Genomic DNA, 512,537 nt, shown 5'->3' on the forward strand with positions numbered 1-512,537 from the left:
TGCTTGACTTTGTAACCTTTGTGTTCTTTTAATGTAGTTTTTTTTTAATATTGAATATATAGGACCTCTAAGGGCTTCATAACAAATTGGTTGACATTATATCAAGAGAGAGAGAGAAAATAAAATATTCCATTAAACAAAAACGCTATAGCATTGTAAGACTGCACTCTCATATTTAATAATTTCTAGGTTCTATGCCTCAGCATTGAACTGAACACATACATTATGTATCTAAATCTGTTGTATTGCTAAGTCTTCAAATAGTGTGCAGCATGTCATGTCATTCTGCTGACAAGCCATTGGCAGGTAGTTTTTACAATAGCAAGATGGATTCACAGTATGGGATGTGTTGATTGCTCATGTCAGGCCCTTTGAAATTTTAAAGCAGTAGTAATTAGAGTTATAAATCTCTCCCAAATATAATTAGGTTACTATTTATACCTATTGTTAAACCAGCCTGAGAAATTACTTTTTGGGCACCATGACAGGAGAAATAATCTCTTTAGAACACTGAGTTAAATATAATCCATAGACCTATATTCTGTAATAAAAATGCATAATGCAGGTATTAAAGACCCCTTAGTGTCTCTTCCTATTACTACATTTCATAATAGTGCATTCTATCTTAAGTTTTCTTCACTTTCTACCTCTACTCTGGTTGAGCACTATAATGCTGTAAAATGAGATAAAGGTGCTATGTATAGTCATCTCTGAGCAACAGGCTCAGAGATAAGGGAACAGAACTGCATGTTGCATAGGGTACAGTGGTAGGTTATGATTACTGTACTGTGGTGATGCTGTGCTGTTAACATCAGAGTATTTTGATTTTATATAATCAGATTGTAAGCCCTCAGGTGACCATTATGATCAAGTTGGTCTGACCTTGAACTAGACCATATTCATAGATTTTACTTTCTATCTTTTTGAAAGATATCCAAGACTTCAAGTGATGGCAATACTACCATATCCTTTGGTAATTTGTTCCAATGGCACATTACCCTTACTGATTTGTATCTTGTTTTGACATTTTTTTCTGACTTCAGCTTCCAGCCTCTGGATCTTATGACTTTGTTTGCTAGATTAAAGAGCCTCTATCATCAGACAGGGAAAAGATATCTACACAGATGCTAATGTAGATATTTATGTGATCAAGTCAACTCTTAACCTTCTCTTCTATAAACTAGATAGATGAGTTCTTGAGCAGAATATCGGGTAATGGGGCTCTTCCTTTGAAATCCAGCAAAAGAGGAGACTTCCTTCCATTTCAAAATGTACCAAGCCATGAGTCTTCGTAGCAGGCTAGACCCACTGTTGGTCTAACAGTCTCTGACTAAATCATGCATAGGTTGAAGTGCAACCAATATTGATGGCATTCCCCAATGACCAAATCAGACCTGCTTGGGCACAATCAATTATATTTATAAGGCAAAGATAATAGGTGCATTTCTAAATCTATGGGTAGGATGGTCACTCTAAGAGTAAGCAGGAAAGAGATCTAGAGGGTTCACCTGCAGCATCTAGCAGCAAGATAACCCTCACCTCCACAGGTTGAACCAACTGTGAGCAGGCTTTGCTTACTGATTTAAAAGCTAAGGTCCCCAATCCTGCAGATTATTCTGTGCAAACGGACTCCTGCATTCATGCAAAAACCCATTGCTTCCAGTGGGGCTCTGTGCAGATAGAGGTATCTCACCCACATGGAGATGGTTGCAAGATCAAGGCCTAATAGGGTAGCCATATTTCCCAAAGAGAAAATGGGACACCACGTTGGGGCTAGCCTGAGTGCTCCTCCCACCGCATAGGGCTGGCCCGAGCTACTTGTCAGAGTCCCCCTCCCCATGCAGAGCTGGCGTCCTGGCCATAACATGACGTATAGTTGCCCTTAGGCCTAAGAAATTTTAGCACTCACTGCCCTGTCAAAGCAGCCCCCTTGCAGCAGCCAATCAACATTCTTTCTTTTCCTCAGTGTCCAAGCAGTCACTTCATTTTTCTATTTGTCTTTTTATTTATTTACTTGTAATAATATCAATATCAATAATTTTCTGGGAGGTTCTACTGGGGAATGATTTGATTAATACAAAAAAGCAGTGTTGATTTGGTTCCTTATTGATTTTATTAAAATTTTCATCCAGTATAGTTTCTGCTTAACATGTTATTAAACATTTGTTTAATTCTGTAGCTCTTTCATATGGAACAACCAGCCAGATTTAATTTCACTGGTATTTGACTGATAAAAATGCAGTCTGGGCATAGTTCTTTATTCACCATTATACTCTTGCATGGCAAAATGGAGTTCTTCTGTATTACTAGCCTCTCTGTTAGAGAGACACTTATCACTCAATGTGGCTTGAGAACTTGGTGAAAACTTTTATTGCACATTATTGTTATGACATTTCATGGAATGTCTGTCTTTTCTAAAAATATCAAAATTATAAATATAATTTTAAAAGACTAGAATATTCACATAAGTTTTTGTTTGTTTGTTTTTGCAGTACTTATTCTCCTATACTATACCTCCTACCCCATCAATAGCTTAATCCTGTTCCTGTTTATGCAAATATCAAAGCTCCCATTGATTTCAGTGCTACAGGAACAGACTTCAAGTTACAGAAGACACTTCTGTATTCAAAGCTTATATTTATACTGTTTTGAAACCACTTAAGGTTTCCATCGTGCTTGAATAAGATTTTTTCTCCACAGTAGTCTTAATACAGAACTTAAACACATGCTTAACTTAAGTATGTGAGTAATCTCACTGAAGTCAATACCCCCTAGTGTTGACCACAACCAACACATTTTTAAACATGACTAGCCCTATCTCATTTAAATGAGATGCAATGTCTTATTTAAATCGGTCAGCTAAAACTTGCTACTTAACATGTTTTCTAACCCAACTTATTCTCCCAACTAAACAAATCACAAATGGAAGTCAGGGTGTGGTGGTATGAATAACCTGGCCCCTTATATGAACCACCCAGTGCTCTCTTTATGTATAGGAAATTGTTAAAGAAAAAGGATTTTAAAAAAGCACAAAAGTGAATTTTAGTAAGTTTCCCATTTTTCTTTCAATTTCTCTTGGTGGTGTGTTTCCATTATGACCATTGAATGTTTCTGATCTTTAGGCAACTACATCCATAAGGAAAGTTGCTTGTTCCCAGCATTCATCAGTTAGAGTCTATACCCTGAAGCACAAGGGTTTATATCCCTTATAATACATGGCACAGAAGTTTGTGATGAACCTGTTCTGTGGTTACATAAAGAATTTCCGTTTCCAAGACTTCCAGCACTTGCGTGAGTACTTTAGGAAGGGGAGGAGGAAAGGACTTATAAAAGTAATTTCTTGATATTAAAAGGAAAATATTAAATATGCTTTCAGTCTGAATACTGATTTTTTTTTCTAAAAACATTCCCAAGACTGCAAAATGCTTTATGTGTCCTTTGAGTTTTGAGCACTCTAACTACAGTAGCATATGTTTGTGCTGCTTTACCAAATCTCCACATCTTCCAAAGGCTGGAATTGTTCCTATTTCTTTTTCCTTTGTGTGTGTGTGTGTGTATTGAGGGAATATTATTTATAACCTTCAAAGGTCTGCCACAGCATTTTTGAATCAATGCCATTCAGTACATCAAGGTTACAGTTGTTCTATATTAATCTAATTGTTTTAACAACACTGGAAAGCTTGTTCCTACTACAGTATATATTTATACGTACTATAATTCTGGCCTTTGGGATAATGGTGTCCTAAAGATCAATGCTTCAGCACCACCTATTACACTAATATTAACAAAAATCACCACAAATACATACCCAGTCACGAACCTCCCAGTATTATTAAAGTCTGCAGGAAGTCTCAGTCTAGCGAAATTGATGTAGGATTTGAAGTGGTAAAAGTAAGGAATGTAATTACTGTGAGGAAACACTCTGGGAGATGATAAAGAAGAAAGATTTGAAAGAACTGAACCATGAGCTGGCCAAAAATATTAGCGTACAATGTAAAAAACATACCACACAGAACCACCAAACACAGGAGGTGAGAGCTTAACCTCTTTTTCATTCTGAAGTAGCAGGATTTGAAAGTGAGATGTCCTTGTATGAGTACCTGCTTGTGTTTTGCATGCAGCATGTTAAATAATGCCCGATGGTGATTTCTGTCTCTTTTGGTGTTGAGGACTTTTAGCAAATTCAGTGAAGACAATAATTGGAAAGATTTTCATGGTTCAAAAGAGCAGCTTCCCTAAGTTTTTCGTAACAGTGCACTGTGACTGATTTTATAGGCACAATCCTGTTTCTATTTAAGTCAGTGGGAGTTTTATCATTGCCCTCCGTTGGCCTGATGTTAATGGGCTGGAGCATCCCCTCTATAGAGGAGAGGGGGTTAGTGCTCCCACCTGGATATGTCAAAGAAAAGGAATGCTAACTTCATAGCAATGTCCTTTCTCCCTGGAATCCTGTGGATGCTCCTCACCTGGGGCCACTCACGGAAGAGGTTCCATGCGACTTCAGCATAGGGCTGAAGAAGGGAATAACATTAAACAATCCATTCCTCAAGCCAACATTGCCCGTCAGCCCTAGAGGAATTCCAAAAGGGAATCTAATGGGAGCTATTGCTGCTCCAAACAGCATTACCCTCCCATGCTTCACCCTTGTGATGGCTGCCAAGCAGCTGAAGGGGGATCTAGCCAATGGCAGAACATCTTGTGCAGGAGCCAAACTACCAGAAAGGAGGGGGTCAGTGGAGCAGTATGTAGGTTAGGGGTTGTCCAAGTGGATAGCTCCTGCCTCTGTAGATCCAGGAAGAGGGTCTTGACCCTTATGATGTCCAAAATCCACATGGTGGGGTAGCTTCTCCCCCTCTAAATTTGTGACCCACATAAGAGGCAGAATTGGGGAGCGGCTGAATATAATGCAGAGGTGCCCCATGTGGCAATGAAATACCTCACGAACATATCAGTGCTGTGCTCCTAAACAAGGTATTTGTTATGCTATTAATCCACAAGTCATCACATTTTCTACAGAACACAGTTTCACAGCACCATGACATTCTTCATGTAGATTTCAAGACCAAAAAGGCCGGTGTCCTTCTGCAAAGGAATGTTTCACCATCTGAGCACACAGGAGCAATTTGGTGTAGGATTCACATGCAGCAAGACATTAATAAAAATATACATAAATATATATGTTCATTTGTGAGATGAAAATGCCCAGTAACATTAGCATCTAAATGGTGACAATCATCAAATCATAAAAGATGATTCATGTGAGTAAACGAAATATTCTAGGAAAGAAGCCTATAAGGACCAATCATGCAGTATGATAGCATTCCCTGAGCACGCTCAGTATCATGCAACAGACTCCTGATTTCCATAATTGTATCCTGAACTATTAAAAGAACTGGAAAGGTAAATTTTCGAAAGCACCTAACAGACTCAGAAGTCTAAGTCAAAAGTGGCTACAGCACTGAGGGGCCTAAGTTCCATTGACCTTCAATAAGACTTGGGGCAATTCTACACTACACTGACGCAGCTGCGCCACTGTAGCACATCTGGTGAAGACGCACTATGCAGACTGGAGAAAGCTCTCCCATCAACATAAATACTCCACCTCTGCTAGAGGTAGAACCTACCAAGATTGCACCCGTGGGACAGCGCTTAGGTCACTGCGACTTGCATCACTCGGGGGTGGGGGGAAGAAGAGGGTTGTCTTTTTCACACCACTGAGTGACGTAAGTTATATTGACTTAAGTGGTAGTATAGACCAGACCTTAGGCTCCTGGGTGCTGAAGTCACTTTTGAAATTTTACCCATACTGTTAATACAGATGGTCAGCCATAAAGTCAATGGTTTGATAGTCACTGGTTGTTAAACATGCCTCTCCCTGAACACTGAGCACAAAACCCTAGATCCAACCACTCCTAACCTTAGGAATTGGAATTCAAGCTGTGGATAAAAATTTCCCAAAGGTCAGGTTAACTGATTCAATGGCAGGATTAAAGCCCATTAAAGAGAGAGCTCCAATCTCTAAACTGAAATCTCCAATTCAAAATCTGTATCCGATTCAAATCTCTAATTACAGTCCACCTCTAATTGAAAAATTAAGCCAGGAGAGGACTCAATTTGACCATCAGAGTAAGCACTGTTTGTGCTCTGAGGTTTCATACTGGAGGATTAGGAGTTGCAAAATGAAATGGATCCTATTGTATAAAAATACTTTTCACACTAGTGTTTATAACCTGATGGTGCTCATTTCAAATGCCTATCTAGATGTGCCATCAGACATCACATTTGTGTACTTCCAACGCATATGCATGGTGAAATTAAGCAATAAATTATGTTATATTTTTAACAGTCTAATTATTAGGAAATGTGAAGATTAACCCTTGGCCCCTAACTTTCTAATTGTTCTAATTTAATACTATGTTTTTGGCAGAAAATTTAATTTGAAATGGCAAAGGGTTGATTATAGAATTTTCCCAGGGAGTTTTCCAAGGAAAAATAGAAAGACAAATATTGAGTAAAACCAACGAAATGCTAATTTGAGTCTCTAATTTCTACTTTGACATTTAAAAAAAAATTACTCATATTAACCTTGTATATGGAATAAGAGTAAGAATATACTTTTACTGAACTATGTTCTGAATTTGGCAAAAGGGAATTAAAAACCACACACTAAACAAGCAAAGGAGGGCATGTTTTAAACAGGGACCCTAAGTAAGCATTTAATTAATATCAATAGATTTAGATATCCGATTAAACAATAATATCTAAAGACCTGTGTGTCTCCTTTTAATTATGAGCAGATGTAATCACGCATAATAAGCTCAGGTTTTCTTTTCCTTCTATAAGTTGAGGCTTTTACACTCTTTGATTTAACTATAGCTGTTTATTTAACATTATCAGCACGTTACACCCAACTAGTTTGGAGATTTCACATTAGTACTTTGAAAAGGCAGCCTTGATCCTAGTTGAAATCACATACAGATATTCAAATCTCTATCCCCTATGTACACACAGACACACACACAGAGTTAGATCCCTGTTGTGAAATACAGTCCAAACAAAAGCGTTTGCATTTGAAATCTGAGGCCAGGACCGTACATTTTTTGGAGATGCAGACACAGTGTCAGCTGGTGGGATTTGTTGCAATGAAAGCTTTGCATTTAGAAGGAGGATATTTCAGAGACAGGTCTCTGGCTTCCAAAAGAACCAGCGTACTATTCTTGCACTGACATGCCCAGCCACTGTTAAGGCTTAAGTACAAGCACCTCCCCTGCCACTGACCCCTTCAGAGTGGTATTCACAGAAAACACAATAGGACATTGAGAGCAAAAACAGCTTATGAGGGTACTTCAGCCATTCTGCTGATTTTCTCCATCGCTCCTTGTGTCTGTCAGTCTCCTCAGAGGCTGATACCTCAGGTGGCCCATTCTGCCTGTCCAGACACTAAAAGAAAAAGCCCCTCTCCTCAGGAGATTTTTCAATCCAGTGAAACAATCTGAGACATTGACTTCCCATGGGATTTTCTAATTTGAACCAGAAATTTAGTCCAATAAAGAAAGGTAGCTCTAAAGAGCAGTCAATCTGCACTACAATACAGTATTTCAGCATTTATATTTCAATACAATTAATTTGGTCCATTGTATCAACTCATCTACATGAGACATGGATCATCATGTCCAGTGGTTCGTGATTTCATTCCCAGCTCTGCCACTGACTAACTGTATTGCACTGGGGAAGCCAGTTAACTTCTGTGTGTCTCAGTTTCCACTTCAGTATAATGGGGATAATATTACTCTCACACTGTAAAGTTCCAAAATCCCACTGATTTCAACACAGTTGGACATCTAAATTCCTTAGGCTTCTTTTAAATTCTAACCCTCATTACTTACTTGCCTGAGTCCAAAAGTCACTTTTAAGCATGCACGTGCATCTGATAAACTCCCAGAACCTTTACAGTTTGCTGCCAGATAATGCTGATTAAAATCTTAAACCGGCCATTTGTAATCTTTGGCTCTGAAACCAATTCAGAATGAAAGATACAATTTTACTACTTGTGAAACGGAAGCAAGGAATTTTATTCTTCATCTATTACTTAAAATGAGATTAAAAGAAGAGTCCTGTAGATGTTATATAAATGGAAACTGTCGTATGCTGCAATTGCGCAACAGTGCATATGGATTAGACTGTTTATTCAAGTTGTCAGCTGTCCATCAAACAAGCAGATGCAATACAGTAGTATCATTTCATTTACCAGATTTTTGACACATAAGCGCGAAGGAAAAAAAATACAACTCGTCCAAACAAAATTACTGCTATATAGTATATTATCCTGTTATTCTGCTAGGGAGGGGTACTTGAGAGAACTTAGATTTGCTGATATTTATGTTCTTCAGTAAACACTGCTTGTAACCACATCTGTCTAGATTATGTGCATTTTACTTTATTGGAAGAGTAACTAACAACACACTGTAGTTAAATTCTGGCCTCTAGATGATGTTAGAAGGCTTTTAACTCTGGGAATTTAGTAGTGTGTCACATGCAAAAGGCCTTGAACTGAACTCAAACCATTTGCTACAGTAGCTTAAAAACAACAAGAGTCAGTATTAGTAAAAAAAAGGTAACACCCACACAAACACAAAACCCTATTCTCTGAAAGGCTGTGTTCAGTATATAAGATTAGATCAGACAAATCTATTTGATGGGTTTTATAGTTAGAGCCCCATGCATTTGATGGCACCAACAGACCAAATTTCATAGAAACACCTCCTAAATTCTGCAGCAGCAATTTCTAAAGTGTGCAACAGTAACCACTAAATTCTGCAGCAACATTAATGTATTCTATTACCATAAAATGCCCTTCATTCCCTTCCCATTCACTCCTCACACCAACATCCATGGCTCATTGTTGCAAACTCTAGTTAATTATTTTCAACAAAAATGATTATTTTCAAGCAGTCCCTCTCCCCCAGATAGCCCAGCTTCGTAGTTGTCAGCTACTATAACGTTGCCCAGGTGACCCCACTAAGAAACTCTTTCCCCTTACATGGGATGGGGAATGGAAAGCTTGCAGCTGGCCTTAAAAAATTGAACTATCTGGCTCTCTGGGTCTTGGGTTTTTCTGGGTCCTCCACTCCCCACCAGCAATCTGTTTGCAAGTTCCAGATGCCTAGAACCATCTAGGAAGTGGGGAAAGCTGAAGAATGAGACAGCTGCATGCAAGTCCCAGCATGTCAGGGAGACAAATAAATAAATCGTACTTGGATGCAACAAAATGACAAATTCTATGTCAGAAATATTGAATTCCACAGCATCTTGACAAAATACCAAATTCTGCAGGCATGGAGTTGCAGAAACTTGACTCAGATGAATGGAACAGTTCCCACCTCTCGGTTACTGTTTCAGGTATCTCTCATTCTGAAAACACTGCACCTGTTTTTGCATAGTTCACATTTTGACCACTCCCTTTTTGTCTGTACATGAAAGCTGATATTCTGGACCAAGGGAGTCCACCACCACAGAGGGCTTGACTTCACAGCTGGATTAACTTAAAGGCTGCCCCTAACTCAGGCCCTGTCCACACACAAAAAATTCTTGAGTGTGGTGCTGGTTTTAACTCGAGTTGCCTGGCTTGTTGGAGGTATAAGCTAAAACCTGCATGAGCACAACCCACTAGCTGCTAACATGACACAAGCCTACTCTGATCAAATGCCACTAGTCCGTCCAACCCTCCTTCCTCTTATGCCCTGAAAAAACAGACAAATTCTCCCACCATTCACTAGGAAAGAATTCATAGAGGGGCTCAATTGACTGCAGCACAAAGAACTATGGGATACGCTCCCGGAAGTTTTAGTGTCACACATGAATGAGTGCAGCACCAGTGAAGACAGAGCAACTCAAGTGTTTTTTCACAGGAAAAACTCTCGAGTTAAGCCTGCAGGGAAGACTTACCCTGTGTCACGGAATGTGTAGTGCCTTGCTCAAAATTAAACGCGTTATTATGAAGCAGCTACACAAGTTTTAAATATTAGTACTGGAACTGAAATTAGTGGCATCTTATTTTAATCCTCAGAAGGGAAAGTGAACCTGTTTGTAAGCACTTTTATCAAATGAGTGATTATGAGGCAGAAGCCTGGGCTATTCTACACTGCTCACTTATAAGAAGATAGTATTTTATTCCAGCATAAGCCATTTGACATTAAGATAATGTTTTAACATTTTGAGGGAAATTATCAAATGAATTAAGAATTATTAGATATTGCTTTCCACCCAATAAGAGATATTCCAACTTATCGCCCGATTTCATAGACTAAGTAGGGTCAAGCCAGAGAGGTGGGAGAATTCAAAAAGTGCTGTTGCTGATGTGGTATGTGACACCCTTCCCTCAAACCCCAACATAGCATTAGGACTACTGTCCTGGGGGAAAGGTTGTCAAACTGAGCTCCTGATTATGTATTATTAAAATTCTCAGTCACTTTTTGTAGAAATAGATATGTTCCCTGGCCAAATTCCATTTGCAATACATAGGGTATTGTGCCTGCCAGAATTCTTCCAGCAGTTTCACCTGTAAGTAGAATGGCGTTCTTCACCCTCTGCCCTAAATGGCTAGAAAAGTATTATACATAACACAGGTGCTGCTATTCCATAAGATCTTACAAGCTAAGCAAGGTCAAGACAGGTAATTACTCAAATAGGGGACACATTCCTCTGTAGTGGTGTCTTTAATGGCTATGACGGGTGTGCACCTTGTTTTTCTGTCACAGATGAAAGAACCCAGGCCTTTTTAAAAAGATACATAAAAAGAGTAAGGGCTGAAACTTGGACACACTCCAGTCACAAGGATTAAATTCTGCCTGCCTTTGTAGTAGGAATTAAATGGTATTATTCTGTTCCTGACACAAAACTGTTAGGTATTATTACTGTTAAACAGCTTCTCTGCTCTGCCCCAGAAATGAATGAAGTGATCCCTTACCAAGATGTTCTGAGGTTCGATTAAATAAGTCTCAATTCTTCTGTTAGATGGCTGAATCAGGCTGCCACTGAAGACAGTGAAAGCCATGCGCAACACATCCGAGGGCATAATTTGGTCCAAAATATTTGTAGAATGCTTTGAAATCCGGGATGAAAAGCAATATAGAAAAATTATTATTATTAGTTTAGTTTCAACAGGTCCCAAGACATCATTGCAGAGAAGGATTCATTAACAACTTGCAGATAGCAGATCTATTTCATCTGCTAGAGATGCCTCCGACCTCGTGTCTGAGAAGTTTCTAAACCAGGTTATTGTCTAATGAACATTTCTTCAGGCTGGGTCCTCCCCATATCTTAATAGAGTCATTGCTGAGTTTCATGGCCCAGTAGAGACATGCATGATTGTCCCCACTCTTACGATTTTATCTCTGTTTATCTAAAGAGCGACAGTGACATGGACTGAAAGGACAGTTGCTTTTAGGTGGGGTTACCAAGCTGTTCAGTGATTTCTCATATTTGAATCTGGCCATGCAGTTAGCATCCCAGAGAGTCCCTTCTGCCAGAAATACCTATGGGAGCTAGCCTGCCAAGAGGAAAATTCAGTCAGGCTTTCTGCACCCAATCATTGCACCGGAGCTGGGATCCGCTCTGCCCCTCCAGAATGAGTTGTAGTTCTACCCAGAAAAACCAGTGAATCCCAAAATTTGCAGGAGAGAGACCCCCATACAGAAGGTTCTCTCTACACATGGATCTCAAGGGCATGACCTGGAGGCCACTTAGAATCTCATTTCTAAAACAGATTTAGTGCACAGCTCTCTATTTTCCAGCCCACCTTACACAGAGATGGCAGACACTCCATCCTTCAGCTATAGGCTGATACAAAATGCTTGTGCATACACAGATGGGCCTGACCCAAAAAGCTAGCTATAAACACCGCTGGAATTTAAAAGGGTTCAGAATTCAAACCCCTCTGTGGCTCCAAATTTCACGAGTCCCTTTCTGTGTCAAGGCAAAATCCTACACAGAACACTGTGAATTTCAAGAGGTGAAATCGGGATTTCAATCAAATGTTGTGGCCATGGCCTATCTTTGGTCTTTTCTACATTAGGAAGTTCTACAATTTTTCTTATATCATACAGTAAAAACCCAGCCTTCCCCTAAGCTGGGATGCAGCTGCTTTATACTGACAAAACAGTTCCCCCTTCCCAGATGGGAACAGCTATACCAAGGTAAGTCATCTTTGTATTAGTTAACTGCATCCACACTGGGTATTTACTGTGATAACTATTTCAGTGAAATAAAAATCATACCCTAACTGAAAGAGTTATAACATAAAACTTTAGAGAGTGTTACCCAGGTTTTTAGATCTTAAGACTTATGCATGCCGCAGTGGATTTCTGTAATCAGATAGCTCAGGACTGGGGGGGTGAGGGGAGGGAGGTAAGAGTGCAGGAGGAGAAACTCAGAGGCAAACTTTGCAAACTGAACTTGTCTTGAACTCATGGCAGTTTCTGAATTTCATTTTAGGAATCTCACCTTTTCACTGCGTTAGGAATTTTCATTAACTGTATAGCCCATCGGCTCACTATAGAGAAGTTGCTGGTATAGTATTTATGACATTGAATTGGTGTTGTAAAAGGTCTTAAAACTGAGCTAGCTGTAGCTGCAAATAAATATTGGGAAAAAGCACTCCAAGCTCCGTTCTGGATTGCATTTAGCTTCAGCTGAATTTCAGAGAGAGGAGGGCAAACACAAAATGTATCAACCTAAGCAGCTCTTGAATTACAAACTCATAAATCAGAGATGGAAAAGACCTAGTATGGCCATTTAGTCCATCTGCCATTTTGCCAGTGCAAGGAACCACCCTGCTTAAACCTGCCCCTGTATGACCCTAAATGAGGAGCTTTTTACTGACTTCTCCTCCAAATCAACTTGTGAAGATTTTCAATTATTCTATGAGCAACTCCTCTTTCATGAAAGATCAACAAAGTAGTTGTCAAACATACACTAACAGACTATACCCACTAAGAAAGTTAAGATAATGAACTCATCCTGCATGACTATCCCCATGCACCCAACTGCAGCTAGTCATACTTCAATTATATGCAAAAATGCACTAGATCCAGGGTACAAGTGAGCAAAGAATCACCCAGTGGGCTACAGTGAAACATGCTGTTGTTTTTTAAATAGAAAAATGTTCTATATCCCTGCATTACCTCTTTATTCTGGATGTAGCCACGGAGTTTGGGCCATGCAGCCCACAGAGAAATAAGTACTTGTCTACAGTTAAATAGAAATTTATAGAGGGTCCACATTTGCTTTGCTGGTGCATGAGTTAATCAGTTCCTGCATATACCTCATGAAGCTGTTATAGAGCTTCAAAAATTAAAAGGCGATTATCTTATACTTCCAGGGTCCATCCAAGTGTCACGCAACAGCTTATCCAGACATATGGATCTGAGACTACATACAGTGGTTCATAGATCAGGAAGACATCAAAGCCTCTTTCAAAGGAGGTGTGCGGGGGGGGGGGGGGGAAGCATTAACAGGGCTTGCAGCTGAGAAATGGGCATTGCTACAGTTTCTGACACATCCTCAGCCTGAACAGACTGTTTTTCATGACAGCCCCTATAATACTAACTGCTTCCACATCTTGAGCAGAGGACAACAGAGTGTCGGGGGAGGCTTAAGTTCTAGCAGCAAGCACTAAAACAGCTGGCACTCCCTAACTCTCCTGCCAGCTGCCCAAAAAGCAACTTTCCCTACCTCATAATAAAAATGGCATGACTTCAGTTGACTCCCTCACTGCATTTACCCTCCTCTTCCCAGAATGCAGACGTGCCACAGGATCATCCGATGATGTATGACTAAGGATGATCTTGTTCTGACAATAGAGCGAGAAAGACAGACCCTGTAACAAGCCAGACAGCCTGTACACTTACTGCACTCTTACTGGCACTTGAAGTAGCAATGTAAAAAATAAATAAAGATACAGCTGAACATCTCTCTCACACAAATTAAAACCAGATTTGGAAAGCAAATAAGACACCACTTGGTTCCCACATTTCAGATTATAATGGTATTTACACTACACTTACATTTATCATATAGGCTGTACCAGCTGAAAAACAGCTCAGACGCTACAGAATGGAGGGAGATTTGTGAGGTAATGTATTTGCCTATTTGCAAATAACTCTGGTTTTGGCAGCTCACACCTCTTTTCCCCTAAAATATGTTTGTTTAGCCTGTATTCTGTGTTATATCACGGCAGGGCAGTGCATAGCTCACTAAAAACTAAGCCAGTAAGAATGATAATACAAAAACGTGCCCAGAGCTATATGTTCAAACCTGGCTATTTTTCAGGGCTGTCAGAAGCCGAAGGGGGAGTTTCTGTGGAGCTGTTTCCTTTGGTAGCTGCCTAAGATCACCTCCAGAACTAACATCCCCCCTCTCCTTCCCCCTGTGCACACAGCCCCTGCCCTCTATTTCAGTGAACAGCACATATGCAAGTCTGTCAGCTCGACTGCATTGAGAGGATTTAATGCCAAGCAACTGCATGACATTTTTTAAAATATGGAACCAGATTGTATCTGGTGCTTGCACGAGAGGACCTTGCCCCCCTCCCTGAGTCACCCCCTCCCTCATGCAAGGAAGAGAGACAACTGCAGGCCCTGGTTCCCCTGCTATATCCTGACAGGATATTGATACTACCTGTGGGGAAGGCATAACAAGGTGAAATTCACCCAGTGCAAAGGACCAGCACAATGATCAAGCATGGTCCATAACTCTGGTGCTGGAGTTATGAATAAGGCAGTGTCCTTTTCCCTGTCTCTTGCATGGCAGTGGAACACGATGGCACCAGACAAGCACCAAGCCTCTTGTTTAATAGAAACAAGATCTGCAGGCGGTTCCAGATCACTACTCCAGATCTGCCATCTAATGTAACTTCTGAAAGAGACAAAAATACCCTCAAAGGACTATGTGAATGCAAATAAGCATGAATATAATGCTCAGCTTCCACAAGCCAGAAATGAATATGAATTCATTCAGAGAATTTCCTTCATGAGTTAAGCTTTAGGACATTTATATATAGAAAGGAAATAAATATAACAAATAATAAAAATGGAAGTAGAGGTCTCAGAAAGGTTTTTTTTAAGATTTACATATTCGTTTAAAAGTTAATTGGCTTATTGCCAGGTAAGAACTTGAGTCACAATTTCAAATTAGTAGCATTCACATCCTGCATTCAAGACAGAGAGAAAGATGGTTTTCAGCTGTTTTTATAACAATGTTGTAGTTGAGGCTCCAGAACGGTTCCTATCACCAAAGATTAGAGCTTGTGGACGTATTTGTTGCAAGTGATATTTCTTGTGAATTTAGCCCCTTTTCCTTGTTTGTAAATCATTCACTAACCCACTCTAATTTCCAATAATTTTCGGGGGCATGTTCTGCAAATATTCGTTATGGGTTCAGTCTTGCAACACTGAAATCCATGGGAGTTTGGACTTCAAGGAAATCATGGTCTTCAACTGGAGCTGGATTAGGCCTTCCATGAACAAACTTCAACCTATAGGTTAGTATCTACAAATTGTTTATTTCTATTATTTACTAAATCAGCATTCACTGTTTGATTTGTCACTTTTAAAGCTGGTCAAAATTCTTCATGCTTAAAAATGGGTTGTCAACTATGAAATTTTTTTTTTGTTTCTTTTAAAGGAAAATGTTATTTGACAAAATTTTGACAGGAAATTTCAGTTCAGTTTTTGAAAACAAAGATTTCTGATTTTTGTCCCTCCATCCCCACACTCTTTTTGCTCTGAATGCAATAGAATGATTGATGTCTAAGGGTTCTCACTCTCTTTATTTCCCCCCTTTCGGTAACAGAGAGAGAGAGAGAGAGAGAGAGAGAGAGAGGGAATCCCTATGTCCACCACTTTTTCAAGAACATGATAAATTCTGTACAAACTATGACTTGTAAAATATAATCCAAAACCATGATTTGCTGATCATGACTGTCCTAGTAACATATGTGTGGCAACATTGCATGTGAAGTTATGAGATTCTACTATATGATGTTAGTAAGATATATTCCAAATCTGGGGAAGAAGCCACAAAGCAGTTCCTCAGAGACATAAGGCTCACTGACACTGTAGCCAGGTGTCTATGAAATCAAAAGGACCACCATCTGGTTAAGTGGCCATTCTTTGGAAGGAAAAAAGGGTGAGTGAGAAATTTACAATTTGGCAAAGAAACAGCTGGAGGTTCCCATCCCCACAGACTCTCTCCCCTGAATCTCAGCTCGAGATGATTCTCAAAGAGGAAAGGGCACAAGAATGGAGGTCACGCCAAAATATTCCTCCCTTTGTCTCCATCCATGGCAGCCACAACACCTCAGGAACGAAGTAACAGCTTTGACTGAGGGAAGGATCCTGTATGAATGGAATTCAGCCAGTAAGAAGCATGTGATGAGAATTTGCTTTTGCTTGAATTTGCTTTGGCTTGTTAAGTTAGGTATTAGTTGCATGTTACATTTTATTTCTTTGTACCCAATTCTGACTGCTATGCCTCATTACTTGTAAAAAAAAATTTTAAAAAATCTATCTTTCTGTACTTAAACTTGTTTTATCTAACCAGTGTGTTTGGATTGAAATGTTTGGGAAACTCCATTTGGGCTAACTGTATTTGTGCACATGATTTTCTATTAATAAAAGGACAGACTTTACATGAGCTTGTGAGAGGAGAGGGCTGGGCAAGACAAGACATACATTTCTGGGGGAAGTCTGGGAATGGGAATTTCCTGGTGTTGCTCTGCAATGTAATTCAAGAGTGGCTGGCTATAGTACTTGTACTGTATAGCTGGGAGCAATTTACATGCTGCAGGCTGTGTGTGTGAGCAGGCCAGAAGTGGTACTTCTCACAGCAAAGCAGTGTAAAAGGTACCCTAGACTGGAGAATTGAGGGGGCACAGCTGTCCAACAGTCCAGATTGTACCCTGCGTAATGTCATAGAGGGAATGAAAAACTAAAGAGAACCCTGGTAAAGGCGCCCGCTACTGGATACCCACCAAGCTGCAGTGTCTGGGTCCCACATGCTGGACTCGTGCTTTTAAACTTCCCGAGACTAAGCAGAGTCCAGGCATTTCCTCTGGATCACATGGCACACTTTTGAGGTGCAGAACTTTTTTCTGGCACACCCCTCTCAGAACTGAGAGCCAACAATCCAACTTCCTAGGCCCTGTAACTAGTGCCAGCTGCCCTAGCATACCCCTTCCCAGAGCTCTACTTTGTGGGCACTTTGACTTACAGTTCATCTCTTCAGGGGCCCATGACAGTGGAAGCAAATAGACACAAGCTTGGCAAAGGGCTCCAAAATCTGTCACTCTTTATTTTAGCTAGCACAGTGTACAGATCCAAACAAAACAGTAACATGCCTATATGCCATTCCCCGTTTTATTTGCCTCACCACGCTGGAGTGTTCTTCAGAGGTTGGGTGTCTTTGGAGGTTCCAAGTCCCCTCTCTGGGATTTCAGTCCACCAGGCCAGGCTTTGTGGTTGCCCCAGTGTATTTGTTCTGTGCACCCAAAATTAATTTTTAAAATATGTATTAAAAATATCTCCACTAGTGACAAGACCAAGAAAGGGAAATACAATAGAAAACTCATAATGGGAGGTGCCTTACACAGAAATTTAGAAGAATCTGGTGAGAAGCACTGCTCTGCATCCTACTGCAATTTTTTTCCCCTACATGAAAACATCCAACAATGAAACAAAGCCAAACAATATGCAAACAAATCAGTTCTTCATGCATTATTGATCCCAGTCTGCAAGTTGATGCTTTTACCGGTCAGACTGGTTTATAAATGGGCTTTGGAGAGTCAGTTACATCCTAGGCAAAAGTAATACAAATTGGCTGTAAAGGTTTGTTGCATTCTACACCCACTTAGCACAGGTAGCAAGGACTAAACAAGGTATATGTTAGTAAAGAATGAGTCCCAATGGCCCTCATTCACCACTGCTAGAAAAACAGCTGAAAATCTGGATTAATCAGGCTCCCTCAGTTTTCCCTGGGTGGCATTCAGCGGGTGTAGCAGCCCTCAATCATCAGTGCATGATCCCACAATTGCAGGAACAATCCCTTGGTGCTATGGGCAGCAAGGTGAAATTTAGGGCAGCCACATACTGTCCATACCTTGCACCATAGGACTGACTTGGCATACTGCTGGGACAGGCCATGATTCGGGGTGCATAACGGGTAGCCTGAAACCACCTTTGACTTTCAAACCCTCTCCATAAGTACCTCTAGAATGGCCCAGGATTCTCCATAGAATTTTCATAGATTTATGAAACTGCCAGTCTTCCAACTTAAAAAACACCATCGCCACATTATTTACTTTAACTGAGGAGGCCAAGCTCATAGTAGACACACTAGAACTCCCCTTCCACCTCGCAGTTGAACTCCAGTTGTGGCCTGTGTGTGTATTTGACCCTAGTGACTGAGGCTGAAGTTTTAAAGAGAATGCACAGCACATCAAGTGATTCAGAACATAAACAGCCTCAGGAAAGGAAAATATACAGGATCCACAGGCAACACAATAGACTGACCCATCAGCCTTCCCATCACTAGCCCAAGCCTCTAGAATTAAATGCAGCAGAGGAAATAAAATAAACGAAAGATGAATCTCAGTGGCTGTGGGTTTTCAGTGACTGGCTGTCTATCCTGTCTTGTGGAACAGAGAGCAGTGCTAAACAGGAAAACATGCAGAGTATTTTCACCCCAACTGTTTCAGCTTAGTTGCCGACCTGAAAAATGGTAATGAATGTATATTCAATTAAGAAAAAGAAAGATTTTAAACATAATTTCTCTTACAGATCTAGATTTGTTGTGAATTCTTATGGGATCATTATTTTATCTAGTGACTAAAAAGTACAATACAACAGATGTCTGACTAGTGTTCACCACTGCATATTTCACTATGGCCTGGAGAAAAGTAGAAGTGAGACAGACCAAAGCAGCTTTGAACAAATCCTTTCAGTTAAAGTCTGGCTCTTCCAAGTTTAGCAGTGCATTAGCTGAAGGCTTGTGTCACTGAGTTCTGCAAGAACTGCTATATGAATGCAAAAAATAAATAAAATAAATAAATAAATAGGAGATGAAATCACCACCAAGTAAGTAATTACTGGCTTCTCCCTCTGAGGAATAAATCCAAGCCAAGCAGACATAAAAATATAAAGTTTCCTTTCTAGATGCAGGCTCCAAAGCCAAGAGGCACTGCACAAGGGTTTTCACAACTTTTGGAAACATTCAACAGTAATAAAGAACATAAACGGACTACAGATTAAAAATGAATGAAGAGTAGGAAGGAGCTCAGTTACCCTTATGCTGTGGCTGCCCCTCGACTGACAACAGTTTCATTTTCCATTTGGCACAGAATGGTTTTGGAACTCCCCCAGCTGAATTAAAAGTGTGCCCAAAGCTCTGTGTCCCACATGTGACCTGAGGCAGGTCACCTGGGTCCAGCAGTCTGGGGGAATCAGATCAGTTAACACCTTGCTGCACTTTGCAAGAATGAGGGAGGGAGCCAGTAAAGAAGGCTCAAGGATCAGCTCAAAAAGCAAACAGTCCTGCTTCCTGGTTTAAGAACATGATCTGGGCAGAGCAGCTCACTTGTTTCAGTCCAGATGGAAGGCTAGCTCAGCTCCCCAGTGGCCTTGCTGCAAACAGTAAGCTTTCTGTGTTTCTAGGCAGTATGTGCAAGTTAAGAACCAACAGTGTAAGCCAAACAAACATTAATTGTAACAGCTTAAGTGTCCAAACAGGCACACCAAGAAGTTCAGCTCTCCCCTGTGGTACAGCTCTACTCAGTGAGGGGAATGAGTGGGATCCTACTCAGGGAGCAAGCTGGACCAGCCTAGTCCAGTGTCAGCTGGAGCAGCCTAGGAACTACTCTAATTTATGCCACTGGCACTAAATCTTTAAGGGACTTTATGCTAGAGGAGGTTTGGCAGAGCAGAGCTCTTCTTTAACATTCCCTATGCCAGACTGGGGGTTGGGACAGCTGGCATAGGAGCTCCTTTTGCTGGATTTATGCCAGAAGAATTCTCTGCTAGGCAATTACGTCCATCATTTGTCCTCTCTGTAATCAGACCAGTAGCTCTGAAGTGCAATGGAGAATCTGGCTCAGATTTAAAAAAAAAAAATATAAAACACAGAAGAAGCAGTTTAGACTTAATTTGAAATATCCTATAAATTACGAAACTGATCAAAAGGAAACAAGTAGGATTTGTTGATATTTTCTCCATCACCATGTGTGTGCATGGCACTTTCATCACCATAGGCCATGATTTAGGGAACCTAAATAAGTGGTCTGATTTCTAAGACTGCCAAACTCCTAATAGCTTTCACTAACCACATTCATATGAGCCATTACTGAACTGGAGATATAAGCCTATGGCTATTGCTGTGTTAAAGATTTTGAAAATCTTGATCATAAGTTTTATGACAAGACCCCTGCAACTCTGAATCATGCAACCCCCTGGGGACATTAGCAAGAATAGTTTCATGAATAAAAGCATTGGAAACAGTCATTCTTGTGGCATTTGTTTTTTTCTTGAAGGCCCGGCTCCTGGATTCATATAAATCTTATTTAATTTAAAAAAAAAATTCTAGTCCATATGAATGCAAAGAATCCCTTGAAAAATATGAATCCTAAAGGTTCCAACACAAAAAAGGAAGAACAAAACATGTATTTCTTAAAAATCTCATGGTTTTTGAATGCTTGGGTATAGAAATACTTAGGAAGGGTTTCAGCACTGCATCTTAATTAGATGCAACAGGCAAAGGAACAGGAAGAAATAGAAGACAAATTCTGAAATTTATTTTGTTTGCCTTTGTAGCATGTCCTTTTAATCTGAAATTTGATTCTAGAAATGCATGAAAATCTTCACTTTTCAAACAAGAGAGGGGAAAAAATGGGGAAATCCATGCTTTTGGAAAGTCATGGAATTTTTACCATACCGTTTCATGCTCCACTGCATAGATGTCAAGCATTTTTTATTGCAAGCCCTCAAAATGTTATATAAGACCTACCAGAAATGTATACTGGGGCAAGCTTTCAGCAGGTGGAGGTTAATGATTTCATGCTGCAGTATACATGCATAATTTATCTACATTTACACATGCTACTATCACAGTGGCACAAGTAAACTGTACAACAAAATGCACCTGAATGTCTAAGTACCTACTAGCATACAGAGTTATCCAGTATCCAGCAGTACTTGTTAAGTGCACGTGCACTCAAAGGGTCATGTTCTACTTTAGTGAACATCCTGGCAATTCCATTGATCTCAGTATGTTGCACTGGGCACACAATCAGCATTCAGGGGAAAGTGTGCATGTTTTGCACACTGACCTCGGCCTCCGCCTATTGACTATGTAGTTTGTTAGGTCTCCCTGGCAATCTATTTACCCAGACATTCATAGATTTAAAAGCCAGAAGGGACCACTTCAATAACCTAGTCTGACCTCCTGCATAACAGAGGCCAGAGAACCTCACCTAGCAATTCCTGCAATAAACCCTCACCTTTTGTTTGAGCTGTAGTATCTCTTTTAGAAAGTCAGCCAATCCTGATTTAAAGGTCAAGTGATTGAGAATCCACCACATCCCTAGATAAATTATTCTAGTAGTTAATTACCAAAATTAAAAAACAAATCAAGTATTAGCATTTTCCTCTTTCCCAAAACAGGATCTTTCTCAGATGAATTAGATGGTTCAATCTCATAAGAGCACCCAGCAATGTTTAGTTTATTCTTGGATTGACTTCCAGTTCTTTAAGATACATATTTTAAGCAATAGTCACGTTTGTTATACACTGCTTATTTGAATTATTCAGACTTCAAGTCTACCATTTTACTAGCTATCACTTTAGTGTGGTAAAACTTACTTGCTAACTCTTTCTGATAATGGAATAGGTTAAACATGTATTTAGTGAAGTTTTGGATGCTTGGTGCATGGTAGAAGTTAGTCTGCCAAGTTGTATGACCTTCATCAATAGCTTTGTTTAAGATGTTGCAGTTGTCCGTATCCGTTTATTCCAGTGGATTATGATCCTACTCAGCAACAGTCAGAGGGGCCATGCTCTAGTGATAGCAATGTGAGATTCAGAATATTACGGGGTGAGGATTTACTGGTTTAGTTTCTCGTTAAACCGCTGTCACATTTTAAGTCTTCTAGAGGAAAGGCTTTGGACAATATAGCTCCCCCATACATTAAAACACTTAGCAAAAGTGCTTTGTAATGATTTTACACTTTGGCTCAAGCACAGACCTTTTCCATATACTGTATTAAAGCCTGCACTGCATGAGGTGCTAGCCGTTAGCTGAATGGCCTGCTTTCCTCTGTTGTGGCTATTCTTGTAGCAGTTGTGTACTACAATTGATTCTGCGTATATAATTCAATATTGGAGAATTCTGGTTTTCTGCTGCAAGGAGAACATTAATAAGAGAACCCGAGACCATTAGACAAAAGCAGTTCACGGCACAAATGTGGCCAGATGCCATCCAAACAGAGCTCTTTAAAAAAAAAAAAGCCCTAAAATAATGAGCATGAGCCATTTGTGAATGTATTGTGATAATATATAAAATGAGAATGATAACACTTCTCTACCTCTCAAAAGGGTGTAAGAATAAGTTCATTGGTGTTTGTCAGGTACTCACAAACAGCATCTAAGTTTTGCTCTGTTTTATTGATTACCTCAAAAGGCAGTTTTCTGCATGAAATAAGTGGTTTGTTCTTTTAGGTGTGGAGGAAGAGTACTTTTTGCATACCAAATGATTTTACTTGAATACCCATTAGAACAAATTTTAAAAGGGGCCTCAACCCAACCTTTAAAATCAGAGCAGTCTTCCACATCTAAATTTTAGGCTGTGCAAATATGTGGACTGGATACAAATGTGTGTGCGTATACATTCCCAAATGTGTTGCTGCAGAAATCTGGATATTACAACATTTTCATATGGAAAACTGCACCCACAGCTGTGGACTTTTGAAAATATAGCTTAATATACATAAAATCATTCATTGTAGGTGCTGCAATACCTCAGTCATTTGAGAATGAGTTAAATTGATATAAGGCTGTCCTAACTCATAATTTCCTTGTTTTTATTGGAATCCACCTCAGTTTTAACATTACATCTATTTTTAGCATTTTATATGACCTTAATACAAATAAATCATGTAAGGACTATTCTTAATGGATCTGCAACTTGCATACATACCACACACAATAATGTAGTTCCATTTCACATTAATCACAGTAGTATAATACATCAGACAATAAAACAGATTTCTGACAGGTTTGTCCAAGTTTACATTTGCTCAGCCCAGATCCCTTCTTCCTATAATCATCCTCTACTTGATATATGTCTTAACAATTTTTTTTAAGATACTCCTCCAGCCTGTAAGGTTAAGTATATCTCTGTAATCCAAGTTACTATTCCAAGCATTGAGTGTGTTTAAAATATAAAACTAAATTTTGGGGCAATTTATGTTCTCAGAAAGCAATATAAGAGATTCTATTTCCCCTTGTTACTTATACCCTGAGGGTCTTGGCATTTCATGCAGTTTAAATGAGGCACACACAGAATGCAGTCTCCTCAATAAAATTACATAAAGTTTGTACACACACGCATGCTTGAACCAAAAAAAACCCAAACCCTTCTCCCCCCCAAAAAAGGGCCTAAAATCATTGCCATGGTTGGCCAGGAGGAGTTCCAGCCTTCCCTCCAGTACATAAATATAAACTTCCACCGGAAATAATTAGAGATGGACCTGACACAAGAAATTCAGATTCAGATCTGAATTTCAAACTACCCACGCTTTGTTCAGCTCTTTTCCCCTAAGCTAGAAGGCCATCTGCAAATTTTGGGAAGCCCCCCACAAAAGGAGTATTGATTTGGGCTACTCATTAAAACTAGTAAGTGTTACATAGGTGTATAGGGGGAAACAAATCCAAAAACACTTGTTTTCCTCTTCAAAGTCTTCTAAAAATGATGATGCCTGTAACTTAGTGCTGCCTGCACCACTCAGATTTCTGTGTGAGCCTCTTTGTCCTATTAGTCTCATTGTATCACTAAGCATTAAATGCATCACAATCACAGAAAAACTTACTGGAAGTGTTGAATGCTGCATGTATAAACAACTTGTGTGTAATTGGATAAGTCTAAGTGAATTGGCTGACACAGCATTTGGCAACAGAAAGCTGGATCAGCTTCCAGCTGAGAAAAGCTTACCCCAGTACCTGTGAGATTTCCTTTTACAATAGCTCACCCGGCAGAACTGCTGCCTGTGGATGATAAGAGTACTGGCTGGACTCTTGGCTATCATGCTGTATACCTGTGTGCAGCAAACTACAAAAAGGAAACCTTTTTAACTAGATGTTTGAGGACCACTGCTTAGCAGACAGTGACATTATATACACTGACTATAGACCTGCATCTGTAATTTAACTCCATAATTGGCTTTTATGGCTCCAATACGCCAAATCAATACCCCAGATCTGGATATGCCCAAAGTGGGGATTAAAAATTCAGATCTAGATCAAAATGTCCTGGCCCAGGATTATGTAGGATTGCATTGCCCTTCATGTAGGTTAAATAAAGCCAATGCACCAGATGTATACATCTTTGAGGATTCTTGCCCTAAGTACCAAATTAAGTATGGGATAGACTATATTGGTAAACCATTTCAAGGGTGAAATCCCAGCACCATTAAACCTTATTCCTTTGATTGTATTTACACTTGCATATGACTTCAGAAACACATGGCAGTTCAATGTATGTTTTCCATGTTCACTACTGGCCTCAATCAAAGACCAGTCCAGATTTGGTTTGGTTTCATTCTGGGGAACACCAATTTTTATATATGGATGTGAAGAGTGTGTACATCTCTAGTCTATGAGAACAGACAAGTGACCAAAGGTCAATTCAAACTTTGGGCCTGATCCAAAGCTAACTGCAGTCAATGGAAAAACTCCATGACTTCAGAAGGCTTTGGATCAGGCCTTTAATGAATAATATGGCAAAGACAGATGTCAGCAATCTTCATTGCTTTCAGGCCATCACCTCACTGGCCTAAAAGGGAGCAAGCCAGGATAAGCCATTTGTCAGTCAACATCTCCTACACCAGAAGCAGCAGCACTACCGTCAGTCCAGAAAGGCGACCAAAAAGAGTAGTTTATTTCAAAGTAATTGAAATGCAGTCGTAGACCAAGCCAAAGAAGTTCTGCAATTCTTAGATATAATCAATGTTTATTTATATTACATGAGTAATACAGACCATAAACTAAAGTAATTGTATCCCTTTATTTTATTGAAAACATTAATTTGAATTAAAGAACCACATGTTCTTTATATATAAGAATCTAAAAGCTATTCCTGCTTAGGAGAAATAAAGAGCAATCAGAATCATAACTGACTAAAAGGATTTAAATTTTTATGGACTCCCAATCGCTTATAAAAAGCTTGCATTATATGTTATGCATCTGAATGTTTGACCCATCTCATGCAGTCATGAGACAAACAGAAATGAAAGATTTAATGGCCTTTCAACTTTATTAACCTTATATTATCACTAGTAAAAAAGGGAAAAAGATACCCAATACATATGGCTGCAAGAAAGTTTATTCGTTACAAGCTGCCTGTAGGAGTGTATCATGCAAATCTATGTAGTCAGTCATCAGCAAGATAGTATGCCCTGCTTATTGATCTTTCCTTTGCCGATTAAGTGAGGGTGAGCTCATCTACAATTCCCCTCAGTCACCAAATTATTCTCATTCTGGAGTCAAGCAATGGTTTCACTGCAGTGCCAGGAAATTATTGCTTAGACCCAGTGCGTCCAGGTCAATAACCTATTCTTATCTTTAGCAGCTGCATGCTGGATTAATAAATTATTCACTCTTTTCAATATTTTATGTTCATTTTATTGATTTATTATTAAGTGTTGGAAATGTTGACATTAAATAATATTATCCAACTTCTAAAAACCAACAATTGCTGGGGTTGGTTTGTTTGAAGGATCAGCTTGTTCTCTCATTGACTATAAATTGCTCACCCACAGGCCTGGAACATATTGGACCAAATTACACCAGATTTTGGCTCAGCTCCACTGGCTTCAGTGGAGTTCTGCCACCAGTTTATATCAGTAGATAATTTGGCCCCTCCCGTTAAGCTTAGTGCTTTTAAAAACTGTTTTAATGGAGAGAAATGAATTAGATGATTTCAACTTCATCATGGACAGCAGTAGACTGTAGTCTCTAAAATGAAAGCACATCAGTACAGTCTGCCATATGGTACAGTCAGTTTATTGATCAAAGAAGATCTTTGTTATATAGGCAGATAATTCACCTTTCACTTTGGAAGAGGTTGAAGGCTCTACAAATACTAGAAGTGCTATCATATAATACTTTGCGATTCTAAGCTGTCTTCTAGCTAAGTATCTACAAGCCCATTACATTCATGAATCAAGCTTCACAAGGTATCATGAAATGGAATTGTCAGCCTCCAGCCAGCTCTACCAATGAATTCAATAGATGTGAAACTGTCGTGCCCAATGGCAAGGGTGAAGAGTGGGACACCTCACCACTTAACCTGCGTTTCCTCTTCTCTACATTTTATATTGGCATTACACTACAAGTCTGAGGCCTGGACACATCTGTAAAAAACAAGATCTGAAGGGAATTGTAATCAGGAAGTCTTCAGTACAATATTCTTGGGCGATGTTTATTTGTTTCCACTACATCGGAGGTACGCAAACTATGGTCCATGGGATCATCCTGCCCGGCCCATGAGCTCCTGGCCGGGAAACTAGCCCCCGGCCCCTCCCCTGCTGTCCCCCCTCCCCCGCAGCCTCACCTCACTGCCAGTGTTCTGGCCCACTGCTCCTACTGGGCAGTGCAGCAGGCTCGGGTGGGCGTCAGGGCTGAGAGCTCTTGCCACTCTGAGCAGCATGGTAAGGGGGCAGGGGAGTTGGATAAGGGGCAGGGGTGTGGATAGGGGTTAGGGGAACAGGGAGCGGGGCGGTCGGGGATGGGGAACGGGGCAGATGGATAGGCATGGGAGTTCCAGGTGAGGGTGTGGATGGGGGTGGTTAGGGGTAGGGGGTCCCAGGAGGGAGCGATCAGGGGACAAGGAGCAGAGTGGGGTTAGATGGGTCAGAGAGTCTGAGGGGGGCAGTCGGGGGGTGGGAGCCAGGCTGTTTAGAGAGGCACAGCCTTCCCTACCCAGCCCTCCATACAGTTTTGCAACCCCGATGTGGCCCTCGGGCGAAAAAGTTTGCCCACCTCTGCACTAGATACTACACCATTCAGATAAAGTGAAAAGGAGATAAGATCAGTGGACACATTATGACCTAGCATACAGACTTCTGAAGAGGGAATGCCCCCTTATTTATCACCACGGCATAGAAGACAGATCTGCAATAGAATTTAAAGCTAGCAGGCTTTTATTTGATGCAAGAGAAAAGAAAAAAAAAGGTTCACACCAAGGAACTGCACAGAACTCAAGGAAGTACTGGACTTGCTTTACCAATGCACAGTTCTGTGACAAACACCAGCTATACCGCTTCCACTTGAAGCCATATCAACAATATCTGCAGCAGATACAAATATCTTATTTGTATGTTGAAGAATAAAAGGACAGAAACATCATTGAGCTTGACCTACCCACACAGAATCACAGTGCGCTTGACAGATACACAAAACCAACTGTACCCTAAGGTTTGGGGAAGGGGTTGTTTTTAAATTGATAGGCCTCAAGTGATTACATTGTGAGGGTATTGGTACTTCTCACACAAGGAGATAACTGAATGAGCTAGCCCCACAGATTTTTTTGATGAAGCTTCTGAGTCAGATATTGTGCTAAATTACACTGGTGTATGTCTGGAATAACTCCATTAATTTAGTGGAAAATTTACAGGTGTAAATGCAAGTGGAATTCAGCCTCTTGTACCTACTTCTATATCTTGCATCTTTTGTGTGGCAGCCAGTGACTGAAGAAATCATCCTGAAAGAGAGCAAACCTAGGCTTGCTCCAGTCAGGAAGTGCTGTCACATCCCAGGACATGTCAAAATAGAGAAGTGCAAAGCCTGGCCTGCTGCACGCTGAGGAGTTTGACCTAAGGAAGGGCAAGAAGCTATGCCGAGAAATTCTGTTGGTTGAGGACTTCCTAGGAACACCCACTAGCAGAGGCTCATGAAAAATCAGCAGTCACCAGCTGCCCAAATTACACCATCCACCACCAGCAATGCCGACTTTTTGAGCTACATTAGCTTCACTTTCCCAAGCAGGGGGGATGCTTTGGATACCTTGTGTTGCTCCCACCTTCTGGTAGCAAGAGCTCTGCACCAGGTTCCATGCTGGTTATTGCTGGCACAGATTTTTGGGGACGAGTCCAGTAGCCCTGACTCTCTTATACCAGTTTAAAACAGAAGTCCATGAAGTTGCACTGGTATAATAATGGTATGAGCGGAGAATCAGGTATCTTATTTACAGTACACATCAGGAACAAATGCAGAAAAACTTGCACAGTGACAGATTTTGAAATACTGTTATTGTTGACTTGCAGTCTGGTTTAAAGCCTATAACATCATGACAGATTTAGACAGTGTTGGATATAGAAACAGGAGGTGGCCATTCGGTACTAGCTAACACCTTTAGTGTTCTATTGAAGGCTATTTCAGATTCATCATTGTAATTGGAACCACCACCAATATGGGTTTGTGATAAGATCTTTGACTTAGGTACACAATCCAATCTCACTAACAAAAAACAGCTGTTGAAATATCCCTCTGTAGGAGGGCCAGATGTCCAAGGTAGTCAGGGATTTGCAAGACATTGGCCCCCCATCTCCCTCTGCTTCTCAGTTTGCCTCAGCTACTGTAGAATACTAGCTTCTCAGCACAGGTCTACTGATCAGAAGAGATGTTGTATAAAAATGACACAACCTCCCTTCAGAATTCAGCAGGACCTTTGAAGGAGCACCTTTTTCTGACCTACATTTTTGCTGTCCCAATGGAGCCTTCCCCTTTGCCAATAACCCTTCTCTATCCCCTTCCCAATCACACTGAACCAGTACCACTGAAAACAATCTCCCTATCAGTCACTAAGCTCTGTCCACTCTATAACTAAGCTGGTCAGGTTTAGGGAACAACTTCACTAAAAGGTGAAATTTAACTTGTTGGAGATCATGTTAAAAGGTCTTCTAATGCAACTAGTGCTGTCTATGTTGATGGGTCTAAGACAAGTTATAGTCAGTTTAGGAGATTATGCTGCAGCCATGGTCCTTACATCTCCACAACAGACAGTTATTGCTTCTATAGTGCAAAGAGTAATCTAAAATACTCGTTTTGTCAGTCAAATAAGCACATAATGGATAGAGTTCTACTGTTGTTTACACAGATATAAAGCAGGAGCAACTACATTCAAACCAGAGTTGAACCAATGTAAAACTGTGGAGAAGAATCAGGCCCATAGACTTCATACAATCCCAAATTCCAAACTCAGCTTATGTACCCATCTATTTGAGGCACTGTGTAAAAACCCTATACCATGCAGCTTAGTATGTAGAGGAGATTTCTTTTTTTTTTGTTTTGTTTTGTTTAGGGGGACCTTTAACACGTCAAGAAAATCCATTCTGTGCAATTCCATGGCTCTATTCATTGCAGTAGGGGCTGAGCAGCATAGTGTCTTTGGACAGGATTCCTCTTCTCCCTGTAATCTCCAGAAGTAGTAACACCATGGTAGTGACATTATGCCACTTTTGTTTTAATTAGGTATATAGTTTATGGAAATGCTATATTCAGTGAATGCAAGATAGTGACACTGATGCCAACAGGCTAATACTATCAGCTTTTGAGTTAGCTGGAGTTGGGGAGTCTTAGTCTTTCATGCTGTGGGTGGCATAACCTACCTTTTACTGACAGGACCTTCTCAGACATGGCATGCTGTCATATTTGTCAGGGAAGATCAAATGCAGCTTTCCAATATACTGTCCCAAGGGTATTAACTTCTTATGGAGGATCTCCTTTTCCCAAGGGATTGAAATAATCTTCCCACAGACATTAGGCTGGCACCCAATTCAAACTGTTTCAGAGGAAGATTAGGGGAGATCCTGGTGTTATTTAATAATTGTAGCTGCTGACAGGGGTTTAATATGCATGTTTAAGCACTGTATTTAGCCCCATTGTTCATATTCTGCATGAGCTAGATCCTGGGACAGTGAAGCATGATGTTAACAAATGTGGCTCTTTCTCCTCTGATAAACGCCTATCCTTCTGTCCTTATCCTCAGCAACAAAGCATCACTGTTCACCTCAGTCCACTTTTCCTTTGGAAAAAATGACAGTTTCAGCATTGTAAATAAAGAGACAATGTCAGTGGATTAAGTAATGTGATAGCATTTTGATAACTAAAGGGCCTATTGCTATCAAACAGCTGCTGTGTTCTCCATTTGCAACTCCACAGGGTTATAATTTGCTACAGAAACTCAGTTACAATAGACAAGAACAGAGGTTTCCCAAAGCAATGGAATCATTTTTCAATAGCAAACCTGGATGTGATCCTACTGACCACACATGGGGAGGGCAAAGCTAACACCTGTCTATATGAGATGAGGAAATTAGTAACAAAAGAGTTTTGTCCCTACAAAATAATCATCCAGGTGTACTGTAAGCTATGTGCTAAGGTTCAATAAGTGTAATGCCATGAAAGAACTCTTTAATGAGACCATCCCTGTAGTAAGAGTGCTTACGTCTTCACTTTTTGAGTCTTTACAACAAAAGATCTTTATCTTAAAATGTTTCCAAAATGATTTTTTACCCTGATTGCAGCCCCAATTAAAATGAAGATATGTCAAATAATATATTTCACTCAAGCAGAAAGTTAAACCTAAAGCAGGTGGCAGCTGGCATTTTCAGACAAAAATCTAGCTCTTTTGAAAATGGACAATAGGAGACTAAGGCTGCCCCTCTCTCTTACTGGGGAGATTGCTTGTGAGCTGCTTAAGCCAGAAATAATAACCCACAAAAGTCACATTAGTCCATAAAACACCATATAGATTGTTATGGCCTAGCTGATCCAGGAATCTCATGTAAAGAGTGTTCCATACACCAGACAGAACAACAAGAGCATGTTTGTACATTTGCATATTGTATCACATGTCAAAAATATCTGATACTCAAACCCTGTTCTTTTCAGATATGGCAGATTCCTAGTATTGCATTTGGTCATCAGCAAAATTGGAGCCAGATTATGGCGGTAGTAGCCATTGCTGCAGTGCTGAGGGAGTGGAGAGTTGAGCCACACCAGGAGTAGCAATAGCAGCTGGAGGAGACTATTTCCCTGCAAGCAGAATGCCTCTGGGGCCGGTACACAGGGATAGCGTCTGCTACATTCTGTACACAGCATGTGTCCTTCCAATCCCACATTCAGCCTGTGCAAGAAGTGGCCTTGCCCTCTTTGAAAACTCTCGTGCTAATAAAGGTGTTTGTGCTCCCTAGGCATGGTGGTGGCACAAGCATCAACCTTTTGGTTGCTCTCTGAACAGAAGCACATGGGGAGGGGAAAGAGAGCTTCTTGGCCCTCTTTCCTCCCACAGAGATACAACAGTGGGCAAAATATTGGTTCTCAGGCCTCCAAACTTGTGGTGTTTAGATGTTGCTTGTAATGATTAGAATTGGGAGCACTGGCTGGGATCTGAAAGGACAGGAAACAGGAAGGAGGGGGGAGGAGTTGAGAGGCTGGGAGAAAGCTACAGAGGGTGCAGCAGCAGCCTGGTAAAGAGGTTTCCACTTTGAAAATAGAGTCCTGTTGAAGCTTGTTAGTACCTTGCCTGGTTGATACAACCTTTTGGCAACGAGGATGGATCTTCTGCCTCTGAACCCACCTGCACCCTTTCTGCAAAGCCCAGGTGAGCCTCCAATTGCTTTTACTACTTGGATCCACATGTTTGAGACTTATTTGCTTGCAATCAGTGCTACAGAGATTTCTGAAGTAAGAAAGCATGCTCTGCTAATCCACTGCCTTGGAGCAGAAGGGCAGAGTATATTTTACATTTTTCCCCTTGCAGATGATAAATATGAGACTACACTCACTGCATTAAAGAATTTTTTTGTGCCAAAAGTGAATGTAGTAGCTAATCACTACAGATTTCGCCAACGTGAGCAAAAACCAGGGGAAACTATAATGCAGTATATTGCTTCCCTGAGGAGTCTGATTGTGATTTGACACTTTGGGAATATGGCAGAAGAGATGATTACAGACCAGCTCATTGAGAAAACAACCATGCTTCATGTAAGAGAACACTTACTTCTAGAACCACAACTTGCACTAGAAAAAGCAATAAGCCAAAATAATGAGCATGGATACAGGAGGCACAGTCCAGGCTGTGACTCCTTTGTAGAAAAGTTCACTACCACTTCAGACACACAATTGCAAGAGGAAAACTAATGAAAAACCACCAAAATGTGGTCATTGATTGCCTTTCTCGCCTGCCTTTGGCTTCACCAGATGGTCCACCGGAGGATGAGGATGTAGTGGCTGTGCTTATTACAAGCACTCTCACTGCAGTTACAAGAGAATAATTTCAAGCTGCTTGTTCAGAGTGTCCAATACAACAAAAACTACAGGAATTTCTGAAAAAGAGATGGCCCAGTCACCCTAAAAACCTTGACCCAGTTTTGCTGCCTTATTTTAGAGGGATGAACTTTCTTTCTTTGATGGCTGTGTGCTATGAGGTACATATCGGCTCCTTGTGCCAGAAGAATTACAGTCAAAAATCACACACCTGGCACACAATACTCATCAAGGAATTGTCCGAATCAAACAACGACTATGGTGGCGACTACGACTACTATGGTGGCCAGGGATGGACTCTCAAACTGAAGCACTCATAAAATCCTGGGTCACTTGCAAAATGCATGATAAGACAGCAGTGACATATACCCCTCCATTACAGCCTGTTCCTCTTCCTGAATCTGCATGGGAAAAAGTGGTGATTGATATTGTAAGACCCTTTGATACTGCTCCAATTGACTGCCATTATGCCATCACTTTAATAGTCTGTTTCAGTAAATGGCCTGAGGTATCGTTTATATCACAAATCTCTTCTGCTACAGTAATTAAGTTCCCCTCTTCAGTTTTTAGTAGGGAAGGTAACCCCAAAGAACTGGTTTCAGAAACGGTAGTCAATTTACTTCCTCTGTGCTAGAAAAGTTTCAAACTCCAGGGAACATTTTACAAAGAAGGTCATCCCTATATTACCCTCAAGCCAATGGGGAAATCAAATGGTTTAACAGAAGTTTGAAAGAGTTTGCAAATGGCTAAACTGGAAGGGAGATTATGGATACCCTTCACTACTGATTTCTTGCAAGCATACCCGGCTACACGACATGCCACAATGCAAAGATCACCTGCAGAGTTACTGCATGGGAAACAGATGAATACTCAACTGAACATTGCTGGATTGTTAAAGGCATGACTTGATGCCCCAAACGAGGATGATGTGAAAAAAACAATTGAACAGAATCAAGCAAAGTCTAAGGCTTTCACAGACAAGAGGTGGGGTGCTAAGGAGCCAAAGTTTGAGTATAGTTCCTTCATTAGAATATGAAAATCTGGAATTTTACACAAAGGGGACCATAAATTCACAGCTCCTATTAAAATCATAGTGAAGAAAGGACCTTATACCTATCTACTTTCCGATGGGCAGGTATGGAATGCTTCTTCTCTTGCACCTGCCTATTCACCAAGAGGAGATTTTGCCAACACCCAGTCTGCATTGGATGACTTCACCGTAGTACCAACACAAGGCATTGCATTGGAACTGGGGCTTGAGAGACGGCCTGTCAGACCTAGATGACCACCTGTCTGGACTAGAGACTATGTTATGTAGTATCTACAGTGTTTTCAGTGTAATATCTCTGCCAACAGTATAGTGTCTTGTTTCATATTTGTTTCTGTGGTTAGAACAATAATGTTTATTTTAATTGGGAGAGTTTCTTAAGAGAGGAGGGAATGTGGTGTGTAGATGTTGCTTGTAATTGTTAGAATTGAGAGCACTGGCTGTTCGGAGTCTGAAAGGACAGGAAACAGGAAGGAGGGGGGAGGAGTTGAGAGGCTGGGAGAAAGCTACAGAAGATACAACAGCAGCTTGGTAAAGAGGTTTCCACTTTGAAAATGAAGTCCTGTTGAAGCTTGTTAGTACCTTGCCTGGTTGATACAACAAAACTGTGCAAAATGCAATGAAACCTGAGTACATGAACAGAGTTCATGGACTAAATTGTTAGCTCAGCTTTGTCTTCCTAGGCATTTGTGTTTATGAAGAAATTAGAGGGAAAGAATTAGGCTAATTAGCCCCAATAACCAGTGAACACACCACACTTTGTGTCTCGATTAGTGGCCAAGACTATTCCTTTAAAGCAGACCTCATTTTGTTAGCCAGGCATTTCGGGAAATGATGTGTGGGGAATGAGAGAGGGACAGGAAAGAGCTCTGGTCTTTAGCGCTCATGCAAATACAAGTTTCTTTCAAGATTCGCAATACCTGAAGAAGAGAAGTTCTATTGAGAGAACACTCATTACTACACTAGCTGGTTACTGGCATGTTCACAGTCATCTTTGTGGTTCCTCTCATCCTCTCCAAATCAAAAGCTCAGCTTAAAAAAAAAAACCCACACACACACACACACACCCTGTAGCTGGCCTTTTCAGAGCAAATGGACTTTTTATGCAGTTAGCAACACATTCACAGGGGAATGTTCATTATTTTTTCTGCATGGACTGAAGAAGTCTGAATGATCTCATCTTTGCATCAATGAATGGCTGTGATATCATCAAGTACACAAGCCTGGATAGTGCAAGAAATCAACTGCATTGTAGAACTATTTGGGAGGTGACAGTTTAAAAAGCACTGGGACATAAATCACGATCTCTCGTATGTACTTCATTAAATTAGGTGTCACATATCTTTCATTCCTGGCTTGCGAGAGAAGTTTTGCACCGTTTGTAGCCCAGAAGCACCTCATTGAGGCTTTGAGTCTTTATGTTATTTCTTAGATTAGCTGGGGAAAGAAATCTGCTTTCAAAAGGAGTTTTAGAGAAATGATACAAAGTGTTAATATGTGGAACCAGTTATCAAAGGCAGCATAGAAGCTGCAACTGAATACATTCAAAAGGAGACCAGTACTTAAAAGGTGATAAAAAAAATCACTGCAGGGTAGAAACACATCTTAGAGAGGCAGAAGGACCTTGATAGGACACATGACCACCTCCTATTTCAGAATATTATATGCTATACTAATTTAATTACATTGAAACCCTATTATTCCCAGCTCCAGCTAATTTAGCCACCCCCACCAACTGCCTTATTGATTAACCACTGGGTGGTCACAGCCTTAGCCATGTCCCCTTGCAGTTAATACACATTATACACTGATCCTCCAGTTTTATCAAAATGCTGTTTTCCCACAAATACATGCGTTTATGCCAGTTACTCAGAAATCCATTTTTCTATGGTTTTGGATGTTCTCCTTCATCAACCCCACCTACGGTTGTATCAACTTACTTTTTTTAAAAAACATATAAAACATTTACAATTAAATTAAGGCTCTGCAATAGAGCCCCCCAGAAAGGTGACTACTTCTAACAAATCCTATACAATTGTTGAACTGCTCACCAAATAGTTGATGGTACTCAATCAGAACCTAATTGCCAGGAAAACGGAGTACCATACAGAAGAATAACCTACAAAGGACCAGACTGGCCATTACACTCTGCCAGTTAAGCCAGATTTGCAGCTGGTTTGCATTTCTAGAGTGACACAAAGCAGCGAGAGTGGTCAAGGGAATGAAGCCCCAAATCGGGACATCCATGCTTTTATATCAAAGGCAGCAGACACTTAGAAGTAGGACTGTGCAAAATAATAACCACCAGTAAAAACAGCAAAAAAATGTCAGCTTCACATGTTTATGTAAATGTAAGACAATTTGTGGTTTGTCTCCAGTTTTTACCCTGTTCCTGTGAAAACGAAAAGCAGTGTCTTCAGTTGGGACTTTTGTCTTCTTGCAAAAATAGCAACTTTTTTTCCCCCTGTAGATATTTATACATGAGAGCAAATTCAGGAACATTCATACATTTAGCATTAAGTAACATTTCATCCCCACATGCAATGTAGAAAGCAACTGATGAAGAAAAAAAAAGTGACAGAAAAGTTATGCCAGAGAGTGGACGCAGTTTGGAACAGAGCCAGGTAATTAGAGGCAAACCAATTGTTAGAGAATCAGCAGCCTGACCCTAGAGTTCTACAGAAGCAAAATTCCCTATATGGGGGTTGACTTACCTAACTCATGATGAAGTGCATGGAGCTCTTCTTCCTCCAGCTTCTTGGATGATTCAGCCCTGTAGGCAAAAGGAGAGAGAGTCTTAAACAACAAGACACATTGCTTTACCCTCAGTAGGCCATCTCTCCAGTTCCTTAAATTCATCCCGGTCCTTGTAGGGCTTTCTACAGTCTATTTTTTTACTCAGTGCAATAGCTCTACAGCCCCTTTTCCCCCAAAATGGCTTGGACTGCTAAAGGGTCTTCTCACCACCTCCCTAGAGAGCTCTAAAGTTAAAACAAGTTAAAACAAAAGCAAAGAGCCAAGAGATAAAATAGAAGGCAAGGGAATAAAATGATCTTCCATGCTACAAGCTATGTGAAACAGCTCTGGGGTAGTGGTGACAAAAAAGGCAAATAAAAACAACCTTTGTCAGTGTGCTTAAAATTCCAGGAACTATAAAAATGACAGAGATGACTTTCTTGGTGTAGCTTGGGAGAAAAAAGTGAAAGCATCAGAGAGTTACTGGAGAAGATGCAGTGCATAATGTAGCTCTGTAGGAAAGAAACAAACCAGCCAATCCAGTGACCAAGTGTTTTGGTCCTTTGAAGATGTTTCAAAACACAGGAACAAAACCAGATCTTTTAAGTGTTGTATCTTTTGTACATTTATCTATTCAAAGACTGGGCAAGGAGAGGAATCAGAGAAAGACTTTTGTTGACCCATATAAAACAACATGTTTGATTGTGAGTGGTTGGTTGTTGGGGCCGGTTTAAATTGTTTGATCTGTAGAGAGTTTGGAATCAGATGCACTTTATTTAAACCTGTCCTGCTAAATTTGTGAACTTTGAAAACTTTTTTTTTTTAAAAAAAGGCTCTCTCACATAATTATATAGTACATCCTCACAATTCTAGGATTTCTCTCTGTCTAATTAATGTGGGGATTTCCAGAACTTGCAATCAGTAGTTGCTAAAAATGGAGAAACAATTCCAGTTAACCTAAAGCTGACTCAAAACATTATCCAAAATCAAAATGATCATTTTTGAATTTCATAAGAAATATGGTTCATTTTTATCTGTTGGAAATTTTTTGTTTGGTTGGTTATTCCTATTTTCATGAGCACTTGTGCATATTTTGATAAGACCCGAAGTGGAAATACTACTAGAAAATCTATTCTTCTTTTATCTCTGATCTATCCATAGTAAGAAAGATCAGAAATCTCACAAGAAACCCTTTTTCTTCTTCCAGAATTTCAAATCCAATTTCTCCATCAACTGGAGGCAGAGTAGTGCTAGGGTATGTCTACACTATGAAATTAGGTCGAATTTATAGAAGTCGGTTGTGTAGAAAGCGTTTTTATACAGTCGAGTGTGTGTGTCCCCACACAAATGCTCTAAGTGCATGTAGTTGGTGGACTGTGCCCACAGTACCTAGGCAACAGTCGACTTCCGGAGCTTTGCACTGTGGGTAGCTATCCCACAGTTCCCGCAGTCTCCACCGCCCATTTGAATTCTGGGTAGAAATCCCAGTGCCTGATGGGGCTAAAACATTGTCGCGGGTGGTTCTGGGTACATATCGTCAGGCCCCCGTTCCCTCCCTCCCTCCGTAAAAGCAAGGGCAAACAATCATTTTGCGCCTTTTTTCTTGAGTTACCTGTGCAGATGCCATACCACGGCAAGCATGGAGCCTGCTCAGCTAACCATCACCATATGTCTCCTGGGTGCTGGCGGACATGGTACTGCATTGCTACACAGCAGCAGTTTATTGCCTTTTGACAGCAGACAGTGCAGTATGACTGGTAGCCATCGTCGACATAGTCCTGGGTGCTCTTTTAACCGGGCGCCTGGGCAAACATGGGAGTGACTTAGCCAGGTCATTTCCCTTGTTTCGTCTCATGGCAATTGAGTCCTACCGGCAGTGCACTGTCTTTTAATTTGCAGCCAGCAGAAGACGATGGCCAGTAGTCATACTGCACCGTCTTCTGCCGAGCACCCAGGAGGTGACGATGGCTAGCGGTCATACTGCACAGTTTGCTGTCAGCATGATATATAAAGACAGATGAAGTGGCTCAAAACAAGAAATAGACCAGATTTGTTTTGTATTCATTTTCTCCTCCCCCCCTCTGTGAAATCGTCGGCCTGCTAAACCCAGTTTTGAATTCTATCCTTGAGGTTTTGAGTTCTATCCTTGAGGCGGCCATTCAGTTTCTTGCAAAGTCACCCCCATTGTTGATTTTAATTCCCTGTAAGCCAACCCTGTAAGCCATGTTGTCAGTTGCCCCTCCCTCCATCAGGGCAACAGCAGACAATCGTTCCGCACCTTTTTTCTGTGCAGACGCCATACCATGGCAAGCATGGAGCCTGCTCAGATCACTTTGGCAATTAGGAGCACATTAAACACCACACGCATTATCCAGCAGTATATGCAGCATCAGAACTGGCTAAGTGAAACCAGGCGAGTAGGCAACATCAGCGCGGTGACGAGAGTGATGAGGACATGGACACAGACTTCTCTCAAAGCACGGGCCCTGGCAATGTGGGCATCATGGTGCTAATGGGGCAGGTTCATGCGGTGGAACGCCGATTCTGGGCTCAGGAAACAAGCACAGACTGGTGGGACCGCATAGTGTTGCAGGTCTGGGACGATTCCCAGTGGCTGCAAAACTTTCGCATGCATAAGGACACTTTCATGGAACTTTGTGACTTGCTTTCCCCTGCCCTGAGGCACAAGAACACAAAGATGAGAGCAGCCCTCACAGTTGAGAAGCGAGTGGCAATAGCCCTGTGGAAGCTTGCAACACCAGACAGCTACTGGTCAGTCGGGAATCAATTTGGAGTGGGCAAATCTACTGTGGGGGCTGCTGTGATGCAGGTAGCCAACACAATCAAAGATCTGCTGATATCAAGGGTAGTGACCCTGGGAAATGTGCAGGTCATAGTAGATGGCTTTGCTGCAATGGGATTCCCTAACTGTGGTGGGGCCATAGACGGAACCCATATCCCTATCTTGGCACCGGAGCACCAAGCCAGCGAGTACATAAACCGCAATGGGTACTTTTCAATAGTGCTGCAAGCACTGGTGGATCACAAGGGATGTTTCACCAACATCAGCGTGGGATGGCCGGGAAAGGTACATGACGCTCGCATCTTCAGGAACTCTGATCTGTTTCAAAAGCTGCAGGAAGGGACTTTCTTCCCAGACCAGAAAATAACCATTGGGGATGTTGAAATGCCTATAGTTATCCTTGGGGACCCGGCCTACTCCTTAATGCCATGGTTCATGAAGCCATACATAGGCAGCCTGGAGAATAGTCAGGAGCTGTTCAACTACAGGCTGAGCAAGTGAAGAATGGTGGTAGAATGTGCATTTGGATGTTTAAAAGCACGCTGGTGCAGTTTACTGACTTAGTTAGACCTCAGCAAAACCAATATTTCCACTGTTATTACTGCTTGCTGTGCGCTCCACAATATCTGTGAGAGTAAGGGGGAGATGTTTATGGCAGGGTGGGAGGTTGAGGCAAATCGCCTGGCTGCTGGTTATGCACAGCCAGACACCAGGGCAGTTAGAAAAGCACAGGAGGGTGCGGTGCGCATCAGAGAAGCTTTGAAAACCAGTTTCATGACTGGCCAGGCTACGGTGTGAAAGTTCTGTTGGTTTCTCCTTGATGAAATCCCCTGCCCCTTGGTTCACTCTACTTCCCTGTAAGCTAACCACCCTCCCCACCTCCCTTCGATCACTGCTTGCAGAGGCAATAAAGTCATTGTTGCTTCACGTTCATGCATTCTTTATTAATTCGTCACACAAATAGGGGGATAATTACAAAGGTAGCCCAGGAGGGGTGGTGGAGGAGGGAAGGACAAGGCCACACAGCACTTTAAAAGTTTAAAACTTATTGAATGCCAGCCTTCTGTTACTTGTGCAATCTTCTGGGGTGGAGTGGCTGGGTGGCCGGAGGCCCCCCCACCGCGTTCTTGAGCATCTGGGTGAGGAGGCTATGGAACTTGGGGAGGAGGGCGGTTGGTTACACAGGGGCTGTAGCGGCGGTCTATGCTCCTGCTGCCTTTCCTGCAGCTCAACCATACGCTGGAGCATATTAGTTTGATCCTCCAGCAGCCTCAGCATTGAATCCTGCATCCTCTCATCACGCTGCCGCCACCTTTCTGCTTCAGCCCTCTCTTCAGCCCACCACCTCTCCTCCCGATCATTTTGTGCTTTCCTGCACTCTGACATTGTCTGCCTCCATGCATTTGTCTGTGCTCAGTCAGTGTGGGAGGACAGCATGAGCTCAGAGAACATTTCATCGCGAGTGCGTTTTTTTCGCCTTTTAATCTTCGCTAGCCTCTGGGAAGGAGAAGATCCTGTGTCCTTGAAACACATGCAGCTGGTGGAGAAAAAAAAAAGGAACAGTGGTATTTGAAAAGGCACATTTTATAGAACAATGGGTACACTCTTTCACGGTAAACCTTGCTGTTAACATTACATACATAGCACATGTGCTTTCGTTACAAGGTCGCATTTTGCCCCCCTCCCACTGCATGGCTAACAGCGGGGAACATTTCTGTTCAGCCATAGGCAAACAGCCCAGCAGGAACGGGCACCTCTGAATGTCCCCTTAAGAAAAGCACCCTATTTCAACCAGGTGACCATGAATGATATCACTCTCCTGAGGATAACACAGAAAGATAAAGAACGGATGTTGTTTGAATGCCAGCAAAAATACACTGCAATGCTTTGTTCTACAATGATTCCCGAGTACGTGCTACTGGCCTGGAGTGGTAAAGTGTCCTACCATGGTGGATGGAATAAGGCTGCCCTCCCCAGAAACCTTTTGCAAAGGCTTTGGGAGTATATCCAGGAGAGCCACGAATGCCAGGGCAAATTAATCATTAAACATGCTGGCTTTTAAACCTTTTATAGTATTTTAAAAGGTGCACTCACCAGAGGTCCCTTCTCCTCCTGGTGGGTCCAGGAGGCAGCCTTGGGTGGGTTCGGGGGGTACTGGCTCCAGTTCCAGGGTGAGAAACAGTTCCTGGCTGTTGGGAAAACCGGTTTCTCCGCTTGTTTACTGTGAGCTATCTACAGCCTCCTCATCATCGTCTTCCTTGTCCCCAAAACTTGCTTCCGTGTTGCCTCCATCTCCATTGAAGGAGTCAAACAACATGGCTGGAGTAGTGGTGGCTGAACCCCCTAAAATGGCATGCAGCTCATCATAGAAGTGGCATGTTTGGGGCTCTGACCCGGAGCGGCCGTTCGCCTCTCTGGTTTTCTGGTAGGCTTGCCTCAGCTCCTTAAGTTTCATGCGGCACTGCTTCGGGTCCCTGTTATGGCCTCTGTCCTTCATGCCCTGGGAGATTTTCACAAATGTTTTGGCATTTCGAAAACTGGAACGTAGTTCTGATAGCACGGATTCCTCTCCCCATACAGCGATCAGATCCCGTACCTCCTGTTCGGTCCATGCTGGAACTCTTTTGCAATTTTGGGACTCCATCATGGTCACTTCTGCTGATGAGCTCTGCATGGTCACCTCTGCTGATGAGCTCTGCATGGTCACCTGCAGCTTGCCACACTGGCCAAACAGGAAATTGAAATTCAAAAGTTCGCAGGCCTTTTCCTGTCTACCTGGTCAGTGCATCTTGAGATTAAGAGTGCTGTCCAGAGCGGTCACAATGGAGCACTCTGGGATAGCTCCCGGAGGCCAATACCATCTAATTGCGTCCACAGTATCCCAAATTCGACCCAGCAAAAGTTATTTCAGCGCTAATCCCCTTGTCAGGGGTGGAGTAAGGAAATCGATTTTAAGAGTCCTTTAAGTAAAAAAAAAAAGGGCTTCTTCATGTGGACGGGTGCAGGGTTACATTGATTTAACACTGCTAAATTTGACCTCAATGCCTAGTGTAGACCAGGGCCTAGACTAGAAGCAGTGCTAGAGTAGAAGTGAGGAGACCTATTTTCTGTTGCTCACCCTGCCACTAATTTTCTCTGTAACATGGTGTTATGTTTACAGCAGACAAACAGAGAAGTTAGGTAAAAACATCAAATACTCTTGCTGAAAGGCTATAACGTAATACTACTTTTATTCATAATATCCATAATGATAACAGTAACCAAAAACAGAGAGAAGCTGCTCCCTAAAGCAGAGAGGCATAACCTTGTTCTAATATGTCTTCTTCCAGACTGACTCTGATTGCAGGCTTCCCTACAGAGCCTCTGAGCCTGCAAGTAGGCCCCCTCCATTATACCCATACACATTCTTAAAAGTATAGCTTGCATTTCCAACACAGTGCTCAGTACATTGCACATACGACATGTCACCCCATTATACCTAAGTTTTCCCATATTTAAAAATAGGGCCAGCAATTCTTTCATACAATTGAAAAGTGCTAAGTATCGTGGGTTTTTTCATGGCTGTACTAAGGTTCTGTTCTCAACTTTTAAAAAGCACCTGTGTTTCATGGATGTTTACATAGTTTGCTCTGCCCACTCTGATGGAATAGAAAGGCTGCAAGAGGTCTCACCTGCACCTCTGCTACACAGAAAGCACCATATTTCCAAAGGGGCTCATTACTTGTAAGCCCATCCCTATAAACAGGTAAACTAGGTAATTGCAGGTGGAGATGTGTAGTTTGGTGTGCAATTACCTGATTTGCACATGCAAACAGGCCATATACATTAAAATGTAGTTCTTCATGTACGCCCCAGATCAGCAAGATGCTTAACAGTATGTCTACTTTAAGAAAACTTGGATCTGAACAATGGAACTATTCACATGCCAAAAGCATGCTGAATCAGGGCCCTAGCAACTAATAGTGTGTACAGTTACCTGATATGGATGCTCAAGTGCAGCTTTTGTTAGAGGTGAGCTTGCTTAAGGAGCACTTTTTACATCTGAATCTAGTTTCAGATACAGGTTTTTGCCAGATCAGGACTAGAGTTCTGGTTAAGTTTCTTGATTTCAGTCAAATCTGGAATAGAACTGTTAATTAGGACGGTCTCTTCCAGTTTTGAATCTGACCTGAAGCTAAAGCTGTAGAGAGTGGTTTGACTAGATCAGGGATTCAAATCCAAATATCACATGATTTTGAATGAGTTCTGAATGAAGATTGTAGTTCTAAGCTAGTTTTGAGCCAGAATACTGACAAACTGACAAACACCAGGGATACAGTTTGGCCCCAAACACAGCGAAAAATCAGGCACAGATGGGAGCTTGGTCCTGAGTACAATTTGCTGAGCAAGAAATAACATTTAATAATGTATAATTCCTTTGCCTAGGGTCTACTGAATTTATTTTTGTTTAAAGGATCCCTGTTTTCATTTCAAATGAAAATACACCAAAAATATAGCATCACCAGATGTACTTGTGAATTTAATTTGTTTCTTTATAGTTTATTTTCTTTTGATGGGTCTGCAAAATACAAAAAATAATTATTAAAAAAAGACATTGGACATGTTTAATTAATATGCATTTCTAAGGTGCTCATCATAATAATATGTGAATGCCAGGTGCAGAGTGAATTTTCATATAATTGATTTTGCACCTTGTATTTTGTTTGAGAAGCTTACAAGAAGAGACACAAATCTCAAGGTTTGTCCAATTCACATTAGGTAATTATTTAATCAGACCCAATAAAATGAAGCAACTATTAAGAGACCAAGAGAGAGCAGAAAAGGCAAATTCATATTTCTGTACAGACTCTTCTCTCATTAGTCAGAGTGACCAAAGATCCAAGATTCCATTTCCCAGCTCTCAGCCACCACCCAAGATTGCAGTCTCCAGAAGTAGCCACTTCATTTTATCTGTAAATATATTTCCCCACAGGGGAAAAAAATCTCTCCTCCTCTACCCCTTTTTTCTCCATGTATAGAATTGCTCAAACAGTTAGGTGCACTCTAGTTACATATTTATATGGATGCCGTTCCTTCAGTATCTAATCACCTTAGAATTATTCAAAAACAGATCACAGCAATCTCTCCTTCTCAGGCTATAGGAGACATGTGCTCATTTGTTTTTGTTTCTATGTTTGGGGATGTTGGGTGTCTAGGTTTCTGTGAAGAATTTACAGAGGGAAAGCTAAATCAAAGAGATTAGATTTGTGGTAGAGGATGAAGAAGGAACTCGCTTTCCTCTGAGACATCAAGTACCATATCAGCTACCACTGGACTACGTGGATCCATAGTCTGATCCAGTATGACAAATCCCAAGTTCCTATTAGGTTTTTATTAAATGCATCTGAATTCAATTTCCTGGGTTACTGTAACACATTACAAAGATGTACTTTGATGTGTCCCCCACAAACCTCCTCATTACTACACCCTGTCCTTTTCCCCACACTCTCCTGGATCTCTCAAGTCAAAGCAATGTCATGCTGCATGCCTTCCTGCTCACATGAATGGCAGTTGCTGGAGAAATGAATCCAAAAGAAACAGCCAATAAAAACAGTAACAGCTGTAACAATTTTACATGGCATGGTTCTGATTTCCTTGATTTTTGGGTCTTGCCCTACATACACACACACCCTTTCTTTTTTTATCTTTTCTTTTTCCTTCCTTTACCTTTACCATATATCATAATTTCATATTATTTTTGGGGGGGGGAGGAGCAGGTTTGTCTGCCTGCTTACAAACCTTGTGATTCAGTAACGAGTTTTAGTTTATTACGGATTAAAATTTTCCAAAACAAGTGGAAGAGAGGGTGAAGAAGGGAGTGGTAATAAATGCGGAGGGAGATATTGTAGGAAAAGGGGGCGAGTAACTCCCAGACACAGATGTAGAGTTTTATAGTAATAGGACTGGTTCTGTTTTTAAATTTGCTGTTGGCAAATTTAGATGATGGTTCTCTGCATTTTGACTGGGCATGTTTGAGTGAGGAGCACTTTCCTGAGAGTCTGTACTGTTGCCATGTTAGTAACAGCAACACAAGGAGAGAGCATCAGGCCAAAGGGAGCCTTCTGGGTGTAGCTAGTAAACACAAGACTTAACTAAGAAGGAAAATGAATCCAATGGGTTAGAAAAATCAAGCACAAAAGAAAAGCCCAGCATTAGATTGTGATCAACCTGTTCCTTTCCTCCCATTAAAATTTCACGGCCCGCAGGAATGCTTCCTTACCCCAGACTGCAAAACAAGTCCACAGGACCTGTGCAAGGACTGTTCCACAATGGCTTCCCGTTAACAACCACCCTGTCCTGAACCCCACTTTCCAAATGGAAGGCTGTAAAACAAAGATGGCTACTGCACAGCTGTAAGATCCCTATTGTTTTTAAGCATAAAACAAAAGGTGTCATGTATATTTTAAACAGGCACTGCACTTCTCTACGTATACTTACAGACTGGTATGTGACTCAAAGACAAGATGGGATCATGAGAGGCACTAGTTTTGTGGAGAACATATTCTGATTTCTCCTGGGACCCGCCTTATATGTATAAGTGAAGGTGAGTCTCTCTCTTTGACTAGAGATGGAGTTGCATCTCTCACACAAAATAGACAATCTTAATTTTTTAGTAGTACGTAGTTCTAAAAGGTATGTTCTAATTTAACCACAAGTTATGGGCCTGCTGCAGAAATTACTGGGTAAAATTCTGTGTTCTGTGGTTTACAGGAGGTCAGACTGAATCACCGTAATGTCCCATCTGGCTCTCAAATCTATGAACTGGCAACCTGCAAAAGATTCAGAATTAGGTTTGATTCAAATGAGCACTCCAAAAAAGCTTGTCTAACCCTCTTTGGTCTGGAGATTTCCAGTGATATAAATGAGGAAAAAAAGTGGGTCCTAGCTTGAAAAAGAGAGGGAAATGAATGAGTGGACAGAGTCTGCCAGTAGAAAGTTAACAGAGTTTCATTGTGTAAATGAGAACAGAATTTGTTCAGTGTTTCCAAAACCTGCCTTTCACATTAAGTATTTTTAACCAAAAGTGTCCCTGTTGTGTTGCTTATTTCCAAGGTTCGCTCAGCTGTGACTACTGAGGCCAAAAAATAGCATCTCCCAATAAATTCGCCATATTTTCAGGTCCATATAATTGCACTATATTACTTCATCTTTTTAAAAAAATACTAATGTGGACCATTTGTGTTCGACTATTTGCATGTAACTAATGAGTTCAATATGCTTCCATATTGCTGCTGTGCTAACAGAGTTTGTGTGATACAATATTTTTGTGACATTAACACCTGAAACTTTAAACTGAGGTCCCTTGTTGCTGTCACTTAAAGCCAACCAGGTGGAAGTTAAAGAGCCTGTGGGACCTTATAGAAAGAGTAGGGGGATAAGATTGGTACTTTGGCCAATGACCCCCTCTGACTGTGACAGGTTCTAATGTCCAAGGCTATGCAAGAGCTTCAGCCAAGTGCCTAACAGTTGCAGTGATTGCCTCCATCAATCACTGAGAGCACGAACAATATTTAATTTGTTATTGTAAAGAACTTCCGGGTAACTAATAGACATTATCTAAAGCGGACTGAGTGGCAGTTTGTTGTGTAATAGATTTGTGGCCAGAGTATGAGCAATTGAGACCTGCACTGGATAAGACATCTACCATGAAGATTGGATAACAGAGTTTTGCCCTTAACTTGTGCTAAGATATTTCCATAGCAAGGCACAAACAAGATCCTTAAAAGATGGACTTTGAACTTCCTTATTTTTTTCAGGGCATTGTCATGACTGTTTGTTGTGGTGTGGTGATGAGTGATTCTCAAACCAGAAATTACCACAGCCTTGCATTCCTCAGAAAGGCCGCAGCCCCTACCAAGTCATTCCTTTCAAATGTCACCCAGCTTTGTTTGCAGAATTTCATTTAGATGAGGTTTCTGCATGTGCAATAGCAGTCATACCCACCCCTATGTGCCATGAGCCCATCAGACCTCACAAACTATGCTGGGTCAGTATTTGGATGGGAGACATCCAACATCTTGGATGGAAGAAATTATCCTGGAACAGAAGTGTTGTCTCTGTTGAGTCAATGCCACAGCATGGTATCAGGGAACACTGGCGACGGTGATGGTGCTATGTCCTGCATAAGACAATAAAACCAATGTTTTGATCATGTCTTAAAGATTGCATCGCACATTGTCTCATGCGTAAAGGAGCTAACCAAAGTGTCCTTGCTATGTTTCAATTTTGGAAATCCCTCCACATGCAAACTGCCTTCTCTAGCTCTCCCTGAGGTTTTGTGGCTCTGTACCTCACTCAACATGGGCCAATGCTCTGTAGGCACTGTAGACAAGCAAATATTACAAAAAACATTTCCTATGGGATTTCTTTTGTTTGGTGGGTTTGGGGTTTTTTGTTTTGTTTTTGTAACAAACTTGATAAATTCACAATTGTAGGAAGTTAAGGAAGAGTGGCTTTTCAAACACACATGGTTAGACATATAACTGTATATGAAGCTATACAATTTGCAGGAAACATGCACCTATGGGCAAGCTTACTTTCTGAATATGGATTCCTAAGGCCATCAAAATCCAAAGGTTGAAAAACTGCCTTATAGATCATGCACATTTAGATAACAACACCCTTTTGACACATGACTTTGATAAAATTTGAAAGGCTGTTCTGTGTATAGTGCTGCAAAAGTAACAGTGGCAGGAGGAAGAGGAAATGCTGTGGAGGGCCCCCAGGATCTTTAAGCTGCTTTTGACCTTAAGTGAAACCTGAGTGGATTAGATCTCTGTTTCTGCTCCCATGGCAAAAAGAAATCAACCTAGCTCTGGGCAAATGCTGCTTACAGGACTGTCAAGTAGTGGCAGTTTGTGCGAGGGAGCATTCAAAATACTCAAAAGAGATTTTAAATGTCTCCTCAAAACATACGGAGAAATCCTTCACCATAAGACAGGGATACTCTTAAAATACCTAAATATTATTCCACAATGAGAACATCTCCTTCCAACTAAGTGAGATTTGGCAGGTCTGAGCTTAGCCTCGTTTCCGTATCTTCCACTGCCAAGGATAATAAACAAATCATTGCTAGTTCTACCGAGGCTGGTAATGAAATCTCCAGTAGAACAATGAGATTCCCTTCAAAAACGGTGAAAGAAGAAGTGGGGTTGTGGGTTGTGTCCATATTTCAAGTAATATTCATATTTCTGAGTGGCTGAGAAACCTTCTCTCTAAGTGTAAGGGGACTGTTGCCCCCTTACTAACATTCAGTGGGGGTGTTTTAGTTGCTAGCTCCCAGTACTAAAAGGGGAAGGGTTTATGGGAAATCAGGACCCTGAGACTGATAGTCCCCAGGAACAATGGGGAGAAGCCAATGCTCCAGGTCAGCCTGAATGACAGGGCAGGCAGGCTAATCAGCGAGTCAGGAGGCCAGGAAGGTCCCATCCTCCATGTGAGCTGGATTTGCCTGGGTCAGACAGAGGGGCTGAGCGAAGGAGAAAACAGGGGCCAAGCTGAGCTGGGGAGCTGAGCTGTGCCAGATCCAGAGAGAGCAGACCCTGTCCTGGGAACAGAGCTGCAGCCCCAAAGCCAGAGGCACAGCCCAGAGAGAGCAGACTTGCCCTGGGAGGCGAGCTGTAGCAACCAGAGCCAGAGGGGCCAGAAAACCAATCCACAAAGCAGGTCAGTGCTGGGAGCAGAGTCACAGAAGCAGCCTGCAGAGCAGACCTGTCCTGGGAGCAGAGCTGTAGCAACCAGAGGCAGAGGGGCCAAAGCAGCAGCCCAGGGAGCTGGAGGCAGAGCAGCAGCAGTGCAGAGACAGAGTGGTGGAGCTGGGGCTGGAGCAGTCCGGAGCTGGGTGTGGTGAGCAGCTGGGGAGAGCGGGGGGGGGGGGGCCCTAGGCAGCAGACCCAGCACAGAGACGCCTCAGCCAAGAGGCTCTGCAGGCCAGGCTTGGATCATAACCCTGACAGGGAAGGGGCGACACTGGGAAGAAGGGTCCTACCACTTAGAGCCTGAGAGCGTGTGGCCACCACCAGAGCAAGTGTCCAACCCACAGCATCTCTGCAGCACAGCCAGGGCCTGAGAAGAAGGCCTGGGACTTACAAGGAACAGACTATGAACTGCCCTGACACTCCAGAGACACTGTTTGTGATGTTCTCTGCCACAGAGCGGGGTGATGTCTTTCCTTTAACCTTTACCATTTTTCCTTATTCTTTTTAAAATTAATTGTTGATTAAATAACTTGTATTTGCTTTAACTTGTATGTAATGGTCAGTGGGTCAGAGAAGTGCCCAGTGCAGAGAGAGTACCCCGGAGTGGGGACACCCTAGCCCCTGTCCTAGGTGACCCCAGCAGGGTTGGGGGTCGAGCCCCCCAGGAATCCTGGGCCCAGCCTTGTTGGGGTTAGGAGGACTCTGCCAGACAGGAGAGTGGAAGGGGAGTCCTCAAGGGCAGGGAGGCCACTGGGTAAAGGAAGTAGGAGCAAGGACTCAGATCCTTTCGCTCGCCCACTTCACCGGGGTAGTACAGCAGCCAGGAAAGTTCCCCACAATAGTGGGACTATTCCCCCACTTACATAAGTGACACTATGGTAACTGACAGCTGCTGAAGTACTCTTGCTATTAGTCCCTACACTGAAATGTTGTAAGGTTCGGGTAGGTATCTGATTCTCAGATCACTCCCTCTATTAGGCCCCAAGAAAGCCTGAATTAGTTAACCTTCAGAGTAGGCTTTTGCCTGATAGGATGAATGCAAAGCCTTAACTACACTGGGAATCCAGAAATTAATGGCCAACGACTGATATAGCTGTGAGCGCGCAAATCCTAGGTGGGTTCCAAACAAGAGTAAGTGCTACCAGGGCAAACCACAGCTTTCCTTGTTTACAGGTGAGGTTTATACTGGTGCAGTTACATCTGTACATGGCCACCAACTGCTGGAATTGGGGCAAATTCGTAGTATAAACAAGAGAGTGGAGAAAAGCCCATTATCTTTAAGTACAATCTGTTAGACTTGCCTACGTTTTTTTTTAATCTCAAGTATTTCTGCTTACGCTCAGAGCTGTGTTTTTCTGTCTACTAAAAGTCAGGATTTCCAGTCAATAATTCCAAAGAATGGTCAAACAAAGCTAGATAGTGTAGAAGCTAACCAAAACCTCCACCCCAAACTCAAACACCAGCCCTTTGTGATTTCAGGCAGTTTGGTTTGCTTTGCTTCTTTTTATTTTTCTAATTTTTCTGCATCTCTATTCTCAAGGGGTGAGATACTCAACTGGTGTAAATCAGCATAGCTGCATTGACTTTTATGGAGCTATGGAAATGTAGACCAGCTGAGAATGCGGCTCCCTGGATTTTCAAGAGGGGGTACATATTATACACAATGAGTTATCTTCTATACCTAATAAGCAACTGCAGGGTTTTCTGACAGAATTACCCTATCAGAGCCCAACAAACAACATCTATTCTTCAAAATAAAATGTGAATCAATGAGAAAGCATATCCCATTCCCATTTAATTCACTCCCAATTTATAGTAAGTCAACACCCACTCCAGGGTTTTCCAAGAGCATCTTGTCTCATCTATATTTGTCTTCTAATTTATAAACTCCTCAGGGCAAGAACTGTGTTTATTTATGTCTTGTTCAGTGCTGATCACATCAGAGATTAGCAAGTACTTCTTAATATTAACAATAATAAATATTATGTGGCAAAGCACAGCACACCAGAAGACAATATGACTCAGAATGACCTGGCAAGAAGCAGACACCTCAGAAGTTGAAAGGTCAGGTCCCAGCAGAGAGGACACTTCAACACCCCATCCTCACACTACATGCATGCAGCTCTCATGTAAGCTATTCAGTTTGGAGGAAAGATTCCCTTTCACCTCCCTGGACACTTCTATAGAATGGACTTTCCCCCTCTCAGAGCACAGAAAACCAGCTGGGGTAACTTAAGTGCAGTAAAGTAGTAAAATAAACAGAACAGCAAAGTGCTGAATCCAGTCCTTACCTCTAGGGGAATCTGAGCAGCTTTGTGGCTTTATTGGTGCTTGTAATTAACACCTGACTCAAGCATGTTTATGGGCAAAATGGGGAGGAGGGTAGAAATTTGCAGCCTTGAACTGAACGGCTTTGAATTGGCTCAGTTTTCCATGGAATATTTTGGCAATGGCAATGATTGAATAAACTTGAAGTGAAAAGGAGTTTAGGGTTTTTCCCCTGCCCTGCCCCCTTAATTCCTAGGATAAAGCATGTGTTTCCATTTAATACTGGATAAAATCCAATTGATGTCTGGGTTTTTATTCAAATGTTTATTCTGCTGTGGGATTATTAGTGTTATTTTTTAGTTAGGAGCAGCTTACTTCTACCTCAGTTCAGCAAAATCACTTCTTTATTTTTGTGCTCACATTAGTGCCTTAGGCTCTTGAGAAATGTTGCACCTACTGTGTGTAGTGTTGTACTCTTCTCCTAATTCACACACTGTTTATGTTTACAGGCCAGATCCTTCAAGTCCTTACACAAGAGAAGCACCCATTGGCTTCAGCTGGAGTTTTTAAACAACAAATAATTAGAATATCCTGGGACTAATCCTCCACTGTGTTACACCAGCTTTATGCCAGTGTGACTATTGGCACATAGTGTGTTTTCTCACTCTCTCTCTCTTTCATGGAGACTTTCCTTTTGTGCTTTCCTCTTTGTTTTTTGATTGGTATGAAATAAATAGTTTAGCCTGAGGTATACAAGGGTTTTGTGTATATGGAAAAATACAAGTGGATCTATTGCTGGCTAAGGTTTAGGCTAGGATTTAGGTTCAAGGCTCAACCGGGACTAAATTTTGAGTTTGGGCTTGTTGGCCAATATAGTAGGAGCCAATCTCATGAGACTGTTCAAAACAATGCAAGTCATGAAAGATCAGCAATGTTGATTTCTATCATCCTGGATGACATCCAAAGGGGATCCAGTAAATAGGCCCCTTCAAGTTCCAAATATGACCCAGACTTATACATGGGTTTACATATGGAATTTCAACCTGACCGTCCAAGTTTCCACTTTCGGCCCAGCTCCCATTATCCAGTATTAATCAATATGTGTTATCTGTTAATGTATAATACCTACACCAAATGCTAGCGTTAAGGCTGTTGTGGGAATGGTAAATCTGAATTCTCTGGTTTCAGAGTAGCAGCTGTATTAGTCTATATCCGCAAAAAGAAAAGGAGTACTTGTGGCACCTTAGCATAAGCTTTCGTGAGCTTCCGATGAAGTGAGCTGTAGCTCACGAAAGCTTATGCTCAAATAAATTTGTTAGTCTCTAAGGTGCCACAAGTACTCTTTTTCTTTTTTCTGAATTCTCTGCCCTTAATGTGACTAAAATCCTGACCTTAGTGTTGTATTAACAGAGGACTGATGAATTTTTCTGTATATAGGCAGGGCGAGCAGGAGAATCTTCAAAAGAAGCAGGGTACACCACTCAGGCAGCACCTGGGGCCCGACTCCCTCAGTGTCAACAGTTTGTCCTGATTACATCGAGCAGTTGCGAAATCCTCCTGTTTGTTCCACAGTGTGTTGCTTTATGGAATTTCAGGCATCTGCTCCTTTCCTGAAATCCCTTTAGCCAACTGGCCTATGTATCTGACATATCCTAATTAATCCATCTACCCCAATTTTATTACAGTGCTCTATTATTGCTACTAACAAAGTATTTTCCAACCAAAAACAAACCCAAGAACAGCAAAAATACTCTGCCCTTCTGCTCAGCAATTTTATATCAGAGTTCATATGGCATAGTTAAGTCAAACTAGCCTTAATGTCAAATGACTAAAATTTATATATTTCATCAGCCTATGGTAATTCAAATCATTAACTTTCGGAGACATGGAAGCTGTAAAGCACCATTCACACATATGGCATTAAATAAAATACTAAAATAATAACATAATAATAATATGATTAAATCACCATTTCACACAGCATTCTCCAAATGACTAAAACTTCCAGGCATTTGGTCAAATCCTGACAATATAATCATGATGAAAGTAAGCAGGCTGCCTATTTTATAAACAGTTCTCCAAGCAATCAGTCAAACTATGGAGTAATGCATTATGTTTCACAAAATTAAGATAAAATGTTTATGGTATTTACTATTCCTATTAGCCAGGTTTGAGTAACAATTAGGGAAGCATTCTCCTTGGGCCTGCCCATAGACCTTGTGACTGGCAAAATTCTTTTTGGTAGATCTACACAGTAACACTCAACTGTGGCCTTCTGTTCTGCCTACATGTGCATCCACTGACATCACTGGGGCCTACACACAGAAGGAGAACAGATCTTAGAAGAGAATTTGCCCTTAGGGGCAAGTCCAGTTGCACCTCTCTTACCCCTCCCCAGGCTGTGGAAATTCCTTAGACAACACAACTGAGGGACCTATATCTGAGGCTGTATCAGAGGAGGTAGGACATTGGTTGACCAGAAAGGTGTGAGGCTAAAGGATCCACAGCTGCATGGGACTTTCCATCCCCTCCACCCAAAAAAGAAATCCATAAAAGGACTTGAAGGTGTATGCTACATCAGCCACTGGTCTAAAGCAGCTGGAGGGGAATGTCCCATGACATATCTACTCAGTGCTCATCCTGGCTTCTTAGCCTGTATTGCCTACAAATTTAGTCTGAAAAAGTACAGCCTCACCCTGCGAGTCAGCCATGAAAATCTCAACTGGAGACCAATTTAAGAGCAAACTGCACAGTTTCTTGTATAAAATTTATCAGGCCTTAGCTGAGGAGCTACGAGCAGGAAGATTACATCCTTGGGATTTTTGTCTTTGCCTCTTAGCATTGTCAGGTGGTGAAAAATGTTGAAAAGTATCTGAAAGAAAAAAAAAAGATGCTCTTCTTGCTTTGTATGAAAATCACAACTCACTATCTCAGGCTAGTCACATTGCAGTTGAGCAGCACTGTGAGGACAGGAAATACTACAAGAAAAATGCTTGTTGAAAAGATATTTTTTAAAAAAAATAAATGAATCTTTTTGACCCATTGATGTGTTCTCTCATTCCTTGGTTTTTCTTTTTTTAGGGGGTAGATCCTGGAAGGTGCAGAATGCCACAATTGCCATTGTCAGCTATGGGAGCTGAGAGTGTTGAGTGGTTTACTGGAGGCATTGAACACTTCACAGCATCAAGACTTGTGTTCATAACCTGCAGCAAACTGAGGCATAATTATTGTTTCTTTCTTAGAGTGATGACAACTCATTATGAGTGCCACGACCACAGGGATACAACAGGACCTTTCTGGGAAGATTTGGCTCTAAAATCTTCTTTCACGGACATGATCTTTCACACTCAACCCTCCTTCTTTACAACATTTGCAGTATAAAAGCCGGGGGGGAGAAGGAAAAACATTGCATAAAGTTTTCTTTTTCTTCTGTTGTTCATAGTACTTCTGCCCCAAAGCTTACAAGAAGTGATGGGGAGGATAAATAATAACTGATTAAGGCCTTGATTCTGCAAAGAATTACACAAGTGCATAATTTTACAGATATGAGTATTCTCACTGAAGTCCCACCACTAAGGGTATATCTTCACTGCAATCATGTGTGTGAGTGCAGCTTGTGAAGATATATCTGAGCTAACTTTGATCGAGCTAGCTTGAACAATAAAAGCAGGGTAGCCGTGGCAGCATAGGCTAGCAGATACAGCACCAACCCTGGGTAGGCTTGAATTCAGGTAGCTAGCCCACACTGCCACCTGCACTGCAGTGGTATCACTGCTATTTTTAGCAAGCTAGCTCAATCAAAGCTATCTAAGGTATGTTTACTTGTGCTGCACTCACATCTCCAGATTGCATAGACATACCCTTAGAGCCATGGTCTGTGGGGCGTGCCCTGGGGGAGGGAGACACCCAACCCCACTCTGTCCCCAGCTCCACTCTGGTGACACCCCCAGCCACAGGTCCAGCCCCAGCTACTGTCTCCCAACTCCATTCCCAGCTGAGGGCCCGTTCCTGGCTAAGGCCCAGGCTGCAGCTCCAGCCCTGACTGCGGCCCGCTCCCAACTGTGTCTCCTGGGGGAAAGGGATGCGGACCAGGTAAGAGTGGAGTGGGAGGCATGGACAAAAAAGTTTGGGGACCGCTGCCTTAGAGGGACCGCTGTTAATTTAAGTTATTGGAGCTACTCGTGGTTAATTTGAATGCATAAACACCACTTTGCTGGGCCAGGGCCTTATACAGTAACTGCATGAACTCATTACTGTTGCCTTGTTTTCTTCTTTCTTTTCTCTCCCTTCCTCTGTTTAGGACTCTCAATTGTTGGGTTATGTTAAATTTGGATTGGATGCAGGGGAAGTGTCTTTACTTGCTTATAAGGTTCTAGGCACTCAAATAATGATTATGCCATCAACAGTACAAGTTATGACTTTACTTTAAATTAAGCAAGTAAACCTAACTAAGCAGTGTGCAAAAAAAATCCCAATATGGTCAGTTGTCAGTTAGACTGTCTGGCTCACATTAAGTGGGGTCACTGTAACTTTGTACCAGGTTGAAGGAAAGCAGGATTTGACGCTCCATCTGTTTCTTTCTTGCTCTTCTTTATTGGAAATTGGCTGTGTCTTATTCCCTGTGGAGGAATATGACCCAAAATGGTAGGAAAGGCTAGGGCTCTACTCACTCTCTACACCAGCTAGCAGAGGGTAGAAAATTCCATCCCACAATTGGCTCTTCCTGGATCACTGCAGAGCACTCCTTGCATTGACTTCCCTGGAAGTTGAAGGTGCTCCGCACCTCACAAGTGGCTCTCAGCATTTGGCAGAATCAGGCCAGTAGTCAGGCTGGAGCATATGGCTTTATAGATCAAAATCAACACCTTGACCCCTGAAGCAAATTGGAAGCCATTGTAGACTTTTGAAAACAGGAGTAAGTAATATGCTTCCTTGGCTAGCTCCACTAAATAAGCGAGCAGCTGCATTTGTACAAGGTCTAAGAATTTCAGTTTCTTTGCAAGCAGACAACACCACCTGACATCTGGGGGAAAATATGATTTCCAAACTAGCCATATGTAGTTTCCCAATCAGATTTAAGATTTAACAGAGCAATATTTGATTTGAGTCTACCTTCTTTTAGGATTAGGGTTTATTATTTTAAATAGGATAAAAGGAGCATCAGAGAGAGACAGACAGACTAAGACAGATAGATATCAGAGTTGGAAAAAAAGTAGTTTTCCTATGAGATCTTCTGAATAAAAGCTACCCAGTGTATATTCACAAAAGAAAAAAAATGTGGAGAAATGAATGGTATCTTTTGGCTAATTGCACCTTACATCTGGGAAACTGAAAAGCACTAAAAGATGTTCACTATGTAAAGAAAACAAAGCAATATGTTCCCCAGGTTACTAGTCTAGAAAACGAAGCCAGTCACAATAATGAATTCAGATCCTATATTACTTTGCTACAGTGCAGGGTTGGAAGTATTGAGTGTAACTTTAAAATGATAGCAGATATAAAATAAAGTGGGGGCTAGGAGAGAAAAAGAAGAGGAGAATCAGCTCCACCAGGATTTCAGTACTGTATGTAGCAAAAGACTGCCCAGCAGCTACCTCATTTCATGCCTTCACAATAACTGAGAAAGCCGTTTTCAGCTGATCCAAGCTTAACTGCCATTGATCTGAGGCATTTTGCTGATTGCAAAACAGAACATGCCATGTGTCAATCTCTTTTGTAAGAACCAGTTAAAACAAACTTAAATCCATGAGCGGCACCAGCCCCGCCCCCGCCTCAGCTGCATTTTTCCTCTAATGCACACACCTCTCCAGCCCCAATAAAGGGAAAGGGATAAAGGGGGGGGAACCCACTTCTTTAATTAAAGCTATTTATATCATGTAAATTACTCATGACAACAACAAAAGGTGTTTATGAATATCAGCAGATATCAGCCTTGCAGAGCAAGGGCCAGCATTTACATTTCTATTGCTTATCACTGTTTGGGATGGGAATTATAGCATTCTTCAGATTAACTCCCTCCAGGCATGCAACTGTTTGACCTTTTGCATATTAAATTGCATACACTAAATTATTTTTCTCTCTCTTTCTTTTATTCAGATAAACAAGGCCTGTTACATGACTCAGGCTGCCCTTTTTCTCTTGCCTGTTACATATGTATAAGTAAATATTTTCCAGTTAATCCTCCAATTTAAAGTCTAACTTTCAAAGCAGGCATTATGAAATTAGGAAAAAAAAGGAATTATGTGATCGATTAGATGGATTTTGTTGCTTTTAAGCCACAGAAACAGTTTTTAGTCAAGAATTTGTAATCAGTTTGAAAATAAATGGAGGCAACACTATGATAAAGTGAGTTTCAGAGGAGCATGTTTGCATACAGGCTTCAGAGGCAGTGTATGTTAAATTCTTTAAGCTTTGCCTACAATAATTAAAAAGAGTGCAGCTAACTACAATAGTTCCCCAAAGGAAGCGGTAATTGGGAGAATATTGGAGAAGAAAGAGTATGGAGAACAAAGCAGTATGTTCATTAGATGATTAGCTATATTCCTACAGATGGATATGGTAGGAGCTCTCAGATTAATCCTTGCTATTCTGAATTTTTAAATGAGATATATTTAGAAACAGACCATTGCTCAGACCACAGATCCAAATTACACTCTCAGTTAGAATGGTGTAAATCCGGAGTAACTGAGGAAGTTAGTTGGAGTTATTCTGGTCTCAAGTTAGTATAGTCCTGATGTATGCCACTGAAATTGAGAGCACTATCTGTTCAAGTACAATAGAACTGCATTGACATAGCTGAAATATATCAGAGGGATAAATACAGGAGAGGGAGAGGAATTATTTCAGCTCAGCACCAATGTGGACACAAGAACAAATGGGTATAAACTGGCCACCAGGAAGTTTAGACTTGAAATCAGATGAAGGTTTTTAACCATCAGAAGAGTGAAGTTTTGGAATAGCCTTCCAAGGGAAGCAGTGGGGGCAAAAGATGTATCTGGTTTTAAGAATCTACTTGATGAGTTTATGGAGGAGATAGTATGATGGGATAATGGGATTTTGGCAAGTAATTGATCTTTAAATATTCAGGGTAAATAGGTCAAATCCCCTGAGATGGGATATTAGATGGATGGGATCTGAGTTACCCAGGAAAGAATTTTCTGTAGTATCTGGCTGGTGAATCTTGCCCATATGCTCAGGGTTTAGCTGATTGCCATATTTGGGGTCGGGAAGGAATTTTCCTCCAGATTGGAGAGGCCCTGGAGGTTTTTCGCCTTCCTCTGTAGCATGGGGCATGGTTGACTTGAGAGAGGCTTCTCTGCTCCTTGAAGTCTTTAAACCATGATTTAAGGACTTCAATAGCTCAGACATGGGTGAGGTTTTTCATAGGAGTGGGTGGGTGAGATTCTGTGGCCTGTGCTGTGCAGGAGGTCAGACTACATGATCAGAATGGTCCCTTCTGACCTTAGTATCTATGAATCTATTAATCTATGAAACTATGAATTTGCATAGGTAATGGTTACAACTCTCATCTGCAGAAGCCTGATTCCGGTGGCATGCAGGATCATTCCGGCATGGGACTTTCTTAGGTGGGTGACCAGGTCATCTTAAGTGCCTTGTCATGCTCTCCATACCCCACAGCATGATACTGAACCACCTTCATGGCCGTTAAATCATAAATTGATTTCCTCTATCCAGTCCACCAGAACAGTCTTTGCATGCTATAGAAAGGCAATTTCCCCATCTTGCCAAGGGTATATGACTCAATCGGCTACTCTCACCTGCTTTATCCCACTCATCAAAGAGGTTTACTGGAGTGTGGCCGCTGTCGCTTGCAAACAACAACTTGGAGCCACTGGTGAGAGCTGGGTATAGGTGGGGACCAAAGCAGATGAACTACTCCCTAAGGAGCATGACATGTTCCTCCGACAGAAGTACTACCTCTCCCTAATACCCACATACACCCCATCTATAGACAGCACATTAAACAGCTTGAACAATTTTACATGTGCTACTTCCATTCAATAATGAGGATTCACTGGCAGGACAAACTGACCAATATATTAAGGTACCTGAAAAAGCAAACACAACCAACATTGAGGAAATGATATTGCGAGAGCACAACTGAGGCGGACCAGACATATAATCAGAATGGAAGAGCACCGTCTCCCAAAACAGATCTCATATGGGGAGATGAGTCAGGGCAAAAGAAAGAAGCGTTGTCGGTATAAGTGCTTCAAAGATAACCTGAAGAGCAGTCTCCAGTGGGCTGGCATCAATTCCAGAGAACTTGAGCAAATGGCTCAGAACAGAATGGCGGTCTCTGACAAGATCAATATGTAACAGGTTTGAGCAGGATCGACGGAAATCATCTGCAGGCTGCATGTGAAAGGTGCCACAGAGCTGCATCATCAAATATCATAGATACAGACTTCCCCTGCCCTCAGTGTAGCCAGGGCTGTCCCTAGCTATTTTGGTGCCCTAGGCAGCGCCCCCACGGGGGGGGCTGTGTGAGGCCCCAGGCCTCCACTGGGAGGAGGGAGGAGGGGCTGGCCCCAGGCCTCCACAGGGGGGCTGTGTGGGCCCCGCCCCAGGCCTCCGTGGGGGACAGAGGCTGGCTACTTCCTGCGGGAAGTGGAGTGACTCGGCCCCAGCCTGCTCCGCTCCCCCAGTTCCCCCTCCCCCCCAAGCCTGGGAGCCGGGGGAGCGGAGCAGGCTGAGGCGCGGCGCGGCTGGGAGCCGGGGAGCAAAGCAGGCTGGGGCCAGGTCACTCCACTTCCCGCAGGAAGTAGCCAGCCCTTGTCCCCCATGGAGGCCTGGAGCGGGGCCCACACAGCTCCCCCCCCGCGGAGGCCTCGGGCCAGCTCCCCCGGCTCCCACCCGCAGAGGCTTGGGGCCCCAAGCTGCTCTGCTCCCCTGGCTCCCGGGCCTCAGGGGAGGGGGGAACCACCCCCCAGTACTCACCAGCGGCGTGGCTGGGAGCCAGGGGAGTGGAGCAGGCTGGGGCTGGATCGCTCCATTTACTGGTGAGTGCAGGGTTGGGCTTGGCCGCAATCTTCAGGGGGGCTGGGGCAAAATGGGGGGGGGGGCCTGGGGAAGAGCCGGAGCAGGGGCTGGAGCAGCAAGCAGCTGCGCAGGGCACCAGGAAGCACCAAATTTCCTGGTGCCCTATCTAGGCAGCTGCATGCTTTGTGTATGGGTAAGGATGGCCCTGAGAGTGGCCAACTCTGTGCATCAGGGTTTGGACTTCAGAGTCGTATGCAAGGCCATAAATGAGAATTGCGACAATATGGTCATCGCCGTCAGGGATGGACTACCAACAAAGGTTACAAGGGAGGTAAGGCGTGCAGACATAGAGAGTAAATCTTCCCCATTTCACTAGTGATTGTAGAAGACGTGCATCATTACATGATGTGATGTAGTTTCTACTATTGTGACATAAGGAAAACCTGATTGCTATCCTGACAATGAGAAAAATTCCTTGTCCTGAACAATAGGAAGGATAGCTCCCTGGTTGTTGTACAACCACAACTTCAGACTTTGGCCTGCCAATTTAGCAGGAAGCAGCATATATCTCAGCAGTGAGGGGGGGTTCTGTACATGCAAACTTAACTAGGACTGAGTGAAAGCCAGACCCTTAATTGAAACAACGTGCCATCTCTGGGATGTTCCCAACACCATCTACTCAAAAGACATTTGAAGAGAAATAACTAGAATTTAGCCATTTTAGCTAAGAATATACATTGTAAAATTGTTAATCCACTCATTTATGAGCGTTCAAAATTATTCATGGTGTGGACCACATCCTTCTAGAGATGATGCTTTGTGGACACCTCAATACCATTCTCAAATCACATTGCCCATCTCTCCTTGTTACAGTCACAATCTCAAGGACTATCTCCCTCTCATTTATAATCACATTGCATCCCTTTGTCAAATTACTGCAGTTACATGGAAAAGTGATAATGGGAAAGCATTTGTGCATTTTTTGCAATCTTTATTGTAGCAAGTTTTTTGTCCTTTTTGAAAGGAGTTAAACATGCTGCCTACTTTTGTCCTTCCGTTCATCTCCCTCTCCCGTAGTTTCTGATTCTGTCAGTGGAAAACAAAACAGGACCCAGTATGATGTGGCCAAATAGGCCACGAACCATAGTTTGAGAACCTCTGTTCTACTTATTGGATTAAACAAGAACAAAGGTTAAAGCATGTACTTAACGTGACTTCTGTCAAGTTTATTGGATATACTATAACTTCTTTATTTCTGCCAGTCTCTGTTAGACTTTTCATATTTCATATTTTATTATATACTTATGGAAAAATGATGGCAGAAACCTGTACTAAGTAAAAGCTTTTTGATGTGACCAAAAGGAGAAGCCATCACAGAAGACCATATTCTCCACTGATACCTAATTGTAGTTCCCAATAATAATGTTACATGCACAAACCAAAGGGAGAATAATCTATACATGTTATGTGGACACTCTAATGAAGGACTCAATAATATTAAGGCATATATCGTCTGTTCATAGATACAATTGTTCTTTGTAAAGTCTTCCAATGGCATTCCAGACAAACCCATTATAGAAAAAGAAGGTTTTTTTGCTAAATTTGGAGAATCAGAATACAAAGTCTTTCTATTCTTTTGCAGATCAAAGGGTCAAATTTTGCCCTAAGTGCACAAAACTCAGTTGACTTGAACAGGAGTTGCATTTGCTTATCTCACAGAAGAACCCCGAGTTTATTATCCTTCTATCATGATGTTGAGGCAAATTGGATGCTCCAACGGACCTCAATAAGTTATGAGTTGAGAGATTAACAAAATGGACCATCTCTTAACTGGAGTGACATTAATCCCCAAAAGAGAAAAAGAAATGATTTTTTTAAATTACAATCTGTTGCACCCACCATTGAATCCAAATCCATCCTTCTCTCTGGGAAGCTATGCATAAATACACACACATTTACTTGTACATATATGTGTAAATCTGCCTCATCCACAGAAACACACAGACACCATGATTCATGCAAATCACTGAAACTGAAAGCCAGGAATTCTGGAAGATTTCAGTATTGGGGATAGAAGAGAGAATTAGTAAAACGTATGGCATGTGGCGCCTCATGGTCTCGGACACAATCCGATGGTCCAGGGACAGCTATATCGAACACATCACAGGCCACCGACAATACCAGGAGGTGTGAGCCGGAACAACATCGGGCATCAACTATGGGAAAGGGACTGAGAGACTTTTTCTATTGGACCATATGAACTGGAACCATAAACTCACTGAACATTAAATCCCACCAGATGAGGGTAGATCCATCCTCATCATCATCTCCGCTCATTATACTCCACAATGAACATAGCTACTATATGGACAACATACCCCCATATCTCAATGTTTGAACTTTGGCCCGTTAAACTTTTACCCCCAATCGGGAAGATGGCAGATTATGTATTCCTTACGCCACCCGCTCCTAAACTGAATTTCACACCCCTTGATCATCTGTACCTTATTCCCTGATAACCAGAAACTTCTATGCCTAAACTCTGTACCGTTTTCTTTTTACTTCAACATTATCTTAATAAAATTATTAAATTTCTCAAGGTCACATCCAATGTGTTTGTTGAATAGAGAGAGCCTACTAAATGGCTCTTGCAGTGTCACATACCGGTGGGGGGGCGGGGCATGGGGGGGAATATCTGAGCCACAATGAGAATCATTTAAAAAGGCAAATAAAACAAATAATTCAGACAAACAGATGGCAATCAGCATAGCTGTGTGAAAATGATAAGAATCACTAGGGAAATTCTGCAAGATATCCATCATAATTTGTCTAGTCCATGGTTCAGTGTTCTTGAGACATCATTCGCCCTCCTTTGTTTTATACCCAGAGACAATGAAATCTGTGTTAGTTGTCTCCCAAAACATATCACTTATAATATTGTGGGTCATTTTATTTTTTTTACTTCAAAGGCCAGAATTTTATGATACAACTTTATGGTGAAATGTCCAAAGCTCTTTGACATATGAATCCATGTCCATATTATAGCATCCTGGTTTTATAAACCCAAATTGCTACATAACATTACTTAGAACACTACTTATAAGCCTGAAGTTCACTGTCAACTCTTTTCCAACATCCATTTGCTTTTACAAGCAAAGTGGAGAAGTTAATAGAAGAATATAGAAATTATTAAGAAAATAATAGAAAAACCCATTGTTTTTTTTCATTTGTTTCCTTGCTGCCTTTGTCCTTTAATGTATTAGAGCAAAAAGAAAAGGAGTACTAGTGGCACCTTAGAGACTAACAAATTTATTTAGCATAAGCTTTCGTGAGCTACAGCTCACTTCATCGGATGAAGTGAGCTGTAGCTCACGAAAGCTTATGCTCAAATAAATTTGTTAGTCTCTAAGGTGCCACAAGTACTCCCTTCTTTTTGTGAATACAGACTAACATGGCTGCTACTCTGAAACCTGTATTAGAGCAGTGGCTCTCAACCTTCCCAGAGACTGTACCCCTTTCAGGGGTCTGATTTGTCTTGTGTACCCCCAAGTTTCACCTCACTTAAAAACTACTTGCTAACAAAATCAGACATAAAAATACAAAAGTGTCACCACACACTATTATGGGACAATACCTTACTTTCTCATTTTTACAATAATAAATCAATTGGAATATAAATATTGTACTTACATTTCAGTGTGTAGTATATAGACCAGTATAAACAAGTCATTGTCTATATCAAATTTCAGTTTGTACTCACTTCACTAGTGCTTTCTATGTAGCCTGTTGTAAAACTAGGTAAATATCTAGATGAATTGATGCACCCCCTGGAAGACCTCTGCATACCCCCAGGGGTACACATACCCCTGGTTTCAGAGTAGCAGCCGTGTTAGTCTGTATTCGCAAAAAGAAAAGGAGTACCCGTGGCACCTTAGAGACTAACAAATTTATTAGAGCATAAGCTTTCGTGAGCTACAGCTCACTTCCTGGAAGTGAGCTGTAGCTCACGAAAGCTTATGCTCTAATAAATTTGTTAGTCTCTAAGGTGCCACGGGTACTCCTTTTCTTTTTGCGTATACCCCTGGTTGAGAACCATGGTATTAGAGCAATATGGTACATCCTTTACTGCCAATGGGGCAGATCTGAAACCCTATTACAACCATCTAGACCTCAAATACATTTATGTCAGGGGGCCTTTTTTTACATGGTTGTCGCAAGCTTATGCTCAAATAAATTTGTTAGTCTCTAAGGTGCCACAAGTACTCCTTTTCTTTTTGACATATAGGAACAGCTGGGGGGAGGGGCAGACGAGGATGCTAGAAAATGGAAACATGTCCCCACTGCAGAACTGACATTTTTCACTCCAGTCCTCCCCTCCCACAACTTTTTATATGTGGTTACTCTGCAGTGACCTGACCCTGTTGCAACATGGTTGCAATCTGTAGTATAGATGAGACTATAACTACAGTATGTTCCATAACCAGGCTGCTGCCTTGTGCATATCCTTATGCTTGTGTGACCTGCCATTTAACAAAAGAAATAAATCACAATTTGCCTTGGGGTTCTGTTTCACTTTGGTTTTTAAAATTACCCACAAGGGGCAAGTATCCTTTGCACCAATCATGCAAACCTCAGCTTGAAAGTCAAAGGGGCCTCAGCCTGTTGATTAAAGTCTTGATCACTTGATAGCCCCAGCAGCTGGGAGATTTGTTTCAGAGGTTGGCTCCTGTTAGTCTTGCCACATGGAGAAGGCTGAGTTGGGAAAGACTGAACAAACAGGGGGTGAAATCCTGGACACATTAAAGTCCATCGCTAACCTCCCATTAACGTCAGTGGATCCAGGATTTCACCCAGACATTTCACTTTAGACTGATAAAGGGAGCGCATTTCCACCAAAGCTTGTTAATTCATTTTTTATTTTCGATCACTTTCAGCGTATTGCTCTGTTAGGTTCTCTAGGAACTTTGCATTGGAGATAGTCAAAGTGTTTTCTTCCTACAGCACCTAGCTTTAAAAAAAAAATCAAACAATTTTTATAGCATATGGATTAATATTTTGCTTGCATCATGTTAAATCACTGGAATACCCAATCCCTCTTTGGAATAGCACGTGAAAAGGGATAGTCATTTGCTCACGTGCCAAAGGAAATATTCACCTCTGTAAACTTCTGACAAGGATGCCGTTATTAAGAAGTAATCCTGGTTAGCCAGGTCAAATCAAGGGACTGGGAGTGAGTAAATCTTGGGTTCTCTTCCTACCAGCATCTTGCAGTGTGACTGTTAGCAAACTGCTTGTCCTCTCTTCTCCTCAGTTTCCCCAACAGACAAAAAGGGAATAAGAGTACCTACCTTATTATTGAGGTTATTGAGAAGACAAATTAGTGCATGGAGAGTACTGTGAAAGCTTCAGATGAAAGGTGGTTTATAAGTGCTTACTATTATTACTGGAGTTTTCAGATCAATAAGGAAATAAAACCTCTACATCATTTTCTTACTATTTGTCATTATCACAGAAGGCTTCAGAGGCCCCAAACAAGATCACTGTGCAAGGCACTATATAAACACACAGTAAAAGATAATCAATGAGTTGAAGCCTTTACTCTCTAAACAGACAAGACAAAGGCTGAGAGAAAGGAGTATTATCCCAGTTTTTTACAGATGGGGAACTGCAGCACAGACATATTAAGTGACTTGCCCAAGGACACACAAGAAGTGTGGGGTAGAGATGAGAATTAAGCCCAGATCTCCAGAATGACAGGCCAGTGCCTTAACCACAGACCTTGTTATCAGGAAGCAGCTTTCACCTCTCTCTCTCTCTCTCACTAGACTTGAAGCTGCCTCTAACAGCAAAACTCCCATATATGCCAACAGGATCAGGATGAGGGTCATTGCACTCTGTCACTTTTAGAGCTGTAAACTGCAGCCTGTAGATCAGAAATGCAGAATGAATATGCTAACAGTCAATGCTATCACTTAAACTAACTAAATTAACTCCATGTGGCTTAAAGTTTCTTGCACTAGGTATTTTCTTTTCTCCTCACATATGGGCCTTGGTAGGTTGAGGATAGGATAAGAAAAGATTCCAAATCAGCCAAATTCAAACTAAGCAGAGAAATGGTATAATAGCTAAGGTCCATGTCTGACCTTTGGCAGAATGTCAGAAGTGGTGAGGCAAAGCCAGGAAACAGATTGGTGCTCTGACTCTAATCCCTCACTACTACTGCCTTCTCTTAGCAGCCTGAGCCATGGGGCTACACATCAGTACGTCCGTTTTTAAACTTCTCTGCCACCACGTCAAGAAGCCCAAAGACGGGAAAGTCTCAGATTTTGCTGGAGAATAAATGATTACTTCAGCTCCTTCAGTCACACAAAAGGTGCTAGCCCTTAAAACACTCATCCAGATAAGGTCTAGTCTACATTACAAAATCTAACCATGTTCAAGGACAGTTAACACTCCAGTTTACTGAAACATAATAGTGTCTTGTAGCATAATGGGACCTAATCATGATTTAGCTGTGTCCCTGAATTGTTCTAAACTCTCAGACACAATGGACATAGGAGCTCAGGCCATGTCTACCATAAACTTTTCTCTTAAAATTTCCTACTAGTTTTAACACAGCTCAGCTTTACCAGCATTAGGCGGTGGGAGCATCAGCAGCCACCAATATTTTAAGCAATGTGTCATGAAGACCTGAACAGGTCCAGATGACATGGTGCTTAATATGCTAGTGGCCACCTAGATCACTGCCCTGCATTGGTGCTTTTGCTGTCACTGTCATTGGTGGAACTGCACCAGAGCTAGCAATGGTGATAAATATTTAGCATAACTTCCTAGTGTAGATTCACCCCTAGGTAGTGTCATATATTATCATTTATTATAAATAATACAGTAGCACCTACAGGCTTCAACCAAGGTCAGGGCCACATTCTGCTAAGCACTGTTCAAACACAGTAAGGCACGTCTACACTTACCTCCGGAGCAATCGATCCAGCAGGGTTGATTTATCATATCTAGTGAAGATGCGATAAATGGATCGCCGAGCGCTCTCCTGTCGACTCTGGTACTCCATCGGAGCCAGAAGCATAGGCGGAGTCGACAGGGGAGCGTCAGCAGTCGACCTATCGCAATGAAGACACCATGGTGAGTAGATCTAAGTACGTCAATTTCAGCTACATTATTCACGTAGCTGATGTTGTGTAACTTAGATTGATTCCCCCCCCCCCCCCAGTGTAGACCAGGCCTAAGAGATGGCCCCTACCTTGAAGAGCTTATACTTTAAAAAGGTAGGGAAGGGTGAACTGATGTTCCCATTGGCAGAGCTGGGACTAGCACCCAAGTCTGCTGCACAGAGCTGTACAAATAAGCGATTTTTCAATTCACTGGCAATTCTGAAAAATCATTTCAGGTTTACCCAAAATACAAAATTTTTCAAAATTTTCAGAGAATCAAAAAAAAAAATGTTTTTTGGATCAGACAAGATATTTTGTTTAGATTTCAAGCATTTAATGTTTTTTTTTAAAAAAAATAAAATGGAAAGAAATTTCAAAACAAAGTCATTTCACATAGAAAAATCAAAACGTCATTTCAGAAATGCCAGAACATAATCTTGTGACATTCTCACAATGTTTCATTGTGTTTTCAACATGAACAATTCATTGAAATGGATACATTTATGTAACATTTCAATGTTGACAAATCTGCACTGACCACTGAAAAAAAATTTCAGCTGAAACATTTTGCCCACAACTCTCCTGAGTCCCAGACCAGTGCCATGTCTGCTAAGCCTTGCTGCCTTTCATAATAAGATAGGATTTATTATTTGGACAAGTGACAAATTAGATATTACTTTATCCATTTTTGCAGAGGGAGAATTGGAAATACAGAGAGATGGGGTATTGACTCTGTCAAGGTCATCTCCATCCCTGCTCAGTTTTCTAAGAATTGTGCTGGCCAAACTATGCTATCGACTGCATTGAAAGAAAGTCTACTAAGGGTTAAAAGTCAGGCCCTGGAGTCAGAAGAGATAGAACGTTCACACAAGGCCTGTTTGATAGTGGAGATAATTAAAACATGAATTCCAAAAATATCTGGAAATATTAATTTTAATTTGTAAATGAATTTACTCCACCTCTATTCACAGGCCCATTTTCTTCACTCTTCATGAATATCATAGCAAGTGAGCTTTCCTGATTTAAAAACTCAGAAAGAGGAAATTGTAAACTCAAATGATTGAATATTTGTCAAAAGCAAATTTTAAAATATATAATTAATCCTGAACCATGTGAATTCCAGCTTGTGATTTTTGCACTCAAACATGCAATTCCAAATTTGCATTATTGTTGCTTAGATATATGTTACCCAATCAGGGAACAGAAATTAGACCAGGTGATTTTGTAACTAACCAGCACAGAGAAAATTGTGAATATTCTCACTGTTTTCTAGTGAACTACAGACCAAGAATTATTCTCTGAAGAAAATGACAGATAATTTTGAATTAATAAATGTAAGAATATTACAATTTTAATTGACAATTTCAGAAGACAAAACAGTAATATTTACTGAATGAAATGTTCATTGTGAATTATTCATCCAGCTCTAATAATAATTCTTCTATATAGATGTTTTAGAAGGCTTAATTAATGTATGTAAAACACTGGGAGGCTCAGATGGAAGGTGCTACAGAAGTGCAAAGTATTGTTATTATTATTGTAGTCTTTATTGCAGAACAACAGACACGGTTCTCAGAAAAAAAAAATTCTGTCCGTATTGGTGAAGAAACCAATATATATTAGGCCCACATAAGCAAGAACTGTGTTTAAACATGGATTTTGCCAGCACATCGTATTGTGACCAGGACCCAAACAGTGACGTTATTTTCGGAAGGCTGTTTTTTATGCATTTATTCCCTGCTCCCTCCACTCCCATAAAAGTGAGAGTCATTTGCATTCCAAAAGCAGGAAGGCAGGCAGTCTGCAACTTATACAGCCTCAAACGTGGGAGATAATTACAGGTACATGCAATTAATAAGCAGCACACCCTGAGAGGGGGCTCAGTGGGGACCCTCTAAAAAGCAGTAAAGAAACATTCTAGAATTTAGCTGGCTTACAAATAGAATTAAGCAGGGAGGACTCGTGCACCCTGTTCTCATTTTTCCCTCTTTTCTTTTGAAATTGAGAACATGGAGTCACTTTGAAGTAAAAGTTGTGGAGGCTGCCTGAATGTGATATTATGGATTTCCATAACGTGCTTCTTCTCCACAATGCGGATGTGCATTTTTCAAACATGTTAATAAATCCTTTGATCTGATTTGTTCCACAAGAGCATTGTATAAACTAAAAGTAAGCACTATATATGGACTTGGCTGGTGGAAAAGATGATTGGCCTGTCTCAAAAGAACCCTGAACCATCACGTCTGAAAGCTCTTTTCAGCCTTCCTCAGCCTAAACATTTTATGGAATGAGGGTCATGGGTCACCAACTGTCAAAACACAACAAAATTACACAGTGCTCCTGTGAGGAAACTGAGCAGACAGTAAAGTCAGAGTTCACAAGCAGGACTCCTTAATGCATGTAACAAACAGTAATGCTGCAGTTAAAAAATAACAGGTATTTCCCCCTAAATCTTTCTGATTTTTAAAAGTAGCACAGCAAGTTAAGAGAACTTCAGTATAAAAAGATCAGTGCACATGCTGAATAAAACTATTTAAAACTTTAAAAAAAGAAAATAAATCACCAAACTCAATCTCAAAGTAAACTGCTTGCAAACTCCAAAGTACCAAATGGTTTCTTAAAACCAGAGGCTCATAAATCTTCCTTTAATGTTTCTAATTTCAAAAATTGTATCTTTGTGAGTGGGTGTGTATTATTGTTGTTGTTTTTTGGCTTTGTTTTTGCCTTTGGATGTATGACCTGCAAATCTCTAACAGCCTTTTAAGCTTGCAGTACGAGCTTCTGCTCACTCTGTTGGAAACAGCCTGCCCAGTCAACAGCAGGCTCCAAGCATGACTTCATTCTTCAGAACGAATCATTGGGGAAGAGGCTGCACAGACAGAAGAACTGTAGTTTCTATTTTTAAACACTGCCTGTCTCAGTCATAGCTCAAAACAGTGGTAAGAGTTCAAACATTCAGGGTGTATCCATTCTCCCTTCTGGCTGGGCCTCAGAAAGATGATTCCTCTATTATTAAAAAAAAAAAAAAAAGAATAACCTATTTTTTAGACCATACGCTGCAGTGAACACACACATACAAATCTCATCTTCTGAAATTGACTAGATGAACACAGCTGGTCAGAAAAAGGGGCAGGAAAAGGAGATCATGGATTTTTCTGTTCTTCAGCTTTTCCTCAAATTTCATTTTGAAGGAATTTATCTGACCAGCTATCATATAAGACTGTGACATTACCTCAGATGAGCAAAGACCACAAATTTTGGACACAGAGCTAAACTTTCCCTGCATACAAGAACATTTGAGTTCCCACATTACAGAAATCATTGCCAGTTGAGAGCCTCAAAGTTTGGGGTGTCCAGAATCAGAATCTGTTTCACTCCTACTGCTACTGTTGTTGACGTAGTTCTTACCTACTAAAGCCAGATTTAACTTTCTGGTAGGACCTGTGAAAACTATTTTTCATGTCTCACTCCACCTCCACTACCTCATATTCTGCTCCAGCTGTGATCACTCCACTAAAGGCATGGCCAGCCTAAGGCTATGAGGGAAAAGATTACCAAGATAGTGAGTTGGAGCACTCTCCAAATTGACTGACATTTGATATAAGTAGTAAGCTGGGAATCATCAGGTCATCACCAGCCTTCTAGTGCAGGAGAAGTGGAACTGAGCAGCAGGTTCTGAAATATTTGCTACTCCTAAGGGCATTCTGCACCAAAAATTTTAAAATTCTGCAAAATTCTTCAAATTTTATTTGTCAAATGAATGTGGAGCCTCCAGCATGGCACTGGGGAGCACAGTCCACTGGCTGCACAGAGATGGGAGATCACTTTGCCACTCCCTGCCCCGGACATGGACTCAGTGGTGAGGCTGCACCCAACTCTGACACAGCGCAAGGATACAGCCTGCCCCAGAAAGATTCCAGGGCCCTGCCCCGCTGTGTGGGTAGGCAGGCTCAGCAAGGCAGGATCCAAGTGTGGAGGGGTTTAATGTGGGGAGATCCAGGTGTGGGTTGAGAGGGTTCTGTATGGGGCAATCTGGGTGCGGGCAGCTCAGTGGGGGATCTGGGTGCAGGGGAGATCTGGATGCACAGGTTCTTGTTGGGGACAGGGGTCCAGATGAAGGTGGTTGGCACTCAGCAGTGGGCAGGATCTGGGTGTGGGGGGGATAGAGCTCAGTAGGGGGTCTGGGTGTGGGGGGCTCAGTGAGGAGTTTAGATGCTGGGTTCAGTGGGGTGGGATCCAGGTGCAGCTGGTTGGGGCTCAGGTGGGGTGGGGATCCAGGTGCGGGTGGCTCATCGGGGGGATTCTGAGTGTGGGGGAGTTGGGGTCGGCGGGAGGGTCTGGGTATGAGGGGGTCTGGATGTACAGGGGTTGGGCAGATGGGGAGCAACTCCCTGTACAGGGGTCCCTTCCCCTGCAGCTGAGGAGCAATTGGTGCAGGAAGTGGCGGGGTGGGGGGAGGATTTTGCAAAGCTTCCTGAAGCCAGTGGAGAAATCTGGGGGTGGATCTGACCCAGGCCTGGATGCTGTGCAGTGGAAGCGGAAGTCCCATCCTCCCCAGACCAGCTGGGACTAACAGCTGAGCCCAATACAGGGTAGGAGCCACCAGCCAGGCCTTCCCCAGTCCTGCCCCCTACCCCACAATCATTTACTTCTCTGTCAGCTGCCTTGGGCACCCAAAACATACTGCTGGGGAAGGTCGCATGACCGCTCTTGTGGCTTCCCTTTGCTTCCCCATCAGACAGTCATTTTTCTGCAGGGAAGCAAAGAAATCTGCAGGGGACATTAATTCTGCACATTTGCAGTGGCACAGAATTCCCCCAGGAGTAATGCGCATGGGTCTCTAGCAACTATTCAGTAAGTTTTGTAAGGGACAAGTGTTTAAATATAGCATGGGTCTGGAGGTTAAGTCACCAGCCCCAGCTGGATGGGTTTGTGGTATGCTCTGGTCACTTTTAGTACAGCAACTATATACTACCTTTCAAACATTTAATAGTTTATCATCACAATACTCCTATGCAGTCGGTTTGATTGGCAATACCTTTCAGGGTGACTAGTATTTGAATAGGTCAGGCTCTCTCAGTTTTGGTTGTTTCCTGCATTGACTTTGTCAGAGTTTAACTTGAGAATAAGGCACTGTAATACCTCAAATAGTACATTAAAATATTAATAGCAGATGAATTCAGAAGCCTTTGCCAAGGAAACAAATATATATTTGTTTCAGGTCCCATAATAATGGATTAAAGCATCAGGAAACGAATTTCCAGTCTAATCCTGCAATATTCATACAGGTTATTCTTCTTGGCACATCAGTGAGACTACAAACCTGGCAGTCAGCAAAGTACTTATCTCCTAATAATTCCCTTCATCGTTTCTTTGCCAAACCATGTCAGTATTGTTTGAAACAGTCAATTTTATTTCCATGTCAAAGAAAGGGTCTGAAAGTTGTTTCTATTTCAATGCCTAGAGGGATGGATCTTAAAATACTAAATGACATCCCACAGAGTAGGCTAATGTAGTATCATTTCTAGATTCAAGCCATACTATGGCATTATTTCATTATTCTGGAACTACTTTTAGGATCTCCTTTCTAATCATATTATCTTGTTGCTTAATGGAAAAGTGATTTCAATTTACTTTGGTGATATGTCCATGAAGCTGTAAGTTTTTCTGTCTTTCTATTGGCTAATGGCACAGACGCTAGTATAATAGAAACAAGAAACAGAGATTATAATACAAGCACAGGGAGTGAGAGGTTGGGGGGGGTCATATAATTATTTTTGTGCGAGTAGCCCCTTATCCTATCAAAAACACTATACATCAACATTGAATGGGCTTCTCATTAGTATTGCACCTATAACTGAAACTGACAGTAGCCACGTGGAGTGAAGCTCTGATCCATGCTTACGTGCCTGTATGTGTATGTTCTAAGTTTGTATTGGTATACTATGTACTGTGTTCTCTGTATATGTGTGGTATGTGTGTGTAGCATATCTATGCAATATGTGTATGTGTAAGAGACGTACCTGGGTTGTGTGCAGAACTGTGTGGTACTATATGTAAGTGTTCTGTTTGCATGAAGCAGTCACAGATGACAGTCTAATCTAATGGATTTGTACCATGCATGAAAAGGCTACATGTACATGGGGTGCCTCCATAAGTGTTCAGCATGAATAAATGCATATGGATGTGTGAGAAACAAAAGAAGGAAGAAGGTACAAGTGAAGTAGAGGCTGTAGTTCTAAGTTATGTATGATTTGTGTGTGTTTTTGTAGGATTTATAAGGGATGTGTGTGCAGAATGCACATGCTCTGTATGTAAAAAGAAAAGGAGTACTTGTGGCACCTTAGAGACTAACAAATTTATTAGAGCATAAGCTTTCGTGAGCTACAGCTCACTTCATCGGATGCATCCGATGAAGTGAGCTGTAGCTCACGAAAACTTATGCTCTAATAAATTTGTTAGTCTCTAAGGTGCCACAAGTACTCCTTTTCTTTTTGCGAATACAGACTAACACGGCTGCTACTCTGAAAGCTCTGTATGTAGAATTTATGCACATGTGATACATGTAAGGGATATGTGTGCTTTTGCATAAAGAAAAATTAATATACCGTTCAGAATATTCAAATATCCCAATTTTCAGAAGGTACACATGGATACAAAATTAAAAACTGCATTTAAACTGTTCTTAGGGAAACAGCAACATATGCACTCTTGATTTTTATCAAAACCCTCTAAAATCCAGTTCAATAAACATTTAGATCTATCACAAAACATGCACACTCTGACTAAAGCCTCTCTTCCAACACAAACAAAATAAATAGAAAGCAGCAGCAGAACCTCCAGACAGGATTCCTAACAACTATGGACATTTTTTTCCATTACACATTTTAATGTATGTGTGTGTCAAACGTGGCACCAGACAACATGAGAGTAATTGTATCTGCTTTTATTCATAGGCCAACAAGGCCTCTCTGACCTGAAGTTCTGAGGACGAACCTTTCAAACAAATCAAGGCCTCCACAAAGTCTTCAGTGAAGAGTCCTGAACACTGTCATGAGCCTGTCAGATAAAAGTTAATTGTGTCTCTTGCTGATTGATCCCTCTACTCTTCTTTTAAAAAACTTGCAGATTTCATTTCATAGGGTGAAGGGCAACGTGAAATTCTCTCCAGATGTTAAGGGTTCTCCCCCCAATCCTCCCCCCCCCCAACTCCCAAGATCTATGCTCTGAAAAGAAGGGAATAGAGACACTACCACCCCTAAAAAAAGAAAAAGAAAAAAAAAGAAAGAAAGAAAAACCCTTCACTGAAGTGAAAAGCCTAAATTAAAACCCTTTGTGCAGTGAAAAGTGGCTGGAGGGAATGTGAAAGAATAGTTGATTGCTACTGGCAAGTTTACAAGCTTTGAAGGATCTTCACATTCAACTTAATGAGAATGGTTATAGCAGCATTGCCTCACACTGAGGTTTTATGAGAATAATGAAGTCTTTATTAAACAAAATATCTGCAGTTTCCATTATTGCTCACGTAGCTATGGAACCTCTACAGTTGTCTACACATGGGACGAGGAGGCTCAGCGCCTGGCATAAATGAACCACCACCTACTGTATCTTTCCATTCTTTCTGTGATCTTCTGTATCTCCAACAAAGAATGAGTTTCTTTCCACTTAGGCTGTTTAAATGACACAGAAATTTGGCAGCCGACATGACTCCCTGGCAACCATCTAGCCAAGTGAGTAAAATGGAGATTCTAAGAAGAATAATTTGCTGATTATAGGTGAAAAGGACCTTGGAGGCTAGATTAACAGAGTTATTTTTTAAAAAAACAAAATGCTGTGAAAACAGAAGGAAATTATTTGTTTCCTATCTTTCTTTGACCATTTAAGGTACTAATACTAAAAGCATCTACATGGAACCAATTGCAGGATCAGGGCCCAAATCACTATTGGTTCAAGAGCTATTCAGCTTCTCAGGCTTGTAGTGGACTACTAAAAAGAGGGGGCTTTGTTTCAGAGTAGCATTTATGGGTAACAGGAGATGTTAGTGGGTTTCACACTGAACAGAAAGATGGTCTGTGGCTGATGTGTGATAAGTAGGTGTTTCTTGGATCTATAGATATATTGTGCACTATCAGGGCTGCCTCCATGCTACACCATAGTCTACAGCAGTGGTTCTCAAAGTTTTGTACTGGTGACCCCATTCACACTGCAAGCCTCTCAGTGCGACCCCCCTTATACATTAAAACACTTTTTAACATATTTAACACCACTATAAATGCTGGAGGCAAAGCAGGGTGTGGGGTGGAGACTGATAGCTCGCAACCCCCCCCATGTAATAACCTCATGACCCCCGGAGGGGTCCTGACCTCCAGTTTGAGAACTCCTGGTCTACAGGCCAATTAGATGCAGCCAGAATGTTGACAGATGTCATATTGTTTGAAATTAGTTGTCAACTCTCTCAGTGATTTTGCCTATGAATAGGAAGTGAGCAGCTGGATGGGCTTCCCTGAGGCAGTAGTGGTGCTTGTCGAGAATGAGTGAGGGCATGACTCACAGTTCTTGAACCCTGGAATATGGGGCATAGTCCCCCAGAGAAGCGGGGTGGGGGAGCCCAGCCCCAAACGAGGCAAGGGTGAGACTACACTAACTATATAAGAAAAGAGAAATACTAATTACAACAGACAAATCGTTCTCGCAGGCAACCTATGAGTAGGGAGGAACAAGGATTCTGACTCTGACCATGCAGTGGTAAGAGGGAACTGAGGAGGTATCATTCCGCACAGCCTCATATAACCTCGCCTGCACCATGAGGCTACATATGGTGCATATGCGGGCCAACAAACACTGCTACAAAAATCTTCCCGCCCAGATGCATGGTGTGTTTGTGCACCCACATTTGGATTACATATAGAGACCATCACTTAAAGATGTATGAGTTGTAGATGAGGTGATAGTTAAAGAGGTCGTCTGCACTGACTGCTGGCTTTTTGAAGATTCAGCTTCTGATTCATATATCGGACCAATATATGTGACATCTGCATTTTCAGAGAAGTTGGCAGGACAGCTGGTCAAAAACTGCAGAATACTTTTCATAAAACTTGTTAAAACTTTTTCCGAAAACTTTTTGTTGAAATTTTGAAAAATATTGGCCCTTTCAAAAGCAGGTTGAAAAAGAACAAATTTTTTTCGTGGACATTTTTTGAAAAAAATGTTTGAAAGAAATGTTGATGAATTTTGAAATTTCTAGTTTTTCAGTCTTTTCCAGTTGGCAGTTCCCTCCTCTGAAGAACACACTGATTATTTCCATTCACAGTGGGCACAGGTAACCCTGGCTGGCTTCCACCAGCTGGGATGAACATGGATCTCTGCCAAAGATGGTGGCTCAAATATTTCTCAATGTCTGTTCCACAAAGAAGGCAAACTCCAAACCCTAATATAAGATTTCAGGAGGAAACCTTGTGAAAGGAAATAGTTGTGAAGATTGTCTTCCACTTACTCTCCCCTACTGGTTTTCCCAGGGAAGTGATAGGCACCTCATATTTGGTTCATTGTGAGGAGCTCTCAACCCTTGGGAGGATCTCCATTTAAAGCAAACCAAACTGTAATTTTATAATTGCACTTTAAGGAACAAAAACTAAAAGTATCTTCTAAAAAGACATGAACATAAAGATTTTCATAATTTAAGTCACATAATGAGATGTGACACTTCTTTTGTATGAAAGAAAAAAGTATACAACATAGAAGACTTATGATAGTATTTTTGACAATGGCAAAGCCATTCAATTTATATGATGCTTTAGCCTTCACTTTGCAAACCATTAGATGTTCAAGGTTCAGGCTGAGGCCATAGGAAATGAGTAAAGAAGCTCTAAAGGTGAGTTGCTCCAATTAGATGCAAATACATTTATTAGAGCTGATGCTAAACAGGAAGACATCTTCAATTTTTAATGAATTTTTAAAGACACAAATGAGCAGCAGCTGTGCTATTCCAATGTAATTGACCTTGTAAACAGTGGTCAGCAATGGGGTAATGCCCTTACTATCAAGAAATTTTCTTTTGTATTATTTCTCCTCTCTCTCATTTTAGAAATGTTTACTTCAAGTTTTGAAGTTTATTAATTGTATTAATAATTATTTCCCTTCGGTTTTAATTATTGATCATCCATTATTATTTGTGTGTATTCTGAGGGGTTTTTTTAAAACGTAAAATACAAGTTTTGGAATATATATGCTTACCCTGCACTAGAGTCCTTCTGAATGGCATTCACAAGTTACCTGGCTAAGTGCTAGTCCTTTGAGTCAGGTGTTGATCCGACAGTTTCTATTTGCACTGGATGAATTGGTACGAAGGAGATGTATAGAGCAACCACATAGTTTATCCAACTTCTGAACCTGCAAAGAAGAAGGAAAACACAAGTAATGATGTACTTAAGCCCTGAATCTGCAGGCACTTCAGTATGTGCATAATTTTACTCACTTGAGTATTCCCATTGAAATCAACTATAGTTTAAATGAAGGAACAGAGCTTAAGTCCCCAACAACTGCTCTACAGGTAGTATAGGGAGCAGCACTGGCTAGTTGCTTGAGTATATATCCAGGGTCCCATCTGGGTTTGTACCACCCATGCTGCTGCCTGTGCTGCCGTGGCTTCACAACTATTGTTATTCGAGCTAGCTAGATCAAAGCTTGGTCCGTTATGTTTTGCAGTACCAAGGTGTAGACAGACCCTCAGAGGTGTAGCACAGACTCTCACCCCTGACCTCTGCCAACCTTTGCTGCTTCTTCAGCCCGCTACTTTCAACCTACACCACTTCCCCAAGGTCATCTTTCCACGAGCCCTGTTCTCTGCATCAGGTCCTTATCTACACTCAAAAGGAACAGTCTAATTGGAAAGTACCGAGCTGGGAAAGCATTTCAGGGATGCACTCTCTCTGACATAAGGGGCACAGGATTCATTCTTCGTCTGACATGCCTGAACACTATCAGTTAGTAAAATAAAGTAGGCAAGCTAAAACAAAACTATATTTACCTCAAATATTTGAAAAAATGTGCCTTTATTGAAACTTTTCGAAAATGTTTATCCAGGAGTTCAGTGCTTTTTCCACAGGATTTCAATGTTAAATCAGCCTCTTGTTTTTGTAGGCCCCAGTTCTACAAAGCACTTAAGTAAATGCTTAATTCCAAGCACATGGGTAAGCTCATCTCTATTTAGCAATGGACATATGCATATGTTTAAAGTTAATCATATACTTAAGTGCTTTACTGACTTGGGTTGTAATCTGATTAATTTCAGGAAAATGGCACCTTCCAAGAAGAAGCAAATTTTACTTTTTTTTTTTAAACAATTCCCATTATATTTTGACAATTATAACAACAATTGAAATATTTTTTGTGCAGCGAGTGGTTCCTGCTCAAAACAAACCCTCTTAACAATACTGATCAACTTGTATAATGTATGGAAGACAGCACTTTCATAAGATACTCAGTTGACATGTCACTGAATTAATATATGGTTTTACCTTCACTTGCCAATTGGTAATTTCTGTTTTGCTATGCGTACGTAAATTCTTGGAGGCTCATTCTAGTTAGAGATATAATGAAAAGCAATGAAGTAAAATGAGGATTTATGGAGAATAATTTACTGATTGTAGCAGAAACTGGCCATGGAAAATGACCTAAGCGACTAAAGCAAACATAAGAAAATAGAAGCAAATTATATAGACTGTTTAAATCATTAATCTTTCTACTTCTACAGCTGTTACATTCATCATATTTCAGAATCAAGTGCACTTCTTTCTGTAGATATGAGAGATGACAGACAGCATTCAGTAGTGTTTGAATAACAAATATATTTTCATTTAGGGACTCACTCTGCAAAAACTTATTATTGTGTGTCATACTTACTATTGCAAATACTCCCTTTGGACTGGATTGCACCTTCTGATCCACCCAAGTAAGAGGCAATGCATAATTCTGCTGCAACAGGACCAGGGCAGGGACCAAACAGTGATGGAGAGTCACAGTTTGATCCCTGCTTCCCCTATTGCACCAGCTCAGCTTCGCTGGCCAACACATTGAGGAAGGCAGAGAGTAGGCTCTGCCCACTCCCTACCCACCTGAGTAGAATTGTGGGCCTGCTGGCAGCTACGCTCTTCACAACACAAGATTGGCAGTGGGCGTGCATCTGCCGGTGTGCAGTCAGGCTCACAATTCAGCTCACTGACATCAATGAGAGTACTAGCCTATGGCAAGCACTATGCCTGGTGGAAAGTCTTTACAGCACTGGACTTTTAGATGCAAGTAGTTACACACAACTGTTGAATTTCTCAGCTACTCAGATATGCTCAGAGGAATCCACACAGACATTCAGACTTAAAATAGGCACTTATTCATTTTTACTTTCAGAGTAACTTGAAATATCACAGTATCAGAAGTATCACAATATGTATTGTCTAGCCTTTGTTTCACTCTTTGTGAGTTCATCTGTTTGGCTTGCATCAGCTGGAATGCTACTTGAGATTCACACTTAATTTTTTATGGTGTAACTTGACTATGTCATCACAATGCAAATGATAAAAAAACTAGTTTTCAAACATGTTCTGCCATGTTTGCTTCTAATAGAGGGTATGAAACTAAATAGGTATTTAAATTTACATTAAAAGTGAACAGAAAATTTCCCAAAGATTTCCATTTGTTTTTTATTTTTCCCCCATACGAAATCATTGTCTCTTATGTTCTTATCTGTTTTTCACAGGCCTGCATACAGAGATCCCACTACAGAAATATTTATTCTCCATTTTTCTGTTCCTTCTGTGACAAACATTTTGAAAGCATATTTTTCAAATGTCAAGGTTCTTTATGTGGGGATAAAAGCCACTTGATTTACAGAATCCCAGAATATCAGACTCTCCCTTTTGTTTTTGCATGAAAGTCCCAGATCTTAGAGATGGTAGGGAGTAATCAGAATAGAAAAAAAAAGCCAAGAATCATTTTAGATAAAGAAAAGTCTATAACTGTTTTTTTTGTTTGGTTTTTTTATTGAACACATGGAAGTTCTTTTGGTGCAAGCTCCTGTTCTTTCTCCAGACCAAATTGTTTTGTATCTTTCCAAAGCTAACTGATAAATCCAGCTAATTGGAGAAGTGTGTAAACTATATATAAACCAAAGACACAAACAGATATATTTTTCAATATTCTGTACCTAAATTATACCTGAAAAACGTTACTGTACATGTAGCCAAGTATACAAATGATTATTTCATGTGTACTTAATTCACACACTCAAATGTGAGATTTGCATGTACAGTTTAGGGCCCAACTTTTTAAAATGTGACCCAAACTGTCTTTTTCAAACTTCTGTACCAGTTGTGTTCTTTTCTACCGATAAATGCACTTCCAGCTCACTGTATGGCAAAATCAAGATACATTATCCAGTCTTCATTTCAGTTAGCTGTCCCTGTTGGATACACACTTTTAACTAACAGAGAAATAACCCATTTTCTCTCCTATGAAAAGCCCTATTTCGGGTGCATATCAACTATGCAACATACTTTTCACATTTCAGAGAGCCCAAGAAAGGTATAGAATGGTATGAACTTGTAGAGAGGTAGGATCATTATCTCTGAGAAAAATCCTACTTTTTAGCACTGACAATTTTTAATTGAAAGTTAAACATGATACAGTCTAAGATATTTATCTTAAGTAAAAAACTGACACAGTATTATGAATATAGCATTGTATTCTATGACCTGCTTGCCTGTTATTGCTTTTTTTTTTCTACTAACAAACATAATATTCAGCTATACATAACAGTTGAGTCTCACTGTTTTTAATACTAATTGTTTTCGTTTTAAAGAATATTACTCCTTTGACTTATTTCTTTTCTTTCTTTGTCTATATCTCATTATTATGTCTCCGTCTTCTTTTGGCTTTATGACTTCAGCGAGGAGGTCTTTACTTAAGGCACAGGCCTGGGAATCAAGAGGTCTTGGTTCTCTCTCATCTGTGACACAGACTTCCTGTGAGACCTAGGACAAGCCACTTAACCTCTCTCTATATCAGCAGTCACATCTGTTAATGGGGATTTCACCTTTACTTTTCCCTCTCTCATAGGTGTTTCCTTCTATTCCTTTGCCTATTCAGATTGTTTTGAAGTTTAGTCCATTTGTGTTTGTAACACACTTGGAGATCTTGGGAGGAAGGAACAATAGAAAAGCACATTATCCTCAGTCCTGTTTCTATGGCCTTGTCTACACTATGGGGCTAAGTCGACCTAAGTTACACTACTCCAGCTACGTACGTGAATAATGTAACTGGAGTCGACGTTGCTTACGTTGACTTACCGCGGTGTCTTCACTGCACTGCATTAACGGAGACGCTCTCCCGTTTACTTGTCTTACTCTCCTCATTCTGGTGGAGTACCGGAGTTGACCAGAGAGAGTGCACTGCTGTTGATTTAATACGTCTTCATTGGATCCGTTAAATCAATGCCCGCTGCATCGACTGCAGCAGCATCTATCTCCCCAGTATTGAAGACAAGCCCTCAGTAATTCCTAATGCAGATGTCAACAAAATTTGAAGACTATTTTTGCGTCTTTGGTGGTTTGCATCTCAGGATTCCAAATATTATGAACTAGCACTAAAAAATACCTGTTAGGTAAGTAAGTATATCAGACTGACACACAGAGGTTAACACATGACTTGCCCAAAAGTATGTGGAACAAAGGGCTGAGTGCAGAGGCCAGTTCTTCTGACTTGCTTTCCTGTGCCTCAGATCTCAAACCAAGCCTAGTCTTGGTTTGATTCCCTTATGAGTTTAAGCAGATACTATACTAATAATTGACCCAGTCCTGAGCAACATCCTGCTGGTAATTACAGCCTGTTGCTGACGCATTTCTAATTGAATACTGTTTCTCGACCACTGAATCCGATAGTTTACCCTCTAGAACTCTCCTCTCCTGTGTTTTTAATTTTCACCCTTTACATCCACAGTTACAAAACAATGAAGAATTCAGAGTTCCATATGTGCCCATTACATGGGTATGGAATGGGTTATCTGAAGGTAAGATATTCATTAAAAATTAATTCCTTATTCATTATAATCATTTAATTTGGAAAGTTTTTTCATAGGTAAATGGAGCTGAGGAACAGATGAGAGATTAAGCACTTGCTAATACATTCATACAGATGGGCCTCACACAATAACATGGGGCTACTAGAGCTGACCTGCTGGGTAGCTTGTAGATTATGACAGAGATGTCAGATCTGGAAACAAATTATACATCCCATTGATTAGAACCACCACCACTTTCCATACAGTGGATATGTAGATTTTTTTAAATAAGTAGCTTTCATCTACAATAAAAATCTCATCTTTTATTAGGTTTCCATTAATAGATAATACTTAAGTAAGCAGCAAATATGTAAACAGAGCAACTTCTCTGTATGTTTTATCCTGATTTTTTTTTTAATTTAAGTGTGTTTAATTATAAGAATTGCACTCTTCCCTTAGCACCTTTCAGATTCAGGACAAAACAATACTTCTTGGTTACTATTAAAAGATCTAATACTTTGGATTCAAATTTAGGCTCCCTATTCTTTCGCTGAGGTTTCAACAAACTAGTTTTATAGATGCATTTTATTTGGAGGAGCCTCCATTTCCTCTCTGGGCAGATTTCAGTGCAATTTGCGCACTTCTCTCTCAAGGTCTGTAATGTTGACCTTGCAAGATACTATTTCCCTTACACAGTTACCCATAATTATCAATAATGAAAATGCATGTGTCCTTCTCATGTGGAGAGGGAGCTAGCAACAAGACAATAAAAGTTGGGGATATCTTTCCCAGCTTGCTAACTAGAATATTCCGGCCTAAACTAGGCTCCCACAGAGATCAGTGGGATTTGCACCTAAGAGCAGAATATGTCTACCCTCTCATTCTGACCATCAATGTACTATTCCAGTCCACTCTAAGATCTCACAGCCGAACTTATCAAATTCCCTCCCCCAAGCCACAAAGTCATGCTGAATATGAATATGAAATAGAGGAGCATTTTGATGTTTGTAATTAAGAATGTAAACTCAATGACGAGGAAGCATAGGAAACAACCTGCTGAATATATGCATCATGGCTCCTGGAGGGTATATAAATCTGGCACCCACAGAAGATGAGAATAAGAACTTCAGGCTTCTTTCTGGTGAAGAAAGTTGCTACACATGCTCACTACCATGAGCAAGGGGACTTCGTTGAAAGGTAAGTCTCTTGCCATTAGCTTTTTGATATTTGTGTGTGTGTGTGTGTGTGTGTGTGTGTGTGTTTCTTTTAAGTTAGAGTGAATTTGGTACAGAATGAAGAAAGGTGTTGGAGTGACAGTCTGTAGACTGAAGTCTTCTCTTTAGCCATACAACACATACAGTACAGGCAGCATCAGTGCAAGCTTCCTCCATCTCTATGTGGAGAGTCTATTCCTAGGAGTGAGAAGGTAGTTTGGTCCCTATATCTACTCAGTCCTATATCTGTTGGCCTCTCTGCAGGCTTGTCTTCATGTACAGTGCAGCTGTGTTGCTGTAGTGCTTTAAAGGGTATGTCTACATTACCCACGTTACAGTGCAGCCGCTCTCCCGGCAATTAAAAAACCCACCCCGAACGAGCGATGGTAGCTTTACCCACTCCCGGCAATAAAGCACTGTCTATATTGGTGATTTTCAGCGCTAAAACTTTTGTCGCTCAGTGGTGTGTGTTTTCACACTCCTGAATGACAAAAGTTTTAGCGCTGAAAGTGGCAGTATAGACACGGCCTTTGTGAAGATGCTACTATATTGACAGGAGAGTTTCTCCCATCGGCATAATTAATCCACCTCCTTGAGAGTTGGATTTTTCACAATTATACCAATATAGGACTGTACTGGCGTCACACTAACAGGAGTACTAATTAATGTCAATTATAATTGGTTTAAGGATGTGACATCGGCACCACCCAGATTGCCTATTTATTTCACAAAACACCCTGAATAGCTGTCAGAAAGCAATGACTTTCAGTCATTACCAGCATTGTCCAGAATCAAACTAGGGATTTAAAAGTGATTGGCTCTGTAACCTAATTCCAATCTCTTGAGCCATCTAGTCTCAATGTTCCTTCACCATCTGAGTCTCTCTCAACACACTCCGTCTGCAGCATTTTGAGTATACATTGTTTATCGGGTTTGCATAATAATGCTTGTGTAGATAAAAGGAACTTTCCTGAGTTTAAAGCCAGAGAGAAACCTGCTGAACTACATGCTATTACTTTAATAGATGATGTAAAGGGGGCTCTTCTGTTTTATTAGGTATATTTTAATTTGGCACACACAAAATGAATACATTTGATAAATCAGTATATTTATAAAGTCATTTTTCTGGTGCATTTTACCTCTAGCTGTATGGGATCCTAACATTTGAACTAATGTATTAATTTATCAGGTATTATTTTTTAAAGATTTCACTGTACTTCTGTGCATATTTTATTTCACTTGGTAGAAAACTGATTCTGTCAAGTTTATGTTAAAGTTTTATCAGATCTATTTTGTCTAGAAGACATTCAGAAGTCCTTTGTAAAAGCTTCAAAAGATCAGAAAGGGTCTGAAGTACACTATGGATTTTGTTAGCAGTAGGCACTTTAGGGTTAAACTCAAACTGCTAAACAGCACAGCTGCTGGAAATCTTTTGAGGGCATTCCCAGGACAATCAAAATCTTTAGAGAGTGACCTAACCACTGTCCCTCAAAATTCATTTAAAAACTGCAAACATTTGCAAAGAAGAAAAGCACATTTGTGGAAGGCCAGGAGAAAAATAAAAGGGAGCAACCTACTTTTCCAACTATGTATCTATGAAAATATAATTATGTATTTATATTTACAAAGTGAGAAAGGCTGATTTTTTTCCACTTATTGCTATATAATGAAGGCAGGTACTGTGATAAGAGACAGTAGAGACTGCAGTATATTGTAATACAGGAAACTCTGTTTCCTGAAAAATTGTGATAGTTTCTGCTATATGACGCCTTCTAAATCCATATATCTGTGTGTTTTGTTTTTTGTTTTAAACCTGAATAGGTGTGCTGCTGGTGGTTCTGCTGGTATCAAACATGTTCCTGTCAAAGAAAGGTGTGACCTCATTGCCAATCTGTCCCAGTGGGTCTGTTGGTTGTCAGGTCTCCCTTGGGAATCTTTTTGACCGTGCAGTTAAACTCTCACACTACATCCACTCCCTCTCCTCAGAAATGTTCAACGAATTTGTAAGTACTCAGCATTTTATGAGTGAGAGTTGACAGAAACTGCAGTACAATACTTTAAAAAAAAAAAACACAAGCGGAGCTTAGCAATACGAAATGGTTCAGGCTTGGGGGAAAAGGGTTAGTAGTATCTGTGTCCACTACAGCACACTCCCCTCCAGAATCTGGAATGGAGCTCAAGATTCCTGAGTCTCATCACACCTCTGTGGTCAGCAAGTATCTGTGAAACCCACTGGCAAAGTCTGTCATCCCCCTCCAGCACTGGTCCACACAGAAGTAACAACCTACGACTGCAATGAGTTACTCCACTAGGTCCAGTGGCAGAGGTCTGTGTGGTGGAGCTAAAGATTCTGACCCTGCTGATGAATCAAGTGGGTGTCAATAAGGTGCCACATAGAGGAATTTCTGTTCTTTCAGTTTGCTTTTCAAAAAGACCTACAAAATTGCACAATAAACTAAATTAAAGGAACATTAAGGTTGAAAACTCGAGCACTCAAAAGTTAGGAAATACTAAAATGAAGGTTGCCTGGTCAACCTTAATTCATTCCCCCTTGTCATATACATTATGATTACGCTTGGAAGGATTGGTAAATGTCAGTACATTGTGGATATCACCGTATACATAAACCAATGAATATTTCCATTGATAATAATCAAAATGTATAGATAGGCAAAGTAAGAAAAATGCTGCTTGAGAACTTATTAGAGTTTGATTTAAGGATATTTACTTTGATTATTTGAGATGTGGTGCTGACAATTTGTGTTTTAACAGTTATAAAGCTTTAACCTTTTGAATCTCAGCATTTACAGTCATTAAACAATTATTGTCTGACCCCCTCATCATTTGACCTACTTATTTCCCACAACTATTAAATAGCTAACAAAATGTTTCAAAATAGCCATAGATATTATCCATTGAAAAATCAAATTCTAACAAGCCTTATTATGATGCAGTCTTTAAATTTACATGATCACATATTTTTCCCCATAGGACTGGACCTTTAGTTTTCTACAAATAACATTAAACATTTTTCTAGGGCATAAGCAAACTGTACCAGGTCTCATTAAACTGACCCTTTTTTCAGAAAGGTTGGATCTGGACTGACTCAATATGAACTCAGATATCAAAGACATCAAGTTACTCTATTCCTTCTAGACTCAATGATGGATCCTTAGATAGTATAAATTGACAACTTCTTTGACTTCAATGGAACTATGCCAGTTTATACTAACTGAAGAGCTGGTTCTTAATTTTTATATTCACTTCTTTAAAATTGAAGATCAACTCCTTTACCTCCCTTATGTTGCAGACTTTCAGTCACTGACTGCTGAGTTTATACATGCTTGATATAAAATTTGATGGCAAGAGTATAGGTGCCAATATTTGAAAATTATTAATAAAGGCAGTTTGGGAGGGAGAGGAGGAAGTAGAAAAAAGTATCTCCAGTGAAATACACCAAACAAGATTATTCTTTTAGGAGGACTTAGCTGTACAGTTATAAAGAGCCACAAGCAAGCCATCGGCCAGTTACACCTGTAATATTTGAGGAAACTCTGCCATTCCTATCACAATATATTTAAATAACTTCAAAATTGTAATGTAGAAAAAAAGATATCCAGATAGTTCATTCTGTGGACCACTTTATAAGAAAGATTCTCCTCTCACAAATCTTACCCCCCAGATCTCCAAATCCCCTACTAGTTGATTCTCAAAATGATTTAGTTTATCAGACCACCAGAAAGGGTTGTAAGAACCACTATACTAAAATATAGGAACTATCCCTCCTAAACAGATTCTGTGCAGAAATCTAATCCCAGAAAGTATTTTCCTTCCTTTAGGTCATATCAACTCAAATAAAAGAATCTGATCCCAGATCTGATTCTCTGTATAGTGACTGGACAAACACAGCACATGCAGAGATGAAACCAAAGGAACAATACCTACTTAATTTCCTTTAGAATATCTGTGCCATGACTCATCTATTTATTTATTTATTTCATAAATGCATGTTGTTGTTGATCCACAGGATGAGCGCTATGCTCAAGGCCGTGGGTTTATTACAAAGGCCATTAATGGCTGCCACACTTCCTCCCTAACCACTCCTGAAGACAAGGAACAAGCTCAGCAGATTCACGTGAGTCTCATTTTTAACCTATTTCAGAATGAAAGGAGGAGAAAGAGGCAATAGTTAATTTAGAGATGGCTAGGCCACAGCTAGTTGAAAGAGATAAAACAGTTTCCGTATATATTCGATCATAAGATGGTTCATTTATAAGCCAAAGCCCCCTCCCCCACAAGATGGATAAGTAAAAATGGAAAAATTTTATGACCCATTCATAAGCCGACTCTATAATTCAGGGGTCAGCAAACTTTGGCTCCCAGGCCATCAGGATAAGCCACTGGTGGGCCACGTCCGCAGGCACAGAGGTAAAACTAAGTAAACGAAGTGACCCGGTGCACCAGCTGTTTACCCTGATGGGCCGGGACAGCAACTGGTGGGGAAATTTTTTGCGAGGGAGAAGCTGGGGGTCAGGGGAGTAATCCCTGTGACCACCCCCCACATGACCCCACCCCTAGCCCGGGAACTCCACATGATCCCCATCCCATCCCTTCCCACCTTATCTAGGGAGGGCCAGGGGAGGATGTCTCTGGCCTGGCCGGAGCTGCTTCAGCAGGCTGGGCAGTGTGGCCGCAGCACGTTCCAGTGGGCTGGACCGGGCGGCACAGCCGAAGCGTGCTCCAGTAGCCTGGATGGAGCGGCCACACACTGCTCTGGTTGGCGGGGCTGAGCTGAGTGGCATGGCCACAGCCTGCCAGCCCCGGAGCTGCAGCTGTTTCAGAGGCTCGGGGGGAGAGCAACGTGGCCAGAAGCGGAGAGACTCTGGCTCCACCTCTTCCCTTCTGGTTCTGCTGCCTCTCCTTGCTCCCTCTGTTGGGGGGAGAGGCTATCTCCCACCTCTCCCTCTCTGTACCCATTCATAAGCTGACCCCCTTCTCTGATGCTTCCCTTTTTTACTAAAAAATTTGACTTATCTACGAGTAAATACAGTAATTCAAAATCAAATGCAAGGAAAAGAAAAACAGAAAATGTCAAATACTGATGAAAATTCTTACCGATATTCAGTTTCAACATACGTACTATAAAAGAAAAAATCTTATTCCTGTTGCTCTCAGTCTCCCTCTCTTCGTATGTTACATTCAGTTACTGAATATTGTTTCAAATTACATTATAAACTCTCTAGAGCAGAGGTCAAGTCTTTCTTTATATCTGTATAGCACTCTCATTGGAGCCTTTGGGCATTTCTTTAATACAAATAGATAATTAAGCATGATAATAATAAAAGGTACAGGAAGGACCAAAGAGGGCCTCAGTAGTCAAAGAAACACATAAATACAGTAGTACTATTCTATTGGCTCTATAGTTACTGTAACAGTTGACAGACTCTAAATAGATAACCATGCAATAGTCACCAGATAAGAAGTAGCCACATCATCACTCAGATAGAGACTTTAACAACACAAGGTAATTGCAACAATCAAACAACTTGTAAAGAGAGTCATGTTGGATATTGCCACATTAAATTCTGTATTCTCCATTTAACAATGGCAGCCATAAACAGAGATGTGTAGCTCCACCTTCTTTTAGCCCTTGAAAATGCTTTGGAGATGACAGTGTGCAAGCTTAGTCACAAAGAGTTATGCCAGAGTTTGATGTTTTACCAGTTGCACCCTAGTTCCAGTTTTGCAATCCGAAGATCCTCCTTTTAGAATATTATGCAATAGGGTTACAAATTCTCTTTCTTTTAGCACAGGAGCAAATGCAGAATATAAGTCCCATGTGTCAACTTTAAAAGGTTTCTAGTGCAGCAGAATGGTTAGGAGTACCCCCAAAAGAGCAAAAACTTTTTGAGCTTCCACCTAACCCCAAGCAGTGAAAGTTTCTAAAGAGAAGAACTTTCCCTAGAAGCAAACTCTTCAAAGGGGATGAGGAGGATTACACGGCATGTTTACTATGTTCTATAGACAGTAGAAGTCCTTTATAAAAGGCATTAAGCGGCCTACCCCAGAGTACATTTTCCATTCGGTGCTGAGATTTTTCTTCAGATCCCACCAGACTTCTAAATCTGTCTCATTAAAAATTGGCTAATCATCAAGTTAAATGCAACTCCATTCAGAGAGGCTAGTCACTCTCACTATACAATATACTGTGGAGACAATTTTGGTGATATTTTGTATTTGCAGTATTCTATCACCATTCATCCAATTCTCTTTTAACACATTTTTAATAATAACTGATTGTATGTACATGAATACACCATTCGCAGAGGGGTGAACTGAAATATATGGAAAAGACAAGTGATGTGCCAAAGAGCACACTGCAAATTGGTGACAGAGCTAGAAATAAAATCTAGGTTCCCTCAGTCTTAGACCACTGCTCCAACCTGAGTACAACACTCCTCCTCGTGCTGCCTTCATATAGTCTTCTTGCTTTAACTACATCTTCTTAATGTTGATGAATAGCATGAAGACCTACTGAATTTAGTGCTGGGAGTACTGCGCTCCTGGAATGATCCTCTGCTCCACCTGGTCTCTGAAGTGCAAAGTATCAAAGAAGCTCCAGACACCATTCTCTGGAAGGCTGTGGAGATTGAGGAACAGAACAAGCGTCTTCTAGAAGGAATGGAGAAAATAGTTGGACAGGTAGGTGAGCATTAGGGCCCTGATGTCCTAGTTCAAAGCTCCCTAGAAGCCACATAGGGGAGTAGGCTCATTCTGTTCAGAGCAGGAGAGCGATGGAGATGGAGGGGGAGGGATTCTCAGCACATCTGCTCTAACTGATTCCAACCATGTATTGTCCCTAAAGAAACCCTATGCCACCTGAAGATTGGCATGGAATAGCTTAGCTTCCATCCTTCCTGAACACATCCCTATACCGGGGAGGGTGCAGTTGGAGCAGGACCTGGGTCTGCTGGCGTTGCATCACAAAAGAGGCCCCCTGGCACCAGGATGAATTATAATTGAGAATCTGGCCCACAATGTTGCCCATTAAAGAAGCAATGCCTTAATTCCTTCCCTTTTGGCCACTAAGAAACTATATGCTGTTATTGCACTTCAGTTTTGGTGTCTATGTGCAGACAGAAGGAAGGGATCACCTTTTATAAACAAACAGTTGACACAAAAACATCCTAAATCCAACATATGCTACAACACTGACAAGCAGAACTATATAACTAGACGCTAACATGCTTCCTTTCATACTCAATGATTAATATTTGAAATGCTTGTCATCTTAACCTTGTGAGGTGGTTTGTGGATGCTGTGTTAATATCCTTTGCCTAATTTTTAAGCATCTTTATATTTCTCTAAAAAGGCTAGAAAGTCAGATTACTTTTAATTTTAAGAACAAGTAATTCTGTCGATTAGTGGGAAAGGAGAATTTTTTTCCTGCACAAATGGGTATTCACTTGTATCTTTAGGCCTCGCATAATCTTAATGATGCGTCCTGGCAAAAGTTTCCACTATGCACTATTTAGTTTCCACTATTAGTCTAGTAATGGAATGATTGTGATGCAGAAGTGAAAAGACCATATATGTACTAGAGATGATAGCACTGACTATCATTAAGGTTCCCAACATTTCCCTTTATAAGACCCTGTTTCCAGTTGCTTATAACTTTGCCAAACTAACTATTTGGGCTGAAATTTCCCATGCTGGGTGTCTGCCTCAGGTTGGATATTTTTGGAAAATTTCAGCCAAAATGGCTGAGTCGTTTCCAAGAACAAAGCTAGGGAAAAATATTCTAGGTGACCTTTTCTTTGAAAACCTCTAGTGGCCTCATGCTTCGGAGTAGCAACTTGAAATTTGGCAGGTGGGTGGGGTGTGCCTCCATCTGAAGAGCCACCCAAATTTATCCAAGAGAAGCCTTTGAAAATTTGCAGTTCACACATGCTCAATAGAGACTTGTTACAGCTTTACAGCTTAATTCCCCAAACATTCCATCTGAACTGAATGTGTTCCAGTCTGGGGCTTCAGGGGTCTAAGAAGGACTTTCCCTACAATTGATGTTCCAGGCTGCTCCAGGCTGTGATGAGTCTGGATCCAGAGGAAGTAGACTGGGACAAGGAGCCTGGGGAGCGAAGACTAGAAGAGTTGGCGTGAGGGAGAGAACTGGGACTGGGAGTTTTGGGAAGAGACTGGAATTGGCTGGGCAAGGACACTAGCACTGGGAACTGAGTGGGTTGATGCTGAAATTGGATGAAGAGCCAGAGGATACTGACTGAGACTCAGAGTGGACAGGATGTGTGGGGCTGACTGGAAACCTTGGAGGAAGAGAGAGAAATTGGATGAGGAGCCAAGAGTGGGGAACTAGGACTGGAATGAGAAGCCTGAGTAATGGAGCCTGGGACTGGCTACAGGAGGAGAAATGAGACTCGGATAAGATGGAGAGGAAGGAGCAGAAGGAGTCAAGCTTGGGGAAAACAGGCAGAAGACTTTGTGGCCACTAGAGAGCACATTGCTCCAAAGCCTGAAAAGGAATTCAAGATCCCTGAATTTAACCATTCCTCTCCTGAGAGCAAATATCTGTTTCATCCCCTTATAGTACTGATTCACATAGAGGATGACAACCTACTACTGCCATCATTTACTCCTTTGGCTCAAGTGGCAGGGGTCTCTGTAGAGAATCTAAAGATTCCAATTCTGCAAATATCCCATGTGGGTGACGATATGCTGTCCCATGAGGGAATTTCTGTTTTTTCAGTTTATTTTTTAAAAACCTAGGAAATTACACCCACAAAAACTGCATTAAAAGGACATTGTTAAAGTTGCAAAGTCAAGCTCTCAAAAGTTAGGAAATGACAGATGAAGATAGTGGGGCTGAATTAAGGTTGCACAGGCTGAGCCTATGCATTATTATACAGTCTTTACTTACATGATCACAAACTATTTTTTCCACAGGACCCCTGCCTCATTCTGTGCACACATTCAACCTGCTCTTGGGATGAATCAGGGTTGGATAAAGAAAGAGGCTGTTGTCTGAAGGGGTCCCTGCCTTATTTACTCTGAGAAATCAGGTCCTAGACATCTTACAGATTCACAAATTCCAAGGCCAGAAAGGACCATTGTGATCATCCAGTCTGACCTCTTGTATAACACAGCCATAGAATATATATCTTTTTGAACTAGAACATTAGCTCAAAAAGTATCCACCCAAATTTAGTGGATACTTTTTACTTTAATCTCTCCGTTCCTCAGTTCCCCATCCATAAAGTGGGATATTAACAAAATAAATATTAAATAAATTCATTGATGTTTGTGAAACACTCAGATACCATGAGGAAATAATAATTCATTCTTCAGAGCAGGGTTTGAATAGTGTGCAGTAAATAAGGCCTAGGTCAGACATTGAGCAATGAGGAAAAAAAGAATATATTTGTGATCATGTAATTAAAGACTGTATCATAATCTACACACATGGAGGGAACCTTAATTCTGGCATTTCCTTACTTTTGAGTGCTTGACTTTGCAACCTTAATATTTTTAATATTTATATATATAGTAAGTAATATATATAGTATTTCCTACAGCTCTCCAAACTGGAAAAGAAGTGTTTAAGAGTCTGTTCTTGAAGTCTTGCATTTTGCAAGGATTCCGTGACAATAAACACGGAATCTTTCATTGCAGAGGTGTTCTCCTCTCTGTCTTGGATCTGGTTCCCGAGCATTATGAGAAAGTCTGTGACACATGGTCCCCCACCTCCTAGTTTGGTAAGCCTAGACAAGATAGTTGTTGTCTGACAGTACCCGTATATGAGTTATGAGTAACTGATTGAAAGCCTTCCTGACTAAAAGCAGCTCAAGTTTGTTTAGGTTTAATGGGGCCTCTGACAGATCCCATAAATCAATCAGTAGCTGAACTGGACTTTACAAAGTTTTAGACTTCACTGGGCTTTGGTCAAGTTCTAAACAGCTGAACATCCTTAAGAAGTGTTCACAGTATTCACTAACTTCTGTTAGAGCATACACAAAACGCCATCTTATTCTCTGAGTTTAGACAGCAACCTGACTTTGTTCATGACCACAACTGCATCTATCAATTAAAGCCGAGACATCTCCATCCATAGCCATATGTAAAACCTGCAGGAAGGGGTCCAAGATAACAGTGGAAATTAGGTGCTGCTAGAATTATCTACTTACATTGTTCTCATTCTAGAAACAGATTTAGAGATCAGGATGGCGAGATCAGTAGTGTCAAGTCATGGTTTCTTATCCCCTGGCAAGACTATTGCCGTGTGGCCAATAGCTTGTCCAGACAGAGACAGCCATAGGCAGTCTTGGTTTGTAGTTGTTCCCCACTGGTTTTCACAGGAGGGATGAATCAGCTTCACAAGTGGTGTTAGGAACAGATGATCCTCCTGCTATTAAGTATAGGTTTCAGAGTAGCAGCCGTGTTAGTCTGTATTCGCAAAAAGAAAAGGAGTACTTGTGGCACCTTAGAGACTAACACATTTATTTGAGCATAAGCTTTCGTGAGCTTCAGCTCACTTCATTGGATGCATTCAGTGGAAAATACAGTGGGGAGATTTATATACACAGAGAACATGAAACAATGGGTGTTACCATATACACTGTAAGGAGAGTGATCACTTAAGATGAGCTATTACCAGCAGGAGAGTGGGGGAGGGGAGGAAGAAAACATTTTGTAGTGATAATCAAGGTGGGCCATTTCCAGCAGTTGACAAGAACGTCTGAGAAACGGGGGGGGAGGGGAATAAACATGGGGAAATAGTTTTACTTTGTGTAATGACCCATCCACTCCCAGTCTCTATTCAAGCTTAAGTTAATTGTATCCAGTTTGCAAATTAATTCCAATTCAGCAGTCTCTCGTTGGAGTCTGTTTTTGAAGTTTTTTTGTTGAAGAATAGCCATTCTTAGGTCTGTAATCGAGTGACCAGAGAGATTGAAGTGTTCTCCGACTGGTTTTTGAATGTTTTAATTCTTGACGTCTGATTTGTGTCCATTTATTCTTTTACGTAGAGACTGTCCAGTTTGACCAATGTATATGTATAGTATTCCTTGACAAGAGAAAATGGATGAAAACCTCTTCAAATGAGAGGAGTTTAATCAATCTTTATTTTAGGTGCTCACTGACTACATGAGTTTTTAACTCATATTCTTCTATCAGATTTCACTGAATCACTTATGGTTTCCCCCTCATGTTGTACTGGACCCCAGTATTTGCTTTGTAGAAGTGGATGTTTATATGAAGAAGCACTCTTGATGTCTGTCTCTGCCTTTAACATACTCCTGAGGCTGTCCATACCAGAGTCATTGTCTCAGAGAAGGCCTGAGACAAACCTGGGAGGGGGCACATGTAAAGAAATCCCAAGAGCAGATCAATCCACCTGCCCAGGAAAACTTAAAGGCAGATTGAACCAAGAGGCAATGCCATTGGCAGGTCTGCACATGATGGAAGGACTGGCTTTGTCATGAAACCAGATTCCATCAGGCATTAGAGCAGGTAAGCGCTGTATATACACTATAGAAGAGCAAACTTTTAGTGAAAGACTGATAGCAAAATCATATAAATACACATAGAAATATAAGGTGGCATTATTTTGAGGTACAGATTTAGTGTGCCATATATTAGGATGTATCATGCCTGCAAGATCTTTGGGACCATAATGTAAACAGCATACCCAAGGCAAGCATTACTTGGCTCTTTGGTGCTTTACCTAGAACTCTCTTGTCTGATTCCCTAGCTTCTATTGCTTAGCCTAGTAGTGCTGCCAATGAAATACTATCACTTTGTTTCCTTTTGATTAGGTTCATCCTGGTGAAATAGAAAATGAAGTCTACTCCAGGTGGTCAGGTCTCCCATCCCTGCAAATGTCAGATGAGGACTCCCGTCTCTTTGCCTTTTACAGTCTGCTACACTGCTTGCGTAGGGATTCCCATAAAATTGACAACTACCTGAAGCTGTTAAAATGTCGCCTTATCCATGATAGCAACTGTTAAGTATTCACTAGGCCCATCCCTCACTGAAATGATATCACTAAATCATTCAAGGGGGCCTTCTTGTTGCTTTGTCATTTTTTGTTGCAAACTTTCTGAGAAATTACATTGTGCTGTATAAAGACCACCAATAATGTTTATGCATGTTTACATGGTTTCTGGCTTCAGCCAATAATGTTGTTTATCTCAATGTTTAAAAACTTTTATCATAAATGCCTTGTACTGTAATAATACACTGTACTGTTTACTTAACTCAGCTACTGGCATCTCAGTGATAACCAAATCATGCAAATACAAATACAAATATTACTAAAACCAAAATGCATAAATATGTGAGTTGAATCAGTGCAGGAAAAATGGTTGCTATGCCTTAAATCTTTAGCAACACAAGCTTCTTCTTTTGGGTCTCCATCTCCAGTTATTGATGTACAACATGGGCTGTCCTAATTCCCTCCTCCCTACCCACCCCTAAAATTAAAGGGACATAATCTAGAGGATTAACCTCAGTCCTGGAAAGCAAGGTGGTCCTCCATTCCAATCCTAATTCTCCCACTTTCCAAACATTACTTACTAAATCCTCACAACATCGCTAAGAAGTACGCATTTAGTATTACCTGCATTGTACAAGTAGGGAAGCAGAAGCTAAGAGAAGTTAACAGACAAATTGTTTCCACTAATTTTGCGTGCTTCAGTTTTTGGGCACCCAACTTGACACACTGAGGTTGAGCACCCAAAAACGAAGTCACCTAAAATTATTAGGCATTTTGGAAAATTTGGGCCTAAGGTCACACAGCAAATCAACTTGAGAACCAAGATTGGAACCTGGGCTCATAGTTACTAGGCACATACTTATTTGATTAGACTACAATGCCTTGTCAGACAAGTCACTTAATTTCTCCATGTCTCATTTTAATCATCTCTCCAGTGGGTATAATGATAGTTGCCTACCTAAACTGCATGTGCTGCGTACATATCTGGATATTTTAAATCCTTTGTAACTTCATATTTCATTTGTATACTATAGTGCTATCCCCATTTTACAGCTATTTAATGAGAGGCAGAACAAAACAAACTTCTTCCTAGTCAGTCACTACTGACAACTGCTATAAGCAGCATCACTTTAGCCCCCACTGAAATACAGCAAACTACAGCTGGGCGCAGCAGCTGTTTAACAGTCTACAGCTATACAACATAACTGTTAAGGACAGGGAGCAAATGGGTAAAACTGGGTAGGCAGAATGTAGTTGCTCAAAGTGGAATTTCATCTGGATATTGGAAGTAACATCCCTTTTGTTGTAAAAACAATGCCACAAGTTCTTAACTGATCACAAATGCTTAACACTTCAGTTTGAGAGCTCATTTTTAAAAAAAAAGGCAGCACATCTCTCTAGTACTCAGGAGGAAGAGCATGACCTATTGAATCACCACCAACTCAAGAGCTCCTATCTATGTGTTGAGATGTCCCCATGATAATTAACTTTTAATTTCTCTTGAGATCAAAGTCCAAAGTAGCGTGGCTACTGACACACAGACTCTGAATTCAGTAGAAATTAGCCTAAAAAGAGTAGACATTTCTAATTCTAGACTGTTATATGAACAGAGCTAAAATAACTTTCTTCATTCTACAAAAACTAAGTGAGATTTGATGTAGCCATCCGAAAGGAGAAGTTAGCAGCTTCAAAAGTGCAGCTTCTCTACTTCCCTCAAACAATCGTTGTAATGGATAACTCATTTTTTAAAAAGCATAAACATCTGGTTTCTTGTAGCTTGTTTTAGTATGATTTTGGGAGTTTTTTTATTTGGTGGAGAAGCAGAGGAAAGATGAGCAAAAATGGATTTTAACAACTGAAAAGTAGACTGGGGGATTGCAGCTGTTTATCTAAAGGGACATTTGAAACAGATCTGGTTAACTTACTGAGTTATCGCAGCTGTCAGAGAGAAAGAGAGAGAGAGACAGACAATCCCATAACCACAGTCAAAATTAGACCTGTCCTTCCCATGTCCTGGCACAAACAATATCTGCAGGATGCAGTTTCTACTCTCCAGGTCTTCAGGCATCTCCACAACATGGCTACCTAAAGTTAAGGGAGAAAGAACCAACTAGTAAAAATTAGGAAGTCATTGGCTGCAAACATGTGAGGTGAGTCAATAACAAAGCTCCCACTGAATTCAATGAGTCAGGATTTCACTCCTGATATTAGAAGCAAAAATCAGATGCTCAGGGAAAGGTCATTTTTAGTTTTTAAGAGCTTTTGTTAGAAGGTTATATTAAATGACTTGGGTGAAAATTCAAAATTCTTACAACTTTAAAAGTATTCCTAATAACTAAACCTGAACATTTCATGGAAGAAAATGGAATTTCATGGGAGGAAGCTTTTCCACTTTATATGGCGGAGGTCCCCAAGTGTGGAGCACGCCTCCTATAGGGGCACGGAGGAACATTCAGGGGGTCACAGCAGGGCCTGGGTCCAGCCCCCATGGGTGTGGGGAAGGAGTGCTACCCAGCCCTTCCCTGCCTCCAGCTCTGCTCCAGTCCCACCCTCAGCCACATACCCAGCCTCTGAGCCCAACCCTGTGCCAGCCCCAAACTTGGCCGCTAGCAACAGCTCTGTTCCCAGCCCAGGGCACGGCCAGGAGTGGAACAGCACCTGGCCATGGGCCCAGCTACCAGCCCCCACCGCACCCCAACTGTGGCTCTCCCCACCCTCTGCCCCTAGCTGCAACCCTACTCCTGACCCCAGATCAACCCCCAGCTGAGGCCCCGGCCTCAGCCGCCTTACCCTTGTCCACGTCTCCCCTCTCTGCCTCCCAGAGCCACAGCCCGACTCCCAGCCCAGTTCCAGAGGAGCGGGGGGCATGGACAGGGGGGGCATGACCCTCAAAAGTTTGGGGAACGCTGTTGTATGGACTACTTAAAACAGAGGTGGGCAGACTATGGCCTGCAGGTCACATACGGCCTGCGGGACCGTCCTGCCTGGTGCTTGAGCTCCCGGCCGGGAGGATAATGCCCAGCCCCTCCCCGCTGTCCTCCCTCCCCCGCAGCCATGCCACCGTGCAGGCAGTGCGGCTGGCTCCAGCCGGGCAGCACAGCTGCAAGTCCTGCTGCTCTGAGCAGCATGGTAAGGGGATGGGGGGGTTGGATAAGGGGCAGGAGGTCCCGGGAGCAATCAGGGGACCGGGAGCAGAGAGGGTTGGATAGGTGTGGGAGTCCCGGGGGGCCTGTCAGGGGGCAGGGGTGTGGATAGGGGTCAGGGGACAGGGAGCAGGGGCGTTGGATGGGGGTAAGGTTCTGAGGGGGCGGTGGGAGGGGGAAATCCCAGGAGGGGGTGGTCAGAGACAAGGAGCACGTGGGGGTTGGATGGGTTGAGGGTTCCTAGGGGGGCAGTCAGGGGGCGGGAAGTGGGAGGGGGTGGATGGGGGCAGGGGCCAGGCTGTTTGGGGAGACGCAGCCTTCCCGACCTGGCCCTCCATACAGTTTCGCAACCCCGATGTGGCCCTCAGGCTAAAAAGTTTTCCATCCCTGACTTAAATAGTCATTGGGCCACAGAGAGAGCAGTTGATCCTATAGCCTGATGGTTAAGGTACTCACTCAACATGGGATCTAGTCCCTGCTCCAATAGCTATTTAGGTATGCCACACAAAGTGAAACAGCTTCAACAGAGACCTCCACTCCAGATACCCTATAGTCCAGCAGTTAGGACACTCACCTGGGGATTCAAGTCCCTGCTTCAAATGGGGAGGGATGCAGGCAGAATGGGGATTTGAACATGGTGAGTTCTCTAACCACTGGGTTATTGGGTATGGACAGGGATAGGTACCCTCATCTCCTGGCTATTTTTCATGCAGGTTAGTTATGCTGTGAGAACACCTATTGGATCAGGTGCCATTGGAGAGCTAAGCAAGGGAATGCCTTGTTCAGCACTCGTCTCAGCAGGGTTTAGGCATGAGCTAGGTGCCAAGCATCTTGGTGGCTTCACGGCCTAGGCAGCTGTGCACATGCCTAATGTCTGAAGTGGAGGTACCGAAGGGACTTTGTCTGGTGCCTAGTTTTGTGCCAGTAATGAAAGTTGAGGGTGCTGCATGCCAGAAATATTCTGGACTTTACAAGATTGAGTCCCTTAACTACTCTGTGCCTCATTTTTCCTATCTATAAAATGAGGATAATACTTTACTAGCTGTCAGGGATGTTGTTAATTCACTAATATTTATGAAACATTCAGCTACTTGGGTGTTTAAAGCTTATAAACAGATGTATGGTTATTATTGGTTGTATTTAATCTTCAAATGGGAACCAATACATCTGTTAACTGAGTACTGGAATGGAACTCAGAACTCCTGGATTCTGTTCCCATCTCTTCTACTAAGTCATTGTGTAACAATAGGGAGATCACTTACGTGCTCCATGCTTCTGTTTCCCAAACTATAAAACTAAGTTAATGATATTTACCTACTTTCCTAAAGTGCTCTGAGATCTTTAGGCTAGATACAAGTATACAAGCACAAAGTATAGTTTTTCTATGTAGACGTTAGAGATTACATAGCACTGATGTGTGCTATTGAGGCAGACCATATTTTTTATAATACAAAATCAGTTAATAAGAGTTTTCGGTTACAAGTCTCACCTTCTACACACAACACATTTGCAATCCAGTAACAGTAGTAACAAAAATCTGGGCCCCATGTTGCCAGCAGCATGGGCCCAATTAGGGTAACCAGATGTTCTGTTTTTATAGGGACAGTCCCAGATTTTGGGACTTTTTGTTATATAGGCCGCTATTACTCTCCACTCCCTGTCCCATTTTTTCCACAGTTGCTATCTGGTCACCCTAGGCCCAATCCTGTTTCCATGAAAGTCAATGAATGCCAAAGCTCCTACAGATTTCATCGGACTTAGGATCAGGCCCCATTACACCAAATATAAATGATGCAGAAGTTAAAACTGATTCATCATGGTTCAATTCATCATCAATCACAACAAAGTGGAATGTGTAGGCAGGGCAAAAATCTAACCCACCTTCTTGCGACTTGCATTTGGTACAGCTTTACACATCTTGCCCAGCTTTAACAACAATAGAAAGGGGAAGCTGTTATACATAGTGAATGCCATGTATAATCAAGTACTAAATACTGATGCAGTAACTTCTGTGACAACCTCCAGTTTCTTTTTCCTCTTTTCCTACAGTAAGCTGCCAGCAAGTACTAATCTTTCTCTATTAGACACACTCTCTTTCTCTAGGTTTAACTGGCTGCATTCCAGCACTTGGTAATTCTCCAGTAAAGATTACTTTCACAAAAATGGTTCCAAATGGGACTCAATTTTACTAACAAGGGTTGTGGTCTGGAAACAGGACACACCTTTTTGAAGTTTTACATTCAATTTCAGAAAGTTAAGGAATTCCCCAATCAATTAGGGCATATTGCCAAAGATGAGTACTTACATTAATGAATGAAAAACGGGCATAGACAAAAATAGCAGGTGTAATGTCCAAATACAAACCGGGTAATTTCATGCTTATCTATATATTTGCATACATTTAGACCCCAATATTACAAACACATAGGCATATAAATAACTTTACAGACATACTTACTCGCAATGAACTAATTGGGACTACTCATGTCGGTAAAGTTACTCTCATGCAAGATCAGAGCCTTACTGTGCTTTCAAATTTTATAGGCACAGCTTAGATGACTGAAGTTTTCCCTCAATGTTCAATTAAACCCAAGACCAAGACTGAATATCCACAAAATGTTGTTAATATTAAAAAAATATGTTAGAGTATTCAGAATTTCTTAACTGCCACCATCTAGTATTTGGAAAATCCACATTCAGGCATATATTTGTGTTCAAATAAACATCAAAACTTGAAACCAGTGGGAATTGTATCCAGAGATCACACCCCCATAAATTTATTTATTTAAATAAATGTAAAGAAACTGGCTTAACATAGTCACAAGTAAAAACAAAACAATGAAGATCTCAAAAGATTCACTCATATCTCATTGTTTTTAAGCAATTCTTATCTTGAAGTTAAAATGACTATCAGACAACATTTCAGCAATATCTACCTTCCTTGGAGCTTTGTGTCTGTGTTTAGAGACATCACTCCATAACTGAACATACAGAAAAATGTACATTTTTATGGTAGTGATATTTTCATTTCCTTTCATTTATTCAGCTGGGAAAAGGAAATGAAAAAATACGAGCAATGGTGCCTGAAGTACTGTAAACTACATCTATTTCTGGCAGGGGCTAGCAACATGAACTGTCCTTACATTAGGTAAAGGGGACACATTTCCTGCTCCCATTTTCTTTGTTCTAATTTATTCAAGTCCCCAAAGGCTAATTCTATGGAGTGCAAAAGAAATATAAAGGCATTTTAGCATGAGCTACAGGCTGGCTACCAATTGGTAAATTAATTTTATCATGCATTTCTCTCTCTCCTAGGATATGATCTACTTCAGAGAAAACTGTTGCCTTTTGCTATGCCACCTACTCTTTCCTTTGTACCTCTGTTCATCCTCTACTACTCACCTAGGAACACTCCAGTTCCCTTCCTCAGACTGTGTGTGTGTTTGGGACAGGATGAGGGAGGGCACAGAATAGGTTATGCCACATCCCAACTTCTCACCTTTGCCTGCTGAGAAAAATTGCAGCTTGCTTTTTTGCCTCCCACTCCCACCCCCCACCCTTTGAGCAGTGTTCATGTAATTTGCTGAATGGTTGGATTTTGTCATCAGAAGTAATTCAAACCATCACCGTCTTCCCCATTCACTTCATAGACACACTGTAATCTTATTAGTGGAAACAGAGTAAGTGAGCATAGGCACCAGGGCTAGAGCACCCACGGGGAAAAATTAGTGGGCTCTCTGCACCCACCAGCAGCCAATCTCCTTGCCCCACCCCTGCTCACCTCCTCTCCGAGCACGCCACGTCCCAGCTCCTTACCTACCTTCCAGCGCTTGCCGCTGCCAAACAGCTGTAGCAAGCTCCTGGAGGGAGGGGGGAGAAGCGGGAATGTGGTGAGCTCATGGGAGGCAGTGGGGAAGAGGCAGGGCCTTGGTAGGGATTTGGGGAAGGAGTCGAATAGGGACAGGGAGGAGGCGGAGACTTTGGGGAAGGGTGGAGTCAGGGCAGGGCTAGGGGCAGAAGGGAGTCGAGGACCCACCGGCGCTATTAGAAGTCGGTGCTTACGTAAGTGAGCAGGAGTATACAGAAAGACTAGCACTTTGGGGGTCATTGAAATACTTGTTCACTTGCACAAAAATCAGTGACCTGTAGAGAAGCCATAATGTCTTGGGGTTTTTATTGACACTGTTTTCGTTTAAAAACAAACAAAAACAATTACTGGAGACCAAAGTCTTAGGTAGAGCCTTTTGCTGGAAATTGCTACATTCATGCCAACTTGGAAAATTATGATATAGATACTAGTCAAAGTTCCATAATGTTTAAGAAAAACAATACAGCAGACATTTCTGTGCATTTTTATCCAATCTGCCAGCAGGAAATACTTTACCAAGCATAACAATGAAAGTTATTTACTGCCACTATTTAATAGCAATAGTTCCACAAAAATTCTCTTTTACTGTCAAACACCACAACACTTATTATGTAAGCACTTTTCTTTTTTTAATAAATGATAGGGTTGGTTTACACTGAAGAGTTCAGATCATTTATCAAATCACACCAGTAAATGAATGACAGTGTGAGTCATCAAAAATGCTAAGATCACTCAAGCTGGTACATCAAAGCAGCTTTAAAACTCATGTTGATATTCCATATATTGCATGTTGCAGAAGGGAGAATGTAGAATACGAAATATCAAATGTGCATTTATATCCTGTGAATTGTGTTGGGTGCTAAATGACCCACATATCCAGAAAATGTCCTACTTACCAATATACTTCAGTATCAACCTCTCCCTACCTGACCTAGTAACTTCATTTACAAGTTTATCATTATTGTAAGAAAGTTATTGCTGAACATTATTTATTATTTGTGTTACCGTAGTGCTTGGAAGCCCCAGTCATGGCCCACTACTCCACTATAGATACTGTGGAAACTCAGAACTAAAAAAAGGCCTTTGCCCTAAAGAGCTTACAATCTACGTGAGATGAAACAGTTTACAAAGCCTAGTCTATATCATAGTCTGTCTCTTTATAACTTATTTCTTATTATTACTAACATAGGGATACATCCTGCAACATTAACATACTATTATTGTGCTCATGATAAGCATCATGCACCATTTGCACGGTAAAGCCTATAAGCAGGTATGATGATGGGTTCTTTCTTTTTTCATAGATTCATAGATTCCAAAGCCAGAAGAAACCATTGTGATCATCTAGTCCGACACCTGTATGTCACAGACCATAGAACTTTCCCAAACTAATTCCTCAAGCAGATCTGTTAGGAAAACTGCCAATCTTGATTTAAAAATTGTTGGTGATGAAGAATCCTTCATTATGGTAAATTGTTCCAATCGTTAATTACTGTCACCATTCAGAATGTATGCCTTATTTCCAGAAGGAAGTACCACTGATAAGCCTCCCAGGGATCCATTTTTCAGGAGGTTTCCAGCCCAATTTTGCTGACAAAGAAAGGTTCAAATAAAAGCTTAGAAACTTATCTGAGCTAAGTACTTATCCAACCCAAAACAAACCTCTGAACTTTTATGAGGCACCTCAATCATTCCGAGCCTACAGAGCCTGTATTGTGACCTTATATGACAAAAGCTGCTTAAATTAATGTGCCTTGACATAATACCTAAGGGAGAATCAGTGCATTCTCTGTGGTCCCCTGCATTAAAGCTATTGCAATAAAGCAACAGGGCAAGTCTTTTAAGCAGCTCTAGGGCTATTATAGGTGAATCCATTTCTTGTGTGTCCCTTTTGCATCAAAGTGACAAACTAAAAACAGTAAGATCCTGTTCTTTAAGATCTGGAACTAGACAATATTTTTATCGCTATTAGAAAGCTCTCTCTCCCCTCTCTCAAGGGACATATGAATGAAGAAAGTGCAACATGCAGTCTGAGTTTATTGAGAGATTAGCTTTTGATTGATGGTACCATAACAAATGTACAGCAAAAGCCTAAATAAGTATTCACAAGATGTTTTAGGGGGATCTATTTCTTTTTATTTTCACTAGTGAATCAATCTAGGTGAACATACAATATGAAAAGAACCTGATGAAAAAAATCTAAAGCATTTTTTAAGATGGTAGATAACTGCATTTTCCTGGAGGTGATGCTTTCTGTCTCTGGGACAACGATTCCAGTTTGTGTCAATATACCATCCATAGAAAAGGTTCACTGTTGTTCCATGGGAGAATAAAGTAGTGCCAAAATAGCCAGTGAAAAGTGAAGAGCACAGTGAAAATCCTACTACCTCTACTTAATCTCTGTCTAGGTATTTATACAATGCTCATCACCTTGGTGTTTTAGCACTATATATCTCATACCACATGGCCCCTTTGAAGAAAGGGTTGTGATTGTGAATATTGGGTTGGCACATGTTAATGTATGAGAGACACCTATGACTATGACAATGCCTGCTCAGGGCCAAGGGGAGCAAGGTAGAGTCGTATTAGGAAGTTTAGGACTCTGCCTGAGTCTCTCGAATATACACCATACTTATCAGGGAGTGAGTCCGTAAACAACACATACACACTTTCCTGCAATCATGTTGATACAGGATGTTTTTGATGATAGCAATAATCTTACAAATAAGCAGCCACTTGCTCTTTTGAATCTACTTAAAAAAAGAATTTATTCATACCGTGCACTATCTCCTGAGTTGAGCATAGTCCACAGAGATTAATTAAAGTGACCCAAAATCTGAGGGATTGGATTCTTAGGCTCTCTCTCAGGCTCTGTCACTGATCAGAGTATTAAATCTATATTTTGTATCCACTAAACAAATACTGAGAAGAGTTTTTCAGCACCTAGATGAAAGCAGTGCATTTCCTCTAGCTGTTTTAATGCTGCCATGGCTTTTTCTCATAGGAAGTCCTCTGAGAAGGTGAGTATTTGGTTCAAATGCATTTAAATAAAGAAAAACTCTATTACAGTGAACATTCACTTGGCAGATTATTTCCATGGACACATCACTATAAACGAAGCTTGCACCATCTGCTCTACCCACTAATTACTAATGCAACCCCTCCCCCCATAACTCACAGTTGCATGGTACAGTAAGATTAAGGGATTTTCAATGCATGTGCATGTTCTTTTTCAGTGAAGCATGCATCTGCCATATTTTTCTTGTCTATTAGATAAAAATTAAGGGAGGAGGTTACCCGTTTGATTTTATTTGCAGCACTAATGCAATTGTTTTTGCATCCTCATTTAAAATGGTAATCTACTTCTACACCTAGTACAACTAAGAAGTGCCAGACATTTAAAACACAATTCATGCTTGCAGCATAGGCAAGATAGAATTGTGTTCCTAAATTGTTCCACAGCCCTGCAAAGCCCAATGGTCAGTGGTGCAAGAACGGTGGTATGGTACAGTATACTGTACCAGTAAGATATTTATAGCTGGTACAGTGTACCAAAACACACAGGAGGAGCCTGCCCCCAGCCCTTCCATGCAGCTGTCTCCTGAGTCCTCCTGCCTGGGGTCTGTACAGCAGAAGTCTCCAGCGCAATGGAGGATGACAGAACTCCCCTCCACCCTCAGCCGAAGGTAACATGGGATGGATGTGGATCATGGGAAGAGCACGGGGGCCCCCGGGCTGGGGGTAGGGATGAGTCATGTGGGGAGGGTCACGTGCCCCCCCTTTGTGTCCCTCCCATGTGTGCAGCGTACCAGCAAGAAATTATTTCTATTTCCACCACTGCGAACGGTACAGCACTATATGGAACCAAAGTTAAAACGAGGTTCTCTGCTGTGTAAGCTAAAGGAGCACACAACCTTTAACTATGTCAGGGTCTTACAGTGTTGAAACTGTCCTGCAAAATGCTAGATTTACATAATGTAGCTGAGGCCTTACAAATTATTTTGTTTGCTGCACCCATGCAATGAAATATTTTCAGAATTAATTTCTATTAAAAAAACCTGGGAAATGAGGATTTTTCTCTATTAAGGGGAAAGTATCTCCCTCTCACTTATCTGTGTTCAAAGCACCAGGAAAACATAGCTGTTACCTGTCTTAACTAGAGCCGACTACACAAAGGTAACTATTTTCATCAAAAATTTCCTAAATAAATAAAGTTTTTCAAGAAGGTTTACAGAAATGTGAAATATGCCAGAAAAGTTTTCGTTTTGAAGAAAAAGTCACTGTTAATTTTGAATTAACGTTTTTCAAAAAACCAAACCAAGCCACATTTTAAGTCAAAATGTTACATTTTTGTTCTGGTTAAAAATGTTAATGCAAAATGAAAATTGTTTCAAAATGTCCTGTAGGAAAAACTGTGGCTTTTTTTCATTGGAAAAGACATTTTCACACACACACACACACACACACACACACACAAACTTTTGACAAAATCATATTTTTTGTGGGAAAATTTTCCTCATGCAAAATTCCAGCCAGCTCTATGATTTAGAGGAGAGTTTTAGAAACATCTGGCAAAGGGGAGGGATGAGGAAGGGGGACAAAGTAACCAGATTTAAATGGCCGCACAAGATACCAGAATTAGAGGGTGGAGAATACTCCTGGTCTTCACTCCATAGATTACCAATTTCCACTTTCTTTTGTGTTACCACTTCCCCATAGTGGTTACCCATAGAGGTAACCCTAATGATATCATGATGCATCATACATAGGGTTTGGAAACATGTAATGTGATGTTTATCACATCATATCAATCTACAAAAATCAAGAAAAAAAATGTAACTAAGTAGCTGAAAGTAAAAAACTTTCACAGAAGAGAAGTATATTATAGGCCTTTTTTGCACACACAAATGACTGCGAGAACAAATCAAGTAACACAGATATGTGAATATTAATTGTGCTTGCATTTATTGCTCCCGTATCAGCGGGAGTGAAAAAAAGTGTGGCTGGGCTGATGGTCTGCTCAAAATCAGGCCCCTAGTACCAAGCTGTAGCGCTTAAAAGGAGCAAAAAAGGGTGATATCAAAAGGTAACTGGCCTGATTTTTTTCTCGACATTAATTTATTTCCTTTAGAAATTAGCAACCACCTTCCCATCCACAACTACCAAGCGGCGGGATCATCAAGATTCTTCAATGAGTACCAGCAGGAGTATTTCTCTCAAGGAAAATCCTGCCTCAGTTCTCAATCACATATTCTCACAAACCCCTCTACATTTTTTAAAGGGGTGTGGGAGGGGAGGGTGAGTTTTTTGCCTCTGCTTTGAAGGACTTTGAAATCCTTCTGATGCTGAATCTGAACTACTTCCTTGAGTGATCATTGCAGGAGAATGCTAAAAGAAGCAATTATGTAGAGGCAGCCTTATGGCTGGAAGAAAAAGCAGGTTTAAAGCCATGTGTCAACACTGACCATTGTTCCTATTAGGGTACAATTTTCATGATATTTAGCATGGCATGTAAAATGAGGTTAGTTAGAACATGCAATTCTAATCCTTTCAGAGCTTATCATTCTTCAAACATTCAATAGTCATCCTTAATACATTACCTTTGGGACAACATTTGAGTAGGTCTCTGCAATCTAACAACAAGGGACCAAAAAGAAAGACCATGACTTAAAAGCCTGGTTAAAGATTAACACAAACAGTAATAAGGAGATTCTTAGGAAAGAATCAGGACAGCTGCAGCTGAATCTCTACTACCTGCTGAGGGTTGCTAAGCAACTCAGGCCTACCACTGCCCCAAGGGCCTTTTACTTTACCATTAGGATTTTTGAGGGGGGCAGGAAAAGGATTTTTAGTCAGACTATTGAGATGTGAATATATATTCTTTCAAATAAAGCAAAAAAAAAAAAAAAAAAAAAGAGCCCCTGTGTCAGTCAGTACTTTCAACTGCAGAGCATTCACTGTATGGGAGATTTTTTTTTAAAAAAAAAATGTAACTGACAAAATCTGGCAACAATGCACAGTTTAAAAAGTGACATTTTGACTCTAAGGGAGGAATTATTTGCAATTTGTTTTGAACAGAAGCTTAGTTCATGTCAGATGTGAACCTCCAGACAATCATTAGTTTAAACTGCCTGCTATGTGTTTAAAAAATTCAGTCAATTTAGAACTGATCTGAATTGCAAATGTAATGGTAATAAGCCATTAGGGAACAACATATCTCTTTTTTGCACTTGCAGCCCTCTGCTTTAAGGGGCCTCAATTGCACTGAAATATGAAAAAAACATATTAAATCATGTGCATTGTCAACAAACATGGAAATGCTAGAGATTCAGATGTGTGAGAGAGTAGTATTCAGAGGATAAGAACTACAAGTTGCGACATGAGTAGAGAAACACATATGCTCCTTACTTTGAATGATATATGGTAGTAAGTCTTCCTAAAAATTAATATTCAGCCTTTTTGGTAGCATAACAACCACCTGGAATCAAGGAATAACTTGGAGCCATTTGGGAACCTCTGTGAAGTCATTTTGAAGTGTCTTGTCCAGTTGGGTCAATTTTGTTGAGGGTTATCATCATTCAACTTCTCCTAGTTTGCATGTCTCATATCCAAAGAATCCTTCCACTTTCCTTAGTCTTGCCATTATTGGGGGATCCAACATAGTATTTTTTAAACTTTGTATTTTATATTAAAACAATAAAAATAAACACATAAGCAACCAAAATATATATAAATACATGCACAAGACTGAAATAGCATATAAATAAATTAATTATTTGCAAAACCTGGAAAAACACAACAAACAAAAACTCTGAACCCATAGAGGTCAGTGCATCAATTAAAGTGACTAAATAAATATATAAGTGAGAACATAACTTGTGAGTATCAGGAACCAATAAATATTAAATTTCAAAAATATGCAATAGCTTAATGACCAGACATCCTTGTATTTTTTTCAAGTGTTTCTATTAGACAATCATTTTTTCCATTAATGCAGTAGCAGAGAACTCACTAAACCAGTCTGTGTATGAGGGAGGAATTGCAGATTTCCATTTTCTCAAAATAACTGTCTTGGCCACTAAAAGTTACTGCAATCCATTTTTTAATGTTATTTGGTGATGCCAACTCATCCAGCACCACTAAAATACACAATATCTGAGAAGGAAAGATAGTGACACTTACATTTTTTGAGTGAGTGCTGAATATGGTGTTCCAGAATACATGCATTTTGGACAGGTATAGATGATGTGTGAAAGGTTGGCATGTGGTTGTTTGTATCTCCAACATTCGCTGTGTGGTGTCAATCTAGCCTTAAACAAACATTCTGGTACTAAAATAGTACCTGTTAAATGTTGTGTTCTGGAAGAATCACAAGGAAAAAAAACTTGAAATATCTTTCATGTTAAGCCATATATCCTCCCAGGTTTCTGTTAAGTTTTTTCCCATTTTTCTTTGAGCCTGAGTGGGTAATGCAAAGTATTAAGCCACTTATAGTTAATTCCTGCAAAGTGAGTTTTGTTTCCATATTTCTTAACATGTTCTTCTAGAGGTGAGAGAGTTGAAATGGACCAATTGTCCCCTATCCTTGCATGAATCCTTGAGCATAGCCCCTAAAAGAAGGACCTGTGTAACAGCTCTGAGGTTAATATTTGTTACACATGTAATCAAAGGAGGCCAGCCTATCATCTTGTATTATATCTTTAATTTTTGTATCCAAATTGTCTTAATCGTGGAGCTGGCCTTGATCCTGGGGCGCAGGTTATCCGATAGCAGTATAGAAAGAGAATTAGTAAGATCTGATGCTATAATTATCCCAACACATTGCTCCATGTAGATGCAAAGATAGGATTTTTCCTTAAGGATGTGGGTAGCCTCTTAAGGTACATAAAAGAGGAAAGAAAACCAAACGGCATGGCTAAGCTTTTTTAAACTCAAACCAGGCTGGTATGTATACTGAGCCACTGGAGGGGAACCACCTTACCATCGGACACATTTAGAATCCTAGATAGGAAGACACAGTATTTTTATACTGCCTCACAGACCTGAAAATAGCAGACAAAATTCAAATTACTTCCAGGTTTTTCAAGTCCACAACTTCCAGTGAGTATGTGATATTACATGCTAGCTGATAAAGTCAGACACCTGCCAAATTCAATCAGACTCCTATGGGTGATAGTGAATTTCAGCAGAGACTTGGGGCAGCTCTGTTGTCACTTATATTGTATGTGTAGCCATGAAGAGGAAAAAATATCTCTGCACTCTAACATTCACAGCTGTTTTTGCAAATAAGATTCCTGGAGTTTTGGCTCTTAGGTCCTTGTTCTTGTCTTCTAGGAGCTTTGATCTTCCTAAAATTTGCCAGAGGTTATAGGAAATAATAATTTCGGAATAATAAAGACAAATTACTAATATTTTACTTTTAAATTTATTTTCTTTCAATATTCAAAATATTTCCCGAGATGACTGTAACAATATAAATAAGCCTCTTACTAGGACAAATCATTCTAAGCTTTATTTTATTCAAAGATACTGTAACACTGTCAGCAGTGACTCAAGAACCTGAATCTCAACCTTGAAGCAGACTGTTAGGAACCAGGGTACAAACCCCAGATTGGCTGAGAGTTATATACTTTGATGTCACCAACTAGTTATCACATGTAAACTCTTCAGGCACTATAACATCCCTACCATGGAGTCACAGACAGTTCCTTTGGCTACTCCAATCTGTCTTGCCATTCAAGTGAGCAAACCTTTGTAATAGAAGGTCCCTTACACCAAGAATCAACCAATATTTAAGTCATTCTCAGTCCCAAAAGACCAGTCACTTACCCAAGGTCAATCGTACATTAGATCTCAAATCAAAGACTATGCTTGTAGCCAATCCTATAGTAAGCTGTATGAAAATGTATTAAATAGGAAAAGGAAATGAGAGCTATTTACTGTTCCCAGTCAATGGGAGCTGCGGGAAGCAGCATGGACCGCAGGGACGTGCTGGCCACCACTTCCTGCAGCTCCCATCAGCCGGGAATGGCAAACCGCGGCCACAGGGAGCTGTGGACGGCCATATCTGCAGATGGTCAATGTAAACAAACTGTCTCGCAGCCCACCAGTGGATTACCCTGACAGGCTGTGTGCAGCCCATGGGTTGCCGACCACTGCTCTAGTCTCAATAAGATATCTGTCACTATATTTTCCTTTTCCCTTGAGTTAAATCTTGAGTTAAATCCCCACAAAATGGGGAAGAGATGGCCAGCCCTCTGTAGAGATAGAGGTGGTTAGGGACTATTTAGAAAAGCTGGACGTGCACAAGTCCATGGGGCCGGACGAATTGCATCCGAGAGTGCTGAAGGAATTGGCGGCTGTGATTGCAGAGCCCTTGGCCATTATCTTTGAAAACTCGTGGCGAACGGGGGAAGTCCCGGATGACTGGAAAAAGGCTAATGTAGTGCCCATCTTTAAAAAAGGGAAGAAGGAGGATCCTGGGAACTACAGGCCGGTCAGCCTCACCTCAGTCCCTGGAAAAATCATGGAGCAGGTCCTCAAAGAATCAATCCTGAAGCACTTAGAGGAGAGGAAAGTGATCAGGAACAGTCAGCATGGATTCACCAAGGGAAGGTCATGCCTGACTAATCTAATCGCCTTTTATGATGAGATTACTGGTTCTGTGGATGAAGGGAAAGCAGTGGATGTATTGTTTCTTGACTTTAGCAAAGCTTTTGACACGGTCTCCCACAGCATTCTTGTCAGCAAGTTAAGGAAGTATGGGCTGGATGAATGCACTATAAGGTGGGTAGAAAGCTGGCTAGATTGTCGGGCTCAACGGGTAGTGATCAATGGCTCCATGTCTAGTTGGCAGCCGGTGTCAAGTGGAGTGCCCCAGGGGTCGGTCCTGGGGCCCGTTTTGTTCAATATCTTCATAAATGATCTGGAGGATGGTGTGGATTGCACTCTCAGCAAATTTGCGGATGATACTAAACTGGGAGGAGTGGTAGATACGCTGGAGGGGAGGGATAGGATACAGAAGGACCTAGACAAATTGGAGGATTGGGCCAAAAGAAATCTAATGAGGTTCAATAAGGATAAATGCAGGGTCCTGCACTTAGGATGGAAGAATCCAATGCACCGCTACAGACTAGGGACCGAATGGCTCGGCAGCAGTTCTGCGGAAAAGGACCTAGGGGTGACAGTGGACGAGAAGCTGGATATGAGTCAGCAGTGTGCCCTTGTTGCCAAGAAGGCCAATGGCATTTTGGGTTGTATAAGTAGGGGCATAGCGAGCAGATCGAGGGACGTGATCGTTCCCCTCTATTCGACACTGGTGAGGCCTCATCTGGAGTACTGTGTCCAGTTTTGGGCCCCACACTACAGGAAGGATGTGGATAAATTGGAAAGAGTACAACGAAGGGCAACGAAAATGATTAGGGGTCTAGAGCACATGACTTATGAGGAGAGGCTGAGGGAGCTGGGATTGTTTAGTCTGCAGAAGAGAAGAATGAGGGGGGATTTGATAGCTGCTTTCAACTACCTGAAAGGGGGTTTCAAAGAGGATGGCTCTAGACTGTTCTCAATGGTAGCAGATGACAGAACGAGGAGTAATGGTCTCAAGTTGCAATGGGGGAGGTTTAGATTGGATATTAGGAAAAACTTTTTCACTAAGAGGGTGGTGAAACACTGGAATGCGTTACCTAGGGAGGTGGTAGAATCTCCTTCCTTAGAGGTTTTTAAGGTCAGGCTTGACAAAGCCCTAGCTGGGATGATTTAACTGGGACTTGGTCCTGCTTTGAGCAGGGGGTTGGACTAGATGACCTTCTGGGGTCCCTTCCAACCCTGATATTCTATGATTCTATGATTCTATGATTCTAGAGAATTTATGAATTTTGCAGCCCCCCCCAATAGATCCAATAGTCCTCTATCCAAGGTGTGGGGTAAGGATTAGGCTCAGTGATGGCATATACCCATCTAAAACCTACACAAAATCTCAATGGATGTATCATTTTTAGGTACTATTATAATAGCAAACATCCAGAGGCTTTTTGATTTAGTAATCACTCCCATGGCTAGCATGCTTTCCACCTCCTCTTGAATTTGTCTTTGCATTTCTCCTTCAGCACAGTATGCTCTGCTGGGGCAGGTGTGGCCCTGTAGTTTCAATGGAATGCACTACTTTGTTAGTTAAAACTGGCAGGTTGGAAAATACTTGCCTGTGGCATTCCAAAAGGGCCAACATCTCCAGCTTTTGGGTTGGGTCCAAATCCTCCCAAATCTCAATTCTCTCCTGAGAAGTCTGTTCCTTACTCTCCCTGATCACATCAATTAAAGGAACAGTAAATGTTAACTCATCAGCACCACAGATCATTCACCAACATCTCTTTTCTGTAGTAAACTTTCAATCTATTGACATGTACTGTTTGCACAGCTTCCCTGCCACAGGGTTTCATTATATAAGTGACCTCATTCACTCTATCACCTTGAAAGGTCCCCCCACCCCAACAATCTTGCATCTTTTTGTTCTTCACTGGAATCAACTCTAGCACCAAGTCACCTATATTAAAATATCTTTCTCCAGCATACCTGTCATAGCATGTTTTCTGAGACACCTGACTCATTTCAAGGTCCTGATGCACAAAGCCCATCATAGTCTTTAAAATGAATAACATACTCCCCTACAGGCTGTCCTGATTCTTCTGTTCTACCCTCCCAAGAGCCTTGAGTTAAATCTAGGGGGTCTCCTCACCATTCTCCTGTAAAGGAGAGCAAAGGGGGCAAACCCTTAGACTCTTGGTGTTCACTACTGTATGCGAGTAACAAATAAGCAACACATCCCTATCACTCTCTCACCAGGTAACATACATTCTCAGTGTAGACTTCAATATCCCATTGAATCTTTTTACCTGATCATTAGTTTCTGGATGATAGGGGGCAGCCTTTATATGCGTACTCCAAACAACTCCCATAACTTTTAAAAATTAAACTACAGACATTAAATTTACAGACACTGGCCAACTGATGGTTTTTAATTGCAGTTGTAGTCATACCCTTTAAGGCCAGAAGAGACCATTATGGATCAGCTAGTTTGATCTGCACATCACAGCTACAGAACCTCACCCACCCATTCCTGTAACAGACTCATAATCACTGGCTGAGTTACTGAAGTCCTCAAATCTTGAGGTAAAGACCTCAGTTACAAAGACTCCACCGTTTACTCTAGTTCAAACCAGCCAGTGACCCATGCCTCATTCTGCAGAAAAAGGGGAAAACAAACAAACAAACAAAAACAGGGCCTCTGCCAGTCTGACCGGGGGAGGAATTCCTTCCAGACCCCAAGATGGTGATCAGTTAAACCCTGAACTTTTGGACGAGACCCACCAGCCAGACACCTGGGAAAGAATTCTCTGTAATAAATCAGAGCCCTCCACATCTAGTGTCCCATCTCCGGCAGTTGGAGATTGGACTATCTCATCATACAGTCCCCTCTATAAACGTATCAAGCTCAGACTTGAAACAAGTTATGTGTTTTGCCCCCACTACTCCCCTTGGAAGCTGTTACAGAACTGTCAGTGTCACAGATAGACACAAAGAGGTCAAGATGCAGACTGCATCCATAATTCCATAGTGAAAAAAATTCAGAAATTCTAGATTCCTTATTTCTTGGACTGCATGGTTGACAATTCATCTCTCTAACATTTACATCAAGTGAATCAATCTCTTTCCAGTTATCCCTCTGAAGCATTTTGGGGGACAAAACTCTACCCTAGTATTCAAATATGCTTGGGGCTCCCATTCACTTCAATAAGAGATGTACATTCACACATCCAAGGATACAATTTAGACCACTGTAAATATCTGACAGCCAGCAATAATTAGCACATTAAAGATTCAGAACAATCCTCTCAATTACTACTAATCAGGAAGTATCATTCCTTCCAAGAGTGATATTACTGCATAGGACAATTAGCATAGTGCAGTACATTCCCAGAGGTATTTCCTTGAAGCAACAAGTATTTCCTGTGATAGCATTAAAAATGGTGCCATAAATTCACTCAGATGGAAGTGCATTAGTCAAATATTTTTAAGCAGTACAGAGCTGCAATATAAGAAGTATCTAACTATTCCAAATCACTTACCCACAAACTTAGCTACATGCCATTTCCCCAGTGACTGCAGGCTTCAATGGAAAAGTAAAAAAAATGGGTTTTTGTATCCCTAGATGGGCTAGGAAATTCAGCACACAGAGTAGGTTCATTAGCTGCACTTAGAACTCTGTAATAATTAGGCATAAAAGGGAGAAGAATGAATAAGATGACAGCCTAAATTTTATATTTCTTTGTTTTGATTGGTTGCATTAGACAATCAATCTCAGTTTAATATTTTTGGCTCATTAGGCCAGATTTTCACAACTTGCTGCCTAAGTTACTCCTGCAAAATAGGAATGTGCCCATGAGACATGCTCAAAACATGATTTTTCACAAACACAAAGTTGGGTTCTTGCATGCACAACTAACCAGCTGCACATGCAAATGCATGTCCGGCCAGCTGGAATGAACATACGAAATGTAGGAGATACTGAATTTTGAAGATTTGGTTAGATTTGGCTACATTAGGAATGTGACTTTCATGCAGATTGTTCTCATTGTCCTTTGGCACAAGAATGCATGCCAAAGATCTGCAATTGTATTTACTATGCAAACCAGCTCAAACAGTGGAAGGCAAAGATATGAGGAACTTGGGAGAGGTTTTCTAGGGAGGTACAAGAGTTAACCATATACATTTTGCATCAGATATCTGGCTATTTAAATATTATTTTTCCCATGATGTATTCTTGAGAGCATGTCATATACATTATCATATATGGGTTATGAGTGGAGTCATGTGAATGGAACCCAAAAGCCAAACAACAGTCTCTTATTTGCAACTGAACCTAATCCAAATACAGAGTAATATTTTGATTCAGTTAAAGAAGAATGTTATTGGAATTAAAAGCCTTACCCTGCATCCCTTATTCATGTGAATATTCACATTGACTTTAATGGGACTACTCAGATGACTAAGGAGTGAATGATCAGTTTTGTTTAATTAGATTTTTAATCCCCAAGGAGTGTCAACATAGATTGTAACAAAGTGTAATAAAGAATGTAGATATAATATTATGAGCCAGATCTTGGCCCAGTTTGCATGTCAGCACAAATAAGTATGTGGGTATAAAATGCCCCCTTATTGCCTTGCACTAGGTATCTGGATTGTACTTAAAAGGCTGCTACACCCTCTCCACACCAGTTAGGAGTTGGTGATTTGGTTTGTAGGTGGAGCTATGTCTAGAATAGCTACTCTGGTGTATCACAGGAATTATGCTGGTGTAGTATAATTCTTCTGCACAGCAGCGATAAATGGAGAGACAGAGTGTAACCCAGAGTTACAATCTGCCTTCCAGTCTACTCCAGGGGTGAGGCAACAATAAATTGTCCCCCTTGCTCAGGGCTCATGGCAAAACCATAACTGAGCCCTGTGTGTGTATTTTGCACCAGAGGTTGGACAAACTTGTCAATAACAGGGTCCATGTCAGGGTTAGGCTCAATGCTAATCGCCAAATAAATAGTAACATGATCATCCCCTTCCTTCTTATATGACATCTTCTGGTTACTATGCAATCCCAGTAGCTTACTATGGGACAGTATTCTTAGGGCATAAAGATGAAAACTGGTAGTAAAGAGTAGTACAAAGATGTCCATTGAAATTAAAGAAGGGGAAAATGGTTTATGTGATCAGGTTCTACCATTTTAAATTGGATGTAAGTAATGTGTAGGTCCTTGCACAGACCCTCTACGTTGAGATAAATGTCACTCAATATGTTCAGAGTTCAAAACAAGATAATGTGTCTCCTGGTCCTAATCTTACCATACGATTGCCACTTGATATTTAAGGGAATTCCTGTTCAATAACTCATATAGCAATAGCATCTGTTAAAGGAATCTCTTTGTGGTGACAACAAAGAAAAACAGCATATAAAATATGATCATTTTAATAGGTGAGAATCATTAAGGCCTGGATCATGTCCTCTTGTGGGCAAGGGATAGGTGGGAGGAAAGCACTGTGAGGTTCCTCCTCATTGAGTTTCTTCCAAAAAGCAGGAGAGTATCTTGTCACCACCTCCAGCTGGGAGTTAAAGAACCCAAGCCCCACATATCAGCTTAGAGTTGTATCTTGCTGGAAGCAAAGGGCTGTCCAAACTGCCTCAAGGCATCCTTCAGCTCTTCTCTGGTCAAGCCATGCTAACAGGGCTTCCTGTGCCAAGAACTACAGGCAGAACCTTCCTGAAGGAAAGTTCAGCTGCACTCTAATTCTCCGCTACTACAGCTTCATGTTGTATTACTCCAAGTGGATGCCACACAGCTGATGGCAGAGACAGTGTTTCCCCTCACTGCATCCCAGGCAGCACCCCCCCACTGTAACCTTTCTTGGGGCATCAATACAGAAAAGCACTTAAACATGTGCTTTAAGCTTCAAGCATAAGTTGTCCAATAGAACTACTCATGTGCTTAAAGCTAAGTATGTGCTTAAGTATGTGGATCAGGACGCAACAAGATGTAGAGCCACAGACTTGCACCAAACCCTTTATAGTTCCAAGGATGGGAAGATGGAGCCATCAGGCCGGTGTTCCCTACTATCTCCAGCATGTGGGAATGCGTAGATCTACATGCAGCAGGCCTCCTCCAGGTAGATCTACAGGGTTCAATCTGTCCCAACACTTCCCTATTTGCTAAACAAGGTTTTTATTCATTCAGGCGACAAGGCATGTCAGAATGCATGTTAATACAAGATAATGCATGCCTCAGGGCCAGTTACAGCGAGGAGGTAAAGACAGCAACCCACGATGCAAAGGTGAAAACAATGATGCAAAATGTGTTTTATCTCACAGTAACACATGCCTGGAGGTCCTTTTACTGTGAGCATTAAAAGTCCCAAGCAAAAAACAAAAAATATAAAAACGGCCTTTTCTTAATTATCCTGTAACCTTTTACATAAAGGATTTTTTCCTTACAAATACAGAATATAATGCAAGGTAGAGAAGTGAAAATAGCAAAATAATCTTAATATTAAAAACAAAACTTAGATGATTGTGCCATGGCAATGTAGTGAAAGAACTATTTTCCTTAATCGTAATGTTGTCAAATGAATGTTCAGAGACAGAATGCAGGGCAAAACTAACACCTTGCTGTATGTCAACAGGCGCACAGCAGTATAATTATTGTATATTGTGCTGGTGGGTGGGTGAGGGTTGATTAATTTATATTGTATTTGTTTTTGTCCTTCTCCTTGAATTCATTTGGTCAAACTGTTTATTTGCAAATAAATCATTGAGTAATCCCCTTAATTTAATAAGATTACTCAAAAAAATAGAGACCATTCACAAGCATAAGCATTTACAAGGGCAGACTCTATGCTTTTAAGTGTGTTTGTGAAGGTATGTAAATATGTCATAAATGAAACGGGAAATGCTGCAAACAGTTACTGTTGGGCATAGTTCTTACTACATTGAGTAGTTCATTAACAGTTTACCCAGCAGAAAGTCTTTGCAGGATCAGTCCTTAAAATATTGACATTTATTCCAATAAACTAATAAACGCATTTGTTTCTTCTAACAAACTGTACATTCTTAAAAATTGAGAACTGAAAAAACCCAATAAAAATCAATTTAAAAAGCACCCAACACATTACTTTTGCCAAATTTTTCTTTCCTTAATGGAAAGTAATTATGGACCTTGCAATTCCATCCTTGCCTATGAAAATAAACCATTTTTCCTCTTTGAGAGCTTTCACATGGGAAAATGGGAAAAGTTTTTTTATTCAGACAGAGCACAAAAAAAAATTCAAGAATTGATAATATTTCAGGAGGTTTGGGGGGAGAATTTTTTTGTTTTATTTTTTGTTGTTTGGTTTGGTTTTTTGTACTTCATAAAAATGTGACCTTGCATTAGCAATGGGAATTTTTTTACACAGTTTTTAATGGCCACAGCAGAGTTTAACCCTTTGAATACTGACCAATTTGCAGCTGGCTGACATCTGGAAACTGGATATACCTAGGATATGGGAAAAAGATGGAGGGGATAGCTAATCTAGAGACTGAGGAGAGTTTCCCAGGTAGTTGGTACTAAGGATAGGACTCAACTGGAGAGAGACATCTAATCCCTTATCTGTCCCTCAGAAAATCCACCCCCAAATCCCACATGAGAGTCTGCTTCATTGCTGTTGTTTCCCATTTAGAAAAGGTCAGGATTCAGCAGCTGGGAGGTTGGTCAAATTTCTAGTAGTCAGGAAAGTAGGTCATGTGACTGCAGGGGTGCTGGGGGACACCGTTGATGGGTGGAGAGCAGCTGGAGGGAACTGGCATTTGTGATAGCAGGGGAATGAGTTTCAGCAAGGTTGTGGACAGGTGCAAGGCATGTAGGGATTGGATCACTTGCTGCTGAGGAGTAGAGGAAAGGAAAGGATCAATGGTTCAGGGAGAGTTATGGGTAAGGTTGGCCAGAAAACAAGAATTGGGGTTCACTAAAAATGTGAAGGTATCAAAATTTGTTTTTGTTCTGCAGTGAAATAAAAATGAGACCTTTAGATATGTTTTGCAAAAAAGAATAGAAAGAGAGACCCCAGAATAGCCAATTGCCTGCATGGTAACCAGATTCAGGTCTGCCTGGGGTGGGTCTCTCGTATCCCAAGTGAGTGCCCTAACCTAATCCATAGGGCCATTGGCAATTGTGGGGTCTCCCTCTCTCTACCACTCCCCCTTCTCTGAAATTCCATCCTGGACCAAGAAAGTTTAGTTGAAAAATTTCATGAAAATTTCAGGTTTCAATGAATTGGTATTTTCTCATGAAAACCATTTAGTTAAAAAATTCCCAACAAGCTCTAGTTGTGGGGCGCATGTTGATGGAAGGAAAGTATTGTAAGCTGTTGAAGGGTTAACAGCACATTTGTGCGCTTTGCTGGCATACAAGAGTAATACACTTAATCAGGAGATTTATGCAACAGAAAATACAGAGGTGTACATACCTATCTACTGGTGCTAAATCCATTAATATTAGAATTAGATATGTCATCTACACTCAAACTTTCTTCTCCTCCACCTCCATTTGCTTTTAAACATCCCCATGGGTGCATATCAGAATTTTGTTTAAATGAGTTTCACTGAGTACAAAAGACCTGAATAATTTGAAATGCAATAAATGTGTCTTTGTAGCCTTATTATTTCCTTACTAGAAAAAAAAGAATATGGTGAGATTAGCTCAAACAACAATTCACTGCCTTATATTAGGTTCACCAGGTTACAGAGGGAAACCATCATGCGCTTCCAAATAAAAGGGTTGTAAAATATGACAGCATGTATAGTTAATTAGGTGTCTTGATTATTCAATCCTGGTATAGGAGCACAAGCCATGTTTTACTGAAGAGACAAGTGTTGACAGAAGTTCACGCTTTAGAGATTCTTCTTTAAACATTTTAGACTTGTCAAAAATATAATTGCACTTATATTGAGATTTTCTGGATTTATTGTAGTGTGGGTTTGATTTTGCTCACCAGATGCAAGTTTATGAGAAATCATGATGATAGGGTGGTCTATGAATCTGACTAGAATAGAATACAGTGAGAGTTTTGCTGGAAAAGTAAAAAACAAAACAACTTCATTTCCAACAAGAAAAGGAACACTAGAAATAAAATTAAAGAGAATGTGTTAGTTATGTATACTATCAAAGTTTTAGAAGTGGCAGAAGAGAATTCTGGTCCCCAACCAGCCTGCACACTCTACTCCTGACAGAAGGCTAGCACTGCTGCTGGCATCATAGGAAAAGAAAAATTCAGACACCCATAAGGCATAAAGGAAAAAACGATCCTGCCTTAGAGAATGTGTTTGGTCAGATCAGAGAATTACAAATCACTGGGAGTGGCAAATGACTATTTAAGGGCAACATTATATTTTAGCCCTGTTTGTGAATTGTGGGGTTATGGGGAAGAAAAAAAAATGTAAATTGAGATCTTTTAAAAAAAAAGATCACACAAAATAAGTGACTGGTATAAATTCCCAAATCCAGTTTAGAAATGAGAATGCAATTTCTCTGCAAGGCAACATTTTCCTTTCAAGGAAAAAGAATAAAGAAAAGTGTTTATTTTTACTATGTCTGGATTCCATGGCTCGTCTAATGCCTGGTCCCAATGCAGCAGTTTATTAAGGGTTTTTTTGGGGGGGGTTATTTGGCACTGAATTTTACATGCTGCTTGTCTTAATGCCACTGAAGAATTCTTTTTTCTTACCTGCTATCCCCTAACCCCTCAGGGAAATGTACATGCAGACACTATACACAGAAACCCCATTTCCCTCTGAGCATGCATTTACCATTTCCAATCACTCTAGACATTTGCAGGGTGTCAGCTGTGAAGGAAACATGAATATGTTCACATGATCAGCAGCTGCACAGTGAAAAGTGCCTGTGGGGAAGGGGAATTTTCTAGACCCCCTACCTACATCCAGCCCTGCATGTTGTGAGGTGATTAAAAATCCAAGCTTAGGAGTTAGCAGGAAAGCCACAGATACTTAGGGAATGAGGAGGCAAAAGAACAGATTTTCAGTAAGATTTCAAGCACTCTGAGACTGTGTTGCTACAAGACACTTGTGTAGCTGATATATTAATAGCATCCTTATTGGAGATTAACCTGAACAGCAAAATTCAAATATAGGTTTTGGAACATTTCTCCTCCACAAAATACAGTGGTGTTCAGTTCTAGGGTTTTGTTTCAGGCCTTGCTCAAATCTTTATAGCTATTAGTGACAGCAAACAATTTATATAGTAGCTTTTCAGTAACATCAGATTTCCCAGATCTTGGGTGGGCTTTCATTTACTAAGGAGCCATGGCTTATATACAACACAAGCTTTCCAAAATGAGGCACCATCATTCACATCTGATCTTCATCTCTATGACCCATTAGGACTATACTTTTAGCCCAAAGGCTACTACTGGGTCAGTCTTAATAAATTAAGATGGCTGAAAATGGAGCAGTATCACCTTAAATAGAATGCCAAGGTATTTGGAGAAACAGTGAATTAAGAAGGAGTGCGAAGTCAGGCAAAACAAGCTTAGGGTTAGAAATGGTGGAAATGCTGGAGAATAATTTGTCTTGCTATTTGGTTGTCTTTAGCATCTATACCCTCCCAATCTCTCTGCATGGGAGACTGTGCCAAGAATATGAAAGCAAACAACATCTTAGAAAATTATCTATTGATCTAAAACTACTTGTAAAGTACCTATTATATTAGGGATCATTTTGCTATCTTCCAGCAATCCAGGACTCATCATTGAGAATGAGCATCGGAGGTCAGGAACACGGACCAGAAGCCTGAATAGTGTTGGGTGAATGCTGTTAAGTGCGTGCATTTGGCAAGAGAATTCCATGAGCTTCTTTCTCTCCAACGCACACAGGCAACAGAACATCGAGATTCTTACCTAGTGTTCAAGGGAGCAGGGCTACCATGCTTTGCTGATGCTTTACACAGGAAGCAGAGGACAATCTCCCAGCAAGTTTGGGTGCATACTACAACGTGCAACATCTGCTAGCCGCAGATGAACGCTGCTTCTTTTTAGAGTGGTGGCAGCGATAAGTGATTTGTGACTCCTCCTCACAACTCCATGAGCCATGCTGCCCTCTGCTAGAAGGACGGCTGCTGGAGCAGATACATGACTGGCTCATTTTCCAAAACTCTTGTTATGGGCAGGATTTTGCCTAGAGAGAGTTAAAGATGGTACAATATCTCCAAGCGAAGTAAACAAACATCAGAAACACCTGTCCCTCAAATTCCACCTGACATTATTCCACATATGTCTATGAGGGCAAATTTCAACACCAGATTTCACTGCAACGTTTTTGAAAATGTTTTCTCTTCTTCTAGTCAGGAAACTTGCCAATGTTCAAATGATGGGATACCAAGTTTGTGCTGTCTTCCACTCAGCTCTAAGGATGGCCTTATATACCAAGCCTCAGAAGAGACAACCAAAACATTCTTTGATGATGATGATGATGAGGAAGTGTTTTTACCAGCTGAAGGTTTCTAAAGGACCCACTTATTCAAACAATGTCACGAGCCATCAAGCAAAGTAACATTCAGAATTATTCACAAAAATAATACTTTGCACTTACATAGAGCTTTCCATGTTTTAAGAACTGTGCAAACATTTCTTAATTAATGTTTAGTTAATTTTAAGATCCCTAAATTCATTTATTTAAAGTATTCCCACTTAAAGGCTCACTACTCTCCTTTTACTCTCCAGCAATCATCTACTCCCTGGTTGCCGGAACACGCTATTGCCTTTTATAACTGATAAACACAAAGCATTTTCTAGGCTGCAGACTCCCACCTCCCAGGTCTTTGAGCTTGCTGATTAAAGACTGCCCTACCCTTTCTACTCGAGACACTATTCTCCAGCTACCCAATTAGGCAAGAATTAAAAGCTTGGGATTTGATCAAAGTATTTTTCAGGATGAGAGGTTCAACTTCCATCCAACCAATTGCGTTCTGACCAAAACTGCAGATATGACTCCAACACCAAAGAATGAAGCACCGAATTTGAAAAAAGCAACCAGGTGAAAAGTAATTCCAGTCTATACAGCAAAACAAATTCTCATCTCAGTCTGAGCCCAGACAGGCAAAAAGCCCTATACTAGAAACAAATCCTAGCTGATCAAGATGGAGCTCTCCGAGAATGCATCCTACTTCTCACCTTGCAGGAACAGTCCTAACATCCGATTTTCCCCAGTGTTTATTGTTATAATTATTTATGCCCTCCATGCCACACCAACAAAGGTAAAATTTACCACTTCCCTGAATCAGATACTGGCAATACAGGTCAGATATACAATACTCCTGATGAAGGATTAATCTTGAGGGAGAGAATTCTTTTAATATGTCCTTGTTGGACTAAACAAAAGGGTGTTGTAATGGGGTCAACACCCACCTCTCATGTGTGCCCCATTTTCTCTGGCTGATAGTGCCTGAAAACACAGTTCTTTCTCGGGGGGGAATGGGGGCACCCACCTCTTGTGGATGGCCCCTATTCTCTCAATTAGGTGTGACCTTACTTTTTGGGGGGTCTTACTTCAGGATGGCACCTGCCTGTCGCAAGCACCACCGGCCATTGCCTCTCTCGGCTGATCTTCTGCAGCTCAGCCTCCATCCAAGCTGCACACACTGTCCCCCCTTTCTGGGGTATACAGTCCTGAGTTCTTATCTTGGCCCTGGTATGGGGCTGTAGCTCTAAGGCTTCTTCCCTGAGGCGCTGCCTTCTTCAATCACCCAGCCAGGGCACAGCTCGGTACCTTCACCTGGTCTGGCCAGGTCCTGGGCTCAGACCCCTGGGCTCAGCCTACCCGCACTGACCTTTTCATGGTCCTTCTGCTACTCTATCCAGCCAACCAGGCACCTGGTCTTTAGCAGCCTTCCCTGGGCTCAGTTCTGCATGGTGAGCTCTCTGCTGCCCGTAGCCTACTGCTTGTCTAGTCAGCCAGGCACCCAATCCTCCCTCATCAAGCTCCACACAGCAACTGAAGGCTCTGCTCTGCTGCTTGCCTTTTTTCTGGCCCTTCTGGCCACTTATTGGTCACTCTGGCAGCCCCTATGATTGGCCGCTCTTCTGCAGCCACTTTAGGCTTCCTGGAGGACTTCTTGCTGCTCTATTCTGGGGCAGGGTAATGCAGGACCACAAGGGCTCCAGACCTAGTCCACCCTGCCACAGGTGTCTTAAAGAGGGATTTGAATAAAAAGAGAGAGTCTGCTTGATATAGAAATGGAGACTGTTCCAAGCATAAAGGGTACATTAAAAAATAGCATAATCATGGTGGGGGAGTGGGTAAAAAGGGACTTTAGTTGGAAGACACATGTGCAATGGAAGGCGGAGCAGAAAAAAATCAAGAAAGAGGCAGAGTCATGAGTGGCCTTAAGACAAAAAGGTGAATCCCTTCACTGGTTACCTTTCAAGAAGAGTGACCGAGCACTGGGAGAGGAGATAATTTTAGCAGATGCAAGACTGCTTGGGGGAGGTTGGACAGCCATGAAGATGGAAGCTGTAGTTGCCAAATAGGGAATTAAAAGAAGGGACCAGGAAGAAACAAATATGAAATAGGATTACCTGTTCTGTTCATTCCCTGTGAAGCACCTGGAATTGGCCACTGTTGGAATACAGGATACTGGGCTAGATAGACCTTTGGCCGTTCTTATGTTCTTAAAAGGAGGTTCTTGCAGCAGATAAACCATAGACTATGAGAGGAGGAGGAGGAGGAGCTGGAAGCAACAAATGGGTTAGAACAAGAACTCAGTACTACCACCATTGCAGTAAATGTAAAGGAAAATGCTATCAAATGTAATGGAGAGAGCCAGGTTTCTCTGAGGAGGGGACATGGAGAGAATGGTGGATTAAACAATCATGGACTGAGGTAAGTTTCTCAGAGATGGAGCAGGAGTTTCAGAGGAAATAAGAAATGGAAGTCAGCCAGGGAGCTGATGAAGACATAATAGGACTGGACTCATCAGGTGGAAGAAGAGAGAGCAGATATAAGGGAAATGGCATGCGTGGGATGACTGATTCTGCAGAAGAACAAGAGGCAGAAGTGGAAATGAGAAGGGAATTTGTTCAATTGAACAGAATTGAAAGGCTGGTGCTGCCATTAGATAAGGGAGGAAGCTAGCAAGTTGAATTGGTGAGAGTTGAAAAGGGAAGGACGGACTCTCTGTTGCATAGTATCTAAGGGAATGTTTACATTACAGTTGGGAGCATGCTTCCTAGTGTGGGTAGACAGACATGCACTAACTCTTCCTGAGCCAGCATACTAAAAATAGGTTTCATTTGTTAGTCTCTAAGGTGCCACAAGTACTCCTTTTTTTTTATACTAAAAATACTAGCTTATGCAGGGATAGCACAGGGGTAGCTTGCGCTAGCTGCCTGATTACAAACCCACCCAGAGGCCCTGGGTATTTACTCAGGCAGCTAGTGCAAGCTACTGGGCACGCTACTCCCAAGCTACACTGCTAATTTTAGCATGCCAGCTCAAGCAGAATTAGCACATATCTGTCTAGGCACACTGGGAAGCATGCTCCCAGCTGCAGTGTAGACATGCACTAAGAGGGTAATGACTCAGGGCATTGAAGAAGAAGGTGGAAACCAATCTATTTATATTAGGTACTTATACCTGTTGCCATAGTAGGAGTGCCTCTTGAACATATTTATCGTCACAATACACCCCTGTGAGATAGGTAAGTGCTATTAACCCCATTTTACAGATGGGAAACTGAGACATGGAAAGGCTTAATAACTTGCCCAAGGTCATACAGTAAGTCTGTGTTAGAGCAGGGACTTGAACCCAGGTTCCCCAAGACCAAGCCTAGTGTCTTAACCACTGGAATAAGATGCTGCAGATAGTATAAATGTGGGAAACATGGAAACAGGGAACACTAGTGAACTTGAGTAGAGTCAGAGCCCTATTACATGTCTAATGTAACTCCACTGACTTCAGTGACATTACACATTGACCCCAAATGTCAAACATCATCTCTCCCCATTTCTGTTTTAAACTCTGTAACATTAGAGATGTCAAACCTTACTTAGAAAAGCTGAGACAGCTGTGGGCTTTTGAAAGAATTCACTTACATGGACAAGGCCAAATTTTTGCCAGCAGACACATTTTTTGTGGAATAAAAATTTCACCCTAAAGCAAATTTGCCTCGTATTATATCTTTGTTTGAGCATAACTTTTGACTTTTCCCGCCCAAAGTAAAGAGGCTTTTTGACTGCCAGAATCATCTTTTAATTTCATAGAAAGGGTCAAAATATTTAACTGCAGCAAAACTGCAGTACTTTCTAGGGATTTCTATTTGCTTTTAGTGTGTGGTACTGCTATTTGTTGCAAGAGAAAGGAGAACTCAGACTTGAGGAGATACAAAGTGATGGATACAAACTCTTGCACAACTGAACCTTTGGTGAGTTTGTGTTATTATTGCATATACTGCTGCATAGAGGGAGGAGGTGCTTGTGTTGCTATCTCTGTCTAATCAATGCAACTAGTTGTAATTTATTAAATGAAACATCCCTGACCTGTGCATGGAGAGAATAAAGAATATAGGCTTTTATACTGTCGGCATAGGCATATGTTCAGGGTAGGTGCTTTTATATCTATTATCAAGAAAATAAAATAATTAAAATACATGATGTTAAGCTCAATCGCAGACGGAAAAATACAAAAAACAAAAACAAAAAAACCACACAAGCTCAGGATTCTCCTGAAAAAAATATTTCATGTTAGCATGGGTTTGTTAGTTTGTTTCCTTTTTCCCCCACCCTCTCTTCAGTCAGCTGTCTATCAGAGAGGCAGGTGGACTATCAACTTTGCTGGGAAGAATGAGACTCATTCCTAATATAAAATAATGACTCAAAATTATTTAAATCCTTTAAAAACCTTAATACCAGTTGGTTTTGGTAGATGTTTGGTTTTGGGATGCATTTTTTTTTATTTTTCTTTAAATGGATTCAAATTATTTGTGTCTTTTTAATTCAATATTTTCTCTCTGTGTCAGGGAAATGACATCTTTGAAATAGCTGTTGAGTGCAGCTGAGAAGTCATAGTGATAGCACATGATCCAAGAAGTGTCTCCTGAGCCACTGGAAAACCTATACAAGCTGGTGTCTATGTTTATTTTGTGACAGTTTGAGGTGGCCAGCCAAACTACCTTATCTCTGGAAGCCATTTTAGTCATGTGCCTTGTATTACATTAAATTAACTGTGAGTAATTAGTCCAGTTTATCCACATTTAGTGCCCAGGTTTTCAAATTTCATTCTCCAAGGCTGTCATCAGGACTCTTTCTTGTGGCAGTGTGTATTGCGCAGGGCTCTCTGCTCTGGGTTCCCTTCTGGATCTCTCATTTTAAACCTGTGTCTTGCACTTCCTATCCCTGTTGTTTGTTTTGTTTTTCATTCTCTGTCCCCTGTAATTAGTAAATACAGAGTTCTGTGCCCCTTCCTTGTCTGAGGGCAGTCTTTTCATTGCTTTGGTGGGCTCCTCTCACCACCCTAGGACTGAAAATGGCTTGCACCTTTCACAAGCATTAAAAGTCTGATCCTGTAACAGGATCTGTGCAGGTAGATCCTTGTGGCCAATGCAAAGCCCTACTAAAGTCAAAGGGGGCTCTACATAATGGCAGTAATCTGACCAGACAAAGCTTATTCCAACATCCAGATCTAAACTTGTACACAAATATTTAAGGAAACTTTAGAACTATGGTAAGTGTGCTAGTTACAGGTTCTGATATTGTAGAGGGAGATTTTCAATGGGAGTTAGATGCCTACCTGCCATTTGTGCCTGGGAACATTTTTCCTTTAGTGACTTTAACAAATAACTATAACTGATTTAGAACTTCTCAATCGTAATGTAATTCCTATATTAATATCTTACACTGGCAGTTTTGGAGCAAAGCATTACCTATCTAAAATGCCCTGACTTATAACCAAAGGTGTACTGGGAATTGTTAGTGGCCGAGCTCAAAAATAGGATTCAAGGATCATTAACCCTAATGACTCTGCATGGAGGACTGGAAAGGAGCAATCAAAGAGGATATGAATTATTATCTATAGATGTTGGAGGCTAAGAGAAAGTATGAGACACATTCTAACTGGCTCTGGAAGAATAAAAGGGATAACAGGACTCCTTTATTTGGCATTAAAGGTGTACTTTGCACTGTACCAGAAACAAAAATAAAGACAGCCCCTGCCTCAAATGGCTTTCAGTCTAAAAGTTAAACACACAGAAAATGGGACAGACTGAGGAGGTAGCAGCATTTTGGATTCATTGTTTTTTAACAATTTTTTTTTTACAATGAAATAATTCTTGTGGGCCTTTCAAACCCTAACTGAAAAGGAGGAGGTGGTTTGATATATGGTAAAAGGAAGGTTGTTGACATGGGGAACACATCAGTGGGATACCTTGGAAGGAAGTACTATTGATGCTAAGGCCCTGATCCAGGTACATAGCTCTGAGCATGTGAGAAATCTTATTGACTCAGTGAGAGTTTTGCCTGATTAAAGACAACAGAGTTTGTCCCTTAAAAACACGTATACATGTGTGTCTGTACATCAAGGAGACGTAAACATTAAAACAGCTAAAACCCCCTCAAGCCTCCCAAGTACATTATTTTGATGACAAAAAAACACCTTTCCTTCTGTGAAATCCAACAATGTTCATAAGTAGGTTTGAAATTCCCCTAGTGCAAATCTATTATCCCTAGAAGAGTGACTAATTTCCCCCAGTTGTTGGGGTTTATTTTTTTGTTTTTTTTGTTTTTTTGCCACTGAGGCTGAGCTGAGCTGTCTTTCCCTCTGTAATCTGGGGCAGCTGGCAGAGCCAACAGACCTGCCCCAGAGCACACAGAGGATTTTGCTGTTAATTCTGTCAAGGCTTCTCTTTCCCAATACCAAGTAAGCCCACTCAGTCATAATCAAGTATGAGCTTGTCCAAAGCACTTAAAAGCCTGATTAAAAGCCCAGTGGCATCACTGAGTGCCTTTCCATTAACTTCAGTGGGCTTTGAATTAGGTCCTAGGTCAACTAAAAGTTGAACATTCTGATTCACTCTAATAGTAGTAATTTGTCAAACTATGCTAAGATCAGGGCCATTTAAGCCTAACTTTCTAAACAATATTTAGTTTATACTATAAAAAAATCATAATGGTATGAATTTGGACATTTTCTCTCTGTTTGCATACAGTATGCAATATTCTCATCTGAGAGATGTGTGCACCTCCAACTGAAGTCACACGAAAAATATTCAGTAAGTACTAACATTAACACATAGCTATAGAATACGGATTGGCAACGCCATGCCAGCATATTCCTACCATCATATCTGAGTCCTGATTTAGGGCCTAATCCAATGCCCATTGAAGTCAATGGGAGTCCTCTTGAGGTAAGAGGGTAATTTAGCCCCTGGTCCAGCAAAGCACACGAATAACTAAGAACTTAAGTAGTCCACTGAAGCCACACACATGCTTAAGTGCTGTGCTGAATCAGGGCCTTAGTCTCCATGGTGACTCTTCAGCCTTGGCCTCTCTTCTGACACAGCTAACAAGCTTCCCAATTAATAATAACTGCAGTAGAGATTTTGAACATGGAAACTTTTTCACTAGAAATTGGGTTGAGATCAAATTAATGTCACCTAACTGCAATCACTAGGTGGGGAATAAGTTTTAGGTCCCATTGACTTGGGGTGAATTCAAAATGAGATTCTAGAGGTAAAAGTTGATCCATTACCAGTCTCCTAAACTATCCAGTGTCCCTATATTTTCTAATTTTTTATAATAACGTGGGTTTTTTTAACTGATTTCTGTATCATTGTCTCCGGAAAATAGTCTCATTTAAAGTTAAGTATTGACGCAATCCATAAATTATCTGCGTTTATCATATTTACCTTTTACTGATATGCACTATCTATTCAGTGCTTGAAAACCATTTGTAATATTTAAACTGTCTCTCTCAAACTATGTGTCAATACAGCTTAATAGTTCCAACTACTAGGAATCATTTTGTTGCTGTATAAAAGAGTTACCTACACTTTTACTTATATTCCATGTAACTGTCTCAGATATAACTCACAGGATACAGGTCATTGATGTAAGGCTAAGTCAAATTACAAGTCACATGGACACAAATGCTCTTTGATCATCAGCAACTGTGGTTTTTCTTGTGGTGAGTTCTCAGAGGTTTGGGGAGAGCAAGATGATCTAAAGTACTTTGCGTCTTTCCAAAGATAGGAAAATGGATTTTTAACTCCAGCACCACACTTGGCTAGTTTGTTGTAGCTGTCGAGGTCAGATGGGAACAAGTTGAACATTCACAAAAGCAAACTGTCCAGTAACATTTCAATACAATATCACTGTACATGACAGTGTGTGTATGTGTGTGTATTAAACCTTTGCATACATAGATGACACTAAGAGCTGTCTACATGCACTCATTTGGAAGAATATTTCTTCTTTCTGATTTTTTTAAAAGCATCTTCCCATTTATGATAAAGAATTCTGCTGTGTTTCAATGAAACATTTTAAAAATTCCCTTTTTAAAAAAAAAACCCTCGTTCAAATTGTCACAGCTCGACAACCTTGTGAAATATTATTCTGCTACAGATCACAAAGTGGACAGGAGTCACTCAATTAGTCAATAATAAATTCAAAGGTGGAGACCAGGATGCAATTCTACAGGGCATATAAAAATTTGCACCCTGTTATGAAGAAACCAGTTATAGTCCACCATTCTAGAATTTTATCTAAATCGCCACTAAAATTCACACTTTTTCCAAAGCTAAATCAACATCCTACCAATTTTTATTAAAACATGCCCAACTCTATTCAGATATCCCTGAATTGCTGATACACACATTAAGAGAAGTTATACATGTCTACAAAGAGAACAGACTTCTGAGATTATAAAATCAAAAAATGCAGATAAAGGAAATACCACACTTGTCATGGATAATATAACCAAATATCATGCTAAAGTGGAGGAACAATTATCCTGTGGTGGGTCAAAATAACTGAAAATTTCAACAGCCTCTATGTCCAAGTGGTTTATTTAAACAGCTTATATTAAGGATGGGAAAACCAATTTAGCTGAAAGAGGGACCTGATCTGAATCTTCAATAAAAACCTAAATAAAACCATACTATAATTCAAGATAGTGTCCTTAGCTTTTTTTTTTTTAATTGCATACCTTTTAACAGTATTTGCACACCTTTTAGAGGCCAGGTTTTGAAGTCACTTTGCAGCTGAAAATTTTGAGGGCTAATAACTGCCCGCTCAAATAAGTGTGCCCACAGTTTAGGCCAAGTTAAAGGCACACTTAGGTATCTAAATGTCTAAATGACCTAAATTGAAAGTGAAAGTAATTAGCAGCACAAGACCCAGAGGCAAGCTGAAATGCAAGCTTTTCTCTTCTCACAGCCAGAGTCTTCATTCAGTCCCACACACAGACTAGAGTATACTTACAGCATAGCTGAACAGGTAAGATTAATCGTGAAAAGACTTCAGGATCCCATGGATTGGATTCATTTAAAGTGAATCCCCTGTAGACAGAACTAATAGCAACACTCTAATCTTCATCAGAGCAGCTCGGTAATTTATGAAGATACCTAGGTTTTTCCTGATGGCTGCCTAAGGATGGTTAGCTCAGCACTAGTGGACATTCACGCCTTCAAACTAGGTGGACCATGCTAGGAAGATTAATCCAGCAGCTCCTTTTCCTCACACATCTTCTTCCATAGAACTAAGGGTGCAGCAGCACCAATGCAGCATGTAATGGGAGAGTTTCTCCTGTTGGCATAGTTAATCCACGTCTCCAAGAGGAGTTAGGTCAGTAAAACTGCATCACTCAGGCGTGTGGATTTTTCAAACCCCTGAATGACATAGTTATAAATCTGGTGTAGACCTGGCTTATGAATGATATTTTTAAAGGGAAAAGTTACCATTTTCTTCTCCATTATAGGGGGAAAAAACATTAGGCAATGATCCCCCTGCAGAAAGAGCTCTGCATGGAGCCCCACTGAAGTCAAGGGGGCCCCATGTGAGTGTGGGGATCCACCTGGACAGAGCTCATGACCTAAGAGAGAAACTGGCCATTTATTTCCAGATCACTTTTTTTTTTTGCTAGGTTGGTATCATGAAAAACAAACAAACAGGTATTTATTTTTATTTTCACTTCCAAACACAATTTACTTTTGCCAAAACCAACTCAAAGTATGTGTGGTGAGTAATCTTAGCTTCACCCCTGGGGAAAATGAAAGTTGAACAGGCATTTCAAAACACTGTTAGCAATGGGTCAGATTTAAGCCATAGTCTAACTTCAAGTATCAGAAGGGTAGCCGTGTTAGTCTGGATCTATAAAAGCAGCAAAAAGAGTCCTGTAGCACCTTATAGACTAACAGACGTATTGGAGCATAAGCTTTCTTGGGTGAATACCCACTTCGTCAAAGTAATACATTTGATATTCACCCATGAAAGCTTAAGCTCCAATACGTCTGTTAGTCTATAAGGTGCCACAGGACTCTGCCAGTCTAACTTCACTGACTTCAGACGCGATTTAGTAGGGAAGCTTATTGGCCTAAGCATGGGAGGAGGGAGAAGGTACAGAAGACAGCTAAGGCAATTTGCTCAGGGTTCACAACAGCAGCAGCAGTTTCAGGATTTGACAAATAAAAGCACCAAACATAACCGTGCAGGTATTTGTCTTGAGCAAGCAAACTGAACCTTAACAATTAATGCACTGTGTGCGTACATACATTTACCAGAGGAACCCATCACTCACCCGTAATCCGTTTCTACTCTTTGGGATGACAGAGTTTTCAGGCCAGCACTCCACACACAAAAATATTGGTGATGGACAATGATTCTTCAGTAAAGGAAAGAAAATAGAATTGCTTCTTATGGCGAATACAGCACATGAATTACAGTAACGATTTACACTGCATAAAATCAAGGGAGAGACCTGTTGGAATGCCTTTTCTCTCTTCAAGTCAAGAAACGCTTTAAGAGTCTCCATTAGGTATCCAGAGAGAAAAGGCATCACATTGATGTCATAGGCTTAAAAAAAATAATTGAATTTTCACTTGCCATAAAAAACAGAAGACAACAATTAAGGGCCGTGCTCTCCGCTGGTGTAAATCAGCAAAGCACCACTGAAGACCATAGAGCTATGTTGATTTGCATCAGCTGAGAAGCTGGTCCAGAGTGTGCAGAGACAGTAATTCAAGCAAACAATTCTGATTTCCAGGCAGCTTTCTATGCATTGTCATTTTGAAACCAGGCTACAGGACATTTCTTTGAATTAGCCTTGAAATCCTTCAACATTAAAGTATAGTATGTACCAGCCTAATTGAAAACAGTTTTGCCTCAACACTTCCTGCATTTATTCAAGACCTTGGAGAGAGAGAGAGAAAGGTCCTGCTTTGAAGCCGTGTGACAATTCAAGACAAATTTAAGCATCATTTTCTAAAGTGTATAATTGAAAACATACTTTAATACACACTCTGATTTCACTCTACCTGGAGATAAGTACACACCAAAATCTTGGATCTGAATACCCCCAAAGCTTGGAGCAGTTTTGATCCAGACCCAAACTTTACAAATTTTCCTCTCTATATATCATGAGCTGAATCAAGATCCCATATCCAAAATTCCTGAACTGACCTGAACCCACCTCTAATTCAAAGGTAACAATTTCAGTATCAATTATCAATCCCTGCCATTTATCATTTACCAATCACCACCAAACAAGATCAGGGCCCTGTACGTGCACACAGTCCCTACCCCAAACAGCTTACAATTTAACTAGACAAAACAGGCAGAGGGTGTGGGATAAAGGAATTGTTATTGCCATTTTCAGACGGTGAACCAAGGAAAAGAGATTAAGAGTCAGATTCTCAAGTGCTCAGCATTCACAATTGGTAAAGTGAAGATTTTGTCATGGGTATTTTTTACTAAAAGTCAGGGACAGGACATGGGCAATAAACAATAAATCATGGAAGCCTGAGCTCTGCCTCTGGTGGGACTGACAGCTGAAGCCTGAGCAGGGCTGAAGCTGAAGTCGTTGTGAAGATCTGTTAAAGTCCCAGAATCCATACCTCCATGACCAAATCATTTCTTTAACAACAGATTTTCAAAAAGTGCCCCGCAGCTCCCATTGAGACCTTGATGGTGTCTAAATGAGAACTTGGCTTCAACTGTTGGTGTTTTGAACATTTGCCTGTAAGTGATTTGCCCAAGATCACATAGGAAATCTCTTGCAGAGCCAGAAATTGAATCCACATCTCCTGAGTTCTAGGCCAGTGCTTTAACCACAGGTCCATCCTTTCCTCTCCATATCAGCACAGTGTATTTCTTTGTTAAATTTCATCTAGTTAAATAGCATATAATGGGCTTTTTTCTTTATTCATAAATAATGGTAATATGACATTATGAGATTGTCACTTGTTATTCACAGGCAACACTTGTTCTCTTTCCCCACAACTACATACCAGATTGTCATCTGTGAATGTCACTGGAGCCACTGTATTTTAGAATCCTTTTACAGCAGTTTTCCGAGTGCAATTGTCCTTTATTTATCTTTTGAGGGTAGAAAAGGTTGATAATCTGAAGTTCCCATGCAGAATGAATTAAGTATCCCCTCTTTATACAGACATCTAAAAAGCAGATAGATTAATGAACTGAGAGGCTTTTCGGGCCATCTGAGAGAGAGAGAGATTTTCAGTCAAGATAATCATGATAATGGCAGGTGTTTGCATCATCTCCATAACAGCTGCTGCTACTGAGAGAAGGTTTGTCTGCCAGAGTAATATTTGAGTAGTGGCCACTGGACATCATCATATGTCTGTGAACAGCAATATACCTGAAGAAAAATGGCATAAAATACCATACTGTGCCTTTTGATACTACATTTCCGATTTTACTTAGAGAAATACATATAATTACCAATCATTTCAGCTTCCAAGGGTTATGGAGGAATGGCGTATATTGCTTCCATCTCATCCTATACATCAAGGGAATTATAGACATGTGCTCTATCTGTATACACAAATACAAGACCCTGAATCTTGAATGCTTGATGTCCAGAACTCCACTCACATTTGGGTTACTATTTTTATACTTTTCTCATCCTTGGTAATTCCAGTCTTTTCAAACATCATCCCTTCTAAATGACCTTTTGGATCAATTGCCCTTTGTTGTTCCATTTCTCCCTTGGCAAAAAAATAATAATATTTAAAAAACCTTCCAGAGCTAATCTTATCCTAATGGTCAAATCCACACTCCAGACTCTTTGCTTCTTGGCAGAGTTCTTTGTTACTGCTACATCATCAACTTTACTCGAAGATCTGTTTTCCTCAGAAAGATCTTAATAGTTCTTAAATGACTTCCCTTTTTCTCAGTTTTATATCTATTTCACCTGTTATGCAGCTCAGAGAACTAGCACTAGAATTCACTTTCTTTTCCTATTTTATCACCTCAAAAATCAGGATTTTATCCCAGCTCTTCCACAAACTTCCTATGTAAGTTTTGGCAAGTCAATTAAACTCTGGTCCTCTGGAAAATGGACTTGTGTGCATTCCCACAAGTGAAGGAGGCATTTTGGTGGGAAACCGGGGAGAAGTCTCTGGGCTTGTCTAAATAGGGACAGTCAGGAAAGCTAATCCAAGTTAACTAAAAGTATGAATTAAAAGTAGATCAGTTAAACTACATTAAACCCCTGACACACTCATTCAGAAATAAAGTGGCCTTAATTCAGTGTAACTTAATTCACATTGCAAGTGTACTAACAAGTCCTCTATCACATCCTGCAACTGCTTGTCATTTTGGAAAAGCAGCTTTGACTCTTTTGGACATCAATAATGAAAATATTTTTGTCACCCTCTTTTCTCTCCTGTATCAGCTTCATTGTCAAGAAATCCTGGCTTTTTTTAAAATAATCACTTTTTCTTAAACATTTTATTATTCCTGCCCTTAAACTGCCTCTTGCATAAGCCTATGTTGAAATTTACCTTTGATTCTAATGTTGTCATGTAATGTCATTTAACTGAGTAGATCAAAGAACAAAAACATAAGACATTTTGCAACAACTTCCAAAAAAGCCATTCTAAAAGTATTTTAATCTTTAAAAGTACTTAATGTAATCAAAATGTCAAAAGCATGATCTATTTCCCAATGAAACTTTAACCCTAAACATTTGAAAGCCTGAGGATCATTATATTGTTTCAGGTTTCAGAGTAGCAGCCATGTTAGTCTGTATCTGCAAAAAGAACAGGAGGACTTGTGGCACCTTAGAGACTAACAAATTTATTTGAGCATAAGTTTTCGTGAGCTACAGCTCACTTCACCGGATGCACTCAATTACCTAGGGGCAAGGGTATAAAAATTAGCATTACAATGAAACTGTAGTTACAAACTTAGCTACCCCCTCTGTATAGTAAATCACACATGCTTGCTGAACTGAGAGTGAAAATCTGCTCCTTCAGATCAGCCCCAAAAACACAGGCCTCTTCCACTTGCGATAGAGGAAGATCTCTGTTGGCTTTCAGCACTAGAAAAACATACCTAGTCTCTCTTAACTGCAGCCAGCCCACAGAGGTCAAAATGTTCCCACATACATATAGACATCAATTCATCATTGCCCTGTAGCCATTTTACACCAGCTATGTCAGCACAATGGGGCTGCAAGAAAGGCATAAGATTTCTTGGTCCAGAGGGCCAGCACTGTGCCCCACCACAGAAAGTTCAGCTGCTTGTGGGTTTCCAGGGTAGTACATAGGAAGGAGGGGAAAATCTGAGGACAAGAGTGGGTAGAGGCAGCTATGTGCTGCTGCAAATCCTCAAAGGAGCCATTGACACATGGATATAAGTTAGAGCAGCCCTTAGGGTTGGAAATTTTAGTAACTACTCAGATTCCTACATTTGTAAATACACTCCTATCAATCACTCTACAATTACTTCCTTTTTCAATTACAGGTGGCTTTTGAGTGTTCTAGAATTGTGCAGGGAAACTGCAAAAATGTAGCTTTTGTTTGTTGGTTGGTTGTTTTTTTTACTTGCATCTGTGAATAAAGCACCATCTAAAAACAGAGATAGTGATTAAAATGGCTTAAATTTACTATAAAATGTGATTTAATTAGCAAAATTTTTTAAAAAATCTGGTCACCTTCCTCTTCCTAATAGCAATGACTGAAATTGTGCACATCACCCACTATTTAAATATCATGTAAAGCACCCTATTATAAGCCAAGGATATACAGCCAAATAGATCTTATTGGATGGAAATTACTTTCAGCTTTGTAATATTCAATGATATATTGTTAAGTGACTTCAGTCTGTTTCTGGTAGGAAAGGGAAAAAACCATTCAGCGAACTAGAAAAAGTTCCAATGTTTGAGAAAGGAATGAGAAGTCATTTCATGGTTTTATAGCTTTTGAACTTTCACATATTTTGGATTTTTCTAATACTTGTGTGGATTAAAGAGCTCCACATCTAAATGGCTGGGGCACTTCACATTTTTCTGGATCAGGTTTAATGCTTTCAAAGTTGTCGCATTCTTCACTTTGTATGAATACACTCTAGATTCACGGTCTTTTTCCTTTATAGTTTTGTGTTTTCTAGTGTGCATTTTTTTACATCAATCCTCTCAAATGCCTGGGTTTCTGGATCAGAACAATGAGAAATTTCACACATCAATACACTTCAGATTGTTTTGGTGTGGGTTTTCCCAATCTTTTCTTCCCATTTTAATTCCCAAAACATAAAAAATAAAATGGCAGAAAAAAATTAAAATGGAAGAGGTCCATATTTTTTTCACCTTCATGTGTTATGTCAAACTGGGCTCTGGAATAAAAAGAGAAGATCCATTTACATCAGTGTAACATTCATGATTTTAAAGCTGCAGCTATCTTTTTTCATCTCTAGAGACTATTTCAAGGCAGAGGTTTCTGAGAACCAGGGAAAGAAGAAAAAACTCTCTGATGTCCATATTAAAATGCTGCATGCTCCTACCCATTGGCAGGGGATAAAGGTATGAAGAGTGGTTCCTTTCATCCTTATGAATTTCAATGCTCAAAAAATATATATATATTGTTATGCTGAAAAGTGCTAAAGGTTGCCATGGAAGGGATGGTGGTGTCTTTCCAGTAGAGAAAGGGAAGTGTTAGTACCATTATACAAGGCACTGGTGAGACCTCATCTGGAATACTGTGTGCAATTCTGGTCTCCTATGTTTAAGAAAGATGAATTCAAACTGGAACAGGTGCAGTGAAGGGCTACTAGGATGATCCGAGGAATGGAAAACCTACCTTATGAGAGTAGACTCAAAGAGCTTGGCTTATTTAGCAAAACTAAAAGAAGGCTGAGTGGACATAGGATTGCTCTCTATAAATACATCAGAGGGATAAATACCAGGGAGGGAGAGGAATTATTTAAGTTAAGTACCAATGAGGACACAAGAACAAATGGATATAAACTGGCCATCAACAAGTTTAGGTTCGAAATCAGGCGAAGGTTTCTAATCATCAGAGGAGTGACTTCTGGAACAGCCTTCCAAAGGGAGCAGTGGGGGCAATAAACCTAACTAGCTTCAAGATTGAGCTTGATAAGTTTACGGAGGGGATGGTATGATGGGACTGTCTACAATGGCATGTGGCCCATCGGTGACTGCCGGTATCAAATATCCTCAATGGCTGGGGACGGGACACTAGATGGGGAGGGCTCTGAGTTACTACTGAGAATTCTTTTCCAGGTATCTGCCTGGTGGGTCTTGCCCACATGCTCAGGGTGTAACTGTTCACCATATTTGGGGTCAGGAAGGACTTTTCCCCTGGATCAGATTGGCAGAGACCCTGGGGGAGGGGGAAGTGGGGGTTCGCCTTCTTCGGCAGCATGGGGCCTGGGTCAATTGCAGGTTTAAACTGGTGTAAATGGTGAATTCTCTGTAACTAGAAGTCTGTAAACCATGTTTTGAGGATTTTAGTAACTCAGCCAGCCAGAGGTTAGGGGTCTATTACAGGAGTGGGTGGGTGAGGTTCTGTGGCCTGCAATGTGCAGGAGCTCAGACTAGATGATCACAATGGCCCTTTCTCACCTTAAAGTTTATGAGTCTTGGATCCAGAGGCAATCAGAGACTTCATAAAGCAAATGGGTATGCCAACTACTCTATTTTAGGTTCAAAAGAAGGAGCAATCAAGCCCTTTTTGTATAGTAAAAACTTTTGCAGACAATAAGGATGACCACCCAAGGGCCAAACTGCATGGCCAGGGCACAGCTAAAGCCTGGCTGATTAATAGGGGTTTACTGGTTGCAAACACAAGGGCTATGATATTAGTTTCAGGCTGTAGGTATGATGGAGGAAGAAAGGCAGCAGTGGAAGTTGTGAGCATGACCCTGAAAGGAATCAGAGAGAGCTTCTTGGTCACTGAGCTCACTAAAGGGACAGACTTGGGGATTTCTAAATAAGAAAACTGCCAGCTGTTTGTTTCTACTGTGTTCAGGGAAACAGAACTTTGCATATATTTTTGGTGAATAAACAAAATTACAGCAAAAATATACCTGGACTTGTATCACCAACTTTTCATCCAAATGGAAACAACCTTACAAGTTCCCAAATTTTGGCCAACCGCTCAGGTCAAAGGGGCAACAATATAATGCATTCCAATGAAGTAAATCTACCCTAAGTTAAGTTTGTGGACATCCCCTTACAAACAAAAACAGAACTAAAATTTGAAAAAGTTATTTTGCTAAGAGAAATATTTCCCTTCTTTACAGTAATAAATATTGCAGTAATCTTCCATTTGCAGTATGATCAATCTTTTTTATCTACCCTAAACAATCATTGAAAACAAAACAAATTCATCAGTCATATATTGCAATGACATTTTTCAGCAATAAATCAGTCCTCCTTGCAGAAGTGTCTAAAGATGTTTCTTCTCCCCATAAGCTTTTGGAATTTGCCAGCATCTTTAAAGAAAACACAAAACAGTGTGGAGATATGCCAGCATTATGTCATAAATGTTTTCAAGAAAATACCATATGATCAGCACTCTGATCTCCTCTTTCCAATCTACAAAGATGAGTAACTTCAGTTCTACTAAAAAGAAAAGGAGTACTTGTGGCACCTTAGAGACTAACAAATTTATTAGAGCATAAGCTTTCGTGAGCTACAGCTAAAGCTTATGCTCTAATAAATTTGTTAGTCTCTAAGGTGCCACAAGTACTCCTTTTCTTTTTGCGAATACAGATAACACGGCTGCTACTCTGAAACCTTTCAGTTCTACTGAAATTCAGGGTCTTCACTAAACGTACTCAATTTAAAAACATTCAAATAAAAGACAGAAAAATACATACTGAGTTCTCATTGCATCCATCATAAAAATACATGAGCGCTTTGGGCTCCAGCTGAATCATCAAGGGCAAAATAAAATCCATAAAATTCTGTTTCTATGAGAGATTTTTCTTTTTCTTAAAAAAGACGGCTGGTGTTCTTGATTTTTTTTTCTTCTATCTAATGTGATTTGCAGGCTTGCAAGCAAGTTACTGTTTCAATGCTACAGAATAACCAAGTTTATGGTCTCTATCATTATGTAGCACTGGAGTATGGTGAAAATTTTATTGCAGCTTTCCTGCCTTCAATTTCTCCAGGCTGTTTTACAATTAGTGTCTCTCTGGTATAAAAGACCATCAAGAAATATGAGGTAACAGACACTGTTGCTCCAACCCAGAGTCTGATTCTGGATTCCTTTCATACCCAAAACTCCCATCAGGCAGAGGTGCTGGAACAATTTTTTTAGTGGGGGTGAGAGAGAGCCATTGCACCAAACTGTAAACCCTGTATATAATGGAAACCACTTCAAGCCAGGGAGTACGGCAGTTTCAGCACCTATTCCCACTGAAGTCAATGCGAGTTTCGTTGAGCAAAGAATGCAGGATTGGATGGCCTGTCAATTGTTACGACTTATGAATTGACAACACTTGAAATTTTGAATAGTTCTTTTTAAGAGTTCTCTAAATCTGTAGTGAAAACTGGAGTCTAGACAAATTACTAGAATAGTTCAGGTTTCAGAGTAGCAGCCGTGTTAGTCTGTATTCGCAAAAAGAAAAGGAGTACTTGTGGCACCTTAGAGACTAACACATTTATTTGAGCGTAAGCTTTCGTGAGCTACAGCTCACTTCATTGGATGCATTCAGTGGAAAATACATTGAGGAGATTTATATACATAGAGAACATGAAACAATGGGTGTTACCATACACACTGTAACCAGAGTGATCTCTTAAGGTGAGCTATTACCAGCAGGAGAGTGGGGCGTGGTGGGGGGGACCTTTTGTAGTGATAATCAAGGTGGGCCATTTCCAGCAGTTGACAAGAACGTCTGAGGAACGGGGAGTGCGGGGGCGGGGGGGAGGAGATAAACATGGGGAAATAGTTCTACTTTGTGTAATGACCCATCCACTCCAGTCTCTATTCAAGCCTAAATTAATTGTATCCAGTTTGCAAATTAATTCCAATTCAGCAGTCTCAGTTCAGTAATTACAAATATAACTTACACTACATAACACTGCACTATTACTGCAGTGTTAATTGAAAAATTATTAATTTTAGCTTTTGATGAAGAAAATACAAACAGTGAGTTGGCTCCATATCTGACTACCTCCCTGCACTACTTCTCATTATACTGCAGGAAGAATATCTGTTCTATGAAACCACATGTCATCTGGCTGCTTGGTCTCCTTGGTCTGCCATAAAGTGGCCTATAGGAAATCAGATTTCTGTCATAAAACAAGAGAAGAAAAATAGTTTGGAAGGTGATGCTTAATTTACATGTCTTCAATTCCTTTTTCATTTTAGGCTAATTTGTCATCCAATGGAGAACTGCAACTACAAAGATAAGAATCAAACTATCTGAATTCTATATTAAAATATATATATTATGCCACTGAACCTAGTAGGAATAGAGAGTCTAATGCAAAGGCTACGAAATCTGTAAAGACAAGTGTGTTACTCAATGTTTTACTAATAAAAATGCTTGATGGAAATTATACCGACTGTGAAAGTAAGTGGAGGGCATAATGATGCAGTTTCTACTTCTCTAAGGAGAGGAATCATCCACAGAACTCTTAATGGAATTCAGCAGCAGATATCACACAGCACTACAAAGAAGGGGACATAATCTTGTCAAATGTTAAAAAAAATTGAAACAGTCCTTATTGCAATGCCTAATCTATATATGTAAACAAGTCATATAAAAGAAGTGGAGGCCCTATCTGTAAATAACTATGTTTGAGATTTAAAAGAGAATGAAAAGAATAACATGGAAATTGTAGTATTATTGAATATATCTATTTGCTATTTTGAACATATTCCATTGAGAAATAAAGGAGTATGTGTTATATATGTAAACATGAATACAGCTAGGAGATACAGCAACATCTGCATTATAAAAGGTAAAAACAACATCTGCATTATAAAAGGTCTGATTAAGATTCACTAAACATTTGTTTAAAAAATTTCCCAGAAAACAAACTCCCATCACAATGCGCCCCACACACCTTCCCCCACATCGTGATTGAGCCTCTGAGCCCTTATGAAATACCACCACCACCTCCTCCTCTAAAAAGCAGTTATTTCAAATACCTATACTTTGAAGTATTTGAAACATTATGACCTTGGAATGGGCTGTAATTATTATTTCTGTAGAAAAACAAGCACTAGGAGTCAAAATACAAAGAAAAATATGTGGCAAACTGACAGAGAAAGTTGTACTGCACCATGACCTAAAACTTGCATGAACAACTTTGTTGTAGACAGTCAGAAATACCAAAATAGGGATGAAATATAGAAACCCACTACAATGCCTAATGCTTTATTATTATGTATGGCTTCTTTATATCTAGGAGAACTGCTGTGTGTGACAGCAGCAATCTTATTCTCAAAAGTTCTACAGTCTATTTCAGAGGAGACAATGTACTTCCATGGAGACTTTACTTGTGTTCTTTCTTGTTGCTATTTTATTTTATTTAAAATAAAAGACATTTTAGGTTGAAAGTATATGGCTGCCCTTTGTGTATGGAAAAACAAAGTGGAGAGCATCACCACATTCTTTACGCATTCAGTACTGAGGTAAAATTTCCCCCCATTCTTTCCTACAGTCATGAGCACACTCTGATACACAGTTCATTAATTTAGTGCTGGCAGCTAATTTTCAGAGCAATACTGATGGAGGCTGTCACAGATCCTGGCAAATGCCCCCCCCCCCCCCGGCCACTCACCAGGACCACTGTGAGGGGAATCCAAGACACTATGTTTTCGATCTCTGGTATATTTTAGCCCCTGGAGCCAAACAGAGCCCAGCCACTGCCTGGATCCTGGGGTCTCCAGGCACACTCTCATGGCACCCACTGTTCAGCTGCCTAGCCCTTCTGGGCACACCGGTGATCCCTCAAACTCTCTTGCACTTAAACACACCTCTCCCCCAGAATTCCATCAAAAAGGTGTGATGCTTCTAGTTCCAGTTTAACTCTCTCAGATGCATGCAGCAATTATGAAGCAGTTAACACATAGTCACACACTTTGCACACTTTAGGCTCTTTTATACTTACTCATGCAAAGCACAGGAGAGTACAGATCATACAAGACAAACTACACATATGTCCCTTCCTCCATTTCCTCTCCACTCCAAGGAATTCTTGGATGGGGTCAGAATCCCTTGGGATCACCTGGGCTTAAGAAAGCGGGCAGGGCCTCCACCCCATGAGGCTGCTACAACCTGGTGACCTTGCTCTATCCTGTTCATTGCTTTCTCTTCCTGTCTGGCTCCCTTTGCTTCTGTGTGGCTTGCTAATTATTCCTGTGTTCTTTCTTTTGTGTAACTTTTCACTGCTCCTTCTTTCTGCCTCTCTTCAGAGGAGAGAGCTAAACTGGTTTTCTAAGGATGCAGCTCACCAACTGTTTGCATCTCAATTCTGTCATTGATTCCTAAATCCATTGTGTTTGCACCTGAATTGTGTCGTTGAGTCCCCCATTGCATCTGTCTGGTGGATACCTGCTACAGAACCAGTCAGCAGCGATTGATCCACATACATGTAGGCACTCATGACACAGTAATATTTCATAATACAACTTCACAACAGCAACCAGAATTCATAATTTTTACTAATATAGCCCCCAGTTCATAGAATCATAGAAGATTAGGGTTGGAAGAAACCTCAGGAGGTCATCTAGTCCAATCCCTTGCTTACAGTAGGACTAACACCAACCAAATCATCCCAGCCAAGGCTTTGTCAAGCCAGGCCTTAAAAAGCCCTAAGGATGGAGATTCCACCACCTCCCTAGGTAACCCATTCCAGTGCTTCACCACCCTCCTAGTGAAATAGTGTTTCCTAATATCCAACCTAGACCTCCCGCACTGCAACTTGAGACCATTGCTTCTTGTTCTGTCATCTGCCACCACTGAGAATGGCTGAGCTCCATCCTCTTTGGAACCTGCCTTCAGGTAGTTGAAGGCTGCTATCAAACCCCACCCCATTCTTCTCTTCTGCAGACTAAATAACCCCAGTTCCCTCAGCCTCTCCTCGTAAATCATGTGCCCCAGCTCCCTAATCCTTTTTGTTGCCCTCCGCTGGACTATCTCCAATTTGTCCACATCCCTTCTGTAGCAGTGGGACCAAAACTGGACACAATACTCCAGGTGTGGCCTCACCAGTGCCGAATAGAGGGGAATAATCACTTCCCTCGATCTGCTGGCAGTGCTCCTACTAATACAGCCCAATATGCCATTGGCCTTCTTGGCAACAAGGGCACACTGTAGACTCATATCCAGCGTATCGTCCACAGTAATCCCCAAGTCCTTTTCTGCAGAACTGCTGCTTAGCCAGTCAGTCCCCAGCCTGTAGCGGTGCATAGGATTCTTCCGTCCTAAGTGCAGGACTCATCACAGAGGCTTATGTAGGGCCAACACATTATTGGAGTGAGGATACAGAAAAGAGTGAATTCAAAGATAGGGGAAAACAAAAGGGATGAAAATCCTGACTCCACTCAAATTCATGGCAAAACTTCCATTGATTTCAATAGGGCTAGGATTTCTGCAAAGGACCCCATCTAGATACATTTTGGAATGGATGAGGCTTAATGGAAGAGGGCCTGAAAAATATTTAAAATCTGTCTTTTTAACTTAAAGAGCATATTCTGTAGTATTAATACTCTATATTATGCCTCTAATTCTTGAAAACAGAATGTGTGACCGTGTGAGTTGCTATGAAGGTCTATCTGCCTATGTCTTTACACACACTCTTCTTTATCTCTAGTGTAAAACACTAGTATATTTGTATTGTCATGAGACTGGGGTGACAGGATTTCAGTTGTGACTTTGCCACTCACGAGAATTATGCAAGTTTTATGTGAAGACATATTTTAATTTAAAATAAAAGTATTTTCTGGAGCCATGAATTGCAACCTTCCCCTGACATAGATTGTCATTATACATCACATACTGCACATGCATGCCATGTGTGGTATTATTTTATATGTATATACACATACACATACATATAAACATGTATCAATAATGTGGAAGCAGGAATAGATTTTCGTGCCCCACTGATTTGGTAGATTCTTTGAATATTACAGTATTCCCGTAAGAAGGGAAATTTTGCCTATATCCAAATTTTTCTAGAGGGCATATTTTTGAATTTGTAAACCACTCAGTACACCTTGTAGTGCAATAAAAGAAATATGCCAGTTGCTACTCTTGAATTATAATATAATTCCTTGCACTTCTGGTTTGAACTCAGAACCTAAACACATCTGCAGAGGGAGTGTCGATCTTGGTGCCCTGGCAGGATGGTGAAGGCTAAAGAGGATGGTTCACTTCTCACAGCTCTACTCTCTTGATGGCAAGAAAGTGCAAACCGGTATTGCCATATTTTTATGCTATATCATATGGCCATTTTCAGGAAACTGGAAGGTTGTGTTGTTACAGTGCAAAATGTCTGACAAATCCATAGCCACCCACGACTTCAGCAAACAACATGGACACTTTTAGGACTTCACAGTTTCAAGTGGAGAAAAGACCAAAATCATAGGTCACTTTTGTTAAAGGTGAATCATCTTTAGTTGCAGTAATGCTAGGGTTTAGGGCACACTCTTGAGCAAATCTGAGGATGGCAGACAGTATACTGGAATTGTCATTGCAGACAAGCGACATTTAACTAATAAGCAGACGCTGCTGCAGCAACAGGAGTCTCAAAGGAGGTCATTGGAAGGAAGTCAGGAAAGATCACCATAAACACGTTTTTAAAGGAATGCAGAGAATTTACAATATTTTTAATGCAGAGGTTTCTTTCAAAGTCTTCCAGGATATGTTGCTTTTTTGGGAGGTTTAGTAAAAGCATTTTTCTTGCTCTTTGGGGTTAATTAAGCCTATGTTTCTGCCACTTATAGTTTCCACCAACATCAAGACAAGAATGTGGGTAAACAGGTTTATTACATGAATCTTCCTTTGTCCCTCTTCCACCAAGTACAGGTTGTCAGTTCATTATGCCTTTGAACTTAAGGTATTGAAAAGGAAACCAGATTGGATATTTCTTTTTTTGGAGTCACTTTTAAAAGAATTTTAGAAAAGTAACCTATTGTCAAATATAATTTATGGGGCATTGCATTTTTCTGTGCATCTAATAAGCCAATCAATGGTTTATTAAACCAACTGACTTTGTAGCTTGTGGTAAGAAAACATTCTTTCTCTTGGGATAAGACATGTTCTGCACTGAAATCCAAATCATGAAGGAATATGTAGACTTGTTTGTACAATGCTTGTTTGGGAAAGCTTCCATATTATTTAGTGCTTTCCTTTAGAATCCTTCCTCCTATCTTTTGCATCCAGTGCTGTGCTAGAATTTCAGGACACCTAAAGTTCATTCTTCCTAGAAGAAAGGTTGCAAGTCATATTTCCCTCTCTTATACACACACACCTTATTGCACATTCATCTTTATTGGCTGACGTTTCTGTGGACTAGACATCTCATTTCTAGGGGCTGTTAAAAGCGCTTTGAAAGAGATTCCAAATCATAATTAACGACTAGGTTGTGGCCAGCCTGTGAAGAGGCATGCTGTGAAGAGGCAAAACCAGGCTTCTCCTCCACCAGGAGCCAGCCACAATCCCAGTTCCTTCCTTTCCTTAGCACAGAGGCTACTCACCTGCTAGCCTCGAGCACAAGCCACCCTAAAAGGGTGTGTCTACACTGCATCAGAGAGCAAGCCTCCTAGCCTGGATCCACAACTCAGATGAGGGGGCTTAAAATAGCTGGACAGACCTTGCAGCTCTCAAGCCTAGGGCAAGGCTGAGAGCCCGAGCTCCAGCCCAAGTCACAATGTCAAAGCAACATCTACACAGCTATTTTTAGCATGCTAATGTGAACCCCATTAGCACAATTCTGTGAACCCAAGCTGGAAGGCTCCCAAATGCATACCCAAAGGGACAGGAAGGGGTCAAGCATGGCCATGGCCCAACCCTCTTCTGCATCATCAGTAGAGCAGGTAAACCAAAGAGGTAGCAATTGATACACCCTCTTACAAGAATGTATCCCCTTAGAAGGTATAGGAGCGGGCATATACTCACTGAAGATGTGGGAGCTCTGTGAGGCATGTCATTTGAGCTGATACAGTTAGAGATGTCAGAGAGATATTTGCAGATGCAAGTCTGAACCAGGAAGAGATCAGGGTGTAGAGGTAGATTTGTGAGTTGTCAGTATAGAGAGGATAGTTGAAGCCATGAGATCAGTTAAGACCACCGAGGGATTCCATGCAGAAGAAGTGGCAGCCAAAGACGGAGCTAAGGGGACACCAGATCAGAAGAAAAGTAAGGATGAAGTTGAGAGCCGGAGAGCAGGAAGGATACCTCAAGCATCCAATTCTGAGTTTATCTTTGAGAAGTCAGCCAGTTGCATCAGATAGTGTCAGTTTTCCTTAAAAACCACTGCCAACGTCTTGGACTGAGGAAAAAAAATAGCCAGAGCCTCGCGAACCAGCTGAGCGGCAGCGAACCAGCGGAGCAGCGGGGACAGCAGAGCAGCTCACAGCAGGAGTTTGCCTGGGACTGGTAAGTATCCGAGTGTGTGTGTTTGCTTGCTGAGGAAGTATCCGAGCGTGTGTTTGCTGGGAGGGCAGGGAGAGAGCCTGAGTGAGTGTCTGATTGGCTGCTAGCCTGCAGGGGGCGGGCATTAGGGTGTCTGTGTGTTTGCGTCAGGGAAGCCTGGCTGTTTAAAAATAGCCAGAGCCTCGCGAACCAGCTGAGCAGCGGGGACAGCAGAGCAGCTCACAGCAGGAGTTTGCCTGGGAGTTCGCCTGGAGTGAGCCCAGTGAGGCTTACATCTTGCCAACGTCTCTGAGGAAGCTCATAGTAGGTAGGTGATATGGAAGGGGGGGGTTCAGCTATTGTGACCTGCACTGGATGTGCCATGTTTGTCTTTCTTCCACAGGACAGAAGCGACTTTGTCTGTACAAAGTGCAAGCTGGTCTCCATATTGGAAGAGAAGATTGAAGGTCTGGAGCAACAGGTAACGACCCTGCGTTGTATACGAGAGACTGAGGATTTTCTGGACCAAACTCAGGATAGCCTTCTAGGGGCACAAAGCTCTAAAGATATAGAGCAGGTTGCACAGAGGAGCCAAGAGGCCAGTGAAGAAGCTTGGCAACATGTGACCTCCAGAAGAGGTAAGCGGAATGTCCGGGTTCCAGTAACACAGACACAGGTAACTAACCGCTTTCATGTTCTCTCCACAGGTACCATTGCGGAGAGTGGACCAGATGATATGTCTGGGGGGAGAAAGCAGAAGGAGACCCCGCTGGTTGGGAGGCATGAGATGCGATGTCCTGAGGTTGGGGGTTCCACGACCACCACTCCCAAGAGGAGAAGGCGGGTGGTGGTGGTCGGGGACTCTCTCCTCCGGGGGACTGAGTCATCTATCTGCCGCCCTGACCGGGAAAACCGAGAAGTCTGCTGCTTGCCAGGGGCTAAGATTCGTGATGTGACGGAGAGACTGCCGAGACTCATCAAGCCCTCGGATCGCTACCCCTTCCTGCTTCTCCACGTGGGCACCAATGATACTGCCAAGAATGACCTTGAGCGGATCACTGCGGACTACGTGGCTCTGGGAAGAAGGATAAAGGAGTTGGAGGCGCAAGTGGTGTTCTCGTCCATCCTCCCCGTGGAAGGAAAAGGCCTGGGTAGGGACCGTCGAATCGTGGAGGTCAACGAATGGCTACGCAGGTGGTGTCGGAGAGAAGGCTTTGGATTCTTTGACCATGGGATGGTGTTCCATGAAGGAGGAGTGCTGGGCAGAGACGGGCTCCATCTTACGAAGAGAGGGAAGAACATCTTTGCCAGCAGGCTGGCTAACCTAGTGAGGAGGGCTTTAAACTAGGTTCACCGGGGGAAGGAGACCAAAGCCCTGAGGTAAGTGGGAAAGCGGGATACCGGGAGGAAGCACAGGCAGGAATGTCTGAGAGGGGAGGGCTCCTGCCTCATACTGGGAATGAGGGGCGATCAACAGGTTATCTCAAGTGCTTATATACAAATGCACAAAGCCTTGGAAACAAGCAGGGAGAACTGGAGGTCCTGGTGATGTCAAGGAATTATGACGTGATTGGAATAACAGAGACTTGGTGGGATAACTCACATGACTGGAGTACAGTCATGGATGGTTATAAACTGTTCAGGAAGGACAGGCAGGGCAGAAAAGGTGGGGGAGTAGCACTGTATGTAAGGGAGCAGTATGACTGCTCAGAGCTCCGGTACGAAACTGTGGAAAAACCTGAGTGTCTCTGGATTAAGTTTAGAAGTGTGTGCAACAAGAGTGATGTCATGGTGGGAGTCTGCTATAGACCACCGGACCAGGGGGATGAGGTGGATGAGGCTTTCTTCCGGCAACTCACGGAAGCTACTAGATCGCATGCCCTGATTCTCATGGGTGACTTTAATTTTCCTGATATCTGCTGGGAGAGCAATACAGCGGTGCATAGACAATCCAGGAAGTTTTTGGAAAGCGTAGGGGACAATTTCCTGGTGCAAGTGCTAGGGGAGCCAACTAGGGGGAGCGCTTTTCTCGACCTGCTGCTCACAAACCGGGTAGAATTAGTGGGGGAAGCAAAAGTGGATGGGAATCTGGGAGGCAGTGACCATGAGTTGGTTGAGTTCAGGATCCTGACGCAGGGAAGAAAGGTAAGCAGCAGGATACGGACCCTGGACTTCAGGAAAGCAGACTTTGACTCCCTCAGGGAACAGATGGCCAGGATCCCCTGGGGGACTAACATGAAAGGGAAGGGAGTCCAGGAGAGCTGGCTGTATTTCAAGGAATCCCTGTTGAGGTTACAGGGACAAACCATCCCGATGAGTCGAAAGAATAGTAAATATGGCAGGCGACCAGCTTGGCTTAATGGTGAAATCCTAGCGGATCTTAAACATAAAAAAGAAGCTTACAAGAAGTGGAAGGTTGGACATATGACCAGGGAAGAGTATAAAAATATTGCTCGGGCATGTAGGAAAGATATCAGGAGGGCCAAATCGCACCTGGAGCTGCAGCTAGCAAGAGATGTCAAGAGTAACAAGAAGGGTTTCTTCAGGTATGTTGGCAACAAGAAGAAAGCCAAGGAAAGTGTGGGCCCCTTACTGAATGAGGGAGGCAAGCTAGTGACAGAGGATGTGGAAAAAGCTAATGTACTCAATGCTTTTTTTGCCTCTGTTTTCACTAACAAGGTCAGCTCCCAGACTGCTGTGCTGGGCAACACAAAATGGGGAAGAGATGGCCAGCCCTCTGTAGAGATAGAGGTGGTTAGGGACTATTTAGAAAAGCTGGACGTGCACAAGTCCATGGGGCCGGACGAATTGCATCCGAGAGTGCTGAAGGAATTGGCGGCTGTGATTGCAGAGCCCTTGGCCATTATCTTTGAAAACTCGTGGCGAACGGGGGAAGTCCCGGATGACTGGAAAAAGGCTAATGTAGTGCCCATCTTTAAAAAAGGGAAGAAGGAAGATCCTGGGAACTACAGGCCAGTCAGCCTCACCTCAGTCCCTGGAAAAATCATGGAGCAGGTCCTCAAAGAATCAATCCTGAAGCACTTAGAGGAGAGGAAAGTGATCAGGAACAGTCAGCATGGATTCACCAAGGGAAGGTCATGCCTGACTAATCTAATCGCCTTTTATGATGAGATTACTGGTTCTGTGGATGAAGGGAAAGCAGTGGATGTATTGTTTCTTGACTTTAGCAAAGCTTTTGACACGGTCTCCCACAGCATTCTTGTCAGCAAGTTAAGGAAGTATGGGCTGGATGAATGCACTATAAGGTGGGTAGAAAGCTGGCTAGATTGTCGGGCTCAACAGGTAGTGATCAATGGCTCCTTGTCTAGTTGGCAGCCGGTGTCAAGTGGAGTGCCCCAGGGGTCGGTCCTGGGGCCCGTTTTGTTCAATATCTTCATAAATGATCTGGAGGATGGTGTGGATTGCACTCTCAGCAAATTTGCGGATGATACTAAACTGGGAGGAGTGGTAGATACGCTGGAGGGGAGGGATAGGATACAGAAGGACCTAGACAAATTGGAGGATTGGGCCAAAAGAAATCTAATGAGGTTCAATAAGGATAAGTGCAGGGTCCTGCACTTAGGATGGAAGAATCCAATGCACCGCTACAGACTAGGGACCGAATGGCTCGGCAGCAGTTCTGCGGAAAAGGACCTAGGGGTGACAGTGGACGAGAAGCTGGATATGAGTCAGCAGTGTGACCTTGTTGCCAAGAAGGCCAATGGCATTTTGGGATGTATAAGTAGGGGCATAGCGAGCAGATCGAGGGACGTGATCGTTCCCCTCTATTCGACACTGGTGAGGCCTCATCTGGAGTACTGTGTCCAGTTTTGGGCCCCACACTACAGGAAGGATGTGGATAAATTGGAAAGAGTACAACGAAGGGCAACGAAAATGATTAGGGGTCTAGAGCACATGACTTATGAGGAGAGGCTGAGGGAGCTGGGATTGTTTAGTCTGCAGAAGAGAAGAATGAGGGGGGATTTGATAGCTGCTTTCAACTACCTGAAAGGGGGTTTCAAAGAGGATGGCTCTAGACTGTTCTCAATGGTAGCAGATGACAGAACGAGGAGTAATGGTCTCAAGTTGCAATGGGGGAGGTTTAGATTGGATATTAGGAAAAACTTTTTCACTAAGAGGGTGGTGAAACACTGGAATGCGTTACCTAGGGAGGTGGTAGAATCTCCTTCCTTAGAGGTTTTTAAGGTCAGGCTTGACAAAGCCCTGGCTGGGATGATTTAACTGGGACTTGGTCCTGCTTTGAGCAGGGGGTTGGACTAGATGACCTTCTGGGGTCCCTTCCAACCCTGATATTCTATGATTCTATGATTCTATCATTCTATGAAGAGGTAAGGAGATGGTCTGTGTTTAAGGAGAGAGTCAAAGGTGGAGAAGAGATGGCAGAAATTTAAATCTGTATTTCAGAGTAGCAGCCGTGTTAGTCTATATTCGCAAAAAGAAAAGGAGTACTTGTGGCACCTTAGAGACTAACAAATTTATTAGAGCATGTGAGTCATGATTAGAAGACTTAATGGCTTTTTTGGGAGGGGTGGGGGACCACTAAGACATAAGAATATATGTCTCAGTTTTCAATTGCTTCATCTTCATACATGTCCAAGAATCTGTGGGGGTGAGGTAGAGGGGCCAGAAAACTTTGAATTCACTGGGAATTCTGGGTGTCTGGACAATTGTGAACATGGTTTACATCACTCTAAAAAGCATTTAAAAGAAATTTTAAATGAAAAGTTTCAAACACAAATCAACTTGCCTTTCATCATACAGTCACATTCTTAATTTACCAATAAATATTTTTGTCTCTTTCCCACATTCCATCTCTTCCCTCTATTTCAAGAAGCTATAATTCTTTGCTTGTGACATCATAACATGTGTTCATGAAAATTAATTTAAAATTGCAAGCACAAAATTTTAACTTCTGTGAATGGAGAAGGATAACAGAGGAGAATTGTGATATAAATACAGATCTTCTATACTGAATGATAACAAAGAAAATATTCACAATTACATCAAGGAAGTCTTGATTGACTGTTTTTATTTGCCTCCTGAAGGGAGGTTAGAATTCTGTTAAAAACAAACTAAACTGCACTGATTTAAGGGGATGGGTATAAAAAAAGAGCTATTGAGGAAGTCCAGTTCCAAACTGAACACAGAAAGCTATTTGGAAATCCAGAAGAGGTTATCTTATCAAACTGATCACAGGCCAGCTATAACTATCTACTGTACATGCAGCACAGATATGTCTTCAGTATGCAAATAGTTTTCCAGATAAACACTACACACAACACTGTCCTCTGTAAAAATCCTGTGTGTGTCTGTGCATATGGGAGACAGAGACTGGGGAGAAGAATTTCATCTAAGAACATAAACAGACTAATTTTGTGAGTAAGAATAGCTAAAAAGAGTCAAGAATAATGTTATGCAATAAAAGCTGGTATATATTTCCCTTTCCAAACTGGGAATCCTACATAGCTTCTTTTAAACAAGCCAGTTGTTTGGATAGAACAAAATTTATATACGTGTTTTGTTCTCTTCTAAAGGGGACAGAGTTCAAATATACAGTACATGAAAGATGCATGCCTCAAAATAGTGCAGTGCACAGGAGAGAAAGAGAGAATAAAACCCCTAATCTGTTACCTGTTCCAAGCAGTTTATGAACTTAAATATCTTACCCTTTGCAGCATCATTTTAAAGATTAAAACAGTAAATGATCGTCAACATTTCATAACTCTTTTGCCTTCCTCTGCAAAAAATAGGTCAAAGAATAAATGGCAAGAAACTGTCTTTGCTCCTTTTTCTGCATTTGAGAGAGAAAAATGAGGGAGATAAATCTGCATAATACTGAACCGAATCTCTTTAATTCCAGTCAGCTTTTATCATTCAATCACCGAGTCTGTATGTGGAAAAATTCATGCTAATTCCCCCTAGCAACAGTCTCGGCCTATCAGGACACTCCATGCACCATGAAGCTGCCAGCCAGCAAGAATAACTCTAAGTAGGTCAGGCCTGTATTTCTAAAAATGCCACGGTCTAGTAACCCCACTGTCCCGTCTGTCTGCCCTGCTCCATAATAACCTCAATTGCCTGGTGACACAATGACATACTACCCTGCTAGAGCGCAATCAAATCATGCTGCATTATTCTGATGCAAGCATCGCTGCTGGATGAAGGAGCCTTCGAGGGGCAGCATTAATCAGGGAGCCATTCATGTCCACTAACACTTCACTCTGGAGATGGGTCCTGCATTAATGACCAGCTGTTTGAACTAACACAAACAAAATAATGTCTTCCACCCCGTTGGGTGCACAGAATACACTATTCCGATCAGGCAGGTTATGCTCATTGACTAAGTCTAAGATGTAAATTAAACAAGCTCAGACAATGCTAGCTTTTGTAACCTTCTATTAATTAAATTAAGTATATTTAAATTATATTACATGCATTTCAAAGAGCTATTGGTTTAATATACAGTCATCTCCTCCTACAAATTTGTGTTCACAGTAAAAAAAAAATCTGTGTTTGCATAATACAAACTATCTATCTTGGTGTATTAAGGAGTGAATAAACATAGCTCAACTGAAACTGACTTCAGCTGGGAATATGGAAACAAACCAGGCTTGTAACAATTGTGCAGCATGAACACAAACAGAAATGCAAATTGAACGTTGTAAGGTGTATGGATAAAAGCCATGTAAACATTTTACAGCAACAATGTGGAAAAGGGCCAATCAGAGCAGATTAAGTACCCCCCACAATCTCACTGTTTAAATGTTGCTGAATTGCCAGCATAGATCTAGAATAATTGCAGAGTACAGAAAGATCCTAGCATGGCTTGATCTTGTCCCTTTAAAAACAAGCAGTCCTGGTACTCTGCAGTATTGATGGTTTTCTGCTTGGCTCCAAGATGTTGTACTGAGCCTCACAAAATCTTTTTTCTTTTTTTGCACTCTTAAACAGAGGAGTCAATGTAAACCACATCAGACCACAATAAATCTTCTCTGGGGTGGTATTTTAATATCAAATCTGTAATGCCAAAACAGAATTTCAGCATGCTTTCTTTATGTATTTTTCCTCCCTTTCTTTTAAGCACCTCCGTGCATCTCTTAATTTTTTCCGTTGTAGCATGCTTCAGTGTCACACAGCTGCTTGTACTAGATGGAGTCCTTAAAGACATTTTCAGGGATAGTTCATCTGCATTTTTTTAAAGGATTCACACTTTTACTTAGTGAACACATGCCCTCTGACAAGTTCCTAATTCAGCCTTCAATTATGCAGAATTCAGTAAGTCTTATATACGTAATCCATCCGTATTTGATTTATGAACACAGCAGATTCATTAATCCATTTGCTCTTGTTTGAACCTGGCTTGATAACTAGGTTATGACTATCTTCCTTACTTTGTGGCACACATCACAGTTATTCTTGGAGAGATACAGTCACTGATGTAACCCTGAGCAGCTAATTACAAGCTGCTGACATTTTGCTTGTCTCTGCAGCTTTGAAGCTATGAGTTAAAGTCTCTCTTCCTCCTCCCTGTTTTGTTTTAAAGTGGCTGGGTTGGAAAAACAGTATTTGAGAAACGTACATGAGAGGTGCAACTCCTCAGCTGAGCTCAATGTATTTTCCAAAACTATTTTTCCTTTAAACAGATAACTATAGTTTGGAAGTAATAAGATTCCTCCACCCACAACACAGGAATGTTATCCAACAGCTGGCTAAATATAATCCAACACACAGGGCTGCCTTTGTAGACCTGGTAACAAATAGTTGAAGGCCCAGACAGGCGTCTTGCAGGATAGCTCACCATGACCTATTGGGAAATCCCCTCATACAAATTTTAAGATGACTTTATGGGTTTTGTGTTTAAAAAAACCCAAAACTCTCACAGTAGGTGGTGGCTAAAAATCATACCAAGTCCCCACTAGTTGAGTGGAGCATTTATTTCCCTTAACTTCATTTTGCACATGACATGGATATGGCCAACCTGATCTGTCTACTAGTTTTCACCATACTAACTATGTCTGTATTATGATAAGTCCATCTGTTCTAAAAACACAATCTTCCAAAGGCATGTCCAAAAATGAAAAATATCAGTGTCCCTTTCAGAATGATGCATGCCAGTTGTGAGCATTGCCTCTTTTAACCGGACCAAGAATCTTTTTTTAATTATAGGCTGATTTTGAAATTTAAAAAAAGTAGTAAATATAATGCTGAATCCATCTCAGTTGAGCATTTAGCCATCTGAAGACTGTGGTAGCCAGCTGGTCTAGCAGTCATCTGGGATACATTTATTTTGATTAGATTGATCACATTTCTATTTACAGTATAGAATTTTTCACCATACTAAATACAGCTGTGTTTATAAAGATTTTAAGATGAAGAAAACAAAACCCACACAGTTCCTCTCAGCACAGTACAGAAGATTCAGTGCTTCAAGGTGTAAAATCAAAAGGGGCTGCTTTCACATTTCTTAAAAGAATTCTGCATACGTCTGTTTTCACAAAGCACCTTCTGATTCAGGAAATGGGTGTAGAGCTATAGCTGAAAATATAAGCTGCAATCAAATCTGATCTAGCAAACTCACAAACTTCCTGTGTAAATTGGTCAGAAATGCCTTTTTTCATGTCTACACATGGACACACAAGAGGTACACATACATATATAAATATATACTGCATGATGGCCGTTTTCCCTGGGGATGTCAGTGCAGTCACCTAGCCCATCAGTTCCCTCCCTGACAGCGTCAGGAGTGTTCAGACTACAATTTACAGTCCCTCCGTCCATACATTGTTTGGTAAATTATGCAACCATCTCTAGAATAAGAATGCACAGAATCAGACAAACAAAATACAGTGTTTCTTCTTCCTTTTCATTTGCTCTCTCGCTCTCTTCCTCCCACAGCTTTGCCTTTACAGGCGGACATATCAGATACCTTATTTATCCATCTCCAGCACAGTGCTGAGGTGAAACATTACTGCATCACTGTGGCTTTTCCCATGTTAATCCTTTCGAGCAGCAGAGGCTGGATTCGTGCTGCTGATGCCCTTGTCGTGTGCTGGATTATTTTGCATAATATTTCTTTAAACTTTCTCCCACCTCACTTTGGATTAATGTCCCCACCCTTCCAAAAAAAACCCCAAAACACCCCATCCCCCACATCACAACCCATCTCTTCCAGCACCAACAGAAAAAAAAATGAGGCCAGAGTTCCATCGCTGCTGTTCCTTAGCAATGTGCAGACGAGTGATTCCTGACTCAGACATGCCAGGGTGAAGCACAGGCAGCCAAACTGCAGCAGCCCCAGCAGCAGCAACAGAAACAGCAGAAGCCGCCCAGGTAAATGGGGGGAAAAAGCAGGAAATGCTGAGAGCGGTGCCGTGTCGTAGCTGTGAGAAAAGACGACGATGCTTCTTCCAAACAGCGCAGCTCGAAGCCTGCAGGAACGGAGGAACGGGAAGACCCAAAATGAAAAATAAAAGCCAAAGAGTTAAGAATTAATAAAACAATTATAAATATAATAATAAACTGATTCAACTTTATTTCTGGGCTTTTACGGGGGCTCTTTTCCACAAACCCCCCAAAGTCTCTTGTGTTGCTCAATGTTACTGTCCAGGAGTGCCGAGTCACAAAGGCTCACTCTCCAAAGCGCAGGGAGTCCAGCATCACATGAGAAACCACATGATACACCCGAATTGGATGCTGATGTGGTCAACTATTTCAGTGAACAACAACAACAAAAATATGCTGAACAGGGCATGCCCCTCTCTAGCGGCTAGAATTTCCTTTTTTAATAATAACAAAAAAAATTAAATATCTATCGCTATATAAACTACTGATACTTCAAGTGCTAAGAGGATGCTGTTCCACAGACACTAGCTGGATGGCAGCAATATTACTTCTAGGCTGCATTACACAAAGCTGATTCCACTTAAGTGAATTCCTGAAAAGCATACTCCATGTCTTTACAGCCTAAACAAGCTCAGAAAACCAATTCCATTATATTCCCTGCAATCTGTATCCGAACCTGCATTCTGAATAATTTATTTTAGACTAATAAGATGTTTGCCAAGACTGCTCCTTTCCCCAGTTAGCACCACAGTCTAGATTTACTACGGTGGGGAAGCCTGTCCCAGTGCAACATGGAAACAGAGATTGCATTCGTCATTCTCATAATTGGTGATTTTACTAAACAACCTGTCCCACAAATAGTCAGGAAAAACAATCAAAGGTTTCTCCTGCTTTATTGAACATGACAGGGCTCTTTGTTTGCAGTGGGGCATATTGTGTTTGTAAACAGTGGCATTATTTTTTTCTCATATTGCTGTGATGAGAGTTTTAGATCGAAGCTGAGGATTAGATTTCTCAGCATTGAGAAAACAGGTGATCTCTCTAGCCAGCTTGTTCCTGCAGAGGTGCTCTGCCACAGTGTTTAACTTACTAGCATGTCAGCAACCCTTGCAATGTCAGTCTAAGGCCCTGGAACCTCACAATGCTGTTTGCTGTCAGGTTTCCAAGAGGTTAACATTCTTCCTTGCTTTACCATCATGCCTATAGGACCATAGTACTGAGGGAGTGGTTAGCTGGGGGCGGGGGAAACTGACCTGGATGATTGATGGAATCACTGCTGGCATAAGGTTATCATCCAACAAACAGAGTTAGCAGTTTGAAGCTTGTTTTACTCTATAGTTTGTGAAAATGACAGAGCAGGTGGCACAGAGTCCTCCATCACCTTTGTTTGCAAAAGCAGGGCATCACTTTGCAATGCCATATTCCCTGGCTCTTTATACTGAAACTGTAAACGATGTCAGGAAAATGTAAAAGGATAGCTGCCTTGAACACAGACAGCTGTTTTCCACGAGATCTCACTGCAAGCTGTGAAGTTTATATCACAGCGCTCAAGCACAGAATTCCCCCAAAAAAAGATATATGTATAGCATTTGGGCAGGAAGGGGGAGTAAAAGCACGAAAGAGTGCTCTTTTGTGTTGTTTTCTACCTTCCTAACTGCTCATGCAATGGCAGATTACAAGAATTTGCACACAGCAGTTAGTATTCATTTTCATTGGTTCTTAACAGAAAGGGTTTTTTGAAAGGGCTGCACCTATGAGAAGCCAAGATCCACATACAACATTACCTAAATGCAAAGTAAGTCTGTGCAGAGAACTCTGCGGACTACAGTTTTATTCACAAACATCATAGGAACATTATATAACTATCAAAAGGCATTTTTATACATGACACGACCAGTTACACTTAGATCGTTTTTTCATCGCTGTGTTCATCGGGATCAGCACACAAACTCAGGCTGTGGCTAGTGCATAATTAAAATTAGCCACTTGTTTTCCAGTTGCAGTGTTGGCTTAATCTGGATGATGAAGACTTCAAAACAAGCTTTTCACAAGATAAGTGTGAAGCATTATTGACTAGTAGTGGCAGGGGATGGTATGTGCACCAGGAAGAGATATATTCAAAGTCCCTACAAAATTTTGGCAAACAAGATTAAAGTAGCTGTCTTGGGTGGACAGCAGAAGTCTCATCCTCATTATCCTAGCAAAAGTACTCCTGGAACTCATCCAACGGTCAGACAGAAAGGTTAGCAGTTCCTTTTGGGCTCATCTTCCTTTATTATTTGTTTCTAATACATAATCCTTGTTTCTGTGAGATGATGACCTTTTCCTGTTTTATCCACTAGGTCATTTCTCTGTTCTGGCCATGCATAACTACAGTGTATTTTATATATATTTTATATATTACACACTCACACATGTTATCACTGAGGAGGTGGGGTGAATCCTTCAACGACTGGTAATGGAACGTGGAACTTTTCTCCTGTTGGTCACCTAACTGAATCCAGCTCAGGTCAGTAGTGTCTGAAAGTTGTCACCATCTAATGGCTGTCTCAATGGCTATGTAAAACGGTCCAGAGCTTTCACTTCAGATCCTAGCCCACAACACTAAAATGGCCAAAAGTGGCCATCTCAGTAGAAACATCAAGGACTGAATGAGCACAAAACCTGAATTATGCACTCACACTAAAGCTTGGTTTCAGAGTAGCAGCCGTGTTAGTCTGTATTCGCAAAAAGAAAAGGAGTACTTGTGGCACCTTAGAGACTAACAAATTTATTAGAGCATAAGCTTTCGTGAGCTACAGCTCACTTCATCGGATGCATTTGGTGGAAAAAACAGAGGAGAGATTTATATACACACACACAGAGAACATGAAACAATGGGTTTATCATACACACTGTAAGGAGAGTGATCACTTAAGATGAGCCATCACCAGCAGCGGGGGGGGGGGGGGGGAGAGGAAAACCTTTCATGGTGACAAGCAAGGTAGGCTAATTCCAGCAGTTAACAAGAATATCAGAGGAACAGTGGGGGGTGGGGTGGGAGGGAGAAATACCATGGGGAAATAGTTTTACCTTGTGTAATGACTCATCCATTCCCAGTCTCTATTCAAGCCTAAGTTAATTGTATTCAGTTTGCAAATTAATTCCAATTCAGCAGTCTCTCGTTAGAGTCTGTTATTGAAGCTTTTTTGTTGAAGTATAGCCACTCTTAGGTCTGTGATCGAGTGACCAGAGAGATTGAAGTGTTCTCCAACTGGTTTTTGAATGTTATAATTCTTGACGTCTGATTTGTGTCCATTCATTCTTTTACGTAGAGACTGTCCAGTTTGGCCAATGTACATGGCAGAGGGGCATTGCTGGCACATGATGGCATATATCACATTGGTAGATGCGCAGGTGAACGAGCCTCTAATAGTGTGGCTGATGTGATTAGGCCCTATGATGGTATCCCCTGAATAGATATGTGGACAGAGTTGGCAACGGGCTTTGTTGCAAGGATAGGTTCCTGGGTTAGTGGTTCTGTTGTGTGGTGTGTGGTTGCTGGTGAGTATTTGCTTCAGACTGGGGGGCTGTCTGTAAGCAAGGACTGGTCTGTCTCCCAAGATCTGTGAAAGTGATGGGTCGTCCTTCAGGATAGGTTGTAGATCCTTGATGATGCGTTGGAGAGGTTTTAGTTGGGGGCTGAAGGTGATGGCTAATGACAGATCTTGGGAGACAGGCCAGTCCTTGCTTACAGACAAACCCCCAATCTGAAGCAAATACTCACCAGCAACCACACACCACACAACAGAACCACTAACCCAGGAACCTATCCTTGCAACAAAGCCCATTGCCAACTCTGTCCACATATCTATTCAGGGGATACCATCATAGGGCCTAATCACATCAGCCACACTATCAGAGGCTCGTTCACCTGCGCATCTACCAATGTGATATATTCCATCATGTGCCAGCAATGCCCCTCTGCCATGTACATTGGCCAAACTGGACAGTCTCTACATAAAAGAATGAATGGACACAAATCAGACGTCAAGAATTATAACATTCAAAAACCAGTTGGAGAACACTTCAATCTCTCTAGTCACTCGATCACAGACCTAAGAGTGGCTATCCTTCAACAAAAAAGCTTCAAAAACAGACTCCAACGAGAGACTGCTGAATTGGAATTAATTTGCAAACTGGATACAATTAACTTAGGCTTGAATAGAGACTGGGAATGGATGAGTCATTACACAAAGTAAAACTATTTCCCCATGGTATTTCTCCCCCCCCACCCCACCCCCACTGTTCCTCTGATATTCTTGTTAACTGCTGGAATTAGCCTACCTTGCTTGTCACCATGAAAGGTTTTCCTCCTTTCCCCCCCTGCTGCTGGTGATGGCTTATCTTAAGTGATCACTCTCCTTACAGTGTGTATGATAAACCCATTGTTTCATGTTTTCTGTGTGTGTGTATATAAATCTCTCCTCTGTTTTTTCCACCAAATGCATCCGATGAAGTGAGCTGTAGCTCACGAAAGCTTATGCTCTAATAAATTTGTTAGTCTCTAAGGTGCCACAAGTACTTCTTTTCTTTTTACACTAAAGCTTGTCACTGCAAGACAGAGTTGAGACACATTGATGGGGCACAGTGTGGGAAAGATTTCACTACTGTTGCCTGGACTGAATCTGTTTGGAGGACTTCAATCTCTTTAGGCTGCTAATCAAATGTCTTTCATGAACACCATGGGATACATTTAAATGGGCCTCAGAAATTGTGCCCAGCAATATCTGCAGATGCAGCCAGGAGGACCTGTCATTTGCATTTCCAAACCTTGCTATGGAGAAACAGGAGCAACCATAGCCCCACAGAGACCCTTGATTTCAGTATTTCAGTCTCAGGTTATTGTTGGATACTATGATTTTATCTATAATATGTTAACTCCTGAACTCAGATTCAGGTTCTGGAACTATCTGTCTGAAAAATCACTATTTCTCTGTTCAAGCCCAGCACCTAAGTTGCACCCAGCAACATTAGTCCATCCAAGCACTGAGCAATCAAACAGGCAGCTGTGTACACAACACAGGTAATTTAGGGGGCAAATAGTCACTTCTGGGTGGCATATTAGCTTTTGTGCTCAAATGCAGACTTTTAGATTGTACAATACCTGGAAAGCACTTAACACATTTTGGATGCTACCATAATGTAAATAAATAAATAAAATAATAATAATCTCCAGATGCAATTTAAGGTGCCAACATATGATGAGTTGTCCCCAAATATTTGATACCAGATCCTGCTCTGTGTTAGGGCAGTTTTGCACCACTCTAGCAATGAAAAGTTGGTGTACCTGACCACAGGAGGATTATCTCTGAAGAGGGGTCAATTCAGACCCCTTTAGGTTGCTTTAATTTGTGTCAAAGACTGGACCAACATCTAGATGGCTCCAAGTTCAAGAGAGTGAAAAGTACCTTTGTAAAGAGAGTGAAAAGTACCCACAGTATCCTGAGGTGTCTTGAGTAGTCCTCAGCTGCGGGTCAGGATGTGGGTCTTGATGGTCTCCTTTATATGGCCAACCATGTTCAAAATAGATCAGTTTATTAAGCCAGTGTGCTAATGTACGTCTTTTAGATCTGTGGGCTAACTGCAGGATTTTAATAATCGAAGACCTGATTCTCATCTCACCATGATTTTACAGTTGTAACTTCCCTTGACTTCAGTGGAATTATTCTTGATTTATAAGAGTGTAAGCAAAAGCAAAATGCAGACCAGAGGGTTTTAAAAACTCAGCCTTTTGTGACACTGATATGTGACACTTCCCTAACAAATAAATAGAAAAAAATAGAAGTGAACTGGTAGTGAAACAATAATGGTGATCTCTGTGTAAGTCACAAATGAAGTACTGCAATAAGAAATTGCAACATCACATTGAGTATTTATAAATGCTGTACAAATCAAGTGTGAAACACCACCACCTTTGTTTCAGTCCCTATGACAGAAAAAGCAACTGAGCCCAGAAAGCTATTCTATAAGCAGGCCAATGTAATAAACAAAACATTAAATTAGTGCAGAGCTGTTGACCCTACTTCTTTATGTTTTGTTTTGTTATTTCCACTATTGATAAGCCTTAAACATGACAACCCTATTGCTTAACCACTGCAAAGTTCTGCTTTTTCTGACTGCTTCAGGAAGTCACCCCAAAGGTACAGCCAGACGTTGATGCCTTATTTGCACTAAAGTGGTTTCCCCCTTTAAATCTGAACAATCACATTTGACTAGGACTACCATATGAAATGTGATTTCATATATTGACTTGGGTTAAAGGTATTAAAATTAACATGTACAAATTAACATGTACAAAAGAACTGGATTTTCTGTGTCTTTTCATCACTATTGTACGTACATCATTCTGCTCATGTAAGTCAATATCTGCGCAGTATGCCATGTAAAATCTAGGTAGGACATTTTTGAAATGTTGATTTCTTTTAAATCTCACTATGGGAACATGGCTTACATTTGTAAAGCATGTTTCGGCATGAAATGATTTATACTCTTTATGAACTACAAGTGGTATATGCAGTAAATACAGGAGTTATTTCATCCACCAATGGAATGCTGTTACATTGGGGTGGAAGGTAACTCCTATTTAACACCTCACAGCAACACTGTCTATGGCAGGAAGTGAGGAATAAACATCCTACTGAAATTAGAGAGAAATTCTAAATTCCCCAGGAATTGGAATATCACTAATGGACATGTGCATATCAGATGAACTTTCTGGTTACTAGTTTTACTACAAATCCAAAACTTGGCCAAGGTTTCTAAAGCCCCCCTTTAGCCTGTGAGGAAGGGTTCACTGAAAATTCAGCCCAGATTGCCTTCAATGGGTCACAAATCTCAGTGAATCTAAGGTTTCAGAGTAGCAGCCATGTTAGTCGGTATCCGCAAAAAGAAAAGGAGGCCTTGTGGCACCTTAGAGACTAACAAATTTAAATTTGTCAGTCTCTAAGGTGCCACAAGTCCTCCTTTTCTTTTTTAGTGAATCTAAGGTGTTTTCAATGAACTGTCTCCCTCCATACAAGCTTTGGAGAGAGATTTATGGTTATGCTTGAGGTTTCAACCCAAAAGCTAGGCAAAACTTGGGGTTTGTCACTGAACTTGAAACCTCAAAGTGAAACTAAGGTGGGTGAACTCTGTGGATTGAAACCAAAACACATACTTGTTCAGCCACAAGTGAACAAAACCTGAGTGCTACACAGGCTCTAGTAGGGAGTCAGGCAGGATGTTGGCCACAATATTAGGGTACCTATCCTTTGCATAAAATGCCATGGGATGTTTAGTGACCAGGGTCTCATCTGGAAGATATTGCTTTGGTTGTCCATCTCTCCAGAGAAAAGCTGAGGGCACTCCTATCTGTAATGATTCAGTAGCTGTGCCTGAGCTCCGTGCTGCCAGAATACACAAAAAACTTGAATTTTTCTAGAATATGTTACTGATACTGTATAATTTATGGTCAATAAAATCTCCACACTTTCAGAACGGGAAAAGAATGGGAGACGATTATCAATAGGGATAGGCAAATAATACATAATTACTATTCAGTGAATCTTCTCTCTTTCTGAGATTTATCCAGTAACAGATCACAATTTACTTGAATTTATGTTATTCAAAATTACTTTCTAAATAATTTTCCCAATAATTCTTGGTCTGCAGCTCAGTTGTGAACAGTGTGTTGCAATTATTCAAAATCTGATCTGTTTTGACTGAAAGGATAGGTCACATGGGATATTTTTATTCCCTGATTGATTGTAATACTTAGAATTAGGTTTCCAACGTGAATATTTGCTATTATGATACTGAAATTCATCTACCATGAATATTCTGCAGTATTTCCTTAAAATTTATTGTTCCACAAACACTTCCTTCCCGCCAGTAAACTCAATCCGTAGAACATTTGTGGACAGCAAACACAAAAGGGGTCTGGGATAAAGATAAAATAAATGTGTTTAAAAACTCAAATGATTATTACTTTTTTTCCTTCAGTATTTACTCAGCTCTAATAACCACATACTTGAAAAGATTTAAATGTTTCTATTGCTGCATCTGAGCACCTTAAAGACCTGAGTCTATGATTCTTAAGTGCTGTGGGACTGATGCATGGGAAAATTGTCTGAGTGTGAAGTGAGACCTCACTTATGGTGCTGGAGGACAGAAGTGATTTAGAGTTTCACTGGGGAAGGATACGGCACCATGAATGATGTAAATGTAGCCAAGAAAGCAGCTTCCACCCTTGATGAAAAATATCACTCCACATTGATAGAAGCTTCTTAGAGTTCAAACTGCCATTATTACTCAGACTTACTCTGAGTTGTTTTCTGTAACCAATCACTATGTAAGAGCTGGAGCCAAATTCCTCTGAGTTGCAAATTCAGCAGTAAGATAAATGTTGGTGTAAAATACATATTGGGTCTAAGCTGGTGTTGAAGTACTGTGACTGGCACTAATTTGATATACAGTGGGTGTGCAAAATGAGTTTAATTTATAAACAGAGGAGTTGGGAAAGCGAGAGTGTGCATGTGTCTGGAAATGCAATTTACATGAGGATAGAAGATAATGTTGCTTTATTTTTCACACTACTATGTTTCCCTTTTTATTTCCTCAGAGTAAATTTCATTTATTGTGCACAAAAGCTGAATATTAAATTGGTGCTAGTTATACTACTTAGCCTCTGTGCTCATTTTTGATCAAACCACATCCAAATATATAAACTTATGCCACCAGTAGCATCACCACTACATTTGACGTCCATCAGAATTTGCACCTACTTCACATACAGCTTTTATTTTGACTCTAGGGCCAAAATTCTGCTTTCAGTTACATGGACATGATTGTCTGAAGTCAAAGGGACTTGAACCATTGGATGGAATTGGGCCATAAGTCTTGAATTACAGTACAGCCATTCAGTGGTGGTCCCACACTTTAAGAATTTAGTATAAAAGCACCAGATTTAAGATCTGCTATAAATATCAGTTTTTCCTTGGTTGCCTTGTTGCTTGTAGTACCTGTATCACAAAATGTTTCTGAACACAATAGTTCTAGATGTTACGGAGATGCCATAAAAATCATAGTGTGAACTATGAATTCCTTATACAAACAAGTTTACAGATTCCAGTACATATTTTACAAACCAGAAGAAATCATTGGGAAGGAGATGCCCCATGGAGACTGAAGATCTGTGTGCACAATAATTCGGAGTTCATGGTGAGAACAACTGCCTTTAGTTGCCTGGTGAATTCACACTGTATGTGGTTACAAATTAAATAACCACTTGATATCTGTTTTAGAATTACAAATTGTATTCTACAAAGTGAAAAATGTCCTGAAACACGCTATGGCCTCGTCTACACTATGAGTTTATGTCGAATTTAGCAACGTTAAATCGAAATAACCCTGCACCTGTCCACACAACGAAGCCATTTTTTTCAATATAAAGGGCTCTTAAAACCTATTTCTGTACTCCTTCCCGACCAGGGGGTTAGCTCTGAAATCGACATCGCCGTTTTGAATTAGAGTTAGTGTGGATGCAATTCGACAGTATTTGGCCTCCAGGAGCTATCCCACAGTACACCATTGTGACCACTCTGGACAGCACCCTGAACTCAGATGCACTGGCCAGGTGTACAGGAAAAGCCCTGGGAACTTTTGAATTTCATTTCCTGTTTGGCCAGGCGAGCTCATCAGCACAGATGACCATGCAGTCCTAGAATCGAAAAGGAGCTCCAGCATGGACTGAACAGGAGGTACTGGATCTGATCGCTGTATGGGGAGAGGAATCCATGCTATCAGAACTACGTTCCAAAAGACGAAATGCCAAAACATTTCAAAAAATCTCCGAGGCCATAAGAGACAGAGGCTACAGCAGGGATACAACACAGTGCCGTGTGAAACTTAAGGAGCTCAGACAAGCAAACCAGAAAACCAAAGAATCAAACGGACACTCCAGGACAGAGCCCCAGACATACTGCTTCTATGCTGAGCTGCATGCAATTCTAGGGGGGAACATCACCACTACTCCACCCCGTCCGTGGACTCCGATGATGGGGTACTCTCCGCTATGCCTGAGGATTTTGTGGATGGGGAGTATGAGGAGGAGGAGGACGAGCTTGAGGAGAGCACACAGCACACCATTCTCCCCGACAGCCAGGATCTTTTATCACCCTGACTGACATATCCTCCCAACCCAATGAAGCCGGAGATGGGACCTCTGGTGAGTGTACCTTTTAAAATATAATACATGTTATAAAAGCAAGTGTTTTTTTTAATGATTAAGTAGCCCTGAGGACTTGGGATGCATTCATGGCCAGTACAGCTACTGGAAAAGTCTGTTAATGTGTCTGGGGATGGAGCGGAAATCCTCCAAGAACATCTCCATGAAGCTCTCCTGGAGGTACTCTAAAAGCCTTTGCAGAAGGTTTCTGGGGAGAGCAGCCTTATTCTGTCCTCCATGGTAGGATACTTTACCACGCCATGCTAGTAGCAAGTAATCTGGTATCATTGCATGACAAAGCCTGGCAGCGGATGGTTCTGGTGTTTGCTGGCATTCAAGCCCAACATCCGTTCTTTATCTCTCTGGGTTATCCTCAGGAGAGTGATATCGTTCATGGTAACCTGGTTGAAATACAGGAATTTAATTAAGGGGACATTCAGAGGTGGCCATTCCTAGAGGGCTGTTTGCCTGTGGCTGAAAAGAAATCCTCCCCGCAGCTAGCCAAGTGGTGGGGGAGAGGGGGAGAGGGCCATTGGCGCTGAGCTGTTCGCTTTTGGCTAGCAGGGATCTTCCCTGATACCAGCAACATGGTGGGGGGAGGGGTAAAGCAATCATCCCAGATAATTGGATGGGGGTGGGGGTTACTTTGGTTTCTGCTGCTGCACATTAACACGAAAACTACAGCACTAAATGGCCAACTCAACGGGCTTTGCTTGGTATGGGAAAGGAGAGCGCTGCTGTTATGAAGGTTGCAGAAGCCGAAAGATTATGGCTTACCATGGCCACCTGCAAGCCGAATTCTGTTGCCCAGCACTGTGTGTGTGATCTCTAACACCAAAGCTGCAGGCACTCAATATAAGATGCAAAATGCGACCTTGTACCAAAATCACATGAGCTATGTAATATGAATAGTGTTGTTCACCATGAAAGAGTATAGCCATTGTTCCGTAAAATGTATCTTTTTAAATGCTTCACTCCCTTTTTTTCCTCCCGCAGCTGCAAATGTTTCAAGCCTCCCTCCTCCATCCCAAAGGCTATCTCAGATAAGGCGGCGAAAAAAACACACACGCGATTAAATGTTCTCTGAGCTCGTGCAGTCATCCGGCACTGACAGAGCTCACCAGAATGTGTGGAGGGACACAGTAGCGCAGGACAGGAAAGCGGCCAATGAACGTGAGGACAGGAGGGACAATCAAGATGAGAGGTGGTGGCAGGAAATTCAGAGGAGGCAAGATGCAATGCTGGCGCTACTGCGGGATCAAATGGACATGCTCCAGCGTCTGGTGGAGGTTCAGGAATGGCAGCAGGATTCCAGACTGCCGCAGCAGCCCATTTAACTGCCCTGCCTCCTCCCCAAGTTCCATAGCCTCCTCATCCAGACGCCCAAGAACGGGAAGGGGGGGAAGAGTGGAAAGGAGAGGCTCCGGGCACCCAATCACTCCAGCCCAGTGAACAGCCCAATCAACAGAAGGCTGTCATTCAACAAGTTTTGAAGTGGCCTTTTCCTTCCCTCCTACCCTCGTCCCACACTACACCCAGGCTACCTTGTGAGTTATCTCCCTATTTTTATAATCAATTAATAAAGAATACATGGTTTTTAAATGATAGTGACTTCATTTCCTTTGCAAGCAAGCTGTGATCAAAGGGGGGAGGGCGGGTGGCTTACAGGGAATTAGAGTTAACCAACGGGGCGGGTTTTCATCAAGGAGAAACAAACAGAAGTGTCACACGGTACCCTGGCCAGTCATGAAACTGGTTTTCAAAGCTTCTCTGATGTACCGCGCTTCCTGATGTGCTCTTCTAATCACCCTGGTGTCTGGCTGCACGTATTAAGCGGCCAGGCGATTTGCCTCAACCTCCCACCTCGCCATAAAAGTCTCCCCCTTACTGTCACAGATATTGTGGAGCACACAGCAAGCAGCAATAACAATGGGAATATTGGTTTCCCTGAGGTCTGAGTGAGTCAGTAAACTGCACCAGCGACCCTTTAAACATCCAAATGCACACTCTACCACCATTCTGCACTTGCTCAGGCTATAGTTGAACAGTTCCTGACTGCTGTCCAGGGTGCCTATGTACGGCTTCATGAGCCAGGGCATTAAGGGGTAGGCTGGGTCCCCAAGGATAACTATAGGCATTTCAACATCCCCAACAGTAATTTTCTGGTCTGGGAAGTAAATCCCTTCCTGCAGCCATTTAAACAGACCAGAGTTCCTGAAGATGCGAGCGTCATGAACCTTTCCTGGCCATCCCACGTTGATGTTGGTGAAACATCCCTTGTGATCCACCAGTGCTTGTAGCACCATTGAAAAGTACCCTTGCGGTTTATGTACTGGCTGCCCTGGTGGTCCGGTCCCAAGATAGGGATATGCATTCCATCTATCACCCCACCAGAGTTAGGGAATCCCATTGCAGCAAAGCCATCTACTATAACCTGCACATTTCCCAGAGTCACTACCTTTGATAGCAGCAGCTCAATGATTGCATTGGCTACTTGCATTACAGCAACCCCCACAGTAGATTTGCCCACTCCAAATTGATTACCAACTGACTGGTAGCTGTCTGGCATTGCAAGCTTCCACAGGGCTATTGCCACTTGCTTCTCAACTGTGAGGGCTGCTCTCATCTTGGTATTCTTGCGCTTCAGGCAGGGGAAAGCAAGTCACAATGTTCCATGAAAGTGCCCTTACGCATGCAAAAGTTTCAGAGCCACTGGGAATCATCCCAAACCTGCAACACTATGCAGTCCCACCAGTCTGTGCTTGTTTCCTGGGCCCAGAATCGGTGTTCCATGGCATTAACACCATGATCTCCAAATTGCTGGGGACCGCGGTTTTAGAGAAATCTGTGTCCATGTCCTCATCACTCTCGTCACCACGCTGCCATTGCCTCCTCGCCTGGTTTTTCAGGTTCTGGTTCTGCATAAACTGCACGATAATGCGCGAGGTGTTTACAATGGTAATAACTGCTGTGGTGAGCTGAATGGGCTCCATGCTTGCCATGCTATGGCGTCTGCTCGGGCAATCTAGGGAAAAGGGCGCGAAATGATTGTCTGCCATTGCTTTCATGGAGGGAGGGTTGACTGATGACATTTACCCATAACCACCTGCAACAAATGTTTGGCCTCATCAGGCATTGGGAGCTCAGCTCAGAATTCCAATGGGCAGCACAGCCTGTGGGAACTGTGGGATAGCTACTCACAGTGAACCGCTCGGAATGTCAACGCTTGCCACAGTACTGTGGACGCACACTGCCGAATTAATGTGCTTAGTATGGATGCATGCACTCGACTTTATACAATCTGTTCCCAAAAATCGACTACTGTGAAATCGGAGTAATTTCGTAGTGTAAACATACCCCAAGACCAGCTTCTTAGTGAAATTGCTGACAAAGTGATTCATATTTGGTCTTGGGCAAGAGAGGGCTTTCCCTTTGTTAACTACCCTGTTTTAGATTAGTCTTTTACATGGAACACATTCCAAGTTCAAAGATCTATGTTTTTTCACCAGCATTGTCAGGAAGTAACTTTTCCATGCTTGTTACTGTAAACAAAGATTGCATGGCAAGCGTCCAAGAGTTACAGAAGGTCAGGGACCAAACTGCAAGAACGTCGAAGACTGCTTCCAGAAATTGAAGTGAGAACCACCGAAATATCAAACTTTGCTTGCTCTTCTCACTTCTCTGGTTAGTTGGGAAACATGACAAACATGGGACTCATTATATAATACATACAAGTTTATATCGGCCTTTTTTGTTCATTGCTTATAATTTTGTTAAACATACTGCTTAGGTTGAAATTTTCCATGCTGGTTTTCTCCATCAGACTGAAATGTTTTGGAAAGTTTCAGCCAAAACAGTTTGTTTGGCATAATTATGAGCAACCGGAAAAAAGGGTCTAAGGGAGCACACACTGAAAAATGGAGAATAAAACAAAGTATTAAATAGTTGCTCACTAAGTGAAAGCATGTTTCAGAGTAGCAGCCGTGTTAGTCTGTATTCGCAAAAAGAAAAGTACTTCTGGCACCTTAGAGACTAACAAATTTATTTGAGCATAAGTGAGAGCAATCCATCCTGTGCACTACAAGGCAGGTGTCTTGTGGAAAAAAATAGAATGTGATCATATAAGTAAAGACTGAATCATAATGCACATGCAGAAGTGGACAAGCAAACTTAATTCTGAAACCTCCTAACGTTCATGTGTTTAACTTTGTAACCTTCATACAAAAATGACGAAGAAAAAGCACCAACTCAGAGACTACTCTAAAAGCCCCAAACTAAATATATGTCCTGACTGAGGAAAGCACTTCAGCAGTTGCTTAACTTTAAGCCTGTGCTTAAGTCCCATTGTCTTCAACAGGTCTTAAGTATATACTTAAGTGCTCTTCATGAATAAGGATGATTTATTGAATCCGAGCCATAGCAGCCATAAAATGGATGTTGCACTAGCAGGAGAGTATGGAGGCAAGAGCCACATGTTGTTAGCTTGTGAAGTACAGACATGTTTACTTGTAAGCAATCGCAAGAAACTTTGAAGACCTCTAAGACTAACTACTGACAACAAGATGAATGTTTCCTGGTCTCTCATCTTACAGCAAGAAGTCATTCGCAGATGTTTTCTGCTTTTCATTGCCATTTAGAAGCAAATTCAATTCCTCCAAATCTGAAATTCATAACGATGTAGATTCCCAGTGTTTGTATTATACTGTCATTAACTCATGCATATGTTTTATACACATTTTAAAATTGCAAAACAAAAGCTTCAAACTTGTGTTCATGCTGAACTGTGTGATGTGGGACTGTAGCCCACCATCTCATGAGCTAAAGTCCAAGATTTGCTATTTATCTAATTTCCAAGACAATTAACAGATCTCAGTACCGGTATGACAGCTTCATTCCACCAATTATATTGAGAGTACAGCTCCAGGACATGATAAAGCCCTTTCAGGAATAGTCTGATAGCTAACAGTGGTTTCCATTGGCTCATAAAGATCTTAACCAGATAAAATGCTCTGGTTCAGCAATGGGGTTGAGCTGGTTTCATCTTATACAGCAATAATTCTGACACTCCATAAACACTCCAAGAGTGAAATCCTGACCCCATTGACTTCAGTGGGGCCAGGACTTCACTTCAAGTATTTCTGCAGTATATTGAGAGATTTAATCCAAGAACATAAGGCAGTTATATACTTGCACCAAATATTTAATGTCTGTTTCAACTGAGATTTATTAATCCACAAGTAAATATTGAAATATTTTAACTGAGTTAAATATTTACTGCATGTTCAAAATGGAACTAAATGAAATGGACACTGGTGCTGGCACTGTGTGCACATTTTTATCAGCCCCCTCAAGTTTACGTTTCCACACAACAATTTCTCTTCTGTCATGTATTTGACAAAATAATCTTCCTCTGTAAACATATTGTGGTGGTAATGAAAGTCTTCAACCTCCAGTTCAGAAATCTTCCTTGCTGAGTTCTGAATGTGACTGAATACCTGCATGAACAGTTGTGCAGGGGGAGAGTTTTCAACATTCACATACTACATCTGACAGCCTGGCTTCATCTAATTACAGCTGCTGCTCCATTTTGGACTGACATGGTCATTTGTACCTAAATAAGTATCATGTATAGCTGTTTTCCTTAAGACTCTTCCTCATTCCATCAACCTCATGAAGAAACTTGCACAAGTACAGAGATATCATCTTCCTTTCCAAATGCAAACAGATGGACATCATACCAAATGGACTGAAGGTGAAAAATCCATTGCTATCTACATACTGCACAGGCCACAGTGAGAGATTATGTCACACACTATCAAAGAAACTGAGGAACCACCTGATCAGCATCCTATACAGCAAACAGGAAAACATCAAAAAAGAGCTCTCCAACCTGGAGACTCTCATAAATAACCAACCTTCCATACAAATGGACTTTACTAAAATAAGACAGGAGATCTACATTACACACTTCACCTCTCTACAAAGGAAAAAGGACTGTAAGCTGTCTAAAATCCCACCTGCCATATGGGGCCACAACAGTGGTACCCCTAACTCACCCAGCAATATCATCAATCTATCCAGCTACACAATCAGCCCGGCAGAATAGTGTGTCCTATCTCGGGGACTCTCACTCTGCCCCGCCACTCCGACAAACATGATACAGTTCTGCGGTGATCTGGAAACCTACTTTCGCCGTCTCCGACTCAAAGAATACTTTCCAAGATAACACTGAACAGCACAATGATACACAAATACCCTCCCACCAACAGCACAAGGAGAAGAACTCCACATGGATTCCTCCTGAGGGTCGAAATGACAGTCTGGACCTATACATAGCATGCTTCTGCCAACATATACAGGCAGAAATTGTGGAAAAACAACATTGCTTTCCTCATAACCTCAGCCATGCAGAACACAATGCCATCCACAGCCTCAGAAACAACTCTGACATTATAATCAAAGAGGCTGATAATGGAGGTGCTGTTGTCATCATGAACAGGTCTGACTACTAAAAGGAGGCTGCCAGACAACTCTCTAATACCAAATTCTACAGGCCACTTTCCTCAGATCCCACTGAAGAATACACTAAGAAACTGCACCATCTACTCAGGACACTCCCTACACTAACACAGTAACAAATCAACATACCCTTAGAGCCCCGACCGGGGTTATTCTATCTACTACCGAAGATCCACAAATCTAGAAATCCTGGACACCCCATCATCTCGGGCATTGGCACTCTCACTGAGGGACTGTCCGGATATGTGGACTCTCTACTCAGACCCTACACCACCAGCATATCCAGCTACCTCCATGACACCACTGATTTCCTGAGAAAACTACAATGCTTTGGTGATCTTCCAGAAAACACCATCCTAGCCACCATGGATGTAGAGGCTCTCTACTCAAACATCTCACACACAGATGAAATACAAGCTGTCAGGAACAGTATCCCTGATGATGCCACAGCACAACTGGTTGCTGAGCTCTGTGACTTTATCCTCACGCACAATTATTTCAAATTTGGTGACAATATATACCTCCAGAGCAGTGGCACTGCTATGGGCACCAGCATGGCCCCACAATATGCCAACATTTTTATGGCTGACCTGGAACAACGCTTCCTCAGCTGTTGTCCACTCATGCTCCTTCTCTACCTACACTACATTGATGACATCTTCATCATCTGCACCCATGGGAAGGAAACCCTGGAAGAACTCCACCATGATTTCAATAGCTTCCACCCCACCATCAACCTCAGCCTGGACCAATCTACATGGGAGGTCCACTTCCTAGAAACCACGGTGCAAATAAGTGACTGTCACGTTACCATCACCCTATACCGAAAACCCACTGACCGCTATGCCTACCTTCATGCCTCCAGCTTCCATCCCGGACACATCACACGATCCATTGTCTACAGCCAAGTGCTGAGGTATAAGCGCATTTGCTCCAACCCCTCAGACAGAGACCAAGACCTACAAGATCTTCACCAAGCATTCTCAAAACTACAATACCCACAAGAGGAAATAAGGAAACAGATCAACAGAGCCAGACGTGTACCCAGAAGCCTCCTGCTGCAAGACAAGCCCAAGAAAGAAACCAACAGAACTCCACTGACCATCACATACAGTCCTCAGCTAAAACCTCTCCAACACATCATCACTGATCTACAACCCATCCTGGACAATGATCCCTCACTTTCACAGGCCTTGGGAAGCAGGCCAGTCCTCGCCCACAGACAACCCGCCAACCTGAAGCATATTCTCACCAGCAACTACACACCGCAGCATAGTATCTCTAATTCAGGAACCAATCCATGCAACAAACCTCGATGCCAACTCTGCTCACATATCTACACCATGACACCATCACAGGACATAACCAGATCAGCCACACCATCACCGGTTCATTCACCTGCACGTCCACCAATGTAATATATGCCATCATGTGCCAGCAGCCCCTCTGCTATGTACATTGGCCAAACTGGACAGTCCCTACAAAAACCTGTAGGAGAACACTTCAACCTCCGTGGACACACAATAGCAGATTTAAAGGTAGCCATCCTGCAGCAAAAAAACTTCAGGACCAGACTTCAAGGAGAAACTGCTGAGCTTCAGTTCATTTGCAAATTTGACACCATCAGCTCAGGATTAAACAAAGACTGTGAATGGCTAGCCAACTACAAAAGCCGTTTCTTCTCCCTTGGTGTTCACACCTCAACTGCTAGAAGAGGGCCTCATCCCCCCTGACTGAACTAACCTCGTTATCCCTAGCCTGATTCTTGCTTGTATATTTATACCTGCCTCTGGAAATGTCCACTACATGTATCCGATGAAGCGGGTATTCACCCATGAAAGCTTATGGTCCAGTATGTCTATTAGTCTATAAGGTGCCACAGGACTCTTTGCCTCACTACAGCTGTTTTGTTTTGTTTAATCCACATTAAAATTATATAATGACCATATAATTTAGAATGAGGACACATGCAGTGCTTCACTTGGGCCCATACTGGATACATACATAGACACACACAAGTTTATACAGTATTGATAGCAATAATTATTTAATTGCTAAAACTCATATTTTATACTATCTATCCCCCCAACATATCTATAGAACCAACAGTGTAGAAGGTGAATCTGCCCTGGATCCAGGTTTTCTAAAAGTAGATCCCTGAGTTCTTGACACAGGCTTTTTCCATCAGCTCTTCACATCAGGCTACATAAAAAGTATCTAAAAATAGGGCAGCCATGTTCTTTATTCAACAGAGCATGCGCAAGGCACCCACTGCCTTGGGATTCCCATTGACTTCAATGGGCCAGGATTTCACTTTTGGTGTCTAAAGTACAGCTGTAGTCTATTCAGTGGAGCAATTGTTGCACTGCACCCAAACATATTATTGTTAAAACTAGTGAAGAAAGAAATCAATGTGGCTCTTAGCTAATAAAGTAGCATGTGTTCATTTCAAGGAAAAAAGATTTTTTTTCAGAATTCTTGCAGAAAGTGCCAGTTTGACACTGGAGGTGAAACTGAATTAAAGGCTACACATTCTATTCCTTGCTAGAATAACAAATTAAAGATTGGGTGCATCAAATACTAAGAGTCTTAAAGTGAATTTCAACAAACTAAATGCTATATTGTGCGTATATCATCATATTCAGATTATATGGATGTCTACATATCTTGCTTTGGTGCTTCTAAATTAACCAAGTAGAGAGAACCTTTCAGTTCAAAAGATCTCTGTTTCCCTTCTGAGCTCCTTGTGCTAATACACTGAAGGCACAGGTTATTTATCATGAGATCAATGGGAATATTGCAAAAACTATTCTCAGCCACAAAACTCTATTGCTGATTAAAATGATGGCTTGTGGCTTCCACCTTGAAATCACATGCCAAAAATGAAATTAACTGCACTCACACATGGCTATACAGTTGTATCAGTAAATCCTGTGGTACAAACCCCAAAAGCTTAATAATTGTGCTCCTGATTAAATATTAATAAAATTGTTTTCCCAGATCAGAGATACATTCTAAAAGAAATTGTTTTGGGAAGGTGCAGTCTGGATTATCCTGTCCTAATAAAATTAGTGTTTCTAATTATCTTAGACATTGTAAATTATTCCAAAGGAGTTCATTATTTATTATTATATAGAGATGAAGGATAGTCTTGTGTAAAATATTGGACTACGACTTGGGAGATGTGGCTTGAATTTCTGACCCTGCCAAAGACTTCCTGTGTGACTTGAGCAAGTCACAAAGTGGGATTTTCAAAAGAACCTAAGTGATTTAGGAGCACTATTCCCACTGAAAATCATTGTCAGATAAAAATTATGTTGAATTGGAGTTAGGCACCCAAATAACCTTAACTCTGCCCTGAGAGAAAAAAATGAAAAAGTATCTAATGTCTTTACAAGTCAGCTTCATTCAACCTGGGATTACAAATACTATTAATCACTAATCATGCAGTCATTACATGCAGGAGTTAAGGTTGTTTGGGTGCCATAATTGTGCATTTCCAGACCTTAACATGTTTAGGTTTCTTATAAATGTAATCTAATTCTGAATTCCTGAGATCATAATGTTTGTATGAAGGATAATTACACTGGTTTTAATGGTTTTATCCAGTTTACCATAGTTTTTATTTGGGAATTCGAAGAGGCCATCATTTCAAGTCCCAATACAATATGATCAATAACATTAATTGATACAAAATAGAGGAGTATCCAGCACTTGAGCAAAAAGTGACTGTAGTAAATCAGACTGCTCTAGAAAAACAAACAAAAAAAAAGAGCAAACATTCTCTGCTTGCAAGATAAAGCCAGAAGGGCACAATGTAGAGATAAGAAATACAACACTGTATAATAAGACTGTGAAACTCCTCCATAGTTTCATATACTTGTAGTTTTTATTCCTACTGCTCCCTATACCTGGGAAATTGATATCTCTTAATGAATAAATAAACAAACATGAGAGTTAGTAAGTAACTAAAATATTAGTTTTTTATCCAACACATAATCCAGTTTATAAGGCTTGGCCAGGATTACAAAAGTGATTACATTGCCTAAACTACTGTACATTTTGGGCCAAATAAAGCCTTAATGTAAGCAGGTGCAACTCTACTAGTTTCAAGTAAATTATGCCTGATTACACAAGGGATGAATTTGATCTACTGTCTTCTGTAGCTACCGAAAATATAAACATATACATCTGATCTTTATCTGTACACTTTGCACTGTTTGTTCTGTAGATTTGTTTTCTATGTTTTAAATATTCATTTTGGCCAGTAATAAAAAAAATACAATTTTAAAGATAAAAAATTATACTAGTCATTGAATAAGGGAGAGGGAAAAAAGGAAGATGCCTGAATTAATCCAATCTAAGAAAATACTTTAAATATTGACTCTTGGTATATGATAGGCTGTAGATTCTGTTCAGTCATAATTTGAAGCTAAATTATATTTAATAAAACCACAGTATGGTCTCTTGTCCTATTAAAACTGCATTCTACCTTACTGTATCTGAATAATTTGTATAAAATTGATTGCTCCAGTTCTTAGTAGCTCTAATTGCATTCCTGGTATAACTTAAAAATGATAACCTTATCTTAATAAGTAGCATGCTACAGTAATTCTTTTGAAAGCCTCTGAGAATTAACCTGCATTTTTAAACAGGAGCCTTGGGGCTTTTAAAAAAAATATCATGTAGAACACATGAGTGTGCGTTAATTTATCAAAAACAACAAAGCAAAATAATAAAATTGTGACAGCAGAAATAACACTGCTGTTACCTTTTCTGGTCATGCAGTATGCCTTTCTGTTGGTAGATCTAGATTCAATAAACATGTGCACATTCACACACAAGCAATACAATTTGAGGGCTCTCCATCCATGAAGGTGGGAGTATGTGCACATATGTATGCAGGAAATGTGTAGTCAGTAATACTGCATTTTAATCTTAATTTACAACGAAATCTCAGTAAAGCAAATAAGCCATCCAGTTGGATATGGGTGGGATTAGCATGCATGTAGGCTGAAACAGAAGACATGTTTGTACCATAAAAAGCCTGCACAAAAGCCTCATGATAGATATACTCCAGAACCCAAGCATAAATGGATGGAAAAAAAATTCCGCTGAATTAAAGGGTAGTCAAAAGAAAATAATATTCAGGGCAGTCCAGACAGCATAATCAACAGGATGATGATGATAGAATTTGAGGTAATTTTAGCTCCTGGGCAAGTTGGTCAAGGAACCAAAGTTGCCATGCTGTTGCTACTTCTGGAAGCATATACTTCCGAGCAGGGCAAACAAATGCTGTTGTTTTGCCCAGGTAGAAGAATGGTGGTACAATCTGGTTAGCAAGTGTCCAGGTGCTCTTTATATAAATCCTGTTTTGCTTTTTTTAAAAAAAAATAAGCATTAGGGATAAAGGTACTTTTGTATATTGCATATGTTTGTCCTGTGAAATGCTAGCAAACCTCCTTGTTTAATATTAAACATTAGTCAGGTTTATCCAGTCATTAGCTGATCAGGGATTGCAGGAGTGACTCATGCCTACTAACAGGATGTGATACTGACAGTTTGTAGTGGGGTGCAAATGCTTCTAACATTTAAGACATCCTTTACGATTGTCTGGGTTATATTTCAGAATAATCTCTAAAACCTAAGCTGGTCCCACTCATGTAAATGGATAATTTCCTTTGACTTCACTGTTGCAGGATCAAACTCTCCATGTACAAAAAGAGCTAAGTAAAGCTACAGGGTGTTACTGTGCCTGTTCCCAACACAATCCCTGCATCTTTTCAGAAATAACTCTCATTTCTTAGCTGGCATCTGTGAAGAGCTCATTTCAGATAGAAATTCCTCTTTTGAAAGTAATTCTGCTACTTATAGGGCAGAGACCATCCTTAAGTCATGTTTGTGTGTACAGTGCCTAGTTCAATGAGACCTTGATCCTTGACTAGAGCCTCTAGGTGCTACCTACAAATTCATTAACAAATAAAATAAAATAAAATAAAATAATAATAATAATAATAAATAATAACAATACAGTGTTGCCTTATAATTATTTTAATCAGATTTTTTAATAAAAAGCATATACATGTATATGGAGCTCAAGACTTGTGTGCGTGTGTTTCCCCCGTCCCTACATTATTGCCTCTGAAATTTAATTTATGGTCATTGGCAAAATATTAAACACTTTTCAGAAATAGTAAGACCCGTCTGTGAATGCTCTCTCTGTAACAAGATATATTAGAAAAGTAAATTCAGATGAGCAGCAGCAATCATTATCAGGCCAAACTGGCATTAAAAACCCAGTGGAGAATGTATGTCCAATGACATACTTTAAAACCAGTTATGCTAAATGCATTTAACAATACTATGTCTGTTCTTTAAAAAGAAAATGTTCATAGAATTTGAATTGGTTTTGGTTCTGAAGCATACATACTGAAGGATTTCTTGAATTTTGCCAAATCCTTAGCCTTTTGCCATAATAATCTGATTCTCACAATTTTCATCAGTTCTTATTTACCACATGGATATACAAAAGAGGGACTGAATGAAAACCATCAGTTATTTAAGACTGCCTGCCTAATGTTTCTGCTTAATGTAATGCACAAGAAGCACAACCAAGATAACCTCTGGTGTGATCCCAGCCAGTCTTTTAGCTAGCCCTTATAAATCCATTAATCACCTCTATGAAAGCCACTGCCTTCTTTAGCAAAGATAATGTATGTTATTGGGATTACTCCACTGCATGCAGAGTCATTAAAGAAAGATAGACCAAAATTTATGACTGAGTCTGTGGACAGCAAGGCATTATTTTAACCATAAAATCACAATCTGCAAGCAGAGTGGCCAAACTGGAGGAACCATTAAAGCCTTATAATTACAATCAATCAATGTGACACTACTGTGGACATCTTTATTACTTTAAATACACTAATCAAATACTTCTGCATTCAAACAGAAAGATTGATAGGCAGATAGATACAGAAAAATCCCTACAGAGAGCCATTTAAAATTATCTATTCAAAAGGTAACAAAAAAGCAGCCGCATAATTAAATGGAATGCAAAGCATTGACTGAAAGGCTTTGAATTAGGGTACCAGACTCAGGATGGACAAACCTGCATATATAAGAAATATCCAATATCCCCTCAAAAATATACACACTTGCATCCCTCATACCTACAACTTGCTGAACTCTCCTAAATTGGACCAACAAATAACCCACAGGTAATCTTTGCTTCAAGGTATTTTGTAAGAAAAATGAATAGTTCAGTAATTCTGTACCAGTGTACTCAATTTCTCTCTCTTTCTCCACACGTATAAAGTCAGAGGAAAGAATATCTTGGTGTTATTTATATCATTACAATTGTGACTGTCAATATTATCTAATTGCATCAACATTCAATTTCATACCACACAGATGCTGTTATTATTGTTGCTCACATAAATATTTCAGTATTAATGAACAAGAACCTGTTCAGCATCTCTGCCACCCCTCAGGCCCATATGGTATTGTACCTTAATGAATATGTTATTGAGGAGGAGCTACTTTTCAGAAGTGCCTTCAAACTTGACATTCAGGAATGGTAGCTTCTTGAACTAGTGCTGGGAACCAAACACACATGTGCTAATTCTTATGAATTGAAATGATAGTGCCTGCACTGCTGCCCACAGGAGAAGGATTTCTAATGAATCTTACAAGGGACTGGATTAGTGCTACTTCTTATTATAGACAATAAAGCTATTTAAAATGCTGTTGTTATTTACAATGAATAATCCTTATGGTCATTTAGATACAATTAACAGATGATCTTAACATACAAACTGACTCAAACAACATGCATTTTTCCCCTCTCATTTGGAAAGAAGCATCACACAGAGTTTCATTAAAAAAATCTGCCATCTGTATAAAATCTGAGGTCTGGGGAGTGTGTGTGTGTGTGGGGGGGGGTGATTTTTGGTTTGTTTTTCCCTGTGCTTATCTAGATGATTGGATTCTCTGAAGAGACGAGTCAGTGGCAGCATGCCAATTGCTTCACCAATGCAATGAGAAAAAGGAAGAGAAAACCTGTGTAAATACACTGAATACTTTCAACAAAAATTATAACCACTTTGCAACAATATAGCAACTTTCATCCAAGGCTCTCAAATACTTAAGGTGGATAGGGCTCAAAAATAGAGAAGAGCTTCAATCTGGCTTCTCAGTTTTGTGTTACAGGGAAGAATACTCTCCATTACAACATGATAGCCTTAGAGAAGACTAAGTAATGAGAAAACTGCAGTAATTTGTCTATTGAAAATCCAATTAGTTTAAGACAATATTTATCAGATCACTCCCTTTAAAACATTTAACTTCAATTATAAGTGAGTTACAGTCATTTGGATTGGACTATCCTTCCCTAATGAAACCGTCAAACCTTTCAGACACTTGAATTCATTTTCAAATACAGTGGAGCCCTCTAAAAGGAACAGAAAGGTTACTAAATATATTTGAGGTTCCACTGCATTAAAACACAATGTCTTGTATCAAATGACAAAACATAATGAAAGCTTTTAGAGGAAAACATTTCAAAGTGACATTCTAAAGAACGCACGCACAACCTGACAGCAAACAAGTCCAACCCTCTGACAGGATCTTCTGTGCATCATGCTGAAAAAGCACTTGTGCCTCACAGGATTGACTAGCTACTTTCAGTCTACTTGAAGTTTCCCCCTCCATCATCATTCTTTTCCTTTTATTGACTCAGTGCGAACACATTGTACAGTAGTCTGAGTAGAGAAGATTGTGAAAGATCCCATGACATTCTTTTTGCAATTGACCTTATCATTTGTGAAAAACAGACAGCCACAAAAAGTTTACTAGCTATGAGTCAGGGATGGGGCCAGCCGTATCAAAAACAGTGATGTGTCTTTAACAAAACAGCTGGCAGTAAACAAGAGTTGCCTGAAGGGGAAATGACACACAGCAGGGTACAGTCACTTCCTGGTCTACGCATTCGGCTTTTGCCAAAACAAAAATCAAACAATACTCAAATCTGTGCATATATCCTCGGTGACAAAGGACAAGGGTACAGTGGTATTGTTAAATACCAGCTCCCTCAATGTTGAGATCCAAAAAGCCTGACACTACATTTTCCCCTTGTAGAGGAATTTACATTACAAAGAATACAAACAGCTTGGGATCATGTATGTGTACAGTACTATACATACAAATATGAAGCCTGGTTTTTAAAAGAATGCATGAATTTTTGTATGAGCTGATGTGTGTACAAAAGTTTGCATGCCCTTTTAAAAATCTGGCCCATAATATATGTTAATATTAGGGCTGTCGATTAATCACAGTTAACTCACGCGATTAACTCAAAAAAATTCATGGCACTGTTAAACAACAGAATAACAATTGAAATTTATTAAATATTTTTGGATGTTTTTCTACATTTTCAAATGTATCGATTTTAATTACAACACAGAATACATAGTGCTCACCTTATATTATTTTTATTACAAGAAATAGTATTTTTCAACTCACCTCATACAAGTACTGTAGTGCAATCTCTTTATCATGAAAGTGCAACTTACAAATGTAGGGGTTTTTTTGGTTACATAACTGCACTCAAAAACAAAACAATGTAAGAGCCTACAAGTCCACTCAGTCCTACTTCTTGTTCAGTTAATCACTAAGACAAACAAGTTTGTTTACATTTGCAGGAGATAATGCTGCCCATTCTTAATTACAATGTCAACTTAAAGTGACAGGTTTCAGAGTAGCAGCCGTGTTAGTCTGTATTCGCAAAAAGAAAAGGAGTACCCGTGGCACCTTAGAGACTAACAAATTTATTAGAGCATAAGCTTTCGTGAGCTGAATAAGCGTTCGCATGGCATTGTTGTATCTGGCATCGCAAGATATTTACATACCAAATGCGCTAAAGATTCATATTGCTCTTCATGCTTCAGGCATTGTTCCAGAGGACATGATTCCATGCTGATGACGCTCGTTAAAAATTAATGTGTTAATTAAAATTGTGATTGAACTCTTTGGGGGAGAATTGTATGTCTCCTGCTCTGTTTTACCTGCATTCTGCCATATATTTCATATTTAGTAGTTTCGGATGATGACCCAGCACATTTGTTCATTTTAAGAACACTGTCACTGCAAATTTGACAAAATGCAAAGATACATACCAATGTGAGATTTCTAAAGATAGCTACAGTACTCTACCCAAGGTTTAAAAATCTGAAGTGCCTTCCAAAATCTGAGAGGGATGAGGTGTGGAACAGGCTTTCAGAAGTTTTAAAAGAATAACACTCTGATACAGAAACTGCACAACCCAAACCACCAAAAAAGAAAATAAACCTTCTGCCGATGGCATCTGACTCAGATGATGAAAATGAACATCACCCACTATCTTTCTTTCCTTGCAGGTGTAACCCTTTCAATGTCACAATACAGTTGTCACTTCCACATTCACACCCCTGCATTAAGCCAGATGAAATTCAGCATCTTGATCACATTCCCTCTTACTTGGGGACACAGGCGTAGCCTTTATCAAGATGACTAGTCAGAAATTTTGGATATCTTAGTCTGAAAACAAAGTGCATGGGGATACTTCTAGATGCAAGATATTATTAGGATAACATGCTTTGTATTTTAATCTTTCCAATCGCTGACTTAATGAATGAGAAATATTTGCAAGATTTTTCTCCTGAACGACTCATTATTTCTCTCTCCCCCTTTCTCCATCATAATCCACTCCCAGCTTTATGCCACATGGTGATGCATGCCATTACTACTAATGCTGCATGAAAATTTAGGCAGCTAGAGCAAAGGCCCTTTACAATTGTCTGAGCCAATGGCATTAATCATCAGCTGAGATTTGAAAATCATAACTAGGAGACAGCAATCGAAACAGCTCTGTATCATAATAACAAAATGTGCAGAGCAACTTGGAAAAAAGAACACCCCTTTCTACTTTCCAGTCTGTGTGCAATGAGGGAAGCATATTAAAAAAAACATGTTCATTTCAATGTTTTTTATTGCAACAATAATTTTCTTGCTCCACTGGAATATATTTTTAATTATATAACCTTAGAATAATAACATTAATCAAGGCACTTCTGCATGGCATTGTAAGGGAATAGCATATACTGAATGTGCCCAGCTACAATGGAATCACTAGTGAAAGGGCGGAGTTTAGCACAGTCTGATATTATACACACACACTTTTATTACCAAGTTCAGATGTACATAGACATAGACAATAATCAAGTACAGTAGCTGTCATTGTTATTTAAAAGCTTATATCCACATTTAATAAAATATTCAAATTGGACTCTGAATAAGATAAGTTTTCTTTGAATAATATATGGGCTGGAGATATTTTATTAACTGAAAATACATGTGCCATTTCTCATCACGTGCAAAAAAAAGTAAAAAGGTGTAATTTACATTTCAGTTTGAAATGAAAGAGATGGTAACTTTTCATATGGGCTTCTACTCAGCCTCTCTGCACGCACATGGAAAAGTGTATGCGCATGCACATACACACACACAGTTGGACCAGTGCAAATGCTGAATGCCTGCTCAGGCAGAGATGTATGTGCAAACATCTGTGCATGTTCTTTCACATTTCAAAGGGCGGAATTAAGGATCATGTGCAAAAGGAAGGCCTTTGAAAATGTAGGTAGGCCATAACTTGCAACATATGAACATGAAAGGTATTTTATGAACAGAGATATCCTAATTTAATGACATTACAAAGAAGTTTCATATGCAATAAATAAGCTGCACTACAGCCAGGGCCCTTGGAAGAACTTTGAAAGACCCATTTAGGATTCTTCCTTTCCCTCTTGGGAACATATAGTGCAGTGGCCTGAAACTGGGGCTGCCAATCCTCCAGGATTGTCCTGGAGTCTCCAGGAATTAAAAATTAATCTTTAATTAAAGAGGTCATGTGATGAAACCTCCAGGAATACATCCAACCAAAATTGGCAACCCTACCTGAAACAATTCAGAATGCTCAGCTCTGCTGGCTGGTGTATGGTGGGACTGTCCTCACCTTTCCCTTCAGGGGTACTGTGCAGACAAGCTATGCTAGCTTTGAGCAATCCTTTCTCTCAGGAAGTACAAGGGTTGATTTCAACTGGCCTCTGCACAGAGGCTTAAAGGGGCTAATCCTGTACCACTGGAGTATATGTCAGGTTTGCTGTTTACTTGATGGATGCAGGATCAGGTCCATGTAGAGAGATTAAAAGGTTCTCACTCCTTATGTGTCTGACTTGAGAGAAGCCGCAATCTGATTCTGAAGAGTTATTTAAGAGATTTACAGTGTATTAATGCCTAAACCTTTCAAGAATACATTAGCTGCTATGACAAAATTAAACTTAATCACTTAGTGCATTTGACATTCACCCTTGGTTCACATTGGTTAAATTACACTTTTTCAACAAATATTCAAAGCAATACGCAGCAGAATTTCACATAGTAGAAGGCAAGTCATGTGTCTTTTAAGGTAGGGTAAAATGCCATCTGATACGTGCGTAGTCACCTCAGAGACTGCAAAGTATCATTATTCCATGTAGATTTCCATGCAGTTACTTCTTTACCAGCACTTTTCAGGGACCTGTAATAATGTACCCATAACCTTACTTGCTTCAAATTGTAAAAGCAGAGAGTGAATTTTTAATTTCCATTTCATTCACTTCAGCTGTGCTCACCCCTAATTATTTGAAATTGAGAGTTCTGTCAACATATTCTCTTGATGACATACAAGCCACAGTACTACTTCTGCTCTACATATTCTATTGTGCAGTCTGATTTGTTATAATTACCTTGACCAAAGAAAATGCATCTTATTGACTGAATGCCACTAGTTGCAAGGCCTTCCTTTTAGCTTTTCTTTTTTAAACTCATCTTCATCTAAGTGTTTTTGTTTTAGTATCTGGCAAACACGTGCAGTAGGATGTTTTGACATATTCCAAGAATGGTCAACAAAAAAGCCAAGTTCTTTCATTTGACCTATAAGTCAACAAAACTGTTGTTATACTGCTATATATATATAACTGCTATACTGTTATACTGCTAACCTTAATCTGTTTATTTTTTGTAAGCTTAATGTGTACATGTAAACCTATAAACTAGACTTGCAAATTCATCCAGTTATAACTTTTATTCCAATATTATCAATAAGACACCAATTTTACAGCAAATGACTTTTATAAAATCAACAATTGCAAATAAAATACCGTATAGTAAAACATAATTTAAATATTAAGAATATTCTGGAAGTATAAAGAACTCAGGATAAAATTTACTGCAGAGGCTGCTTTCAAGGACCTCCGTGCCACTTAAGTTAATGTCTGAAGATGGCCTGGAGTAGAGAGAAAGGCCTGAACTAGTCCTTCATACTGGGATGAATTTCACCCTAAGGGAATAGCACTGATATTTAAGAAAGAAAATTACTAGTTTTATGATTTTTTCACCTTTTAAAGTTACTTTTGGGGGTATTAAATTACTTTCCTCATCTCACAGAAAATTATTTGTGTAGGTTTAATTATTTTTACCTGATGCAATAGAATCAGAACTGCTCATTACTACAATTGAAGAGCTCCATTCTGAGCAACTGAAACAGGTATAATTATTTATTATTGTAATTCATTGTTAACTAGATTTTTTTCTAATACAGGAAAAATTGTAATACAAAGAGATGACATTTACTTAAACCAATTGTCTATGGAAGCTGCGTACTCCAACCAACAGAGTTCAGTTGGATTTCCCTGTTATAAAAGAGTACGTCAAGTACATCCATTTTAGGGCTGGACAAAAAGTTCTGATAGGAAGCCAACCTGTTTGAACTTGCACATTCTTCTATGTATTGATCTTTGGTTATTATATAATGCACGTCACTATGATACCTAAACTCTGCATGTTTGAGAAAACAAATGCCACCAAAGAATTGTGTTTTTCTCAAGGTTCTTCTGGGTCAGAGTAGAATGATTTTGTGTATTTATTCACTCTGTTTTCATTTTATTATATTTTATAAGCATTCATTCTTGGGAAGACTTCATAGAAAAGATGTGACCAGGACACCATCAGGCTCAAGCTTAGCCTTGTCTCTTTCAGTAAGGAGCTCCACAGTCAGGGCTATTGGCAAACCTCTGTTCACAGTACCTGATAGTTGGAACCTGGGCCTATCTCTAGGATACACAGCTGAACTTAGGGAATTGTGGAGGGTAAGGTAGTCTGTGAAGTAGCTGGCCCCAAGTTCATTAAGTGCTTTGTAGATTAGGACCAGGACTTTAAACTTGGCTCTGAAGCCAATGAGAAGCCAGCAGAGTTGGTGGAAGCACACATGTAATGTGCTCTCAGCAACCTTTGTTGTTACTGAAGAGTGCCTCTGCATGCTCTACCCTCTTCAGATTTTTTGCACTAGCTGCATCCAGGTACAGCAAGTCACAACAGTCCATCCCAGAGCAGTAGAAGTGTGGATCACCATGGCTCAGTGCTCATTTGAGAGGAGTGGGTAAAGGTTCCTGAAGAAGTACATTTGAAATAAGGGATTTCTTGCCATTGTGGCAATCTGTTTCAGGAGTGGTTAGGGGTCTAGCAAGGTCACCACCCTGATGATCTACAGTCTGATGACCTTAATTGCTGGTGATATTAGCATACTGGCAAGTTTCTCAGATTTCCTACCATCATCATGTGTGTCTTTCCTGGCTTGAGCCCAAGCCAACAAATTCTTCATCCACCTGTTGAATTCTTCCAGGTGTTGGCTATCTTGGCGATGGCAGAGGCTGAGTCACTGTGGAAGAAAACAGTTGAATGTCATCCACATGGTGTTGATCAGTCTGGAGAATCTCACGTTCTCTCTGGGCAACCACATGAAGACATCAGAGGAATGAAACAAATGTTGAGTCTTGTGTTACTTGACAAGATAGAATAAAGAACAAGAGCTGGACATCGCGACTTCAGTTCAGCAGACATATATGTTACTACATGGAGGTTCTGCATTGTGACATAAATATCATATCATACTGTGGAGGATGGGCACTTGCTTTCTGATGAGACCCACCTAGAAAAGCCCTGCTTTGAGATCCTAAATTTTAGAGCGCAATGAGAGGAGAGGGCAAAGCATTATTTCTACATTCAACTGAACTGAACATCCTGCATTTCCAAAAGCCATCGGTGGTGTATTATAGTGGCACAGCAGCACCACTACTGTTAAGGTTCCATCACAACTTCTGCTTAAAGGTTGACCTAAGTCCTCTAAAATCAACATGCTTCACCTCAGGAGGGTACAGTGTAGGGTTAGTGACCCCAAGTTGGAATCATGTGAGCTAAGGGTTGTGGAGAGATAAGCCCTGAGAAAAAAATGGACATTTTTCAAAAGGTTTCTAGGTGGGGGGGAGGGATAGATTCCGCAGAATTTAGAGATCAAATTATTGCTGTGATACAAGTTAAAATGGTCTCAATTCTGTCTAATTTTACCCAAGGTCGTGCATAGAATTCACTGTATCTCTGCAGGACCCAAATTGAGAACAGTATTTAAGAAAATATATATATATATTTCTCACAGTGTGGGTGCACACACCAGCTCTGGTCATGTGTCCCAACTCCCAAGTGCACACCCTGAGCATCCATCAATTCACTTAGACTGTGAGCTCTTTGGGACAGATTGTCTAGTGCCACTATAGTTAAGGTTGTGTCATGACTTCTGTTTGAAGGTAGACCTTTCTAAGTCCTCTAAAATCAACATGGTTAGTCAGATTCCTATGAAATTTAGTGTGAAATTCAGGTGGGTGAGGGTAGGGTTTGTGACCCAAATTTTGGGTTCATTTGAGCTACGGATTGGGGAGATATAAACCCTGAAATAAATAGGAATTTTTCAAAAACTTTCTAGGTGGGGGTTCTTTTGGTCTCCACCTGTCCAGTTTTATCCAAGGTAGAGCAGGGCACCCACTACGTTTTTAGGAGACTTGAATTGAGAACAGTATTTAAGAAAATGTACGTTTTTACAGTGCATATGTACCAATGCAGAAAAATAGCTAGAGTGTTTCCATTCCCACCATTATATGTGCTTTAAAGCTGACATTTGTACATGCTCAAAAATCCAAAAACAGTTACTTGGCTTGCTTTGAAATTTGGTATGCCTCATGGGAGCACAGGGTACTACTGGTGATCCAAACCAGGAGTCATTTGACTGATGGATTCCTGAGTTACAGCCTCCCCCCAGAAAAGGTTTCTCTCTGCTGCCTTGTACCAGTAAACTGAGAGGTAACTAATGACTGGACTAATGACTTTTTGTCCTTTAATAGTGTTAGATGAAATCCTGTGGGGAGAAAGAATAGATTGTAAAAGGAGATGAAGAACTAGTACATTTCAGCAACTGTGCGGTTGGCACAGTAAAGGTATGTGTGTTAATAGAATGTATTGGGGTATTGCTGAAAGAGGGCTTAACTCTCTATTTCCAGAAGTTTGAGGTATGCTTAACTCAGCATTCTGCAAGGGAACAACATACCATCAAGCACTGTTAACTCTGAATTAATATAGTTTTTTCCATTGAACAGAGAAGTTTGTATTCAATCTCAAACTTGAACTTCTCTGGGTTTCCCAACCCCCAATCCATGTAGTGATTATAATGATATACCAATTATAGTCTAAAGAGACAAAGTATGTGCACCTAGATTTTGGGACATATTGGATCAGAGCCATGTTGGGCTTAGGGCTATGGGAAGGACTGGGACAAGGGTCCCCAAGTTCTGCTGAAGAAAATTCCTGTCAACGGTCGGTCGAGTACTGAAGCAAACTGGTTCACGTATTAACTCTCTATACACACTGACGGGGTAAACAATATGGGATAGATATTTACCATTTCAACTGCTCTGTCTATTGATGCCACCTCTCACAGTTCATCCTGAATTTGTGCCAAAGAACTCCTGGCACAGGCCCAGTTTGGCAAGCTTACATTTTTTTGGATGACTTGAATTCAACACATACTTGTAGGATAGAGGATGCAAAGCAGCTGTCTTTGAAAGCAACTTTTGCTTTAGAAGTAGTTAATGCTCCAAAGACTGAGTAGGAATGCAGGTAAAGGGATCAGGGATATTTCGCAACCAGAGAGAGAGAACCTGTGGAGGATACACTGATTATGCATATTGAGATAAATGAAGATAATTAATCACAGGCATTGGTAAATTTTTAAGCACTCACTGAAGTATGCTTCCAAATACATATGGCTATTGTGCAGGCAATGCCCACCCATAACGGCTGCTGTGGATAGTCCATAAGGGAAGAGTGCAAACACCTGGCTGACAGTGGGTGATGAAGAGCATAGAGGGAATTGTGTATTAAGCCACAGAGCATTTTTCATGCTCAGGTAATAATGGGATTTTCAAAAGTAAAGAAACTACTTTGCTAGTCTCATAGGACATAGATGTGGTTCTGACTCAGTGTGTCATTTACATTTTGTCATTTACATATTATAATGAGTTACTGGCACACGTTAGTGACATTTCCATGACTTTTAAAGCAGCCTCTTGATGAGAGCACCTAATGCATCCAGTGAGCATGATATTGGCACCTGCTTCAGGCAGTGGTTCCCAGGCAGATAGCTTGTTAGACCCACTCCAGAAAAGAAAGGAAAATTTTACATGCAAGGAGTTGAGACTATTAACTCAAATGACCCAGAAGAGCTATTGCCTTCCTTTACATGCGCAGCTATGGTTGTCAGCTAGGAAAAAATCCACTCTTGCAAACTACTGTGGCCAGAAAAGCAAGCTAAAAAATATGCTTTACTAATACTAATTCTGGTAAAAGTTTACCAGGTCTTGGAATGACTTTTTGTTCTCCTATCCTTATGCTTTCACAAGATAATCACTTTGTAATAATATACCTTTGCCTGAGACTTTAGACTAACTCTCTTTCTTCATTAAATGGGCATATTTTGTAGGTCTCTCTTGAGGCACACTCTTGGGCCCGAGAAGGGATATGGTCCAGCACCTATCCATCTAGGTCAGCCCTGGAATATTCTAACTGCTCTTAAAGTATTTAAACCCTATTATGTTTCCTAGCACAGTTTAAAAATCCTTGTAGGGTGCCTCATCCAATGGACATCTCCACAATGCCCAGAAGATGTGTGATTTCTCCCCAAGGACACAGACACCTTGCACCTGGAACAGGCACTCAATAAATTCCCTACATATATCATCTCATTTTGGGGCCAGCCAACTAGGAAAATTCTGGCCAACATACTTTTAAGAATAAACTGATGTCTGACTGGCTAATATTTTTCTCAACTTTCATAAGCGAATACTATGTCAGGCATACAGCAATCTGACATGCTGGCAAATATTCCATTGAAATGCATATTAACTTGGCAGCATAGATTACTTTGATGGACACATCACTTCAAACTAATCTTTCACTGTGAGCTCTGTTCTCTAATTACATGTACAAAAACAATAACTCAAAATGGCACCATGAAAATGTAAGGCCATGTGTGCGTTCTTCCAGTGTGGCCTATAAATCTGACAACTTCTTCCCATGCTTTAGACTCAGGTTAGAGAGAAATCCAATCTGCCTTGGAAAAAAATGATTTTTTTTCATAAAAAATAATTCATAATTTCTCAATACAATTTACATTATATTGTGGCACTGTAATAAAGATAGGACAGTTGAGTTTGATAATTGATTTTCACTCCGAGTCCTTGTTTTCAAGAGCAAATAACTTCATAGCTAACTTCGGACTAACTTGTCCCAGTCCTGAATTCACAACTCCCATGTATATGTTTATGAACTTTAACAGATACATGTCCCTGCATATTTATGAGGAAAATGAGGCCCAAAAGGATCATATTTAGCTTGATCCCTGTTGGAAACGGGTTAGCTTTTTAATGATGTTCTAGTAGATATCAGACTTTGGATAACAGAATATTCCTTTTCTATTTTCTAAAAGTTTGGGATCATTACCTACATACACAAATGCATACCTATATACAGTTTCCTGCATAACATCAAGTAGTAGAGAGGAATAATGCCAGAGTTTGGGTGAGCACAGATCACCAAAGTAAGTGAAAGTCAACTGACTGCCTTTACGTATTTCAAATATATAGGAATGGGGAAGAGACTATTCAGAGCATCTATGACATTAACCTTTTGTTACTAGTACCCTTGCTCCTGGTACTAGTTTTGGAAGTTTATGTATTATATTCATACAGACACATTCCTCTCCTCCACCACCTGAAAAACCCCAAAGAAGATAAAACCAAAAATAAAAATAAGGAGGTATAATCCACAGACCATTCATAAAGATAAAACTGCGATAAGTGAACATATCAGTATATTAAAGCAAAAGACTTCCAAACCTGTGAGGAAAAACATTAATTTGGCTCCAAGAACAGTAAGGAAACAATATCTTAGGCACCTTGTATTGTTCTCTGATTTGTGCAGAGATAGTTGCTGGGGAAAGGGATTGAGGTAGTTTTGCAGGGTTATCCTGGACAGATATTTATTGCTAATAATTTCTCACTGTATATACATACACACACTTCGGTACTGATAGTCAGCTTGAGGAGTTAACCCAGCAGAAGTGTGTGGAATATACCATCTCAGCTTTTTCAAGAGAAACCCCTATCAGGCAAACTGCTCAGCCTGACCTCCAAGTTGCTGGAACTTCTTGTAAAAGATCATCACAAGTTCACCCTGGATCAATTCACTTGTCCTGTCATAATACGGACATCATGGGATGGTTTAGAATATCAGTTCAGCTATTTGTATTTGATAATACAAAAACACTTTCACATAAAGTGCGGGGGTTGAATTGATATTTCCTCTATGCATGTTGCAGCAGTCTACCAATGAGTTGTCAAAATAGCTACCAAAATACAGGAGAGAATGGGCCCTCAGGTGGAAACCATTGTGGTTGAGGTGCAGCAATATGTAAGAGGACATGTTGAAAGAACATGGCCATTCTACATGAAATGATCAGATACTCCCAATGAAACAAAAAATATGGGTTGCAAAATCACAATGGAAATAGTAAGGTTAAGAGTTAACTTGATCTCAGTCTATAATTATCTACATGGGAAGATGATATCTGAGAGCAGAGGGCTCTTTAATCCAGCAGACCAAAGGCATAACAAGAACCAATATCCAGAAGCTGAAGATAAGCTGAAACTTGAAATAAGATGCAAATATTTAACATTACGGGTAACTAACCATTGGAATACCTTATCAAGGGATATGGTGGATTCTCCATCTCTTGAAATCTTTAAATCACGATCGGGTGCACAATCAATATGCTCCAGATCAAACCAATATTGGGTGCACAAACAATATGCTCCAGATCAAGTTATTGGGTTTAATTTAGTAATTATTCTATGGCCTGTCCTGTGTAGGAAGACAGACTAGAAAATCATAATAGTTCCTTCTGCTCTTAACATCTATGAATTTAGCCATCAGGCTAGCTGTGGAAAAAGAAGCATTTCATTCTATTATTTGGTTCCTAACCTTTGATGAAGTGAAGTGCCTACTGAGCAGCTTGTATGTCTTTAAATCATTGAGATTTATGAAAAGTATCTGTTCAGTGGCCTGATATTTTTAATTGTTGTCATCACAGGCCATTGGAGTTTTAAATATCTTTATGAGAAATTGCTAAAACAGGAACTCTGCTTCTGCTTGTTAGCCTGTTGTACTTGCATCAAAGCTATACCCTGTATAAACAGCAAACTGGAATCAGTCTGCTAATGCATTACCCACAGGACTGAGAGCACAGAGGGGACTCGGGACATACAAACAGAACTACATCCCATACTGCCTGTTCACTGCTGAAACGTAATCACTTCTGTGCAGATCATCATCCCAGGTAAAGCCAGGATATAAACTTCTCCGATGTAGCTGGATTAAGTTAAATAAGTACATATAAAACCAAATCTGAATAGTGCACCAGTGAATTTAAGATTTTTACGCTTGCACTGAAATGCAAAGTACAATTTCTCAAGTGACTTACAAGCCTAAAGTTTCATTTTCAAAACTGACTTAGTCCCACTAACTTTCACTGAGACTCTAGGCTATGTCATTTACTCACTTAAGATAATGTTATATTTAGCCTTTATAACTCTCCTTCAAAGTCAACACAAAACTCTGCGGCTGAAATTTAGGAACAAGTGTAATAAGGAAAAGCAATATTGTAACACTGTCTCTCATCCAATTTATTTGATTACTGTGAGTAGCTACAAAATGCAAAAAAAATCTGACTTGAAGAGTGTACAAAAGAATCTAGTCCATTGTAAATACTGTGTAACAAAGTGCACTGTGCCCTGAATTTTCTAAGTATCATGTTATATGTTATTATCCGGGCTCTAAGGGGTGCCAACAGAGCCACAGAGTCCTTCTATTAATGTTTTAGAAAGTCTAAAAGAAACCTCAGAGAATGAAATTGGAGATGCCAATTAAGTTGTTAATACAGAAAATAAGAGGCTCCTGCCTCTGAGAAAGATAGCAGCAGCTTTTGTAAATTCTATGTTTTACTCTTCACAAAAAAAGAAAAAACAGCAACAAATGTCTCTATTTGGGATGGAAGGTCCTTATGCTAGACTAGGTTTGGGGTTTTTTTTCTCTTGAAGGAAACGAATATGGTCCTGTTCTGAACAGGTGCTTGTCAAACTGCAGTTAGAATCCAGTTCCTTGACTCTCACACTATCTTGCTGTATGACCTTGGACAAACCACTCAGTGGATCTGAACTTCAGTTTTCCTATATCTAAATGGAGCTCATGACCCGCTTGAGGGTTAACGGCCACCAGTTGAGAAACATTGTTCAAGACCATATAGGCTCTGTGAAAAGGGCAGGGGAGTACTTCTGATTGTCAGTGTAAGTTTAGATCAAATAAGTTGATTAGATACTTCACTTTACAATTAAATAGCTGCACACACATGGGCACCACATCCATGTTTAAGATTACTTAAAATTTAACACTGTTTTATCGTCTGCACTTGTTCATAAATTTCATATTTTACTATTTTTTCTCAAACTGTTAAAAGCTTATTTTACTCACTAGGCACATGCATATTTCAAATTATGGGAAATTTGGAAAAATACTTCAACATGTGCTTAAATCCATCCTACTCAGCAAAGCACGTATGCACATCCTTAAACACCACTGAAGTCAAGCATGTGTTAACTTTGCTGAACTGGAGTTAGGGAAATAATATTGAGATGATGCTCAGTTTAGTACAGGATTCTCTAACATGAGGGGAAGTGGGGCCACTTTTTCTCAGAAGCCAGTTTTAAATAATCTGTGACCCAAAGGTTTCAGGCTCTCTATGACTTATAACTGCATTTGAGGGGTGAGTCAGGATGACAAATCAAAGGGTCGTGCAACCTTGCCCTTACAAAAACAAGTCACAAAGTGGGATTGAGGGTGTGCATGGAAGGTCCCTTTCAGGATTCTGCACTAATGGCAATTGGAGTTCTGGTGAGCACAAGACCTGTCAAGAAAAGGATGCTCCCTCCTACCAAAAAGCAGGTTTCAGCAATGAGAATTAGCAGAATCTCTTCTCTTCCTCCTAGCACAAGTAAATTTGGGTTATTTGTGTATTTCTACATTTATGCCATTTGATCAGGCCCAGAGCCATTCTCTCCTCACAAACAGCAGTGAGGAAGGATCACTCCAGCTTTAGAATTGTAGTGATTCTCATTAGCTGAGTGACCCCCCCATGGACTGAATGGATAGATATATGGGGAAAGTGAGGCAAGGTCACTCTCAAAGCACCCCTAAACAAACAGCTGATTTTATTTTGCTTCTTTTAGGGTCAGACAGGTTGACTTGCTTTAATCCCATCATCTGCAGTCCTCTACAGTTTGTGCTGCCAAAAGATTTTTCAATCAGGCTCACTGATGGAAAATAAAGGCGTTACAAGATATGTTTAAACTGGTGAACCAAATAAAAAGGGGAGGGGGTATTTTTTCTGGCATTCCTAAAGTGCAAACTAGATTTTTTGTATTTTACTTAGTTTTATCATATTCATATTTCTGTAAGTAAACAGAAATGTATTCTTCAATTCTGCCTCGCAGTTTAACAATCATGGTTCAGCCCTAGTTACAGCTAACAAGATTTAGCTACAAGAATTTGATGCAATGCTTATCTGAATAGTAACAGTTTTATGAGTGTCCAAACAACTTTATTACACTACTTTTCTTATTCATACATCTACACACCCACACGCCTTATGTGTTAGTTTTCTGAAACCAGCAACCAGACACTCTAAAATGTATTATTATTTAACAGGACTCTCCTCAAATTATCCAGGGTCAGGAGGGTATCTCAAACATATGGGTAACCATATGCTGTATCACTGACCCATATAGCCTTTTTGTTTTGTTCCTATAGGATTTTAAGTGTATTGTTCTCTAGAACAGATCTGGCTGCTCCCACTTCACTTCCGCAATATATTCCAATCATTTCAGCAAAAATAGAAACATATTCTGCATCAATCCCAGTCTACATCAAGAAATGACTGTAAATGATTCTTTCAGTCTGCACTTTATCTTCATATCTGACGTGGTTATCAATTCTCTCAATACTAAGTGATCAGCATGATAGAACAGCAAGAGGCAATTATTACTGACCTTCATAGACTAAAATACCTTAATGGTCATATGTTCTCCTCTCTACTTCAACAACTCATTTATTTCTACAGTAACTCTTCTTCAAGAAAAAAAACCCACAACATAAGTTGGCTAACTCAAAACTGACAGATATTAAGGGTTTCTTGCAGGTTTGGAACTTCTGTGGAATCTAGTTATTAAAACTATGTCTTTCTCCAGAATAGAGCAAAGAGTAGTTAGCACAGTAAAAAACTGTCATGTAAATCCTGCAAGATGAGCAATAGTTATATTATTAATGCATGTTTTTTGGGAAGGTGATTTTTTACTTTTTACTATGTCAATTGCTGCCATGCAATAATAATCTTTGTCCTCTGTACCACACTTTTAAATATTCCAACATCTGATCTATTTCGATAGTATAGGCCTATAGCCAGTCATACACTTTGCTGGCCTGAAAACATAACAAACATAATTCAACAACAGCAACAACAAAACACTCAAAGTTTAAGGTATTTTACTGCCAAGATCCGGCTCTGAAATGGGTGGGCCTATGATGTGAGCCAGTGACTTTTTCTGCTTGGTTATTTTTCATACATAGTTTGAATCCTCCCATAAACGTAGAGGACTACATTTTCAATATTTGTGGGGACACACTGCACATACAAAAAATGAATTGCAGGTGCAAATATCAGTACCTGTGCCTTAATTCGCACCTGTTAGTAGGTGTAAAATATGTGCACAGATTGACAAATAATTGGACAATATTACTACATATCATTCTTCTTTCAGTCTTGTTAGTCTAAACAGGCTGTACACAATACAGATTTTAATTTGATATTGCACAATAAGTATAATTCATAAGATTGTTAATGTATATTGCATTAATATACAGTAATTAATATACCATAAGCTCAGAACAGTGTTCTGGGAAAACTTTGCAATAGTATCTTTCACAAGTAGGCAAAATATTTTTGCTTTAAATATTGTTCAGTACATCTACATTTCTAAAAGAAATATGTATTTTACATAGAACGGTATTTACTCTCCTCTGAAAGTTTGGTTTTAGTAACAACAGGCCTGATTCTCCACAGACTTGTAACTTGTATAATCATTTACACCTGTGCAAAGTGGATGTGAAACACTACTGAACAGGTACCACTTTAAAGCTTTTTGCACTGGAATAAATGATTACATAAATTGCAAAGCAGTGGAGAATAAGACCCTAGGACAGGGGTTCTCAAACTGGGGGGTCAGGACCCCCCTGAGGGTCACGAGGTTATTAAATGCGGGGGTCGCAAGCTGTCAGCCTTCACCCCAAACCTGGCTTTGCCTCCAGAATTTATAATGGTGTTAAATGTATTAAAAAGTGTTTTTAATTTATAAGGGGGGGGTCGCACTCAGAGGCTTGCTATGTGAAAGGAGTCAGCAGTACAGAAGTTCAAGAACCATTGCCCTAGGACTATGTCCAAATACCACCTTCTTGCTCACCAGAACTTCTTCGTGTGCATAGTCAGTTGTAGCTGCTGACTTTACCAGTGTAAAAGCGGTTTTACTACTTTACACCTATTAGCACTGCAGAGCCAACACAGTTCCAAAAGAATGAAGTTGAGTCTTTTCTATTTTACACATCTTGAACAGAATTGTTCTTTAAATTATGAACCATAAATAGGTTCTGTCCCATTTTTAAAGGGACAGTCCCGTTTTGGGCGACTTTTTCTTATATAGACGCCTATTACCCTCCATCCTCGGTCCCTTTTTTCACAGTTGCTATCTGGTAACCCTAACCATAAAGATCAAGCCTGACTTTCAGAAACCAGGCAGAACGTACAGGACTGATAGCTTTAAAAAAACAAAACAAAAACCACAACCATCCTTTTACTTATACACTGAGCAAATGTGCAATGGAGTCATTGTCTTTGTGTCGATTAAGATTTAAAAGCATGTTGTTTACATGTTAGCTAATGCACACTAAAACACATTTTAAAAGTCGAGTGTGGATAATGCAATGTATACTTTAACAACTGGTAAACTCATCCAATAAAAGCCTGAGGGGAACCAAGGCTTTTACTTAGCCAGTTTAGCACATGCTAAAGCATGCACTGCCTTATGTACAATGGACTTAAAATGTTAACTACCAGTAATATATTCTAACATGATGCCTTTAAATCTCCGACTAAAATGGGCTACTGAAAATACATTTAGGCTAGAGTTTGTGGCCCTACTGTAACTCAAGGTAATTCTTCTTTGCCATTTATCTTAGAGTTAGCTAACACCTTTGCAACTGTCCATTAAAGGTACAGTCTGTTTAAACCACATTTTAAAACCTGCAGCAATGAGTATCATAAAGTGGGTCTACAGACTTGAGCTCGTGGAGCCAACACTACAGACTAGAAACAGCTGAGTAGATGCTGGAGCTCAGGCTCTGAAGCCTCGGAAGGGACTGGGTTTCAGAGCTCAAGCTCCAGGCCAAGGCACAATGTTTACACTGCTGTTTTTAGCAATATAGTGTGAGCCCAAGTCTGTAGACCTGGGCTCTGAGACTTGCTGCCATGGTTTTAAAACGCAATGTAGACATACCCCTAGATGCTTCAGGGCATAGAAGTGTATTGTTTATCCCAGGGCTTCTTAATTTGAGTTACAATATGGCTACAAACATTCCCTCCAGTCACTTCCAGAAACAAGAAGTATACCACAATCTCATATTTAAGTCACTTTTCATAGTACACTTTAACACAAGTGAAGAAAAAGTGTTCATTATCAAGGATATTCTCCTTCATCAATTTGCTGTGTAATAATTTAAAAATTAATATCCCTTGTGAAACTAGCCTACTTACATAGCATTGACTTTTTCACTGCATTTATTTATTTCAGTTATTAATTTCTGCTATACAGTGAGTGTGGCCATTTTTAAAGTTGAATGAAATAAGATCCTTATAAGATGTTATGGAATTATTCAAGGAGACTGGGAAAAATGCTGTAGTTTAATATCTATAATATTTCCTTTTTGGCAGTCAGAATACTACCATGATTTTACTGGTGTAATAATGACCTGCATTCTATAAACTTCCTAATCGATAAGGATGCAAGAATGAGCGCTGCTTATTTGATAATTAAGCAGGAATGAGCATAAAGCTGTGGTATGAATACAACAATGCACAGTAGGGTTAAATCTGAGCATGATAGAAAGCTGATACTAAAATGATTTGACAAAGAATAGCTTTGAGTTCATTACTGCTATTCTCTGTAGAGTATTAACATACAACTAACAACCAGCCAGAAGGAGGAGTTATGTTACTTAGACACTTAAATACCATGATGCTGCCTTTAAACACAATAGATCTTCCATCGGCACCCTGTCCAATACATCCTTAGAATGTTGAATTTTCACAATTTTAATTTATGTAGCTGTGTTTATTTACATGGAGCCTACAAGTCTATTAAATAAGTCATCAGTTGCACTCATTCTTTACCATCATAGTTTTCCAGTATATACACTTGTAGTGAGAGGTTTATTTACAGTGATTCAGGCACTGGTGGACCAATTAAGAAACAGAAAAGATCTATAAAGAGGAGAATTTTTCTGCAGCATGAGAGTTAGCAAAGGGAAACTAACATTATTTAGCTCTGACACAGTAAACAAACTAGTACAACAAATCCTTCACATTCAGAGGTTAGGAGAAAAGAAATGAAATGGCATTTTAGAAGAGGTGGGTCATATGTATTATTTCAAAGTATTATGTACACTGGTTGGTAGGCATACACCAAGAGAGGGAAATCAGTGAAAACTGTCATGTATTCAGTCTATGATGGAGCATGGATTTCACAAGAAAGATAGATGAACCAAACATTATTAACAATTTCCTGTTCTTACTATTAAGGGGTTTCACTGACTGAAGCTAAGCAACTGCCTAGAATACATCTCACACTAGAATTAAAAATGAGAAAAGAGTTCTAATTGACTTCCTTTCTGTAAATAATCTTTATCCAGTCCTCCTTTCATTCATTTTATAAATGTGGGCTACAAGTTAGTACAAGTCTACTAGTAGGATGTGCTGGAAAAAAATTAAAAACTTCTAGTTTGACAGATATCCAGTAGTTCATAGTTTTTCATTTTTCCTGTAAAGTTAAATGGTATCAGTATTTAAAGTATCTGAGATTACCAAATGGGAATTCTTCATAGTAGAAATATACTTTCCTTGTGGGCTTAACAAAATAGCATTTAGTCTAATTTTTCATTAAGTAAATATAAGATTTTTCTGGGAAAATAACAATGCAACTCCTTGAGATAGTTTTGTAATATCAAGAAGCAATGTTATACTTTTGTTCCTTGAAAGACACTCAAAACAAGGTGAGCAAGATGTTGTGGGGGAAACCAACACCATGCAGTTGAATTCCCCAAGGAAAATTCATGTTTATTAAGTCGCTATTCTTGTTCAGTGAAGGTTAGCAAACATTTGAAAGAATTTCCTTCTGGGTCTAATGAAGTGGAAAAGGGGAGTAGATGTGATAATACCTGACAGGCCTTGGTTTTCAGCTTGTAGAATTGGTATTATTTTGCACTATTTTAAGTTCTGGATCCTGGTTTCTGAAAATATACCAACAATTCAAATATCTCTCTATATATACGCACACTGAGGAAAACAAAAACAATTGCTCATGTTTGCTGCAGTGCAAAATTATTCTATTTAATGTTGCATTATTGTTAGCACTTGACAGCTTCATACATAATGACAGGGGTTAAGCATGCTGTATATTCAGCTTACTGTAATGGAGACTTTCTTTTGCTATATTTCTTTCCAAATTTAGCATAGCTATTTCTTGTAGGCTTACAAGTCAGAATGAACTACTACTTCTACTTAGGACCAGACCCAATCAAAGTCATGGAAAAGACTCCCATTAATTTCAGTGCATATTAGTGCAGGCCCTTGATGCCTACAATGAAAAAATATACTTGAAAAAGTAGTAGACTCAAAACACAACATACAAAGATATTTCTTATAATTACACATTTCAGCTAGAGTCAGCTAGAAGCATAATTCATAGAATCATAGAATATTAGGGTTGGAAGAGACCTCAGGAGGTTATCTAGTGCAATCCCCTGCTCAGAGCAGGACCAACACCAACTAAATTGTCCCTTTTGTTCCTTAGTTTCTACCTTTGTGACACTTAGCACCACAAAGAGTGCAAATCATGCTCATCAGAGAATAGACTTCTAATCAAAAAGGCAGAATTCTAACATTTTCTTTATTTTCTTACAGCCTCATACTGCAGCTGCATTCCTCCTCCAAGAGGCTTATTGTGTTATACTCACTAAAGAGTTTGAATCCCCTACAGTTAGGCCATGTCTACACTACAAGTTTTGGTCTGTGCCAATTACATCTGCATAAGACCGCAACAGTTAGTCGATCGTGCATGTGCATTTATACTTGACTGCTTGCGTTAGTACTGCACATACTCAGCAGGAGTGCTTGTGTTAACGCAAAGTGCAGTGCACTATGGATAAGTATCCAAGTGAGTCACGTGCCACCCTTCAACACCATTCCTTTTTGTAAATTTTCACAATGCATTGTGGGGCACACACAAGTCGTGCAGGGAGAGCTGGAAGCAAGGGGTCAAGTTCCCATGATAAAAATTGCTCCATCCAAGAAAGCCAAGCCTATTTAATAATTTTCACACCTTTTTAAAAATCCCACACACCTGCGTTGTACTTGTCACTGTCCACCATCTCTGACAGAAGCATGGGGCCCAGTGACACTTGTTTTTTATAATATGACAAAATGAATTGCAACCAGATTTTTCCCTCCCTTGAATCCCTGTACTCAACAGTAATTTTTCTTGTGATAAAGATTAAAAAACAAAACAAAATTGTATGGCTTAGGAAATAAGCATTTGAACATGAAACCTTTCACCTATCAGTCACAGAATCAGATCAAGCCCAAGTGGAGGATGCATGAAGTCAGAGCCAGACAGTAGTTTGATGGACTGTGAAAAATGAGCTGTGCTTCATTTATAGTGGACAGGTGTCCTCATCACAGACTGACACCTTGGCTGACAGACAAATGTTAGAACAAGCATGGGAACTACACTATCTTTGCATCCCTAAAGGATATACATCTTCAGGTCAGGATGAAGAGATTTTGGGCGTGTCCACATTAGGCAGAAAGTTAACATATGGTAGGAATACACCTAACGTGGTAAAATTCTACTGAAGTTAAGGTGGGTGAGGTAATATCTTTTATTGGTCCAACTTCTGTTGGTGAGAGAGACAAGCTTTCAAGCTTACACAGAGCTCTTTTTCTTCATAAGCTCGAAAGCTTGTCTCTCTCACCAACAGAATTTGGCCCAATAAAAGATATTACCTCACCCACCTTGTCTCTCTAATATCCTGGGACCAACAGAGCTACAACACCACTGCATACAAAAATGGCAAGACAGTGACAACAAGGCAGTTTGTAATTTTCACATGCGTAAGCAGATCCTGGTAAGATCAAACTGCTAACATGTTAAAAATGCAACTAGATGTTTACCTCATTGTAGTTACTGCATATTAGCTGACATGTAGTAAGAACACACATTGTTTCCTAGTGAAGACAAGACTATTGAGGGGACTATATAAGTCAAAACAGCCCTGACACTGGTTCAACCTATTCTGTCCATAAACAGAAGGCATAAGTCTCCAGTGTCATCAAATTAACACTAGATGATGCATTTCTAACCTACTCTAAAACTGTATCCATGAACTGTCAACTTTCATAAGCACTAAAATGAATTAAAGGAAAAACCGCAAAAACTGACGATGTTCATAACCAATCTTTACTTGTTATTCAGAAAAAAATCCAGATGTGAAAGAAAACTACTGGAAGTTAACAGCTGAAGAAAAGTCTGGTTTTTAAAAGGTTTTTTTTCCTCCAAAAGATAAGAATATCTTTTCCAGAAAAAGGTGGTTGTCCTAGCCACATAAAAGAAGAGTAATTGATTTGAAACATTTGTGGGAATAGCAATGTTTTTTTCCACAGCTGTAGGTGGAATAGCAACAATTAGCATTGACTTCTGGGCCTCATTGCTATCCAGGGAAACCTTTAGAAAACAAAAACCATATAAGAAGATCAGCCAAAAAAAGAGAGAGAGAGACACTCCAATACAAACACTATGGAGATAACTGCTGAAAAATGAGTACTAGACAACTTTGGCACCATTCAAGCAATGTGATTTCCAAATTAGATTTGGGATATATAGTCCTAGAGCTAAAGGTTAACTGATTTGAATTACCCAATATCTGACTCTGACTACTTTAAATAGGTGGCAAAACACAAGCCATTTCCTTTACATCTATAACTTCTGTTGAGTTCAGTAGTTCAAAAAGTCTTATTATCACAGTAGATAAGACAGAATTATGACTCTGGGTTTGACATAGTGGAGTGCCTCATTACACATTGTCAGACATCACAGAGTGCACCACAGCTTTCCCCCTCAAGGAGAAATAATGAGCTGTCCTGGATCCACGGCGCTTTTTACAGCATCTCAGATGTTTCCCTTTGTTTATTTTTTCATTTAAAAAAATAGCAGCCAAAGTAAACAAAAAGTAAAACAACAGTAGTATAAACCTGATAAAGACCAAAATGTCATTGTTGCTGACCAAGCTAATACTTTACTAGTCATAGAAATAATCTGTTTATTTGGCATTCTGTTGTAATAAAATGGGATGCCCACATATTCTTTTTTTGTACAATTCCCTCCTCATTATCATCCTGTCCAGTTTGCTGCAGGCCATGACGTAGTCTTTGATAATAGTTTTGGCATATGTTTCCTAGGGAAAGGCCTTGCCACCCTTCTGCTGAATGGATGTCCATCGCGTTAATGCTGAAGATACATATGTGCTGCCTCCCACTGTGTCAAACCCTTAACACCCACGTGATCTGTCACTATCATTTAATACCATCCAAACAACATTAATTATACAGATAGTACAGACCTTCTCCTACAAATGGGAACTGTATGTATTTATATTGTGCACACACGAAATACACTATATATATTAGCAACAAACACTACATTTAATGACAGATAAGCTTGCCGCAGGGCATATCCTGCCCGCCCAAAACCTTAAAAACAGGGAAATAAAAAGTTAAAGGGAAAGACGTACACTCTTTTTCACCTTCATATTGAGTACAACTCCAATACACTGCAATGTCCCATAAGACTTTTGCTTCCATCTCCAACAGACAATCCAAAGCAGAAATAACACTATAACAACAATTCTATTTATACGGCACCCCACCACTAAAAAAGGACTTGTGTGCTGAACAATAAAAAATCCTCATTAACAAAAACACCCCAACCTCCACAATATTGCAGACAACATGGGTAAACAAAAAGAATAAAAACAAGGCAATAAAACAACAACATCAGTGATAGTAATTTAAGAACGCCCCAAAAATAAGCTTTGAGCGATTTTTTTTAAATCAGAAGAGATGAAATTACATGAATTCCAGGAGGGAGCAAAAGCTCGATCGCCTACTGGCTCAAGGCATGATGTCCTGAAGCTATCCCAGCTTCATCAAATGCATACTCTAATGCAAAACCTTAACAGTGACCTCAGCAGTGTTAAGGCAAAATAACTTCCCAAATGCATGGAATGTGTGACAATCTGATGTATTGATCTGATGATAGAATTGATATAAAAAGCATATGATGTAATTTTTTGTTGTACTAAAACTCACTGACATCAGAAATTCACCATTCCTTCTACTGTTAGAATGAAACTCTCTGATGCATCCTTAAGTACAGTGCAGCTTCTCCTGCACCACAATATCAAAATCACTATCTAGCACCTTGCCACTTTCCACATCAAGCAAAATAATTAAACTATGACTCAACTGCATCTTATTGCTTTGCCAGATGCACCTGGGTGGACAATGCATTGAGAACCAAAAATACTAAATCCAGTGCATTCCCCTATGCAACATTCCCAGCTCAAGGTGCAACATGACAGCAACAATCACCCTGAAGGTAAAGAGTATGAAAAATGCAACACAAAGAGGTTACCAATAAAATATCCAACCCTCCATAATAAAAGACCTTAACAAATATTAAAATGGTTAGGGGAAAAAACACATACATGCCCATGCACACAAAATAAATCGTTTAGCATATACAGCAATATAGGAGCTTCTAACAAGAATATGTAGGTAGAACAGCTCTTGCTTGAGCCCATCTAGAAACAGATAATTAATCTCTGATGAAACTGAAAGCAATTTTTTCTTTTGTCACCCCCCTTTTTTTTTTAAGGGGCCAAACCACTGTTCATAGGGTTGGATTCTGTACTGCATGTGGAATAGATTCAGGTTTCTAGAATCCAATCCATATTGTGTGGAGGTTTTTTTTAAACTGATGATATACCAGCCCAGAGAAGCTGAAATTCTCATGAGCAATATTTTGTCCTTTATTGAGCAAGACAGCAAAGCAAATCAGAGTTCCAAACCAAAGCACAGAAAATGACATAGGAGTACTCTAAAAATGAAAGTTTTATTTTTTATATTTTCTGTGCTTAACGAATAAGCTGCCCCATTGCTCACAGAAGGGAAGTGGGAGCTGAGTCGCTTTGAGTTGCTGGTCCCTTTAGTTCCCTGTTCCCGCTCCCCCTTTCCACTCCCATTGAGAATAACTTCCAGTTGCTGCGGGGAGAAGAAGGGGGAGACAGTTCCATCTGTGACAGCTCTGATTGGTTATTCTGTCCCAGGAGGAAGGCAAGTGGGGGGACAGGCAGGCAGTCAGAGGACTCAAATTCGCTAACGGGCTGTAGTGTCTCTCATCATTGTGAGATTGGCTCTAATCCAGCCCCATCTGGTGAGGCTCTCATAATGCAGCATGTCCTTTTAATCGCAGGGTTTTTGAAATTTTTCCAAACCAGGAGTGTTTAATAAAATGTCAACCCAAAAGTCAACTCTATTGCTCAGTGCCCATGATGCTGTCTTGGAATCCTTAAACTTGACACTCCCTGGCATAGGCATGTTGTGGAAATTTGCCTTTGGATAAGTAAAAATGGCATAAGTTGTGTTGCTCCATCAAAACAGGCCATGGGCCAGCTCCTAAACAACTTTCAACAGAATCACACATCTCCATATAAGTCTGGGGTGCCACAATGGTGAAGATGAAGGGATGCTATTTTCTATACATTAACATATGTAATAAACTATTTAAATAAAATGATTGATACAGCTACAGAGGCTGGTAATGATACAGACTATCAGCTTGCCAGTCCACTCATTTTGCACAGTGATTCAGCAGCATCAATACTAAACAAACTGCCCCACAGGCTTTGGTATGTATCTCGTTTCTCCTCGTCCTCTAATGTAATTGTTTTATTTTACTGTGGTATTGACATCCAATACAAGGCACTTCTAAAGAAGTGAGAATTAACATTTCAAATCCTATGTGACTGGAAGTGAGGGTGGGGGCTAAAATTGTGGAGCAAGGCCCTTCTCACAAAATCTAGAGTCAACAGTTCTCACATTAACAGAATCTCATAATTATAGGATGTTGGGGGCTGTTTGCTGTTGTTCTGGACTTTTTTAAACCACACTTCCCTTCGTCTCCTAATGTTTGTCAGCATTCCTGTAAACTTTCAACCTTACTCAAAACGGCTGCCATTTCTCCATTCCCGCTTCTTCCCCCCAATTAGGATGAAACAGGGCTGTCCTTAGTGAAAATGATTACCTACTGGTATCCATAATGTAGAAAATGGACAGGAAACCATGGGAGAACAGGAAAATATGGCAGGAAGGAAATTGAGGGCACATGCAAGGGAATGTAAGAAAAATTAAGAGATATAAGCAGTAGAGAAAAGTTGTTTTCCATGTGTAGTTTTCTAACCAAAGCAAAAGTGGCTTTAAAATTTAATTGCATTTATTAAAAAATGTGCCTTTCAATTGCTTTAGTCACAAACCTATATTCAATCGACAAGGGACAGTACAAAACTGTCGAGAGATTGGAGTATAAGAGGAATTATAAATGGGAAAAATATTTCATAATATCTACTGTATAAATACTGAGGAACTAACAAGATAAAAATTATAGTTAAAAATGAGCTGCAAATCATCCTTAAGACATCATCTCTATCTGCATGCATGCAGCAGCTTGTACAAATGGGTTCTCTGTACCCGTTTACACAAGTTACCAAAGTGGAAAGCCAGGCATGAGAAATGTCACTCATCTAAGTCTGTTTTGGTTACATTTCCTATCACCAAGCAGACAGGAAGCGTTCTCAGACTCACAAAGAAGCAAACAGAAGCCAGAGCTAAAAGTAGACTCTTTTTCTGCATGCTATTACTCTGAAAGAACGGAAACCATATGGGGATCGGGTTATTATTCAGCTAGTTAGAGCCTTCAGGTGGCTTCAAATTAAAAAGAAAGATTGTCAACAGATGTCCCATCCACTCTACATCCTTTTTTTCATACAGTGTATTAAAACATTATTATAGCTGCATCCACTTGTGCTGCTATAGCCCAAGGTATGCCAGCATTTCAGTATCTGATTGTTACTTTCCTGTAAGAACCCACACACCGAAAACTTAGTTATAAAAATTAACTCTGGGATGAGCCTTTAGGGTTTTTGGAGTAGTCAAAAGTAGTTGTAAGCATTGTAGATGGTTCTACACATTAAACATACTAACTCTGGCACTGCTTTTGGCGCTTTCTCGTCTAACATGTCAGTTATCTGTGCATTTACCAATTCAGCACTGAGTGCTCTACTAGCCTTCTCTTGTGAATGAGCCCATCCGACATGTCCCCATTACATTATGTCCTAATATTACATGCCATAGGCAGCTATACCAGAATAAACACATGTTCCAGCTTTAAGAGTTTAATGACAGGTTAGCGCAGCATTTTCTTGTTCATGTGTGAATGGTATCAGCATTCATGAAACAGATTCTTGGCACTTGTGTGTGGGACATGAACAAGTGTCCAAATGAGCACTGGGATAAAGCCTATTAAGTCTGGGGTGCCACAATGGTGAAGATGAAAGGATGCTATTTTCTATACATTAACATATGTAATAAACTATTTAAATAAAATGATTGATACAGCTACAGAGGTTGGTAATGATACAGACTATCAGCTTGCCAGTCCACTCATTTTGCACAGTGAGTCAGCAGCATCAATACTAAACAAACTGCCCCACAGGCTTCGGTATGTATTTCGTTTCTCCTCGTCCTCTAATGTAATCGTTTTATTTTGGTATGTGGTATTGATGTCCAATAAAGGCACTTCTAAAGAAGTGAGAATTAACATTTCAATGTATGAAACTTACCAAAATAAATTAACACTCTCAGGCATTTTAGATTTCATTCCTGATTGGTGGGTGTAAGCTGGCGTGACCGTCCCTCTGCATCTGAGGGAGGCCACGCCTCCTCGCAGTTTGGTCTGCTAGAGTATTCTCCCAAAGGAAGAAAAAACAAAGGGTGGAATTCGCGGTTCTCAATGGGCCCCGGCCTTCCAGCATTGCGGGGTAGAAAGCGGTCAAGGCTCTGGCCTGCAGTTAGACAGAGCTGTAGCAGTTTATCCGCCCAGTTTAGGGGCTCCGGCAGGGGGCGAGCGCCAAGTATTGTTGCTGGGGCTCCAGAAGGGATGCCCGAGAAGCGCAGGACTTTTGGCCTAAGAATACTGACACCCCAGGGATGGGATGGCAGGGGGGATGCAGGCCTGCCCAACTCCATGTCCCAGCCCAGGGCCCCAAACATTGGCAAAGTGGTCTGCCTCTGAGTCAGCTGGGATTCCACCCGCAACACGCTGACCGTATTTCCGGCAGTCAGACGGCAGTCTGACTCCCTGACTCCTGCTTCCTATTCGCCCCCTCGGGTGTACCAGCATCCAGGGGTCATCCTCAGTCTCCCCGGGATACTCTGCCAAGGGTAGCGGTAGCAGCTCCTCAGCGTCAGGAGTGGCAGGGCTCTCTGGAAGCTCAGGCAGGTCTTCTAGGCAGCAGCAGTTCTCCTTGGTGTCCCACTCCAGCAGCGGGGAAGAAGCGTCTGTCTCCTTCTGCAGCTCCCTCTTGACAGAGCTGCTGGGCCAGCCTTTTATACTTCCTCTTTCTGTCCCGCCGCTTTGCTTCCGGCGTGCGGAGCGTGGCCCTCCTGGTTCCACCCACCAGGCGACCTGCAGTGTTCCCTCCGCGTCCACCTCTGAGAGAGGCCATGCAACATCACTACAGTGGGATAGCAGGAGAAATAGCTGTGCATTGTGGTGTTTGCTTTTACACCAGCTATTTGAAATGTGAACAGAAAATGATCACAGACATTTTTAAATGTAGTACAGCAAATAATTGATTATGCAAATATAACCTGTTGTAGCACGTGTGGTATTCTTACTAACTCTGCCACCCAGGAAAATATACATGGAAATCTACTGGCATAGTACTTTAATTCATGAACTTAGTGCCATAAATTAATGTCTATCATCTTATGGGTTAATTTGCAACCATATAGTGATTTGCAAGAACAGTAGAATCAAAGAATCAAAAACAAAATATGCACAGAATGCCAAATATGATACTTGTAAATGTAAGCATTCATTCATTCATGCATTCATTCATTCAAACACAGAGGATTCACTCATTTCACTCATCAATCAGATTGGTACATAAGATAGCTGTGTGTGTGCAGAGGGCAAAATTTCAAAATATTTGTTTATTTTTAATAGCACAGGTAATGATAATAGATAATAAACTAGGGCAAAAAATTAAGAACAATTATTTCTTCTAGTTTTCACCCTAGAGGGAAAAGATATTTCCCTTTGCCTGAAATGTCTCTTGGAAATATTTTTCTTTAAATGAAACATTCAGAATTGTATGTTTTTGAGAAGTGAAGCTGATGGTTAAAAATAGGGAGTGGCAATGTAGCAGAAAGCCCTTTTAGCCTTGCATATTGAAAGAGCCTTACCCAAAATTCCTTCTCTTCTATTATCCCTGCAACGGCCCATGAACTTTTCAAAAACTGCTGCTGAAGACAGCTTGGGGAGGCTTTTAGTACTATTAGCATATTACTTACTGCTTTCCAAATGCATGAAAAGTGACTTGCATGAAAAAAATCATTCCAATAGTATTTGCAGGAGGGACCAGTTGTTCTCATCCATTCAAACAAACTTGAGTACACACTCCTTCAGGCTTTATTATCCAGTCTACTAAACTACCTCTAACAATTGTAGGATCTTTAAAATAATTCAGTTCAATGAACAAGATCTACATTTTACAAGAAATTTAAGTCTGTTTATTCTAACAAGGACTCTAAACTCAGTCTAAAGGCAAGCTATCAAACTTGGCAACATGAGGTTTACCATAATACAGGCTCAAGTTCAAGGCTCCCTTCAACCCCAATTAATGATGGTATTTCACGAAATGTAACCATATGCCAGCAATCCAAGCCTGAACCCAATTTCTCCACTAGCAAAGCTTGAATGAATTCAAATCCCTCAATCCTGCCATTTTTTTTTTTTTGGCTTTAACAACTGATTTGAAAGGCTTTTTGAGATTCTACTTTTCAATCAACATGTGATCAACATCAGTAATGACTGGATGATCAGCCACAGAATCCATAGTCATTGGATACATGTAGCCTTGCCAAATCCCACACACCGCTCACCCTCCGCAAGTCATATTTTGATGATCAATTAAAATACCACTCTAGTTCTTTTCCATGATCAACTGTCATTATAGAAAAGTGCAAATGAATAGATGTTGTGCCTGGGTTGATAAGTTTTCATGACAATTTTTCAAAGCTACTTTACAGTTATATATTAAGTCTCAAAAGTATACATACACATTGTTATGTTGTATTTAAACTGATAAAAATAAATGTTAGTGTTATGCTCTTTGCTGATCTTTGCAGGATGGCTCCTGTCAGCTTTCTGTGGGCACCCAGCCTCTGAAACTGAATTACAGAGCAACAAGGTGTCTGCTTGAAAGATCAAAGGGACATTGAAATAAATCGTGCCATAACAATTACTGATAATAATTATAATTATTAACACACACACACACACACGCACACACACACTTTATTTCTCTAATGTCAGTCCTGGAAGCCTAGGCATTAAGATATGGCAGTATGCTTCAGTGTGTTGTTATTTGTTAATCAATAAAATGCTCCCAGTACAAAAATCTCTGAGTGCAAGTACAATACCCCACCTCCCAAACACTACATAAATCATGCTGGCCAAGCAAAATAAGAAACACTTACAAAATAAACTAAACACCCACATCCACAGGTAAAGGCCAGCTGGGTTTACACCGTGCCATGAAGTTTTGATGATGAAGATGATGAAGAAGACGACGGCCACCTACACAACCCTGACTCTGCTGGATCCCTGATCAGCTGAAATCCAGTATCAAGAGTTCTCCATGAAAATGTACTGGGCCACAGAGTTAAATTACTGAATGTTAGCGCAAGTACCTAAAAGCTGGCATTTCCACACTGATGAACAGAGAGAGAAGAGGTCTTTCAGAGACCTAGGATCTATGCTATATAGGCTGCTGTAGTTCCAATGAGAGAAACAACTAAACAATCTTCCTCCCAGACTTTTTCTTTACAGACCTTCCCATGGGTTTAAAAGTGTCTCTAGGCCCCAATCTGGGCTTTAGAAAGTTCTTCCCCAGCCTTCTTTAGGCTCTCCAACTCTGTAGTCTCTCTTTTAGGGCTCAATTAGTTTTCTTCCCCTGAATTTAGAGGTTTATATCCACCACTTCCAGATGTCACTATATAAGAACTCAGGCCCCCTTCTCTTCTGGGTTCCGGTCCAGGAACCCTATATATTCAGTAACTGCCCAATTCACTTGACATGATTGCATCACTTTTTCCCTGCATCACTTCCTTCATGGCCTGCTCAGTTCTAGGCTTCTTTACAGACTTTCCCAGCCTGGACACTTCTCCACTCCTCCGGGCCCTCTTTCGGCTATCCTCCAGGCTTCCTGTCTGGAGAACTTGGCCCAGGTTGTTTGCAAATCTAATTTCCTTCATGCTGAGCTCCAGCTACTTCTTATATTGTCCACTCAGAGAGTCATATTCCTAGTCTCTTGAACCATCAATCATATGCTCCAGCTGATGACTAAAATTAAAAAAAAACTCCTGCCTTAGAGGGACTGTGTCCCTATAACAGACATCCTGGTCTGCAAATGTCACCCCCTCCCCCCAAAGGACCAATGCCTTGTTACAGGGGGCCACCCTGCCATAGTTTCAACTTACAAGCATCGCTTATATCTTATCTAGGCAGGACTCCAGCTAACTTGGTCTCATCTAATCTACGATTTAGGCCAAGTTCTTTGAAAGCAAAGATCTGTCAGAATTTGATACAATAAAGAGAAACAGAGGCATGTTTTCTACATAATTATCTCACTAATTCATCGCACTATTTCAACAAGCAGCCTCTCACACCCGGGGCTCTCTCAGAGAAAGAAAATAAGGCAACAGGTCCACAAACAGGTCAAAACCCTTCTGGTTAACAACAATTAAGTCTTTTGGCAGAGCCAAAAGTACAAGCACACCTGATCTTTCTTTCACAGGATGAGCTCAACCACCAAAAAAACTAGTGCAGTCTCATGCAAGACCCAGGCTGAAAGCAAGAGTGAGAGAAACCAAGGAAATCTGGAGGTCTCTAGAGATGATATCAGATCCACCTTGCCACAGTCTTCCCAACCTGCAGCAGAAAGAAAAGATTAGAAACAGAGCGACAAATGGCAAGACTGGCGTCAAAGAACCATTCATCTGACAATGGCAGCCTGTCCTTCCACAGGATTTAACTGTAATCTAAATTTACAAAATACCTAGTTTTATCACAACACATCTGCTTTAAACATACTGTTTTAATATCAATAATGAATGTTTTTGATAATATCCATTTTTAGTTTTTTGCTATATAATTTTAAAATTCCGGCTTTGCTGCCATCTTCCTGGCTTTCTTATTGTTCTGTCTGGCTACTGAGACAGTTAAGATGGGATTAAGCATGTCAATGCAAGGGATGGGCACTGGAAAGGGGAGGAAGAGAGAAAATGAAAAGACCACAGCCTGTGCAAAGCAGAGCATAGTTTTGTGGTTGCCAATCTTCAGTGCATCTAATAGGATCAATTATTAAATTATTCATGTCCTTTGAACCTCATGGGTTATGATCTAAACAAGAATATACCCTGTCTCTGATATTCACAGATGTGCAGATGCTGAAACTGTAAGGCTCATTCCCTCACTTGAAGGGAATCAAAACCCCCTGATGACACCTGGTGCACATTAAAGCCAGCTTTGATTTCAAAGTTAGAAATCTAGGGGAATTCCAGGGGGTCATATTTGTCAGGTCACACTTTCCCCTCCAAATGTGGCTTTCCTTTCATATTTTCATTAACAGTATCAACCATAACAAATATTCTTCTTCTCTTTTTTTAGCTCTTCCTGCCATCTGAACCAGCCAGTTCCACCCTAATTGTGTGGAAAACCTGATTAGGAAACATACCTAAATTGTATGATGAAGTAGCAAAACAGACCTTTTAAAGCCAATCACACTGTGACCCTGTGTGACCACCACATGGCTATTCTCCTATGTTGAGAACTGCTTGAGCCCAGAGAACAGCACTTGTGGAAAGTTATCATAAACATTTGGAACGCACCTTCTGCTCTTTCTACATGTTTACTGCATGAATGTGGCTTTGGCGTATGAAAAGTGAAGACACCGAGCTACTCGCAAACATAAAAACACAGGAATAGCCAAACTGAATCAGACCAGTGGTTCAACCAGTTTGGCATTCTGTCTTCAAGAGTGGCCAATTCCAGACACTTCAGAAAAAATGATCATTACCAGAATATCCTGTATTTGTGGCCCTAAACATGAAAAAATTTAATTTCAAGGTTTTCGAAGTTCAGGGTCTTGAGTTTCTCTTCTGCAGCTGAAAACATACTACAAGAAACACAAAGTAGAGCACAAGCTTCTTTCCTTACTCTTCTCTAGGCTCTTGCTACTTTACTGCCTGTAACAAGCAAAGCACAGAACCAAGAATACCTTGGCTTGGCAGATCAATAATAGGCAAACTGTTTTTCAACTATTTTGTTAAAAATGTACACTGTCCATTTTTTACATCTCCATCTGTATACAATTCGGGATACTAAATGGTATCTTACATTTATTTATTTTTAAGGGATTGGGATTTGTCTTCTTTCTTCTAGTCAAAGTTTATGCATTTTTGCATGATTACTGATGCACCCTACCTGGCCACTATTTTACAACTCGCAGCCTCCAGCTTAAATGCAAGAAAAATCGCTGGACATTGTACTTCTTTAAAAAAAGAAAGTTTTCTCTTATTTGCTTAGCACATGCCCTTTACTCCTTCAGCTCTGTTTTGCAAAGCAGCAGCAGCAGCAGATATAGCAGCCAGTCACAGCAACTAGGGACAGAGCAAAAAGGAAAGGGCTCAACTGCACCTTGAAGGGTGGGACAGATGCATCCTGTCCCAGGAGCACTGGGAGGCAGCGTGCTACAGGCAGGCACAATACCTCCCACAGCTCCTATGGAGGTCTGCTGTTGTGCCACCCTTTCAGGGAGTGCAGCACATGCCCCCCTCCAAGCCCAGCCAGTATGGAGAGGGGTGACAAAGCCATGGCTCTGGCCCCACACTGTGATAGTTATCTACCTCGGATCACTAGCAACACTAGTCTGGAACACATCTTGCACTCCAGGGATCCAGTGCCTAAGGGTTCCTTGGATTTTCCTCCTCACTGTACACCTGAACATGTGCCAGGCACAATTTGTTCCCATGTTTACTCCTTATATATATTTGGGAAGGTGATTATATATTAATATCCCATATAAAATGATAGCAACAGATACAGAGCCAAATTCTTCTCTCATACATACTCATGTAAGTACAGAAGAACTCCACTGACTTCCATGGAACCAAATGAAGTCAATGGAATTACTCCAGATTTACATCAGTGTAACTTAACAAAGTTGGGCTCACAGTCTTCAGCACAATGTATTCCAGAGCAGGTAGAATTGGGTAAAGCCAGTTGCTCCATTTTGTGAGGGAGAATGTATATTTATTTCATTAAGTTAATTTTTATACAGCTTAGTGTTCATATGTCAGAAATTCCAAATCACAAAAATATGTTCATTCTGGATTCTTCTTATTTTGTGACTTAGAAATATTCATGGTCTCTTCATTCCAGTTTACAAAGGGAAGTTTCCAGACGTAGCACTGAGAGCATGTCACTGCTCCACATTCATTCAAGCATCGTTTTAGAAATCTTGGTCTGCTAAATATTTTCTCACACAGGCTGATCAGACCCAGAGTTCGGGGCAGTAATTTACTTTGATCATTAAAAGGAAAGAACAGAGTTGAACATTATCAGCTTTAAATAGAAAAGGCTGAATGTAAACTAACACAGCAGCAGTAGTCAGTCTATATTATTCACAATAATTAAAAAAGTCATTCACATCCATTCTGTGGCAGAAATTCTAGTACCCAAAGAATTAAATTCAGAAACTCTTTGAGGATTCCAGAAAGCATTACTCACTTTTTACTGTCATTGGCATAACATCATTTGCACAATCTTTTCTCCTGAGTATAATATCTGCTCTTTGTATCTCTCAGACTCTCGGCTTAGTTTTGCATATGGCTTTCCTCTCTCTGTGACATTTGCCCTCTGCCCCCTTTATGTATTTTAGGATTTGCTTTCCCCTCTGCAAAACTTGCTTTTAAGGCAATGGTGCTAGGCAGCTTTTTTTCTTGATGCGTCCACAGCAATGCACTGAAAGAACATTCTTCCACATATGTGAAGAAAGGAATAGTATAATTTGAACTCAAGAGTGTCTTCAAGTTTTATATCATGTATTTCATTCGCTATGTCAGTAAATAGGCCTGTTGTGTATAGATAAAGTAACAGACAGCAGTAGGTGATACACTGCAGTCTGACAGTCACATGATGAAGTCATGAACCCTCATGCACCTGCTCCAACGGTGCATGTAGTCTGAGGGTTTTCCCTGATTGATGTCGGTGTAACTGCTTTGCAGGCTGTGTGGGTGAAGGATGTGGGTTGGTTTTCTGCAGTGCACTGTTCTAAACTTCCATCTGACATTACATAAGGAGAAGAGAGACGGAGACTCTCACATGCCCACCCACACAGACAAACAGACAGATATAAAAATACATGACCTTAAAAGTCAGGAAACAAGCAAACAGGAGGAAGCATCTTTCTCACTAGTGAAGCAAATAAATCATAGATGAAAACACCATGGGCATAAAAACAACGAAGAGCTAACTCCATTCCTGATGGAACACCACTGATATAAATGGATTTACATTAGGGATGAGGCTGGCCTGTTACCTTTACAAGATTTGTTAGCACTCTCTACAGCTAGTGCTTTGGTCAAAATATTATTAATTTAACCCAGCTATTTAATTTGAGTCCATGCTACCACAGAAAACCAGAATACAACAACAATCCTGAACAACAACAACAAAATGTGTGTTTAAGTTTGGGCTGGTGCAGTGGGGGAACATCTGGAAACTAGAGATGAGCAAACTTCTAAAGTTTCCAACATCCAAAAGGAAGCTCTCAAGCTACTCTGGTTTTACAAAAAAAACTGGTTCACTCGTATCCCAAAAGGCAGCAGACCACTCAACAGTCCAGTATTATACACACCCCCTCTCTCTTTTAGAAGGCAGGAACATCTTTACGGTCTCCTGTACAAGGGCTAATGAATGTCACCATGCTCACCTGAAACATTTCCAGTAAATTACACTTAAATATCGTGGGAATACTCTGATTATTTTTTAAAAAAGGTGGGCTCCTGGAACTTCAGAAAGAAAGAATTCCTCCTGCATAACTCTTCTTTCACCTCCAGAAACACCTTCTGTCCTTGGCAACTCATGTGTTGTTCCATCTGCTCCAAATCCAGTTTTGTAAAGGCAAATTATTCGCTACACTTTTTTAAAAGAAAATTATTGTACTGCCCCAAAATAATATGTATATGTAAGTAAGTCACCTAACTCCCAACTCTATCCATGTTGTACATAGCTACATAGTTACCCAATTGAATATGGTTCCTTTTAATAAAGTTACAGTACTGGAAGAAACTGAGTCAATACAGCAGCTTGTGGCTGAGGTGAAGGGTATGAACAAAGGCTGTTCATAGAAGGCTGTGGATAGAAGTCTCCCAGAAACTTTGGAATTCACTCACAGAAATGTGCTGAAACTTTGGTCATGTGTAATTGTGAAAGAAAAGCCCGAAAGAGAGAGATGTGAGCAGAACAGAGATAGACCTGAACGCTCACTCCAGATCCAATCGCATTCCAACTGCACCCACTGTGCCAGAACCACATACAAGAGAGGTACATAGGCACTGCTACTTTCTATCATCCCTGGGCTGCAAATCACACAAAGGGAAAGGGAGGCAGCAGATGTAAGAGTGCTAGGTGCTATGTCCTTATCCTGGGAGCAGGTCCTTTCAGGGAAGTCAGGGACCAGCCTACCTGTGACTGGCTCCGCCAAGGAGAACGAGACAACCCAGAGTCAACTCAGAACAGTTAATTACCTAGGTGGCCGGGTGGGAGTTAATTAGTTAAGGAACACCTGGGTCATATAAAGGGTTATGAGGCCTCAGAGAGGAAGCCCCAGAACATAGGGAGGAATCTCCTAAGGAGAGGGACTTTGTAGAAGATCTGGTTAGAGAGCTCACCAGAAAAGGGGACCTCTGAAATGAGCGAGCAACAATTTTTACCCAAGCTCCCCACAAATCAGCACAGTTCTGTGTACCAACTATACAATCTGGTCCTAAATAATAATAATAATGTGTGTATAATAGACTCTCCAAGGTATATTAAAGCACTATGGAATCCTTGAGTATGGAGTTATAAGATTCTTGTCATTTTTCTTAATTTGGGGAATTTTCTTGGAATTATAGCTAGAGATATAGATCAAGATTTGACAAAGTGACCAGTAATTTTGGCTGTCCCACATGAGACAGTTCAAAGGGACTTGATTATCAGAGAATAGTTGCTCAGCATTTTTGAAATGCAAGTTGGTGTAGGAAGTTGGGCACCCAACAATGTGTGGCATTCACAGTCTTTTTTTGGGGGGGGGTGTTGTTTTTTTATCTTGGCCACATGAAGTATTTGCTGTGTAGAGACTTAAAATCCTGAACCACATTTACCCACACTAATACACCTGGAAGAAATAGAATTATTTAACTTTCATTTGCATCAGCAGTCTGCCAGTAAATATTTGGCAAGGGTTATGAAGCAGGTTATTGTAGATGCAATTCTGAAGCTAAGAAATGTAGCTTTTTCCATCTATTTTTCCTCACGCTGACTTCAGTTAGGCATAAAACATACTGATCTTTAGATGTGGATGTTACACTACATCAAAACCCTCAAGTCTTGTTTTGCAAAGTATAACAGAACTTCAAAAAGAAACAGTAAATGCTGGCTACTTTTTAATGATCACTTTTGTTTGTTGATTGTTAATGGGAAACCATTATACTTAATTCCTGGTGAAATACCTTGTCCTCAAAAGACTACTGCTCAAAAACATTATGTGCCATGATCTATCCACAGAGGAATTAACATAGCAGGATATGAACGCTACATACATCTGGGAGAAGATATATGAAAGGTAACAATTATTTTAAATGTCAGCAGCAAAGCCAAGGATTCTAAAACTTCAAACCAGAGGCTGAATCTGGACTGAACTTTCCTGGGTGAAGTAATAAAAATAATTGGCTTTGCATGCCTCATATTTTCCATGATCTTGAATCCATCTCTGTTGAATAATGATCAGCATTGGTGTGAAATGCCCATGAATAGATAGGTGAAAGAGAAAACAGAAGTGAAGTTCAATGTTAGAGAAAATAATAATAATAGTAACAACTGTTTAACAACTATGATAATATTTAGTTATCATAGTATTTTGCGTCTGTAGATCTCAAAGAGCTTTATACAGCAGAGATTAAGTATCATCTCAATTTAACAGACAGGAAAACTGAGAAACAGTGAGATAAAGGGACTTGTCAAAGGTCATATAGCAGGCTATTGGCAAAGCTGTAAATATGACCTAGGGTTCTTAACTGTAACGGCATTGTCCTACCTGATAGACCACAGACAGCAAAAATAGCTTATTAGTATATTAGTTAAAAACAATCACGCCTATATTTCCATCCATTTGGGTCTTCCTGATTAATCCAATAACTACTACTAGCAATGTATGGATTTTAGCAACAGAAATTCAGTGTTGCATTGCCTCTCATCTTGCCTTTAAAAGGACACTTCTACTTTTCTGTGGCTTTGTCCTGCTTCCTGCAACATCAGAACCCAGGGTGCAAAAAAGTCCCAAATTAAAATTTGTGCCAGGTAAATCATATTTTTCTGCATTACAACACTGTAAATGTATCATCAGACAAGATAGGAATGAATGATGTTCACCCACTTGAAAAATTAAAATGCTGACTTATTTTTTTCATGGGCTGGTATCCCCAAAGGTGACTAATAGAAACCCACTGTGGCAGTTACTAGCTATTGTCAAAGTGCATAAATATCACTTTGGTGCATCAAAAGCCTCAACAACCATGAAGCTGGACTAGGATCAGTCCCACTTGCAAGAATTTGCTCCAATCTGCTGAGCACTTCTTGGAAACAAGATAGACCACATACTCACTACTAGTCCAACACCTAGTCTGCTAAACACATAAGAACATTTGGCTTTGATACTTCTCCCATATGAAATAACCAAATGCTGCAATATCAGCAGAAGATGCAACTGAAAGCGCTCAAAAGGAATGCATGCTAAACAATGCTATAATTTTCAAACCAGTGTAGAATCTTATAATAAAAAGGTCTGTAGTTTGGAATTCTAATCAAAGGGTCTGGAAAACAGGCAAGCCCTTGGGCCTCATTGCCTTTGGGACTGATGAACTGTCACTGCTAGAATAAAATAAAAGGGTGGATGCTCTGTTTATTCTTCTACTAAATGGGGATGATGTTTACCTAACTCACAGTGGTGTTGTGAGTTTAATTAATATTTGTAAAGCACATTGAGTACCTATAGTAGTCATGAACTATTGCTATAGGATGTGGTGATATTTCAATTATGCACCACACACAGATACAGGCTGCTTCAGACTAGGAGATGGTAACCAACTATTCAGATACTCCACTCTAATTATCGGTTGCAGACCAACAGATCCAGAGACCCTCATTTTTCCAATGAATGCAAAATGTGAATCTGTGAATCAGCAGTTATCTCAAAATGTAATAGTCAGCCAGCCTCCAGTCACACTCCAATTCAACTCCCCACGCAGTCTTGCAAGGTTCTGACCAAGCCAGAAATTTCACCACTGAAATAGCAAACCTAAATGACGAAGCAGGGCATCTAAGTCGATATTAGATGAGCTAAGATCTCAACCACATTTTTTTTCCTTTTTAAACCTCTCCCCACTTCCACTCAGATTGACTTTAATATCTTTGAAATATCTAAGCAGAGAAGATCTCTAAAACATGTGAGGGGAGACACTCAGTAACTTCTACGTTATTTGTTTCTTTATTTTTCATGTGTAAAGTGATTCTTTTTAACAAAGGTGATACCCAGAGCAGGGGACAAGCAAGGTAAGAGTGGATGCCATGAAATTAAAATCCCTGACAGGACACAACACTACAATAAAGTAAGTTAACAAACACAACTGCATTTAGAGAAGCAATAAGAAAACGTATCTTATCCCTGAGTGAGAGTAACATCAGAGAGGTTAAAGTAAAAACTACAAACTAACACTTTCCTGCTAAGGAAAAGTCTTTGCAACTAATCAGCCTTGCTTGTATGCTTACTATTTGTAGCCTCCTATTTGTTCAGCTTTCCCCTCCTTGCAGTCATTCTAATATTTATACTATTTGGTCAGAATAAACCCCTGCATGGCATTTTGAGTGCAAGATCAGTCCATGAACCAGTCTCTCTGTGGAGGGATGCCAAGATTATTTGCTTTCCCATTATCTTTTAACCTTCACAATATGAATGCTCCCCCAGATCTCTCCTTTCCCCATTCTGTTGGTTTTAAGGAAGAATGAAGGGAAACACTCTCATACCCTCGCTCACGTCCCTTTGGGTAAGCCTTGACAGTCATGTTTTGACTCAACAGCTTTCAGGGAGAAGAAAAAGCAGCACTGACAAGAAATTTGTGACTTCCCAGCCAGGTTGTTTTGGAAGGAAATGTGCTCTGCCCTTTCGGGAAGGGGAAATTGCTTTGTAAGTCTAGACCGAGCCCTTCCCCTTCCATGTCTATTTCAATTCATTTAAGACAAAAAACAAAAGGAAGGTGGAGAACTGAAAGGACCATTGGGCAGAGTTTCCAAGCTCAAAACAGAATTATATGTGGGTTTAAAGAGTGCTTTGGCAGCCCAAACACTGATGAAGTATCAACCAGGCAGAAGGGAGGAGAGACAGGGAGAATGAAAAGACTAGGAAATTAGAATGGAATCTAGGACAGGGATTGTGGTAGCATCTGCTATAGTCAAAGTGGAAAAGAAGAGAGGTAAAAAGACAGAACAGGTGGCAGGCAGGGAGTCTGGCTATAATATCAGACTTGTTTGCCTTTACAACACTACAAAGAATGCAACACCAGAAGTGAATGTCTAGAACTGCGCAGATCATGGAGAAAATGTAAACAAGGTACCAGAAAATTCAGTGCGTTTGAAGGCAATATTACTGATGAATACCCAACAGCTAAAGATGTGGAAAGGAATAAAGACATGATGACACCAAGCAGCTGTCAGATAGGATCAGAACAGCAGGAAACTTGAAACAATTAATCAGGTGAAATTAGATGAATTTTAAGAAAAGCCCAGAGGGGCCAGGGGAGTTAAGATGTGGGAGAGACCACAGAGAGCATCTTGAGAGTTGCACTGAGGCCCAGAAAGAATTAAAACAAGGGCCCAAAAGGAGTGGCTTGAGATAGTAGCACAATTGGTGACTAAAAATGCAGCACAGGTTGAAAGTGCGTTCCAATGCAAGAAGCAAGCTTGGAGCAGCAGCAAAGACAAAAGTGTGAAAGCAGCCCAGGAAACCAGGAAATCTAGAGGGGCCTAGTGGAGAGCACACAGCGAATTGATGTGGCCCCAAGAGATTTAGAGCAAGGTTTAGGATAATGTCAGAAGAATTTGAGTCAAAGCAGGGAGGGAAGCATATTGACAGGGGTTTGGGACCCAATTGAGAGACAGGGAGAGTGAGCATTTAAATTAAACTAATTTGTAGAGAGTCATTGACCCTCACAAACTCCTGTTTTATTTACTGTTTATTTTTATGTTTAGGCGGAAAACATGGTTTTATGTGTTTGCTTTTATTTTAATTTTTTATTGGGGGTTTTTGGGTGGGTGGAAGAGGTGAAGGGAATACAAAGTTTGACTTTTGTGAAGATCTTGATCATTTTCATATTTAATACTTTGAGTTTACTCTATGGACATAGAGGTAGCTGGCACTGTGATATTTTTCATATGGGAAAACAAATGCGGGCCTAGAAAGCAGCAGTGCTGTGAGATGAACACATCCGATGATTCAGGGTCAAAGGTCTAAGAGAGCCCTAGGTCTAAGAGAGGTTTTTTTCTTACTGGGAAGCAAATTAATATACATGATTGGACTTTCAACTTTCTGGTCTCTCCATTAATAAAAAATAAAAACAAACAAACCAGTAATAATCTTGCAAAACCCTTAGCCTTGTGCTTTTAGCCAATAGCACATTTCTTAGTTGTGTGTGCGAGTGAGAGAGAGAAAATCTGGCAGCACATCATTTAAGAATTCATAGGGAGAACTGTTGCAAATGCCAGACAATATAGCGTATTTCTTATCCTGAAGTTGCACTGGGCTACAGCCCAGTTTCCTTAAGTTCCAAATTAAGAAAGAAAAAAAACCCATTTTTTCTTGACTAACTGCCAAAAATGATCTTTTCCCTCCTTACGCAAATTTCTCTGGACTAGAGATGGAATTGATACCTCTGAGTCATCATCTTCTTTCCCTGAATCAGAACATCATGCAGATGATGTAGTGTTTTCAGCACTGACACTTTAAGTGGCCTGGCTCTCTTCCCTTCTAAATCACAAAGTCAGGTTCGGGAGGTCAGTTTTGTAAACAAGGTTAGCAAATTGCTATTAATTTGGTCAATTCCAGTAATCAGCATCAAGGTAATGACAGTCACTCACTCACATTGCCCTTCAACAGACCAGAAATAGCTGATCAGCTAAATCCTTCCCAAGAAGTGTTTGATTCAGCACAAGTAAATGCAATTAGGTTGCAGTTATTTTTTTCTTAAAGCTGGAAACTACACCTGCATATATAAAATCATTTAAACTAGACACATCCCTCTAGCTTTTAACATTTGGAGACACCTCTAAGCCTATCACAGGTTTTAAAGAATATATTTGCAAAGTAAATAATGCATGTGCTAACTTTCTTGTTAGTCAGACTGGCAAAATAATGAATTCTATCTATCAGGTGCTACCTGTCAATTATAGCCCTCATGCTTTTTTCCGCATACCTGTGATTTACTGTAGAAAAAATATTTATTTCCCTAATGATCATAGAAAATTCTGCTGAATTTCATATAACATTACTGTGGGGACTAGTAAATCAAAGTACATAAAAGTAGCCTTCTTGCTTATCTTAGCCATTTGCAAAGTTTCATACAGCTAAAAATTATTTGATGTCATGTCAAATGGCAAATATGCTTCTCTGAAGCAGCCAGTTATTTAAATATGTACACTGTGCTACCCTACTACATAACACCTAACTAAGCAATTTGGGAACTCCAACTGGCAGGCACAACACTGGCAAACTGTACTTACAGAGCAGAGTATGGAAAAAAGCTAAAAATGAAGATGTAGCATGCTGCTTGCTGCTCTTGGTATTTCTAGGTTGCCCATCACAGTGTATCTAATGTTGCTGCTTCAGAGACCAATGATGGTATCGGAATGCCAGCTTGCAGATAGAGGCCCTTTACCATGTTCAATAGCAGAATGAAGACATCACCTATAAAAAAAATTAAAAGCAATGGTCATTTAACACCCCTAGAAACACTATTTTCTTCTATACTGTGATTTGTCTCTACCCCACTCCCTCAAAGTCTCAGACAACAGACTGCTGGAGCAGTAAACACTTCAGTTTCATCCCAGTCAGCATCAGGTGGCACTTTTCTCAGCCATTTGAAGGACACTTACTCAAGGAGGGAAGCAGACAGAAAATGGCTAACTTGCTTTATCAAAATGAGTCTATTTCCACAGGCACTTTAACGACAGGGGATGGGGGAAAAGCAGTTTTTCTGCCCCGTGTTCACTCAGCATGAGACAGTAAAAGGCAGTGAGGATGAGTCATCTCTAGGGGTGATGGAACTGCTCATACTGAAGTAGTAATGGATACAAAGCAGAAAAGATTTAAAAAAGAAAGCCTGTGTAAAACACTAAGGGATCCTGGCAAGAAACTGTGAAAACAGAGCTTGAATCCTTTCCTTAGATTATACTGTTCCATGTTAGCAGTTTTAAAATATATCAGGCTAAAATGTTTTCATTTTTAGCTTTTACCTATTTATATAATATGCCAAAAGCAGAAAATAGATGTGACAGCATATCAAGACTTATATCTGTGGCTGCTGTAGTACATGGGAATTATCATAAGTAATTATTTAAATAGTTTCATTATATTTTATGCATAACTTATTTCTCCCCCTCCCCCCATACACAACTTTAACTAACTATATCATGGGTCCAAAAATAGTTCTGCACTATTGACTGGATTAAAACAGGCAAAAGATCACTGTGCATTCTCTACTTAGAAATGAGATCAAAGAACCTAATTCCTTACTGCCAACACACATACTTTGATAACATTCAGGCGACATTTTTTAAATTTATAAAAACAGGAGCTATTTATATTCTGTACATGAGCATGGAATATAATCTTGCATACTGCAAGCTTTTACAGCTCACACACATTCTGATGTCACCAGCAAAATATTTGGGGAGATAGCTGCTAAGTTTTGATCTAGATTCAATCTTCTTTAAAGCTCAGCATGTGTTCAGATGTAGGTGTCTGAGATGGATCATTAAACTTTGGCCAGTGGCCAAGTTCAGATCTGGGTCCAAACTTCTGCAAAGTTTAGGTGTTTTTGTTTCACTCTCATCTCTAACATAAGTAAATAAGAGTAAGACTAAAACATTCAGTACTTACTCAGCTCTTTACAAACTAACTAATTAATAACATTTATAGAAAATAATGTTAAATTATTTAGGACTTGAGTCTGCACTTATTGTAGTCAACTGGAGTTTTGCACTGACTTCAGTGGGAGCAAGAGAAGACCAACAGTCTATCATTATAGAAGAGAAGATGCATGAGCTATGATTATTTTATACATTGTTATGCAAAATGTCATGTTCAGCACTCAGGCAAGGTGCTTAGCCCCCAGCACGCAAGCTGTATAGTGGTTCTGTGTATATGGATCACTGAAAGAGTAGATATTTAAATATTTGCTTCTTTTATTTTAATTAGGGTTCTCGTGTGATTAAAAAAATTATCGTGATTAATCGCGCGATTTAAAAAATGTATCCCGATTAACCGTATGATTAATCGTGCTGTTAAATAATTGAATACCATTTATTTAAATATTTGTGGATGTTTTCTACATTTTCAAATGTATTGATTTCAGTTACAACACAGAACACAAAGTGTACAGTGCTCACTTTATATTTGTTTTATTACAAATATTTACACTGTAAAAAACAAAAGAAATAGTATTTTTCAATTCACCTAATACAAGTACTGTATTGCAGTCTCTTTATCATGAAAGTTGAATTTACAAATGTAGAATTATGTACAAAAAAAATAACTGCATTCAAAAACTAAACAATATGAAACTTTAGAGCCTACAAATCCATTCAGTCTTACTTCTTGTTTCAGACAAACAAGTTTGTTTACATTTGCAGGAGATAATGCTGCCCACTTCCTGTTTACAATGTCACCGGAAAGTGAGAACAGGCATTCACATGGCACTGTTGTAGCCAGCATTGCAAGATATTTATGTGCCAGATGCGCTAAAGATTCATATGTCCCTTAATGCTTCAACCACCATTCCAGAGGACATGTGTCCATGCTGATAATGGGTTCTGCTTGATAATGATCCAAAGCAGAACGGACCAATGCATGTTCATTTTCATAATCTGAGTCAGATGCCACCAACAGAAGGTTGATTTTCTTTTTTGGTGGTTTGGGTTCTGTAGTTTCCACATCTGCGTGTTGCTCTTTTAAGACTTCTGAAAGCTATTCCCACCTCGTCTTACACCTTGGGGGGAGTGCTGTAGCTATCTTGAGAAATCTCACATTGGTACCTTCTTTGTGTTTTGTCAAATCTACAATGAGAGGATTCTGAAAATGAATAAGTTATCATCCAAGACTGCTATAACATGAAATATACGGCAGAATGTGACTAAAACAGAGAAGGAGTCATACAATTCTCCCCAAGGAGTTCGGTCACAAATTATTTAACACATTCTTTTTTTTTGAGTGTCATGAGCATTGAAGCATGTCCTCTGGAATGGTGGCCAAATCATGAAGGGGCATATGAATGTTTAGCATATCTGGCACGTAAATAACTTGCAATGCTGGCTATGAAAGTGCCATGTGAATGCCTGTTCTCACTTTCAGGTGACATTGTACGTAAGAAGTGGGCAGCATATCTCCCATGAATGTAAACAAACTTGCTTATCTTAACGATTGGCTGAAGAAGAAGTAGGACTGAGTGGACTTGTAAGGGGTTATAACTTATAGAGTTATAAGTGGACTCTAACGTTTTACATTGTTTTGTTTTTGAGTGCAGTTATGTAACCAAAAAAAATCTATATTTGTAAGTTACATTTTCACGATAAAGAGATTGCACTACAGTACTTGTATGAGGTGAACTGAAAAATACCATTTATTTTGTCTATCATTTTTGCAGTGCAAATATTTGTACACTTTGTATTTGTGTTGTATTCTGTGAAATCAATATACTTGAAAATGTAGAAAACATCCAAAAATATTCAATAAATTTCAATTTATTCTATTGTTTAACAGTGGGATTAAAACTTCGATTAATCACAATTAACTGTTTTAACCACGATTAATTTTTTTGAGTTAATCACACGAGTTTTATTGGTAGAATAGATGGAGACATTCGTATATGTTAATTGATATTATACATTAGAAAATAAGGGCACAGAAATTACCTATGTTCTTGAATAAAAATGTTAAAATTAAAATTCAGCCTTTGGTTCTTTAAAATACCAACACTTTGTTTATAGTGTCACAAGAAGCAATAAATAAAACACAGCCTTGTACATTTAGGTGTATTAAAGCAGTGGTTCTCAAAGCTGGTCTGCCACTTGTTCAGGGAAAGCCCTTGGTGGGCTGGACCAGTTTGTTTACCTGCCACATCCGTAGGTTTGGCCGATCACGGCTCCCACTGGCTGTGGTTCACCGCTCCAGGCCAGTGGGGGCTGCGGGAAGGGCAGCCAGCACATCCCTTGGCCCGTGCCGCTTCCCGCAGCCCCCATTGGCCTGGAGTGGCAAACCACAGCCAGTGGGAGCTGTGATCAGCCAAACCTGCGGACGCGGCAGGTAAACAAACTGGTCCGGCCCACCAGGGGCTTTCCCTGAACAAGCGGCAGACCGGCTTTGAGAACCACCGTATTAATGTATATCTACACTGCAATTAAAAACCCATGGCTGGCCTGCACCAGCTGACTCAGGCTCACAAGGCTTGGGCTGCAGGGCTGTTTAACTGCAGTGTAGCCATTCAGGCTGGACCTTGGGCTATAGGACCCTGCAGGGTGGGAGAGTCTCACAGTTCAGGCTGCAGCCCAAGCCAGAACCTCTACACCACAATTAAATAGCCCCTTAGCCTGAGCTCGGGTCAGCTGGCATGGGCCAACCACAGGGTCTAACTGCAGTGTAGACATACCCTTAAAGACAAGAGATATTTTTTGTGGTCACGATTCTTTCTTCTGTTCTCTTTCTCACAAATAAGTTACACTGTTATAAGAACACTTTATTAACAAATATTTCATTTAATTTCAAATACACTGATGTCAACAATACAAACCCAAATCTGAATGAGCCACTAGGGTTTCTTTGAGGAACCCAACGCTGATGATGCTTGAGACATTGAGTTTAGAAGACTTTACAGAATGCTCCACAATTATATGGGACATTAATTGTTTGGTAAGTTATGTTTTTACACAAGAGGGATTGGTTCACCTCTTCCTGCATTGATTGAACAGCAGTTGTATTTGAGACTCAAGCAAAAAGGATTACATACAATAAATAGTCAACACAAAAAGTTCCTGTTTCTCCTGGGAAACAAGTTTAATGGAATTCCAGGTTACACTCAGCTTGGAAAGTGGCATGGGTCTGTATTTCAGGAAAAGCAACTTCTCTGAAAGCTTCTGAAGAACTTCAATACTTCAATGTCCTTATTCAGCAAAGCACTTACATTCATGCTTAACTTCAAGCACATTAGTAGTAATCCCTTCTCTACTGTGCAAAGAATTTAAGCAAGTGCTTAACTTTAAACACATGCTTAAGTTATTTTGCTGAATCAAAGTTTTAAAGAGGTAGGTAGAGAACAAATATCTAGGAGTCAGCCAAAATTGTTTGTTGACTGCAGAAATCTTAAATCCCTCATCTGAGTTCGTAATAGGCCATGCCTGTTGGTGACCAGCTCTGATAAGGTACAGCAGTCAGTTGCTTTTTTTGGTACAGTACAATGTATTATTCACAGTACCTTAATCTTACTCATTGGGAAAAAACAAATCCTGCAATTCAGGTTGCTGACTTCTCTTAATGTACTAGTTTATATATATATATATCTGGCTATTAAGCAAAACAAATTTTAAAAAACCTTCATTTTCGAGTCCTCTATGGCCTTATACTAAAATGATTTACTTAAGAGATAAGGTTTATGGTGGAAGAATATATGAGGCAATAAATGTCTTACAGCTCATTAAACACAGAAGCAAAGCTGAGGCCTTTGATAATTATAAAAGCAGTTTCTAGGGATGATATTCTAACATCCTCTTAATTCTAACATTCTCATAACACAACAGGATCAGAAAAATATAGACATCCTCATTGTTTCCTTCTTGTTGTTTCACCTTTTGGAGTTGCGTGGATTCCGTTTGGAACCATCATTTCCTTATGACTTTCTGTTAATGCTGATATGGACAATTTGTGGCTTGGATAAGTAAGTAACCGAGCAAGGCTACGTTTTAAAAGTGCAGATTTGTTTGATGTCAAGTGAGTAAATAATTCAGCAAAAGAGTGTCCTGAGTGAAAAAACTTGTGATGTGATTGGAGACTAAATTTCCCAAAATAGGAGCCTAAATATTTCCTGCAACATATGTCCTTTGAAAAGTTAACAGATCAGTTTCAGACATAATGCAAGCGTGTGCAAATCATTTTACTTCAAAGAAGTTGCCGCCATGTACACTGGATATGAACTTAGTAGTAAATATTCAATTACCCAATTTCATGCATGTAAACGTAACGCTGTCGGCAATAAGATGCCTACTGAGGAAAAAATTGGTCTGGTAAGTCCAATAAGTACTTCAGTGCACTTTCTGAAGAGAGTGATAGATTCTTCTAGGCTGTGACTGGGTGAAATTCTTCTCTTGTCATACAATTCTGGATTATAGCCATTTAGATAAAATGAAGGAATGTAGCATATAGGTTGAAAATACTGCAAGAATATACTCTCTTGGGTTATTTCACAGCATCTCCAGTTTAAAATAAAGTACCCACAAAGTGAAAAGCAATGACATATAGGAAATCATAGTTGACATGAGACATCAAAACACTAAGATGACAGAATTTGTATTTTGTCTTTTTGGAGAAAGGGTTAGTTTTTAAGTAAGTAGTGGACATTTAGCATCGTGGGGACATTCATCATCACATTAGAACTATTTGGATGCAGCTAAAATTTGGGACTGAAACCCCTTGTCAGCATCACTTTAGTCCAATTTTTAAATCACATTCCCTGTTCTGCTACTGTGTTTAGCACCATATTACATTTTAGAGAAATCATGTGGCTTTCTGGATTCTTTGACCATTGTGCATTGTCCCATAAATTATATTTAAGAATGTAAAGAGGTTCTGCATTTTTGTTACCACAACATTTAGATTTCCACTTTCTGAGTCAAACAAATTTTGGGAGACTGAACTTAAACCAAGTCTGAATGTTTGTTGTTTTCTCACTCCACAACCAATATCCCAATTGAAACATTAATAATGACTCTTCTCCCATAAATCTCAGCTATTCCCTTCCCATTTACTTGTGTTTCTGTGAACAAATTGTTGCTTCAAAGCAAAAAGCTGCATCCTGCATAGCTAATCAGCATAATCTCTGTCCTTTAAACCTACACCTCCCACCAAAAAAAAAAAATATAGTCTTCACAATACTCCTACACAATGACTGCAATTATTTAACCACAAAAGATTTTTCTTCTTCCTTTTTTTTAAAGTTACTGTGGGAAGCACTATGATTTCACACACATTTTCAACTAGTATTAAGTAAATTATTGCTTTTAAAAAAGAACTCCAAAGGTACAAAATATTTAGGGCTTGGGAAAAGTGAAAACAGATACGGCAATGTGAAAGTAGTTCATTATGAAGTGATACTGGTTGCTCCGGAGTTTATGTTGAAACTAGCTCTACATTACAATTTTCAACACTCCCTGCAACTTTCTAAAAACTGTGCATGTTACATCTCATTCTCATCAACCACAATTTTTCTAGCACATTTGGAAGTGGCTGGCTCTTCTCTTCCTCTCCACCTTTTAGAGGGGTCTCTTCCCTCCCCCGCCCCCCATCATGAGAAAGGTGTGTTCATAGTGGAAGACTTTTTTCTCCCTTATCATAGAATATCAGGGTTGGAAGGGACCCCAGAAGGTCATCTAGTCCAACCCCCTGCTCAAAGCAGGACCAAGTCCCAGTTAAATCATCCCAGCCAGGGCTTTGTCAAGCCTGACCTTAAAAACCTCTAAGGAAGGAGATTCTACCACCTCCCTAGGTAACGCATTCCAGTGTTTCACCACCCTCTTAGTGAAAAAGTTTTTCCTAATATCCAATCTAAACCTCCCCCATTGCAACTTGAGACCATTACTCCTCGTTCTGTCATCTGCTACCATTGAGAACAGTCTAGAGCCATCCTCTTTGAAACCCCCTTTCAGGTAGTTGAAAGCAGCTATCAAATCCCCCCTCATTCTTCTCTTCTGCAGACTAAACAATCCCAGCTCCCTCAGCCTCTCCTCATAAGTCATGTGCTCTAGACCCCTAATCATTTTTGTTGCCCTTCGTTGTACTCTTTCCAATTTATCCACATCCTTCCTGTAGTGTGGGGCCCAAAACTGGACACAGTACTCCAGATGAGGCCTCACCAGTGTCGAATAGAGGGGAACGATCACGTCCCTCGATCTGCTCGCTATGCCCCTACTTATACATCCCAAAATGCCATTGGCCTTCTTGGCAACAAGGGCACACTGCTGACTCATATCCAGCTTCTCGTCCACTGTCACCCCTAGGTCCTTTTCCGCAGAACTGCTGCCGAGCCATTCGGTCCCTAGTCTGTAGCGGTGCATTGGATTCTTCCATCCTAAGTGCAGGACCCTGCACTTATCCTTATTGAACCTCATTAGATTTCTTTTGGCCCAATCCTCCAATTTGTCTAGGTCCTTCTGTATCCTATCCCTCCCCTCCAGCGTATCTACCACTCCTCCCAGTTTAGTATCATCCGCAAATTTGCTGAGAGTGCAATCCACACCATCCTCCATAGAATCATAGAATCATAGAATATCAGGGTTGGAAGGGACCCCAGAAGGTCATCTAGTCCAACCCCCTGCTCAAAGCAGGACCAAGTCCCAGTTAAATCATCCCAGCCAGGGCTTTGTCAAGCCTGACCTTAAAAACCTCTAAGGAAGGAGATTCTACCACCTCCCTAGGTAACGCATTCCAGTGTTTCACCACCCTCTTAGTGAAAAAGTTTTTCCTAATATCCAATCTAAACCTCCCCCATTGCAACTTGAGACCATTACTCCTCGTTCTGTCATCTGCTACCATTGAGAACAGTCTAGAGCCATCCTCTTTGAAACCCCCTTTCAGGTAGTTGAAAGCAGCTATCAAATCCCCCCTCATTCTTCTCTTCTGCAGACTAAACAATCCCAGCTCCCTCAGCCTCTCCTCATAAGTCATGTGCTCTAGACCCCTAATCATTTTTGTCGCCCTTCGCTGTACTCTTTCCAATTTATCCACATCCTTCCTGTAGTGTGGGGCCCAAAACTGGACACAGTTTCTCCAGATCATTTATGAAGATATTGAACAAAACGGGCCCCAGGACCGACCCCTGGGGCACTCCACTTGACACCGGCTGCCAACTAGACATGGAGCCATTGATCACTACCCGTTGAGCCCGACAATCTAGCCAGCTTTCTACCCACCTTATAGTGCATTCATCCAGCCCATACTTCCTTAACTTGCTGACAAGAATGCTGTGGGAGACCGTGTCAAAAGCTTTGCTAAAGTCAAGAAACAATACATCCACTGCTTTCCCTTCATCCACAGAACCAGTAATCTCATCATAAAAGGCGATTAGATTAGTCAGGCATGACCTTCCCTTGGTGAATCCATGCTGACTGTTCCTGATCACTTTCCTCTCCTCTAAGTGCTTCAGGATTGATTCTTTGAGGACCTGCTCCATGATTTTTCCAGGGACTGAGGTGAGGCTGACCGGCCTGTAGTTCCCAGGATCCTCCTTCTTCCCTTTTTTAAAGATGGGCACTACATTAGCCTTTTTCCAGTCATCCGGGACTTCCCCCGTTCGCCACGAGTTTTCAAAGATAATGGCCAAGGGCTCTGCAATCACAGCCGCCAATTCCTTCAGCACTCTCGGATGCAATTCGTCCGGCCCCATGGACTTGTGCACGTCCAGCTTTTCTAAATAGTCCCTAACCACCTCTATCTCTACAGAGGGCTGGCCATCTCTTCCCCATTTTGTGTTGCCCAGCACAGCAGTCTGGGAGCTGACCTTGTTAGTGAAAACAGAGGCAAAAAAAGCATTGAGTACATTAGCTTTTTCCACATCCTCTGTCACTAGCTTGCCTCCCTCATTCAGTAAGGGGCCCACACCTTCCTTGGCTTTCTTCTTGTTGCCAACATACCTGAAGAAACCCTTCTTGTTACTCTTGACATCTCTTGCTAGCTGCAGCTCCAGGTGCGATTTGGCCCTCCTGATATCTTTCCTACATGCCCGAGCAATATTTTTATACTCTTCCCTGGTCATATGTCCAACCTTCCACTTCTTGTAAGCTTCTTTTTTATGTTTAAGATCCGCTAGGATTTCACCATTAAGCCAAGCTGGTCGCCTGCCATATTTACTATTCTTTCGACTCATCGGGATGGTTTGTCCCTGTAACCTCAACAGGGATTCCTTGAAATACAGCCAGCTCTCCTGGACTCCCTTCCCTTTCATGTTAGTCCCCCAGGGGATCCTGGCCATCTGTTCCCTGAGGGAGTCAAAGTCTGCTTTCCTGAAGTCCAGGGTCCGTATCCTGCTGCTTACCTTTCTTCCCTGCGTCAGGATCCTGAACTCAACCAACTCATGGTCACTGCCTCCCAGATTCCCATCCACTTTTGCTTCCCCCACTAATTCTACCCGGTTTGTGAGCAGCAGATCAAGAAAAGCGCTCCCCCTAGTTGGCTCCCCTAGCACTTGCACCAGGAAATTGTCCCCTACGCTTTCCAAAAACTTCCTGGATTGTCTATGCACCGCTGTATTGCTCTCCCAGCAGATATCAGGAAAATTAAAGTCACCCATGAGAATCAGGGCATGCGATCTAGTAGCTTCCGTGAGTTGCCGGAAGAAAGCCTCATCCACCTCATCCCCCGGTCCGGTGGTCTATAGCAGACTCCCACCATGACATCACTCTTGTTGCACACACTTCTAAACTTAATCCAGAGACACTCAGGTTTTTCCACAGTTTCGTACCGGAGCTCTGAGCAGTCATACTGCTCCCTTACATACAGTGCTACTCCCCCACCTTTTCTGCCCTGCCTGTCCTTCCTGAACAGTTTATAACCATCCATGACTGTACTCCAGTCATGTGAGTTATCCCACCAAGTCTCTGTTATTCCAATCACGTCATAATTCCTTGACATCACCAGGACCTCCAGTTCTCCCTGCTTGTTTCCAAGGCTTTGTGCATTTGTATATAAGCACTTGAGATAACCTGTTGATCGCCCCTCATTCCCAGTATGAGGCAGGAGCCCTCCCCTCACAGACATTCCTGCCTGTGCTTCCTCCCGGTATCCCGCTTTCCCACTTACCTCAGGGCTTTGGTCTCCTTCCCCCGGTGAACCTAGTTTAAAGCCCTCCTCACTAGGTTAGCCAGCCTGCTGGCAAAGATGTTCTTCCCTCTCTTCGTAAGATGGAGCCCGTCTCTGCCCAGCACTCCTCCTTCATGGAACACCATCCCATGGTCAAAGAATCCAAAGCCTTCTCTCCGACACCACCTGCGTAGCCATTCGTTGACCTCCACGATTCGACGGTCCCTACCCAGGCCTTTTCCTTCCACGGGGAGGATGGACGAGAACACCACTTGCGCCTCCAACTCCTTTATCCTTCTTCCCAGAGCCACGTAGTCCGCAGTGATCCGCTCAAGGTCATTCTTGGCAGTATCATTGGTGCCCACGTGGAGAAGCAGGAAGGGGTAGCGATCCGAGGGCTTGATGAGTCTCGGCAGTCTCTCCGTCACATCACGAATCTTAGCCCCTGGCAAGCAGCAGACTTCTCGGTTTTCCCGGTCAGGGCGGCAGATAGATGACTCAGTCCCCCGGAGGAGAGAGTCCCCGACCACCACCACCCGCCTTCTCCTCTTGGGAGTGGTGGTCCTTGATTGCAAGGAACTGACCACACAGACACTGTCTGCTTTATTCATTTTTTCAGACTAGTTTCTTTCATGAGGAATCCAGGGGCTTAAGTTATGACTATGAACACATGTCCATCTAAGTGCATGGGAATATGTCCCCATAAGTCACAAACATATGGTTCTAATGATACTAGAAAGCAGAACTGGCCGTAGCATTTTAGAATGGGCTTGCAAAACAATTTTCCTTCCTCCCCCACTCATTGTTTTATTATAGTGTTGACAACTCTAAATTTTAATGCAAATCTCATTATTTTTTATTAACTTGAAGCCTCAGCTCCTAGAGACAAATGCTTATGTAAGAATTTCATGATTTTTAAGCCAGTCTCGTGATTGTTTGACCATTTGAAGTTGGCAATACCATAATATTATTTTTATTGTCCTAATTTATTCCTGTCCAGCATGATCATACCATTTTGATGTAAAGGAATAACCGAGGATTTGGGGGAGGACTAGTGAGAAGGTTGTTTGAGATACACCCTAAATTTAACGCACTCATTTTACATAACATGTATGGGGAGATCTCTTTATGCGTACCTAGTCTCCTACTGCCGAGGAACCCTGCTGCCTGTTTCTACTTATGCTGGTCTCTATTGGTTGACATTTTCACAGCTACTGTGCCTTTCCGAGGAATAGAGCTAGTTTTTTTTATTATTATTGTAAATGAAAGCAGAGATTCTCCTTTACATTTTCTAGGGCTGTACAGACCCTTATGGCAGCTCTCTTGGCAGTAACACTTTAAAGATACAACAAAAGACTAGGAAATAAAACGGGGTTTTATTTTAAAAGATGGAATTAAAAAGAGTAAAATGTTGGGCTGAAAACATCCAGATAGTGACTATTTAATCTTTATAAGCCTATGACTTCTTTCCAGGACCTGTACACAAAGTAAATTGATATCACAGAAAGAAAAATATCCAGCAACAAAACAAATTAAGACATCCCCCCTGAAGGGACAGTGCAGGAAATCTTTTCCATTAATTTAAGAGGGAATAATCAAAAACAACATGACAGACTCATTTCTAATGTGTCACCATATCAAGACACAATGATTACACATGTAGGTGGCAATGGCTTACATCAGTGTACGTATGTTTTGAATATGCTGTAGTGGGGCCCACACGGAAGTGTAGCTCAGTGACTTCATGATAATGATCTCACCCTGCTGAATGAGATCACATGGCTATACTGTAATTGTGGTCAGCACTGGCACATGTATATGAATAAAAGGTCCTGTAGAACTCTCAACTCATGTGAGCTAATTGCATTTACTAACTCATAAGAGGGCAGGCAATGCAAATACAAGGAATAAAACAGGATAAAAAATGGCATTGTTTGAAGCATGTTAGGGCCTCATCCTGTAAACACTTACCATTCTCATGTGAGTAGTTTCACTGAGGGTCATTCAGATGCATATAGATTCCTGGTTCTGTGTATAACCATGAATGCCTTAAGAGTTACTTCAAAATGGCCATTTTCTCAAGGATAAAATTTGCCAACATGCTTCACAGAAGAGAAATAATATGATAAGCAGCGGCACCACATGTATAAATTTTCTCACATCCTGCCTGCATCTGTCTGTGAAGTGGCCCCTACAAGGCACAAGGTGGGTGGTGTAAGGAAAAGTGAAGCACAGGGCAACAACAGTCCAGCTCTTCTGTGAATTGAGAGTTTCGGTCTCTGGCACCTTTCGTGCACATTAAATTCCCCCACAGCAGATTTTCAAATAACAAATGTTTGGCTAAAATAACCTCTCAGGGGCTGGGTATAATTTGATTGTTGCATATTTCCTAAATGAAGGTCTAGTATTTCAGAGTATTTATAGAAAGCTAAATTAATCTTAAATGTATTTTGCATTGAGATTATATTCCTACCACATATAAAGCATTTTATAAATACTGGCATGCTGCTGGGGCAGTCATAGTAAAAAGTTGCCCGAAACTTAAAACTATTTGACATTACGGCACATTGCCCACAGCCCCCATAAGTGAAAGGAAGAAGGGAGGGAGAAAGGAGGGGCAGGCATCTGACAAACTATTTACCAGTATGTGCATACTACTGCCCAGCTGCTTTGGTTTTCAGGCCACAGACACTTTTACCCCTTATTAACCAAACTCAAATCTGAAGGAAATAGACAGAGCAAGAAGAAGAGGAAGAAATATTTTTAAATGCAGGAATCTGAAATATTACTCATGCTTTCTCTCTTACTTCAATTACAAGCCCTTTAGCCATCCTTACACCATAGCCAACAATACAAAATTAGCAACATTCACAACAAAGAAACCAGACTTCTTTACAGAGGCTCTAAATGTTATTTCTTTCTTCTGTGTTTGGAAGGCAGTACACAAAGGCTGCATGGCACTCCCCACTGTGCTCAGCCAACAGCACATGCCAAGCAATGAATGCCTTTTTAGTGTGCATGGGTGTGCATACTGGAGGAGAGGTTGAGTTCTCTCACTGTAAACCGTTCACAAGGAATGAATGGCTTATGTGCGCACCATGAAGGTGTCCAGCCTAAACAGCATGACTGAAAATTAATGTTTTAGGATGGCTAAAGGCCACAATGTTATGAAGTCACCTAAGAGCCACCTGCAGGACTAGTAAATAAGGGACTTGACGCAAGTTGGAAGAAGTTGCTTCTGCCAAAGGGAGGAAAAATGTGTGTTTTGAAAAAAAAAAATTCTCCTCTCTGACCCTGGTTTCCCTTTGCCGTCCTATTCTCCTCTATAAACATACACACAAAGGGAATCCAGATAGAAGAAAGGATGGTGAAGAAGGAGAGAATAAGAATAGGACAAAGTAGCAGAGCAAAGGTAAATGTCAATTTAAAAATTCCTCTATTAAAACCGAGAAAGAAAGCAATGTACAGGTTTATTCCTGTATTACAGACCTCCACTCTGTGTACATCTAATGTTTACGGGTTTTTGTTTTTGTTTTTTTTTTTAAAACACCCTCTTAGTTCTGGCTTTGTTCACACAAAATTCCTTTGAATGGGCTTACTGAAATATGGTGCAAAGAAATAAAAAAACATCCAAAGACCTACAATCTTCTGTACCTGTTATATTCATTTCCTCTATCATTCTGGGACCCAGTAAGTGGTTTTCATAGACATTACCGAACAGCAGCAACAAGATTTCCTTAGATGAAATGTTTGAACCACACCATTTTCCATTCACAGCTTACAGGCCATTCACCACAACTCCGCCAGGCAAATCTTGTGCTCCTCTTTGAGTTCTTTCCTCTCCTCTAACCCACCATCTACTTCTCCCTAATGCCAGTTTGGGAATGCTTGCAAAATACAAAAGGAGAACATGGAGCAAATGCCAGCGCGTGACCTCTGTCTGTACTTAGCCACTCATGATATGTGAATCAGGTTTGTTGCATGCAGGTTTCCATGGTAATGTGACTACACAGCAAGCAGGAGTTACATAGTTTTTTAGCAGTGGTACGAGAAACAACAGAGCTATGCTTAAGATGACACCTAAATAGTTCCTATCACCACAGATCTCTACAGATATAACTGAAGGGCTCTTTTCCACATTATTTTCCTCCTTATTTTTCTTTTCTAAATAACCTGTCCTTTTTTTGGATACATGAAAGGCATTTTTCTAAGGGAGTCTGAGATGGAAATAGCTATCAAGAAGAATGCTTATATATAGGAGGGAGAGAAAGTGATCCATTATATATAGTCAAGCAGTACACCTAATGACCCCTTTAACTTCTGTTGAGGGCATTTCTTGAGTTTTACTGTGGACTATAAAGCAGTGAGCTGTAATTCCTGACCGGTTTCTAAAGCCCAATAAAAAAAGGCACTCAACTAGGCACACTACAGAAACACCGCATGTTTTTATAGACCATTTTTTAAAAATTCCAAACTTTAAAAGCTAAACACCAGGTACCCTGAAGGCTATTAAATAAAAATTAAATTTTGAAAAGTCAGTTGATTTAGTGTTTGTTTTTTGTCTTTTCCCATTTTTCAGAGAAAAGGGTTTTCTTTCATTACATGAACTGTTTAACAGGTAGATTAATATCTAAGGATTTAAAACTTTCACCATGTGTGAACTGTCCCACATCGAAATTCTTTTTAAACAGAATTTCAGAACACCCTTCTGTTCAATCATTTTCCTGTCCGCAGCCTCTTATCTAGTCACCAACCTCCATGATTCAGGAGGAATGATGATCCATTGCCTCAGATGGACAGTTCTGTTCCTTGCTCTGCACATTTCTAGTAGACATGACCAGTGCTGATGAGAAGGAGAAGAGTAAATGCTGCTAGGCAAGAGATGCATGATTTCTCCTAAGCTGTGGAGATGGGTGAAAGTATAGCTTTTTGAGATTTCCATGCACATTTTTGAGCAAAAAATTTGTTTTTTCAAGTTTTTGTGTGGCTCAGTACAAAAAAGTTACCAGTCTCCTGACATTTTTTCCTTAAATAGATATTTCAGGCCGTACAAAGTCATGTGAAATAAACTGGCGAAAATTTTTTACAACTCATGAAAAAACCTGACTAATTTTGCCCTGAGCTACTAATAAGTGTAGAGAGAAATATGTATTGCTGATAAGCACCTGGAACAGAGCAACCTGCTCAACTGTGCAGCCAATAAACATTTAGCAGAGTATAACTGCTCAAGAAAGCAGTATCTTCTCCCCGTAAACTTCTTGCATCAAATAGTAACATAATCTGATGAGCCATAGCTAACATGATGGCAACGAAGTATCTCAAATGACGTCACATGATCTATTTTAGCAATGTGGAAAGATGCGCTCTCTCCCAACTTCACAAATATCCTTAAATAAAATGTAATGTTAACAGTTCAGGAAATGCCTTTACAAGCCAGCATGTGTCATATCAAGATTAAAAAAAATCAGTACTAAAAATTATTTGCTACTCGTCATAAAAGATGTGTAATGGACTGTTTTCTTACTGCTAGTAATCAGTGCATGCTGATAATTTATAACTAATTCAGCTTGGCAAGCTACCACTAATGAAAAGAGAGAAAAGACATGACTTGATTATAAATGAAAGAGAAGAGAAGTCTGAATATACTATATAAACATTAGCAACTAAATAAAAATATGAAATTTGATGCTGTATCAACTTTCAAAAGGTGTGTGCGCAGTTTCCCAAAAGCGGTTTCTCATCCTTCCACATAATGTATAAAAGAACATACCAAAATCCCTAATAAACATTCCCCCTTTGGGGGGGGGCGGCTAAACCACACACACTTTCCATAAATAGTACTCTTCTCTATAAAATAAACCCTGTGCACTCAGTCTATGAGTTTGTTATGGTTTTTATATTTTGCTAATCCTATACAATATTCACAGAGAAGCAAAAGCAGCATTAAAAAAAAATCACTCCAAGTTAAGCATGCATGGCTTTAGAAAGTGACTTTTCATGTGTAAGAGAAAGGGGCATTCTGTTACTATGGAATCCAATCTAATTCATCCTATGTCATTGGAATTGGCTCGGCTCAGAGATCATGCTACTTGTCCACAGCTAACATATTGAAGGCCACATAGCCTCTATACTAAACTTGGCTTACTCCAGGACTGTGGAAGAAAGGATAAGAGCATCAGAAGAAATAATGTTACTGTGTTTTTAAATGAGAAATCATCTGAGCAAGCCACTGTCTGGGAGGAGGGATTTATTTGGATAGATTATACTGATTAAATAGGGCACTCACCAAAAACAGTTACTAAACTGTTTGGATAGTCCACAATTAACACCAAAAACTTTGTATGGTGTCAGAAAAATTGGCATCTTAAAAAAGGTAATATTTTACCTGCCACACAAAAAGTGATCGCTTTTTAAAAAAAATGTTGCAATCCCTCATGGTATGATGCAGCACAGGATATATTCTAGTCCTACATGATGTGACACAAAAATTCTTTACTCAATAGATTCAGTCAACAGAAAGACCATTAATGTAATACCAGAAGTTTACATTCTGTATGGCTCCCATAATTTTCTGTCTCCACTCTCCACCTTATTCAGCCTCTCTGCAACTTTTAAATTCCACTCTGAGTAAAAAATACCATGGGGGAGATGGGAACCAGAGCCTCTGTGGCTGCTGTGCCTAGCACTTCCTGATCATCAGAAGGGTGAAACAGATAAATCAGACACTTTTGCTGCTGCTAGAGATGAGTTATGTGCAGGTGCAAAAGCGATAACAGTGATTCTGTGCTGTGGCTTGAGGAATTCTACATGGGAAGGAAGAGACAAACAATTGATCTCTCCTCTCCTTCCAGCTCCACCTCTCACAACGGGCTGTAACCAGGGTGAGGGGAATGGGGCAGTTGCCCAGGGCACAAAGTGTGTGTGTGCGGGGGAGAAAAATGGAGCAGAAAAATTATGGAAAAAATGGTAGGGGGCACAAATATGCTTGTTCACTCCAGATGTTAAAATGCCTAGTTACAGTTCTGCCTTGCAATGTTGTCAGTTTCATTCTTCTGTATTGGGAAGTGCCATAAACTGCAGCAGCAGCAGCAGGAAGTAGGAAAGATAGGAAAATAAAGAACATCCCCAAAATAGCAGGAGATAGAAACTCAAGTAAAAATAGAAAGAGAAGAAAATAAGTGAATAGGTTAACATTGTTCCCATTATTGACTGGTTGTGGTTGAGTCTTTGCAACATATGTTTTGCCAAATGACATTTCAATATGCTCTTTGCACATAAAGCTTTACTGGCTGTTATCACTTTCAACCAGTTCACAAGCACACAACAAAACAGCACCGTTTTTAACACTTAGAGGAAAAGGGGGGGAATGGGCAGTCTAAGAAATGTTTACTCATCCTGGGTTGTGAAAAGTAGACTCCAAGAGATTAACGAGGGTGAAGACTGCACTTGAGTTAATTAGTTCAGTGGGCAAAAGAAACTCACAGAACCATTCAGCTACAATTTTGGAAACTGCCCCTGCTGCCATTAAAAAAGAGAGGAGGAGATTTTCCCCAAAAAACAATTCACGTTGCAAAATATTTCAGTTCCACTCAGTCATGATTATCTATACCTTTCGTGCATGAAAGAAATTAAAAAGAAAGGGAGGGTTGGTAAGAGGGGCTGAAGTCAGCATCTCCTGAAATGTGTGTTACATACTGACACATGAGCTATACAATGGGGAGATACCTTTTTAGTGCTACCCTCACATGTACACAGGGGTCCTACTGGAGACAGCCAGAGCCACCGAGACACACAAGGACAGAATATGGCTTTTAGCACAGATGTGTCTAAAAGCATCTATACACATTACAATGTCCACATGGACTTCAGATACACAGGAAGGAATGTTCAAAATATAGAAGTAAATTTCAAAATTAAAGAGCACAATTTTGGCACACAAGCTATGAGTAACAAGCTACCAGTAACCTGGACTCTTCCAAGATTTTCCCAATTCTCTGCAATTACTACAGCTTGTCATGTCTGTGACCAAGATTACTTTTGTCTTTATTAAACAATAACAAAATCCTTTTTTTAAAAATTTACTCTACGAATGCTTCCAGTAACATCCCCCTCACTGTCTTCTCCCTACCCCAGACAAAAGAGAAAAGGAGAAAAAGAAAACCCAGATCACGAAGTTAAACCGTTCTTCTGAAACTTGGAATTTGCAGACATTGTTGAGATTGGGAGCAATACTCATTTTTCACATTTCCAGCCTGGAGTTCTATACTGATACTCTCACTGGCTGCATGACTCTTGCAGAAAGGAGAAGGCATTCCCAGGTTCTCAATTAAAAAACTCTATTTGTCCCCTGTGAAAGAGCTGGATTCTCCCTATAAAATCCATCAAGCACTACTGTGCTCTCAATCCACATGGCTAAAACAGACGCCCAACAGTAAGCCCAGAAGCACACGCTATGAGTTCTTCATACATTTTAATTACAATTTACACAAAATGAAAAAGACAAGTTAATAAACTCAGTTCAGAAAAATTTTATCACAAATTGCATTTTTATACTGGAAAGCAGAGGACGGAAGCCTTCAGCCAGAAGATCAGAAAAATATATTACAAATAAAAGTAACCTGCACTCCACAGTTGGGAGGAAATAGAGAGAAGGAGTATGGGACTGCACAGTGACAGAGATTTTGTAAGAGTGTTTCTCATTAAGCTGGTCACCTCTGTACCAGAACTGCAGACTCTAAAGGTCTTATCCCATGTGCTGTTTCAAGACCACTAACCAAATGTGTGTGATTCAGCAGAAACAGGAAGCAGAACAAAACTATTTCAAAAAGCGACACTTGAGTGGGAGACAACAGTTGCCACCTCCAGACATTGAGAGATTGCATAATGCTGAGGGATCTGTGGCCACCCATGTTTAGTGCAGATAAGTAAGAACACGCTCTGCTCTGACCAATCAGAGGCCTACTACTGCAGCTGCACATCCAAAGCACTGGGTGGCCCTTCATTTCAGCAGCTCTAAACCATTTTAAATTGAAAACACGATTGCAGAGATCTGGGGTGGTACTCTGAATGGAACAGAAAGATTAAAAAGGAATGGGGGGTTAATTCCCTGCCAGCCTCTCTGAATCATCCACCAGGTGATAGGGAATCCTGTGCAAAGCTCAAGTTAATTTTATTGTAGTACCTTATGCCACTTCACTGCACACTCATGATGATCAGCAATGAAAGTAATAAAGGAAATTGTGCCCTATAGGTCCCTGTAACAGCATGAAAATTACCCCACTATTTAGTCTCCTTTGCATGGACTGTTTTTACAGTGTAATTAGTGCTACTTGATTAAATATGTTATCAAATTCAGTATAAAATGAACGAAAAATGTCATAGCTTTACAATGCTATTACTGAAGTAAGGATTTCATCTGTCTTCCTGGTTCCATCTTTAAACACCATGTCCATAGTTGCACCTTGCATTTCACCTGTCACTTGGAGGCTGGTGCACCTCTAATTCCATGTATTAAAATTTGCTTCTCCATATAAAAGTACATGACTCAGTCTGTGATTAAGAGGGGATTTTTTTAAAAAAGGGGGTGAAAGGTAAATTATAAAAGTTACTTCCAGAACAATATCATTTGCAAGTTAGAATCCTTCAGTTAAAAAGAAATCCACTAGATTCTAATTTATTAATGAATAGCTGCTGTCTTTGTAATTTTGCAGTACTTTTTCCATTACTGTCTGACACTTCCTATTGTCACTGCTTGAATTTTTAAACACTTCCGCATGACTAGTGCTAATCGCTACATCTTGTGGAGGGCTGGTAATAAAAGAAGGGAGATGCACAGGTGTGTAAGAGTGATTTTATCTAAACATGTAATAAAGCCCACTAGATAATATAAGAAATTCCCCCCTCAACTTCACCATCTCTTCCCCCGCAACCTCCAGTTTTTAAAAAGAAAACAGATATTCAAACACAGTATAGAAAACTTCATTTTCTTTATTTTGGAGAGCATCTAGACTGATACCTAACTCTTTAGAGGAAAAAGAGAGAATGATTCTTTTTCCAAGAACAAAGAGGGTTGGTGCAAAGAAGTGGCACTTCCACCTGAAATAGAACATTTTGTAGCTAATAGAAAGTTTGGTATCTTGACTTGCTTTCAAAAAATCTTGTATAACTGGAATGACAAGATATTGTGAACATTAGCTTTGAAGAATGCAATCTCCAAAAACAAGCTCTGATTTACACAAGAATCTATATACAGGTACCAGGACAACCTTTTATTTGTCTATTCAAGAACATTTCAACATCCCCGTTAAAACTCTGATTCTCTGCAAACTAATTTCAACAGATAAATACAAAAAAAGTATGCTTCTGAATGCAGGGTTTAAGACTTTTTTTTAAAAAAATCACATTTTATTTTATTGTAGCAGTACCCATATAGAAGTATACATTGCAACATATATGTTACATTGGTATGGAAACCAAATATCATATGATCACATAGCAATGTTCCATTCATCTTCTTTAGAAACAGAAGAGGTGGGATATTTCTAGATCTTCTTAAATCCTTTGCAGAGTAATGAATTAAGTATTTTGGTACTATAGTTATGGTATATGCAAAAGGAGCTATGCTGGTCTCAGCAAAAGCTACCATGCGGTCTAGATCCTGTTACATGTTGAGAGAGGGAAGATAGCTGAGCATCCGGTGTTCTTTTCCTCCACTTAAGATGCCATGCAATGTAAACTACCACTTAAGATAGAGACAGATAACATAATGACTGGCATTTTAAAATATAGATTAGATAAGACCTTATTATAACATCTCACTGAAGCAATAAAGCTTTTTTGTTAGCATGTGCTGGAGGCTCAATTCTAACAGCAATTTCATCATGCTGTGGATAATTTTCACCTGGGGTAGAGCTGATTTGCACTATGCCACCAGCACAATACATTTCTAAAGCTGCCACAGCCATCCCAAGAAGGATCACCCCAGCGTAGGGGCTCCTCCATTGCTGTACAGCCAGATCTGTATTGCCTCCTGTGCCATTCTCCATCCCTGCATCCCGTGTAAGGAATATGAGGAGGCAGCAGTGGAAGATGACATATGGCCAGGGCTTCCCTGAACCCCAGCAATCCCTAGCTGCATTATCATTGGCAGCTAGTGTAATTTAGAGCAGACTGATCAGCCCAGCCAACAGTCATTCCATAATGAGGACTTAAAGCCACCTTTGCAAACCTACCACCTCTCCTCCCAACCACCCCACATCGCCTGAATTTCCCCAAATTTTACTGTGTGCTCCTAGAGCTCAAAAGAAATCTCAGGCAATGTTTTTATCTATGAGGAAGAGAACAAAGCATTCCTGCAGTCAGAAATTGTGTGTCTATTTGAACTTGTCACATCGTACATTGCCATATACCCTACATATTCTAAAGTTAAATTAGTCCATTGCATAAGACACTAGAAAGCAGTGTAGGTGCGTGGCCAACTCTGCTAGGTACATTGTCATGCAACTGCATTGTACATGAGATGTTTGAGGCAATCCAATCACAGGCGAAGAGTAGTCAAATAGAGTTGAAATTTTTATCTCATCAGCCACGACTGCTCACCAGAGGTTCTTCACTATATTGAGAGATTTCCTAAGCAGAAGTCTTTGATTTATAAGGTTTTTATGAATCTGAAAGTAGTTCCAGTTTTGCTCTTTTTTTTCTGTCCTAAATTTTCATACTCATTGTTCTATTTTCAGTTAATATGGGGTCAGGATCCTTGGCTGCTGTTAACCTTGCATGTCTGTCTCTCGCAACAGATATCCTCTAGAGCACCTGCATTATAATAGTTTTGTTTAAACAGAATGAATGAAAAGAGTCAGCAGTAATCATCATTCTTAATAAGTCAAAGACATACCAAGAGAGCTCACTGATGTCTGAAAGTGCTGACAGACTTGCACGGCACTCCTACATCAAAAGGAATAGTTAATACAGCTGGCTGAAAGACATTACATATGGCTCCCAGTGTGATAATTTAAGAGCGATCCTGTGGAGAAAACAGTTCATAAGGGCTCTGGAGGATTCATTTTTATATTGCTTTCACAGCATCCAAAATCCTACCAAACCACATTAATGTGTCCAGATAACACCTAGCCCTATTGCCACATAGCGTAAGTAGATCGTCTAAATGTTTTGCACAAGTCTAAGGACACAGCTTTTAACCCAGAACTGCCCAACCTTTCCAGCACTGTAGACTGCACTGGCACCTCGACAGAAGCCCTAGAGCCAGAGCGAGTTTGCATATATATTGACATGAATTGTTATAATAAAAAATAAACTCAAACCACCATAATATCAGATAAAAGGAAAAGGAGGACTTGTGGCATCTTAGAGACTAACAAATTTATTTGAGCATAAGCTTTCGTGAGCTACAGCTCACTTCATCGGATGCATTCAGTGGAAAATACAGTGGGGAGATTTATATACACAGAGAACATAAAACAATGGGTGTTACCATACACACTGTAACCAGAGTGATCACTTCAGGTGAGCTATTACTAGCAGGAGAGCGGGTGACTTTTTGTAGTGATAACCCCTCCCCCGCTCTCCTGCTGGTAATAGCTCATCTTAAGTGATCACTCTCCTTACAGTGTGTATAGTAACACCCATTGTTTCATGTTCTCCATGTATATAAATTTTTCACTGAATGCATCCGATGAAGTGAGCTGTAGCTTACAAAAGCTTATGCTCAAATAAATGTGTTAGTCTCTAAGGTGCCACAAGTACTCCTGTTCTTTTTGCAGATACAGACTAACATGGCTGCTACTCTGAAACCTGTCATAATATCAGATAGTTCTTGTTACCTCAGTTCACCAGCTATAAAAACCTGTAGGCAAACAGGTGAAGTTCATGCTGAAGTTACAGGCAGAGAGAAAATATAGGCCATATGTTGAGGACTGCACATGCCTCCTGAGATGCACATTGGCCACCCTAAGACGGTTTTCGAAAACATTTGCCTTCAGATCTGATACACATGTGCATATTCAACATAGGGCTGGGTAAAAAACACATCACTCCTATCACTGTGACAGAGATTTACACCCTAATTCCCTCAGGCAGTGCTTTGAAAATTCACCCCTTCATGTTTTTTAATCTAAATAATTACATTTGTCAAAAAATATACCATGGTTGCGATTAAACCTTGTCAATTGCTTCAGACAACTCGGTCACTTTATCTTGGCATTTGCACTATTCCCTAAATATTCCTTAGGCTAAGTAAAGGGAAGAACAGAAAATACCGCCAATACTGAGGTGTAGTTGTCCAGGGTAAAATTGGACAATCTTTTAAATGTGACCATTTGAAGATAGACCTGCCAAACCTTAATCAATTTTTTAATGCAGAGATTAATTCTTAGACTTTTGCAGTAGTGCTAATGTAGAGAATAAAGAAAAACATTACTGGTGTGGCCTTTAAAACCCAGTTTCCTTTCTTTTAATCTATATTTTGCTCCTACAAATAACCACAGAAGCAATGTTGCAAGTGCAAATGAGAGCATGTAGACATCTAATTACCTGCTCTTGTCTCAGATCAGGTAGGTAGATGTTGTGCCTACAAATAAATGCTCCCACAATAATTTGTGAGCATGAAAAGAGAAGCCAGGTTCAGGCAAGTTTAAAAAGTCAGATCCGAAAAGTCCCAAAGCATAAAACAAGTGATTTTTTATTTTGTATAGACAACCTACTGTAAATGCACATTTTAAAAAAAGATAAAATTGACCCCAAGCATGCTAAAAGTCAACACAATAATCTGCCTTTATCAAATTAAAATGATCTGAAATACAGTTCTAAATCAAAATTGTGTATCAAATGCAGAATGCATTAAACGATATAAAGTATGAAATGTTAGTATAACAGCAACAGTAAAGGTAAGGAAGTTCAAATTCCGTAGCTGGTATTGCTCCATGTCTAGTTACTTTTACCTTATTTTAACATTCATGTACTGCCATGTGTTAATATTCATCCTAAAGTCCAAAACCATTTTGCTACTCTATGAAAGAAAATTGCTATATTTCCATCTTTGTAGCTTATCATTGCTTAAATGCACAATGATTTTGCATAATAAATAACACTTGACTTCATTGAGAACTGCCAGCGCTCAGCACATCTAAAGTGCAGGCCCATTATCATCACATAGAGACATCACCACACCATGAACACATATTATACTAACTTTGTGACCCTGAGTCAAACACCCAACAAAAAATCTGGAGCTCTGTCTAAATACAAGATGAGGACAAACCAATGAAAGTTGGGTTGTCCCACATATTTTGTGATGGGTGGCATCAAGACATGGGCAAACCTCAGGGAGTTTTAGACTTGCTATGCTAAGCTATGTTTTAGACTTGCTAAATACATTTGAGCTCAAACACTAATTTTGAGTATAGCATTGTTTCTTTCCTAATAGGATTCAATTTTTATAAAACTGTGTTTGTAGAGGAAGGGTACTACAATACTCACTCATAGAAACCAAAGGATTTACTGGAACACTGCAAGTAACAATTCGAGCACACAAAGACAGGACTTAACTCCCTCTTAGCACAGAATTCTTCCTCTTTCTACCCTCTACCTTCCCAAAAGACAAGCTGACACTAGTGGTTTGAATGTGACCATATGCACCATATCTGTTTTTAATTGCAATTTTTAATTTAGAATTTGGTCTCTCCCTTTTCTCCTTCCTACTTCTCTTTTTCACTCTACTCATTCTCTACTCCATTTATCATGCTTTTTGTTGTTGTTGTTGTTGTTTTTTAAACCATGTCCACCACTTTGGTCCTTGTATATCATTGTGTTTCATAAGTTGTATTTGTGACAAATCTTCAAGTCGGAGTCAAAATTTAGAATGGATATTGTCTGAGTGAGTTGAAATTAGGCAAAACAATTTTTACATCCTTTGTGGCAACACTAATTAGAGTTCACATGAAATTAGCAGAGCTTGTCAGTATGAAAAAGTAGCCTGTTTCCTGTGGGTAAAACGTTGCCCTGCAACTGATTGTGCTTTTAAGCAATTACGAAGATGTTATTTACACAACAGTTTTAAAGACACTTTATAGAAAACTAGCTGTTCTTGATCATGTGTGTCATTTTGTTTAATCATAAGATATTAAATATCTTTCCTCCCTGACTTATTTTACTGGAAAACTCTTATATCGCTTTAAAACTGTTTGCAATTATATTTCATTTAAGATTTAATTTATATTTTATTTTTTGGTTTGCTGCCAACATTAACCCTGGGACCTGAAAGCAAGATGCTGGATCTCAAGTGGTTTTCCATGAAGAGTTCTGTAATATATATTACATTTATGTTTTCAGTAAATAACTGGCATTAAGCAATCACAGATCTGAGAACAAACCTGAAACCTAAATATTTATCACAGAAGAGTGACCAGTTGCATAAATAGTAAATCATACTGATGAATAATAATTTCTGGATTTCTAGTAGTTTATACATGAGAAGCTGAATTTTTAAAATTTCTCTGCCCTAATTTAGTCACTTAAATCCATATCAAGGCACCCAAATATTTTTATTTTGACACATAACTATGGAATGAGGTGCTTAACTTCAGGCAATTGTTCAAAGCACAATTCAATGTGTTGTAACTGGGGCTTTGATATTACCATGGTAATTTTTAGGTCACAATGATTATGGTTTTGAACAACAACTTTGTCCAACGATTGTTGACTACTCTACCCAGTCAGATGCATTGGAAAGAGATGGGTACCCCTCCGCGCACACTCGCTCAGTTACAGTCTCTGGTTAGCAGTGCAATGTTCTGGGCTGGAAGCCTGAAGAAGGGTAAATTCTGCAGTCATAGAGAAGCTACAGCAAAATTATCAAAAATCCTGGCTGGGTTTTGGAGTAACCAAGCTACTTTTGTAATTGCTCTTTACATTTTGTTTTTTAAAATTGTAAATTAAAAACAAGCAAACAAAAAAAACCCACCTCAAGCCACCCAACAGAATAGCCCTGCAATCCTGACTAATGAATACTCTTACTTAAAGTCCACTGGTCTGGTCCTTTGTGTCTTCTCAGGATTGCAGCTGAGCTCCTGTCCTAACCCACTTGTACAACCAAGAGTTTTAACTTTGCAGTGCCCAGCGCTCTCAACCAACATTTACTCAACTGCATTCACCCACCCATAAAAATTCCTTTAAACAAAAACAAACCCCCCACGAAACATACAGAATTTCATACACCTACGCCAAAGCCTGACCTTAACCATTATAGATATTAAATCACTCTTACATGAGCGTGAAAGGAAAGAGGAGAGTAGGCTGTTTGTTAGTAAAGGATTTTAATTAGAAAAGAGCATGCACCTACACTAGCTGTATGAAGGAAATCAGCAGAGACTCCCTAACTCAGTGTTATGAGACTTTGACCTGGGGGGGGACATAGCCAAACCGCTCTGCCTTTTCCAACCCCTGTAGTGTAGGGTAGTATCTTCTTAAATAGTTTGTGAGCAACTCTAGCAATGCTCTCTGTCTTAGGTTTTGGAAACCAGTCAGAGCAGCTGTAGGTATGCAGTTAGACCTTGCATGTTTGTACAGATTTAGTAAATACAGTTAACTATGACTCAACTGTGCCCATTTGGATTCTTCATAATGTTTATTGTTGTGTAAAAAGCAAAAGACAACACTCCCTCTATTTATAAGGTTTACCAAATGACAAGGGGTGTCTATGTTTTCTTATAGATAGAGAAAACTACATCTGAAAGTGTTACCGACATCTAGCTTTCGTCCAGACCACACCACATGATCCATTGTCTACAGCCAAGCTCTACGATACAACTGCATTTGCTCCAACTCCTCAGACAGAGACAAACACCTACAAGATCTCTATCAAGCATTCTTACAACTACAATACCCACCTGCTGAAGTGAAGAAACAGATTGACAGAGCCAGAAGAGTACCCAGAAGTTACCTACTACAGGACAGGCCCAACAAAGAAAACAATAGAATGCCACTAGCCATCACCTTCAGCCCCCAACTAAAACCTCTCCAATGCATTATCAAGGATCTATAACCTATCCTGAAGGATGACCCGTCACTCTCACAGATCTTGGGAGACAGGCCAGTCCTTGCTTACAGACAGCCCCCCAACCTGAAGCAAATACTCACCAGCAACCACAGAACCACTAACCCAGGAACCTATCCTTGCAACAAAGCCCGATGCCAACTGTGTCCACATATCTATTCAGGGGACACCATCATAGGGCCTAATCACATCAGCCACACTATCAGAGGCTCATTCACCTGCACATCTACCAATGTGATATGTGCCAGCAATGCCGCTCTGCCATGTACATTGGCCAAACTGGACAGTCTCTACGTAAAAGAATAAATGGACACCAATCAGACATCAAGAATTATAACATTCAAAAACCAGTCGGAGAACACTTCAGTCTCTTTGGTCACTCGATTATAGACCTAAAAGCGGCAATTCTTCAACAAAAAAACTTCAAAACCAGACTCCAACGAGAGATTGTTGAATTGGAATTAATTTGCAAACTGGATACAATTAACTTAGCCTTGAATAAAGACTGGGAGTGGATGGGTCATTACACAAAGTAAAACTATTTCCCCATGTTTATTCCCCCCCCCCACTGTTCCTCACATGTTCTTGTCAACTGCTGGAAATGGCCCACCTTGATTATCACTACAAAAGGTCCCCCCCCCCCTCCTGCTGGTAATAGCTCACCTTACCTGATCACTCTCATTACAGTGTGTATGGTAACACCCATTGTTTCATGTTCTCTGTGTATATAAAATCTCCCCCCAGTATTTTCCACTGCATGCATCCAATGAAGTGACCCTGTAGCTCACGAAAACTTATGCTCATATAAATTTGTTAGTCTCTAACGTGCCACAAGTACTCCTTTTTTTTTATCTGAAAGTGGAGTGACTCAGATGAGGACTTAACTGTGCCGGATAATTACTTTTGACTACTGCTGTGATGTCACTTTCAGAAGCACCTCTTCAGAGATAACAAGGTGACATAGTTCAAGAAGGTGGCAGACAGAAATTCGTAAAGAGATTGGGGAATCAGAACACTTAGCATACCTTTTTGGATCCAAACGCTCTTGTGTTCAAATAAACTCAAGTTTTCCCCCCAAACAGATTGGTCCGTTTCTAACTCACATACTATACAATTCCTATACCAAAAAAAAAGATAAATCAGTCCATGAACATAAGCGAAATCGGAAAAGGAAAAAGAAACAAAAACAAAAACAAAAAAAGCATCTCAATCCCATCTCATGTTCATGCTCCTCAACTAATGCCCAGGTTATGGTACATTTCAGGAAACATATACAAAAGTCAAATAAGCAGTTCCCGATATAAAACAATTAGCTCATGTCAAAATGGGCTGAAAACACCACTTATTTTAGTTCTCTCATGTTACTACTTGTCACATCGTTGTGTCATTTCAATACATGAGAATTACATTAAGTTTAGATGAAGACTTTTGCTTCTTGCAGAGAAGGGAGACAGTATTTTCCTAGAAAACATTTACTGCAATAAAGATCCTGCTTCAATATTGACTTTAATTTTGTGACTTGCAATCTGTCACTTTCATTTTACCTCACCAGACAAAAATGATTGTACTCAAAGAGCTAGACAATAAAATAAAAGGGAGTGTGAAAGTCAAAAAATTAAAGTGGACAGGACGAAGAAGATTGGAAAAGATGCAAAGAACACAAATAAAAAAATCTTAATACTGAGAACAACCAAAGGGAAATTAGGAAACCAGGGCAAACCCCAAGTTTCTTACTCAGGCAAACTCTCTCATATTTCATTGATCCATTAGTTACAGTTACTGAGGAAATCCTAGCCTTCCCAACTTCTGTTATTTTAACTAATTTTTTTTGCCCAGAATATTCTTTTAGATTTAGAAGCTCATTAGCTTAAGTATCTCTAAAACTACAATCAAATACCTAAGAACTCACAGTAAATACGCCCAGGTGTGCTTTAGATAGTTTATGGACTATAATATGGGCACAGAATAGTCATCATACCCTTACTATGCATATTTTTACCTCTTCTCATACTCTTATGATTCATGAAAGTACCATTTCAAAGCTAACACTGTATCTTTATTTTTTCCTTCATGTCAATGCTCCAGCCATTTGAAAAGCCACAATAATTTGCTCCCCTTTAAATTCTCATCACAGGAGCCATACTTCTGACTGGGTGGGACTCACTTGAAGTCTGTAAGGTCATTCTTGAAATCACTGAGCAGTGTCAGACCCAGTGTAAAGCCTTCCCCATACGGAGGTTGAATAAACCACCCAGGAAATACCAGCCCAAGCCTGGGAACAAAAATCAGGGCTTCTGCATGACTGCATCAAGTATTACTGGCAGGTCATTATGCTGACCTTTATTCTCCCACACAAAACAATTGGCAATATTCACTTCAATGAGAGTTGTTTAGCCTCTTACATTTTAAAGTATTCCTAGGTATTCATGTTATTGGCAGTACTGTTTGATAAAAGATCCTGTTTTTAGAAGGAGATACAAATTTCCAGTGCGGTTTCACAGATTCAAAAACAAGTACAACAAATGAACAAGGCAATTTCTGCTCCTCCTGTGTTATTTATACAGTAATTCCATCCACAGAGATGAAGAAAAATGTGTTTACTGTGAACACAGGAAGCTTTGTAGCTTATAGTTCATTTTTAAGTCATCTTTTTTTAGAATTTTCCAAAATGACTATCGAACAGAAACTTGTGGAATCTACATCTTAGGTTAAGTCTTCTAGACATGGAACTGAAGCAGTCACATGCTGATGAGGAGTATTTCAGTGGAATGAAGTTATGCTAATCAGAAGGCTATAAAATATGTACTGCACTGCTTGGTGCATGTTGTCAGAGAACCGCTGTAATTGATTTCAGCGTGGAGAGAAAACACACTAGATAGACTGAAAATTCCTTGAATATTTTACGTCATATAGCTAGGCAAAGAACTAAAACTTCTTGCAACTGTTAATTTTAAATTTTAAACATCTTAATTTTTTTCTCCTTCCTCACTGCAAATGTCACTTTCTCTAGCATCATATATATACACTTGTACCCCTATTTTAAAAGCATTACTTGTTAGCCACATAACTGCCCACAACAATCACAGTGAATAACGTGTGGCTCATTTCCATGCAACTTTAAAAATATAGGGCACACGTGACCGTCTATATTAACGGACACCAGAGGAGATTTCTGAGTTGCAGAATCTAATCAAGTTTTAAATAGTTATAATGCTTAATCAGAGACCGATTTGATTCTTACCATTGGGACGCTAGATAAATTCGAAATCTTGTCATCAATTATGGAAGATTCCTATGACAACTTTGATTTTACAAAATTAGGTTATCTTCCAGCCTGTGGACATTTTCACATTGCATTCTGGGTTAATCCACATATATGGCTTTTTCTGTCAGAATGACAAAAGATAGTTGATTTTGTTTCACAGTGTATTCTTATCAATGCTCTACTCTTAGCCAGTCTTTGATTGATAGCGTGTTACAGAAAAGGTCCAGGAATTGATTTGTAAATAATTACAGCTAAGTCTTCAGTTCTGAATAGCTATCAATAAAGGCATATCCTTTTTCACTGGTGAATGCCTTTAAATCGGCTTTAGAATGTTCAGTTTCCAACTCTAAGACACTGAACTCATTAAACTCTTTTCTGAGCAGCATCCACTAGTGTTGTCATAGCTAAGGGTCTGTCAGGGATTTCTATTATACCACCCATGAGGATGGATTTACAATGAGAAAAATTTGCTCTTGGAAGAATCCAGAGGCAAATATTTCTTTTTAAAGCAGATTTATTTTTCAACCTTCATTATTTTAAAGTTACCAGAGTAAATAGAAAAGAATGCACCCATTACCTGCAGTTTGTTTACTAAACTTTTAAAACCTGTTTCTATTTTATATACTGTGCAGATTATAAATCCATAACAAAAATGGGGAGAGTCATTTGGGGAAGAAGAAAAAAAATGTAAATGAAAGTTTGAAAAGCAACTACAATGCATGTGCAACCATTTCATAGGCTTTTTACTATATATTCCATATTATGAAGGTATAATAGTCAGAAGCATACTACAGTTACTATGCACTCAGAGAACAAAATGCCATTAATCTCTTAAAGAGCCACTATGGTGTATTCTGAGATGGCATTATAAACAACCAGGATAATGTATGGAGAGTTGTATTTAATTTTTGTACATAGAGCTGAACAAAAGAAGTACAGAGTGGTATCTGAGAGATGCCTCTTCAACATTACAAAACAATTGACAATAAAGCCCTCTTTATTAGTGGTTACTAGAGATAGCCAACTATTTCAGTTTAACAATCAGATCAGTCCTCTACCTACTTCAATAATGACAGCAAAGAAGTGCCCTCCTAACACGGGCTAAGCAACGGATTATAACAAACACCAGCCATCACTGGCACTACCCTATAAATAACTATAATTCAATTAATTCCACCTATCTGCACCACCTGTCTCTCTGTAAGAAGTACTGGTGTTGCTGCAATGCACTTAACTTAAACCCTGCCAGCACACTAATGGGTCATTCCCCCAATGTGCCAAAATAACTAAAAGTTGCCTTTAATAGCCTCTCCCACAGGAAGTTTCTTGACAATTCTCCTCCACACATTACGTGACCAGAAACACTGCTTCAAGCCTTCACACTGAAAACAATTAAGTGAGATGTCCTTATTTCCCAACCAAATATATGTTAAATAGCAATAATGCTTGACCATTTTGTTTATGTCCCAATTGTTTACAAAGGAAAAATAGGATACCCAGAGTGATACCTGGATCATGCCCACTTATAGGGGAACCTTTCATAGAGGTCCAACAGAAGCATGAAAACTGTGAGACTGAAGGGAGAGGCAGGAACGATTCCTAGTTTTCAAGGTGCAAAGTCTCACAACCCTCTGGATCCAAAGAGACAAGACCACTAGCTCTGCAGAGGCTGGTGCAGCCTCCATGAATGGCTTCCACTTCAACTCTCTTTTGCTGATCTCCCTTCATGTGCTTCATTGGCTGGGGCCCCTGTAGCTTCAGAGAAGATTCAGAAAGGAGGTTTGACATTACTCCCACTCAAATATCCATTGGGTTAGCAAAGGACAGTACCACAGAGTGTGGTCTACTCTCTCTCTCTCTCAATCTTCTGGCTCCTCCTCCTACAAAGGGTTCTCCAAGGGAAATGATACCATGAAGCAACAGCATCCCCCTGCTGCTTGGCGAAGGGGAGATCCACTCACAAAAGTAATCCTCTTTCCCAGTGCCATCAAGCGGAAGCTTCATTGATGCTCTTAAGGACTTGATGGTGGATGGACCCAGAAATAAATTAGAGAAAATATTTGCAAGCAAAGAAAAAGCAGGCAAAGCATTTCACTTAATATTAAAAATCCCTACATTCTTAAAAACTGCCTTTAAGCCATTGAGGCAAAGAAGCCTTTAAAAAAGGTTGAGCATAATTTTATTTTTATTTTTTAAATGTACTCACTGGATGTGAGTCTCAGCAATAGCTTCCATTAACTGTGCCACCAGTCTTGTTCCAGATGGCATACAAAATAACTTACAAATGACAAAGTTCAGCAGGTTTATAGCAGCTGTTCAATTCCAGTATTTAGGCCACCCACTTCAGCAGAACTGAGAGCTTTCAATTAACTCCTGCCTCACAGAGCCTTCAAACAGCACTAGAACATGTGTTCAATATTTTCTAATAATGTAGTCAGCCAAATATGGAGGTTTAGCAATCTGAGCTGCCCTGCAATGCACCCACATCATTCTGCCTTTTTTTTTTAAACTGAATGTGAGCCTAGGTGAGCAACAAGCAGTATGAGAATTTAGGGCCTTATGACCTTAGAAATATCATTGTAAAAAACAGAAGTCAGTGTGCTCCTGTGTTAGTCTTCCCAGGCAAGAGTGAAAGAACAACCCTTATGCAAATATTATTTATGTTATGTGTTTCAAGGGCTCCTGTAACCATCACACATACATGTTGGATAACTGTTAATAGCAAATTGAGCATGTCCAAAAGCAGATCTCTTCTCTCCACCCTCCCCATTCCCATTTGTATTTCTACTTCCTCCTCTTCCTTGGCGTTGCCTGTTATTCCAGTCTTCCACTTTCTCTCAAAATCTTCTGACCAGGGATTGGTACTCCGGAAAGGGAGACATGGTGCTGTCAGGCCTTTGCAACAGGTCTTGTATTTAGACCTGAACACAGGCAAACTCTGAATCAATTTATTCTACTCTTATTAAGTGTTCCATATCTGGAGTCCTGCCACTGAGAATGGCAGCCCACTTGAGCTCATGAGTCTGATCTAGGGCCTAGACTAGTTTCAGCACACCTAGAGACTAGATGCCTTGGAAGGTGACGGAGGGATAGGCAGTCTCTGAGATAGGCCAGTCCTAATCAACGGTCTTGTAAATTAGGACTGACTCTGAATTTGCAAAGCACCCGTATGTGGTGAGTTCATGTCAGCCAATTCTGCTCAGCAGACAACCTGTAGTGGCTTCACATGGTGTTTACTTCTCCACAATGTACCAGTGAACTAGCTTGAAAATGACAACTCCCGGAAATGATTACTAGCTTGGAAGTGACATCTCACAGTGGAAAGATGCTTGTCAGAGAAGAGGAGGAAGCAGTCTCTTAGCTAGGCTGTAATGGGAAAAAAGTGTTGCTCACCACTTCTTGAAATCTGTATTCCCTGCAGCAATGAAGGAATTTTAGCTTGACCTCAAGGCTACTGTACTCCCTTAATAACTGGTGGTCAAGGGGGAGATCACGGTTCTGGCATGCTATTGAAATGTTTCTAACTCTGTCAGTTATTTATTATTTAATGATTCATTCATTATGACAGTTGTTTGAACCATTCGAGAGCAGCAACAAGAAGCATCATCTCCCTCAGTGCTATTGAGTGTGTGTGGAAGGGAGAATGGGCAAGTATGGGTATTATATATACTAGTTCTCTGATGTAAAAAAAATCACTATTTACGTGTGATTTACATTATGAAATTGTATAAACATTAGTTAAAAACTAATTCTTGGCTTGCATTAACTTAATATTCTGTTCAGAATTGCCAAGAAGCATCAGCATAATAGAGGGGAGAGGGGAAGATTACTCCAGCTTTTGACATAAAGGCAGTTTTTTAAGTACAGCAGACAATTGCAAATACATTGTTAAGGGACATGATTATAATGGACAATCAGCAGTAACAGGCAAGAAAAGATTTTTCCAAACTACACAAATTAAAATCAATGCATTCTTCTCTGGCTTCACTGGAGAAGAGCTCTGGCTACAGAAGACACTTTGAGGGTATTACTAGTATTTTAAACAGAGCTAGAGTAGGGTAGGTGGCAAGTGCAGAGATGAATTGGAGTAGGTATAGATGTTTAATTTTCTACAAAGTGTTATTCTACATGTCACACACATTTTCTTTCGCTAAAAATTCTCTAAAAAGACAAAACACTGATATTTTCAGGAAACTTTCACAGTAACAAGTACCTATTTTCTTACTGTCCAGGAAGCTCAATGAAAAACCCACTTCTTGGGGGCTTTAGCAGTAAATTTACTGACGTAAAAATGAATTGGAATAATATTCTGAAATTAAAAGAGAAAGAGAGAGAGAGAGTGTTGCTACACAGGCCTTTTAGTATAGTTTACATATTTGCGTGCATTCTGTCACACTATCTCTAATCCCTAAAGTACATAATCCCTACCTCTTTTGCAACTACCATCCTCTCCTCTTCCTACCCTCTCTAAATATCAAAGACCAGATCCTCCAGTGTAATGCAGCCTTGCGTACTACATTGCTAGTAGATTCTGCCCACAGAGCCCAGATATATGGCCCTGGAGAGATCTCCCATGGCAAGGGGAAATCCTGCTGTGGTGTACAATTAGCGTAGAGGCTTCTTTGACACTCCCCTTTCCCTTGACACACCCACAAGGAAAGGAGGTGTGGCCAAGTATTTGCATGCCATGCCAATACCCGGCTGCCGTTTTGGCCCCTTGGGGCTTATTTGCAGCCAACAGAAATTAAAGACAATCAAAGATTGCTCTAATATAAGTTGGAGAACTAGCCCTGCACATCATGGCGTCAGGATTGAGAGAGCGTAAAGGGGAGTTTTATGCAAGGAAACAGACACTAAGCCCTGCAGGGACATCCTAATAAGACTGGGAGGGCAAAGGAATGTCTTTGTCTGGCACTTCAGTATTTCATTCTTGCTTCTATTTGATAGACATAACATTATGTTCATTTTGTCAAATGTAAAATGTGTTTTCACGCATCTACCTGGAAGTGTACATTCCTTTCTAGTCATTGTTTAATTAAACTATAGCACACAATAGCATCTAGGGATATATAAAACTAAAAGCTGGCTAGGCATGGAGTTTTCTTATTATAACTATCTTCCAAACTTGCATGCTTTCTGATGAAAAATAAATAAGACAGTTTAGCTGAGCACCCCATATAGTAGGATCAAAGAAAACCACCAGTTCTGATACAGTCCAGCTGGCAGTGTGTTAAATACAACATGCATAGAAACATTAACAGTAAGGTTTAGTAAGCAGTAATACATGTCATAGCTCCAAACTTAGGCCTGGTCTTACACTAGAAAATTGACCAACTGCTGACCAGGTTTAACCTTGGTTTCTGAAAGTATGCTGAACTTATTTTTTCTTTCCCTACGCTAAGCTAAACTGGATTCAATACCAGCTCAGTTGTTCCTTTGCCTATTATTAGCAGGTCATTTTTTTAACATAGACAAGCTCACTGGCTTGGACCCAGTCCTGCATGGTGCTTGCTCTCTCCTCCTCGACCCTCTGTATATGCCAGATGCAATGGCTGTCCTTGCACTCAGGGAGCACAGAAACAACATAAGACTAATATCTTATATTGCTGCTAACCTCCCCAGGAAGGGCAGAAAGCATCTTCCACTGTAGTAGTGAACATTTGCGCCACCCCTACCATGGTCTATATTTTAATGGCACTCTTTAGCCCTTTGCAAGCAATTAGCAATAACAAGGTGTAGTGGAAACATGCGTGCCTTAGGTGAAGTACATGGCATAAGGCTAAAGGCAGACTGCTTTCAATCACCAAAGTAGCATAACTGTGTGTGTGTTCCCCCCACCTCTCTCATATGCATTACTTTTTAGTGATCCAATGCCCTGTTCCTACAGAAACAGGATCAGAAAGGCAGTTCGTAGCTAGCATTTGAGCAGGAGCCTGCTTCCTTGCAGAACTCCACTATTGACAATGAGCCAGAATATGTAGATGACAGTTTGAACAAGCAGTCTGAGGTCTGCACACTATTTAAATTTAAAATATATAGTTAAATCTAAAAATAATAAAGAAGATTTCTTTGAGACATTGTCCCTAATAGTTGCCCTCTTTTCTTTCCTCATATGCAGTATCAGAGCCAGATCTCTGGTGTGGAGAAGCCACTTTGTCCCAACTACTGACAGAACCTAGACATAAAGCTGGGCTAAGCCAGCCCAGGAAAAATCATCCCAGGGTAAGAGTCATTCTTATGCCATTCTCCCCCTTTGCTGTCAGTGCAGCAGGGAAAATGGACTAAGGACAAACCTGAGCTGGGCCAATTCTCAGCTGCATTTTCAGCCCCCTGTAGCTATTTACAGATGGCATAAGCCAGACTAGTCCTTCATCTGTTCTACCTCAGTGCAGTAGAACCAACCATCCCTTTGCCTTCTCCCACACAGCCTCATGCTGTGTGTAAGTCAACCATAGCCAAGGATTTTGCCACAGATTTCCAAGACAGCAATTAGCTACTGCATCCATGACTGTGCAGTTACACTGGATATCCATTCTTTTGAGAAAGGGTGATAATCTATAAACAGTGTCTTATGAACTCAGGGTATTATTACATATTATCATTCACATTTCTATCAGGAATAGAGTTTAAATGATCAGGCAAATAACAAGGATGTTATTTAATTTAAAATTTTGTGCCAACCGGAAAAAAATCACCATCCATCTAATATTTGTTTAACAATCCAAGATGGTCATCATGAGAAAAATTCTGAAAGAGGCTGTTCAGATACCTTTATCCACCGACCTTGAGTCAGTTACTATACTTTTCCCCTGATGAGTGCATAATTCCAAAACAGTTTTTAAATTCTTTGCCTTAAACACTGTTACTCTAATTTTTCAAGTACAGTAGCAACACGTCAGTTATTCAAATAATTGAAAGAATATATATAAAGCTTGGATAAGAGGATAGCAACAAATGCAAAAGCCTGTCCTAGATTTTTATTATATTTGCCTTTTGTTTTATTTTCCTTGCCATTTTTAAAAATTGCTGCCAACACATGCTGTTAAATATCTTTGACTCCATGGTGGAGGAAAGGTGGAAAAGATGACAGAGTGTTCTGTGCAACTTCAGCATTACAAACAGTACTTCAGGCTAGCACCTCGATTGTTTGATTACATGAAGTAGAGTTATATACCTCATTCCCTTTCCAAAAAGTGAAGTTACAAAGCATCCACAAATAAAAAATATTTAAATTAGAATCATAGAATCATAGAATATCAGGGTTGGAAGGGACCTCAGGAGGTCATCTAGTCCAAACCCCTGCTCAAAGCAGGACCAATCCCCAACTAAATCATCCCAGCCAGGGCTTTGTCAAGCCTGACCTTAAAAACTTCTAAGGAAGGAGATTCTACCACCTCCCTAGGTAACGCATTCCACTGTTTCACCACCCTCCTAGTGAAAAAGTTTTTCCTAATATCCAACCTAAACCTCCTCCACTGCAACTGGAGACCATTACTCCTTGTTCTGTCATCTGCTACCGCTGAGAACAGTCTAGATCCATCCTCTTTAGAACCCCCTTTCAGGTAGTTCAAAGCAGCTATCAAATCCCTCCTCATTCTTCTCTTCCGCAGACTAAACAATCCCAGTTCCCTCAGCCTCTCCTCGTAAGTCACGTGTTCCAGTCCCCTAATCATTTGTGTTGCCCTCCGCTGGACTCTTTCCAATTTTTCCACATCCTTCTTGTAGTGTGGGGCCCAAATCTGGACACAGTATTCCAGTTGAGGCCTCACCAATGTTGAATAGAGGGGAACAATCACGTCCCTCGATCTGCTGGCAATGCCCTTACTTATAAATCCCAAAATGCCATTGGCCTTCTTGGCAACAAGGGCACACTGTTGACTCATATCCAGCTTCTCCTCCACTGTAACCCTTAGGTCCTTTTCTGCAGAACTGTTGCCTAGCCATTCGGTCCCTAGTCTGTAGCGGTGCATGGGATTCTTCCGTCCTAAGTGCAGGATTCTGCACTTGTCCTTGTTGAACCTCACTAGATTTATTTTGGCCCAATTCTCTAATTTGTCTAGGTCCCTCTGTATCCTATCCCTACCCTCCAGTGTATCTACCACTCCTCCCAGTTTAGTGTCATCTGCAAACTTGATGAGGGTGCAATCCACACCATCCTCCAGATCATTTATGAAGATATTGAACAAAACCGGTCCGAGGACCAACCCTTGGGGCACTCCACTTGATACCGGCTTCCAACTAGACATGGAGCCATTGATCACTACCCATTGAGCCCGACAATCTAGCCAACTTTCTATCCACCTTATAGTCCATTCATCCAGCCCATACTTCTTTAACTTGCTGGCAAGAATACTGTGGGAGACCATTTCAAAAACTTTGCTAAAGTCAAGGAACAACACGTCCACTGCTTTCCCCTCATCCACAGAGCCAGTTATCTCATCACAGAAGGCAATTAGATTAGTCAGGCATGACTTGCCCTTGGTGAATCCATGCTGACTGTTCCTGATCACTTTCCTCTCCTCTAAGTGCTTCAGAATTGATTCCTTGAGGACCTGCTCCATGATTTTTCCTGGGACTGAGGTGAGGCTGACTGGCCTGTAGTTCCCAGGATCCTCCTTCTTCCATTTTTTAAAGATGGGCACTACATTAGCCTTTTTCCAGTTATCCAGGATTATGCAACTCTCCCATGCACAAAACCCATCCATTTTCAACAAGATAAAATGCACATTGATACAACCTAACCCTTTTGTAATCCAACCAATTAGTTAATATCAGGGTCATCAGGTAAAGCCTTACTGCAGAATCTTCAGGTCAACGTATAAGTGGTGACAGATATCAGAAAGTTTTCATCATCTTTAGAGACAATTCCGACACAGATAGAAACATACCAGTACTTTCATCCTCATCTCATCCAGCACATGCGCATACTCACACACATACCTACACATCAAGTACATTTGGGAAAATACACAAATAAAATCACATACAGTTAAATAATATCACAATTCCCCAGGAACTTTAAACAAAAAAAACCCCATCTTTTTTAGATTCACAAGCTTAGAGTTTTAGAAAAAAGGCTATAAAATGATGCAAGGTTTTGACTAGTAGAGTTGTTCCACTGATATCATTAAAAGAGCTGAATTAGATTTGTAATTATTCCCTTATGAGTTTTGCTGTCTATCTGAGAAAGAAGAGTATTCATTTGTGTCCTTAGATTGACTTACTTTGGCAAAAAAGCCAGAGGGATGGGAGACAGCAAAAACTTATTTTTACTGTGCGTCTTGTAGAATGCAAGGAAATAAGACTTATTTTGAAAAAAAAAAAGAAAGAAAAAGAAAACCAAAATGTTTGGAGACAGCAAAAACTTAGTTCTACTGTCAGTGAATAATGAATAAGGTCCATGCCAGTCAATATCAGCTGTATCTTCCATTTGGATTATACAGCAGCATCCTCAGAATAAATCCGGTCTCCGCAGTATTTGCTCACTATCTGCTGCGTAGCACGGTAACAGTTCATTAACATGCAAATGCTTGACAGTTATTTGGTTTAAGTACATCTGCATATTTATAAACAGCCATTCCAAACCACATCCCCATTTAAGGAAAATGTTTAACGACACTGAACCAAAATATTAACTCATTTAACTCATACCAAATGAACAATGTGCTGCTGGTGGGTATGGTTTATTATTAATTATTATTATTATTATTAGCATATTGCTATTTAAAAAATAGATCAGTAGCAAAGTGTTCTGATTCTTCTACGATTAGTTCATGTTTTATAGGTTCTTCAGATCTTTTCTGAGACAATCATTCTGTCTTTTTAACCTCTTTAGCTGTGAAAAAGCCCAAATAGGAAGGACGAAGCCATGCTTTGGACATCCACAAAATGTAAATGTATTACAATGAAAACAAACACATTTAAAGTTAAATTTAAGCAGAATTTAATAAAATAAAATATCCATAAAAATTTCTTCATTTTAAAAGGATTCAGCAAAAGCTTAAAAAAAAAAAAAAGAGGATAGATTGGTAAAAATAGGCCCAAAAGGGACTCAAAATCAATGCACTTCATTTCTTTTTATTGTTAACAACTGTAACTCTGTGGTGCTCTGTGTTCATGTCTGCTTAGCTCTAGAAATCAAACATATCAAAATAATTTCTCTAGAATTATTTGCATGGCTCTTTCTTACAGATTTGGCCATGAATCTGAACTCCTCAGTTCCTCAACCTAAAACCACACCTCAAATATTTACAGAGAAAGATTCGAATCAGGAACACAGGTTTTTTAAAAAATGGACAAAGGTTGCTGAAAGCTATAGGTTCAAACTGATGATAATAAATCATTAAGTTATTTACCTAGTGCTGCACATGTTTTCCTGATGCTGGAAGACCAATCTTCAGTGCAAATTAATGTCAAATTAATGTAGGAAAGGAGAGGAGGAGCTCAGTCAAATAAAGGGGTAGTTAAGAAGACTGCCCTCAATAGTGATAGATAAAAAGAAACTTTTCTGATTTGTACTGCTTGTCCTAAGCAGGGCAGCGAAGGAGTCACACATTCTTCATTATCTTACCAACAGAAAAAGCGCTCACTTCCCGGAGATCACCTCCCTTTCAGATATCAGACGCCATGCCGTCTGGAAAGTCAAGAGCTCTGGCTACACTACAGAGCTTACAGCAGTGCAGCTGCGCTGCTGTTCACTCTCTAGTGTAACTGCTCTAAGCTGACAAGAGAGCTCTCCCGTCAACTTAATTAACACCTCCCCAATGAGCAGCGGTAGCTATGTTGGCAGGAGAAGCTGCCCACATCGGTGTTTCGGCCAGTATAACTTATGCCATTCAGGGGGGTAGCCCAAACCCACACCCCTAGCACAATGTCATATTTCAATGTATGTAATGTCATCTTGATGAAAAGCAACTGTAAATTACAGACACGCACAGGTAAAACGTGTATATTTCATACCTGTATAACCAAAAGGGCTTAGTCAGTAACAGCAGCAGGGTAAAATACAGTTTTTGTCCTCCACGGTTGCCCCTTTTCACAGATTGATTTCTTTCGATGAAAAATATGTTCAATGTCCCATTTGTCTGCACTGAAGTTCAGATTCTGTTGCATTAATGCCTCCAGCAAAAAGCTGTGGGAAGGGAGGAACAATGTTGTGGTCAGGCAACACACCCACAAATGTCACAGAACACCCCCGCTCTCCAGAAGAGCTCTTCTGAGAGTATGGATTAAGCTCACCGACTAAAGTTGCCCCTACAGCCTCCTTCTAGATTCCTCATCTCCCATAGAGCAAAAGCCCTCAAAAGCAACCTGTCTTCTGGCATGCTGAGTCCTTGCTCATCATAACAGGATCTCTGATCTTAACAGCAGTGCTGAAAATTGAACTCTTCACATGGGCTTGGGCTTGCTATGAGATTTCCTTGAAAGTCTATGAAGACCTGAGTTCTGCAATGTTAATTCTATCTGTTAATTCTATCAATTTGGGTACCAATCCAACACAAAGCTACATCTAACCAACCATGGAGCATCATGAGGCTACAGGGAAAATTTACAGACATGAATTGTAAAACAATTTCATATAAATTCAGTGGAATGAACTAAATATTGTATTACTGAGAAAACATGAGCTTCACTCACGTGCCTAAGAGGGCACATGGCTAAAAGCTGAAAAGCTTCTTTGCACAGTCCTAATCCAAAAACATTCATGCAATGTGTGTTACATGTTTCAACTCTACCTGGATCCTATTTACCAGCCATAATGTAGGTTACAAGTGAATCAATTAGTATGTAATTTTAATTACCCTGCAGTAGGCACAATTTAAAAAAATTAGATGTTTACATCACTGTTGTCCGTCTATATCTGTTGTCACAGCACTTCTATTCTATTTTAAGAGCCTATTCCACATTTCCGCTTCAGCTCTTATCGAAGTCAGGAGTGGGACAAATGCATTTAAGACTTTGATATAGAATCAAACAGGGCCAAAATGAAGTTGGCAGCAGTTGTTCTTCGGTATCTTATGCAGTGTTTACATATCACTACTTGAAATTCTTCTCACATTATTTTCAGATATTTTAATTTTTCCCCCATCATTATCTATGAAACTGTAGTTGTAGGTTATATATTGTGGAAATGCTTATGAACAAAAGCTAGGATACAAGTAATATTAACTTTAAGATTTTTATATTTTTGATTTTATATATTTAATTCCATCCTCTTGCTTTCCCTATACTGATATCCCTCATTTCCTACCCTGAAACACAGCTAAAGATACCCATCTATGTAGCCGACAACATCATCCAATGTTCCTATTTTTGGAATTATACCAGAATGCCACCTTAAAGATTTTCACCATCACAATGAGGAAAGTTTTAGGGTAAAATTTTCAACACACCTCAGTGACTTAGGAGCCTAAACCCCTAGAAAGTGATCTAGGCTCTGAGAAGCCTAAGTTTCATTGAAAGTCATTTAGGCACTTTTGAAAATTTTGCCCTAACTCTAAAATCTGCTTTCTAGCATATCCTCCTATGCAGATAACTGAAAAGAATATTTTGGTTTAACACAAACCAAGTTCACCAAAGTAACAACTAAAGGTTGTTGTGGTTTTTTTACTTTTTCTTCTTCTAAATAAATATTGCTTGTGTGGTTTTAAACTGTCCTGTGTATCTCCCTGACACCCTCCTCAGACTTCATGCTACTGGTGTTTGTAAAGCTGATCAACTACAAGCTCTTCTACAGCAGATAACTGACTAATGGTAACTCAACATAATATGTCAGACCTGCTACAATTTACTGCTATGGTGAGAAGGAGAGAGAATAGGTTCTTGCATAGCTGCTTTTCCAGAAAGCTGTGCCTTCAAAATGCTTATCTTTCTACCTCATTTGTTGGATTGAGTGAATGTTGCCTGCATGCAGACTTAGTGTCATAATAAGAAATCACATGTGCACATGAACAGTGAATATAATGGATCAATATGAATATCAATAAAGCAAGTTTGGCAGGTGCTGCACCACTGTAATCTAGTATTTTTTTAGCCCTCGTCTTCATTTGTTGTTATGAATTTTGTTATGAAAAAACAGAATTTTTCCTGCTCCACTAGATTCTAGAACAGTAACTGATCAAAACACTCCCAGAGAACCAACTTTTTTCTGCATCTGCTCCCCCAAATATAACTTTCAATAACACAACTATATGCAGAGCCAGACACAGTAATCATTTTGGAGAGTGAGAGCATGAGAGAGAGAATTCTTTGAAATACACCCTAAACTGAACTGAGTTGATTTACATAAAACTTGTGTCAGGTTCATTTGACAGTATTTCTATTTTAGGTATTCAAGTTAGAAGTGTATGCAGTCCCATAATGATGGCCACTCATTCTAGCTGCTATGTTTCTGCTTGTGTTTCATTTTATTGATTAAAAACTTGAATTTCAGATTGAGTGTGATAGAAATGTATTAAGGAAAAAGGAGAAGTTTCACCAATATTAAACCAAATGAAACCAGATCCAACAAACACTTACTGCTCTCTCAAACTATAGCTGATCATGAGCTGAAGCCCAGACCCTAAAGTGGGGATTAGAAAAAAATTTTTAAAAGGCTTTGGATGGCTCATATATCCAACAGGCTTTCATACAGTACTTTTACAGAAAGGGAGCTGTTTGTGATTTTGGATGGGAATTGGTGGGATGTAGCACACAGATGAAAGAGCAAACATTTTTTCCCTTCGTTTTTATATTAGCACCACATTCTGAAATGAAGCCCAGTAGGAAACAAATATCCAGCACAGATTTCAAAAGACATCTCACATCTTTGTATTAAAATGTGTTATTTTAAAGTCCTGATGTTGCATGTTTGTTTTTTATTATGTCCAGAGCCAGCACAGGAAGTGCTATTAAATTTATTGTAAAAGAATGCAACAAATATTAGTGGACAATCGGATGTCAATTGCAGGAAGCCAAAAAGAAAATTTAAGACTTGAAGAGAATGACTCATGGGCATCATGGTACTATCTATGAGAATACTAAGGGCTGCAAGATTTGAAAAATTACATTGATGACCTTGAGAGTAACTAGATGAAAGAATGTCAGGTTGATGGAGTTTCCTGAGGGGATGGAAGTAGGGCAGTCTGGGTTTTTCTTTTCCAATGGATTGTGAAGATGTTTCTGATAAACTATCCTAATTTCCCTTTAAAACGAGTGGCTACAGGTAGCATTCCCTGACAGAGCCAAATAAGAGAGCACCCTATCTACTCCTGCAAGAAATGCACAACTCTTGGAGGAAAAAAAGTCTAATGCTGATGGCAACTTAGTATTTCTAGGACTGAGAATATTCTTTTCCCCCTAAATATCCACCCTGTTTTTACAGTAAGAATAAAATCGACTGGAATGGAGTTTTGCACTATTCTATCCTGCTAGACTCAGCTTTTACTTTGAAAGTCACACGGATGTTTTTGTCTTTCCCTCACAGACTGATTATGGTTTTGGATTAAAACAAGAAGGAGGTGGTTTCCATGAGATGAAAGATATGACCACACAGGACTCTTAGTTGGAAGACTTTCTGTTTCCTAATGGTGAGATATGAAATGCATCCTCTTGGGAGGCTGCTACTTATTTACTGGTGATAACATTCCCATATAAAGATTCAGACTTTGTATTGGAAGTAATGTTTTTGCTATTGCCAGCTCTGGCTTCTGCTTTTTATGGCATTTAGAGGTCTAGTGATGGGTACAACATTCCCCACTCTCCAGTCTCAGGCTTCGTAAACTAGCAAACTCTGAGACTAGCAATCACAGGGCAAAACTGGTAGTCCAGATTTCTGAGTCATATTCCTGACTCTGCCATAAACATACCATAAGAGCGCCAGCAAGCCAAACCCACATTGGGCTTCTATCTACCTGTGCATAAACAGAGGGACAATAAATACTTACGTATCTCACATGGGTTGTTGTCATGATTAATGAATTGGTTATAACACACTTTGCTATTCTTGGATGAAAGTGCAAAGCACTATAATATTATTCTTCACCACCTTAGGCCCTGATTTATGTCACAAAGGAAAGGAGTACCAGCAACCAGTCTGGTGTTTTTGAACCTGCCATTTTTTACCGTAAACCCCTTGAACCTGGTTCTCATCCATAGTTGTAAGGTGTTTCCAAGGCATTGATCAGACTGACTATAGCCTGATATGTCTGCAAATGACATCAACTATGGGAGAGGGATCATCAGTCAGTGCTCTTTGACTGCAGAGAATAGGTTTCAGTTGCCCTTCCTTCCATGCAAAATTGTTTGTATTCAGGCGGAGTCATCTACTGTATGGAAACACCAACAGGTTCTCAAAGTGACAAGCATCAGACCCTCTCTGTTTGGTGACAGCCCATAATGAGACCATGGAGGTGCTACTGCTAGGACAACTTCATGCTCCAACCTGAGAGTTGGACTCTTGGCTTTGTGTCTAATGAAGTACTGGTTCATTGTATCAATTGGTCCGTTCTGGCCTTAGAATCTATGAATTATGGATTGAGATTGTCAGCATTTCCCTAGGTTTCAGAGAGGACCAAATGTCTAATTCTTAAAGTTGCCATTTTGAGGTCAGTGTTCAAGACACCATCTCTTGATCCTGAAAATCTAGCTATTACCTCATATCCAATCTCCCATTTTTGTGGAAGAGCACTGAGGTCATGGTGAGGCAGTGTCAACCTGATGCTACAATAGCTCAGTTCCTTTTCAAGGATACAGGGTGTAAGCCATTCTTATAATTCAGTCTAAACATTAATAGTGATCCATATTTGATATAAAGTAGAATGCAAAAACTTTATTCGTATGTTTGCTATTCTTCCTTACCTGTGGAATCTGGGAAAAAGTATTTTCTTTCATTAAAATGCTCATCTTGTTATTGTATGCAAGGTTTATATTCCCCTGCTATCCCATTGCATTAAGATTTGTCTGTGTCCAATCATTCAGTTGTTCTGCAGGGTTTCTCACTTGAACGTGTCCTAGAATTTGGAAGCACGGAGATTTTGTGTTTTTTTTTTCCAGGAGAGCCAATGAGAATCATCTGCATTTTAAAAATTATTTGTTTTGGATTTGGGTACTGGTGTGCTGTTTATCATGCTGACTAGTACTGTCCTATTGTTATCTTGTGCTCTGCCCATCTGTTGCATATACCGATTGCTCTGACTTACGCTAAGATTGTAAATGTTGCCTCTTGTCTCACACTTAGATTGTAAGTTCTTCAGGGCAAAGGCCATATCTTTTTTGTGTGTTTGTACATGGTTAGCACAATGAGGAGGCCAGTAAATGGTACTCTAATACAAATATTAAATAATAAATGATGTTTAGATACAGATTGGTGCACTGCCTTCCTATGTATGCCTATACGTGCATGTAGTTTAGATGAATGTTTCTCAAATGTGGCCACCGGGGGCTTTTCTTACGGCCACAGCCTCCTGGGTGTTGATGCGGGGAGGAGCAAAGCAGCCACCCCTCCCCAGGGCCACCAGCAGGGGCTGGTCCTTGCCCCTCTCTAGAACCACAAACACTATAGAGCAGGTGACCAGTGCGAGTTCCCCACCTTCCTAGGAGTGGTGGGGATCAGAGTAGCAGCCGTGTTAGTCTGTATTCGCAAAAAAGAAAAGGAGTACTTGTGGCACCTTAGAGACTAACAAATTTATTTGAGCATAAGCTTTCATGAGCTACAGCTCACTTCGTCAGATGCAATGAAGTGAGCTGTAGCTCACGAAAGCTTATGCTCAAATAAATTTGTTAGTCTCTAAGGTGCCACAAGTACTCCTTTTCTTTAAGGGACTTGAGTATTTCTGAAAAGCTAGGTTTAGAGAAGCAGCCATGGTAGTCTGTATCTGCAAAAAGAACAGGAGTACTAACAAACTGTTAGTCTCTAAGGTGCCACAAGTACTCCTGTTCTTTTTTCTAAAAAGCTAAACCTTAATCACTCTTTCACAGTTGTGGTGGAGTATCATCTCCTGCTGGGAAGTATATCTATGCTCTTCACTCTTTGGACCATATAATAGGACCATTTGCACATGTTTTGGAGCCGTTACAGTTGTAATGAGTGAATGTATCTAATTAGCATTCAGTACTTGTTAAATCTGTGTACTCAAAACCTTTAGTAACATTTTTTACTGGGACAAGAGCAGATATACACTATAGCTGCTTTCTCTAAATTATAAAACCACCTGGCATCTTGTGTGGTTTTATGCATTGGATGCATTATTTCATACTACAGATGAATTACATGCAAACTAAAGTCCCTAAGCCCACTCTTGTTGAAACCAATGGAAAAGTTCCTCAATCAAGCCCTACATTTTAAAATACAAAGCACAGAAACTCAAAAAACCTCCAAAACCTAGAATTTTTTTTTTTTGGTTTTCAGTTAAAATGTAAATTTGAAAATAACTGAACCAAATATCTTTCAAAAATAAATAAAAATGGTAAAAAGTCTCAGACAGGAGAACATTTTTACAGCCCAATTATAAACTTCAGAAAATAAATGCTTTAATGGAAATGCTGGAGACCTTTAATATAGCACTGTTAATAGCTCTTTTTTCCTCGCAGCAAACTGAAATGCAAGAATTGCGGTGAAATGGTCTCCAGTATTTTAGATTGATTGAATTGATTTTTAAAGATTCTACTCTGGGAGGTAGGGAGAGTGTGTGGCAAAAAGCAGCAACTCCATCTGTGCAGTGTAATTGATTATATGTTCAGGATGGCTTATGCAACAGCACTATAAAAAATTGCTGGTGACTTTGGTTAAAAGTGGAGTTATCAGTCAGGCTGAATAATTGACACATTTTTGTATTTTGTGGCTTCAAATATCTTTCCATGGTTTATTTTTTTTATCCACAAAATCTACACATTCAGAACCATCATCTAAACGAAAGTCACAAAACTGACTTTAGGAACAAGCTGCTTCAATCCCAGAGATTACCAAAAACTTCTTTCTTCAAAGTAGGAAAGATGTTTAACCTCCCACTTTCTTTGGCTCCCATTTAGACCAATTAATATCAAAAGACCATCTGTCATTCTAAAGCCATACAGTGTAGCGGCACTGCCTTACTGGTTTGTCTTCAGGCTAGCCACTGCCTCATTTTCTCCTCAGTCAAGATGGATCTCCCAACCTTCCCAAGTCTCTTTCTGGGCACAGTTTTATTCTTCAGACATACAATTTAGGCAAAATATCTAAACAGCAGCAGTTCCTCTGCCCACCTTGGGCTACAGCGTTTCACCTTGCCCCTCCCAGGGCTTGTCTACACATACAGCGCTGCAATAAGGGTCTTCGCAATCGTCTTCCTAGGGGCGGCAGAAGAAACCTCTCTGGGCATTGGTCCTATCCCTAGGTCTAGCTGTTTGTTCAGCCATGGCACAGGATTCTCTTCAGCCCTTCTTCTAAAGACTGCAGTTATTCCTCTGCAGCAATGGTACTAGGGAGCTTAGTCCCTCTCTCTTTTTCCTGGAATCCCAAACCCTAGTAAGTGAAGCAACCAACTACTACTTCTTCCAGGTCTATTCACCAGTCGCCACAGCTACTTCCTAATTGACCCTCACAGATTGTTTCCCCAGGTCTTCTTCTGCCTGGCTTCTATGAAGAGCCTCCCCTCCACGTCCTGCCTCAGCCCTGATCCTTCCACCAGAGTGTGTCAAGAACATTCTTTACATAGGCTCCAGAAGACAATAACAAGAGACAGTCATCTGACCTCTCTTCCACATGTGTTCCATCTGAAGACAACTCCTCCCAAAAATCCCTGGTCTCAAGGGCTATGTCTCAAGGAGCAAGCCTCCCAGCCCAGAACTAGACTTGTGCTAGTGGGGCTAAAAATAGCAGTGTGGGTGTTGTGGCTCGGGCTGGACCACCCAACCCCCTAATCTTGAGAGCCCAAGACACAACGTACACACTACTATTTTTAGCGTGTTATCTCAAGACCAAGTGTTAATCTGTTGACCCAGGCTGGGAGGATCACTCTAAGAGGCTATATATCCCTATAACAGAACTAACCTCATCTGTGCTTGCAGGCCAGCATTCAGTTACAATAACTCTCAAATAAAATTACTGAAGAATAGCTTTCTTGAGGCAAATAACCTCATGCATGTTCCTTTCTGCTCATGTCTTCAGATCAATTTTAATATCTCCTAAGTCACTCACAGGTCAAAGTAGCTCTGCTCTCATATTTACTCTTCTACAAGACTGTCCTATCTTGTTTCTCCTTATACACAGAACACTGGGAAAGCTAACATTTTTGGCTTTGCTAGCACAATGGTCAAAGACACATATATCTTGGGAAATTCATATAACTCAAAATTCAGCTTTACGATTTTAGCATATTTTGTAAATTTGACCCCTAAAGTTCTTAAAGTAGACTGCAGAGAGGTCTTGCAAAGCTATTTGTTCTTTTGATTCTGAAATACTGCAAGTAGAATGAAACTGACATGGCTGGCATTTGCAAGCAATCCAAGTGGAGAAACCCAAATCTGAGGATTTACCATCTGGAGGAGCAGTGTAGTAACTAAGGTAGCAAAGTGAGAAAGGAATATGGCAAGTCTGAACTAAAGCACTAAAATCATGAAGGTTGAGGCCCTGCCAGGGTTTGGGAGAGGAGGGGTGAGGTGAAGCAGCTCTTGATGGAGAAGGCCAGCTGATAAAACAGGAGCTGCTAAAACTAGTTTTAACTGGAACAAATCATAGCATGGACAAAAAGAATGTTAGTAAATACCAGTACCACTGTAGCTGTGTATGAACACTAAAGCTTTTAGTATTTTTGCTTTAGCATATTCATCCATAAAATTTGAAGCACAAGCATTAAATGGCTATCAGTCACATAAGATCTGTATATATTAATGCTAAATTCTGTCTTTGCTGTTATTTTATGCATACTACCTTGGAATAATTGTGCATGAAGAGGGATAGTTTAAAAGAAATTTAAAAAAATCAAGTATGCTGTGATAATTCACTACTCTGTAAATATTGAAGATATCTCATTGTTCTACTGTGCACTAGTATTCAGTGTTGAAAATCAGTTACTTAATATCCATTCATGCTGATAGGAGTGTTTATCTCATGTAAAAAATTTTAAAAAAGCAGCTTCAATCCAAGCTTTAAATTCCTGATATGTAGATTAGGTTTAGTCGAATATCACCATATAATGAGGTATCGCACAGATTTAGTGGGATATTTATAACAGCAAACACTGGAAATGAACAGGATGTTCTTTATAATTACTATAGTTTGGTGCATAATTGGAAAAAGAGAAATTCACCACGTATGTTATAACATTTCAAATAATTTGTAAAAATAATTGTTTGATCCAATCTACACACTGAACTACTAATAGGAAAGAAATATATTGTTAGTACCAGTTTGAAAATTATCACTACATTTATTAATGTATTTGACAAAGATCATCCAACAAGATTTAGTATCCATCAATCTGAAAAACTCCTGGTTAACATCAAATATTTAATCTCAAATTTTGATGAATTTGACTAACTTTCAAGACAACAACCTGAGACACCATGCTGCCCCATAATGAATATAAGCTCAGTCTGAAAGTTTGCAGTTTGCCAAAGATTTAGGCTTTGTCTACACTACGGCCCTTACAGCAGCAAAGCTGTACCACTGCAACTGCACCACTGTAAGGTCTCCCGTGTAGCCACTTTACACCGGCAGCATAGAGCTCTCCCACCAGTATAATTAAACTACCTCTACCAAGTGGCGGTAGCTACGTTGGTGGAAGAGCGTCTCCCAACAACAGCACTGTCTACACTGGCACTTTTGTCAGTCGGTGGGGTGTTTTTTCACACCCCTGACCAACAAAAGTGCTAGTGTAGACAAAGCCTTAGGGTTTGTCTACACTTACAACTCTGTAGTGCTTAATAAAGACACTGGGCAAAGCTCTGTAAATATTGAAGATAGCTCATTGTTCTACTGTGCACTAGTATTCAGGGTTAGAAAATCAGCTACTTAATGTCCATTCGTCCTGACAGGAGTGTTTATCCTACCTCTCTGCGTAGGTACTCTGCCTCCCTAAGAGGCAGTGGTGGATTACCTACACCACTGAGTGTAGTTATACTGACATAAGTTTGTACTGTGGACCAGGGCTTAGAGAGCTGAGAAAACTTAGATCTCTCTCTCCAGCACAGGTCTGGTCTACACTACGGATCTGTATTATTATAACTACATTGCTCAGGAGTGGGAAAATCTACACCCCTGAGCAACATAGTTATACTGACTTCAGCACCCCACCCCATCCCGTATAGACAGCGCTGTCTCAGTGGGAGAGCATCTTCCGCCAGCATAGCTAGTGGATTAACTATGCCCATTGGTTTAGAGCATTTTCATTTAAGTGATACAGCGGCACAGCTGCTCTGGTGCAGCCTTTTAAGTCTAATCTCTCTAATGACTCCCTCAGACTGGCTCCAGGAGCAGCACAGAGGAGCTGTAGAAGAACCTACCTAATCTGATGATACACTCTTTGTCTTGAGAGAAATAGGTCACAACTGCAGGGCCATCGGAGGAGTGGGAACAAAAGGGAAAAGAGGAGGGAACAAAAAGTTGGGAAAAGACATCTCAGAATGACAAATGACAGCTGAGATTCTCACATAAATCACTCTTTTTCAGGAGATGGATCTTTAAGTAAAACAATACATCACAAGAGTTGGCAACACAGTGATACAATGCCCAGCATGAGGAGTCGTCGATTCCAGAATGGAACCTCAGTAAGTGCTTCCGCAACACAAATAAATAATCATTTCACATGACAACATGAGAAGCAGGGGGTTACCTAGTGACTGATAAAAACTTTGTAAATGTACCAAAGATTCTATTCAAAACACCTTGAAACAAACTGCACTGTTGTCTGCATTTGGAAATAATAAAAAAAATGTTGCAAAACTCATGCCATGTATACATACAAAGTATACATTGAGACTGCTGTTTTCAAAGGAAGCAAAAACAGATAAACTACCAGGATAACATGTGGTTTGGATATGAATGAGGTTTACATCTGTTAATGGTTAATTTGTTCAAACTTTACCCACACTGGAATTTTGAAGATGCAAAGATAAAAGTTAAATAAATGAGCCATGTTTTTAAAAGCTGAATGGAATAATGGACCTAAAATAATAAAATGATGGTTCTCTTTGGCTTCATTAATGCTGCCATTAAGCAACACCTTTGCAGTGTAATGGACTAGGCCTGAACATAGTAGTCAAGAGACTTTGTATGTAATACAGGTTCTCAGCAAGATTTACTTCAGTTACGTCATTTATACTCACTAAGCCTCAGTTTTCCCATCTGCAAAATGGAAATAATGGTATTTACTTATTTAACTAAACAGTGTTTGTGGAGTACAATGTAACTGCAAAATTTTACTAAGGCTGGTAATTATCAGGAGGCAGAATTGTAACTCAGGACTTCCTGGATCTAGCACTGTAGCTAATCCCCTAGGTCAGAGGTGGGCAAGTTACAGCCATGGGACCGTCTTGCCTGGCCCCTGAGCTCCTGGCTGGGAAGGCTAGCCCCCGGCCCCTCCCCCGTTATTCCCTCTCCCCCGCAGCCTCAGCTCACTGTGCCGCCAGCGCTCTGGCCTGCTGCTCCTGCCAGCCACTGTGTTGGCGTAGCTGGCTCCGGCATGGTAAGCGGACGGGGAATAAGGGGTCCCAGGGGGCAGACAGGGGGCTGTTGGATGGGGCGGAGGTTCAGGGGGGCGGTCAGGGAACAGGGAAGTGGAGGGCTAGATAGGGCATGGGAGTCCCAGGGGTCCTGTCAGGGGGCAGGGTTCTGGGGGGGGGGGGCAGTGAGGGGACAGGGAGCAGTTGGATGGGGCGGAGGTTTTGGAGGGGCATCAGGGGACAGGGAACGGGAGGGTTGGATAGGCATGGGAGTCCCAGGGGGCCAGTCAAGGGTGTGGGGGGGCGGGGCAGTCAGGGGACAGGGAGAAGGGAGAGGGTTGGATAGGGGGTGGAGTGCCAGGGGGGCAGTTGGGGGGGTCCCAGGAGGGGGCGGTCAGGGGACAAGGAGCAGGGGGGGTTGGATGGGTTGGGGATTCTGGCAGGGGTAGTCAGGGGGTGGGAAGTGGGAGGGAGCAGATACGAGGCGGGGGCCAGGCTGTTTGGGGAGGCACAGCCTCCCTACCTGGCCCTCCATATAGTTTTACAACCCCCATGTGGCCCTCGGGCCAAAAAGTTTGCCCATCCCTGCCCTAGGTCAAGTGGAAAAATCCCCATTGCTATCATGGTAATCTGAGTGTTGACTACATACCACAAGTTGTGTCAACGCCTTTTTTCCTTCTGCTATGCCAACACCGGACTTTCTTTTATAGATACAGCAGGGAAGAATTTTAGAGGGTTTGAGCAGGAAACCAGGAGTTAGGATGACTTGATTCTATTCTAATGGACTGACTGTGTGAACTCTGGCAAATAAACGCTATGCCTCATTTTACCTATCTCTAAAGTGGAGATACATTTACCTTGTACAGGTCGGGGCTGCAGTTAAGTTTAATTTATTAGCTTGTGTCTGTTAAGATATTTGAAATTTATACACTGTATAAATATTAATGATGCTCTTCAAAACAGTGGGAGCTCAGTAATAACAATCCACATGACATCAATAATCTACTATTTCAAGAAGGTAGTTATTTTTCCCTACAACTATATGAACTTTTTCCCCCAGGTGGAAGTTACAAATCTCTTTTTAAATAGTAGGACATTTACATGAGATATAAATGAAAAGTGTGTCAGGCCAGGTCCTGTCTTGTGAAGGTGCCGGTTGCTTAAAAAAAAAAGAGCAAGGAAAAAAAACAATAAAATCAAGTAGGAGATTTAAATAAGACACAAATGGGAAGTGTGGCAGCTAAAGATCTTTCTTGTGCAGGTGCCATTTGTTTTCCCCCCCCCCCACCAACCCCGGTGAGAAAAAATAATAAAATCAAGTTCAGAATATTTATGTTGCAACCTAATCTTCACGGTCTTTTGACATTTGATACTTGGGTGTTGAATATTGCCATAACCCTCATGGACTCATCGGTGTCTGACAGCTTTATAGGATTACTAGGGAGGTTTTGCAATAGTAGAATGGTAATTGAAAACCGGGCTTCACAGTGTTGTGTTTATGAATACAAGCAGATGTGTTCTCATATTTAAGTAATACTTCTAGAGCCCTTCAACTTACTTAAAAAGAAAAGGAGTACTTGTGGCACCTTAGAGACTAACAAATTTATCTGAGCATAAGCTTTCGTGAGCTACAGCTCACTTCACCAGATACATCCAATGAAGTGAGCTGTAGCTCACGAAAGCTTATGCTCAAATAAATTTGTTAGTTTCTAAGGTGCCACAAGTCCTCCTTTTCTTTTTGTGGATACAGACTAACATGGCTGCTATTCTGAAACCTGTCAACTTACTTAAACATTCCCAGAGAATTATACATTCATGTCACCCACTGCAAAAGATTTCTAACATTTACTCAACATCCTTCCCATTTATACAAGGGAAAAGAGCCACTTTGCCAAGTTAATCATATGGCTGATACCTTGCATCTCAGCCCAGTACACAGAACACATTGTATCACTAACTTTTTATAGGATATAAATGGGCATCCAACACTTCCTTACAGGTCTCCTGTCTCTGTTGTATCTATTAATTATGAAAGCTCCACAATATGGGGAGGAAGGCAGATTACAGGCAAAGCCGACCACTTATCAGAAAATATCATCTTACATTTCTCAGGGGACCATGGCAGCACGATGATGCACTGCTGAATCATGGATATGTCTGGTGCATTTATAATGTTACCGTAGTAGCACTCACTCTGTAATCCTCTGTGCCTTAATTCCACAGTCTCAAAGCCAGCAACTCATCACATGACCTGAACCACTTCTGCTGTGTGAGCAGAATTCTTTGCACGAGCCTTTATCCTGGGTATTATTTCCCCTGATCTGCATGTGTTGAATAGTTGTCAGTGAGGATGATAAACAACACACAAACATACAGCCTTTGGAGAAGGGGAAAAAACAGTTTGGCAATGAAACAATGCCAGTGCCAGTAACAGTTACATAACTTCTACCGACAAACCTCTTAATGCATCTACTTCATTACTACTATTTCAGTTTCGTCAAAGCAAACAAGATTTTGTTCCACCACTTGGTATTATAAAATCTATTATGAAATGTATTCTGATTTAACAGAAGCTAATCTAATACATCATTTGTGCAATATAGGGATCCCTCCCACTGCCCAATACAATATAGCTATTGTATATACCTTATATAGTACTGTGTGGACACAACTACATGGAATTCAATGCTTATTCAGTATCTAGCAAGTAATCTTTAAGGAAGTATAATAAGAAGAGTCCTTCAAAGTGAACAATCTTAACCCTTCAAAGAAAATCAGCACCCTTCTTTGAGGAGAATGTTGTCTTTGATGGAAAGCTAGAAGAGAGACCAGGTATCCGAAAAAGTTCCTTGATGTCCTCTGCACCTTTGGTACCTATGGCAGGGCTACCAAGAACCACAAAATGTAAGGAGCAAGTTCTGCTGTCCTTGCATTACTGTCTCAGGAAAGATAAGCAAAGGAAGGTGAACAAAACATGCCAAAAATCCAAGAGGTGGACAAAATCAAGCCAATAATGGAAGGAATTTAATAATAAACCTGAAGAACACCACTAGTACTAGAAATTCTACATTAAGCCCCAAAGCACTTATTTTCTGTTCATTTCTTTCCCAATATGGGGAACAGTACTAGGTCTACATACAGTTGTATGGGAAATGAACTGGATCTGCGCTGCGTAGTTGCCTTCACTATATGCGCATATTTATCAGTCTTGCCCTATATGCATAAATCTACCTTTGCAATTTCTGGAAAACATTGATAAACACTGTTTAGAAGACTAGAAATGTAAAAGGACAGATAAAATGCAGTCCATTTATACATGGAAACTTACTGTGTTGGTAGGTCATTCAAATGAACCCATTTTTTTTCCCACAATTAAATCTACAGTGTTATCAAGAAAATCGGTTTATTTCAAGACTGTCAACCCAATATATAAATTTCCTTTTGTACTTGAAATGCCTTTATCAGATAAGATAGCTTTTGTTTAAACTGCTATTTTCAGCCTTTGCTTTGGAGGTTTTGAATATATACACAGTAAAGTAACTTGAGATTTCCTACCCTGTTTTAAAACATGTTTCTTCTGTCTGTTTGTATTTTGTAATTTCCTGTCAAATAACCTCACCATAATTAACTTTCCGGGCTCAAACCTACTTTTTTTTTTTTAACTATTCCCACTTCCTAAGGATGGTAATAAAATGCTGATTACATTTGGCTGTTATCTGTCCTTTCTTCCCCTCCTTTCTCCCTACCCGCCCCCCTTTGTCAAAACCAGCACTCAGGTTTCAATTCATGGTGGACTGAAAGAAGCACATAACATAAAGAGGAAGCAAATCAGACTGCAGGAATCCAGATTCATTAGAGTTTATTGGGTCAATCTGCAGCTGGATTGGAGCCAGACAATTAGGTAGTGCTGCTCCTGAAGTCTGGATGTGTCAGTCTCTTTCCAATGCTAAGTGAACTCCACCGGGCCCACAGTAACCAACACAGATCAGCCTGCTGCCCGGCTGTCTCCTGTGGTAGCAGTGGTGTGAGTGGGCGGAGGAAAACAAAGGGAGGGCTTATGTCCCCAAGGAGGTGGAGGGGGACCACAGCAATGTGCTGCTTCTCCAGTTCAGTTTAAAAATTATTGAAACAGGCTGATTTGGCTGATTTATGTATTTCTTTTTGCATCATCAAAATCACAAAACATACAAGCAACATTTGCTTTTTTAGGTAAATAAATGTCTCTCTTTGCTTACTATATGATATTTTCCACAAAGAAAATTAATGTTGTCATGATATTTCTACGTACTCTGACAAAAACATTATTATGTGGTAATCTATTAAATATGAAGGAGATATGTCTCCTGCTTTCTTTCCAACTCTAACCCTTCTACTTTCCCTAGTGATACTATCTCTTCCTATGTACTTACCAACCCCTATTTCCCCAAATCTCTACCCCTCATTGTCTTCTGGCTCCTTCCCCTGTCCACTATCCTCAAAAACCTCAACTCCACCTGCTACTCCAGCTATTGCCCATCTCAGAGTCATTCTCCTCTTTAATCTGTAAACTCATTGTATGTGCAGTCTACAGCCCATGCATTCACTTCCTCTGCTACAACAAACACGATCTTGGATCCCTTCCAATCTGACTTCCATTGTTTCTGCTCTACTTAAACCACTCTCACTAAGGTCTCTCATGACCTCTTCCTGGCCAAGTGTCAGGCATTCTACTCAATCTTCAACATTCTTGGCCTCTCTGCTGCTTTTAATACTCTTGATCATCCTCTCGTCCTTATCCTCATTGGGCTTTTGAGACACATGGCTAGTTCTCCTCCTACCTCTCTGCCCATTCTTTTATTATCTCTGTTGGTGGAGTGCTCTCCGTCTACTGCTAAAAGCTGTGCCACTGTATCACTTCCGTACAGACACTCACAATAGCAACGGGAGTGATTCTCCCATCACTGTAGTAAATCCACCTCCCTGAGAGGCAGTAGCTAGGTCAACAGAAGAATTTTTCCATCAACCTAGCACTGTCCATACGGGGACTTAAATTGGCTTAACTACACCGCTTGGGGGTGTGTGGATTTTTCATATGCCTGCACAATTTAGCTGGGTCAATATAATTTTCTAGTGTAGACCAGCCCCAAGTTACTTTGGTAGTTTTTAAAGCCTGTCTGTCTGTCCTTGACACTCTGCTCTTCTCATTTTACACCCTTTCTATGGGTAGTTCTTGGTTTCTCTGTTGAGTCTGCCAATTAGTGCAAACCACAGGAATGAATTTGTACTGGGATGCACCAAATTCATTTCTTAAGGGGACTACCAAATAAATATTCATTATATTGAGAACAACTTTCAGTCCCCATTGAGCTGGCTGGATTAAAATAGAGGTGAAAGGCTTTGTAGTCATTAGGTATTGGGGGACTGGATGTCTCAGGACATAAGTGATCATTTATCATTTTAGCTCTGTATCTGGCATGGGTGTAACTGCTTCTGGAATACTGTGTCCAGTTCTGGTGCCCACAATACAATTTTTGAAGCTGTTGATAAACTGGAGAGGGTTCTGTACCCACCTCTGCCTGAAGTGACCTAGTATAATTTTTCATTTACTTTATTTCTACAAGGGGGTCAATTATAGTTACCCTTAGGGTAGGCTTATGAGGTTTGGTAAGTAATAACATTTGTATGTAAACTGCTCAGAAAAAGTAATAGAGATGAGATGAGAAGAGAACTTGCTCCCAGCTCAATGCACCTCTTCATAGGCTAAAGGGCATTTGGTCTCTCACATTTTGTCTGAGGAACAAACTTCTCAGCAGAAACAAGAATTTTTTTTTAATTTGGGTTTGTTTTGGAGGGGAAGGGAGAGGTGAACTATACTATAGCAAAATCCATAATTACAATTGCACATGAACCCTTGGCAGAATATTGTTTTTCAGAAGTTTACTAGATCTATGTTTCCTAAATTTATTTCAGTCAAGAAATGCACTTCCAAAATGGATGAACACTTCATGTGGCTGCTTTAAACAAGATCATCTCACTCTGTAAATAAGAAGTGGTTAAAGGAATTCACTACAGAAATCAGTCACATTAATCAGATAGATACAGCAGACTGATGTAGGGCCATTAGAGTTGTCTAAACAGTTTTGTTAACCTTTAACAAAAATGTGAGGGAACACATGGTGGACTAGTTCACCGTTAAATAGATATGAGGTACACTTTTTTGTGATGTAATGCATGTATCGTTTATCTTGTTCCTCTTAATTTTGCGAAAAGGAAAAACAAAATAAAATTAGTCAATATAGGACAATTTATAGCTACATGTTTCTTTTGTATAAGTTCATCGTAGGCTATAGACAGAGACAGACAGTGAAGGAAATACATGTTTACACAAGCGCAGATAGCCTGAGATGCACTGAAGCAGACAGACATTATTAGTCAGCATAAAAAGCAAAAAAGAATCATCAAAATATCTGATTAGAGAGATATTTCAAAGGATTTCCTCTAGCGTTTTTGGTAGGATCACTGTGTGCTTTACAGCTGGTCACCACAGCATTGCAGAACAGCACTTACACCAGTAGGTGAAATGAGGCCACTGCCTGAACACCGACATGTGCTCCACTCGATCTGCTTCCTCAGGAGTGCTCCCCACTGAATCTGGAGGACCAGGAACTGAGCAAACAGACCTAATAAGGTGACAGCTGCCAGTACCGGGAAGGGAGAGAATGGCCCACAAGCAAGAGGGCAAGAAAATGCTGTTTTATTCCCCCACCCAGCCCCACTCTTCTCTGAGAAAGGGAAGAGGGAAGCTATCTAAAGAGTGATCAGTGTGGTGAAAGGAGGAGTTTGGTTTAGTATTTCCCCAGTCTAGCCAAATCAGGGTGCCTCTACCGAATAGCCAAATTTTGCTATCCTTACAATGAGCAGTACTTTACTCTGTGTATAGTCCCACTGAAATCAGTTCTACAGTGACTTTGCATTATACCCGTCGGACTCTTTGTTGGGTAAGGGACTATTAAACCTGAGTAGCAGTAGCCTAGTCAGGCTCAGTATTGCCAATCCCAAGCATTCAAAACCATGAGTCAGACCCTGAGGGTACATCTATGATCGATCTATCAGGGATCGATTTATCACGTCTAGTGTAGACGCGATAAATCAATCCCCGATCGCTCTGCCATCGACTCCTGTACTCCACCACAACGAGAGGTGGAAGTGGAGTCGATAGGGGAGCAGCAGCAGTCACATCAGGATGCGAGGTAAGTTGACCTAAGATACTTCGACTTCAGCTACGCTATTCTCGTAGTAGTGTAGACCAGGCCTAAGAAACATGAGATTGACTTAAAAATAAAAAGAACCAAAAAATGTTTTTAAAATCTTATTTGCTTTCTTAGCACTGGGTTCATGATTTTCTCCACAACCACTAGGGCTAGAAACTTCTTAAGTGAAAGCTGGAAGGCAATCACTTGCCTCCAGAAGCAGGAGCTTTAAGAGAAAAACCAAATTTCATGACAGTTGGCCACAGCACAGGCTCTGTGAAAAAGCATGCTTTTGCCAATCATAACACTAACTAGTATTGAAATAAAAACCTCATGTTTACATAAATGTTTGTTTAAACTTGGATTTGATTTTCTTATTTGTTTTGTTACACAATCTGAAGGAGTACAAATTCACAAGTAAGCAGCTAATGAAGATGTTTAGGTGCTGAGTGCTAGAAACGTCTACATTTTAAAGACGTTTTCAGAGGTAGGGTACCAGGGCAAATCAAAGGGATTTAATTTCTACCTGCTATGGATTTACATCTTATTTTTACCACTTTGTTTTTGTCTACAGACATAGGGCCAAATTCAGCCTGGTGTCAACTCTTATTGAAGTCACCGGGCCAAATTCCATAGTAGTGCAAGCACTAATATAAATTACAAATGGTGTGCTAAACTCTAAGTTACAATGGTGCAGCTCAGTTGGGGTCACTGGTATAAGTGAAAGGCGTACTTGGCCTGGTGTCAACACTCCTCTCTGTGTAAATTACAGCTGTTGATTTGTACAGATACTAAATCAATGCAGATTACACTATTTTACTATTTACAACCATTTTCTGGTCAGCTACACCTGGGATTCAATTCTTCCCAACAGGATACAAATAACTTCCAGTAATTTAAAAGGGAGTTACTCATATCCTACAAGGAGACAACTGGGCTCCAACATTTAACTTGCACAACTATTTACACCTACACTGAATTTGGCACTTGGTGTCTATGCCCACTATCAAGGCATAGGCTGCTTCCACTATTAATGTATGACTCTGAACAGTTATCTAATATCAATTAAAATAATTAGCCATTAGGCACCTGCCTAAGCAACACAAAGAATGACAGACACTTGAGAATTGGTTCACTCTTATCCTAGCCTTTTCTTAATGACCTGCAATTTTCATTGCTTTCTTCATTAAAAACCAACAGATAGCAACTATTGAAGCCAACATAAAGCTCAGTGCTGGGATTGCAGATATCTTGGCAGGGCCAGGTTTTCTGTCTCCTCCTATTAACACAATGTAAACCAATTCTTGATTTGAAAGGTCATAGGATCAGTCAGTACGGGTGAGCTTAATGTATTTGGAGCTGTCGGGCAGATACACTGAACTGGAGAAACAAGGCTTAATTTAATAACACTGCTGGTCAGGTTTGTAGTACTATCAATGGGTCACGTAAGCCAAAGACTAGGATGCTCTTCAAACAGCAAGGTTTCTATTAACTCTCACATGATATGCCCAGATGGGTATTTTAGGATTTATCTTTAAGCACTAAAAGAAAAAAAAATGGTACATGTGCAAATCAAAACTAAGGCTGCATATTCCATAGACTTGCAACTGTACATTAAAAATAAGCAAACTGTCATAATGTCATGTATGTCTTCCACAGTTTGCTTATTGGCAAAGTTTGGTCGACTCTCAAATTTAATCTGAAGTAAAACTCTCTCCTTTTGCAAATATTAATAGACAGCCTTGGTAACACAGAATCATAGAGATGTAGGGCTGAAAGGGACCTTGAGAGGTCATCAAGTCCAGCCCCCTGCACTGTAGCAGGACCAAGTAAACTAGGCCATCCTTGACAGGTGTTTGTCCAACTTAGGTTTAAAAGCTTTCAATCATGGGAACTCCATGATCTCCCTTGAAAACTTATTCCAGAGCTTAACTATCCTTATAGTTAGAATGTTTTTTCCCCAATATCTAACTTAAATCTCCCTTGCAGCAGATTAAACCCGTTACTTCTTGTCCTGCCTTCAGCCCTTCACATATTGGATCATCACCATCTTTAGAACAGCTCTTCATATATTGGAAGCCTATCCGTGCCCCCCGCCTCCCCCCCAGGTCTTTTTTTCTCAAGACTAAACATGCCCATTTTTTTAAAAAACTTTCTGCACAGGTCAGGTTTTCTAAACCTTTTATCATTTTTGTTGCTGTCCTTTGGACTCTTTCCAATTTGTCCACATCTTTCCTAAACTATGGTGCCCAGAATTGGACACAGTTCTCCAGCTGGGGCCTCACCAGTGTTGAGCAGAGCAGGACCATTACTTCCCATGTCTTACATACAACACCCCTATTAATAAACCCCAGAATCTTATTAGCTTTTTTTACAACTTCAGCACATTGATGACTCATATTCCATTTGTGGTCCACTATAAATCCCAGATCTTTTTCAGCACTACAACCACCCAAGACAGTTATTCCCCATTTTGCAGTTGTGCATTCGATTTTTCGTACCTAAGTGAAGTACTTTGCATTTGTCTTTACTGAATTTCATCTTGTTGACTTCAGACCAATTCATCAAGATCATTTTGAATTCTAATCCTGCCCTCCAAAGTGCTTGGAACTCCTCTCAACTTGGTGTTATCTGCAAACTTTATATGCACACTCTCTACTCCATTATCCAAGTCATTAATGAAAATATTATGTAGTATTGGACTCAGGACTGATCCCTTCACCATCCCACTCAATGTACCCTCCCATTTTTAGAGGAAACCATTGATAACTATATTTTGAGTATGACCTTTCAACCAGTTGTGTACCCACCTTAAGTGTAATTTCATCTAGATCACATTTCTCTAGTTTGCTTATGAGAATGTAATATGGAACTGTGTCAAAAGTCTTACTAAAAATCAAGTTTCAGAGTAGCAGCCGTGTTAGTCTGTATTCTCAAAAAGAAAAGGAGTACTTGTGGCACCTTAGAGACTAACAAATTTATTTGAGCATAAGCTTTCGTGAGCTACAGCTCACTTCATCGGATGTGATGAATGTTCCGATGAAGTGAGCTGTAGCTCACGAAAGCTTATGCTCAAATAAATTTGTTAGTCTCTAAGGTGCCACAAGTATTCCTTTTCTTTTTGCTAAAAATCAAGGTATATCATGTCTACTTCCTCCCCACTTCCAGTAGGTTAGTAATCCTATCAAAGAAGGAAATTAAGTTGGTTTGGCATAATTTATTCTTTACAAATCAATGCTGGCCATTCCCTATAACCCTATGATTCTCCAGGTGCTTACAAATTGATTGTGTAATAATTTCTCCAGTATCTTTCCAGGTATTGAAGTTAGGCTGACTGGTCTATGCCGGACCCGTAGTGCCACCAGATCTCAAATGTACCATGAGGACCAGTTATCCAAATAGAAGCATTTTATATATAAGTTTTGACCATATGGCTCTCTTTGCACATACTTTCATATAATTAAATAAATAAAAATATGTAGATAAAAAATTAAGCTATGATGAAAATTAATAGTGGTCACTCCATGGAAGTCCTTAATTAAGAGTGCAGTGGTACAGAGGGAGACTATGTCTACCCTAAGGGTTATTTTTAATTCTCTTACCATCAGTCTAGTGCACCCACTGTTCCTGGTACTGGTGGTAGAGCAATTCAGAAAACCCGTAGCATAGCCAAGGCCAGAAAAAGAGAGAGAGAGAGCAACTTACTGAGGGTCTGGTTCTGCCAACCCTACTCACAAGGGATACTCTGTAGGTAGTTGTGTTGAGTAAGGCACTGCTCAGCATGAGTAAGGGTGGCAGAGTCAGTCCCTGAAGGATTAAAGCACTGCTGTTCTGCTCCACTGCTCACTCTTAAAAGGCTATTGCCACAGACCTACTGTGGCAGGTAAAAACAGCAGCTGGGAGGCCTTCCTGCCTCACCTCACATACAGTTCTAAATAAGCAGCCTTAGTCTTCTGTGAGGTCTGACATTATCATTACACAGATCTCTATAAATAAAGAAATATGAACGGCTGGTGTCTGGATAGCCCTGTCTCCCTTTGTGACTAAGAAGCTGTGTTTTAGGGCCTACTTGGCTTGCCCTGAAGGCTTCCCAGGGTGTTGTATAATAAAGATGATTGAAATGCAGACTATGTCAACAGACACTTCCTTTAAGAGAGGTAAACAGTAGGACAATACCTCACTCATCAAAAACAACCAGACACACCTATGGGGTATACAAAGCCAGATGAAATCCCTTTGTGTGGGCGGGGGAGAGGGGGATCTTCAAAAAGAAAATATTTTTGCAGATTTAATATAAAAAGAAGAATGTGCTGGCAACACCCACGATGATGTCATATCAGCTGCTCATTCCAGGTCAAATACAGTGTGACAGGAAGCATGAGACTCAATACAAGTATGACCCCATGATCTTACTGCCGTTTTTTCCCAGAGTGGAGTACTGAGAGACACCCAGTGGAAAGAGCATATTTGGATAATACATCTTAGCAACACAGTCTTTTCAAAAAACATTATGCCATTACATGAAGAAAAAAAAATAATGATATGCCAAAGTGCGCTCTCATGACTGCTCCTGTATTATAAAGTCCTGACAATCCCAAAGATCATATTAAAATTAATATTCCCCTGCAATTTCTATATTGCCATATCAACAGGATATGGAAGGATATCAAATGGACAGTTGTTTTCAGCCACCCAGCTTAGAGAGACAGATAGTAGCGTATCATAACATGAAACGCTGAAACATGGCCGGTTTCAGAGGAGCAGCCGTGTTAGTCTGTTTCCACAAAAAGAACAGGAGTACTTGTGGCACCTTAGCGACTAACAAATTTATCTGAGCGTAAGCTTTCGTGAGCTACAGCTCACTTCATCGGTTGCAGCATTTTTAGTAGCAATCAAGACGTCCAAACAACTGAATCATAACTCCTGAGAAAAAATGGTGACCCATTCAAAAATCTATTCATTTTCCAAGTTTCTACTTCTCTATTTCTGAAAAAGAGTTTTATTTAAAAAAAAAATTGTTTTGAGGTTTTCCACCCTAATAGCTCAACCAGTTCAAAATCATCATTTTGGGGGAAAGGAACAAGAAGGAAGAAAGTCAGACCTCAGTTACTGGTGGTGCTTCTTTTATCTGCTGATCTAGGCCCTTACCAAGTGTGTCTTTCTTTCTCTTTCTTTCCACTTAAGTAGAAATTCTGCAGCTGTAGCAAAAAGCAGAACCTGACAGATCTCTCTTATTCCAAAAAAGGCTTTAGTCTCTCTGCTAGAGTATATAATATTACATATTTTATGTAATTTAATGAAAAAGTCATTTTTACTATTAAAAATGTCAGAAGTGAAGGGTCAACCTCATAACAAAAAGACCAGGTTTGGGCTTCTTTAGCAAAACTACACAGGACTCGTGCCACATGCCTTGCTTATGACTTCTACCGCACTCCCTGCCCCTGCGTCATCACTGGGAAGTTTTAACATGCTCAGCAGTTACAACAGTAATAATGAGCCAATGCTAATTGCAAACCTTAAGTGACTGGATTACACCATAGGCAAGAATGGGGGGGGAGGAGGGAAACGGGTGTCTCTGCTCTACCTGAAGTATGTAAAGCGGAATCCCAGCAGGAACAGGGGTTGCACTCATGTAGCAATGGGAAAAGTAGATCCTAAAAGTTGCTTTTTATATCCAACACATTCACACTTATTCTAAGACAAACAATTAACATTAGTTTGCCAGCACTGCCCTTGTTTCCTCAGATGGATAAGTTTTCAGTGTTTTTATAGCTCACCACTCATTATATTTTGCTCATTTGCAAGTATTAAATGATCATCTGCATAGAGATGATGATGAGCATAATAGAAGAGTAATATTCATAGAAGATAAAACACAGTGGGTAGTGGATTCTAATAAAGAGCCAATGAACCGGTGTGAACCGGCTCTTGCTTCTAAATTAGGGCTCACCATACTTTGTTGTACTCTTTCTGGCTACTTTAAAAAGAAGAATGACAGCAAAATAATTGGAACATGAACAGCAATATAAAGGGGTGCAAACTGATTAGTGTTTCTATTCTTTTTATCATGGGGTTTATTAAGAGCCTAACCAGTCCACTAAAACAGTATAATAAAATTACAGACAATTTAATGTAAAGGCTTTTTTTTAAGTAATAAATTTTAGTTTTTGGGTATTTTAATGCACTCATATCTTCAGCCAGTGGGCTTTTTCACCACCAGTCAGATGCTATTATTGAACAGGACTGTAAGAAATGTGCATTTAGGGGTCAGTTCACACAAACTCAATACAGGAGTTGCCATGGGAAGGAAACTTCTAGTGTAATATCCAAGAACCACATCCCATCACCCCTCCTAGCCCTGAAGATATGGGCTATGTCAGGCTTTACTTTTGATGTCTTGTGTGTGTCTTGGGGAGGGGAGCCTGACCACCTGTTCCATCCTGGGGACATATGGCCCTCCCTGCTGTACCTTGGGTCCTCAAACAGTACCAAGATGGCTGCTATTCCCAGCAGGAGAGTTGCCTGGTTTGGAACGCTGTCTCTCCCAAACCTTTCCAGGGTCTTTGGAGTCAATACACCTTGCCCCACTCGCTTCCCACTATATAGCAGGGAAGCACTGTAGTTGTCAGCCACCTTCCAGACTGGGCTCAGCATCACAGATATCCTGTAATCCTTAACATGGCTGCTACAGAATGATTAAGGCAAAGAGTCCTAGGGCTTCTCTTCTTTACATTCTAGTTTTAAGGAATTATGGGTATCTGTCCCTGAGCTCACTAGAGCACCACTCTGGCTCTTTCTTCACATTTGTTTTCCTGTTTATGAGGAAAGATTATCCGCTTTTACACTCAGGGAGGTAGTGACTGATAGCAGGTTGTCCTCTGTCTCCTTCACCACCATCCTTAGATATGTACAACAAACAGGTTGGGGAGTGAAGATGTAGTAAGTAACCCAGCATCCCACAAAAGACCACAGCAGGAGGCTTCTGGTTTTAGGACTGAGTGAGAAGAATATAGGCCACACGCATCTCTGTCCCCAAAGACAGGCAGGGAGCAGGCATCACAACTTTGCAACTAAACATAACACCATCACAACTTGGCAAATGATGGAGCTGATATTCACTGATAAAAGAGGATCTGAATCCACCCTAATTTCAAGGGGGGGGGGGGGTAGATTCTAGGCAAAGTGTTTACAGAGCCCTAATGCTGAACTTTGTATGCCAGTTTTATAACCTGGTTTGTGGTGATCTATTATGATTAAAGATACAACGGCTGATGTGAGTATTGGCCTTCGTTAGCAAATTATCTGAACGCTGACAATAGGAAAGCCATATGTGCATATTCCTGTAGCTACATGCGTACAGTAATTATGGCATAGGTTAGTAGTAACACATGCCTCAGGTACTGTACTTGGTCAGGCATGAGGCTCACAGAATACCTCTGATTAAGACTTCAAACTCCAGAGTGCCTTATTGCTCAGACAAAACTGGCAGCCTATTTTGTAAATGCATATAAGATTCTACTAAAAGAAAACACTGTGTAGATATTTTACAGAATGAAATTTAGTTTATGGCAGGGAAACCAGAAACACAAATAAGAAAAACAATTCTAATTAATATTTTTCCTGTTTTGTTTGTAAGTGAATTAATTCCAAGGTAGATTTTTAAAGACTACACTGCATTTATACAAAAGCCTGACAGTTTCCACTGAGATGCATGCTTTGCCCCAATCTCTGTTCACTTGGCAGGCACTTTGGGTAAGCTGGTACCACTCAGTGAGAAACAAGGGTTGCTTGATACAACAGAAATCAGTCCCTTAATATTCCCTCACACAAGTAATCCTTACTCACGCAAATCGTCCAGCTGGAATCATGTGATTAAGGGTTGCAGGACCTGACCCATCTATAGCAATTCATAACAAAAAACCAAGTTAATTCTTTCAATTCACAAATCTAAAGGGTTTTCAAAATGGGGCCATATTGAAAAGCTTCACAAAAGTATATTTTTCTGAAAAGGTTCATTTCTATCTGAATGGCACTGACTGTTCAGCAGTTGTTTTTGAGAGAGCTGGTTCTTGCAAGGCCTTTAATGCTACAGTATGACCTGGGAGATCACAGATAGTGAATGTAATTACATTGCTTGATATATTATGCCATCTACTATTGTTTATATTAAAGTAGTGCTTAAGATGTTGCATAGACATATGGGAAGGCATGGTCCCAGTGAAGAGTTTATATTCTGTAAGACAAAAACCAGAGGAAGGGGTAGAAGAGCTACTACATACAAGGGTCTGTTCCCCTTCTCCTTCCACTGTAGCAATGCCCCTCAAGTCGTGTCCTCAAGTTCTTAACTCATAAAAGTTAAACTATTACTGCAGAATGTTTCCATGGTGGCATAGCAATTTCTGGAGGATACAAATAGGAAGCCTTCCCTGGTTGTGTTTAGGCCAGTGTTGCTCACTAAAGTTCTGGAGATTCTGGAGATACTTCATGACACAATCTGTGCTACCCACTGTACTACCTACTTCTGAAAGCCAACAGGGAAGAACTGGGTCCACAGCTGGTGGAAACTGTCAGCGCCTCCCCTGTGGAGGGCAATATCTCCAGCTGCTATAAAGGAAACTGTGGCAGGCCCATTACTCAGAAAAAAAATCAATTGATAACAATGTGGCCAAATATCATCCAAGATCTAATCTTCCATTCCTGATTGATTATTGACAAGTTTGTGGCCAATTCTCAGAGCGCTTAAATGCCTCAAAAAGAAGAGGAGTACTTGTGGCACCTTAGAGACTACCTTATGAGCTACATAGTCACGAAAGCTTATGCTCAAATAAATTTGTTAGTCTCTAAGGTGCCACAAGTCCTCCTTTTCTTTTTGCACATACAGACTAACACGGCTGCTACTCTGAAACCTTAAATGCCTCAATTATCCTTGTTTCTTGTCAGTCTGAGTACAGCCCAGAAAATGGTCAGTCTCTCCCTAGCGATGGATGGCCATGCCAATATATTAGATCTGTCCATACCTTGTATAAAGTGGTTCATGTGGTGATGTGGAGCCAGGAGCCAGTGAGAAGCCAGTGGGGAGGCTAAGGCAGGCACAGGCTGGAGAAGATAAGGTTAGAAGGGATCAGACTTGTGGGATGGACAAAGGGTCAAATGGACAAAGGGTCAAATGGAGAGCACGCTCTCCTCTAGAATTTGGAGCTGAATCTAGGATTCTGAGTCTCAATATTCCTTTGCTATCAACAAAGATCTGTGACATGCGCTAGCAAAGTGTGTGTCTCATCCCATTCAAGTGGCACATCCACTCGAGTAACATCAGTTGACTACTGCTACCAGTTTCTCTTTTACCTCAAGTGGCAGAGGTCCAAATCCTGATGATGACCCAATCTGGGGGTCAATATGAGAGTATTTGTTTTTTAATTCTACTTTAAAAAAAACTAGGAAATTACTGTGATTGATTGGATCACAGAAACCCCCTGGGGGCTGCCAACTGATATGCCAAGACTACTTCTGCCCCTGCTTTCTTGCCCTGGCAGCTTGGGACTTCGGTGGCCTCCCTGGTTGGAGCCAGACCCGCTAGCCTGCTGCAAACCGAGACCCAAGTCTGAACCATGTCCCCTAACAGCTGTAGGCTTAAACTGAAAGCAGCTTAAGAAGTGTTCCTGTCTTTAACACTCAGATGCCCAACTCTCAGTGGGGTCCAAATCTCAAATAAATCTGTTTTACCCTGTATAAAGCTTAAACAGGGTAAACTCATAAATTGTTCGCCTCCTATAACACTGATAGAGAGATATGCACAACTGCTTGCCCCCGTCCAGGTATTACTACATACTCTGGATTAATTAATAAGTAAAAAGTGATTTTATTAAATACAGAAAGTAGGATTTAAGTGGTTCCAAGTAGTAACAGACAGAACAAAGTGAATTACCAAGCAAAATAAAATAGAACACGCAAGTCTATGTCTAATACAGTAAGAAAACTGAATACAGATAAAACCTTACCCTCAGAGGTGTTCCAGTAAGCTTCCTTTTACGGACTAATCTCCTTCTAGTCTGAGTCCAGCAATCACTCACACCCCCTGTATTTACTGTCCTTTGTTCCAGTTTCTTTCAGGTATCCTTTGGGGTGGAGAGGCAACTCTTGAGCCAGCTGAAGACAAAATGGAGGGGTCTACCAGGGGTTTAAATAGACTTTCTCTTGTGGGTGGACACCCCCCCCCTTCCCCTATGTAGAATCCCAGCTACAAGATGGAATTTTGGAGTCACATGGGCATGCATGACTCATAACTTACAGGCAGCAGCCATGGTTCACGTGCTACCTTGAACATCCCCCATGTAGACTTCTTATGTGGACTGGAGCCTTCCAAGATCCATTGTCCATTAAGTGATTGGGCACTTAACTTGCAAATTCCTTTCTAAAGAAGCTGACCAAATGCCTTACTAAGGCTATTTAAAATCAAACAAGTATACAGCCAATATTCAGAACTTCAAATACAACGACACATGCATACAAATAGGATGAATATATTCAATAGATCATAACCTTTACATAGATATGTTACATAGCATATGTAGCATAAATCATATTCCAGTTATGTCATATATATACACATTCATAAGCATATTTCCATAAAGCCTTATGGGGTGCACCGTCCCAATTATATACAAAAAAATACATTAAAAAGAACATTAAGGTTGCAAATCATCTCAAAAGTTAGGAAATGGCAGAATTTAGTTTGCCAATGCAAACTTAATTCAGCCCCTTGTACATATGCATAATGATATAATTTTTAACATAACATAGTATTTTCCCATAGGACCCCTGCCTCATTCATTGCACAGGTGGACAGTGCCCAAAGAATAAATGTAGTGAATAAGGCAGTTATCTGTGGGAACTCTATCTCATTTGTTGCAAAGTCAGAAGGTGTGTACTGAATAAGGCAAAGTACTGCAGGAAGAGGAAGGTCAGTTTCATGGTCAATTGAAGTTAATGGGAGGTCTGCTCTGAATATATAAAGTGCTATACCTTACAAAGTACTCTTAAAAAAATCAGACCCAAAGCATCTTTTTGGGCACCAAGATTAGCAGATGCTTTTGACATTACTCTCGCTGTGCCTCAGATCCCATCTGTAAAAGTGGAATAACAACTTTAACTCAGGGGAGTAAAGGAGGGGGGCAGGGATTGTAAAGATAAATTCATTCCTATCTGTGAAGTATTCACATACTACAGTGATCAGCGCCATGAAAACTCCATGAGGAAATTAATAATTCTGCATTCAATGCAGGTTTTGAAGAGTGTGCAGCCACCCACTGAATGACAAAACAAAATATCAAATAGCTACCCATTCAATAAGCCCTATCCATTCTGTGCACTGAATGAAATAGGAGCTTGTGATCATGTGATTAAAAGACTACCATAATGCATACACACAAGGGGTTGAATTAAGTTTGCTTAGGCAATTTCAGTTCTGGCACTTCTGAGTGCTTGACTTTGCAACACTAAAGTTCCTTTAACATAATTTTCTTACCTGTAATTTAGGCATTATATAATTTACATTTCTAATGTGAAAGATAAAACCTAGACATGTATATGTGTATATAATTAATACATTAGTACATATTATACGCACGTGTGTACACTCGTGCACATGCATAAATGTTAATTAGAGTAGTAACAAGGAGCAAGACCTGAGACTAATAAAAAGTTAAAGAAAAGATTGTGTCCCCAATGCTCTATTGCATTTTTAAGAAACTCTAGGAATACACACAGCTTCAGTAAAACCTCTCGTATGACTTTCTTTAGTTGCCCTAAGTTTTAAAGTAATTTCCAAACCTAAAACACTTGTCACCAAAATAGATGTAAATTAAACATACTAAATGCAAACAGAAATACACATACTTCACACATTCTAAAGAAAATCTATGCTTTTAAATTATGGAGTCATAATGTACAGCAGTTGACCAGCAAGCCAGTTTTTTACTCACAGTCCTGAAAAATAGCTGAGAGAGGCTAATACTAACATGTTTTCATTTTCATTTCAAACTCTGGTACCAATTCAGCTAATACCACATTGTATGATCTCATGCTGCTATAAGAGCCAAAAGTTTCACTTGAAATCTTTTCAATTATCAGATCTGGAAAGCTTTTCAATCACTTTAGTTTGAGAAGGATTACAAAAAACAAAACAAGACCAGAGATAAGAGGCCAGGGGCTTGAAACATGTATCACTCATCACACTCTTCCATCTGATGCTAAGTTAACATCTTTACAGATTCAATAGAATTACCTACCTATCTTTTAATGAAGAGATTAAAACCAGAAAATTAAAAACTGAATCTTTGGGGTTAGCAATTAAAACCTAACAACAAGGGCATCCAATCCTTATGGAGTAGAAGGGCTAGAAATGGAAACATCCAGAGTAGAAGGGAGATTCCCAGCTTCCCAAAAGGATATTTGCTTCTAGCTCTGGAAAACTCCAAAATATTGACTTTAATGACATTTTTGTGAATGAAAACATTTAGGTAATTGTTTTTTAAAAAGTAGCGTGTTTTTTTTTCTCCTCTAAGCCTTGTATAGTTGCATTCAGACCACCTAAGGAACCTGGCTTTGCCTTTGGAGGGACACTAGTAGTAGTTCCACTGAAAAATTTCAAGCACTCACTAAAACATTCCCAGAACAATTAAACGTGTGGCACATGATGGTGTGGTTTAATGTAAAGATTTTACTGGCATTCATTATGAATGACCCACCCTGGCTACCCCAATCTCATGCTGATGATTCCCTTAATACCATACCTCTGCTAGATATTCTGCCTATACAGAATGCCCACAAAGTGGTTATTGTTAAATGAGCAGTGGACCAGAAAGTTCCAAATATGAGCGTATCTGATATAATTGCACAAGTCAGGACTCAATAACCAGTTGTTAAAATAATGCAACAAAAATCCTTTCATAAATCAATGGGCTGGGTCTTGGTCCCATTAATTCAATAGCAATTTCTCCATTGACTACAACAGGAGAAAGAGCTAATACAATAACTTTACTTAAAAAAACTAGACTGAAGTATGTATCCTGTAAAACTAAATTTAAATCTAAATCTTATCCCCTCCCCTCAAAAAAACAAAACAAAACAAAAAAAAAACAACCACGAGCAAGCAGAACAGTAAAGGAATTTACTGTATGTTAGTAATTGTTTTTTTAAGTATTCTTGTAAAGTCTTTTGAAAGTCACCAAATGTACAAAACATTAAACAAGGCTCCACACAAATCTCGATTTTCAAATAATATCTCAAATCACTCAAGCTTGGGTATGTAGCTTCATAGGTCGTGATGAGTTACCTGGGTTGTATTATATGGTGTGTCTCTTGAAAATGTACACAAAAATATAGAAAATACTATAGTTCCCATTGCCTTAACCATACCTAAATTAAGATATATTGTGTACATGTGGGTACAATAGAAAAATATTTTGATTTTCTCACTGTCTAGTTGGGGAAAGATATTTAAATGCACAAGTGACAAACTATATTAATCAAATTGTATTCTCCACCATCCAATGGTTTCTGCCATTTACTATATAGTGGTGGGCAGAAATCAGACACACTGAATCCTCTCTTCACACCTTCTTTGGTACAGATCCCTTCTTTCCTGTTACCTAACATGCTTCCCTAGTGCAAAACCTGCTCTCCCACTACATCCTAAGGAGTTCTATCCTTCTGTTCTCTCCTCCCTGTGCAGAAATCTTTATCGCTGGATCTTCTCTTCTACCTCCTATTCTCCTAAATTCCCTCCACCGCCAGCTCTAGAAGCACCTTCATTGCAACCTACTCTCAATTACAGCCCATCAGAAAACATTTTACAAAAATGGTTGTCACTTATCGTTAAAACATAGTTCAATAGAAATTTTCCCCACCCGCTCCATTCTCTACTACTGCATCCTTCCATCTCTCACTGGCTTCTAGAGAACCTACATATGCTGGCCACCCACTCCCATTGCCTCTTTCCTGCACCCACCCAACTCCAGAGGCACAAACACAACATTGCCACCCATTTATTCTGTCGCCCTGTCCTGTCCCCTCACCCAGTTCCAAAGCTACTCCTTTCCTCCACTGTAACCTGCTCCTTATCAGAGCTTGCTTCCCTGCCACCACTGATCTTCCCTAACACACCATCAGCTGCTTCCTCACTCAGCTTCCTTCCCCCACTTGGTTCAAGAGACCTCCTTATGGACTTCCTCCACAACACCACTCCACAAACATCTCTTGCCCCACCTACACCACCACTGCCACCTCTTTTACTTTCTTACATACTTTCTGGTGCATCATTTCCCTTCTGCCAATACTACACAAGCAGCAGCATCTCACTCTGCCTATGTGTGAAGGAAAACTGACCCCTCAATGGTTGAAAAGGCCTTCTCTGAACCTAAGCTGTTCTGGTGATGGCTGTACTAATGCAAGCATGGGAAAGACTCATCCAAATTGCTAAAGAAACATGAAAGCTGTGCTGAATGGTTAACAGCACTACAGAGGAACCAGGAAAGACAAAATAAATATAAGCGTTAAAAATGTTTAAGTTCATATACCAATACTGCCAGCGGGTTGCTGGGCCTTGGTTTTACTAGTCCCTAATTATCAGCTGTCCTGCCACCATCCCACCATCCTTTCCTAACCAATCATAACCCCACAGAATTCAGAGCGTAGCTCCAAACGAAAGTGCTCCAAACTGAACATATCTGAATTTGGGAAGTTTGGGTCCAAAACTTGAGTACAAGCCCATCTCTACTCCTCTTTGAGCAGTCTGGTTTAATTTTTAATGACATATTTAGCTAAGGTGCATGCCTGAGGTGAGAATAATCAGTGTTACATTTAACACTGCAGCTGATATGGTTGTTGGAAGACGACCCACAACCTTGTATATGAAGAAGGAGGGGAGAAGAGAGACCAAAACAGCTTAAGGAGATCATTTTTTGAAATATCATCAGGAACTAGTTGAAAACACACACATATAGCCCAGCTGCAATACAGACAGATCCCTGACCAGTGTTAGCCTTTCTGATCTACTCATAAGCATATGCAGAAGTGTGATTGAACTCTATCTCCTAGGCTCCACCCTGAGCTCTAGTGTGATTAAGTTTTTCTTAGGACTGATTCAAGAAAAATTTAAATTGTCAGTTCAACTTCTTTGATTTCTTAACAAATAAAAGCTACTCAAATTACAAAGAGTGCTGCACTGAAGGGTGTTGGAAAGCTGAAATGCATGGGATTTATCAAAACCTCATGCCACTCTTTATAGAAACTCTCTTGTTACTAAAGAGGAAAAGTAAACTTTGAAGGTTGGTGCTTATAATTAAAGGGTCTGACTACAATAGCTGAAGTTTCTTCTATTCCCATTGGAAACCATGAGAGTTATATGTTCCTGTTTTGATGACAGGCCTCCCGAAGAAAGATCTGAGTTAATTATAAATTATCCCATTACTCACCCCAGGTGTCCCTCCTGGAGCAGGAAGGAACTACAGCACAGAGTGCTGCATGTAAATCCTTTGATCACATACACAATCCCACTTCAGAAACATAAATCCTCCTCTTTCACTATACTGACATGACTCATACCTGAAATGAAGAGAGAACAGGACACAAGCTCTCAGTTACCTTATGTCAATGGAAAAGTTAAAAAATAAAACATTTTAAACTAATTAGCTCAGTCCCCAGTATTTTCTTAAGCAGACACTGAAGTCAAATGCATTTCTGTAATTAAGTTTCAACAGCCCTTGATAAACACACATTTATAGGAAAAAACCTACATATTTCAAGCTAAGTTCAGCTAAAATAGAATGTCCTGTTACATATTGCAGTCTGAACATTGCTTCAATTAATAGAACTAGTGCAAAGTTTTTGTTAGGATCCCTTTCTTACAAAAACTTTCAAGAGCAGAAACATAACCAAGACTGTGCACTTAAGACTGGGCCTTAAAAATAAAATACATGTCACTGCAACAGAAAGCCAAAATATGTCTATGCAACACAAATACACCCTTACAATGGGTGTTTTTCATGGCTTCTGCACCCTTTTGTAGTCTGTTCTTAATTAATTGTATTTATTTATTTTACTACATCAATTCCATAAAAACAGGACCAATGTGCTATAGACAAACAGAAGTGGCCATCCTTTAATGGTTTTGGATGCACCAAAAGACAGATAGAATAACATGTCTCAAAACATTAGCCAGTTTCCATGCATTTCTTCCACAAGAGAAGGCACACTTTCACTATTTGTGAAGAGGAGAAAGATTTGCAAGCCAAATTGTAAAGGAGGACTTGTGGCACCTTAGAGACTAACAAATTTATTTGAGCATAAGCTTTCGTGAGCTACAGCTCACTTCATCAGATGCATGTAGTGGAAAATACAGTGGGGAGATTTTATATACACAGAGAACATGAAACAATGGGTGTTACCATACAGACTGTAACAAGAGTGATCAGGTAAGGTGAGCCATTACCAGCAGGAGAGCGGGGGGGGAGGGGAGAGGACATTTTGTAGACATTTTGTAGTGATAATCAAGGTGGGCCATTTCCAGCAATTGACAAGAACGTGTGAGGAACGGGGGAGGGGGGAGAATAAACATGAGGAAATAGTTTTACTTTGTGTAATGACACATCCACTCCCAGTCTTTATTCAAGCCTAAATTAATTGTATCCAGTTTGCAAATTAATTCCAATTCAGCAGTCTCTGGTTGGAGTCTGTTTTTGAAACAAGCCAAATTGTGTCAACAATAGCAGAATTAACAGAGTCTGGAGTGTTCAGCAAGACTTATACCTAAGTAAACACTAATAAAAATAAAATAAATTAAATGTGGAACACACTAGCACAACAGAGAGCTGACCCACGAAGCATCCTGGCCTGTCTGGTAAGTAGCCTACATATAGTTTCCTGAGCTGAGAGACCAGATCTGTGATTGTTTTAAGTTCTCTGGCTTTTTTTAAAATATACATTGTTGGAAGCCTGGGAACTCCAACCTCCCAATGATGTATAACAATATTTTCCAGCCCAACCAGTTCAGGCAGTATTAGACCTGAAAAAAAAATCACATAATTCTGAATACTAACTATCTTGCTTCCCCTACCTGCAATTCCAACCACATTTTAGTGACTGTTATCTTGAAAACCGATAGCAAAACCAACATTATTTACTTACAGGGCACTTTCCTGAACATTTTTGTAATTGTTGTTGAATTTGCACCATTACCAAGTACTACCATCTCAAATGCCTGCCAATAATCAAATTTGGTAACAAATCAACAACAGAACAAAAACTATGCCATGTTTCCCCAGCAGAATTAATGTTTTACAAGTGTTAATGTGTATCCATATTTCCTGAACTGTGCTGACTGTTTCCTTTTTACATTTTTTCAAACATTAAGTGTCTCATTCTTAATTTAAAATCAAATTCTGCTTTGAGATGCACACTCACGCAGAACTCTTATGGACGCCAGCGGGAATTGCAAAATGTATATATTTGAGGACAGAATTGGCCCAGGCTATTTAAATAAAATAGTACATTTATAAACATTTATGTAGCTATGGCACAAGTAAGATCAGTAAATTAATACCAGAAGGGGCCACCAGATCATTTAGTCTGACCTATATACATAGGCCAGCAACGCTATCCAGCTACCCACACACTAACCCAACCACTGAAATTAGACTAAAGTACTACAGTCCCCAGGAGACTAAATCACTGTGTTTTACAGGCAGAGTTGGGGGGGGGAGGGAGGATACACCAAAACCTGATGTAACAGATACTATTGACAGATGAGATTTTTCTTTACACACATGCACACACACACAATTTCACCTGAAAGAACACATGCAGTAAGAATTGGAAGAAAATAAACTTAAGTAAACATTCTTCTCTGAGATCACCAGAGCGTTAAGCGCATTTCTTTTAGCTCTTTGAACAATACAGTCTAAACCGCAGACGCTGAAGCCTGTCAGCTATGAAGTGTCCAAAGATTACACCTCAGCAACATACCCTTGAATCACATTCCAGTCCCACTTAATGATAGTAAAGTCAAAGAGAAGGTACTTTTGCTGAGAACACTGATGCCAAAAATGCCAGGGGAAAAATGTTTTCTACTGTGAGAAATCTTTCATTAGTTCTAAGGACAAGAAACATAAATATCATTTTTATATATGACGATTAAAATGTCACAATTGGTTAAAGTCAAAGAGGTCTTTTTAGCCTCCTGTATAACATTGTCATGGTCTCTGCCCAAAATTAAAAGGCTGGGAGTTAAAAGAAACTGGTGCATTACAAGCTTTCATATTAAAACAAACAACAACAAAAAACATGAACTAAGCAAATAAGAGGGCCCCTGGGGCTCCCAGACCTACCCAGTCGCCCCATGCTCCCTGTCCCTTGACTGCCTCCGGGACCCCCTGCCGCTTATCCAACTCCCCTCTCCCCACCCCCTTACCATGCCGCTCAGAGCACCAGGACTGGCAGCTGCGCCGCCTGGCCGGAGTCAGCCACGCCACCGCGCAGTCTAGAGCACCGGGGCAGGCCGGCGGCTCTCGCAGCTGTGCTGCCCGGCAGGAGCTCACAGCCCTGCCACCCAGAGCACTGGCAGCACGGTGAGCTGAGGCTGTGGGGGAGGGGGGACAGCAGGGGTGGGCCGGGGGCTAGCCTCCCTGGCCAGGAGCTCAGGGGCCGGGCAGAACAGTCCCGCAGGCCACATGTGGCCCACAGGCCATAGTTTCCCCATCTCTGATCTAGATACTAAAGCTATCAGGGAAAGACAAAAAGTTGACAAATTATACAAATGGATCTGACTCCACAAACTAAGCAACACCATCAAAAAGTATAGCCACAACATTTTTACCACTGTGGTTTATGAGAAAGATCCCATCCTGCACAGATGCAGTGGTGTAAGAGTTACATATGAGGTCACCGTCATGACAGTCTGGCAGCTTGAGGTTTATGTAAATGGGGTGGTTTGGTAACGTGCTATGAGTTTTTATATAATGATGTATACAGTGTAATGTTCTCCTGATATACTGAAATCATGGTCATAACAACTGTGTAGGAGTCTGCATGCTTTGTCCTTGCATATTTCTTTTAGTTCAGTTTGCACCTGAAGCAATTAGAGCACTTAACAGATAAAGATTTCCTCATAAACTTATCTGATTTTATGTGACTGAACATAAAATGCTGTGCTTAATGATCTTGCTGAGGAATGCACTGCACATTAAATCAGTAGTGGATAAATAAAAGATCATTAAAGTTCAGTCAGAATGCCCTGTCTTCAAATGCAAAACAACACATTTCTATTTGTAACAACTAAACCCTCAAGAAGAAAAAACCACACACAGAAGTTTATGAAAGAGTCTAAGGGATTGGACTTCTTTGGCAGTCACAACAAAGATTGCAGCTAGCTAGTATGTAGAAGCAATCAACATTAATCTTATTAATCATAAAAGTATTCCTTGGATCCTTGAATTTAATTATTGGTGCTCTGCTTGTGGACCAAGGGCATGTTCTGTAGTTCTGTAAGCCTCAGATGGAAGGGATCACCTATTAGAAGATTTTAACACTTGAAGAGAGTTCACTCTGAAAATTATCATAATGGCCCACTCCCCATACACTTTGAGCTGTCTGCCAAGAAAATTTCAAAGCCCAGCTGCCACCTGTATCTGAGACAGATTCTTCAAATACTGTATGCAGAGAAGCACACCTTAAAATGTGTCAGCAGCTGATGTGAACAAAAATAAGCCAGAAGTCTCTCAGTTGGTGCTGGAAGAATCACTTGGGACATATTCATCTGCCATACTGAGCAGAGTTAAAAATAAAAATCGAGAAGGGCACAAGAGTTGTGATGGGCTAAGGGCCAAATCTTGAGGTCCTTGTGCATGCTCAGCTCCAACCGAAATCAACAGAAATTTAGACCTTAGGATTTGTCTATAAAAATTCTAAGAACAACGTTTGCTAAAGGGCATCTCCTGGCCTCCATTAATGTGCATGAAAATCTGAACATGTAAAAAAATTTGTATACACAGGTGATTCGCACGCTTTCATCTGTGGGCTCAAATTTTAGGGTTCATGCAGGTAAAATCCACCATTTAAGTGAAATATACTGCATAATTAGAGGCCACGATTTGAAAATTTGGCCCTGAAAGTTTTCCTCATCTTGGGAGGTCTTATTATGCTAGCCTTTGGGTAAAGCAGACTAGCTGGCATTAAGATTTAAGATCATCACTGAAAAAGAGAAAAGTACATTTCATTATTTATAACATCTCTGTTGAACGTATTCAAAGCGCTGACATCTTTATGTAAGATCCAAGACAGTGACAGTGTAAAAAAGGAGAAAGAGAGAGAGAGAGATGTAAACTTCTGTTCACTTCACTTTTTACCTAGCCAACATGCCCAAGTTTCTTGTGGCAGCTGCCTAACAGAATAATAAAATCAAGGTATACGCTTGAGTTGTAAGGTGAATTTCCTTCTCTCCGCACAAGCTTTACCATCTAGTAGGCCACAACCACTTAACAGTCTTTAATACTTTATTTAAAACAAGGCAGACAGGAAAAAAAAATCACAAGAAAACAAATCAGCCAGGCCCAAGCCTCCTTTTGAGACGCTTGATACAGTCACCTATATTACATGTGCTTGTTTATCATCAGTATGTACCGAAGGGAGATACAGGAAGTATCAGCTGCTTGGTTGGTTGGTGATCTTAGGACCATTTAAAAAAACAAACAAACAAACAAACAAACAAACAAACAAACAAACAAACAAACAAAACGAATAGTCGAGTTTCCCCTAGCCCAGTCTTCAAATACTGACACAATGGGTGAGCTGTTCATACCCCTCTTGCTTGGTTTAGCATCATATGGGCATTGTGACAGGCTCATGTCTCATTCTCAGGGTATGTCTACGCTGGAAATGGAGGTGGAATTCCCAGCTTGGGTAGACATATCCATGCTAGCTCTCAATGAACTAGTACCCTAAAAACAGAAATTAGCCACAGCAGTGTGAGCAGCGGGACAGGCTAGCCTCTCCAAGCATGATCCCATCTGAAACCTGAGGTATATACTCAAGGCAGCTCACTCGTGCCACTGTGGTTCCACTGCTATTTTAGCAAAGTAGCTCAATCAGAACTAGTGTGGACATTACACCTCCAGCTCCAGTGAAGATATACCCTATGATAGAAAGGAATGGTTAGGAATCTGGGTAAAAACAGGGAGCGAAATCAGAGAAACAACCGACAGGATCAATTAATCAGAACTAAGAAGTTGGTAACACAGGACTGGAGATGGGAAGAGGGGGAAGATGAAAACTGGAATGAGGAATAAATAGGAAAGGAAAGAGAAAGAGAGAGAGGAAGGTGAGGAGATAACAGATACAGATAATGGGGAGACCTGGGGGTGAACCAAAGGGCACATATCGGGGTGGGGGGGCAATATGAGAAGGGAAAGTGGCCTGGAAAAAAGGCTAGCATCTGATAAGGTCAAGTAGTGAAAGAGAACCTTGGTACTGAACTAAAGAAGGGTGAGCCTTGCTTTAGAAAAGATAGACAGACAGATACACACACACACAATGATGGAGAAAAGAATTATATTGGGATTAAGTCAAAAAAGACGGGGAACCCCAGAATAAGGATCTATTCCCAATACTGTAATAGACTATCATTATGACTGGTGAGAAATTAATCTCTCTGGCCTTTAATTTCCTCATCTACAAGATGGGTGTAAAAATTTACCCAACAGAAGTATAAAGACTCATTAATTAATAAGGTTTCAGAGTAGCAGCCGTGTTAGTCTGTATTCGCAAAAAGAAAAGGAGTACTTGTGGCACCTTAGAGACTAACAAATTTATTAGAGCATAAGCTTTCGTGAGCTACAGCTCACTTCATCGGATGCATTTGGTGGAAAAAACAGAGGAGAGATTTATATACACACACAGTTTGAAGTTGGAAATCCTCAGCTAGAACATGCAATAGAAGTTATTTTGTAGAAGAATACTATTATTTGACAGGAGAGATAAGGGTAGAGATTGCTTCTCTTTTGCCCAACAGAGGTGAACTGCCATCATTTGAATTCCATTTTTCCCTCCACTTGTCTGGATTTACTATTTGTCAGTGAATATAATTCTAACACGGTTCCATCCACCAACAGAAAATTAACAGCTCAGGGAAACAGACTGTTTTTCTTAACTTATAAATCATTTACTTTTAACTTTCTCAAGTATGTTCTTCTGGATTTTAACTTGAGCTATTCAGAATCAGGGCTGAACTCTCACATCTGATAGCCTGTATAAAACCATGCAATGCATTTCTTTAGAGCAAGTCAAACCTTTACAACCATTACAAGATACAGAGTTTAAATAACTTCATTCTCATTTGCACATAAAAAGCCATTCCCATCAATTCAAACCTACGGCAAAGCCTCTTTTCATCTTATTGCTCTTTATTCCCAAATAATTAACATGTGTATGTCTCTTTCTTTCCACATGCACATGCACACTCCTTTGCAGTAAGAGAAGTAAGTTGGCTTTAAGATGTTCAGTGAAAACTGCATCTAACATGTACACACCAGCATCTGGGCTGAGTTTGGTTGACCGCATAATTGGACACAGATTTCATACACCGAACAGATGGAATTCCCCCTTTTTTTCTTTTTATTCCCCCTAAATCACATTGAGGACCCATTCACACCCTTACTCAGGATGCTGCTACAGAATCTTCCGGGGTTGCCACTTTCTAATGCTTGACATTATGCTGCCTCTGCCTCCTTGGCAGCTGGAGCCAATACATGCTCTTTGGTGGTGGGTCAGGGGGCATGCTCTAGATCTTCACATGCCAAGACACATAAAATCAATGTTAATGCCCAGAAGAAGGAACTACTGATGCAGAAGGTCACTAAATGCCAGTTGCTCTATAGCACTGAAGTCTTGAAGGGAAACCCCACAAAATCGACAAGACATGAGCGATAATCTGGTCCTCTAACACCACCATGGGATACTGGAAAATGGCCAAGAAAGCCAAACATGAAATAGACATCGCGAGTCTCAGAGAACTGAACACAATGATATATTTTTTAAAATATTTGAACTACATGCAGGAGAGCAGTCCACAATATTATTTATTTTTATTTATTTATTTTAAAAACCATGGTAATTTTTCTAAGGACAACACGGATTACCAATATAGTTCTTTAACAAAAGAAAAAAAAGAAAAACAAAAAAATGGATCTCAATTTTTTGTAGCACTAGAAAAAAGAAAAAAAGATGTGAACAGGCTGCTTATCTGATCCAATTTCCACTTAAAAATCCGAGCTACGCTGACTGACGGATGGCATACACAAATGTGAAACCAGGTGCCACATTACTGGCACTATCTCCCCAACGAAAAGAGAGAAAGAACAAACAAACCACATCTGAAAAATGCTAGTCACATCACTTCATTCACTTCTGAAAGGTGCTCAGATATTATGGTAACAAGGGCAGTTTAAGAACCAGAATAGAATAGAATCTTCAAACAAAAATGACCTCTTTCCTCTGTGTCTGCTTAAACACTATTAAAAAGCAGTTGCACCCTTTGGTGTGATATGAATTTTGAAGGATATGGTGTGTTGAAAACTGTGTTAAAATTGTAAGCTACATTTTAAATTTCAGGAGTTTCCCTGGTCCTGCTTGAAGACTAGGGGGTTCTCAAGAGAAGCATGTAATCTTGGTCTAGCAGCAGACAGTCTGTAAAGAGTCAGCTTAGAGCAAGGTGGGGTGAGTTGTGCCTCTCTGTCTTACAAAGCATCCTGCTCTCTCTTTTTGGTTCTCATACATTAAGATTCTGGATTTTAAGAAAAAGTAGTGTTACACTGTAACCTTCCAGAAAGAGTATATGACAATTTTATCTAATTTTCTCTGTTGGTATGCTGTGAACATAACAGAGGATCACTGTATTGTTAGTCTCATGCACTCTTCTTAAAATGTGGATAGAACAGGGACTGATTGAGAGGACTCAGGGCATGTCTACATTACAAACTTAACTCGACCTATGTTAGGCTGACTTACAGCCACTGCAGTTACTACTGAGGTGGCTCATGTCGACAATACCTTCCTTCTGCCAGTAGCACGTGTCCTCAACAGAATCACTTCCACTGACTTAAGAGGAGCCTGTTGAGGGCTGACAGCTCCGCATGCAGCTCCCCACCAGAAGCCCAGCTGTCATCCAGGCTCTCGGCTCCCCACTAGGAGACCACCAGCCGAAGGGGCTCTCAGCTCCCCTCCAGGAGCCTGGCTGCTCCCCAGGCTCTCAGCTCCCTGCTCTGAGCATGGCTGCCCCTCACGCTCCTGGCGGGGAGCTTCACTCCCAGAGCCTGCATGACTGATGGGCTCCCGGAGGAGAGCAGGGACCCTCAGTGTAGCTGGGTTCTGGCAGGGAGCCTTGGTGCAGACGGGCTCCCAGCAGGGAGCGGGGAGCCAGAAATGAAAGACTGAGCTGTGAGTGGCTTTCTTGTCAATTTTACAGCTCCAGCATGGACCCTGGAAATGGACAAGAATGACAGCCAACAGCCGATGTAAGTAACCCGCAGTGTCTACACGGACACTGCGTTGCCTCAACGATGCCTACATAAGCCTTGTGCCTCTCAGAGAAGTGGAGTTATTATGTATTGTTGTAGAAGGACACCCAGCGGTGGGAACAAGGCTGTAGTGTGTTCACTGACATAGTTACATCGATGTAAGTGGCCTTATGTCGACCTAACTCTACAGGGTAGACCAGGCCTCAGAGGACGAATTTAGCGAAGTGGGAGGCAAAACATTCATGGCCAATGTAAGGCAAATCTAAGGCCTAGGTACACCCTGACATGGCCCCAGCCCCACAGTCCAATTCCCATGCTAAGGCCCCAAACCACCTGGAACAACTCTGGAAAATGGGCAGCCTCTTCCTTCCCAGAGAAATAGGGACAGCAGCAAGAGCACCCTTCTACCTTCCAGGAGAAGTAGCAGGGATATTACAGAAATTACCTCCATCGAACCCAAGAGCCAGGATGACAGCAATGGGTTCCTCCAGTACTTATAAGCTGAGGTGGGTGGTCTGAGCCTGCTAAACCCTTCTCCTACCACAAACAGTCTTTCGCTAGGGTTGTGTTGGTGGGTCCATCCAGAGATGTGGGTCTTAGAGTTAGTATCCTCCTACCTGAATGGAGCAGTATGCCCTTCAGGATATGTCAGCACTGCAATTGGACACCCACAGATGGCCCGTGCCAGCTGGCTCAGACTCACGGGGTTCAGGCTAAGGGGCTGTTTAATTACAGTGTAGACGTTCAGGCTTAAGCTGCAGCCCGAGACTGAATGTCTACACCGCAATTAAACACCCCTTTAGCCCAAGCCCCAGTCAGCTGGCATGGAACAGCCACAGGTTTTTAATTGCAGTGTAGACATACCCCCAGACAGCTATTGTTTTAGGCTGATTGTAGACTCAGGTAGACATCACAGAACTAATTGTAACCAGATGCTTAATACAATTTATATTAACAACAAGGGAGAAGGAATATAACTCAGAATAGGAAAAGAACAGGTTAAAAAATATTTAGACAAGTTAGATGTATTCGAACTAGCAGGGCCTGACAAAAATTCATCCTACCTTACATAAGGAACTAATTGAAGCAACCTCAGAACTATTTGCAATTATCTTTGCGAACTCGGAAGATGCATGAGGTCCCAGAGGACTTAAGAAGGGCAAACATAGTACCTTTTTAAAAAAAGGAAACAAAGAGGATCCAGCAAATTATCGACCAGTCAACCTAACCAGAAAAGATACTGGAACAAATAATTAAATAATTGGTTTGCAAGCATCTAGAGGATAATAGGGTTTTAAAGAATAGCCAACATGCATTTGTCAAAAACAAATCACGCTAAATCAATCTAATTTCCTGTTTTGACAGAGTTACTGGCTTAGTGGATAAGGGGAGGCAGTTGATGTGATTTATCTTGATTTTAGTAAGCTTTTCGCACAGTCATATATGATACTCCCATAAACAAACTAGGCAAATGTGGTCTAGATGAAATTACTCTAAAATGGGTGCATAATTTGTTGAAAAAACATAAGCAAAGAGTAGTTATCAATGGTTCACTGTCAAAACTGGGAGGATGTTATCGAATGGAGTTCTGCAGGGGTCTGTCCTAGGTCTGGTGCTATTTAATATTTTCCATTAATGACTTGGATAATAGAGAAGAGAGTATGCTGATAAGATTTGCAGATGACCAAGCTGGGAGGGGTTGCAAGCACTTTGGAGGACAGGATTAGAATTCAGAACAATTCTCCAATTTGCCAAGATCGTTTTGAAGTAAGAAAGATGATATTCAGTAAAAATAAGTGCAAAGTACTTCACTCAGGAAGGAAATATCAAATGCACAAATATAGGACAGGGAATAATTGGCTAGGCAGTAATACTGCTGAAAAAAATCTGGGTGTTCTAGAGGATCACAAATTGAATTAGAGTTAACAACGCGAGGCATCTGAGAAAACAGATAATATTTTCTTGTGTATTAACAGAAGTGTCATATCTAAAACATATGAGGTAATTATTCCACTCTACTCAGCAATGGTGAGGCCTCAGCTGGAGTACTGTGTCCACATACTAAGAAAGATGAGGACAAATGGAAGAGAGTCCAGAGGAGAGCAACAAAAATGATAAAAGGTTTAGAAAAATCTGACCTACTTGGAATGGTTAAAAAAAAAGAGCATGTTTATAGTCTTGAAAAAAGTAGACTGAGAGTGGACCTGATAACAGTCTTCCAATATGTTAAGGGCTACTACATAGAAAACTGTGATCAATTGTTCTCCATGTCCAATGAAGATAGGACAAGAAATAAAAGGCTTACTTGCCTGCTGCAAGGGAGATTTAGGTTAGATAACTACCCTTATAGTTAGAAAGCTTTTCCTGATACTTCTGGCATATACTTCCCAGGGAGATAAAAATCTCCATTGATGGGGATTTTTAAGATCAGGTTGGATAAACACCTGCCAGCGATGGTCTAGGTTTACTTGGTCCTGCCTTAGCACATGAGGCTGGACTTGATGACCTCTTGAGGTCCCCTCCAACCCTACATTTCCATGATTCTGTCATAGAGCCAGCTACACATAGCTTGGGTCACATTTTAAATATTTTCTTCTCAATTGTAAGAGCTACAAAAATACTTGGGTTTTTGGGTGGGTTTTAATGGAAGAATAATCAGCTGTAATTCCAGAAGCCGGGGCTCTAATGTTGGCCAGTAGTGCCTAGGCCTATACCCTAATCTGGCTCGGAGGACAAATTAAGTCAATTTCTTCTGTGGATCACAGGCATTTAGGAAATAGAGGCAGACGTCCCAGATGTGCTAGTGTAAGGGGACTGTTGCCCCCTTACTAACATTCAGTGGGGGTGTTTTGGTTGGCTAGCTCCCAGAACTAAAAGGGGAAGGGTCTATGGGAAACCAGGACTCTGAGACTGATAGTCCCCAGGAACAATGGGGAGAGGCCAATGCTCCAGGTCAGCCAGAATGCCAGGGTGGGCAGGCTAATCAGGGAGTCAGGAGACCAGAGAGGTCCTGTCCTCTGTGTGAGCTGGAATTGCCTGGGTCAGACAGAGTGGGGCCGAACTAAGGAGAAAGCAGGGGCCCAAGCTGAGCTGGGGAGCAGAGCTGTGCCAGATCCAGAGGGACCAGAAAAGCAGGCCAGAGAAAGCAGACCCTGTCCTGGGAGCAGAGCTGCAGCCCCAAAGCCAGAGGCACAGCCCAGAGAGACCAGACTAGCCATGGGAGGAAAGCTGCAGCAACCAGAGCTGCAGCAACCAGAGCCAGAGGGGCCAGAAAAGCAGCCAACAAAACAGGTCAGTGCTGGGAGCAGAGTCACAGAAGCGGCCTGCAGAACAGACCTGTCCTGGGAGCAGAGCTGAAGCAAACAGAGGCAGAGGGGCCAAAGCAGTAGCTCAGGGAGCTGGAGGCAGAGCAGCAGCAGCAGTGCAGAGACAGAATGGTGGAGCTGGGGCTGGAGCAGTCCGGAGCTGGGTGCAATGAGCCTCTGGGGAGAGCGAGGGGGGCCCTGGGCAGCAGACCCAGCACAGAGACGCCTCAGCCAAGAGGCTCTGCAGGCCAGGCTTGGATCATAACCCTGACAGAGCGGGGGCGACACTGGGAAGAAGGGTCCTACCACTTAGAGCCTGAGAGCGTGTGGCTTCCACCAGAGCAAGTGTCCAACCCACAGCATTTCTACAGCACAGCCAGGGCCTAAGAAGAAGGCCTGGGACTTGCAAGAAACAGACTGTGAACTGCCCTGACAATCCAGAGACACTGTTTGTGATGTTCCCTGCCACAGAGCGGGATGATGTGTTTCCTTTAACCTTTCCCATTTTTCCTTATTCTTTTTAAAATTAATTGTTGATTAAATAATTTGCATTTGCTTTAACTCGTCTGTAATGGTCAGTGGGTCAGAGAAGTGCCCAGTGCAGAGAGAGTACCCCAGAGTGGGGACACCCTAACCCCTGTCCTAGGTGACCCCAGCAGGGTTGGGGGTCGACCCCCAGGAATCCTGGGCCCAGCCTTGTTGGGGTTAAGAGGACTTTGTCAGACAGGAGAGTGGAAGGGGAGTCCTCAAAGGCGGAGAAGCCACTGGGTAAAGGAAGTGGGAGCAAGGACTCAGATCCTTTTGCTAGCCCACTTCACCGGGGTAGTGCAGAAGCCGGGAAAGTTCCCCACAATAGCGGGACTATTTCCCCGCTTACACTAGCTATTCAGTCTATCCAAGGCTTTTAAGTGCAGCTCAGCAACTAGTTAAGTGAGGAATAAGGCTCCAGTCCTACAGTAATCTCCACATAGATGAACCCCAGCACCGGCATGGTGCCCATCTTAGTTCGAGCGCCTAATTTATTAAATTCCATTTGTCCAGACTGAGTTTTTGCTTTTCCTTGGCTGCCACATGAGATATTTTCAGTCTTGTTTAATGTTAAAAACAATCTCTGTGGTGTGTCCAATATGTTGAAATAATTATTCCAAAAGAGTTCATTATTTTAAAATTGACCTATTATGCTGATACACACAATGCATATCTTGGGTTATCTGCCGCTTAATTGCTGGTTAGAGCCCTAATTTACACATCCGACCCGTTAAGACACAGAAACTTTGCATTAATTAGTTCTGCAGTAGAATTAATTCAAAATGAAAAAGGTGACCTATTTTCTTTTTTCTTCATCCTTTTTTTGATATATGCCAATTCTTTCAGTTTCTTTTACCACAGTTCAAAACACCCCACTCTCAGAAAATTAACTATAAAACAATCTACGTGGAATACATATTTCATTTAATTTACCAAACAGATTTGCATTACCAAACTTTTTTTGTACCTCTTTATGTAAAAGTTCATATGTTGCAGGGCATAAAATATTTCAAATAGGGGTCTTAGAATTGAAATTGAAATCTTATTCCTCCCAAATTAAAAGCTGCATCCAGTTTTATTTACACAACCCCCTCTCTGTTTGCCAGTGAACAATAACTATGCAGGTCTTCCTTCATAAGTCTGTTGAGATACATCTTATATTTTCAGTGTCCAGCAATCATGGAGAAGGTAAATGATATAGGAACCACTATCAACAAAGAGAAATTCAATATTACAACAAGCATGGGTGTCTCCGCACTCTTAGATCCCCCACTGCATACTTAACTAGAAAACTTGCCACAAGATTACCACTTCTTTGACTTTGCCTATGTCTAGCACAGTAATAGTTAAACTATGACACTGTAGTTAAGGCAGATAGGAGAAAATTTTGCTTCAAGCTAGCCAAAGAGCAGCTTTTTTTCTAATTTACATGTTTATTTTGTAAAATACATTTTAAATACAAAATGTCACAAAGGAGACTAAATAAATTATGAAAAGACAAATCCCATTCTATTTATATTTCTGTGTCTTTTCTCCTCAAGTAAGGTTACATGAGTATCAGTCACATGCACCAAAAAAGGAAACCACTTGAAAAATGAGGCAAATCCATGGCACCAGTTTTTCACACTCCAGTAGTGACTTCACACTGTCTCGTTTCTAAATGGCAATAGCTTCCACCAAGTCCATTTTTTTGCTTAAACTACCCATGGGGTGGGATGATAGGGAGCATGTCTAAACTTTGGCACATTTGTACCAACATTCAAATGTAAAATATTTCTTTACAAAACTGTCGGCTTTAGATATGGCCTTGAATAAAAAAAACAAACATTTGCAGTAGCTTCTCAGAATTAGGCTAAATAATTGGTCAATTTAAACATAACCATGTAGAAGTGGTGAAATTGAACTTATTCACTTTGGCCTGTGTTCAAATATCCTCTTTTCTAAATCCTAAATTTTCTAAATTCTAAATTTTCTAAATTCTAAATCTTGAATAATTAAAATAGCTGCATCTTAATAAGAAGACACAGTCTGATTAAGAAGAGTGGCCCAAATTCATCGTTGCTTATAAATCTCCACTGAAGCCAATTTGACAGAGAACATCAACAAGAATCCATAATGGGTTAGGTTGCGTGTCTGTTACAGAGGTCACAGATTCTGTGACTTTCCATGACCTCAATGACTTCTGCAGCGGCCGGTGCAGCTGGTTCAGGGGCTGCCGGTGGGGGCTCAGAGGTGGGGCGGGGAGTTGGGGTGCAGGGTAGCACTTAACTCGGGGGACTCCCCGGAAGCAGCCGGCATGTCCCTGCAGCTCCTAGGAGCCAGGGGTCTTCGCATACTGCCCATACTGCTCGCAGGTGCAACCCTTCCCTGCCCCCCCACCCCCAGCACCAGTAGGGGTCTCAGGCCACACACCGCTATCGCCCTCTCCAGCACCAGCGGAGGTCTAGGCCGAGTGCCCCTCCTTCTCCCCCCCCAGCACTAGCAGGGGTCCCAGGCCATCCCCAGCACCCGTGGTGCCCCTGCCCCCCCAACCCTCCCGACTACCCCTGGCCCAAATTTTAGTTAGGAGTATATAGTACAAGTCATGGACAGGTCACGGACCATGAATTTTTCTTTACTGCCCATGACCTGTCCATGACTTTTACTAAAAATACCCATGGCTAAAATGTAGCCTTAATCATGGGCAATTTTTAAATCAAGAATGAATTTATTTTTCAAAGCTATGCCTTAACTCAAACAGGAATTATTTGGGGGAAGTTCTATACAGGACGTGCTATATACAGGAGATCACATCAGTTAATTTCAACAATACCAATTTATGGTATTTTACTAAGCATACTAATATTTATGAAGGGTTTTTTTTTGTAATATGCTAAAAAGGAGCTTAGAAGTCAGAATATATAGAAGGAGACCAGATATCCATTTTGAAACCATCTTTAAAAAAAAACTTGCTAAATAAACAATAAATCAGCTCCTGTTTTTCTTCCAATGCTGTATGTTTTTTTGGCAGGGACTAGACTGCAAAGCCTATCAGAAAACAGATAAAGGAAGAAGTAAGGATAAAACACAGCAGGGGAACAGTCCCCAGGGCTGATGATTTGAATACAATTTAGTTTACAGTTAACTCACAGCATGATATTTGTAATGTCCTTTATCACCTATGAAACTGTTTTCTCATTTCTCATTATCATTACACTTAAGACAAGAAAATATGTATCTGTGCAAAATGAAAAAATATTTGCACATGAACACACAAGGCAAAAATATGACAATTTACATTTTAAAAGGGGCTTCTAGTTTACACTCACACAAGAAAAATATAAAGTTAACATAGGTAGAACAGGTGTACTGATCATTTTTCAAATACCAAAGCCTTTTCTTCTTTGCTTTTAATCTTCTCCCATTCATGCTCACACCACGTAACAATAACTATAAATATTTTTCTCACTCCACTTTGTCCTCATTCTAACCAAAATGCTCCAATTTTGGCTTTTTTGCTTTATTTTCATTTTTAACACACATTACATTCTTCTTTTAAATGGGGAACATTCTATCCTTCAAAGATGCTGATGTAAGACTTTCAGAACCACCTGTACTCCCTAGTGCATCTAACTGTGGGCCTTTTGCTATCCAAACTCAGGGGTCAATCCTTCTGAACTCTCTCTGAAACCAACGTACAGAATGTCCATTGAAATCAATGGGAGTCACATATATGCATGGCAGCTACGGAATCGGGTTCAAATTCGTCACTCTGATTCATTCTTTTGCCCTTATATGGGTCAGTCTTTACCATACATATTTTTATTCTTACATTCCGCCTCATTCAGGCTTTCAAATACAAAAAGATCATCTACAAAGAATTAAAGAAATCAGTATGATCCACATCAACAATATCACTAAGGTACCCAATATGAACAGTATAAGTTCTGATCACTTATACTGGGTCTACCTAGAGCCCACTGTTAGGTATATTTATGTTAATGCATTTAGGGCCTAATTCAAAACCCCATGTAAGTCAATTGACAAACTCCACATTAATTTATCTGGGAACTGGATCAGGCTTTTAATGCATCATTGCCTATTAGCAGCCGTTATTATTCTGATGTATACCGCACACTTTATGATCTTCAAAGTCCCTGGTAATAGAAAATATGGGATCAGGATTCTCTTCAACAGCTGAAAATACTATATTAATAAAGACAACCTATTTATTCATCAATTGATTAACGAAGTATTTCGGGGACTGTCACAAAGCAACATCTTTTTGTATTTGGATCTTTGATTCTGTTTGCCAATGTAAAAGGGAAAACTCAAACATCTCTTGTAGCTTTTGCTACTGAAATTGAGTTAAAAATAATCTGTGAAAGGAAAAGCATGCAAACATTTTGCTATCTCCACCCATTTGGGGCTGTGACGCAGTCTGTCAGGCCTTCTCTGCCCCCTACTGGAGGTGTCAGTGTCCTGACACTCCGCTCTCCAGAAAAACACACTCAGACCAGGCTACCAACAAGACTTAGTCCTTCAGAAGCCTATAAGGGCCAAGAGGAGACACTGACCAATCAGGAGCCAGCAGACCAGTTAAGGTGGCTTGCCTGATATCTCAGGGGCAATACTGGTGAGCCTCAGACAGAGGAGGAGCTATTCAGTGCTAGCCTGCAACCTCAGGACCTGGTCAGGGTTCAGCCTTCATGCACTGCAAATAAGCACGTGCCTTTGAGTTTTGTTTTGCTTGTTAGACAGCCAAATCCTAAATTTTGATATGTTTAGTTTACTCCTGGGGGAATTCTGCACCACAGGGCATGTGCAGAATTTAAGTCCCCCACAGATTTCTTTGCTTCCCTGCAGAAAAATGACTTTCTGATGGGGAAGCATAAGGAAGCCACAAGAGCGGTCATGCGACCCTTCCCAGCAGTATGTTTTGGGAGCCAGGGCAGCCAGCAGAGAGGTGAATCACTGTGGGGCAGGAGATGGGACTGAGGAAAACCCAGCTGGTGACTCCTACACTCTGCGCCAGGCTCAGCTGCTAGTCCCAGCTGGGCTGGGGAGGACGGGACTTCCTCTTCCCCTGCAGGGCAACCAGGGCTGGATCAGACCCACCCCCAGATTTCTCCCCCGGCTGCAGGAAGCTCTACAAAGTCCCTCCCTCCCATTTCCTGCATCCATTGCCCCTCAGCTTCAGGGGAAGAGATTCCTGTAGAGGGAGCTGTTCCCCCATCCACCCAACACCTGTGCATCCAGCCCCCCTCATACCCAAACCCTCCTGCTGAGCCTCACCCCCCACAATTAGAAACCCCCCCACCAAGCCCCACTTCTGCGCCTGGACCACCCCAATGAGCCATCCACACCTGGGATCCCACCCCCCTGAGCCCTACTCCCCCAGCATCTGGACCCCCACTGAGCCCCCATCACCCAGACCCCCCTGCCTAGCTCTATCATCCGCACACCCACACCACCCCGCGCCCCTACCATTTTCACTTGGACTCCCCCGCAGAGCTCCATTACCCTTGCACCCAGAACTTCGCAACAAGCCCTTGTACATCCAGATACCCCCACACCCGGATCCCCCACTGAGCTCTCTGCATCCAGATTGTCTCACACAGAACTCTTTCAACCCACACCTGGATCCCTGCACAATAAACCCCTCCACACTTGGATCGTGCCTTGCTGAGCGTGCCTGCCCACACCTGGTGCACCCAGCACAGATGGGCAAGGCCCTGGAGTGTTTCTGGGGCAGGCCCGGTCCTTGTGCTGTCAGGGTTAGGTGCAGTCTCACCACTAAGTCTGTATCCCAGGGAGAGCTGCACAGCGAGCTGCCATCTCTGTGCAGCCAGTGGCCTCTGCTCCCCAGTGCCATGCTGGAGCCTCCCCATGTATTTGACAAATGAAGTTTGCAGAATTTTAAAATATTATGTGCAGAATTTTTTTTTTGGTGCAGAATTTTGAATTTTTTGGCCTCCAGAGTATTAGACTGAAACAGAATTTTCAGCACAGTGTGTGCTGCTCCTACGAGGTAGCCATAACAATGGACAAAGGCAGGGAGTGCCTGCAGCACCACACTTGGCCTGCAGAAGGCGCTATTGAGCAGCTGCACCTATGATGGATTTTTTTTCCAATGACTGGAGGCCTGAAGTAACTGTGTTGGAGAAGCAGAGTTTTGCTGAGCCAGAAATAAGCAGAAAAACAACCAGCGAAAACTAAAAGTACAACTAAACCCCATATTACTTCAACTATCCCTAGGAACAGCTGAAATTTTTGAACAATCAGGTAATCTAACTAGATATCTACATAAATTTTGGATTTGAGAGACAAATCCAAATGTCCAAAAATTGAGGTTAAAATAGTTGGAGTTTACTTGTACCTAAAGTGCAGATCTGATGGCAAACATTGACCGTTCATGTTCTAATTCCTTCTGAAGTCTTATATTTATTGTTCTCTTATTTCTACTCACTTTTTCTTCTAATTTAAGATGTTCAGTCCCAGGTTAAGCCCTCTTACCCCCATTCCCACACAATTGCTCCTGCTCTCTGAGATCATGGACAGGCTCTCTATTAGTGCTATTCTCAGCCTGAAGGAACATTAATATTATAGAATTTGCACTGTAAATATCAATGTCATAAAGCAGAGTTGAATAGCAGAAGCTAACCCACAGGTCCAACACATTAGGTTTGCATCCAAATGTAGAGAAAATCTGGAAACCAGAAATTAAGCATGAGGTTTTTTGTTTGCTTGTTAATTTTGGGGTAGAAAAAGGGGAAAAAATAGCATATGTATGAAACAAAACATAGAACAGGATGGGGTGGGGGGATGTACAGTGGGATGAAATAACTATCTTAAAACAAAAACTGAAATCCTGGCACGGATTCCAAAAGATGCAGAGATCACCGTTTCACAAAAACACGGAGTCCCAACTCACAAAGGAGTACTTGGGGGAAACACCTGTTGGCTTCTTGGTTTTCTAGATGATGTATAGTTTAAAAGGTTCCATATCTTTTAAACATTAAAAGACAAACTTCTATTAACAAAAACATTAGACAGGCTGTAAGCAAAATATAAAGAAATATTTGCCGGCATCCATTTTTCTAGCCAGCCAATTTTTCTATTAGAGTAAAACTCTCCAATCTAGCATAACTCTCCTTTGCATATTCTGCACCCATTTCATGCATGGGACTCCTGCTGTCATCAGTGAACATTCCACCCAGGAAACAACTGCAGGATATGCAAACAAGTTATCCATTGCAAATCAAAGAGGATGTTGTCTTTGTTACGGAGTTTAAAATATTGGTGGAGGAACTTATAAATTTCTCTGTAAGTGGGGAAATTAAACCTGTACATTCATATTAGTCAGAGAAAAATAGAACTAGACCTCAAATTTATTTTGTAGAATTTTAATACTAAAGTTAAAGCCTCATTTTGAGTTGTTCATAGTTTATTCATCTTTTTTTAACTGCCTTGCCTGTATTGGCACACTGTTATTCCAGATTACTTTCTTTCTTTTGAATGTTATCAAATTAAAGCTATCAAGGAGATGATGTGAAGAACAATATACCATTCAAACCAGTTTCTACCTAAAATCAAGTATACTCTCAGTATGAGCTCTGGTAATTTCAGTCAAGGAACCATTATGAACTAAAGCTGAAAAACTTAATCAGTAACATGAATGCTAATCTAGCCATACAGAAGTGTAGTTACTTTGTGAGTTGTTCCAGATAGTGTGTGTCCTCAGAAGTCTGCTGTGATCTCACTGAGCAGACAGAGACAAGACAGCAGTGCCAAGAGCTTTGGTGGAGTCAGCAAACACAAGCACAGAGCAAAGACTCATCAAAGACTCCATAGGAAAAAAAAAAAGTACAAAAGTGGTTTTCTGGTGGAAGACCCGATAGTTAGAGGACAGCCCTTTTTAAACTCAGTGGAAAAGACACATATACAAGGCACCAGCATAATTACAGAAGCCACTATGCCAGCTTGCCAAGCTGCGCTGATGTGGCCTTTTGACCGGGTTTTATTCTTGGATTCAGTCTTCATCTTCTACCCTCCTCCTCCCATCACAAAATCAGTTAGTAAATGTAAGCCTTGTATTATCACAGTGGTTGTGTGTGGTACCACTTTCTCTTCTGAGGTCTTTCTATCTGACAGTCTAAATTCTGCAGTCCAGTTTGGCATATAAGAAGAGAACTCTCACTATTCTGTCAACTTTAAATGTTTAAAAAAAATCTTCCATCCAGACTTCCTTGTTTTCTCAAGTAAAAGTCTGTCACTTAGTCTAGACCATATTCAGCAGAACCAGAATCATCATATCATTTACCATGAAAATCTTTTTTCATCATCTATGTATAAAACATTGCCTTCTATATGGTACCAAGGAAAAAGTAAGACACATGGATTGTGATGTTCAATAATCACTCAGAGACAAGGTGCTTGACAAAGATCTGCTTCATACAGTGTCACAGTTCCAACTGCCTCAGTTACGTGAGTCTCTTAAAGGTACAGTTTCCCACATTGATGGATGGACGTTTTCCTTAATTTAGTCACTACTGTCTCTACTGAAACTGATTAGCGTCTAATGATTTGGTCTAAATCATTTTTAAGAAGCCATAAACTTGGACACTGGTATAAGCCCTACAAGGGAGATCCACCTATATAATTATTAATCACACCTGATTGTTAAACTTTATGCCCATCATATCTGTGTGTATCCCAGGAACCCCTACACAAATAAATTGACTCAAATTTGTGATTTCCTTCTAATGAACTTGAAAGAGTAGGAATCTATTTCTTTTTGGATATATCACTTTGGAATATTCAAGTGATGGTGTGTTGTTCTCACTTTAATCTGCATAAAATATAGTAATCACTTAACATAAAATCTGTCACATTTTTTGATGGGACCTCAACTTCATGACACAATTTTTTGTATGTCCTTTTTTTCCACTCAATTTCTTTGCACACACAAACTATATTTTCATATGTAAATTACATGGGATTTAATATCTACATATTTTGTATTTAATGAACTTGAGAGGAATGATTTTAGAGACAGCTATTGAAAATTTGACCATGAAACTTTAAGACAGGCCCAAATGTAGCTTATGTTTTGAAACCAAAATTTAAAAGCAAAATTCTCACTGGAAAAAAGCTTTGTGATTCTCAAGTTTCCACATAGTATTATTCACCAAGTAGACTGAAAGCAATTAAACAAACTGAAAAGTAGTAAATCACAAAGCCACTAGTAATGTGGGAAACTCTGTGGTCAAACAGATATCCAAAAATGCTAGTTGCCCCATCCAATACAAGAAGTGTTTAATAATACAGTACAAAGATGTACACAAAATATTCAGTCTACACACTTCAACTCTTCTGAAGCAAGATTCAGGCTAGAATACAATAAATGGCAATGTATATGAATTTGGTAATCCCTTTATACCAGAAACTTCAGTTCAGCTGCAAGTAGAGTCCCCACCCCAACCAAGCAGCATAAATCCAAACTGTAGGACAAGCATAGCAGATTTTCACATCTCAGGGTATGTCTTCACGTCAGACTGGGAGTGTGAGTCCGAGTCCCTGCCCTTTGCTAGCAATCAGCAATAACAACGAGGAGTCCTTGTGGCACCTTAGAGACTAACAAATTTATTTGGGCATAAGCTTTTGTGGGCTAGAACCCACTTCATCAGATGCACGGAGTGGAAAATAAAGGAGCAGGTATAAAATACATGAAAAGATGGGAGTTTGTCTTACCAATGTGAGGTCAATGCAATTAACAGCAGAATACTAAGGGAGGAACAATAACTTTTGTAGTGGTAATGAGAGTGGCCCATTTTGAACAATTGGTATCCTGCTGTTAATTGAATTGTTAATTTTCTGGGGAACACAGTGCTTATTTACGAGAGAATCTTACCTGCCCAAATCCAAGTCCATGCTGAGTCGTCAATGCCACCCCTACAATGAACATCTCTCGGCACTGGCAGATCAGTTTGTTTAAAGCAACACACTATTTTGCATGTATCAGTGAAGTCACATTGACAACATTATACAAATACATTGATACTGGCTAATCTATCTACATTAATCACCACTTTTTTGTTCCAAGCCACTTTTTTATTATATTATTATTACTATTCCTGAAGTATTTTATTCACATTGTAAAGACAGAGAATCAGCCTGTCTGGTATTTTCATGATATCACTTGCACATAATCAGTTCTATCTGATATCAGCCCAGCTATCTTAACTTTTCCCTTTGGTTCAGCTTGTTGTTATATAGCCCTGTCTGAAGCTGCCCAGGCTAGTCTTAAAGAAAGGAGAAGAAATGCACCTCTTCTTTTAGGTTTTGTCATCAAATATGAGACAGCAGAAGGGTAGAGGTAGTAGGGGACTCTTGGCTCAGATATGAAAAATATAAAAATAAATGGCAATTATTTTAGCCCTCTTTTCAGGTCACTTTGTTAGACCTGAAGGACTGAAATCCATCCAAATTCTGCAGTCTTCACTAAATCCTTAAGCAAAATTCCCAAAGACTTTAATTGAACTTTTGCCTGGAGTAAAAAATGCCATATTTGGCCCAATTATTATGGAGGTGCGTGGTAGGCTAGGATAGGGTGATTTTAAAGTAAACTTGCATTTGGTTAAAAAACAAGAGAAAACCTTATTCCTATTTCCATGCAGCACAAAGCAACACATGGAGTGGTTCGGGTGAAAGTGAAGGGAAGGCAAGAGGGAGGAGGTGTTAAGCTAAAGATATTTAGAAGCCTCCCAGCTTGTGCTGGAAAGGACTGGGGTAACACATGTTAAGGAGTTGGAAGTGGAAGGCTCAGAACTTCAGGACTTGTGCATATTTTCAGGGATGGGCTTATAAGGGTTCACAGGGTTTAGTAAGCTTTTCTGCCAACTCTGCCAAGCTTGAAGCAAATGCAGATAACCTCAGCTTAACCCAACTTCAAGCAAACCTCCCCACCCCCCACGCACACCACCAGTCCTTCCATTAATGAGTGCTTATCTAAAAACAAACTATGAAATCACTTCAGTCACAGCTCATTTAATGCATTTTTTATAAACTGTTCCATATTACTGGAATGCTGGGTCTCAGCAACCCACTATACACCTGGATGTTAAAAAACAAATAAATATATGACCGTATAAAGAGTTCTGAAGGTTGAATTCCATCAAGCCTTTACTAATGCATCATGGGATTTCTACACATTGAATAAGGTATTCCAGATTTCATTACTGTTATCGGCTTCTAAGATAAACAATACCAAAAAAGTTCCTTGTGGGACTTCTCAAACACTGGTGGGCCTCTCGCATGGCCAGACTGAGCAATTAGGCATTTAGTTAGACTCTTAGGATTTCTTCTCTCTTGGGTTGTTGTCCTTTCCCCTAAACGTGAACACTGCAGTGTTCACTGCAGTGTCTGACAAAGACCACCCAAGCCTTAGCCTTCATTTCGCACCATCTGTCTCTGTTGGCCCAAGATAAAAATCTAGACAAAGGCTTCTTTATTATTTTACTCATAACTTGCTAAACCTTGACAAACATGGGCTCAGCCTTTAAGCACCTGTAGTATGTGAAGTAAGGGAAATGAACCCTTGGCATAGAAGCAACATTTGATTTTGAGAGCACAAAATCAAATCCAACAAGGACACCAGAGAACTGAAGTCTACAATTATTGAGGCACCAGAAAACCACAGCTCTCAAAATTGCAACTAGTGGAGACTATTCATTTTGATCATACTTTGCTAATTTGTTACCACAGGACATCTAGCAATATTTTTCTTTAATAACATCTTATCAACTCCAAATTACTAAGTATGAATATTAAACAACCAGCTACTTTTTATTCAGATACTTTTGGTGTTCCTGCTTTGGCTTGCAGCAAGAAAGAAAAAACCCACAGACACTGAAATGCAATCTCTAGGAAGAGTCTTTTAAATACACAAGGCATTTGCAAATCAGCAACTCCTTCTACTTCATGACCTCGGGTGTTGATATAAGGAATGACGAAGTAAGGACACGACAAAACATCCCAGCTCATGATAAAATGCTGGTGAATCATGAAAGTCATTACTTAAAGCTGATCAAACAAACCTTAATGAAACACTGTACTCTCTCTTCCCTTATGTGCTATTAGCATCCGCATATATTGCTAAAACTACCTTCATGACAAATTGGGACATCTCTCCTTTGGGTATAATTACATAGACTGCATTTGAATAGCTGCTGATGGGTGATAAAAACATGAAGTAAAAACCATTGGCTTTTATTTTGACATTTAACACCACTTCCACATACAGAGCCATCTTCTGCAAGATTCTGCGAAGAGATCACATTCTAATTCTCATTGCCTTGCTCAGTGAAACACGTTAAGAATCCTTAATATAGTAATCTATTAGTCTTTTTTTACTGAAAAGAAAGCCATGCTGTGGCACTGAAATGCTGAGACGCAGTCATTTGAAATGACATGGAGACTTTTTTTTTTTTCCAAAAATCCAACCTCTGAACTTTTAGGACTTGAATCCACCGGTTCTAATGAGGACCTTCTTAAGTGCCTGTTATCATATAGGGAGCTACAATCATACACTGAGTGTGGGCTTTGAACTATTTTTTTCCCCAAATTTTCAATTTCTGTACAAAGTCCTGTCTTTGACCTACATTTCATTAGGCACTTTGAGGCACCAAGCAAGGAACTGTAATTTAGGATGCTTGCTTATCTAAAAGTAGCTTTGAGACATGCAGAAGTGAAAGAGGAGATATGGGGGGGTGGAGGGGAGAGGGTGTTAAAACTGCTTTTGAACACACACTAGAGATAAAAAGAAAAGGAGGACTTGTGGCATCTTAGAGACTAACAAATTTATTTGAGCATAAGCTTTCGTGAGCTACAGCTCACTTCATCGGATGCTTATGCTCAAATAAATTTGTTAGTCTCTAAGGTGCCACAAATACTCCTTTTCTTTTTGCGAATACAGACTAACACGGCTGCTACTCTGAACACTAGAGATAGAGAACATTGATGGCTATAAACCGCAGTGGAGACTCCCTGCTTATGGGAAGGAAAGGTTGACATTGGTCCTGGATAAGTAGGAGAGAGGGAAGAATCTTTGGTTAATGGTGGGAAACTTCCACTACTAAAAACACTCCATTATGCAAAATAGAGCTGGTCAGCTAACTTGCAGCACAACAGGTTTCTGTCAGAAAACACTGATTTGACTCGATCAAAATGTTGTAAGAGAAATGACAGATTTTGTCAAAAATTTTTACACAAAAAATCAAAGTGCTTCATTTTGACTATTACCTACCATTGTCAAAATGTTTCAACATATGTAGTATAAATTATGATATGCAAATCAAAATGAAGCATTTCAATCTTATCAGAATGAAATGTTTTGAAAAGGTCTTCTCAGTATTTCCAGAATTAATTTTTTCAGAATTTTTGTTATGCAGGAAATTTCAACTTTTCATTCCAAAAGGAAATTTTAAAATGTAGGAATTTCCCATGGAATGAAAATTCCAAGTTTCTGCCAGCTGAATGCATAGCATGAAAAATGTACTCTCTCCGGTGACAAGCAGTTAAATCTCTGGCTTTGTCTTCACTGACAAAAGGTGTTTTTTGGAGGGGTGGGGGACTAATCTGAAGATAACAAATGCCCAATAGTTATTTCACTGTAAAATCCAGTGGAGACCAGGCACATGTAGCATTTGCCGTGAGATAGTTAGGCAAGATCAATACTATAGCCCAGAGGTGGGCAAACTACGGCCCGCGGGACCATCCTGCCCGGCTCCTGAGCTCCTGGCCAGGAAGTCTAGCCCCCCGGCCCCTCCCCGTTATCTCCCCTCCCCCACAGCCATGCCACCATGCCGGGGCAATGCTCTGGGTGGTGGGGCTGCAGACCCTGGCCTGACCCGGTGCTCTGTGCTGCATGGCGCAGCACAGCTGCCTATCCTGGTGCAGCTGCGCTGCCAGCCACCAGTGCTCCAGGCAGCGTGGTAAGGGGGCAGGGAGGGGTTGGATAGAGGGCGGGGAATTTGGGGGGGATGGTCGGAGCATGGATAGGGGTCGGGGTGGTCAGAGAGTGTGGAACAGTGGGGTTGAATGGGGGCAGGGGCCCTAGGGGGCAGTCAGGAAGGACAGGAGGGATTGGCTGGGGCGGTGGGGGGCGGACAGGGGACAGGGAACGGTGGGGGGGGTGGATGGGGCAGGCATTCCGGGGGTGGTTAGTCAGGAAAGAGAAGAGGTTGAATGGGTGGTGGGGGGTAGTTAAGGACAAGGGCTCCGGGGGCAGTCAGGGAGAAGGGGTGTTTGCATGGGGCAGGGGTCTTGGGGGGCAGTCAGGAAGAAGGGGGGGCGTTGGATGGGGCGGAGGGGAGAGTTAGGGGCGGGGGATCCAGGGGCGGTGAGAGGACTGAGAGCAGGTGGGATGGATGGGACGGGGTCCCCAGGGGGACTGGCCCTCCATACAATTTCAGAAACCTGATACAGCCCTCAGGCTACAAAGTTTGCCAATCCCTGCTATAGCCCCTGCCTGTGGTTAATCTTGCCTAGTTTACCTCATAGTAAAACTAAAGTCCCTTGTCTCCACTATGTTTTTAAAGCAACATAGCTAACACACATTAGTTATCCCACAGTAAAAAATACTTTTTTGGGGGGGCAGAAAGTAGTCAGTGAAGCCCCAGCCTCTCTGGCAACCAGGGACCTACGCTACTGCAGCAGGAGGGGCAAAGTGAAGTTTGCAAGATTCTTGTTATGTTCAATGCAGCCCCATGTATTAGAAGCAGGAATGAAACCGATCAGATTGGTGTATATTTCATTCTTAAGTATGGCGCAGATGTAGTGTTCTGATGCTCAGCAAATTAAAAAAAAAAAATTCTATTTCCCCTGCATCACCCAGAGCACAAATTCCTGCTGTTCTGACTGTTGCACACAAGAACAGCTGGTTGAAATTTTTCACAAACTTTTTGTCCATGCTTACATTTTGAATTTCCAAATTTTTCATCTAAAACGGGACAAATTTTGTGTGAGAATTCTCATTAAATATTTTTCAGAATAAAATGGTTAGCAGCAGAATAAAGAAAGAAGAAGAAAAGTCTTAAAACCCCTGCAGAGTCCCAATGCCTTTGACTGCTGTATCTCATCCTCACACTTTTGTTTTGCAAAGTTGACAGGAACGATCCTGTTCAACACAGCCATATTTTATACATTTTGTATGCCAGGTACTGTATCTTAACATGCTTATTGACAAGTTTAATATAAACTCTAATGGAGGGACTGAAGAATTAAGAAGTATAGAAATGTGATGAAATATATGGATTCAGATGAAACCAATAAATAGATGAAGAAGCAGAGATGGAGCAATACAGAAAATTTATAAGCTGAGGTTCCAAGTACAGCCATAACGTGGCCACATCATGTATTTGACATATGAAGTATGTTTATTATAGTTTCTATTGTATATATGGGCCTCAAACTCATTGTATTCACTGAATTTTTTCACGTAAGAGGCTATGTTTAATCCAAACACTCATTTTAGATTTTATTTGACTTATTAAAAACCATTCACTTTTCTATTTAGTATAATATTCCATTTATTGCTGCAGTGGAGGTGCAACTCTAAACCGGGGAGACTAAAACATCAGGATCACATCCTGTGAAATTCCTACTATATTTGTGTAACACTAAGGGCTTGTCTACACTGGCACTTTACAGGGCTCAGGGATGTGAAAAAACAGCCCCCTAAGCGCAGCAAGTTTCAGCGCTGTAACGCGCCAGTATAGACAGTGCACCTGCGCAGCAACCACACAAGCCACATTAAAGCACTACTACGGCAGCGCTTTAACATTGCCAGTATAGACTAGCCCTAAAGAAAATGGCAGGATTCGGTTCTGAACAAATGAGCAGAGAGAAAATCAGCTAATGAAAAGTTTACGAGCAGCTGATTTGGGGTGTGAGACTCTTAGGGCTAGTGTACACTGGCAACATTAAAGCACAGCCGTAGCAGCACTTTAATGTGTCTGTGTGGTTGTGGCAGAGAGATCTCTCTCAGTGCTCTAAAAAAACCCACCTCCATGAGGGACATAGCTACCAGCGCTGGTGCACTGTCTACACTAGCGCTTTACAGTGTTGAAGCTTGCTGTGCTCAGGGGTGTGTTTTTTCACACCCGAGTCAGAAACTTCCAGCGCTGTAAAGTGCCAGTGTAGACAAGCCCTTAGATTTAATGCATTAAGAGTGAATTTCACTATTGTGCAGAGTAGGGTTGCCAACTTTCTAACTGCTGAAAACCAAAAACCCTTGTCCCGCCCCCACCCCACCTCTTCCCTCAAGGCTCCACCCATGCGCCAACCCTTCCCCTGAAGCCCCGCTCTGCTCTCTCCTCTCCCCCCTCCCTCTGTCGCTCACTTACCACTCCTCCCTCTCCCAGGACTCACCTGATGCCTGCAGAGCCAGGCTGGGAGGAGCTGACATGCACTCTACCCGCCTGCCCAATTGGGGCACAACAGGGTGGGGAGGGGGTTGGTCTCCAGAGCAAGGGGGGTTGGTCCCCATAATGAGAAGCTGGGGCAATTAGGGCACGGAGGGATACATAGGTACCATCTCCTGGGGGGCATCCTACCTCTTGGAGCCCAGTCTGGAAGCCAGGCACTGCTCTGTCAGGCTTCAGCAGCTGAGCAGAGAGCAGTTCCTCCATGTGGCTCCAGCCGCAGCTGCTGCTCCTTCCTGCCCCGCCAATCGTGGATGATGGTTACTGCGGCCAACCAGACTTTTAATGTCTTGTCATCTGTGCTGACCAGACACTGCCCGATTCTCTTTTTGACCAGACGTTTCAGTTGAAAACCGGACACCTAGCAATCCTCGTGCAGAAGGCAAGCAAATGACCTATGCACCATGTAAATCCAATCTAAATCTTATTCAGCCCTTGTGGCACACAGGTGAATTTAATCCCAAACGTAGTTGCTATGTACATAATTGTAGCAGGAATCTGACCAACTCCATGTGAGAGGTAGGAGAGGTTCCTTCTCTCTCATGGTTCAGAACACAGCAAAGGACCACACTTTTTTATGCATATGAAAGATGCAGGCAGACTGAGTCAAACACAACCATCCTCACCCTTAAAAGCGAAAAAAATGGAATCCCCGCCCACCTCTTATAGTAAGTGGTTCCAACTCCAAACAAATCCCCAGAAAAATGTGAAATCTCTTTTAAAAAGGGATTTATATTTTCATTCTCTGTAGATGTTATTTTGTTTCTCTCATGATCATTTGATTCAAACATGTCAAATGAATTATGCATTTGGAGGCTTCTCGTTTTCTATTTGTGTTCTCTTTTTACTCCTATTTGAGTCATTTGTGCCTGTGTGTTCTCTAGCAAAAAAACCCAGAGGTATTCAGAATAAGGGTTCTTCAGTGATTCAGTTCCACTCTAGGAATTAAGAAAAATTTTAAACCTGACCAGAAAATTTCAATGAAGTTAAATTACCATTTTGATCATTGCCTTCTATGATGAGATAACTGGCTCTGTGGATACGGGGAAAGCAGTGGACGTGATATATCTTGACTTTAGCAAAGCTTTTGATATGGTGTCCCACAGTATTCTTGTCAGCAAGTTAAAAAAGTATGGATTGGATGAATGGACTATAAGGAGAATAGAAAGCTGGCTAGATTGTCGAGCTCAACGGGTAGTGATCAACGGCTCAACGTCTAGTTGGCAACCTGTATCAAGCGGAGTGCCCCAGGGGTTGGTCTTGGGACCGGTTTTGTTCAACATCTTTATTAATGATCTGGATGATGGGGTGGATTGCACCCTCCGCAAGTTCGCAGATAACACTAAGCTGTGGGGAAGAGGTAGATATACTGGAGGGTAGGGATAGGGTCCAGAGTGACTAGACAAATTTGAGGATTGGGCCAAAAGAAATCTGATAAGGTTCAGCAAGGACCAGTGCAGAGTCCTGCACTTAGGAAGGAAGAATCCCATGTACCCCTACAGGCTGGGGACCGACTGGCTAAGCAGCAGTTTTGCAGAAAAGGATCTGCGGATTACAGTGGATGAGAAGCTGGATATGAGTCAGCAGTGTGCCCTTCTTGCCAAGAAGGCTAACGGCATATTGGGCTGCATTAGTAGGAGCACTGCCAGCATATCGAGGGAAATTATTATTCCCCTTTGTTCGGCACTGGTGAGGCCACATCTGGAGTATTGCATCCAGTTTTGGGCCCCCCGCTACAAAAAGGATGTGGACAAATTGGAGAGAGTCCAGCGGAGGGCAACAAAAATGATCAGGGGGCTGGGGCACATGACTTACGAGGAGAGGCTTAGGGAACTGGGCTCGTTTAGTCTGCATAAGAGAAGAGAAGAGAAGAGAAGAGAAGAGAAGAGAAGAGAAGAGAAGAGAAGAGAAGAGAAGAGAAGAGAAGAGAAGAGAAGAGAAGAGAAGAGGGGAGATTTGATAGCAGTCTTCAACTTCAACCTGAAGGCGGGTTCCAAAGAGGATGGAGCTTGGTTGTTCTCAGTAGTGGCAGATGACAGAACAAGGAGCAATGGTCTCAAGTTGTAGGGCAGGGGAGGTCTAGACTAGATATTAGGAAACACTATTTCACTATGAGGGTGGTAAAATCTCCGTCCTGAGAGGTTTTTAAGGCCCGGCTTGACAAAGCCCTGGCTGGGATGATTTAGTTGGTTTTGGTCCTGCTTTTAAGCAGAGGGTTGGACTACATGACCTCCTGAGGTCTCTTCCAATCCTAATCTTCTATGATTCATCTTTGCTACTTTTTAAGTAAGTAATTAGACTTAATGTAGAGCTGGATCCAAAGTCCATTGAAATCAATCAAAACTCTCCCTCTGATCTCCAAGGGCTTTGTACCAAATCCATAATGAACACATGAGAACAATGATTCTCATTTCCTTCCTCCTGATAGACACACCTTGGAACTCTCTGGCAGGGGCAGTTTGCCTTTTCTCCTCCCTCATAACTTAATTCAGCAATAAAGAAAACGACTGAAAGCCATGAATGCAGAAGTGGATTTTTCAGTGTGTATGTGCCATGGGTCCTTCTTGTACCTGAACTTGGCCTTTTGGGTATTTGTCAGATTTTTAATTGCTAATAAGCCCCACCAATCATCTTACAGTCACCATTCTTCTTCCCCATAAAAGGCAACCTCGATGCCCTTTGGACTACAACACTACCCTGTAGTCATATGGAAGGATTGCTGTTAAGTAACATGATGTAGGGATTACTAGTGCCATTAATATCTACAGTTTATTTATGGCTTTATAAAAAAACCCAGAAAATTGTGCATCTAACTAGTTGTTCAAACACTTATACTTTTTCTCGTCTCCTCTCACAAATAACCAAAACTGTTTCATATCACATTGTGCTCATCTGGGTGTTTCCCGACTAACTTTCCCCTGCCCCCCTCCCCCCGCAATGCCCAAAACTTATGTAGAAAAGAAGCCATTACTGATTTTCTTCTGGTGGCTAGATTGACACCAACCTGCTGTACCTGCCAGTTTCATTCTCTCTACGGTGTGATGCTGCATGTACGAAAAAGCAGGAACACATGTACAGCTCAAGCATCAGCACTGGATAACCATCTCAGACACATCACACCTGTGAATTTACCATCTATAACAGCATCAGACCAAGACTTAGAAGGCAAGTAGAAAGATTGATGTAAGTCTCGGGACAATTCTGATCAATCATCATTGGCCCTACTCCTAGTAGTGAACAAGGAGGACTAAGTTGTTTAAATTTGCCTATTTGATTGTTAAATACATGTATAATTTTAAAAAAAAATAATTCTGGTGCAATACATAATTTATTTAGGACCAACCAAAAAAAACCAACAGTGAAATTGCTTTGACTGTGTTTCATAATATCTAAAGCCCAAGATTTACTTGAACCCTGACCATGACCTCACAAAAAAGAATTTATCGTAGCCAAAGAGGACTTCACAAAATACCTAGCCTCAAACAACAAAGCCAAAGAAACGGGAAAAAGCTCTGTTTTACACCAATGTGAAGAATTTTACAGTTTGACAAAAGGTTGCAATTCAATCTAAAGTGTAGTCATCAGGAACTCAGTCCTCCATGAATAATGGAACAAGTGAAATTTGTTTTTCTGACTCAGTAGACGTGATCACAGCATAATCCCTACCCCAGGAATTTGGAGGGGAACCCTAGGGCATTCTTTTCTTAACTCAACCCATGCAGTGGAAAGGAAGGGTGCTACCTACACACAAGATGGAGCTACATCATTCATTGATAGTATATGAGCAAGAGAACAGTTTTAGTAGATAAATTTCTTCCACTGCTTAGAATGAATGTTATGATAAAAAGGTGTTTATTATAACAGTAGGGAGTGACTAATCAGAATATTCCTCTGCTTACTTTCAGGCATAACAAATTAAAAAACAAAGGTTCATGCTCCACTGTTAAAATAATTCAGGTGCCATTTTCTACACTCAAGCAAAATTGAATCTTGATTCACTAACAGAAGTTATTTACTGAATTTATGCTGATATTCTCCCAAGTACATTTCAGTGCACCTGGCAACTCAAGCACCTTTAAAGAATGACAAATAATATCTTATGTCTACGTTTCAGCAGAGTTGGGGGGGTTTTGACCAACCAAATTGAAATTCTGGAAAGAGCTTTTGATTGCTATTTGTTTTGGTTGGGGGTTTTTTTGTTTGTTTGTTTGTTGGTTGGTTGGTTTTTAAGAGCACTTTCTCTCAAAATAAGGCTTGCGGTAATAAAAACACAGGGTCCCCTGAGGAAACCAAGGCAGCCTCTGAAGTCTACTTTTATCTTCCTTAAAAGAAATTTGAAAACAAGAACTACAATCAGCCAGTCAAGTTTGATTAAATAATGTTTTAGCAACACCACCACTAATACACAAGTTAAAAAATAACAACCACTGCAAAACTTAGAGGGGGACATTTAAAAAACGTGGTAACATACATCCAGTCTCTACTTTCTATTTATCTGATTCTGCAACCCTTACATCTGTTGCATATATGAGATTACTCACTCTGGATAACATTTGCAAGTAAAGACTGAAGAAGAGGGCTTACAGTGTTCCTGAAATATTCTCAGAAACTGTGTGGCCTGTTTCATTTGGAAAAATTACATGAAATGGGGCTGAAATGTACTGAATTTGGCTGAAGAGGCACCTATTTGTGTGGGACTTGTGATTCCTCCCTCTCCTCCCAATCCCCCTGCCTCTGTTTAATAGCATGCTAAAAAAATAGGCCCACAAAACTTATAAAGTTACTTGTGCAAACCAAATGTCATATGAGAGTTGGCATAAATAAAATACAATTGAAAGAAAATATCCCTATCACAGATCTGTCTGAATGGCCAGATTTGTGGAAGTCCTTTATGTGGATGAAAAGCCTTCATTAAGACCACAGATGGAACCATAAGCCAGAAGACTGGAGATATTTCTTGTTTAGTTCCTTTATTACTTTTTTTAAATATCCAGGCTGAAATTATTATTTGAAATACAGCCATCTAGGCAAGTTTCTTTTCCAAGCTGAAAGCCAAGGAAACAAGCCAAGGAAAATGTAAATTCCTGGAGATTCTATGCTTATTGGGTGGTAGTTAAATATTTAGATGTTGCTTTCCTTCCATCCAAGCCATGGCTACTTTTTTCCCCTATTTCAATGGATCCCCCACCCCCTCCCCGACAGGGTGATTTATGAATAACAACAGCTAGCCAGCAGAAGCAGCAACAGCATGAGCTCCAGGCATTAGGAAAAAACCTCTGCATAATTAATTCTCTCTGTTATTCTATCACATCCCCCAAAATATTATGGTTGAAGATTCAAAAGTCTGTTATAGTCCAGCATATTTATTCCTTCGTCTTGGAAGAGAAACATCTCATGTAAAAAAAAAAGACAAAAGGGTTCAAGCATGGATTGCTCTCTGGCAGCTAAAAACATAGCAACCAATGGTTTGAGATGGACTGGGGAGGTTTTCTGTTTTTTTTTTTTAAGCCAAGGTCTAGCAATATGGACAACTTCGTTTTCAAAGATTCACGGGAAAATATAAGTGACTATCACAGGCTTCCAAAGCTATGCCACACCAACTCTGTTGGAACACAGTTTATATTATTGGGTTTTTTTTTCTTCCAAGAACTATAATGTTTAAGTACAAATGAATTTTAGATAACATACTGGTCCTGTTCTGTACCATGGGTATTTTGATTTTAATTATATAACTGTAGCACTCCACAATGCATCCTGACTGTGACTAAGCAGCCCTTGGATTCAGGATGTTATTTCATAGCAAAGCCTTGGAAAAACTTCTTGTGTTGCAGCTGAAGACTAATACATAACTGAAGGCTAATACTGCTGGAACATGTTTATTTTTCTACATAATTGTGTAATTACACCTGTTTTGGAGAAACTTGCTATTATGGAATGGCTTGCCCACAATTTAGAAACGTAATCAGCAAGTGGACTCTACCGGAAACATGGAAATACTTTAAATAATAAGATTCACCGCCAAAAATTGACTGCAGCTTGGTATTTTCATCTCACTGTGAATCTGAGTACAGCCAAATGTGGAAGAAATGAATAAAGTGGAACTCGAATAAATGCTAGGATGGCTGCAAATAACTTGGCACTGCAATAAATTGATGAGAGGGGAACTGAAAAAAACATGAGTCTCCTGGAGTATCTGAATTGTTAGCTAAATATGTGCTTAAAGAAGTAAGAAAGATGGAGAAACTTCTTGTAAAGTTGCAGCATGAATCTGAATAAGAGAACAAAGCACAAAAGGCCTGGGGTATAATGAAGCTAGCCTTCAAGGCAAAGCAGTCCAATTAGATTCGCAATGTTTTCTTTCCTTCCTGCTTTCTTTCTTTATATATATAAATAACACACACCAATAAAAATTGTGGACAGGTTAGGAAAGAAACAAAATGGAATAAAGGAAACTATATACATAGAAACAAAAAACATATATAGTTTCCTTTATTCCATTTTGTTTCTTTCCTAACCTGTCCACAATTTCTATTGGTGTATACCAGCAAGAAACCTTTCTTTTATTATTATTATTATGTTTAAAAAATCTGGTACTGCTGAAGAAAAAAAAGTCCCAAAACCCTGCTCCTATATAAGATAAATGATAAAATATGAATGCCCATACTGGGTCAGACCAAAATGGCTTAGGACATAAGAACCATGCCTGGCCTAAATCCATTAATAGATAGTTTTTAAAAAAATTAATAAATGGGACAGGATTGACTGGCAGAACAGAAGGCCATTCCCCAGTGTTGATCATGGAATGAGCTTACATAAAAATTCAGAGAAGCTGTACAACTATATTTTTATCACAGGGACATGTGATTCAAAGAAGAGGCAAATTGGTTTGCAGTACAGAGTTTAAAAAATCCTCACTTTAATCTGTCTTCATTTTGGAAAGTTCTTGGTTATTTAGTCTATAGCCTTCTCTTGATGGGTGATCAAGATGGACAGAAGCTGCTGGCTGCAGCTCTGAAAGAATGAAGAACATCAACAAACAGAATATTTTTCTCCTTTTTTATTCCTAACATTTTCAAATAGAAAGGAATTCCGATTCAATTCTTTCACTGTGTTGTATCCACGTGCAAATGCTTTAAAGTAGGGAAAAGAAATAAATTGATATCCTATAAATATTCTGCAAATAGAGCTTGTTCTCTAAGTTATTGAAGGGAACTTCCCCTCAGGATAGTAGCTGGAAAAATAAAGGAGCAGTTTCCATTGGCATATTTACAATTATGAATCAGTGTACATAATGTGGGATCATTATGTAACTTCAATTGTTGAGAAATATTATATATTATTTTTATGACATTAATTCATATCTTGGCCTTTTGCTTCTATCTATCTATTTATATCTCTTAAGTATCTGTATTCTCCAATAATTATAATATTTGAGCACTTCACAACACTCCTCTTACGGAAGTACTATTAACCCCTTTTGACAGATGCAGAAGTGAAACACAGAGAGACTAAAAGGCATTCCTAGAGTCACAGAAGAAATCTGTGTTTGAGCAGGGAATTGAACCTACGTCTCCCAAGTCCCATGTTAGTTCCCTAATCATTGGACCACACTTCCCCACTCTCTCACTCTTGACCACATTTTTTTTCTTTAATTTAACTGAAGACAGTCACAACTCTGATTGTGAGAAAGCAAAGCCCAATACTGGAATAAGTCCAATGAATGACTAGTTCTTTCCTGCTTACCATTGGTCAACAGGATCCAAATCTTGTGAGGCACTAAGTGCTATTGAAGACAAACAAGACAGAGTGCCCAGAATCTCACAAGGCCAGTCCCTTTCTCTCACACTGCGGTACTACGGCAGGGCACTGATACAGGAAACTCAAGGATTGCTTTGTGCGCGCACATGCACATGAATGTGAGAGCAGCTGCTCTCCAGCCAGCTTATCTTTAATGTTTTCATTCACAAAGGATACCAGACTTGCATATTAGATAGCAGAATAAATACTTTCCTTGCTGCTAGGCTAATTAGAATTTCTCCATTAAATTGTACATGATTCCCAAGATTTCTGGCCAACGCTCTGTTGAAGTGGAAAATGCTGATTTATTTTCCTTTTAAAGCAAAACAAAAAAAATCATGATTGCCTTTATTTATACTCCTCTGATATTCTTCATATGGTGAGAGAAGAAAATTGGCAAGCAAAGTAACTCTTCCCAATCCCACACAGAACTGCACAAATTAGCAACCACTGTGCCCTGCCTCTCAATTTATTTTTACCTTTACTGTGAGGAAGAATTTAGCTATGATCTGTAAAGGTGGAGCAATTTTTGAGGGTTTTTTGTTTTTGTTTTTTTTTTAAAAGAAGTCCTAACTACTATAAAGAAAATTGTCTGAATTCTTCTCAGACTTTGATGAGCAGGCAGCATCCGGCCTGCTGTACAGACCATGAGACTGCTGAAAATTGTAGAAAAAAAAATCTCAAAATCTCAAATCTCAAAAAAAAGGTAGGAGCAGGGGAAGGGATGAATCAAGCTATATTTAAGCACTTCACTCCTAAGCATGACTTCAGTCAAAGACAAATTGAGATATAATGTGTATTCTTAGTTCATAAGTGGGTGCTCATGTTATGCCATATATAGCTGTTTACCACAAAGTGTTGTATCACATATATAGGACTGTACTCATGTTCAGAGTATAATTGTGGAATTTCATGCTTCCAGCCTGCAAGCCCACAAGTAGCTCTTATTAGTAATGATTCTGAGGATAGAAATGTTGCTCCCCTAGAACATAATATAGCTTTCTTGGTTAATAATATTAAGCGCTAACTAAAGGGGTTCCATTGCTCAGATTCACTGTAATCACAGCTCAATCCTTCATAATTTCTCCTTGTCTTAAGCAGTTCTTTCTAAAATATACTATTCTTACAAGAAGTTTTCCCCACTTAAGGTGGAAAAGGAGACATGGCAGCTTAAAAGTCTGTAGATTCCTTGGCAAAATAATTCCAAAAGGCCAACATCGCTATTGAGAGAACAATGAACAAAAATAAAATGACATTTGAGATTGTGAAAATTATGCTTTTAGTGAAGGGACTGGAACACTCCTATTTGGACTGCAATGAGACAGAGGGGTCTGGCATACTACACTTTAGGAGGATGAAGTGCTCTGTTTGGAGCAAAGAAGCAGCTCGTGGTAACATCCTGCTTTTGTTATTTTTTATAAGCAGGCTTAAATCAGAGCATAGAGGGAGGAAGCAAATAAAAGAACTGGCTTCAAATTTAGACCACCAACATAAATGAAAGAAAATTTGCCTACCTGTCTATGATTTCCTTTCAGCCAACTACATTTTTATATGAAAAGTATAAACAACTCTTAAGTGCTTGGTTTCAAAGTAATATTTATTTCTATTTCCGAAGCTGCTGTGGTGCTGTATTAAAGCTTTATGAAAGGACTTAAAGAAAGAGGAGGAGGAGGAGGAATGGGAAAGAAGAACATGGAAGCTACAGATGGGAAACATTATTGAATCTTGCTCCTCCCACTCAGGCCATCTGCAAAAGCTTGGGTCTGTCCGACTTTGCAGCCAACATGACCTTGAGGCCCTGTATAGTTACTCAAAACTGCACCTGCGTGGGATTAAGTATCCTGTTAGTGAGTGATAGCCTCTCTCACTGAGTCTTGAACAGCTTTCACAAGATCAAGCAGGAGGAGGGGGAGGAAAAGGCAGCAGAGAAGGCACAGCGGAGCAGTGCCTTCCCTCACAGACAGAATAAGCAATAATATTGATTTAGGTAGCTAACCTTGTCCAAGTCACCACCTGCAGAAAGCTGTGTCTGAAATTCTTATGCATGTTTAGATCAGTTCTGGTTTCAGCTCGCACATAATTGCAGCCTGTCAGAAGCATGGATCTAACCTGGAACACAAAATATCTCCTTTGAGCCCATTACCATTTTATAATGCTGAATGTGAAGCTTTTTTTCTTTTGACCCAGCGAATTGCTGATTCTCTGAACTACTGGCTATCTGAAATTGAGAGACGCCTGAGTAGATAAGACCTAAATATAGACATGTTTCTAAACAACGTCGGCCCACCTGCTTTCTTGGCATTTTTCTAATCCCAATAAGAAGTTGATGAAATGATAGCATTCAAAATATTCCTTAGAAGTCACATAACTGATCAGAGCAGTGACTTTGCAGTCCCTTGGAGAATGCACCCCCTGAAAGTACAAAAGGGACTTCTGAGTCCTTGTCTAATAAGTATCTCGTTAACTGATAAACAAAACCAAACTATAATCAGTTAACAAAAATGGAAGAAAAAAGTTCCAGACACCTTCTACCAATGTTCTTTGCTCATAAAGGCAATTTTTATCCACACAAAACGTTCCTAATTTTCAGTGATAAAACAACATTCTTGCTAGATAAGAGTGAAAGGATTAAGGGGGAAAGCTCCAATCCATCCCAGCCTCAGAAATCAAAAACTAATCCAAATGTCAGTGGACAATCTAGCTTTCCTCAGGGGAGCTCCACATCCCACTATTAGGAATACTGCAGGGTTTCAAATGCATAGTGTAGACATGCACACCAGTGTATGTTGTTAGACTGTTACTGTAACATAACCACACAGCTCATGTGCCTGTACTGGGTAGAAAATATTACAGAGCTCATGCTCTGCCCTGAATTTAAGGAGGACTGGAGGGGTGGAACCAGACCATTTCTCCAAAACTGCACTTTTCCAATCCAATTAGCCTTCTCCATCCAGCTTCCCATTCTCAAGGCCTGTGGTGATCCCCTGTGAGGCTGAAAGGCTCAGAACTCCCACCTATTATATTAGCATTTAATGCAGGGAGAGGTCAATTGCTACCATCCAAGTGTTTTTACACACATACGGTTTATATATGACACAGCAGGTTATTGCCAGGCTCAAGTGAAGGCCTAAATGATTTCCAGCACCTGAGAAGTGCAATAAACCCCTAGAAATAGTGCTATTGTGAAACAGAATTTGTACATACAAATAAGGAAAACATCCGCTCATTTAATGGCCAGAGTGACATGTGCATGACATCATCAGCAACCAATCAGAAAGTGCCATATGTGTCTGGTGTTCTTACACCATTTTATATTTATGAGTAAACACCAGGAGGGGGTTAACCCTAAGCTGTGTGTTTCCTCCCTACCTACTTCTTTTAAAAAACAATTGCTTCCATTCAATATCAGACTTGACAAAAATATGCAGCCTTTCATCTCAATACATTCTCTGACAAATCCTGAACAATAAGTGGAAAGCGGGGGAGAATGGCTGGAACTACTTGTCACTGTTTCCTGCAAACCTGTAGGCAGCACAGAGCTTCAGATCATGTCTTCCTTGGCTAAAGAATACAGAAACAAGGGAAAGAGAAGCACAACAGGTCAACACTGGGTCAAGGCTTTTGTTGTTATTGAACAAATGAATACAATTGTTATTTCCATCTAGATACTTTAAACTGTCTTTGTAAATTAAGCACTTAGCTGCTTCCTTCACCACCATCTCCTCTGATTTTTTTGGTAAAAGCCTTTTTAAGGCCTATCACTTACTTATGTGATACATAATCCTAGTCAGGTGCAGTGTGAACAGGTCAATCAGAGCATTAAAAGTCATGGCCATGCAGTCAGAGACACCCAGGCTTTTGCAGCTGGCAGGAGAGGAGTGGGGAGTAAAGGTCAAGGAACTTACACATCTGTAATTGTCATATTCTTCTCCATCTGTCCTTATATTATTCACTGAGCTTGTGGCTTTAGCATTCTGCTTCAGTAGCAAAAAAATCATTGCAGCAGGGACGTTACAGAGCTTTTCTGACAGCTTAAGTTATTACTATTAGTAGCAGTAGATTTTCAAAGGAAGATTTTAGACCGGGCCAAAAAAAAAAAAAAAGTTCACACCATAGTGATACATTTCCACAAGCAATCTGCTGTCTCACAAACTGATTCTTAAGAGTATTTCAAAAAAAGCCTAAACACATTCTCCTTTTTCAGCCTTTAACCATTATAGTAATAGCAGGATCGCTGGATGTTGCATCATGAAACAGAACTAACAATATGCGGTAGAGAACTTGGCCAGCAACAAAGATGACAGAGTTCAACATGCTGGCTTTAAGCCATATTGACAACTCTCAAACTAAATGTTCTATTATCGTTCTTAGATTTAGCAGATTTTACAGGGGGAAATAAATAAAGATACCCAACCTGGCCACAACAAACTTTGAGCTCGTTGCTTCAAAGCTCCTTGTAAAATATTCCTGTTCTCTTGCTTGTGCAAAATCCATGTAAAATGTGGCTCAAAAAATGCACAGGACAATATAAATATAAAGCTAATAAAGCAGACTTAAAAGATGGACTGTGTAATGTGAACATAGGTTTTATTGGCCAATACTGAATCCCTTTGTTATTTAGTCACGAACAGCTCATTTTACTTGCATTGTATTGCTGAGAGCTAAAGCATGGTGCCCTCTGTTCTGCTGTTTATTAGATATAATCAGGTAAGTCTTCTCTCATGCCTTTACAATATGTCCTAGATAGCAAGATTGCCTAAACCATTACCAAAAAGAAGTGCCATTTTTATACTTTTAAGATACAGTTTACTACCAAAACAGGAACCGGTTATTTTTCTTTCTTCAACATCTACCATCCAGACATTTGTGTTATAGCTCATTACAAACGCCTAGTTCTGCAGGAAAGGAAATTCCAACTTCCTCAAAGCTCACCCTACACATTTCTTCTTGGGGGGAGAGGGGAAGGGAAGGGAGAGAAGAGAGAGAGAGAGAAGAAACTTTTTCTTTAAGATTTGCAAATCTATTGCCTGGGCATCATCAAACATCTTTGTAAAATATTATGGAACACACATGTATATATCTTTACATATGCAGTCTTAGAAAGGTGAAAGCTATCAGGTGCTAGCCCCCACCCATAGTTTTTACCAAAGTAAACTGATTTTGGGAGATTCCAAGGGTCTAGACAGGTACAGAAGACTGAAGAAATGAGGGACTTTTTTTTTCATATAAGATTAATTTTTTTCTCCAAGCTTTTTGTACCAGTCCAGTGTACTTTCCTACAAAGTTTACTGTCTAACAGATAAAATACATGCTTTCTGAAATATTCTAATTGTTCATTGAAATATGATGCAAGTCTGTTTGCTTTCCTGGGCTCTACTTTTCACATATTTAAATTAAGGCTAAGAGATAGAGCCTACTCTGAAGAGAACATCTTTCTGAGGGGTTTTTGGGGGGGCCAAAATCAAGCGACTACATTGGGTGTTTTCACTGTGAATGCCTAAAAATACAAAACCAAGACAAATTAACAAAAGGAAGAGAAATGGACATGGAAACCAAAGCAGCATAAGGAAAATTCAGCACACAGCATCAAAAAAGGATGAATTGCTTCAATTTGAGAGCAGCTAGTACAATCAATGCCATCCTGCCAAAATTTTCCTTAATATGGACCACTATGACTAAAGATTGACCAGTATCTTCATTCAAAGAGAAAATACTTTCAGTCGTCAGAATACTACTCAAAACTGACTTTGGACTAAACTTTGCAGAGGTTCTGAACCCAATAGAAAATTATTTTTCTCATCAATATATAATTATTTGTACTTTTATAGTGTCTTACAAAAATTAGTGAATGAAGCTTCACAGTACCTATTATGTAGGAAGTATAATTATGTCCATACCCAGAAAAAGGAAAACCACTTTAAAGGCTGAGAGTACATAGCACTATCTTAAGTATTAACATCATTTCAAGGAAATTGTATTTCCAATCCTAATATGGAACTGGAGAAAGCTTGGACCTTAGAGGGGGGAAAAAAAGGAGAATGGGGGTATTTTCCCCTACCTTCTTGCCAACTTCCGGAGAAGGAGAATATCCGTAAATGTCCAAATGAGCAAGTCCAAATGCAGACTTCAGATCTCCTCCCAGTCTTGTTGTTTACCCTCTAAATTAAGTTTCCTCACCACCTGTTGGAGCTGTTACAAATCACAAGTTCAAAGATACCTAGTAGATAATGGTTATCACCCCCCAACAGTCTAAACTTAATTGCAATTGTCATTTCTCAGCTTAACACTGAAAGGCAGACTGCTTACTGAAAAATAATCATTTTTCTTTGTGACAACCAATTGTAAGCCTATAAGCCATATAACCTTCTTTAATACAGCCCAAATTTTTGAAGTCACTAGGGCTCTCCCCCACCAATCCATACAGAAACATATACCCCTTTTCCAAAATGGAGAGAGAATGGGAGCCTCTTCATCATTCCAAATACCCGGACATCATGGGGGCCAAGCTCACACCTGAGTAGCCAAGACAGTTTCAGTGCAAGATTAAGCAGGTTCTGCAAGTTCTTCCCCTCAACATCTTTCTCCCAACTACACTTTCTTCCATTCCCAAAACTTGCAGTTCTTCTCAATCCGGTCTTTTGGAGGAGGGCATAATGTGCACTTACAGTAAAATTAGTGAGGACTACAGAGTAGCTAGACCAGAACTAGGAAAACAGCTAGATTACAGGAGTTGGTAACCTTTCAGAAGTGGTGTGCCGAGTCTTCATTTATTCACTCTAAGGTTTTGTGTGCCAGTAATACATTTTAATGTTTTTAGAAGATCTGTTTCTATAAGTCTATAATATATAACTAAACTATTGTTGTATGTAAAGTAAATAAAGTTTTTTAAATGTTTAAAAGCTTCATTTAAAATTAAATTAAAATGCAGAGCCCTCTGGACCGGTGACCAGGACCCAGGCAGTGTGAGTGCCACTGAAAATCAACTCACGTGCTGCCTTTGGCACGCGTGCCATAGGTTGCCTACCCCTGAGCTAGAGTAACTGGGTCAATACCTAAAATGGACATTAAGCTATTACAGTCTACAAGAATCTACCTGGGGAACAAATATTTAATAATGGGCTCTTCAATATAGCAGAAAAAGATCCAGCCATTGGATTGTGTTGTAAGATGGAGCTAGACAAATTCGGAATGGAAATGAAGCATACGTTTTTAACTGTTAGTAATTAAGCATTGGAACAATTTACCAAGAGTCATAGCAAATTCTTCATCACTGACAATTGTTAAATCCAGACTGGATGTTTTTCGAAAAAGATATGCTCTAGGAATTATTTTGGGGAAGTTCTATGGCCTTTGTTATACAGGAGGTCAGACAATGATCACAGTGGCCCTTTCTGGCATTGGAATTTATAAGCACACTAGGCAAAACAACCTGCTGCAAAAAGAGCAATGTCTTCTTGAACTCTTGCCCTCAAAAGACAGAGAAACACCACAAAATGTACAGATGATGGTGTGGTTTATACATCAGACTTCTTGGCAAAGACTTCCATTTTCCAAACTTCTCACTCCAAGACCACACCTCCACAGTCAGCGGTTTTACTGGTTTAGTACACCCACAAAGAAACTCTCCTATATATCAGAGCTAAAGGCTCTTTTGAAGTTTCAAGATATGGCCCAAAATTTTTTCCGGATATCATCTACGGCTGTGGACTGTAAGGGATAAATATGTATGGTATTCTTTAAGCACCTCTAGATGCCACTGGATTCCTATTCTAACTATGAGCGTAGTTAAGTTCTGGAATAGGCTTCCAAGGGAGGTTGCAGAATCTCTATCCTGGGAGGTTTTTAGGAATAGGCTGGACGAACGTAGGTCAGGGATGGTCTGAGTTCCCTTGATCCTGCCTCAGTGCAGGGAGCTGGACTTGATGACCTTTCAAAGTCCCTTCCAGCCCTACAATTCTATGATTCTCATAGGCCTGTTCCTGTGTACAGTGGACTGAGCAAAGATAAAGTTTTAGGGTTGGTTGTTTGGTTTAACACATGATGTTACAGCATTTGCCTAGTAGTTCTGGTAAAACTTAGCAAGTTTCTTTGCTTGCATTTAACTTTCCATGCCATAAAATGTGAAGTATCAAGCAAGAAAGCTCAAAATAGCTATATTTCAACTACACAATAAGAATGTAATTCATTTTCAACGATCCCTCTTGTCCTCTTTTCCATTTCCTGAAGAACCTCTCAAAAAACACAGGAAGCCTGAGCCAGAAAGGTGGGAGGCTTCTTTGACACAGGACAGCATGAAGACTCAGGTTCACTTTTTTATTTTAATATGTTCCACTCTACTAGAGCATGATTTCAATTTTACTATTTATAATGATCTAAACCAGCTCCTGTAAACATCATTTCCAAATGGTCTGCATCTGAAATAATTTAATTCAAGTTACATGTAAAAATAGGATCTCCTGTCAGCAAGAGCTTGCTCTCTCAGATACACATATATACACAGACATCAAAGACACCATCAAGCCGGCAAAGAGAATGTTTATAACTTCACTAGCATTTTTATGTCAGAAGAGGAAGACGGGCCTGCTCATACTAGAGTACAAGTTCTGCATTATACCTTGAACACCTGCTACTAAACAAAAGCCATTAGTGAACAGGAAAGAGACTTAATTCCCATTCTTACAAAACTTGTTTAAAGTCTTTTTAAAAGCACCAATTAATCTTCTCTTCCTTCCACTCAATGATTTTCTAATCCTAACTAATCCATTAAAATATACGAAAATTCTTCTCTTGTCATTCTTTCTATCTCTGCTGACTGGCTGACTCACTCAAGCAGACCTACAGACAACGCTGTCAAAATGTCTTATTCTACTTTGTTTTGGAATAAGTAATTTGTAGGAGGCACGCAGTCTGCCAGTTTGAGATGGCCCTCCATGACACAGAGACCCACTGGTGGTTCACTACTCAGCAACTCTTGTCAGACCTGACATACTCACTACATCTAACACACTGTTATGAAATATACCCAAAAGATAGCATGTAATATATCATTGGAAAACTAATAACTTACTGATCATTACAATTCTTGCATGAGGTCTGTATGGGGTGTTATACAAAGATTTATAAGTATGTGGTAGAATTATGTTCCTAAAATGTGTTCAGCAAGCAATATATAAGCACAGTCCTACCTAGACAAAGGAATGTGTATTTGCATGTCTGACCAGCCCAGTCATCAGGCAGAGAATGGAGATACATTTACATGCAAGTCACCAAACTAGCGAATCAGGGAAATTGCTTCTTAACTATAAAGACAAAGGGTCTAAACCTCAAATGATAACTAATTGAATCAACTGATCAAATATAATATTACTATACATATAAGTCATCCAACTGCCATCCAATGTTACCACATTCAATCACTACTGGACTGGGCTGAATTTGAATAGTTCTATGTCCTGTACCCAGTGGCCGGAAATATTCAGTATACAAGTAGAAGCATTTTTTTTAAAGTTTCTTTATATGCAATTTACATCTGATATACCACACATTTTTATGAATATACATTCCAAAAATGACACATGCAGAGCATTTTGGTTATTTTATTTTAATTGTTTTAAGTCCCATTCTTGCTTTGAAAACATCTTACATCTTTTAAATGGTCACACTTGGTGGTAGTGAAGCTTAATGAGTTGTACAAGTTTGTTTGTTTTCACTTTATTCCATTATGGTACAGTAGTGTGCTAAAGATCGTACTGAAATCAGATTTTAAGAGATATTGAGAATGTGTGATCATCTAAGTGCTTTTCCTTAATAAAGTAACTATCATGTTCACTGTTCTGTTCCAGAATACCCAAAGCCATCATGGACTAATGCCATGCAGAATTTTAAAATAAATAAAGTATTTTTTGTATTGTAGTAACACATAAAAGTATTTATAATCACCAGCCTCATGTTTTTTATTGTATTCCTTTAGCTTAAAAAATATTCTAAACAAAAATTAAAAATTTGCTCTGGGCTCAGACTTTGTGTGCCAAGTTTCAGTTTGCAATGAATTTTAATAGCACAATTATAAACCAAAAGCAGAGGTCTATACTGGAAATAACACAATAATAACTATAGCTATCAGTGCAAATGACACTGCTCTAATATATTGATTCTCCTGTGTACGGATATTCCTCAGAGCCTAGGATTTTGTGCATTTGTAGCATACATTAAAAATGCGGGGGGGAGGGGTAATTGTATTCTCTGGAGTTAAAAGTCAAAATACAAAGTCTATATCCTTAACCATTCCCTCCCTATCAAGAACCTGAAGTTCCTAATTAGTTAAGTGCTCCATGTACTTTCTGATTAGAGTACCTATTTTGGAAAAGGTAGGGAGGAGGGTACTTAACTCAGGCATTCTGGCTGGGAGGGAGAGGAAGAAAAGAAGAATAAACTTAAAAGGAACAGAAGCAGGGAGAAAAACAGAGGAGAAAGAGGGATCACAAGAGACAAAACTGAAATACAATACAATATAGAACAGAAAGCTGATTATGAAAATCTATGTTAATGAAGGTAACAGGAAAGCTTCAGCATGAGAAAATAAAGAAGGAAGAAGAAAACAGAGCAGACAAAGGATGGAAAGAGAAAAAAGAAGCTAGGAGAGAATGAAGGAAACAAAGAAAATGATTTTTTTTAAATGTAACTCAGACAAGGCCTAATGCTTCAGACTTTGTGCAGGCAAAACATTAATTAATTTTCAGAATCAGAGCCACAATATTGAAAGTTAGTGATTTTTTTAATGTATCCTTTGTACATTTCATTATATGGTACTTCTCTGGCAAAAATCTCCCATAGCTCTGTAAATATGGGAAAGGAGGTGATGGCAAAATGTTGATGCTGAAGGGACTTGAGCCAAATTGCTGCTTACTGTTGGGAAAGTCCCTAGGTTAATGGGGCAGGTAGTTTTCAGAATTGCATGTTGCAGTGACAGTTCATATTTTCCCCTGTATTTCATACCCTGCTGTCTGAAAAACCACCAGCACCAAGTGAGGCCACCATTTAAATGAGGCTTGATGTTCTCAAATCAAGACTTTGCTTAAAAAAAATTAAATGCTCTGCATATGTCATTTTCTGAATGTATGCTGGCAAAAATGTACAGTGTATGAGATTTAAATTGTCAGTATTTGCAGGTAAGCATACATTTTTTTAAAACACTTCCACTTTTTGCAAGAAAGTCTATTTCCTATAAACACACAGTATACGGCCAAAAGGAGTTGTCATTATGCTGGAAAGACACAGTTCACTGGAGTTGAAGGCACTCAGATTTAGCCCCACATTGGAGAGTTGGCTGCAAAGGCCAGCACTGAACAAATTCCATCCCCAGTGTTGCAAGCCTCTGAGACCCTCCAGAGGGAAAGCTAGGATGTTAAGTTTCTGCATGAAGCCCAACATTCCTGGCTATTTTTTATGCATCTCCAGGACCTGTCAGAGCCCCATGCTCCAAGGCTTAAGCCTTTTTCCCCTTCCATAAATTTAATTAATGAGGAGTTTTCTAAAAGAGTACATTCTCTTTAGGGCTATGTTATTCAGAGGTTAATGGCTCTGATATGCAGCCAGGCTAAACAGTCATAAGCAGCAATAACTCTTCAACAGCTCCAATGCTCAGCCGTAAATGTCACTGAGTCCTACACTGAGCTTCTCCCCCGCCCCCATCCCTGTTCATCTCCCATCCTACCCACCATTACTCTTCTGGTTTCTATTTAAGCACTACAGAGTGGTGGTTCATACAATATAAAAAGTTTCAGCAACATATTCAACGTCCCTTAATTACTGCACTTACTTTCCTTAAAGAAAAAAATATTAGTGGGAGTCAATTTTGACTGCCCTAGGGCATAAATACTAGATGATAGCGAAGTGATCCTATTTAGTCTCTGGAAAAATAAACAGCATGCAGATTTCTAACCTATGCTGCAGTGCTACTGTAACATTTGGCACAACCTCATTGAGAGGACTGTGTCATGCTAATGGATTAATGAGCTGCTACAGAAGAAAAGAACAGATCTATGTAATAAGAAAGTTGAACTGGCATAGCTGCTGCAAGTAAATGCTGCATGTCTTACCTATACTATTCAATGCCAGAGGGACAAAACATATGAGAAATTCTGAATGGGATAAATTGAGAATATGATTAGAAAAGTGGAGAGGATGATTTTATAATAAATTGAAAATTTGTTCAAGGTTTTATCCCACACTTCGAAGACTGGTCAGATAGGTTTAGGAAAGGACTTAAAAAATGCACGTATCAAAACAAAACAAATATTTAAGTAATATATCTTGCACCAGAGGTATAAATCCCTGCTGCATTAGTCCAGAGACTCTACCTTATGAATTATGCCTTTGCTCTCTCATCTTCACGTAAAACTAAACAGATATGCTTCATTTGTTGGATGTTATTTTGACTGGTTAGTAAATGCTTTCTACCGTTTTGCTTATGTAGGTCACTGAGCAATATTTTTGTTTATCAGTGAATATGAAATGCTCTTTGTACTTTAGGTATAAAAAGTTGTTTGGGTTTTGTGACCTATTTATGTATTTGTTCTGAAAAACAGCAAGGAATCTCAAAGTTTACAAAAATTTATTTTAGATGAATACCCGAAAGTTTATACAAGTGTGCAAACCTAATTGTCTGAAAAATTGGGTTGGAAATCTTGAGAGAACAGACTGAAATCAAAACGTTTAGTACTTTTACTTCCATTAAGAACTAGAAAACGCAAAAGAATGCACAGGAGAAGTGAAAAAAAGCTTTTTAAAACCTCAAGTCTGTTCAGGTTCAAATCCAGGAGTGTGAAAAGATCTGGCTCAGAGAATCAAAGCTGTTCCCTCATCCCTAATAGTTCCATTTAAGATTATTTTCAAAAGGACAGTGAATGGCATGTAAAGAACATGTGTAGGAAAGCCTTCAAAAAATAACCACCACCATGTAAATAAATACTAGAATGCTTGTGTTTTCATGATTCCCAAAATGTGCAGGACAGTCATGACCTTTACCAATTTTTCTTAAATCCTACAAGCTTACAAAGGCACTGCATGCTCACAATGAGACACTGAGTCACACTGAAATAACACAACATGACACAACATGACCGGGGTGCCCCACCGATAGACCGCACACAGCCCTCAAAATGTTTCATAAGGCCCACAGCCTGCTTCAACACAATATACTAACAGCTTATTCATTAGCATTTTGTCGTCGTGTTTACATCATTTTAGTTTACACGAGTAAGTAAACAATAATGTACCTAGAAACAACTTATCTAAGTATGTATGAAAGAAGCTAACTTAAAATATAAATCAATACAGGTGACTTTAAATCTTATTAAAATATGTAGAATTTGTTTGGCCCACACCAGGTTGTACTTAGGTTTATGTGGCCCTCCTGTGTAATAAGGTTGGGCACCACTAAAGTAAAATAATAATGCACAGAAGGAAACGTGATATCAAGAACCAGGCTAACCATGCTGTTAAACAAAGATAGGTAGCAATCAGAGCTAAGCCAAAACCTGAAAACTGAATCTGAACTCTAGAACAGCCCCATCAACACCATATCTGAGTAGTGCTGCTCAAAACTGGCCAATTCAAAATGAAAGCTTTTATTTCAGAAGCTCCTGCAAAAAGGAAATTAAAAAAAAATTATTTCCAAAATATTGATCTATTTCGGTTTGATTTTCCTAAAAGAAACAGAGCAACTGCCTGCCCTGACTTCAGAAGTTGCCTGAGGAGTCTCAGACAAAGAGTGGGAAGCCTGGCTTTCAAGGCTTCTAGGCTTCACTGGTGCTCCCTGCTGCAGAACCTGGTACCTAGACACTGAGAACCCTTGCTGCAGTTCCATCAAGCCCTACCTGTGTTTCGCAGAAGTTTGTCAAAACAGAAACATTTTCCACAAAAGATTTCAGTTTTGACAAACCTGTGTTTTCAAAAGGGAAAATTCCCAACCAAACCTACATTTGAGTACCCTCAGCGTAGTTCAGATCCAGAACTTCCCTCTCTCTCTCTTTTTTTTATTCATACCCCTCTAACAACCCTAATAGCTGAAGCTGAGGCCACCTTGCTCTGTTTTTTGTATGGCAGTATCATATGCAGAGGAAATGGGACAGGATCAGCAAAGTGTGATATTAAGCAGGAACAAGAGAGGAAGCGTAACTGATGCAGTGGATTAAAGGAGTAGCCTTTCACTGCTGCAGACCTGTAAATTAAAATCTCAGCAAAAACATGGGTTAAATAAGTCACACAAAATATAGAAACATCAAAGTAAAACACGGGCACACAGTAACATTACCACAAAGGTTTCAGTGTAGAAACCTTTTTGTATTACTATCATTGGACATTGGCTATTTTTGATATTATGCAGTTAGAATATTTTTATTGCTAATCACTCTTTACATTCTATATTCCAGAAGATTGTTAATATTGACAACCCGTCTTCAGCACGGGCAGCTGTAGAAATTTGAGTACCACAAGACCCTCACGTATAAAAAAAATAATATTCTGTCCAATTAGTGTTCTAGTATTTATCTGGAATTTTGAAACTGTTCTAATTTTTACCACAAAACATTTTTAATATTATTAAAATATTACATCAAAATATTGACAATTTTACTAAATTACAGAATAGCTCCAAAAAGAAATTAACAACGTAAAAAACATTATCTGCTCTTTTTCTAGATATCCTTGTTTGGTATCTCTATATAATAAGTTATAACATCACAGGATGTAAAGCAAGATAAATCAAGATGAAACCATAACAAAATACAAAAATGACCTCCCACAGAATATCCCATTGTCACAGCAGGTTGCACTTTATGGATTCTTTACTAAAATGGGAACAAGCAAAATAACAGCTGCTCCTTCCTGCACCAGTACGAATCTTTTCTAAATATGACCCACTGAAACATGGAAGCAATAACAAATAGTGTTTAAGTTCCAAAAAATCCAATAATAATCTCAAATGAGGAAGCATGCAGTTAATTCATAGCACACCACCAAAAAACAGTTCAGTAAGTCAGCCAGCAAACTCCTGCACTTGACAATTGGAATGTGAAACTCTTTTGGTCAGGGACTGTGTTTTTACCATATGCCAACACCAGCGGGTCCCCAAAATGTGGGACACACCCACCTAAGGGGGGCATGGAGAAACAGTTGAGGGGGGGGGCTCGGTGGGGTCTGGGCCACCCCTACAGGGGGCAGGGAGGGAGTGCCACCCAGCCCTGCTCTGCCACCAGCTCCGACCCCGACCATGGCCCCACTCCCAGCTACAGCTCTGGCTACAGCTCCTACTGCAGCCCCGCTCCCAGCCTCTGGGCAGGCCGGGGGACCAGAAAAGGTGGAGCAGGAGAAAAAAAGTTTGGGAACCACTGCCCTACATACAACTGCAATACAGATAACATTATGTTTGGTGGGGGTTGTTTTGTAACTTACTAGTGATGTATTTAAATATATTTAGCTAAACACAGCTTGTTTGGAAACAGAACGTTAAATCTTGGGCCATATCACCCTATTCTGTGGTAAAAACCCATGAAAGGAGGGGATTGAGGGAAATAACCTACATGAGGAGACTCCATGATAAAAGTAATATGGCTCCAATTTGGAGCTTACCTGGAAATTACCATAGAGTGCAATGGATGACAGTGCTCATCTCTCTTCATAGCCTGCAGTACTCAGTGTGTCATTCTCCACACACATACCCCACCACCACAACCTCCCCCACACGATCCCAACTCTAGGGAGCATTCAAGCATTTTCTTTGGAGTGTGGGACTGGATGATGCATTGTAGGTGGGTGGAACACTCTTTTATTGGGAAAAGGAGACTAAACAGCATTAAAATGGTCTTTATAGGGAGGCAATCATTCAGCAATATTTACACTTGAAGCAAAGAGCAAACAGAATGTCATCTAAACACTTCAGGTTACTTAGTTAGCTTTAAGTTATTTGAAAGCAAAACATTACGAAAAAGCATCTTCCATCCCATTCTGAACAAGTGCGCAAGATAAAGATGACTGTACACATACACTGAGGAGGTATGGCTAACTCAGTGGAAGGAGAAATATCAAGGATTTTCTACCACACACAATTCATAAACTCTCAACCTTTGCATGAAACACACACAAAGTCCTTAACCAAACTCCAGATCTAGCATCCTAAGGGGAGATGACCATCACAACTGGCTCCAGATTGTCAGGTGGGAGCCTGGAGGGAGGTCACAGCTCCAAAGCAGCAGCATGGCTTCTGCTGGTCACTTAGGAGGGTTGCAGCTTTGGTCCATCCCAGAGTTTCTAATAGGCACCAAGATTGGCCAGATGCCCATAAAAGGTGGCACAGGGCAGAAGCTGGTCTCTTCCAGCTCTACCCATCACTGCAAAATCCCAATTTCCCCTCTCCTTTGGATTATTGGCTACACAGTGTCAATTTACTGTCACTCTGCCTGCATAGGGCTGTGTGTTGTCAGGTCAGGGAGTCACAGTTTAACAGCCAAGGTGGGGATACCGCTACATGTTGTACAGGTTTGCATTGCATGGACTCGGCCTATTGGACAATAATCTTCATTTTGTGATGCACTTGAATTATGTTAAATTCACGGGCTTGCAAATTCAGGAGGCTGGTCCCAGTAGTAAGTATTAAAATTTCTCTCAGAGGGGGTAGCATTCCTGCAGAGGTCAGGAGTTGGGGTAATACTCACTTTTCCCACAAATTAGGCATCAGCCTTCCTTATGTGCAAGAAGGGTCTGATTGACAGGGATGCCTGAGCTCTCATGGGATTCTCATATTGACTTACGCAGTAATCTTCACAGCCCTGTGGCCTTAATATGTTTTAGTACTCGTACAACTTTGGGTTGAAGTGGATTTGCTCTGGATTTGGGTATCAGAGGAAGAAAAGGCCAGTGACCACCTGCGGTGGCTGTTGCTTCCCCCCCTTTCACTGCTGTTGGAACAGGAGTTCTTTGGTTTTAAATCAAGGATTTAATAGAGTTGCAGTCACTTGGGCAAATGATTTTAATTCCATTCTTCATTATCACTGGCCCCCTGACATTTCCAAAAAACTTTTCCCAAAATGGAACAAAACTCCAACACTCCAAGGTGTATGTAAAATTTCATTACATTCACTGCAAAAAAATGAAAGTCTAGTTTCAGTATCTGATGTGGTCAACTTCCATTTTTAATGCCACATTAAGAAAGAAATGCCTTACCATTAAGTAAGTCATGGAGCAGTGTTGCCAACTCTCATGATTTTTTTGTGAGTTTCGTGTTATTTGGTGTTTTTCTTAAAGTCCAGACTCTAGGGGTCATGTAATATGTTTACATTAGACTCTCAGCTTTTATTAAAAAATTAAGTTTTAGCTCTCATGGATGTGGAGAAAACCTGGAAAAAGTAAGTCCTAAAATCCCAAACATAAAAAGGCAAATAAAAAGACCTCACATTTATTTATTTTTTAAATCTCATGGTTTTTAAACCAGTCATGATTTTGGGGAGCCTGTATTAGGATATTTGAATAATTCAGATTGGTAATAGTACAAGTGGTACTTGCCAGACTCTGCTGTAACAAAAAGATCTTTGAGAGTAGATCACTGGTATCAGAATTTAGCTGGTAGTTTTGCTCATGATGCATGAAAGCAAATGAAATAAAGTTCACTCTTCCAATGCTGTCCTGGCTTTTCGTTAGTAAAACTTGGGCTTAGCAATAAAACAAACAGATGACTTTAAAGACAAAGGATTATATTTTCAACTAATTTATACCCACAAAACAGGCCAAACTCTCCTCAAAAGCTTAATCCTGCATCTACCAAAATCAACTTAAAGCTTTCATTTTAACGGTGCAGGACTAGGCCTCAAAGCACTAAGGAATTAAATTACATTAACACCCTGGGTGTAACAACAGCTTGGGTGTAAAAGAAATCCTCCCTTTCCAGAGGCTGCTTTAGTTTCCATGGCTGCTATATTCCTCCTCCACTCTCCTTATGTTGGACAAGTGGAATAGCTGATGCAACCACTCTCCACCACAAATCCCCACTCTAGCCATCAGAATATAATCCCTACAGAGTGGAGTGAGGAGCACTGATTTATCCCAGCCTCTCCCTCATATGCAGATGTAAGAGCTCAAAGCCCCGGTTCCATAACCAGAAAACGGCCTCTGTACTAGGCACGGTAAACAGCCCTCCAAATGTTGAGTTGGGCATTGTTCAATGCGTTAATGTCTGCAATGCTGCACCAGTCACAGCATGAGGCGGAAACCAGACCACACCAATACATGGTCATGCCAGAGAGTAGCCTGTTGAGCCTGATCCAAGTAGAAAAGGACATGGGTGCAGGGTGGACTCCTGAATTTATTTAGTGCATTAGACTCTATCCCCGCAATGCTTCCACTCTGTAAGTATGTGATTTTTAGTTCGCTGGTGGCACTGATGTATGGCATGCGGCAGCTGCCATAGCAAAGGGATGTTGAGGAATTAGCCATGGTGTCACACCCCAGTCCACAGGAGTGGGATTCTTCCTAGGGTTGCCAATTTTCTAGTTGCACAAAACTGAACACCCTAGCCCCGGCCCAAGGCCCTGCCCCCAGTTCACTACATTCCCCCTCCCTCACTCCTTTTCACTGGGCTGGAGCAGGGCTACGGGAGGGGGTGAGGGCTCTAACTAGGGGTGTGAGCTCCAGGATGGGGCCAGAAATGATGGGTTCAGGGTGTAGGAGGGGGCTCCAGGCTGGGGCAGGGAGTTGGGGTGCAGAAGGAGGTGTAGGTTCCGGCTGGGGGTGTGGCCCCCAGGCTGGGGGCTGGGGACGAGAGATTCGGAGTGCGGAGGGGGCTGTAAGTGGAGGCAGGGGGTTGGGGTGTGGAAGGGAGTGAGGGCTCTGGGTGGGGGTGCTGACTCTGGGGTGGGGCCAGGGATGAGGGGTTTGGAGTGCATGAGGGCTCCAGGCTGGGGCTGAAGGATTTGGAGTGCGGGAGTGGGCTCCAGGTTGACGCAGGGGCTTGGAGTTCTGGAGGGGGTGAGGGCTCTGGAGTGGGGCTGGGGATGAGGGGTTCAGGGTGGGGGGGGCTCTGGGCTGGGGCAGGGAGTTGGGGTGCAGAGGGAGTGAGGGTTCTGGGCTGGGGTGCAGGCTCTGGGGTGTGGCTGGGGATGAGGGGTTTGTGGTGGAGGAGGTTGCTCCAGATTGTGGTGGGGGCTTAGGGCTGGGGGAGAGGGTTGGGGTGGTGGGCTTATCTTGGGCAGCTGCTGGTGAGCGGCACAGCTGTGCTAAGGCATGCTGCCTGCATGTCCTGGCACCGCACTGTGTGCACCGCAAAAGCAACCAGCAGGTCCAAGTCCTAGGTGGGGGGGCAGGAGGCTCCACACTCCACTCTTGCCCTCAGGCACTGCTCCATCCCATCCCCCCATTGCTCCATTGGCTGGTCATCCTAAATTCTTCCCTGAATACAAGCAAGCCTTCAAGTTGGCACAGCGTATTGTTCCCTGTCTGAGAATGAGGCATAAGTCACCTGGAGATGTAACAGGTTGGTTTCATCCGTCACAGTTCTCCAGGCAGACTTAACAGCAATGGTATCTCGTGAAAGGTCGTGTGGACCGATGCACGCTAGCACATACAGACCGCAGGTTGGAATATAGCTCAAGCCGCCAGTAATATTACGAGTGGCCAAATTCAGCTCTGTATCAACAAGCACAGTGTGATGGCTGCACCCCAAGAGCAGTATTCAGCTGAAGCAACACACCAGGGCCAATACAGATGTATGAAGGCCTGAAGAGTCTGCCACCCAGGGGTTCCCAACTGTTTTCATATCAAGGGAATCCAGGTAGAAATCTTCATTTTCCTGTGTTCCATGCGAGGCCACTATGTCAGACTGTGGTTGAGTTTTACCCCAAGTATGTGACAGCTGGATGGAATGGCAGTACCCATCCTTGGACATGGATTGAGATGGCAAGACAACTGTTTAGATGGAAAGTAGGTGCCATTGTTTTGGTATGAGAATTAGGCTCCATTGCTGGAAGTATCTGTGTCAAAATATCTGTGTCTTCTCTAAGATTCCTTTAAATCCTGTGGAAGTCAGTCAATTTCAGTGTTAGCAACACAGAAATTATCAGCATATGCCGACTTCCCAGCCTGGATTTCAGAACTATAATATGTGCATATAGTGAACAAAAAGGAAGCAACATTGACCCTTGGGAAGGCCATTATGGAGATGTTTAAAATGATTGATTTTCTCTCCATCTTTGAGGAATGAAGCTTTGGTTGCTAATCATTTCTTAAGAACATAAGAATAGCCATAATGGATCAGATCAATGGTTCATCTAGCCCAGTATCCTTCTTCCAACAATGGCTAGTGCCAGATGCTTCAGAGGGAATGAACAGAACAGGGCAATATTGAGTGATCCATCCCGTTACCCAGTCCCAGCTTCTGACACTCAGAGGTTTAGGGACACCCGGTGCCCAGAGCTGCATCCCTGACTGTCCGGTCTAATAGCCATTGATGGACCTATCCTCCAAGAACTTATCTAATTCTTTTTTGAACCCAGTTATATTTCTGGTCTTCACAACATCCTGTGGCAACGAGTTTCACAGGTTGCCTGTGCATTGTGTGAAGAAATACTTCCTTTTGTTTGTTTTAAACCAGCTGCCTATTAATTTTATTGGGTGACCCCAGGCTTTTGTGTTCTGTGAAGGGGTAATGAACACATCCCTATTCGCTTTCTCCCCACTAGTCATCATTTTATAGACCTCTAGCTTAGTCATCTCTTTTCTAAGCTGCTCAGTCCCAGACTTTTTAATCTTGCCTCATATGGAAGCCATCCCATACCCCAATCATTTCTGTTCCCCTTGTCTGTACTTTTTCCAATTCTAATGATCTTTTTATAATATGGGGCGACCAGAACTGCACACAATATTCAAGGTGTGGGCATACTACGAATGTATATAGTGGCATTATTATATTTATTGTCAGATTGTTCATCCCTTTCCTAATGATTCCTCACATTCTGTTTGCTTTTTTGACTGCTGCTGCACATTGAGTGAATGTTTTCATAGAACTATCCACAGTGAATCCAAGATCTCTTTTTTGAGTGGTAACACCAAATTTAGAGCCGTACGTATGGTTTTTTGTACGTATAGTTCAGATTATGTTTTCTAATGTTCATTACTTGCATTTATCAACAACTGAATTTCATCCGCCATTGTAGTGGCCAATCACTGAATTTTGTGAGATCCCTTTGTAAATCTTCGCAATTTGCTGTGGACTTAACTATCTTAAACAATTTTGTATTGTCTGCAAATTTGACACCTCCCTGTTTACTTTTTCCAGATCATTTATGAATATGTTGAACAGCACTGGGCAGTAAATAAAAACTCATGGCCCGTGACCTGTCCATGACTTGTACTATATACCCCTAACTTAATCTTGGGTGCTCTGGGATGGGGAGGCCTGGGGGGCACCACAGGTGCTCGGGGGGGGGCGGGGGGATGACAGGCACCAGTGTGCAACCTGGGACCCCCACTGCTGCTCGGGGGGGCAGGGGGAGCATGGCCACCAGAGACCCCTGCTGCTTCTAGGGGAGGTGGGGGGCACAGCAGCCCAAGACTGCTGCTGCTGCTGAGGGGCCCTCCGGCCGCTGCAGAAGACACGGAGGTCCCAGAAAGTCATGGAATCCATGACTTCAGTGACAGACTCGCAGCCTTACTTATCAGTAACAGAACAGAGCAATCATTTGGTGGCAGTTTAGGTCTGTCAATGGTTTCCTGGCTTGGGACAGCTACCACATTTGCTCTGCATCAAGGTTTTGGGCTGTTGCAGTCCCAATAAAACAATTCAGAAATCAAAGCTGCCAGCTTTTGGTGATTTGTCCAAAGTGAGAGACAAACTCATAGTGGAGGTTATCTAGACCAGGAGCCTTCCTCATGTATAGCCATGTTATCTAAACACGGAGCTGCGGTTGATATATAGCCAAGTTGAGCTCTTAATCAGCAAAAGTAGCCATCAGGTTCATGTCTGCACTCAGACCCTGCCATCTCTCAGCATCCACCCTTTTAAATCTAGGGTTGAAAACTGTGTCTCCATTAGGAGCTCTGCCATTGGCCACCCGCTGGGATGCAATGGAATTTACTGTCACTGCATATTTCCTTTTGCTCAGACTAGATTCGCTGCTCAATCTTTCAATAGTTTGCCAGACTTTGCAACTGGAATGCATGAAATTCAGTGTGGAAACAATTTCTTTCCAACGCTCTTATCTGGTTTGTTCTAGAAGATGAGAAAAAAATCTCCTGTTAATTCTCAGCAGATTTAAACTTCTGATATTGTCAATCTGATGCATTTACAACAGGGTACAGATGAAAACAATGAAATGGAAAATATTTAGTTGGGCACAAAAAATGGGTAACCTCTCTTTTCTACACCAATAAATCATAAGAAAGACCAAGCTTAACAATAATCCTTGTAGCACCCCACCTGGATACTTCTCCCTAGCTCAATATGCTGCTCTTATCTATTAGTTTTGTTACTGCTCCCATTGGTAGTTTTCAAATTTAAATCAATGTGACAGTTCTCATATATAAAAGCCAATATGAATAAGATTTCATGAGACAAATATCAAATTCTTTACAAAAATCAAGTTATTACATTGACTGAATTCCATTCAACTATTTTGTAATTCCATCAAAATGGCAAACCAGTTTGTCTGGCATGATGTGACCCTTATACATCTATGCTGTTTATTGCTCATCATTATGTTATCTATATTCAGACAGGATTTTTTTTGTCTTTTAATATTAGTGATTCAAATTGAGACATAGAAAATTGTCCGATTATTGTTAAGATTAGTACCAGCTTTGCTTTTTTCCCTCACAATCCTCTAGTAGTGCCCAGTATTCCACAACTTTTCAGATATAGTGGTCAGTGGTATGGTAAAACCATTAGCTAAATTTTCTAAAAACTCTGGGATCCATATAATTTGAATCTGCTGATTCATATAATGTCTTTAATTTTTCAAACTCTACTCTTTTGTGTTCTTTATAAACAGCTATATCCTCTACTGCACCTTGCATTTTGATTTGCTAGAATTTAATTTGGCAGAATTTTATACCCACTCTGCATTCACTTTGCAGAGGTATAACTTATTGTATAAGATGCAAGACAATGGAGAATCATAACCAAGGTGTGCATTGTTCACAAAGTTTATTTTCCTTATTTTGCTTGTTGCAGACTTTCAGAAGCATTTGAGTAGCTCAAATCTCCCTTCTTACGTATTACTGGCCCTACTATATAGCATTTCTAGTAACAAGCTATTTAAATATTTTGTGTGTATTTCAGAAAAAAATATTGAAAAATTTGTGTGGAAAAATAGTAAGCCTTGATTGCTCATTTACACATCTAAAATGAGTGAGTTGTTATATAGAGTGTTAATGCAGATTCTATAAAATTAGCTCCTAAATCAGACTTTTTATGTACAACCACTAACACTTATATGTATATTTGTAGCACAGTGTGTATATTTAAACATATAATTGTGGACAGCATGGCTGCAAAATCTAAGAGGAAGTTTCCAATTATCCTGTCCTAACTACATTGTTCCTACTGGAAAGATATTGCAATCAGTAGATTAACCATAAATTAAATGTGTATATATAAAAAAGTATCCTGCATTTTACATCCTAAATTAAAAAAGATGTAATTAGGGCCCTTGAAAATAATTTTGGCTTGTGCTGAGTTTATACCAATAGCTATAGCAGCCATTTATCTCAGGCACTTCGGCCAAATTTGCCTCATTCTACTGGTCTGTGTTTTAATCATCACATATACTTTCATGTTCCAGTTGAAAGTATCCATTATATACTCGAACAACCAATACTCGATGGAGAAGTTTTTAAGGCCAATGTAGTTTCAAATTATTTGGGTGTTACTGGCGAAGTGCCAGAAGCATACAAATTCTTCTGAAGTGCATTATTTTATATATTATCAGCACACACGCACACACACACACACACACGTTGCCTGGCATCCAGTTTTCAACCGGAACACCCAGTCGAAAAGGATCCTGGTGGCTCCGGTCAGCGGTGCAGCGTGGCTAAGGCAGGCTCCCTGCCTACCCCAGCTCTGGGCGGCTCCTGGAAGCAGCCGGCATATCCCTGCAGCCCCTAGGCACGGGGCAGTCAGGGAAGCTGCATGCACTGCCCCCACCTCGAGCACCAGCTCCACAGCTCTCATTGGCTGGGAATCATGGCCAATGGGAGCTGTGGGGGCTGCGCCTGTGGGCACCCACCATGCAGAACCATCTGGCTACCCTTGCGCCTAGGAGCCAGACATGCCAGCTGCTTCTAGGAGCCACAGAGAGCCTGCCTTAGCCCCGCTGCGCTGCTGACCAGGAGCTGCCTGAGATGAGCCCGCATCCCTCATCCCCTCCAACACCCCAACCCCTGCCCCAGGTTGCAACCCCCTCCCACACCCTAACTCCCTCCCACAGCCCATACCCACTCCTGCACCACAATCCCAACCTCAAGCCCCTGCCCACATCCCAAACCCCTCATCTGCCTCATCCCAGAGCCCACACCCCTACCCCCTGCCTCCAGCCCATAGCCCCCTCCCGCACTCTGAACCCAAAATTTCTGGCACCACCCCAGAGTCTGCACCCTCTCCCGCACCCCAACTCCCTGCCCCAGCCCAGTTAAAGCAAGTGAGGGTGGGGGAGAACGAGCAAGGAGATGTCAGGGGAATGACTGAGTGAGAAGTAGGGTCTCGGACAAGGAACGGGGCAAGGGTGTTCAGTTTTGTGTGATTAGAAAGTTGGCAAACACACACACACACACACACACACACACACACACACACACACACACACACACACAGAGTCTCTGATCTCAATTACAGCACTGCAAATTAGGAGTAACTCTCCTGCTGACTATTAACTTACATTGGCATGATATTCAGGCCACTGAATTATATATATACACAAATACATAATCTTAAGCAAGCATGGCAATAGCGTTAACACCACATTTAGTAAATTTTATTCTCATTTTTCCCCAAGTTAGCTTGGTTGTTTTGTGATTTTTTCCATTTGCAGGCACACATATGCAAAGTAAACATCTGAAGACTGACAAAGTCCTTATTATAATCAAACCCCGAGACAACTCACATCAATGGCCTCTAACGATAATGTGCAAAGGCATATCCTCCTAATTTATGAGATAGTTCAGAACACTGATAAAAATTATTCCTTGATTTAAGGATTCAGATTAGACTATAAGGTTTGGAAATAATTAGTTCTAGTGCCTGCTTAACTTTCAGTCTACTTGTAAAATTAGATAGTGTTTTTTAAAGTGCAAAAATGTAAGCTGCTTTGATCTGGTTCATACAGTGCTTGGTTCAGCTGCTGAGTGGCCTCCAAGAACAGCAGGAAGCAAACTATTTATGGAGCTGGAATTTTAGATAATTGCATTTGGAGCAATTTCTCTGCAAAACCAATCTTGTTTTCTTATTTGGTTATATACAGGATACCACATGAGAGCACCTTATAAATGCTTCTATCAAATACATACATGCACATGTCTATGGTTAAACTGAAAGATCAGTGTTCAGATTTCCCTTGAATTAAACTAACAATGTCTAGACCAACTGCTTCAGCCAGTCCAATTATAACTCTCCTGTAAAGAAAAAGTGAACAGCTGCAGGGAAAGGAAGGCAATCACAGCTGCCTTAAAACTTATTAAACTAAATTATGCTGGAGGATCTGCAGCTGAAAAGGAAATTTTTTCAACTGTAAATTCTCAAGTATTGAAAGTTTGAAATATTTTAGCGGCAGGTAAATTTATTTAATCCCTTTTCTCTTTAATCTTCACCATAATTTTGCATGACTTTGGGCCATGGTTTACATGAGCAATTACTGAGTAGCAAGTTGGCATGTAAATCTACAGTACACCACACGCTATCTGTCTGTGTGGAACCTGCTGATGTACACTTAACATTCCACAGCATGCTTTGACATTCTGCTGTTTGAAATCGCAGTACATTTAAGTGCACTAGCGAACTTTTAGTGTGCAGCAACAGGGTCCATGCTGTAGAGTTACACACCAGTTTTCAGTGGAGTAAGTGCTCATGTATGCAAACATGCCATCAGTTGCAAACATTCAAATCTGGGGTAATTACAATGAAGTTAATAGAGTTGCTCCAAATTCAAATGGGTGTAAAAAGAGAAGAGCTCAGGTCTACCGTGTTTTTACTGACCACTCCCAGAAAAAGTATTAGCAATTGAAAATAAAAACACTGGGTGTGGGGGTGGAATAATTATCTTTGTACACTTTCTACCTTTATTTATATAGGAAGCCTCATAAACATTCAAATGAGATTCAAAAGAGACAGATATACACTGGGCTAGGTTATAATTACCTCAGAGAAGAGAATATTCTTTAAGATCTCTTTTAGATTAGTTTCAGAGTAGCAGTCGTGTTAGTCTGTATTTGCAAAAAGAAAAGGAGTACTTATGGCACCTCAGACACTAACAAATAAATTTGTTAGTCTCTAAGGTGCCACAAGTACTCCTTTTCTTTTTAGATTAGTGTAAGTCCTGAAGATAAAACAAGTACCTGTGTGTATTCACATTTAGAGTATGTTAGAATTTTGCTCATGAGCTAGATCTACAAAAAAGACAAGCATTTGTTCATATTACTGTTCTTCATTAAAAACCAGCAAGATATTACAACCCCACACACAAAGTGTAACCAGACATACATTAGCAAATAGACAGTAAAATTTGAAAAAAAAAATTACTAGACATTGTTTCAATGCAACACAAATCAGTTGCACAAATTTTTTTGGCCCATAGGAAGGATTAGTTATGAAAGTGTGTCCCTTGGATGCAAAAATGTTTGGATCTAGATTCTTTTTTGGCCATAAAAGGTGGTGAACCCAAACCCAAACCCAAGCTTCATTAGCAAGGAGCCCTAGACGAGCTGCATGAAGAGACATCTGGCATGCCAATCCTCTCCCACAGTCCAGGAATTGGGCCTCAAAGCTTGCATATCCACATTAGCAATCTTTGCTTTGTATGGTGTTCTTGTTAACTGCTGGAATTAGCCTACCTGCTTGTCACCATGAAAGGTTTTCCTCCTTCCCCCCCCCCTGCTGTTGGTGATGGCTTATCTTAAGTGATCACTCTCCTTACAGTGTGTATGATAAACCCATTGTTTCATGTTCTCTGTGTGTGTGTATATAAATCTCTCCTCTGTTTTTTCCACCAAATGCATCCGATGAAGTGAGCTGTAGCTCACGAAAGCTTATGCTCTAATAAATTTGTTAGTCTCTAAGGTGCCACAAGTACTCCTTTTCTTTTTGCGAATACAGACTAACACGGCTGCTACTCTGAAACCTAAAATTAGCAATCTTTGGGTCCAGTAAACAAAAGCAGATGGCCCAGCTTGTTTCCATTTCTACCTAGACTATTGCCCCAACCCCATTTACTACAAAATCACTAACCTCACCTCGTGGGTGCCAGAGAGTGTGTGTTATTTACACAAGTACTCCTTTCAGAAAGGTGCAGTGTCAACATCATCAAATCACACCCTACAAGAGATCTCCTCCTCCTCCCCCCCCCCCCCCCGCCCCCGGATGCATCAGGTATTTTTAAAGTATCATGGAGTAGTAAGCATTGGAGTTTGCTTATGACAAGTGTTCTTTGTATTCAAATCACATTCAGGATCTAGAAAATCACCTATCTACTCCTTGTCTTGCCTGGTGAGTGACAGCAACCTTAGAAATGGGAAACAACAGTATTCTCACTGCAAAAAGTGTAGCCATAAACAAACACCACAAAAAAAGCCTAGATGAAAAAATACAAATGCCTCAAAATCGTCAGCCCTGCCAAAAGAATGAACAAACCAGTTCATTGCTGAAAGCCTGAGAAATCTGCACTATAATTCTGTGATGCATATTCCTAATTGTATTATATTCACTGACTGGAAAAAAAACACCTGCTATCAATGCTCTTTTTTACCAACTTATCACTGCATGCCCTTGACCACAGTACAAAAAAAGCATTTACCAGCACTCTGTAAGTAAAAGACTGTTCTGCAATATAAATTGTACCTCTTAGAAACTCAGCATTTCTTTAGCACTGAAAAGCTATTCAAGCATTCCTGTATCTGTAGGCTAAGTGGTTTGCTTCGGGGGGTGGGGGGGAAGGGGGGAATGGACAATGCTGATATTTCAAGAAACCTAATCTCTTAATGATTGGGATCAGAGGAATGGGCATGGCCATGAAAGAGACAGCTTGAAACAGGCCTAATCTCAGACATATCTGAATTTACTAACAGAGCGGAGAGTCAGCATTGCCACCAACATTGTTTCAACTGACTGCAATCTGTCTATCCCAGGGTGGTCCATCCAGCAAGATTGAATTCCACATCCTATCCCACACTGAAATTTCTTACTCACGGATACCTTCTCATGACAGAACTATCACATTCATTCTCTTTGCACTGAATGCAATGGAAATGTGGGACTGCCATTATGCGGAACTACCACTGTGAGGTGAGTAGGCATCCCTTCCATCCAACAATGACAGTGCAAACCCCCAGAGACAAAACAAACACTCCTTGGCTTTGCTTTATTATAGGCAGGCTAGTATTTGTTTTCCAGACTATAGATTTTTCCTGGTTCTGCCTTGTAGCTAGCTTACCTCTGCATTAGATTCCAGTCTATAAAGTACTTTCTTTCTATTTGTTTTAAAAAACTGGATATTATTTTTCATGGAAAATCCAAATGTTTTCCAATTCAGGTCACTCCCCATATCAGTGAAGCACAACACTAATCAGTACTGGTGCACACACACTGTGGCCTCCGCTTTCCTTATCAGTCCGTATCAGAGCAGTCATATGTAACAGTATATTTTCTTTTTTGTGATAGTACTGTGCTGGATCTTCTCAAATAAACTAATCTTTCTCTGCTTCTTCACAGTATGCAGATGTTTCTACATTTGTAAAAAAATACATAGTAATTCATAAAAAAGGATTTGAAACTGTGTCAGCTGTAGGGATCTAAACAAGCATAATTACCTTTTAATGTTTAATTTTGGATTGGGGTAGGGAGTCACTCTATAAACCAGAAAGATCTGTCAACAACTGTAACTGAAATCCAGAAATATCACACTGGCAACTGCAATGCTGGTTTCCCCTGCCCTGATTCCAACAATAAAGGAAAGGACCACCCTTATTGCCATAGTAATATGATGCAATAATGCTAACTCATCTCCAAGGCTTTTCAGCAATAATTAGGGTTTGGTAATTGATCCAATTAACATGCCATTTGTGGGTCACCATTTTCTTAGTAATGCTCATCTGTAAGAGGTGACATTTTGGGGGTTAAGAGCTGATGTATTTTTGTTGTGGAGAAAAATAGGACAACAATGACTATACTTCGTTATCTAGAGGGGGAAAAGGTCACTTGGCTCCATGATGGGTTCACATAATTATCTGGACACACAAAATGTGGCATTCTAATTTTTTCCTGAACAAAACAGCAGCGGCTTTCAGTCAGCAATAAGTTTAGTTTGTGGAAGTTTTTTTTTATATCTGTTTGGTGTTGCTTTTACTGACAAATATAATATACAGGTAACATAGGGGTGATGGACCCAAAAATGGGGAGGGAGTTTAAATAGATTTTGTAATGTGTATTTCATGGCTTTAATCTATCTATCTATGCATTTCTAATGTAGTCATCACAAAACCTAAAATCCGAGACTTCCACTAATAAAAACAACCAGGAGAAGTCTACTAGGAACTGAGTGGAGGAGAATAATCTCAATTTAAACTTGACCTACAAAGCTAAAGGGTGACTCTTCAGTTATGAAATATACCAAGACAGAAAGATCTTTGTTTATTGAATTGCCCTAGCATAAAGGTACATTCTGAATGGCAGAACACTTGTGCTTATAGTTAAATTTTGGTTTACCCAAAAAAAAAAAAAAGCAGCACAACTTGGCGCAACTTCCACAACTGTGGAAACTTGGAGACTCTATACAATTTAAGAATGCAGTTTAAGATTGTGAACTCTGTATGTATCTTTATCAGACTGCAAACTCCAATTTGAATGTGAGAGCTAGTTGCCTTCTCTGTTGTCTCTTTACCTCTGTGTTGGTCTGAGATTTCAAGCAGTAGCGATAAAGGACTGAAAACAAAGTCATTAAATCAGGACAGTCCTTTTTACACATACAAAGCATCCTATATAATATGCCAGCTCCTGCTTAGGAAAATTGGTTTGTCGGGGTGGAGAAGAGGTCATCTCCACATGAAGTTACCTGGTAGGGTTTGATCTCTTGAGGAGGTTTAACAGAGAGTCACCTAGCAAAGGAGACTGGAAGATTATAAAAAGGGTAGGAGCTACTCTGTTTGGGATCTTCAGCCACTTCTACCAGCTCAAGCAGAGGGTAGCTGTGGCAGGAATCTGATGAGGCAGAAGGAATCCTCTACACTTGAACTCAGATTATCGCCACAAGGACTAGCAAGGGAAGAGAGAACTAGAGTGAGGGGCACAGCCTTAATAATGGTGGTTGTTTTCTACCTGAGCTGCACTCTGTGCTTTATTTATTGGGTAAAGAACAACGGTGATTTAGAATCCTGTGCCAAGTCTGCCTGTATGTTACAGGCTACACCTATCTCATGCTCTTGAACGATTAAAGCTGTGGACCCAGAACACCCACATGGCTGTAGTTCTGGGAGAGGGTGTGTTTAAGATATGGGAGAAGTGTGAGGGGCCAGTACTGGTGTCAAGTGCTGAGCAGTTGGACCACATGGTCTCAGCTCTGAGGAGGGAGTGCTGCTGGACAGACGGTCTGTTCCCTGAGAGTGTGATGCCACGCCTGGACTCTGTTCAGACCCCAGAGGTTTAAACCACATAGGATCCATTGGTTTGGCCACTGGCCAAAAGGGAATCGCTTGACTAGTTCTGTGACAAGTAATGTAAAAATTTCTACATCTAGACCTGTACATAATTGTGTGCATCTGCAATAATAAAACCAAGGTGATAAAATTTGTTCAAGTGCCTATTGCTAAGGTATCTTAATAAACAGGAGGTCATTTTACAGCTAACAAAATGACTAGGTTTAAACTTTTAATGCTGTTTGAGTGCACAAGTGCATGCACGTGCACACGCACACGCACGCGCACACACACACACACAAATTTAGTCCATGTGGTGAAGATTTTCAAAATTTTGGTGAGAGTTGCTTGGTGCTCAGCACTTCTGAAAAAAATCAGGCCACTTAGTTCGGTGCCTAATATGGACTTAGGAGCCTACCTTTGAAAAACTTGACCTATGTTATATTTTAAGAATTGTGCACTCAGATAGTGAAAGGTAGAGATATGATTCTCAGTTCAAACACTGACTCTAGTGACATTAAAAACTCAAGATAGATACTACAAAAAAGGAGAATCTGGCCTCTCCAAAGAGGGATTCTGCCAACTTTGATTTACACAAAACTACCAATATGTTGATTGTAGGGTTGCCAGAAGTCCCTTATTACAAGGGATGTCATTTTTTTAAATCTCTGTACAACAAGATGGGGAATTGCTTAGTGCTCCAAAAAGCAGGAAGTAATACCCCTGCTGAATGTAGGTGAGTAATGCTTATTAAATAAATAAACAAACAAGCATCAGGAGGAGTAGGGCAAGGCTACTAAGAAAACAGTCCCTTATTTTTGAAATACAGCGCTGGCAACCCTAGCCTTGATTCTCATGTTCTCATCGCATTCACAACAAGCATTGCAACAGGAACCAACAAAAGCTGATCTTATTGTGAATCATTTGTATGTATTAGGACAAGCATGCCTTGCTGTAAGTAGAAATAAAAATTAGGGCTGTCAAGAGATTTAAAAAATTAATTGCGATTGTCATTTTAATCACACTTAAATAGAATACCATTTAAATATTTTGAATGTTTTCTATATTTTCAAATATATTTATTTCAGTTACAACACAGAATATAAAGTGTACAGTGCTCACTTTATATTATTTTTATTACAAATATTTGCACTGTAAAGATAAACAGAAGAAATAGTATTTTTCAAATTTCTCGTACAAGTACTGTAGTGCGATCTATATCATGAAAGTTGAACTTATAAATGTAGAATTACTATTTTTACATAACTCCCTTCCGCTGAGTGAGCCCTTGTTTGCAAGGGAGGATGCTGCAGGGGAGGAGAGACTGCTGCAGGGAGGTTGACCTTGCCAGGCCCCTGTTCTCTATGGCCGTGTTTCTCAAACTTTGTGCTGGTGATCCCATTTGGACTTTAAAAAAAAATTGTGGCCCCCTATCTTCAGCCCTAGGAGGCTCGGGGTTCCAGTCCCTTCTGCTCCCGCTCCCCAGTCACTAGCATCGCCAATTTTGGTTGGATGTATTCCTGGAGGTTTCTTCACATGACAATCTTTAAAGATTAAACTTTAATTCCTAGAGAGTCCAGCCCAATCCTGGAGATATGGCAACCCTACCAATCGCCCACGGAGCTCTGAGCTTCAAAGCCTCCCACTCCCCCAGCTGCCTGTGGAGCTGCGGGTTCAGCCTCCCTCCCCACCCAGAGGTATGCAATTAACACGTTAAATGCACCAGTTTTGCTCAGTTAATTGCAGGCATTAACTGTGATTAATTGACAGGCCTAATAAAAATACTGGTGTGAGTCTGAGGTATGTTAGGCCCGTGCCAGGCAATTTTATGGGGGCCACATGCCAGTTGTCAAGGAAGCTCACAGAATGCAGATTCTAGAATTTTCCCTGAGAAGGGGAGTCAACTGAGAAATTCTGGGTGGCAAGCTTGCTTGGTGTGGATCTGAAGTTAGATGCTCATCCAATAAGTGCACAGAAAGATTCCAAGTTCAGCTTAACAACTTGGCTCAGTTGTTCCTCCAAGGGACTGAACAGCAAGGCTGATTGCAGAGGATTCAAACAAACAACTTGTTCAATTCTCAAGACAGAGCACAGACAAACCTAGCTTATGGTTTTAGTTAGAGACATGTTTATTGGTTACAATTCAACATAACAGTAATTTGGCATTCCTGAATATGTTTCAGTAATTTCTCTTATACCTACAAATGCAGTTCAGTTAACATTTCCTTAACTGATTTCCCCAAATACCAAAAGGAGAGGGAACACAGTAGAATGTGACTCTATGTTCAAAGCTCATTACCCCGTATTATTAAAGGGAGCCATACAAGGGTAACAGGATCTACACTAGCCCTGGAAAAAATTAAACATTTAGAAAAAGAATGTTATTTTTTTCCTCCTAGATTTAAAAAATGGCATCAAACTGTATTGTATAGCCAATTGAGTGATTAGAGATCAGAGGTTTTGTAGTCTCAAATCAGCAAAACTACTATGGTCCTGCACTGTAATTACTGAAGAGTATTATCTTAGAACCATTTGGATCAAAAGTTCTATTTTTATGATATACCTGTGACTTTTCTGATCCAGAATGCGTTTCTCATACCCTTCAGTGGACTATATGCCACTAAACTGGCTATTTTCATGAGAACTATACCTATTAATGGGGCAGTCAACCTGAAATCTTGATAATTGAAAAAAGTTGAAAGTAATTTTAGGTACTAAACCTGCCCCTGATCACTATCCCTACCCCATCCATTTTTGTGGATTTACAATCACAATTTCCTATTTTCAAAATGAGTGTCTCTATCCTGATGCTGTGTGAAAAACACAGAGGACAGGAGAAATGACTAGGGCCCCAGTCCTACAAACATGCACATGTTGAACTTTAAACACAACAGCAGTGCTATTAGGGTCTGCAACTTTGTTTCATAGTTTTGGCTTCAATGGGACTAGTTATGTGCTTAAAGTTCAGTACACGTGTGTTTGTAGGAACAAGGCTTAATTGATTTTATCCACACAGAGTGCTATCAAATACACCGAACAAAGAAAAAAATTCCTAATCTCTTTCAGTTATAGTATCCTAAGCATGGGTGGCAAGTATCTTAGGCAAGGGTAGGCTTTGCCTTTCAAACAGCCTAGTGTGGCCCCACCCACACTCCGCCCCCAGGCCAGGCCCCCTCCTGTGGTTCTCAGAGGGCTCTGCATGGCTGGCCACACAGTGCTGGGGCGTCACCCCTGGATGCCCAGTGCCAGGGCTGGGTTGCTCTAGTCTCCTGCGGGGGGAGGCACAAAAGGGGGGCAGGTGGGGAGGGGCAGGGTCTTGGGCACAAGGGGAGGGGCCAGCCTCCCCAACAGCCGGGTCACGAGCTGCCCATGATCCTAAGTCTTTCTTGTAAAATGGTAGCTAACAAAATTTCAGAAAAGTGTGATTTTCAAACCAACTATGTCCCTTTAACAGTGGTGCATTTTTCCTGCTGTTTCAGTTGCGGTGCATTAAACATGCATGGATAAATTTGCCAGGTGAAGTGGTTTAGATGGCAAGTCCTGTCCCTCCTGTTCTGTACAGAGATACAGAAGGAGAAAGCAAAAATAAGGCAAAAGGGAAATTAAAAATAACGAATGCTGTACCATTTGCTTAGAGGCAAGTATTCTGTACAGATATACAGGCCTGGGTTCAATTCTCAGCCTCTGTCTCATTCTTCCAGGCTATCAGGGGCTGGGAGTGTTGTTGGCACAATGCTCTCAGGCCCTGGAGGAAGGGTCACTGCTTCAAATTGATCAAAAGAAGGATTATGACAGGCTTAAAGGAAATTCCTTCAGTCCTCAAGCTGGAAGGATGGGACTTTACAGTGGAATTGGGGGAAATTTAAAACATTTTAGGAAAAACAACCAGCTCTGTTAGTAGATCTTATTTCTTGCCTTTGGGCTCTGCTGTGCTGTGGGCCCAGGTAAAAATGTCTGCACTCTGCTTACATTACATATTACACCAATGGAGCTGCTCCAATACAGAATTTCTGTAAGTTCAAATTTTGCTATGGTAGAAGCAGCCAATGAAAAATAGATCCCCAATAGCCCTGCCTCATTCACTGCACACCATCCAATACATGTACTGAATGATTCACATACTATTATTTTTTCATGATCCACGATAGGATAAATGCACTGTATCATAATACATATGCACAAGGGGCCAGAGTTAAGGTTGAAATTTATTAAGATACTAGCACTAGAATGTTCTGTCCCAATTTTTCATTAAGACCCCCAAAAGACACTTCTGCCAAATTTCACCTTTATTCCCTCAGCCAATATAGCATCTGGGTGGTTCATCCGCCGGAAGATTTTTTAAGTATATTCCCCCTCTTCTCTTATTAAAAAAAAAATAAAAAAATAAAGCCTAAACCCTATTCACTCAATACTTAAAAAAAAAAATCACTCTCAGCAGAGGTCAGGCCTGGAAAACTTAAATTATAAGATAAGTTTCAAACAGTTATAAGCAAATGGAAAAAAAAGTTAAAATGCAAATACTTAAGCCGCCTTAGCTATAGCTATTGTTACATATTCTAGCTATAATTTAGTTTATCTCAAACTAATTCAAAATTAGTCACCACATGAAACATGAATAGTGAAATAAGATCACTTTTTACTTGCAGGAGGAGAAAGCAAAAGCAGGAGCCACACCTGGTGTAAAAAGGCATAGCTCCTTTGGTTTCAATTGAGCTATATTGATTGACACAGGCTGAAGATCTGGACTGAAAAAAGATGTGGCTAGGCAGTTGAGGTGCATATAGAGAAAGAAAATGGTGGCTGCATTTCCCTGAACTCTCAGCCAGGCCCTCTGGCCAGCTCCCCATGATACCTACCCCATTAAAAAAAAATCCTTGTGTGCTGCCTAGCTGCCAATGAATAAAAATGGTTTGCTCTAACACTATGGGAGATTACCAGGCACCTACTGCAGGATCATACTGTGGAAGAAGGGGATCTTTAAATGAACTGCAGTTGAGGCATTTGGGCCAGTTCTTCTATATGCTGATCTTGTTCATCTTTCCCTATAATAGATTTATTATAAACAGTTTCAGCATACACCGTAGAAATGTATTTTACTGTGCTGCTCTATTCACTTCAGAAGAGTCTGGTCTCTATAGAAAGAGATCATAACTGTTAGGGATCTACTAAAATTTTATTTGTCCTTAGCAGCCCTCCATAAGATCTGAGAGGCTTCTGTTGAAGTCCTACCTGAAAACCAGTTTCTGAAGTGAATTTAGCCACTTGAATTCACTAGTAAGTATTTGAAAATGACAGAAGCTCCCAATCACACCACATTCCTAACTCAAAGTTCCTGATCTACACCAAGCTTTAGCCCACCAGTGTCTTTTACATTTAGCTCCTTCCCACACTTTTTTACATTGTGACCATTTCAGTCAGAAACTAGGGTCATAAACTTCTCCATTGGAAAGCATTTATAGCTATTTGGACTGAATTATTCTGTTCAAGAGGTTATAATAATAAAGGAAGCTTAGAAGCATACTTCTTCCAAATTCTAGTATGTCACTGCCAGTTTGGAAAACTGGCTCACTATTTATCTTTGTTTGGCTCCTCTAGATTCTCAAATTTCTTGCTTTGAACCTACTCTGGAAAAACAAAAAGCTTAACATTACACCAAATTAGCATAAGGAAGAATATGGAATACATGAGAAGTAAAATTTTCTAACTTCAGATTCACAGTTGAATATAAATATTGTCAGAGTTTCAAACAGTAATAAAATGTTAAAATCCTGCCAAAGTTTACAGCCTAGTTATATCCTGCCACAGAAAAGTTTGTTCTGTTTTTCAATTTTATGAAGTCTCTGGCAAGAAACAACCTAGCTCCTTACATTCATATACACACATCCATGATTAGTGGATAAGTCTTATTTCACTGTAACTTAATCAAACTGGCCAACTCACTTTCCCTACTCCCAAACATCTGCCACATCAGGGGTGTGCACAAAGGGGATGTCAAATATAAAGGGAAGGGTCGAATGTTTGGTGGTGGCAGTGGAAGTCCAAGGGCAAAGGGTAAAATAGTTTGTACCTTGGGGAAATTTTAACCTAAGCTAGTAAAAGTAAGCTTCGGAGGTTTTCATGCAGGTCCCAACATCTGTACCCTAGAGTTCAGGGTGGGGAAGGAACCTTGACAGGGGAGCAAGCAGGGACACAGCCCCACCCTGAATAATGAGCAGGGGCACAGAACTCCTCCAGCCCTGGTGGGAGTTGACATTTCCTCCAGCCCTGGGGCCGCAGTGTGGAGAACGAGCTCCTCCGGCCCCAGGGCCATGGCGGGGGCACAGAATATGCCCCTCCAAAGCACTGAAATTTTAATTCCTGCGCATGCCCCTGCACAATGTATACCCTCTCTCGATCATCCATTCCTGCAAAGCAGAACAGAACTGTAGAACTTTTCCTTCTCTTCTGGGGACTGACTCACTTCAAAAAAGTCATACACACAGTCCTAGTAGGGTCAAGGAGTTTTTATTCAGGCTTTTCACCCTCTTGCACTCTACTAAAGATCTAATTCCATTCCCTCATTCTAGATTTTAACAGCAATGTCCTCATTTCCAAAGAGACAGCTTGTCCCTCTGCCTTATAGAATATTAGGGTTGGAAGAACCCTCAGGAGGTCATCTAGTCCAATCCCTTTCTCAAAGTAGGACCAACACCAACCAAATCATCCAGGCCAAGGCTTTGTCAAGCCGGGCCTTAAAAACCTCTAATGGAGATTCTACCACCTCCTTAGGTAACCCATTCCAGTGCTTCACACCCTCCTCGTGAAATAGTGTTTCCCAACATCCAACCTAGACCTCCCCCACTGCAACTTGAGACCACTGCTTCTTATTCTGTCATCTACCACTACTGAGAACAGCAGAGCTTCATCCTCTCTGGAAACCACTTCAGGTAATTGAAGGCTGCTATCAAATCTCCCCTCACTCTTCTCTTCTGCAGACTAAATAACCCCAGTTCCCTCAGCCTCTCCTCATAAATCATGTGCCCCAGTCCCCTAATCATTTTTGTTGCCCTCTGCTGGATTATCTCCAATTTGTCCCCTCTGTAGTGGGGGGGGGAACCAAAACTGGACACAATACTCCAGTTGCAGCCTCACCAGTGCCAAATTGAGTGGAATAATCATTTCCCTCGATCTACTGGCAATGCTCCTACTAATACAGGCCAATATGCCATTGGCCTTCTTGGCAAGAAGGACACACTGCTGACTCATATCCAACTTCTCATCCACTGTAATCCCCAGGTCCTTTTCTGCAGAACTGCTGCTTAGCCAGTCGGTCCCCAGCCTGTAGCAGTGCATGGGATTCCTCCTTCTTAAGTGCAAAACTCTGCACTTGTCCTTGTTGAACCTCAAATTTCTTTTGACCCAATCCTCCAATTTGTCTAGGTCACTCTGGACCCTACCTCTCCCGAGTTAAGTTTCATCTGCAAACTTGCTGAGGGTGCAATTAATCCCATCATCCAGATTAATAAAGATGTTGAACAAAACCAGCGCCAGGATCAATCCCTGAAGCACTCAGCTTGATACCGGCTGCCAACTAGACAGCCATTAATCACTACCCGTTGAGCCCTACAATCTAGCCAGCTTTCTATCCACCTTATAGTCCACTCAGCCAATCCATACTTTTTTAACTTGCTGGCAAGAATACTGTGGAAGACCATATCAAAAGCTTTGCTAAAGTCAAGATATATCACATCAACTGCTTTCCCCATATCCAGAGCCACTTATTTCAACATAGAAGGCAATCAGGTTGGTCAGGCATGACTTGCCCTTGATGAATCTATGTTTACTGTTCCTGATCACCTTCTTCTCCTCCATGTGCTTCAAAATGGATTCCTTGAGGACCTGCTCCATGATTTTGCTGGGGACTGAAGTGAGGCTGACCGGTCTGTTCCCTGGGTTCTCTTTTTTCCCCCCTTTTTAGTATGGGCACGATATTTGCCTTTTTCCAATAGTCTGGGACCTCCCCCGATCGCCACGAATTTTCGAAGATAATGGCCAATTGGTCTGCAATCACATCAGCCAACTCCCTCAGCACCCTTGGATGCATTAGATCTGGACCCATGAACTTGTGCATGTCCAGCTTTTCTAAATAGTCCTTAACCTGTTTTCACCATTGAGGGCTGCTCACCTACTCCTCATGCTGTGTTGCCCAGTGCAGCAGTCTGGGAGCTTCCCTTGTCTGTGAAGACTGAGACAAAAAAAGCATTGAGTACTTCAGCTTTTTCCACATCTGTCACTACGTTGCCTCCCCCATTCAATAACAGTCCCACACTTTCCCTGACTTTCTTGTTGCTAACATACCTGTAGAAACCCTTCTTGTTACCCTTCACATCCCTTGCTAGCTGCAACTCCAATTGTGCCTTCTACCTAGCCTCAGCACATTAAAGGAGCAGGTGACCCAAAAACTTCTCTAATTGAGATGGCTGGTCCTGCAGTGTACTATGAGCTACCATATTAGCCATCAGAACAGTAAATAAACTTTAAATCATTTTTTTCAAAGAGGAAGGACTTAAGTGAATGTCACATCCCACTCTCAACCCACCTATGACGACTCACTTCACCAGCTTAGCCTAGAGAAGGCCCAGAGCTTTGAAGAGCTGAATAAGAATAAGAACTGCCTTGATGTTTTCCATTCAGCGTATAGGCAGGGACAACAGCAAACAAGGACAGATGTGCTCAAAATGAAATGCTACATAGCAATATCTTGGCTCTGTGCTCAGGATCAGATTATAGACCCAACACCTCCATTTCAGTCCAGGTGGGAAAACAAAAACAGTGTTTCCTTTATCCAGCTCTCAGCTCCATTGCCCACATGGTCTCTGCCAATCATGTAGGAACAACATGACACTGAATTATTGCCCTCTGCCACCAGCTAGCTCTGCTTTTTGGCAAATTTGGTTCCCTATTCTAGTTAGAGTATCTTCCCAAACAGTTAACATCTCATTTCTCAGAGTCAAATCTTGCAATGTTAAAAAGGCTCATCCGCAAGAATGACAATAGCCCTTTTCATTTTGGTGATCTCTAGCACAAAGTTAGGATTAATATTAATTTACCCTTAATCAGTCTACTCTTGACGCAACATCCACTCTAGTCTACTAAACATGTGAAGGGTTCCCATTTCCTGCTGTACCTTCAACATGTCACGTATGTACTCATGTCACTTAGTGGACTGGATTTGTAACAATTTTTTTTAAATCTTTCTCCTACCCAAAATTTCTGTGAACCCCAACATAATGCAGTAGAGGAAAAAAATTAAAATAAATCTAAGGAGAAAAAAATAGGGCTTTAGTACTACTCATAGATAGGCCTCATAGCTGGCAAAAGGGCCTATGCCACAATGTATTGGCTGAGAGTTGAGGGCTCATAGCATCTTTCAGGATCCCTCTGCACCTTGGATTGTTCATGGCATCCTCTGAGGTCTTCACTGGGGATGAGCTCTTCCCCCATGGACTAGAAGTCTGTCAGCCAGGGAAGAATTTTAAGACATGCATTGCAGCCCAAAAGTATTGTGCTCTCTCTGACTGAGCTCCAGAAAGGAGCTGTGTTAAACAGAATAGGAAGGACCATGCAGCCCAAAAACTATCCCTGTACATGGAACAAAAATAAGCAAAGATAATCAGGAGAAGATTAGACTGGCTCATCTTCTCTGCTGCATTCTAGAAGTCAGTGAGTCAAGGAAGCCCATGACCCCCACTTCACTTCTGGAAAGTTTTGTTTATTTTAAACCTGCCTGGTAGGCCAAGCCCAATGCCTGTCCAACACCCCATTGTCTGAGCCGGAAGTAATTCCGGCAGGCTGAGTGAGTGTTGGGAGTTATGAAGTGCGGAAGCAAGGAAACTCAGTCGTTTGAATACTTGGTCTACTTGCCATAGGGTAGCTCTGCAACTCCCTGCTATCACAGAGCTGGGTTTAAAAACATGTGTTTTGGAACATGAGTGACAAGTTAACATTTCTGCTGAGCAGGTCAGCCTTCTAAGGTGCCAGCTTTTGTGGCCTTCTGGGGTTTGTGCTGGATCATAAGCAATAAAACCCAACAGGCAGTGCATGTTTTGGCAATTAGATCCTTGAATGGTATTTATAGCCACAAGGCCAAAAGCAGAGTTACTTTAACCACCCAAGCAGCACCAAAAATTACTGAAGTTCAAGGCCTAGAGGTTCTCATGGCTAATCTGAAATATAGTTCAGCAATAAAGAGAGGAAAATGGGTTGTCACACCTGTGCAATAATGCCTATTCAATGTATAAAGGGGACAATCACAAAGATCCATTTGTGTCTAACATTCTAGACAAACATGTATTACTGATAATCCTATGATTTAAGAACATAAAGCACTTGTGCATGTGACAGAATTGGAGTTTAAGTAAATTTATTCATGCAGAGGGTAATTTATGCCTCTTTCTTCCATACAAAAATAGAGGGCTTTCACCACTGCCTTCTATCTTTGGCAGTCTCTTGCGGCAGTCTTGGCTTCTTCCCATGTCAATTTGATAGCTTTCAGTTCTGCTTCTGCTGTATATTTCCAAGTTGTCCTTGATCTATTCTGTCACCTCTTGGCCTGGGGATTCCAGTCCAACACGCGTCTTGTTAAGTTGTTTGGTTCTTTCTTCCATGTGTGTTCTACCCACCCATTTTTGTTCCATAATTTCTTGTCCTATCAGTTTGTTTCATTCTCCTCCAGAGCAATTCATTTCAGATTTTTTTCTGGCTATCTAATGTTCAGAATTTGTCTAAGGCATTTGTTTATAAAACCTTGAACTCTAGATAGTAAGGTCTTGATAAGTCTCCAAATTCAAGACCATATAGTAAGACAGATTTTACAATGGTGCTAAATATTCAAAATTGAGTTTGGAAGGCCAGGTTTCTCTTCTCCAGATCAGCTTTAGGTTGCAAAGGCATATCTGGCTTTTGCTATTCTGCACAAAGATATCAGATATATGTAGGAATACTCTTAAGCAAACCTTTTATAGAAATAAATGTCTTTAAAAGAATAAATTTGTCACACTTAAAATGACAGTGAATTGTTCAACATCTTCAGAAATCCACACATGGCAACAGTGTAATACCTTCTAGAGACCCAAACCATAAAGTTTCTTATTGAGATGATAGGATTGTGTGTCCAGAGACGGAGGCACTAAATGTACTGTAGTACCCCCAGTCAGTTCATCCATGCAGCTGCGCTAGCATTTTCTAAAAATAGAGCCACTTATCTGGTCTTTCAACTGAAAGACTGGTGTTTATGACCCCAACTACCTACGTGAAAGAACTGGAAAAATCTTCAGTGAGGGACATATTCCACTACATTTCTGTGCACAACCAGACAGGGTCAGCAAAGCAGAGCTTTCTACAGCAGATCCACCACTTCGGTGTGGCTGAAGCCACTGGATTCCATTTGGGCAGGTGGGTTGACAGAAAGAAAGAAGATAAGAGAGACTGGTAAATCCTTCAGTTATTAATTAGCTGTATCATATGTTGTCAGAGTCACCACATTTTTTAAAAAATGTCTCACTGATTTAAACAGAAACCTGTAAAGAGCAAGAGATGGAACTTTGATATTTTCACTGGCATTTTGTTGCTGTAACAAATACTGCTACTATTGGACTATATCCAGAAAAAATGGAAGGCAAAATTGTGGGAAAAATTAATAAACCACCACACTAAAAAGCATATAGCCGGTTTCCTACCTGAACGATATTCATCAATCCTTGCTGTCCTGTGATAATGCTTCAGCAACCGTACAAAAGAAAGATGGCCAATTCCTGTACATTTAAGAGAGAAACATAGGCATGTCATACTAAGCAAAACCACAAAACTCTCAAAAGGACACCAATAAACTGATGCAGAGAAATAAAGACTTGCCAAAACTGGTTCATATGTTTCCATTGAAATTATTTGAGATGGTTCTGTGTTGTATAGCTAATTAAGTGTTTTATTCCACAAATTCAGGCAGAATTGTGGTGTATTAATGAGATCAGGAGGACTTCATTTTCGATAGAAAGCTCAGGGCAAAAATAAATGAAAAACAAATCATAATGATTAATCATCATTAAGCAGAAACCAGCAATGCATTCACCAGATATGTCTGCTATGAAATGGAATAAAAATGAAAGCCATCTAAGATTAAAGATCTCTCTCCTATACTGTATCCAGAGAGAGGCTTGTTCTTGTTCATTTACACTCAAAGCAGAAAAAGCAGGCTTTACAGTTCTCATAAGAAAAGAAAGAATGGTTTGCAAATGGTTATATTTTAGAGAGAATGACTTATTCTAAATGTGAAACACATGGGTTTTCCCTCAAAGCTTTGTTCTATTTTTAATTCCAGTTGGAAAGCTCTATCTTCCTAACTGTCTTTGTATAAAAAATATTTTTGAATTTTGGACACAATGTTCCCCAGATTTATGTTCTGGATATAATATTATCACACAAATAAGATAAGCTTCTGCAACTCAGAAAAATGACAACACAGCAGAAAAAAAAAGTTTTTCTAATCAGAGTATTAACTTGGTAAAGCTACTCAGATTCTACTGTGTTAACGTTAGATACATCTCCTTGATTACTAGAGGGTAACCATGCAGTAAGCTATTAAATTAACCTTGCAGATTCCATGCAATGCAATCCTCTTCCATATTTGCTAGCATGTCTCCTTAAATCTCGTAGGCAAATCATGCTTTCTAGGTACCGAAAAGGTACTACTGCATAATATACCCGGGAGGCTGATTTTATGACCACCACTGAACATTTTATTTTAAATAAAATGCATATCACACGTTTCCCCCCCTTATGTATATCACAGAATCATCATGGACTAAGGTGAGACAAATTTCTCACAGGAGGTCCTATCCAATTTCCTAGCAATCTGTAACACATGGAGGAGTGTTCTGTCACTGTGATACAGCTACTTCTGATAGATACCTCAGCTGTCAGTCTCACCCTAAATAGAGTTAGCAAAGCATCATTCCCTGTACAATCTAAGGGATGTGGCTGCTCAATTATATTTCCGTGTTAGTAAGAAATGAAGCTTATAAAATTCACTCACAAATACCTGGTTCTTTTATAAAGCTTAAAACGAGACTTCTGATACTAGCACACTTAATGACAGGTTTCAGAGTAGCAGCCATGTTAGTCTATATCCGCAAAAAGAAAAGGAGGACTTGTGGCACCTTAGAGACTAACAAATTTGAGCATAATGCCTATCCAAGATTCATAAACCTGGAAATCCTGGATGCCCCATCTCCTCAGGCATTGGAACCCTGACAGCAGGATTGTCTGGCTATGTAGACTCCCTCCTCAGGCCCTACGCTACCAGGAATCCCAGCTATTTTCAAGACATGACTGACTTCCTGAGGAAACTACAATCCATCGGTGATCTTCCTGAAAACACCATCCTAGCCACTATGGATGTAGAAGCCCTCTACACCAACATTCCACACAAAGAAGGACTACAAGCCGTCAGGAACAGTATCCCTTATAATGTCACAGCAAACCTGGTGGCTGAACTTTGTGACTTTGTCCTCACGCATAACTATTTCACATTTGGGGGCAATGTATACCTTCAAATCAGTGGCACTGCTATGGGTACCCGCATGGCCCCACAGTATCCCAACATTTTTATGGCTAACTTAGAACAAGGCTTCCTAACCTCTCGTCCCCTAATGCCCCTACTCTACTTGCGCTACATTGATGACATCTTCATCATCTAGACCCATGGAAAAGAAGCCCTTGAGGAATTACACCATGATTTCAACAATTTCCATCCCACCATCAACCTCAGCCTGGACCAGTCCACACAAGAGATCCACTTCCTGGACACTACAGTGCTAATAAGCAATGGTCACATAAACATCACCCTATACCAGAAACCTACTGACCGCTATACATACCTACATGCCTCCAGCTTTCATCCAGACCACACCACACGATCCATTGTCTACAACCAAGCTCTATGATACAACCGCATTTACTCCAACCCCTCAGACAGAGACAAACACCTACAAGATCTCTATCAAGCATTCTTACAACTACTGCTGAAGTGAAGAAACAGACTGACAGAGCCAGAAGAGTACCCAGAAGTTACCTACTACAGGACAGGCTCAACAAAGAAAACAGAACATCACTAGCCATCACCTTCAGCCCCCAACAAAAACCTCTCCAATGCATCATCAAGGATCTACAACCTATCCTGAAGGACGACCCATCACTCTCACACATCTTGGAGACAGGCCAGTCCTTGCTTACAAACAGCCCTCCAGTCTGAAGCAAATACTCACCAGCAACCACACACCACACAACAGAACCACTCACCCAGGAACCTATCCTTGCAACAAAGCCCGATGCCAACTGTGTCCACATATCTATTCAGGGGACACCATCATAGGCCTAACCATATCAGCCACACTATCAGAGGCTCGTTCACCTGCACATCTACCAATGTGATATATGCCATCATGTGCCAGCAGTGCCCCTCTGCCATGTACATTGGCCAAACTGGACAGTCTCTATGTAAAAGAATAAATGGACACAAATCAGACGTCAGAATTATAACATTCAAAAACCAGTCGGAGAACACTTCAATTTCTTTGGTCACTCGATTACAGCCCTAAAAGTGGCAATTCTTCAACAAAAAAGCTTCAAAAACAGACTCCAACGAGAGACTGCTGAATTGGAATTAATTTGCAAACTGGATCCAATTAACTTAGACTTGAGTAGAGACTGGGAGTGGATGGGTCATTACACAAAGTAAAACTATTTCCCCATGTTTATTCCCCCCCCCCCCCGCCCGCTGTTCCTCACACGTTCTTGTCAACTGCTGTGGCCCACCTTGATTATCACTACAAAAAGGTTCCCCCCCCACCCACTCTCCTGCTGGTAAAAGCTCACCTTACCTGATCACTCTCGTTACAGTGTGTACGGTAACACCCACTGTTTCATGTTCTCTGTGTATAATCATCCCCCACTGTATTTTCCACTGAATGCATCTGATGAAGTGAGTTGTATCTCACGAAAGCTTATGCTCAAATAAATGTTAGTCTAAGGTGCCGAAAGTCCTCCTTTTCTTTTAGCACACTTAAGAATATTTTCATTTAAGCTTGAGGTTTTAACTCCCTCTGACCAAAGCAAGAACATTTAGAGTTGTAACTATTCTTAACAGGCATCATGGGCGGTAGGTATAATAGGTTTAGCCTTCCCTAGACTGCCACCAACCTGCCGCCTGACACCTGGGTCATAGTGGCCCTACCCCTTCCAAGACCCCCACCACCTCCTCCACTCCACCCTCTTCTTCCCCAAAGGTCCCCACTGCTCGCCGCCTCCCTCCTCCTTGGGACAGGGAGAGGCAGCGGCCAGTGGAGTGAGGCAGCTTGGCCAGGCACTCTGGGGCTGGCAACTTTGCGGGGGGGGGGGAGGGGGGAGCCTTCAGGGGTGGGAGGAGCTGGGCTTAAGATAGGAATTAATTTGGGATTTCTGCTTAATGCAATCCAGTTCTCTCCTGCCCTTTACCTTCTGTAGTCATTTATGCATTTGTAAAGTTAGTACAAAGTTGCTAGCAGTAAGTTGCTATTAAATCAGCATTCCACATTCATTTAAACCTGTGATAGAATTTTATACTCACTTTTGACATGTGTAAATAACTACAAGGTATACGGGAGCAGAGAAACAGGACTACTGAAGTGCCATACTTGAGTTTTGCACAATTTGTTTTGAAAAAGGTACATTGGAAAGGTATATTAAAAATGGTAAATCTGAAACAAAGCAGTGGTGTATACACTGTATGTATGAGAGATCACTCAATAGACTGAATCACATGAAGAACTTATAAGAGAGCAAGTTAAAGCATGAGTCACTAACGATACTCAGTCTAAATGGATCTTCTAGTTTTTATGGATTTAAGTCAAAGACTTCAAAAACTATTTTTGCATTTGTATAGATTTCCATAGGTATTTCTCATTAGTATTAAAAAAGAAAATACCTCAAACAGTGCTCCAACATAACTAGCCTCTTAAAAACTCCTTAGATAAATATTTACTTGATGATTCAGACTAATGTTTTTTGGCAAAGTACGTATTTAGAGACTTTTAAAGCATGCATTAACAACCAGATCACAATAGTATGTATTCAGGGGCTTTTCAATAAAGTATGTATTTGACCCATCAATCTGATCAATAGGAAAATGCACACCAACTTATTTTTAGATTATATTGAAATGTGTAGTTCTGTTTCTCTCACCATTGAGCATCATTGCCACTTTTCAGAACTTAATGTCTTTTCAATTCATTAAAAGAAAAGGAGTACTTGTGGCACCTTAGAGACTAACAAATTTATTAGAGCATAAGCTTTCGTGAGCTATGTTCTGTGGGATATTCAGATAGTATCATGTAATGCATCAGATGAAGTGAGCTGTAGCTCACGAAAGCTTATGCTCTAATAAATTTGTTAGTCTCTAAGATGCCACAAGTACTCCTTTTCTTTTTGCGAATACAGACTAACACGGCTGCTACTCTGAAACTTTTCAATTCATTGTTTCTCTAATTTAAGTATCAAAAGAACAGATCCTAATTAAATGCAAAAATTCAATTAGGGGGGTGGGATTTGAGCGCAGAGAACTTCTGAAGTCATGAAACTTTTAGTTCCTGCCCTTCTAACAACTTTTAAAATGCTGAAACCTACTTAAACTTTAAGAAAAGGAATGAGATTTGCTACTGAATTATAAACTATTGCAAGTTTCACATTGGAGCACATTACAACTAAATTAAAGCCCCCTTGGAAAAAAGTTTCCTAATGGAAACTTTGACAAACCTTTAACTGTACCAGCATGAATAGGGCACTACTAAAATTGTAGAATCTGTACCAACCATCTCAAAATAGAGGGATTTGGGTAATCCATGATCTTTAGTGTCAAAATGATGCCACAAATTTCAATTAAGATAATCCCATTAAGATCTAATATTGTTATCCTTCTGAAATGAAAATACATTTAATTCAATCATAACAATGACAAGCATTCTCCCTCTGCCATTTCAGTACTCCTTTATTGAACCCTTTTAGCTAAACCAGAATATGGGGGAGGTCATTTGATTGGGATGGTTACTTCTGTTGCCAACTCCCTCCCCCCACATACCTATAGAAGACATATTGCCCTAAATGAGAATAATCATTTCTGCACAGTTGCTGTCAGCACTGTGTTCCCAAAGAAAGATTCAACTTTGAGAGATTCTGGTCAGTGTCACAGCTAAACCTGACTGAATAGGCAGAGAGGTGTAGCGGATAGAGCACTGGACTAGAACTCAGCTGGTTAAGATAACTCCCTCACACAAAGGAATCCATATGCAATGAGGGGCAAATCCTGTTCTCTGTGGGGGGTGGTTTTCATAGAGAAGGCCAACGGTTACATACCTCCTTTTTTACAGTGGACAGGGTGTGCAGGAACAGGATTTCTGTAGCTACACAGTTACTTTCATTTGCCACGACAACTAATTATATTTTTTTAAATTTGAAAGAAAAGTATTGTACAAATTAGATGGGAGTTTTTACGTGTATCTCCATCACCACCAGAAAAAGACAAATGGTGCAATATCTGCGTCAATATTTCTCTTGTACAAAATAAATTTACATTAAGTTTTTCCAACAAACTAATTCCCTCAGAGTGAACAAATACCCAAAACAGGGACCAAACCAAACACAAGTACTTAATCTTCAGAGACTATTCTAAAACAAACTAGTAAAATTGTCCCTTTTCTCCACAGCTATTTTGCATGTTAAAAAATGGTCAGTTTTAAAAGGAAAAATAAATGGGCTTCATTAGAGTTGACAAAGTTAACCAGCCCATTTTCAATCATGGCACTCTTTGGAACAAAGCACTTTATGACAAGACATTTTACCTGCACAAATCTAACAGAAAAAATATTTTGTACAGAACTGATCAAATGTGAAAATTACTAAGTTTTCTCTGGAGCCAAGGCTACAGCCATTTCTGGCTTGGCAAAAAAGTACCTGCAAGTCAAGCAGGTCCCTCACCAAAAATTCTTCAGATCCGTGACACTGAATTTCCAATTCTGAAAGGTCACAATGGTCATCTTCACTTCTTCGCCTCACTGTCATGGAGACAATCACTTCCACAGTATCTGAGAGCATCCAGCTGAGTGACTGGGCATTTTTTCATTATCCTGTCCTTATCATAGAACATTCACCCAGACTTGCTGTAACTGTCTCTGGCCTTCTGGTAAGTTTACTTTAGGCTTTTACATTTTTCCCCCTATTTTGATGTACACATCCCTCTACAAGATGCCAGGAAATGTCATCTTATCCAGCTTCTCCCAGCGCATCCATGGTCCTGCAGACTCTCAGCATTGAAGGCCATGAGCTTTGAGATGCTGGCTATGTTCACATTTTTTGATAAGTCTTTATAGGGCTACTTAAAATGTAAGTATTTCCTTCTATACCCCTTCCATTTAAATTCTAAAAAACTTTTTACATATTTTACCCTGCCAATATTCTTTAAAAGGAACACTGGCAAAAATTTGACCTTCAGCCCCTATACTATGGACTGCAATTCCTGAGGTGCCTGAATTTCACAAAATGCCAGATGCAACCAAGTCTTACCACCTACATGACACATCACAGGAGTTATTAACCTCATTGAGAATGACCTTCAAATTTTTACCACCATTTTTAAAAGAAGTCTTCTACCTTGATAGAGATACAAATGGAAAAAAACATAGGGAAAGAAATATTTGCAAGCTTCTAAACAAGTACTGCAAAAAAGTGAAAAATAAGATGTCAAATACTAATTTTTTTAAACAGATGCATGTGCCCTTTTGACTTACCATTCATAAAAATAAGACTTCCAGTTTCAGTACAGAATACAGAAATAAATCTCGATTAGAAAAATCTGTTTTTATAATCTATGTTATCATTAAGATTAAATGTACTTTAAGTGTGTTTAATATAAAAGTAAGTGACTTGAATTGTAATTCCAACAAACATAAGGTGGTTAATAGAGACTGCAGGCAATTAATCGTAAGTATATCTGAAGCTAAAATCATGATAAACTTGAATATGGGCCTAGGATTACATTAAAAAATTTAACAATTGTTTAAAATGTAATATTTTGTAGGATGTATCTCACTGATAATGATTTTTGTTAATTTTTGCAATTTAAAAAGGCCTAGCTTAGATGTTCATCAGAAACATGTATTTCAGGAATGCTTTTCCTAAAATTTTAGAAATGCAACAATATACACTGATATATAAGATGATGTGGAACTTTTATCCTCATTCCATTAAGGGCCTTTAAACTGCCAGAGCAGCATAAAGTGTGTTTGATCCAAATGAGACTCAAGCCCTATATTCTTTATAGACATTGTGGGATCTTTTAAAAAAAGAAAGTAATAGGATATTATGCACCTTAAACCACCACATTCGCGAGTATCGCTGATTTCTGCTAGTATAATGAGTATCAGCTATTTGTAAAGTTCTTATTTATGAATGTGTTACACTGACGAAGTTCATTTAACTGGCAGAATGACCCATGTCAGAAAGCCTGACAGAAATTAAAGGCATTCGATTTCCTACACTGATTTGATCCTGTTTTCTACATAATGGAAATCAAAGTTGGGTTTTATTTCTGCTGTGACATCCACCATCAGAGCAGAAATTCTGCAGAAAAAGAATTGCTACTGTGAAATATTTACCCCTGCCTTTAGCAGAAAGCGTACATATTATTTTCTTGAAAACGGATTTGATTTTAGAGTGGAGTGTTCCATAAAAAAAGAAAAAACTTAAAAAAATACCTCAGTGAATATAACAATCAAACCTTCCCAAATGCAACTGTAATTTATCTCTGTTTGATCTTTATTTCTTTGATCAAAGACCATGTTATTTTTAGTAAGATACAGGATTTTTGGAGAGCTGACTCAAGAGTCAGTGCTGCATTGTGCTGAGCTTTGGGAAGCTGATGTGAGGACATGTAAAACAGTCTCCAGTTATATTTAGTAGAACTCCAGATCCTCTTGAAATGCAAAATGGGTAACTATTCCCAAAAAATTAACTGTAATTGATTGAAAAATTAATTGATTTTTCCTATATAATCAGAGTACTCAAACACAAACCAACCAATTTAGCTTGACTAATCCTTGAGGTAAAATTTTGGGAAAGTAAGTAGCAAAGTGACAGCAACAACTGTCAAAGTCTAATACATTTAAAATGTTTCCTAGAATGGTCTGCTTCTGTCAGAATCTGCTTTGGCCAAGGACAGGACTGAGACTCAGGATCAGTGTGGATAAAAGTAGATTTAAAAAACAAAAACAAAACAAAAAGCCATTTTGCTTTAAACTGGATTTTTAAAATTAATCCTATTTAAAAATCAAATTTGACAACCTATATTAAGGCCTAAACCTACTATAATCTATTAAAATAATTTAAAATAAAATTAAAATGTACACAGTACATGTTTGCTGTCAAGTTTTAAAGAAAGTGAAACCACTAAACTGGTAGAGGTCACCGGCTAAGCAACTGGAACTAGGAGTTTGTTGAAGTGCTAAACCAGCTTTTGATAGCAGTAGCCTCTTCTGCAGGTACAGAGAAAATATATTCCTTTCAGTTTATTTAACTAGTTTAGTTCAATATTAGTTTATTCAAAGTTAAGAAACCACTTTGGAGTTGAAAAAGCTTGTTTGCCTCTTCTGGTCTGTGAATAAAAATGGTGTTAAAGGATGAGAAGTACTAGTTCTTAAAAATGTAAAGGACATGGTGACCTAGAAATTATCAGTTCAATTCACTAAATTGTTAAAGTTAGTTTATCAAAACATGTTTTGCATATAAAACTATGAGCATAGTGGGCAGACTGTTGGTCCATCTAGCCCAGTACCCCGTCTTCCAGTGGCCAGTATCAGAGCTTCACAGGGAAGTGTACAGAACAGAGCCATTTGGAGAGATCCACCCATCTTGCCACCCCAGCTTCCGGCAGTCAAAGGTTTAGGATCACCCCAAGTGTGGGTTACATCCCTGGCCATTTTGGATTATGTCCATTGATAGTCCTGTCCTCCAAGAAAGCATCAAGTTTTTTTGAACCCAGTTATACTTTTGGCAATCACAACATCCTATGGCAATGAGTTCCATAGGGTAATTGTGTGAAACCTGCTCTAAACCTCTGCCTATTATTTTCGTTGGGTGACCCCTAGGTTTTGTGTTGTGTGAAAGAGTAAACACACACTTCTATTCACTTGCTCTACACCATTCAAGATTTTATAGACCTCTATCATATTCCCCCTTAATAGTCTCTTTTCTAAATTGATCAGCCCTAATCCTTTTAGTCTCTTCTCGTACAGAAGCCAATCGATACACTTGACCATCTTTGTTGCCCTCCTCTGAACCTGTTCCAGTTCCACGATATTCTTGTTGAGATGGGGCTAACAGACCTAGACAGTATTCAAGGTGTGGGTGCACCACGCATTTATGTAGTGGCATTAGGATATTTGCTATTCCTTTCTGAATAGTTTTTACATGAACACCTAAAGTTGTCTGTAGAAGTGCAGTATCAAATTAAAATGATGAACTTTAAGAAATGTATATTAACTTTATGTAATAAAATGACTAACAGGCGATTTACACCCAGATCACAAGCTCTGCAGACAGACCATCCTGGGCAAGCTGCATGAGCGAGTAATCCTGAGAACTGGAAGGAGCTGATGAGGCAATTCCTTGAATGCATTAAAAAAAAAAAAAAGTACAGCTTTAAACCCTAACCCACACTTTGTCACAAGCTGCAGCTTGAGAGTTTTACTAACCAGAATCTGCAGAACATATGGACTGGAATGTGTTCCAGCATCAAACAGTTCAAATATGTACATTAAGTCACTCAGCTTTAATACACTATTTACAGTTTGACTTATGAATGCATCATTGTATTTTACATTTCCAAAATGAATGTGTACAAAAACCCTGGAAGCTTTATTGAGGGCAATTGATGCAAACATCAAAGACACCTAGAGCAAAGAAAAAATCCGTGACCATATTAGCTTCCAGCTCAAACACAAGGAGGATAGCATCTGTAAGTTCCATTTTATATAAAAAACAGCTTCAGCAAATTCTTTCGCTCTCACCCCCTATTGTATTTCCTGACTACATCATCATGTAAGGAAGTCTGTGAGCCTTTGAAGCCTTCACCCAAAACAAACAAAAGCCTTTGTAACTTGAAGTCTTCTGCTTTCTGACCACCCAGAGAGAATCTAACAGATACCTTCTTTTAAAGGCCACCCCAGGATGCTACTAAGGGAATGAAAAGATGACAAAGTCCAAATGTAACCATTATACAATATTTGTCTAGTGAAATATAATATTGCCATAATCTAAACAGTATGCTAAGATTTTCATTAATATGTTTTGAAGGGTCTGGTAGTGTTCATTGATTGAACAGGATAACAAGATGTATTGCAGGGCCAAGTGGAAAACCCTTTTTCAAAGAGGCAGAAATTTTGTTACTCTGTTTTTGATGCCACTTCCATAAACAGTACTTCCTAGAAAGACAGTAACTACTGGCTGATGTAGCAGCTTTCCAGCCAGCAGCTTCCAGGAATTACATAATCAAAGCAACCCAAATAGTGTGGTGTATTAAGGGACACAAAAGTTTATGCCCAAGGTATACTGACTGAATGGACTAAGCATTAGGGTGCAAAATGCAGAGGCTATGTCTACACCACCATGGTAAATAGACTAACGCTATGCAACTCCAGCTATGTGAATAACTTAGCTGGAGTTGACCTACCTTAGGTCGAGTTACCATGAGGTCTACAGGAGAAAATCTCCCATTGACTTACCTTAGAGTACATGGGTTGACTGGAGAACGATCTGCAGTCGAGTTGGTAGATCTTTACTGGACCTGCTAAATCGACAGCTCTGAGATCGATCTCAGAGCTTTGATCCCAGCTGTAGTGTAGACCTGCCTCTAGAATTCCTGGAACCACAGGTTCAATTCTTGGCATGATCAATTCAACTGGTCATTCTTGTGAGGTAGATGACTAGATTATTCAATTTCCCCATGCATGGAACTTTGTCTGTAACGATGTTAGAGATCCCTAACATACTTTACTTATCAGGTGTTTCTTCATCCCTTGCCAAAAATATACTCCCCTTCAACTATACACATCTTCAATCCTGGCACTGACAGTATTTCAGCAGTACTATCTAGTTTGCAAATATCTTTGGGATCCTTCAGGATGAAAGTTCAGATATAATTTGTTTTGTATTGATACTTAGACAGGTGTTTCATTCCATTTTATTGACAAGTATTTTATAAAGCACAACTTGAAGCTTGTTAGAAATTAAAAAAAGTGTTCACATTTAATTGCCCCTACTTATAAATTATAAGATGTTTTTATTGTAATGATTTTAGGGAGTGTAAGAAAATTTTAAAAATAAGAAATTTAAAGACAAACATGATAAAAATACCATAAATTTTAAAAAATTCTAAAAGTTTATTTAAATACAATTTTTAAGTTAATTTGGCATTCTTGAATATAAGAATTAGAGTGTTCTTTGCAGAACAGACATGGTGCTGCTGAGATAATGCTCAGACTATGGTGTGGAATTCCTACAAACTAGAGAAGGAAAAAGTGGAGGATGTGCTCTGACTTGTGTCCTGCACTCAAAGCCAAGATCTTAACTGAACTACCCACCATCTCATAGCTAGTGGCAACTTTTACTTTATTCATGTAAGGTGCCAAAAGGTGTCTGGCACTATACATAAAATAGAAACTTCAATAAATAATCCTATACAGGGTCAAATGGTTAACTGTAGCCTGAATCTGTGCCACAAATATAAACAAATAGGAAACTAAACCATCATTGATAAAATGACCCAAATAAGGAGGACTTAAGGTCATCAATCTTTTGCGGTCTTGAAACTTTTAGGTAAGGAGCACCATACCTTCAGGCCTTCTTAGAAGGCTCTCTTCTTCTGACCCTCATATGGATCCAGATTAAATCTCAGGATAATGAGAAATTCTGCTCATGGGACACATGGCAAAAACTCCTGTAAGGCACCCACATCCTAGATTAAAGGAATTTATATACTACAGGCATGTGCTGTGTTTGTCCTCTACCTGTCATAAGAATAGCAGCCCTTTGAGAAAGGCCACTTGCCAGCACTACATCTTTCAATAAATTCACACACAAATTTAAAAGTAGCAGGTGTCTGTCGTTGTGAGGAGCCTGAGCAGATCTGTGTCTAGTGTCTAGAAGGTATAATGGCAGAACACGGCCAAAAAGGAGGAATTGTACTGTGTATAAACCCACTTAGCAAGCAAGAACAAAAAATATGCTTTAGGACCACTTTCTCCCGAACAGAAGTGATGAAAATTGGTTGTTGCATTGTGGTTACTTGAAATTAAATATTAAATCCATATACCCGAATAATCGCAAGGGTCTATTTTTCCCAAAAAACCTCTCCAAACATGTTCCAGTTAGTGAGAATCAAATGAAAAACAATGTCAGAAGAGGTGAGAAAATGAACAAAAAAAAATCCACTGGACAGCCAAGAATTATATAACCCTAAAATAATGGGCATATAACCCTCAATAGCATCCTAGTGTTATTTTTGTTTATGAGAGAACCACCACAAGTGCCTGTTTCACACAAGCTAAGTGTGAATGTAAATAGGCTGAATATATAAAATTGCAAATAAGTGGTATGTACCAGAGCCTGTCAACTTTAGCAGTCAGTACCATCACAATCCGTACCTGAAAACCCACTGATGAACAGTTAACAGAACATTTGCCTTGAAGGACTAGCACACAATAGTGTGGTGTTAACTGGCCTCTAATAAAACATGAGAGATCATGTCCTCGAGGCTCAGTTGAAGCTTCAATATATATTGTCCATGTGAGCAAACCTCTGTAGGGTACATTTAAACCTCTGGCAAGATGCAAGACACACAGTTAAGGATTTTTGCATCCTGAATTAACACTTCACCCAGCAGGCAGCTCCACATCAGTTGTCCATAGGAATGAATTTCTCAGAAAATATTTTTAAAATTATAAATATGCAAAATGGCTGCAGGCATGCTAATTATTGCAAACAAATTGTAAGCATAATTATACCTTTAAATATTTAAATTTTCATGCATTTTAGCCTCATTTGTAAAAAAGGGAATCAATACATTTTTATAAACACAACACATTGTTGTATACTACATTTATTATCATTTACATTTTTTTTCCAGTATCACATATGATGTGCATCCACAAAACATCAGGTGAATGCTACCATTCCCCCCCCCACCCCACTTTGTTGCTGTTCTTAACACCTTGAGAATGGCTCACTAAAACCAGTGTTAGAGACAATTTCCCACCCTCTGCCTTCTTTCCACTCAGAATTATTCCTAAAGGAAATATCTTGAATAAATATATTTTAAGCCATGAAGGAAACTGCCATCTTTTAAAAGAGATGGCTATCCTAGAGACAGAGTTTCTCCTTGTTATAACCAGAAACCGATGAAATGCACAGTAGTGGGGAAACTGAAGGTCAAAAATGTACATTTATCATGGCTGAATCTCAGGTTTGCTTGCCTGTGCAAAGTCAAATCCTAGGCCTAGAAGTTCTAACTTTAGCCCCCACCCCTTCTGCATCTCCCCTCCTTGGTGTGGGCAGCTAAGAGAAAATACACAGGCTTACCCAATATATATTCCTTTAAATATGTCAACTGAACTTTACACCTTTCCTTATAATGTCTCATGTTACTGAAAATATTTTATGGTGTTGCTTGAAATTGAATTTTGTTTCTCCTGTTATTGATGCATTCAGTTGCTAGCTCCAGTCTACCCAGGTGGAAAAATTATATTACACATCACTTGGGGTGGAGGGGGTGCTGGGGGTTGGGGGGAAAAAGAGACGGACAGCTCCAGTAAGGTTTTGGCAACTCTAAGGGATTCCTCTATTTATAAATTAGTGTAATAATTCAATAAATGTTTTTTTTTGTCAGGACATACACACTTTGAATTAATGTAGTCCAGGGGAAAAAAAAACACCATAACCCCTGCTCCATTTATAGAGCCATTCTGATAATGGCAGAGCACAGTATTTTCTGTTGTACAGAAGATCAGAGAGACTTTCAGAATAAAGCATTTTCTCAAAAGGAATTGGTGTTGGCTCAACCTATTCAAAAGAATCACTGACAATCTTAACGTATTCCTTTCAGTGAAGCCAGTTCTGTGTGCTCCATAGAAGGCACATCAGCATCTTAAATAAGCACCCAGGGTTACACACCCTTCCAGCTGCTTGTAAGCAAATGAGAGTGAAAACACTTAGACAGAACCTGAAGGCTGAAACCAGCTGTTATCCTAGAAAAGAGACTTGTTTCATAAAACATCCTTTTAGATCAGAATAAAAATAAAGCATCTTCACAATTTGAAAGAGTCTTAATTCTTCAGGTAACAGAAGCGAGTTAACCTTTCACACTCAAGGCAATTTAGGGTGATAGATTTCATGATTTTAAGGAAAGGAGTGAGAGCAGCAGAATAAGGATAATGGACTTAAAAAAAAGACTTTAAAGAAACAGAACTGGAAGGTAAGGTCCCATTGGAAGAAAACCCAAGGGGAACTAGCAGTTCCTCAAGGAGACAATATTAAGGGCACAACTGCAAACTATCCTGATACTATTCTTCCTCTTTTGTTTTTAAGAGGCCAATATGGCTCCATCAGGAGCTCTTTAACATGAAAAATCAAAAGGGAAAGCTACAAATTAGTAAAAACATTGTCAAATGGATAAGGAGTACAAAACAGCACAAATATGAAGGGACAAAATTGTTTTGTGCCTTCACCTTTCTGAGTTACACCTTTCAAGAGACAAAAGGCAGTAAGATGATGTTCTTAAAATATACTTTCCTTTGTCTCTCTTGCTCCTAGTGTAGGTCCTCTACTTAGCAGGGAAGGAGAGCTAATAACTGACGACCTCAAGAAGCCTGAGGTGCTTAATGCCTATTTTTCTTGTCTACATTAAAAAGTAGAACCAGATACTCAACACAACCACCACCACCGGGGGGGAAGAAACATTAGGCAAAATAGGGAAATATGTAAAGAATATTCAGATAAATTAGAGATATTCAATCAGCAGTGCCTGATGAAATTCATCCTAGGGTACTAAAGGAACCAGCTAAAGCAATCTTCGAGCTGTTAGCAATTATGTTTGAGAACTTCTGGAGGACAGGAGAAGGGCAAACATAGTACCTAGCTCTAAAAAGGGGAACAAGGAGGATCTGGGGAATTATAGACCAGTCAACCTAACTTGGATTCCTTTGGAAAGATACTGGAGAAATTTATTAAGCAATTTGTAAGCCTCTGGAAAACAGGTTTATAAGGAATAGCCAGCATGGATTTATCAAGAAAAAAAATCATGCCAATCCAACTTAATTTCCTTCTTTGATAGGATTAGTGATCTGGTGGATAAAGGAGAAGCAGTAGACAATGTACCTTGGTTTCAGTAAGGCTTCTGATGCAGTTCCACATCACATTTTCACAAGCAAACTAGGGAAATGTGTTCTATATGAAACTAGTAAGTGGGTGCACAACTGGATGAAAGATCATACTCAAAACAGTTATCAATGGTTTGCTGTCAAATTGGGAGGGTGTATCTAGTGGGATTGTGCAAGGATCAGTCCTAAGTCCAGTACTACTCAATATTTTCATTAATACTTGGATAATAGAGTAGAAAGTGTGCTTATAAAAAGTGTGCAGGTGACACCAAGTTGAGAGGAGAGGAGTTTCAAGCACTTTGGAGGGCAGGATTAGAATTCAAAATGATCTTGATGAATTGGAGGCTTGGTCTGAAGTCAACAAGATGAAATTCAGTGAAGAGAAGTGCAAAGTACTTCACTTGGGAAAGAAAAAATAAAATGCACAACTACAAAGTAGGGAATAACTGTCTAGGTGGTAGTACTGCTGAAAAGTATCTGGGAGTTACAGGAGACCAAACAGGAGATGAGTCGTCAATGTGCTGCAGCTGCAAAAAAGGCTAAGAAGATTATGGGGTGTAGTAGTAGCAGTGTTGTATGCAAGACCTGGGAGGTAATGGTCCTGTTCAGCACTGGGGAGGCTCCAGCTGGAAAACACTGTCCAATTCTGAGCACCATACTTTAGGAAAGATGTGGACAAATTGGAAAGAGTCCAGAGGACAGCAACAAAAATGATAAAAGATTTTAAAAAACTGGACATGTTTAGTCTCGAGAAAAGACGACTGATAGGGGAACCTGATAGCCTTTCACATATTGGAAGACTTATAAAGAGGGTGATCAATTGTTCTCCATGTCCACTGAAGTAGGTCAAGTAGTAATGGTCTTAATCTGCAGCAAAGGAGATTTAGGTTAGATATTGGGGAAAACTTTCTAAGGTCTGGAATAGGAGGTCTGGAATGGAGTCCCCACCACTGAAGCTTTTAGAAATGAGCTGGACAAACATCTCTCAGGGAGGCCTAGGTTTACTTGGTCCTGCCACAGTGCAGGTAGCTGGACTTGACCTCTTGAGGTCCCTTCCAGCCCTACATTTCTATTCTATTGAGAGGGAAAAAAATCCTCCAGATTTAGAGACTGACAACATAATACAAAGAATTCAGAAAACATCAAACAAAATGAATATGGATGAAATGCACACAGCTCTTTAAAAGGTGAGTGCTGTGTCTTGGAATTCCTAAAGAAACCTATATGAAAACAGAAGTTGGCTGGACCTTTGTGTTTTGTGGACTGCTTTCTATTTCCTTGTGAGATAGAAAGAAAACAACATTATCCCATCTTGGATCCACAAATAAGTATTCTATCCACCCATTTTCCCCTCTCCCAACATTGATTTTTAAAAAAAGACAACCAGAATATCCCAGATATCTGCTATACCCTTGGAAAAGTCACCATAAATATTTCTAAAACAAATCAAAGGTACTACTGTTGGGATAGGGCCTAAAGATGATGTGAATCTAATCAAGATATGTGTAAGGGGACTGTTGCCCCCTTACTAAACATTCAGTGGGGATGTTTTAGTTGCTAGCTCCCAGAACTAAAAGGGGGAAGGATTTATGTGAAATCAGGGGACTGATAGTCCCCAGGAACAATGGGGAGAAGCCAATGCTCCAGGTCAGCCTGAAGGACAGGACGGGCAAGCTAATCAGCGAGTCAGGAAGCCAGGAAGGTCCCATCCTCTATGTGAGCTGGATTTGCCTGGGTCAGACAGAGAGGGCCTGAGCGAAGGAGAAAACAGGGGCCAAGCTGAGCTGGGGAAGCTGAGCTGTGCCAGATCCAGAGAGAGCAGACTTGCCCTGGGAGCAGAGCTGCAGCAACCAGAGCCAGAGGGGCCAGAAAAGCAGCCCACGAAGCAGGTCAGTGCTGGAGCAGAGTCACAGAAGCAGCCTGCAGAGCAGACCTGTCCTGGGAGCAGAGCTGCAGCAACCAGAAGCAGAGGGGCCAAAGAAGCAGCCCAGGGAGCTGGAGGTAGAGCAGCAGCGCTGAGACAGAGTGGTGGAGCTGGAGCTGGGGCTGGAGCAGTCCGGAGCTGGGTGTGGTGAGCAGCTGGGGAGACCGAGGGGGACCCTGGGCAGGACCCAACACAGGGAGACACCTCAGCCAAGAGGCTCTGCAGGCCAGGCTTGGATCATAACCCTGACAGTGCGGGGGCGACACTAGGAAGAAGGGTCCTACCACTTTGAGTCTGAGAGCGTGTGGCTTCCACCAGAGCAAGTGTCAAACTCACAGCATTTCTACATCACAGCCAGGGCCTGAGAAGGCGGCCTGGGACTTACAAGGAACAGACTGAACTGCCCTGACAATCCAGAGACACTGTTTGTGATGTTCCCTGCCACAGAACGGGGTGATGTGTTTCCTTTAACCTTTCCCATTTTTCCTTATTCTTTTTAAAATTAATTGTTGATTAAATAACTTGCATTTGCTTTAAATTGTATGGTTTCAGAGTAGCAGCCATGTTAGTCTGTATTCGCAAAAAGAAAAGAAGTACTTGTGGCACCTTAGAGACTAACAAATTTATTAGAGCATAAGCTTTCGTGAGCTACAATGCATCCTATGAAGTGGGCTGTAGCTCACGAAAGCTTATGCTCTAATAAATTTGTTAGTCTCTAAGGTGCCACAAGTACTCCTTTTCTTTTTAAATTGTATGTAATGGTCAGTGGGTCAGAGAAGTGCCCAGTGCAGAGAGAGTACCCCGGAGTGGGGACATCCTAGCCCCTGTCCTAGGTGACCCCAACAGGGTTGGGGGTCGAGCCCCCCAGGAATCCTGGGCCCAGCCTTGTTGGGGTTATGAGGACTCTGCCAGACAGGAGAGTGGAAGGGGAGTCCTCAAGGGCAGGGAAGCCACTGGGTAAAGGAAGTAGGAGCAAGGTCTCAGATCCTTTTGCTAGCCCACTTCACTGCGGTAGTGCAGAAGCCAGGAAAGTTCCCCACAATAGCAGGACTATTCCCCCACTTACATACACAAGACCTGTTGTAGGAGTGATTACATTAACATACATGTATTAGTGTAGGACAAATACTAAAATATTTTCAAACTGGGAACTTTATTCATGGACAATTTGTAACACAAATTTTAAAAAAAAAGGTAGTTATTTGCCTTGTGTCAGAGGTTCTTAAACTTTTCTTAGTGAGGGCCTCATCTTTAATACAATGTCTTGTGGACCACCACTTCACCCTATCATGATTGCCTGGATCACTCCCTGCACCCATTCACAAACACATAATAGCTCTGACAGATATAGCACTGGCTTACTTGGAAGAGTAACATTAGAAAAGTAGTGGTGTTTTCTCTTCTTTTAATGCAATTTATTGGCTGGAAACAAGAATGGTGGCCACCACTATGTGACCAGCCAACTCACCGCAGACCACAAGTGATCCATGGATCACAGTTTGGGAATGTCTGATCCAGGTCATTAGACATAGCTGCTCATAACTCTCAGTTACAAACACCATTTAATGATGCTGTGCAGCAGTAAGTAAAAATATCCTTTCTAATTAAAGCTACATTTGCGCTTGAGTTAAACACTGACATTTAATAAATCTTGCACGAGATGATCCTAAAGAAAAAACACACTAAATATTTATTTTAATTTAAATGCTGTGTGACTCAAAATGTTGGTAGCTCTAAGTCTCTAGTTGTTATTCCAATCTCACAGTTGGGTCAGGGTTCAGTGATCTTCTCCTTTCTCTCAGACTAAATTGCATAAAAATGCAATGAGTTTAGCAGACTGATTCTACTACAGAGCCAGATCATAACTGGGGATGCAGCCAGACTCCTTTTTCCTCTCCCACATTTAGTCATTTGGTCTGTGAGAACGGTGTGGGCTTGCCTGACTTTAACTACCCCACTCCCAATTCACCATGAAATCATTGTGGAAAGGGCCTCTTTTTCTAAAGTGGGCACCCCCACCCCCTCTTTCCTCTTAACAGCAGAGTTATATGTTGTAAAGTATGTAGCCCTTTAGATAAATAATGAGAAGAGAGCACTGATTCCCCCTGGACGCAGTCCATTTTAAAGCTATGAGAACTTGGATTTCTTTCAGTTTCTGAAAGAATGAAATGTGAGGAGGGAAGGGGCAGTTCTCACTCACACACACACACACACACACACACACACACACCCCTCTCTGGGGAAAGAGAAAATTATGGAGACATTTATGATGCATATTTGAGCAAAATTTTCAAAATGCCTTCATTCTACCCAGATTTGTGCATTACAATTTGTACCCACAAGTTACTGCTCCTACAGATATTTGAATGCTTGATTTTGAGCACTTGTGACTATACAATTTGCATCTACAAATCCACATTCTCGGCAAGCAAAGACTAGTCACACAAGAACATGAAGCAAATTTGAGCACATAATAGATACTGCTTTTGAAAATTTGGCCTTATAGGTGTAAGTTTCCCCAGTATATTGTTTTTATGATTAGCAACCTACTATGGGAGACCAAGAGCTGAATTCTGTATCAGACATATGCCTAATTGCCACTGGTTTCAGTGGCCAGAGCTTCGCCAGAAAAATAAATAGCAATTACTCATCAGAAAAAGCTAATGTTTGGAAAAAACACTATTGATAGAAGTTAGTGAAGCTAGATCTGCTCAAACAAAAAGATGGGCCGACAGGGAAGATTTGCACTTTGTGCAATGATAGTGGAGCAAATCCTTCTTTTCTCACCTTCCACACCAACTGCAAGTAGTCAGGCAGATTGAAGACAAAAATCATCTTTCCTCCTCCCTCCTGTGACTTAGGCCTGCAGAAAGGCAATGGAACTACTCCATAGCCACAGAGCAGCATAAAATGAATTAATCCTCTTCATTTTAAGAAGATGACCAAAATGCTGAGTTAGAAAAATTCCTGTAAAACTTTTTGTATTCCTATCCCTTTTCCATGCCAGTTGGACCAGCTATCTCAAGTACCCACTGTATTGCCTCCTACCTCTGCACCATATTATGATTGTCAATGTTTTTCCACTAATTATAGCAGGTTTTTTACTTTGTGTATGATATATATCTATATGTAGGCCCAGTTAATAAAAATAATTTAGATATGACTGATGTATAGTAATTAGTGCTGAAATACTATTTGCTTTAGTGCTTATATTTTAGAGCAACTTTTGCCTTATCAAATAATGGCAAGTACCAAATCACAAGGGAAAAAAGGGTGATGTCGTCATGTTGGATAAGACTTCATTATGTTGTGCTAAACACCGTCAGTTCAACTGACATAGTAGGACAGGATATGGCATATAAACTATGGCATACAAACTATTTTGGAAATGGGGGAGGGCACCCAGTAATTTGTCTCATACAAAATTCAGAGTGAGGTAGTCTACTACTCGTCTGACAGACTTCAGTAGCTCATAGAATTGCTTACTGTAATATTTCTGATCAGGTTATAGGTACCACTTTCACAATGGACTGACCACTCCCTTGACCACCACAGTTCACTATATCTTTGCCACTTATTTCCAGTCAAGCATGGAAGCTAGAAAAGTAATGCTGGGGGGGGGAAATCTGTCCATAAATGCAAATCCTAACCTTATTCTTCACAAAATGCTATAAAACAATAGAAATAAATGCGCTAGCAGTCTCTTTTGGCCAATTGTTTCTTCTACTGATCTAGTGAATTTGATTATTGCTGCAATATCCAAAGGTACTACTGTGTACTTCACTTCTATTGTTATGTGCACCAAAACTGATGATTCTGATTTGTTTGAATAAAGCAAGTTCTAGCTGGTAGCATATTCATTTCAGTTTCCCTCCCACCCCCCACCTTCAGAAAATCCAGTTTTGTATATATTTTATTTATTACTTACTTATTCTTACTAAAGATGGCAGCATACTGATTTGCCTGCTTCATGCTTTAAAAAAGCATGTTTAGTCTCATGATATAGGGATGAAATGGGAGATGGGTAATTAAAAATTACACATACCTGCTGTTGAACTGGCATACAAGTTTGAAAGTTTAGAAAGATCAAACCACTCACCTAATCTTTATTCAAGGCAACCTGATGCAGACAGTGTGATAAAAGTCTGAACTCTAACTGGTGGGAGTTTAATATAGGATACCCCAGTTTTGGAAGGGATAACAACTTGCCTCTATCAAACAAACAGATGTAGGTGTCCTTATTTGATCAGTTTGACAGGCCCTGAAATAAAAGGGCAGATTGGCCCATCAATAATGCAGAGCTACTTGAAACATTTCGAATATAGATCCGTCTCAACCAGGCCCACCCAACAGATACGCAATACCCTGGTTCAAAGTGTAAATACAAGATTCTTGCAAGTCCCTGTCTCATCTGGTTAATGGATTTTTTATAATGCTTTAAAATAGAATACAAAAGTGGGATTAATTAGGATCTAACATTGCTGTGGGTTATATAGTCCTGCAGTCAAAGTATACCTCATTTTAAGGGATTAATTTGATCTACTGGGAGTGGGATTTGATATAAATTGGGATTTTAAATACTACACTATTTGGCAATCAGTTAATCAAAGACACTTGAGAATATTCATTTACGCTGCTATATTACTTCAGTGTACAAAAATGTGCCTCCTGTGGCCTCAAGGCACATACATAAAAGTTACTATAAAAAAACCAACACATCTATACATCAATTGAATCAATGTAACTGGTATTCCCAGCCACGCAAAGCCACAGTCACATTCCCACCCCTCAAAGCTCCCTGCACAGGAAATGGGCTTTGCAACAGCCTAAAGTAGTTGACTTCCATGGCATATCTCCAACAGAGGAGAAAGAATTCCAGAGTAGGAGTGTCTGCATGGAAAAAACGTTCTTTCCCCCACTGTGTCCCAAATGAGTGGCTAGAATACAAACAAAAAAAAAGAGTCTGAGGTAGACAGAACCCAAACTTTTACAGATTTTAAAAATACCTTTAATTGCACCCCAGAAAAAAACTGGGAGTCTGGGAAGATAAAAATATATTTGACTATGAAAATGTGTCAGTAGACAGAAAATTCTGCACTAGCTGAAGTTTGAGGGATCTTCACAGGTAGCCCCAGTTATAGTGCACTGAAATACAGAGGAAAAAAAGCATGGAGGCCTGCATATAAGCAAAAAGTTGCAACCTCCTTGCCAAGCAATGTTTGAAAAAAGCATTCTCAGCCACCAGATCATCAAGATGTGGCAAAGGAACTACTAGGACTCCTAGATTGTAAACTTCAGTAGCAGGTGATAGGCATTCCTTCCTGGTCAGTGACAGCTATCACCACAGCCATCTCCTTGGGTTATCCCCCACATCAGACAACCAGCATCACCTTTGGTCCCATCCAGAAAGGGATTCAGCCAGTTGACTCTAATTCAGCCGCAGTCTCACCCAAGCAGCAGGAGAGCTGAACAGCTGCATCACCAACCTAGTTATGTTGAGGCAATTTAAGATGCAGTGCTAGTACTCATACTCCTACCAGTTTCTCTCTCTCTCACACACACACACACACACACGTACGTACATACGTACGTACGTACTGGTTGTCTACTGAACACCACTTTGAAGTTAAAAAGTGTTGGTTTTGATCAATAAAGTCCTAAGTGACTTGGGACCTTGTTACCTAGGAGACCTCTTATTACCATTACTCCTGAGGAAACTCTGCACAATTTGTGCAGAAATTAGTGTGCAGAATTTCCTTCCTGCACCCCACCACCACAGAAAGGCTGCAGAGCTGCTGGCTGCCACTAGGAGCTGCTGGACCTGGCAGAGCCCATCTCCTAAATGGAAGACACTGCAATGGCGGGGGGGGGGGGGGCGGCGGAGCGGGGGCGTGGAAGTGCTAGAGGGTTCCCAGCAGTGGCAGTTCTCAGCATGCCCTGAAGGAAGGAGGTGGCATTCAAGAAACTCCATCCAAGTCTGGGCCCCAGCATCAGGCTGTTTCTCCCTCTGGATCCCTGGGCTCTGGGGAGGGAGGGGTCAGAGAAACAGGAACTGGGTTGTCATAGGGATTTCTTTAACTCTACCCCTGAGGGAATTTTGTGTGTGTCTGTATTTTTACATACTTGCTGACAGGTATTTTGAAATAAATTACTAAAATAATTGAAACTGGCATGGATATATATAGTGTTATTTTGACAAATAAAATATGAAGAATTTTAAAATAGTGTGCAGAATTCCCCCTGGAGCACACCATGTTATATTGTCAGTGTCACAATCAGCAGAAGTAATCAAGCTGGAACAGCCTCAGAGTAGATGGCTGATGTTTGGAAGAGGTGTTCGTAGGGCCTTTTCCATATGAAGGGCATTTGATTCTGAAGCCGTTTTCCTGCTTCAGTCCAGTAGAGCCTGGATGTGTTAACCTTCCAAGCACATCTTCTCTTATCTTTATTCCCAGGTTTTTGATTGGAGCTCTGATTGAAAGATAATGGGATTATAATTATTCTTTTCTTGTGCAATTGTTATTTGGAAATTCTGGATGTACAATTTGTCTATGTTTGCGTTTAATGTCAGCTTGGAATTTTTAGTTTTGTTTAGTGTATTGCACAGCACCTAGAATGAGTGATAGGTACTTTATGGATTCAAAAAAACAAATTAAATTAAAATAAATTAAACTGTGCAGGAGGAATGGCAAAATAGAGCCCTGCAACACTGCACACAAAAGACCTTAAGTAAATTCTCCCCTCGGGATCAAACATAACTTCAGCCTCTCTGCTATGGTCAACAGTTGCTTGTTAGCCAGTGCTAGAAGCAATCACTCAACTAATAAGACTTGCACACACAGGCACTGACTTTCTAATGTGCTGGGGGGTGCTCGACTCCTGTCTCTGCCCCAGGCCGTGCCCCCACTCTACTCCTTCCTCCAAGTCCTCACCCTACCCTCACTCCCCCCTTTGCGCCCCATTCCACCTCTCCCCTGAGCGCACTGCATTCTCGCTCCTCCCCCCAAAGCCTCCTGCATGCTGTGAAACATATGATCATTGCAGGCGGGAAGCACTGAAGGGGGCTGCTGATAGAGGGGCACCCACCATTTTTCCCCATGGGTGCTCCAGCCCCAGAGTACCCATGGAGTCACCACCATACCCAGGCCTAAAATCAGATTGAGAGGGGTTAAAGAAATCTGGGGACTCCAGATTTGTGTGTTGAAAATAATGAAGTAGGACTAAAACAAAAACAGATGGCAGTACAATGCCAGATCCAAGTAATTCTAACCTATTGCAACAACAATTTAAAAAAGAATACTTGCTGTCTCTTTATAGCAATTCTCAGCCCCTAAATGTCAAGAGCACAGCAACCTCAAGGCATGAGACAATAAATACATTTAGTGGGCACAGACTTTCCATAAATCCCATGGATTTGGGAGCTTACTACCTGTCCTCTCCAAGCAGCAAAGTGAAATTTACTAAAAGTCTTAATCCCTGGAGTGCTGAGACAGCACTTCAGAGCTCCAAATTTTCATATATTTCACTTGACTGCCAGCACACTGAACTCAGAGGCACAGCAGGGGAGGGCAACACAAGAGCAAAGGGTGGGGGGGAGGGATAATGTCTGCATAAGGGCTGCAGTGAAGGTGAATGTAGAAAGACAAGACAGATTAGTAGCAGAGGGAGAAAAGAAATAGTGTGGGAGGTAAGAAGAAAGAAGAATACTCCTGAGGGCATTCTATGCCAAAAAATTAAAAATTCTGCACCAAAATAAAAATTGTGTAGAAGATATAAAAAAAATCTGCAAATTTTATTTGCCAAATAAAAGTGGAGGCTACAGCATGACATTGGGGAGCACAGGCCACTGGCTGCACAGAGGTCAGAGATCACTGTGCAGCTCCCCCCCCCCCCCCCCGGAACATGGACTCAGTGGTGAGTCTGTACCCAACTCTTACACACCTCAAGGACTGGGCCTGCCCCAGAAACACTGCAGAGCCCTGCCCCTTTGTGCCAGGTACACCAGGTGTGGGCAGGCAGGCTCAGCAAGGCAAGACCCAAGTGTGGAGGGACTTAGTGGGTTGAAAGGGTTCTGTGTGGGGCAATCCGAGTGTGGGTAGTTCAGTGGGAGGGGGGTCTGGATGCGGGTGGGTGGAGATCTGGATGCACAGAGGCTTGTTGGGGGTTCTTGGTACAATGTCAATGGGACTCTGCAGGAAGGTCCTGGTGAAGTTGGTTAGGGCTCAGCAAAGGGGGGGGTCCAGGGTGTGGGAGGGTACAGATGCTGGGGGAGTGGGGCTCAGTAGGCTGGGGATCTAGGTGCAGGTGTCTCATCCAGGCAAAGGGGGAGTGGGGCTCGGCAGGAGAGTTTGAGTAAGAGGGTCTGGAAGCATGGGGGTTGGGTGAATGGGGGAGCAGCTCCCTGTACAGTGATCCCTTCCCCTGTGGCTGAGGAGCAATGGGTGCAGGAAGTGCAGGGAGGGGGGAAGGTTGCGGAGCTTCCTACAGCTGGGTCTGACCCAGCCCTGGATGCCATGTGGGGAAGAGGAAGTCCTGTCCTCCCCAGCTCCGCTGGGATTAGCAGCTGAGCCCAGCAAAGGGTAGGAGTCACCAGCAGGGTCTTCGCCAATCCTGTCCCCTACCCCACTGTGATTTACCTCTCTGCCTGCTGCCCCGGGCACCAGAAATACTGCTGGGGAGGGTTGCATGACTGCTCATGGCTTCCCTTTGCTTACCCATCAGAAAGTCATTTTTCTGCAGGGAAACAAAGAAATCTGCGGGGAAAATGAATGCTGCACATACACAATGGTGCAGAATTCCCCCAGAGTAATAAGAATCAAGTTAGAGCATCTGATCACTTACCTGGGAGTCAAGCAGATTCTTGCTTCTCCCTCTCCCCACACCCACTCCCTTTTCAAACACATTGCTTTTTCTGGGTTGCTATTTTTAATCTTCCTCTTTTGCTTTCTCCCTGTATTTATTTACTTAGGATGGTGATAAGAGCCCTTAAGCTCTTTGTTGGTTCAGAGGGTTACAAGTGAACATTTTATTTAGTTTTGAATCACTTGGGTTCGCAGCCCTTCCCCTTGTGTTTTGGTTCAAAGAACCCCCAAGAAAAAAAAATCAAAGCAAAACACAAATCTGTCCTTTAATATGTATAACTTTGTTGAAACCAACTATGGGCCATACAGGAGTTCACAAAACCTTTACTGAACATTTTGAGTAACCTGCACTAAATATGAAGATAATGGAACCTGAAACTAGGTGAATTTTGACTGCTTTTTTGTACTGTTGGGACATTTTGCACATTGATTGGCTTTTCTCTTTGTTCTGAGAATCTCACAAACACTCCTGAATGAGTCTTCACTATCTGTATCTTTGTGGGGTATGAAAGGATCATCTTCATAAAAATGAACTAAGCACCTGAGAGATTAAGTGACCTTCCCAGGGTCATGCAGGAAGTCTGACAGAGCTGAGAAATGAAATCAAATCTCCTGAGGTCCCAGTCCAGCGCCTTAGTCACTAGCCCAACATCCTTCCCTTAGTAATAACTCCTCGTCACTGAGTTTCCAAACGCTAGAATGGGAAACAATCAGCCCTCTTCAGCCCCACTAAAAAGAACTGGGAGGTGTTGCCATTTTCAGTCAACACCAAGAATTCACAAGTGAAGTACTGCTGTTCCTAGAATCATGAGCAGCTTTAGCTCATACACTGACACATACAGCTTAATATTGCAATACTCATAAAAGTAACCAAGAGTTTGCAATACAGTATCCATGGTCCAGAAGATGTACAGATGAAGATGTTCATTTTATATAAACAATGATGTATGCCAATTTTCACCATGATCACTTGGCTCATATGTTGCAACCCTGTCCACTACCTTTTATCTGTTGGTCTTCAGACTGAACTGTATTTTCCTGTGTCTTTAGCACAATTTGTGCACTTCCATAAAGATATGTAATCCAAGTGGAAGTCTGGTCTAGTGACTAAGGTATTGGCCTAGGACTCAGGAGAGCCAAATGCATATGCCTGCTCCACCACAGGACTTCCTGTGTGACCCTGAGCCAGTCATTTAGTCTCTATGCCTCACTACTTAATAGTACTTCCCTTGCTTAGAGGGATGGATAGGAGGATAACCATATTAAATATTGTGAAGGCACTCATTTTGGTAATGAGGTCCTAAAAGCACAACAGATAATTACTTGGTCACTACATACCTGGACTTGATTTAAGGGAGAAATCATAGAGGCTTTACATCTCATCAACAATCAACTAAGGCATCCAGTGCCAACATCTACATATGTTGTTTGAAGGTATTTGTCTCAAATGTATCACACAAGTCCAATAATAAGATTATAAACACTAGCTGATTGTCTTTTATGATTGCATAACTTCACTGTAACAATGAAAGAGCACAAACAGCCTACAGATCATGCTGAAAACACTGTGCACATTAATACACCAGTCTGGCTACAGTTGTTCCAGTGCACTAATTTATAAGTGTTGACAAGCCAAGTTGTGTTGGTGAGAGATTTGTAGAAATTTCAAGATCTAGTAATCTTACCGTTAATAATGCCCTCATAAATTCAGAGTACACTCACACCTTGAGTGCAGTTTGGGTCACCCCATCTCAAAAAAGATTAGAATTCAAAAAAGTACAGAGAAGAGCAACAAAAACTATTGGGGTTTGGAATAGCTTCCATATGAGGAGAAATTTAGAAGACTGGGACTGTTCAGCTTAGAAAAGTGACAACTAAGGGGGGATATGGCAGCGGTCTGTAAAACCCATAAAATGAATGGTGTGGAGAAAGTGAATAGGGAAGTGTTATTTACCATTTCACATACCAGGGGTCACCCAATAAAATTACAAGGCAGCATGTTTAAAACAAAAGGAAGTACTTTTCCACATAATGCACAGTCAACCTGTGGAACTCATTGCTTGGGGATGTTGTGAAGGCCAAAAGTATAACTGGGTTCAAAAAAATTAGATACATTCTTGGGGGATAGGCCATCACTATCTATTAACCAAGATGGTCATGGATGCCACACCATGCTCTTGGTGTTCCTAAACCTCTGACTGCCAGGAGCTGGGACTGGATGAGTGGGAAGGGATCACCTGATCATTGCCCTGTTTGGTTCAGAACCTCTGAAGCATCTGGCACCAGCTAGTGTCAGAAAACAGGATACTGGGGTTAGATGGACCATTGGTCTGACCCGTATGGCCATTTTTTTGTTCCTTTTGGCTGATAAAGCTATGTGAATATTCTTTTGCATGTTTGATGTACTTTACTTTCAAAGTAGGTGGATACTGGGGGACAAATCTATAGAAGCATCAAATACCTTGCTCAAAGTTCAACTGCTTTTGAAAATTTCTCCTGGAGAGGGCAGGATCATGTCATGTATATCAGATACATGACATCTGGGGCATAAAGGCAATAGCTTAGTGAAGTCTATTTTTGCTTATATATAGTAAACATGCTAGCAACATAAAATATGTAACTTGGATACAGAAATATGAATTTAAAACACAAAGTAGTTCAGGTCTATATCAGTCTATTATACATTCACGTAATTCTATAGACAATATCTTATTGGCATGGTGACTTCATATAACTGGCAGCCAGTTAAGGAGAACCAAAACACAAAATTCAAAAAAAAAAGCCCTCTCCATATATGAAGGTCACCATGCCAATAAGATGTTATCGATGACAATAATTAGATGTAGAAAAAAAGAAGAGTACTTGTAGCACCTTAGAGACTAACAAATTTGAGCATAAGCTTTCGGGAGCTACAGCTCACTTCATTGGATGCAACAAAAGCTTATGCTCAAATAAATTTGTTAGTCTAAGGTGCCACAAGTACTCCTTTTCTTTTTGCGAATACAGACTAACACGGCTGCTACTCTGATAGATGTAGAAAAGTGCTCCCAAGTCACAGAATTGCTGAATTGTGGGAACCAATTAACATACAGAAATCTCTATTGCCAGAAAAGTCATATGGGTCTTTGACCTAAGGCACTTTGCCTTGCTAATCAGAAAGCAGAGTAGTTTCTCCTTTCTACAAGGATTCCCAGTGCAAACCCCTCATTCATACACATGATATATGTTTAGGATAAGCAAATATGCCAATTTCTATTGAAATCAGTGTTTAGTCATCATTTTAGGAGACCCAGACAGGATAATATGCAGCAATCTCTGCCTGTCTCCTTTCTCCCACTGTAACATTCCAACTCTTCCCTGTTGGATTCCTTTCCCACTTCCTCTCTTAATCAAACTCAGCAACTGCCACTGTGCTAGGCCCTGCCTCCACCTTTACCAATGTTCCCTCTAATTTTTGACAGGCCGTGTGCACAAAAAATTTCTTCTGTGCAAACTATTGTGCTTCTGTGCAAGTTTTTGTGCAGGCAGTGTTTTGCCATGTGTACGAGGTTTAGGATCTGTGTGTGTGGACACATGCACACAGCTTAAAGGGAACAGTGACCTTTACCACTGTGACATTCCCCAGAGTACAAGCTGGACTGTTGAACAGCGGTGTCTCCTTAAAAATTTCAGCCTGGGAAACCTCTTATATTGCTTTGCTGGGAAACCACCACCTCTCCTGGGTCTGCTCACACACAGTCTTCAGCATATAAATTCACACCCAGTTAAATAAATGAGCACTCTGATGAATTACATATAGGATAACACCTGCAAATTCTTAGTCCTAGACTTCCCCTAGAAATGTGCATCTTGTACTGTACAGTATCCTCCTGGACAGTACAAGCTCATACTGGGTGCATCATTTCATCAAAGGAAAAATTATAATGCACCAACCTTATCCCAAATGGAGTATCCACACACATTTCAATCCAAACACACTAGTTAAGATAAGATAAGTTTATTAACTACAGAAAGATTTTAAGTGATTATGCATAAAAGCCAAAATTGGTTACAAGAGAAAATAAAATAGCCACGCTAATACCTCACTTAAACTAAGTGAACTTTAAAGCAAAGCTTTGGTCTCACCATAGCTGTTGAGAATTCTATATGCTGGGTCTCCTTCCAGCCTGGGACCACTCCCCTTTAGTTCTTTTATAGCTGTTGTCATCATGAGCAGAGAGATAGGAGGAGGCAGCGGCGTGATGAAATGGGGCCCACTGCGTATTTCTTATACCACCCTCCCCTCTTTGAAGTATTACCCACCGCTGGGGTGTAGGCAACACATAGTCCAGGGTGGCTGAGCTGCATGCCATTAAAGTGTGGTTCCCAGAGCCCTCCAGCCCACCCCCATTCCCTGCCTACCATGGGAGAGAGCTTAGGGCTTCTACTCTGCAGCAGGGTGGTGGGACTAGAGGCTTCTGCCAGAGACTACTGGTGCCTGCTGAGAGTGGGGGGCACAATTTAAAGGTTTGCCTGCCCCACCCCCAACAACTTTAGTCGTACCCCACCCCTCTCTCCCCTTAACCTCAGAAGCCCCTCCCTGCAGTTCCCAGATGTTAGCTCCACATGGAGAGGCAGCAGCAAACCGCTGGGAGCTGCAGGGAGGTAGAATGAGTCAGCAGCAAAAGCAGCTGTTCTCCCTGCAACACCCAGCTGTTTGCTGCTGCCTCAGCTCCCAGCTTGCTGCTGCAGCAGCTGCCATGCAGAGAGGGGCCTGGCATCACTATGTTACTGAGTGAGCCAGCAAACCCTGACAAAAATCTGGGGGAGGACACATGACCCCACATGTCCCCTTCACACATTGCTTCTGGCTTCTGCCCAGCAGGAAGGGGGTGGAGTTGTCTAGGGGCTTCAGCCCCATGGTGTGTACCTGCTGGGGCTTCAGCAGGAGTGGGGCTCTTCCTGTGGGGCTGAAGCCCTGATACCTGGCAGGTACACCCCAGCTCTCAAACTTCTGATGATTGCCATATGTGGCTCGGCAGGTCAGTAAGTTTGGCCACCTCTGACATAGTCCCTCATGGACATCAGGTTTGAAATGTTCCTGTGATGCAATGTAAATTTCTTATTCACACCTTCCCTGTGCTAGAGAATGAATGCTTATGTAAGTGATAGCCCACTTGACTTTGTTGATACCTCTCTGGTAGTGTCAGTGTATCTTTGTCTCTGAAAAAGAGGTTTATGGCTGTTACCCTGAATTACAAACACATTTCAGGAAAAGTCATACAGTAAAATCTCAACTTCACATATAGTGTTGCTATACACTTCAATGGGATAATAGTCAGCAGATTATGAGTTTTCAGATGACTCAAGGCATACTCTGTACAGGATTTGTCATAGTCTTGTAAAAGTAATGACCATAATAGACTGTCACAACCACCACCATCTCCTCTGATTCTTCAGGCCTACCATATTTTAGCCTGTCTCTCAGATGCCACTCATGGAAATATGGCAGATTCACACAAGAGAAGCAGACTAAGGCTGCTATATACTTAAAAGTTTTCCCAGCATAGCTATGTTAGGTTTGTGGGAAAAGTCAGAACCCATGTCAGTGACAACTTTGTTGGCAAAAGCCTTAGAATAGACACGGTTACACAGACAGAAGTCTGTCTCATGGTATGGCTTAGTCCATTTGAGGAACTGATACAAGTTAGACCTCCAGAGGGACTTTTGCCAGCAAAAGCTGTATCTCCATTAGACTGGTTTACCAGCGTAGCTATACCAGTATATCACTGTCAAAAAGTGAAATCCCAAAGGGACATAGCCTCCTTGCAGACTGAGCACCACCCAGATTGATCTCTAAACCAGGACCTTCAGACAGTTTGGCTGGATATTCAGTCTATGTCCATCACTGACAATCTGATGTCACCAAAGCTTTTGGACACCACGTGATTGCTGGTTAGCAACATTCTTTAGTGCACACACTTCATAATTAGTTTGTCAACCCTAATACGGCTGTAGCAAGAGACACCAAAACTAGTGCTAATAGATGCAGTTGCTGGACTCAACTACAAAAAATCCTCATTGCTGATCTTATTCTGCTACTAAATATGGAGCAACTGATGAAGATGAGAATCAAACATCAATCTGCGGCTCTTCAACCTTCCTCAGTGCCCACATTTCATTGCTGGGCAAGAAAGCAGGTAGAACCATGCTTCCACAGATCTCCAGTACTATCTATGATGCTTCCTGTACACTTCTGATGTGCTTTGTGGGAAAGGCCAGGATACTCCATGCAGCTTCAGACCTAGTTGTTCCACCATCAACCAGATATTTATCTTGACACAGCTTTTTGAGAAGATGGCTGAATTTAATAAGCTATGAGTAACTTTTTAATAGACTTCTTTCAGGGCTTTGATCCAGGGCATCGAGCAATCCTGTAGGCACCAATGTTGTGGTTCATGGTCCCTGGGAAGATATTATTGATAAGAAGTCTATAATAGAGTGGAAAGCAGTGTTGGAGTTTAGGGTTGATAAACAGCAGAGTTTCCTGTTGCCACAGGAGTTTGGCAAGGCTACATCCTGTCACCATCGTTGTTTAATATCAGCATTGATGGGCTGATGGATAAGCTTGAGGAAGCAGATGTTGGTGGCATCAATTTGATTGTTTTGCTTTAAGACCTCAAATACACCAATCGTATTGCTGTGTTGGCTCTGTCTGGTGAATTACTGAAGCTGATGCCCAGTCCGGTAAGGCAAGCAGCAGCATGCCAGGTCCAGTTATTAATCTGGTCAAATCTTTACCATCAAGCAGTTACCAACCCTAAATTGCGGTCAGCTCAGTATTAACCCGACCTGATGGGTTACTGAGGAAGTAGCAACTGTCAAATGCCAGTATAGCTATACCAGCAAATCCTTACCAGGGTAGATAAGGCCTAATAGAGTACATGACATACCAAGTAAGATAAAGGCAGCTCCTGGGTCCATCTTCAGCTGTCAGTTAGGATTTTTAGGGGAAAGGCAGTGAGAGTGGAGATGGTCACAAATGAAAGCCATAAGGCTAGGGCAGGAACTATAACATGCCCAGCTATCCCATGGTTCCTCCTCTGCCTCCTCCTCTGCCCCCCCCCAGAGTCTTATTTCCCATACCCACATATTATAACTGTATTCCACCCACTTGCCACTCCAACTGCATACCCAAAAACCATATCTTGTCTGACCAATGCTTTCTCTTTATGGTGAGAGTGCTCTTTGTTCCTTCCATCCCATAGATCCCAATATTGCATATGGCCTGAGAGGCATGCTCGTCTCACAGGAATCTACTGTTCCCTTTAATACAGAAACAGCAAGGATATGCTTATGACAATTATTGTTTCTGCCTTGGTTATAAAGCTTAGACTATAAAAGTAAATACAAATCCTAAGAAAATAATTTCTTTGAAGGACTTAGTTAAGAGGTTTGGTAGTAAGTGAAACTTGTAGAAAATTCATAGAAATTGTTTGTCATACCTATTGATGCAGGAGTTAGAATTTACGTAGCAGCTGAGTTACATCTCTCATTCACTGAGGATTAGTGATTAGCAGAACATTAGAAGTGCATCTAATTCATTATCTTTGCAAGATTCTAAACAGATTTATGGCTAAGATTTTCAAACTTATTAAGAACCTAATAAGTAGCTTGATTTTCAGAGATAATAAAATCCTGCAGCTCAAATCAAAATCAACTGAGAGGTATTTCTGCCTCCAACTTTGAAATTCAGACTGCTTATTTAAGTGCCTAAATATGGACTTTGGTGCCTAAAGTTAGGCATCCAAATTTGAAAATTTTGGCAAGTGCTCATTCTCCTACGTCTTGATGCAGATAATGATTTATTTTCTCTTTTCTTGAAGAAAAAATACATTAAGAAAAAGCTATTTCAAAACTCAAATGAGAGAAACATTTTGAAAGAGGAAAATGAAGTAAGCACGTTTTAAAAGTATGAAACTTTGGAGAGATCCTAGTTGCATACATTGTACATAAATAGTTTAGTGCAAGGAGGAGGGAGGGGGTTGAAAAAACCAAAGAGGGAAAGTCAATAACTCTGCTGTGTAGATCTAGTGGATAAATTCTACTTTGGAGACCACATATCAATGTTTCTGCTGTGGCAAGTTTTTCCTGCAGTGCCAATATAGCCTATATTACTCCTTTTTTCGGTATCTTCCCTTTACAATTACATAATCAGTGTTAAAGACAAAAATAATATAGACCTTTTTGGTATTTTTCCCCATACACATTTTAAGAGCATTGCCCATACACAGGCTGACACCCAGGGTGACAAAATTAGAAAATTCTGCAAATTCATCACAACTTCATCTCATTTACAGGACATGTGTCAAAGAAAACATTAAAATAATTTTTCAAAGTGTTAGTTTATTTCTAAAGGTTCCACCTTTCACTCCACTAGGTTGCAAATTCTTCAAAGTAAAGTCTATTTCAAGCCTAATTAGCAGTAATGCTGCTGACAGGTTTTTTCCCTGCTAGCCCACATTTTCAATAAGAAAAAAAGTTGAAGGTGGGGGTAAATTAGTAAAAGTTGCTGTAGATCAATTCTTTTCTCTTATCAAGATAAGGTTTCAAATGTGGTATCGGTCACAAAAGAGATAAGCTACATGTTTTTGCTCTGATTTAGCAGACAATCACCACACAAATGACAACTAAATATTGTCAGCATGGTGCCAGGATTTAAGTACATTGGCTAAATCACAATGTATTTGGGAATGTTGTACAACCTGTTTCTAGAAACTAATCAGTACCTCTAAAAAGAAAGGACAAGATAAGTAAAATGATATCTCCCTTTACTCCCCGTTTCTGGCTATGACAGTTTGAAAGGAGGGATATGGCAGACCCCCAGACAAACATGAAGATGATCTCACACCAATACTCTAAAATCTTGAATTACCCTTCTAATTGAGAAGAGCCAAAAGATAAAAATGGGAATTACAAGATTAAATGCTCTTTGCACTAAATATCTGTTCACAGTTACTATATTGACTTCATTGGGGTTTCTAACTTAACAGAATTTAGCCTTGAATATGCTCTTACAGTATATTCAGAATATGTATCTTTCACAATTTCATTTAATTCTGACTTAACTTATAACCCTGTTACGAAATTTTTTCCTAAAACAAATACTTACTGAAGTCCAATCAAATATTTTGAGGATTTAAATATCACTGTGGTAACAGTATTGTGTATGTTTGAAAGATGACATGAACATGCAATGTGAAGATCCTATTAATTTATCCTTTTATATTCAGTGTCAGAGCTATGCTAAAAGCTATAGAATGCTGAGGCATGTTGAACAATGATTTTTACTAATTCCTTTCTCCAGATAGCCATTTTCTCCCTCCTGGGGTGTGTCACTAATACACCATTTTTCCTGCTTCAGGCATTTTTAGAAATAGGAAAGTTGTGGCTGCCATGTACTCTCTTCCTATTATAAAGTTTAAAACCAGGAAATATATCATTGATGAGTTTTGAGAAGTAAAATAAAAGTTAAGGCACCAGCCATGTATCATGAAAAGCTTCAGTCACGCCAACTAAAGCAGAGTTTAAAAAAAAAAACACACACACACCCTCGTCAAAGGTTTTCCAAAATTATAAAAGGAATACTTAAAATTGTATTAACCCATTCAGTGTTGCCAAACATAGCAGATACTTCTTAATATTGCACTGCAGATAGTGGAACATCATTCAATTCAGAATCACAACATATGGAGAAAGGGACCAGCAGCAAAGCAGTTAAAGGTAAAGCTTCTCTTAATTCGAATTTAAGATGAATTTTAGAATACACACAGTATGCACAGCAATAGCATAATCCTGAGGTTTAAGAAATCCTTAATTGACACAGCAGCCCATAACAGCTCCTTCCAACTCTGACATCTGTACAGCCAAAAAAATAAGCTTTATTAAAAGTCCCTAAATGTGGACATAAGCAGCAGTTGTAGCCTAAAAAAATTCCTAAATATGTATTTACATGACAGAAGGCTTAGTGAACGTTTTAGAACTTATAGTGTTAGCCCCAGCATCCTCGTAGCAGCACTCCTGGCACCCATGCAAAATAAGGTGTAGCACGGATACATATAGCATTATTTCACATTTATATAGTGCTTTTCATTAACAAATCTCAAAACATTTTACAAAGTACATACATGTAAAAATTTCACCCATCACCAAAATGCAGCAAATTTTGCTGTGGAACACAGTAGCTATTTAACAATGTATAGCAATACCACAGAATGTGAGAATATAGTATCTAGTTGAAACAAAGAAATTGTAGGTACTTAGAACATAGTAAACCTGGCCAGGACACTCGATGCCAACACACTTATTGCTGCAAGTAGTTTTATAGGATCTTATGACAATAGTTTCACAGGATCTCATTATTAATCTTTCAGGAGCTTAGTTTTGTATACTAGAATGAATGCAACTGAAGTGGTCCAGTACTTACCCCACCCTAGCACCATGCTGGGACTTTAAATTAATCCTTACTGTGAGGCATAGTGTGCCACCTGCTGAACTGCCATCACCACTTCTTTGACTCTGCCAGAGGTCCCCAGGGCTGTGAGGCACCTTGCTACCACCTGCCCTTAGCATGTAAAAGCCTTGTCTGCAGACCAGCTCCCCAACTCCACCAGCCATAGGCAACATAAGCATTCCCCTCTAGGCCAACATAGGCCCCACTATCTTGCTCTCTACAGGTTAGCAATAGGCACACTCCAACCACCAACTTTCCAAGCATCTCCCTGCAGCTTTCATCCTGTTTACTGGACACTTGCAATATTTATAGATCTATTGCTGCCAAAGAAGCCGTACAACCCTGCTTACCAGTTACTCCACTTGACACACAGCACTAAGGTAGGTTTATAGTGAAAATGAGTGAACATTTATTTAACTAAGTAGAAACAGTTACATATACAATAAAAAAAACACACTTTCAAGAACCTAGACTTACGTAACTAGATGCTTTCATGTCTCACAGCAATGCTTACACAAAGTCACAGGAATATAAGAAAGGATTGGTCTGACCCAGTATAGCCAGTCTCTGACAGCGACCAGTGCCAGATGCTTCTGGCAGTTGGAGGTTTAGGGAGAACCAGATCATGGGGTTGCATCCCATAGCCATTGATGGACCTATTCTCCAGGTTCTTCCATCAAATCCCTCCAGTATTTTACAGCCAGGCTTAGCTGTGATCTTGTTCATGGGACCTCTTCAGTGAAAGGTCCTTGATGTCTGTTTGAACCACCATATTATATATATCTATCTATCTCCTTATTCATAAGCAAGATGCCCAATAGGGTAACCAGGCGTCCGGTTTTTGACCGGAACACCATTGAAAAGGGATCGTGGCAGCTCTGGTCAGCATTGCTGACTGGGCCATTAAAAGTCCGGTCGGCGGTACTGTGGCGCAAAGTCCCTACCTGTCCTGGTTGCACTGTGCTGCACCCCGGAAGCAGCCCTACCTGAGAGACCACACTCCAGCTGGAGCCCTCATCCACCTCCTGCACCCCAACTCCCTGACCCAGCCTGGAGCCCCCTCCTGCACCCATCATTTCTGGCCCCACCTCAGAGCTTGCACCCCCAGTTAGAGCTCTTACCCTCTCTTGCACCACAACCTCCTGCCCCAGCCCAGTGAAAATGAGTGAGGGTGGGGGAGAGCAAGCCCCAAGGGAGGCAGGGAATTTCATGAGGAGGATGGGGCCTCAGGGAAGGGGTGGAGCTAGGGTATTCAGTTTTGAACAACTAGAAATGTGGCGACACTAATGCCCAATCACTGGTTGTTTTTCCCCTATATATGCCTTTTTATAATTGCTTCATCAGCATCTGGCTCAGTATCCAAATAGGCATACATTGTGAAGCAGAAAATACACATAAGACCAGACAGGGAAATAAGCGTCTGTTACCTCCTGCCTGAAAGAAGCCCTGTCAGAGACATGTCACTTCCTGAAGACCCACCTTACCTTCAAGGCCTTATAAACATTTTTTGTATGGAGACAAATTCTTAAATATTATCCTTACACATTTTGCAATGATTATGATGTCCAGGGGGCAACTGGCTCTTGATAGAGACCTCACAAGCCATCTTTTAGTGAAGTAATATTAACATTTCTGACCCAGGAGATCCCTCTAAGCCAGTCATTCTCAAACTTTTGTACTGGTGACTCCTTTCAAATAGGAAGTCTCAGAGTGTGACCCCTCCCCCCGCAATAAATTAGAAACACTTTAAATATATTTACCACCATTATAAATGCTGGAGGCAAAGTGGGGTTTGGGGTGGAGACTGGCAGCTTGTGATCCCCCCCCATGTAATAACCTCATGACCCTGAGGGGTCCCAATCCCCAATTTGAGAACCCCTGCCCTAAGCACCCCTGTGCCCTCTGTCAGTTTGTACCAAGTCATCCCTGGATCACAACTTCCCACAGCAACTAGGTGACCTACACACATCTCCACCCAAAGAAAGATCTGCCCAATTTATGTAATTTGACGTAGCTATATGAAGGCTAAAAACATGAAGCATAGCAAGCAACACTAGTAGCATCCCCTCCAATGTCCATCTTGAGTGCCAGATTAATTCCACATACAGGTCAGTGGATTTTCAGTGCCAAAATGATCTACAAGTAGAAATAGCCTCCAAAAACAAAAGTGGATATAAAACATACATACACACACACACACACAAATAAAAAGGTAAAGACTATTGTTAACTGGTTGCAGCCAATTCTCATTTATATTATGCCACTATCTACAGTAGGTCTTATTGTGGTGGGTAGTATGCAAAAAAACATAGTAAGAGACAGGCCCTGCCTCAGAGAGTTTATAATCTCAGTAGAGAAATCAGACAAAGTATGGTAGACAAAAATCCCCATTCCACAGATGAGAAATGGAGGCTTAGGATGTTACATTTCTCAGTGTATAAACAGAGAAGTCAGATAAAACAAAATATTCTTGCTGGGAAGTTGTAACATAACTTTGTTTCTTAGAATTCAGAATGAGAACACACAAGAAGCCCCCCCCCCCCCCACAGAGATACACAAATCAGGCTGCTCCCTGAAACAGAGAGGCACAACTCAACCCATCTTAATGTCAACTGGCTGTTTGCAGATAACTCCTGCTAGGCCCAAATCACACACTTGCTGAGCCTGCAAGTAGGATTAGAGGACTCCTCACCCGTTTAAAGTGATAGCTTGCAATTCTAGTACAGCCCTCAATAAACCCACACAGGTAGATTAAGTGATTTGTCAGTGGTCACACAAGAAGTCTGAGGTAGACCCAGGAGAACCCAAGTTCTAGACTCCCAATTCAGTGTTTTCAGAGGACCATGCTTCCTCCCCCAGACATAACTGTCTTACAATTTATGACAGCCAAGCTTCTGCTTTGGGAGATGCAGACAATTTGCAATCCCTCCTTATCAAAGAATTACACTTACCTTGCCCACTCCTCTGATTACACCTACTAAATGTTCAGCTCTGACAGAATGTTTAAGTTTGATATTCTTCCTGAGAGGGCTAAACTAGCTTTAGTTTAAAAATACAAGCCATGTAGTAACTTCTATCAGTGTTTTTCAGAAGTGGAGTCAGACTCACATCTATCAAGTCACTCTTTGCAGACAGATACCCAGACATCCTCTTTCTATTTAAGAAATATTAGTGATGCCAGTACATTACAATCAAGTTGTAATAAATCTTTTAATACCAGAGGACCAAGAGGAACAGATAAGATAATGCTGAGTCCATTGATGAAGCTCAGATAATTATAACAATAACTAGTAGCATCTCAAACACTGGCAAAGTGGAAGAGAGTATATAAACTCTTGCAGTATACAAATCAGAGCAGCTATATTGATATTACAGTCCCCAGGGTATGTTATAACACCAATGGAAGTGACAGGATACTGCTTTAGTTGCTGGCATGTGTAGAAAGAAATGAAATAAAATAAAAGTTAATTTGTTGTTCTTAACTGTTTTCCTCCTTTATTTCTGTGATGTCCTATACAAGTTACACAACCAAAGAGCTTATATGGGAACCCATCCACTAACAAATAAAGACATACCCAACTTGTGTTTATTTTTCAGTTCCTGACATTAAAATATATCCAGCATTTTGTATTGGAGACCGTTAAGGAAGCCAAACGGCTTTAATTTTGCCCTGTAATGATGCTATGGAAGTAGTTGGGGAGGGGAATGAAAATAACCTAAGTTCGTTTAAAAAAAAATTCAGTTGAATCTAATATGGGACCACAAACACTACAATGCCTTAATCATAATGGTTGATCATTGCATGGCATCATAACAGAGCAGAGTCAAGGTTGTTTGGGTGCCCCAACTGTATTTTAACTTAAAAAGAAATCCAAATATGTCAAGTATAAATTTAACTTTGAATGTCCTGGATGTATAATGTTTGGTTTGGGAATAATTACAAAATGCCTACAATGTTTTTTCACCTTCAAGTTACTGATACACAATCTCAACCTTCTCTCCATCTTAATGTAGTTTTTTAATTTTGAAATATAATATACAGTTGGAGGTCTGCCTGGAATTAATACCTTGAAGCAGACTAACATTGCTATGGCTGGTTGAGTCATATAATGGACCTGTCATATCTAGGTTTTCCTATTCTACATGGAGAAACTAGAATACTTGAAACACTTTATTCAGTATCACTGGCACATACGATACTCCATGGATATTTAAAATTTTTAGGCTGTTCCCCCTCCTATTATTAATAACAGAAATACCTTGTACCGCTGAACTTGCTATTACAAAGCATATAAATAGTGTTTTCACTACCTAAACTGTCAGATTTCAGAGTAGCAGGCGTGTTAGTCTGTATTTGCAAAAAGAAAAGGGAGTCTAAGGTGCCACAAGTACTAACAAGTTTTTTTGAGCATAAGCTTTCGTGAGCTACAGCTCACTTCATCGGATGCATTCAGTGGATATCCATCATACAGGAAGATTTTTTTCTTTTTTGTGGATTTAAATAATGTCACATTGCATACCTGTAGCAGCAGCATTACCAAGAGCATGTTGTTCTACACATCAAGGAAAGCGCATTAAGCAGCTTAAATTCTGTGGCTTACAGGTCTCAGGCAGATAAGATACTGTCTTATTGGCTGTCTGTACAATTCAGATTATAAACATCATGCAAACTCCTTGAGCAGTGAGCCAATGTCAGGAGAGAGAGAGATTAAATTTGACCAACATGGCCATATCCATGCCCTTTTATTTAAACACACACATGTGCTGAAAATCTGAAAGCTCTGGTTTGAAGGCTCCTTTCTGAAAATGCTGTTTACACTTCTGGCTGTGGATGATGCTTCCAAATCCGCACCACTACCAAATAAGGGGATCTGGAAGTAATTGATATGTCACTATGGAGCTGCTGTTATACATTCTCGTTAACCAAAGCTTCCATTCCTGTAAGCCTTGCCAATGTAACTGTCCTCCTGCCTGTGAAGTTCCCTACCAGAACTGTAGTCATCTCAACTACTAAGGATCAGTCACAGCCTCAAGAAAATTAGTCTTTAAAAAAATAAATATCACAGAACACTATACAACAATCCCAAAAATAAGCATGACCAGAGTAGAAAGTGGATGTAAACAAGGTTTGAAAAATTTACCAGACACCTGCTAGCCAGAGGCTGATCAGAAAGCTGGAGTCTAGGGGGTCTCCAAACACACAGACTCAATACCCTGGGGAGAAAACCAAGCACTCCACTACTCAATGACCATTTTGAGGGACCGAAGTCTCTCCTATTCTATTCCACTCTCATATTCTTACACACTGTGATAAGGTGCTTGAAGTCACAATATCCTGATGACCCCCAGTTTTATCTCCCCTTCACAGCAAACACAACCAACCCATCACAAAGATGTCAATAGGACTACAAGAGATCACATATACAGGGAAAGAAGCTGGCATAAGACTGAGGTGATGATGATAAGAAAGGAGGCAACATTCAGAAGAGCTAGCCCATTAACAAGCCTCCACCTAAGCCACCTGCATTTCATTCAACAAGATAATATGAAACTTTGGTGTCCTATTGGAGTCATTACTAATCCTGAATACCCAGACAGCAACAGTGGTGAGAAATTCCTTCCACATCCAGCTTTTCAGGAAACTATGCCTTGGGAGAGGCTCTGTCAATAGCAATAGATTCTATTTGGACTATTGTAACTCACTGTACCTGGAGTTGAATGCAGAGGTAACAAATTCCAGCTTGTGCATAATGCAGCAATCCATATTTTTAGTAAGAATAACTATCAAGAACACATCACATGGGTGCTCCATACACACCACTGTTTTCCCAGATTCATGCAAGGTCTGAGCTCACTCACCATTGGACATCTCCTTGTGGTGGTGTCTAGGGATTAGCTCCATTCAGATCTAACACCAGTTTCCTTGCACTATAGCCACCCTCTCTCTGGGACTTAGGCTGCTCCACTTCATGACTCAGCCTTCCAGCCAGGTCACTGTACAGTCCCCCATTCTGGGGTATCAAAGTCCCACTGGATCAGCTATCCTCATGCCACTCCAGAGAGTCTTCCAGTCCAGGGACAAGTCCTGTACCACTTTTCCAGCAGCTGGTAGAAGAACCCCAGCCCACCCATTACTCTGGGTTCCAGCCCAGGGACCCTATATGCAGCAACTACAGTCTGCTTGCTCCCAGACCCTGTCACTATTTCCCTGGTTTCAGAGTAGCAGCCGTGTTAGTCTGTATTCGCAAAAGGAAAAGGAGTACTTGTGGCACCTTAGAGACTAACAAATTTATTAGAGCATAAGCTTTCGTGAGCTACAGCTCACTTCATCGGATGCATTTGGTGGAAAAAACAGAGGAGAGATTTATATAAACACACACACAGAGAACATGAAACAATGGGTTTATCATACACACTGTAAGGAGAAAGAAAAGGAGTACTTGTGGCACCTTAGAGACTAACAAATTTATTAGAGCATAAGCTTTTGTGAGCTACAGCTCACTTCATTGGACTATTTCCCTGGGCTCCTTCCTATTTCCTTTATTTTCTGCTCACACCCAGGTTTACTGTCCCAAATGACCTCCTTCCAGGCAGTAACCGTAGAGTACCTCCCCTCTTTGATTCCTTGCCAAACTCTGCCAAACAAAACTCCCATTCTCCCTGGGAGCAACTGTAGACTACTCCTCTATGGCCCCCTTCTGGTCTCAGCTTCATCCCTTTATACAGGGCCAACCTGCTCCTTGTCAGCTGAACTTCACCTCTCATTAGACTTTATTGAGCCGTGGCTCTCCTCCCAGGTGCACATATAAGGTTAATTAACCTAACAACCTGCTCTGAATGGGGTAGACACCCCATCACAATATCTTTCCAGTCATAACTCACAAAGAGAGCTGTGTTTCTCTAGGATAATGCAGCTACCATCACTCAGGACGACAATAACCAACACAATTAACACTGCCCTCCCCACAATAACTGAAGAAAAGGAATTACAGCAACAAGAGAGTATAAGAGAAAATAAGAAACAGTAATCAAAACTGCCAAACCTAGGACTGATTAAGTGCAAGGTTCACTATGGACAACTTTATGCATAGCTTACTTATTGTATTTAATAAAAAGAAAAGGAGTACTTGTGGCACCTTAGAGACTATTTAATGTTCAGATTCTGGGAACCCATCACTATAGCACTAGATACAATTCCCCTAAATAGACACTTCCATTAGCATACCCTAGCAACATTGCACATTTTCAGAACGAAGGGAAGAAGTTGATCCCAGAAATTTAGCATCTTTACTTTGGAGTTTTCCCCTAAGTCCTGTGAGCAAAAAAATTTATACCTTGCGTACATTTTGTTTGAAAATGTTAGTGTCTATGATTTCTATGCTTTACTTTGCCAGAAAAGAGCAATGGGAAAAACTTGCATAGTGCCTGACTAGTCTGTTTCTCAAGTTCTGTTAGACCTTTAATTTAATAATAATCAATAAAATGATTTAGAGCAAGAATGTACCATTATCAAAAATTAATTAAACGCTACAAGCTTGATTTTTTGGTATTAAGAAATTAATTGCTCTCAGATGACAGAATGTGAACTTTAAGCCTTCAAAGTCATTTTTTCATCCTATTTCAACAGTCTGCCATGAAAGGAATACAAGGATGACAGAGGAAATACGTTCGCAGATTCTACAGATAATTTATCTTTAAATTATCATATTAAAAACACAAAATTTCAGGATAAAGTTATTTCATGACTGCCTTTTTCTTTCACCATATGCATTTACCACAGAACAGTGACCCCTCTATTCACATGCAGAATTTGTACTAAATACCATTACCTCGATCCATGAACTGAATTGTCTAAATTGTCATTAAAGCCTCAGATAAAATTCATTTTGACACTTTCCTCTACTTTCTGAATGAAAGGAGCCATAATCAGGTATTTTACCATGCTATTAGCAGTACATGTTTTGATGATGTTCTACACCAGCCATTCCCCAGAGTCTACAAAACCATTAAAGTTCATGTTTACCCATTCTGGAAGCCCTGTGTGAATAAACTGGAGGACCCAGGGCGCTCTTAAAACCTTTAAGAAAACGCTGCCTGTTTAAATAGATTTGTAGAGCAGAAATGATGCATTTCCATTGTGAGATCAGACTAGCACAATGCTCTATAAATTCACTTACCAAAACTCTGAATCTTACAGTCCCTACTATGTATCCAGAAACCCTGTTAACCATTTATTTTGTGCATTACTTTGAAAAGACTACGATTTCTTATATGATGAATGCAGTTTCTTTACAAAGCAGAATAGCAAGACGTTCACTCAATACCAACTAAAGAAGTTGGTGCAGGAAACAAAATACACTATTCTCTGCAATTTTAGGTGTGAAGAAAAAACTTGGAAAATGATAGTTGAATGTTTGGTCAATATGTATTAATGATCTGTAAAATAAGGCTATCAATGTTTCATCAATAGCTTATGACAATACACACAACACAGTTTCCATTTAACACTGCATTTCACTGGAGTGTGTAAAAGCTATTGTCTTTATAGTCATTCACAAAAGAAACAAAACAATTCCATTTTGGCACAATGCACTAATCCACCACAGTTTGTGTTTAGCTTCCTGTCAGAAAGGCATTTCATGTTTCCCACCAGGAGCAGCCCCATTACAGTTCAGGAAGTGATGAGAATTCCATTAAGAAGCTGCTTCCACCAAGATGACAGTGTCTGAGATGAAAGCTTATTTACCACCAAGCCTTGAAGTCTTAGGAAGACTGACAGTCCTTTGCCAAGATGGGAAAGAATATTACTTAGCCAGTTATTGTTTTGTTTTATGAAAAGAATATATAAACCAAAATTATTGAGTTTATGATGGACACATTTATTCACAAAGTCAGAATATAACACATCAAGTGAATACCACACCTGAGCATTTTTTCTCTCTTCCAACATTAGTCAAAAGCATATGATATAATCTGACGCTAACGAACATTAATATACACAAAAATTGAAACAGGATTACATCATGAAGTAAACAATCACAATGAGGCTTTTCTGCTCCAAGTCTGCAATTGTCTCCTAATCACTTTCACTATTGTTTGTTAAAATTAGAGGCTTTCAAAGGCAGCCTTACAAACAAAAGTTCAAATTTGAATTACAATAGGTTTAAATTCAAAGGCAGAGACAGAATAAACAAGAGGCTCAGAGTAAAGGTTCAGTCACCATAAAGATGTACACTAAATAGCACCCCATGCCCCACATATTGAAATCTAGACATTGTTCAATAGTGCTTGAGACAGCATACCCTTAAGTGCCAATATTTTTCCTAGGAGACATTTTAAGTACTCCAGAGTCCCATAAACTTGATATATTTGGAGCAGTTAAGGGGAAATCTCTAGACTCTGAACTTAAGTGTCTGTAAAGAACGGTTACTTCCCTAAAGTAACTGTGGTTTTCAAAATGTTGTAGTCAGCATGGACCCCTCACTGTAGGTACATATGTGCCTCACACACAACACAGAAATGTTTTGAGTGGCAGCGTCCGTTGGAGCCATGCATGCACCCTGTGCTTCCTCATGCTCCTGCACAAGGGCATTCAGAGTGGGGCAGCCATAACCCTATCTCAGCTCACTTGCAAGGCAAAACTTGCATTAGCTGAGGGCTCCGAAAGAAGGGATGGAGGGTAGGTTATTGAATTCACACTGACTACTGCATCTCAAAGAACCACAGCTACTATGAGGGTAAATAACTGTTCTTTCTTCTTCAAGTGTGTCAATATGGATCCCACTGTAGGTGCTGGCAAGCATCATCATTCGTGAAAGTTGGAAGTGAAGCGTGTCAGCTGTCCCCATCAAATAGTGATTGCAATACTACTCTCCTGAAATTAGTATCTGATCTGGCTGCCCTGTCAAGGGCATAATGTTTAACAAAAATCAGTGGGTTACTCCACTTTTCAGCCTTGCAGATCTCAGTTGTTGGCAAACTCCTGAAGCAGGCAGAAGACTCTAACTCTGCCTTGGTGGAATGTATCTTGGCGTTCAAAGGCAGAGGTTGCAATGGGTCCAACAGCCAAAATTACCTCTGTCAGTAAGGAGCTATCAGGATGATTGCAGCCTTCTCCCATCTGATCTTGGATATCATCTTTGGGATCAGGGGAATGGGTGGAAAGGTATATTGGAGGCCTTGAGGCTGACATCAGGCCCAAGAGTCCCAGGCATGTTCACAACATTGAGGAATTTGATCTGAGTTCATTTGCCAACAATTGAAGAGACTGGAACCTGTCATCTGGGAGCCAGGTTTTTATTCATCAAGTATCTATCAGAGTTCCTATGAACTCTTATCTGTGAGATGTGAGCAATGATTTTCATCATTCACAACGAGTCCTACCTGACAGAACAGGGAAAGGACATAGTCTAAAGCTGTTGCAGTTCCCTGTTGGGATTTGCCTCTGATCAGCCAGTCATCCAGGTTTGAGACACATGGATTTCCTGTGTCCTTAAATACACTTTGCGCTACCACCCAAATTTACCAGGAATTTGGTAAATACTTTCAGTGCTGTGGAGAATTGAAAGGGCAAAACCCCGTACTGGTGATGGTTGGACCGCACTGTGAATTTATATATTTCCTGTGTGCCAGATGGATGTCTGTATGAAAATATTCATGCTGCAAATCAAGAGCCACAATGAGGTTGCAAAGATAGAATGATGGAGGCAAGCGTTACCAGCCTGAATCTGAGATAATGTACATATTTTTTGAGTCTTCTCAGGTCTAGTACAGAATGAAGACCCTCTTTCTTCTTTGGAATAAGGAAATACCAGAAGGAGAAGTCTCTTCCTATCAACTCTGATGGAACCTCTTCTATTCTACATAAGACAACAAGGTCACTTCTCTTTGTAATAGGCCCGCATGAGAAAGATCCCTGAGGACAGACGGTGAAGGGGATGAGTAGAATGTAAAGAATGGAATTGGACGGGCTAGTCATGGGCGATGATCTCCAACATCCACTTGTCCAATGTCATGGCAGACCACACCCGATAGAATGGGGCAAGGGGGCCTTTGACGGTGGGTCTGAAGAGCCTCATGGCAAACCTGTCAAATCTGTTGACATGGCTGGAGTGTTGTCAAGGAGGAGGACTGTCATCCTCCGTTGTATCTCAGGATGCCTGATGCATGGCACATTGTCTCTGCAGTGACCATTGCCTCTGACCACAGTGTCAAAGGCATCCATTGCTGCCTGCTGGGCCATCTTGGCAAATAGCCACCTTCCTTAATTATGTCAATCAAACACAAACAGGCCCTGCACCCCTCTTCTCTAGCTGAACCTAGCTTTTGTGCATCTAAATAGAAAATTAAAGAAATGTTCATGTATATTACCATTTACCAGAATGTTCCAGTATCTTATTTATCAGCTATTGGTGCTTAAATCTAAAATAAATTTCTGCCCAGCTTTCCATAAAAATAACAAAGTTATTTCAATAAAACATTAAATTAACTGAGAAGAGGGAAATCTGAACACTTTTGGCATAACTGCATATAGAATGGAGTTACTGTACTTCTCTGACTGCAGACCAAACAGAGCCATACTCATTTTTAAAGCGATAGGAAATGACATGTTATAATAATAAAGCTTGAAAGTTCCTCCTTTAGAACAGCACCCCAAAAATCAACATTGCATTTTTGACGCTAAGGTTGCTATTGCACCAGTGTTTCCATTATAAATCTCTGCCTTCAGGAATTTATAGCATCATGAAAACAATTCCGGCCAGGCTGAAATTTGGCACAAGTTCCCAAGACTATGTTTTTTCAAATATCTGAAAGAAATCACTCTAGCTTTCTTTGGCCAGACTGGACTAAACAGTGTTTTTCTCTAGTTTTAGACCAAGTTTTTGTTTACTACAAAAAATAACCCAGATTTTTAATTTTTTTTGGAAAGAAAACATGAATGTTTGTACGTCATTAGTGCTAGTGGCTTTTGAAATTTTGTAAGAAATATATTTAAAGTGCATGAGATGTTTATAAAGGGAACACTATCCATGGGGAGAGGGGGGAAATCACATCAGTTACTTGTAAGCATCCACAATTACTAACACTGAAGCAAGTTAGAGAAATAATTTTTTTTAATATCTTCTTCAATTTTACTTTGTGTATGTGACAGCACTGTAGTCAAGTTCACTGCTCTATGGATGGTCAGTTGCTCTTCCATTCTCAGGCACTAGCATAAGATCACTCATGCATTGTTCTAAATAAAGCTTACGGGCAGGCTGGTAACAACAAGCAGTAGAATCATCATTATTGTTAGTGGGTATTTTATTTGTATTTCTATTACAGTAACACTTGGAGGCCCCAACTCAGATCAAGCTTTCATGGTGGTAGGTGCTGTACATAAATATAATAAAATAAGAAACAATCCCTTCCCCAAAGAGCTCAGAGCCTAAATCTGAGACCATGCGAGTGCTATCTTTTCTTGGAACCACTGCTAGGAGATAGGAGAAACTGAAAGGATCTACGACTTCACTTCCCAGGCCCCTGCATTGAGCTAGAGCAGTGGTTCCCAAACTTGTTCCGCCGCTTGGGCAGGGAGAGCCCCTGGTGGGCTGGGCCGGTTTGTTTACCTGCCGCATCCACAGGTTCAGCCAATCGTGGCTCCCAGTGGCTGCAGTTTGCTGCTCCAGGCCAATGGGAGCTGCTGGAAGCAGCAGCCAGTACATCCCTCGGCCCGCGCAGAGCTAGCGTGTAATGGGAGCCCTGGAGGGGCATTTTCTGGATCCCAACAAATACTGAGGAGCAACTGAGGCTTGCAAGGTGCTGGGAAGGTGTTTCACTCCCGGGACTCCTCGATTGTTCCAAGGAGGAGTTGAGGAGTTTGGAAGCTTCATCTTGATGCTGCTTCTGCTGTAGATTCTGGTAAGCAGGTAGCCATGTGTGCAGCATAAGAGTAAGGAATGATAAGCTAAAGTCAGGACATGCTTTTCTAAAGGGTGCTTATCTGAACAACAATGGACAAAACAGCAGCAGCAAAACTTGCAAAGGCACATAACCAACTTTCAGAATTCCAGTAAAGCAGATGTGTTCAAACTTCCACCCAGATTGTTCTTAATTCTCAAATTCTATTACCATTTTCCAGCTGGAGAGCTGACAGGCACCTGGACAAGCGTTTATGCAGCTAAATAGCTCTGATCCAAGAGACATTAGTGAACAGTTGAAGACAAAAAGAATGAAGAATTTCTTTTATCATAGAAGCAGCAAGCTCCTTCACTTAGCACCTCTGGCACAGACTGACACATGCAGGTATGACAACATTGAGAATTCATGAATGGTATTTTCCTCACAAAGTACAGAAAATACAAGTTTTATATTGACAGTGGTGTATACACCTGAGTTCTACCACTTTATGTTTGCAAAAAAATTGGTCCTTCATGGTGCAAGCTCTCCTGGTTATGAAGATGACCTTTAAAGTCAGAAGTGACTTTAAACCGATACAGTGATTGCAGACAGCCCAAAACAACCATCTTAAGAGATCTCAATTGCCTCAATCATCTCAATCACCAAAATTCATAACAATCCCAAATTGCCTTCCAAGGCTTTTCAACTAGCAAAAGCCACAACTGCCTTCTCCTGAGCTGCCAAAACTTCCAGCTTCATCCTAACAGCTTCTATAATACAGTAATACACTATGTGGTGTCAAGATGAGACTGCAGTACATTGAAAACACAGGACCAGCATAAAAAAATGTAATTTTAATTTCAAAATAAACGCCACAGGGGCTGCGCTAATTGTGTTATTAACAGTAATAGCTCCACTTACAAATAAGTAAATAAAGCAGAACTAGCACAAAAATTCCAGCTTGCTACTGTGGAGTATCAATGACTCCAGGAGTACTTGTTGCAGACCATTTCTAGCTTGCTGCAAGGTCATGGGGTCTTGCTTATAAATTATTATTAAGTAACAAAGAAGGTTTAGATTGGTTGGCTTTGCTCAGGAAGCACATTGAAAAGAGAGGCATTAGGATAGGAAATTAATGCAGAATTTGTAAATAATCCAGATTGCTCAGGTATTTACAAAGGAACTTAATCCAAAACTCAAAATGCAATGGGTCAGAAATAAGCATACTAAAATGTTGCCATACCTAAAAGAATGTTGATCATGTCTGGTATTGTTGCCATCCAAGTGACTATGTTCAGATCAAAACCTTCTCCCCTCACTGAGAGGCCTAGCAAGAAATGGGACCATCATGGCGACAGGGTGTGCTCAGGCTCTATGGGAGGAGGAGTCAACAACTTAGGTCACTCTTGAGCTATTCCTTCCAGATCTAGCAGAAATCCCATCCAGCCCTGCAAAGTGTGAGAAAAGAGCCCCATTATACCAGGTGATATATTATACATAATTTTATAAGATCCCAGTAAACCCTCCCCAGGGACTAAATTTCCCCCTCTATCCATGATTTAGCTAAATTTATTGGTCCTGGAAGCATTTGTATCAGACAGCTGAAGCATTTCTAGCTCAACGATTTAGCACCGTCAATTCACGTCTCATCTTTTTTTTTTCATTTCCAGACTCCTCCACTTCCACCCAACTTCAGTCACTTTAGTATCTAATTTCTCACAAAAATACTAGAGACAGAATAACATTTTAAAACATCTGAATGCTTGGATTTCAGACTTTCAAAAGAAGGAAAGCTCTGGTTTCTAGCTCTTTTTTTGAGATACAGCCACTAAAATATTGTCAAATTCATTGGTGAATGGCAGGGAAAGTAAGGTGGTAATCATAATGACATGAGTTTAAGATCCAATATTTTGCAACCAGTCACTACTGGAAATAAATGCTGTGGTTCATATAACTACATTTCTACCCCCTTTACATTCCAAAATAAATATTAAGTTGGTATCTTGTTTACACATTGTTTGCATTTCACAAATAAGGATCAGATTTAAGACCACATAAAGTCATATCTAATTAAACTTCACTTCTCACATTTTTTGTGTTTATCACTTAAGTAGTACCTTTGTTTCATCCTGTTGATGAAGCATCCCATTCAGTAGGCCTTTGACTTCTCTTGATCTCTGTGTAACACAAATATGGCCCCATGTATTTACTAAAGTTGATAGTCATGGTTAAAACTGGTAATTTCTCATAGAAACAAGTGGGAAAAATCATCACCACTTTGCCATGACAAAAGAAGGAACTGAAAACCACTGCTCGCAGTTTTTCAATTGTGTATTTTTAGTCAGAGTATTTAAAAATTTAAACATACAAATAGCATACACAATGAAGTGTTATAAAAATATATACTAAATTTTGGTAAAGCATGTTATACATTCCTAGATTACATAGTTGTATTGCTCTCATTACCTCTAAACATTTTTAAAGGAAGAAAAGGAACATTGTGCCCCGGGGGGAGGGGGGGGGGGGAGAGAAGAGGCTGGGTCCGGTCTCTTTCTCTAAATTCCATCTGAGACCTGAGAAACCTTTCTGCAGTAACATTTCACTGTCTGAGAAATGCATGACACTGTAACATGTTACTCCCACAGTAGGGCTGGACTGCACAAGAAACAGCTGTGCACATACTCACAATATGCTATTTCTGTGGCAAGGCTAGCAAATAGTTGTACAAGCGCCAGCAATGTTCTGCATATGCCTTGATCCTGCAAACACTTACATAGATACTTAACTTTACTACCTTGAATAGTCCCACTGAAATTAACACACACAATCAAAGTCAGGGGCATGCACAAGCGGGGGCAAGCAGGGCACAGGCCCGCCCAATAATCAGCGGGACAGCACAGAACTCCTCCGGCCCCAAGGCTGCAACGGGGGGACATAGAATGTGCCCCTTCAAAAGCCATCAAATTTTTATTCCTGTGCATGCCCCTGGCAATGTTAAGCATGCATGTAAGTGTTTGCACAATCAGAGCCATAGCAAGTTTGCACTACAGGATCTCTTCTGGGAACATATTAAAGGCTGTTGGCTTCTCCCCTCAATAACATCAGGAAAATCTTGGATTTCACGACAATCCGCAAGAGCATGATGGAGAATCAGCATTTGCCAGGATCTCTCTTATACGTATTTATGGTATTGATATATATTGGAAAGGTCAGGGTACAATACATAAAAGACATATTCTTAAACCATTCAAGTGCTCTATTTTTGTGCTTGTATATTATTTCAATTATTTACATAGGCTTCATTTTAAATTTACCTCTCATATACTGCATAAGGAACCCTATTCAGAGAAACAAAACACTCATGCACACGCAAAAGCTCTTCACTTCTTAGTTGATATGGGGCAATGCAAGGATTTTGTTCCAGAGTTGAAATGTTTGCTTATCCTGAAGTTTCATATTTTGTGAAATAATATTGTTTTAAAAAAATAAATAATAAAGCCAAGAGAAACTGCCAACCAGTTAGCATGGTTCTTAGTGACAGTCTCACAAGCAGCACCATATGGATGAAAGGTGGCTAACTGATATAAATTGTTCATTTATGAAGAAAAGAATCTGGCCTTTTGGCCATAAGCATCATCCTTACTGTAACTGCTTGGAGAGAAGGAATATTTAATCTTATATTTCTCAATTTTAAGAGTGCACACTTTTCATGTGTCCATCAATTGTGCACTCCTTGTTCATCATCTTTTTAAAATTTTACTTCTATCTGTTCTGATAGATGTGAGGTCACGGTATGAAATTGCCTGATCTTGCCTCTTCTCTCTGCTGTCAATATAATCCAACCTGGTTTAACAAACTGATATTGTGGATTTTAGAGCAGCCTTATAAAAAAACCCCAAATTGTATTACATTCACTAAGTGAATGCTAACTGATCACAATTCACTGCATTAAATGTGGTCTGAGTATCTTCTGCTTTTATGGTGTGATAAAGTCTGTAACAATTAATCATTTCTGATTTGCTTACAGCAAAAATTTACTATAGCAATAACATTCAAAATACTCTGTGATGAAATCCTGGGGAAAGCAAGTCAGAAAAACCAAGATAAAATTGCAAATGCACATACTCTAAGTCCCCTGCCTCATTTACACATAGTAGCTTAAAAGGTTTTTTTTTTTAAACTCTACTCTATACAACCTCCCTGATAAATTGCATGGGCAGTAGTAAAAAGTGTGATCATCTCTCTTTCCAGTATTATGAAATAGAATTTCAATAAGTAGCAGTCATTTTATTTTGCATGAAGAATATTAGATCTATAAAAACAAAACCAAACTGAAGAGCAGCAATAAAGTGGGAACCACAGAAGAAGTTTTAATAAAATTCAGGATATATACCTATTTTTCAAAAGGCATTTAAAATACACAGAAGCATGTCACAACTTTTTAGAAAGCCTTTAAGTTGAAATAATATTAAATGAGTAAATGACCATTACCAACTAGAAAGAAGAAATTCTTTGGAGGAAAAAAGATGAAAATACAGTAAATTTAAACCTCAAAGCTCTTGAACCACCAAAGGAATGGAGAAATGCAAATGAGTCACTGTGACTTAACAGTCAAACATAAGAAACACATCTAAATTCCACTTCAATGATTTACTTTTTAAAAAGCTACAGTGGTGAATTTCATAACTATATTACATAATGTTACTGACTGTCCTCACTGTTTTCTTAGACAGTAACACAGTTGAATAGAAAGCCGTATTTGTTTGCTGTTTCAGACTGCTAATATAAGAAACATAGATAATGTATTTCCATTAAAAACATCTACTGGTTTTGTTGTTGTACTGCTCGCTAGAAATATTTATCAGCTATAGTGAAAATGAAACAAGTTTGTGTCTCTAGTACTGAATTTGTAACACTACTTACGCTTATTTATATACAGGCTAAAAATGTCCAATCTTGTTAAGACTTTTGGTTGAATATTTTTTCTCTCTTTAAAATTAAAATATTTTTAGTGCTCTCCTGAAAAGAGGCAATATTCTCATGGGTAAGAAGGTTCAGAAAAAAGAAACATCAAACATACACGAACCAAAAATTTTCATAAGTCATTGGGGCTATTAATAGGCTAGAGTCAAAGACTAAGAGAGAGATGGCAATTATCTGCAATACTTTTGGGAGACCTTACTAAATTAAGTTTAAGTAGCTTCAGAGTCCATTGCATTAAATGCAAAGGTTTTGTATTACTGTGGGCTGGGATGATCAAAGGACTATAACTGAACAATGTGGCAGACAAGAATGAACTTTTGGGAAGAGGATTTCCTGTAAAATATCTAGGGAGAGGTGAATGCAAATTTTCCTACACCTTCCCCGCCCCCACACCCCCCTACCCCCGCCTCTTGTTGTGCAAAAACCCAGCCCTTTGAAGCTGCACCCTGAGGTGACGGTGAATGCCTGCTGAATATCTGGTCCCAGGGTCCAAAGATCCAAACTGAATAAAGGAGGGATTCACCAATTCATAGGGGTGCTTGTTCTGATCTAGCAGCTGTTACAAACTTGTAACCAGGGCCAAAACCCTTGATGAGGTTTGAAGGACCGATCACCAGCCAGAGTCCTTAATGGAGTGGGGGTGCTGGTAAACTTATTAGGATGTGTTCTTTTATTGTTTTAATACGTTTTCTCTGTAAGGATTTCACCTTAACAATAAACATGCTTGCTTAGATAGAGCTGTGTGGTAACTTATAACTGTGGGAAATTTTGCTGTTCATAGGCTCTGAGAAGAAAGCAAAGCAGGCCTGCTGAGGCAGTCTGATTTTCTGGGGAACCCTCCCTGCAGCCTCTGGGTGGGGTGGGTCTGTGTCCTGCCCAAAGCACCCCTGCAGCCAATAGGAAGTTGCAGGGGCAGTGCCTGGGGATAGCAGCACACAGAGCTCCCCCCAGCCCGCCCTGCCTAGGAGCCCCAGGTAAGCGCCGCACCCTCCCACCCCCTCCCAGAGCCTGCACCCCCACCCCTTTCCCACGCCCCTCCCACCCCAAACTTCCTCCCAGAGCCTGCACCACCAGCCCCATCCCAGAGCCTGCACCCCAGACCTCCTCCCCCAATCCAAACTCCCTCCCAGAGCCTTAGGCAGGTGGGGAGTGGAGTTTGGGGGGTGGGTGGGCTCTGGGCATTCTGGACACCACCAAAGTTTCTACAAACCTGCCACCCCTGGTGACAGACTCTAGAGAACAGATTGAGATCTCAAAATCAAAAATTGGTCCTAAATTGCTACTGCTTTCCACTTTCCCTTCTTTAGCACTAATAGATGTGGTGAAACATTCAAAGGAAGAAGTTAATACCACAAGTGTTTTGTGGCAGGGACCCTGCTTTTTCTTATGTTCCAGTACCACGTAGCGAGCACTATTTGAAAATAATAATACTGCAATAAAATGTAAAAGAACTGGTATAAATTATCTCAAATAGAAAAAACAGTGAATATACTACAAACTTCTAATCTAAAGAGTCCTCTCTCATTATCACGCTTCTCTCCAAGCCATTATCACATTTTTATACCCATTTTCTAAATAGAGCTATAAAGCCAGATTGAGCCTTTGATCAATGACTTGTGTAAAGAGGTGCCACAATTCCTTCCATGAGTCTCATCTTGCACCAGGGAGTAAGTAATCTGTAACAATCCTTCAACAGACACAGATTTCTCCCCCCACCACATCAGCTTTTTTGACCGATGCATTAACCAGTCAAGGCTTTATCTACTCCCCAACCCTCACAGCTCACACATTCAGGAAGGAAGGGGAATAACAGTGTAGTCACAGCCCCAGTTTCCCCTTTCTGTACCAAGGCCTAAGGTCCAGAGAGGCTATGTACACATGCCCACATTTTTTATTTCCCTTTACATGCCTCACCAGCCATGTGAGGTTTAACCACCATCTGGCCCACAGACCCATACTTTTCTGTAATTTTTGACATACACAATATTAAGCATCTACAAACCAGGGCATCATGGTTAACTTTAAGAATGTAAGAAATGAATGTGAAGTATAAATGTTTACAAATATAGATCAGACAAGCAATATACAGAAATTACCCTCTTCTACTTAATTCAAAATTGAAGATTGTCAAATACCACGATGCTATTTCGTCCTACTTTCTTTAACTGATAAATTGCTTTGCCTTTCAATATTTTCAAATGTAAATAACCTACTGCATCAATAATTGATTTTATTTCAGATACAGTTTTTCAATGCCTTCAAGAATAGCAAAGACTGTATTGTATGCCATTCTCTCAAAGATCAGTTACTACTGAAAAACAATCAAAAATCTTGATGGATTTTCTTAGTCTGAGGGATGTGGGAAAATAAACTAATGTAAAGAATTGATAAGATCTGTGGTTGAAATACTTTTATGTGGAAAAAAAATCTAACACTCTGTTTTAGCGCATTACCAGAGAAGAATTTATTGTAATAAACTAAAAACACTTTGGAATTATAGTGAAAGAGCAGCACTGTGAATGATGTCACAAGTGTGGATACAGTTCCATATTCTTGTTTTATTTTGCTGTAATTTTTTTAAAACCATGTGATGTTTATAACCATATCATGGTATATTGAGATTGCAATGAAAATCTGAAATTTAAATAGGTCATAAGCACCTATTCAGTTGTCCAATTTTTTTCTTTGTATTTCCACCATGTATTGTGTCTTGTCATACTTAGATTGTAAGCTCTTTGGGGCAGGGACTATCTTTTTTTTCCTGTTTGTACCTAGCACAATGGCATCCTGATCCATGACTGTGGCTTCTAGCACTATAATTATGAATGCTCAAGTTGTCATTATTGTAGATTTCAACAGAATGGTCACATGAAAGGATGGTTCATTTTTGCTCCTTGCATGACATGATTTCCCTTTCATAGTTCAAACGATGAGTAAAAGTCATCATCATGGGCAGGACTGAAGTTTCTCTGCTAAAAGAGCAATGAAGACTCATGTGCATCTATTCAAATTTACAGTACAAAGAGTAAATCAGAAGTAGGACAAAGATGGAAGAGAGCATGTAGCAATAACTACTGGTAGAGTAACCAGTGAAGCCAGTATAAATACTGGGGGGAAAGCTACACAGCTAAATCAAATAAACTGAAAGGACAAAGGAAAAATTTAGACATGAGATTATTTATTAGGCACTCTATAAGAGCCACCAGTTTAACTGTCTGCATTTCAATACATCTTAGAATAAAATCAATATTTATCATAAAACACTGTTGTAAAAATAATAGCAAGTGGAGTTACTAGAAGACAAATGAAAGCACCTTTTTAGGAAGTAATATTGAGGAACTAATAGTTTTCAGAAAATTACAGTACAAGATATGAGTTTTGTGTTAGATGAGAAGATCCTTTAAAATGAAGTGAGAATAGCATATCTGTCCCCTCTGCTGAGTGATAAGATGAATAAATAATGAGTGGTGAAATCCTGAGCTGTGAGGGGAGTCTAGTCCCTTATACGTGACAATTATCCATGTCTATGTATGTATAGATTTAAAATATTTTTTCCAGAATTACAATTGATATTTTAATGGACTGATTTGCACTTCAGCCACCCAACATCTCAGAATTAGAGAAAAGAGACACGAGAAAGATCTTTTAAAGTTCATCTAGTGCTATATTTTCACAATCAGATGTCTATTTACCCCATTACCAATAATATTTGTTACTCACAGAAGCAAAACTGACCAGATAGTTTTCACAGATTGTGCCATTTATTCACACCATTAAGAATGATACAAAAAATAGGATATAGTTATGATCGATATTCACAAAACAGGAGAAAGACTGTGAATAGGAAACATTTGCTGCCTAAACATACTGTGGAGCAGAAGGATAACATTAGTTACTAAGGCCACACTCCTGCAAGGAGCACTGCCTGGATGGTCTTCCTTGCAGGATTGGGGCCTAAATATAAACACCCATTGCTTTGCAACTTTACCCCACTACCTGAATGTTAAAGTTGCCATGATGTGAGTTTCTTTGGTCTGAAAATTCCTTGTCTGTTATTGTTATAAGTAACATCATAACTTTTACTATGACTGAAAAAGAAAACTAGAAATGTTTCCTCTATTTTTTCAAATTTGTGTACTTCATGCATTTTGCATATGATCTTATCCCAGACATTGTGCAGACATTTATGCACCAGTAACACTACTCATATGAATAGTCTAAACAAAATCAATACAATGGTACAGCTCATCTCCACCTCTATCTTCTCCTGACTGAGGGACACCTCAGTGTGACTACTCTCACCATGCAATGAATATATTCTTCTGCAAGGGGTAGTTGGGCTAAGAGTCCATAGGAACAAAATATTCACCCCATCATGGCAGCAATTTTGAGGGAGTGAATAGAAAATGGAGGCAAAAAAGAACAAAACAAAACAAAACACAATCTCTCCACATCTCTCCCCTAGTACCTACCAAAAGGAAGGAATCCTGACCCCACTCTCCAGCTTTCCCACAGCGCCAAGTACTTTTCCAAAACTCAACAAAGTTTTTAGGACCTACTTAGTTCAAACCAAAGTATTCTGGAACTCCACAGGAGAGGAAGGCAGCTGCCTTCTCTTTCAAGTACTACAATGGCCACCATTCACCCAGTGGGCCCCATCCTCTCAATGGCTGAAGCACAGCAAGTGCAGAACAATTTAAGAGCTGCATACTTATCTCATCTTATCCCAATAGATCCAGTGATGCTCATCTGCATCTTGGGAGGCTCTCTTTATTACTACCTCCCACATAGCAAAAAAGAGAGACCTCCTGACCTACCCCTTGCCGAAGAAAATACAGGACATTACTAAGACAGGGAAAAGTCAAGAAAAATGGGGATGTCAGGAAATTCTCATTTTTGTGGCTATCATAACATAGTGATTTGTTGCATCTTGAATAAAAAAAAAGGGAAGAATTATCCAATTAATAGTGTGTTATTTACTTGCATTACACACAGGGCCCTATGCAGACTATATAAAATTAATGAGAAACAAAAGAAAAAGGGTGGCCACTCCCACCGTACAATGAATATTTTTATGTATAGAAGGAACAGCTGAATAAAGCTGCTGTCCAAGCTGCATAAAACAGAGATGGGACAAGGCTAGGGTGGTCCTCGATTTGAATTTGCATCTGATAGCAATATGAAATATTTCACACTTGACAATTTTCTCCTTTTCAACTCGGATTCCAAAACTGGAATAATATTCTTTTCCGTCAGTAATTCTTGCCCTCTGTCTTGGCCTATAAATACAATAATTCAAACGTCAATGTTACTACAGAAAAACTAAGCATAAAAGCAGTTCAAAACTTAGCAAAAATGTAAATGCAACTGTTTATGTTGCTTTTCTAACATACAGATACTAAAGAGATACGTTGGACTTGATTTGCAGAAATGCTGAACATCTGCAAATCCAACTGAAGCAAGTGAGAAATGCAGGTGCTCCACAGGCTGTAAAATGACAGGTTTCAGAGTAGCAGCCGTGTTAGTCTGTATTCACAAAAAGAAAAGGAGTACTTGTGGCACCTTAGAGAGGTGCCACATGTACTCCTTTTCTTATCCTGTCAAATGTGGCCTCTGGTGCTTCTCGGATGTAAGAACTTTCACATGAAATGCATTTTTGCTGAAGCTCCAAAAACTAAGAAGAAAAGGGGCCAATTTGGAGTATTTATAATTTTACAATGAATATTTTGCTCGCTGTACAGATTTTTAAAATGTACACTGGATTCAGTTGTATTACAGTCATTTCACTGAAACAGTAACAGCTACGCAAGACATGTTTATGAGACAACACATGTTAATGACTACCTAGGGATTCCTCATTACATGAATCAGTGACACAATAGACTAACGACTAGTGGAAAAGCTTATTTAAGGATTCTTTCATATGCTTATTAGTGTCCTAACAATGCAGCCATTGTGGTCTGTTTTGTCAAAAGCCTAGTTGGGCAAAATTTTGTCCACAGATTCTGCATTCAATATTCAAATTGCTGAAACAATACAGCATAATGGCTCCTTCAGAGACATAATCCATCATACTAAGGCATCTATTTAGGGTTTAGTGTGGACATCGGCACCCAAGAGAGAAGTACTCCATCAGACCGTGGAGCAATCTCTGCAACTGCACGCAGGGGAAACTCCTAAAGCTTCTGCAAACTACACAGCTGCAGCATCCATTACGGAGCGGCTAGAGCCCACCAATGTACCTTTACCATACTTGAAGGATAATACAATCTACAAGTCATACCACACTGCTGAGGTAGCACAGTGATGATGTATATATACAACAGCATCAACCACAAAATGGCAGCCTTATCTCTACATCTAATCCATTGCAAAAGCATTATTTATTAAAAAGGGCACAGCTGACCTGAAGTCTAGTAAATTTAAAAAAAAAATAGTTTCACTTGCCCTGAAACACGCACATAAAGAGGATAAGAATGACTGTGTGAAGGGAAAAAGTGAAAGTAAAATACACAAGTGCACAAAATAATCAAACTAAAAATAATTAGAGAAAAATAGCGGTTCTACCACGTGGAAACAATAGTAGGCAAAATAATTCAGACAGAATTGTAATTTTTAAGTTGATTGCAAAATTTCACTACATCATGCTACACTAGGAATTTATTCATACTATGACCACATTCTATTTCTAAATCCCAAAACAAATGTTGACAAAGATCTGTGCATTTTTATAGGAAAAAAATTGATCTGCTGGGGGCAAATAAGACTAATGTCTTTAAAGCATTGCACATGTGCCTCTGGAAAAAAACACCTTACCAAAACTGGATAACCAAAACTAAGGGCTTGTCTACACATTGAATAATCCCTGATTAACTCCTTGTGTGGACAAGAACTAATAAATTGTGGGGTTTGCACTAACAAATGAATTAATTGTCACATAATTTTATAAATCCAGATTATCACACAATCTACTTAACACCCATCCTGAACTGAATCCTAAACACAGAATATTTCCTTGAATTTCATGCTTCCTTGCATCTTCTGAAAGTGAGCCATTTGGAAAAAAAATACTATAAAAATAAAAAAAATACATATTACCCTCCATTAAGTATCCTAAGAAGTGGACATTTTTATCAGTCTGTGGACATTTCTTTTTCAATAGCTAATAACTATTAGTGATAATGCTTTCTAAAAGATGTTTTAAGGGGTTACATGACTACTGTGTTAACTTGAAACAACTGTTAGTAAAAAGCCTAATCCATTTAGGTAATTACATTAAACCTCTGTTTTCTTTATTAAGTTACACTCACATTTCTCTTCACAAATTCTAATTCTCTATTCAACTTTCTTCTAGGTTTTACCACCATTAAGAGGGAGGCAATGAATTCTGTGGTGACTATAACAATAAATGAAAGTCTGAAAGGAGGGTATTGGAATGGAACAGCTGTCTAGAGCCAAAGATGTCCCCTCAAAGGATAAAGCCAAGAGTCTTTTTTAAATAAGGGAATAGGAATTTGGTGGTTAGGAAGAATGTGTGGAATTGGGTAGATACAGTTGAAGGTTGAAAATAGGGAACTAGCAATCAGGAAAAAGGAAGAATGTTGTAAAGAGGAAGGGAGAAGACATGAATTGGATTGCTTGGAAGGAGAGAGATGAAGACCAAATTTTTCAGAGCTTCTCTGAATAAACCTTGGAAATTTTCATCACCAAAAAGAATTGTTTTGGATTTTTTTAATAACCATGGTTTATTAAAAGCCCTCTCACCTCCAATTTTTGCTAATCTAATGTCTGTTTCCTTGGAGACAAAAACAGATAGCCTCTTTCAGCATGAAAGAGTTTTTGGGATTCTTGTCAGTTTCAACTAGGCTACAAGTTAATCACCTACAAATTTAGACTTTTTGAAGTCTAAACAAAACACCCTGAAATCTCTGGTGGTTTAAACTATAAAAAGTTAAAATAAAGCTTTAAAAAAAGACATTTAAAAAGATCTAAAATTTCTTACATTTTTCTTTGCTTTAAAATAAGCTCTCTTATGGTGAACATCTGCATTTCTCCGATATATTACATTTGTCTCTCACACTTTTAAAACTCATAAATAAAAAAGAGAACTACTACACAAATACTATTTTATTTACATTTAACAATTCATATTTTATTCTATGTACTTAAAAAAAATAGATACCCTGTGGTAATGAAGCCACATAATTATGCTGTGACAACCTTAACTAGGTGCTTTACCTGACACTGTGATTGTAACTATGCATTTAATATTGTATCAACAGCTTTCTACATTTAGATTTCCTAGGGTTTCTTTTGTTTTTGTATTTTAAAAAAGGAGGGGGAGAAATTAAATTAAGCTTATAAACTCCTAAACCTGAGCTATTGAGCTGGCAGAGCTCGCAGCATTCATAAGCTCCTTAAACTGGAGTTATTGGACTGGTGAAAGTTACACACCATCATGGTGTCTTTAATAAAAATGGGGCAACCCTGAAAATGCAGAGAATGCAGCACTCAGGGAAAGTAAGAGAATCATTTCCTAATGAAAAAGCTAAGGCCCAATTCACCAAAGCACTGACGCACATGGTTAACTATAACTTCAATGTGATTTAAGCATTTTTCTATGTTTTGCTGAATCAAGGCCACACAAAATACTGGGCTGCAGAAGTGAAGCTCATTGCTTCACTTTTAACTTTGCTACTCAAGAAGGTTTGACCCAATAAAAGAATGCTGCAAGTGCATTCACAGAACTATTTTATTCAAGAATCCTGATGCTCAAAATGTTGCTATTCCTTTTGAAAATGTATTTCTATTTTCTAATATATACACATCAGGCTGCACAGCAGAGAATTCATTTCATCACACCTGGATCAGACACAAGAAATAATTTACAATGATTTGTCAAGATTAACCTTTTGATAAGACATAAATTTGTCTAGATTTAAGGCATTTGAAAAGGGTGCAAAGGTCCATTTGAGTTAAACAAATGCTGTATCAGCAGTTTGATGGCAGCAAATATACTGACACTGATAAAAACTACTACTCTAGTGGACTTAAACTCAGTGTAATAAAACATAGATTTGGCATTTCAGCATGGCAAGATATGATTCAGAACCAGCTATCATTCTTATTTAGACCTAGAAATGTCAAGCTCTGTAATTAACCGTAGGTACTTGCAGGTCCACATATTCAGGGTGTGATGATAATGTGAATTCTACCTCATCCAGTAATTACAGTTATTTGCAAACGTACGTTTTTAAAATACCTTTACAGTCGCATTGTTTTTAACATTGTAAGATAGACTGCATCAAATGTCACTGATTTTAGAACAGTGTGATTAGAGTTTGTAATGTAAATCAAGATAACGGAGAAACAAACATTTTACTTTATCCTTAAATGTGGATAAAAATAAGTAATCTGTTTCATGATTAACTGTAGCATCAGCAAAAATTAGGTACTCTGGCCAAGCCTTTACAAACAATTTTTATTCTTCCTCAAAAAACAAAACAAAACAAAACCTAATTTTGATTTTTTTATATCCTATATATTTACAGTGCTTTCTTCATTTTAACAAATTAAGCACTTATTTTTTGGTAAGCCATATATGTTTAGACATTGATTACAATAGATACTAAATTCTACTTGAAGACTACACAAAAACACATTCTTCTGCTGGAGCCAACCACAATGTAATATAGTGCCAGAAAATTTCATTGTAAACAGGATCATCCAACCAACCAAGGGCTACATTGACACTTTGCCTGGAGCCCAAAGACCATATCTAATAAGTATAAATGCACTCACAGTCATTTTTAATATAGAGAAAGAGCCCCCATAAAGAAATCATAGGCCTCAGCAGATATGCTGCTCTAATTAAGATGGAACCTGTAGTCATCCCAGGCTGCACCTTCATACTGGAGATGAGAGCAACAGTGGATTCCTTTATAGAACTTCATGCACTTTTATTACATCTGTGTGTAGCATTTTGGCTATCACTGTCATAGGTAATGTTACGAAGAAGACCTTCAGGTGTAGTCCTCTGATTTGACACATATTCAATTTGTTAAATGTGAATATTTTTAGTAAAATTAAGATCTAAAAATTTCATACCAAATCACAGCAGAACCAACAACATACTGTGAAGGCCAATAAGTCTAAAATTACTATAAACCATCTAGTGTTTTGATTTGTGTGCACTTTTCTCTCTATGCTGCTTATCTACTCCATTCGAGAGAGTACAGCGGGTATGAGAATCTACATTAGGCTGTTTGTATAATCTCCATGATCACCGGAACATCAGCAATATAATTGTTTAATTGCTTGGACAATGCACATATTAATGTGTAAGCCATGATTCTAGTGCCCAGCACTGTATTTGAGGTCCCAATTCAACAAAGAATAGCTATTCAGGGCAGTGCTTAAGCATTAGACTAGATGATCATGATAGTCCCTTCTGACCTTAAAGCCTATGAGTCTATGTGCTTCAGTGTGAATTATTCTGAATTAGCATTGCCAACTGTCTAATCGCACAAACCCAAACACCCTTGCCCTGCCCCGCCCATTCCCCAAGGCCATGCCCATGCCCCTGCCTCACCTCTTTTCTGAGGCACTACCCCCCTCCCTCCAGCCCCCCTCCCTCTGTCACTCATCTCCCCCATCCTCACTCACTTTCACCAGGCTGGGGCCAAGGAATTCAGAGTGTGGGAGGGGGCTCTGGGCTGAGCCTGGGGCAGGGGGTTGGGGTGTGGGAGGGGGTACAGAGGCAGGGTGCAGGAGGGGGCTCAGGACTGGGGCAGGTGGTTGGGGTGAGGGTTCGGGTTCCTGCCGGGCGGTGCTTACCTCTGTGCAATATGAGTCCAAAAACCCATGGGTAGTGTTGCAAGTAATAATACTTACTAAGATACCACAGTGATACATGTAATATAAAACTTGAATAGAATACCTATTAAGTAACCATGCCATCATTATCAGAGCCACAGAGAGACTTCTGGTTTGAGCTTTTTCAAAAGTACATCAGCTGGATCACATTTCTAAAAAGCAATTTCCTACCCTGGACTTTCAGCTTAACTGGGTAGAGAATTGAAGCAACAACTCCTATAATAAAGAATTTCTTATAAAATTTTCAGTTGACATCCTCATAGGACTCAGACTAGAAAATATTATACTCCCAACTGTCTCTCTTAGTAAGCACGTTTCAACACATGGTCACAAAATCCTTGGATTCTAAAAGGCAATAGAACATCTATGATTTTCAACATTTTAACATTCTCTTAACAAGTCATAAGTTTTCTATGAAGGCTAATATTTTTGCAGAATCACACTCCAGTAATCTCACATTGTTGGATTGCCTCTTGTTCTTCAAAGAGTTGATCCTATCTACCAGTGCTAAGAACCTTCCATATATTGCTCAAGATTTTCCTTTCACGTTCAGCACCACTCCTATGGTCCAATATGTAGAGGTTTCTATACAGCTATCAAGAGCTGTCAAATTCTCAGAAACCCCCTCCTTTATAGGATCACTTCTAAAGAAGAAAGGGCAGCTTGCTGTAATACAGTCCATCACTCTCTCCAATGAACATTTTGAACACATCCATTGCCTTTACAAAGGCCTGCAACATGGAGATATTAGTCTTGGCATATACAAGTTATGCTGGGGGAGCTGAGCATTAAGATTGAGAAGTGGCATGAAGTTATGATCTATTCTTCCATTTCAACACTGCCAAAGAAAAACAATAAAACAAATATAGCTAAACTATTCTTTTAAAATGTCAAGCACAAAATGGAAAGGTTTTTCCAAGCTTCCTACGCCACTGACTAACAAACTACGTCAAGAGTTGTCAGGAGACATGCTTTGCTCCACTAGCAGACAGGTTCTTGCCTCCTACCTCTACCTCCTTTTTTTCCCTCCAATTTACTGGAACAGACGGGTGAATACAAAAAAACCCAAAACCACAACTGAATGAAATACCTGTTTGGATGAGCTCTGGTACCCAATATATTTTATTATGAACAAGCCTAACTTTGCTGTTCACTGTAAACAAACAATACATATTATGAAAAAACAGGTATCACATTGAACACCACATTGCAGACATTTTTTTCCAATTATTAAACAAACAAACAAACATAATTTTAAGACGTCATGGATAGTGGATTAGAAAATACACTTTTTGTTAATTTATATTGAAAAATTTAAGTTTAGTTATATGTGCTTTTAGTCAATGCACTATAGTATATTAATATAAAATAAATGAAAACTTAATAGTGTGAAATTTCACTAGTTTTCTGCTAATAATCTTTGCTGAGAAATGGAGAAAGACCACTAACTTTTTGGGGGGACTGCAGATTAAGAAAGTGAGAATTAGCGAGCTTCTACTACAATATGACAAAATTCAGCACTAGGTTCTCAAAGGATGAAAATCAAACAGAAAATGTATTATACAATAAAATACATATTTTTAAAATGCCATGTAAACATAGCTAAATTTATTTGAATGTAATCCGTAATACACACTGCTTATGTAGCTAAAGTTTAAACCAGTCATGTTTTTATTTCCAGAACTCATGTATATGCTATATTACTGGAAAACACCTCATGTTTGGCCACATGAAGGCTGCTCATACAGTGATCTGCTGGATTTGACACAGAATGTTATTCAAATCACCAGCAGCAGCCTCTTGCATTGCTTTCTCCTAAATCAACAGTAAAACAGAGGCAGTTACCAGATCCCATATTTTCACACATGCACACTCAAGCTGTCTATTGCACACTTCTCTCTAAGAAATGAAGTACTGTAATCCTTCACTTCCCCAAGCCTGCTTTATTATTTAATAAGAAGTGAAAACAGGACAATTAAAATATGATAATTGTAGAGTTACTGTGTTCACACACTGAGGGCACATCTTCACTGGCAACATCAAAGCGCTGCCATGGCTGAGCTTTCACGTGGTTTATGTAGTCGCGACAGAGTGCTGGGAGAGCGCTCTAAAAAACCTACCTCCACGAGGGGCATGGCTTCCAGCGCTGGGGCACTGTCTGCACTGGCATGTTTACTGCGCTGAAACTTGCAGTGCTCGGGGGGGTGTTTTTTCACACCCCTGAGCAAGGAAGTTGCAGCCCTGTAAAGTGTCACTGTAGACAAGTCCTTATTTTAATACACTTTTGCTGAATGTATTGTGAGAAATATCCCGTTTTAACAAATATAGTAATATAAGTTGCATACATTGGAGTTTGCAGAAGTGTCTTTGGATTTACTGGCTTCTCAAATAAATGTTTTTAAATTACTAGAGATAAATAGGCACCAAAAATTTAGGCTCAATAAAATTCTCAATAAATGAATTATCACACTCTGCATGTACCAAATATGTACTTTTGTCTGCCCTTTTTTTCTGATTATCTACCCAATTAGGAATGTTAAACCTCTGTGCTACATAAATGAAAGTAATTAATTATATAAAGAGAAAGAGAAAGGTTTACAGTCATATAACCATGTAATTCCTTTCTTCTTTAAGCAAAAATATTGAAAACATAACTGAACATCTGCTAGGAATTTCAGAATCCTAAAACCACTCTTTTATACACTTTCAGAATTACATGAAAACAATCTAGAGCATTTTGATCTTAATAAAATTATGTTCCTGAATCTAAATTTTTAGGTCAAATTTTAAAAAGTCTCTGGAAGAACAACATCAATCCAAGGGGAAAAGCAAATTCAGAAAGACACTACTCATTTGTTCTGTGGGGTTTCAATTATTTTGGCAACTAACTATAATCGCAAAGCTAAATAGTAAACAGAACTCATCTAAATAAAACATCCTAATTGAGAGCTATTCTGCAGCCCTTCTATTAACAGAAAAAAACCATTTGACCCAATGGGAGTTCAATTCATGGAGCCATTGCACTAGAGAAAGAGAGACACTGACCATCAAGTGTCTCATTAAATGGAGATCATGGTCAATATTGTTAAGCCTTAAAATAAACTTCCCCGACAGTTGTTAGATACTTGGGCTGTTACAGTGAAGATTGCAGCTGTGTTTTTTTTTAAATGATGATAGCTGCCTCACTACTGTAAATATTTAACTAAATCCCAAGTTATTTTGAGACACATTGTAAAGATCTACAAATGCATTTGTGGTAATGCAAGAACTACAATATGGAGCAGATGTCAAGATAAGTTAACTTTATAGCCTAAACTTTCTAGTGCCTTAATTCTAAAAGAAGAGAAGCAATCACTGACTTACCAGCTTTCCATTATCATGTAAACAGATGTACAGAATAGGCTCGTGGGCCCTGTATGTTTGTATGTGCCTGTCATGGAAGCAAGATTCTAGCATCTCTCCAAGCAGTATTTGTCAGGACTCTGGTTGCCTTCCTGAGGTTAATCTTTTGCAAGGCTCTCACTTCTCAGCTTTGAAATCCTGGAGTTGGAAGGGAGGATTGGAGCTTATTGGATTCCCTAGCTGCCTCTGAAGTCCGGGTAGCAGCAATGACAAAGCATGCTTTTTCCTCATCTGCTCTTGATAAGAAGGTTGCAATCTTTCCTTCTTTTGGAGGCTCACCTCATTACATTTACCCATGCCTTGGTCAGCTTGAGGTTAGGTTACTGTAATACATGCTCTATATGTAACTGCACCTGAAGACCATTCACAAACTTCAATTGATGCAGAATGTGGAGGCTATCTATTTAGCTGGTGTATTTTGCAAAGAATTGATGATCTGGAAAACCATCTTTCTGCTTGTGTGATACGGATATTTGAAATCAGTTTAGGATTTTGAACTAACAGACCATTCATTTAAATGCAGGGGAGCGGGATATTTTCAGCTCTTGATTCTTGAACTGACTTTTCCACTCTTGTTCAAAACCAGAGTCTCTTGTCCTTCAAGACTAGGAGCCCGGGTAATAAACAAGAGGAATTGGAATTGCTCATTTACTAACATATTTATTAAATCTAGCTGGTATTACTGAAAGCTAGTGGGATGATTCTGGAATGTTAAAATAAATTGTTATAACCTATTTAGGAAGAATGAAGAGGGCAAAAAGCCAGGGGAATGGCACTCTATGTCAAAAATGGCATTACATGTTTCTGAGTCACTGCTAACTCCGAAGACAATGATCTTGAATGCTTCTGAATCAATATCCTAACAGATAAATCACAAGATGGGGTTTTAGTTGGTGTCAGCTACAGACCACCTAATCACACGAGGAAACAGGATAACTGTTTCTTACACACCTTTTGACATATAGGAAGAAAAGTTGCACAATCATAGGGGATGTCCATGTGAGTGACATGTGCTGGAGGTCTTGTGCTGCCAATACTAAAACATTTTTAGAATTTCTAAACCTAATAGATGACAATTTCCTAATTGAAAAAATGTTGCAAGTAACACTGTGGAATTCTATATTAGACATTGTCCTACCAGACCTAGAAGAATTGATCACAGAACTAAAAATTAACAGTAGCTTAGGCACAGGTGATCATGACTTCATCACATTTTTTAATGTGCAAGCAAAATAAAGTCCCAACCAGAAATATATATACTTGATACTTTAAAAGGGCCAATTTCATAAAGCTGAAAACAATTATGAGCCAAATCAGCTGTGAGAAAGAGTTTAATCAGAAAAATGTGAATGATAATTGGGAATCATTTAATAACACCCTACTAGATGCTCAAAAAGCTCAAAAACTGAGAAAGAAGGCTGTACTGGTTTTAAAAAAATAACCTAGTTTACAGAAGTAAAGATATCTTTACAAAATAAAAATAATACTATATAAGAAATCCAAGAGTTTTACAAGAGCTGACCAAGGAGCTCCCTGGGCATTTGATTTTCAGTAACTCTCAGAGCACTGGGGAAGTTCCAGAAGCTTGGAAGAAAGCTAATATGCCAACTTTTAAAATAGGTAAATTGGATGACCTGGATAATTATAGGATTGTCAGCCAGACATTGATCCCAGGCAAGATAATGGACTGGCTAATATAGGACTCAATTAATGAAGAACTAAAGGGTACTGTAATTATTGCAAATCAACATGGGTTAATGGAAAATATAGCCTATCAAATTCATTTGATATTTTTTGATCAGCTTACAAGTTTGATTGATAAAGGTAATAGTATTGTCATAATAGACTTCTGTAAGGCATTTGAATTTGTACCGCATGACATTTTGATTAAAAAACTAGAATTATATAAAATTAACATAACACACATTTAATGAATTAAAAACTGGCTAACTGATAGGTCTCAAAATGTAACTGGAACTGGGAATTGTTATTAAGCAGGTCTGTTTCCAATGTGATCCCGCAGGTATCAATTTTTGGTCCTATACTATTTAACATTTTTATCAATGACCTGAAAGAAAACCTAAAATCATCAGTGATAAAGTTTGCAGATGACACAAAAATTGGGGGAGCAGTAAATAATGGAGGCGACAGGTCATTGATTCAAAGGGATTTAGATCGCTAGGTAAACTGGGTGCAAGCAAACAATGTATGTTCTAATATAGCTAAATGTAAACGAAGCATCTAAGAACAAAGAATACTTGCAGGATGGGAGATGCTGTCTTGGGAAGGAGTGACTCAGATCATTCATCACAACCCCCAAATATTTTTTTCAGTTGAACATGAGCTCCCAGCGCGACAGTGTGGGCAAAAGAGCTAATGTGATTCTGACATAGATAAACAGGGGAATCTCAAGTAGGAGTGGAGAGGTTATTTTACCACTGCTGGAATACCAGACTACAAATTCAGACTGCAAATAAGGCATACATTTTTAACAGTAACAGAAATGAACCATTGGAACAATTTACCCATGTTAATGGTAGATTCTCCATCACTGACCATTTTTAAATCATATTGGATATTTTTCTAAAACATATGTTCAAGGAATTATTTTGAAGTTCTATTGCCTGTGATATACAGAAGGTCAAACTAGATCAGTGGTTCCCAAACTTGGTTCGTGGCTTGTTCAGGGTAAGCCTCTGGGGGGGCCACGAGATGCTTTGTTTACCTGAGTGTCCGCAGGTACGGCCGCCCACAGCTTCCAGTGGCCGCGGTTTGTCACCACTTCACACCAGGCCCCCGCTTCCCACAGCTCCCATTGGCCGGGAACAGCGAACCATGGCCACTGGGAGCTGTAAGCAGCCATTCCTGCAGACGCTCCAGGAAAACAAAGTGTCTCACGGCCTACCCGGGTCTTATCCTGAACAAGCCGCGAACCAAGTTTGGGAACTACTGGACTAGATGATCATAATAGTCCCTTCTTGCCTTCAAAGAAGAGAGTGAGCTGAAGTGGTGTAGAAGTGTACGAAGATAGGTACTACTTATGTGGTTGGTGAGACTACGTTTTGAATGTAATTTTCAGTTAAAATTTTTGTAATTGTTCTTATGTTGTTTATGCTCTGAGAGAGTCTACAATCAGAACATTTTGTAAATAAATGTTGTTTTGTTAAGCAAAACTATTGCAACACATCCTCAATTCACTTCAGAATTATTCTACTTTTAAATGTCACAGGACAAAATAAGTTATATTTGCTCCAGAAATCTCAGATGTTTAATGAACTGTTTGTTACCGTTCAGATATTGGCAGGTACCAAAGAGGTCAGTGGATAATTAAGATGTCAAGCTATCGACTGTTACTTTGCTTGTCCGGCTATATCTCATTTTCATGGGATATTGTTAATATTCAAGTATAGCATTAGATCTGCTAAGATAAAAAGCAGTATCACCACAAACTCATGTCTACATTTGTTCTTCTAGAATGTTACATCCTCTAATGCAGTGGTCCCCAAGCTTTTCACGGTTACACCCCCCCTTGCCCCGCACCTGGGGCCTGGAGTGGGGCTGTGGCTCCGAGAGGTGTGGGGGAGACACGGACAGGAGTAAGGGGGCCGAGGCTAGGGCAGGCAGCCGGGGTTCTGGGCACAGGACCGGGGCCAGAAGCGGAGCTGGGTAGCGTTCCCTCCTTGCCCCCCATGGGGGCTGGCCCAGGCCCCAGCTGCATACCCCCAAACATTCCTCCATGCCCCGTGGGGGGGAGGGTAGGCCCCACAGTTTGGGGACCTCTTCTCTAATGCACTATAGTAGTAGTTTTAATTAAGATTACGGAGTGGCAATAACCATACCATAGTTATGATCAAGACTTGCTTTCCAATATAGCCATGATTTTAATGTTTCTCCATAGGCAAAGATGATTGTGGTTCCTTAGCTACTTTAATTTTGAGTGTATATACTTCCAAATATTTATCTGTCTGTTAAATTTAACCTTAATTCTATATTACCTGATTTTTTATGCTGTCGGCATGGGTTTTTGTTGTTGTCTTTTTTGTTTCTTGTCTTTTTTTTAAGGTAACACAAATGTTCTAATAAGGTTTTTAAAACTTAAAGCAGTTATAGGTATTTTCAGCCTTGATTCCAATTTAAACCAATATTCCTGCTTGGTTTTTCACTTAGCACAGGATACTCTCTTGAAAGCTTTACCTCGCTTGCAAGCTAACTCTTTCAATGTTTCCTTTTGTATTAACTGCATAGTTACAAAAATCATGGTTGTATACTGACTTCCCAGTTTGAAAGTGGGTTTTAATAGACATAATATTTCTTCCTTACAAGTCAATGCCCGATTTGTTACCTACTATGACATCTTTTATGAGTGGTATATTAAACTAATTAGCATTAACCTGGCAGAAGAACCAGATATAATTTATGGACAAAGTTTCACATAATATAGCTGGCTTTCTACACTGTGCAAGTTCTCCTAAAGAGAGAGATTCAGAGACATGAAGCATTAAAGAGAACATCATTTTCAGTAAACATTGTCATTTTCCTGGCATTTTTGTGCTGTTTCCTCCCTAAGGGAATTTCAGGGTTTTACTCCCATAAGGCCTCTTACTCAGGAGAAAATTGCCTTACTAGGCAAACTTTCATTGATTTTAATTTCACAAAATAGTGGAGCAGGAATCAAGAAGTTTTCCCTATGCAAGGACTGCAGCATGCACCTTTGGTAATAATTTTAAAAGCAGCCATTATTCATATGAAATTATTTTTTAAAGAAAAACTAAATAATTAGCTGTTAGGCTTATCCACCTACCTCCTCTGCCAGGTCCATAATTACTGATAAACTGAAAGTGGAGAGATAGACACCAGTGAGGAAGTTCAGACACCCAACTCCTCACACCAATGTTCTCAATGTGCTGTTTTTTTAAGATCAAAAAGGAAGGGCATTAAGTCAAACTTCAGTGAAACAGACACATCAATACTTTACGTGAATAATAGATATGCTAACTGTAAATGAGAACATTCAAACTTTATTTAGAGACAGAGGACCTAATTCAATAAAGAGATGCACAAAATACCCGCGTAGCTCATGAAAGCAAACTATTTTCAAGCATGTTTCCTGACAAGTAACTACTTTGTCCCATTCACCACAGAGTTATCCCAATATCTATTATTCAGAAAAGAGTGCTCTTGCCTATGTGAACACCCGGGTGGATAAAAAATATTTTTAAAAAATATATTTTTTATTTAAATTGTTGTTATTTAAATTAAATACAGGGTTTTTTAAGTAAATTTATTTGAAATTAAAAGCCTATGTTAAGACAAACATCTCCTAAAATCATTTAAATTAAATTTAAAAAAATATTAAGCAGTACTTGTTTGATGCCAAGTTTTAAAGAAAGTCAAACCACTGACATCACTGGTTAAACACCTAGAACTAGAGTTTGTTGAAGTGCTGAACCAGTTTTTGACATCAGTGGTCTCTTATGCAGGTGCACAGAGAATATTTTCTTCTAGTTTAGTTCAGTTATGAGTTCATTCAAATTAAGAAACCAGTTGGGAGCTGAAAAAACAAAGGTTTTTTTCCCCCTTTCCAATCTATGAATGAAAACTAGGTATGAGGATGAGATGAACGAGTTCTAAAATTCTTCAGACATGGTGACCAGAACCAATCCATTCAATATAGTAAATACAGATAGTACTTCCTTTGTTTAATAAATCGGTTAGCTTTAAATACAAAACATATTTGATCAACTTGTTTTTCTTATGTATCCAGCACTTTTAAGGTAGGATTATTTAATATAAAAAAATACTGTTTTTGTGTATTTTAATTGAATTTTCAACCAAAGAGAGCTTGACACAAATCACAAATCAGTTAAAAATAAATAAATAAATAAATCATCATCTAGTAAATAAGAAATTCATCAATTTCTAACATAATAAAAAAGTAAAAATTCAAGATCTAACATAAATTAAACTATATAATTGCTTAAATGTGTATAAATATACTGTACCCTCCTGGTTAGCAAAAAAAGAAGCACCAAATTAGTGTAAAGGCTATATTTAGTTGCAAATCAACAAGTTTTATTGGTTACCAACCAAGGAGAAAAATAACTAAAAAGCAAAACATGATTAAAATTGACTATTTAAATCAGGATTTCCTGTTTGCTGATTTAACCCTTGACTAAAATTGGTGCTTTAATTAACTTTGATTTAAATCAATCCAGCCTGGACAGGGATACAGAGTGGGCATGTACAAGCATCAAACACTCTGTTCAGTATTGCCAGCCTCAAGAGATCAAAAATCATGAGATTGGCCCCACAAATCGTGAGATTTTAAATAATCAAACCATGTTTTTTAGTCTGTCTCTTGATTTTTTTAAACACTCTTCTCCTCTTGCGGTTATTTGTGAGAGATAATTTCAGGTTGAAAAGTCAGCCTTTCACTCACACAAAAATCCAAGCCTCTCTCTGGCTGCTCAGAAGGAGACTCCACTTACCCTCTCTCCTAGCCCCTAAGAAAGGCAAACATTTCTTATTACTACCATACATTTCCTATTATTGTCTTGAATCCCCTCTCCCCCATCTCACTGCCTCCTGGGGTTCTCACCTTCCCCCCAACCAGCAACACCACCTCCACAACTTGTTGTCTCCCTCCCTGGACTCTCCTTATCCACCATTACACCCAGAGGGAGCTGCCATTCTACCCCCCTCCCTCTCTCATCCCCATCATTGGTCCTTTGCACCCCTCTCAGCTTCTCTCCTTCCCCCACAGTTGTACCCACACCAGGCACTCAGCAACCTCCATTAGTTTACCAGTTACATCTGATAAACCATTTTTGCCATGTGAAAGCAACACATCAAAGCACTCAGTCATATGATCCTTGCAGTGATTCCCTGATCACAGACAATCCAATGCCCATATGTCCAGATGCCATAATCTTTTTTCTTTAAAAATGTACAATAGATATTTATCAGATCTTCTTTACACAACTGTGATCCATTATACCCACAAACTTTGCACAGAAGGTATATGTTGAGCTGCCATCTCTACATGTTGACTGGTGGCTTCTTTATCACTTGGAGGGGAACTTAGCCACTTCCATCAGCAAGAGGCCTCTTCCCCCATATTCCTTCTCCTGGCTATAGTGTCCTTTGCTACTGAATCCAAAGCAGGGACTATTCCAAATGCACTGCATTGCAGCATTGAAGAACTGAGCAGCTAGACACTAATTCCTAGCTTTCTGTAAAATACTTTGAAATGAGTCCATGAATGCTTCGGTTTTTGCTTTGTAAGTATCATCTAACTTGTCTCAGACACATGCACTACCCATACTGTCTGTAATCCACAACAGTTAACACCGCACACACCAGAATCTCTCCTCTGAGTACTCAAAATACCACACAGCGCACTATTTAATATAGGGTGCAACATGGGGGCATGCAGGGGGCCCAATCCCCACCCCAACAGTTTGTTGAAGTGCAAAACCAGCTTTTGACAGCAGGTAGCCTGTTCTGCCGTGCAAAGAAAATATTTTGTTCATTTCAGTTTATTCGAATCACTATATTGTAATTCATTCAAAGTTAAGAAACCAGATGGGATTTGGTAAAGCAGGAAAGCTTGTTTTCCTCTTCCAATCTATAAACAAAAATGCAATCTAATAGCTCTAAAATCTTGAAGTACATGGCGACCAGAAACAATCAGTTCAATTCACTAACTACTGACAATACTTTGGTTTTGTTAGTTTTGAGACAAAGTTGGAATTTTCTGCAGTATTTTTATGAGTTCTATGTCTGCCTCAGTTTTCCCCTATTCTTTTAATTGCTACCCAGTCACGGGAAAAGGATTACTTCCTCTCAGGGCAGACTCAGAGACATAGGCATGTCACCATCCTGTCTGTAATAAATAGAGTCATAAAGGAACTGGCTGAAACTGACCCAGATCAACAAAGGGTCCATAGAGACAATGCAAGTTCCAATGACTCAGAAATCAACACTCAACAGCTGGACACGCCAGCCAAGGGGATTGTGAACTCAACCTGGGCCTGGCCTGGAGAACAAAGGACAGAGGTGTTCAGCAGAGAACAAGTGTGAGCTCTGGAAGAAGCTGGCTCTCTCATCTGGGAGCTGATTCAGGGCTTGTCTACACTTACTGGGGGGTTGACGAGTGGCGATCGATGCAATGGTAGTCGATTTAGTGGGTCTAGTGAAAACCTGCTAAATCGACCGCAGATCACTCTCCCATTGACTCCTGTACTCCACCGGATTGAGACGGTCTCCTGTTGACATCACATAGGATGGAAACAACGGTAAGTAGATCTAAGATAAGTCGATTTGAGTTACGCTATTCATGTAACTCAAATTGTGTAGTTAGATCGAATTTCCCATGTAGTGTAGAAAAGGCCTCAGAAAAGAAGTAAGAGAGGGAGACAGAGCCTGAAAAATTGAGATCACTACAGTTGGTGAATTGTGCCTTGACCAGAATGCACTATACTTTAGCTTTTGTTTTTCTGTGCTAACCTAAGGGCTTCCAATGCTGAGTTCTAGTTGACTAATCAATCCACTCTGCTGTTTGGGATGTTACTGCAAATACTTACTGGGGAGTGTACACGTCTCTACCCAGAGCAGGGTGGATACAAATCCATTTTTTTAATCGGATTTGTTTTATTTAAATTGGATTTTTTTTTATAAAATTCTTTTTGAGGAAAAAAACTATCTATAGATAGTTTTAATTAAGATACATTATAGCTCAAAGATATCTCATCATGGAATAAGGATTATAAATTTTAATTCTATAGTATGAGACAATATATTCATGTAATGTTTAAGAAAAGTTTTGCAAATGAGTTCCAACAGTTCATGGATTAGGGACCCAATCTTATGGGGTTGCAGGGGCTTCTGTATAGATTATTCAGGTTAATCTTTCTATCTACCCAATGGGACTCAGTTGCTCAGTCTAGATACCATCAGAGATGCTTAGTTTTGCAGTTCTCAAACTGTGGATTTGTTTCTCCAGAGATAACATGCTTGTTAACAGCAAAAATGTTTTAAATAAATAAATAATATAGAGAAGTGAGAAATAAGAGAGCTCACCCCTATTGTCCCTCTGCAAATTTGTGTACACAGAGCCAATCCTCTCTCTAAAAGTGCAAAGTTTCAAAAAGTTCAATGAATAGAAGAGTCTTGCGGGTCGAATAGATCTGGACAAGGAGAAGAAGTCTGGAGATAAATGTGAGAAGGGAGGGACAGGAAGTAGAAACAAAAGTGAACCTGTTTGAGCAGCATATCCAGAAGTCTTGAGGTGTAGCTGTCATCGATTTGAGATCTGCCATACCATTCTCTCACTAGAAGGGAAAACCTATAATGGCAGCAGGCCATAAAAGAGACCCAGGTTGGAAATATTTTAATGAAGTTCCTCTACCTGTGGGTAAGACAGGCATGCGTGCAAAAATGCAAACAGTACAACAAAGAAATGCAAGGCCTGGTTGCCCGAATGAAACAACATCATGAGATGTGTTCCTTCTCAGGAGGAAGCTGCATTGAAGATGCTGAAAGGAACATGTCTGAACATGCAAGATCTTCAGGTTGGTAAACTATTTTCTTTCATGCTTCTTTCTTAAGGACTGCCTGTCTTCCTTCTGGACTATTCTTGAATTCTCATGTTTGAGCAAAAAATATATAGTTGTTACTCTATGGTACTATCATTTTAGATGCAGTTGTAATAAAAAAATAAATAGCTGAAATAGGCAGATCTTCCTTTTACAATTTCACCTTTAAAGTAGTACTGAGTGTCAGTGAATGCAACGAGTAATACTAAATGAGCAGTATGGTAATAATAATTAAATAACTGCACTGACTTATTTTGTTTAGGAGAATCCATCCTCAACATACAGGATTCTGAAGACTATCCACCTTCAAGATCACCATCATTTTCTATAGTTTCAGAGTTATCTGTCTATGACAGTGTTTCAGTCACATTATGTATGTCACATAGCCACGGTATATCACCTGTAGCAAAAAGAAAAAAAAATCTTCATCAACCAGAAACAACCACAGATAAGTTTGTGATAAGAACCAGCAGATTACAAAAAGAGATAATTGATGAAAAAATTGCCCAGTTTGTTTATACAACACTCTCCTTTCCGAATGATTGAGAACTCACACCTCATTAACATGGTTCAGTCATTAAGACCAGGATACAGTCCACCCAACAGAGCAGATGTCACAGGCAAATTGCTGGATAAAGTGTATGAAAGAGAAATTGAGCAGTGTGCAAAAGGTCTAGAGGGTAAAATTATTAATGGGTAGAGCAATGTCCACAATGATCCTGTTGTATGTGCTTGTGTGACAACAGAAGAAGGGAATGTCTTCCTTGCAAAAACAATTGATACATCAGGAAATGCACACACAGCAGAAGAAAAGCAGTAAAAGAAAACTACAAGAAAAGCAGTAAAAGTAGTAACAAACTGAAAAAAAATTAAAATGTCTAGTACACAGCTTGGTCACAGACAATGCTGCAAATGTATCCAAGATGAAAAGAAATTATTTAGAATAGCGTGAAGAGAGTCCCAAGCTAATAACATACGGTTGCAGTGCTCATTTGATGCACCTCCTAGCCAATGACTTCAGTGTTCTAGAAATAAAGGCTAATGCTGTTGAAATTGCAAAATACTTCTGTAACAATCACTTTGCAGCAGCTGCTCTGAAAAAAGTGGGAGGAACCAAGCTAACTCTCCGTGTGCGATGGAACTCAGTAGTGGATTGATTTGAGCACTGTATCAAGAACTGGCCTAAACTGATGACAGATTGTGAACAAAATTGTGAAAAAATAGATGGCACTGTCACAGCCAAAGTTCTCAACATTGGGCATGAGAGAAATGTTGAACACATACACAGAACCCTGAAGCCTATTTCTGTAGCCTTGAACAAAATGCAAGGAAATGCTGTTTTATTGCTGACACTGTTGAGATTTGGAAGGAATGGAGTGAGATCTTAAAAAGAGAAATATGCAATGATGGAGATATATTACATGCATTAAAAAAACGAATGGGACAAGCACTATCTCCAGCTCCTTTTCTTGCAAATATTCTCAATACTCGGTACCAGGGTCAAATCTTAATGGCTGAAGAAGAGGAGTTGGCTATGACATGGACATCCAGCAATCATCCCTCCATAATGCCAACTACAATAAATTTCAGAGCTACGGATGAACCATTCAAGAAATATATCAAGGAGTCCGGTGGCACCTTAAAGACTAACAGATTTATTTGGTCATAAGCTTTCATGAGTAAAAAACCCACTTCTTCAGATGCATAGAGTGCAAATTACAGAAGCAGGTATTGTTATACTGACACATGAAGAGAAGGGAGTTACCTCACAAGTGGAGAACCAGTGTTGACAGGGCCAATACAATCAAGGTGGATGTAGTTCACTCACAATAATTGATGAAGAAGTGTCAATTCCAGGAGAGGAAAAGTTGCTTCTGTAATGAGCCAGCCAGTCCCAGTCCCTATTCAAGCCCAAATTAATGGTATTAAATTTGCAAATTAATTTTAATTCTGCAGTTTCTCTTTGAAGTCTGTTTCTGAAGTTTTTTTGTTCAAGTATGGCTACTTTTAAATCTGTTCTAGAATGTCCAGGAAGATTGAAGTGTTCTCCTACTGGCTTTTGTATGTTACCATTCCTAATGTCTGATTTTTGTCCATTTATTCTTTTACCTAGAGACTGTCCAGTTTGGCCAATGTACATGGCAGTGGGGCATTGCTGGCACATGATGGCATATATCACATTAGTAGATGTGCAGGTGAATCAGTCCCTGATGGTGTGGCTGATGTGGTTGGATCCTCTGATGGTGTTGCTAGAGTAGATATGGGGACAGAGAAGGCAACAAGGTTTGTTACAGGGTTTGGTTCCTGGGTTAGTGTTTCTGTGGAGTGGTGTGTAGTAGCTAGTATTTGCTTCAAGCTGGGGGGCTGTCTGTAAGCGAGGACTGGCCTGCCTCCCAAGGTCTGTGAGAGTGAGAGATCGTTTTCCAGGATAGGTTGTAGATCACTGATGATATGTTGGAGAGGTTTTAGTTGGGGCTGAAGGTGATGGCCAGTGGTGTTCTGTTATGTTCCTTGTTGGGCCTCTCCTATAGTAGGTGACTTCTGGGTACCTGTCTCACTCTGTCAATCTGTTTCCTCACTCCCCCCAGGTCGGTACTGTAGTTTTAAGAATGCTTGATAAAGATCTTGTAGGTGTTTGTCTCTGTCTGAGGGATTGGAGCAAATGTGGTTGTATCTTAGGGCTTGGCTGTAGACAGTGGATCATGTGATGTGTCCTGGATGGAAGCTGGAGGCATGTAGGTAGGTATAGCAGTCAGTAAGTTTCCGGTATAGGGTGGTGATTATGTGACCATCACTTATTTGCACTGTCAGATCCAGGAAGTGGATTTCTTGTGTGGACTGGTCCAGGCTGAGGTTGATGGTAGGGTGGAAATTGTTGAAATCCAGGTGGAATTCTTCAAGTGCCTCCTTCCCATGGGTCCATATGATGAAGATGTCATCAATGTAGCGCAAGTAGAGAAGGAGTGCTAGGGGACGAGAGCTGAGGAAGCCTTGTTCTAAGTCAGCCATAAAAATGTTGGCATACCGTGCGGCCATGTGAGTTCCCATAGCAGTGCCGCTGACTTGAAGGTATAAGTTGTCCCCAAGTCTGAAATGGTTGTGGGTGAGCACAAAGTCACAAAGCTCAGCCACCAGGTGTGCCGTGGCCTCATCAGGGATATTGTTCTTGACAGCTTGTAGTCCATCCTCATGTGGCATATTGGTGTAAAGAGCTTCTACATCCATGGTGGCCAGGATGGTGTTTTCAGGAAGATCACCAATGCACTGTAGTTTCCTCAGGAAGTCGATGGTGTCTCGAAGACAGCTAGGAGTGCTGGTGGAGTAGGGTCTGAGGAGAGAGTCCAAATAACCAGACAACCTTGCTGTAAGAGTGCCAATGCCTGAGATGATGGGGCATCCAGGGTTTCCAGGTTTATGGATCATGGGTAGCAGATAGAATACCCCTGGTCAGGGCTCTGAGGATGTGTCCAAGTAGATTTGCTCCTGTGCTATAGCAGAGAGTTTCTTGAGCAGATGGTGTAGTTTCTTTGGGTACTCCTCAGTGCAATCAGAAGATAGTGGCCTGTAGTAGGTGGTGTTGGAGAGGTGCCTGGCAGCCTTCTGTTCATAATCCAACCTCTTCATTATGACTACAGTACCTCCTTTGTCAGCCCCTTTGATTATAATGTACACACACACACACACTATATGTTTACTGATGATGTTTTAAAGAAAGTCACACCAGTGAACTGGGGGAAGTCACTTACGCACTTGAATTCAGAGACTGTTGAAGTGATAATCTTACATTTAACACCAGTAGCTTCTTCTGCCGGTGTAGAAAGAATATTTTCTTTCTGTGGTCTAATTCATTCCAAACTGAGAAATCGTTTGGGACCTGAATAAACAGGAAAGCTTGTTTTTCTTTTTCAGATTATGAACAAACAGGAAAATGAAAGTGAAGATGACTGAGTTAGCTGCAGAAGCCAATATTTCAAGTTTCTCATGTTGACCTGGCCGACACAGTCGATTTAATTTTTCTTTTTTTTAAAGAAAAATATTTCATTTAACTACTGTAGCTAAAAACAATTTTAACAAAAACTTTAACAAAAATTTTTAAAAAATCGTGAATGTTTAACTAAATTCAAAAATTCATATGCTTGTTTTGTTAAAATATTATATGTTTGCAGTTGAAGAAAAAAAATCCAGAATACATAACTAAAACAATTTAAATATCTGTCTGGTGATGTTCTCCTCCTAATACAGCATGGAAAGAAAATTCTCCAAATATTAATGATTAACTTGTTGAATCGGAGATAGTTCACCTCCCAATGACTTCATAAATATCTGCTTCAATTACTTTTGGTAAATGAAATAACCAAACAATCATTCATTTTCTGACATAGCTGTAAAACTAATCGCAAAGGTTTTAAAATAAATCACTTTAAAAATGTATAGTGTATACGTTCTAAAAATGAAACCTACATCTATCTCTGAGTTGTGAAGAATATGTATTAAGGTTATAACAACCAACAAGAATCCACATTTATGTAGAAATCCACGATTAAATCGAGTCTTCCTGACTAGTGATTTAAATCAATTTGATTTAAAATCAAATCCAACCTGACCCAGAGTCTAACCCATTTGGACTTGCTGGACTCTGAAGCCCAGAGGCTCAGTCTAAGAGGCTGTGAAGCTGCATGGCCTACCCTGAAGGAAGAGTGAGACCCTGTGGGAGTCTGGCACACTGAAAGAGTTCCTCCAAAAGACTGTTTAAAAACTGAGGTGTAACTCAGAACCTGTGGATCCATGACAAGTTTTAAATATAAAAACATGTTTTAATAAACTTACTTTTTCCCTTCTATATCCAGCACACTTACGTTTTTATGTTACTAATAATAGTTTTATGTTACTAATAAAAATGCTGTCTTTGTTGTATTTAATTGAATTCAAATTTCCATTCAAATAGAGCTTAATACAAGTCACAAGTAAAACACTCACCATAATCTAGTATGCAAGAAATGTACCATTTTTAACATACTAAAAAATGTAAACATTAAAGACACTGAATATATGTAAATTAATCTATTTAATCACTTAAATAAATGTATATAGAAGTAATGTATCCTCCTGCTTATCAAGGAGTAACAAATTTAGTGTAAACACTATATTTAGTTGCAAATCAACATGTTTTAATGATTACCAAACAGTGAGACTCAACCTTTCTTTAGGAAAATAACAAAAAGTACAAATGCAAAATATGATTAGAATCAATTATTTAAGTCAAGGTTCCAGTTTGCTGCTTTAAATCATGATTAATATCAATAATTTAAATGACCCTGCATTGGTGCCTAACTTTAAGAATTTAAGTAGCCTATTTTTCAAAGGTGCTGAGGACTCATGCCACTAGTCAAGTCAATGGCAATTACAGGTATTTGGCACTGCAAAGTGAAATATAGCCACCTAAGTTTGAACTCTTTGACCAAAAGAAATTGACTGGAACATTGCAGTTACTGGTTTTAACTTCTGAGTGTGAGAAAGCTTTTATGAATTAGGTGAGTTAACATGAGTTTTAAAGGAGGCATTTGAATGGAAAATTAATAGAGAATTTCTCTAAGGTGCCACAAGTACTCCTTTTCTTTTTAGAGAATTTCTAGTTAATCCTGAATGCTTAGACATTTATATTGTGACTGGATCCAAAAAGCAATGTGAACAAGAACTAAACACAAAGTGTTATTGTTGGGAGCAGGAAAGAGGTGTTTTGTTTTTCTTTATTTTTATATATTAAGTTTCCTATATGAACACATTGTTGGGAGTACTTGATCTGCTGCCATGCAGGGAAAGTGTACCCAAAGCCTGGTCCCTGACCACCATAAAAACCAAAGTGACTTTAGTCCTTTGGAAGGTATGATCACCAACTTTTTCCAACTACACCGTATGGCTGATGTTCAGAAGGGAACTGTGGGCATCCTCATAGACCCACTTAGTGTGAGGCAAGGTCACAATTACATTTACTCTTTGAAAGTGGTGGAAAGACTTAAAAAAGGGAAATTAGAGAAAACCAGGAGATACCCCATAATAAGTCAACCTTTTCTCCTTTCTGTTTACTTATCCATTTCCAATGTTTTGGAACGTTTGGGGGTCTGAAAATATGTCTGTTAGTCTGTTTGAGCATTACTAGCTCTGAAATAATTTTGGACTTTAAATGTTGTGGGTGAAAATGACATGCAACTGCAGGGCTACACCAGCAGCCAGTATATTCAAAACTGTGGGACAATCTAGTGTTTTCAGCATCCAAACCCTTACATCTCATGTTTTCAAAAGAAGGTATAGTGCTTCAATTTCTGCTATAGCTCTTCTTGAGATACTGCTGATAAAACGTTGGAATTTCAAGAAAGATGGTAATCAGAATGACATCCGGTGTCTTGCAGCCTGCTAGAGCTAGAAGTAATTGTTGTACCACACACCAGTGTAAAACTGAAAATTCCAGCTTTGCAATGGCATATAGTATTAGTTCTCCAACCCTGGTGTTTCTCAAGAAATCTGACTACCCCAGAACAGATGAAATCTCATTCCATTTCTGGCAGCTATGTTAAGTTGCCCTAAACCACAAAAATAATTTTTTTTAAATAGGGAAAAGAGTGTCTAAAACATGTGCAGATAATTTTAAAGTCAGTTTAACTGATCAACTTTAAATTACATTATAAATTCAAACTTTTAAAATTCTCTCAAGTGGCATGTGCATGAAAAATTGCATAGGATTATAATTTGAGTTGGCAATGCAGCTAGTTATAAAGATAGCTAGTTTAATTTTTTACTGATTTTGTTTTCATTCAAGCATTTTATACTTTTAAAAAGCAATGTGATCAATCCATAACATACAACATATGTACCATAGCTGATGGTCACATGATTTACATAATAATGAAATGCATACAGAAAATTTATATATTTCAGACCTTCTTAAATTTTATTCAGATGACCAAAACCAAGAGATTCTATTGTTTAAAAGCTTCTTTTTGATTTAAACATAGTTTTTTGCTGTACAATCAGATCGTCAACTAAAATAGACCAAAAATAATTCTCATACATCAGGTACATATAAAGTTGAATGACAGTATTCAAATATCAGGTTTTGATATTGCTGAAAAGAATATATGAAAAAAATGTCAGTTCATCCAGATAAACCAAGTAGATATGGACATAATCTTTAAACATGCACAGAAGAGAAGAAGCTTTACATTTATAACCTATAGAATGCATGGATTAGAATTAAGACTGACCATAAAATCACACATGTGATTCATGAAGCTGCAGCACATCTACATGATAAGAAACATACTTTTAATTTAGAAATGAATGTATTTCATTAGTTGTTTTGTGAACTTAATGAATTTCAGTGGTCAACAAAGTGAGATATTGAGAACATCAAGTTCAGCCAAGGATAGCAAAAGCAGGAACACTCAAAATTTCCTATACATGGATCTCTCAAAGCACCTCATTTCTGACCACCATTCCCAGTTCTGAGTGCAGAACTTCTAATGAGGGGAGCTACTGTCTATATTACAGTGCCAAATTGTGTTGTCAGGGAAAATGTTAATCACCAAAAAAACAGGTCTAATTTTTTTTCTTTGCAAATTTACTTTTCATTAACGAGGATATGAATTATTTATCAGGCCCCATTTTCAAACTTATGAACTTCACACACAAAAAGTGTCTCTCTTTTACTACACTTTTGCAGCCTCTTTAGATTGAAGTCAAACACGCAATAAGCACTGATGTCTCAACATCCATTAACTTAGTTATTCTGAATCCATCATCAATTTTGTTACTGGCAATATGTACGTACTGACCCATGGACTCTGACCAAAAGTAGATTAGCAAATTCTGAAAATTGCTCAGTGAATGGCCACACAAATCCTTGCCTACAGCATGTATGAATTTAGCAAATTTCACGGTGTTAAATCTACTACTTGCTTATAGTGGAAAAAATGATTATAAGCCCAACAGTGGCACATATCCAAAGTATTAAATTTATTGAATTTTCTGAAGAACAAATGTTAGCATTTATCTACAGGGCTTCTTACACTGCATAGTATTGAAAAATTAAACAGAGGAGGTTAATTTTATCCCGTCTGTAATCCCACTGAGGACAGTAGAGTTATTTCAGAAAACAATTTCATTCACAACATGTAGTGCTAAAAAAAAAAAAAAAGGAACTTTCCCTTTTTCAGAGCATTGTATGACAACAGTTTTCTCATTCACTATATGGGGATCAATGCCACTGATCCCCAAGATAGCTATACCCCATATCATGGCCATTTAAGGACATAATTAACTTTTCACATTTGAAGCACTCTGATGGCACAGTTTTGAGACACATAATTTATTGTAAACAACAGAGTCCGATGAAGTGAGCTGTAGCTCACGAAAGCTTATGCTCAAATAAATGGGTAAAATGGAAACTACTATGCTCCTTGGGACAGAACTTAGGTGGCCACATACTGAGCAACTTGCTCTAGCTTTTAGTTTGCTTGATTTGGGCTTTTGGTGCCTGCTCCTTGTAAGGCTATCGAGAGAAATAGCAGGTCTTTGGTTTAGTGCACTATCATGTTTGATAGTCTTTCCAACAACTCTGATGGTGAACTCTACCAAGGACCAATAATTACAATCTAGGTTCCCTGTCTCAAAATCAGCCTACCTTGGAACCACGACAGAAGGAGTAAGCGCATCCTAAAGATTTTCCACTGGGAAGTCCGTCTACAGATTTCCACCTAGCAGGATAGTAGTAAGCCCTCCTGTATATCAAATGTACGTGTCTTTGGTCTTCAACAAAGTTATAAAGCCCATACTATATTACTCAACACTTGGTGGGGAGGAAATATCAGATGCCTTTGAATCTCTGAATTTATTTTTTTTTCTATCTATAGGTAAAACAGCAAGAAGGACAAAACTTCCCTAGTATCTGGACACTTCCTAAAGTGGAAATAACCCAGAAAAAAGGGAAAATCCAGGACCAGCCAATTCACTTTGTACGTCTGAGATGTTGAAGGAGGTTCTGAATTTTGTTATATGCCTTGTCAAAGAGAAATCCTAATTCATTTTTGAATCAAGTGGCAGAAAGGAATACTGGAAAGATGGGTGGAGGGAGGACCTCCATAGGGGATTTTCATCTCAAATGGTTGAATTGAGAGACCTGAATGTACAGCAGGTCATTGAGTCATTGAATGGAGCATAATGTCCTTGAGACAGCAGGTTCTTCCATAAAAAGTGTTGTTTCCAGCGACATCAAGAGTACCTGTGGCCTAAACTAGAATTAATATCTTTAGGAAGTTATGTGACCCCCACCTCTTAGTATTTGCATTTAAACATACACCTGAATGATCACACAGGTATAAATATGCCTACTTTCATATCAGCCACATCTTTTCCCCCAAAAGAAGTCCCATAAGATAACAGAAGTGCTCAGCTTTTATAGGATGGCAAACTAGTGTCCCACCAACTAATGGGTTTGAAAACTCAAACAAGTTCACTTAAAATTATGCAAATAGAGCTCTACCAAAAATAAGCAACTCACATACTATACATCTACTCAGGATAGCTTATCTTTGCAGCACTGAACATGTCAATGCTCGTCAGCCAGCATATTTTCATAAATTATTAATACACTAGCAATAATATTGAATAGCTTCCTGTTTAGCTCTCTCATAAAATATTCAGAGATAAAGTTAAAGAGAACCTCTTGGGTTCTCTTGTCCAGCCTTTTGCAATCAAAAGTCAAGAAAGGTCACAAGAGATCCAATAAATCTTAGAGCTTCCATTTTCCTGTCTGTGCATAGATACATTGGTACTATTTTTCCACCCTTGGTATACCAGTTAAGCCGTAAGTTTAAATATTTTTCCTACAACTTGGGGTATTTGTTTAAGTCTCTGGGTAAAATTTTACTCAAAGCTCCTAATGGAGAAGTCTCTGTGGGTAAAATTTTACTCAAAGCACCTAAGGGACCAAGTAACTTTTGAAAATGGGACTCAGGAGACTAAGTAACTAGTATGAAGTGTTGTTGTAACCATGTCAGTCCCAGGATATCAGAGACACAAGAGAGGTAATATCTTCTATTGGACCAACTTCTGTTGGTGAGAAAAGATAATCTTTCGAGTTTACACAGAGATAATTACAAAGATAATGTTTCTTCAACTCTGTATAAACTTAAAAGCTTGTGTCTCTCACCAACAGAAGTTGGTCCAACAAGAGATATTACTTCACCCACCTTATCTCTCTAAGTCACTTACTGTCATTTCTGAAAATTTTACCCAAAAATCTATTTTTAAAAAAATAGATATTTTTGTATTGGCACTAGGCATTCCTCAGTGCTTCTTGATTTAATCCTTAAAATGCTAAATGAATGTTTCCTACTTAAAAAGAAAGATACAGCAAAAAAGTGTGAATACACAGCCAGTAACAGCCATAGAAGATCAACTCTTCAAGTGCCATCTTACAACCAACATTACCGATCTATGACTGCTACAAGTGCTATACTCTTGACGACTAAAGTAACGTTTCAGAACAGAAAGAAATTAAGAGTTAATATTTTTTTCTTCATTTTTGCTTGATTGATAGTTTGAAATACTTTTTTGCATGTTAAATATATTACCAGTATTAACAACATCTTTTATTTGGAGACATTTAACATAACCAGAATTAGATATTCAAAAGTGCACTTCTATCTAAATAAATATGTTGCATGACTGTAGCACATGGCTTAGTGTCCAACACGGCATTTAGGTGTAAAGACATTTAGCAAAATTCACACTCCTGTGTCTAGTTGCTTAGGTATACTAAAGAGCTGATTCATTATTTCCACACACTGGAAAATACTCATGTTTATATCCAAAACAATAATATTCAGCACTTGCATAGTGCTTTTCATCTACCAAGATCTTTACAAACATTACATAATGTTGTAAAACAGACAATAAAATGAATAGAATAAGAGATTATGACATTTTGAATCATATGAAATACAACACACATAAAATGTAAATGTTTACTGTAATTGTATATAATTTCACCTATTTTGAAAAGTTGCATGTGTGACTTTCAACAGGACCATTCTGATTTAAGGCAAATGATTGAAGTGTTTTATTTCTGTACAGTAAGTAATTACAGTATTTTCCTAGCGATCTCTACAATGTATACAGTTATGCACATAGAATCTGCACTTGCAGCTGCATTGTAACCATATAGGGGAAAGTTTCCCCCTCTATGGCTATATCTGATTCTCTGTTAAAAGGCAGAGTTCTCAATCCCCCCTAGAAACCTAAACATGTCTATGTATTTTAATCAACAAAAGGGAAAGATACCAAGCACAATAGCATACAGCTCAGGCTTCACAGAAGGTCTGCAGCAAATTTCAAATAATGTCTGTTTAAGTACAAAAGATCAGAATAGAGTCTGCTAGTAGGTTGGAAACACCATCCAGTTATATAAAAATAAATACAGCTGAGATGAAAAATAGACCAAGATGAAAACAAATGTATTCCAATAACTATTCACGTCCATCCTGACCTATAAACTTAGCATTTTAAAGCAAGTGCCTTGCATGCTGGTGCCTAAGCTTTGCTTCTGCAATCTGCTGCCCCTCAATATTTCTGAGTTAGAGCTCTAATATACAGGTATTACTTTAAAAAAACAAAATCAAAAACAAAAAACAAACAAACAAACAAAACATGGTTACATAATTCACATACAGTAATTCTTCCGTTCTAACATTGTTCAGCATTTACTGGGCCACAAACTATCCTCTTTTCATGATGTCAATGTAATTTTTTCACAAAGATTAAGGCCCAATATTTGTACTGATCCTATGAAATTCTAATAATTCAGTTTAAGAATGCTAGATATATTGACAAACCAGTGAAGTGATACAGAATGGAAGAAGAAAATACTGTATTTTTGGCTATAATTATGCACTATAACAGATGTCAATATGAATCAGCACTGAGCAAAATAAGAGACAAAAACAATGGATTGATGCCTTTTCTTTAGCACCAAAGGTAAATGTAAAAATCTGTACAATTAGAGACAATAAACCAGACTACATTCTGTGCAACTGCATGCAGAGGAGCCCTTCCATACATCTTTCTCACCACTTTCCCAGTGTAAAATATGGGGTCAACCACCTCGGAGGCACTATCTGCCCTATATACCCAGCCTCTGGGCTACTAAAGACCCCTCCTTGAGGCCAGGAATCTCAATCTCAAAGTTGCATTAAGTTGCCCTCATAGTTTAAACATGGAAACTCTCACTGTTCCCCAAATGCTATGTTGGGGGCAGCTGCCAGTGAAGGAAGCTCAGGCAACATTGGTCCACTGGAGCTGTTCTGCTGAAAATGAAAAAGGCCCCACAGAGCTAACACAAAGTACAGGGCCCTGTGACAAATAGTCAATGAAAATTTGTGCAGATCTCGGGTTCTTTCTTCTAAAAGAACTGGAGAACTCATTCTTTTGGGAGGAAGGGAGGATGACTCAAGGAGAAAGTGAAATGAAGGGGGAGAGGGCAGGACCTCACTGAGTTTTCCTTTCCGCAGGGCCCCAATCTGCAGGTTTTTCCTGCAGGAGCAGGCAATCTCTCCCCTCCTCTGCATGGCCGCTATTCACCCTAACATCCAACTGCACCACACCTTTAAGTACCTACAAGACAGAAGTTACAACAATCCCTGTTTCTTTCCTTTCTTCCCAGTGATCAATATTACAATTTAACCATCCATGACAAGACTGTGAAAGCACTTTGCATAACTTTTATATTCTCTTCTCTAACTTCCACTTCTAACTGTTGCTCTTTGTTATTTCCATGGTCATTTTCACATCAATAAAAAATAAAAAGAATGTGGAAAAAGAGCATTTCTTACAGCCAAAGCTTGTGGGGTCAAAAGTTTTTCTTATGATGTCACTGAATAATGAGAACAGGTTGAATAATGAGAACTGAGGTGGATCTGAAGACAACTTTATAGCATAAGTTTTCTCCCTGACTTTAGTCAGTTGTAATGTGAGACCTTATTTCACTTAATAAAGTAACTGGAAAGCATTCTCTAACCATTGTATTTTTCCTTCTCTCTCTTTGAATCCTGTTTTTCATTTTTCCTGAAAGTGGTCCAAAGTAATATGAGACAACAAATTGTATTTTTTATCCTTAAATCTTATTTCAGTCCCTAAGATATTAATGATAGAAATGTAATGCAAATGCAAATCAAAGTATTACAAGAAAAACATACAGTAATTTGTTTTGTATGTCCTGAAAACCATGACAGCAAGAAACTTCAATAACACCAAAGACTCAAATTATTGTGAAGCACTGTAGTCATCTCTTCTTAAAGATTTATATAAATTTTTGCTCCAGTTATAAAATTTTGATCAAATTAACAGATTTCAAATAGATGTAAAAAATAAATCACATTTTCCATTTATTAGAAAAAATAGTAAAAGGCAAAGAGCTGTAGATTGGTAAGAGGTAAGCAACTGATGAGGAAGAGAACTTATCTTCATTGAAAACAAGTTTTTTTGAAAATTTTATAACTTAATGACTGAGCTTTTGCTGTGAGTTGATGTTAAATGGCAAAATTTCATGCAGCACAGATCTTTTTACAAACAGCCCAGTACTTTCTTTGTGGTGAGACTTGAAAACAAAGACTTCCCTACTGCTGATTTAAGGTGTCCCAAGTTCCAGAAGAAATGTCCACAGAAAACAAATTTTAAGGGTACAAATCTAGAACTATATTAAGGGCATTCAGTACCTTGCAAGATCATAGCCTCAGTAAACAACAGAAATAAAAAAGTATATCCTCATTACTTTACCAAAAAGCCCATCAGGTGCAGGTAACTATACACAAAACAAGCACAAAGACAATCAGTCTCTTTTTACAGCTGGAAAGGATAAAAAGTGATTATTTGTTCAGATTTCTAATTTTGCTCTAAACTAGGCCAACCAGCTCAGGACTTTTCTTAAGATGATGTACACTTGTCTACCCTACATCTTGTACAGGCCAGAGGAGGGAAAGGATACATCTAAAGCAACCATTTTAATATTGTTCATACTATGTTGTAAATACATTCCATACAAAACAATTATCAAACTGATATCAAGTCATCAGTCAAGTTTTTGCACTGAAAACTCATGATTCTCTTTCCAAACTTCATATTTAATTTAGAGACACCACAGAGTACCCAAACTATGTTATTAACATCTTAGATTCATGACATTATTCCATGTTTAATAGTTTACTTTTTCTCCATAAACCTTAATTTTTGCTTGTCTCTCAGTTTGAGCGACGAAAAGAGAATGGGGTCAGGTTCAACTGTCCAGATTCATCAACTCCCACAATGCTGTAAGATCTGAATTGCAAATAAATACGGCAGAACAAGAATGTTTAAATCCAAACTAAAAAAAAAAAAAAACTTTTCATTTTACTTTTGTTAATGAAAAATTCTATTGATCCTAACTTCTGTAAAAATGTTTGTTTGGAGGATGGTATTTTTTATTTATGTATTTTAAAGAGAACATACTTGTTTTAGACTGAATTCAATGCAGGATTGCCCCTTTAAATGGCAATTCTGTTACATTTCCTACAGTCATGATATATTTAAACTGTTTTTCTTAAAAGTTAGTGGCTTGATTTTAAAGATTCCCAGTACTTCTAATTCCCACTGACTTCAAAGGGATTTGTGGGTATTCAATACCTCTGAAAAAAATCAGGCCATAAATAGTGTATTAACTTACTGTATTCTGTCTAAATTTAAGAAATGTATGTTACATGCAAAATTAGAGAGACATTCCTCTCAGTTACACCACATAATGCTATTGATAGCTATAAAAGAAAATGGAAAGAACAAATACAAGTTTGTCTACAATGAAAACGTAATATTTAATCTTTCAATGGATAAAAATATGTTTTGCAATGACTAGAGAACATTCCTACCTTATTTTAATTGTAGAATATCATTGTCACAAAGCGATCTACTCCAGACCATTTTCAACAGTACCTTCCATATTTTCTGATTTCTTCAAGAGCAACTACCACCACTTTTATCAGTTTATTAATAGATATATAAATCCAAATGATGATGTTTGATGTCTTTAGTCATTCAGTGTTTGTACTCTGTTAATCCCCACTAAAGTATCCAAAGCCGTATTCCACCATTTGAAGAGCAAATGCAATATGGCACCTATTCCTGTAAGGTGTTTTGGCAGCCATCATGCTTCTCTGTCAATCAGACTTTACCTATTCAGATAAAATTAATGAGTGAGTGTTAGTTCTAAACACATGAGCAATAATACTATATAGTAATTGTGCAGAACCATTCCTGGCTCAAGTACAAATATCAAAGTTACAATCTAGCATTTGAATAACTTCAGCTGTTTTATTTAATAGACTATTTGTTCATATTCTAAATTTAAATTTGGTGATTGCTTAAACTTGGAAAACTTCATCATGTTGGAATACTACAAAAGAATCCAGTTGGATATTATTATTTAGTACTTTCAATACCCTGTGAAACGGGCATGGGTATTTTTTTACACAATGAATACTCTTACATCTTAGAAAACTCTAAAGCATTAAGGGGAAAAGTGACTAGAGGATCTTCAGAAGGCCTCAGAAATATCTCAAAAGCCTGAAGTTAGAAAGATATGGGAAGTAAGAAAGTATCCAGGAGACGGTGACAAGTAAGGGAGTGCACATGTTCAGACACTGGAGCGGGGCAGGGAAGAACCAAAAGCCTTGTCCACAGTAGTCTTCCCCCCAGCTAAGATTTCCCAGTATTGCATCTTCACCAGTGGGAGTGCTAGTGTAGACAAGGTGCTAGCAATATTTCAAATGTTGCTGCTGAGACCTGGCCCTACAAAGAACAGATGACAAAGCAATTTAAAGCAGCAGCTTGTCTACACTAGTGTTCCTACTGCTCCTGCCTCTGGTGTGGCTCTTTCAATGGTAGCAGCAATGGGAAATTTTAGGGGGGAGGGGAATGCTGGTGCAGACAAGGGTTGTGTGTGTTGCTGGGGATGGGCATTAAGGGAACCTGTTTTTGTGCTGCCAGGGTTGGGGTGGGCAGGAAGGAGAGAGAGAGAGGAGAACAAACTTCTACATAGCAGAGGGAGGATGAGAAATAGAGAAACCCTTTGTGGAGAGGATGAGGCATGCCTATAGGGAGGAGGATGGGAGACTGCACCAGTGTAGGGAAGAGGAGGCTTGGTGGGGGGAAATGTGTGGGGGGGGAGTTTGTGTAATGAGTCCTGTGTATGTAAAGGGGGAGCCTACATACCTGTGAGAGTGAAAGAGAAAGTTATTTGGAGGGTGAGGGGAGGAGTAGGGAAGGAGCCTGCACCTTTGAGTGGGTGTGTGTGCCCGTGTGCATGGTTTGGGAGGGGGAGAGACCCTAGCACGTGAGAGGAGAGAGGAGAATGTGTGACCATAGCTGGAGACTGAAAAAGGGACAGGGACATTTGTGGCAATGGGAAATAAAAAGGAGAAGAACAGAGAGGTAGTAGGGGTGGGGAGAGAGATGCGCAGAGAAGAGGACACCACAGGGGAGAAAAAGAGGGAAGGTGGCAGAGTGGGATAAAGGGAAGAGAAGGAGCAGTTATTACACAACGTAGAAAAAGTGAGGGGAAATGGAAAAAACAATAGCTAAGATATACAGACCAAAAAAAGGGAAGGAAGTGAAAAGAAGAAATACAAGGAAGACAGTATAAGTTTTCCAAAGTTGGAGTATTTAATAGAAAGCACAAATGCTAAAACACTACAATAAATAACCAATTAAGGTTTGGTTTTCTGTTTTGTTTTAAGGCCATTGGATAAAAAAATACTGTGGCGGTGAAGGGAGTTTCACTTGGGACCTGGTCTGACCATCCTAAATTCACCATCGTAAATTGAACAAAATTCTCCTTCCTAATCTCTACTCCGCTCCCCAGACTGGTTGTATGTGGTTGTACCTATGCCCTCCTGCACACCTTATTCTACCTGTCCCCATCCTGTCCATGAAAGTCCCGTACTTGCAGTGTCCAAATACCGGGCACTTCCCAGCATTTTACCCAAATGCACTACACATCCCCCACCCACCCCCCGTTACTGAGCTCTCTCCCTACCACTAAAATGCCCCTCGTCACTCCCCACCCTGCCAGATTTTCCTGCCAGCATTTCTGAACATTTTTTGTTCCGATTATTCCCCTAATCCTGGGAAGTTTTCCTGTTCGGATCCTTCCTCCTCCCAGGAAAAAAGACTCTTAAAGTTCTCTATATCCTAAAGAAAGCCTGCACTGGGTCAGGACCGACTAGCGTCCACCAATCTATTGTACATATCAAATGCATCCGATGAAGTGAGCTGTAGCTCACGAAAGCTTATGCTCTAATAAATGTGTTAGTCTCTAAGGTGCCACAAGTCCTCCTTTTCTTTTTGCGAACACAGACTAACACGGCTGCTCCTCTGAAACAGAATAGCTGCGTTGCCCTCATAAAACAATACTTCCATGTGCTGTTGTTACATAAGTACAAAGAAAGAAAAAAGATTCCTCTAGCCTGTGATTTCCCTCTAGAGCACCCTCACTTCACACTTTCAATTCACTCTGAAGCCTGTAACAGGGGGAGGGGAGAAAAGAACAAATAAACCCTAGGACAAAAACTTACCTTCTCCCTTCTTTAACTCTGAAAACGAAATCGAGGGAATTCCTTATGAGGCCACGGTGGGGCCGTTTGTTTTGTAAGTAATGAGAAAGCTTGGAGGAAGTTGGGCAATTCTCTCTGGATAAAGTTCCCGAAGATTAGATAACCCAGAAGAAGAGAGAGATGGAGAGTTCATCCGAGTTTCTCCTTTTGTTCAAGTTCCCTGAGCAGACAAAGAGCCAGCAAGCGGCAGCAGGTTCCTCTCTGCCTCTCCCCCCTTTCCCTCCCCCAGCCCAGTCCTTGCGTATCCAAAGGAGCAACTCAGGTCCAACACTGCCCTTCCTCTCTTCTTCTTCCTCCATTCAATTAACACTGCAGACGTTAGTCCTCCCCATCTCTAGCAGGCTCCCAAATCCAAACTTCCTGCTAACTGAGCCTCCCAGAAAAACAATTTCAATCGGGGGGGGGGGGGGGGGGAGAGGGAGAGAAACATCTCTCAAATCATTATTTCCGGTAGATGCACCTCTTTGTTTGGATTCCCTTGACACTCACTGAGAACAATCCCCTTGGTATCTGGTTTCGGTCAGTTTGGTCTTTTACAGTCTGAAGGACAAATGTAGATTAAAGGAAAATATAAAAACAAGAGAAGAAAGGGTCCATTTACAGGCACACAAGCACCCACACGAGTGGATTTGGCAAGACTGTGTCCTTTCACTTGTGGCGACATCCAGCCTTCAGAACAAAAGCTTAATCCCGGCCACGAGACCAACAACAAAAGATATTTCCAGTCTTTGGCATCTCTACCTGTTGCGCAAACCACAGAGATGGTGCCAGCAGCATCCCCTGGCAGACCAAAAAAAAAAAAAAAAGTGCAAAAACCACACTGCCCCTTCACCTGTCCCCCAGCCACCAGACCATCTACCCAGCCCCTCTCCAAACAAAACCAGAAGAGGAGGAAAAGGTAACAACAGACAAGAGCCCCGAACCTAATCTGCAGCCAGGAAGACGGGGGATTTCCAGAAGCCCTACCCGGGGCCCATCCCATTCATTATCTGCACAAATAAATCACACCACCCGCAGAGCGTGAACCCCTTTCACTTGCTCCTTGATGCCGACGATTTGGCCAGGAAAATTAGACAGCCCCTTCCACCCCAAGGAAAAGAAAGGCCGTTTCTGGCTCTCACTCTCTCCATTTCATCTGCGATGGAGCAGATGGTCGCCCTGGGCAGCAACCTTGTGCGCTAACTTTCTGTTTAAGTTTCACTGTCCTGCGAAGGAGCCCGGGTGCAGTGGGATGGACGGCGGTGTTAGTTTCGCAGCAAGACAAAAGAAAAGCGGCGTAAATCGCAACTCACCTTGGTGCGATACACCTTCCGCTTTCCTCCTCCTCCTCCAAGCGCCTGGCTCCTTTGGGGGGAGGGAGGCGTTTGACGGGAAAGGCTAATCGCTGTCGATCGCTCCTGACCTGTATGTGTCTGGCTCAGCCACCCTCTCCAAAGGTCCCCCCCTCTCTCCCCCCCCCCCCCAGCGGAACAAAGGAGCCCTCCTCGCTTTGTGTTTAACTTTCTCATGCCGCCCACCCCGCTTCGCAACTTTCCAGGCCAATTCAGACGGAGTGCCGGGGGGGGCGAGAGAGAGAGATCAAATCAGTCCTGAGCTGCAACCCCTGCACCCCTCGCTAACCAGCAGTGACGCACTCCCAGCCCCAGAAAGTGAACCTCACTGACTCGCATCACACCCGGGGCTAGAAGTTGCAGGAACCAGCCCTACGCCTAAGCGAGGTGCTGCGGACTCCCCGGCACGGGGTGCGGGGGGGGGGGGGTTCGCGCGCGTTTTTGTTTTGGAGGAGGGAGGGCGGCAGAGGAGTTATTAGTCCGATGGGAAGAAGCGGCGGCGGCGGCTGCTCCGGGTCCCTTTGTGTGCACGTGCGAGAGGGGAGGCTCTGGCCGCGCCCTGCTGTTGAGCTCCGGGATCCCGCCCTCCAGTCCCCACCGCAGGCACGGCCCAGCCACCGGCGAGGGCAGCGGCCGCCCCGAGCAGCAAACGGCAGCGCTGGGCTCGCCCTCCTCCTCTTCCCTCCCACGCAGAGCTTCGCTTTTAGCGGGACCCCCCCCACACACACACACACGCACCCCCCCACCCACACAAACCCACCCCCCCCCACACACACACACCCCCCTCGGCCAGGAGCTCCAGACATTCGGTTTTCAATTACTACTGGCGGTGTCCAAAATACACGATGGGGCGGCAGGTAGAAGCCCCCCCCCCCGCCCACAGGAGAGACCCTTGTTCAAAGCTACCTGAAACAGAGAGGGGGAGTCAAAGGGAAGGTGGAGGGGGAAAGCCCCCCCAACACACACACACACTCACAGGCACTCTTAAGGGGCGGGGGAGAGAAAAAACAGTATCCCTCCGTGACCCTTTAGGAGCTAATATTTATTTCCCAGACCCTGTATGGGCTTATTGTCCTTACCCACCAATATCCTCCATTGTGTTTGTCTGTCTCTCTCTCTCTCCCTCCCACCCACCAATTCAACTCTGCCAGCCCAGAACCCAGACAAGTTCCTTTGGCTCCCTTCAACCCATCCCCCTGCCCCCACAGAAAGCTCTTTCCATCTGAACCCCACATCCTAGGCTCACATCTGTCCACTGCTACCTGAACCTACCAGGCTCAGACTTCCTTCCCCTCTATCAGCTCAAAACCATTCCCCTCCTTCTAGGATCCATCCTCCTCCCCATCCCAAAAAATCCTTCCTATCCAGCTTGCGCACAGCTCTGAACCCTTCTCTTCCGAAATGGTCCTCCACCCTGGCTCAGAACCTCTCCTGTTTCAACTAGATCCTGCTCACACCCATTCATCATCTCTCCCTCCATTCTTCATTATTTTCTCCCCATCCACATCCTCAGTCTCTCCCCCACCCCCTCCATTTTTAATTTATGCCATCAATACAGCCCTACTTTCTCCCTACCTGTCAGATATACACTCCTCCTCATGCACACTGCTGCCTTGATCACACTTATAAATTCTCTCTTATACCGGTTCCATAACCCAGTAGAATATATTGACTGGAATCCTGTGCCAAGAATAGGCAGAAATAATAGACCTCTTTTAAGGTAGGTCCTTATCCTTCCAGCATGTTATTCTGTTCTGGGAAAAGGCCAACAGCCACATTTTCAAAAGTAAGCACTGATTTAGGATTCTTCAGTTTTTAGGTACCTGATCCAAAACACCTTGAGGGTGATTTTTAGAAGTGTGGAATACCTGCAGCCCCAGTTGTTTTCAATGTATGCCCAAAGAGAGGCACTAAGTGTGACTTGCCACCATTCCCTGGGGTCTGGGTTAACAGTATCACCTATGCCCCCCTTCGCCTCCACTACAGATATGGGAGTAATAACACTAAAATGAGTAGGAAGGCAAAGGAAGAAGTGCATTTTTGAGGAGAAATGGAGGTAAGTGAGGTTATTTAGTAAATTTGTTTATATTTTTGCCAACCTAGGCAACCACGCTACGACACTATAAGGTTCAGAAACCTTGTCTTGCGCTCACCTTACCTCCTACTTCAAAACATCTCCCCAGCTCAGAAACTCCTCTTTCCCATTACTGGTGGTGCTGGAAGAGCAGAGGCAGTAGAAAGAAACTCTGCAGAGAACATGTGCATTGGGACCCATACTCTCTCTCTGATAGAATCTGAATTAGTATCTGGAGTCCCAGCTCCTCACCTGCTCCCTATGCTGACTGCAACCTCGACTGAAGTTGCAACAATCCCACCAACAGTTTCCTAGCAGTAGCCAGATGTATTGTGGCCACAAGGAATCTTGCAGTGCCCACAAATGGTACAGTAGCCACCCTATAGATCATTTCCATGTCTTAAAAATCCCTAACGAAAAACTGTTCCTGTCATGGGTGGACTTCAATTTGAGAGACATATGCTGTATGTCTCATTCAGGTAGTAGTTAATCAGAGTTTCCAAAAATTATAGATGATAATTTTCTAACACAAAAAGTATTGCATCCAACACAGGGTAACTATTTTGGACACCATTGTGATAGATACAGATTAATTAATCATTGGCCTGGAAGTTGATGGTTGCATAGGGAACAGTGATCATGACCTGGTTACATTTAATAAGAGAAAACAAAAGACAGTCCCAACTAGATTTTACTTATATATCTACACACATATAGACTTAATGCTTCAGAAAGGCTATGGCCAATATCCTAAAAGGTATTTAGGTGCTTACCTCCTTTGAGAGTCTGGGCTTAATTTCCCAAAGCTGAGGAAAATTATGAATTAAACTGATGGTGAGGAAAAAATTAGGCAGAAAAATATGAATGAAAATTGGGGGTTAAGAGTTTATTAGATGGCTAAAAAGCCATAATTCACAATCAAGAAAGATGACAACTTTGGCTAAAGTACTATTTCAAGTGGCAAAATGAAGGCAGCAATCGGGGGTTGGGGGGAGCAACATATAACAAGTGGAGAAAGAGGGAAATAGATAGAAATAAATATACGTTGGAAGTTATGAAGTACAGAAAATTGAAAAGAGAAGTGAAAGACTGCTGGGAAAAATACAGGCTAAGGATAAGGAGGTGTTTTTAAAGTATATTAGGACCAAAAAAAATATTAGCAATTGTATATGTCTATTACTAGATGGAGATGGTAAAATTGTCTACGATGCAGAAAAGGCAAAAATATTTAATAAATACTTCTGTATTTGGAAGGAAGCAGGATAATGGTGTCACATTATATGAGGCTTGTGAAGTACTTTTCAATCCACTAGTAACTGAGGAGGATGTTAGGATGTTACAAGGAATAAACATTTTTAAATCACCAGGCCCAGATAACCTATACCCAAGAATCTTAAAAGAGGTGGCTGAGGAGCTCTGTGACCCACTGGTGTTAATTTTAATAAATCTTGGAATAGCAAGGAAATTCTGGAAGACTAGAATAGAGGTGACGATGTGTCAATATTCAAAAAGGGAAAGCATGATGATCCAGGTAACAATAGACCAGTTATACTGATGATAGTCAGGCAAAATAACAGAAAACCTGATATGGATTCAACTGATAAAGAATTAAAGGATAGGAATATAATCATTTACAAAGCCTGGTTACCAAGAAATGCCACTACATGATCAGTGATAATATGATTGCCAAAAGTTTTTGTGGCACAATAAATTCACCAATTTTGGTCATAGATTGAACATCCAGCCTGTCTGTATTAAGGACGTAACTAGAGATCAATCTCAATCTGGGTGACATTCAATCAGTAAGGAAGATATGTCTCTCTGGCATATGCCTTGATGATGATAATGTTGAATATACTTAACACCAGTCAACATGGTTTTATAGATAATGGGTATTGTCTAACAAACCTAATTTTGTTCTTGGCTGACATTATTGTTACCTTTATCAACCAAACATGTATAGATGTAATATAAAGCATTTGACTTAATAGCACTTGACATTCTGATTTTTAAAAAATAGCACTATGCGATATCAATGGAATACATGTTAAATGGATTAAGAACTGGCAGATGCCAAATAGTAGTTGTCAATGGGGAATCATCATAGAATGGGAGGTTTCTAGTGGGCTTCCACTGAGATTGATACTAGACCTGACATAAAACATTTTTATCAGTGATCTGGATGTAAATATACAATCACCGCTGATAAAATTTACAGATGACAAAAAGATTGGTTGAGTGGTAAATATTTATGAGGACATGGCAGTCACATGGAATGATCAAGATTGGTTGGTAACCTGGGACCATTAAAACATGTTTTAATACAGAAATGCAAAGTTACACATCTAGGAGGATAGAATGCAGGCCATACCTACAGAATGGGTGAGTGTATCTGAAAATGATTTAGGTGCCACAGTGGACAAGCAACTGAACATGATCTCCCAGTAGGATGCTGCAGCAAAAAGGACTAATGCAATCCATGAATTAACAGAGGAGTAATAAGTAGGAGTAGGGTTGGGATTTTATTTCTGTATGTGGCACTGATGAGACCAATAATAGAATACTGCATACAGCTCCACTGTTCACATTTTTAAAAAGATACAGAAGAATTGGAGAGAGTGCAGAAAAGAGCCACCAAAATGATTCCAGTGCCTTACAGCAAGAGACTTAAAGAGCTCAATCTGTTTACCTTATCAAAAAGAAGATAAAGATGTGATTTTATTACAGTGTATAAGTATCTTCACAGGGAGAAAATACTAAAGTGCTCTTTCATCTTGGGAAGAAAACCATAACAAGAACCAATGACTGGAAGCTGAAGCCAAACAAATTCAAATTAGAAATTAGGCACATATTTGGAGCAAAGAGGATAATTAGCCCTGGAACTATTTACCAAGGGATGTGGTAGATTCTCCACCTCTTGATAGCTTCCAATCAGTACTTTGTGGAAGATATGTTTTAGTCAAATGCAAGTTATTGGGCTCAGTTCAGGTGTAACTGGGTGAAATTTAATGGCCTGTGATATATAGGAGGTCAGACTAGACATTCTAATGGTCCCTTCTGACCTTCAACTCTATAAATGTATGAATATATATTTGCAAAACTTAAGGTCTCCTGCTGCTGCCATATTTCACTGAAACATAAAACCTCTTTGTCAACTTACCCTATATATACACTCCACCTTGCTGTCCCGGATCTCCAGGCCTTCCTTTTCCACCTCATATTCTCACTTGATTAACTCTCATCCAGTATTTAAGGGGCACTTTCTTTCCCTTTTCCTCTATATTTGGACCTTGATTTCATAGTTGCTGTAAGAGGGGTCTGAATAGAACTTTATCCTCCACTTTCAAATAAAACCATTTTCCAACGACAGTCATAGGTGGTTTAGTCTGGTTTGGAGGAAGTTGCAATACAAAAGAAGTTGCTCACACAGTGCCAACAATGAAAAATTTTCAGATGATGTAGACCTGTCATCTCTGAGCTCCTAAATAATGGGGACAGTTGGCTGCACTCACCTAACATTTATTTTCTTTGATTTAGTTTTAGAATCCTTCATCATCTACTGTACAAAGAAGTTATTGTTTAAGTCTTTTAGCCTTGTGGCTGCTCTAACTCATATTCTGCTTTCCAGGGCCCTTATGGGAGAACAACTGCAGTGCAGTGCGCTCTAGCCAGAAATTCATAAATTTTAATGCCAGAAAGGACCATTAGATCACCTAGCCTGACCTCTAGTATAACACAGGCCATAGAATTTTATCAATTTATTCCTGTATTGGGCCCAATAGCTTATGCTTGTCCAAAACATATCTTCCAGGAATATATCCGGTCTAGATCAGAAGTCAACAAGAGATGTAGGATCAACCACTTCCCTTGGAAGTTTGTTCCAATGACTCATCACCCTCACTGTTAAAAATTTGTACCTTATTTCTAGTTTGAATTTGTCTGGCTTAACTTCCAACTACTAGTTTATATTGTACCATTGTCTGATAAATTAGATTTACCTGCACTTGGCTCACCTCCAAAGCACCCTCTATAATCAGGAGTTGGGATCAGGGCTTGTGTGTAGCCTTCATGCCAGTTCTGCACTGGCTAAAAAAGCTCATGGACTCCTAAACTTTAAGACCAGAAGGGATCATCATGATCATCTAGTCTGACCTCCCGTACATGGCAGGTTACAGAACCTCACTCACCCCTCCTGTAATAGACTGATAACTTCTGGCTGATGTACTGAAGTCCACAAATCATGATTTAAAGACTTCAAGTTACAGAGAATCTACCATTTACATTAGTTTAAACCTGCAAGTGACCAAAGCCCAATCCTGCAGGGGAAGGCAAAAAAAAAACCCAGGATCTCAGGCCCTGCCCATCTGACCTGTGGGAAAATTCCTTCCCGACCCCAAATACGGTGGTCAGTTGGACCCTGAGCATTTTAGCAAGATCCAAGAGCCATAGTCCAGGAAAGAATTCTCTGAAGTAACTCAGAGCCCTTCCCATCTAATGTCCCATCACTGGTCATTGGGGATATTTGCTACTAGCAATTGAAGATCAGCTACATGCCATTGTAGGCAGTCTCATCATGCCATCCCCTCCATAAACTTACCTAGTTCAGTCTAGAAGCCAGTTGGTTTCTTCCCCCCATGCAAATTCCCCTTGGAAGGCAATTCCAGAGCTTCGCTCCCCTAATGGTTAGAAACCTTTGTCTAATTTCAAGCCTAAACTTGTTGATGGCCAGTTTATATCCATTTGTTCTTGTGTCCACATTGGTGCTGAACTTAATTAATTCCTCTCCCTCCCTGGTATTTATCCCTCTAATGTATTTATAGAGCACAATCATGTCTCCTCTCAGTATTTGGTTAGGTGAAACAAGCCAAGCTCTTTGAGACTCCTCTCATAAGGTAGGTTTTCCATTCCTCTGATAATCTTAATAGCCCTCTCTGCACCTGTTCCAGTTTGAATCTATCTTTCTTAAACATGGGAGATCAGAATTACACACAGTATTCCAGATGACATCTCACCCGTGTCTTGTATAATGGTACTAACACTTTCTTGTCTGTACCTCAACTGATGCATCCTAGGATCACATTAACCTTTTTCACAGCCGCATCACTATTGGCAGTTCATAGTCATCCTGTGATCAACCAACAAACCCAGGTCTTTCTCCTCCTCTGTCACTACCAACTGGTAAGTCCCCAGCTTATACCAAAAATTCTTGTTGTTAGTCCCTAAATGCATGACCTGGAACTTTCCCATTAAATTTCATGCCATTTCTATTATTCCAGTTTTCAAGATCATCCAGATTTTCTTGTATGATACTCCGATCCCCCTCCATATTGGAAATACCTCCCAACTTTGTGCCATCTGCAAATTTTATTATCACAATTCCATTTCTTGTGCAAGGTCATTAATAAAAATGTTAAGTAAGATTGGTCCCAAGGCATTCCCTGCGGAACTGCACTACTAACCTCCCTCCAGCTTCACAGTTCACCTTTCAGTATTACCTGTTGTAGTCTCATTAACCAGTTCATTACTGACTTTTCAATTCTCATATTAATCCCCATCTTCGCCAGTTTAATAATTTCACATGTGGAACTGTATCGAATGCAGGTATTTTAGACCTACTGCATTTCCTTTGTCTAAAACATCAATATTCTTCTTAAAGAAAGAGATCAGTTTAGTTTAGCACGATCTCCCTTTTGTAAAACCATGTTATATTTTATCCCAGTTACCATTTCCCTCTATGTCTTTAACTATTTTCTCTTTCAGAATTTGTTGCATACAATGGAGGTTAAACTAACAGGACTATAATTTCCTGCATCACTTTTTCCTTTTCTTAAAAACAGGTACTATGTTTGCAATCCTTCACTTATAAAGTGTGGCTCCAAAATTTACAAATTTATTAAAAATCTTTGCTATTGGGGTTGCAATTTTATGTGCCAGTTCCTTTAATATTCTTGGATGAAGATTATCTGGCCCCCCATTTAATCCAAGTAAGCTGTTTGAATTTGACTTCCACCTCGGATGTGGAAATTTCTATTTCTATATCCCCATTTCCATTAGCCACCCTGTCACTACCCCTAAGCACTTCATTACCCTTATTAAAAACTGAGGCAAAGTATTTGTTTAGGTGTTGGGCCAGGCCTAGATTATCTTTAATCTCCATCCAATCCTCAGTGTTTAGTGGTGCCACTTATCATAGAATCATAGAATCATAGAATATCAGGGTTGGAAGGGACCTCAGGAGATCATCTAGTCCAACCCCCTGCTCTTTCCTTGTTTCCTTTTTATTTATGTGGTATAGAACATTTTACTATTGGTTTTAATTTCCCTTGCAAGGTCCAACTCTGCTTGGCTTTTGGCAGAGGCGGATTTACAGTAAAACACAGGGTGCCCTGGCATGGCCCCCCCCCACAACGACAGGGGGCACCAGGGCCAGGCAGCTGCGGGGGCAGAAGCTTGGTCCTGCCAGCTGCTGTGGCTCCTGCTACAGGCTCCACACCCACCAGCAGCCAAGCTCCCCCATCCCCCACCTGTTCCCTGCCTCCTCCCTGGAATGTGCCACATTCCTGCCCCTCCCCCGCCCTCCCTCCCATCACTTTCCCCACTGCAAAACAGCTGTTTGCCGGTGCTCAAGTCACTCTGGGAGGGAGGGGAAGGAGCGGGGCCACAGCATGCTTGGGGAAGGAGGCGGAGAAGCGGTGGGGCCTTGGGAAAGGGGGTGGAATTGGGGCAGGGCGGAGCAAAGGTGGGGTCCCTGCACTCCCCCTATACATACCTGCCCCAGCCGCCTGCTGTTAGCCACTCAGGGCAGGGGGCTGGGGTGGGGCAAGGAGCACCCCCACAATCCCAGCCCACACCCGCAGTTCCTGCCCCAACTCCTGCACCCCCCTCACACACCCTCAGCCCCCTACCCTCCCTGACTCCTGCACCCCCACACACATATCCAGTCTGGATATCCAAACTGGATACAATTAACTTAGGCTTGAATAGAGACTGGGAATGGATGAGTCATTACACAAAGTAAAACTATTTCCCCATGGTATTTCTCCCTCCCACCCCACCCCCCACTGTTCCTCTGATATTCTTAGGTTTCAGAGTAGCAGCCGTGTTAGTCTGTATTCGCAAAAAGAAAAGGAGTACTTGTGGCACCTTAGAGACTAACAAATTTATTAGAGCATAAGCTTTCGTGAGCTACAGCTCACTTCATCGGATGCATTTGGTGGAAAAAACAGAGGAGAGATTTATATACACACACACAGAGAACATGAAACAATGGGTTTATCATACACACTGTAAGGAGAGTGATCACTTAAGATAAGCCATCACCAACAGCAGGGGGGGGAAGGAGGAAAACCTTTCATGGTGACAAGCAGGTAGGCTAATTCCAGCAGTTAACAAGAATATCAGAGGAACAGTGGGGGGTGGGGTGGGAGGGAGAAATACCATGGGGAAATAGTTTTACTTTGTGTAATGACTCATCCATTCCCAGTCTCTATTCAAGCCTAAGTTAATTGTATCCAGTTTGCAAATTAATTCCAATTCAGCAGTCTCTCGTTGGAGTCTGTTTTTGAAGCTTTTTTGTTGAAGTATAGCCACTCTTAGGTCTGTGATCGAGTGACCAGAGAGATTGAAGTGTTCTCCAACTGGTTTTTGAATGTTATAATTCTTGACGTCTGATTTGTGTCCATTCATTCTTTTACGTAGAGACTGTCCAGTTTGGCCAATGTACATGGCAGAGGGGCATTGCTGGCACATGATGGCATATATCACATTGGTAGATGCGCAGGTGAAGGAGCCTCTGATAGTGTGGCTGATGTGATTAGGCCCTATGATGGTATCCCCTGAATAGATATGTGGACAGAGTTGGCAACAGGCTTTGTTGCAAGGATAGGTTCCTGGGTTAGTGGTTCTGTTGTGTGGTGTGTGGTTGCTGGTGAGTATTTGCTTCAGATTGGGGGGCTGTCTGTAAGCAAGGACTGGTCTATCTCCCAAGATCTGAGAGAGCGATGGCTCGTCCTTCAGGATAGGTTGTAGATCCTTGATGATGCGTTGGAGGGGTTTTAGTTGGGGGCTGAAGGTGATGGCTAGTGGCGTTCTGTTGTTTTCTTTGTTGGGCCTGTCCTGTAGTAGGTGACTTCTGGGTACTCTTCTGGCTCTGTCAATCTGTTTCTTCACTTCAGCAGGTGGGTACTGTAGTTGTAGGAATGCATGATAGAGATCTTGTAGGTGTTTGTCTCTGTCTGAGGGGTTGGAGCAAATGCGGTTATATCGTAGCGCTTGGCTGTAGACAATGGATCGAGTGGTATGATCTGGATGAAAGCTAGAGGCATGTAGGTAGGAATAGCGGTCAGTAGGTTTCCGATATAGGGTGGTGTTTATGTGACCATCGCTTATTAGCACCGTAGTGTCCAGGAAGTGGATCTCTTGTGTGGACTGGTCCAGGCTGAGGTTGATGGTGGGATGGAAATTGTTGAAATCATGGTGGAATTCCTCAAGAGCTTCTTTTCCATGGGTCCAGATGATGAAGATGTCATCAATGTAGCGCAAGTAGAGTAGGGGCATTAGGGAACGAGAGCTGAGGAAGCGTTGTTCTAAGTCAGCCATAAAAATGTTGGCATACTGTGGGGCCATGCGGGTACCCATCGCAGTGCCGCTGATTTGAAGGTATACATTGTCACCAAATGTGAAATAGTTATGGGTCAGGACAAAGTCACAAAGTTCTGCCACCAGGTTAGCCGTGACAGTATCGGGGATACTGTTCCTGACGGCTTGTAGTCCATCTTTGTGTGGAATATTGGTGTAGAGGGCTTCTACATCCATAGTGGCTAGGATGGTGTTTTTAGGAAGATCACCAATGGACTGTAGTTTCCTCAGGAAATCGGTGGTGTCTCGAAGATAGCTGGGAGTGCTGGTAACGAAGGGCCTGAGGAGGGAGTCTACATAGCCAGACAATCCTGCTGTCAGGGTGCCAATGCCTGAGATGATGGGGCGTCCAGGATTTCCAGGTTTATGGATCTTGGGTAGCAGATAGAATACCCCAGGTCCTGGCTCCAGGGGTGTGTCTGTGCGGATTTGTTCTTGTGCTTTTTCAGGGAGTTATTCTTGTTAACTGCTGGAATTAGCCTACCTGCTTGTCACCATGAAAGGTTTTCCTCCTTCCCCCCCCTGCTGTTGGTGATGGCTTATCTTAAGTGATCACTCTCCTTACAGTGTGTATGATAAACCCATTGTTTCATGTTCTCTGTGTGTGTGTATATAAATCTCTCCTCTGTTTTTTCCACCAAATGCATCCGATGAAGTGAGCTGTAGCTCACGAAAGCTTATGCTCTAATAAATTTGTTAGTCTCTAAGGTGCCACAAGTACTCCTTTTCTTTCTCCCCATAGTTCTCTTATAGTAGGGAATGGGCAACAGTTGTTCTCCTTTAACTGCCAACTCACGTTATCTTAGCTCTCTAGATGTCCTTTGCTTTTGCTGACCACACGCAGTGCACTGCTTTCCATTCCCTGCTTCCTACCAGCGGCTTCTTCCTCTTACAGAAGATGCTTCTGCAATTAAAAAGAATTTTTTTGTTTGGAAGCATGAATTAAATCATTAGGTTCAATCTACTCCTGAAGATGTGATCAAGTGATCAAGACAGATGAGTCTGAAAATGAAATAACTGGTTTGGGTTGAATATGTTCTTGTCTGGAGACACATACTCAGCAAATTCATGGTCTGTTTATTTTGGAAATGCAAGTACTGGAAACTTTCACATGGAAAAAAAGGAAAAAAAATGTTGTTCCAAGAGCATAGAAAAACACAAGCTTTATAGCTCAGCATTCTTTTAACCCACCTAGGGGTTGTTCACCACTTCCAAAATATAGAGGGAAAGGATTTGCAATCAATTCTTGAACAAATATATATATATTCCATATATTCTCTGAAGTGAAATGAGATTAGTTAAATTGTGTATGCTCTTTATTCCAAGGGTCCACTTGATTAGGCCAGGGGAAAGGTCTGCAACTCAGTTAATCCAACCTTCTCCCTGAATATGTCTGCCAGAGTCCCCTTGTCACCTTAGACCATTCTGACCCCCTTTATCACCTATTCTTCTTTTTTGTTTTCCTTTTTGTTGTCTATTTTCTTCCTTTTGGCAGTCTAGCTGTAAGCTCAGTGCCATAAATTCAGTTCTATTTCAATTATTTTAACTATTTCATCCAGTATCCTAGGGATCATGTAATAGATATTGAAAAAATTGGTAATTAAACATATATATTAATAATCATTCCCAGACAAACTCAAATGGGGGTTTGAGTCGACGATGGATTCCTATATATATATTGTTGCATCAAACCCTTTATTTGAATTTGTCTGGGAATTATAATTTATGTATCTATGTATACAGTGAATTTCAATTGCTGATCTGATATAGGGAGAGCATTTATTGTGATGACTGAAAGAGCTATTGGGAGTTAAAACAAGATTGTTTTATTTAAAAACAATAGGCAGAGAAGGACAGTTGTTTTCTCCCAATTGTGAATTTGTTTCAGTTCACTTCAGACATAATTATGATCATTAGTTGTAGCTATGTTGGTCCCATGATATTAGAAAGACTAAGTGGGTCAGGTAATATCTTGTAGTGGAGCAGTTGGTGAAAGAAACAGCTGAAGAAAAGCTCTGTGTAAGCTCAAAAGCTTGTCTCTGTCACCAACAGAAGTTGGTTTAAATAAAGATATTACCTCACCCACCTTGTCTCTCTATAATTACTAGCACAATACAAAACAAATCAAAATGACTTAGGCTATGGCCTGGGTGTTCCAGGTGTAACCTCTCTTAATCCTTAAAGATTTTAATAATGAGCATGGGGTGATTTTTTATTAGGTTATCCAAGTCAAGAAGCCCAGTAGTATAAGAGATTGCCACATGAAACTTGTACAAGAGACTAACCTTACTATGATAACATCTTATTTTAAGAGATCACCCCTAACACATCCACAAAAGTACTGGGCCAGAATCCGAACCCCAATATTACCCCTTTGAGAGTAGCACAGACGAGCCATAAATCTGGTTTAACCGGTGAGTTGGAGATTCCCCCAGCATAAAGGAATCCCCATCTAGTGTAGAGATCTACACAGTCCCTACTCTCTGGCATTCCCCAGTGTAGAGGACATGTAGAGGACAGTGCCAGGCAAAAAGTCCTGAGTGCTATTCACTTCAGTGATCCCCAGCTGGTGTAAGAACTCTTTATGACTGCAGCCACAGCCACCCTCGTTCCTGGGACCAAGCCAGTAGACTCCACCCTCCAGTTCTGATGAGCCACAAGCACATCCTTTGCAGACGCCTCAATTCCCTCATTTGTGCCCAGCACATAATGAACACAGCTGAGAATCTGAGTACAATGATGTTTCACCTTTTTTAAAAGACCATTTCTGATTTTTCTCAGTCTTTGAAGTGCTTTCTTAAGACAGGGAGACCTGAATAAGGGTTTCAATTTTAAAGCACTAATATTTAATAAAAGTTATCTGGTTAGTCTCTCAGATACTACTGTACTGAGTGGAATGAATCCTTAGATAGGTAACTCGAGCTATTCAGTGTGTCTAAATCCATCCCCTACCTCCATGGAGCCTCCACATTCAGTGGAACTGGGGAGAACTGGATGGGTATGTGGGGATAACACAGCTCTGTGCAACAGCAGCAGCCCATAAGGGACACATTACACACTATAGAGCCTATTCCAGGCATTAAGCTGAAGGAGTCTCAATGAAGCTGTTTTGCAGTCACTCAGCAGACTTCAAAAGTGGATTCCTCTCCCTCTGCCCAATGCATCTTCACAGCACCAGATCTGGCAACTCAGCTCTGGTGCTGCTTTTTAGATTTTGAGCCTATATGAATATTGAATTGCTACTAAGACCCTTGTTTTCATATGAAAAAAGTCAAATTTGCAAGATATTTTTCTTTGTGACAATAGATGTATCTCAATACACGTATCTCAAGGAAGATCAAGGCCATTGTAAATATAGAAGTTTCTCAGCTGGGCATTTTTATTACAATTACAATGTATCAGGTCTGGTAAATCCAGCTCTAGCAAAGATGTAGAGATATATAGAGAGAGTTATATACAAGATGAACTAGTTGTCTGGTTTATAACCTATATTATAGTATAGTAGTTGATAGCAGTCCACCCTTTCGGCTTATATGATTATCAGTGTCAGCATCTCTGGCATTCTCAGACAACATCAGTGACTGACTTTAAATGTTGTGACATTATTTAGTTGTATTATTTTTGTCAGAAAGGGTGCCTGTGATCAATACAGGATGCTTTTATCATAATCATCTGTCCCTTAGTCATAAAATACAGATATTCAGCTTCATATGAATGTCTTTTTATTTTTATTTACACATATAATTGTAATTCAGGACTGTCTTAAAACATGTTTGTACAGCACCCAGTACAAAGGGGCCCCAATTCTGACTGGGGCCTCTGGGCACTACTGGAATACAAGTAATAACAATCCAAATTTGCTAAAAATGGAATCAATTTCAGTGTACCTTAAAATGCAGTAAAACTAAGACAAGTTATATTAACAATCACAAAAACATTGCTTCTGCCCCTTTAGAAACTGTGGAAGTGCTACACTGGTAGCGATGGGTTTTAGTTATTTTCTTTGTACCAAGGGATTAGTCTAACTCCCACTGAAGTAATTGAAAGAGTCTGACTTACTTCAGTAGAGCAAGCCCAAAGATTGATATCAGTCATAACTGAATAAGTCCCAGTACAATATGCAATTACCCATGACCAAATACATACACTTTTAGAATCCAGTCCTGCAAATACACATGCAAGTAGCTTTATACACATGAGTAGTTCTACTGACTTCAAAGGAATAAAGATAAGCAAATGAATAAATGTTTCCATGATCAGGGCTTTCAGTTTCTATTGCTCACTGGGGCCAGGAGAAGGTAGGATGAGTTGGGGACAATAGCATGTAATATTCATATTTAAGGGTTTACCTGCCTGGCAAATATTTTTATGAAAATGTTCTTGACAAAAATCCAATAACTGGAACTCCAGTGACCTTCTTTTCTCTAAGCTTTGTGCTCAACAAAATTGGATCTTCAAACAGATTAATATAATTTTTGAAAATTCTTATCCTTAATAGGTATGGGGCTGAAACCTTACTAAATAAACAGATGATCTTTCAATAATCTCTACCTGAAAGGTCAAATTTCAAATTTGTTCTTGTTTTCTGTAGCCATTATATATGAATACACCAAATTTCAAGATTTCTAGACCAGAAGAAACCAAGATATTTATTAGGTCTGTCAGTCAGTGATTGTATTGTATTAAATTCCATTATAAATCAGAAGTAGCACCTATAATAAATATTTTCACTAATGTGTATTATAGAATATGTGGGTACTCATTTTCTTATAAAGTTAAGCTAATTGTGCAAAAGATGATAACATTAAACAGTAGTAATACCCTTAATATTTCTTCTGGTTACTATTTAGGTATTTTTTCAATTTCCTACACATTCTCTAATGATTCTCCTTGCATACATTTTGATTGCAAATTCCTCAGCGATGAGACACAAAGCCAGGAGAAATAATTGTAATATTAAAAAGAGGTAAATATTTACCAGCTGAAAGTCAGAGTGAGGCAAAATGACTACCTTAGGACAGCATTTGGTTCTCTCTCCAGATTCAAAGGGTTAGCTACCAGGAGCACAGTTTAGGAAAATCTGAGTTCAATAATGGCCAGCCAATGAGAACAAAGGTAGTTCTTAAGAAAAGATGGCTGAAATTCCAATTTTATGAGGTTAAGAATCTGAGAGAAAGTATGTGGTTTCCATAACTGAAGGTAATGTGCTATTTGTTTCATTAGTTTTGTTATAATATCTTGATGCAATAAGTATCCATATCTCTTCTGGACATCTGCTGCTTCCTTTGCTTGAAGTTTACCAAGCAAAGGAAGCTTGGTACCACATCATCAGAAAAGACCTTATTCTGCCTAGCAGTTAATGACTATACAGTGGAAGAGGTGAGGAGCACGAGGAGTCTTGCTCCCTTTATACAGCCTAGGTAAGGGCAAGGCAGAATTGCAGTTCTTGTGCTCAGTGGAATCCAGACACTGACCACTCCCATTTGCAAAGTGCCACAAATGGGATAGGTAGGAGGTGAGGCCATGCCTCCCTCCCCTCCTCTATGGCCTGCAGATTGCAGCTGACACACAAGATGTAGCTAGCTGCAACCCATAAAGGGGCACATTACCAAATTCACTCCCTTGCATTTCAGGAAATTCAGAGATGCATTCTGCCTGACGCCTCCAATTCAGTTCCTAGGTCATTCACCCACCATAGATGGTAATGACTTTTGGCTATTTGTAACCTGGATTTAGCTCAGTGATCTGAAATAGAGACAATCATCCTATTACAAGTCTCCTAAGCCACCCAACTGACAATAAACTATTTATTTTTATAGTTTCCCCACCCATTGTAAAGGATAAAATTTTACCCGGCTATAAATTATGACAAAAGCTCCAAGGCAGAGAATCAGGCTCTAAATATTCATGTTGAGTGCCTAAATCCTTTCTTCTTGATATTATTCCCAATGATAACTCACTTATAATATAAGTAACTCACCCAGTGATAACTCACTTATAATATATGTAACTCAGAGCCCCTGAGACCAATATTAGCAATGTTTATATTTTAATTCTTTTGGATATTCAGATTTATATTTTTACTTTGATTATAAATATCAAAAATACAAATAAAAACTTTGTTTGGTTACTGTTAAGGTTGCATCAGGACACATCCCACCAACCTCACACTTTGAAAGCATTGAAATAAATTACAGAAAAAGTCTCTTTTATTTGTTGCCTTCTGATCACTTACAATTCTGTCAATCACCTCACTTACCTTTTCTGTCAATTTTGTCACACTCGTTTGTTTTGTTACAAATGATTGTTCCATGCAATAACTCAGCTGAATAAAGCTTAAACCCACATGATAAACTGAGGCACATATTGCTAAGAGATATGTAACCTCCAGGAATTTCAATCTGTAGCTGTGAAAATGCACAATCTACAACCATAATCAAAAGCTGAAAGTTTCTATTTACATGTTTGCAAAAAGAGAAGGAGTACTTGTGGCACCTTAGAGACTAACAAATTTATTTGAGCATAAGCTTTCGTGAGCTGTAAATTTATTTGAGCATAAGCTTTCGTGAGCTGTGAGCTACAGCTCACGAAAGCTTATGCTCAAATAAATTTGTTAGTCTCTAAGGTGCCACAAGTACTCCTTTTCTTTTTGCAAATACAGACTAACACGGCTGCTACTCTGAAACCTGTCATTATTTACATGTTGTATTAATTGGCTGTGTTAGTCTGTGATTTTGTTGTTGTTTATTTGCATGGAATTATTTTTTGAAGGGGGATGGTAATTAGCAGCTGCAGTCAGTGGATAGTGACCCTTGCCAAGTGACAAGGTGGTGTAACATTGTGACAAGGATTCTGTAACACTGACCCATGCTATGTGACATGGCCAGGAAATAAAGATTTGTCCCATGCTAGTACCACTGTGCTTCATACCTTTATAACACATGGCACCCCTTCCAATACCAATTAATCCGATCTTAGTCTTTATAGTAACTGTGAATTGAGTTACCTCAGCTCTTACTGGCAAAAACAACAGCAAAAACTTGTAAATCAGAATTTACTTGTATAGACATAATTCATTGAATACAGCAGTCATCAAGTTAGAACTTGATGAAAATTATGTCAGAAGCGTAACATCTGACTAGAAAGAATACTAAGGGCCTAGTCCAAAGACCATTTAAGACATCTGGAGCTTTTCTAGTGGTGTCAATGGGCTTTGGATGACAGCTTAATCAAATATCACTTATAGGAGTTCTCATTAGGGAGTTCTAAAAGTCCAGAAACAACCATGAAAACATGAAAGATTTTTCTAGTTCAGTTCTCATGGAGTATCATAGATAATAAGGTGAAATTACTTAATTAACAGTACTCTAACAGATGAGCAGATAACATTGATGCTACAAAAGGGGAAAGTGTTATTTAAATAATTCTGGGTCTTCACTTCCCCTCGTTTAAAGCCTGCCATGAGGAATAGAGTACATAGGCGTGGGAAAGCCCCCAGACACACAGAATAGGGAAAAACAGAGCCAACAGAGCTCTCTCCTCTCTTTTTTCTGAGTCTTCAATGCCACTCTATGACACTTCCCATTCTGTCAGGGCTTTGGTCGAAGAGAAAGGGGTGGAGCCTGGGAGCAGCTGTATATGCAGCAGTATCTTCTCATAACTCACTATGTATCCACACAGAAACTGATGTTTCTCTGTTAAATGAGATCTTTTTCCCTGAGGGAGGACAGAAGATCAGTCCCAGAAGAAGAATAAGATTTTATCAACTTAAAAGCTTTTCTACCAGAATCATTCTAATCTCTTGGAGATACCTTTTTATTTACTGCATGAGCACAGTTCTTCTAGCTGTGTGCAGAGGCGGTTTTAGTTTTGATTTCCTATTAATAAACTATGAAACTTAAAGCAATTACACACAAGTTTATAGGAACCCTCTATAGAGCAAGACTCAGTTGCTTAAAATTAAGGTTAGAATGTTCAGGCTGCCTTATAAGGTGTCTTATAAGATAATCATTTTCATTCTGAAGAAAGTTTTGTCTAAAGATAAAGCTGAATTTAAATCTTATTTAGAAGATACTTATTGAAAAAACTTCTATATTCTACAAAATGTAGTCTTCTTTACTTCTTAGTTAACAGAAATATATTTCTTGCTATGGTAAACTGATTGTAAATAATTCAGAAATTTATCTTTTATGAGATGTTGTTTCTTGAAGACATTCATATTTATAATTTGCTGAATTTATCATAAGCAATGTTTTGCACCATTTGTAATATCTGTGATGTAGGTTATCAGATGGAAGATATTATTTCAATTTAATACTTGCTGTATAGATCATCACATGCGCTTATTTTTAACTGGACTTGTTACTTTATACAAAATACCTTCACACAAAGATCAAATTTTAAATAGGAAACATTTCCTATTTTTGTACATCTAAAATGAATTTATATTCCATCTGTACTGAAGATCTATTGAAATCCTGTCCTGAATTTCACACAGTGGGTTAAGATTCTTTGTTGTAATTAAATATTTGGAGTAAACTGAGTAAAAAAAGAAGTTATACCCATGCAACAGGATGCAGGGGCACTGCTCAGAAAGGTAATGAGGCAGGGCTGGAGATAGCAGAACAATCAGAATCTCAGCAAGAAGACACGAGGCTCTACAAGAGTGGCTTCAGAGTCAGAAGAAGGGGAGGAGTAAAGAGGACTCTACACCCAACCACTCACTCCAAGGTAGAGATGATGGTCCTGAATCGGGAGTGGTTATTTTCTGGTAATGTAAGATAGAGTAGATAAAAATAATTGATTTAAAAAACAGATTTTTAATTTGAATTAGACACCTTTCTTTTTTAAATAAACCTATTTAAATTAAATATGAAATTATGGCAATTCTATGTTAAGGCAAACTTACAATCTTTTAAAATAATTTAAAGTAGTGTATGTTTGCTGGCACAATTTTAAAGGATGTTAAGCCATTGAACTGGTGGTGTCATTGGCTAAGCACATGGAACTCCAGTTTGTTGACGTGCTTTTGACAGCAGGATCCTCTTCTGCAGGTTCAGAGAGAACATTTTGTTAATTTCAGTTTATTCAACTAGTTCATTTCAATGACAAGTTCACTGAAAGTTGAGAAAAGAGTTTGGACTTGAAAAAGCAGGAAAGCTTGTTTTCCTTTTCCAGTCTATGAATAAAACCAAGTGTAAGAGGCTGAGATCTACTAATTCTAAAATCTTGAAGGACAGGTTGACTAGTAACAATCAGTTCAATTTACTATCTACAAATACTTCCTTTGTTTATAAATCAATTATTTTTAAATTTAAAATGTTTTTTGAACAGCTATAAGCAACCGTTATGAATACTTGACCCTCAGGCCACCAGATGCCAGTCAAGTCTCAAAAAACAACTCAGAATAGCTTCAGAACTGCCCTAAACTGCATTAGCTGCAACTGCACCAATGGGCCTGTTTTAGCAGGTGAGACTTGCTATAGCTCAAGGGCACTTTGTTTATGTCCCTTTTCCTCTGACTATACCCCCTATACTAGAGGAGGACAGGGATAGAACCAGTTACACAGATTCTTCTCCCACCCAGAGATTTTCCCTACAGCCTCATTCCAACAGTATTAGGATTTATTTCTTTACTATGATATTATTTTTCCAAATATATAGCAATTTAATAATGAAATTACAAAAAAAAAAGTATGAGGGTGTAAGACAGGGTCCTCCATTCACTGCTGGGTGGTGCTGCCTGCTGGTAGTTCTGGGGATTAACTCAGTCAGGCCGACGCCCCTTCCAGTGGTTATAGCCCGTCAGTTTCTCCTCTGCAATACCTCTCTTGCTCTCAGGAACCTCAGCTGTCCTCTTAGTGGGTCAGCCCTCCGGCCAGGTCACTATTATGGTTCCCCCTTCCAGGGGGAGTGTATTAAGGTTCCTGCTCTCCTGCTGTCTCAGGCAGTTGTCTGCTTTGCTGCCTCACAGTGCCACTCCTACAGTGGCGCAGATCCATCCTGTACTCCAAGTTCTAACTCAGGTCCCCGCACCCTGCATTCCCTGCACCTTGTTGCCTTTCCCTGAGCTGTTTCCATACCTTCTGGTCTTCCCCACTCTGGGGTTTGCCAATCTCTTCACTTTCCCCTTCCTGGGAGTAACTTTAGGCAACTTGTCCCTGCGGCCCCTCCCTTTTCCCTGCTGCTCCTTCTGTTTCCATTTTCCCTGGAGATTTTTCACCTTCCTCTGTAACCTGGGACACAGGTCACTTGCAGGTTCAAACTAGTGTAAATGGTGGATTATCTAAAACTTGAAGTCTTCTTTACATCGTGATTTAAGGACTTCAGTAACTCAGCCAGATATTAGGGGTCTATTACAGGAGTGGGTGTGTGAGGTTCTGTTGCCCGCAATTTGAAGGAGGCCAGACTAGAGAAACATGACGGTCTTTTCTAAGCTTACTGTCTATGAGTCTTTTATAGAAGTCCCGCATGTCGATAGCAGGTAAGCTTTCTCTAATTAGCTGGCTCCAGCCTAAAGCTTTCCCATTTGCAGCCTAATTTACTGTTTGGGCCCACCTTATCCATCTCAGCTTTTGCAGGGCCAATGTGGGGTGCACACCTCATCACAGATGTCCTTGTATAGTAACATTATAATTAATTTTATTTAATATATTATACTTTTTCTTGTAATATGTCATTTTTAAATTATATAAAATACATCAGTTTCATAAGTTGAATTAGAATTTGTGCACATCCAGTTGGATCTAATTCACAGAAGAAAGTTCACATTTAGTCTGTGCATATTTTGCTTTCCTTGGGGCTGGGGAAACAAAGGACACAGTTTGCTAAGACAATTATCATTCTTTTTTGTAATTTGTTAAACCTTTTTTCACAGTGTGCACAAGTAGTTACTTCTCTGTAACATATGCTGAGTATATACATGTGTTAATGGAAGGAAGATTCTCACATTCCTTTCCAAAGCTGATTCCAGAAGACAAGAAATCATTGACGATCCTAACACTACACTAATTACCTACTTCCTATTTTGTTTCCTGACCTAGTTTTCTAGAAATGTGGGAACAAACAATCCTGTACTAATTCTCTGTACTTTTTTCTATTTTTCACCTAACTGGTGATGTTCAGCCAAGAATCTCAATTCACTCTATAAACATTAACTAACAATAACAAAATCCTATAACAGCCTTGCAAAATAAGTAAGTATCAATATGTCCATTTTTACATACAGGTATAATGAGGCATAAGAAGCCTGACTGTTTTTGAGTGTAAAACTTGTGACTACATAAGGGGGGGCTAGCTTTTCAGAAAGTGCTGAATACCACCCCCTTAAAAGCAGAGTATCTCAAATTTAACATATAAAAAACTGGGAAACCAAAACTCTCTATTTATTTTTACTCTTGGCTCTAGGGAACAGCAAAGCCAGGAATAATACTGAGGAGGCCTACTTCCCAGTCTGCTGATTTATCCAGTGCACCACTCAATTCCCCACTGCCAAAGCTACATTTGACATCAATACATTTCAGCAATATGTAAACTATGTACAATCTGGTGTTTACTTATTATAAGAAGACATGGGTTTTGAGAATATCTGAATAATTACATAAAAATATGTCCCTATCTGGGGATTATGCTCTGTATCTTGCAAAAGTTTCTTCTACGTGTAGATAGAGTTGCCAGGCATCCAGTTTTTGACTGGAACACCCATTCAACAAGTGCCCTTGGCTGCTCCAGTCAGCATTGCTGACCGGGTCATTAAAAATCTGGTCGGCAGTGCAGTGGGGCTAAGGCAGACTCCCTGTCTGTCCTGGCTTTGCGCAGCTTCCCGGAAGTGGCCAGCATGTCCAGCCCCTAGGTGCAGGGGCAATCAGGGAAGCTCCATGTGCTGCCCCCACCCCCTAGCTCTGGCTCCGCAGCTCCCATTAGCCGGGAACCGCAGCCAATGGAAATTGCGGAGGCGGCACCTGTTGGTGTGGGCAGCACAAACCGCGTAGAGCTGCCTGGCCTTGCCTCTGCCTAGAGGCCAGACACGCTGGCCGTTTCCAGGAGCAGTGCGAAGCAAGGGCAAGGAGGAAGCCTGCCTTAGCCCCACTGTGCCACCGCCCAGGAACCACCTGAGGTTAAGCGCCACCTGGATGGAGCCTGCACCCTGAACCCACTGTCCCAGGTCAGAACCCCCTCCCGCACCCTAACTCCCTCCCAGAACCTGCACCCCACACCTCCTCCCGCACTCCAAACCTCTTGTCCCAGCCTGGAGCCCCCTCCTGTACCCCAAACTCATCATCCCCAGCCCCATCCCAGAGCCCACACCCCAACCCCCTGCACCAGGCCTGAGCCCGCTCCTGCACTCCAAAATACTTTTCCGGAGCCCCCTCCTGCACCCTGAACCCATCATTTCTGGCCCCACCCCCTGCTGGAGCCTGCACCCCCTCCCACATCCCAACCCCCTGCCCCAGCCCAGTGAAAGTGAGGGAGAGCGAGCAATGGAGGGAAAGGGGCTGGAGTGAGTGGGCAGCAGGGCCTCAGATAAGGGGCAGGGCAGGACCTCGGATAAGGGGCAGGGCAGAGGCAGGGAAAGGGTGTTCAGTTTTGTGCAGTTAAAAATATAGAAATATAGAAAAATATAGTAGAGAACATATGCTCTTACACCTACATACAGAAATACCTCATGTTAACTTTGAAGTTGCTTTGCCTTTCTTTTTGGTGACCTGCGGTAAATTTGAACCAGTAAGCTACATGTGAAGGATTCTGAACCATACCATCCCCATAAACTGTATTTTCTAAATCCAAAAGCATGTAAATTTGTTTTAATCCCATTTCTTTTCTTTATGTTCTTTATAAAGAACCAGATCTGAAAAAATTGTGTGGATTCTCCTGAAAATTGCTTCTTTAATGTCATTCACTCTCTGGAAGTAATGAATCTAGTCTCTGTGTAACCCACTGATCAGTGTGTGTTATGTGTCCCCGTCTGTGCCCAATCTACAAAGGATATGAGTCTGTTATAGAAAGCCTGACTTGTTAGCTGAAGCAGTAGATCTCTTCAGATCCCTAATCAACAGCCCATGTCAGTCAAAATGGTAACCATAACACTGGCTGCTGGTAGCTGTGATGGTGCATGGAGGGAGAAAAAAGCAGGTCCAAGCCACTCTGAGCATCCTTAATCCAGCACCATCCTTGATCCACTCTGAGCATCCTTGATCCATCCTTGATCCATGCAGAGCAGGGTAGCTCAGTGCAGTCCTGTGGAGAATAAGGTATTTGTGGGATGAACCGTACTGTTACTCCAAAAGAAATGGTATGTTTCCCTTTCTAGATTGTGCTGCAGTCTGACCACCTGCTCAAGTCAGCAGACCATGCCCCAGTGGAGTCATGAAGCATTTGCAAGAGTACTAGCCAGGTTCATCTAGTACAGAAGAGTGCTATGTGGCTGTCTTGTTCTGATGTTTAATATGAGGAGGGAGGAGGGATTTTCTCTATGCCAGTTACTCCCTACACACATTCGACACTGACAGAATTTAGTCTGGTATCATTAACTTGAGGACTGCACTTTTCATGACTAGTTCTGGAGTCTTGACAAGATATTTTAATATTTGTTCCACTGCCTTGAGATGGATGGGACTGTTAATCATGTTTAACTGCAAAGCTTCATGTATGTTGCTAAAATAAGAAGTCACTGACTTCTGTTTCCTCAGATATGTCAAGAAATCATATATAATATTGCAAGATCTGTTGTGACTGAACATGAAAATGTAAGTATTCATAATCTGTGATACAATCACACAGCTATATCTTGTCTGATCTCACCTTTTCATGGTAAGCTCCTCCCCCACCATTCAAAATAATCAATTTGATCAACAGTCTTTTAAATTATTTATGTAGGTCACCAGCTATTTTAATTTAGCCTTAATGGATGCAGTCACAGCTTGTACCCAGCATGATTTGATGATACGTCAAGACAGACAACATATAGAAATATCCTAATTTGAAAGATGGGGTCTGAGAGAGGTGATAGGCTTCTTAGCGATACCTAGTGTGTGTAGGTAATAGATCCATATTCAATTATTTGTCTTCCTCTATTGATATGTTCTGTACAATGCCCCTTTTGCAGAAAAACAGGTCCAATGCTGGAATCAGAAGGTTCGATGAAGGGTTGGAGCTGTGTGGAGAGAAAAACAGTTTGACCTGAGCAGCTACAGAGAGGAAGATAAGTTCTGACGTGTGATAACACTGGTAAGACCCCTCTTGAAAAGGATAGGACAGGCATGGAGAGGCAGGGGAAAGTGAAAGAGAAGTGAATGTTAAGCCAAAAGCAGAAAAATGGACAAGAGCCATAGAAAAAATGAAGCACAAGGAAAATGGGAAAAAATGAAGTAGGGAAAGAAAAACCGATCAACCTTTCCCTTCCTCCTCACATGAAAAGGAAAGTAAGATCAGATCTACATGAGGAGCACTTTGCCAGTATAGCTATAGTGGTATGCTATACCAGTATACTCTACTGGCAAAGTGCTCCTACTGTGGATGCAGTTTACACCAGCCTCTGACCTCCCCAAGCACAATAATCTATACCAGCAAAGTCCAATTTTTCTAGTATAACTGCATCTATACTATAGATTTTTGTCAGCACAGCTATGTCGGTCAGAGATCACATCCCTGACCGACACTGCTAAGCCAGCAAAAGTTTGTAATGTACACTTGACCTGAGTTCCTACTTCCCTCTCACTGCACTAATAATACTTAATACTCCATACTTAGGCACAAAATTGTTCGCATAGGATGGGAGGAGGATCCAACTGCCCAGATAACACAATACTAAACTCTTCCTTGCAGGGGGAAGCTTTGTGACTGTCAACTCCTATTTCAAAGGAGGCTGATGTGCTGGGGAAAAACTGCTTCCTGTACTCTGTAGATATCACTGCCCACAGCTCCCCTGTTGTCTAGTTCCCATTTTCTGAGAGATCAACTCTCCTGTCAGACACTTGCCCAATACACTCTTTCCCACACCTGTGAATTCTCCCCTCCCCAAAACAAGAACAATACTGTTGCTTATCCTACAAGGCCTGCTCCCCACCCACTTCCTCTTCCCTCTCAGCACAGTGAGCTATTCCCTCTTGCCCTTGCCACTGTACCTTTCCTCACTAAGATGGATACTCCTCAAGTCTTCAAGAATTTAAAATTCTCCATCCACCTACCTGTAAGAAAGTTGGGACTGGCAGGAATGCTGGTGAGAGTCTGGTCTTTATTTCCTAGCTTCAGTAACATGGCATCAGTCAGGATTACAAAAAGTTCCTATCACATAGCAGGGATCAGTAGGCACTGATACCAGTGGCTACTGTTACATTATCTTCTTTTAAAATTAAATTCAAATAAAAAGGCAGATGTAAGGGTAACTACTGGAGTCAGCAAATACTGACACCTGTCATATGACAGAGGTTTTAACCTCTTAAAGGTGCTGAAGGTTGAGGAAGCCATGTCAGAAAGGAGGGGTGGGGGCGGGAGCAGGGAGTTATTGTGTTGCTAGGAAAAAGGCAAGATATGGAAAGAGTGCATTTAGAAATTATACAGTAATGGGGGTCAGGGTGCATTAGGAAGTTTTCATTGAGGTACATGCATAAATCATTACCTCCCAGATTATTTAGTTCTGGTGATGGCTAAAAAGATTCAGTGAACATTATTACTAGTACTGAGATATGTTTGTAAGAGGACATGAAAAACTGAAGTTAACACCCATAATTGTCTAAAAGAAAAAAAGACTCCAAATAATCCATGCTTAGTAAGCAGTTTTGGGTAAATCAGCTTCTGTTCCTCAGTTCACCCACCATAAAACAAGGACAATCATATTACCTTCCTCATCTGGATGACAAGAGGCATAGGTAATATTATTAAAGTACTTCAAGATCTTTAGAAGAAAGGTTCCACAAAGTGTACAATACTTAATCATTTTTGTATCCTGGAAAACCCAAAACTCTATTTACATTTATTGAGCCAGTCATTAAATATTTGTAATGACTTCAGAGCCTTTTAGAAACCACGAGGGAAAATTAGCTCATATACAAGGTGTTCCTTTTAGTCTTTATCTACATATCAAAACAAAATGTTTTATATTAGTTGGGTTGTTGAACTTCTACATGTAAACACTTATTTTAATTTTCAGTTGGGTAATTGACACTAATGCTGCAAACAAAAAAAACAAAACCTAAATTAAATAATTTGCTCTTCATGCACTAAGATTTTCCTCTCCCTACCCCCAATTACATTTAAAGAGCATAACTCTTACTTAAAATGTCTACATTAGCAATTTAGCTTTTCTCCTCTGAGCTTTTGAGGTGCACCACATTGGATAAGAACAGGCAGAGGTTATATTAGGCTCCAGTGGTCTGCTGCTGCCACTTGGAGACCCTGGCTGAAGTATAACATGAAAGTACAAAGCATGTTCTTTTACTAATCACTCTTGGGGTATTTTGCTTTGGAAAAGAGAGAAAATGTTCTGTGAATGCAGCCACATCCCACGCTACTTCCCAGGGAAGGCAATGAAATAACTCAAAGGAGAAGCAGGCCTGAATGATATAAAATCACAGACTCTACGAGTAAATGGCAATAACATGGCAATCTTTTAAGTCCAGTTTTTGTTTTAAAAATAAGTACCATTTGTTTAAAAAATTACATTGGTATGGTAATTCTTTAAACAAGTTAGAATCTAGTATTTCAGCTCCTTGTACCAGCAGGTCTATGTGTTATACACAGAAGCTAATTGTACTACCCTAAACTTGCTTTTTCTACTAAAAAATCCTTCTTTATGTACACTAGATTTCAGATTTTCCTGTTGACTTAATTTTTCTTCTAAAAAATTTAATGATATGCTATTTTAATGATACTCCTCTTTAAGCAAAACAAAATTGAGTACATAAAATAATATTGGATTATATTTTCTTTAATATTTTGTGCTTTAGCTTGGTGTATCTCCTCTGGTCAAAGCAACTGCATAGGCTCTTACTGCAGAAAGCAAAGAATGTCTACATATTTTTTAATTTAAAAAGAATGTAAGACAGCCACTTCCATTAAGCTATATGAATGTAGCAACTTGTGCCACCAAATATTTCCCAGAGATCTAAATCAGTTTGGTAATACTGAACTTTATTATAACTGAAAATGAAAACAACTTATGCAGGAAACCATAAAACCCTCCAAGTTAACTGTAGTCAACGGTAAAATCTCATTAGAGATAATAGACATATTGTGGCACAATCTAAATGCTCAGGGCTCATGGTCTGACTGAATTCCAAATGCTGTCAGTAGGAAGAAACTGCAATTCAATCTTGCCACCACCCCCATATATTCTTTTTTCCATAGTCTGTGTCTAGCCTCAAAAGCCTGTGTGTGTAAACTACACCATATTAGCCACTTCAAAATCCTTACAATGGTGAGATTTTATTTACACACACTAATTACTACTGTAATTTCCATCACTCCCCCTGCCACCTCCCACCACCCACAAAAGGATACGGCCCTCCCCAGTACACATGTTTTGATAAGGATGTGTAGGAGTCATATGGGTAGCAAACGTGGGAGAAACTCCACTGATGCTCCTACCGGGATTTTTTTTATTTTATTTTTAAATGCTATCATGAAATGAGAGAATTTAGAAATAAGTTTGAGTGGATGATGTTAAGGGAAAAATTAGAGTGCCATTAACTCTATCATTCCGAATTAGAAATACAATACAGGAGTTGATTTAGGGTAGTGTGGTGTAAAAATAACCTCCGTCACATTAGTAGCTCTGCAAAATCCCAAATTAAATGTGTGGTATTTTTTCAAAGAAAGGAATGTTTATGGATAACCCAACAGTAAATTAATACCCAGATGGAATTATATATATATATATATATATATATATATATGGAATTTTAAAATGTGCTTTACAAAATATTAGAGTACAATACAAATTTTTCTTTTTTTTGGATGGGTGTAGGGGAAGGACATGTGAGTACTGAAGGGTTTGCCTTGGCTAACTGAACACCTTTGCTTTTTCCCACGCCGAGTAGGTATCTAGCAGAATAACATGCTCCACAATAGTGAATAGAGAAACTGCAGAGTGAAGAAGCCTATATATACTCAACCCATCATTTCAGGCAGTCTTCTCCTCAGATTTACCCTCTTGCCCTGCAGTTGATCATGGCTCTGGCTGCAGGCCCGTTGGGTCCGCCCTAACAGTTTATGAAATCATCACATTCCCATTCCCACCCCCGTTCCAATTGTGCTCAACTTAAATGTTGGTTTTTATCACCGTTTGCAAAGAGTTAATTAAAATTCTCCAGAGAATCTACTTTGCATCACGTTTGGGTGCCTGAAACAAAGTCATCCAATCGCTCCTAAGTTTTGAGTTTGTTTATTATTACAGTTCTGATGTATATCCCCATGGGAATGAAAATTGATTCAGATTTAAGAAAGCACACACATGTTTAGTATAATTAAACTCCCATTAGACAAGACACATGGCCAAAAAAGCAGACAAAGAGTAGTCTGTCATTGCAAAAACACAGATGTAGTCCTTGATTCAAACAGGCCACCTATAATCAGAATGCCACAGGTTCAAGTTAAAGGAGACTTATTCTAAATGCCTATGTAAAAAGTTACACAGGTCTAATGAAAAAAGAAAAGGAGTACCGGTGGCACCTTAGAGACTAACAAATTTATTAGAGCATAAGCTTTCGTGAGCTACAGCTCACTTCGGATATAGTGTTAATTTGTAAAGAAATTATAAAGAGCAAAAAACAGAAGTCTTGGATTATTTGGAATTTATATACTACTGGAATAGTTAAAGATACATAGGTTTTCCAAAGGAGAAATTTTATTGAAATACTATAGCTGGACTACTTTCAAATGACTCAATTTTAACTAAATTTACAGTACAATGAACTGCTTAGTTTAGGTTCTCACATTCCCCTCCCCCCAGTTTACAATGCAAATACTAGGCTTCCCCACACCTACTTTATTTCCAAGTTTCCTCAACTCTTGACAGCTTTACTGATAGCCACTCACTATCACTATGCTTAAGAAGTTGTGACAAAGATGCATAGGAATATAAACAGCACCCTGCCTGAGGAAATCTTGTAAAATCCAAGGCACCCAGAAAGTTGGCCTTTCAATTTGCAAACAGCATGCCTACTGTACTGTACAAATAAACGGTGACAATTATTTTCCTTCCCTAGAGTCTCCTTGTTGCTATGATGTCTGCATATGTTAAAGCTTCACTCCTTCCAAGCTGGGGAACAGAGCCAAAGTTAATGGCAAAATAGGCTGTGGGTTACTTTGGCAGCCCTCCCCCTTATATCAACTAGGGTAGGTGTGTGGGGGGAAAGAGGGTCCACTTCCCTTAATTAATGTATCTGCTGAGAACACTGCACAGCAGCCGAGCAAATATCTTTCATTTGCATTTGAAATCTTTGGAGGTAAAGCCCTCCAAAAGATATATTTAATAACCTTATTTCAGAGTAGGAGCCGTGTTAGTCTGTATTTGCAAAAAAGAACAGGAGGACTTGTGGCACCTTAGAGACTAACAAATTTATTTGAGCATAAGCTTTCGTGAGCTACAGCTCACTTCATGGGATGCATTCAGTGGAAAATACAGTGGGGAGATTCCACTGAATGCATCCGATGAAGTGAGCTGTCGCTCACGAAAGCTTATGCTCAAATAAATTTCTTAGTCTCTAAAGTGCCACAAGTCCTCCTGTTCTTTTGTAATAAACTTAAACGTTCTTTTCTCTTGTTAGGATACTGAGCAATGTCTCTTTCACCTTGGAGAGGTGAGACTGAAGTGAAAAATCCTCCCACCGGGCAGGTTTCCTGCAAGAGAGATCTGAAATGGAAAGGCAGGATTCAAGTCACGAGGTCAAACAAAACGGTTGATGTGGCCTCTTCTACACATTCCTGCTGTCTAGATTTCGCCTCGGATGGCAGCTGGCTTCGCCCAGCCCCCGAGTGAAGCGTCCCCATCCCCCATTCCCACTGCAGTCTTTCTACTTCCAGCGAAAGGTTATTAGCATTTGGTTAATGCACAAAAATTCCTAGAGAGCATTCAGCGACGGCACACATTCAGACCAACATCCATTTACTGCGAGGCTTTGGCCTGCCAAGACTCTCCACGGGGACGGGGGAGGGGATCGGTACATGTTCCTGCAAAAAGATGTATTTTACAGTCGTCACTGTAAGTACATTTTATTTAACTGCTAATACAGAGAGTACCAGTGTCTAAGACCATTGCAGAATAGTCACACAGAAAAGCTGTAGCATAACAATGATGACAAAAACAGTCAAAGTTTAGGGTTCAGTTCCAGCTGATTTTATTTCCTTCTCAAAAAAAAAAAAAATTATTTACAGAAGGTATATCCACAATCTGACAGGCAGTGAACTGGACATGATTAGCTGGCATGATTTTTTTTCTCTTTCCCAACGTTGTGTTGTGGGGTGATCGTTAGACAAAAATATTCTACACAGCATATTGCACAGGATGGATGACCAAAAAACAAAAAACAAAACAAAAACCCCTTAACGGAACCACCTCATTAGGCAGACGTCCTAGTGCCTGTCATGTTATATTAACATACATAAACACACAATCTTCTTTTTTTCTTATTATAATACAGACTTAAATGTACAAAGATGTTTTCACTTTTTTCATCTTAAACACAACAGCTATAAACCTGAATACATATGCTATCATCATGCCATAAGAGACTAAAACAATTATATTTAGCGACAAGTAGAAAGGATTAAATAGTCAAATACAAGAATGAAAAACGCAGTACATAGTGTCGCGAACTCAAATCGGCATTTAGATAGATCCAGTGGTTTAAACGGCACGTTTTTTGCATTAAAAAAAAGTGCAAAAGATGTGGTTTACAAGTTAAAGGTACAGGATCCCTTTTTTCTGTAAATGCACCAGTTGCTTTAAAGCGCCTGTACGATATATGCGTTTACTTAATTATGGGATTTTTTTAAAGTTAGGAGACAGTGTATTACCTTTATTCTTCCCCTCACCCCCGCATAGAAATCAATGCGATTAAACACTGGGCACTGGTGGCATATATAAGGGATACTGTCACTTTAAGAAGCCTGCAGATTGGAGTGTAAACATGGAGAAAATAGGGGCTGATTTTTGTGTGTATGGGTGAGACATTAAC

At 40.3% G+C, this 512,537-nt stretch overlaps 2 protein-coding genes and 1 long non-coding RNA gene across 8 annotated transcripts in view; 1 reads left to right on the top strand and 2 right to left on the bottom strand.

Annotated features, from left to right (window-relative positions):
* The first annotated feature begins 82,344 nt into the window (after window positions 1–82,344).
* Window positions 82,345–95,842, top strand: PRL (prolactin). Its single transcript, XM_043508312.1, has 5 exons — window positions 82,345–82,410; window positions 85,437–85,618; window positions 87,643–87,750; window positions 90,138–90,317; window positions 95,441–95,842. Exons 2-5 carry the CDS (start codon window positions 85,469–85,471, stop codon window positions 95,630–95,632), a joined length of 630 nt encoding a protein of 209 aa, XP_043364247.1. The 5' UTR covers window positions 82,345–82,410; window positions 85,437–85,468; the 3' UTR covers window positions 95,633–95,842.
* A 58,480-nt stretch (window positions 95,843–154,322) lies between these two features.
* On the bottom strand, window positions 154,323–481,117 carry LOC119852110. Of its 6 annotated transcripts, none has more exons than XR_006278978.1 (7): window positions 480,615–481,117; window positions 479,284–480,102; window positions 476,581–476,883; window positions 382,847–382,921; window positions 303,068–303,197; window positions 226,861–227,044; window positions 154,323–158,738 (listed from the first exon to the last, which is right to left on the bottom strand). It is a non-coding gene; the product is annotated as an uncharacterized LOC119852110 (long non-coding RNA). The 6 variants fall into 6 exon arrangements; XR_006278976.1 differs by lacking the exons at window positions 154,323–158,738; window positions 480,615–481,117 and adding exons at window positions 206,050–206,088; window positions 211,876–212,215 and having other exon boundaries at window positions 479,284–480,520; XR_006278975.1 differs by lacking the exon at window positions 480,615–481,117 and having other exon boundaries at window positions 479,284–480,514.
* A 30,556-nt stretch (window positions 481,118–511,673) lies between these two features.
* SOX4 (SRY-box transcription factor 4) overlaps window positions 511,674–512,537 on the bottom strand; it is an 8,023-nt gene continuing 7,159 nt past the window's right edge. The window contains exon 1 of the mRNA XM_038388212.2: window positions 511,674–512,537. This exon is cut by the window's right edge and continues 7,159 nt beyond it. The gene's annotated coding sequence lies outside the window, so the exon portion shown is untranslated.

The sequence above is a fragment of the Dermochelys coriacea genome, chromosome 2 (assembly GCF_009764565.3).
Source record: "Dermochelys coriacea isolate rDerCor1 chromosome 2, rDerCor1.pri.v4, whole genome shotgun sequence".
Classification (NCBI taxonomy): Eukaryota; Metazoa; Chordata; order Testudines; family Dermochelyidae; genus Dermochelys; species Dermochelys coriacea.

Bases quoted from the DNA above. Each gene is read 5' to 3' on its own strand.
- PRL (XM_043508312.1), top strand. From the start codon at position 85,469: ATGTTCCTGTCAAAGAAAGGTGTGACCTCATTGCCAATCTGTCCCAGT. The intron at 85,619-87,642 runs GTAAGTACTCAG...GTTGATCCACAG, and splicing joins CAGAAATGTTCAACGAATTT to GATGAGCGCTATGCTCAAGG. The intron at 87,751-90,137 runs GTGAGTCTCATT...GTTGATGAATAG, and splicing joins AACAAGCTCAGCAGATTCAC to CATGAAGACCTACTGAATTT.